The following is a 544899-nucleotide window of genomic DNA, read 5'->3' as shown; positions in this document are numbered from 1 at the left end:
TGTCTAGATAAGTAGGGAGAGGAACGTTATGAATTGGTTGGCCACTTGGCGATGAATTTTTTTTTTCATCCTGGAAACCCAGGAAACAAAAACCCCCACCAATTTGGCCTTGGGGGGCCCTTCTCCTGCTATAACAGTGGCCAAGTGGTAGAATAGGGGCCAGAGGGAGCTAAGAATCAGCATTTTTAGACTGTGTATAAATAGATCTCCTCTTAGCTGCTGGCACTCTGAATGTGGGTCCTTGTTTAGTGACCACTAGTGGCCAATGTTACTGAAGGAACTGAATTGTTTCCTCTCCATCTTGATCTGCTCACCATGAACCAAACCAGAAGACAAAAGGAAGTGTCAGGTTAGGAAGACTCCTAGGTTCTCCCTGGAGAGGCAAAGAAAAGAGTGGGCAGAACTGGCTTTGTCTGTCATCCAGATGCAAAAAGAAAAAACCTCATTCCATCACTCCTGATCAGTATCTGCAGAAAGACTGCTATGAAAATAATTGCAGCTTATCTGATTGATCTGTGGCAAAGAAGGCAAAGGTAGAGAAATTTTAGGAATAATTCAAGACCTCCAAAGTTCAATCAACTTTGATTCTCAGTGACTTCAGTGTAATGAGGGGAACAGGTGAGGATGGTGAAAAATGTGCTGGTAAGTACAGGGCAGCTAGGGGACGTCATAGAGCAGAGAGTGCTGGGCCTGGAGTCAGGAAGACTCATCCTCCTGAGTTCGGATCTGGTCTCAAATATTTACTAACTGTGTGACCCTACGCAAGTCACTTGGCCCTGTTTGCCTCAGCTCCTCATCCATCAAATGAAGTGGAGAAGGAAATGGCAAACCACTTCAGTGTCTGCCAAGAAAACCAAGCCTCACCAAGAGTTGGGCAGGGCCAGACAAGTATAGATCAACAGAAGACTTCTACCTAGGTAACAGGAAGACTCTGGTGGGGAGGGGAAGGTACAAAAGGTACCGGAAAAGGCAAGCACCAAGTAAAGACATCCCCAAAATTAAATCGATTATGTTTTAACCCACGGGAAATGACTCATTATTGACATAGGAGTCATTCCTGAATCATCTGACTGCATACAGTCAGATCATTGACTTGTTAAAGCAAAGATCAAAATTAATACAAAATTAGACAAAAGAATAAGATGAGAGAAAGGTGTGGTGAGTCCATACCGATGTAAAAAAAGGGGGGGAGGGTTGTATGGAAAGAAAAGGAATAGGCACAGAATATAGTAATCTCATATGTTTAAGCAAAATAAACCGATTGCTTTAATGAGTAGACCCAGAAAACACTCGATTTATTTGCCTAGCAAAGACAACCTCATCTGTAAAATCAAATAGAGGAGGATAGAAGTTGGTTGTCTGTGTTGTTTAATTAGAGAGAAAAGAAAGGCTAGGTGGTAAAGCCTGTTCAAAGTAATCCTGAGGGCATTTAAAGATTAAGATGGAAGGAGGCCAAGAAATGGATGAAAGAAGGAAAATGTTTGCAAACTCCTTTTCAACATCCAGGACAATGGAACCACCGCACTTGAACTCACAATTATAGTGACCTCAGAGGCTTAGTAGCTGTGTGGCCCTGGGCAAGTCTCTTAACCCTGTTTGCCTCAGTTTCCTCATCTGTAACATGAGCTGGAGAAGGAAATGGTAAATGTATGGCACTCCAGGCTCTCTGCCAAGAAAACCCTGCAGAGGGGGGGTTCTAATTCACAGAGAATTAGGCTCAATTGAAAAATGACTGGCCAGCAACAGCAATCTCAGAGAAAAGATTTGAGCAGGGAGCAGCTAGGTGGCACAGTGGATAGAGTGCCAGCCCTGGATTCAGGAAGACCTGAGTTCAAATGTGACCTCAGACGCATAACACTTACTAGCTGTGTGACCCTGGGCAAGTCACTTAACCCCACCGCCTGGCCAAAAAATAAAAAATTAAAGAAAAAAAAAAGATTTGAGCAGGAAAGGTAGTCAGGTTTCTTTAAGGAGACAAACTCTTATAACCAGAGAACATGAAGTGGTGGGAACACTGAGTATCTCTCTCCCCTCTTCTTTGACCCAAGATGTTTTGGGCGCAGAAAACACGGAAGCTTTACCATTGGCGTTGGTAAGAGTATCTCCAGAACAGCCATGGCTAGCACCTGTATCTGCATTTGATACTTGAGATTCTCACCAAGGAAACCAGAGACAGGGAGCAAAGGCAGCATCTGGTCTCTACATGGACACAGACCCACAGAGCTTAGCAGAGAGCAGTAGCTAAGGGGAGCTTCATGAGGATTGTGGAAAGGGAGAAAAGGATTTCCCCCCAACCAGGAGCTATGAGGTACCTGCTTTGTCAGGTGTGTCCCCTAAGGCCGAGGGCACTTTCTCTTGGACTCAGCAGGGACTCGTGGGAGAGTGTGTTCCAGACTTCCACGGGGATTGACATTGTAGCAACTTTTTATTATACCACCTTTCTAAAAGCTAACTCTGTCTGCTTGACTTTTTTTTCTTTTTTTTGGTGAAACAGGGTTAAGTGACTTGCCTAGGGTCACACAGCTAGTAGCATGTGTCTGAGGCAGATTTGAACTCTGGTCTTCCTGACTCCAGGGCCAGCACTCTATCCACTGTGCCACCTGGCTGCCCCAGTCTGGTCGATTTCAATTGGTTAATTAATATTGGGGAGCGCATTTAATAGGGGCTCAACCTCTCAGGATTACACCTGAGGGCAAAAGAGCTGTCTCTTGCCAGCCTGAGGAGTGTTTTGAGAGAGTGAGCCTCAAGGGGCTGAGAAGATCAAGAAAGCCTTCCCAGGGAAGGTGCTCGTGCTGCCTCGCGAAGGCATTCTGTGGGGCAGGCTTGGGAGGAAGCGTGCTCCAAGCCAGTGGGACACCAGTGCAAATGCGCGGAGGTGGAAGACGAAGTATCACACAGGAGAAACAGAGCTGAGGCCAATAGGGCTGCTTTGACGTCTGTGAGAGGAGAGTGATAACCAAGGTGTCTGGAAAGATGTAGAACGCGGAAGATCCCAAGGCGCTTACTGGTGACTGACTTAAAAAAAGCACCCGTGCCGCCTCATGGAGGAGATCCCACAGAGAGCTCAAGTGGAGGTGATGAAGTCCTCAAGACGCTCCCATTTGCGGCTGACGTTGTACACATTGCGTCAATTATCAGAACGTTGCAGGGACAGCCAAATGAGATTTATGACCAGTCAAAAAAGTTAGGCTCAACAAGTGGATGAACAATGTCTGTTATTTAGACGATGTTGAGCTTGTCCATTAGTCTGTGTGTGTGTGTGTGTGTGTGTGTGTGTGTATACACACACACATATATAAATTATACACACAGACACACCATGTATATGTATGTCTTGGACAGATACTGCAAATCAGTCCATTCAATCAACGTTCATTAAGTGCTACTATGGAGTACATGGGCTGTTCAGGGAGGACGAGTACCTCTGGTGTGAGGGCTTGCTGAGCCCTTTGCAGGGCTGCTCCTCCACCTTTGGTGTCCGCCTGCCACCCAACGCTCACCTGTGTCCAAGAAGCTGTAGTATGAGCAGTGAACATAACCTGGTAAAAATCACCTTGGAAGATAGGCTAAACCAAGCTGAGGGCAAGCTACAGAGCCTCAGACCTGTCAGTAAGTTAGGGAGATGTCTACCCCACGCATACGAAGACTTTCCCTGCTGGGATGGGCAAATGAGAACAATTTGAAGGCAGATGAAGCACGCATTGTAGAGCACTTAGAGCTCGGTCAGATGTCAAAGATGCCAAGGTAATTCCTGATTCTTGGGTCGTCATCAGCCTTCTTGACCTTTGTCCTGCCACTGGACTTTGAGGACTCAGGGAGAGAAAATGATACTGTTAACTTTGTGCAACAGTGCCTCACTTAGGTCCAATTCACACACAAGTCAAGACATCAGCTGTGATGTCATGAGTCCTCTTCAAAAAGAAGAATGAGTGACAACCTCGTGCCAAGCACTGGGATACAAAGAAAGGTGAGGTTCCCTGTTATCAAGGAGCCAACATACAAACAATTATGTACAAACAAGCTTCGGAGAAGATAAGTTGGGAATAATCAACAGAGAGAAAGCACTAAAATTAATGGGGATTGGGAAAGGCTTCCCAATGAAAGTGGGATTTTAGCTGGGACTTGAAGGAAATCAGGAGATGGAGATGAGCAGAGAGCCAGAAGGCACTAGGGATGGAGTATGTGGTGTAAGGAAGGCCAGTGTCACGAGATAGCAGAGTTGGTGAGGGTGAGGGTGGGGTGTAGGATGTAAGAAAACTGGAAAGGTAGGAGGGGCTAGGTTAGGAAGGGCTTTGAACACCAAATGAAGGATTTTTACATTTGATACTGGAGGTCATAAGAAGCCATTGGTAAATAGAACAGTGACATGGTAAGACCTGGGCTTTTGTAAGATCTCTTTGAAAGCTGAATGGAGAATGGACTTAAATTCAAATCAACAAGCTTTGAACAGGAGGATGAGAGTAGACTCATGAGAGTAGGATGGCCCTTGGAAAAATGTAAACTCCTTTTACTGACCTCAAACTTCCTCTGAAACAAAGGCTCATCTTTTTAATGCCAAATTCTTCCTGTTTTGTTATATGGCTGTGAGACTTAGAATACTACAATCTCTGAAGAATTGAAAATGTATATCACACAGAGGGCAATGGAAAGATTCGTGGTGGGTGTGCATAGGCTACAACATAAATGGGGAATTATGAAGAAGTAGAATAAAGGATAATACCAGAGAAATGTATGTGAAAACAAAAGATGGGCTGGTCACATGGCAAGAGATGACAAGCTAACCTGTGGGCTCCCCTAGTATCTTTCCAGTGTCAAGAGAAAGTGAGCAAGGTCCCTGGAACATTGAGTAGACCCCCTACTGCAAACTTATGGACAACAGTCTCACAGCATGTGCAGGCACAGATGATTTGCAATTTATGTTGTTGTAAAGAACACCCACACCAATGAGATCACAGATCCTTTTGAGTAAATCAAAGAAGAAAAGAGATAAGCCACTCTATAGGAAAGGAAGGACACAAGTGCATTTATTAAGCGCCCATTATGTGCTGGGCACTATGTGAAGGCTTTACGAATATTATTTCATTAGATCCTCACCCAAACCCTAGGTGCTATTATGATCCCCATTTTACAGTTGAAGAAAGAGAGGCAGATCAAGGTTAAGTGACTTGCCAGGATCACCCACGTAGTGTCTGAAGCTGGATTTGAACTCAGGTCTTCCTAACTCCAGGCCCAGTGCCCCCATGCTGAGGCACCTAACATGCATGGATCAGGGAAAGCTCCATGGAAGATGTTAGTTAGCACTGAATTGAGCTTTGAAGAAAGGTGAGGATTCTCTGAGCATTCCGGGCATGGAGGAATGGTCTGCACGTGCACCTTGTAGATAGATGGTTGAATTCAGGGAATAGCCAGCGGTCTAGTTTGGCTGGATTGTAGAATCCATGAAAGGCAGTAGAATGAAGTAAGTATGAAAGGTGGGTAGGAGCCAGATGGCTGAGGGCCTTCAATGTCACACTGAGAAGTTTGCCTTTTTTCCCTAAGGCAATAGAATGCCATGGAAGATTGTGATCCAGGTGTTAATTAATCAAAACTGTGGCTTAGGAAGATGGATCTGAGAAGGAAGAGTGTAGAGAGAATTCACTGAGGAGGCCATCATGGTGCTCAGGAGAAAAATGACGGGAGAATGAACTGGTTTGACCAGCGCAATATGAGTGGAAGAAGGGGAGAGATTAAAGACATGGCTCAAGTTCTTTTGTAAAGCTTTTTCCCAGTCCCTCCAGATGCTAGTGTTTTTTCTACCAAAAACTGTGGTTCTTCAGTAGTTTTCACTTGTGTCTGTCTCTTCGTGACTCCATTTGGGGTTTTCTTGGCAAAGATGCTAAAATGGTCAGCCATTTCCTTATTTTACAGGTGAGGAAACTGAGGCCCAAAGATGGGCAGTGACTTGCCTGAGGTCACACAGCTACTAAGTGTCTACATACAATTTAGCCCTCGTGATTGGTATGGTGGGAAGAGTGTTGATTTTGGGATCAGAGCACCTGGGGTCAAATCCCACTTTGACATTTACTGCCCGGGTGACCTTGGGCAAATCACTTGGCATCTCTGGGTCTCAGCTTCCTCATCTGTAAAGCGAGGGGTTTGGCCGTGGCGACCTCTAAGGCCCCCTTAGCTTTAATCCTGTGCTCCTATGGTTAAATGCACTTCAGTGTTCTCTGATAGTTCCCCAATTAGATAGTAAGCTCCCTGAGGGCAGGAACAGTGCCTGTGGGTCATTGGGATGTATAGCTCATGGATCGGAATACTGTGTTTGGTTTCAAAGAGAACTTGACAGGCTGAAAAGATGAGTCAAATATAATACAATGATACTTAATAAGGATAATGTAAAGAAAGAAAAGGAAAACATGACTTGTGGTGGGCCGGGATGCTGGTGGAACCAGGGAGGCATGCGTTAAGCCCCCATATTCCCTCTGTACCAGTGAAACAGTTGTAAGCAAGGAAGTTGTGGTACCTGTCTGCATTCCTTTGAGTTGACTTTGCTCCCAGGAAGGTTGATTTGGGACCCACTTGAGTGTCCTCAGGGCAAGGAGAGTACAAAAGTAGTTTTTAGGAGTTTTGGCTGGGAACTTACTGGACCTCGGAGAACCGACTTGTCAACTACTTTTAACCTTCTGGCCCAGGGCATCTATCTGTTTTTAATCTTCCTGAACTACCAAAAAGAAGGTAGAGGTAAAGTTATAAAGAGTTCTTAATGCCCAAAGGAGGACTTTCTATTTGATTGGCAGTAGTAGGAAATTACCAGAGTTTATTAAGTTGGGGCAGGGGAGTGGAGGGGTGGAGAGAATGACTTGGACAGATGGGCCCTTTAGGAAAATCACTTTGGTAGCTAAATTGAAGGTGGATTGGATCAAGGAGTGAGGCAGGGAAACAAACAGAAGGTTATTTCCATAGTCCACGTGTGAGGCCTGGGAGCCTGTACCACAGCAGTAGCTCTGTGATAAGAGAGAAAGGGACATATGCAATATCTGTGGAAGTAGAAAAGACTTGGTAACCCACTGGATATCGGGGTTGAGTGCTAGTGAGGAGTCAAGGAGTTACCTAGGTTGTAAGCCTGAGTGACCAGGAGGATGCTCTTAAAGGTAAGAAGGAAGATGGAACGAGAAGGTTTGGGGGAAAAACAAGGAGCTCTGTTTTGGACATGCTGAGTTTGAGATGTCTACAAGACATTCAGTTGGGGTTGTCCAAGAGACATTTGGAAATGCAAAACCAGAGCTAAGGAGAGTTTAGGATTGGATGTGTAGATCTGGGAATTACCTGTAGAAAAATGATAATTGAATCCAAGGGAACCAATGAGAACATCAAATGAGGTGGTATAGAGCGAAAAGAGAAGGGGTCCAAGATAGAGCCTTGGGGAAACACTCATGCTTAGTAAATTTGCTCTAGATGAAAACTCAGCAAAGGAGCCTAAGAAGGAACAGTCCGAGAGGTAGGAGAAGAACCAGAAGATTGATGGTGCCATAAAGAAGATGGAGGATCCCATTCCTATCTGAGGAGTCAGAGAGGTATATGGAGAACTAGAAAAGTGAAATGTCGCAGCTACCAAAGGAGAAGAGTACAGCCAGGAAGAGGAGATGGTTGACAATATCGGAAGGTGGAGTGGTCAAGAAGGATGAAGACTAAGAAAAGGCCTTTGGATTTAATGTTGATTAATCCCCAGAGTATTCTGAGTTGAGTGTTGAGCTCAGAAGCCAAATTGTAAGAAACTGAGGAGTGGGCTTTGAGATGTGGAGGTAGCAAGTGTAGATGTAATCCATTTATCAGTTGCCAAAGCTCACATGGACCCACTTTCACATCTTGGAAGTGTTTCTATAATAACTCTGGATTGTACCCCAGCCCTAGTTTACTTTTGGAACGTCAGAACTAGGCTGGAGATTAACTATGATTAATTTAGCTCTTCTCAGCAATACAATAATCCAAGAGAATTCCAGGAGACTCATGATGGAAAATGTTATTCACATCCAGAGAAAGAAATGATGGAGTCTGAATACAGATTGAAGCACACTATTTTCACTATCTTTATTCTTTTTTATGGTTTTTTTTTTCCTTTTGCAAACTGTTTCTTCTTTCACAACATGACTAATATGGAAATATATTTTACATGATTGCATATGTATAACCAATATCAAATGGCTTACTGCCTCAGGGAGGTGGGAGAGAAGGGGGAAAGAAAATTTGGAACTCAAAATTTTGCAAGAAAGAATGTTAAAAATTGTCTTTACACGTAATTGGAAAAAATACTATTAAAAAAAAAGAATTAGGCTAGTTTTCAGCTTCCCTTGGGTGTCCTTGCAAGCACTAGGATAGTAAGGAATGTAATGTTTAACAAGTTGTGTGTGTGTATGTGAATCCTGAGAGTACACATGCTCATGGTCAAGTAGACTTTGCTCCCTGGTAGGCGCCATCTTTCCCAATAGACCGTACGATTCCTCTCCATTCCAGTGTCATCCTGGGGTAGAAGTCCCTCCAAACTGAAGAAAGAACCTGGATAAGTAGAGATTCCCCTCACTTGCCTGGGGCTTGGTGGCTGTTGTCCTTTGCTCTTGCTGAAGACCAAAATGATATCACTGTGTCAGAGTCAAGTTACAGCATGTCTGATTGTGACCGATCAGACCAACGTGAGTTCTGAACGCCTTACCACAGGTCGGGCACAAATAGTCCATGGGAACACTTGGGGTGGATTCTCTAAATTTGCGCATCTCAACATTTCTTTTGCGCTACTGCAATTCTGCTCTGCTCCTAGAGTACAGGCCTTCTTTGATGCAGACATGCCATGCTGGGAGATCCTACGCCAGCGTCTCCCATGTCACACAATCAATTCAAAAGTTCTTCAGAGAGACCTTGAGAGTTTCCTTGGGTTGCTCCCTTCCGACTAACATGTGAGCACCCTTCCTTTCATGACTTCTCCATAAAATAGTCTTTTAGGCAAGTATACATTTGACATTAGAACAAGGTGGCCAGTCCATAGCAGTTGCACTCTTTGCAGTAGTTTGAATGTTTGGCTAAACTTTGAGAAAGGACCTCGGTGTCTGGTACCGTATCCTTCCCGGCGATCATCAGATTCTTTCTAGGACAATTCAAATGGAAGCAATTTAGCTTCCTGGCATGGCGTTGGTATATTGTCCAGGTTTCACAGGCATACGACGGTGAAGTCACCACAACAGCTTTTTAGACCGTCACTTTGTAGGCAGTCTATTACCTCTTCTCTCCCACACTTTCCTTCCGAGCCTCCCAAACATTGAGCTGGCTTTGGCAATGCATGCATCAACCTCATTAGCAATGTGTACATTCCCGGAAAGTATACTGCCATGATAAGAGAACACAGTATTAAAAACTTCCCATTTGCTGTAACCAGTGGTTCCGTGGATGGGTGGTGTGGTGCTGGTTGGTAGAGCACCTGTGTTTTCTTGTTAATTATTAAGCCAAAATTAGCACAAGCTTCCAAGAATAAATCCATACTTTGCTGCATCTTAGCTTCAGATGCTGTATTGAGTGCACAATCATCTGTGAATTAAAAAAAAAAAAACATGCACCAACTTGCCCTCTCCTTTAGTCTTGGCTTGTAGCTTTTCAAGTTACATAATTTACCATCGGTGAGATGGATGACTTTGATAATGTGTTCATCTTCATTGAAGGCATCTGACTACATTGCTGAAAATATCATGCTAAAAAGCATGGGAGCAAGCAGACAGCCTTGCTTCACTCTACTGGTGACTGGGGAAGTTGCAAGAGCATTATCTGTTATCCAGAACCCAGGAAAGCATGCTGTTGTGAAGTGGACATACAGTTTCTCCAGGCATGATGATGAATTTCTTCAGGCAACCAAATTTAGAAAGCATTTCCTATAAGTACCAAAAGCCTTGGTCAGATCAATGAATATTGTGTACGGTCCTCTGTTCTGCTCCTGGCATTGCTCTTGGAGTTGTCAGACAACAAACACCGTGTTAACTGTTCCTGGGCCCTTTCTGAAGCCACACCGGTCCCCAAGTAGATGATCATCTTCCAGATCAGCCTATTAAGGAGGCCTCTGGCAAGAATTTTCCAGCAATGACTAAGAGAGAGACCTCAGTGATTGTTATAGGACAATCTATTTCTTTTACCTCTTGACATATAACCTGGAAAATTTTTTTTTTTTTGGCTAGGCAATGGGGTTCAGTGACTTGCCCAGGGTTACACAGCTAGTAAGTATTATGTGTCTGAGGCCGAATTTGAACTCAGGTCCTCCTGAATCCAGGGCCGGTGTTCTATCCACTGCACCACCTAGCTGCCCTGAACCCAGAAAATTTCAGTCAGCTTTTGTATGAGCAATGGATCTGGACCTACACAGTCCACATGACTCTCAGTACTAGTAAAGGGCAGGTCTGTGTTCCTCTACACTTTGGCTCTGAAACTCACTACTCCTGGGCTTTAGGTTTTAAAGCTCTCGGTTAGAACTAGGGACTACCCTAATTGGTCCAAGACACTGCCTCCAGGCCCGCTACTGTGGGCTTTATTCAAACTCTAGTTCTTATCCAGGTTTCATTGTTCTCCTTGTTGCTGTCTCTATCTCCACCACAGCTAGTCCCCATTACACAATGAAACAGCCTGGGAGAATATGCCTCTGGTCTGGTTAACACATTCTCAGCTCTTTTATTAGTCACACTAATACCTACACCTGTCAGCTTCCTATAATCCTCCCTGAAGCTTAACCTCTTCAACCTACAGTTGACTTGGAGCCTGCCCTTGTAGGTAAATTAGGGCAGGTGAATTGTATTCACCTTTCCTCTGCCTCTAGCTTCCTCCTTCATTATCAGTAACATTTTCCAGGAGGCTGGAGAACCTACGTAGGATTGCTAAAAAGAGAACTCTCTTGACACTCCAGTGCCTCCCACTTCCACCCTAGAGACTCCTACAGGTATCCAGACAAATCCTTAAGGACTTGCACTCACTCTCTCCTCCCAGCAGATGGTAAGCCAAGTTGGGGTTTCTAGAGAGGTATTCTCAGACCCCACTTACACTCATTTCCATTCCTCTTTTCTGACACCTGTCGAGCCCTCTGATGACCTAATGCCAATTATCTTGAGGTTACAAGAAGCCCCAAGAAAGTCTTAGAAAAGTAGAGGGGGAAGAGACAAAACTGGTGGCTGCAGTCATCTCTGAAGTTAACAGTGAAAGGGAAGGGAGATCAAAGACAATAGCTTGAGGGGATGGCAGAGTCAAGTGAAGGTGTTTTTTCTGTTGTTTGCTTTTTAAAGACTGGCTAGATTTGCATATACATGTATAGCTCCACTGTGCCACCTCCAAAGAAAATTCAGAAAAGCTACTAAGAGGGAGTGGGATAGAAATTATGATTTCTTCCTGCAATTAAACTTCAGATTTAAAAGGAAGTTGGGCCAAATAGCCTCAGGGATATGAGCAAAGACGATGAAGTGTGTGTAGGAATCTCATTATTGGAATTGGCTACGTTAACCTTTCTTTTTACTTCCGCCACTAACAAAGGGATGCAGCTGCCAAAAGGAACAGAGGAACTCAGGAAATTAACTGGGCCTGAGCACAAAATTCTCTGTGTCTCCATTTCCTCAAATGTAAAACGAGGGGATTGGAATTAGAATGATCAATAAAGTCCCTTCTGGCTCCAAAATTCTTTTAAAAATTAATATACGTATAGTTGTCTTCTGTTTTTACATCACTTTAATTTCCAGATCTCTCCTTTCCTTTCTCCTTCCCAGGAAGTTAAGCATTAGAACAAGGATTTAAAAAAAAAAAGCAGTTCAGCAAAAGTAGCCAACATTATCAACTGAGTCTGACAGTATATGCAATGTTCCACACCCATAGTCCCTGGACAGCTCTAAAACGCTATGATTTATGAAAAGGAATATGGAAATGTCCGCTAGAACCTCTCCAGGAAGCAAAGGGAGAAAAACTACTTTACTGCCCAAAGGACTGTTAATAACTCAACTGAGGATTTGCTTGTCATGATGACAAAGTCTGAACATTATGAGAAAGTTTTCTTCCCCCTCACCTACTTTTAAAAATTAAAATTGTATTGACATCTTTTATACAGCATAGTTACTTCTAAATAAACTGCACCTTCTCCTAGAAAGGTTTCTGAATGTAATGACAAAGAACGATTCTAAAACTAGCTTTCCCTGTTGATCTAAAAAAACTTTGGTTTATTGAACAGTGAAACATAAGATCCCTTTATTTGTTTATTTTTGTCTCTGGGAGAGGACTAAGTAGGTATGGATTTCTTTTTGGTATTTATAATTTCGTTTGGTCTTAAAAATAAATTTGGTACATTTCAGGGTGCTGTAGATAATTCATATAATTAGTGTCATTTAAAATTAATGAACCATGGAATTACTGCAAGTGCCTTTCCATTTCGTGGGCGGAGAGTGAGGAAGCTGGACTCAATTAATCAATCAGTCAGACCCTCAGATTCCTGGCCTTTATCCTATGATTTCTAATTCAGAGAGAAGTGTCAAGCTAATTTAGGGACAGTCACTAAGACGTGCTTTAGGACCTGTCCATTGTTCTAACCTCAACAAAAATGCTTGTCTGCATTAAATCCTTATACGCAAAGACACTATATACCAGTAGAAAATCCTGGCTGTCAGGGAAACTGAGTGAAAGTCCCACCCAGTAGCTAATATTTATCATTTTAAAATTACGTTTTCTAATTTAATAGATATAATGTGATATTTCAGAATTGATGTAATTTGTAATTCTATGATTATTGGACAGTTTGAAAATTTTTTTCATGAAGTTATTGATCATTTGTCTCAAAAATCTACATCCTTTGATCATTTTTCTATTGGGGAATGAATTTTACTCTTATGGATTTGTGTAAATTTCTTGTGTATTTTGGTTGTTAGATTTCTATCAGTATAAACCATCCTAGGACACAGGTTCTGGACTTAACAGAGACAGGTTTAAAATTTGGGGGCAGTTTCAAGATATCAGGCTTCTTTGGCAAATCTCCAAATATTGTTTCAATATAGCTCTTCACAGATGTGGACTTGTCGGATTTCATGAAAGCACTCTAGGTAACATTAGGTAATAGGTAATATTAGGTACAGGAAAACCTTTCGTATACACCACGTAGAAAAATGAAAAAACAACATAAGGGATTCACAGTAGCTCAAAAATAGTTCATAGGTTTCCCTTTCCTTATCCAGAGAGTCTCATCTTGTCCTAGGGCCCAGTTCAATCACCCAGACTCATAGCATGCCCCAATCATTCTGATTTCCATCATAATAGAAACAAACAGATTGACAAAGGGGACAAATCTCCAACATTCTGGTGAATTCTCTTTTCCCTTCAGGCATCCAGCATTATGGTACTACCCTAAGGGCATGGACTCCCTGAGAAGTGAAACATACTTAGGATTACTAAAAAGAGAAGTCCCCTCCCACTCCTGTGCTTCTCACTTTCACCCCAGAGACGCCTACAGGTGTCCAGAGGTATGGCACTTGCACTCACCTCCTGCCCCCAGCAGATGGTAAACCAAATTGGAGTTTCTAGAGAGGTAACATCTTTCTCATCAGACTCCACAGATCTATTACATTAGTTTTTCCAATATTCTATTTAGATCTGTACTGTCCAAATAATGCATGGTAATAACAGGTTCAGGTATCTTGCTTCCCCTTGTGTGGCTCTCTCATTCTTGCTACTCTTCTTGCTCTGAGGGGATCTCATGTGCAATCCTTTTCTCCTTAAGAAGATGATGCTGTCCCAGAATTTTCCCTTCCTAGAAGGCTGGGTCCCAGAACTCCCTAAGGTTGGTACTGTTCAAGAACTGCTCTTCCCTTTATCTAGAGGGCTGGAGTGTCACGTAGTTCTCTCCCAAGGAAGCCATGGGTCTGGGCATGTGCCTCTGGCTGACCAAGGCTGGATCTACACCTTCATAGTCCAGGAGCTCAAGGTCCAGAAATTATCTGTCTGCTCATTCTGGCACTGAGGACCATTGCTTGGTTCCTGGGGAATCAAAGATCAAAGGCCAGTTTCAGATTGCTAGTCTTGTATTTATGCCTAGCTCCCTCAATTTCAAAAACAGAATAGGTGAAAGAGAGAAAAACAGAAAAGGATTGATTTCATAACTGATGGTCTTTGTTCTTTTATTTGTTGTTGAGTTGTTTCGATTTGTATCAGACTCTTAGTGACCCCGTTTGGGGTTTTCTTGGCAGAGACACTGGAGCAGTTTACCATTTCTTTCTCCAGCTCGGTTTATAGATGAGGAAACTGAGGCAAACAGGGTTAAATGATTTGTGCAGAGTCAGATTTTTGAACTCAGGAAGATGAGTCTTCCTGACTTCAGGAAAGGCACTCTGTGCACCTGGACCAGCACAAACGATAGGTAGACCCATTTATTAACTCATTCCCAATGAGTTGAGATACAATTGAAGTCCCAAAGGTTCACCACCCTACAAGCTTATCAAGTTGATCAGCTAACTCCCCTTTTAAATCCACTGCATCAGAAATACTATCTTCTCCCAATTTGTTCCTTTCCTTTTTGTAGTACTGAAATTTTATTTTTATGTGACAAAACGATTGTTCCATTCCCTGTAATTTCTTCCATTTGATGAATAATTTAAAATTTTCCTCTTCTGTACAACTGTGACTAGACATTACATTTTTTTCTAATTATTTATTTTAAATATGTAGGCCATGGATTCATTTGGAATTTATTTTGATATATATTATGAAATGCAACTCTAATCCCATTTTCGGGTCATTCTGCTCTCTAGTTTTTCCAGTAATTTTTATTGAAAAATGAATCCCTTCCCTGGTTTTTTTATTTTTTCAGACAGTGGCCTATTATATGCTTTTACTTCTTTTTAAAGCTCTCATGCTTGCAATGTGCCAGGTAGATGCTATCATTATCCCCTTTTTGCACAAATGAAACTGATTCAGATAAATGGGAGTATTTTTTTCTTTGCAACAAGTTTCTCTGATAAAAGTCTCTCTTCTAAGATTTATAGGGAACTGATTCAAATTTATAAGAATAAGAGTCATTCCCCATGTGATAAACGGTCAAAGGATGTGAACAGGCAATTTTCAGAGAAGAAAGCAAAGCTATCGATAGTCATATGAACAAATGCTCTAAATCACTAATATTTACATAATATGTATTTGTTCTGGTCCCGTTTTCTGAGAGTCAGGGGTGTTACGTTCCCCAGACCCATCACCAGCCCCTCTCTGGTACCCTGATAGAGTTGGAGAAAGTGTCTCTTTTCTGCCATTAGCCAGAGCTCCCCACTGGTTGATTTTCCCTATACTCCCTTTTAGGGGCCAGTGACTAGAGTGACTTGTATCTCATTTCCATTTAACCACTTTATATCAGATTAGCTTTTACAGAGGGATATTTACTTCAAAGGCGCAAGAACAAACATATAAACATTTTTACCAACACCTTGGAACATAATTGTTTCATACCACCTTGTGGGGGAAGGGATTAGACTTGCTGCTTAATTTAGTTTCTACTTAGCATCATTAGTCCCACCAAGTTCAAGTTCAAAACACCATTGGGCTAGCACTCCAGACCATTGCTCCTCAAATGCTTGGGATGTGCCAGGTACCATGCTAAGTGCTTTAAAATTATTATCTCATTTGATCCTCACGACAGTCCTGTCAGATTGTAGCTAGGAGAGCTGCAGTGTCCATGGGCTTCAAGATCCCCATGGCTTGAGCTCCTGACTCTATTCCTTGCACCTAGAATTGAAAATGACAAATGAGGCAATACCAAAACTTCAAGCTTGTTTCTCAAGGCCACATGCTTTAAGGGGAAGGGCTACATTACATTTATAATTTTGCTTGATTCATCCTATTAAATTATTTGTTGTTAATATTATTTTGACCAGATCTATGGTTTCATCAGAATAATGAGGAACTACCATTACTAATGTGTGTTGGTATCTTCTCTGGGATTGATAGAGCGTTGCTTGGGCCATTATGGATCAGATATGGGGCTTATACTTAGATCTTCCAGTCTCTGAGGCTAGCTCTCCATAAGAAATGAGTGGGCTTTTCCAATTCTCAGATAGTATTGATTTTCTTACTTTTTGTCATTCAGGTTAACTTTTCCTTTATAAATATAATTGCTAGGCCATTAAATACTAAAACAATTTTTCATTGTCAACGGAACCTTTAATTATGATAGAATTCTTTTATCTCTTAAAAAAAATGTTTTTGTTGATATAGTTTGTTTTTACATCACCTACATTTTCCAATGTATTCTTCCTCTCTCTTCCTCCCAGAAAAACATGCCTTATAACAATTAGATTATCATTAGATTGGGAACTCCTTGAGGGCAGGGTCTGTTTTTTGCCTCTTTTTGTATCATCAGTACTTAGCACGGTGGCTGGCACAAGGTAGGTGATTAATAAATGGTAATTGATTGACTGACTAAATTAAAAAGAGAAAAAAATAGTTAAGCAATATTGTAAAAACGATTAAATGCGAAAAACTTAGTTATTCTGATTAATACAATGACCCAAGACAATTCCTAAGGACTCATGATCAAAATTACTTTCCATCTCTGGAAAGAGATCTAATGAACTCTGAGTGCAAATTGAAGTATACTTTTTTCACTTTATTTTTCTTAGTGGTTTTTTTTTTTTTTTTTTGCAACATTGCTAATAGAGAAATATGTTTTGCATGATTTCGTATGTCTAACTGATTTTATATTGCTTGCCTTCTCAACGGGTGAGGGAGGGGCCAAAGGGAGAGAAAGAATTTAGAACTCAAAACCAATTTTAAGTTAAAAATAAATAAATAGACTCTTCTAAGGGTATATACATGTTCAACAGCCCCTGAGGTTAGTCTTTGGTCTATGAGAGAAAGCCACTGACCTCAATGGACTAATTATTTGCTAGCCATAATTAATAAATTGATTATTAATTTAAAAATAAATACCTAATGAATTGGAAAAATAAAAAATTAGCTTAGCAAAACTAACCAAAACATCAAAAAAGTTTGATATTATATGCAGTGGTCCACATCCATAGTCTCCTGCTTCTGGCAAGAAAGGAGGTGTAGTGCCTTCTTCTGTACTTTCTGGGGGGCCAAGATTGGTCAATATAATCTCATAACATTCAGTTCTAAATGTTTTTTTCCCTTTACATTGTTATAGTAATTAGTGTATATTGTTTTCCTAGTTCTACTTACTTCACTTTGCATCAGTTCACATATACTTTCCAAAGATTCTCTGTGTTTATCACTTTCATGGTTTCTTACAGCTCTGTAATCCTTCATTCCATTTGTGATAGGACAGCACAATTTGTTTAGCCATTCCCCTGACTGATGAGCACCTATTTTGTTTCCAGTTCTTTGCTGCTACAAAAAAAGAAAAGGAAAAAGAGAAAAAAGTGGCTTTTTTTTCCTGTAAATATTTTAATGTGCTTAGGGCTTTTCTTTTTGTCATTTGCCTCCTTGAAGTATATGCCTTGGCAATCAAATCTCTGCATCAGAGGGTATGGACATTTTAGTCATTTTCTCAGCATAATTCCAGATTGCTTTCCAGAAAGGCTGGACCAATTCAGCCTTCCACCAATTGTACGTTAGTATGCTCATCTTTCCACAAGACCCCTCCAACATCGACTAGTCTCACGTTTTAATGGTCTTTGTCCATGTGCTGAATTTGAAGTGAAAACTAAAAGATATTTTGATTTGTACTTTTCTTGTTACTAGTGATTTGAAGCATTCTTTCCTATGGTTGTTTCAGAGTTTGCATTTCTAATTCATAGAATCCTTTATCTCTCCATGTTTACCAATTTGAATCAGCTTTGTCTTCCTCTTAGATTTAAAAAATTCTATTTCAGAAGAACTTGATGAAGAAGGGAGGCATGGCTAGATAGCAGTTTGTCTGAAAAAGAACTTTTAATATTAGTGAACTGGAAGCTCAATCCAAGTCAATGGTGCTATGCTACTCAGAGACCAGATAGAAGACAAAAGTCAAGTGACTAAAGCATTTAATCAGGACTAGACAAGTTGAAAATAACAGAGATAGCCACATAGTATGATTGTTTTTAATACTGCAAACAATTGAGAACAATTTCCTACGGACTCAGTGAACCAGTAGGGAATAATCAATAGTCAATAAACATTTGTTAAGTGCCAGGCACTGTGCTAAGTGCTAGGGATGCAAATATGAAAAAAATAGAGACAGCCCCGGCTCTCAAGGAGCTTACAACTAATTAATTAAGAGGGAGAAAGTTCGTGATGTGAGGGCATAGTGAAGAAGTCAGTGAGAGAAGTCCCAGAGTGGGACAGTCAGGTGAGATATGAGGAAGTGTCTCAGTTGAGCTCCCTCCTTCAAAGGAGGTTTGGAGCTCATGACCCCACCCTCCTACCTGACGGTAGTGATGAGGTGGACTTCTAAGGCTGATAAACTCTTGCAGGAAAGGAGCAAATTCTCCCTGTGTTCCTGGCTGAGGCAGGGATGCCCTTCCTTGCAGCTGGTACAGCCCTTCAGGAAGTTCTTGGCCTCCTCAAATATCACTTAGTATAGTTCCACCACTTAGGCAGCTAGGTGACATAGTGGATAGAGTACAGGGCCTGGAGTCAGGAAGACTCCTCTTGTGAGCTCAAATCCGGCCTCAGACACTAACTAGTTGTGGCAAGTCACTTCACCCTGTTTGCCTCAGTTCCCTCATCTGTAAACGAGCTGGAAAAGGAAAAGGCAAACCATTCTAGTATCTTTGCCAAGAAAACCCCAAATGGGGGTCGGACAGGACTGAAAAATAACTCAACTCGAAAGCTCTCATTTGCTGATGCTGATCTTCCTCTGGAAGGGTTTCTGGGCTGCTGTTTCAGGATCCTCATGTCCTGTTTGCAGCTGACATTGAGCAAATTGCATCAATTATCAGAACACTGCAGAGAGCTAAGTGGAATTTATAACCACTCAAGAGTTTAGCTTAACTATCAGCTGGGAAAAACCAAGTGGATGAAGAACGTCTATTACTCAAACTATATCGAGCTTGCTCATCTGTGTGTGTTTTACACGTGTGTGTCTGTGTGTATACATATATATATGTATACACACATACATAATCATGTCTATATCCATATATCTTTGACAGACAGACATAGGTTGTTTAAGCCTCACGTGCCTGGCTTCCTCGTGCTGCTCCTCCCTGCTTTGGCTGATTGGCATCTTTATTCACTTATAGGCAGACTCCCTGGGCTAGCTCCAGCACAAAAACAGTTCTGCAGAGGAGCTACTTCTCACCTTCTTAAGTCTTTTCCTGCCTTCCTAAGAGCACTGCGCCAAAGGACATCTCAGAGAGCTATGAAACACATACATACACACATACACACAAAACAATGAAATACACATATATGTACGTATATATACACATATATTTATAAACATATATATAGTCTTGATTAAATGCTTTAGCCATTTGATTTTTGTCTTATATATATATATATATATTCTATATAGAATATACATATATGTATGTGTTTATATTATTGCTGTCTTTGATTTTTAATTTTTTTTCCATGTAAGTTTTATTGATGGAATATAAAATCTTTGAGGGTAAAGTGTGTTCAAGTTTTGTTTTTGTATTCTTAACACCGACTGAGCACAGTGCCTGGTATACAGTAGGTACTTAATAAATGCTTATTGATTGATTAACCACTGCTTATTGTTTTTAATAGGCTGTTATTTCTGGATACACTCCCCTGTCCCTCTTACACCCTACCTTACTCCTGATGCTAATTGAATCCTTCCTTGTAAAAAGAAAAAGATTTGAGCAAAAACAACCAAGACGGTAACTGCTAGTGACCTTTGTCTAACACTGTACATGAAACTTCGTCCTTGCAGTGAAGCCTGCTTGCAGTGAAGCGTGGCATTATCTGCTCTCTGGAAACCTTTGTTTTTGCTGGGGGCCCGGTGCCTTGACTTCCTTTTCGCTGTCATTTCAGGTTTGGTTTATTTCATTCTTCATCAGTTCATGTAAACCTTCCTGTACTTCTCTGAATTCCTCCTATTTGTTACTCATTGTTGTTGTTCAGTTGTTTCAGTCATGTCTGACTCTTTGTGACCCATTTGGGGTTTTCTTGGCAAAGATCCTGGAGTGGTTCACCATTTCCTTCTCCAGCTCATTTTGCAGATGAGGAAATTGAGGCAAACAGGGTTAAGTGACTTCCCGAGGGTCACACAATTAGTATGTGTCTGAGGTCACATTTGAACTCGAGTCCTCCTGACTCTGGGCCCAGAGCTTTATGTACAGAACCTGCTGCCTGCCCTTTCATTCCTTACTACCTCAGAATATCCCATTGCATTCATGTGTCATAGTTTGTTGAGGTGTTCCTAGCCGAGATTTAAATAGTGTAAGAGCCATTCTTAGAGCCAAGCTTCCTACAATGAAATTGCCAAGAAAAATAAAGGCAATAAACATCTCCAAGGCATTTCATTTGCTATTGTTGTTCAGAATTGATTTTTACACTTTGATCGGAAATGAGTGTGTGATCACTGTCATTTTATTCGTAGAAATAACTGTGGCTTTCAAGAAAGAACACCACTTAATTTTTGCTTCAAGAAAACCCTGAGGAAATACTATTAAAATGAGTGAGTGGAATAGTTGATTTAAGAGGAGCTGATTCGAGCCGAGAGCACACAGAGAAAACCTGTCTTAAATATTCAGCTTTTTCCTCGTCTGATTTACAAAAGTGGAATCTTTGTAAAATTTTATTCCTATGAAATAAGCTCCAAGACATCTGTAGTAAAACTGAATTAACCTGCCATTCATATGTGTTTATATGTGTACATATAAATAAAACTTGGACATTCTCCCGCCAGTCCCCAATATCTTGTTTTATTTCTGTTGTGCTAAAACTCAGTGTTGACAATCTGCCCGAGTTACAAGGATCCAGGGATGGAAATATTCTAGCCAGTGGAGGGAAAAATTTGTTCGTCACAAGAAAGGAATGTAAGTTTCTCGAGGACAAAGCAATGTTTTCTGAATGTTTTGGAAATGTCAAGTTCTGGCTGATAGGGGCTGGGCTGCCTTTCAGCTGTGAACTTTCAATAAAGGGCCCACACCTGTTTCGCAGGTGGGCTCATCCACACAGCGAGAGATCAGTAAGGGGGTAAGAAAATAGCTTCTTGACTGGCTAGATCCTCACTTTTCTAGGTTGTCCTCACTAGGCATTTTGACTTCTCTTATTTTTCCTTTTCTGGCCTGACCCTTGTTCTTGAACAAACAAAGATCTAGTTTGCTTTCTGGTTCTAATCTGGTTAAGTCTTGAGCTTTGATTTAAGACGCACATACATAGATGTTTACATGTACTCGTTACTGGCAGTCACGGAGCATGGGCCTAATGGGGCGGCATCCTAATGTGGGTGTGTGTTGGGGGGCTGGGTGGAGGTGGGATTTCCCATCGGCCCTTCCCTTTTAGTCCACATACCTCGCTCATACCTGTTTACAACAGGACCGTAGATGGGATTGTAGAGCTAGTGCTGGAAGGGACCTCTGAGGTCATCTACTCCAATCCCTTATTTTACAGAGGGGGAAATTGAGGCTCAGAGAGGTTAAATGGCATACAACAGAGAAGACATTTTAGAGCTAGAAGGGACCTTTGAGGAAACTGAGGCCAAAGTGAAATGACTTGCTGAAAGTCCCACAGCTAGTGAATTATAACCTTAATTATTGACTTGTGATTTAATACACCGATGCACTCAGCGATCTTTAATAATAATAGTAATCATTATTAGCAATAATAATAATAGCCTACATTTTTATGGTGCTATGTGGATGTGATCTCATTTGCTTCCTACCACAAGCCTGTCAGGTAACTCACTGCTGTCTGCCTCATCAATTATTTGGCTGAGATTACAAACAGAAATCATAAGGAGAAGGGGAAAGACAGGTCTTCTAAAAGCAGGCACTCTGAGAGCCCCAGAGTATTGCGGTAAAGGGCTAATGAGACCTCTGAGGTTGCTGTGCTAAATGGCTTTCCGTTATCGTGCTGCTGTATCAGATGAGATCATACATGTAAAATGCTTTGTGAACCCTGAAATTCTACATAAATGTGAGCTATGAGATGATGGTGGTGCTTTTTAAAATGGGTAATGCCTTTCATGGTTTTGGGTCTCCTTCTTACAGAAGACTTTGCTGCCATCAAGGTGCCTACCATTAGGAGTCCTGACTTTTCTTCTCTTACCCACCATTGTTTGCTACCTATAATTTACAATGGGATGAGAACCCAAAAAAGTAATCTTGTTAGAGCTCTTAGTAAAGTGAGAGTCAATAGGCCCTGAGTGATGACCCTGATCAGTTTTTGACTGTATTCCATAGAGTTCAAAGTCCCTGCATATGTGATATATAATTGAACTTCTACACATGACTTGACTTTGAACTACATTCAAGGGACATTTTATTTTTGACTCTCTTGTATTCATATAAGTGAATAAGAGATGTGAAATCTTTGAAGACTGAATCCAGGGAGCAGCAGAAATTTCTTTTCCTTTCTAATTTTGGCTTGACTATTTCTGTACATGAATATAATGGAGGAATCACAGAATAGCAGAGTTTAAAGAAACCTCCCAGGACAGCTAATTAAATCCAAGTCAAGTCAGAAAGAATTTATTAAGAGCTTACTAGAGGTCAGGCAGGAAGCAGCTAAGTGGCTCAGTGGACGGAGTGCTAGGCCTGCAGTTAAGAAGACCTGAGTTCAAATGCAGCCTCACACAATTTACTAGCTTTATGAACCAGGGCAAGTCATTTAACTTTTTTTTTTCAGGAAAAGTGTATTCACAAGTGTTTAATTGCTGAATTCTTATGATCACATCATTTACAGCTGAACCCTCCACTATTAACACTACTATTCACATACTATAGAACATGTCTGCAAACTTTAAATTCAATGGGTCTTAAAATTCTAAGGTACAACTGAGCTTAAAACAAGTACTTAACAACTCAGCAGAAGGTCCTATCTCTAGCTGAACTCCTCTGCCTCTCCACAGTTCCAATGCAAAGACCACTCACCCAGTGTGATGGGATGTTCTTTACTCAAGATTGTTAGGTAATAAAATACACTGAAATGTCTTTCAACAATTTAAAGGCAGTATTTAATCAAATCATTGTAATTAAGCTGTTTATGCATGGAAATTTAGGGAATTTAAGTTGGAAATTCGTGGGTTTGTTTTGATTCAGTTGAACTTGCCTTTGGACAGACTGGGGCCCAACTTTTTCCAAAAGATAATTCTCCTCCCCCACCTCAACATACTACAGGTAAAAGTCATATGAAACTATTAAGTAAGTTTTCCCCATTGTTTAGTAAAAGAAGCCAGATTCAGGGCAGCTTGGTGGCACAGTGGCCCTTCAGTCAGAAGGACCTGGGTTCAAATCTGGCTCCAGACCAAATACTTGACACTAGCTATGTGACCTTGGGCAAGTCACTTAACCCCAACTGCCTAAAAAAAAAAAAAGCCATATTTAATCAAAACTTCCCAAGATAGAGGTGGAGCACATTACCTTTGATTAAAAAAAGAAAAGAAATCTCATCATGAGAGACATCTCCTTTATATAATAAATATGCAGCAGACAGTTATTACTCATTGGTGGCCTTTTTAAGGTATGCTATCAAATCTGCCCTTTCGCCCTTCTTCTTAAATGCATGTGAAGATCCTTTTTGTTCCAGGGATATACTTCTTGGGATTTTCCAAGTATTCCATCCATGTATTCTCTCCCTGGTTGATCCTTTTGTTCTTGCTGGCATCTGTGTAAGAGAAACTGGAGACTGGCTGGTCTTTCAGCCAAAGAGTCCATTCAGACTAGGCCCCCCTTCTCCACAGTGTGGCACTGAGCACCCTTCTGAACAAAGATCTTCTTGCCCTTCTCTGTGTCACCCATTGTGAATTTGGCTGGGCCCGCAGCCTTGCGCTCTACCATTCTCTGACTTGTGCTTCCTCTAGTCACTTTACCTCTGCCTTAATCCATTGGAGAAGGAAATGGCAAACCACTCCAGGCTATTTGCCAAGAAGACCCTGTGGACAGTATTGGTGTGATGTGGTCCACGAGGTCATGAAGAGTCAGACGTGACTAAATGACTGAACAGCAATACCCATCAGGCACCATGCAAAGTTATAGGGCTACAAATACAAGTCAAAAGACAAGCCCTCAAGAAGCTTCTATTCAAATAGGGTAAGACAATACATAAAAGGGAACTGAAAAGGGGTTGGAAAGGGACCTGTGGTTAGGCATGGTGGCACGGTTAGAGAGTAAAGCTTGGATGGTCTGAGCCTTTCCACAAAATGGAGGTCATGGGAGAACTCCCTTGTGGGAGAAGGGAAGTACCTACAGGACATTCAGGAGGGCCAAGGCCCTTTCCATTCCTAAGAAGTGATCCCTTTTCTGGCCTGCTGGCCCTCACTGTGTTCGACCTCATTGCAATTGTCAACTCTGTCTATCCCATAGTACTCTTCTGATTTCTGTGACGCTGTTCTCTATTGTCGACCACTTGCCTGTCTGACTATTTTGTCTCTATCTCCTTTTCTAGATCCGTTTCCCATGTGGTCAAATCAACAAATGTAGATTTCACACAATGTGTATTCTCTACTAAGGCCTTGTCTTGTTCGCTCTTCCCTGTTCTCTTAATACTTTCCCTTGGAGACTTTATCAGCTCCTCTGGGCCCAAGTCTCATCTCCTTGAAGAGGACTCCCAAATCTAAGTATCCAGTTTTCATCTTTCTCTGAGCAACACATTCCGCTGGGTATCATCTTCTGATGGTATCTTAAACTCAATACGTCTGAACCCCAATCCTAGGCCTCCCTAAACTGACCTATTTCTCCTGAAGGCAACATGACTTTCCTAATTGCCCACGTTCCTAACCTTGGCATCTTCCTTGATTCCTATTACACAACCTATTTCCAATTCTTTCCAATTTGACCTTCACCACATCTCTTGCATTGCTATTCTTCTCTCTACTAGAAAATCCATCATCTGGTCTTCATCACCTTTCACCTGAAATACCATAATCATCTAACTGATTCTAGCCCTTTCTAATCTACCTCTCATGCAGTTGTCAAAAGAAATCTTCATAGGGTACAAGTAAGACCATGTTACTCTCCTCCTCAAAAACTTTCAGGGGCTCCCCATTGCCTGGAGGATAAAATACGGACTGCTTAAGTTGACATCCAAGGTGCTCCACAATCTGGCTCCAACCAACCTTTCCAGATTTACTTCATTTCTCATCATGAACTATACATTCCAGCCAAAAGGAGTGTTTATTACGTGTTGTTCCTTACACTTGATTTTTTGCCTGCCTATGTGCATTTGTATAGCTCAGGGGTGGGGAACCTTCAGCCTCCAGGCCACATGTGGCCCTTTAGGTCCTCAGGTTCAGCCCTTTGACTGAATCCAAACTTCACATGTTCTGTGTGCCATTCTCCCCGCTCCTGGAATGCCTGCCCTCATCTCTGCCTCTCAGCATCCTTTCCTGCTCAGCTCCTGCACTGCCTTCTCTGTGAAGTCTTTCTCACTCCCCCTTGTGGTCAGTGCACCCCTACTAACCTCCCTTTCCCAGTCTTCCTTGCTCTGGACTCGTGTGGGGAAAGTCTGGTAGAATGCAAGCTTCTTCAGAGCAATAAGTTTTGTTTGTTACTTTGTATCTCTAGTACATGGAATGTTGTTACTGTTGCTGTTGTTCTTTGTGACACCATTTGGGGTTTTCTTGGCAAAGACACCAGAGTATTGTTCTTTTTTTTTAACAGATGAGGAAGCTGAGACAAATAGAGTTAAATGACTTCTCCAGGGTCACACAACTAGCAAGTGTCTGTGGCCAGGTTCAAATGCATGAAGAGTCTTCCTGATTCCAGGTCTGGCACTCTTATCTTCTATGTCACCTAGCTGCTTCCACAGCATCTATATGCCTGGCACATTACAGGTGCTTAATAAACTTTTATTAAGCTGAATTTCTATAGCAAGCCAGCCAAAATGGCCCTGAGGAGGGAGTAATATGTAATTGGCCTGGAAATCAGATTGTGAAGGGCTTTAAATGACAACCAAAGGAGTTTATATTTGAATCTAGGGACAATAAAGAGCCATTGAAACTTCTTGAGCAGGGGAAGAACATAGACCTGTGTTTAAGGAATATCAGTTTGGAAACTGTGTAGAAGATGGATTGGGGAAAGGAGAGTTTGGATGCAGGGAGGCTATTGCAGTAGTGGCCTGAGATGGATTGAGGGTCTGAACTAAGGTGACTGTGGTGTAGGTAGAGAAGAGGTAAGATGAGAGAGATGCTGTGGAAGTAGCATTGGCAAGATGTGGCCTGGGAACTGATTGGATAATGAAGTGTGAGTGAGGGTGAAGAGCTGATTGAATGCACCAGTGGAGGCTTAAGTGGATCTTCAGTAGGCTAGAGAGGAAGGACACAGGATTTGTTGATATTGGTTATCAGGGTGATTTGCTTTAGTCCAAGAGACTGCCCAAGGACAGATTCCAGGGATCTGGTCTCCTGATTTTGGATCAAAGTGAAGCTAGGATCTTCTAACAGAGTGATCCAAAGTGCTTTGTCAAATAATAACCAGAGTGCTCAGCAGGGGCTCAGATCTCTGTGTAGACTGTCTGGGTAGTGAAAGGATGCTTTAGAAGACCCCTTCCCTCTCCCTAGTAGGCTCCTCTGGTTGAAGTTGCAGGATCACATTTATCCTTGATAAATGCTGGGACAAGTGTGTTGGGGATAGTGCCCGTACCATCCCCGGTGTCCTGCCCACTCAAATGGAAGGAAGGAGGTTCTGTGGTTCTTGGGCAATCACATTGTATATGTCATTCTTTCTCCTAGGGCAGCCATGCTCTCCTCTGCAGAGACACCTCTCCTCTCTGTCTGTGCTGCTGGGATGCAGATGTTCTTACCTACGGGAAGTACCTTCAGCCCTGAGGTCTCCAGGTAGCTGCTCGCAAAAAGCCTCTGAAATGGCAGAAAGTTATTGGCCAACTCAGGCCTTCCTGGGCCAGGATGGAGCTGTCTGACACCACCTAGAGGTTTTAGGCAGGGAAACGGGAGAAAAACTCTGAGCTGGTCAAGTTAGGCTTGTTTTATTGGGAGTTGTCCCCAAAGGGCTCTGCTAGAGAAGGGTCTAATTGGATTCTCATACTCCCAAGCACATGCAGGGAGACCTTCCGTAGAAACACGATGGGGCAGAAGAGAGAGATGAGCCAGGTCCTTTGGAGATTTCAGCATGGGCTATAACTGAGAACTCAAATCAAAGGTCTCCCGACCATTACAATTTTTTTCATGTATAGCTCTTGCTTATTCTCTACTGATTTAATAATAGGGGAGGCAATTTTATGTTGGCTAACAGGTTAAAAAATCTCAAAAAGAGGAGGAACGAGAGGGCTGTGGTTTCGGATGGCAGCTGGCTCAAACCAGGTTCTTAACCTGGGGTCTATTGATCCCTAGGTAGATATCAAGGGGTCCATGAACTTGAAAAGGAAGAAAAAATACATCTTTAGTTCAATATAATTGGTTTCCTTTGTAATTTATGTATTTTATTTTATGCATTTGAATGTTTTATTCTGAGGAGTCCATAGGCTTCCCCAGACTGCCAGAGGGCTCCATCACCCAATAAAAGGTTGAATCCCTTCTCCATAGTGTTTAGAAATAACCTTGCTTGTTTTAGGCCTCACTTTCCTGCCCTCCCATCCTCCAAATCTTTATATTTCAAGAAATATAGAAATATACAAGGCAAGTTATAGGAAATGTGGGAAGAATCGTAAGGGTCATTTACTGAGGTTATCTCTGGGTTTCACTTAAGCTCTCTGGTTAAGTGACTTGTCCAGGTCACATAGGTAGTAAGTAAATAATAGCAAAGTCAGGCTCTGAACTCAGGTCCCCTGACTATATGCAAACTCTACATTCTTTCCACAGCGTCATATCAGACTCAGTGGAGTTCACTAGACCCTGACAGGAGGTCAGGGGGGAGGGGTCATCCCCCAAGAGGCCACAGGAATTTTAAACCATCAGGCACCAGGTCCAGGAAACCAGAGAATGACATGAGTCCTGATATTCCATTACCATAAGAGTGTTCCAAGGAGACTAGAGAAGGTAGATTGGATATAACCATTGGGGCTATGCCAAGGTACGTAATGATGTTACAATGAGGGTTATAGAATCGTAGATTTAGAAATGGGAGAGGCATAAGAGGCTTTCAGATCCAACCTTCTCATTTTACAGAGGAGTAAACTGAGGACCAGAGGAGTTAATCAATTTACTCAAAGTCACCCAGGTTATAAGTGGCAAAGCTGGGATGGGACCTAGGTGCGCTGACCTCACATACACTATTCTTTCAACTGTACCATGGGTGTTGCTCCCGTCGGTCACTCACACTCTTGTTGACTGCAGTGATGTTCCAGTGACATTTGGGGAAGGGCCAAGGGAGATACTCTGCCTGCAAATGTTATGGCCCCAGGGGGAGGGATGAGGAAGAGGAGAGTGTCTTTAAAAATATGTAACCCCATATCCCTGGGGGAAGTGGGAATTTGAGCTGGGTTGTGAATAACAAGCTTATTCCTCATAGCTGTAAACCGCAGCAGCACAAATATGAACTCGGATAAATTCAGGTTTCCTCTGCTTTACTTCTATAAGACGAGACCATGAGTGAGGCCCCATCAGGGAACAAAATTCTTTTCTTCTTTTTGAACCAAAAAGATAAGGAAAGTACCAGGAATTTGGCTAGTGAGGAGTGCCAGGTTGGGAAAGCTCTTAAGCCTTTATTCAGAACTCTCTAGTAATACTAGAAGGTAAGGAGAGCCACGCACGCACACAGCCCATCGTGTTCTTGGCGAAGCAGTCCTGGCCTGGCTTTCAAGTGAAAGAGATGAGGGGTTTAGATGCCTGCAAGGACATTATGAGCCAAAAGTGTCTTACGGCTGCCAAAAAGCTAACACGATCCCAGGTTGCCTCAATAGACGTATCAAGTCCCAATCAAAGGAGATAGTGGTCCCATTGTACCCCGTTGGTTGGACCATGCTGAGTATATTGTGATTTCCGTGCAGAGTTCGAGAAAGACAATGTCACATCCAGGTGAGGGTGAGTAAGGTCTGGTAATCACGTCCTTTGAGGTTGAATGAATCAGGGATATTTAGTTTGGAAAAGAGAAGACAGGGATGGATTTAGTGGATGACAGATTTATTTCTCCTGTATGTCTACAGACACTGTGAATATAGAAAGAGTCTGGTTCAGGGTTACATGTCACCTCTGACAAATATTGGCTGTGAGATCTTCCAACAGACTCTCAGTGCCCTAGGACCTAGGCTAGGGAGTTTTCCTGTTCCCAGAATTCCCAGATTTTAGTTCAGGTTAGGGATACATTTTCCAACATTTAAAACTGGCCCCAAACGCGTCTTTTTGAGATGGTCAGATCCCAGGTGGTTAAGTGCTGTATCAGGATGGTCATTTTTTTGGCTATTGTAGATTTCTGCTTTCTCCCTCCAAAGAGAGAACCCCAGAGAGCAGACTCTGGTAGTATCCCACTGGGGTCATTTTGTTTCTTCCTTTTTTGGTGGAGCTGTCATGTCATCACTTCAGAGAGCCCTGGATAAGGAAATTCTGTCTGTCAAAACTGATAGACAAGCCTCAGGTAACTTCAAGTCTTTGTGAATGGCCCTGGGTGTTGAAAGGAAGTGATTTGAAGGTGCCGGTTAATCCAGTAAGTGTCAGAAAAAGAACTTGAACCCATGTTTTCCTGACCCCAAGGATAGCCCTCTTCTTTCCCACCATGCAAACCTATGTACTTGAGAGAGGTTGTCACCCCCATTTTACAGATTAGAAAACTGAAGTTCAAAAGAGACTTCAGGAGCCCAGAAAGCTTTTGTCCAGGGTCACACTGTATGTATAAGCAGGAGGATTTGAATCCAAGCCTTGTGCATGGTCAACCCTGATCGTTTAGGCCCCAGCTGCCTCTGCTATCAATTCCTCTCAATTTATTATCTGTGGGAGAAGGGGGGAGGAGGTGAGGCTGTCCCTTTCCTCCTCCTTCTCCTCTTTCCCCTCCTTCCCCTCCCACTCTCTCTCCTCCCCTTCCTCCTCCTTCCTCTCCCACTCTCTCTCCTCCCCCTCCTCTTTCTCCCCTCCCGGAGCAGCTTTCGCGGATCACGTGTCTTCATGGCCCCGCCCCTAGCTCCGCCCCGCGGCTCCCGCGCACGCGCCCTGCCGTCCGGCAAGCTTCCGGAGCCGTCTCCGGCGGGGGCGGCCTATGGCTTGGCGGGGCTTGCAGGGCTCGAACCCGGGCTCGGGCTCCGGGCGGCCCCTGGAGGAGGAGGTGGCGGCGGCCGAGGAGGAAGAGGAGGCAGCGGCAGGCGCGACGGAGGAGGAGGAGGAAGAGGAGGAGGAGGAGGAAGAGGAGGAGGAGGAGGAGGAGGAAGGTGGGGGCCGCGGCCGGGGCCGGCTGCGCTGGGACGGCTTCTCGGCCTGGCTGCACTGCGTGTGTGTGGTGGGCTTCGACCTGGAGCTGGGCCAGGCTGTGGAGGTGAGACCCGGGGCCTGGCCGGGGGCGCGTGGGAACCCCTCCCCCTTTCTCCCCCTCCCCCCTCCTCCCCTCCCCCAGACAAAGGAGAGCCACCCCTTCCACCCCTCCTCTCCCCCACCTTTGTCCCCTTCCATTCTCCTGGCCTTCACATCCCTAGCCTTTTTCTCCCCCCCACCTCCCTCCCTTCCATCCCCTTCCCCTCCATCTCCTCCATCCCCCTCCCCTATGTCCCTTCCCTCTGCATCTTTCTCCCCTTCATCCCTATTTCCTTCATCCTCTTCCTCTCTCCATTCCCTCCTCTTCACCTCTCCCCTTCTCCCCCTTTCCTCTCTCTCCCTCCATGCCCTCCCCTTCAGTCCTTCCTCTGTTCCTCCCTTCTCTTATGTCCCCCTTCAGGCCTGGGAGCCCACAGCTGGTCATGTTACTCATGACCTAAAGCTGTCAGGGACTTGGGGTCCAATCCCCTCATTTTACTGAGGAGGAAACTGAGGCACAGAGATTCAGGGGCCTTCCCAAGATCACACAAGTAGTTAAGTGTGGGACTGGATTCAAACCCAAGTGTGATGACTTCAAATCCAGGGCTCTTTGCACACGCTACATCTCATTGACAGTGCTCAAGGATAGGGACAAAAGGGGCAGCGTATTCGCTCTGCTTTGCTCCATTGATACTGTTTTTTTCACTGACATATCTTTTATTGAATTGACTTGACTTCACCCAGGGAAAGCTAAGCAGAGAGTATGCTTTGGATCTTAATGAAGTGGAAGAAAGTAGTTGACAAGTTGAACTATAATAAAGGAACTGCCTGGAACACTTTTGTGAGAGTAGGAAAAGACCATGAGTGTTTCTTTCCGTTTACTGTAGGATTCTAGAGCTCGAAGGCAGATAGGTAGAGCACTGGGTCTGGAGTCAGGGAGACCTGTTCACATCCAGCTTCAAAGGCTTACTAGCTGTGTGACCTTGGGCTAGTCACTTAACTTCTGTTTGCCTTAATCCACTGGAGAAGGAAACAGCAAAGCACTCCAGTATCTTTGTCAAGAAAACCCCATAAGGAAGAATCAGACAGGACTGAACAGCTAAATAACAAAAAGAATCTAGAGCTGGCAGAGAACTGAGAGACCATTTAGCCCAAACCTCTCATCTTACAGAAGAGGAAACTGAGGCACAGCTAGCTTAGAGGATTTACCCAAGATCACCCAGGTAGTGTCAGGTGAATCTGATCTCAGACCATTCAACTTCAAACTCAGCACTCTGCATTGCACTCATTGGCTGTGCTGAGGATGGGGAGAAAGGGGGTATGACTGCCTGATTCCCTGTTCTTTGTTCTATAAATATTCAATTTTTCACTGACCCCTTTGGTTTGACTGACTTCATGGGGGATGAGATGGATGGGAGGGAAGCTTGGACCTGGCTGGTTGCAATTAACTTAAAGCTGTAATAGAAAAAGGTACCCTGATGCTCGGTGGGGGGTGCAAAAAGGAAGAGGCTGGGAGAAGTCTCAGGGACCCCAGAGGCCATCTAGCTCCCCCCCATTTTACAGATGAAGAAACTGAGGCTTTCACTCTTGGTGCATTTTACTCTTCCACAGAGCCTTTAATCTTGGAGCAGTCCTCATATTAAGTGTTTCCTGTTTAAATTCATTTTCCTTTTTGGTGGTTATTTCTTGACACTGATGAGTGTTTCTGGAATATTTAGGAAGTAAATGTCAGGATGGGTGTAGAAGAGGAAGCATTGTCTTGGTTTCATTTTTTGGGCAGAGGGTCTAGGCAAAAAGGAATTTGGGTTTCGTTTGTTATTTCTATATAAGGAGTACAGTATTTGTAGATGAAAAGAACGTGCCTTTTAAAAAGGGTGCAAGTATTGTGAACTGTTGCTGTCTGTAGGGTGTTCATTTCAAGTTGTTTGGTTCAGTATTAGTGTTGGGTTTTTATTTCTTTTCATCTTGTGACCTATTGGGTTTGCCAAAAGACTGGCCAGGGTGAAGGGTGAAATCTGACTGTGATACAGAGCTTCTCTTACCTAAGATGGAATGCTTGTTGAATTTTAGACCATTTATTGAGTGTCTCCCATGTAGCCAGGCACAGTGTTACAGAATGCAAAAACACCAGTGAAACAGCTCAGTGTGATCCCAGGGACCTTCTGTTGATTAATGAAGGGATGGCTCTTGGATTGGGATTTAGTGACAGGAAAGCTAGCTTAACCTCCTGGTTGGGAAGACCTGAGTTCTAGCCCCTCTTCTGACCCATGTTGGCTTAGGGACCTGAGGCTAGTCATTTAGCCTCTTAGTATACCTGGAAACTCTCCAAGGCTTTAAAGTACTGAACAGGAACCCATCTGCATTACTACAGGGAGATCTTTCTGCCATTGAGATTACAGGATAGCTCCCTGAAAGATGTCTACCCCAGAGTTTAGAGACTTGTTAGCACTGCCCTCTAAGCAGATTTATAAAGATTATCGATTATATAATCTGTGTGGCTGGGGGAGTTGAAGAATTAATCAAAGGTAGTGAGTGAACAGTTCATTAATTTATCAACAGGTGCAACAGCTTTTGAAGGCTTTGGGGAATGAAGAAATTTATAAACCACGTATAAACCATACCATATACTTCTTGACGTCATTGCACTTGAATTCCTGAGAAATATGGCATTGAGCTTCAATGGGTTTTCTGCTTAACGGTAGGAAACCCTTTGCTTTTGGCCCATTAGAAACAAATTTTGCCTTTACTCTTCTCACACTTCTCTCCCTGACCTGCCCCCCCCCTTCCTTCAGAATAGCATTAGATTAATCCTTCTCATACAGCCTTCTCCAGTCTCCTTGCTAGTGTGGCAGGATTATCCTTAATGGATTGCAGGGACCCACATAGATCTCACACTGGGTATAGATCTCAGCCTTTTGATTCAGATGAAATATGCTTAACAAATATTAAGGTCAGTTTTGAATGGGAAAAGTTCACTTAAGGGCGACCCTCAGTCTGGGGATGATTTTTGGAAATGGAGAAAAGGCATTTCCTCCAGATCGGGCTTTGGGATTGAGGTTGATTGTATGCATATATGCACCTGATGTGCTTTCTTTTAGATTTTCTGTGAATAAATTTTGATATAGTTTATTTTTGTGTCACAGATTCCTCTAAGTACCTCTCCCTTTCCTCTTTCACAGAGTCATCCTGTATAACAAATTCAAAAAAAAAAGAAGGGGGGGGGAGAAGAGAAACAAATCAGCAAAATCAGTTAATACAGTTCAAAAGTCTGAAAATATGTGCGTTGTTCCCACCCAAGGGACTCTGCGGAAAGAGTGTAGGAGGAGGGAGGGAGCTGTCTTCCTGTAGCTCTCATTTGGGTAGCTTGTTCTTTGTAATTCCACAAAATTCATTTTCGGTTGTTTTGTGGTTCTTCTTTGCACTGACATTGTTGCACATGTTGTGTTCTTAGCTGTGCTGATTTCATTCTGTCTCTGTTCATAGAAGTCTTTCCAGGCTTCTCCATGTTCATCATATTTGTCATTTCTTATAACGTAGTAATTAACATTACATTGCTTCACACAACACAGTTTGTGTGGCCATTCCCCAGTTAATAAGCATCAACTTTGTTTCCAGTTCTTTGCCACTACAAAAAATGCTGCTGTGAATATTTTTGTGTATATGGAGACTTCTTATCAATGACCTCATTGGTTTATGTGCCTGGTAGTGGAATCCCTGGGTCAAAGGATATGGACAATTTTAGTCACTTTATCTGTAAGTCCAAACTCTTCCCAGAATGGTGGTACTGATTCACAGCTCCACCAGCCATGCACTGGTGTCTATTTTTCCCACAAATCTTTCAACAGTTATTGATTCCTTTTTTTGTCCTCTTTGCTAGTCTGTCAGTAAGTGAAACTTCCATGATTTTGATGTGTATTTTTCTTGTGCTTTACAGCATTCATTCATGTGGTTATTAATAGTTTCTAATTCTTTTGTGAAATTTCTATTTATTCTTTGACTACTTATCTTTTGGGAAATGGCTTTTTAAAAAAAATTGTTTATTTTTAGTTTTCAGCATTCACTTCCACAAGTTTTTGAGTTCCAAATTTTCACCCCATCTCCCCCTCCCCCCACCCCAAGATGTCACGCATTCTGAATGTCCCTTCCCCTAGTCTGTCCTGTCTTCTATCTCTCTCCCCTTCTCTTATCCCCTTCCCCTTCTATTTTCCTGTAGGGCAGGACAGACTTCTGTACCCCATTTCCTATATTTCTTATTTCCCAGTAGCATGTGCAAATATAGGTTGTACATGTGCAGTTATGCAAAACACGTCCATAGTAGACATGTTGTAAAAAACTAACTCTATTTCCCTTAATCCTATCCTGCCCTCCCATTTATTCTATTCTTTCTTTTGACCCTGTCCCTCCTCAGAAGTATTTACTTCTGATTACCCCCTTTCCCAATCTGCCCTCCTCTCTATCATCCCCCTGCTCTCTTGTCCCCTTCTCCCCCTATTTTCCTGTAGGGTAAGACAGATTTCCATACCCAATTGAATGTGTATGTTATTCCCTCCTTAAGCCAAATCCTATGAGAATAAGATTCACTCATTCCCTCTCACCTTCCCCCGTTTCCCCGAACTTCCACTGTAAGAGACTTTTCTTTTCTGGTTTTTTTTTTTTGTGAGATAATTTACCCCATTCTACCTCTCCCTTTCTTCTTCTCTGAGTATAATCCTCTCTCATCCCTTAATTTTATTCTCCAGATATGACCCCTTAATCTTCAACTCACCCTGTGCCCTCTATCTGTTTATCTACATATACATACATATAATTTTTTTCCTCCAACTACCCTAATACTGACAAAGGTCTCATGAGTTATAAATATCATCTTTCCATGCAGGAATGTAAACAGTTCAATCTTAATAAGTCTCTTATGATTTCTCTTTCCTGTTTACCTCTTCATGTTCCACTTGAGTCCTGTATTTGAAAGTCAAATTTTCTATTCAGCTCTGGTCTTTTCATCAAGAATGCTTGAAAGTCCTCTATTTCACTGAATGACCATTTTTTCCCCTGAAGGATTATACTCAGTTTTGCTGGGTAGGTGATTCTTGGTTGTAATCCTATCTCCTTTGCCCTCCGGAATATTATATTCCATGCCCTGTGGTCCTTTAATGTAGAAGCTGCTAAATCTTGTGTTATCCTGATTGTGTTTCCACAGTACTTGAATGTTTCCTTCTGGCAGCTTGTAATATTTTCTCCTTGACCTGGGAACTCTGGAATTTGGGCTAAATATTCCTAGGAGTTTTCCTTTGGGGATCTCTTTCAGGAGGAGATCTGTGGATTCTTTCAATTTCTATTTTGCCCTCTGGTTCTACTATATCAGGGCAGTTTTCCTTGATAATTTCTTGAAAGATGATGTCTAGGCTCTTTTTTTGATCATGGCTTTCAGATAGTCCAATAATTTTTAAATTCTTTCTCTTGGATCTATTTTCCAGGTCAGTTGTTTTTCCAATGAGATATTTCACATTGTTTTCTAATTTTTCATTCTTTTGGATTTGTTTTACAGTGTCTTGATTTCTCATAAAGTCACTAGCTTCCAATTGCTCTATTCTAATTTTTAAGGAAGTATTTTCTTCAGTAATCTTTTGGACTTCCTTTTCCATTTGGCCAATTTTTCTTTTTAGGGTATTTTTCTCCTCATTGGCTTTTTGGACCTCTTTTGCCATTTGGGTTAGGCTATTTTTTAAGGTGTTATTTTCTTCAGTATTTTTTGGCGTCTCCTTTAGCAAGCTGTTGACTTGTTTTTCATGATTTTCTTGCATCACTCTCATTTCTCTTCCCAGTTTTTCCTCTACTTCCCTTACTTGCTTCTCAAAATCCCTTTTGAGCTCTTCCAAGGCCTGGGACTGATTCATATTTTTCTTGGAGGCTTTGGATGTAGGAGCTTTGACTTTGTTGTCTTCTTCTGGTTGTATATTTTGATCTTCTTTTTCACCAAAGTAAGATAATATAGTCTGACTCTTTTTGCGCTGCTTGCTCATGATCCCAGCCAATTACTTGAGTTTTAAACTCTTTGTTAAGGTAAGAGTCTGTTTCCAGTGTGGAGAATGTACTGTCCCAGGCTTTGGGGGGTTTGTGCAGCTGTTTTCAGAGATACTTGTAGGGACCTGTAAATTTTCATTTCTTCCAAGGTGGTATGATAAGGGGCGAGGTGTTTACTCCTTTCCTGGCCTGCAACCAAAAGTACTCCTTTCTGTCCTGTAACTATGAGGAGGGGCTCCTCTCCACAGCCACTACAAGCTCCACCACGCCAGCCTCCTCCTCACCCCAGCACCGCGCCCAGAACTGTGGCCCAGATCCAAACATGGGAAAAGCAAGAGATTCCTGCCTCAGCACTGGCAAAGAGATCCCTGTAGTCCCTGTCTGATCAGCCACTGGATTCCCCCTCAGTCTGTGGGCCAGAAGCTCAGGAAGCAGCTGCCCCCCCCCCCAGTGCCACGCTCTTGGGGAATGGAGCTGAAACCCTGCCTTCCTTTCTCATCACCGACAGAAACAGACTTTTCCCACTGACCTTCTAAGTTGTCTTTGGCATTGGTGAATTGAGGAGTCTGGAAATCTTCACAGCTGCCTGAGATTCAGTCCTCTGAGGCCTGCTCCAGGTTTGTGGTGGCCTGCTGCTCCCATGCCACACTGTGCTACACTCCCAGCCCGGTGCGATACACCTTTCTGATCAATCATCCAGGTTGTCTTGGGCTGGAAATTTGTTTCACTCTGTCTTTTTGTGGGTACTGCTGCTTCAGAATTTGTTTAGAGCCATTTTTTATGAGTATTTGGAGGGGTTTGGCGGACAGCTCAAGCAAGTTACTGCTTTCACTGTGCCATCTTGGCTCTGCCTCGGGAAATGGCTTTTGATCTTAGATCTTGGATACCAAATCTTTAGGTGAAAATTTGATTGAAGATTTTTTCCCCCCATTCAATTCTTCCGCTCTTAACCTAGTTGTATTAATTTTCTTGTACAGGAACTTTTCAGTTTCCTGTAATCCAAGTTACCTGCTTTGTCTTTTGTAATTGCCACTATCTCTTGTTTAGTTAAGAAACCTTTGATATCCACTGGGAGCATTCCTTCTTTCTGTTGCTTTGGTGAGTTCCCCAGAATGATGACGTCTGGGTCAACTTGGATCTGTGGGGAGAGAGTTGGTTGAAGTTCTGGTTTACTGTCCTTGGTGCTGCTTTGTCATTGCCTTTTCCCACTGCAGAGTAGAACTGTGTAAGTATTGGGTTTCTACTAGCTAGTAACTGATGTTAACTGATTTTAAGTGAGAAATACCAGTAAGATTAAAGAATAATGAATATAAATCTTTTGAAAGTAGGGACTTCTTTTTAATTTATCTGTGTGTGACCTGGCTTAGCATAGTGCCTTGCAGTAATAGCAACTGAATAAATCATGGTTATTGAATAGCAAAGGAGACTCTGGAGAGGGTAGACTCATTGAGGCCAGGGAGGAGAGGATGCAGGAGAATGGGTGATTGACAGTGTTAGAAATTGCAGAGGGTTCAAAAAGACTGAGGACTGGGAAAAGACCATTGTATTTAGTAATTAAGAGCGGGTTGGTTAGTTTTGAGAGAGCAGTTTCAAGAGTCAGATTCCAAGGAGTTAAGAAGTGAGTGGGATGTTATGAAGCCTATGTAGATGGCTTTGTAGGAATGTAGTACTACATTGGAGGAGAGAGACAGGTCATAGTTTGAGGAGAGGTCAGGATTAAGTGAATGTTATTTGAGGGTGGGGTGAATTGGATATGTCAGGCAGCAGGGAAAAAAATCAGTCTCCTTGGGTGATTAGGGCAGCTGGGGGAAAACACTGGGCCGGAGCTGAGAAGATCTGAGTTCAGAGGCAGCCTCAGACACAATATCCATGTGACCTTGGGCAAATCACTTGCCCTTTGTCTTCCTCTGTTTCTTCATCTATAAAATGGGGATAATAATGGCACCCACCTCCCAGCATTGTTGTGAGGCTCGAGTGAGATAATTGTAAATCCCTTAGCACAGTGCTTAGCACATAGCACTGTATAGAAATTGTGGTTGTTATCATCATGCTACTTCCACCTCTAAATCTATGATCCAAGGATTATTCTATATGTGGAAAGTACTTCAAGCATTACGTAAATGTCAACCATTGTTATTATTTTCAAATACCGTTGTTTTGAGTGCCTTTAATCTCTTCCCTCTGCTTGAATTTCTACCCCTCTTGTAAAGCCCAGCCCCAGTGCTACCCTCTCCATGAAGCCTTTCCTGACTATCCTCTTTGGTAATGACTTTCCCCCCTTACACACATATTCTGTAGCTCTCTAATGGATGTTTGCTGTAGACCTTGTTGCTGTCTGTGTCATAGGCCTTTACTAGCCCATGGACTTTTTCAGTGTCTTATCTCAGTGTGTGTGTGTGTGTGTGTGTGTGTGTGTGTGTGTGTGTGTTTAAATGGGCTTTTAGTGCCAAACAGAGGCCTTTATATATGGTCCTGGAGGTGATGGCTAATCAGGTGAGAGTAAGTGGAGGTAGCTAGTGTGGGAGGAGAAAGATAGGACAGTCCCTTAAGGGGATGGGGTATGTTTGAAAGCAGTAGGGAAAGAATCAGTTGCTGAGGTGAGAGGGAGAGAAGGCATGGTGGAGAATGTGGTCTGCTGGAGAAGCCAGGAGGGGATGGGATCAAGAACCCACATAGAGGGCCATTCATTAGAGACTAGGGAACAGCAGGGGAGGCTGGGAGATGATGGCAAGGGACCTGCAGAGAGGGAGAATGAGAGAAGAGGCAAGGTTCTCACCTGGGGTGGGGAGGGGGAGAGGGCTGAAAGCTTCTGTGAGCACTGAGGTAGGGAATCCCTTTGGGAAGCATCAGAGGGCAGAAGGCCTGGCTGCTTCGTTTGGAATGTGCCCAGTCAGCAAGGTTATGAGGTCGGCCACAGCTTTGTTCAGTGGCTCTGGAGGAGGAGATGAGGTGCCGGGCAGCGAAGTCTGACAAGAGAGGGACATCCATGGTGGGGGCAGGGGAGGGGGCAGGGTGGAGAGACACGGAAGGGCTGGGGTAGAAAGAGAGGGGCCCCAGACTCCAGAGCACAGTTGAAATGACTTAAATTTGGGCTAAGGTTGGAGAAGGAAAGTAAAGTCAGAGCCTGAGAATGCAAAGGGGTGGAAGAAGGAGAGGTCTCCATGAGGGTGAAGGAGCTATTGGGAGGAGAAAAATGGTAGGAGGTGAAAGCCAGATGGGGCAGTGCCAGAATTTCTAATTAGTCAGTCAGTGAACATTTATTAAGTGCTTACTGTGTGCTGCTTTGTTCTGCTGCTTAGTGCAGGCACATGCTCTCGACATCCCTGAAGCCATTCCAGTTTGTTAGAGCCGGCCAGACTTTGTACCCCACTGGCAGAGCCTTCAGAAATCCTGCGGAGGCGTTGGAGTAGCCAGACAGTGACTTCAGTTTGAATCTCTTGACAGTTATGGCTAATCAATTGTGAAATTGCCTTCTCTTCATGAAGAAAAAACTTAATTAAAAGTTAATGCATTTCAACCAAAAATCAAAGCTGTAAAGTGTACATGAAAACATAAACTTTTCTGTACCTTTCTGATTTTTTCATCTGTGTATTTAACAGACTTTGGGGCTGGCTTTTTTTTTATACATGCATGTTTTATTTATGCTTTATTTTATCTCATTTGTATAATGCTTTCTTACATATTTTTGTATCTTTCATATTTGTTGCTTTTTGTTATAGGGTAGTATTCTGTTCTGTCAACAAGCCATAGCTTATTTAGCCATCCTAATTGTTAGATATGATGCTGTTTCCAGATATGAAAATTTCTTTGGTTTTTCCCCAGTGTTGTACACCAGAGCTAAAAAGAAATTACTTCTGCCTGGGACCAACATGAATGTTGTATACTCAACTTATTTTTACAGTTTCTGCCATACTTTGTATTTCAAAAATGCAATAATGTAGTGAGTGATGAGAATCTCTCCATTTGGTAAATGAAGAAGCTGAAATTGGCCCAGTGTGTGACATCAGTGGCAGAGATTTAAAAAAAAAAAGCCTTTACTGGATTTCTAAATGTAGATGTTCAGCATTGAAAATTCAGAACTTGCTCTTGGGTTAGGGAAATAGTTCTTGTGGGGAGGCCTGTACAATGCAGATAATTAATTAATAATTAATCATTTAATTAATAAATAAAGGTTAAAATATCTTTTAGGATCATAAGATTTAAAACCAGAAGATAACCTCAGAGATCATTAGTTTCCTCATTTTACAGATGAGAAAATTGAGGCTTACTTGACTTAATTTGTCTTAATTTTTTTAAAAATGAAATTTTATTTTTAAATTATAAAGTAAGTACTTTTTCTCCCTCTCACCTTCCCCCCCCAGGGGAATAAGCATAAGCTCTTTTAAAAAATGAAATACTATTTTAAGAATTACCAAACATTCATTTTTCCCCTCCCTCTTGCCTTTCTTCTACCTCTCACCCAACCCTAGAAATAAAAAAAGAAAGAAAGAAAACCAGAATCTTTGCGGCCAATATAAATAGTTGAGTAAGACAAATTCCCGTATTGGCCGGGTCTAAAAAAGGTGTGTCTCATTCTGCACTATAGTCCATCCCTTCTAGTGGGAGATGGATGGCGTTTTCCTGCAGTTGTGATTGCTGTGATCAGAATTCTCAAGTCTTTCAAAATTGGTCATTCTATGCTGTTGATAGCATACATTGATTTCCTGCTTCTGCCTGTTCCACTTTGCAACAACAGTCCAAGTAAATCTTCACAGTTTCCTCTCAAACTGTCTCTCTTCAACAAATAAACAGTCTTAACTTGACCTGGGCAGTAAGTAGCAGAGTTGAGATTTGAACACAATTCTCTTGACTGCCTTGTCTAATGTACTGTGTTGCAGATTTTGTTGTTTTGATCTAGAGCAAAGCCTTATCTATGCATTTATAATAGGGCAATATTTTTAAACTATTAAATTCAAAACTTTTTAAGAATTCAGTTTTGTCAGTTCCAGATTCTCTCCTCCCTCCCCTTTGCCCAACCATTGAGAAGTCAAGAAAAATAAAACCCATCACAAACATGTATAGACATGCAAAACAGATTTCTGCATTATCCATGTTTCCTTCCCCTCCCAAAAAAGAAAAAGCCAGAAGTAGACGAAGCTGTGCTTCAGTTTGCTCTCCAGTCATTTCTCCCACCCTGGAGGTAGATCGCATATTTTATCGTGAGTCTTTCAGAATTGTGGTTGGTTATTGTGGTCATAAGAGTTCCTAAGCCTTTCCCAGTTGATTCTCTTTACGTATTGCTGTTACTGGGTGAACTGTTCTCCTGATTCTGCTCCCTGTGCTTTCCATCAGTTTGAGACCCCACAGGTTTATCTGAAACCATCCCCTTTACCATTTTTTACAGTGCCGTGGTATTCCATCACAGTCGTGCATGCTCACTTGTTCAGCTGTTCCCCGGTTTCTGGGCATCTCCCGAGCTTGGAGCTGCTCTAAGTGTTTTTGTACCTATGAGCCCTTTTCCTCTTTCTTTGATCTCGGTGGGGTGCAGACCTAGTTGGGGGGCAGTGGGCACGTACACAAACTCCATGCTTGGACGTAAGTCCCTTTTTTTTTATCTTTAGCTCTTGTCCCATTGGCACTAAATAAAATTCTTGTTAGTTGGTTGATCACGGACAATGTAGTTTAAGAAAATAACAGGAAAATAAACAGAATAATTTGATGTTGGAGGAGAAATTATGTAAAGTCCTGATCCTGTTCATTTCCTGTTTCCACTTGGAGTAATTATGCAAATAAGTAGAATTCCTGCTGCTTAGAATTCTTGGGAGATACTGTGGAAGAATCACGAAGAACTCGCCTAAGGTGTGCAGCCTGAGCTCTTTCCAAGCCGTTGTTGACTTTCAGATGATGAAAAAGGAACAGGAAAGGGGGAGGGTAGACCATAAAGACTTGTTCCACTTCTTTATCTCTTTGTTGATAATTTTCTAAGCACTAAAGAATGAGTGGGATGAAAAGTTAATGCAATGAGATTAAAGTGGAAATGAAAAGTTTTTGAAATATGAAACTTGCAAATCATATTCTATCTCTAAATCACTTAGAACACCAGGGATTTGGAATCTTTGCCATTTTAGGAGAGATGATTTTCATGGTTCTCTGGAGATGATCTTGGTATTTTTTTATGACCCAGTTGACCTCACCTGAACCAATAAAAAGGAAGCTGTACTTTGAGGAAAAGGTGAATTTATTATTCATATTTAGTGTTTCCCCCAAAAAAACCTTGAAAGTCTCATGGCATCTGTTGAATTTTAGAGTGATCTATGTTTTAGTGGATAGAGCTTGGAACTTGGAGTCAGGAAGGCCCGATTTTGAAACCTGACTCAGGCACTTAACTAGTTGTGCGACCCTGGGCTAAATCATTTAACCTGTGTCTCAGTTTCTTCATCTGTGAGATGGCGATCATCATAACACCGATCTCCCAGGGTAGCGGTGAGGTTAAAATTAAGAATTAACATATGTAACTTTTAAAGCGATATACAAATGCTAATTAAATAATTGTACATTTGTGCCTATTGAGAAATATTTGGAATGCCTTCACGTGTAAGCACGTCAGTGGGTGGTTGATCTCACTACTGTAGATGTTCCATAGGTCACTACCCGTTCTAGCCTGCTTGTCCTTTACCACCCTAGGCTTGGGCCTTGGCCTGGTCACTTCTCAGGCCTTCCCACCCACCCGGGGTGCTGAGTTCTTTCTCATTTTCTCTTGACAGCATGAGGATGCCAGCGTGGCACAAAGGTTGCCCAAAAGCATTCAACATTTGTATCTGTGGTTGGTTTAAGATGTAGTAAACATGCTCATCAGATTTGCAGAGGACACAGAGCAGGGAGAGAGAAGACAGATTCCCAAATGGATGGCTAACATGATGCCAAGGTTGTTGTGGCATATAAGTGGTACAGATCATAATTCGAATTAGGTTTTGGGGGGTGTGTGTGTTTGTGTATGTGTGTATGTTACACATTAGTTTGGGCAGCAGAAGGCTTCATGAATGAGGTAGGATTTGAGCCAGAGCTGTAGGGGGTGAGGGAGGGTAGGATGTAGGATTTTGATGAGCAGAGGGAGTTGGGGAGGGGACTGTTAGATGGAGCAATGATGCTGAGGTTGAAATGCTTGATGCATGTACTTTGAGGGTGAGAAATCTCATTGTAAGGGTTAGTTTTAAAATACCTAGGTAAGAGATACAGAAGCATTTCTAGTACTTAAGGTATTTGGGCTCAAATCTAGCATTACCTGCTTGCCACTTCATAGTACCCATTCTTTTCTCCAACTAAGGCCGTAAAAATCATTGAACGTTAAATGACATGCCTTGTTTGTGAATGTCGAATGAATAGTACCTATGCCTTTCTTTGGAAGATCCTCTCAGAATATTTGTGGGCTGCTTTTGACATTTATTGGATGAGTGTTTGAAAAACTGAATTCAGAGAATATGCTGCAGTTTAAGATTAGCTTCTTAAAGTCTAAGCTGGGTGTCCCTCTTAGAGCTTTGAACTTATTTTAGTGTGGCGTGTTTTGGAGATGGATTCATTTGACTTCTGCCAAAGTGGTTGGGTTTTGATTCCCATCTTTTGTCTAGAGTTGACATCCTGGGTTGTGACCATTTTAAAAATAAGATGAAATCCTAGGACCTAAAATTAGTGCTAGAAGGGACCTTGGAGATTAACTAGTTCCATTTTTATGGTTGGAGAACTGGCAAGTGTCAGTGATTTGGCCAGGTGGTGTGTTGCAGTCTGTTGTCAGACTTTGAACCCACAAACTCTGACAAATTGTCTGCTGCTTTCCTGCCACAGTTTCACTGCTGAAATCAAATGTGGGAACTGTTTTGTTACAGTAAGGGGTGCCTTTGCACAGACTGGATACTTAATAACTCTCTGTGCAATTGAATTATAACCATAATCAAATGGAATCTTTAAAGGTTGTCTGTCTGAAATTCAGTTTAAAATATACCCCAGTTTTGGAAACATCATTTGGTAAAACCATAGCATTTATCTGTAAAGATACTTCTGTCAGAACCAGAGCTCCTGTGAGAGCAGGTTAGTTCAAATGAAGGGCAGCTGGGACCCCAAGTTCGTACAGACCTTTTATTGAGTCAAAGGCTGGCTGTTGCAACATGGTAGCAAAGGCCTGGGGGAGTGATATTAGCTATTTGAGGAATGGGCACGCAGGAATACGATTCTGAAGGTGGATTCCATACTAAGAAATGAGTCTGGAGGGAAAAGGACAGGTAGGATGCATCTGGTATTAGGCCCAAGTTCAGAGCGAAGGAAAGAAGGCAGCAAGTGCCGACAGGAGGCCTGAGAGTACAAGCAGCTCTCTGGTCCTGGCTTGTCAGCAGCATATACGGACCAAGAGGAAAGCCTGGCTTTTAGGACTCGTATTAAGAAACACCCTGATCATATTTCCTGTGCAGTGTTGTGGTGCCTGGGCCAGTGAGACCTTGTTGTTTGAGCCGTTTGTATGTCGGGGACGCAGTTGTGACACTGTCCCATGGTGTCTTTGCCTTCAGGGTTTATTTTTCCTGTTTCTGGTCTTCTCTCAGGACAGGGGTGTCTTGTTTGCCGGACTGTATTGTTGTATCACCTGAGACAGAACATGGCCAGATATGATAAAATATGTAAAATGCCGATAACACCAGAAGAAGTTGGCTATGACACTGCCATGTGTCAGGCTTGCTCTAAATTTTTTCTCTTTGATACCTTCTTGAATCATTCCTTTTCCTTTAGGGCAGGGGTGGAGAACCTGTGGCCTTCTGCGTCCTCAAGTGTGGCCCTTTGACTGAATCCAAACTTCAAAGAACAAATCTCCTTCATAAAGGGATTTGCTCTGTAAAACTTGGACTTGGTCAAACCCAAGGACCTAGAAAGCCACATGAGGTTCCCCACCTCTGCTTTAGGGCATGTTGGTATCAGAAGTTGGAAGATTTGACAAAGGCCATGGGAGTTTGATTCAGAGACCCTGGTCATGTTTCCAGGTGGAGGGACCAGCACAGGTGGTGTTCGAGATGAGCAAGGTGGTCAGCAGTAGGCAGGTCTGATAGACTGCTGGGGACCTACTGGTCAGGTACAGGAAGCCCAGGGCCTGAGGACTGGGCAGGTACTAGCTCCAGGTGTGAGAGTTAGGGGACAGCAGCAGGGATCCACGTGGACCATTTTATCCTTGACAGGAAATGAATGGCCCATTTTTAACTTCTTAGACTTCTGACTTTGGACAACGATTTTGTCACAGATTTTCAAAGGTAAATTTAAACATTAAAGGCAGCCTCGCATAGTGAGTAGAATGATGCAGTTGGAGTCATAAAGACATGAATTCAAATTCTGCCTCACACATTTTCTAGCAATGTGACAGTTGGCAAATCGGTTAACTTCTGAGTCTCCAGCAACCCCCTCCAGCTTATCTCCTAAGTAATAGGTGGATTTTTGTTTATAGGCTGATGGCCAAGGAGAGTCACATAGGAAATCCCAGGTCCGTGATGTATTGATGTGAGTTTTGTTTATTGTCTTGTGATTGTTTTATATTCTTTGCATTCTAGTGAAGATTTATTTATTCTATTTTGCTTTTTAGTGTTTCTTCAGTTAGTGATGATGTAACGTTTCTCCCCCCCCCGTTGTGTTATAAAGTCACCATGTAATTTCTTGTAATAGAGGAGATCATTGGTATGGATTTTAAAAGATATTGGTTAATATACCACTCAACTGGAGTGTCTTTTGCTGGGTCCTAACTAAATAACAGTGGCCTTAGCTGTGGAGTGGGAAAACTGAGGGAAAGATTTGTGGCTAGGTATTGAGGTATAAATAAACGTTAGAGTTGGAAGGCATCTCTGAGATCATCTAATCCAGCCCATACCCAGATCATTGATCCCCGTTTTACCTCCCCAGTCATAAGCTAACTTCTGCTTGAAGGCTTCCACTGATGAGAACTGTGCTCCTAGAGGCAGCCCTGTTGTGTTTGAACAACTGGGACTTCTCAGAAACTTTGCTTAGTTTTTTTCAGCTTCCCCATATATGGCAACTTGGCCAGTTTCCTCACTAGCCTGGTTATTCTCTGAGCTTATAACACAGCTTATCAGCGTCAGTCCTTCTAAAATGGACCCCAGACAGGCACCCAGAGCTATCTAAATTATCGCCGTGTTAGAAGTAGTCTGATGATGGCAGGACATCTCAGACCCAACAATGAGCTGAGCCTCACCCAAACACATACATTTCTGTATAAAATGCCTTCCCAAGATCTGCCTAACTCAGACATGTCAGTATCTGCCTCAGGACAATAGTCAAGCAGTAAAATTGGATGAACCAACATGCCACGTCACTGCTGACTCAGGGTGGACTTGTCATCTGCTAGAACCCCAGGTCTGGCTGCAGGAATGGTTTTCTGGCTTTCTCCATCCTGTGACTATGTAGTTGACTTTTTGAACCCAAACACAAGGTGCTACTTTGGGCCACTCTTAGAATCTATGGATCTTTTTAGGTCCTGTTTCTGTCATTCATTAATCTAGTATGTTAGCTAGCCTTCCCAGCTTTGTAATCAGTAAATTTGATAAACAGGTCTTCCCCTCTGTGCCTTCATCTGGTCTCTGTTTACCTCTGTTTCCTCATCAAAAAATGGGGATAATAATAGCACTTCCCTCCCAGGGTTGTTGTGAGGATCAAATGAAGTAATAATTGTAAGAATCAGTTAGCACAGTCCTGGCACACAGTAGGTGTTATATAAATGTTAGCTCTTATTATCATCATTCATAAAAATATAGCACAGACGTGTTCAGTGCTAGAGGCCTAGGATGCTCTGGATTTGAGATCTTTTAGGTTGATGTTGATATTAACATGTTTTGGGCAGTCAGCATACCATTTCCATACCCAACCAGCTTGACTGCTGTCCAGTCTTTAGTTTTGCCCACTAGGTTTTCATAGGAAGCTTTGTCTTTGATGTTCCATGAAATCAAGTCGATTCTAGCTGGGGTAGCCCTTGAGCCTCTAGATGAGTCTAGTAACCTGTCAGAAAAGGAGATAAAGCCAGTCTGCTGTGACTGTTCTTAATGAATCTACATGAATATTCAAAATTAAATTAAAATATTTAAAATGCTTTGTAAATTTTAAGGTGCTGTATAAGCATTATTTCTTTACTGTGCAGGCTGTCTTACTTTAATTAGTGGTCACTAACCATCGCATTAATAACATGATCTAGAATTTTATCAGTTATTGATGTCAGTCTCACAGGTTTCTGTCTTATGTCTCGGTCTCTCAGACGAACCCTTAGGTTCACGGGTCGATGCTTTGTCAGAAGATCATCCTTGGCCGTGTTGGGCAAGCCTTATTACAGACTTCCCTAATAGCAGAGGGCCCAGATGCACCACCACACACATAGCTAGCTGCCCAGCTGGCTTTTTCAGGGTTGGGTGCCCTGCAGGGTTCCCAGGGATGTCCACTAGAGGGCCCAGGACAGAGCCTTGGGAAACCCAAGTTATTCTGTGTGAACTAGAGGAAGATCCATCAAAGGAGACTGAGATGGAGCAGTCAGACAGGAGACCCAGGAGAATCTGTAGAGGAGACAAGATCCAGGAGTAGGAGTGATGGACAGGTCAAGAAGGATGAAGGCTGAGAAAAGACTGTTCCATTTGGCAATGAAGTGATGGCTGATTACTTTGGAGGGACGATCTTCAGTTGAATGAGGAGGTTGGACGCCAGATGTCTGAGGGTTAGAAGAGAGTGAGAGGAGAGGAAGTGTAGACACCTATTGTGGATGGCTTCTTTGAGGAATTCAGCCATGAAAGGGAGGAGATGCAGAAGTATTGTGAGTGGGATGTTCAAGTGATCTGGTGATAGTGGGATGGCTGGGTTAGTGACAGTTTTTTAAAGAGAGCAGAAATAAAAGGTTTATAGGCAGCAGTTAAACAGCTATTAAATGGGGGAAAGATTGAATATTGATTACTGTGGTGCTGATAGAAGTCCAGCAGTCTGCTGGAGAAGATGGAATGGAATGGGGTCAGTCGTGTATATAGAGAGATTTACCTCAGCAAGAATGGCCACTTCATCACATAGATTGGGTGAAGATAGAAACTAGAGGGGGAAGACATCTGAGTGATGTGAATGAGGAGGGGGAGACAAAACTCTCCTTGAATGGCCTTGGTTTCTTGAAGTGTGAGGCAAGGCCATCAGCTGAGGGGGTAGGGGGAAGGAAGGATGAAAAGATTTGGACTAGCCACTGTAGTGAATAGGATAGGGAGCTGATTAGGGACAAATAAAAGGATTGCCTGGCTGCAGGGAGGGCTCAGCTGAGATTCTGTATTGTAAATTGTAATGGATTCACTTTGTATGCTTTCTTGACTTTCCTCCAGCTCTGTTGAGCAGCATGCAAATAGGAATGAGGGTAATAAATGGCAGGAGTAATCCAAGGTTGGGTTTTGGCAAAGCATGATCAGTGATGGCCTAAGTTGGCAAGGGCTTGGCGTGTCAAGGATGGGCCACAGTTGAGTTGTTCTTGGGGTGGGGGGGGATGGAAGGAGAGTGTAGCCAGTACTACCTTTGAGAGAATTGTGGGATGGAGGGATTGGAGGTCCTGGTAGAGATGGAATAAGGTTAGAGTTGTAGGGTGGACGGAAAGATGGCAAAGGATTTTCAAGAGGTTATGAACTTGTGGGTGATGGCAGGCTCAAGGGGTCCCTCGTCTCACTGTGTAGCTGGAGTGGGGTGGGAGAATAGGCCATAATAGAGTTGAGGATTTAGAGGATTTGAGGAAAGATTAGTATGTGTGTGGAAGTCCCCTAGTGTGAGGGCAAGAGTTTGGGAGAAGAGAGAGACTGTGAGCCAGGAACTGAAAAGATTGAGGGAAAAGGAATGTATCTTGGGGGTTTGATAAATTAACAGCTATCACAGTCTTCACTGGATGATACATTTGGAATGAAAGAATCTCAAGGCAGCTGAGTAATGGGGGGAGAGGCCATGGGAAGCAAGGATTTTTCTGACTCCCCCGTGATCGGTAGTGAATTGAGGGGTCTGAGTGAAAGTGTAGGCAGTACTGTGAAGTGTGGCCATGGATGCCATGGGTGCAGGAGAGAGAGGGAGTGGGAAAGGAAGACAGGGAAGGTAAAAGCCAATTCATTCTTGAGACCACAGTGGAATGAGTAGGTAGATCTGGAATATGACTTGGGGGAAAGGGGAAAAGAGTAAGGGAATGAGCAGTGGGGGTAGTGGGGAATGGGGTTTTTCAGTGATAGCCTGGGATTCAGAATCTCTGGGAAGCATGTTAGCCATTGAGGAATGAGTCCAAGCAGATTGTTAGTGGCTAGAGAGAAGTCACTTGAGGGAGACAGACTGATGTTTCAGGGGCTTTGTAGCAGGTATAGATGCTGAATCCTGTGAGGTCCAGGAATCCAGACTCTGAACAGGCAGAAGGTGGTTGATACTTCTGCCTTAGAGAGTTGCCTAGAACAAAGCTCCCCCACCATATTAAAGTGTCATTGGGCAATGTTTAACAAAATAAACATAAATGTAGTACAGCATAGAGAATGTTCATTTGTGTTTTTCTAAGTCAGTTTGTGCCCCCCCCCACCCCCGGATCTGCTAGCTGAAGCAGAACTTGAATCCAGGGCTTCCTGGTTCTAAGGCCACCTCTCTATCCTGTAGCCTGGCCTCTCACGCTGTTCGTGATGAGAAAAATCACCTAATCTTTCTGAGCCTCAGTTTCTTCATCTTTAAATAATTTGATAGCATTTGAGTTATTACCTTACAAAAATATTGAGTGGAAAGAATCAGTTTTTTTTTTTAAACTTTTAGGCAATTAGGGTTAAGTGACTTGCCCAGGGTCACACATCTAGTGTCAGGTGTTTGGTCTGAGGCTGGATTTGAACTCAGGTCCTCCTGACTTCAGGGCCGGTGCTCAATCCACTGCACCACCTAGCTGCCCCAAGAATCACAGTTTTGATGGAGGATTGAATCACTTTTGGACATACTAGGGATAATTATAAAGAATTATGGGAGAGGGGCAGCTAGGTGGTGCAGTGGATAGAGTCAGGAGGGCCTGAGTTCAAATGTGGCCTCATATACATAATACTAACTGTGTGGCCCTGGGTGAGTCACTTAACCCCAGTTGCCTCACCAAAAAAAGAAAAAAAAGAAAAAAGAATCATGGGAGGAGAACTTCTCAAGTTAAGATACAAGTTTACATTCTTAAAGTTGTTAAATTACTTAGAAGTTCAAAGAAATTTTCCCATGATATGTTGAAGGCATTTTCTATTGTTACTTTTAACCATGAAATGGTTGTAGTAGAAATGTCATTATTTGTAATAAAATAGAGAGAATACAGGATTCAGAGGCCCTGGGTTTAAATCACGGGTGTGCTACTCAGTGGTTCTGTGACCTTGGTTCACTCACTTCATCTCTGAGCCTCAATCTGTAAAATGGAATTGTCATACTTACTCTTGCTGCTTGTAGGACTTTGGGAACTTCAGTTCATATCCCTGACCTCAGTTGCCTCTTCTGTAAAAACTGGACTAGAAGACTCCAAGGTCTGTGCCACTTGAAGGAAAGGTAGATTTGATCATGGGGTGGAGAGGTGGCCCCATTCAGGCCTTGGAAGGTCAGCAGTGCTGGTTAGGGCCCGTTTCTGTGCATGCATCATTTTATTTGATTCTGACAGCCACCCTGGAAGAACCTAGGATTTAGAGCTGGTTGAGAAATCATCTGGGCCTGCTCCCTTTTTAAATGTGGGAAAGTTGAGGCCCAGAGAGCTCTGGAGATTGGAAGAGGCTGGACTGGAAAACAGATCTCTTGTGGCTCCAAATTCAGGTCTCTTTCCGTTAAATCGTACTGTCATGAGATAGGTGACTTTTAAGGGAAAACTGAGGGTTGTTAAGTTACTAGTGGTTTGATGGGTGCTTTGTTTTCTCCCAGGCAGGGTCTAGACCAGTCTTAAACTGAGGTCTTTGACTTCTGGGGGTAGTCAAATGCAGGCTTTCATTTTTAAGCATAAATTTAATTCTTCATACATATTTTTCTTCTAGTTTTTAGAAAAGTTTTGACCATGTTAAGTCGATATCTTGGTTTAATATATTATTTTAAAGTATCTGCTGAGTGTGAATGTTGATCTTATTTTCTAATCCATCTTTACCGTTGTTTTGTAGGTAATTTATCCAGAGCATTCCAGACTTAGTGATAAAGAAGTAAGTCTGTGTCTTTTCCTGCTTTTCATTTCTGTTGGATGCCTTGGCAGCACATATACCTTTTGTTTCCTTTTTCAGAAAACGAATATTTGCTATCTGTCTTTTCCAGATTCGAACTCAGGTAATGTTTTTATTGCATCACTAAATGTGTGTGAGTGCGGCGGGTGTTGAGGCTGGAGCCTGCCTGGGAGAGTCCAGGGAGGGAGCTGTGCCAGGCAGGGCCCTTGGGAGCTTCTGGCTGAGTCCAGCAAGCTGAGGTGGTCTGCTGCTGCTGGGAGGTGCACGAAATCTGAATACGTTTTCAGAGGAAAATTTTATTTATTTCACTTTAATTTAAAGAATAAATAGTTTCCATGATTCTTTTAAGGATAGAGGGAGGCATCGTGAAATCCAGAGACACCACAAGTTGGACAAGCTGATGGAGTGGCTGCAGTTGGCCCGACGTTCAGATGGGTTTCCCAAGTTTACCAGCAGTGGGTGGCCTCCAGTCAGTGTTAGTGACCAGGCCAAGGCTTGGCAATCAGAGTCCAGTTACACAAGAGAGGGTTAACAGTGGCAGACCCCGGGAAAGGCGAGTTCAGCTGAGGAGCATATTAGTGGGGGTCCTTTCCTTTGGACCAACCTCCTTGTGTGTGGTCTGGGTTGCTGACAACTTCCAGCTCCCTCCAGACCTCCCGATGGTGCTGAATCTACCACTGGCAGGATGGCACCTGGTGAAGCAGGCACGTTTTAGTGCTGTTTTTGCGTGCTGCTACTTATACAATTAATTCTATAATAAGAATTCTCTTTCTCTGATTTGGGGGACTTAGAGACCATTTTTAACATTCCGTGTTTTTTTTTTTAAAACTACATTTTTTTCATGCTTCCGAATTTTTGCTACAGATTTAGAAGTTGTGAAAACAGCTTCTTCAATCACTTCTAAAATAGTCATATAAAATTGATGTACCTCTGTGGACAGGCCTTTTCTGGACTTGTAAAATTTATTGCAAAATTAAGAACAATAAATGTGTATGGGGTTATTGCCTTCGAGAGATTCTAGAAGGGCTTGTAAGGATTATGAGATATTGGTCTGTCTTGCCTTTTTATCAAAATGACCTAAATATTTAGAATTTTTGCCTACTGATTAATGGCACCGCTAGTTTTTATTAAATCAGATCAGCTGAAGGCTGTGTCTATGGGCTCCTTCCCCGTCGGGCTGCATTTGCCCTTCTGCATAATATGGGGTTCCATCATCAAAACCATTTCCTCTAGTCAGTGAACTTAGCTTGCCACAAGTGGGGCAGACCCCATGTGAGCCTCCCTGTGTGGCTAAGGGTAGTATGTCAGGTGGGCCTTGTGGCTTTTGTGACCCTTAGCTGGCCATTTTGGTCCTTTCTACCCCTGTGTCAACAAATACGTATGAAGTGGCTGCTCTGTTTAAATAAAGGTGCTTGGCAGGAAGACCAGAATTGACAGTCAGCCTCAGATACCTGGGGAGTCACTTCTCTACTTGCCTCAGTTTCCTCATCTGTAAAATGAGGATAATAATAGCACCTACCAGCCAGGGTTGTTGTGAGGCTCAAATGAGATTACATTTGTAAAGTGCTTTGCAAATCTTGAAGTGCTACATAAATACTAGCTATTACTGGTGAATCAAAGATGAAATAAGATGCGATTCCTGCTTTGCAGGCATTATGTTCTCATACTCTTCTTCCCCAGTTTTCAAAGGGAAGAACTTAACTATTCATCTGGGCACCAGGCTTAAGTAGTGAGGGGATGGTGCTGAATGGTGCTTCTTTTTTTTTTTTTTTGGCTAGGAAATGAGGTTAAGTGACTTGCCCGGTGACTTACCCAGGGCCACACAGCTAGTAAGTGTTATGTGTCTGAGGCTAGATTTGAACTCAGGTCCTTCCTGACTCCAGGGCCAGTGCTGTATACACTGCGCCACCTAGCGGCCCCACTTGAATGGCGGTTTAACATCTATTTACTATTAGTCTTTTTTTTTTTTTTGAGTTAACCCTTTATTCACCCTGTCTACTTCTGGAAGGTAAGGCTGAGATCTGTCCCTTATGTCCCTTTTTTCTTGATTGAAGAAATCTTTCAGTACTTCAGAAAGATGTGTGGGGTCATCAGTGTGAGTACGCTTCCCACCAGGCTCTCTATGTCTTAGTGGCAATGTCTGGAGTTGCTGTGCCTAAGGAATTCTTTACCTGGTGGCGGGTCTGATATGGAGCCTGTGTGAACTTAACTAGACTGATGCTTGGGAGGCAGATGCGAAGTCCATTGCTGAGATTGGCCCTGGCCTTTCCAGCTTTGTCTGCTGGCCTAGCCCTGGCTTCTCCTGGGCATAGGCTTTTCATGCCCCTTGAAGGCACTGGGACATTATGTAAGCATCGAGGCTTAGGACTTAAATAGAAGCGTACATGTCCATAGTTAGAATATATCTTCTGTGTTATGAACAGATGTGTGCAGACCGTAGCTGTTTGGTATTTTTTGGAGGAAGAGTTTAAAAAAAAAAGATCCTGGCTAGAGAACTGATGAGATCTCTTCTGGGTCCAGATTGATGATCCTCTGACCTGATCCCCTAAGTGAAGTAGGGCACATCTCCCCCGCAGATTGTGTGGTCTGAGTGAACTTGATCTCTCTGAAAGCAGGCATCTCGCCATCCTGACAGATGAGCGTCAGTGCAGGCAGCCAAGAGACCACACAGTGGGAATGTGATTTAGATCATTGTTCTCTTTGGTGACTCTCTAAACAGCTGGTTGCTCGTCATGTGTTTTATTAAATGGAGCTTGTTATGGCTGAGCTAGTTCTGAAATGGATTTACTTTAAAAAAAAATCTCTAAATAACTTTTATTGCTGTGGAAGGAAACCCAGGAGCTGTATTGCATTTTTCAGGAAACAGTAAAAATGGAGTTTTGGTTTCTGTGGAGTCGGCAGAAAAAATGAAACCATTTAGGTCATTCATTTACAACGAGTCAAGAAAATGTAGGTAGATATTGTAGGGAAGAGTCCTCAAATTTCCAAAGAAATCTCTCCCCCATTCCTCCCAGCCTCAGGAACTTTTACCACCACCCTTCCACTTAAAATAAACAATATTTCCTCTTCTCACCCATAGCTTAGAGCTGTTAGAGAGGTATTGCAGTGTTTGGACCTGGGGAATCCTTGCTGCATGAACTCTGGTGATATCTGAGAATCCTTACTGCCTGAGGCGTGTGCAAACCATGGCAAGATTAGAGAAACCTTTTCTTCGGCATCTGCAGACATTTCTTAGGGCAGCGTGGGTGAGACCCAAGAATGTAGATCAGTTCTACAAATGCTTTGTAACTATCTACCTCATGTGCTAGATGACAGTGAAAAACAGGTCCTGCCCTTGAGGAGCTTAGAGTCTCCTGAAAAGATGATTTAGGGGGACATGGGGAAAGCATTAGTCTTCATTGCTGAATCTTTTTAGAGAAAATGGGCCACAACAACTGTGCATTCTCTAAATAATACTCCTCTTGTGTGCCTCTCTTTTGGGGTATTCCAAAAGCAGCTTTCAAAATAAGCTTTCCATGTTCTCAGAAATCTTCAAATGCATACACGCCTCCTAGCTTAGGGGACAAAGGTTCACAAGAAGCTCCTGACAAATTCTGTTCTAAGGCTTCATTGAAAGGAGGTGCCACCCAGAGGCTAGTCTTGTTGCTTAAAAATTCAGGAAAGGCATCTAAGAAGATAATATGGCCACAGTCAATGCTTTCATTTTAATGGATTTATTTTCTACAATTAAGTTTTTACCTAAAGTTCATTTAATGAGGTAAATACACAAAACATTCCCTCTTTAGAAACATAAATTTTTAGAAGCCCATTCCTCATTTTGGTTTAGCTGGAGATTTTAATAATATATAAAAAAACAAAACCAAAGCAGCTCCTGGTGCAGCCACACATGCTGCACTGTACATGGAAATATGCTAGATGAGGAGTTTCTTGGCTATAAAATAAATATATAAAAATCCATTGCTCTTTGCTGTTAATGGAGGATTTAGAAAAAAACTGATATGAGAGCTGAAATTCTGTGTAATCACATTTAGTAATACCTCGTGTTCTACTGCAGCGTGTTCTCAAGTGGACTTTTAATTCTTTGTATTTTGTAGGCTCTGAAAAGAGAAAGGACTATCTCTGTGATAACTTTGGGATAGGGTACTTCCCTATGACAAAAACTACCCATGCTGATTGGCATCTTCTCTGAAACTTAAGCCTGGGAGCATTGCCCGGAGCACGAGGAGTGCTCAGGGGACTTGTCTCAGGTCATTCAGCCAGCTTGGGTCAGAGGCAGGATTTGATCTCGGGTTCTGCTTGTTCTTTCTGAGGATGGCTCTCAGAGCACCAGCCACACAATGCCCCATATTATCCCTGGGGCCTTAGAAAGTAAGTCATTTCAGACTGGGTGTGGGGTTGGACTGACTTCTCAAGACCCTGCCCACTCTTAATGATTTATGATTCCTGAAGGCCTGACAGGGTCTTTGTTACCAATGGAAATACAGCAATTACAAATTAATATCTTTGTGAGAAGAAGAATAGGAAAGGTAGAAGAAGTATGAGTTTTTAAGGTTAGGGTTCCATTATTGGTCAATGCAGGCCTTTGTTGGAGAGTGAGCTGGGCCCCCAGTCATCCCCTAAACCCTCTTCTGTGCTACTAGGAGGGAGGCTCTGCGTACTCTTCAGCTCTGCTTTCGTGCCAGTCCCTTGTACAGAGCTGCTCTGGAAGTCTGGCTCACTGAAGGAAAAAGGGTGGAAGAAGCCAGGATTCCTGTGGATCAGTCACAGAGGACCGTGTAGGCCAGTCATATTACCTCAACACTGTGACTTCTTTTGGTAGCTTTCACATGGAGGCCCCTTTGTTTTCAGCTGTAAGTAGTAGAGGAAAACCTGGCCCAGGTAGCCAGAACTTTGGCAGTTCTCATGCTAATCTAGCCTGGAGTCCTTAGTAATCACTTTATAGCTTTTTCAAAAGATATGGTAAGGATTTGTTGTTTTAAAAATATTATCAATGCCTCTGGCTAAACCTTGTTTCAGTCTGGACTTTTGATAAACTGCTTTTTAAATTGGAGAGTGTTTTATGAAACTAAGTGAGCTTCAGTTAAAACTTAATGGTTAAAAATAAATTATAATGAAGAAAACAAATAATTGTCTATGAGCATTTCAAAAGAAAATTAACAAGCATGAAAATGTCATATACAGAACTGAGGTTTTAGCCCCAGCTTGGTCACGGCTTGGCTGTGTGATCTTGGACAGGTCACTTTGGGGTCCTCAAAATGAGCAGGTAGGTAAGCTCTGGCCCCTCTTACCTCTAAAATTTTGTGATTCTGTGTAAATAAAGTGTTAGGCTAAGCTGTCCTCATTTCCCTCTTTTTATTTTTGTTTTCATCAGGCTGTCTTGGAGATACGCAGTTTTGTTTCAGGTTCCGACAGTCTTCTGGCCGGAGGATATCAGCTCGATGTATCCAGGATCAGTTGGACCGAGACTCACCTGTGTATTTAAAGGTTAGAACAATAGTAACAGGAAAAGGTCATCGTGGTAGAGAAAATGGTCAGCATCGGTGTGCATTTATACAGTCACACACTGGTTGTGTCTGGCAGAAATGCTCGTGCTTTCGTTTGCATCCTCCAGTGATACCTCTAGGGGCTGTAGAGGGAAGGAAGCTGATTGCTTGGGAGCTCGGAGAAGCCTCCACAAGTTCTTGAAGTATACTAAAGTTTCGTTGAAGATTTCAGGAATAAGTTAGAATGTGATCGTTCTGTACTTTGTTACTAGCCCTTTTGTCTCGATTGGGAATCTGAGCCAAGTGGCTTTTTTACCAGGTTATCACCCTAAGCAACACAAAGCTTCCAACAACGCTGTATGTATTGAGGAGGGGAGAAGGAAACTTTTACTAGATGGGTTCTATTTTTCAAATGGTTTTTTTTCATTTTTCTTATTCATCTCTGTTGTCTTTTAGCATTTTGATCATATGATTATTTTATTCCTGGATAAGATTAAGCAAAACTGATTCCTGAATTCTGTGTATAGTACTTAAATGTTTTACTATTCAAATAGAAGGTTGGGTTGAGACCTTTTGAGTCTCATCTTATTTTTGGTGTGCAAAGAAATATGATTTTAACAAATACTGAAATAGGATTTAATTTTATTTTACCTTTTTGGCAGAAAGATCCTGCATATTTTTATGGTTATGTGTATTTCCGACAAGTTCGAGATAAAACACTAAAAAGAGGCTACTTTCAGAAGGTAATTTATAGTCTTTTATAAAAAATTCCTTTTTGGTCATGAAGCTAAACTTGAATACAGAAAAGAATTGTATAGAAAAATCAACTTTTATTGCATTTTTTTAAGTGTATATTAAAATGGTAGTAACAAAATTGCCCTGCATGTCTCTTCCCTTCTGATCTTCCTTCCATTCTCTTCTGTGGATTTTAAAAAGTTTGGTGTATATTTTCTTGCTTTTCTTATTCATTTTCAATTGCTATTAAGATCCACCAACTCCTCCCTCCTCCCTTCCTACCAGAAACAACCTCTCCTGTAACTAGGAAGGAAAATCCCGCAAACCCCCACAGCACTTTGGTGGGGCTGAAAACACCCTCCTCATTCTGTACCTTCCTGTTCCTCTGAGGGTCTTTGGGAATTGTGCTTTCAGAATCATTCTCCATTACGTGCTCATGTCTCTCTGCATCAGTTCCTACAAGTCTTCCCAGGTTTCTCATCATTGAAGGGAAGGCTCCCTCATGTGGCTGTGCCCGTTTGTGCTCCATTCCCTGATTGATGCTTCCCCTCTGGGTTTCCAGTTTGTTGTTTGAACAAAACATGTTACTCTAAATATTTGAGTACACATGGTTCCATCCACGTACTTTTCAAATGAATTAAGCCAACTTACATTTGTGCCATCAGGAAAATGAGGTGTGGCCATAAAGTGTGAGCAGCTTTATTAAAGAAGGCAGAGCCAGCCTTCGACATCTTTAGGAGAGTTGTCCCATCACCCAGAGGCTTATTCTAGAAGAAGGATTGTTGCTTAGAACGTTTTTGTACCTTCCTTCTGTGGGACAGATCGCCCCTTCTTTTGAGCATCTTCGACATTGGCAGATTTATTGTTTTAAACTGCATTCCAGTGGCGAGACACAGTGTGGCTGCTTAGGAAGATCTGCATTCTATAACACATATACACACATATGCGTACATATGCACACAAACACATTACACACATACATGATTTAGAGATATCCATGGAGTTTTAGGTTTCAGTTAGTGAAATATGGTTTCTTTTCTGTTGTTAGCAATAATAGTAATGATAATTAACACAGATGGAGCATGCTAAGTTGTGGAGCACATTTTACAGATGAGGAAACTGAGGCTTAGTGAGTTTAAGTGACTTGGCCAAGGTCACACAGCCAGCGTGTCCAAATCCAAGGCTGGATTTGAACCCGGGTCTTTCTGACCTCTGAGTATGGTGCTTTATTCATTGTGCCACCCAGCTTTTCTTTTCTTTTTTTTTCTTTTTTTTCTTTTTTAAATTAATTTATTTTGATTTATCAACAATCACTTCCATATGCTTTTGAATTTAAAATTTTTCTCCTCCTTCCTCCCCACCACCCTCCCCAAGATGGCACACAATCTGATATAGGCTTGCGCTCCTCTGTCTCTCTCTCTCCGTGTGTGTGTGTGTGTGTGTGTGTGTGTGTGTGTGTGTGTGTGTGTGTGTGTGTATACACACACACATATATATACATTCTTATTGAACATATTTTCAGATTAGTGATGTTGTAAGTAAAAATTAGAACCAATAGGAAGAACCACCAGAAACAGGAAACAAAACTCAACAGAAAAGAAAAAAATAGCAAATAGTATGCTTCGATCTGCATTCAAATTCCATAGTTCTTTTTTTTGGATGTGGATAGCAGTTTCCATCACGAGACCTCTGGAGATGTCTTAGATCCTTGCATTGCTGAGAAGGGCTAAGTCTGTCAATATTAATCATCGCACAGCATGGCTGTTACTGTGTACAACATTCTCCTGGTTCTGCTAATTTCATTCAGCATCAGAGCATACAAGTCTTTCCAGGTTTTTCTGAAGTCAGCCCGTTCATCATTTCTTATAGCACAGTAGTATTCCATTACATTCATATACCACAACTTGCTCAGCCATTCCCCAGCTGATGGGCATCCCTCTCAATTTCCAATTCTTTGCCACCACAGAAAGAGCTGCTATAAATATTTTTATACATGTGGGTCCTTTTCCCATTTGTATTATCTAACTGGGATATAACCCTAGAAGTGCTATTGTTGGGTCAAAGGGTATGCACATTTTTATAGCCCTTTGGTCATAGTTCCAAATTGCTTTCCAAAATAGTTGGATCAGGGGGCAGCTAGGTGGCACAGTGGATAGAGCACCAGCCCTGAAGTCAGGAGGACCTGAGTTCAAATCCGGCCTCAGACCAAACACTTGACACTTACTAGCTGTGTGACTCTGGGCAAGTCACGTAACCCCAATTGCCTAAAAAAAAAAAAACAAAAAAAAATGGTTGGATCAGTTCACAACTCCACCAGCAATGCATTCGTGTTCCAGTTTTCCCACATCTTCTCCAACATTGGTCTTTTTCCTGTTTTGTCATGTTGCCCAACCTGATAGGTGTGATGTGGTACCTCAGAGTTGTTTTGATTTGCATTTCTCTAATCAATAGTGATTTAGAGCATTTTTCCATATGACTATAGATGGCTTTAATTTCATCTGAGAACTGCCTGTTCATATCCTTTGATAGTGTAGAATCTTAGAGAGCTCCTGGGGATGAGAGAGGAGGTGACTTGCCCACAGCCACACATCCAGGATGTGCTAAGGCAGGGCTTGAACCCGGGACAGCGTGGTGTTCATTGCCATGCTGCCTCTCTTCTGACCATGCATGTTTACCACTCTGTGGGTTATAGTCTGGGGTGCTTTCCCCCTTTCCTTTTAAAAGCAAATAAACAAAAGCCCCGATAAAAATGGGCTTCTGTTAAAACTTTGCTGACAGGGGTGGCTCATGCTTTCTGTGTCTGTGGAGCCTGCACCTGTCCAGGTTGCCCAGCTCCTCCTGCTCTTGGGGCCGTGGGGAGACGCCAGAGAGGAAGGCAGTTTTCAAGAAGAGCGTTTTTGGGCCCAGCCAAATCCGAATTAAAGACACCAGGAGCTCATCCTGCTGCTCCGGCTGCTCGGTGACAGTCTAAGGCCTTTGCCACTGGCAGCGTGTTGTGAGGGTTGTTTGTACTTACTTTTTTCTTGTGGTTCTTTAGAGAATCCCAGTGCTTCCTCGCACGTGTGGGCAAGAGCATCCCTCATTTCCTTAAACAGCGTCAGGCTCTAACTGCTTCACAGATTTTTGCTTCTAATTAGGCAGCCAATCTGTGGTAAGCCTAGGAGGAGCGTTTGGTGGCCATTTTCATTTTATTAATAATGGCCTCTTACAGACGGCTCCTTTCAGGCCAGAATCTGCATCCATTTAACAGTAAGGCTTTCCAGCAACTATGAGTGTAGGAAGGTGAAGCAAAAATGAGATTGTTCAGCTTTTTCTGATGCCATGTTCTTTGTTTTCCAGTCCTTGGTTTTGATCAGCAAGCTGCCATATACACATTTTTTTCACACGGTGCTTAAGCAAATAGCACCTGAATATTTTGAAAAGAGTGAACCTTATTTGGAAGCAGGTGAGTAGAACATTGATGTGACCCTTGTGATGGGTTAAAAGACATTTAACTGAAAATTTTAATGAAAAATGAAACCTTCTGAAAATCAGTCAGTGAAGATTTTAAAGCTATGAATTAAAGGGGAGAAGGGAGAATTAAACTTCTAGTAGCCTTATAAATGTTTTGAAGTATTAGGCCACGTCTCCAGTTTAAAAAATAAATCAGAGTAAAATGCATGGAGTTTTTTATGAAGACAATGTGAATGTTGAATTGTTGACAGTGGATTAACAGACACCCTTATACTTAGTTCTCTTTGTCGGCGGTCCTCACACCAGACATTGCTCTTACCACCACAGTTGTTCAGTAGATCCTTAATGTCTGATAAATCTATTCTGGCATAAAATTGTAGGATCTGCTCCACTCCACTGTTGACGATCACCCGTTTATATCCTTGTTCCTATGGAATTAATTAATTGCTTCCTGTGATGTCTTTTCACCCCTGTTGTGACTGAACTTGTGATGATGTCAGGTGGGGTTCACCGCCAGCTTTGTTTCATATGGCTCCTTAAGACAATTTTAGCTACAGTAAAACAAAGGGAGAAGTCACTTAACATTCATTAAAACATTTTATTCACTGCTTTTTAAAAATTTGGGAACCTGTTTCCATCCCAAGAGAGTAAACTACGTATGTGAATCAAAAGGAAGACATTTTTCGCCTCCCCCCTTAACCATTTTTACCTTTATGTCTTTTGCAATAATGATATTAATATCAATAAATACTACTAATAAGCACTTATATAGTGTTATCTCCTTTGATCCTTACAACAACCTTGGGATGTACAGGTGCTCTTTTTATCTCAGTTTTATAGCTGAGGAGACTGAGGGTCAGAGACTGATGGACTTGCCTAGGGTCATATAAGTTAGTTTCTGAAGCAGGATTTGAACTGAGGTCTTCTTGGCTCTATCCACTAAGCCACATAGTTGCTGTAGCCCTAGGTGTTTTTCTCTAGTTTGAAGTAAATTAAACAAATGTCCTGAAGAACTGAAGTATGCTAGTATGGATATTTAGCTAACTTCTTGTTAGTTGTTTTGTTCTAATTTTGTTTGTAAAGTATGTGTTTAAATTTTTTTAATTGTACCACTCATACAAATGAGGTATTTCATTCTGTTTTTTAGCTTGTAATGATGTTGATCGTTGGCCTGCTCCAGTACCAGGGAAGATGTTACACTTGCCCATTATGGGGGTGGTTTTAAAGGTAATTTGTTCATAATTTCTTTATTGCCAAGCTCATCCCTGTTTTCCCCCCTCTGCCTGAGGAATGTCAAGGGTTTTACCTGCATCTTTACAAACCTTCATGCCTGTGGCAGTCTGATACCTGCAGAAAACGGACTTTCCCACCAGAGGAATCTCTGAGAATGGACTGGAAATGCTAAGTGGAATTAGGAAAACTATTGAAAACACATTAGTGCCATTCAAAGCATATTCTTTGGTTTTTAACACAAATTGTTATTGTCTCTCTTGTTTTCATGTCCCCTGCCTTTCACACTGTGACTGTCCCACCCCCTCAAAACACTAGGTAGTTTTGCTATTCTTTCCATTTATGTGTTGGAGCAGTTTTGTATGTTGTCTTCCTGGTTCTGTGGACTGAATTTTCCACCACTTCCTGTGTTCTCCCATGCTTCTCTGTATCCATTATTTTTTTTTTTCATAGCACAGGAATACTTCATTACCTTCATGGGGCACAGTCTGTTTAGTCATTCACCAGCTGATGGGCATCTTCTTCTTCTTCTTTTTTTTTTTACTTTTTAGGCAATTGGGGTTAAGTGACTTCCTCAGGCTCACACAGCTAGTAAGTGTCAAGTGTTTGATCTGAGGCCAGATTTGAACTCAGGTTCTCCTCACTTCAGGGCTGGTGTGGGCATCTTCTTTCATTCCAGTTCTGAACTTCTACAGAAAGTAACCTCCTTGGGCTATATGCCTAGTAGTTGAATCTCTGGGTCTGGGTCCTTTCTTTGCATAATTCTAAATTGCTCTCTGGAAGGAATTTATCAATGGATATCTCTAGCAACAATGAATTGTGGTTTCTGACCTTCTTCAGCCCCTCCAGCATTGTCCATTGCCACATGTTGTCATCTCTACCAGTCTATTGGGTACAAAGTGAAACCTCCATGTTGTTTTCATTTGCATCAAATTGTCTCAGATTCGTGATTCAGAAAATACCTTTTGGTCTTATATATATAGTACCATTGTCTGTATCTGAGATAGCAGAACCCTAAAAGAGATATTTATAAGAAGTGTTTTTCCCCTTGTTAACAGCTTCCCCCTCTTATGGTTGCATTAATTTTGTTCATGCAAAATCTTTTCAGTTTCATGTAATTGCAGTTATCTGTTTTATCTTTTGTTACTCTTTCTTCCTGGTTTGGGTAAGAATTCACCCCTTCCCCCGCAACAGTAGCTCTGAAAGGTATATGATCAGCTTCTCTTCTAATTTTTAATAGTATTTAATATTCAGGTTGCATAATTGCTTCTACTTTGTTTTTTAGTTTAATATGTTGGGCTACACCTCATTTCTGCCATATTGATTTTCATTTTCCCAGATATTCTTGTCAGATAAGTTATTTCCTAAGAAATTTGTGTTTTGCACCTCATTAAATACTGATTATTGAGTTCAGTTATTTCTCATTCTTCTAAATTAGTCTATTCCGTTGATCTGCTTTTCTGTTTTTAAACCAATATTAAAAGGTTTTGAAAATTATAGGTTCATAGCAGGCCTGTACAACATATGGCTCGTGGGCCAGGTGGTCCTCGGAAAATATAGGGTTGCCCCTGTGCTCTCTCTCTTGTTTGTCACCTGATCCGTAGCAACTAACCATCATCGGTTTGTCTGTGCTCTAACCTGTCCGTGGCCTGAAGAAGTTTTAATTTCGGCCCCTACCTACTGCCAAGTTGTGCAGGTCTGGTTTATAGTGTGGTTTGACACCTAGAAATGCTGTTCCCCCTTTGTTACTGTCTTTTTCCATTGTTTCCTTCACTTTTCTAGATCTTGTGTGTCTTCAAATGAACTTTGTAATTATTTTGTCTAAATCTGTGAAGTATTCCTTTCGTAATTTGATGGTCATAGGACTAAGTCTGTAAAATAACTCAGATAGGATGGCCATTCTAGCATACTGAGTATCAGCCCATCCACGAACATGCAATATCCCGCTCGCTCTTTAAGTGTGTTTGTTTGTTTGGTTGGTTTTTAAGGAGTACTTTGAAGTTATATTGAAACAAATATTGAGTATACTTTGGCAGATTAATTCTTAGATATTTTATAAATTTTAAACCCAGGGATGGGACTTACCTATCTATTGTTGTCCTTCTGCATTTTGTTATTGCTGTATAGAAATACTGATTTTTGTGTATTTATTTTGCTATTGTTTCAGTTAATTTCTTTGCTGATTCCCTAGGATTTTCTATGTAAGCCATCAAGTCATCAACAAACAGGCATAGCTTTGTCTCCTTTCTGCTGTCCATAGCATGTTCGTTGTTAAGGATATTGCTGACTTCTTCCAATTAATTTTATCTTAAGTGAATTTAAGCATTTGTCTCACACAAAATTGTTTTTGTATCAATGCTTCTAGTTTTCTGGCTTTTCTTTATTCACAAGTATATTATGAAGGAAAAAAACCCTATTATTTGTGTTGATATAACAGTAAGACTTTGAAAGTATCTGATGGTAAAAGGCATCTTTTCGGATGGCTTCATTTCTGAACGTTCACTGCATGTGCATTGCTGTCCATTGTGAAACTTGTAAAGAATAGAATTAAGAATTGTAAGTTAAAGCTTTGATAGAGATGTGAACGCTTGAAAGTTTTCTCATTTCTTCTGACAGTTTGTCCCAAAGCTTATTAGCCAGTTTGGAGAGGCTGTGTAGGGACGTGTGGATGTTGAGAAGAACATTGGATTAATCAGCATTAAATAATATGTTGGTGGTCATTTCTCTATTTATATTCTGTTTGCTTCCCAGCCAGTTTCATGGTATTTGTTATTAAAAATGTTAATTTGTGTGTGCTGGAGTTGACTGGGATGCTATGACTGAACATACATATCCCTGAAGTCTCTTCTTAATATAGAAATGAGTATCTTGGCTTCCCCAAAATTTTGGCATAATGAAAAATGCTATTAAACTAGTCTTAGTAGAGTGGAGATTTTATAATTTTTTAGTTTAATTTCTTTGGCAAGTTGTTATAGTTACAAAATGCACAGATGAGCCATGTTGTAGGGAAAAGTTAACGTCTTCTGTTTTCTTCCTAAGGTGCGCATTCCGACGTGCCATGACAAGCCTGGAACAACCCAGATAGCCCAGTTAACCCAGCAGGTAGATGGTGCTGAGGGCTGGGGGGGGAGGTGGGAAGGGGGGACCCTGTGGGTGGACTCCTACAGACTTGTTGCCATTGTTTATCTAGTGTGCTGAGGGTATCAGTTGATCATTTTGGAATAGCAGAGACTTGTGTTTAGACAGTGTTTGGTGTATGTTATTGAAACATATCAATGATCAACTGCTTGAAATTCCTTGACTTTTTTGTTGGGTGGATATTGGAGGAGTCAGAAATGTGTTTAGTACTTGGCGGCCGGGGTGAATACTTCAGCAAAGACCAGTTCTGCATAAAGCACTTCCCTGCATCTCATGGAACAGGGCCAGCTGGTTTCTCATTTAGGAAATTTGGTCAGAAGGATTCAGTGGGTTGGATTAGCTGATTTCAGTTATTCCTTGGGAGCACACCCACTTGTGGGTAGAGGTGAATTTTTCACTTTTAGCATCTGAATTTATTTATCCACCCACCATTCTGTAGTGTCCTGAATGTCTGCTGGATTATTTGTGTAGAAATGGAGGAAATGAAATAGCTTATTTTCACCTTTATTTGCATCAACCAGCTTAGCACTTTGTGTTCATTAAAGCTGGAGATGTACGTCTCCTTCCAAAGTATAAAAACCCGTTTTCTCTCTCAGTGTATCATATTGGTCTTCTCATCAAGGCTGGTAACATTGGGCATCTTCGATTTTTGTGATTTTTTTCCTCTTTCTCTCTTTTAGACAGACTCACAGATCTCTATGGTTTTACCTACTATTCATGAAGTGGATCTTTTCAGGTGAAAATTTAAAGCTAATTTGTTGTAGTAATTTTTACCTCTAGCCTTATTGTTCCTTCATTAATGTTAGTAGATTTTATTAGTTTTCTACTTGGGAGTTGGCCATTTCCCTCCCCTACCCATAGAGGTGGGAATGGGGCAGTGGGAATTGAGAAGAGGAAAATGATGAAAGGTTTTCAGGTACTTTAAATTACTGACTAGGAGGCATTTTTTTCCTTAGTTGGCTTGGGTTGAAATTAATGTTACACTTTGGTTTATAACTTCAGCAGTTTTCTTGGTTTGCACCCTTAAAATTCACAAAGGTCAGCTTCATCTGCAGGTTGGAATTTCATCTCATGAACGCAGTACCTCCGTGCTGCCCACATTTTGCGTTTCGTCCTTATGAGCTACTACAATTGAATATCTTCAGTCCTGTGGAAATTCTGCTCTGTTTTAAGACTTGTTTAAGTAAAGGTATCTATGATCTTGCCTCTTCAGACCTTGAGAAAGTGAGATGTAACTTGCTGCCAGAAGAATTCCTCATTTTTCAAAAGTCACGTGAATAGGAGTTCTCTGGGAGGTCCTGCCTCTCCCTACCCATGGCCAGCCCCTGGACGCTCATGGCCTGTAGCTCCTTTTATCTTTCAGGCCACTGGTGATGGGATACCTCATCGCTGCTCTGGTGTCCCTTCCCTGATTGACCAAGTCCTTCAAAGCTTAATATGTTTTCTTTTTTCTTGTAAGGTTGGAGAAGTGGTCATTCATACTAATATTCATAGATAAATAATATATCAGCATAAAAGATACTGAGCTGTAGGAGGAGGGATTACAGAAAGAATGAGGGTTACCCAAATTCTTTGGCCAAACAGTGCAGGGTTAGCGGCATCCTGACAAGTGTCCACATTGTTCAAGCGCCATGAATCTAGAAATGGGCAGCTTCTCTCTTGGCCGGGATCCCTCATGGTCTGGGTCCCCGCCACGCAGGAAGGACCCTGTGGTCCAGACAGTGCTCCCTCTTGTGGTGGACTCTCAGCAGTCTCCTGTAGCTCAAGCACACAGGGGTTTCAGTTCTTTTATTAACCAATAAAGAAATCTAGGAGAATTATATGTTCAGGGTCAAACTTAATTTCCAAAATCTGAATTTTATTGTAATAAGAAAAAAATTACCTAGTGATCTTTTCCTGAAACATACAACCACATGAAAGACATAATATTAACTTTTCCTCTGATTGACATAGTCTGGTAATACTGGCACCTGTAATTGTAAGAAGAATAGAAACCTGGGACCCCTTGAATCCCCCTGTTTGTGGCTAGGTGCTCTCTCCTTCCATCTTGGCCTGTTGAATGTCCACCTTTCCTTTGCCCCTTCCCCATCCCGTCTCAAAATTGGTAAAGATCTCTCTGGGAAAATTTTTTCTCATTTCTTATGTACTTATATGTTGGTTTAATCTCTGTTCTAGACTGTCAGGTGCATGGAGGTAGGGATTGTGTGTTAGCCATCCATCTTGTGTCCTGCAGGGCCTAGCCCAGAGCTCCACACAAGAAGCCCTTGTGAAGCACCTGCTGCATGTGGGGCATTGTGTGAGCCGTTGGGGATGCAGATAGAGAAAAACAATGCCTGCCCCTCCAGGACCTCACAGACTACCACAGCCACAAAGAAGTAGATACAAACAATATACAAAGCAAATTTCTGGAAGTGGATGGGCGGGCGAGGATTTTCCTGAATGAGACGTCTGGCTCTCACACCAAGCTGTGAAGGGAGCTTCAGATTCTCTGAGATGGAAGTGAATTCCAGGCATGGGCAACAACTAATAAATATTTGGATTTAATTGCTATGCTGAATTTGGGAAGTATTAATAAAAGATTAAATCTGCTGTATAGGATAATCAAGCCTCTGCTTTATATTCCTTTACTGGCACAGAGGGCCAGGTCTGGGAGTCAGGAAGAACAGATTTTTATCCTGCCTTTTGACACAAAACAGTTGTGTGACTATCGGCAGGTCACCTAACCTGTCATGGTCATAGGCAAATCTAAGCTTCTTTGCATACCAGGCACAGGAAATCACAGGTCCAGACCAAAGAAAGAAAAACAGAATTTATTTAACCCACATTCTGTCATCTGTTAAGTGCTGAGGAAATGCTTGTTGATTGACTGGTTGTCAATATAGTGAGATAACATTCTAACATAGAGGGAAAGAGTAACATCCATGCTGATGTCTGAAGTTTTTCTCTAAATCAAAAAAAAGCTGCCATGTCTTGTCAGTAGATTTGTGTCTGACCTCTTCATTTTGTCTTTGTCTGACGGTCCTTTTGACGCTGTGGGTGACTAGATGAGGGAGGTCATACGAGAATCATGATTTTATGTCTTTGCGTCATCTCTGTGAATTTTCTGGAATATAATTAACCCTTTCTTCTCAAAATGAGAACAGCAAAAAGCCTCATGCTGGTTATGAAGAAACTTGAGCCCCCCATCGGTAGCTGCCCTTGGACATTCCTTGCTGGATGTCGCAAGGATGCCTTCTGCTTGCATGTCACAAGGAGACCGTGTCATCTCTCTCCCACCCTTTTAAGCTCCTTCCTGCCTTCTCTTGTCCTGCCAAAGCACTGTCACTCTTCTAGCTCGTAGGTCCGTGCCTTTGTGGCCTCCTCGACTACTCACGACCTTGCCGTTTCTGTCTCTGTAACAGCTCTCATCCTAGCCTCTCCTCTTAGTGCACATAGCTGCTACTTTAATTCATTCCCCCATGTCCTTTTGTTGATAGGTCATAGCAACACCCTCGTAATTTGTCTCCCCATTCCATCCTGTCATCCCCATGACAGCCCACATGGTCTTCTTATGCAGAAATCTGACTGTGTGCCTCCCTGCCATTCTCTGTAAACTCCATGGAGGAACGTAGATGCTGATGTTTCGCTTTGAAAGCCCTTCCTACCTGCTTTTCCAACTTTCTCGTCCTCTCTGACTCCCTTTAATCTGGCCTGCCCTCTGTTCTCCACACGCGACTCAGACCATCTCTGTGCTCTGTAGGGGCTGTCCCTCCATTCCTAGAATGTCCTCCCTCCTTAACCAAGCCTCTGTGTCCTATGACTCCTCTTCATCTTCAAGACCCAGCTCAGATGCTACCTTGTGGGGGATGCCACCACCTGCCAGGCCTGTTCTTTCTTGCATTTGTTTGTTTTCTGTCTGTTGTGTGTGTATATCAGGGCGTGTTTTTCTGTCCTCCTTAGGTTGTTTCATCCTTTGTTATGCTTATCGCTCAGGGCATTTTCTGTTGTAATTCCAGGTGTTTCTGTCCTGTGTTCCTGCACAGCCAGATGCTTTGGGAGCTGGTATTATTAGGAGAACCCCTTGTTGTCATGGCTCCGTCCCCATCTGAATCTTCAGAAACTGTGTTGGCCCTTGTTAGGTTAGTATCTTCTTTTTATTTTTCTCCGTGTCTTGAAAACTAATGCTTTAAAGCACGTAATATATTCATTTGTCTCTGTGTATAACTGTTGAGCAGTTACTTTAGTCAGCTGTGAATTTTGTTTTATGAGCTTTCTTTCTTGTCCACAGCTGTATTTCACCACTCAAGTACTACAGTGATTTCAGACCCTACTTTACCATACACGACAGTGAATTCAAGGAGTACACTACGCGGACACAAGCACCGTGAGTGAATGGCGCTATCGTTGTTAAAAGGGTTCAGGTTTTACCTTGGGAACCAGAATCTAAAGATTTTGTTTAAATTTTGAGTCTGTATGTATCTTTTGAAAAGGCAGAACTTAAAGAAAATTCATTATCTTTGTAGTGATTTACAAAGACCAATGAATTTTGAAAAACTACGAAATAAGGAATAAAATCTTACATTAATTTTTTGGCATTTAACAAAGTAGAACTCAACTTATTAACAAATAGAATCTATGTTGACTTTAGATGTCTGGCAGAATTCCTCCAGAGTTCTCTCCTGCTGGGGGCTTCTTTTCCTCAGAGTTGTTGGGTCCACTGATTTGTTTCACAACACTGAATACCCAGATCTTTTACACTTACATTTTTCTGTTGATCTCCCCCCCCACCCCCCATAGTGTAGCCCCTTTCTTTTCTTTTTTCTTTTGTTATTGTCTAAAATTAAAAAAAATATTTTAAATAATATTTTTCCCCAATTACATGTAAAAATGATTTTTTAACATTTTTTTTAAAGTTTTGAGTTCTAAATTCTATCCCTTCCTCTCCTCCCTCCTCTGTGAGATGGTAAGCAGTCTAATACAGGTTATACATATGCAGCCATGTGAAACATTTCCATAGCAGTCATTTTATGCAAGAAAACCTGAACAAAAAAAATATAAAGTGAAAAACCATACGCTTCGGTCTGTATTTCGATACATCAATTCTTTCTCTGGAGGCAGGTAGCATTTTTCATCACAAGTCCTTTGGGATTGTCTTGGATTATTGTATTGCTGAAAATAGCCTAGTCATTCACTGTTCTTCATCGTACCATGTTACTGTGTAGAACATTCTCCTGGTTCTGCTTACTTCACTTAGCGTCAGTTCATATAAATCTTTCTAGTTTTTTCTGAAATCATCCTGCTTGTCATTTCTTATAGCACAATAGTATTCCATCACAATCATGTACCACACCTTGCCTCAGCCATTCCCCAGTTGATGGGCATCCCCTCAATTTTCAATTCTTGGCCACCACAAAAAGAACTGCTATCAATGTTTTTCTACAAATAGGTTCTTTTGATCGTTTTTGTAGTACTGTAACATCCCATTGTTTTACTCACTATCCTTTACTCACCTGTTTGCTAGTGTGGGACACAGCCATGATTTCTAGTTTTTTCTTATTGTACATGAAGGAGACTTTCCTTCTCTCCAGGCAGTGGGCAAGGAAGGGGGTGGGGTCTGGATGTGGAGTGTGGTGTAATGTCCGCAGAGTCAGTGTGTTGGCTAGGATTAGTGAACTTTTTGTTTCTTTTTCTTTGAAAATCTTTCTTATGGGGCAGCTGGATGGTACAGTGGATAGAGCACTGGCCCTGGAGTCAGGAGGGCCTGAGTTCAAATCCAACCTCAGACACTTGACACTTACTAGCTGTATGACCCTGGGCAAGTCACTTACCCCCACTACCTAGCAAAAAACAAATGAACAAAAAAAAAGAAAATATTTCTTATGATGAATGACTTGTGGGGGCAGAGAGGATAGTCTGTTTAGAAAAGAGTGTTATATAAGACAGCAAGCAGCAGTAAAAATAAAGTTATATATGAATAAAGCACAACATTTTTGTAAAGATAAACCTTTTTTTGCTTTTTATGATATCTTTAGGATAAAATTCTAGCAATAGAATGCCCGAGTTCAAAAGCTATTAATTTTGTGGTGTGTCACTCAAACAGAGTGTATATGAAGAGGGGCTTTCTCCCTGTAAACCTTCTAACCTTGAATTTCATTACTTTGTAGATATTTTTCTGCCTTTGGTGGGTGTAAGGTAATGTCCTGAGGTTGTACTTAGTGGCTTTTCTATTTTATTTTATTTTATTTTTTGCTTTTTTGTGAGGCAATTGGGGTTAAGTGACTTGCCCAGGGTCACACAGCTAGTAAGTGGTAAGTGTCTGAGGTGGTATTTGAACTCAGGTCTTCCTGACTCCAAGGCCAGAGCTCTAGTCAGTGCACCACCTAGCTTCCCCTCTTTAGTTGCAGTTCTGTTAGAGAGTTTGAGCATCTTTTCATGGGGTTATTCACAAACAATTTGTGTTTCTTTCTTTGAAAACCATCTATTCACCTTCTTTGATGAACGTGTCATTGGAGTCTGTGTATCTTACAGTTGTAGAACATCTTTTTCATTTATATCTGATATGTTCTTTGCAAATATTTTTCCCAATCTGTTTTCATTCACTTTTGCAAAATATATCTTTGTTTTGCAAATTCTTTTACTTTTGTACTGTCAGATCCATATTGCAGTTTCTTCCATTTGTTTTGTCAAAATGATGTTGATCTTTAAAGTTGAGGCATATTTATTATTCCTTTTGTCTTTAAATACGTAGATCTTTGATTCAGTGAGAATTTATTGTGGTGCATGTTGTAAGTTATCCTTCAACACCCATTTTTCACTGTGTTGCTCTTCAATTTTGATAGCTGTTTTTATTGAATGGTAGTTCCTTTCCTGAAATTTTTCACCTCTGGTTTTGTTAACCACTAACCTCATACACACTGACTTGTATTTCTGGATTCTCCACTTTATTCTACTAGTCTCTTTTTCTGCTCTTAGAGAATTAGGCACTTTTTATAACGATGGCTTAAGTGGCATGTTCTGAGATCATACTGGGCAAATGTCCTCCTTCTGGTTTTCGTTTTCAGACACTTCTTGATATTCTTGCAATCTACTTTTCCGTATCAAATTGGTTATGATGACATGATTCCATGGGATTGGCCCTTTTGCTGATATTGTGTTAAATCTAAATTAGCTTAGAAAACATCTTTGTAATCATAATTCTTTAACCTAATCATGAGTGGAGTTAATAATCACGAGCATTTATTTAATTCTTTCTTCATTTATGTGAAAATCATTTTGAAATTGCCTTTGTACAGTTCTCCTGTAGTTTATAAGCCACTATCTCATTGATGCCTCTGACGATTTTTTAAGTTTATCTCTCATTCCTGATGGCTGCATATTACAGTGCAAATGTTTTAGGTCTTGTATTTGGCTACTTTACTGAAGTGTTTTTTAATGGCTGATTATCATAGATTTCCAAGATCTAGAATCATGGCACTGCACACAGAAACATCTTAACTTGTCATCACCAAGGCTTGTTCCTTTCAAAGGATTGTAGATCTTGAGCCAAGGGGCCTTTGGGGGTGATCTAGTCCAGTCTGCTCATCTTACTTAGTTTTTATGAGAAAAGTAACAGACACCACGTAACAGACATGTTAGGGTACAAAGAACAGAAGAGAGGGCTGCATATTGCACTGATCTCCTGTCACTTTAAAAATGCATGTTAAATTTAACACAGTAATACAAAACTGCCCTTCCTGTTTGGGAGTCTTCTGAACTTCCTTCTTGTCTGCGTTTTCAAATGTTCCCTTTGCTCTTTTTCTCCTCTTCGTGGATCACGATCATTACCCACTCAAAGGGCTCATTCAAGAGAAGCCATCCTTTGTATCTACAATGAAAATGTCTTTCTCCTTCTGCACATTTCACCCCCACTTCTGTGCCAAGAGGTGGGAGGCCTGTGACATGGTTGGCCTTCCCTGTGTATTGGCCTGAGTTCTGAGGTCCTTTTCCTTTTTGTTGTTGGGGCCATTGTGTGAATTGTCCCTGGTTCTGCTCACTTCACTGCGCCTTTATATGTACAAGTCTTTGCTGGTTTCTCCAAAGCTGTCGTATTTGGCTACACTTCTTTACTGTAATTGGTTCAGCCATTCTCCACGTGCTCTGTACCCACTACGTTTCCAGTGCTTTGCTACAAAAAAAAGTTATAAATATTTTTTTTAAGCGCCTGAGTCTTTTTCCACTGCTTTTCACTTGTTTGGGGAAATGTGTATAATAAGATCACTTTGCCTCATTTTTTTCAGATGAGGAAACTGAGGCTCCTGGAGGTCAAATGACCTTGCCCAAGGCCATGCAGGTAGCTTTAATGACAAGATTTGGACCCAGGTCCTCGGGCTCCAGAGGCAATTCTCTTTCCACAGCATCAGCCTGCCTCCTTCTATTGCGTATTTCAAATAGGACTAGTAATGGCAGACGTCCCTGTTTTATTAGCTATGACTCTTAGGTGTGTGATCCTGGGCAAACCACTTAACTGTTCTCAGCCTCTGTTTTCTCATCTTTAAAATGGGAATAAGAATAGCAGCACCTAACTTCTGGGGCTGTTGTGAGGACTGAATGAGATAACATATGTAAAGTGCTTTGTATTCCTTAAAAGTATTATCTAAGTGCTAGCTCCTATAATTGTTGTTGTTAGTATTTCTGTATCGTATATAATATTAACTCATGGCTTTAAGTATTTTTATAATATTAATGAAAGACCCTTCTATTGCTTAAAATTTTTTTTTTTAACATTAAAGCTCTGCTTTGATATCTCCTTTTGACATGGACGTGACTGGATTTTTGGAAACTCTGTTACCTTACTGTAAGTCTTGGCAAGTTCTACCATATTGGAAAGGCCTATCCTTGTGACTTGCTCTGATAACCTTCCTAGCTATAAATGGAGAAGTTAATTTCCAGTAGGCACAGCCTTGTGATCAAGTCGCGAAGGCAGAGTAGTGGGAAAAGTGGCAGAGAATGCTAAAAACCACAGAATTTTAGAGCATCTACAAATCGTGATATAATCAGGGAGATGTTAAATGTGAAATTCTTGCCCGAGTCGAAGATGTGGATCACAACAGTATGGACATTCTTCTGTAGAGTAAATGAGAGGATGAATGGAAGTTGCCACTAAATGGAAGAACGTTTCCCAACTCATGCTTAGAAAGTAAATAAAAAAGAAGCAGTGCAATGCTTTTCATTTGTGTCCTGGCACAACAAAAGACAGTATTTCATGGGACCTTTGTTAATTTTGCCTTACAGTGCTCGTGATGAGCATGAGCAAAAAAACTATCATGAAGAGGATTGTAGCTTGTGCACCAACATCTGTAGCAGAAGATGAGGTGATTGAGAAATTCTACAAAAGAACTGGCTAGGATTCTCCAAATTAAACCAACATAAACTCCATTCAGACACTTAAGAGACTTCACTGTAAAGGTGGATATAGGAGAGTGTGGTTAAAAATACATTGAAAACAAGAGACAGGAGAGACCAAAGGCTCATAAGCAATAACCTCGTACCTGTGTATCTGAGCACCTTCTTCAAGAAGAGAGTGGGGCGTCAGGTGAATGCTGAACATTTTTTAAAAAATGAAAATGGCTTTTTCTACCGAGGAAATAACTATGTACCAACATATGTGTTGAACAAGAAGCTGTTTTCATTTAGGTAGTCAATTTGTAGAGGAAAAATCAAGCCAAATTAGAAGAGAACAAGATGGGAAGATAGTATGCATCTAAAACAGCTTTTCGTGTTCTAGTTGCTGAAAATGGGAAAAGGATAAAGCAGCTGACGTTAAGGAACATTACCATTTCTTAGGATCATTGATCGAGCTCTGGGAGAGACTTTAGAGATTGAGTCTCAAATTGTCATGTTATAGATGAAGAACAGAGAGGTTAGGGGACTTGCCCAGGGTCACATAGCTCCCAAGTATCGGAGGTGGGATTCTAACCCAGGTATTGCTAACCCTGAGCCCAGGACTCCATGTTCTACCCCATACTGCTCTTCCTTTGGAAGTTTAACTGATGTGAAGCAATTACCCCATAAAGTGTCAGAAGGGTCTAGAAACTGCCTTAGCAATAGTAAAACTAATAAAAGTCTCAGAGAAGAGATCATGAAACATACCCTTTCTTCATGGCAGTGAGATGGGAGGATTTCTAGGACAGAACTTTGTGTATAGTGAGTGTCAAACAAGATTTCTGTAATGGGTGCTTTTGCTCAATTGTTTTTCTTTGTCACAAGGTTGGGGGCAGGGGAGCAGGACAGGTATAATTGACATAAGACAAAAGACATCAATAAAAAGCATTGTTTGTTTGTTTTTTTAAAGAAACTACTTTGGCCAGAAATCACTTGTTCTTGCTAAGTTGAGACACATGTCAGCCAACCATATATTTTTTGCAAAACTGTACAGAAAAATGGTGCAAAGTTGGGATGAGTATTACCTTACAGAAAAGTAGCAATGCAGTGCAAATGAGCTTACAAAAAACCTTGGTGTGAGGCCTAATTAATCCATATCATCTCTTTATCTTCTTAAATGATAGGATATCAAATCAGCTGTTTTCAAGATGTAATTAAAAGAAAAACAGGTGAAAAGTGATGAAGACCTGTACTTTCTATAAGTAGCTATTTTCTTTGTTAACAATTGAATTGTCACATTTGAACCCTAGTATTAAAATTCCTGTGCTCTACACGAGGAAGTGGAAATGTTCCAAAAGAAAATGGAGGTAGGAGGAGCAGCTGAAACATACCAGATGGGCACAAGGAGGTCCATGCTGGAGATGACACACTTTCGATGTCATTGAGGAATTGATTCTTATTGTATCTGAAAGAGGAGAGCATCATAAATGCATGAAAATAAAATAATAGATGCTGTTAAGACCAAAAAGAGTGATGGAGAGTCCACGAATAGCTATCAACCCACAAAATCTTCAGAAGAATGAGCCACTCATGCATTGAGTGAGGTGAATGGATGTGAAAGGGACATTCCAACTTTGACAAGCTCTATATTTTTAGAGTTGTCTGGTTGAGTGAAAGATGCAGAGAAGGCAGGTTCTCAATTCCTTTATTGTTTGGCTGTTTAAAAAAAAGGATTTTTGATTAGACCAAATAAAATGTAGCTATATAGACTATTGTCTGGCAGTGTTAGGATCATATGTGATTCCTTGATAAGTGCAACAGCAGAGACTGCTTTGAGTTGTCCTCTGATTATCAACCCCGGGCAAGTCATAAAGCAGAGGAATAAGTGTTCACCAAAATTGTTTGCCACTGGCATGGAGAATGTGCAGGGCAGAGTCAGGATGAGAAAATGATTCCTCCAAGATGGTGACACCCTCTGGATGCCCCTGTTTGTGGGTGATGTTGCTCTGAGAGCTTCTAAATGAAATTTGTAACCATTTGATGCCACCTAAAAGTTCACACAAGGAAATCAAGTGAATGAAACTGCTGTCCAGACTTAGATGGGCCCCTATGTGGACACAGCACTTGAAGCGGGTTCATGAGTGCATTTTGCCTCGGCATACATTGCAGAGAGACTCTCAGCTGGGTTCACAAGGACAGAGTGGGTTGGGTTGCATTTAGGTAATTCCGCAATGCTTTTAATGACTCCAAACTTTTCTCTAAAACAAATATTCATCTTGTTTGTCTTGGCATTCAAGTATGGAGAATAAAATAATGAATACTCTTTTGAGCATTTTGAATTGGAGATGCCTACAGGAAATCAAGTTCAAAATGTCCAATAGGCAGGTAGTGGTAGGAGACCAGAACTCAGAGATATATTAGGCCAGGATATGTATGAATTTGGGCGTTGTCTACATAGACATGATGATTAAACCTGTGCTGGTGAGGTTGCCAACTGAGAGAGTGTAGACAGAGAAGACAGATCCTGAATGGCGTTTTGGGGTCCACTTCAGCCAAAGCATGTGATATTGGTGGTGGTCCAGTAAAGCAGAAGCAGGGGAAATGGTCAGACAGGTAGGAGGACAAAAAGCAGCATCTTGACAACTTAGAGAAGAAAGTATCCAGGAGTAGGGAAAGATGGTGCAGACACTACCTGCAGTAGTGTTAGATGCTGCAGAAAAGTCGAGAAGGATCAAAACTGAAAAAGGCCTTTGGATTTTGGGGAAAAAAACCTAATTAAAATAGTTTATTGTTGAAGTTAGTAAACATTAATAGACATTAGCATTTCATTATACAAAGAAAAATTTTAAAAGGAGATGGTATATGAAACTGCGAACTTTGTGTGGTGTTTTTTCCTACTCTTCACTTCTTGTGCAATTTAAATTTCCCATGGTCATTTCAGCTGTGTCCAACTGTGTCCTCCATCTGTGTCCCCTTTGGACTTCCTTCTGCTCTCTTCTGTTTATTTTTCTGTCATACATTGACAGTCTTTTCTTTCCCTTCTCTTTTGTACTGTCTTTAATAAGTTATTTTTTTTCTTATTGATATGATTTTTCTATTGATTGTGTTCTTGTTATCCAATAACTCTCATGTTCCATTTATTAATCTTACTTGCTTGTGATGATTTTTTGGCTGTGCTGCTATATTCTGTTTGAATATTTTATTGAATGCTTTTCCCTTGGTATCCATGAATAATATCAGGTTATAGTTTTCTTTTTCAGCCTTTTCTTTTTCTTTTAGAGGTCCAAATGACATCCATTCCATAGAGACAAGGAGCTTTTCACATTTCTCAATACTTAGAAGTCTCTGCAGATAGGATTTGCTTGCTCTGTAAAATTTTGCTGATGTTCTTCTGTGAAATCATCAGTGTATTTTTCCAGAGTAACTGTTTAATTGCTAGACTGATTTTTTTCCTTTTAAGATTGCTCTATTAGGTTATCTCCTTTTTGTTCTTGTTAATTTTAATATTTTATGCTTCTGTAGATAATCATTTCTTTAATTTGGATTCTTGGATTTTTATTAGTAAAGAGCCGTGTATAGTAACTTCTGAGAATTTTCTTTCTTTATTTTGCCCTTACTGTAATCTGCCCTTCCACCCCCCCCCCCCCCCCACCCCCAATGTTAGTGATTTGGATTTGCTTTTAGTTTGTGATTAGACTCGCTAACTTTTTTGTATTAAAAGAAAACAAAACAAATTAGCTATTTGGATTTACATTAGCATTTCCTTATTTTCATTCATATTAACTTCTCTTCTGATTATGCCTGCTTTCCATTGCTGTTGGTTTATTTCTTTGTTTCTTTTTTTAAGGTTTAGGAGCAGAGTCAATTTTTTCTTGATATTTGTACTTCTTAATACTGCTTTGGTTGCATCCTGTAGATTCTGATTTACAAAAAATATGTATTTCTTATATAATCTTATTTTTATAATTTATTTTCACTTATTCATTTGTTGAGTTTTACTTAGCTAATTATTATTTACTGCAGATTTTATCGTTTCATTATTTAGTCTTATCTGGTATGACTGAGGGGTGGCAGTACTTTAATTCTCCCCAGTTGACTCTTTTCCAAAGCTTTCCCTTTCCCTCCAGGCACCCATATGCCTCCCCACCCACTCATTCTCAGTAGAGAAATTCTCTTCCTAATTTACTCAGAAGATAGAGGATGTCTTCTTGGAGCCGCATCATCTTTCCTGTTCCATCTTTCAGAGGGGAGCCTTTTGCTTGCTCCCATGTTCTCTCCTTGTCTCCTCCACCTTTGCCAAGGCCGGCCCCTCCTCCACTTTGTCCATGTTTCCTCATGTTTTTGAGGGGGATGTGTAGAGTTTGGACTTTGGCTTTGGTTCATGTGGTTCCATCCACCATCTTGGCTGGAAGATGAAATTTTTGCTAGATGCTCTTCATTTCCAGTTATCCAAATGTAGTTACTTTGTATCTTGAGAGTCATTAGTAATAGGAGGAAAAAGATTTATTGAGGGAAAGGATCTTCTCCTTATCATCAGAATAAAGGAATTTCAATAGTTTCTTTGTTTTCTTTTCTATAGATTAGGTTTAACTTTGTTGTACCTATTGAACATGCTTGGGTGTTTTTTTTTTGTCTTTTTTAAAAATCTAGGCCCTCAGTTATTTTAGGAGTGACCAACCCTTTTTTTGCTAAAACACTCCAGCACTGGCCGCACATCATTCGAATAGGAGATATTAAACTGGCAGGTAAAGTATGCTCTTTATGTTCACTTTTTCTGAGTTCCTTTCCACCCTTCTGCGTTCAGACTTTAGTCAAATTGAGTCAAATTTTGTTTAATTGATACTCCTATCATGTAATTGGATAGGGAACTGGTGGAAAGGAATATTTGTTGGCATAACGTATGTATGTATGTGTGGGATTCTTTATTTCCACTGATACTAATTGTATTAATAGTGTACAGAAACCGCGTGATGACTAGGAATAGAATGAAATGTTAGGACCTTAGATCTATTTTTATATATGAATCAACAAGAATTTCTTAAGTGCCTATTATGTGCTAAGTACCGATCTAGGCACTGGCATATAAAGACAGAAATAGAAGTCTGACCCAAAGGAGCTTACATTTTGAAAGGGCCCCATAACATGCCCCTCTCTAGGTAAGCAGTAAACATGGAGTAATTTCTGGGATGGTGGCATAGGCAGCTCAGGGAGACGACACTTGAGCTAAACTTTAGGGGACCAGGGATTCGAAGGAGGTGGAAGTGGAGGTGAGAGAGGAAAGGAATGCATTTCAGGCATGGCAGGACAGGCTGGCGAGGCACAGAGACAGAAGAATGGAATGAAGGGTATCATTGTGCCTCGAAGGTAGCATTCTCAAAGACGATTGGAGAGTTATAAGCCTAGAAAAGTATTGTGAAAGACTTTGAATACCAAACTGAGAATTGTCCATTTTTTCATAGAAGCACTATGAAAAAGCTCTGGGAGTTTTTTGAGTCAGGGAGTGACGTGGTCATTAGGAATGTCACTTTGGCTGCCGTTTGGAGGTTGAGTTAGAGGTAGAAGGGAAGTTGAATCAGGGTACCCAATTAGGAGGCTTTTGCACTTGGTAAGAGGTGAGAGGTAAGAGGTCAGAAGAGCCTGATCTCTTAGGGTAGAGAAAGGGACAGTGGGAGAGGGTGCAGTAGAGGCAGCATTGAGAACATGCTTTATACTTTAGCACAGAGTGCCCTCATTGATGTAACATCTTCATTTCAGTCATCACAACGTGCAAAATTCTGCAAGAGTTCTCAGAGTAAAATGAATCTTAGTTGTAAAAAAATATATTATTAAGTTGTAAGGATCAAGAAGAATCATCACTACTTTATGAGCTGCTTTGGGGCATGGACTTTAGAGCAGTCTTCTTAGATTGTGCATGAGGCATTTGTGCATCTTAGGCAAGGCTTGACAGCTGTGCCTGTTGTAAGTGCCTTCCAGCACGATGGAGGCCTTACAGAGCACCATGTAACGTTATATCACAAAATAAACACAAAATTCCATAGGTAAAGTAGCATTTTCTCATGTTCAAAATATCTTCATTTAAAAAAATATGTTACAAGGAGTTGCACCATAACCCTTACCCACCTGCCTTGCTGACCCCTGGGCCTGATTCGGATCTTCATGTTCCTCACCAAGACTAGCAGTAGTGCCCTTGGGCTGTAGACCATCAAACAGCCCTCCCTGGCCATCACTCCCCATTGTGGTTTGTCTCCTGCTATTCAGATGTGAGCTTTTTGAGGGCAAGGACTGTCTTGTGTCTGTATTTATATGGCTGCTGGTTAGTGTAGTGCTGCGCGTATTGTAAGTACTCGTTAATATCTCTCATTCATTCATTCAGAACATTACCTGAATAAATTGTAAGTGGGATATTTGTCATTTCATCACTCTCCAGTGGTTTTGGATGTTTTCTTAATAGGTAGACACTAAAAGAATGACCCTGTATGATGTCCCTCATTGACAGATTTTGATTTCTGTTTCACATTGTAGGGGACAAACTCATTTTCTCCCTTTGGATCTTTGTTATTTAATGTGGGATGTTACACCTAAAAAAGTTTCTTAATTTTGTAAGATGTTTTAAGGCACTCAGAAACCAGTCTAGCTAGAAATATCACAAGATAATTTGTACCAAGTACTTTTGTTCACTTAATATAAACTGATTATACTTTTATCTTTCACTGAAATCCCTGGTTGCTTAAATATCCTTATTTTCCATATGTAGAAAGGTAATCTTGTTTCTCTTGAAGATAGTTTAAAAGTTCCAGCCTGTTTGCTTTGACCAGATTTAGAAAGACCATTCTTTTTTTTTTTGTGCTTGCTCCCGTGCTTTTAATTTTTTTAAAAATTAATTTATTTTTAGTTTTCAACAATCACTTCCATACGCTTTTGAGTTTCAAATTTTTCTTCCTCTCCCTTCTTCCCTGCCTCCCCAAGACAGTGTTCAATCTGGTATAGGCTCTAGGTATACATTCCTGTTAAACATCTTTTTTTTTCTAAAATTTCTAAAATTTATTTATTTATTTTTGGTTGGGCAGTTGGGGTTAAGTGACTTGCCCAGGGTCACACAGCCAGTAAGTGTCAAGTGTTTGGTCTGAGGCCGGATTTGAACTCAGGTCCTCCTGATTTCAGGGCTGGTGCTCTATCCACTGTGCCACCTAGCTGCCCATTAAACATATTTTCACATTAAAGACCACCCGTCTTAAAGAATGAGGTCCTTTAGAGTCTAAAAGAATTCTAAAAGAATGAGGTCCTATAGAGTCTTTAGACCCCATATGGGCTCAGGACCTCAGTTGAAGAAATGCTGAAGGGTTCGTGAGTGGAGAAAGTTAAAGAAGCTCGGCTTTAGATTGAGGTGTCAAATATACCAGAGAGAATGTTTTTTGGTCCAGAACTGTTATTTCCTAGGTTTAAGGAAGTTCCCTCTTCCAATGCAGATGGGCAGGCTGTAAGAAAACAAGTCTGTCTCTTCACCCCTCCTCCACCCACAGTCCCATACTGATACTTGATTTCAGCAGATTTGTCCTACTAATCAAAACGCTTTAGGTGATTGTAATATAGTCTTCTATTGTTAATTTTCTTTTTTTTTCAGTGGAAAAAGCCTCTCTCCATGATTTCTGTACACAGATTAATAGAGCTTTATCATGAAGTCATTAGCAGGGTAAGAACTTTTATATAAGTTATGTCTGCACTAGAAAAAATAAGGATCCAGATAAGAAATTTAGCCCTTTTCTGAAAGAGAGCCTTTTTCTTATGAAAAAATGTTATTCATTTATCTTGTTTGAACACAACAGACACTCACCAGTGGATAGTCCAGTAAGTCAGCTGCCCTTACAAAGTATGTTTCCTGATAGCAGTTAATTTATTGGTTGGCTGTTTGCTTCCTTTGCTAGTGTGGTATTAATGGGACTGTTGTGTGGCAGCAGAGACTTGCTGATTCGTAGGTGATTGCTTGTTAGAAGGCATCCTTTAGTGTTTCCCGGTCCATGGATTCTCTTTATCCCTTTAGGGTTCTGTTTTTCACACAGTGACAACACTAAGGTAGAGGTTACATTTATGATTTGGACCTTACTTGAGATTGAACTTTGAAAGGAAAAGGCTTGGATACTACCAGCATCTTCAGTGTTGGAGCTTCTGCTGTAGAGTGGAGAGAGGTGTGATCTTGGTGTCAGGGAGGCCTGGGTTCAAGGCCCATCTCGGACATACACTGTCACCTGACCTCTGTGTGCGCCAGGCCACTGCTGCTTTGCTTAGTGGACTTTGGCACAGAGTGGGAACCAGAGGCTTGGACGAACAGTGTAGACTGTTGGGCCATGTTGCCCGTCCTCCTTTGGTTTTCTGCTGGTGTTTGGTGAGATAGTTCCTTGTAAAGGTTAACCGAATAGCTTGTCTGCGATTTTGACATCATATTTCTAAAGGAGAGGTAGTGTATGAAGGAGAGCTTTTACTTTTTATTCCTACACTGGGTTGAATTTCTAGGCAATAGCTGCAGACCCAGTTCACTGCTCCATGGTAGGAGCTATTCCAGGATTGACTGGTGCCTTAGAAAAAAACAGATTTAACAGCAACAAAAATCCTCTTTCTCTTCTCTTTTGAATCATCTTTTTTGCTACTTAGAATCTTTAAATTTTAGAGCAAGAAAGGACTTTGGTGACACTGCCGTTCAAGCCCCCTTTTTAACAGGTGATTATTTTATTAGTGTAGTCAGTCCCTTTGGGCCAACTGTGTTAGCTGAAGAACGACCACTCCTTTTGTTTCCTGGCTGAGTTTGCCTAGTGTGGACCTTGTGGGCCCCTTAAAGACAAATTGGTTGACTTGAGAGGGCCATCTCAAGCTGACAGTCCTGTCATCCCAGCCTAGGGAAAGGATGGAAAGGGTTGGAGAGAGGAAGCGAAGTGAGAGGCAGGGTTACGGGAAGGGGATTATTGCCCTCCAAGCTAGCAGTAAAGTGCTTGATTGAATTTATCAACCTTACCTTGAAAGAAAAAGTTAAATTTAAAAAATATTAGGGAAACACCTCGAGGAATTCTTTTGCTCATTTGGGTTGCTCTGCCTCCCTCATTTTATTTAAAATGAAACGCTGCCCCTCCTTTCTTTGCCTTGCCAAGGAGAATCTGCTAGCTAGTTCTCCATTTAGTGGTAACTTGTTACTTCTTTTCTGTTTAATTTTAAGTGAAAATGTCACTATCACTAGGGTTTAATTTCTCTAGTATTTCCTCCCCTTGTTGGTTGTTGGACAAAGGGATTACAGTTAGCATTTCAGCAGTGAGGTTGATGTCTGGAAACAGCCTCCAAGGGTTATGGTTCTTCATCCCCACTGTCCTTTTTAGTGCCATTTGTCTGCCACTGTACAAGCAGAACTGGGTTGCTTAGGGCTGATGGCCATGTCCTATTTTTACCTATTTATGTTGTAGCTGGCCATGGGATAAGAACGAATTGTGGTGGAATGAATAATTGGGAGGGTAGTGGACTTGGAGTCAGGAAGAATGGGGTTCAAATCTCATTTCTGACAGTTCCTGGCTGGGTGACTCTAGGCATCTCAATTAAACCTCACCTTTTTCACCTGCAGAATGAGAGGGTTGTACTCAGTGGCCTTTGAGGGATTTTCCATGTCTGAATCCCGGATTTTATGAACCTGTGACCTGGGGGCCATCTTGTTTATGCTCATCTGTCCTTGATCAGGTGATTTATGGACAGCAGAGTCTCTGGCTGCTGGAATTTTCTGTAGCGGGAGTTGAAGGATGGGAAGCTGAAGCCTCTGGAGAACCTGCCACACGAAGAACCTTCGTGTGCTTGGAGCCTTTGGGCATTCAGCTTTTGGTCAAAAACTAGTCACTGGTCCGCTGCTGCACAGGCTTATTTTGTGCTCTGTCTTGGAGGGGTTGCGTAGACTGGAGGTATAATTAAACTCCTGACCCCTTCTCTGAAGCTTCTTCAGTTCACCTGCAGCTGAGTACGAAAGAATTCCCTTAACAGTATTCTTGCTCAGGGCTCACTCTGTCTTTACTGGAAGGTCCCTACTGCATGATAACCCAGTCCTCCTGAGGCAGCCATGAGCCTAAGCAGAATGAGTCCAACCCTCTTCTAGGTGACTGACTTTCATCTACTTGAAGATCAACCCGATCTTCTGTTTCTTTCCTGTCTGATGTCCGTTCTTCACCAGGCTAAACAGCTCTGGTTCCATCAGCCGATGCCTGCGTTACATGATCTTGATGCGTTTTACAGTCCTGGTTGGTCTCTCCTGAATGGTCTCTAGCTTGTCACTGTTTTTCTTCAACCTGGTGCCCAGAACTGAACATAGAACTCCAGGTGGGCTCTGACCAAGGCAGCTGACAGGAAGAACTGTCCCTCCTTGGACACTGCCTTTCTTGGGGCAGCCTCAGATTGCATTAACTTTCTTGGCTGCATGTGGCACTGCAGGCTTATATAGTAAGTTTGTGGTCCCCTTAAGCCCTCAGATCTTTTTTCAGACAAGCTACTTTCTAGCCTTGATGTTTCCTTCATCTTGTACTTATGAAGCTGAATTTTTGAACCCAAGTATAAGACTTTATTTTTTCCTATTAAATTTTATCTTAGATTTGGTCTGGTGTTCTAGCTTTTCAAGATCTTTTTGAATTCTGACATATCTAGTGTGTTAGCTCATTCCCCCAGGCTTGGAGTCATCTGCAGTTTGGTAAACATGGAATCTTTGCCTTTATTGAAATCATTGATGAAAACATTAAGCGGCACAGGGCCATGTGCACATCCCTGGTCCTCTCCACTGGATATGTCCAGCCAAACTGATGTCAAACCATTAATGATCATCTTCTAAGTGCCCTAGAGTTTAGCCATAAACCTCTGTCTTTTCTGCTAGAAAATGGGATAATTTTGTCAGATGCTTAGCTGAAATCTATGTTAACTACATCTGTAACATTCCCCTAATCTAAGTCTAGTCCACTTTGGATTCGTGGAAATTTTCTCCACTGATTCAGTCTGTAACTTGTGACATTTAAAAAGTTCAAGAGACATAGTTTCTGGGTAATTAATCGTGTTGTTAACAATGCTAGCATATTATTAATAAAAGGGGTCAGTGACATTTTCAAATGCCAGAGACGCCTCATAGAACCCACTTAATGCTTATATACCTTGGAAGAGTGGGTGTTCCTGAGGGTGGTAAGCAGCTCTGATTGGTTAACAAGTAATGAGAGAGAATGAATATTATAATGAGGTGGCCTCTTCTAATGAGGGGCTGGGGGGACATGGCTTTGACCATGTCATTTACTTCCAAATCACCTCCAGCCTTGAGTAATTTAATCAAAGAATTTATTCCCACCCAAACCTGAGTAGAACACCGTGAGCAGGAATCCACCCAGATAAGGTGGTCTAGGTGGGGTAAATTTTTGGCAGAGGTCAGCGATGTCCTTCAAAGGCTGGGCTTTGAAGAAGGAAATAGGACAGGGAAAAAACCTGGATCTCCTCCATAATTGGTTTTTAGTAATCATTTCTCTCAAACTAATCTGTAATTTACAGTCTAAGAGGGTTGCTGGGTGCTGGGAGTTTAAGGAACTTGCCCTTGTCACATATCTGGTATATGTCCAAGGCAGGATTTGAACCAAGGAGTCTTTCTGGTTCCAAAGTTGGTCCTCCGTCTGCTGTGCTATGTTTATCTCTTAGTCACTGAGTCTAGCAGTTCTGTCTAAAAAGGAGGAGTGACTCTGGCAGGACCTGATCTTGAAGCGATGTTGGCTCTTTGCCTTTCAGAGGCCACTGGGGCTGCCCTGTTGGTACACTGGCAGATAGTTCATCCGGGTTAGGTTACTTGTCCTCATAGAAGGCAGTCCCTCTGCGCCATCTTTGTTGTCTGTTCCAGTCCAAAGGCTTTTCTCCTTGGCAAAGGAAGCCGCCAACGTAGCAGCTGAGGAGCCCTGACTTTCTTTGTCATCGTCCTGCCTCTGCAGAGCAGTGGTCCTGTCTGTCTTGTCTTTGAGGCTCCTCCCCCAGCCTCCCTTCATTCTCAGGGCCAGTGTTCCCATTGTCCTCCTACAGGACTGTGCCGTATGTTGTTTTGGTCCTCCGTGACTTGCCCTTGCTTCCATTGTTGGTATGTTTTGCTGTGTCAGTAGGACCATTGTCCACTTTGGTCACCTAGTGTGGTAGAAGTTCCTACATTGCAGGGACAGCATCTTGAAAGTCAGAAAGACCCACGCATTCAAAGTGATGAAATAGACTCAGTTGTCACAAGGAACTCAAGTCCCTGGAGATGTGGCTCTCACAAGGTACAGTGCGTGGTTTTCAGATAGGATGAAAAACTTTTACCTACATTTCAAAAGCAAGGAAAATTGTTTTTGTAAAGAGAAGATAACGAAGGAACTCTGGATTTCAGTGGAAGATTGTGTATTTGGTATAAATGTTTCCAGGTTTCTCTGTACTATAATTCTGTGATACCTGAAGGCTTAAAAAACAATTCATCATGAGCTTAAGAAAACTGTTTTAGATATAACATCCCTGGCTAAATAATGAAGTTGGATATTCCGCATAGAGATAATTAGTCTCATAAAAGACTGTGTTCTCTTTGTGTTGATTATAATTGATAATGTATGTAATTAGAACAATTTCAAGCCTGTCATGATTTTTACAGGTGAAATTCCCAAACAGGTTAAGGTAAAAAAGCTGAAGAACCTAAAGACTTTGGATTCCAAGCCTGGTAATAACTTTTATTCTTTCAAATATTGTCATGATTTGTGGGAGTGTTTTTTAAAACTTGCTTCCCTTTTTTCTCCCCTCTAGGAGTTTATACTTCTTATAAGCCATTTTTAAATAGGGATGAAGATATCATAAAACAATTACAGAAGGTAATTAAAAATTTTTACTTGACAAAGATTTATTCAACTTCATGTCCAGGTGAAGGGTGGGGGTGGGGAGGAGGGAATAACATCATGAATGTAATATCTCAGTCAAGAAGGTTGTGATCTCATCAGCTCTCCAGTTACTGCCCTGGCTTCTTTCTCCTGGGCTGGTAGAATGTAAGTATGAGCTGTTTATTTCAGTTAAAATTTTTTTTAGTTTTACTGATGGCTTTTATTTTTGATGTTGCAATCATATCGCAGTCCCCACATACACCGAACCCTCCTTTAAACTGGAAGAAGAAAAGGCGTTTAAGCAAAACTCACTGATAAAATGGCCACACCTGGGAGTGTTTGCAGTCCTCCAGTCCCATAGTCCCCCACCTTTCTGCTGAGAGGCTTGAAACATGTTTCATGCTGTCTTCTCAGACCAGACGGGGCACTTCAGTGAAATGAAGCCTTCTTGCCTTTCCAAGCAGTGGCTTCCTGTATATGTATTTGGAGCCACTGTGGACCCTGTTCTCCAGGTTCTACTTCCTTCATTTCCCTTGGTTCACAAGAACCTTGTGTGTGGGCTTGAAACCTTCCAACCTGAGTTATCCATGTAATCGCCCTCATCTGTAAAAGGGGGATAAAGTGGTGCAGTAGATAGAATGCAGGGCCTGGAGCCAGGAAGACCAGAGTTCAAATCCAGTGTCAGACACTAGCTGTGTGACCTTGGGCAAGTCACTCAACCTCTGTTTGCCTTAGTTTTCCCAACTGTAAAATGGGGACAATAACAGCACCTACCGTGAAGGGTGGTTGTGAGGAATAAATGATCCCTTAAGATTGGGAAAGCACTTGGCCTAGTGCCTGGTATGTAGTAGACATCAAGTATATGTTAGCTATGGTTTTTGTTATCAGTAGAGGTCACACCAAACAAGGTGCAGGACCATTGCCTTGTACCCTCAGCACCACTGAGTCTTCCTTAGGTGTCTTGCAGCTGGACCATCCTCTAGGTTTCGGGAGATCCTTGAGGGCAGAGATGCACTCAGTTTACTCTTTGGGTTCCCAGTGCGCGACACATACTCAAGGCTCCTAGTGAGCACTGAAGAAATGCTTCTTCTTTAATTCATTCATCAAAGACAGGAGTGGACAAATTTATTTATTCATTGAGCACTGGAGCCGTGGCACCAAGATAGGAGAGGGTTTTTTTTTTCCGTGTGGATTGAGAATTTGGAGCTGATGTCAGGAGATTTCATAGAGCCAAAGCAATCTAGTTAGTGTGAACCTTGACACTGATTTTTGGATGACTTCACAGGAGGTGTGTGTGTGTGCGGGCGCGTGTGTGTGCATGCATGTGCGTTTGCGTAAACACACATACATAACACACATCTTATAAATGAGTTATATAAATAAATCCTATAAATGTTTTTATATTAGAATTCTGAGTTATTGTAATGAGGAGAAATGGCTGTTTTTCTGTGAATTAGAATCTTCGTCTTTAAGGACACTTTGCTTCTTTAGCAAACAACTGAAGATGATTACAGATTTAGTTTTCTTTTTCAGGGGGTACAGCAGAAGCGTCCTTCTGAGGCCCAGAGTGTAATTCTTCGACGTTATTTCTTGGAATTGACGCAGAGCTTCATCATTCCATTGGTAAATTAACAAATGTAGATTTTGTAGTATGGGTGTGTTGAAGACATACAAGAATTTCTTGGTATATAGGCAATGGGGTATAGAAATCTACCCTGCCCTACAGGAAAAATAGAAGGGGAAGGGGATAAGAGAAGGGGGGGAGGTGATAGAAGGGAGGCAGATTAGGGGAAGGGGTATTCAGAATGCATGCCATCTTGGGGTGGGGGAAGGGGTGAGATGGGGAGAAATTTGGAGCTCAGAATCTTGTGGAAGTGAATGTTGAAAACTAAAATAAATATTTAAATTAAAAAATTTCTAAATATTAAAAAAAAAAGAATTTCTTGGTTAGATCTCTGCTTCTCCTCTCCCCAAACTATTATTCTTAGGTAGAATATAGAATTATCCAATCATTGTAATTTGCCTGACTTGATCTTTGTATCATATTTACTTTAATTCGGCATTTGAATGAGCACCTGCTGTGGGAACTGTAGTGTAAGGATCAGGGCCTTGATTAGTTCTGTGTTTTCCTCTGTCGGGCACACTGGTTTGGGGCAAGGACTCTGCTTCCAGCCCTTTAGTTTTTACTGAAGCAAACTTGGATCTCACAGCATCTCTGATTCTTCCAGCTCCATGTTTTGATATTTCCTCTGCCTCTGTATTGGACCTAACCTTTTTCCTTTCCTGTGCCTTGCCTAATTGGAACTCCGTATAAAACTTAGACTTTGTGAACATTGTATTTATCATGTTGGTTAGGATATAAGCAAAGGGAAAATATATAGGTAGACACTGAAAATTATTTTTATAGAATGGTATCACACCTAATAAAAAAAATTTTTAACCAAATTGGGAGAAATGGTTCCCCCCTGCCCTGAAAAAAATAAATAAGCTTCAGTTTCATAAAGATGTCATCCTAAATTAGTTACCAGTTAGTAATTTAATATTATGATACAAGGTGTCACACTATTAAAGGGAAGCTGTGAAAGCAGGGAGATGGCAGATAGCCAGCAGACTGGGCACTTGGGCTGTTCAAGGCGATGGAGGCTCCCACAGTTGCTGCTCACTTGTCTCCTGCTCTTCGCCCCTTCACTTTTCGGGTGGGAAAAGTCCCTTACTTGCTGGAATCCCTGACCTGTGTCCTTGTCATGCTTCCTTGTCTGCTTGGTGCCATGTCATTGAGCAATTTCTCTGGCTGGGTGGAGAGCCCTGGGTCAGCGCTGTGCAGGAGGGAAGCTGAGTCCCCCAAAGAGGCACCAAGCATAGATTGTCCATTGGCGTTCATAGTGCACATCTTCTCCAGACTTCTCGATGTCCAGCAGCGGGGAGCCTCCATGAGCCTTGCTGTCAGATCTTATCTCTTAGGAGCTTAGGCTGCCAGCCAAGGGGCTTGAAAGCTGAGTAGATCTGTCTCCTTTGCTTTGCCAGCACCAGCACGAAGGGTATTTGGTGCACAGCACAGTTGGGTGGGAGGGGCAGTAAGGAAGCTTTTTCTGCTGGGTGGCTGGTGCTGGATAGGAGACCTGGCAATCTTAGGCTGCATCTTTGGTATGAAGAGCTGATTCCAGGCTGCATGAGCAGGTTTATGAAATCCAGCTTTGGGGGATTTCAGGGTAGAGAAGGCTTATTCATTGTTCAGACCAATACAGTCAGCACTGAGGAGCCTTTACTTTCTCCTCTCATCATTTCATGTTTAAATGTTTTGTTTCTTTTCTTTAGCACTTCCTCCCCTGCCCACAAAACTACACATCTTATTAATGTTCCTGCAGATTTTATTCCCCTTCTAGATTTATTGCGGCATTAGAGATTTATGTATTTATGTCAAAGAGTGGAACTGATGAGACGGTGCTGTTCCAGGACACTGGTTTTCTGACGTGCTGAGAGCGGCCATTTTTAGTTCGAGGCCAGCTTAGAGCCAAGGAAAGCTGCTGTCTACTAGGTCAACTCTAGTGTAGAGGATCTCTGAGTGGGAGACACTTCAGGGTCACTGGGGAGAAATCCTTTGAATTCTTGGATTGGAATAAGCAGGCCACATCCATCTATTGGGTTTTTCCAATACAGTCCCTCTTTTCATTTTGGTGATAGGGAAAACAGGAGGGTCATCGTGCTCTTTAATTATGTAGGTAAGAATGGATTTTAGAGAATAATTTTTAGGATTCCCATGAGGGTGCTCAGGGAGATTTGGGTGAGGGTAATGTTTTTGACCTTTTCATCTCCTTGGTTTAAGCAGACATGTGGAATTTCAAATTTTCATTGCTGTCTTGATTCTATATCACCTTTGTTTCTGAATATATCCTTCTCTCCCATCCAATGAATCATGCTTTGTGATTTAAAAAAATCTTAAAAAGGAGGGAAAAGAAGGCATTTTAGCAAAACTAACCAACATATTGAGCCTGACAAAATATACAATGTTCTAAACTCATGGTCTTCCACCCTTTTACAGCAGTTGCATTTTCTCATTTTTTAAGAACAAGCTTGATCATTATTATGTGGCATTCACTTTCTTTTTTGCTTTTTTTGTTCTTACAATTTACATTATTTTAGTCATTGTGTTTATTGCTTTCCTGGTTTGGTTTACTTCACCATAAGCAGATCTGTTTAGAAGTTTGATCTGAAAATGTTTCAGAAGTAAGCCATTAATGAATAAATCTTGATGGCAAGAATGCAGAACAAAGGCACATGACCCTTATATTAACTTGTCTTCTTTCCGATTTTAGGAAAGATACGTCGCAAGCTTAATGCCTTTGCAAAAGAGCATTTCCCCATGGAAGGTACGCATATTTTCACAAAGTTCCAATTTGTTTCCTTGATTCCCAGCCTGTGAATTAACTTCCATGAACATATTATTTTTGAGTACTTTAATAGTCTATGTCCTTTTTGTTAGAGTCCACCACAATTGAGACAGTTTCTTCCAGAAGAATTTATGAAAACACTTGAGAAAGCAGGACCTCAGCTGACCTCCAGATTGAAGGGTGATTGGAGAGGACTTTACAGGTCAGTTAATTTCTTCTGTACACATGCAGGTCAGTCACAAGTTCAAGGCTCAGACTGCCAGAATGTTGAGTTCCACTCCTGGGCATAGTTCACTGAACCATATTTAGGAAGGATACTGATATGGAGAAATAACAAAGTCAGAATTAATGTTTGCTTGACTGTTTCTCTCTCTCTTTTAAGACATTTTTTAAAATCTCCAAACTTTGATGGCTGGTTCAGGACCCGAAGGAAGGAGATGACCCAGAAACTGGAAGCACTACATTTAGAAGCTCTTTGTGAAGAGGTTAGAAGATACCTTTTTAAAACTTCTTTTGTATATAAATACCTTTAAAAACAAAGCTCAAAGGTATGTTTGTAGGTAGAAAAATATACCCCCTTGTAGATGTTTTGGAATCTCTACTTAATATGAAGAAATGCAAAATAGATAGCACCATTCTACAGATTTCACATTCGGCATTGGATGTGAATAGGCATTAGGTGAACACGTTTATCGGTTTTTTTGATTACTGGCTTTTTGGACTTCTTCATCTAGTGAAATTTAATCAAAGACTATTATAAAGAAAACTTTGAAATGTAAAAGCTTTGCTTAATTTAGAAGTACCTTTGACAGAGCAGTGGTCTCTAATGGTGTTTGAGTGGGAAACTCAGGTGAAGGAAGCTCTAATCAAAGAGTCACTGGAAGCATTAATTTTGGGGTGGCAGTGCTGTTAATTGGATGGTTTGGGATTGGGACTTCTGTTTTAGTAGTTGCTCTGCACTGACTCTGGGTGTGGCCTCCACGAGGTCACTTCATCTGTTCAAGCCTCAGTTTGCTCCTCTGGAAAAAGGGCTGGATTAAGTCTCAGTGATCTCTGAGGTCCCTGTCAGTGAGTTCCAAGATGGCATGTTATACTCAAGGCTAAGCAGAGGCTGGGGGCTTTCATTAATTTGAATCATTATCTGTGTTCATTGTAAATGGAAAGGCCACAAAGAAGCAGCCTGAAGGATGATCATGCTCTTGATTTCATGAGTTTTGTGTTCCTGGGGATTGCTTACTTTCCTCTTGAAAAAAGAGATTTTCTCATTTTAATTTAAACCACCAGCATGTACAACTGTATGAAATGACTTCTACATATGTCTTCTTTTGGGTTGGTATGTTTTTATAGGATTTGCTTCTCTGGATCCAGAAACACACTGAAGTAGAAACAGTTGACCTTGTATTGAAGCTGAAGAGTAAATTGGTAGGTAGATGTGAGAATTAAACCTGATTGACTTGTGTGAGGAATTCACCAACTCTTAACGCACTTAATGCCAGGCCTTGAGACTGGAGTGTTTTGTGCACTCTGCACGCACAAAAGCTACTGAGTACACGTGGTTGTCATTTTGAGATGAGAAACAAAGAAGCCAAGGTCAGCTTCACCAACATTGTCCCTTTTCATCAGCCCCAGCACTTCTGTGTGTGGGCTGTTATTGAATTTGGGCTCTGTGCATCATTAATACTGTTCAACAGAGTACCTGCTGAAGGAGGCTATAAATTGCAGGAGAAAGGCACTTTAAAATTTTCCACATCAGACAGTTTAAAAACTCTTTAAGATAAGTTGTAAAACCTTGTTCCAAATTAAGCAATTAACTTTTTTTTTCTTTCTTTTTGGTGAGGCAATCGGAGTTAAGTGACTTGCCTAGGATCACACAGCTGGTATCAAGTGTCTGAGGCAGGTCCTCCTGACTCCAGGGTCTGAGCTTAGCTGCCCCTAACGAATTAACTTTTAAAATGATTTTAGATTGTAAATTAATCCTTTAGATTAAGTAAGCTACCTGAGAGCAGGCAGGGACTGTCTTTATTTATTTTTAAAAAATTTTTTATATTATTTTATTTTATTTTAGGCAATTGGGGTTAAGTCACTTGCCCAGGGTCACACAGCTAGTAAGCGTCAAGTGTTTGCTGAGGTCACATTTGAACTCAGGTCCTCCTGACTTCAGGTCCGGTGCTCTATCCACTGCACCACTTAGCTGCCCCGGAGACTAGTCTTTATTAATTGTATCCACAATGCTTAGCACAGTGCCTGGCATACAGTAGGCATTTTATAAGTGTTTATTGGATTGAGGTAGAGACTATGAGAAGCTGTTGCATGTTCTTTATATAGTTACAGGCTCATCAAGAACGCCTGCCTGTGAAACCTGGCACTATGGAAAAGTTACGGACTCACATAGATGCAATTATTTTAGCACTGCCAGAAGACCTGCAGGGCATACTGCTCACAACTGGCACAGAGTGAGGGCTGCCTCCTGCGATTCCCAGATGAGAAGAATGGTGCGACAGGGCAGCCCCCAGACACAACAAAAAGATGCCCCAAGGAAACCCAGCAACATGGCGGAGGAGCGAGAGGACAGCAAGTGGGCTGTTCTCTAATGACTCTGATGTTTGAAGTGTGGAAGTCTGCTCGTGCAGAGGCCTTTCTGGACTGTTAGTTGTGCTTAAGACAAATGCTCTTGAGCCGGCCCAGTGAGAGCCCAGACTGCAGTGCTGGCACTGCGGCTTTTGAACACTGGTGCTGCTGGGCCCAATCATGTCAAAACATGGGACAACTCAGGGAGAAACAATGTTTTGGTCACACTGGCTATATGTTTTTTTAAAGGAAGGAAAAAGTCTCAAGCTGTCCTAGTATAGTTATAACTAATTAATGTAATTAGTGCCTTCCTTTTTCCTACATTTTCACAAAACTGAGCTGCTGGTCTTGACTCGCCCCTGCTGCAATACTTAGCAAGTATTTTACTGAGTGATCATTGCCTACAAATCACGGACGCCTCCTTCCCAAAACATTTATTGATAGCGATGTTTTTATTGCCCTGTACTTTTTCATTCCATTATTTTCTTTGCTATTTTTAAAATTTACCAATTCTCCAAAGAGGGAAAGGTGTCTCAAACTAATCATGGATTTGGAAGGAGAAGCTGTTACCTTTTACCCTTTAAATGAACTAGCTTGGGTGCTTGTCCTCAAAGCCATCTCTCCTAACTTACAAACCTCACAGCAAAAGTATTTTAACTAAAATATTCTTAGGAAAAGAGCATTTAAGGCCTTTTGTGTTGTCGTCTTCGTATGGATTTAAACCTCAGCGTCATTGTTTTGTCTTTTAAAATAACCTACATCCTAATTTAGTGTTTCTTCTTCTGTTGACTGACGTCAGATCCTTTGTTTTCTGTCATAACTGCCTTTTGGACCACGTATCCACCATGCCAAGAAACTGTAGAAGATGGGCTGATAAAATACCACTTGTTGGGTTTGCATTTGAAAATGAGTCCCCTTCGAAAGCCACTCAAAATAGGCCCAGCAGTATGTTTGTACCTAGCTCTGTATCCCGTCACTCTAGAAAACCAAATTTGTTTGCAGTCATTAGCAGAAGAAAAGCGAGGAAAAGGCAAGAGTTGGTCTCCGTTGGTTCTGACTCTTAGGCTGCTTTCTCACCAGGAGAATCTGATTACATAAACCTTTTCTTCATGGATACGGTCTCTTAGATCATACCTCAGAGTTACAAAAATATGCTCTTATTATCCTATTTTAAATAAAGAGTTTGCCTTGGATCAGGTGAGGTATTTTGTTAGCCTACAGTTCTCCTTGGGGGAAAGGGGCAATTACTTTTGTATTATAAAGGATTTCGTATATTTCTGAGAAGCATTATTTAGGTAAAAATGGTCACCATTGTATATTTTTTAAAAAGATGTATTTTAATATTCATACAGTTTGTATGCAATTTGTGACCAGAAGTTGAAATCTTAGTGTTGTATCATGAATGTCTTTAAAATTATGCCACTATATGATACATTGTTTTGCACAGTTAAAGAGTAGCCAAGTTAAAGATTGCCTATTAGTATGGCAGTAGTTTCTTTACATTTAAATACTGTATTTACCTGCACCCTAATACATATTGACAACCATATCATGTTTGCCATTGCTTACTGCTTGTCTAAAAATTATGAATTTGTAAAGGACCATAAAATTACTAGGAAGTTGAGATTGATTTGAAGCTTTTAATTTTTCAATGATTTTCTTATGTCAGAGAAACCACTGTTTAAAGTCTGAAGCCCCTCACATCTTGTGGCTACCATCACCAGCATCTGAAGAAGTCCTGGCTTTATGGCTGCTCTGGAATGTTCTGTGCCTTCTACTGACTGAGGAAATGAACAGAGGTTCTGAGGAGGAGGAATTTGTGGTCATGGTCTGCGAGTAGATGATTAAAAGTCTTGTGTGTTAAAAAGTTTTTGGAATATTGTATGTCATTTTGGGGAAAGAAGGAAACAAACATTTATTAAGTGCCTCCTGTATGTGAGCCATTGTGCTTAAGCACTTTACAAATATAAATTCATTTGATCCTCAGGAGGGGAGAGAAGGGAATAAGCATTTATATAACACCTCATATATGCAAGAAGATATACTAAGCACCTCCCAAATATCTCAATTTGATCCTTACATCAACCTTGGAAGGTAGGGTTTATTATTATCCCTTTTACAGTTAAAGAAACTGAGGCAGAGGTTAAGTGACTCGCCCAGGGTTACACAGTTACAAAGTATCTGAGGCCAGACTTGAACTGAGATCTTCTAGGCCCAGCAACCACCTTGCTGCTTCTAGGTGGCTAGCCATCTTCCATATTCCAAAGATCTGTAACTTGTCTTTACAGGTCCTACCTCCCATAACACAGATCGTAGCCCTTCTATAGCCCCTCTGTGCTGGGAAATGCGTCATCCTGAAGTAGCCAGCTTGGTGACGAGCTGCTACGGTTGGATGACAGACTCCTGGCCTTCACTGGTCCTTCGTGGCAAGACCTGGCAGATCTTAACACTACTCCTCTGGTGTTGCCTTTGAGAAAACCAGGGCCACCTCCCGGCTGTGATGAGCCACTACATGAACTTGGAATTTCAGGGGAAAAAATACTGAGCATTGAATTGTCCTTTCTGCTCCTTTTTACTTAAATTCCACCTCTAAAACTTATTGCCTACAGGATAATGGCTGAGTCACTTCATCTGTTAAACACAGCTTCCTCTGGTGTAAAACTGGGAGAGGACCTGCCCAGTTTGCCTCATGAGGTGCTCAGGCTTTGTTGAATAAATGATTCATTGGACTTGGCTACAAAAATTAGTGGAGTAAAACCGATCCCAGAGAAGTAAACATGGATGAGATAATAGAGTCATTGACATATTAAAGATATAGGGCCATCCTGTGCAAATAGCATCAAGCATCTGTTGTTTGCACAGTACTGGTTCTGGAGTTTCTTTCTATAACATCTTCTAATTCTTTGATTCCTTGAGATGCATGAAAGAAGCTGGTATGAAATAGAGAATCAGCACTTTTCAAATTCATTCCAAATTCCATAGTGGTTTGATAAACAGCTTTTAAATGAGTTCTACATGAACAACAAAAATTTTGCCTTCAATGTTGTTTCTCTGATGCCTGGATTTCACAGGCAGCGCTTGTAGTGCGTATGGGGGACATTTCCCTTGCTAGATCTAATTTTGAACTATCTGAAGTTTGCCCACTCTCAAAGTTCCCAATGTGGGCTGCCACTCACCAGAAATGCTCATTTTCAATTTTCACAGCAGTACCAGCAGTTGGCCAGCCATGTTTCTTTTTTCCTCTCATCTCCCAGGGTAGGATCATGGACACAGAGCTGGAAGGGACCTTAGAGGCAGTCTAGTACCCGGGGTTCTTAACTGGGGTCTATGAAGTTGTTTTTTCTAAGATTTTGATAACTATTTCAATCTAATTGGTTTCCTTTTTATGTATTTAAAGACATTCTGTAAAGGGGAGTCCCTAGGCTTCACCAGACTTCCCAAGAGGTATGTGACTCAAATGAGGTTAAGAACTCTGTAGGAGGTAGTTAAGTAGCAGCCCTGGAATGGCACTAAAGTTAGGGCCTCTGACTCCAAAGCCAGTTCTCCTCCCCGTGGGCCACGCTGCTCCTTCCATAAAGTCAGAGAGAAAGTAGCTGAGTGCAGAGTCCATCTATCTGGCAGTGAAACGATCAGGTTGGGATTCTCATTTAGAACAGCATAGGATGATGGTCTCTAGTGCCTCTGGTGTGGCAGGGACTGAAATAAACATACAAATACTTTGTGGAAGACAGGAATGTTTACATTTTAAGACAAAATAATGAGAGGCAGCAAGGAGCCAACGAAAAGGCCAGAACTGGAGTCAAATCCTGCCTCTGAAACCTAGCTTTGTGACTTCAGGAATAGCTTGATTTCAGTGCCGTTGGCAACTGGGTCAAAGTGTCCAACTAGGCGACTGTCTGCATTGGTTGAGGGAAGTTTTTCATCAGGAGTTCCTTATCCCAGTGAGAAAGGTACGTTACTTCTCTTTTTTTCATATTTTGTAACAAAGAAGTTGGTTAAATAGTAATGAGGCACATGAGATTAAAAAAAAATTTTTTTTGGCAAGGCAATTGAGATTAAGTGATTTGCCCAGGGTCACACAGCTAGTGAGTATCATGTGTGTGAGGCTGGATTTGAACTCAGGTCCTCCTGACTCCAGGGCTGGTGCTCTATCCACTGCACCACCTAGCTCTCCCGGCATATGAGATTTTTCTAGAGGGAAGTGAAGAAAAGGGGAGGGATGTGGGGAAAAAAAGTCTAGGAATGGTCCTGTGAAATATTTTTAACCAGTCTATATACTTACTGTACCATGGGTTAGCCACGAAAATTTTAAACCATGAACTAGGGGTTCTGATAACTTTGAAAGTGTCGAAAGTATTATAAAGTGAACACTCATCTAAAGTATTGGTTCTCAGCCCTTGGCTATCACAATGTTGAAAAAGTCATCTTGATTTAAAACGTCCAGAAACTCATTAAGTACCTGCCTTTCTTGTGATGCACCGAATTTTATAGCTAGAAGGGTCCTTGGGAATTATTTGGTTTAACTTTTTCACTTTGTAGATGAGGAACTGAAGCTCAGAGGGTTTATGGACAGAATCAGAACAGATCTGAAAACCTAGATCTCCTGACCGCCCACTTTAATAGTTTTCCAGTTATTCCCATAATATTGAGATGTAAAGATAAAGATTAGAGGCTGGGAAAAATTCCTGGAGTAATGGATAATAAATAAGTAGAGCTTCCACATGGTCTTTTTAGAAGCAACTACCCCATTTTCATCCCCTTGTCTCATTTTTTTGTTGTGGGTGTGTTCTGTATTTGAGTTAGGATGTAGGTAGGTATGTATGTGCATGTGTGTATCCTGTTTCCTCACTTGTTTACTTAGATGACTGTCATCTAGTAGATCATTCACACCACCTTCAAGGTTTTGTCTTCCTGTCTCCATAAGCCAGTATATTCCCTACTTCCAAGTAGAAATCTGGAAACTCTGTTGTGACTTGCCATGACTTGCCCTTGGAGTTCCTGCCCTTAAACTACTAGTTTGGAAGGGCATGGAGATGTAGTATTATTATTAGTCACAGTAGTAATAATAATAGTAATTTACATTTCTATAACACTGATTTTGGTTGTCCAGGTAGGCAAGAGGGAGTAATGTACTGAACAAAGATGGTAGCATTAGGAAAATGCTTTCACTTTGACTGTAAGGTACCAATGTTATCCACTGTATATAGCCCAAATTATATTGCTTCTTAGTGTTGTTTTGGTTTGCATCATTACAATTATTGGGTACCTTGTGGTTTTGGCCCTTCTTTCTTCGCTCTGCATCACTTCATAGAAATGTTCCCCATATTTCTCTGAATTCTTCATAATGAACATTCCTTGTAGCACCATTAAGTTCATATACCACAGTTTGTTCAGCCATTCGGCCCAAATGATGGGTGCAAATTTTATTTATTTTTGTTACCATAAGTAGTGCTACCATTAATATTTTCTACCATATGAATTAAATTCTGATTACTACTTATAATAAAGTGGCATAACATTTAGAGCATGATTTAATGAAATTCAGACACTGATGTACCTTTCCCTTTTAAATATGGCTGCTGACATTCCTTAATATAATTCTGGTTTTCTTTACTCTAATTTATGTATTCTTTCTATTTTACTTAGTACTCTGAAGCTTCTAGACCTGGGCTTTGCTGACTGTAGTCAGCTGTCAACTTTTTAAAAGAGTTTTGGTATCAAAAGGCTGGGGCAAATCTGTCTATAATAGGACAGACCTTTTTACTGTCTGAATATAGCCTACAGAAAAGGTTTCACAGTGCTTCCTTAATATTATGTCTTGCTAACCAGACATTCCCCTTTTGTTCTTTGTTCACGAAGGGAAAGTCTGTGTGGACTTTAGACTTGATGAAATAAGGTTTAAACTTCCAGATGAAAAAGAAACTGCTACCTCCTTTTTCTGTCCATAGATAGAATGTCCATCTAAAATTATGACGACTCCTTTGTAATCACATTTTTACTTTTTTTTTCCTGAGGAAGTTCTCCTGCTTTAATTTCCTGGTCCTCAACCTTTGTATGAAAGTTCTTTTGCAAATAATGACTTCAGATTACATGTTAACCATCCTCTTTGGTTCATAGGAATTTTAGAATCTGCTGTTTCCAAATATCTGGCCTCTTAGGCCTCCAAATATTTTAATAAGTAATTCATGAAATTTAATAAAGCCAAATAAGTTTGTTTTCAACCATATGCCAAAAGTTAACAGACTGGTTGCCTAGCATAATGCTTTGAACCCAAGTGCTCGAGAAATGCTTTGTCTTTTGGACTGGATTCACCATTTCACTGATAATGAGCACACTCTTTGGCAGTGCAGACAGCAGCCCTCCACCACCTGATCCTATGCAATTCTTGTTCATCTCCTTCCATAAATCCTCCATAAAGAATCTGTGCAATGAAATGGAGGTCTTCAAAAAAGATCTCAAGGTCTTCTGCAGTTTTGTGGGCCCCGTAGGGTACCTGCACTGACCATGTGTTGTTCTTTGCTCTGCCCCCTCTCCTTTTCCAGCTGCACATTTCCTGGATGATAAACCTTACAACGCTGTTTTCTTATGAGTCATTAATTATCATTAATCTAAAAATCTACATGTTATGATAGGAACAGCAGGCATTTTTTCCCCCATGTATTTGGCTTACCTATGTGACTGTCAGGCAGAACTTCTCATTGGTCGTGGCCATCTATCTGGTTGAAGAGGTCTTCGAGCATCCAGGGGCTTGCTGAATTAGTCAAATGCCATGTCACGTTCTTCTCCCAACCTACTCAATAAACTCCAGTGCTCCTTATTACCAGCAAGATCAAATACAAAATCCTCTGCTTGGTATTCAAAGTTCTTCATACTAAGCCCCACCCTCTGTGTTGACCCAGTGATTCTGGCTTCTTGGCTGTTCCACAAACAGGATGCTTCATCTCTCAGCTCCCGGGATTCTCGGTCCCCCATGCCAGAAATGCTCTCCTTCCTCATTACACACCACTTTCAAGTTCCAGCTAAAATCCCATCTTCTGTAGGCAGTCTTTTCTAATTCTTCCTAATTTCAATGCCTTCCCTCTCTTACTTATTTCCTGTTAGTCCTGTACATAGCCTGTTTGTACATATTTATTTGCATGTTGTCTCCCCCGTTAGATTGTGATCTCCTTGAGGACAGGGAGTCTTTTGCCTCTTTTTGTATCCCCCAGCACTTAGCATAGCGCCTGGCACACAGCAATAGGGACTTAATAATGTTTACTTGATTGATTAAAATAGTATCTATAAATTGGAGCATATGGAAGACGTCACCATCTATAGAGGATTCCACTTTGTGCAGTTTCTGTTTCCAGTTGTGAAAAACACCTTTGTAAGTATACATTTCTCTGTGTGTGCTTTCCTTGATAGTGATAGTCAGAGATTCATTAAGAAATCCTGTATGATCTTCACATGTACGAGAGACTTCTTTTCAATAGATCCTTTATGGCAGTTTTGGGCATACGTTATGGCAGTCAAAAGCAGGACCTTACATGCTCTACCCCTTTCATTCAGTTGTGTAACTGAATATATCTTCAGTATAGAACTACTTGTTAAAGCCTGTCTGATCCTTTGTCTTACATTCAATAGGGATGTCCTCCACTTGTGTGTAATTCATTCTCACAAGTATTTTGTTGAGGCGGGACAAAGCCTGGGATCGTAGTTTTAGATCAGGAAGGGACCTTTTGACATCATCACCGTCATTGCTAGCATTTATATAGTGCTGTACAACTTACAAATTGCTTTAATGTGTGATCTCATTTGCTCCTCACAACTCCCTGAGGAAAATGTTATAATTATCCTCATTTGACAAATGAGGAAACTAAGGCTGAGTGCAGTAAGTGATTTGTCCATGGTCACATAGTTATCTGAGGCAGGATTCAAATTTTGATCTTCCTGACCCCAAGTCCAGAGAAGACTTAAGTCTAGAGAAGTTAAGGGTTTTTCCAGGGTCACACAAGCAGAAATGTTGGGGTTGAGTTTTAACCTGCTCTGACTCTAAATGCTATACACTCTTAACCTGCAGCTTCAGGAAAAAGGAGATGATAGTTTAAAGAAGCAAAGTCATCCTGAGGGCATAAAACTGAAACTGGAATGAGGATAACTAACAGAAAAGTTGGAAAAGATGTGTCAAACTCTTTTCATCATTAAGGACAGTGGTGCTACTTACCTTGAGATTCTATCACAGTGTCCAATGTGCTTTTGGAGGAAGTGAAATTGGCACTGGAGAAAATGAGGATGGGAAAACTGAACTAGACCCAAATGTATACTGGAGAGGGCCAGGTTGGAAGTGATGCAATTCTGAGGTCACTAAAGAATTGATTTTCAAGGTTTCTAAAGGAAAGGAAGATACCAAAGGGATAACATAGCTAGTAAGGTCACATTTGAACTTTGGTCTTCCTGACTCCAGGCCTAACACTATATCCACTGTCTTCTGACTAGTCTATACCAAAGGCATATGAAAACCACACAAAACAAAAACAAACAAAAAAGGGCAACATGGAGAACTGGCCTATTTTCCCAAACATGTAAAAATGTCAGAACAATCCACACATCCTTCTCGAGAGGCTCCCTGACAGGACATTAGAAAGTAATGCTTCAATCATTCATTCACTTTTCCACACTAGACAGCACTTTTACCATCACACACAGGATTGAAAGAGGTCGAGAGAAGAGAGCTTCCCATTGTACTTATTGTTTGCTGAATACAAAGAATATTTGCCGTAAGGATTCTCCTTTGAATTTTTCCCCCGATGATCACTTATGTTTATTCTGTAATATATTGTTACAGAGATAAAAAAGGGACAGTATACTTAAAGTAGAAACTTGGGGTAAAATTAGGAAAATACACTAAAAGCCAATACTCCCAAATAAACCATCTCCTTCCCCACCTCCCCTTAAAATAAAGTCCTGTTTTGTTGGTGGCCATGCCCAGTTCAGGTCCGCTCTAGGGAACTGAGACACCTGCTTTCAGGCCTGTGCTGTCTTTGCTTCGCAAAGAGGAGCTTGGGAGCCTTCAGGAATATTGAATTGTTGCAGCACCGCAGCAGAAGGTCGAGATTCGTCCAAAAGAGGCCCCGAGATGCTGGGGCTCATCTTGCAAAGTCTGGTACTGAAGGAAGTGAAAGCAAGCAAGGTTCCTGGGTAGAGCACTAAAAGGAGGGATCTCAGCGGTCATTTCATCCAACTCGCTCATTTTACAAGAGATAAAAGGGAGTCCCAGAGAGGCTAAGGGACACGTCCTCTGATCTGCTGCACTACGATGTCCCCCAGCGGCTAGCAGGCCAGTCTGCCTGGACACCAGCCGGTCCAGAAAGGAAGGCCTAGGGACTCTGGTTCTCTGGTCCCAGCAGGGGACCCTCCCCTCCCCACCCCCACCCTCCGGGGCCCTCAGCCAAGGAGGAGGCGGGACTTCCCTCGGGGGTAGCCAAGCGCAGGGCCCTGCAGTGCCCAAAGGACACCCATTCGTCCAAGGCTGCAGGGCACAGGAGGCAGAGCTTCCAATGCCGCTTTTTCTTACTACTTGTGTGACTTTGGACATCTCAGGGTCCGAATTTTCTTTATTCGTAACAGAGTTGGATTCAGTGGCCCCTGAGGCCCCTTCCAGCTCGAGGGTCCAGTCACTTGACCCCACCCTGTGGACCTCAGTTTCTTCACCCGTCCAATTAGGGGAAGGGGCCTGGCCTCTGGGTTGGCCCTTTTCGGCTCTAACTCTGGGATTCTAAGTCACTTGACCCCACCCCGTGAGCCTCAGTTTCCTCATCTGTCCAATGGGGTGGGGTGAGGGTGGCCTCTGGGCTGGCCCTTTTCCGCTCGAGGGCTTGACTGCACTCCGTGGGCCCCAGTTTCCCCATCTGTGGGGTTGGGGGGGGGTCTCTCTGAGCAGACCGCTTCCCAGCTCTAGGCTGCCCCCTCCCTCCTCTCCGTTCCTGAGCGGAAGCAAAGGGAACGCGGCCCAGGGATCCAGGAATTCCTGCACGCTCCGGGTCAGACCAGCTCAGCGCCCAGGGAGGTAGCTGCGTGGCCTGGGCGTCACCCGCCGGAAGGACATGCGGAGCTCGCTCCAGTTCTCGGGCGAACTTTGACCCTACCCCACTTCCGGTTGGAGGGCCACATTCTACTCGTCACGTGACGCTCAGGGCGTTACGGGAGCGACGCTGAGCAGGCTCTACTACCCACAATAAGTGGCCGCGCCCTTGAAGGGCGGGGCGGCGAGAAAATACTTTAATTCCCATGATGCCACGGAGCGGAAGCTGCGGGATCGGCACCCAGCTGATGAAGACGGGGACGTGGAAGGGGACGGTACGGGACCGCCCATGCACCCCATTGGCCTCAGTACGGCGTAGGGCGGGTGGCGGGGCGGGCTTCGTGTCGTCACTTCCTCCCCTCGCGTCTAGGCCCCACCCCCTCCCAGTCAGCGCCGGCGCAGTGGCGTAGAGCCGGCAGGAAAAGGGGGCGGAGAAAGGGGAGGGTGGAAACGCTGACGCGATTCTGTCCGCGTTGGAGCCGCCGCCGCCGCCGTGACTGCCGCCGCGTGACGTGGCAGAGCCCGAGCGCGAGCCGTCGAGCGCAAGCGCCCCATTCCTACAATAAATGCCCGCCGAGCTGCCGCCGGTGCCTGCCGCTCTTGCCGTCTGAACCCGCGCCCGCGCCCGAGCCGCCGTCGGGGCCGCCCCTCCGCACGGAAGCCGCGAACAGAGCCACGCAGGCCGCGGGGCCCGCCGCCCCCGTCCGTCCCGGTCGCCGCCGCCTCTGTACCCGTGCCCGCCGCCGCCATGGGCCTCACCATCTCGTCGCTCTTCTCCCGCCTCTTCGGCAAGAAGCAGATGCGCATCCTGATGGGTGAGGCCCGGGCCCGGAGGGCCGTCGTCCCCCGGGCACGAGGTCCCGAGGCTTAGCTGCTGCGCTCGGGGCTGACCCGCGGGCAGGGCTCGGGTGGGGGGGTGGGGAGTTGAGGGGCCGGCCCGTCCTCCGCCCCCCGTCGGAGTGTTGGCGTTCTAGAGCAGGGGAAGGCCCCCGGGCCTTTGGGGCTCCCCGGGTTGGGTCAGCAGAGACCTACCTGAGGAAGGCAAGGAGGGGATCTGGAGTTGGGGTGGGGAGGAGGGGTGGCAGGAGTGGAGTGTCTCTTAGCTTTATTCCATCGCGTCCTGGATCTGGAGGTGGAAGGGACTTCGGGGGCGTTGAAACCCACTCCCCCTCGTTTTATAAATGTGGAAGCTGAGGCCCAGGGCAGTTCAGTGACTTCCCCAGGGTCACACAGGTAGCAAGTAGGAGAGTTGGGATTTGCACCCACGTTGTCCGGCTTCGGTACCAGGGCCCTTATCACCTTACCTCTGTGCAGAGTTGTTTGCGTGTGAATTCTTCCATTAAAACTGTGAGCAGCTTGAGAGGAGGGGTCGTCTTCTTCCTCTCTTTGTGTCCCTAGCGCTTACCACAGTGCCTGACACATGGTAGGTGCTTGATAAATGCTTGTTGACTCATTGACCGATGTTAAGGAGTGAACTCTCTGAAACGCTCCTGAGTGAGTAGTGTTGTTTAAAAAAAGTTGCTTTCCTGAATTTACAAGGTTTTTCCAAGTGTTTCTTTCCTCAGATAAAGGCAAGGTGGCTGTCTCTTGAACGAGATGTAAAGCTACTCTTTCTTCAGGGTAGAGTTCATTTCCTCCATACTAACTCAGGTCACTGCTGACTTCAGAGTATGAAATGGATTGGGATTAACTACTAGTATTGAGTTTTTGATCCCGGAACTAGAAAAAAATAGTTCTGGTGTGATGATTGCTATGGTGACATCACAATTTTAAAAAGAAACTTTCTAAAGAAAAGTATCACAGAAACAAAGTAGGTCCGCATAAATTTGACTTCACGTTGAGTTCTTTTTCTTTCTCGTTCCTGAGCTTATTTCTCCAGGCTCCATGAACACAGTAGCTGTTATTTAGTGCTAACGATGTGCTAGAAATCAAGGGGTTTCCTTTTGCAAAGTTAATTTTTATTTTTCAGGTTTCCCTCGTGAAGAGGTCTGAACAGTCTTTGCATGTTTCACTTGTGTGTTGTATTCCAGTTTCAACCCAGCACAAGTTTTTAAAAGCTGTTTTGCTGATACTTTTCATTTAAGCCATTGGTCATTTCCTAGTAATTGCTTCTTTCCTAGCCTTTTTCTTATAACTGAGGAAAAACAGTTTAAACAAATTGATAGCATGTGCATGGAATCCTCCGTGTCTGTACTCGTTGATTCTCTGGAAGCAAAATGTGTATATGTGTAAAGTCTCACTTCTAATACGTTTTAGTGTTGGCTTTCATTTATATGAAATGCAACACGGCATTGTGAATAAAAAGCATGCCTTGAAGTCAGGAAGAACTAGGTTCAGACTACTTAACTCAGTGCCCTAGGTAGCTGTCTAATTCTGTAAGTTACCGAGAAAGTCTGACCTGCACTAATGGGGGAGGAGTTTACTCATTGGGCCTTTGCTATACCAATGAAATCACAGGTCCAGCCCCAAACCCCTTCATTTACGTTATTGTAATAATTGCATATGTTGTCTTTCAGGTTTGTATGACTCTTCTCATGTTTCTCTTTATATTTGTCTTTTCTCATAGTGCAGTAAATTCATTATATTCACGTACTGCAATTTGTTTACCCATTTCCCAATGGATGAATGAGAAGTGGTTTTCAGTTTTTGCTTCTATGAAACAGCATAACTTTAAATGGCTGAAATCTGACAACCTGGAGAGAGATTAGGAGTCTGGAAGGACTTTGAACTGTAATTTAATTTCTGACTTGTACGTTAAAAGTAGTAAATTATACTTGATCGTGTTCTGGTGGTAAAAATAAATATGGATAGGTCCTTTTACTTCAGAACCGGTAGGAAATGAATTGAGGTTTTTTAGGTCCACAGTGTCTTACTATTTCTCCAGGCTCTGCTAAAGGGACTGTTCCGGAGTGTGCTGTTCTGGAGAGTGTGAAAACCTTGGTTTGAAGGCAAGGGGACAGGATATTGATGAAAGCTGAGAAAGTGTATAAAAGGTGTTGAAAGGTTATAGAATTGCCAACTATTTACATTGCCACTTACCTCTTTCCTAGATCAAAAGAAAGCTTTTGGTTCTAAATTTAATTTAAATTGAAGTCTCTTCATTTAGTTTTTCCATTTGTACTTCTGCTGATTATTAGGTTCCCTTGATTTAAAACCGTTTTCATGCCCTTTGATATGAAGATTATTAAATACTTTCCAATTCAAAGATATTACACTGTTAAAAGATATACAGAGGACATATTAATCAGCAAGCAGGTGTGTGTGTGTGTGTGTGTGTATAAAATACGAACTAAGAAAAATTTTGTTTCAATTTAAAGATTGAGATTTTTCTCTCTTGGTTTAAGATTCACAGTGTAACTAGGATGAGAGAACCTGATGAAGCCTCTTGCCCTCCTGAAACCTTAGAATTATTAAAAGGACATGATTTTGTTCGTTGTAACCAGAACATGCTTTGCCCAGTGGTTCCACCTGTTCCTTTGTAGGTAATCCTTATACCTCCTGAGCCAGAGGCTTTTTCCAGGATTTCCTTTTTTAAAAGCCGGTTAGGGATATGGGGTTATGATAACTTATGTAGAAATGTTTTTAAGAGTTCTCTACTTTCTGTTTTTTGTCTTTAAATAATTTTCAGTTGTTTTAAGAAATTGGTCACACATACTTTAAAGTAGTTCATGCCAACTAAATTGCTGTAGCAAAGTGAAGTTATTACAAGGGAGAAAAATTGTTCATATGAATGATACATGTATTTGTCTGGAAGGTGATTTACCCTGAACTTGAATTTCTGATGAGATATGAGTTGGAAATTGACAGGGGATTTTGTAATATTTTCTTGAACTTGATTGCCAAAATGTGTCTGCATACATGATGAAATGTCCAATTTAGTGATTCTTTTATCAAAATAACACTATTACTAATAATAGCTAGCATTTATATAATATCTGATTTGTTACAACAAGCCTGGGAGAAAGGTAATAGTGAAGTCACTCGCCCAGGGTTACCCAGCTAGTACGTGTCTAAAGATGAATTTGAACACAGGAGTTCCTGGAAGGAGCCTCTGAGATCATAGGATCATGCTTTTAGAACTGGAAGGTACCTTAGAGGTCATCTAACCCAATTCCTCCATTTTACAGATTGGGAAACTGATAGGAGAAGTAACTTCCCTCAGGTCATCCATCTATTCTAAAAACCCTTACCTAAGGAATGACTCCATTTAATAATTTTCCAGACAAATGATTAGTCTTTGTTTGAATAGAGTGGGAAACCTAATATTGAAGCAAAATTGTTTCCTTATCTATATCTTCTACTTAGTGGTTTTGTTTATGTTCCCTGAACCTATGGTACTGAATACATCTAATGGTCTCCAGAGATGAAAGTGTTTCAAATCTGTGATCCTAACTTTTTTCTTCAAGCAGACTATTCATACACACCGTGAACTCACACACTATAAGAGTATTGAATGTGGCATTTCTTCAAACATTTATTAATCTCATATATACCCATATATGTTATGTGCTGGAGATCCACAGAATAGTCCTTGCCCTTAAGGAGCTTACCTCCTATTGATTGGAGGCCACTACTGAGTTACAGAGGGGTTCTGAGTTCTGTAGATGGAAGGGAAAACATTCTGCTGGCAGGGTTACACATCCTTGAAATGTTGAAGAACATGACGTTGCTTGTCTTTGGGAGGCGAATTTAATTAGGGACCTCTTCAAGATCATGTAATCCAATTCTCTGATGTTCTGCATGGGGTAGCTGAGGCCCAGTGGAGGGAAATGACTTGTCCAGAATTTCACAAGTCAGTAGCAGGGACAACCATAGCCTAGGTCTCTAGATCTTGACTCCCCTGTTTTGGGGAGGTTCAGAACAAACTCATGTGGAGAAATTGGAAGGATTTATTCTTGCATTGAGATATCTGGAATTTTTACAGTTTTAGAAGTGAAAGAAGCTTTAGCGAAAACTTGAAAATATAAGGTAGGTTTTTGCTGATGATGTAGAAGCCAAGGTTTCTTGTCTAGTCTTACTTCATTTCTATGAAAGTTCCACGTACTAGCAGAAGTGTCCACCCCCCCCCCCCGTTTCTGTCAGGGCATTTTAAAAAAATCACCAACATTCACCTAAATATTTGTGCCCTTAACACTTTGTCTGAGAAATCAATATTTACTTTGGCTTGGGGGTGTTTCTGGAATACTACAAATTTAAAGTAGATAGTAGAACTCGCCAGGTTTCATAGTTTTATGCTGTTATGAGTTGAAACACTATCCTTAGCTTAGTGTAGTCATGTAGATAGAGAGCATCTGGCCCTGTAAGAGTGCCACCTTCCCATCTGGGTGCTTGTCTACCAACAGCTATTTCTGATCTGTTTGGGCACAGGCAGATTCAGCTGTCCAGAACTCAGTGCAGCGCTTGTTACATACTACATTAGGAACATAGCAGTGCTATACTGCTCTGGTGGCCAAAGTACTGGGGGCATAAAGTATTATAAAATGCTTTGGGTAATTCAGTTTTGCTGATGAAAGTGCAGTAAGCTGAGAAGAAAACACTTTTGACCATTTTGCCGATGATTAGCACCTTTACTAAAAGTCTAGCTTGGTTCAAGATGTCATATAAATAGTTCCTCAATTTCTTCATCTTCATTCTATCACAGCACTGAGTTGTTTGCAATTTATGTAGAAATTCTACCTTATGTATAGTTTTTATATATTCAACTACAGCTGAAATAGAAATTAGTAGTTTCATAATATGTCATTTTTTCTAACTTATTGTAATTATATATTTAAAACTAAGAAGTTTTCTCTTATTCTGAATAATCAGAATTAGCTTTAGTTTCCTGTTCTTAAGTCCTGTTGCAGACTGTGGCAACAATACGATAATTCATACTTAAATGGTTAGCATAGGTGAATTAGATCACTTGGGTTCTAATTAGTAAGTTAAGAGATATATATATATCTGTTTATGCTGTATGTTAGTAAGCACATCTTGGGAGAAGCTATGGATCACTGAAGCAATTTCATGATTGTACCTTTTAGTTGGCATTTAAAAGTCTTGTTATGTATTCATTTTACAAAAGATACAAATTTAATTGTCATCTTTGGTTTTTATATTTAAAATGCATATTCCGGTATCTAATAGATAACTCTTAGACCAACACCTTTATATGATAGCATTGCTTCTATAAATACTTATTACTGTATTATGAGTGTTTCAAAGATTTCTTTTTTTTTTTTTTTGGGTGAGGCAGTTGGGGTTAAGTGACTTGCCCATAGTCACACAGCTACTAAGTATCAAGTGTCTGGTCTGAGACCTGATTTGAACTCAGGTCCTCCTGATTCCAGGGCCAGTTCTCTATCCACTGTGCTATCTGTCTGTCCCCTTGAAAGATTCTTAAGGTTCCTATGCAAAATTATGTTATTGTAAGATCTGTTTATAAAAGTAATTAGCTGTGTGAGAAAAACCATGAAGCCTGGGGGGGAGGGGTGCCTTTTTGTTTGTTTGTGTTATTTAGGCAGTTGGGGTTAAGTGACTTGCCCAGGGTCACACAGCTAATAAGTGTCAAGTGTTTGGCCTGAGGCAGGATTTGAACTCAGGTCCTCCTGACTTCAGGGCCGGTGCTCTATCTGCTGTGCCGCCCTAGCTGCCCTGAAGGGTACCTTTTGGCTTAGAGAGAGCTGTGCCCCTTGATGCTTGGGGTCAGGGGAGACAGGACCAGGCCCTGTGTATACCACCTTGGTCAGAACATATTTTGGGGGTAAACAAAGTAAAGTGACTGTATCAGTTGGCGTGAAAATATATTCAAATATAAAAGAGAAATTCAGAAAAACAGGAAGACTTGTGAGAACTGATGCAGAGTAAGTGACCATGCACATACACAATGATCAAAATATTGTAAACCAAAAAATGCTAAAAGAAATCTTGTGTCCAAGTCATTGCAAACAACCAGTGTTGGCCCCAGAAGAGAGGAGGAAACACCTCTCTTTTTGGTAGAGTGGGGACTACTTGTTCATGCCAAAGATTTGCATGTGTTGTCAAATACTTGGGCACCTGAAGAGTTTTACTTAAATATTTTTCTTTGTTGCCACGAGAGGCTTCTTTGAGAATAGGGTATATCTGGAAATGACAGTACTGTAAGAGTTAAAGGCAACAGTGAAACTTATTTTTAAAATTTTAAAAAAGTAATTAGCAAAGTTTTGTTTTAAAAAGTAGCATAAATTGTATATTTCCTGGTCTCGTTGTGTGAGGGCAACTTTTTAATATCAATTTTGGCTATAATTTTTACTTTATGGTGTTTTGTTTAGCCAAAAGTGAGTTTTGCTTCAATTTTAAGTTTTGAATAAAGTCACTTTGGACTTTATTCCCCATGGACAGTGTGGCAAGTGTTTCCTGTTCCCTTCTACTGCCTCGGGAGATGCCAGACATTTAGCTGTGTTGGAAATTGGAGCTCCCTGTAGTCCTGGTGAAGATGCTCAGGGGAGTTGAACTATGTTAGTAGTGCTTTTTAAGTTTTAAAAATTCTATTTTGCTCTTAAAAAATATCTAAATTTGTATGAAATACTTGGGGAAGGTAGGTTCCTCTGTAGTACAAAAATCGGCAGCAGTGATGGTGGAAGAGTGATATAAGCTCTTTAAAAGTATAAGCCATAATGCATGATGAATAAGGAAAGGAAAAGTAAAAGAATTTCTTTGCAGACAGAATCAGGCGTCTGAAACTACCTTCAGTAATCATTCCATGAGAGGCAGCCTGATAATGGCTAGAGACCCCACTTTGGTGTCAAAGGGACTTAAGTTCAGTAGTGGCCCGCTCTGATGCATGTTGGCTCTGTGAAGCCTAGGCAAGTTGCTTAATCTCTGGGGTTCAACTAACTCTAATATTATATGAATTGCTGATCTTCTTGGAGAGAGAGAGAGAGTTCAATGCTAGGATTTCCTTATGATGATGAAATCATAGGCTTCCTCCTTTCTGCCTCTGAAATCCCCCCTCCATGAGTCCAAATGTAGTACTAATTGAGTACCTTATTGAAAGAAAATTGAAAATTAATTTTTCAATACTTGAGGTGATGGACCAAGTGAATAATAGTATAGTAGTTAGAACTAGTCTTTGACTTGAAAGTTTGGGTGCCTTTTGCCAGATTGAATTTCAGTGGAAAAATAGCCATTTCAATTTGTTTGAGTCTTCAGTGACACAACAGAAATTCAGTGGGGAAATTTGATATTTTTATTTTCTCAAAAAATTAGGATCATTGTGTGCTGTTGATCACTCATTAAATGAATGCTCCAGGAATTGCTGTTTAAAGGTTTTTAGGTCTCTCGAGTTTTGTATTTATATAAGCATTTCATTCTGTTCTTTTAAGTAGTTAACTGGTATTTTTCTTTAGTCCTGCAAATTGTAGCCAATTCTGTGGTCAGGGTGAGGCCCCAGAAGCTGTTAAAAAAATGTAGTATGTATTTTTGGTAAGGTAGACTAGGTAGAGTTTGATGATTCTCTTCTAGATGCTTTCTGTGATAAGTCAATAACCACTGAGATCAAGAGCTGCCTTTTGTTGGTTCATGTATTTATTTCAGGTTTTGTCAACAGCAAGAAAGCCGTCCCTCCCTACTGCTCTCTTTCAGTTGTCCCCCTGTGCTGGGAAGCCTTCTGATGTGCTCTGGATACCCAGGGCCCCCATGTCTTTTTAGGCTTAGTTGCAAAAGTCGGATTGGGTTGGAACAGTCTTGCCAGACCCTCAGGCCTGTTTTCTCATTTGTGAAATAAGGAGTAGTTAGTCATACAAATGAATGAAATGACATTTCTTAAGTGCTCATTATCAAGTGAGCTAAGTGGAACTAGAATGTTTTGTCAGCCGCATGCACTATAAAAATATGACCTGTTCTAGTCTCTTAGTTTTTCACCTTCCAGGTTTTAAAACAGATCTGTTCTGAAGAGAAGAACAGTCTTTATGTTGCTGAAGATCTTTACTCCAATTCACCAGTGGGCTTAGTTTTCTGATTTCCGAATGATGGTTCATAGGACCCGAGATTCAGAGCTGGAAGTGACCTTAGAGATTCAATCAACAAACATTTATTAAGGGTTTAGTATATTATTTATGAGGCTGTCCTTGTGCTAAGTGCTGAGAGTGCTTAGAGACCACTGAGTCCAACCTTATCTTACAGATGAGGAAACTGATAACACAGAGCACTGGCCTCCCTCAGAGTCATACAGTTAGTCAGTGTATGGTACAGGACTTCAACACAGCTCTACCCTCCACACTGTGCTGTTTCTCTTGGTTTATGTTGGGAAGATGATGTTTAGACAAGCTAAGATCATTTTTGCCATTATACCTTGGAGTTCTTTCTCCCCTTCCCCCCTTTTGTAATACTAGTCAAAGAAGTAGAATTGATATTTTTTGTTTCTATTCTCTTCTTGTAATCAGTTTTTTGATACTTGATATGGCTGTTATGAAAAGTTAAATCACTGGACAGTTCTTCTGGTTGAAAATATTTTCTTTAGTTGAAATATGTTTTGTCTAGGGGTCAAAAATAATGCAAGAAGACATTTTAAAGTTTTACGTTTATTCCCAGAAATGTTTCTGTTTGACTTTTTAAAGAAAAATTAATCTTCAGATTCTGTGAGGCTGTTGGTAAAATGATTTTGTAGTTCACACTTTGGATTAGAATCTAAAACTGTTTTCCTTTCCCCAGTTGGTCTGGATGCTGCTGGCAAGACGACTATTCTGTACAAGCTGAAGTTAGGGGAGATAGTCACCACCATTCCAACTATCGGTAAGGAAAATAATGGTTCATTCTAATTTGTAAAGTGACGAGAACTTTTAAAATTTGTAAGGATGCAACTTATTGCTGAGTAAATGCTGTAATTCAGACTAGTTTTTAGGTTTGAAAGTTTGCTAAATGTTCATTAGAACTTAAAAGAACAATAGAATATTGCAACAGTGGATTCTATTGATCAATTTATGTAACTATTATAAATTTTTTCTTCTTAGGTTTTAATGTGGAAACAGTAGAATATAAAAATATTTGTTTCACAGTATGGGATGTTGGTGGTCAAGATAAAATTAGACCTCTTTGGAGGCATTACTTCCAAAACACACAGGTACGATATTGATTTTCTTACATATTATTAACATATAGTAATATATACATATATGTGTATTATAAGCTTTCTCAGACATGAGTTAGCATTCCTCTTATCATTGCTTTCATGTCCTTGGGTGGACTCCACCTTTTATGTATATGGACTAAATTTGGCCTGGAGAAGTAAACTTTATTGAGTGATCACAAGAAGGTTTTTTGGATCCCAGGCAGTGAATTAGCCACCCCCTACTTGTTACTAGCCTCATTTACTGACTTTCAGCCTTAGTTTAGAAAGTAACAAAGTATGGGTAATTACCTGAGTTAAGTGTTGTTTTCATGTACTGACCACCAACTTTAGAAGCCTTTTAATTTCATCAGATAGAATTTTCTTTGAAAAACAAAAACTAACACAATTTGTAGTACCTTCGCTCTTTTGTTGATTATTTTGGGAATGTAGTTTCTGCATTGTTTGGAAACCTAATGTAGCTAATGTGTTTTTTACCATGACTTGCGTATGTAAAGGGGTCAGTATTTCCTTGTTCTGTTGTGTGCCCCTGCCTGATGCTAGTGTCTTCCCCTCTTCATCTTGGTGTGCAGTTAATCAGATTGAGGCTAGTCTTGGAGTGAGATACTTGTCTGTCATCAGAGCCTCTCAGTCATGGTTGGTAAAGAGAGCATTTATTAATTGCTTGCTGTGTGCCCGACATCGTGCTAGGCACTAGGAATACAAAGACAAGCACCCAGGATGGTCTCAGCCTTGAAGAAGCTTAGGTTCTAACCAAACCTCGCACGTAGAAGGAAGCTGGGGGAGGGGAGAGGAGGAAGGGAAGCTCACCAGCTTAAAATGGTGGATGTGGCTGGGGAGTGACACAGGGAACCCTTTCAGAGCCTGACATCTCAGGAGCAGAGGAGGGGTAGGGGGCCAGGGGTTAGGTCATCATCGTGGCTGTGAGCTGGCAGAGTGGGTGGAAAGCTAGACTTGGGTCAGGAAGGACCTGGGCTGGAATCTTGCCTTAGGCACTTGCTAGCCCAGGGCTAGTGACCCTGGGTAAGTCACTTAACTCCCAGCCTCAGTTTTCTCATCTGTAAAATGGGGATAATAATTATTTTTGTTGTTATTACTGTGCCTTCTGATATCCAAGTGGAACTTTAGTATAGGCCTTTTGTCTTCTGAATGATTTATAAAATGTTATCAAACTTAAATGTTTTTGGAGAGCTTATTGTATGCAGAGAACAATTTGTCCAGGTCTCTGTTCTTCCCATGAAATCCTGCATTCACATCCCATATGTCACTTTCTGTTTGAGGCCTGGAAAATCACATAACCTCTCTGGGCCTCAGTGTCTTTAATTGTAAAATGAAGGAGTTGGACTAGATGTGTCCTCAGAGCCCTTCCGTCTTTGAAGTTGTGGTCCCGTGTGAGTTCTAGGGGATGACAGAGTTGCAGTTGGCTAAGGACAAATGAGGACAGGAGGTGCAGGCATCGAACCACATTCACTGAGTGTGTTAACGTGGAGCTGAGGCTGGAGAGCAGTGAGGTGTGATGGACAGAGAGTCAGGAACCTGGGCTTCCAGAACTGTCTCCAGTGAGTGCATCCTGGCTGAGCGACCCAGGGCCCATGGGCCTCTGACCCTCCCAGAATCCCCAGGCGGCTTTCCGAGGTGCTGACCCAACTTGGTGGTTCAGGAAGCTTCCTCTCTTTCGAGCTCCTTAATAGATATGAAATCATAGGTCTGGACCAAAGAAATTGAGGTTGAATCAGAGAAAAGGTAAGATGCCTCTGGCACTTTGCTTACCTTTGCTAGTTTAATTCTGTGTCTTTGTGCCTCAAAGTTCTTATCTTGTGATTGGGGTAAGATTCTTGCACCAGGACTCAGGGTACCCTTGGTCAAGCGGTTTGTACTATTAGAATCTTCTAAAAAGAGGGTACTTTTTTTTTAAATTAAAAAGTATTTATTGAAATAGCATAACTTAATAATTATTTATCATTATTAATGTTAATTATATCAATAATTTGGTAATTAATTGCTAATATTAGACTTATCAATGATACAAACTGACTAGACTTTTAAGGAAGATCTCTAGCGTACTTTTGACTTCCTATTTTTCTCACCAATTCCTGTCAGTCATAGCCAAATCTAATCTTGTTCTCATACTCAGACCTAATTAGAATGCTTGTTTCTAATTTGCTTCAAACCTTTACTGTGGAATTAGGCCAGGGCTTGTCCATAACTCTGGTCCAGTTTTCTATCAGAAGTCCTTGCAGTTTTTCATAGCTGGCTGTTGGGAGTCATTAGGAAAGCCTAATCATAACTCATCTCTGTTAGACAAGGTCTTAGTTTACCTCTGACCATTAACAGATTTCTGAGCTGCAAGGATCTGATGTTCTTTCCCGGTCTGTAGCCAAAGAAGAAATCATCTGTCTGTGTTGTGAGACATAAAATTGTACGACTCTTTTCACTTACTTCATTCAGAAAGGAGCTAATTTCTGGTCTTCAGCCAGACAATTTCCCCCTCCCCAAGGATGCTTAGATGTTTGGCATTCAGCTGTATGATGCCTGTGATATTCCTTCCAATCGTGCAGATTCTCGTCTCTCCATGTTCTTTCATCCCTGGGCTTTGCTTTTATGTCTATTCTCCACAGAAGGAGACAAATGCCTCAGATGTAGAAGCACTTTTCTTTTAGGCACCAGGATATCTTTAACGTTGGGAATGTTGAGAGACTGCCTTGGATGTAGATTGCTTTAGTAAAAATTTTCTTTATTGTTGCTTTCTAGAAGAGCTTAAATTTCTCTCAGGATTACATTTTGTTGAACAAGAAGATGTCTGGCTAGGAAAGGGCCAATAAAACAGCATAATAGTGCCTGGAACATGGTAGGCACATATTCAGTGTTTACTGAGGTAATGATCTGGGTTTGAGACCTGACTCTGGCAGGCATTAGCTTTGTGACCCTAACTCCGATTTGCCTCCCACTCTGACCCTAAACTCTGTGCCCACGCTTCATCATTTGGAAAATGAAGGTATTTGCATTAATTACCCTGAAAGGTTGTTGGGAAGAAAGCTGTGTGTATGCCTCAAAGAGCTGAATATGTGAGTTATCAGCGCTAACGAGAGGCAGTTCCTTCTCACTGGCTTATCTGTGAGATGGAACAGGGGAGGCCTGAGGGGTGCTGCCTCGTGTAGATGATTGCAACACCACCTCCCTCCCTCCCTCCCTCCCTCCCCCTCTCTCTTGGTCTCGCTCGCGCCCTCTCTCTCTCTCTCTCTTCTCTCTCTCTCTCTCTCTCTCTCTCTCTCTCTCTCTCTCTCTCTCTCTTTTTGGTGAGGTGATCAGGGTTAAGTGACTTGCCCAGGGTCTCATAGCTAGCAAGTGTTAACTGTCTGAGGCTGGATTTGAACTCAGGTCCTTCTGACTGCAAGGCCGGAACTCTGTCCACTGTGCTACCTATCTGCCCCAACACCATCTCTTAACACAACCTTTTGAAATGCATGTTGACTTGTAAGCTGTAGGGTTAAGGCAGCAGAAGGAGGAAAGGGAGGCAGGAGCGGAGTTGATGGATGGGGAGAGCATGGAGCATGGAATGACAAGGTCACAGTGACGCAGAGGGATGGACAAATAATCATAGGGTCTAGATTTAGAGACAGAATCAGGAACTCAAGAGTCCTGGGCCCTGGGGAGGGTATGTCTGTGCTTGATGGCGAGATCCAGAGCTTGACTCTTGATGTGTTTGGTTTAAGTGAAGTGAGGGTGGGAGTTGGCAGAGTATTGGAGGGGCCATCATTGTGTATGTAAAAGGCCCCAACATGGGGGAGTGACCCTAGTGATGAACTCTCTGAGGAAGAAAAGGGAATAACCTATGGGCTTGTCTATGGGCATGGGAGTGAACATCAGAGGAAAAGAGGTGACTGAGGGAGGTCCCTGGAAGGATGACCTAGAGTCAGCAGTGACATGCTGGAGGACACAGCAGCATGGCCAGAAAATAGGGGAGCTCCCGGGAAGGTTCGACAGAAATGAGCGTGAGAAAATCATCTTGCTTCCATCAGCCTTGCTCTGTCTGCACCATGTTGCTGGGCATGAATGGCCATGTTGACGTGCTTCTTTGGCTGGAATTTGAAATATGTTCTCTCAGAAAAAATGTAATTTACTGTTGCTTCAGGACTAATACACGCAAGTAATGGACTTGAACCTCTGTTCAGCTGGCTGCAATGAGGAAGAACATCAAACATCTTAACGGTTGAATTAGATTGCAAAACCATTTATTATTCACCACCTGTATGAAGGGTCTTGTGCTAGGTGTGGGGGACACAGAGGCAAGAATGAAACTGTCCCGGTCCTCTAGGAACTTAGGCTCTTTGGGAGGATGTAATTTCTTAAGAAAACGTAAAATATCTACCAAGAACATGTATGGTTATTGGCTCTTCTGGTCTCCAAAATTTTCTAAGGAGCATTAAAAGAGATGGAATAGAGCAGGGTAGGAGGAGGCTCAAGATGAATGGAAGGAGAGAGAAAAAAGGGATGTAAAAAAGCTAGATTTTTAAAAAAATTTGGATGTCAGATCTAATTGTATACCACTTCCCATGGAATTCTATAGTGCTTCCCTTAAAAATTAAAAACAAGTGTGTGGGTTTGAGAGTAGAAGCAACGAATAGCAAGCATTATGTGGATTCCTTGTGTCCTGGTATATTGGGGAGCAGTGAGAAGTTATTCCTACTTCTAGAGGGAGGCCAGGGACTTAAGAGAGTCTCGTTAGGGGAGCTGTGTTTCCTTGAGTCCATGTAGATGGAAGAAATGTGAGAGGAAGATTCGAATGGAGAATTCCAAGGCCTCCCAGAAGTGGGTGCTGAGGAGGTTGGCACTAAGGAAGAAGTGGGGGCAGGAGAGAAATTATTAGGTAATAGTAGTAGTAAAGTGGCAAGAAAAATTCTGGGCATCAGGCTCTTTGAGGTTTCCTGGCTGCTGGTGATAATTCCTTTTCTGCATTGCTACTATGTTGCTCTCTGGAAACTGGGTAGAGGCTGTTTCTGTTACCATAAGTACACTTATCTTACTTGTACTTGAATATTTTCTTGATTATTTGGTTCCTGGAGTTGTTAGCTGTCCAGAGTCAAAAGGTAGCAGTTTAAGGGCAGCTAGACGGCGCAGTAGGTAGAGCACCAGCCCTGGAGTCAAGAACCCCTGAGTTCAAATCCAGCCTCAGATACTTGACACTTACTAGCTGTGTGACTCTGGGTAAGTCACTTAACCTTAACTGCCTAAGCAAAAACCCAAACCAAACCAAACACAAAAGGTAGCAGTTTTAGAGAAGAGCTGTTATTCCCCTTTGCGTATAAATTCAAGATGCTACAATTATGCATTAAATTTTTTCCTCCAGATTCCTCATGCTCATTATTATAAGAATAAAAGAATATGGTTCATTTTCCCCCAACATCCTAGTTGAAAAATTACTATTTTGGGCTCCTGTTTCTTTTTTTCCAGTGCTTGCTAGATACACAAAGGGGCCTGCATTTCTTTGGGAATCCAGATTGCGGTCACTATAACTCTGGTGCACTTTGTTTATTTCTAAATGCTGGGGATCTCCTAGTACTATGCAGGAATCAAGGTGGTCAGTTCTTTTTTGAAGACTTAGCTTTAAATGTCATAGTGGCCAAGAACCCCTGCCTTAGAAGACGAATTGCTGTCGGGTGTTAGGATTGGCCGACTTTTATTTCAGGCACAATTCGCTAGTTTGTTGTGTTGTTGTTTGTTTGTTTTTTTTTGCTTGCGCATAAACACTGATGGAGAAGCCAGTGCTCCTGCCCGGGTTCTTTGGAGAAACACCTTGTTATTGGTCCCTGTTAGACTTTGTGATACGTAGTCCCTTCCCGTTGGTCAGCGTTAGGTTGCTGTAGGCTGGGTAGATGACGTCAGGTGTAGCTTTAGTGAAGTCACGCAGAATTTAAACCCGGCTGCTGGCGGGCATGCGTTTCTCCTTCACCACCAGAACCGAGACGATGTGATACCCTGACATCAGGCATCCGAGTCACAAGGGCTGCCCTTGGAGGTTACTGTGGCGGGTTTGTCAAGCTCGCGGGAATGATGGACAGCTCGATCAGGATGATGCCACCATAGATACTCTAGTCATTTCTGTGGGCATTTGATATACAGGCTGACATGACTGTTACAGTTAGTGGTGGCCACCAAGGTCTTGACCCAAGGAATGCCAACAAATTCAAGTCTGTTTCTGACAGGCATCTTGAGGGAAGTGCAGATAAGAGATCCCCTCCAAAGACTTTAGCTTTATGTTTTTAACAAGATGCCCCAGCTTCTGTTCTTGCATCTTGGAGACACTTTTCTTGTCTCTCAGAGTATCCTAGAATTTCCCTTCTCCCCAAAGTTGTCCTGTTCTTTTCTGTCTTTTGGTAGAGAGTACATGTAACTGGCACAAGAGCCCCAAGTTCTGTCCCTGTCTGTGAAGAGCTCTTTGACCTTGGATGAGTCATAGAACTTCTCAGCTGCTTGCCCTGGGTACCTCTCAGCATTGTTTGGGGGAAATACTTTCTAAACCATAAATTGTTTTTTGAATGTAAGCTATACTAGGATATTTAGCTTTGTTTTGTTTTTGTTTTTTGTTCTTGGGGGGTTTTTTCAGTTAGGCAGTGGGGTTAAGTGACTTGTCCAGGTTCACACAGGTAGTAAGTGTTACGTGTCTGAGGCCAGATTTGAACTCAGATCCTCCTGAATCCAGGGCTGGTGCTCTATCCACTGCGCCACCTAGCTGCCCCTATTTGGCTTTGTTTTAAAGAAATCAAGTTTTCTAGCATTTCTTTTTTGATATGTATTGTTAGTTGTAATTTTTTATCTTTAATTTTGTGAGTCAGCTATTGATTATAAATCTCAGAACATGACAGTTTAGATGCTTTTTGGTTTTGTCCTACTTTTTGAATCCTTGTGGCTACTTCCATGAAAAATTAGAAGGAAGGAAAAGGATTTGGGTAAAATTAAACTGGTCAGTTTTATGACTTTGGAGCATATTTAGTAAAAATTTTGGGCCTTAGTTGGTGGTTCATGTTATATGGAAGGAATCACTTCAGTTAAAATCCTGACAAATAATGTGGCTTTTTGGGGGTATATTTACTCAATGATTAGCTCATTGGAATTGTTTTTTCCTCCCAGGGTCTTATTTTTGTGGTAGATAGCAATGATCGTGAGAGAATTCAAGAAGGAGCCGAAGAGCTGCAAAAAATGGTAAGAAAATAATTAAATTAAAATATTAATAAAAAGATCATTAAATTTAAAATTGGCATGTTGTTCAACTAGATTTTCAGGGTGAAGCTAATGAGTTTGTAACACCAAGTGGTGGTGATTATAATATTTTAATCTTGGAGTCACAGAGATGCTGAATTTTAGTGCTGGAATGTTTATTTTGGAGATGAAGGAACTGAGCTCCAAGAAGTCATGTGAGTGCCCACTGTCACACCTAGCTCACTTGGTACTTGTCCCATATTCCCCTTCCTTCATTTATATCAAAAATCTTTGGCTGTGGGGGGCAGCTAGGTGGTGCAGAGGATAGAGCACTGGCCCTGGAGTCAGAAGGACCTGAGTTCGAATCCTGCCTCAGACACTTGCCACTTACTAGCTTTGTGACCCTGGGCAAGTCACTTAACCCCATTGCCTAGCCAAAAAAAAAAAAAGTCTTTGGCCATAATGCCACAGCTTAGCAAAGAGAAGAGAATGCTGTTGTCTTGGAGACTCCCTTCTCTGGGTATATATAGAGCATTCTTGTTTTTGGCCAGTCCTTCCATTCACATCTGAGAAGTTTGCCTGTTTGCATCTTGATAAGTCCTCATCATGATTTGTAAATTTCACGATAGGAACTTTGCCCATGCCAAGGGTCCAGCAGCTGGGGTGCATAGAGGCACAAATGGTCTGCTTTTGTAGAGTGGCCGATTTTCCACCAGCTCTTGTCTTGACTGCCATCTTGCTTGGCTGAAGATAAGTGGAAAGAGCAGGAGAAGCAAAGGAGATATTGACTAGCAAATATTTGTTAAATATCAGACCCCTGCCCTTCCATACTTCTGCTGACATCGTCCCTCATAAAAGGTGAACTGATGGATAGGCGTCTTACTGGGCAGTGAGGCAAGGTCATCCTGCTCTGTTGCTTTGAATGATTTTGCTTGGAGTTTGTCAGTAAAGAATTTGAAACTTGGTAAACACTTAAGAAGTTTGCCCTGACTGCCTTCCATTTCTTCTGTGGCTCAGAGAGCATGCAGTGCCACCTTTACTGGGCTAGGGTATACAAAGGAAAAACCCCAATGATCCCGCCCTCAAGAAGTTAGTAATTTATTTAGGGAGAACTCCTTGCGCCGCAAGTAAGTCAGTATGAAGTGTAGACTAATGTGGGGGGCAGGGTTATCAGGCCGAGCTTGTTGGAGGTGGCTCCTGAGCTGAAGGAAACTGGCAGGGGGTCTGTGAGATTGGAACAGGGAGGAAAGCTGCACTTTTCCACCTAATGATCGAAATTGGATTTTATTCCAAGTAGTGATGTCATTGACACCATTTTGTTTCCAGCTTCAGGAAGATGAATTGCGGGATGCTGTGCTGCTGCTCTTTGCAAACAAGCAGGATCTGCCCAATGCCATGGCAATCAGTGAAATGACAGATAAACTAGGCCTGCAGTCCCTTCGTAACAGAACTGTAAGTGCTGGGGCCGGACCTGGCCTCACACCGCTGGGGGCGGCGCATGAAGACTCTCAGTAGGACAGCATTAGTGGGCCCCACTGAACCGTGTAGAAACAGAGGCTTATTGGAAGTAGCTCATTTCCCTTGTGACTTAGGGGGTCCATAATGGTGGAAGAAGAGGCAAGGAATGTGGCAACACACAGCCCAACCCAGATGGGGTGCTGGGCCAGCTCCACCGCCTCCCGTTTTCTTTGACGTGACTCTGCAAGGATAGCTGAGTTCACTTCCAGAGGCAGCCCTTAATGAGCTCGCCCCTGCGGCAGGCAGGTTGCACTTAGGTGCTTCATGCTGCTGGTTCTTATTTATTTTTAAAGTATTGTTTTATTGATTTTTTTTCTTTTTTACATTACTGTCATTTCTCCATTAGTCCCTTCCAAATCCCAAAAGTCTGTCTTGTTAAGGGAAAAAAGGTAAAGTTAAACAAAAACCAAAAAACCCCATTGGTTGGGTCTTTGTATTTTTATAGCATGAGCCTGTTGACATTTGGGGGAAATGTAAATCTGGTGCCTGTTTTGCAGTTGGATGTTTGTGGATTGCAACTGGGTGTGTGTAATTATAGTAATTTTCCTATATTGTGCTTTCCTTCTATGATCAAGATTTTTTTTACCCTAAAAGGACTTTGGTATATTGTTTAATCCAGCTTCTCTTTACAGATGAGAAGACTGAGTCCTGGAGCTGGGAATAAAGTCACAGAGCTGGTTAGATACTGGACAGTAATGTTAGAAGGGAAGAGAAATGTCATTTTGTGAGACATGGGTATCATAAGGTCTGCCCACTCTCTTAACAGTGGTTGTGATCTTGTTTAGGGTTGGTTGTGCTCCTTGAGAGAATCAGATTTGAGATTGAGGAGGATTCATCAGTTACTTATCTTATATAAATATTTACTTTCACAGATATAATCTTAGTATAGTCTGTAGTTAAAATTTTCAGTTTCTTCTGTGTTTTATGCTAACGGTAGGAAATCCATTTTTGGGCTTTGTTCTGATTTAGAAGATATTTTTGAAATTTAATTGGCTGTTTTCTTGTTAATAGGCTTTTTTTTTCTTATTTCTTCACAGTGGTATGTTCAAGCTACCTGTGCTACACAAGGAACCGGTCTGTACGAGGGTCTTGACTGGCTGTCAAATGAGCTCTCAAAACGTTAAATCCGACAGGATAACTAACCAAGGACATGTTTGATAGAATTGGGTCTAGGCTTGTTTCAACAAAATTAGTTTGCATCTTGGTTATTCAGTGGTATCTTGGAACTGGTTTGGGCAGGATTTTACAGCATTTAAACTTATTTTGTTGCCAATTATTATTTACCAAGTTTAATGTTGCTATTGTAGCAGTTATACTTGGATTTAAAAAATTCTCCTTAACTTGGAAAGAAAGTGTACTCTTATGATTTTACTTCCCTTGGCCTAAATGCCTGGACATAGCTATTGTGACAACCTTTAAATGAATATGTTCTGAATGTTTTTTGGAGCCCCAATAAATAATGTTTTAAAGTTTCCCCTGGCTACTTCACTGATACCTTATGTCATTCCTTGTACAGTCTGCTGATTTCAAAACGTGGCATTCCATTTGTATTTATTTCTCTCCCTTGCCAAAAAGACTTTCTAATACTGTTGCTGCCAGCCAAGAAAACGCTCTAAAACACTATTCAGATTTCCTGCAACTGAGGGACATTGGAACTTTTTTATTAACCAGCCCTGCTTATCTTCGTATGATTTGGACTTGATGGATAATTAATTTTGTGCTGGTGGCAAAGAGTTGATACTGAGATGGCTTTTAATACTCAGCAGATTGTCTTCCTTTATATTGTATCTTTTTTTATGTTGCATGTTGCTTTTGGTATCAGCCTGACTTTTTGCCCAGTGTATCATAGTTCAGCTGATGTTTTATTGTTTATTGGTGAACATATCTTCATTAAGAGATTTTGGAAAATTCATCAAACTCAATAATGAATTAGTTTCTTCATAACCCACTTGAAATTATTCCTAATAAAATGATAAAATATACAGTTGGGTTTGTGCTTTTTTAATCTCAAAGATCTACACTGGATAGGAAAGCTTTTATGATGATTAAAATTAAAAAGTCATAATAAATTATCCTAAAACTGAATTCATGAATCTTTGCTAATCATAATCAAGCCAAATCAGTAAGCATTTAGTTAGCACCTGTTATGTGTCAGGCCTATGTGAAGTGTTAGGAATTCAGAAAAAGGCCAAAGATCGTCCCCATTCTGGGGGAGACAGGGAGGGCTCTAGAATTAAGGGAGATTAAGCAGAAGAATTGTGTGGCCCTTCCTTAGAGTTTTACTCTGGTGCCTTGGCCTGGCTTCAGAATAGAGCATACCTCCACGTCTAAAGGTTGTGCCAATTTGGGATAAATTTGAGCCCGCTCCTACCAAATTGTAGAGTCTTTGAAAACAGGCCTGTTGAAAGATTCAGTGTCTCTTTGCAGAAGGAGTAGCCTAGCTGAAGTCAGAACTTCCTCCGTTTGGTTGGTGAAAGAATGATGAATGTATTAGTTATGGTGGCTCTGACAAAGTGCAGGAAGCAGGGGGAGGGGTGCAGGCTGAGAGGTCATGGATCTTTGACCTGTTTCAGGTTTCGATAATTGAAAGATTAATGAGTTTTAGATAGTGAAAAAAATACTGCTGATTATCAAAGCAGAAACTGATGAGGGGGATGAATGGGAGGGGGGTGAGGTAGGGAGAAACAGCTGCAGGTTTTTTGTTTTTGTTTTTTAAATATTTTGTGGCCCGACCAAAAGAAATGCGTTTCTTACGCCCATGGTTACCCCAGATTAGTCTTTATCTTAGGTAAATTTTTTGTTTTTCCCATATTGTTGGTAACTTAAATCAGTACACTTAGACACTTAGAAATATGCTTTGGGTGTTTTTTTTTTTTAACCAAGGCTGTTAATAGTTTTAAAGTGTTTCATGTAAATTATATTACTGATAAGCATCAGAATTTAATTGTGTGTTGAAAAAGACAGCAAAATTGTTTTTTCTGTAATAGGCTTGTTTCAGATCTACTGTTAAACAGACATTACTTTCATGCAGTGTTTGTATAGTAATCGCTGTATGAAAGATTAATTTTTACTAAACCTAAATTTTAATGAGATTTGTTTGGAAAATCCACATTCCAGTGGGCTGACTTAGAGCTGCTGCTCCCTGCTTTGGTTCTGACCTCTGCTGTAACACTCCGATGCCTCCGACTGCTTCCTCTTCCTTAAAGAACAGCTCAGGTACTGCAGGCAACACCGAGGCCTTCTCCAAGCCTTCTAGTTAAAAGTTGTCTTTCCCTCCTCTCATGAGGCTGCAGATCCCCAGCTCAACTCCCATCCCTTCTGAGTCCTGGAATGGCCTTGACCGAGACATTTCCCTCTCTGGGCCTGTTTCCTTATCTTAAAATGAGGGCTTTGAGCTAAATGACCTCTAAGGGTCCTTTGGAAAAACTGCAGATGTTAGCAATAGACCCAGGCTGCCTTCTGGGGCTGCAGGGAAAGAATGTTTTAAATTTAAACTAATTTTTTTTTCTTTTTTGTGAGGCAATCGGGGTTAAGTGACTTGCCCAGGGTCACACAGCTAGTAAGTGTCAAGTGTCTGAGGCCAACTTTGAACTTGGGTCCTCCTGACTCCAAGGCCAGAGCTGTATCCACTGTGCCACCTAGCTGCCCCCTAAACTAATTTCTTCTAAAATTACCACCTGTTTCTTTTAAAAATGTTTAGGCATGGAGATTTAACACTTGGTCATTTTTCATGGGAAAAAGAAGATTACTGTTTTGGTCAGCATCAATAAGACGTTTGTGTGATTTTCCCTATTGTGGAAAACAATTTGTTGGTATAAAATGCTATCCAAAACCAGTAAAGTCACAACTCTCAAGTATTCCTGTAGCTCTTTTCCCAATATCAGATTGGAAAGATGAACAGATTGTGATTTGGTTAGAGGTTCCCCGTCCGCTGCAGACTACCACAAGGCTACAACAGCTTTCCCCATCCTTTCTCCATCCTGTTAATAAGCTATTATTTGTTTATAACTGAAGAAATTCTCTGCTGTCCCTCATTTGAGTGACTGTTCTGTTGCTTTGCTGTGAATGTATCCATTTTTTTTAACTTCTACAACATTTTGGTTGAAATTAAAATTGGATGAAATTTCTTAATGTCATCATCTTATGTCACTCTTGTCCCATAATTTGGGTTTTGACTCCAGCAAATTATTACAGGTGTTCCCAGAAGTATTTTATTTCTGTGCCATTTTCAGGACTAGTAGTTAATTTTGCTCACGTGAATTTTTTTATTCTTGATAATGAAAGTCATTTTTTTCCCCATATATTTGTGTTACGTATTTAAAGCGAGAGAGTGTTCACTGTTAATTTAATAATGTTGCCCTGTTGTGCTGAATGAGCAGGCTGGATCACCTGGGAGAAATTGTGCAGTGTTTTTTAATGATCTCCAGCTTCTGGAAAGGAAAGGCCACCTTGTTAGCCTCAGTATTGGTGATGCTCAAAGAGTCAGGAAGAGGCTTTGAATAGGCAAGAATGGGCTGTGGCCCCAAGATAACTTGGGCAGAACTGACAAAGCTTGTTTGCAGAGAGATGCCCTGTCAGTTGGGTCTCCACTGAAGCTGCTCCTTTCCTGTGCTGAGCTCCCTTGACTCCAGGATCCAATATAAACTCCTATTTGCCATTCAAGCCCTTTATAGCCTGGGCCTTTCCTGTCTTTCCAGTCTTCTCCCACTTCACTTGGCTTCATATACTCTGCAGTTCAGCTTCACCGGCCTGCTTGCATCTGTCATGTCTTTGTACTGGCTGTCCCTGATGTCTAGTATTTATTGTCCACCTCACCTCTTAATTTCCCTGGCTTCCTGTAGGGAACAGCTCAAATACCACCCACAGCAGTAGGCCTTTCCCTTTTGGATAATCTTCATCCACTTGTATATATCGTCTGTATACCTAGTTATATTTTTTAGCTTTTATTTAGAATTTTATTTTCCCCTAGTTACATGTAAAAACAATTAACATTCATTTTTTAAAACTTTTGAGTTCGAAATTCTCTCCTTTCCCATCCTTCCTCATTGAGAAGGCAAGCAATTCAATATAGGTTATAACATGTGGTTATGCAAAACATCCGTAGTAATGTTGTGATAGACTTAGTTATTTTTCCCTATTAGAATGTGAACTCCTTGAACTGCTTTCTTGGCTTTCATGTCCTCAGGGCTACCTGGCACAATTAGCCCTGAAGTATTTCTTGACTGACACATGCCAGGGGAGAAGGCAAAAGAGTTATCTCAGTATTGGAGTTACTGGGGGGTGCTTAGAACAGAGAAAAGAAAAGATAGAGGGGGTTATGATCATAGGCTTGTGGAAGGATTAGGATTCTTTTATTGCTTGACCCTAAAAGGCAGTGTAAGCTAGAAGTGCCTCACTCATCAATCTTCCAAAATTGGAAAGGGCTTCCCTTGCTGAAGATGGATGGATGGATGGGCGATTATGTGTTGAACCCTGTTTGAGCCTTGGCTTGTTTACTGGCCAAGAACAGACTATCTGTCACTGGTTTATGTGGGGAAATAAAGGGTGGCTCCCAGATGATCACACTGAGACCTGAAGGTCTGGTCCAAACCCCTCATTTTTTAGAGATTGAGCCCTGAAGAGGGGAGGTGACCTTACACTGTTGGTGGGAGCACCTTAGATTTGAACAAAAGTTCTATGACTACAAATGATTTAGACAGAAGTGACTACTGTTTACAAAAGAATAAAAATTCCTTATATTCCTTCTAGGATGACTTTTCTCAAAGAGGTTTTTATTTTGTGCAATCAACTTTGATAGACATCACAGACTTTGGTACGACAAAAATACAAAGAGGAAAACAATAAATAAACTTGAGTCTACCATAAATAAGTTATTACAGACTTCTTGACACTCATGGCAGCCATTTAGGAAAGGGAATTAGCCAGTCAAGTAAACCTTTACCCCAGAGCGAAGCCAAGGCTTCCTCAGTATTGGGTTGGCAGGGGCTGGGAGTAGTTTGAATTTGAGTTGTGTATACGGTTGAAGAAGCCAAAATTCTTAAGTGACCATGACATTGGACAAATTTCACAGGAGTCACATGTGCTTTCTTTTTGTTTAAATTCAAGATGGCTGAACTCAAGCACACTAGCAGTGAAGAATATTTTGTACTTACTTCCAGGTACTATAGTTTATAAGCATTAGGTTCACCCCAACTGCTCAGTAGGAAGGCCAGCTCCACTAGGCACCCATTTTATCCAAAGATAATTCAAATGACTAACACAAAGTCCTTCACCTAAGCAAGCAGCAGGAAGAAACCATGCTTTTTGCCATGGACACAAGTCCTTTTATGGTTTACTCACCCAGCATGAACACAAAGACAACTGTGCAAGCCTACAAATTCTTTTAAAACAGCTTTCTTCAGGACAGTAAAAAAACATGGAATGAGACAGGTTATTTTTAAATGCTACAGTGGTTATAAGATGGAAATCAAGATTTGTAGCCTCCCGGGTTTTCTGCTTATTTTGAGGGAGGTGTGCTGCCTCCTTCAGAAAGACCAACTTTAGTTTTCCAAGGAAATGTGTTTTTGTGAATATGCCGATGACTGAACAAAAGATATCCATTTCCCCCATTAAATATTGACAGTGGTCATTCACAAGCAGCAGTACTCCATGGGTAACATCAACCATCTTAAAAAGATAGTAAATTTATTAAATACTTTAAAGATATTGAGTTATTTTTTTCACTCCTGTCCAAATCTTCATGACCCCATTTGGGGTTTTCTTGGCAGAGATACTGGAGTGATTTGCCATTTCCTTCTCCAGCTCATTTGACGGATAAGGAGACTGAGGCAAAGAGGATGAAGTGACTTGCCCAGAGTCACACAACTCCTACGGGCTGAGGCCAGATTTGAACAAGTCTTCCTGCCTCCAGGCCCAGTGGTCTATCCACTGGGTCACTAGCTCAGCTATTCTGTTCAACATCATGTCACAAATTTTGAGATTTTAAGAACTGACGGGAACACATGTAGTAGTCAACCTGGCTGTTTCCCAGAATACCTTAGCTTCTTACAATGAATCAAATGTAACCTCAGACAAACTATAATCCATCTTGTAAAATTATAAAATGTTGGAGGTAACATTGCTGATTTTCCAGTTTTGATATTGGATTAATTGCTTGTCTTCCCTTACCCTTATTGACTCGAGTCCGTTCTTACTCGGGAATATGGAATTTTATTTACTTGGGTTTTTGTTTGTGGTCACTGAATTCCTTCTGCACCACTAAGGTGTTTGTTCTGTAAAAGGAGACCAGATGATCTCTGAAGTGCTTCCTATGGTCCTACCATTCCTAGAGATGGGCCTTTTTAATGAAGGGGACGAGGGAGGCTGAAACCCAAGGACAGCGGTGTTTCCCCTGGATTGTTTAGAACTGGGGGGCTCTTTACTGCTCACTAATTTAGAATCACTCAATTAGGACTTCTACCTAAGGATGGGCAATGGAAGCCCAAGAACTTGGATCAGACTGTTCTGTAATGTAATAGACCCAATGCAGCATGCTTCCTTGTCAGTTTTTTAAATTATATCTTTGTCTCCATCACCAAGGCTAATAGAAAGCTCAACAAAAGAGATGGTTGTGGAGAAGGAAGACCACGTTCTCTGGAAAGCATTCTCAAGTGAGTATAAATAAAGAGTAAGTAAAAACTGAAGCAGCTCTGTCTATACCTGCTAATTCTTGTTTAATCAGTATACTTCAGTTAAAATGAGAGGAGCACACACATGTAAAATGTTTAAGTGCTTTTGCAAAGCTACAGAGACACAAATATTAATATTGTGAAAGGGAGCAAATAAATGAAAACTAAAAATCTGTCATATTATGACACGATTGGATTATCACCTATCTCAACCCAAGACTATGAAAACTCAGGGCCTGGAAAATTCACTCCTATCCCTTCCAGTGTGTTATCTTACCCAAGGGAGTAAGTACTGGCTTTTAGACAGTTCAATTACACAGAACAAGGTCCTAGGATCACCTCCCTGTGTCCAGATCGGATGGCATGGGCTTACACTTGGATCACATGATTCCATTTTCCTAAAGGAGTCTTTAGGAACTTGTCTCATAACAAGATTCCTGACCAAGCCAACCTTACGTAGACACACCAGAGACTAGATGAAGCTCCCTCCTCCCACCAACAGCTAGAATGCTGAACCTCAATGCAGGAAGTTCAAATTCTGCCTTTTACTCTGTGATCTTGGGCAAGTCATTTCATAGGGTTGTAGCCCCAGAGTTGGAAGACGCCTGGGAGGGCATCTAAGCTAATGTTTCAGAAGAGAAAAAAGAGACCTAAGCAGATTGAGTAGCTTGCTGATGGTCCTATAGGTCAGACAGGTCCCATCTCTCTCACCCCAAGGCCTGACCATGCTGGGAAGTCCCCACATAAACCAATGAGTTTCTTCGTGTGTTCTAACATAATCTTAGTGGAGATGAGTGCAACGTAAAAGACGGATGTGGACAACCAGGAAAGGCAGGGTACTGGGGCAGCCCGCAGAGTCCCTGACACTAGGGCTGAGACTGACATGTCTAAAGCAGATTGAGAAAGGGCTGGGTAAGATCAGACCAGGGATATGGCCAGGCAGCCTCAGCCCAGTGGTTTTTAGGCAGTGGCAGCAGCATTTCTTGTTTGCCTGGACAGTCTTGTTTCTTTTTCCAGGAACTAATTTAATGTCCACGTGTTGCAGGCCTTAGGGTTTTGGTCACAACTACATTCCTGTTTAAATCTCTTACACTAACTTCTCTGAACATGTTACAAGGTCATCTCACCCGGCACGTGTGGAGAAGGGTCGATTAAATTAAGGCAGATGCATTTCCTACTTTGCAGGTGGAGACGGGTGGGGATTGCTAATATCTTAAAAGACAACTTTCGAATACTACAGGATGCAAAAATGTAACTCATTTCAATCTGTGCTCCCCCTACCCTGACTTAGTTGATCAAGGAAAACTAAATTGTCCTTTCCCAACCTGCCATAAACTACATCATTATGAAATGAAGTGGAAAATAGGGCCCTTTGGGAGGAAAGCACCAAGTTGGGTGATATAGCCCTGAATATTAACTGCCAAAAAACTTTACGCTCTTCAGATTTTTTCTATTCGTTCTTAAAGTGTCCTGTATCTCTCAGTTCACGCTGGTTACACAGAACATACACTTTTGCTACAGAACCCAAAGGGTTTTGTCTTGTACTTGCTAAGGGCCAGTTTTAGGATAAAGCTCCCAGTTTCATTTTCCCTAAACATCAGCTGTGTTTAAGATTCTATCTTGTGAATAGCAGCTGACATTTGTCTAATAAAATGTGCGAAGTGCTTTCTGTTTTCTCATTCGGGCCCAACGACCCCACTGACTGGGTCTGTAGCTACTCTAGCCCTCATTTCACAGATGACCAGTTAAGGTTAAGAGAGAGTGACTTGGTCAGAGGCAAGGTCTGATCTTAAGTCCAAGGCTACCCCGCCACCCTGCCCACTCTACAGATGTTAGTAATTCTGATGGACCCTGACCTCCACCAAGAAACTAAAACTTGCTGACGGATTGCAATCTATCATGCTCTATAAAAATGTTACAATGGGGGAAAGATAAAAACAAAAAATCAGACTATTTGGTAAAGTAGTTCTGGTTACTTTCTCTTCTGCATAGCTCTTTGAACGTATCTTACTGCTGCATCCTTTCTTACCCCTTGGCCCACGGGCATCTCTGGTTTATCCCGACATTGTGCCAGGCAGGCTAGGCTAGTTTTCACAGTAAGGAGAGCTCTATCTTCTCCACTGCTTGGAATCATACGCCAATTGGAATGGTTGAAGTACACGCCTAGCCTTGTCCCTCAGGAGGGAAGCCCCTGCAGTGCCTCCAAATCAAGTCTGTTCTCAATGAATATGGACATGAAGTCAATCAACATTTGTTAAGTGCCTACTCTGTGCCACCAGGCACTGTGCTACATGCTGGGGATACAAAAAGAAGCAAAAAGATCTTGATGGATATGAAGTTTATAAAGAATTAATTTGAGCAGGGCCACACCTAGAGAGAAAGCAGAGTAGGAAACGATCCCTCACTATTTATTCTTTACAACCAATAGAAAAAATTAAAATCAGAAAACAACAGATATGAATACCTAGTCCAAGCATGCTTTATGGACGACAAAACATAGGTAGTACAGCTTGGTGGTAAATCAGAATGTCTGAAACTGGTGAATTCAAAGGCCTAGAGCAAGCTAACTGAGTACCCCTGGCTCAGACCAGACCTGATTTTAGTGTTGTTTTCTGAAAGCCCATTTATAAATCAGAAGATCACCAGAAAGGAATTCGGACATTTTAAAAAAGTCTCACCAAGTGTTTCTGTGCTTTCTACTAAATTATAAATTCATTGAAACTCCCTCAAAGTCACCAAGCTCATTGGTTTTCTTGTAGTGGCTTGGGAACAGAATCCATCTTGTGCCATTTTCAACCACTTGAATTCAACCCACAGTTATTTTTTAAAATTTAGTTGGTTAATCTATTTGGTGATAATTTCTGATATTATAAAACCTGGTTTATCCTGGAAAGAATTGCTTGACTTTCTTCTACTCAAATTTAAAACATACTATAAAATCAAATTTAGTGAGAATAAGGCATAAAACACATTTAAAACTTAACAAAATTATTAATGACCCCTTTTAAATAATAAGGTATTATGACTCATTAATGGCAAGACAGAATTTCAGCACACCTAGAAATGCCAGTGACAGTCTTCCTACTCACTACAAAGAGCCTTCGTTATCTCCATATGCAAACTCCTGCACATACCAGGTTGAATGGTAGCTGACTTAACTTTTGTATGGCTACAAAACTGGGTGTTAGTTAAGATATCTTGTGTTATCTTCCTGTGTCCCTTGCCTGTAGCACAATGTATTAATGCATTTTCTTGTAGGAAGATTCTGGAGAAAATGAGATAAAACCATCAGGAAAAAACAGGCTGAAGACAGAATGCATGTCTGGATCAGAAGAAGAGCACAAACTTGGAGAGTTTTACCTGGAAAGCCTCAGTAGACAAGCTGCCATCAGATCTGCCTAGGCTGGAGTTGTTGGACCCGAAGTTAAGTTTGCCAGGCTGTTTAGGATGAGAATCCCATCTGCCTATATATAAACCCATGTACACTTTTGAATGTGAAAAACGCCCGAGAGATTTCAGGTCACCTCTCAGCAGGACGTTTCCATTCTCCATGCTTCTGGAAGCAAACAGCTCAGAGACACTGAATTTACATTTACAGTGGTATAGGCTAGAACTACAGGAAAATACCATCTTAAGCCTCTTCCTGCATTCCTTTTTATTTAGGAGACAAAAATACAGAAACCTAAATCTCTCCTTCCACCCACAATAGTTAGGATCTAGTCCAACACCCTCATTTTATAGATGAGGGAAATGAAACTTAGCTACCTGACTTGCCTGAGGAAATCCTGGTAGGATTTGGACTCAGGTCCTTTGGCTCCAGATTCCTCCTTCTAACATGCCATATTGCCACACCGGCTCTTGGTTTGGTTATGGTGATTTTGATCTAAGTTACAACAGGATGGGCCTCTAGGAAGTCCTTAGGGAAGGAGGAGTTTGGAGGTAGGGACCTACCTCCAATGATCTCCTGGGAGCTTATGACCCCAAATCATGAGCACTTTCAGCAGGCAGAAGATGAAGGAACAAAACACCAATAAAAGAGTTAAGTCCTAGTTAAGGTTCCAGGCTCAATGGCAAAAGTAGAACCAATAGTTCAAGCTATTACTTCCCCCTCAGATAGAAAACACTGGAGATCCTCTAGCACTGGGGAATCAGTACCTTCAACAGCTAAAATGAAACCCAAGCAGGAAGCTGCTACCACAAAGCCTCATTGTGCCGTGCAGACCACCTCCACCAGGCGAGAGCGATCCTGCAGGTGAAGACATCTTGTTGGTGAAGTCTGGCCGCAGCCTCATGATAAACATAACCAACAGCAAACAGGAGCTAGCCAGCCTCAAACTTAAATAAATCTGTCTCAAATGAAAAAGCAGGGCACTTGGGCTTCATGGCTAAGATTTTGCAAGGGGTGACTTCTCTATCTGGGATGTTCCTACAATCCATAGGCTTGTTTAGTTTTATTAACTTGTCCCACACATTCTTAGTAGTGCTATTCTGATTTGTAGACATTATTAAGAAAAACCCACCGGCTACACTTCCAACATCAAACTTAAATAAATTATCTAAAAACTTCAGTCCACCTCAGCAGGGCATTAAGATTTCTGACTTCCATCCGACCTGCCTTAACACTGGCCTGCAGAGCCAAATTCCAGATAACATTAAACTTCACAAAGAATTTATGGTTGAGAGAGCGCAGTTGCTGCCTGCCAATGACTGCTGACTCCAGTCTACTAGCTCACAGGTTTAATGAGGAATGTCTTCTTACTGGTGCTAACTTGTTTGGTCACACTAAGAATGGTTTCAGGAATACAGCTCCTGTAGCAGCTGGTTATCAGAAACCAAAGCCCTATCAGATCCTGCGTTTCGGCTTCAGAACTGGAGAGGTGAGATGGAAAGAAGGGATGGCCATAGGTCACAATACACTTAAGGATTCTCAAAGCTCTTCTTTTTTAAAGTGGGTCATCCAGAGGAAGATAGGGTGAGACCTGATAGCATTCCTTCCTTTCCTCCTCTAGCCACTCTCACTTTGTACCTGGTTACAACTTATCTCCCTTAATTATAAAAAACATGGTTATCGTTCAAAAGGTACACTATTTTACAAAACCTGTTAGAATCACTCAGGTTTCTTAAAAAGACAAAATAACCTCTTGATCACTGTTTAAAAATCACTTATTAAAAAGATATATGATCATCCAATTTTTGTGCCAGTTTTAAATATATTTGCTTTCTTCCCCCTCTGTTGAGAAGAGAGAAGAAGGAATCATGCAGATGTCACATACAATGAAGAACGAGGTTAGAACAGAGCCAGTGGTAAGAGTGTGAACATTTTCCCATAATCAGTCTGTTCCCCTCTTGTCAAGGTTACAACGTAGGCCTTGATTCAAGTTAGATCCTAAGTAACTGAACACCTTTTTTTGACTCAACAACTGTCTGCCACGCTGAGGTCCAGTCTATTTCCACTTTAAATCACAAATAAGGGCTATATGATCAGAGGGGTGTGAGACGCTGGGTAAGGCCTGATGGGTGGTGACTTCTTCGTGACTTGGCATCGGTATCACCTGTTCAACCTCTAAGGCAGTGAAGTCAATGAAAATATAATCTAGACATCCGTGGAACCCTCCCACGTAATTAGTGTAGGCAGGTTCCCCACATGCACTTTTCAGTCTGAAGGGATGGGTGAGAGACATGTTGCAGCGCTCCTCTTCCCCATTGGAGGTCCAGTCTTCATGGTCCTCAGAGATGCTGCCTGTGCTGACAAAACTGTACATGCCTGTGGAGGGCGTGCTATTGAAATCCCCGCAAAACAAGACGGGGATGCCAGGGTACAGATCGTGGGTCACGTGTTTCAGGTGAGTCAAGGCAACCGCCATCTGAATGAGACGAATGTGCCCACCTGTGGAAATGAAAGATGAGACATATGACTGCGGAACACAAATGACTAAACCGTTAGGGACACGGTCTAAAAAAAGTACTTGAATACTAGCAAGCCTAACCCTTATTAACTAATGCAAGGATGTGAGGCATTCTCTCTCTCATCTGTCCCTGTGTGTCTGTCCCTCTCTCTCTCTCTCACTCACACACACACACCCCCCCACCCTGCACCCATCCAAATGCTTACCTCTTGGATGCCAGTAGAGATGAGTGTTTGCAACACAAATCTTTTTAGAAGAGTCCTTTGTAGACTGAAGAACTGAAACCTAGAACATAAAGTGACACTACCTTATAAAGTGTCTTACAGTTGTTCGTAACTCCAGAGTCTGGTCCTGGAATATGGAAGGGACTGAAATCTGACATCATTTTCATGCTGACCCACCAAACCCTGAATTAGAAATGATGTATTTAACCATGGCAGCAGAAAGCCAGCCACAGAGCCCAGAAGTCCTGGGTTCGAGATTATCCTCTGACAGGTACTGGCAGTGGGGCCTAAGTTCCTTGAGCAGCTCTCCAAAACTCTGAGCTGCAGAACTGCTCATCTTTTAGTGTCAGAGGTAGTTTGCAAACTTGGAGTTCAAGCACACCAACAAAGTAACAGATCTATAGCAAAATCTTAAATAACTTGAGCTGGGTTTGAGATACGTGTACACCACATTTCACTAAGAGGGAAATTATAATGTTTGCCCAAGAATGAACAGTAAAATTCATAAATCTCTGGATTAGCAATCACTTCTACCCCTTAAGAGAATGAACTTACTTAATAGCAGGACAGGGAGGAGGGCAAGATCAGATCCCTAAAAATTCAGGTCATCTAACTCAATCCCATCCTTTTACACAAGAGGAAGCGTGAGCCCAGAGAAGTGACTTGCCATGAGCACAGAGAACTAGGTGAGATTTAAATACAACTTCCCTGACGATTCACCTATAGCAATTTCATTAAACGAAGCTCCAAATCCGAGGGTCCGAGGATCACACATTTACATTTGGAAGGAACATCTACTCCAGCCTCTTCATTTTACGGAGGAGGAAAATAAAGTGAAAGTTCAGACAATTTACAAGCTAATCCAGGCAGGAAGGCTTTGAGCTAGGACTCCAGTCATCTCTGACCCTACAAATCCTTTGGCTCTAGATACGGAGGCATGCCACTCACTTCCCAAGGCCCCAGACGCTTGGCTCTAATAAAAGTAACAGTAACACTTGCAAAAAGTTCTTTGAAAATATGACCTGGTTTGAGCCTCCTAACCGTTGTGTGGCAGGTACTGCTGGGACCGTGGTCCACATTTTACAGCGCAGACTCAGGGACTTACCTAGCACCATACAGCTGTCTGACCATCCTCCTGACCAGTCCAGCTCTAGCTACTACACCAGGAGGCTAGACTGATCCCATCCCGACCCCCTGGGACCCCCCCTTCCTTTCTTCACTTCAGTTTTTCTCCCAACAATCTGTAGTTCTTAAGCACCTGCAGGCAACATCTGCTGGGGGACACCAAGACAAAGCAATCCCTGCCATCAAGGGATACTACAGTCCTCATCTAACCTTGACCACCTTGCGTCTTACGGGTCTAAATAAAACTGGCTAAGAACCAGCACGCCTTTTTTTTGGGGGGGGGGGGGAAGAGGAGGCAGCCGTGATTTGCCTGGCAGAGGGCAGCAGCCCCGGGGCCAAACACAACCTGGCTACTCCTTCACCCCTGCGGTGCTGCCCAAGGCACTCTCCCAGCATCACAAAACCCAGTATGCGCCTCTTCTTCATTCAACTAGCACTTGGCGCCTGCCAGGCACTGAGCCAGGATACGGAGCTAGAGAAACAAGAACCAAACAGTCCCTGCCCTTCCAGGAAGACAACGAAGCCGTCCAGCTGAACCGAGCGACGGGGTGCGAGGTGCCCGTGCCCCTGCCCCCCCCCACCCCATACTGCAAGGCCCTCAACGGCCCGGCACGTCGCCTTCTTGTTTCCGTACCCCCTGTGCCAAGCGCACGTTAGAAGAGATCCGCCACCTTCTGAGGGGCAGGGGGAGGCAACAGCCCTCGGACACGCTAGGCACAGCCCTGGGCTCTCTTAAGATTTCAAGGGAAGGGACCGGTAGGAAAATCCACGGAGTCACAGCCTCAGGCCCGGCGGCTGTGCTGTGCACCCGCCCGCCCTCGGGTGCGGGCTCACCTGCAGCGCCGAGGACCTCTGCAGCACGCGGTCCCGCGCCTGCGGGTAGCGCCCCAGCTGCTCGAGCAGCGCGCCGTGCAGCGGGTCCCCGGCCAGCGCCTGCTGGTAGGCGATGTCGTGCTGCGCCAGCAGGCGGAACTTGTCCCTGCGGAAGAAGGTGGCGAGGCCCTCGTGCTGGTGCTGCTTGAGGCGGAAGAGGCCGTGCAGGCCGAAGGCGTCGAGCGCGGGCGCCAGGCTGTCGTGGAACACCGCGCGGTCCACCTCCTGCAGGCACAGCACGTCGGCGCTGTAGCCGCTCAGCTCCTTCTGCAGCAGGTTGAGGCGGTAGTCGAGGCCCAGCGCGTAGGGCGCGCAGTACGGGTAGAGCACGGCGCGCGAGTGCTCCGTGTGCGCGTACACGTCGGCCAGCACGTTGTACGTCACGGCGCGCACGAGCCCGTCGCCGCTCACGCGCTTCGTGTACAGGTGGCGCTGGTCGAACGTGCACGCGCCGGGCCCGGCCTCCACGGGCCCCGCGCTCTCCAGCTCGCGGCTCGGGCCCAGCCGCTGCCCGTTGCCCGGCGTGCAGCGCAGCTTCAGCCGCAGCCCGATGTCAGCGTTGGAGGGCGTGAAGACGCGCTCGTGCGCGCCGCCCACCTCCACCCACGCGGGCCCCGCGCCGGCCTCCGCTTCCGGCGAGTCCCCCGCGGCCGACGGGGGGCGCTGCGGACGGGGCCCCGGCCGCTGCTCCGGGCCGCGCCTCGCGGAACCAGCGGAAGAGCGAGCGCTCGGGCTCGCCGAACTCGAGGCCAAGCTTGGGGCACACGGGGAAACCGGCCATGACGTAGCGCGGCAGCTGCAGCTCGGTGACGGCGGGCGGGTTGCGCTCCACCTTGTACTTGACGTCGCCGATCTGCAGCACGGCGCCGTCCTGCCACGCGTCCACGTTGAGCACGTCGTCGCCCACGGCCTCCTCGCGGTAGTAGAGCTTGACCAGCGGCTCGGCCGGGCCCGCGGTGCCGGCTCCGGCTCCGGCCCCCGCGCCGGCTCCGGGCTCGGCGGCCCGGCGGCCCTTGCGCGCCGCCGCCTTGGCGTGGCCCTTGAGCGCGTTGGTGGCGATGCGGCTGAGCGCCCGGCCCAGCGGCTCGCTCTGGTCGCGCTGCATGTGCTTGTGGCTGCCGTCGGCCAGCGCGAACGACAGGCTCAGTTTGGGCTCCGAGGGCACGCAGCGCACCACAGCGCGCTCCATGCCGGCCGCGGCCGCGGCCTCGGCCTCAGCCCCGGCCCGCTGCGAGATCCGCGCCCAGGCCCCGCCGCGCAGCGCGCTGCTCCCGGCCCGCAGCCTCCACATGGACCCGCGCCCGCACGAGCCGATGCGGCCCATGCAACCGCCGCCGCCGCTTCCGGGCCGCGCGGGCGCCGACCAGCCCCGCAACCGCGTCCGCACTTTCGGCGGTGCGGGCCGTCCGGCGCCGGCGGGGCGCGCGGCGGCACGCGGGGTCCCGCTCCTCGGGAGCGGCGCGAGCGGCAGCGGGGCGCCGGCGGCTGGGGGTTCGGGGGTGGGCGCCCGGCTAGGGGCCGCCGCGTCGGGTGCGTGTCGAAAGTGCGGATCGGGGGCCGGGGGCCGGCTGAGCAGGAGCCGGGCGCGGTGACGTAGGGGGCGGGCCCTGCCGGCAGGGGGCGGGGCATCCCCCCACGCCGCGCTGGGAGCCTGCGGCGGCAGCGGCTGCCTTTTCGCCTGTAGAGTGGGGCGTCTGGCTCTCCAGACTCTCAAACGACCTTGGCGTCCTCGCCCAGTTTTAGTCGGTGGGTGCAGACCCGGCCTACGGCTCCAGAGCCACCCCTCCGGTCACGCCCTGGCCACTCGACGGGGCATAGGCGAGGCGCTTCGATTTCGCTTGGAAAATGGGACATCACGTTGACACGGCTTGAAAGTGATCCGTGGGTGTTTTTCAAGACCCCCAAATGCCCGTGACCTCAGACCCGACCCCTGGGGAGCAGAGCCCGGCCCTGGCACGTGCGGGACCCCCTCCCTCCCCACGGCACTCTATCTGTAAAATGGGGAAGGATCATCCGTCCTCCCCTGGCTTAGAGGTGGGTATCAGACCGTGCAGGGACCCTCAGCATTATCCGGGCTCCCAAATGACTTCGCATCTCTGAGAATGGAGAACTGATCCGAGGTCTAAGTGCTGCTTCCGGCTGCTTTGGCAGAGGCACTTTGCTTCCTCCCACCTCCTGTACCCATGTAGGTCACAGGTCAGGTAAAAATGCTCCCGGAGGAGGCTGCCTGAGCCCCCTTCAGTGGCTGGAAGAGCTCCCTACCAGGAGTCATCCCCCACGCCCAGTGAAGAACCCTCTCCCTTTCTTAGCTGTCAGTCTTAGGATCTTAGGCACCTATCTACAGTCCCCCAGGTGCTTGGTTGTTTGGGGTCCCGCATGCCCAGGGGGTTAATGTGAAGTTTGCAGCACAAAAGTGTATTGTGGCAGTGGCTAGTTAGCCTGGAATTTTCCCCTTTAGTTAGGTGTTGCTATTCCAAGAGGTGGGATTATTATCCCTATTCTACAGTTGGGGAAACAGGTTCACCCGGAGCCCAGACTTGTCTTGGGAGTTGCTGTTGGGCAGGAGTTTCCTGAAATTCTAGACTCTGGGCGACCACCCCTGCTCAAAAGTGTTTGCACCTGTAGGCAGTGGGCCTTGGCTTCAATGCAATCAAGGTAGGGCCTGAAAGAGCCTTCTGAATTGGAGGAAGGGGTGTGGCTCGGTGGCCCTCCTGATTTTCCTTTGGAAGACCAGAGATAAGGTGTGGCTGCAAAAAGTCTAGAGAACTGGATTCTGGCCACAATTCTGAGGGTGACTGGATGTGTGACCAAGTGCTGCGTCACTACCATATGCCTTCAGTTGTTCATCAGTGAAACGAGTTTTGGACTAGGTCACCTCCAAAGTCACTACCGGTTTTGCAGTTCTATGAGGCTGTAATGAAATCTTACAGAACCCGATTTCTTATGCTCTTGTCTCCGTATTGAAATACTTGTCAATGAAAGCTAAAGTACAATTTGTAATAAAGATTTAATAAACTTGAGGAAAAGAAATGGTGAACTGACCTCCCTCTCCTTTCTCATTTTCTCAGTCTGCCCTCAAGGAGCTTACAGTCTAAAGTGGGAAGGGGTGACGACATGCAAACATACATGCAAAACGAGCCGTGTACATGACAGATAGGAAATAATAGAGGGAAAGCCCTGAAATTAAAGGGAATTGGGGAAGGCTGATTTTAGAAGGTGGGATTAAGTTGGGCCTTAAAGGAAGAGAGAGGTCAGTATTCTGAGCTAAGGAGGGAGAATGTTTCAGGCTCGGGACATGGCCTGGAGCTGAGAGATGGAGCATCTTGTTTGTGGAACAGCCGGGAGGGCAGAGTATGTGTTGGGCAGTAAGGGGTCAGAATACTGAAGGGAGGAGTGGGCTCTTGGAAGCAATAGGGAGCAGCCAGGAGTTCATTGGGCAGCTAGGTGGGGATGTGGATGGAGCTGGACCTGGAGTCAGGAAGACTCATCTTCATGAGTTCAAATCTGGCTTCAGATGCTTGCTAGCTGTGTGACCCTGGCAAGTCACGTCACCATTTGCCTCAGTTTCTTCATCTGTAAAATCAGCTGGAGAAGGAAATGGCAGACCTCTCCATATCTTTGCCAAGAAAACACCAAATAGGGTCATGAAGAGTCTGACGTGACTGAAAAGTTTGTTGAGTGGGGGTTGGGGTGGGATGGTGTTATACATGTAAGTATATGCAAAGTAAATACAAAGTTTTTGTTTTGATTTTGTTAGTGTTTTGTTTTGAAGGGGGGGGTAGGACTAACAATTTTGGGTTTTCTTTCCCAAAAAGTCTGGCCTTGAGGGGAAAAACCCCCAGCCTTTTTTTATTCCCTCTCCATGTGCAAAGCTCTTTAAAACTGTGTGATTCCAATCTGGTCAGTACTTGGAGAGGATTGGGGCTCCAGTTTCCTCCAGGACTCTTTATGGCTAGTCTGTGGCTCTGGTCTGATTCCACATTTACAGCCTGTGCTTCAGAGCTGATTGTGCACTAGTCTTGTTGATGCATTCCGTTTGAAATGTCCAGTGGGTGCAGGCCTGCGGCCCAGGACAATGATAGGTTGGATACGTGGAGATTTTGGACTCGTCTGTGTAGAGATCATTGAACTCCCGGGAGCTGATGACATGACCAGATGAGACAGTTTAGAGCAGAAAGAAGACCCAGGACAGATCCTTGGGGGTCACCTGGAGTTTATGGGTATGACTTAGAGGAAGATTTGGCAAAAGTCATGGAAAGTCAGAGCAGAAAATATCGAGGAGAAGGGATTCAGTGTCAAATACTGTGGTCAAGTCAGAAAGGCTACAGATTGAGAAGAAAAAAACGTAAAATGTGGCGTTAAGTAGTCGGTAACTTTGGAGAATACAATCACAACTGAATGAGGAGGGGTTCGAAATCGGATTGCTGATTACAGGTGGCCTTTTCTGACGATATGAACACATTGGAAGCAGTAGTTTTATTTTTGTGAACCTATCCCACTGACTTGCATATAGTAGGGGCTTAATAAATGCTTCTTGATTAATGGAGTACTCTATACTGCCCAGAGTACTGAGGTCACAGTACTGAAGCTATATTGATACTTTACAAAAGAAAAAAGAAAAGGAACTTCTGATCTCTGAAATGTGAAGTACTTTTGTGTTCTGTAGACTACACGGACTTTAACACGCTTGGTTTGCTCCTAGCAGCAGGAAAACCAAACCTAGAAGAGGCCGGCTGTCATTCCTGCTCAGCTTCCATGTCCCTGAAAGTGGGGTTGAGCGTCCCCAACAGCTGCCCAGAAACACCGAGGCCTAGCCCAGGACCTAGACTGAGCAGGGGCTAGCTGCATAATAGCCTTGTGCCTCAAGCCTGCCGAGCCTGAAAGCCTGAAAACGCGTTCAGAGTTGGGGGAGCCAGACCCCAGCCAAGGGGAGGTTCTGGTCCCACTTGGGGAGCGCTGCCGGCTGAAGACCATTCGTTGCCTAAGCGTTTCCGGGCTGCTAAGCGCCCGCCGCCTCCGCTGCCCAATGCCAGGTCCCCAGTCTCGACTCCCGGAGCCTGAGGCTCCGCCCCCAGCCGTCTCCAAGGTAACCAGTGTGTTGCTCCCCCACCCCCTTCCACCCTTGAGCCCAGGAGCTGGAGCAGGTCGAAGGCCTACGGCCGTCAGTGCATCCCACTTGTTCCGAGTCCTCCAAGCCCCAGAAGATTTCGGCCAGGAGCCAGCGCCCCCGGGTTCTGCAGAGAGAGAGAGAGAGAGAGCGAGAGCGAGAGCGAGCGAGCCAGCACCCAGGTACCTTGCCGTCCTGTCCCCCACCTGCCAAGGCTGCTCTGCCCAGCCCTCCCAGCCCTGCCTGGCTTTCTTCTCCATCCCTCTGGGCGGCAGGGCGCCTGTGTGTTCCGACCTCACCTGGTGCTATTGCTGTCCCAGAGCCCTAGCCATCCCGAACTTTTCATGTCACTCAGAAGGAAGGAGGAGGCAGAGAAACTGCCCCAAGCCTGCAGGGGAACTACTTGCAGGGTCAGCCTTGGAGTCGGGTTGGGGGTGGGAGTGGGCGGGCTCCTGGAGCCTTTTTAGCTCAGACATTTGAGCACATGAACCTTGTAGTACAGAAATAAAACAAAACATCTTATTGTTTTAAAAATGATTTCTTCACAAACAGCCTTCCTTTACTCAGTGAAGCAGTCTTTCTAAGAAAGGAAAGGGGGAAAGCATTGCAGTGCCTCTGTCACTTACAACATCTCTGAGCCTCAGTTTCCTCATCTGTAAATTGAGCAGGTTGAACTAAAGAGTCTCCTAGTATTGATTTCACTGGTATTTTTGGGAAAATGGGTTCTCTTCTTCCTCCCCTCCTCCTCACCCCTCAACTTTTTAAAAGAAAACTGATTCTTAAAGACACTGACTGCCCCTTTTGGAGTTGATACCTGCTGAGAATCCATCATCTCCAGTATTTCTTGGAAGGGGCACATCACAACCCATCTATATTGGTTTGTACAGATTAAGTCTTTGTAATAGATGGTCATCATCCTCCTGATGTCATTGGTCCTCTTTGAGAACAAAGGACAAACACTTGTACCCATTCTAAAGGGTCCACCCAGCAGGCAGGAGGCTTCATCCTCTCCTTACTTCTGAGGGTCCCAGTGGAGCCCTGAATCGAGCCAGCAGTTGGAGTAAACACTGAACCCGAGTAGAATGGTCTTTGTTAGGGTCTCCATGTGGAAACCCTTGTGAGCATTAGGAGGGATTCTCTTCCTAATCCAAGTGAATTGTATGAATTTTTTTCATCACAGAGTAAGAAGCATTGAAATCTGAACTCAGTGGGCCCAAGATGTCGGATGACGAAGATAAAGAAGATAAAGACGTGATTGCTGCCGAGAAGGAAGCCCTGAACTTGAAGCTGCCTCCCATCATGTATCCTCCTGAAGAGATAGGCGCTGATACCCCGCTGCAAAGTAAGCTCTTGAAATTCAGGAGAGTCAAGGAGCAGGGGAAGAGGCTCAATCAGATCATGTGAGTACCACCTTGCGCGTGGAGCTGGCCTTGCGCTCTCCACGGGCCTGTCCATCCTCCTGGCTGAGATCGGAACGAGGCCGGTTGTTTTTGGCAGTTGTGTAGCACAGAGGAAGCACTCCACATGGACCATGAATACAAACGACTTGCTTGGTAACTGCTCACGTTTTAATTAACATCGATGCATAAAATAGAACCATTCATTCTTCGAAATCAAGATTCTGGTGATAACAGCCAACGTTTATGTAGTGCTTACTATGTGCCAGCAATTGTTTTTTTTTTCCATCCAAAGACAAGGTTTATTAGAACATCGGTCATATTGGGCAGACTCTTCAGGAGTCTGAACGTTAGTGAGCTATTGGCTAGATTGTAAGAATCTGAGCAGTGGCTGGATTAGAAGAATCAGAGCATCTTAATGGAGACAAGATTGTGCCAGCAATTGGGAGGGAGGTATTATTATTATCATCCCTACTTAACAGATGGGGAAACCCAGGCAGACATCAGTCAAGGGACTTGCCCAGGGTCACACAGGTAGGGAGTGTTTGATGCCAGATTTGAACTTGGGTCTACCCTGAGTCCAGGCCCAGTGCTCCATCCACTGACCCATCTAGCTGCCCCCTTAAGTGCAGGGAAGGTTTTGTTGTTTCTCTAGCTTTAGCACCTGCCTGGAGTGTAACAGGTATCTAATAAATACCTGTGGAATTGAATCCTTGTTGAAAATGGGGCTGGTTTAAAGAGGGCAGTTTTTATGTGGGAAGAGAACCCAGCAAGGCTTTGCCCCTTTACCCTATGCCCTAGGTAAGTCACTTCCCTTCCCCGACCAGGAGTGAGCTCCTTTCCTCTGCTGTAATAAAAGGATATTCCTATTTGTACGACCTACCATGCCAGGGAGGTGTGAGATCAAGCTTTTGTATACTTCAGTTGGTGATAGTCACATTTTTAAAGTGCTTTAAGCTGTGCGAAGATGCCGTACAGCTATGATCTCCCAAGACAACAACCTTTCGAGGGAGGTACTATTGTTGTCTCCATTTTCACAAATGAGGAAACTGAGGCACCGAGCAGTTAAGCGACTTTCCTAGCTTCACACAACTAGCAAGTCCTTGAGGCCAAATTTGAACTCGGGTCTTCAGGACTTCAGCTTCCGTTGCTTTCTCTCCTACACCTAGCTGCCTCTATTGATAGTGTCAGGCCAACCGAAGACATTCTGCAGATAGTCTTTTCAATCCCATCAGGAAAATAAAATCGAACAGGAAACATTCCCATGGAATAGGAAAAGTGCGATTGACATGCTTTATCTTCACAACTAACATGGCTGACAAATAAGTGAAATAAAAATAATACACAAATAGCTTGAAACTTTATATTACGGAAGTTTTGTTTTTAATGATTTGTTGTAAACTTAGTATTCAACATCAGTACATCCAATTAAATTAGTTTTACAACTACCTAACTTTCAATTAATTTTAATGAGAAATTGAAACAAGTTGTCAGTTCCTGTTAAGTCTCCATTTTTTTGTTCCTTTTTATGTGGTCAGAATTGGTGGGTCCTTTGTTGTTATCCTTCTATTTTTAGGTTTTGCGTGATTTCATAGAAGTCTTTCCATATTTATTTATGTTCCTCTAACTGACTGACTGATCTTAATTGAATTATTATAGTATTCCATCAGTTTAGTGTAGTATATAGTATAGACTACAACAGATCTGTAGGTGACCCAAACCAAGCATGTAGGGAGAGCTAATGCACTGGATGGGAGAATCAGATGTAAAAATATTTTGTCAGAGGCCAGAAAATTGGGCTGAATTGAGTTAGATGAAATTTCACAAGGTTAAATGTTAAATCTTGCTGTTGGATTCAAGAACTTGGAAGTTCGAGGGGCGGGGGGGGGCCTATGGTCAGACAAGCTTGTCTGAAAGACAGGAGATCTGAGGAATTTGGTTTTGCAGGCTCTGTGTGTGTGTGTGTGTGTGTGTGTGTCCGTGGGGCATTGTACAACAGCAGGCAACGATTCTGTTAAGATAGGTAAGAAGGTGTGGCCTTGGGAGGCTGGAGGAGAGAAGAGGTTTGGAACAGTGACTGAGTCGTTGTAGTAAACAGACAAGCAGGGGGGACTGAGGGGATGGTCAGGAAGCAGGCAAAGAACTGGTGAGTCCAGTAACATGCAGGTGGGCCACAGCTTCCAGTACCTTTGGTTTGCAGTGTTCCACAGTACTTGGAGAGGAGCCGGAAAGGCTGATGGCAGAGGTAACTTGGGGATGGCATTTGGCATGGTGTGAGCAGTGATAGGACGAGTGCATTATGGAACTGGCCAACCCTCAGGTCAAGTCTGTGGAGGTAGAAAAGAAGGAGGCATCATGGTATAGCTGGAAAAACTTGGCCCTAGAGTCTCAGGACCTGGATTTGAATCTTGCCTCTAACACTCACTACCTGTGTGTTCTTGGGCAAGTCCCTAAGCCTCAGTTTCTCCAACTGTAAAATGAAGGTTTTGGACTTGATAGATTCTGGATCTGTAATCCCTCTGAGGATCATAGGAGAGACGATGGCCCTAAAGAACAGGAAGGAGTGGATTAAGTAGGTGGAAGAGACATGTGAGGGAGAGGTGGAAGGATAAAATACTGAGTCTGTTGGCTTAAACCCCAAAGGCATGAAAGCATCAGAAGCTGAAGGATGCCGTGGAGCTAATGGCCCAAACCTCTCAATCTGCCAATGAGAGAAATGAGGCCCAGGGAGCTAAGCTGCCTGGTGCCTGTGGTCACACAGCTACCAAGCTGTAGAGGCAGGATCAGAACTCAGGTCTCTGAATTCCCAGGCTGTGGTCCACCAGCCACACAAGGCTGTGCTTCAGTAGCTCTGATTAAACCTTCTTCAAGTGAAATCAAGAGCTAGGTTTCTATATTTAAACATGTGGATGCTTCATGATATCTATTATCTTAAAGTGGATCCTAAGTTAGTCACCCTTCTGTTTCTCACTCTGAATTTCAGAACTGTTGGAGCAATAAAAAAACATATGAGAATATCAGAGGAAAAGAAAAAAAGAAGCCCGATAGCCCCAGAACCCGAGTACCCTTCCACTGTGAGTTCAACATGGTGTCAGGCCCTTTAGGGGTTTTTAATGGAAGGGCTCTGCTCACCTTAAAAGTGAGGAGTGCCAAGTCAAGATTTGGCAACAGTCACTGAGTTATTTCAGTGGATTTGGATGGAGTTTCATTTCTCTAATGTATTTGTCTGGCTTCTTTTTTTAGATGTACAGTGACCTAAGAAGAAGAGGCGTGAGTTTACTATTTAATTACCAATTATTATTGTAATTATTTTAAATTAATATTTATTATCAATTGTTACTGTCTTTTTAAAAATTTATTTTTAAATTTTCAACATTCACTTCCACAAGATTTTGAGTTCCAAATTTTCTCCCCATCTCATCCCTCCCCCCACCCAAAGATGGCATGTATTCTGTATACCCCTTTCCCTAATCTGCCCTCTCTTCTATCTCTCCCCCCCTTCTCTTATCTCCTTCACCTTTTATTTTCCTGTAGGGCAGGATAGATTTCTATACCCCATTTCCTATATTTCTTATTTCCCACTTGCATGTGAAAACAGTTTTTTTAACATGTGTCTTTAAAACTTTGGGTTGCAAATTGTCTCCCTTCCTCCCTTCCTACCCCCCTCATTGAAAAGGCAAGCAACTTGATACAGGTTATACATGTGCAGTTATGCAAAACACTTCCACAGTAGTTATATTGTGAAAAACTAACTGTATTTCCCTTCATCCTATCCGGCCCCCCATTTATTCTATTCTCTCTTTTGACCCTGTCCCTCTTCAGAAGTGTTTGCATCTGATTACCCCCTCCTCCAATCTTCCCTCCCCTCTATCATCCTCCTGCTCTCTTGTCCCCTTCCCCCCATATTTTCCTGTAGGGCAAGATAGATTTTCATACCCAATTAAGTATATATGTTATTCCCTCCTTAAGCCACATCCTATGAGAATAAGATTCACTTATTCCCTCTTACCTTCCCCCGTTTCCTTTCCACTGTAAAAGCCTTTTCTTGTCTGTTTCGTGTGAGATAATTTACCCCATTCTATCTCTCCCTTTCTCCTTCTCCCAGTATAATCCTCTCTCACCCCTTAATTTTATTCTCCAGATGTCACCGATTCATCTTCAACTCACCCTGTGCCCTCTATCTATCTATCTATCTATCTATCTATCTATATCTACCTACCTGTACGTACATATAATTTTTTTCCCTCCAACTACTCTAATACTAACAAAGGACTCATGAGTTACAAATATCATCTTTCCATACAAGAATGTAAACAGTTCAAACTCAATAAGTCTTTTATAATTTCTCTTTCCTGTTTACCTCTTCATGTTTCACTTGAGTCTTGTATTTGAAAGTCACATTTTCTTTTTAGCCCTAGTCTTTTCATCAAGAATGCTTGAAAGTCCCCTATTTCACTGAATGCCCATTTTTTCCCCTGAAGGATCATACTCAGTTTTGCTGGGTAGGTGATTCTTGGTTGTAATCCTATCTTCTTTGCCCTCCAGAATATTATATTCCATGCCCTCTGGTCCTTTAAGGTAGAAGCTGCTAAATCTTGGGTTATCCTGATTGTGTTTCCACAATACTTGAATTGTTTCTCTGGCTGCTTGCAATATTTTCTCCTTGACCTGGGAACTCTGGAATTTGGCTACAATATTCCTAGGAGTTTTCCTTTGGGGATCTCTTTCAGGAGGATTGGTGGATTCTTTCATTTCTATTTTGCCCTCTGGTTCTAAAATATCAGGGCAGTTTTCCTTGATAATTTCTTGAAAGATGATGTCTAGGCTCTTTTTGATCATGGCTTTCAGATAGTCCAATAATTTTAAATTCTCTCTCCTGGATCTATTTTCCAGGTCAGTTGTTTTTCCAATGAGATATTTCACATTGTTTTCTATTTTTTCATTCTTTTGGATTTGTTTTACAGTCTTGATTTCTCATAAAGTCACTAGCTTCCAATTGCTCATTCTAATTTTTAAGGAAGTATTTTCTTCAGTAAGCTTTTGGACTTCCTTTTCCATTTGGCCAATTTGCTTTTTAAGGCATTCTTCTCCTCATTGGCTTTTTGGACCTCTTTTACCATTTGGGTTGGGCTGTTTTTTAAGGTGTTATTTTCTTCAGCATTTTTTTGGGTCTCTTTTAGCAAGCTGTTGACTTGTTTTTCATGATTTTCTTGCATCACTCTCATTTGTCTTCCCAGTTTTTCCTCTACTTCTCTTACTTGCTTCTCAAAATCCTTTTGAGCTCTTCCAGGCCTGGGACCAATTCATATTTTTCTTGGAGGCTTTGGATGTAGGAGCTTTGACTTTGTTGTCTTCTTCTGGTTGTATTTTGATCTTTTTTCACCAAAGTAAGATAATATAGTCTGACTGTTTTTGCGCTGCTTGCTCATGATCCCAGCCAATTACTTGAGTTATAAACTCTTTGTTAAGGTAGGTGTCTGTTTCCAGTGGGAGAATGTAGTGTCCCAAGCTTCGGGGGTTTTGCGCAGCTGTTTTCAGAAATACTTCTAGGGACCTGTAAATTTTCAGTTCTTCCAAGGTGCTATGATCAAGGGCGAGGTGTTTACTCCTTTCCTGGTCTGTGCTCTGGTCTATGAGTGACCACAAGCACTCTTTTCTGTCTTGGAACTGTGAGGATTTTCTCTTCATAGCCACTCCAAGCTCCATGCCAGTGCTCCTTCTTGCCCTAGGACTGCCATCCAGAACTGTGACCTAGATCTAAGCACGGGCAAAGCAAGAGAATCCTGCACCAGCAGGGAGATCCCTGCAATCCCCCTCTGATCAGCCACTCCATTCCCCTTCAGTCTGTGGGCCAGGAGCTCTGGAGGCGCCGCCACCCCAGGGCGGTGCTTGGGGACTGGGGCTAGGACTGTGACCATGCTTCTCTTTCACCACCACAGACCCAGACTTTTCCCACTGACCTTCTAAGTTGTCTTTGGGGTTCGTGGGTTGAGAAATCTGGAAACTGCCACAACTTCCAGTGATTCAGTCCCCTGAGGCCTGCTCCAGGTTTGTTGTGGCCTGCGTGCCCACTGAACTGCACTCCTCTCCCAGCCCGGCATGATACACCTTTCCAATCAATCATCCAGGTTGTCTTGGGCTGGAAATTTGTTTCACTCTGTCTTTTTGTGGGTTCTGCTGCTTTAGAATTTGTTTAGAGCCATTTTTACAGGTATTTGGAGGGGTTCGGGGGAGACCTCAATTAAGTCACTGCTTTCAATCCACCATCTTCAATTGTTACTGTCTTAACATCAGTTTATTGTTGGGGTTTGGCAGGTGTTATGATTGATGAACAGGCCTGTTCGGGAGAGAGGGGAATGTGGAATCATCTGGAATATCTGAAACCAGATTGTAAAGGGCTTTAAGCATCCGTCAGAAGAGTTTGTGGTTTATCAGAGGGGCAAAGGGGAGCCAGTGAAGGTTCTTGAGTAAGGAAATGTCACGGTCAGATGTGAGCCTTAGGAATGTCACTTTCACAGCTCTGCGGACAATGGGTGAGAGGAGAGAAGCATCCTGGATATGGGGAGATCTCCCAGGAGGCCTTGTGTAGTCTAGTAGAGAGAGAGGGAGGAGGCCTGAGCGAGGATGGTGGGGATGCTCAGTGAGGGCAGAAAGGGGGACAGATGGGACAGATGGTGTGAAGGTAGAACAGACAAGACTTGCACCTGCTTGGCTGTGGGGGTGAGAGAGAAAAGAGTGAAGGCAGAGCCCCAGGCTGGGGACCTGGTGATGCCCTCCATAGAAATAGGGAAGTTAGGAAGGATGGGGCTGGGAAGCAAGATACAGAGATCTGCACTTGGCTGGGCCTCCATCAGATCTTGGGTTCTAACAGAGGTTCCAAATCTTGTTTGTGTCACGGTCCCCTCTGGCAGTCAGGGCAGGCCTCTGGCCCCCTTCTCAGAGTACAGTTTAAATGCTCAAAAAAAAAACCCACATGGGATTGCAAAAGAAAATATCATATCGAAATGTAATCAAAACATTAGGGAAAAAAGTTTACAACTTCCTGTGGTAAGAACCTTTGGAATCAGGGAAGATGAGGCACGTTGGGAAGGGGTGACCAGGAAAAGGAGGCTTGTTCTGGCTGGGAGTGATGTGAAGGTGAAGCAGGGCCTTGTGCTCAGGGCCTGCCAGTAGGAACAGTGGGCTAAGAGGCTGAGTGAGTGCCCGTCAGATCCCAGGGACCAGGGATCCAGGAAGATCTGGGTCTGGAAGACTTTGAAGTTCATTGATGTGGGGAATGGTTGGGAGCTGTCAGGAGGTCCCGACAGGAGCGACGTAGCCAAAGGGGGCTCAGGCAGTGATGCCAGCAGTGGAAGTTTGGAGACAGAGTGGGCCCCTGGCTAATGTCTGCTCCAGTGTCTCTGCGTAGGGGCAGCTGGGGGCTTTTGGAACCTGGGTTCTAGGGCAGAGTGGAATGGTGGAGAGAACTGTGAATACGGAGGCAAGAGAGGTGTGGGTTCAAATTCTGTCTCTTGACAGGGGTCGAGAGACTTAGGCAAATCATTCAGGTAGTAAGTGTTTGTGGTGGGATTTGAACCCAGGCCAAAACTTTAAGTTTTCCTGGCATTTGAGAATCCATAAGGAAACAATGGGATGGGGACTTGGTGGGTGACAGTCAATGCCAGTCCATGCACAACCTCACCATTTTTCATATTTACTGGAAGGAAAAGCCCTGTTCTTTGTCCTCCTGGCTAGTAGTCATCCTGCAGAGCTTCCTGGCCTGGGGCTTACGATATTGTTACCATTACCACCCACCACCCCAAGAGCTGCACTCTCCCCCACCCCTCCTTAGCGCCTCAGAACATTTGACCAGCTCTTCATCCTTGACAACAGCACCCAAATTCCCTTCACTTTCCCCACAAATTCTAATATTGTTTTTAACTAGCTTGGTTTATGTAACTCTTCTCACTTCCCCTTTTCTTGCAAACTCCCTTCTTTTCTTGATTTCTTCCTCCTTTGCTTCTCCCATCTCCTCTGACTCCTTCAGCTCCAGGACTTGCCTCTTGTCTCTGTGAAGGCCAGCCTCTTCCTTACTTCATTGTCTGTGTATCTGTCTCTGTGTGTACACACACACACACACACACACACACACGTGCATGTTACACTCATTTATCAAGGACAAATGTAGATCTCATTCTCAGAATGAGTTGACAAAGATGATGAAATGAGCATGAGTCATAGTTATGTGTCTTCCCAATTGCAATTTTTTGGTCAGTCAACAAGCATTTTTTAAGCATTTATTGTATACCAGCTGCTCTATGTGCTAAGAAGACACAACCAAAACGAAACAGCCCCTGCCCTCAAGGAGCTTACAGTCTATCATCATTGACAACAAGCATTAATTAATGCTTGTTTATTAATGCATGCAGCCCCTGTGTGCTAGGCGTTGTGGACCCTGGGGATACAAAAGAAAGGGCAAAAACATGGTCTCTGATTTCAATTCTAATTGAAGAGACAACATGCAAATAATTGTGCATACAACAAGGTCCTAATTAGTGTAATGTGAATGAGCAGGTATTAGGATTCATATTATAATTATATAAATTCATATTATATATATTATATAATTAAATATTATATGTGATATGTATTTATTATGTATATTATATAATTATATAAATTCATATTATAATTCTATAAAATATGCTAACTGTTCCAGCCCAATGGAAATATTCGGTGTAAATTCAAATAATGAGACCACTTCACTGGCTTCATCATTTGCATTGATTGGGACCCGGCTCTATAAGTTATCTACCTGCAGATGGAAGGTCTTGATGCCTGTGTTGGGGGTGTCCTGCCCTTCGTGATTCTGTCCATGGTTTTGGCATTCTGCCTAGAGCACTACAGTAGCCAATATCGTCTCGAGCCTTAGTAGAATTCCTTAGTTGTATCCGATACTTCCATAGTAGTAATGGTTGCATTCATTCATTCGTTCATTCATTTACTCATTCATTTATTCATTCAAGCATCGCTTGAATTGACCTTGCCTTGTGGGTCATTCCATTGTATTCCAATGTTGTCTTTTCAGGAGAACTATATTTTTATGAAAAAACGTGTAGAGAGTCACCCCATCGTCCCCATTCAGAGGGAGTGGCTGGACAACATGTTGAAGCTGGTGCCTCAGTCATTGAAGAATGGCAGAGAGCGAGAGCAACTCGTGGAGAATCTCTTAAATGAGGTCACAACCGAATTTGAAAGGAGTATGAAGAGATACTTGGGTAAGTTGCCTTTGTTTAGAGGTTCTTCATTACTTTTTTCCTCATGTTTCTTGGACCAAGTAAATAATGATAACAATAATAGCTAGCATTTCTAGCATGCCAGGCGCTGTGCCTAAACCCTTTACAAATATCTCATTTTGTCCTCGTCATGACCTTGGGAGGTAGGTAGTATTATTATTGTTCCCATTTTACAGATGAGGAAACTGAGGCAAACAGGGTTAAATTATTTGTCCAGGGTCACACAGCTGGTAAGCTTCTGAGGCAGGATTCACATTCTGGCTTTCCTCCCTCCAGGTCCAGCCTCTTGTCCCTCTATCCTAGGTTAGTAAATCTTGGTAATTTGAGGTGAGATGGGGCAGAAATGGAGAGAAATTTTGTTAAATGCCTGAGCTAATTGTCTGTATTGGGCTCAGTATGGACTAGCAGTGAGTAAGGGCCTTAGCTGGTTCTGGGCACCAAAGAGCAGTGCCTGACCTCCGTGCTGGAGGACCAGAGTGGACGCCCAGGTCAGCAGCAGACCTTCAGGGCAGGTGCACTGTGGGTAGACTGGTCCAGTCGTTGGGTGGGTCATATTGGAATGGGTGAGAAGGCAAGGGAATGGTTCTCCGGGAAGCCTGGTAGTGCCTGTTATAAGCCCAGCTGTGGCAATCTGGGGCTTTCCTTTCTGGCTTCCCTGTGCCTGCTTTCTCTGGTTCTGGGCCCTGTTTCCAGGATGGGCTTGTAGGGCGTGGCACTGTTTCCCAAGGATTCTTGCATTGCCCAGCGTAGGGGCCTACACCATTTGGTAGCAAGAATGTGGTGTCTGCTCAAGAGGGAATCTGAGAAGGGGTCAGATGGCGTGCAGGGCTGCCCTCAGAGCTGGGTGTCTGTTCCTTCTGGCCTGGGCGCAGTCCTCTGTCCTCGGGCAAAGGGGTCAAGAGGCCCTTTGTGACACCTGGGGAAAATACAAAACGGATGAGAACTAATTAGTTCACTACTGCAAACAGACTGATTTTCACCGAAGGAAGATTAGAAAAAACAACCAGCAAGCATTTGCTTCTGTATCAAATAAGGGTTTTGTTGTTTTTTTTTGCTTTTGTTTTTGAGGAGGGGGTTAGGGTGGTGGTAGGAGTTTTGTCTGGATCCATAATTTCATAGTTACACGGAGACCTCTTGGCATGGAAACTCCCTTCACCTGTGCAGATCGGTCACTCTTTTGTAATTTATACTCTTGGAAATGGTATTTTCTCCTTTATGCTCATCAAAAGTATAATAGAGTACTATTACTATTATTATATCATTTTATATTTACTATTATTTATGCTAGTTATATTATAGTATTTAATATTATTGTTATGTATTACTATTATTATAATAGAGCCCTGGTTTCAAATCTCACTCCCCCCCCCCAATCTCACTTCTGACACTTGCTTTCTCACCATTCTTCTGGTCCTTCTAAACGGGCCTTAGGCCATTTTCTGCCACCCTGGCCACTTTCCACCCTGATGCAGTGGACCTATCATTCCATTCTCCTCTGTTTGTGGTCAGGAAGACCTGGGTTCGAATTTCACTTCTGGCTTTTGCTAGCTGTGTGACCTTGGGCAAATCACTTAGCTAGGGATAAGAATAAAATTGGTTTCTTTCATAATTCTCTGTACTTTATTTTATGCATTTATAATGTCATTCAGAGAAGCGGCCCATAGATTTCACCAGACTGACATAAACCATGTTAGGAGACCCTGATTTCATGTGCTCATTCCCTGATGCTGTAAAGGCCTGGGGAAAGAGGCTGTTCCTCCTCTTCAGTGCATCAAAGGAGGGTCCCTCACTCTTGTTCAGATAAGGAGAACGGTTTCTTCGCATGCTTTTGCCCAGGGTAGCAAAAGAAAGTGATTGGGTTTTGGTAGAGGGCTGAGGAGAAAGGAGTGGGAGGAGGGCTTTGTGTCAGAGTTAACAGTTAAAGAAAGACTGACAGATTCTCCATCAGGTGTGACTAAGGGCTTTCACACTAATATTAGTTTATAATGGGGAGGCCAAAGGGAGAACAAAGCTCCCTTCCTGGTCGCAGGGGTGTCCCATCCCCACTCCCTGCAGCATCGTGTGTCCCATAGGGTAAGGGATGCACCGAGGGCTTGCTAGGAATACTAATGCCATCATTAATTGCATGTGTGCATTCTAGTACGAACTGTTCTTGTGAGACCGCCAGTGTCGTGGCTGGAAGATGAGGGAGGACCGTTACCAGAATCGCCTCTGTGAGTAGATGCTGCCAAACACAGTGGTCTGTCAGCGCCTTCAAACCTGGGCCCAAAGATGAGAGGAGCTGCGGCCTTGGGCCTTTTTTTGGCTGCCACCATTCTTTATGCTAATGAGGTCTCAAAATAACTTGGTTAATGAAGTAGTGAGCATCTGTCAGAAAAGGATCTAGGGGCTTTAGTGGCCTCCAAGCTCCATATGAGTCAGCAGGGTGATGTGGCAGCCGCAGAAGCCAATGCAAACTTGGCCTACATTAATAGAGGCTGGGCTTCCAGGAATAAGGGGGTGATGACCAGAACCTTTGCATGCTGCCCTGTTCAGCCCCTGGCTGGAGTTGAAGGCCGTGGAAAAGCTAGGCAGCGCCCAGCAGAGAGGAACCAGGATGCGAAGGGCTGTGAGTTCATCTGTATGAAAATCAGGTGAAAAAAGGAGGGATGTTGGAGAAGGCAGAGGGGAGGGCTTCTGGTTGTCTTCAAGTGCCAGGGGAAGATGGATCTGATTTGTTCCACTGGGTCTCAGGCCTGAGCTGGAGGCAGCTAGAGACTTGATGGAAGCCCAGATTTGTGTCTGTCCTCAGTACTTTGGGTCAGGCTTCAGTGGGGATGCCTCTCACCTGGCTCCCTCTCCCCGTGATGTGCATTGGAATCCCCTCCTCTGGCTGCCCAGAGGCTTCACCTGGAGCCGGAAGTGCCTGAGCCCCACGCTGCCTGCCTTCCAAGCCTCCCCCCTTGCTTCTGAGCCCCTGCCTTCTGGCCTCTGACCTTCCTCTCTCACCACCGCTGATTTATGGCTGAGTCTGATGGCCTTTTCTTAGGCTTCATTCTTCTGCACTCCCTCCTTCCAGAGGCAGTTGGGTGGCTCAGTAGATAGAGCCCTGGACTCAGGAAGACTGGAGTTCGAATTTGACCTCAGACACTTACTGGCTATGTGACCCTGGGCAAGCCACTTAACTTCACTTTCCCCAGCTGTGAAATAGGGATGAAAATAGCACCTGCCTTACAGGGTTGTTATGGGGATCACATGAGCTATTTGTGAAGCGCTTAGCAGAGTGCCTGCCATGTAGTAGGCACTTAATAAACCCTTCCTTCCTTTCCTCCCTCCCTCCCTCTTTTCTTCCTTCCTTCCTTCTTTCTTCCCCTTCCTTTCTTTCTTTCTTCTCTTTCCTTCCTTCCTTCCTTTCTTTCTTTCTTCCTTCCTTCCTTCCTTCCTTCCTTCTTCCTTCCTTCCTTCCTTCCTTCCTTCCTTTCTTCTCTTTAATTCCTTCCTTCCTTCCTTTCTTTCTTCTCTTTCCTTCCTTCTTTCTTCTTCTTTCCTTCCTTCCTTCTCTCCTTCTCCTTCCTTCTCTCCTTCCTGCCTGCCTGCCTGCCTGCCTTCCTGCCTTCGTTCCTTCCTTCCTTCCTTCCTTCCTTCCTTCCTTCCTTCCTTCCTTCCTTCCTTCCTTCCTTCCTTCCTTCCTTCCTTTCTTCCTTCCCCTTCCTTCCTTCCTCCCCCCCCCTTTCCACTTAGGGTTTCAGGACCTTGCTCTGTTGTGGTTCTCTCCTTTCGTCCACCTGATCCTCTTTTGCAGGGTCATCGTCCACATCCTGCCACTCTGTCGGAGCGTCCCATGATGCTGTGCCCTGGGCTCTTTCCTCTTCTCTCTCTGCCCTCAGTGTTCTTTCTCTTTGCAGATGACTCCCAGATCTGCATATCCAGCCCTAATCTCCTGAACTCTGGTCCAGCAACTCCAGTTGCCCAATGCACATTACTCAATCAACAAATATATAAAGGGTCTACTATATGATAGGCATCTATGACCATACCATCCTGAACGGGGCTGACCTCATCTAAGCTAAGCAGGGTCAGACCTGGTTAGTGCTTGAATGGTAGACCACCTGGGAATACCAGGTGCTGCAGGCTTAAAAAAATTTAGAACAGCTAGATCGTGCAGTGGATAGAGCATTGGGCTTGGAGTCAGGAAGGCTTGAGTTCAAATCTGGCCTCAGATACTTACTAGCTGTGGGACCTTGGGCAAGTCACTTAATCCCACTGGTCTTAATCCACTGGAGAAAGAAATGGCAGACCCCAGTGTCTTTGCCAGGAAAACCTCACGGTTAGCATTAGGGTCATGACAAGTCAGACCCTACTGAATGGTAACATGTGTGAGGCTCCGTGTTCGATAACGGGGATACAGACACTATGGTGAGTGCTTGGCTGGGGGAGGTACAGAGAACAGTGAGGTGGGCCCTGCCCTCGGGAGCTTACGTGCTCGTTAGGGGAGACATCACATTTAGCAGTTCACTGGGCAAGGCCCCAGGGGTCCTTAGCGACCATGGTGGTCCCAGTTGGAAACACATTCTCTGTGACCCAGACTTTCATTACTGGGGGCATGGATTTCCTCACTCCTGAGCCCTTTCAAGAGGGTCCCCTCCCCCGTCAGAAGCCCTTCTTCCTTCTGATTCAGGCGTGTGGGCGGCTCTTTCTCTGACCAAGGCCTTGCTTTTTCCTTTCTTTTCCCGTCAGTGGCCTGGATTATTCCAAACCTTGGCACAGCAATTATGTCCAAGCCAGAAGCCAGGTCTCTGAGAATTTGCACGTTCTTCATCCCACCCTGAGGACCCTGCTGGACCTGGGCTACACGACATTTGCCAACAGGCTCCTACTGGACTTGACGGGGTTCAGGTAGAACCTGGTCTTCATAACTATTGACCGGGTGCCTGCTGGGTGCTGAGCAGTCAGCTGAGCCCTGGAGATCCAAGGACAAAATAAGGCAGTCCTTGGCCTCGAGGAATGGATATCCTGCTGGGAGCATCTCAGACAGATGGTGATGCAGGAGGAGGATAAGGAGGAGTGGTCAGGCGGTGGGAGGAGGACCAGGAGGAACATGGGCGGCGGCAGACAGGGGAGGAGAAAACGTCCAGAGAAGAGGGTGCTAGTCGGGAAAGGTGGCGTCTGAGGCCACGTGGTAGTGTCCCTATAGTCCAAGGACCTGAGTTCCAGTTCTACCTTTGATTCTGATTACTTGCTTGGACAGGTCACTTAGCTTCTCTGGACCTCGGTTTCCTTATCTGCAAAATGAAGGGTTGGACTAGTTGACCTTTGAGTTCCCCTGCCTCCCTAGACCGAGGAGCCTGTGGCGAGACCCTTCCAGCGAACGTTGGGAGACGACATCCCCTTCGTCTGTTCCCTTTGCCCACCCCTGGAGAATCAGGGAGCCCAGCATCCCTGCTCCTCACTGACTGCCCTCGTCAGTGTGCTGCCCCCCTCCAGGCTCCCACCCTCCTGCATCCTGAGCTCCTGGCTTTCTGGTCTCTGCCTTCTCTACACCTTCTGGGCCTCACCATTCTCCCTGCAGGTGACCTCCCACTAGTGTTGGGCCCTGCAGCCCAACTCGAGCGTGAACTCCTTGAGAGCAAAAACTCTCTGATTCTTCTCATGATCTCTCGGGTGTCTTGCACCTGAAAAACCCTTAGTAAATGCTTCGTCATTCGCTTGTTGGTTCATTCGTCTTTAGCTTTGTACTTTTGTTGGTGTCATCTTTCACTCATCATTTCTAGTAACTTGAGGATTTTTCTTTTGGTTCGATTTATTTCAGTCGTTGGGGAATTAACGATCTTTTTTCAAAACGATCTTATTGCTTGCTGCTGATCTTAACTTTGCTGTCATGTTTGTTTCCTTCCTTTTCCTTGCAATTAGAGCTAAAGGTCCTATGGACTGTGAAAGTTTGAGAAATGATGTGTCTATCAATGCCAGAAAAACAGAAGAGAAATTAATGAATACCTGGTATCCCAAGGTGATCAATATCTTCACCAAGAAGGAAGCACATGATGACATTAAAGCAGAAAAACTGGATTCTTTCTATAACTGTGTGTCCACCCTGATGTCGAATCAGGTGACTGTCTCTCTTTCTCTGGGGGAGTGAAAATATTACTGAATGTGGGTCTGGAGACCCGAGTCCTTGGATTCCTCAGCTGTGAAATGGAGAATCACAATTTTTGGGCTAACTTATTGGCCTCTTGTGGTGAAAAGTGCTTTGTAAACCTTAGAGCTCCCTAGACACATAATACATTATTACTAGCTTTGGGAGAGGTCCATTCATTTATTTTTTCATTCATTCATTCAGTATATGTCTATTTTGGGGTCTGTCTCATGTAGAAGCCGTGTTCTAGGCATTAGGCTGGGAGGTGCCGTGTTTAGATTACACATATCCTCTGCCTTCATGGGCTTTATAGTCTAGGAGGGCACATGCCAGGATACCCAGTATTATAGACAAGTATATTAGGGAATTGCAAAATTGAGTGTGATGGGAAGAAGGTTGTTACTACTCTGGGAGGAGTCAGTTACCTGGCAGTAGAAATATTTGAGTTGGGCCATAAAGGATGGGTAGGAATTCATTAGGCAGAAAGGTGGGAGTAGGGAAGAGTGGGCACTGAGAAAGGATGGGGCGCCTTGTGAGACAAAGACTGGTCCAGTTTGACTGGGGGGTTAACTGTTTTTAGATCAAAAATTCTTAACTCTTTTTTACCCCCCTTGACCCTTGTGCCAGTCTGTGGAAGCTTATGGATCCTTTCTCAGAATAATATTTTAAAATATGTAAAATAAATAGCTAGCGTTACAAAGGAAACAAATTATATTGAAATAGTCCTATCAAGAGGAGGTGGGTGGCACAGTGGATAGAGTGCCAGACCTGGAGTCAGGAAGACCTAAGTTCAAATGTGGCCTCAGACACTTGCTAACTGTGTGACCCTGAGCAAGTCACTTAACCCTGTTTACCTCAGATTCCTCATCTATAAAATGAACTGGAGAAGAAAATGGTAAACCATTCAAGTATCTTTGCCAAGAAAACCCCAATTGCCCTCAATGAAAAAAAAATCCTAACTAAGAAACCAGTGAATGAAGAGGAAAAGTAATTGAGGCATGAACTAGAGTTATTAATTAGAGGGGGCAGAATGAGCTGACTGGTTTTTTTAAAAAATTGTGTGAGAACCAAAGGTAAAATTTGCATTTATTAAAGTAATAAGATCTACTTGTGTTATGATCCAGCTGAGAGATCTGTTAAAGAGAACAGTGGAAGGATTTGTAAATCTCTTTGATCCTAATGACAACAAATGGCTGCCGATATTCAAGATGGAGTTGACATTTGATGATGAGAAAATGGACTTTTATCCGACTTTTCAAGACTTACAAGAAGTCGTGGGAGGCGTGGTGGATTGGATTGGAGAAACGCTGAAGGTGGGGCAACCTCTTTACCCTTGGAGTTGAAGTAATAATTTTCAGAAGTAAATAATTTGGTTTGGGCCATGATTATCATTATTGTTATTATTATTTTTAAAATAATCTTATTTTTATTTTTTTATTTTTAGGCAGTTGGGGTTAAGTGACCTGACCAGGGTCACACAGCTAGTAAGTGTCAAGTGTTTGGTCTGAGGCCGGATTCGAACTCAGGTCCTCCTGACTTCAGGGCTGGTGCTCTATCCACTGTGCCACCTAGCTGCCCTGGGCCATTATTAATATTGGCTCTAGAGCCACTTAGAGTTGTAGTCTCATCATGTTTTTCTTTTCTATTCTAAATGATTTTTTTTTAGGCAGTTGAAGTTAAGTCAGTTGCCCAGGATCACACAGCTAGGAAGTGTCAAGGGTTTGGTCTGAGATTTCAGGGCCAGGGCTCCATCCACTGCACCACCTAGCTGCCGCTATTCTAAGTGATTTCTAAGTCGAATGTTTCCATACTTGTATTCTCCAATGGGTTGATAGTGGCCAGCTCGCTCATCACAAGGTGGCTAGCCACTGGGGATGAGCCGTTCCATACTTAGCTCTTCTGAACCATAGAAAGTAGGTTGTCTGTTGTCAAAGCTGTACTCTGGATGTTGAATTAAGTCGACGTGGATTTAGTAAATGCTTACTGTGTGCTAGACATTTTGTTGAGTGCTGGTGATATAGAGAAAGGCAAAAATGGCCCCTGCCCTCAAGGAACTCAAAATACAATGGGATGTTCCAGAGCCTACCGGCATAGCCTTCCAAATGTCCGAGTCACCTTCCCGCTACAGTGAGGTATTGGAATAGGACTTTTTGGAGGGCATTAGGATAGACATGAAAAAATACTGCAATCCAATTCTAAAAGTGAAGATTTTAATGCTGTCTTATTTTTACATGGTAGTCATTTTAAAAAGTATCATTCTGACCCAGTCAGCCTTCCTGAACACAAACCACTTTTCTGTAATAGGACATCCACAAAATTTGAAACCATTAAAAAAATGGAATCATCTTACTTTTAGTTAAAATCTTAAAAAAAGACTAAGGCAAATGTTTTAGGAAATATACATCTGCATACAGACATATGAGGCAGCACATGTTGTATATAATATATGTATATATGAATGTATGTACATACATGTAGATATGTGTATGTGTATTTGTGTATAGGAGGCATTTAGGTGGTAGAGGGGATAGAGTGTGGGATTTAGACTCAAGAAGGCCTGAGTTTGAATCTGGCTTCAGACAATTACTAGCTGTATGATCCTGGGCAAGTCACTTAACTTATATGTCTCAGTTTCCTCATCTGTAAAATGGGGATAATAATAGCACTTAACTCACAGGGATATTGTGAGGATCAAATGAGTAAATGTGTAGAATGATTTTATTATTATATATATTATATATGTTATATTATCTATTATGTATGTGTGTGTACATGTATATATATATATATATATATATATATATATATATATATATATATATATATATATATATACACACACACACATATACATATATACAAATATGTACGGTTAGTTCTACTGTAATGAGACAGATATCTTCTTAAAAATCACTGCATGTTCAAATTTGTCCAATAAAAACCACAGGGCTTATGGGGGAAATAGGATTGAGGCTGTCAACCTAGGGAAAAAAAACAAACCTCAGACCAACTAGGTAATCGGTAAATAAGGTAAGGTATTTATTCAGGTTCGGGGAATTAACAGCATCCTGCCATATTCAGACCAGGATGCTTGGGGAGCAAGAGGAGAAGGGGATTCTTATAGCTGGTAGTCATGGGAAACAGCAGGACAGGGGTTCTAGATAGGCAGAGTGGCTGGGCTGCAGGAAGGCTGTGTTGAAGGTGCTGAGGGACTGCAAAATCAAGGTCATAGAAATATCCTTAGAACTATCTCTGTGTGGGAACGGGGGGCAGTTAGGAACGGCAGGGGTGTGCGGGGGTCTTCTTGGGGACAGTTGGACACTACTGGTCACAGCAGGGTAGGGACCTAGATTTTCCCAGGGGTTGACAAGGTATAATACTCAAAAAATATCAACAGTGATATATGTATCTCCCTATATATGTATGCGTGTGTATGTATCTCACTATGTATGTATACATGTTTATATATGTTACTATATATACATGTTTGTGTATCTCACTATATATGTATACATGTGCATATATCTTATTATGTTTGTATACATGCGTATATATCTATATTACTATGTAAGTACATATGCTTGTACACCTCACTATATATGTACACACATGCATACACGTATGTATGCACACATGTATATATCTCACGGTGTGTATATGCATGTGTATATATCTATATTACTGTATATGTATACATGTGTGCACATCTCACTATATATGTATATATGTGTATATATATTTCCCTATATATGTACACATGTGTATCTTACTATGTATATATTACTGTATAAGGATGCCTGTTTATATATTGCACTATATGTTCATATGTATACATACACATGTATACATATGTACATATCTTACCGTGTATGTATGCATGTGTATATCTATATTACTGTATATGTATACATGTATATCTCGCTATGTACACGTGTGTATACATCTTACTATGTATTTATACAGGTGTATATGTCTCACTATATGTGTATACATGTGTATGTATCTCTCTATAGATGTATACATGTGCACACATCTCACTATGTATGCATACATGTGTGTATATATCTATATTACTATATATGTATACATGTTTATATATCTCACTATATATACACATGTGTGTATATCTCACTATGTATGTATACATATGTATATATCTCACAATGTATGTATACTGTTACTATATATGTATATATGCTTCTATACCTCACTATATGTGTGTGTGTGTATATATATCACTACGTACACATATGTGTATATATCTTATAATATATACATATCTGCATATCTCACTATGTATGTATACATGTGTATATATTTCACTATGCATGTATACATGTGTATATACATATGTTATAATATATGTATATATGCTTACATACCCCACCATATATGCACACATCACATACATGCACACATATGTATACACACGTGTATATAGCCATATGTACACTGCTTATATGTTTCACGACGTATGTATGCATGTGTGTATATGTCTATATTACTGTATACGTACGCATGTGTATATATCTCACTTTATATGCATACGTGTGTCTATCTCACTGTGTATACATGTGTGTACATCTCAATATAGTGTATACATGTGTGTATATCTTACTGTGTAGGTATACGTGTGTATATATCTTACTATGTATGTATACATGTGTGTATGTATACATCTCACTATATATGTATATGTGCATATACCTCACTATGTATGCATGTGCACATATCTCACTATGTATATATGCACATGTATGTATACACGTGTATATCTCACCATATTATGTGTATATGTGTATATACCACACTATATGTATGTGTATATATTTTACTATGTATGTATACATGTGTATATATTTTACTGTGTATACACATGTGTATGTATACATATCATTATAGTATGTATACACATGTATATATCTCACCATATATGTATGCATATGTATATATATCTGTATTACTATATACACATGTGTGCATGTATCTCTATTATTATATATGTATATACCTCACTATATATGTATACATGTGTATATATCATATTATGAAATATGTATACCTGTGTATATATCTGTATCACTATATCTGTATACATTTATATAAATGTGTCTCACTATAGAGGTATACATGTATATATATATCTCACTGTGTATATATACATATGTGTGTCTCACTATAGATGTATACATGTGCGTGTATCTCACTGTGCATGTATACATGTGTATATGTATATCTCACCATATTATGTGTACACACACACACACGCACATATATACACATCACAGTATATTATATGTACGTGTATATATTTTACTATGTATGTATACATGTGTATATGTCTTACTATATATACATGTGTGCATGTATATATCTCATTATATTATACATACATGTGTAGATATCTCACTATATATGTATACATGTGGATATATCTTACTATATATATTTATATCTCACTATATATGTGTGCATGTATCTCTATTACTATATATGTGTATATCTCACTATATATGTATACATGTGTATATATCATATTATGATATATGTATACCTGTGTATATATCTATATCACTATATATGTATATATTTGTGTAAATATATCTCACTATAGATGTATACATGTATGTATATCTCACTATGTATGTGCATATCTCACTGTGTATATATACATATGTGTATCTCATAGATGTATACCTGTGTATATATCTATATTACTATATATGTATACATGCATATATCTCACTATGTATGTATACGTGTCTCTCTATGCATGTATATGTATGTATCTCACTATGTATACATGTGTGTATCTCACTATAGATGTATACGTGTATCTATCAATATTACTATATATGCATAATATATCTTACCACAGATGTATGCATATATCTGTATTACTATATATGTTTACATGTGTATGTCTCACTGTAGATGTGCACACATGTATATGAGCATGCAAACATTTTTATAGAGGAGAGGCCCACCTCTGTGACCTTGGCCAAGTCACTTCTCAGTGTCTTAGGCAATTCTCTAAGATTATGGATGGTACAGAAAGTGCCCATCTACTTTGGTAGAGGGAGATCCCCTCTGGGAACTTAAGTCACAGGTCCCCTCTCTTTCTCTAAACAGGTAAGTTTGATCATTTTGATGACCCATAATTGATACCTGGACTGTTCCTTTGACTTTTTTAGAATGTTCAGACTGTCCAGTCTTGGCTGGCAGGCGGACCCACAACCGTGAAACTTAACACGGACCTTCCTGACCACATGTTGGATCAGGCCTTTCGTACTCTGAGGGAAGCAGTGAACCTGAATTTACAAGGACCGAAGGAGCACTTTAATGAATACGGTGTGTGGTGCCAGGCTGGCTCCCAACCCCCGACCTTAAAACATCAATAACAAAAATAACTAAACCCTCGTTTTTGTGGATTGGCATTTTGACACCCCTCTTGTATTTGCCTGTTACTCAAGAGGAGATGTGGGTCATTACGTGATAGAACTGGGAAGGCCCTTTGAGAAATTCTCGTCTGATACCAGGGTCTTCTGGATCAAGGACATTTAGTCTCAGAGAACTGAAGTGATTTGTCCAAGATCCCACAAGGACAGACCTTGGGCTGGGACCTTGGGCTCCTGAGTCCTTGGCCTGGCAGGCTCCGCCCTGTGTGGAGGTCCCCCTCTCCCAGGAGGAAAGCCAGAAGTGGCCACCTCCCCAGGAAGCTGCAGGGGTTGAAAGCACATGGTCTCTTTAGATACTTTCCTGAATATGGTGGTTGGAATTGAAGCCCTCATTCCAAACTCCAGTTCCTCAGTAAGTCCTGAGACTTCCAGAGAAGAGTGGTGGCCCTTGGACACTGGAAGGTGACCAAGGGCCTCATGGCTTTTCATGGGAAAAGCCTGGTTTGAGTGCTGGGCTTTTTTTCTCTGAAAACTGGTTGTCTGCAGATGGCCCATTAGAAAAACCTCAATTAACCAGATTATTCAATGCGGCAGAATACCCATTCCCCATTCAGCACTGACAACACTAAATTCACTGGAATTTAAAAATTTTGATCTAATTTTAATTTGATGATTAATTTTCAGTTGAAAAATATAGTTGGCTTATCAATGGGACTGCAGTCGACCAAATACAAACATTTCAGGCAGAGGATCACACTTTTGATGAGTACACTGAGGTGAGTCTTCATTCTCTTTTTTATGCATGAAATCTGAGGTTCTTAATTGTAAAATTTGGGATGCATTTTTTTTCCTAAAAATGTAGCACCATCTGAGGCATACTCCTATGGGGGCTAAGTAGATTTGCTTGCTTCGGCAAATCACTTCATCACAGCTGGCATTTACACAGCAATTTAAGGGTGTACAACGCTTTATACATAGTTCTCTCATCTGAGGCCCACAATGATCCTGGGAGATGGGTGCTGTTATTATGCCCATTTTACAGATGAGGTTGAAGGTCACACAACTAATAAATGTCTCAGGCGGGATCGGAACTCAGGTCTTCTTGACTCTAAGCTGAGCATTCTTTCTGCTGGACCACTTAGATGCCTCTCTGTGCCCAGGTTTTCCCATCTGTAAAAGGAAGCAGTTGGACTCTTAGGGACATTCCTGCTCCAAATCTGATTCATTGATCCATTTTTAGTAAATTCCTAGGTACTTTAATATTGTATTTGGTCCCCAATCTCATCAATGGTACAGATAGGGAATCATCCCAGCTTTCTTTCTAATAATGTTGGGGGGTTTTTTTGGGGGGGGCGGGGTGAGGCAGTCAGGGTTAAGTGACTTGGCTAGGGTCACACAGCTAGTAAGTATCAAGTGTCTGAGGCTGGATTTGAACTCAGGTCCCCTTGACTCCAGGGCCAGTGCCCTATCTACTGCACCACCTAGCTGCCCCTTAATAATGTATTTCTTGAATGATATCTTTTAACTTTGGGGACATAAGTCATAATTGGTAATAGAGATAAATAGTTCTATACAATTGCACACAAAAGGACATATAGAACCAGATACTGTGGAGGTGCCCAGTAACTGGGGATTGGCTGAACAAACTGTAGTATAAGAACGTAATGGAATATTATTATATTTTCTCTTGTTCCCACCCGCTCCCCTGGGAAAGAAAAAAAGATGAAAAAAAAACCCTTTGTAACAAATTCTCACGTGGGCCATGTACAAAAATGTATGTCATTGTACATAATGAAAACATGGCTATTAGGTCATCGGCAAAAATGGGCCGAATTATCCATACCTTCCTGTGCACTGTGGATTTGTTCCATGCCCTCCTCTATTACAGATCCTTCACTGAGGCTTTACCCCACGTTCTAGAGATCTTTGTCTCGATCCGAGATTATAAACTTTGGGTTTGTGAGCTTAAAAAAAGTTGTTTTTTAAAAATAATGGTATTTCAACATCATTGATTTCCTTTGTAATCCTCTGTATTTTATTTTATGCATTTAAAACATTGTCAGTTTAAAAAATTAATTTAAAAGGTAAGATAAGATAAAAACATTTGTACATAAGATGAATGGAAACATTGAGAATATTGAGTTTTAGCAGCAGCATGGGTTCAGAAGAAACGGTAAAAAGTTAGAGAATAATTGAAGTCACAGGTTACAGAAACCTTTCAGAACTCTGTAAGCTCTTCTGGAGGTTTTCTGGACTGCAGTGTCTAAACTACCCATAGTTCCTTGCTGTGAGCCAAGCCTTTAGAAACACAACAAAATGGTAGACCTCGCACGGAAGGGTCTGGCCCTGGCTCTCAGACAGGGAGAGGGGAGGTTTCTGAGAGGCAGTGTGTGGCGGTGGAAAGGCTGCTGGATTTGGAGCCACAGGGCCTGGTCTGTCTGGGCAGTCATGTCTGGTGGGGACCAGGCTCCTGGCTAAGATTCTTTTGTGTGTTCTCAAGAAGAACCTGCTGCTCCCAGCCCAGCACCGCTGGAGCCACACTGCATTGGTGGCCGTCCCTCCTCTAGGGCGACTACTGAAGATTCCTGGCAGTTATGCTTGGTCATTTGTGACCGTGGGACGTTGGCCCTACATGACTTATTCTATCAGAAAGCCTCTGTGTGTTCTGGCTGATCACAAAGGCTGCCCTTAGGTCGTGAGTGGTTGTGTGGCTAAGGTGAGCTCATGCTGCCCTCCCTATACATGAGCAGTAGGAGAGAGTGTGCTAAGTGGCTTGAGGAGAACACACCAGATAGTCAACGTGGAGGCCAGGACTATAATTGGGACGGGCATTCCTCTCATGCTTGGGATGCACCCTGGACCTACTGCCTGGAAACTGTACCAGCAAGAGCCAATCCCCGCAGCCCATCTGAGGAAGCCTGATTTCCAGTGATGCTCCTGATGGAATTCTTTTTGAGAAATTTTACCTTAAGGAATCTCTAGTTTAAAGTTTTGATCTTGCCATTGTGACTGTTCAGAAGTACATAGATCTTGGTGCATTTGAAAGCAAACATTTCTCTTCTGTTTATGATAAAAAAAAAAGATGCATTGATGCTCCCTCCTTCTCTCCTTCTCTCTCTGTCTCCTAAATCTATCCCTTCCCTTCCAAAAATCTCTGATGCCGTCTCCCCCCAAAGCCCCAACTTCTTTGTAATTAAAAAGCATGTTCAATCAAAACAGATCCATACACTGGCTGTACAACAATGCATGTCTCGTTCTGCACCTTGAGGCAGGCAGCTCTCTCTCGGAAGGTGAGAAGCATGCTTCGTCGTCGGTCCTCTGGAGCTGTTATTGCTCATTATGTTGACCAGAGTTCTTAAAGTTTTCAAAGTTGTTTTTCTTTACAATGTGTAATTGCTATAAAAATTGTTCTAGTTCCATTCACTTCACTTGGCATCAGTTCATACAAATCTTCCTAGGTTTCTCTTGAATTGGTCCCTTTCATCATTTCTCTAACTATAAAGACTTGGCTGTCTGTTTTTCCATATGATTAATTATTCATTTAAACATTTAATCACTTTACCATTTGGTGCATATATATGTACATATGTATATATGTAATATTGCTGCTTTTTAACATAATGCAGTGCCTTTTCCCCTATTTTTATTGTTGCTTTGTCTGAGATCATGATTGCTGCCTTTACTTCTGAGTTCACTTGAAACACAATAAATTCTGCTTTAAGCCTTAATTTTAATTTCCTGTGAATGTTTATGTTTTAAGTGTGTTTCTTAAAAACAACTTACTTTTTGGATTCGCTTTCTAATGTAGCTTGTGGTCCTGTTCCATTTTGTCATTTGTGTTCGCTGTCATGATGACTAATTCTGTATTTCTCTCCATCATGTCCTCTTCCATTTTTCCTCTTTTTTTGCCTCACCCTTTAAAAAGATGGTGAAAGAGAGGGACTGTGATCATTATGGGTGATCTGTAATTGAAGTGACCTGTTTTCACTCTGCTTCCCCTCCTGTCTTTCCCTTGCCCAGACCCCAACTGCTGGCTCTTATGCTTTCTTTCCTTTTGATTTCCCTTTTCCTCTCCCATCCGCTAAAATTGAAGGGGTTTTTAGTTTGTGACTCTTCTCTTCCCAACTCTTAAATCTCTCTTTCACTTTCTCCTCTCTCTGCTTGTTTCTGTGACAAGTTAATGTATAATGACGCTAAAGTCTTCTGTGTGTGTATGTGTGTGTTAAATCCTCCTTGGCTTGGTTCAGATAAGAGGGAGGTGGTAGTGATGCCCACTCCCTTCCCCTTTCCTTCACGTTTGTGTCTTCTTGGGCACCCCAATCATAAGAAATAGAAGTTCCTTCCTTCCTTCTTTCCTCATCTTCCTTTTGGCCTCTCTTTTCTTTCCTCCCTTGAGATCACCCAAGCACGCCAAAACCATTTCCCTTTGTCTCCTTGAATTCAACCTGTAACCTTTGGAGATTTTTATTGTTGTTCAGTTGTGTCCAGCCGTCCTAAAGTGGTTTGCCATTTCCTTTTCTGTATCATTTTACAGATGAGGAAACTGAGGCAAAAAGGCTTAAGTGACTTGCTCAGAGTCACAGTCAGTATGTGTCAGAGGCTAGATTTGAACTTGGGTCTTCCTGATTGCCACCTAACTGCCCTACCCTTGAAAATATTAGGATGCTAAAAAGGCAAGTCTAGGCACATAAGCAGCAGTTAGCCCCTCCCAAAATCTCAAATAGATTTACATTTCTAAGCTTTTGTTGACTTTTGTGTTTGCATTTCAAAGTTTTTATTCAGTTCTGATCTTCATCAGGAATGCTTGAAAGTCCTCCAGTCCATTACAGGCCCACCCCCCGTCCCTCCCTTTTAGGATTCTATTTAGTGTTGCACGGTAAGTGATTCCTGGTTGTAAGCCTGGACCTTTGGGAATATCATAAGCCAAGACTGTCTCCCTTTTCTAGCAGGTCGCGTGTGATCCTGACTACGGATTCTTGGTGCTTTAAGCTTTGACTGTGGTACCGCTTGCATTATGCTTTTTCTTTGACCTGGAAGCTCTATTTTTTGTCTAGGACACTTCTGAGAGTTTGGGGGATTTCTTTCAGGAGAGCGATTAGTGAGGTCTTTCTGTTTTCACTGGAGAAGTATATTACACGCATTTTTTTGGGTTTGTTTTTCTAGAAATATTAAGAAATAATGTTTTTCTCTAAAGCCCTTTCTAGACTCCTGGGAAAAGCCCCGTGGAAAGGTAGAAAATAGGATTTAGACAAAAGGAAAAAGAGCCGTGCACTGGGTACATGGATTAAGGGTGATAATATGAAATTTAACAAGGAATGTTCCTAGTTTAGATAAACCTAGATTTGGATTGAGTCTCCAGGCCTGTGGTCTTGGAAGACTCAGCTTCCTGAGTTCAAATCTGGCCTCAGATACTTACTAGCTGTGTGATCCTGGGCAAGTCACTTCACCCTGTTTGCCTCAGTTTCCTCATCTGTAAAATGAGCTAGAGAAGGAAATGGCAAACCACCCCAGTATCTTTGTCAAGAAAACCACAAATGGGGTCGTGAAAAGGATTGAAACAACTGAACAACAGCAAATTTGTCTTTATCATTGATATCTTCAGGGGTATATGTGTGATAGTGGCCTTTCTGGGTCAAAGGATATATTTGTTTTAGTTGTTTTCTATTATTTCAAATTACTTTCATTTAAAAATTTTTATTTATTTTATTTTTAATTTATGGAATAAAATGAGCATTTCTATAACAGTATATTTAAAAAAGATGATTGCACATGAAACTACAGATCTGTTATGTACAACTTGCTATTCCTTTTAAATATATAATAAAGTTATGATGTCAGTTTCTTTTTTTCACCCATTTTTCCCTTCCCCCCTGCCCTAGGGATGGCTGCCATTTGACACAAATATATATATATATATATATATATATATATATATATATATATATATATATATATATGTAAAATCATTCTATACATCTATTTATCAGTTCTTCCTCTGAATGCAGATAGCATCTTCCTTCATACGTCCTTTATAGTTAATTTGGGTATTTATATTAGTCAAGATGACTTATTTGCACAAAGTTGTTCTTAAAACAGTATTGCTGTTACTGTATATGATTTTCTCTTGGTTCTGCTCATTTCACTCGTTATTATTTCATGTAAGTCTATCCATGTTTTTCCAAGATCATTGAGTTCATCATACCTTATAGCACAGTAATATTCCATCACATTCTGGTACCACAACTTGTTCAACCATTCCCCAGTTGATGGGCATCCATACAATTTTCAGTTTTTTGCCACCACAAAGAGAGCTGCTATAAATATTTTAGAACAAAGAGGTTTTTTTCCTTTTCCCCTAATTATATTTGGAAATAGATCTAGTAGTGGTATTGCTGGGTTAAAGGGTAAAGGCAATTTAATAATTCTTAGGTCATAATTCCAGATTGCTATCCAAAATGGTTGGATCAGTTCACAATTCTACCAACAATGAGTCAGCGTCCCAATTTTTCCATATCTCCTCCAGCATTTGTTGCTTTCCCCTTCAGTCATTTTAGCCAGTCTGATAGGCATAAAATGATATCTGAAGGTTGGTTTAATTTGATTTAGAGCTTTTCTTCATATGATGGTAAATTGTTTTGATTTCTTCATTGGAAAACTGCCTATTCATATCCTTTGAGGATTTATCAATTGGGAAATGACTAGTTCTTGTAGATTTTACAAACTTCTTTACATATTTAAGATATGAGGCCTTTATCTGAAAAATTGTCTATAATTCCCCCCACCCCAATTTTCTGCTTTTCTTCTGATCTTGGCTACATTTGTTTTATTTGTACAAAACCTTTTTACTCTAATGTAATCAAAATTATCCATTTTATACCACATTCTGCTCTCTATCTCTGTTTATTCATAAATTGTTCATGTCTGATAAGTAATATGTTCCATATTCTTCACATTTTCTTGTAATATCTTTATATTTAGGCCATGTATCCATTTTGACTGTATCTTGGTAAATTGTGTAAGATGTTGGTCTATGCCCAATTTCTGCCATACTGCTTTCCAGTTGTCTCAACAATTTTTACCAAATAATGTATTCTTATCCTAAAATCTTAAGTTTTTACATTTGCCAAATACAAGGTTACTGTATTTATTTGCTGCTGTAAATTGTATGTCTGCTCTGTTTCATTGATCTACTTTTCTGTTTCTTAGCCAGTATCAGATGGTTTTGATAATTATTGCCTCATAATATAGTTTAAGATCTGGTACTTCTAAACTTCCTTTCTTTACTTTTTTTTTTCATTATTTCCTTTGATATTCTTGCCTTTTTGTTCTTGCATATGAATTTTTAAATTTTTTCTAATTTGGCAAAATAATTTTTTGGTAATTTAATTGGGACGGCATTGAATATATAAATTAGTTTAGGTAAAATTATCATTTTTATTATATTGGCCTTACCTACTTATGAACAATTAATATTTCTCCAATTATTTAAATCTGATTTTGTTTATATAAAAAGTTTTTTATAATTTTGTTTATGTAGTTCCTGGGTTTGTTTTGGCAGGTCTACTGTCTAGAGTTATTTTAAATGGGATATCTCTTCCTGTCTCTTCTTGCAGGGGTTTGTTTGTGATATATAGGAATGCTGGTGTGGATTTACTTTATATCATGCTACTTTGCTAAAATTATTAATAGTTTCAACTAAGTTTTAAATTTAATTTTTGGTATTTTCCAAGCATATCATCATATTTTCTGCAAAAAGAGATAGTGTTATTACCTCATTCCCTATTCTGATTGCTTCTATTTCTTTGTCTTCTCTTTTTGCTATTGCTATGATTTCCAATGCAATATTGAGTAATATTGGTGACAGTAGACATTCTTATTTCACACCTGATCTTACTGGGAAGGCTCCTAGCTTATCCTCATTACAAATAATGCTTGCTGATGGTCTTAGATAAATGTTTGTTTGTTTTTTGTCAATTTAAGGAAAAATCCATTTATACCTGTATTTTCAAATTTTTTTGAATAGAAATGAGTGTTGTACTTTATCAAAGCCTTTTCTGCTTCTATTGATAGAATCATATGATTTTTAAAAACTTTTATTATTGCTATAATCAATTATGGTATTAGTTTTCCTTATGTTAAACCATCCCTGCATTCCTGGTATAAATTCTCCTTGGTCATAATGTATACTCTTTGTAGTATGTTATTGTTATCTTTTAGCTAGTTTTTTATTTAGGATTTTTGCATCCATATTCATTAATGAAATTGGTCTATAATTTTCTTTCTTTGTTTCTCCTCTTCCTAGTTTAGGTATCAATCAGTATCATATTTGTTGCATAAAAGGAGTTTGGTAGGATCTCCTCATTCCCTATTCTTTCAAATAATTTATTTAATATTAGAATTAGTTGATCTTTAAATGTTTATAAATTTCACTTTGTAAATCCATCTGGTCCTAGTGCTTTTTTCTTAGGAAGCTTATTAATGGCCTGTTCAATTTCTTCTTCTGCTTCTTTTTTTTTTTTTGGGGGGGGGGGCCATAGGGATTAAGTGACTTGCCCAAGGTCACATAGCTAGCAAGTGTTATATATCTGAGGCCAGATTTGAGGTCAGGTCCTTCTGAGTCCGGGGCCGATGCTCTATCCACCTCATCACCTAGCTGCCCCCTCAAAAATAGATGTGTTTAGATAATCTGTTTCCTTTTCTGCTAATCTAGCAATTTATAGTTTTATAAATATTCTTCCATCTCACTTACATTGTTAAATCTATAGGCATATAATTGGTCAAAATAACCCCCTATAATTGCCTTAATTTCATCTTCATTAATGATATATTCACTCTTTTCATTTTTAATATTAGTCATTTGATTTTCTTCTGCCTCTTTTAAAAATCAAATTAACCAGTGGTTTATCTGTTTTAATGTTTTTTTTTTCATAAAGCCAACTCCTATTTTTTTATATATTAATTTAAATGGTTTTTTACATTTGGTTTTATTAATTTCACCTTAATTTTTAGGATTTCCTGTTTACTGTTTACTTGGGGATTTTTAGTTTGTTCTTTTTCTAAATTTCACTTTAATTTTTAGGATTTCCTGTTTACTGTTTACTTGGGGATTTTTAGTTTGTTCTTTTTCTAGTTTCTTTTTTTAATTACCTACCCAATTCGTTGGTCTGCTCTTTCTCTATTTTGTTGACTGATATCTCATTTAGAGATGTCTGTTTTCCTCTAATCACCGTTTTTGGTGTTGCTTATAGGTTTTGATACGTTATCTCCTTGTTGTCATTCTGTTCAATGAAATTATTGATTTGTTAGAAAATATGATTTGTTCTTTAACCCATTCATTCTTTAAGATTAAGTTGTTTAATCTCCAGTTAATTTTTAATCTATGTTTCTGTGGTCCCTTATTAAATAGAATTTTTATTGCTTTGTGATCTGAAAAGGTTACTTTTAATATTTCCGTTTTTCTACTTTTAACTATAAAATTTTTATGTACTAATACATGGTCAGTCTTTGTAAAGGTACCATGAACTGCTGAAAAAAAGGTGTATTCCTTTCTATTTCTGTTCAGTTCTCTCCAGATAGCCATCATATCTAGCTTATCTAAAATTCTATTTGTTTTCTTGACTTCTTCCTTATTTATTTTTTGGTTAGATTTATCTGGTTCTGAGAGGGGAAGATCAAAGTCCCCCACTCTTATAGTACTACTATCTAGCTCCACCTGTAATTCATTTAACTTTTCTTTTAAAAATTTAGATGCTGTAGTATTTGGAGCATATAGGTTCAGTACTGACATTGCTTCATTGTCTGTGATGCCTTTTATCAAAATGTAGCTGCCCTATTTATCTCTTTTAATTAAATCTATTTTAGCCATAACTTTGTCTGAGATCATAATTGCTAGCCTGGCCTTTTTTGTGTCAGCTGAAGCATAATAAATTCTACTCCAACTCTCTATTTTGACTCAGTGTGTATCTCTCATTCTTAAATGTGTTTCTTGTAAACAACATATTGTTGGATTCCGATTTTTAATCCATTCTGCTATCCATTTCTGTTTTTTGGGTGAGTTCATTCCATTCACGTTCAAAGTTATGATGACTGTTTGTGAATTTCCCTTCTTTTACTCACTATTGTCCTTCTCAGTGTCTCTTTTTACTGTATCCCAGTTACCTAATCTTTTCCCATTAGCCTCCTATTCCTTATTCTACTCACCCCCGTAAGAATCCCTCTTTTACCTTATCTTTTCCTCCACCCTCCTAAATCTTAATCTAAAAAGCTAAAAGTCCCTCCCCTCCCCTGTCCCCCAGTTCACTCACCTCTCTACAGGTCCAGAAGACTTTTACACCCCTCCAATAGATGTATAAGTTGTTCCCTCTTCAACTCAGATCCCATGGGAATAAGTTCCAGCATTTCCAATCTTCTCCCCCACCTGTTTCCTCTGTACCAGTTCTTTACATGCCCCATTTTTGTGAGATAATTTCTCCTTTTTTTTCATTTCCTGTCTGATTTTGTGTTTTAGAATCGCCCCATCATACACAACCCAGCCCCAAATTACTTTCCAGAATGATTGGTCCAATTCACAGCTCCATGGGCAATCCATTAGTGCCCATTGAAGGAAAAGATTTTCAGGCAGCTATAGAAAAATTAGCTTGTAATTGTAAATCAGTAAGATGAGAATTTCACTTAAGTACTACATGTAACCTTTTTTAAAAAATCAGTGATGATTTGATCATTCATTTGCAACATCCTTTCTTTTGTCTAACCTTTAAGCGGATAGAATACTTTTTAAACCTTGCTAAAGAAATCATGATGCTGCCGAATTTGGCTCACTTCCCCATGATACTTTTGGACTGTGATGATTTGAAGGAGGGACTGGTGAATAAAGTAAAAGGCTATGCAAATTTGCTTTTGAATGACATAGCTACAAAGCACAGAAATGAAAATGAAAGGTGAGTAGAATGGTTTTCCCAACCCATATATTGAATTCTAGAAATAGAACCTTTCTTTGGCTCATATTAACTCTTGAATGATTCCAGCTAGTGTTAGCACATTAAGTATCTATTGATTATGTTGGGCATTGCAGAGATACATAACAAAGGAAGGGGAATCCAAATGATACATATTTCTGGTTAATTTTAGATCTTGGAGGCTCTGTTGAATCACTCTATATTTCTGCCATCTGAATAACTCTTTGCTTAACTGCAGAGCTGAAAGCCACTCCATGCTGAGATAGTGTGTACTGGTTGTAGCTGGGGCTAATTTATCAGCATCGTGAACTGGCAGGGCTATGGCAACCTTCTGAGACCCAGCTTTCTTTAGGGCTACCTGTGACTTTTCAGCTATCTCTTTAGTGATTTTTTTGGTCAAGTTCTTTGCAAATCTGGGTCATCTGCACTCAGATTTTCTTTGGGAGTCAGGTTAGTGCACTTGCTTTGAATTCCCTTTACCATTGATTGGCTCTGTCAAGAGCACATGAGTTCCTTGCCCTGGAGAGACTTGCAATGGAGCTGGGAATAGAGATGATGGTAGTGTGGAGATAGACACCAATGGTGTGTCCAGAGAGCTGGCAGAATCATGAAAACCTCCATTTGTGTTCTTTCTCTGAGACATTGCTTCACTTCTCTGTTCTCCAGGAAACTTTCTGTTATAAATTGCAGAGAGGGTGCTGACTCATATCTGTATAGGGAGTTTTCTTGTTGGGAGTTCACTATACTAATGAAACCTCAGATCTGGTACCCCCCCAAAAATCCCCCACTAAGTCCTTGTGATTGTGCTAACAGGGTGAGGAGAGCCTAGGATATTTTAGAAATTCCGTGTCCTTTAAGCAAAATGACAAGACCTCACCTGAGAAGAGCTGACCCAGGATAGACAGAAAAGCACCCAGTTAGTACATTTCACATTAATCCTATACCGCTTCCTTTCTTTGAAAACTCTTGTGTTTCTTGTAGACAGTTTCAGGAGGGAAGAGAAGGGGTATAGACTGAGGAGATGGGAAAATGCCCCAAATACTACAGAATCCTTTTTGTTCTTAGAGCAGAGTTCCAATAAGGGGGGGGGGGTGTATCTCTGTGTGTGTGTGTGTGTCTGTGTGTGACTATACACAGGAGGTAGGAATTATACCTTTATCTATCCTGTTATTTATATGTATATATACATACATACATACATACATACATATAAATACACACATAAATGTTCTAAGTAAATGGCATATTAAAATTATTTGTATCTAAGAAAATGCTGCTTTAGATTTTGGAGGTATTCAAACTTCCCCTTTCTGAGTACTTTCTGATCTCAGTGTAGTTGTTAATGAGCTATAGCTTATTTCCTCCCTAGGTGATGATAAGGTCATGATGGAGGGTAGAATCTCACCCAGCCCCGACCAACCATTTTGCAAAAGGCAAGCCATGGTCACCTGGGGCACTCTCCTAGAAAAGACAAATAGATCAGTGTGAACCTGTCACCGCTCCTGCAAAAACAACTCTTATCCTACAGTTGAATGGTTTATAAAAGGCAGGCCTTGGCCTTTGCTTATTTCAGATAAATCCTGGGTTACAGACGAGGTCTCTTTGACGAAAGAGTGACTTGTGTTAGCAACCAGATGTTCATCTTCTAAGCTATCATAGTTCTGGTAATTCATAGTTGTTGGATTTAGTACAAAGTGGATTGGCAGAAAAATATTGAAACTCAGTGTCATTTACAGTATTTGCATCGAATTTGAAAATATTAAAGAACATGCACTGAAAGTTCCTGAAACGACAGAGGAGATGATGGAGCTGATAAGCTATGTGGAAAACGCCAGGACTAAAGGTGTCCAGGAACTGGCGCTAAGAATCCAGGTAAAATGTTTGTCATTTTTTTCAGGTGCATTATTTGTACAGTGAGAATTTTTTTTTGGTCTTTTGTAATATTTTTGAACTTGGTACAAAAGACCCAAGTCTTTGGTTTTTCATATACTTCCAAGCTTTGCTCAAGGTCCTTCTCCTTTCCTGACTCCTCTCTCTGCCCATTCACCCACAAGCTGTTCATGCCTCCTCGTGTCCCTGTGTTATCTTGTATTTATCTATGTTTCATCTTTGCTTATATTTCTCCTTGTTTCCCCCTATAGAATATCTTTTTGAGGGCAGGGGATGCTTCGTTTCTTGTCTTTGTATCTGTAACAGCTAGCATTGTTCCTGGCACATAGTAGGTGTTTCATAAATGTTTGCTGATTGCGGATTGGTAGATTTAAACATCAGTGAGGTCATTCAGCAAAACTTTGATTTTTTTGGTGATATTAGGGCTGTAACGACATCAAGAAACCCTATATCCTTTTCCTTTTCCTTGGGGTGAGTTTGGTTGTACTTCAGCTGAAATAGGGAACGTTGTCCAGCTCGAGAGGAAAACTTGTAGTCTCCAAGTGTATTAGATGAGTTGGTTTAAAAGCCCTTCTTTGAATTCAGTTCAATCAATCAACAAGCATTTTTTTCCCCCAATTTTATCATTTTTTTAGGCACTTGGGGTTGAGTGACTTGCTCAGGGTCACACAGCCAGTAAGTGTCAAGTGTTTGGTCTGAGGCCGGATTTGAACTCAGGTCCTCCTGACTTCAGGGCCAGTGCTGTATCCACTGAGCCACCTAGCTGCCCCTCAACAAGCATTTTTAAAGTGCCTACTGGGTAGATAGACACGAAAGCATTGATTAAGCACTTAGTGTGTTCTAGAGACTGCGCTAAGAGCTAGGGAAACAAATACAAGCAAATAACACAATCCCTGCCCTCAAGGAGCTTACATTCTACTGGGAGAAGCCAGTACCTAAAGCGGAGCTAGAAAGCATGGGGAGGAGATACCTAAGAAGGACCCCTGCAAGAGAAGATGAAGTCTCGCCTTTTGGAGCTGGGGATGCAGGGATAGGAGTCCATGTTTCTGGAGCAAGCTAAGGCAGAAGCTCACCTATCTCCTAATAATAATAATTATAACGATAATGTTGACAGTAGCATTTATATAGCACCTACTATGTGCCAGGCACTGTGCATATTTGAGCTTCGCAGCAACTCTGAGAGATAGATGCTATTATGATCCCCATTTTACAGATGAAGAAACTGAGGCAGGCAGAGGTCAAGTGACTTGCCTGGAGTCCCACAGCAGGGTCCTGCTGGAGCCAACATTCTGTGGTCTGTGGGTGGAGGGGAAGCCCCTGATGCCACTGAGGATGAGTGCCCGCCCTAGGCCTGGAGTTGAGACCTCTCTGCTTGGGTTCCCCAACAGGCCACACTGCCTCAGGCCTAAACTTGGACAGGATAGTGGTTAATGTATGCCTACTTACTATGAACCCGCCCCCTCCCCACTGGGGTGGAGACAAAATAAATGCTTGTTAATTGAAAATGTAAATACTAGTCAGTGTTAGAACCTGCATTCTATTTCCATTTGTAAAAAAAATGACGTCTTCGATCTGCCGTGTAGTATATTATACCAGGACAAAAACAGATACGCTCCTTTGTTTTGTAGGAATGCCAGCGCCGGACGAATTACTTGCTGGATGTTTTCATGTTTCCCCCTGAGGATTTAGATTTAAATGCCAGCGTTCTCCTGTGGCCCCGGAACATGAATCCCATCTTCAATGAAAATGATGAGGTAGGTGTGTTTCCAGTGTGTGTGCTCTCAGGGCATTCCTGGTGCTCATGGGGCTTGGCTGGCTGGTCAACTTTTAAAGTAATTTGTCTTGATTTTGAAGGAAAGTCAAAAGAGGGCTGCTAGGGGGCATCATATTGCGTAGGGCCCTGGGCCTGAAGTCAGCAAGACTCATCTTCCGGAGTTCAAACCTGGCCTCAGACACTTAGTAGCTGTGTGACCCTGGGCAAGTCACTTTACCCTGTTTGTCTCATCTGTAAAATTAGCTGGAGAAGGAAATGGCAAAGTACTCCAGTGTTTTTGCCAAGAAAACCCCAAATGGATGCCAACCCTGCCTTTAACACTTATGTGGCCATGGGTAGGCATGTCCTCCCAAGTTCACCTCCTTGATTTCCAGTTTCTTATGCGTAGAATAAGGATAAGATTAACTGAGGGACATATCTCGCAGGATTGTGGGGGAGAACAAAGGGGGAGAATTTTGTAGTGCTTTGCAAACTTTATATGTAAGTGTACATGTACATATATATTTCTACAGATATATCTATATTCTCTGTGTGTGTGTATATATGTGTGTGTGTGCACGTATATATATTAAATGTATATGCACACACACACACTCAATGAAATTGTATGCGTCTCCAACACCCAATATACCTTAAAGCTAATTCATGGCCCAATGACACTTATGTCTGAATTTCACATTTTTAATAAGTATTTATTAAGTTGGTCCCATTTCATCGATGATAGGGTGATTTTTATTCCTCTTAGAGCATTTTTTGAATTGTTTCCTCCCTTATTTTATTTAGGGGTCATAAACTTTAAAGTTAGAAGAGACTTTATTGTGGCTCAGTCATTTTCAGTCTTGTCTGACTCTGACCCCATTTGGGGTTTTCTTACTAATTTTTAAAAAAAATTCAGGATCATATTCAACTTTGCTGGGTAAGCTATTCTTGGATGCAACCCTAGCCCTTTTGTTCTTCGAAATATAATGTTCCAAGACCTACCGTCTTTTAGAGTAGAAGCTGCTAAGTCTTGTGAATATTTTACATTTTTAAAAAATATTGAAGCCTTTTGTTTTTACTCATTGTTTCCCAGTATATCTTACCCTCCCTTGAGACAATATCTACTTCATTCGATTGTCAGCTCCTTGAGGGTAGGGACTGTCTTTTGCCTTTTTGTATCTGCAGTGCCTGGCACACATACATTAGCTTAATAAATATTTATTTATTGATTATCAGTTGATTGGGCAAAACCAGCTTACACAGAGAGTTCTGTCGACAGCCCTGCATTTTGATAACTTTCAGCCAGTAATATTTTGTTTTCATACATATCATTGCCTCTCTCTCTGTGTTTTCATTACCATACTTGGCAGTTAGATGTTTCTTTGGTCTGTTTGCTAAATGTGATAAGGTCATTAACACAACCCAATTCTGTTTTACAAAGCTCATTGAGAATGCCAAGCGGAAAGGCGAGACCGACTTGGTGACCAAGAGGGAAAAACTTATTCTGGAGATTGAAAAGGAAACTCGGCGCATGGGAGAATTTACAGAATATGCAGAATTGGAGTGGATGCAGCAGGTCAGGCACACACATGCTGTCAGAGAATGGCCCCTGGGTCAGAAGGACCTGGGTTCAGCTCCTACCTCTTGCACGTGCTAGCTCTGTGATCCAGGACAAGTCACGTAACATCTCAGTGATCTCAGGAGCTTTCTAAGATTAGAAGACATAGGGCAGGCATCCATCTGGACTGGGAGAGGGAATTTCCTCCCTGGGAGGTCTCTGTACTATTGAAATCACAGGTCTTACTAACACTCCCGGTTCTTTCTTAGACAGACTGTTATCTAGCCATGCCTTCCCCACCTTGGCACTTGTGAGGTTGATTTTTTTTTTAACCCAAGTGTAAGACTGTTGGAGTGCCCTTCACATAGTAGGTGCTTAGTAAATACTTGCTATTTATGCTTCGTAAATATAAGTTTATTTGAGCCTGCTCAATATTCTGGGCTGTTAGAATCATGCATTGCTGTTTCTCTAATCTCACCCAAATACTTCTCAAGAGAAATGTTGCTTGCTTTTAGTACGTGATGGATGTGAGACTGCTGCAGAAACGTATTCAGGAGGCAGAAGATATGGTGGCTTTTATTAATAAAGAAGAGGGGCTCTTCAAGTGGGAATTGACAAAATACCCAGAACTGGACAAGCTGAAAGTCAGTGTGGAGCCCTATCAGAAGTTCTTTTCTTTCATTTTGAAGTGGCAACGGACAGAAAAACGGTAATCATAACTTGGGAAAGAGAGCTGGCTATTTAAAGGAAACCTGTGAAAAGCTCAAAATGCGCATCAGTTTTATTTCTCTTGGACAAATGATTCTCAGTGGAACTTCATTGTGTGTGAATGAACTCAGTCCTATGCGTTTGGCTGTTTTTGAGATGCATATACTGAGTACATTAATATTTGTGGGTTTTTAAAACATTATGTGACCTTTACTCTTTGCTGTTTGTGGGATCACGAGATCATAGATTTTGGGCTGAGAGGAATCTTAGCAGCCAGATTAGCCAACTCCTTCATTTTACAGATGAGGAAACTGAAAGGTGGACTCAGGAGCCAGTGTCAGGACCCATGTCCTCCTGGTTGTGCCTCCGGCTGGTTGTGTGACCTTGAACAATCCCGAGCCTCTTGGGGCCTCAGTTTCTTCATCTGCAAACCCAAAGGGGTATAACAAGGTGATGGGTAAGGCCCCTTATGGCTTGAAAGCTCTCAGGAATTGTCTGTAATTTCCCGTTCCCTCCAGGTGGATGGATGGAGGCTTTCTGGACCTTAATGGAGAAAGCATGGAAACTGATGTGGATGAATTTTTTAGAGAAATTTACAAGAGCCTGAGGTTCTTCCAGTTGAAGCAAAAGAAAGAAGCCCAAGAAAAAAGAAAGGCAGCAGGAAAGCGATCCATAATAGATGAGAAAATAGAGGAAGACATTCAAGATAACCCGACGGTGGTGATGTGTTCTGCAGTCATGGAGCAGATCAAAGCCTTTAAGGTAGGAGACCAGTGACATGAGACTGGTAGAACATTCCTCTAGTCATCAACCAGTCATCAGTCAGCACCTAGGAAGTGCTTTCTGGGCTGGCTCCAGGGATACGAAGATGAAACCTGGCCCTGCCCTCAAGGAGCTTACATTCTGTTGGGCGGGGGAACCCCAACCAACACGTGCACATACAAGGAAGTACAAAACATATGCCAATGAGCGCAAGATGATTTTTAGTGGCCAAGAGCATCAGGAAGGGCCTCATGGAGGAAGAGGCCTTTGAGCTGAGCTTTGAAGGAAACTGTTGATTCCAAGAAGCAGAGGGAAAGAGAGAGTGCACTCCAGACACGGGACAAGCCTGTTCCCTCTGTCTGGTAAATCAAGGGGAAATTCTTCTGGGTGGCATTCAAAGCCCTCCATATTTTGGTTCTTCCTTATTCACCACAACTTTCTGGCATGAGCCCTCCCCTCCATTTTAGGACTGCTGGTTACCTTGCTGTCCCCAACACATCCCATGTGCCTTTTTAAAAAATCTCTATCACTTAATAGTGCTCTTCTCTCTTCCCTTTTCTTTCCTTGATAGTCCTTAGAACATAGACTCCTGGGATCTGAAAGCTAGGACCTATGGTAGCGATAGCCCTACACCACTTAGCATTTGGCCATCATTTCTCTGTCCTTCAGGGCATCTTGCTCTCCGTGAATGTGAATGTGAATGAATGTCATTCATTCATTCATTCATTCATTCATTCATTCATTCATTCATTCATGCTATGTGAAGCAGGCACATCTTTCAGCAAATCCTTCATAGAGATCTACCCAACATACTAGAGATTTTTGCCTGGTTCCATAGATACCAGCACCAAATTTGGTGGATGGCCATCTGGTCCATTCCATTACTGCCATTGCTTGACTTCAGGCCACTGCTTGTGGCCACGCTGCAGTCTACTTGTATTTACTTTATGTGTCCTTCCACTGGGCGAAGAGGTCAGATGGTGGACTGGGAGCTGGGAAGATGGGAGATAGAAACAATAGGGTTTGGATCCTAACTGGATATCTGAGGTGAAGGAGAAGAGTAAGGAGTGAGGATAACAGAGGTTGGGAAACTGGAAGAATGGTGGTGTTCTTGATGGAAATAGGGAAGTTAGTTATTAAACATTTATTAGGAGGCCACTCTGTGCTAAGTTCTAGAAATTTGGAAGAGGCGTGGGTTTTGGTGTGGGGGCAGGGAGGGAAGAAAGAACATCCAGTACTAGAGAGAGTGGCCAGGGATGGAGTGGGAAAGGAGGCAACCAGGGGATGGGAAGAGTGGGACAGGAAGAAGTGGAGAATGAAGGGAAGCATTTTCATGGTAGAATGGGGGGTTCCAAAGGAACACTGGGAGAGGAGAAGATAGGACAGGAGGGACAGGGGAAGGGGAGGGATGAGCTGAACAAGGATGAGGTACCAGGAGAAATGAGTCATAGGGGAAGGGTGTTGTTACCTTAGCAGACAAATGTTGCTCCCAAAAATAAGTGTTTTGGTAAGTCAGCAAAATGTTTTTTAAGATGTAGAGAAGTTCAACTTAGCTATTGGGGAACAGGAAGATTGAATGAGTTTATGTTTGGTTATATCTTTAAAACATGTGTCTCAGTGAAGTAGGCAATATTGCATTGCTTTTTAATAATACTATTAATATGTTTCCCTCATAATTAGGAGTACATCCCTACTGTCACCATCCTGTGTAATCCAGGTTTGAGAGCCCGCCACTGGAAAGAGATGTCAGAAATTGTAGGATATGATTTAACTCCGGATTCAGGGACCACTCTCAGAAAAGTATTAAAGCTAAATCTTGACCCATACCTGGAAAAATTTGAAGTCATCAGTGCTGGGGCGAGCAAGGTAAGCAGGAAAGCATAAAGGTATGGGATCCCAGCATGGGCTGACATCACTGTCTCTGTGGTATCTTTGGTGGGGTGCAGGGGAGCAATCTTTACTTTATTGACCTGGATGATGCTGGCCAGAGAATGGGCTATCATATCGTTCCTTGGCATTGAAAGATGTAGCACATTATTGCTTTCTGTTTTGGGGACAGCTGGGTGGTGCAGTGGATAGAGTCAGGAAGACCTGAGTTTGAACCGTGTGTGTGTGTGACTCTAGGCAAGTTATTTGACATCTCTACACTTTATCCATAAAATAGTATAATACTAGTGCCTGCCTCATCAGGTTGTTATAAAGGTTAGATGAGATATATTTATAAAGTGCTTTGAAAAACCTTAGAATGTTCTATGAATGTTGGGTAGGAGCATAGGTTCCCCAGAGGCCTCATCTGTGAAATGAAGAGGCTGCACCAGGTGGTTTCTGGGTTCCTGTCCAGAGCAACCCTTTGATTATCCTGTGAGCTCCCTCCTTGTATGAATGGGGAAATGGGGGCCCAGAAAGGGTTAAGCACTTTTCTCAGAGTCATAGAATAGCTGGCTGACTGGCTGAACCAGGATGAGAACTTAAGTCCTCTGCTCTAGAGAAAGAACCAGTACCTTGGCTATAACCTGTCTGTCTCTCCATCTTCCTAGGAATTTTCCTTAGAGAAAGCCATGCACACTATGATCAACACATGGGATGACATTGCGTTTCACATTAGTCCGTATCGAGACACGGGAGTCAGCATCCTCTCTGCTGTGGACGAGATCCAGACTATCCTGGACGATCAGATCGTCAAGACTCAGACGATGAGAGGCTCCCCCTTCATTAAGCCATTTGAGGAAGAGATCAAGGTGGAGTCCGTGGGGCTTCGGGCCTGGTCTTTCCCATTTCTGTTGTTTTTCACTTCTATAGACGTTATCACAACAGCTCTGTGAGGAATGGAGTACACATATCACTGGCCACCCCCAACCCCCAAAGTTATTTTTTAAAATGTGGATTTTTAAAAAATGTGTAAGTATCTTTTTGTCTGGATGCAGCAGATAGCTCCCAAACAAACCCCCTTGTAAGCCTCTCTGTGTTGCTTGAAGACACTTATACAAAATCATCTTCTAGCATGTCCCTTTTCACTTTTGTAATTGAGGAATTGGTAATAGAAAGGAAGGATGTGCTTTTATCTTTGATTATCATGTAGTATTGGTATTGGCCATTGCATTAAAAAAACACACATATTTGTATTTGTATGTATACATGCATCTATATTTTCCTGTTTTGTTCTTTTGACCCTGCTTTTTTTTGCCTCACCTCATACAAGTCTTTCCCTGTTTCTCTGAGTTCATTAACATATTAATAATACCCTGTTCCTGCTCTCATCTGCCCCTTACTTTCTGTGATGATATCGACTAGCTGGTGGGGGGTGTGTGCTATAGTTCCTTCTCTTCGCACCCCACCTTGAACTACTTAGCAACTCGGAGGGCCAAAGGAAGTTGTCCAAAGGGACACAGCCAGGATGTGACAGTGCCAGGGTTTCAGTCCAGATTGGAGTCCTGAGATCCAGGACTTTTTTTAGCCCTGGGTAGCAGTTTATTATCTCCCATGGCAAACCCCATTTTCAGAAATGTAAACTAGAAACAATGAAAACTACCCAAACCATGATGGTTATTAGCAAACTTCAGAAGCTACAAAAGCTCTTTCTCTGGGTTGAACCCCTGACCTGGCTATAATCTCATGTGCCTGGGAAGGTTGGCAGGAGTCCTACCTGGCTGGTCCTAACAGGAATAGGCATTTAGGTCAAGACTTAAAGTTTGCGAGCCTCCGATGCCTCCTAACAACCCCAGGGGGCACATTCTGTAGATAAGATTGTCCACATTTTGTGGGCGGGGCAAGTCAGTGTCAGAGAAGTTCCCAGTCTTTTATCATCTCTACATAATTGGAAATTGTGATTGTTTGAAGGCCTGGGAGGACCGTTTGATTAGAATCCAAGAAACCATTGATGAGTGGCTGAAAGTGCAGGCTCAGTGGCTGTACCTGGAACCCATCTTCTGCTCTGAGGACATCATGCAGCAGATGCCTGAGGAAGGGCGGCAGTTCCAGATGGTGGACAGACACTGGAGAGACGTCATGAAGTACTGTGCCAAAGACCCAAAGGTGAGGGGGCTGGGGGCTGGCCGTGGAGGCTCCGCATAATGAGGATGCTCTCAACCCTCCTCCCCGTGTGAGGTGCATTAGTCAATACTACAGACGCATAGTCTACCCGACATGCGAATGGTTGTGTACACGAAGATAAGATGTAGGGTAGATTGGAGGTAATCTCAGAAAGAAGACACAGGGTTGGGGGGAGTTGGGGGAGACCAGGAAAGGCCTTTGTGGCGGTGGTTGTTTTTGTTTGTTTGCTTGCTAGGCAATCAGGGTTAAGTGACTTGCCCAGGGTCACACAGTAAGTGTCAAGTGTCTGAGACTGGATTGGAACTCAGGTCCTCCTGACTCCAAGGCCAGAGCTCTATCTACTGCACCACCTGGCTGCCCTCAGGAAAGGCCTTTTGCAGAAGGTGGGATTACAGAAGGTGAATGTTGAAGGAAGCCAGAGGCAGAGATGAGGGGGATAGCATTTCGGAGAGCCAGGGACAAGGCATGGCACTAGGAGGTGGAGGGTCTTGTGCCAGGAACAGCAAAGAGGCCAGTGTTACTGGATCACAGAGTATGTGGGCATGAATAAAGTGTCAGAGTGGTAGCTAGGTGGCTCGGTGAGCCTGGAGTTAGGAAGATCTGAGTTCAGACCCAATCTTAGATATTTACTAGCTGGGTAACCCTGGACAAGTCACTTAACTTCTGTTTGCCTTAATTCACTGGGGAAGGAAATGGCAAACCATGCTGCTATCTTTGCCCCTCAAAAAACCATGGATAGTAAAGTCAGACAGGACTGAACAATGGCAAGGTGTCAGAAGACTGGAAAGGTTGGAAGGGGGCCTTTTTTTTTTTTTAATATGAATAGAACCAATTTTTGTCACTCATTATTTTTCTGGGACTGTTGAATGTAGAGTGTGAGCCCCTTGAAGGCAGAGACTGTTTCATCTTGGTTTTTCTATGCCCAGCGCCTGATTTAGTATCTGCTACGCAATAGTTGCTTAATAAATAATTGTTGATTGGTCAAATTTTAAGACAGTCAACAAATATTTATTAAGTCCATACTATGTGCTAGGCATTAAGTTAAGCACTAATGATACCAAGAAAGGCAAAAACAGTCTCTGCTCTCAAGTTCAAATTCTAATGGCGAGCTAATTAATTTTAATTAGCAGGTTCCTAGCACAGTGTTTTCATTAATCTTTTTGACATTTTCATGTGTACTACTTCCACTGGCCCTGCTACCTGCTCTTGCTGTTGTCCTAGACATCTGCCCCTTCTGGCCAAGAGTTGACCACACCAGCTCACTTTCCTTTCTCACCACCCACTCACTCTTTAAACTCCCCAACAATCTGACTTCTCTCCTCCCCATTCTGCTAAGGTTGTCCTCAATGACTTTTCTGTTCACCTCCTTCATTGACCTTTTCTCAGTCATCATGGCTCTTGACTTTCTACCTTAGACATGATTGACCCATACTTCCTTCTTGGAATTCTCATCCCTCTTGCCTTCTATGACGGACTCTGTCCTTGTTCTCCTCCTGCCTGTTGAACCCTGGCTTTTAGATATCTTCATTGGTTCATCTTCCTCTTCATACTCCTAAAATGTGTCTATCCCCCAAGGCTCTGTCCATGGTCCTATTCCCTTCTGTGTCTGCATTCTCTCCCTTAGTGATCTCATTCATGCCCTTGGCTTTAATTATTCTTCATATGCAGCTGGCTACCAAATCTATATGTGCAGCTGTGATCTCTTCCCCGAGCTCCAGTCTAATTTTTTATTCATTTTTGCCACTCTCTTGGTTGTATTTAACCACAAAGCTCAGGTACGGGGTTAGCCACATCTTCACTGTGGCAGTTAGGATGCCCATTGGACAGCAGTGCTGGGGCAGTGCCAAGCTCTCTGTGGTCCTTAGAAAGTGGACAGCCATCTACGTCCCCAGCTCGGCCTCTCTCAGGGTGATTAAGCTGTCTGGTTAGTCTTCAGGGTGTGGATTTACCCAATCAGAACAACCCTGAGCCCCCTCCCACTGGCAGAACTCCACCTTCTCCCAACCTTGCTGTAGTTTACTGAGCTCTAGTCACATGCTCTTGGCTTAGTCAGTCAGTAAACACACATCAGGCAGCTACGGTGTGCCAGATACTGTGCTAAATGTTGGAGATACAAAGAAAGGCCAGTCCCTGCCCTCAAGGAGCTCCTGGTTTGGTGGGAAAGAGAGCGCACAAAAGAATGGACGCAAAACATACAAACAACTATGCAAGACAAACAGGACGTCATAAGAAGAGGGAAAGCATTGGAATGCAGAGGCGTGGGGAAGAGCTTCTGTGGGAGATGGGGTTTTAATATGGACTCAGAAGAAGCCAGGGAGGCCAGGAGGTGGGAGGCTCGTGGGCCTGGGGAGCAGCCAGAGAGAAGCCTGGAGCCAAGGGAGAAAGGGCCTTGTCTGAGGAACAGCCAGGAGGCCAGAGTCACTGGATTACGGAGCACCGGTGGGAGAGTGAGGGGTGAGAAGACCGGAAAGGTGGGAGGGGGCAGGAGTCGTAAAGGGCTCTGAATGCCAAACAGAGCATTTTGTATTTGATCCTGGAGGCGACAGGGAGTCCGTGGAGTTCATTGAACAGGCGGGAGTTCCATACATGGATGAGATCTTTTCCTATTCCCGTATCTGACAACAATCTTGTCTTCTTTCAGGTCCTCGCTGCCACGTCTTTGACAGGCTTGCTGGATAAGCTGCAGAACTGCAATGACCTTCTGGACAAAATCATGAAAGGACTGAACGCCTACCTGGAGAAAAAGCGGCTTTTCTTCCCCCGGTACGATGGCTGGGCGTGGGGGGTGATCAGGACCCTTGCTCTGCCCCTGTCCCTGACTAAAGCACCCGTGTTTACCTATCCTGCCCTAGTTTCTTCTTCTTATCCAACGATGAGATGCTTGAGATCCTGTCCGAGACCAAAGACCCACTCCGGGTGCAGCCACACCTGAAGAAGTGCTTCGAGGGCATCGCCAAGCTGGAGTTCCTGCCCAACCTGGACATCAGGGCCATGTACAGTACAGAGGGTGAGCGGGTGGAGCTCATCTCCCTCATCTCCACGGCCGAGGCCCGAGGAGCCGTCGAGAAGTGGCTCATTCAGGTGGAGGACCTGATGCTGAAGAGCATCCACCAGGTCATCGCCCTGTCCCGGATGGTGCGTGTCCCAGGGCTCTCCAGAGCGCCACGTTCTTCTGAATGAGACGTTGGTCCACAGGCGCTTATTAAGGGCCTGCTAGTCAAGGCAGTAGACATTTATTAAGTGCCTACTACGTGTTGGCCACGTGCTGCGTAGTGATATTTAATTTTTAAAAAGCCTCAGGAAATCATAGTAATGAGTTTTGAGTCATTTAATGTTCCTTCCTTGACTGCTTCTGCTCGGTTATTATAATAAAGCAACATTGTTTGCTAGAAAGGAAAGCACCTGGGAAGCGGGGACGTCCTGCCCCTGACGTTTCTGGCGTTTAGGGCCCCAGGGCTCTTTCTGAAGACTGGAAGGAGCAGATCTGCCTTGGTGTCAAGGCCTGCCAGTTTCCCCTTTTCCCTCTCTCCTCTGACACTGCCACTCCCCTGGTACAAGCTCTCCTCACCTCACACCTGGCCTGTTGCCATGGCCTGCTGACAGGGCAGCCTGGCTCCTGGCTCTTCCTGTTCCAGTCCGTCCTCCAAAGTGGTTTTCCTAGAGCGCAGCTGCATCCATTACATCACTGACCTCTAATCAGTTAACTCCAGCGTCTCTGTATTGCTCCAAAATCCAATACGCATTTGAGGCCTTCCTAACGTTGCCTCTCCCCAGCCCTACGCCAGCCTCCAGCTTTCCCATTTTCTTAAGCCAACGCATTCTTTGATCCTGTGACACTGGCCTCCTGACTGTTCTGCAGATGAGACCCTGCGTCTCTGTGCTCTGCGTCTTTTCTCTGGCTGCCCTCCATGCCTGGAATGCTCTCCCTCCTTCTGTTTGGCTCCTGGCTTTTCTGGCTTCCAGTCTTCTAGGGGAAGCCTTTCCCAACTCCATTTCATTCTAGTGCCTTCCCTCGTAATTATTTCCTATGTATCTTATGCATAAAACTCATCTGTGTCTGTTTGCTTGTCGTCTCCTTCTGTTAGACTGTGAGCTCCTTGAGGGCAGGGACTGTCTTTTGCCTCTTTTTTATCCCCAGAACTTAGTGTAGTACCCAGCACACAGTAAGTACTTAATGAATGACAGACACTTCCCTTTGCCAATGAAATTACAGGTCTGGCCCTTCTCCAGGGTACTCCACCCCTCCTCCAGCCTCCCACTGGATAACACCACCAGCAACAATAACCTTCTTTTATATTTATTATGTCTTAAGGCTTACAGAGTGCTTGGATTTCATTCTCAGGGCCCTCTCCCGAGCCTCACAACAGCTCTAGGAGTTGAATAGGACAGGCACATGGTCTTGTAGTTATCCTAGTGACGCGTCATTTCTCTGTGTTTGTGTGCACATGCTTTAAAACACTGGGAATCCTCTTTTAATTCCTTTAATGTATTTCTCATCAAAATTTTTAGGGTTTGTATCATCAAAATTAAGAAAAATTAAGGATACATTATATAAATATATTTTCAATTATCAAGCATTTCTTTTCTTTCCCTCCTGCCTCTCACCATCCCCCCTCACCCCACTGAAAAAAGAAAACAAGTCTTTGTACAAAGAAGCATAGTGAAGCAAAGCAAATCCCCCTGTTGGCCCCAGCCAAATATGTCTCATTTTGCATAATTAAGTCAGGAGGTAGGGATGCCTTTTATGTGGACATAATCAACCCTTCCCAACAAACCCTTGATGCTTGAATAACTGCCATGTCCAAAATATATTTCCCCAAAACAATTCATCTATTGTTCTCAGAAAGGAGGGTCGCTCAATTTTGATAGGACAGTACAGACGTTGACCACTGAAAGTGACTAGAATTGATTTCCTTCTCATGAGCCCCCATCCCTCTTGGGTCGTCTTCCCCTAGAGAACTTTATTTAGTTCATGAGAAATGCTTTCTCTTTCCTTTTTATTTATTTATTTAATTTAATTTAATTTTTGCTTTTTGGTGAGTCAGTCAGGGTTAAGTGACTTGCCCAGGGTCACACAGTACTCTGTCCTTTTTAAATCCCCTTCCTAAGAATCTAGGGGGTGCATTGGACAAGACCCAACTTTTCTATATCACAAAGTAGAAGAGAGAAGGGTCACTTCTTCCCCAGATTCCCATCATTTTTACTTATGTTCTATGTAATGATTTCTTCATAGGAACATGAGTTAAAGTATTTTATTGTCAACCAAATGCTCAGTGATAGAGATAGGAACTAGTGATTTCACTGGTATCAGGATCTCCTAGGTGAGGAAACTACTCATATCAATGCAGTTCGGCATCTTCCCTGAAGCTCAGACTCTTAGTAAAGACTTGCCCAGAACACTGGGACTTAAAGAGTTGCTCAGAAAATTGATCTGCCCCAAATAGCCAGTTTTAGTCAGAATGGGGACTTGAACCCGGGTTTTCCTGGCTCTGAGGCCAGATTTAGCAGTATCGGAGATGTCTACTACTGTGCGTTCTTTCATTAAACTGTTCAACCTCCTCTTTTTTGTTAGATTAAATCTGTGAACTGAGCATGAGTAGCATTTGGATGGCTTGTTTGAGGATAAAGAATGAAAATAAGAAATGTGCTTTCATTTTTCAGGCTTATCCACAATCAGAAAGAAAAGACTGGGTACAAGAATGGCCTGGCCAGGTCGTCCTTTGTGTCTCTCAAATGTACTGGACAATTCAAACTCAAGAAAGTATAAGTAGTGAACCAGAGGTAAAATCCTTAGGGAAATTGAAAATGGCATTTTCTTTTTGATTTCTGTGTTTCCCGGAGAGTGCTAATTTATGCCTTTGTGACATAGATTTGCTTCTTTGAAAATCCTGCTCATGATTGCCAGACGGTAACACCAAGGCCTCAGAGGCCATGCCAGGGGAGGACAAGCTATGGTAGAGTGTATCAGGCTGGCAAGGCCTTGTGTCTGCCAGCTGAGGACTAGCCTTGGCTCAATGCAAAGATTCTGTTCAGAGTCAGATCAGCCATGGGATGGTGAATTCTTTGACCATGACAACCTGCAAGGGATTATCTCAACAGGCAGCAAATGATTGGTTCACAATTTGGGGGTCACATAAAAATTAGCCATCCCCTCAATAGGAGAAAGATGAAAATGAAAATAAATTAGGAGAACAAAGACAAAAAGAAGATTGTGTATAATGCTAGCACCTTCATCCTGACCTATTCAAATGAGATATTGATGCTTAAAAATGGGAAATGGATAAAGAAAAAGCCGTTTTCCTTTGTGAGGCCACAAGAGCCCAGAAATTGTCTCAACAAACACTCAGTCGATCACCTTGCCTAGCAAGAGACATGACAGGCATGGATAATACTCTTTGAAATAGAAAACTTTGTAAAATGTTACAGAGAAGAGACAGATTTGAGCAGTGCTGGATTGGACCTTGGGCTGAATAGGACGGGAAGCAAGGTGAATCTCATGTGGAAAATGGAACAGCACTTCCAACAATGCCGAGCTTCTCCTTGATAGGAAACATCTCCTTTTAATGCCAGGAATCTTTTGGAGATGCCTGATATATTTTGATTTAGATCCATTGGAATGTTAATATCCATACCTATTTGCATATTTTAATATTTCTGCTTGCCATTTGAAAACGGTGCCGAGGAGATAATGCCTGGAAAGTGCTTTCCAAAAATATGTATAAATATCACATTAAAAAAAACCCCTAAACTTATTATTTATATTTTGTTAGGTCTACAATCAAAATTATTACTTTTTGTCCCTCCTTTTTTGAATTGATTTTTTAAGAAGTGGTCTAAATAACTATTGAATGTTTTGAGAGAAGGGAGCTTCACAATGGGTGTTTTCCCTTTTGCAGGGCTTAAAGTCATACTACAACCACCTTCAACTTCAGCTCAATGACATAGTGGGCCTGGTGCGAGGGAAACTGTCTAAGCAGACCAGGATTACTCTCGGTGCTTTGGTCACTATCGATGTGCATGCCCGGGATGTTGTCATGGACATGATTGAAATGGGTATGAAACTTAGTTTCTTAAATCTTCATGATCAGATAACAAGAGGGTGTCTGTACCAGCCGAGGTCTGCCTGGGTGACGTTGGGCCAGTCACTGAATTCTTTTTGGACTTTGGTTTTCTCATTTGTAAAATGAAGGGCTTGGATTGGAGAGCCTCTAAGAGCCTGCCCAGCTCTAATGCTATGAGCCTCAAAGGGCTATTTTTCCTCTTTCAAAATAGTTTCCATTAATTTGTAACTTGAAAAAATTAAAAAAAAACACAAATAGCTCTAGAATATTAGGAGAATATCTCTTTTTTATAATTAATTAATTTGTTTTTAGTTTTCAATGTTTGCTTCCATAAGATTTTGAGTTTTAAATTTTCTCCCCCTCCCTTTGCTTGTCCCTCCCCAAGATGGCACACAGTCTGATACAGGCTCTACTTATGCATTCATATTAAGCATGTTTTCACATCAGTCATGATGTAAAGAATTAGAACTAATGGGAGGAACCACGAGAAAGAACAAAATAAAACAATGAAAGAAAAGGAGAGCAAACAGTATGCTTCCATCTGCATTCAGACTCCATCGTTCTTTCTCTGGCTGTGGATAGCAGTTTCCATCATGAGGCCTCTGGAGATGTCTTAGATCCTTGCATGGCTGAGAAGTGCCAAGTCTATCAATATTAGTCATCGCACAACGTGGCTGTTACTGTGTACAACATTCTTCTGGTTCTGCTCACTGCACTCATCATCAGACTATACAAGTCTTTCCAGGTTTTTCTGAAGTCTGCCTGCTCATCATTTCTTATAATAGTATCTCATAATCCATTACATTGATATACCACAACTTGTTCAGCTGTTTCCCAATTAATGGACATCCCCTCAATTTTTAATTCATGGCCACCACAGAAAGAGCTGCTAGGAATATTTTTGTACATGTGGGTCCTTTTCCCATTTGTATGATCTCTTTGGGATACAGCCCTAGAAGTGCTATTGCTGGGTCAAAGGGTATGCACATTTTTATAGCTCTTTGGGCACAGTTCCAAATTGTTCTCCAGAATGGTTGGATCATTTCACAACTCCACCAACAATGAGTTAGTGTTCCAACTTTCCCACATCTTCTCCAACATTCATCATTTCCCTGTTTTGTCATGTCGGCCAATCTGATACGTGTGATGTGGTACCTCAGAGTTGTTTTGATTTGCATTTCTCTAATCGATTTAGAACATTTTTTCATGTTTAAAGATAGCTTTAACTCTGAATACTGCCTATTCATATCCTTTGATCATTTATCAATTGGGGAATGACTTGTATTTTTATAAATTTGACTCAGTTCTCTATATATTTTAGAAATGAGGCCTTTATCAGAGACACTGGCTGTAAAAAATTATTTCCCAGCTTTCTTCTTCCCTTCTAATCTTGGTTGCATTGGCTTTGTTTGTGCAAAAACTTTCCCATTTAATGTAATCAAAATAATCCGTTTTGCATTTCATGATGTTCTCTATCTCTTGTTTGGTCATAAATTCTTCCCTTCTCCATAGCTCTGACAGGTAAACTAGAATGTCTCTTATTTTGAGAAACTTTTTCCCCTTTGAAGGATTTTTTTTTCTTCTCATTTTAATTGTGGTCTTCCTAGGGGTCTCAACCAATACAGATTTCCAGTGGCTTGCTCAACTACGATATTATTGGGAATGGGAGAATGTCCGGGTTCGAATCATTAACTGCAATGTCAAATATGCCTATGAGTACCTTGGCAACTCACCTCGTCTCGTCATCACTCCTCTAACAGACAGATGCTACCGGACCTTGGTAGGCTTCTCCATCCACTTGATTAGCAAATGAAGATGAAGATGTGTCACTATTGAAATGTTAGCCTTGAAACCCATGTGTAGGGTGTGGTCATGTAATCACCTTTCTGTATGTCTCATGGAAATTAAATGTAAGTGCTTCCTCCTTCATGAGACTTATCATGCCACCCCAGTTCCTAGAGTCCCCCTCCTGAAATTAATTATTTGATATTCTGTATTTACTATTCTGTTTACATGGTGGGTCTCTTCTACTTCCCCTATTCCCTGAAAGCTGTAAGTCCCTTAAGTATAGAGACTGTATTTGTCTCTGTGTCTCCAGTGCCAAGAGTGGTCCTTGACGCAGAACAGATACCCAATAAATGCCTGTTGAATGGCTGATTGACTGAACGAATGTGTGAAAGGTTAGGACAATATTAGCAAATGGATCATTTGTCTTCTGTGAATCTCCCATGTGGCACTTCCAACTCTTTCCCCTTGACACTGTCCGCCTCAAGGGACCTGTCCCCAGGGTTTATCCTCTTTAGGATGGTGTCATGCCCTGCCCATTGACCTCCTCCAATGAGAGCCTCTTGGCTTGTCTTTAAACTCCATCAGGGAGGGGGGTTAAGTCCTTGGTGTTTTCCAGTGTGTCCACCAGCTGATATAGTCGTGGCTAACAGTGGCTAATGGGAGATGGACCTCTCTTCCCTTTTAGGGGCCACTTGCAGTTTAACAGTGTTCTTCTGGTGGCAGTGCAACTGTCTGTGTGGCTTACACGGGGGAATTTGCATTCCAGTGTGAAGGGAGGAAAGTGTCATGGCAGATTGGCAGAGGAGGGGGGTCATTTTGGGCCACCATGTGCTTTCATTGTCCCCAATATAACACCTTGTAGATGGCCGATAACTCTGCCTGTGTGTGGAAACAACTCAGGTATTCATAGGAGGTAGACCTGGTCTTCTGTCAGTCTCATAAGGATGCTTGGGAGACGTAAAATATTCAGTTCAAAACCACGAGCATCACTGAGCTGGTGTTCTGCACCGATCCTGTGTTAGCTGCTAGGCCCACACAGATAGAAGTTATCCCTACCCTCTGTGAGGTGTTGCTGCTCCTTTTTTCCCCCCCTCTTAGTAAAGGCATTAATTGAGATTGTATAGTAAGAACACAGTTTCAAAGTCTTCCCACCCAGAGCTGGAGTACCTTCTCCCACAAGTGGACATAGAGCCCTTGGTTGGGAAAGGGGGCATCAGCTTTAATGTACTGTCTATGGTAGTGAGACAGACACGGAGGTGACTCAGCTCCAGAACATCAGGGCCTTGGGGTCCAGCCCTTCTCTTGGAGAATCTTCATGAAGTGAGCATCAGGACAGACGAGACGCTCTGCCACTTCGCTGGGCTGGCTCATCGCCGAGCCTGCTGCCTCTGCTGGACAAGTGTGCTACTTTGAGGCCACTAGATGGTCAGTCCCCTGGGGGTGAGGTGGGGCTAGTGGGCTGCTTGGCTACTGTGAGGCTGGAGTGAACGGATTGCTGGGTCACTTGTCCTGGCAGCTGCCTGCTTAGACTGGGCTTATCCCTTGGCTGCTGGCCTGGGCCAAGCAGGTCACTCTGCTGCCTGGCTGCCATACTGATCTGGGCAGGTCATTTGTTTGCAGTTGTACAGTCGTGTCTGACTCTTTGAGACCCTGTTTGGGATTTTTTGGGTAGATACTGGAGTGGTTTGCAATTTCCTTCTCTGGTTCATTTTATAGATGAGGAAACTGAGGCAAACAGGGTTAAATGACTCATCCAGGGTCATGCAACTAACAGGTTTCTGAGTCTGGATTTGAACTCGGGTCTTCCTGATTCCAGGCCTGGCTCTGCAACCACTGCACTACCTAACTGCCCCACAGGTCACGTGATCATTGGACATACTTCACAGGGTGCCTAGACTTTGCTACATAGGTCAATCTGCTGGACCCCGGGTTCACTCTTCGATGGGCAGCTGTAGTCCCAGAGTTTATATTCTACAGGCAAAGGTCTTTGAATTTCTTAGTAGAGAAGGTTGCTTTTAGAATGTTAGCTCCTCGTAGGTAGAGACTGGTGTTTTGTTTTTGTTTTTTTGTTTTTGCATCTTCCTTGCTCAACATGGTACCTGTCCCATGCAAAGTGCTTAATAAATACCTAGTGCCTGATTACTGGTGTGCTCTGAGTTGTTTGCACATTCTGGGTTTCCAACTCAGAGCCTCGTAATCTTGTGCAAGCCAGTGACCCCTCTAGTATTGACTGTGTAAACTCCCCCGGAATCTTCACGTGGGAGCTGCCAGCATCCTCCTGTCACAAGCCTCCCGGCGTGTTTGATGAGGACGGCCGTGACCGCCATGATGCTTTTGTAGACAGATTGCTGATGCTCATGTTTTATGTTAAGCATGGAAATGTTTTAATAACAAATAAACTGTTTGCTTTTTCCAGATAGGAGCCTTTTATTTAAATCTTGGTGGAGCTCCAGAGGGCCCAGCGGGCACAGGAAAAACTGAAACGACTAAGGACTTGGCCAAGGCCTTGGCTGTCCAGTGTGTTGTCTTTAACTGCTCCGATGGCTTAGATTACTTAGCCATGGGAAAGGTAATTAATCAATGTCAGACGTTGGTTAAGTCATGGCGCAGTGGTATATCTATGTGGATGGCTCAGTGGATTTCCTGATGCAGAATCCTGTTTGAGAATGACACTATCTTGCTAATTTTTGTGTAGCTATATGGATACAGCTTCCACCCTTTGGCCCTTTTATGTGAATTAATTGTCAATTTTAAACAAGTTTAAGCGGCAGAACTCTTCCTGATTGGAGCTGCCGAAGGATGGAATGGGCTGACTCAGGGAGCAGTGGGGGTCTCCCTTTGGAGGGTTTTTCTTCATGAAGCTCAGGGTGGCTGACCGCTTGGCATGGGATGTTGTGGAGAGGCTCCGGGTCAGCTACGGGTTGGATTAAATGGCCACTAACCTCTCTCTATCAGCTGTGATGTTCTGTGACTCCACGGTTCATCCACCAGAAAACAACCATGTTTCGCTCTCTCACCCCTAGTTTTTTAAAGGTTTGGCTTCTTCTGGCGCGTGGGCGTGTTTTGATGAATTTAACCGAATTGAGCTGGAAGTCTTGTCCGTGGTTGCTCAGCAGATCCTTTGCATCCAGAGAGCCATCCAGTTAAAGCTGGAAGTGTTTAATTTTGAGGGGACAGAGTTGAAACTCAACCCCAACTGCTTTGTAGCCATTACCATGAATCCTGGCTATGCTGGGCGCTCTGAACTGCCAGACAACCTCAAGGTAAGGCTTAAAAAAAATTCTGAATTCTTCCCCCACAAAGATGAGAACAAAATAATAATAAATAACATATGATTAAAAATAACTTGTCCACTGGGGCAGGAGTTCACTGAAAATGGAGTGAAAAGAATGATAAAAAGAAAAAAAGAGAATGATGATAATAAGAATTGACTGTTGATACAGTGCTTGAAAGTTTGCAGGGCACTTTTCATAGGTTGTCTTGACTGATCTTCCCCATGGCCCAGGCAGGATTATCCCAGGTTACTATTATGCCCATTTTATAGATGAGAGAACTGAATGGAGAAGTGAAGTGACTTGTCTAAAGTCACAATTTATTGTCAGAGGCAGGATTTGAACCCAGGTGTTGCTTGACACAACATTTAGCACATCTGGTATTATACCACGCCACCTCCCAGTGACTGTTTCTTTATAACCAACTCTGTAAGAATTTTGGTAATTTTCTGTCGTTTGTCTGAGATCTCTTTTTTGTCCTTTCTGCTCTCGGTGCGGTAGAATTGGATATTCCAGTGAATCTGTGATCGTTCATCTTGTTGAGGAGGGGTTTTCTTATGGTGCTGATTACAGCTCACCCATGCCTGCTGATCCTGGCTTTTATTAATATTAATAAATACTTATTGACCAATAGATGGATCATTAAGTCTGGGCTCCTGAAGGATGTCCTTTCTGCAAACTCCCCTGTTTCTGTAAAGGAAGTGGGCACGACTCATTTGTTCACTACGTCACTACCAGCACATTGTGAGTTGGGTCTGCGTAGATGTTGCTTGTGGATTTCAGTCATTTTAGAGGCTCTATCCCGAGAGAAAGCAGAATCGGTGACATTTGACAAAACCTATAATCTGTCTTTACTTTTGCTCTGTTGAAATTGCATTTGTTAGAGAGCTATTAATTTAAATTCTTAGACTGTTTACCAGGTGACCTGAGAACACTGATCAGTCTTCCTCTTCCCTTTCGATGAGGAAGGGTGAACCTTGGTAGAGCTGCCTGGGGGTGGTGAGCAGACATGTTGTTGATAATCTACAATTTTTTTGTTGTCATTTCTGTCTTTAACAATGAATGAGACTATCTTCTCTCTGATGGTGTGGTAGGTTCTCTTCCGGACGGTGGCTATGATGGTGCCCAACTACGCCCTCATTGCGGAAATCTCTCTCTACTCCTACGGGTTTCTGAATGCCAAACTTCTGTCAGTGAAGATTGTGATGACGTACAGGCTGTGCTCTGAACAGCTTTCATCCCAGTTTCATTATGACTATGGCATGCGAGCCGTCAAAGCGGTGTTGGTGGCAGCCGGGAATCTCAAGCTGAAATTTCCAAATGAAAATGAAGATATCCTTGTAAGGACACATCAGGTCCATTCCTCAGGTGGGAGGGAGATCCCGGTTCTAAGAGCTCTGCTCCTTTGGGGACATTGATTACAAGGGGAAGAAAAAGGTAGAGGTGTAACTAGGGTGAGGTGACCGAGACTTTGTCCCAGAGTGTCAACTTTAGACACCTCTGGTAGGGTTTATAGCTCTTTGGGAGAGTGAAGATAGCAGAGTTGAGCCCCTGCCTATGGTTTCACCAATATGGGGAAATTCCAGTGTAGAAATGTCTTCTACTTATACGAATTGATTTTTAGTCCCAACTAAAATTCTCCCTTCTACAGGAAGCCTTCCCTATCTGTAATTTGAAGGCTTGTAACTTACCTAGGGTCACACAGCCAGGATATGTCAGAGGCAGGAGCTGAACTCAGGTTTTCCTGATTCTGAAGCCAGACCTCTCTCTCCCATGCCATGTTGCCCATTGGTGCCCTAGTTGGCAAGAATATTTAGTTAAAGTAAGCAACTACCAGGTGATGGGCTGGGGTGAGCTGCTCCCCCAGCCCACCTAGCTTCATTGCTCCTATGCCTGACTGTGCAGAATTTGTAGCTCATTCTTTGGTTACAGACATTCCTTGTTATAATTCTGAAATAAAGTAATCATCTGCATAATTTCCTTTTTATTATAGTATTGAAATTTATGGTAATGGTATTGGCAATTTCACTTATGGTAATTTCATTGTGGTAAATTTATTTTGATAATTTTGTTACAGTAATGATAATTTACAAGAAAGACCTTATTCACCAATATGCTACTTTACCTTCTACATAAACTTTTAAGATAATTTATATGTTATTAGAATTTTGTTAAGAGTTTTATTTAAGTCTGTATTTCATTAATGCCTTTTAAAAAACGTTATTCATTCTCACCAAACCTTGCTTTGTAACACAGAAGCACAGTTACTGACAAAGGAACTTTTTCTGTGGGTGTATAATTATCTCTGTATCCAGAGTACTCCATCTTTCTTTTGATAAGAGGGAAGTGTATTTCACCTTCTTTTCTTTGGGGCAAATATTAGTCACTGCAATTAGTGTGAGTTTAGCTTTTGGGGGGTTTTATTTTCATTTATATGACTGTAGGTATAAAGTAGATAGATGTTTCAGTTCTTCCGACTTCACACTGTATCAGTTCACCCAAGTCTTCCTGTGTTTCTCTGAACTCCTCACAGTCCTTACTTGTTATGGCGCATAATATTCCACCACGTTGATTTGCCCTTCTCCCAAGCCGTGGGCACTCACCCTGTCCCCAGTGTTTTTGCTGTCACGAAAAGGCATTTCATGTTTGTCTTGGCCTGCACAGGCTTTATGGGGATTTTAGCGCACTCTGCGTAATCAGCTTTCTGTGCTTGGCACTTTCAGCTTCTTCGATCAATACGGGATGTGAATGAACCTAAGTTTCTGTCCCATGACATACCCTTGTTTAATGGGATAACAAGTGACCTGTTTCCTAGTGTCAAGCTCCCAGAAGCTGATTATAATGTAAGTATGTTTGTTAGGCAGCTTTTTTTTCCCCTAACAGTCATCTCATTGAGGAATTAATTCATTCAACTTAATTAAAAAAGTCAGTTGCTTCTGGTTATAGGATGAGGGACTGAGTTAAGGAACTTTCATAAAGGCAGATTAAATTAGTTTCTGTGCTTTCCAGAGTTTGGTGGTAGGGGGGATGGGCTTCAAGCCACAGAAAATGTCTCATGTGAGGAAAAGAACATTTTGTTTCCCTACCTGAATTGTAACACTCAGTCATCAGAGCCATAACTAGTATTGGGTGAATGGGGCTTTTTGTGCCAGGCCCCTAACATAGGGGAGCACCCATCTTTGCCACGGTAACTGCTGTTCTCTACTAGTCCTGGTCACTGTGGGTGAAACCATCACCAAAGTAGAGGGCCTCTTATGAAAATGTACTGAGAGTGGGGGCATATTGGCTTTCTCCACTGTGAGAGGCAAGAAGAAGGTGGTCCTTGTCACCAGAACTTACTTTGATCCCACCCTTGATGGGTTTAGTGACAGGTCAACTCTCCCTCTCTTTGCATGACCGAACTAGAGATCAGACTGTCCTCTGTACTGTGTGCAATGCTCCCTTTCTCCCTACGGCTGGTATTATCTCATCTGATTGCTGTGTACATATGTTTTGATATTTTTTTTTGCCTCATGTGAATTATATTTCTAGTAATGGGTCTACAAATAGGATAAATACAACAGTTTAAGCTAAAAAATAAAGGCAAATTGGTAATGGTAATTTGGCCCAATGCATATTTCTGGACATTATTGTCCTGTGATATCCGAAGCTGCCACTATTGTAATTTATGATGCATGATGGGATATATATTTACACTATACGGAATGAGGGGCTATGTAACCTTTACGCCTTCTCCAGTGCCCAACACCGTGCTCTGCTCACACAGGAGGAGCTTAAACATTGAATTAAATCGTTTTAGAAATATGCTGATACTGCCATTTGCGGGGTGTTTGAAAATTGTTTCCATAGTTTTTATATATAGAAACAAGTCGCCAATTAAACAAATTTACTTTTAAGAAGGAGAAACATTTTATGATACCTCAACTAAAGTTAGCAAGCATTTGTTAAGGATCTCTTCCTCCTGTTCCATTGGAAAGCAGCTTTTTTTGTTTTTGTTTTAATTCAGGATTTTCTGGAATGTGCTCATGAGTGCTGCAAGGCGCACAATCTTCAGCCTGTTAAAGTATTTCTCGATAAAATGATTCAGACATATGAAATGATGATTGTCAGACATGGGTAAGAGTGTTTTGTCTTCTCAATTGCTATGTTGTTCCATAGTTATGTGCTTCCTCTCAGCAATGGGGACATTGAAGTAATGGGATGAGCAAGAGAGTGGAGCATGTTCTCCAACTTCCTCCTGGCTACTGATTATGCGGGGAGTCAGACATTGGGCCAGGGTAAGGCTCAGATGGAGGACCCTCTCTCCCCTGTCTTTAATCCTGAAAGGTTTTTAGATCTATGATTCCATAGTTCTAGACAAGGTATGACTTTAGGTGGGTCTGGGTCAATTGGGGAACTCTTCAAAAAGTCATTAGCCGGCTGTCAGTAAGTAGCAGAGCACTTTCCCCTCTGCAGTGGGGATAAGTTCAGTTTAAAGAATTAGGGGAAGGAGAGTGGTTATTTCCTCCTTTTCATGCCTCTACAGGGCTCATTGATCCATCCTGTGGTGTATATAGAATCAATCAGTCAACATTTATTAAGTGCCTCCTATGTGCTAGATGTTGTGTTAAGCACTGGGGATACGAAAAGAGGCAAAAGACAGTCCTTAGCTTCAAGGATCCCACAATCTAATGTCTTTGATGTGCTAGAATAGGTAAAAATTAGTACACAAGGAAAGGAGAATCACCTAAACCTGTTGATGGTTTCTAAACCTGGGGTCCACGAACTTTAAAATGTTGATTGCTGTATTTCAGTATAGTTGGTTTCCTTGGTGATCCTAAGTATTTTATTCATTTAAAAACATAATTATGAGAAGGCGCTCCTAGGGACTGCCAAAGGTCCAGAACACAAAGGTGGTTAAGATCTCCTGACTGTGGTCCAGCTGGACTATTCTTTCATTCATTCATTCATTCATTCATTCATTCATTCATTCATTCATTTATTTATTTTTGCTTTTTGATGAGGTGATCATTCATTGGGGTTAAGTGATTTGCCTGAGGTCACATAGCTAGTGTTAAGTGTCTGAGGCTGGATTTGAACTCAGGTCCTCCTGACTCCAAGGACAGAGCTGTATCTGCTGTGCCACTTAGCTTCCCCCAGCTGGACTATTCTTGAATTCTGATTGCTTCTTGTTACTTCATTCCTATTTCCAACTGAAATTAGCCAGGAGGAGTCTATCCTCTTTCATCCTTGTCATGATTTAGGACTCTTCATTTTGTGAACATGGAGATTTTCAATCATAATTGAAGATAGAGAGGACACGTTCATCTTGGCTAATTTCATCTAGAAAGTGGAACCAAGGAATCAGAACCAGTCCAAATTCAAGAAGGGACTTGCTTGTCCATTTTCATATATTGTGCACTGGCTTGGGCTGTTCTTTCCTTGTGTACCAATACCATCTTTGTTAATACATCTAAAGGAATTGTGTCAATGCTACAGGATGGATGAGTGAGCCCTGTGGAGAGTTCTTTGTGCCAAATTCAGTTCTCATTGCTACCCCTTCCAAACCTTATTGTGTAATAATTGTCCAAAAGGTTCATGCTTGTTGGAGAACCTTATGCGGGGAAGACGAAGGTTCTGCATGTGTTGGCTGACACGCTGACGCTTATGAACGAGCGTTCATATGGAGAGGAAGAGAAGGTCATTCACAGGACGGTGAACCCCAAGTCGATCACCATGGGCCAGCTTTTTGGCCAGTTTGATCCTGTGTCTCATGAGGTGGGGAAACGAGCAGCTTTTATAATACTTTCTCTGCTGAGTCTTCACCAGAGGGCAAAGTCCAGCTTTTTTACTTCCTTGGATCTTTGGTTCCATGTCTTTCTGTTCCTCCAGCTCCAGGCCTTCTTTGACCTGCCCTACTCCCCAAAGAGATTATGGGGTTAGGGAATAAAAACCTCAACCTCCCGTAAAAAATGTCATCAACTAAAAATGAACCATGTGTAAACAACCCTCTCCCCACCTAAGCCTTCAGTTAAGCCTAGAATGAGACATTTCCAGTTCTATCACATTTTTTTTTTGGAGGGGAGCACAGTTTTGTGTACACTTTCTCATTGTATGCATTTTTAGGAGAGACAGCTCTTCCTTGATTAGCTAATGCCAACCTACCTTAGTGATACAAGCACAGCTCTGTTCAAGTTTCCAATTTTTATGGCTCTTTTTTCATGTTAAACTTAAACAGCCTTTTCGGCTGTGCCCTTTTTATCTCTGTTGTCTCCACAAACCCTCCACTGAGCATCAGCCTAGCATTCCAGGGTCCTGAATTTCCTTTTTTAAAATGGAACTTCTCAACTCTTTCCTTTCTTCATCTCTCCTAGTGGACAGATGGTATTGTTGCCAATACCTTTAGAGAATTTGCCCTGTCAGAGACCCCAGACCGCAAATGGGTAGTATTTGATGGGCCCATTGATACATTGTGGATTGAAAGCATGAACACAGTATTGGATGACAACAAAAAGGTAAATGATCTGTAGTGAAAGTGGAATTTGGAATTTAAAAAAATATTAAAAAAGGTAAAGGAACTGCAGAATTGCACAGGCTAATTAATATCAGTTAATTAGCATATGGAAGGGATCTCAGAGGTCATTTAATCCAACCTATACGTGATATCTGCATCCCTACCGTATCTCCTTCTTCAAGATTTCCAGGGATGGGTAACTCACTACTGTCTAAGGTAGCCTCCTCCAGTATTTAGGGTCCTAGATAAGAGCTGGAAGGTATCTCTGAGGCCATCTTGTCCAACTCCCTCATTTTACAGATGAGGAGACTGAGGACCAGATAGGTGACTTGCCCAAGGTCACTCAGGGAACAAGCATCAAAGATGGGATTTAAACCCTGGGCCTCTGGCTACAGAGCCACTCCACTCTCAGTCTCTGTGGGACAGTGCTAGTGACTTGTTATCTTTTGATAAACTCTAATAGTTTAAAATTTCAACAGGACTTTTAGGCTACCCTATATTGACCTAAAATTTGACTCCCAGTAACTTCCATCCATGAGTTCTAGTCCCACCCTCTGGGCACCGATAAAGTCTAAGCCTTCTTGCGCTTGGCCAGCCTCCCAGTGCTTGGTGATGGCTATTATGTCTCCCTGGGTCTTCTTAGACTAAGCAGCCCCCGTTTCTTCAGCTGATCCTTGAATGGCATTTTATTAGTCCCTTCACCACTATACTCTCTCCTCCCTCTCCCACCTCCTTTATCTGAACATGCTACAGCTTTTCAATGTCTCCTTCTAGAGCTGTGGTGCCCAGACTCGAACACAGGGCTCTCTGGGTGGCCTAACATTCAACTAACTCAAAACTAATGAGAAGGAGGTCACTGTCATGTAGATTAAGGCTTGTAGGAGTGATGCTTCAATTACATTTTCTTAAATAGAGAAATGCATTCCTATACAGAACATTTGAAATGTGTTGATTAGAAATTAGGGTAGAGCATCTTGGGATTATTGGGGAGTCTCAGATGTAGAGGTGGCAGGGACGTCAGAGACCAGCTAGTCCAGTCTCCTGTTTTTTACGAATGAAGAAACTGAGGCCCTAGTGAGGTTAAGTGACTTAGGATCATGGGACCCTTGAGCACTGGAGGGGCTCTTCGGACCTAATCTAACCCTTCAGCGGGGCTGGGCAGGAAGCCCTGGTGAGGGAACACGGATGAGGAGGACAGGAGACAAAAGCAAAGGTGATGCAGCCACCCCACCTGAAGAAGGACGTATCATCATTGGCTCACAGAGAGGCCGCCCGGTCTGGGCCAAACCCAGGTCAGCAGCCACCGCCAGAGTCATCCCCGACAGCCTCTGGGGTGGGGGGGGGCAGCTTATCAGCTTGCTCCCTTTTTGGAACCTCTAGTTGTGATGATGATGATGATGACAACCGCTAATATTTATATGGCTTTTTAACGTTTGCAAAGTGCTTCACATAATATTACCTTATTTGTTCCCCACAACAACCCCGGGAGTCAGGTGCTATTATTATTCCCCATTTGACAGATGAAGAAACTGAGGCACAGGCAAGTGACCTGCCCAGTGTCACACTGCTAGTATGTGTCTGAATTGGGATTTGAACTCAGGTCTTCCTGAGGCCAAGACCAATCTATCCACCGTGCCACCTAATTTTTCCTTATGTTGTGCTGAAAAATACCTTCGTGTGCCTTCTGTCCACTGGTCCTCAGTGGATAATATGCACAGCTGTGCTATGATGCAGTCAGTTTTGGGGGACTTTTAAAGAGAAGCATTAACAAACTGGAGGCCAAACAAGGTGGTGACGGATTAGAGCTCAGATGTCATGGGATGGCGAAGGGCCAAAAGGCCTTGAATGATTCACCGGGAGAAGAGGCGGCTTGTGGCAGGGCTGGTGTGGAAAGGGCCATGATCGCTCATTTATAGCATTAGAAGGTGGGGATCATGGGTTAGAGCTTGGAAGGGGCCTCGGAGGTCATTTGCTCCAACCCCTGATTTTACAGATGAGGAAGCTGAGGCCCAGAGAGGACTCTGGTGATTGCCCAGGCTCACACTGGTATTGGGCAGCAGAGGAAGAATTCTGACCCAGGTCCTCAGCCTCCAGATCCTGGCGCTTTTCGCTGCCCTGAGCCTTGGCACCTTTAGGAAATGAAAACAAACTTAGTTGGGCTAGGTGCATTATTTTCTACCTGGAGCAAGTTCTTAGCTGATGCCTACCTTGGGGATTGGATTTTCCTAATTGTCCTTGAAATCTTTGTATTCAGCTTTGCCTGATGAGTGGGGAGATCATTCAGATGTCTGCTCAGATGAGCCTCATCTTTGAAGCCATGGACCTTTCCCAGGCCTCGGTAAGGTGGCAGCTGTACCTGGGGGAGGTGAGGATGGCCAGGAGTTTTTATTGCAAAAGGAACATTTTTTTTTGGTAGACAGATTAAAAAAAAAAGTTGTAAATTTAACAAGCACCAGATTAAACAGGCATTTCTAAATACACAGTAGAAAAGCTTGTTCACAGACCTGTAGATTTCCACTGTGTGTAATATATATAATATATAATATAAAAATACATAAGAAGTCCAGCCTGTAGCTGTCAAAGCTGGCCCGCTGTGATACTTTCTGGCCTTCATTCTGTTCTCTTTTCTGCATTTAAAAAATGCTTCAATAATCCTTTTTCTTTTTTTTTTTTACCCCACTCTTGTTCCCCTTCTCCCCCTCCCACCCACTCCCATTTGAAAAAAGAACAAAGGAAACAGCCCCCTCGTAACAAGTGTGCATAGCCGAGCACCACGAATCCCCATGTTGACTGTGTCCGCCTCTGGTTCCGTCCCCTCTCTGGCAGCTTCATCATTGGTCCTCCGAACCATTGTTGATCTTTGCTTTGGTCAGAGTGCTCACGTCCTCCGAAGTCGTTTTCCCTTTCCTGTTGTTATTGTAGAAATTGTTCTGCTGCTTCTGCTCATTTTACTCTCCATCCGTTCATTCAGGTCTTCTCAGGTTTTTCTGAAATCATCGACTAAGTAATTTCTTATGGTGCAATAGTATTCTGTTACATTCATGTACTAGTTCCCCAGTGATGTGCCCTCCCTTAGTTTCCTGTTCCTTGTGACAACAGGGACAGCTGCTGTAGATAATTTTGTGCCCTGGATGGGGCCTTTTCCTCTTCCTTTGATCTGTTGGGGGTGTGGGCCTTGTAGCAGTATCCGCTGGTCAAAGGGTGGACACAGTTTGGTAACTTTCTGAACGTGCTTTCTACATTGCTTTTCACTTGTCTTTTTTGTTGTTGTGGGGCAATGGGGATTAAGTGACTTGCCTGGGGTCACACAGCTAGTAAGTGTTATGTGTCTGAGGCTGGATTTGAACTCAGGTCCTCCTGAATTCAGGGCTGGTGCTCTATCCACTTAGCTGCACCCTCCACATTGCTTTTTGGAAAGGCTGGACCAATTCCCAGTTCCACCAACAATGCATTAACATGCCCCTCCACCAAATGTCCTTTTCCTTTTTTGTCGTCTTTGCTGTGAAAGGGTCATCTTTGAAAGGTAAACTTGCCTTGTTCTCTTTAGCCTGCCACTGTCAGCCGCTGTGGTATGATCTACATGGAGCCCCTCCAACTAGGCTGGGAGCCGCTGGTCACCTCTTGGTTGCACACCCTCAAGGAGCCTCTGGACAGAAAGGAATACCAGGAACTGTTGCAAGAACTCTTTGATTGGTTGATACCCTCGGCCCTACGGGTTCGTCAGAAAAAATGCAAGGTCTGTTGAGTTAGAAGCCAAGGTTTAGGGGCCCTGTTTCTTCTTCTTTTACATTGCTATCACTTTCCAATGGCTCCTGTCCCTCCCACTCTCCCCTTCCCCATTCCCCCATCACGGATAGAGCCCTCCCAGTGTAGCAAAACAAAACAACGCTTTGGCCAAGTTTGAAAATGTTTGCTCTGTTCAGACCCTAGAGGCCATTTTTCACTGGACTGTGACTTCTTATAGCTCAGGGGAAACTAATAAAAGAATAAATATGTACAAGGGGTCCCTCAAGTAACAAATCAGCAACGTAAGGTAGGGTTGCCTCCAGCTGGGGGTTTGGAGGGGTTGTGACGTACTGAGATAGAGGAAGTTCCCACACTGGCAAAATCGTGACTAGGGCTGGACCTTGAGTCAGAGTGACTCGAGTTCAGATCCAGCCTCAGACACACACTTGCTATGTGACGCTGGGCAAGACACTTATACTCTGTCTTCCTCAGTTTCCTTACCTGTAAAGTAGGGATAATAGTAGCACCTACCTCCCAAGGTTCTTGTGAAGGTGAAATGAGATAATGATTGTAAAGGGCTTTGCAAATCTTAAAGTGCTATAAAAATGCTGTTATTTATTATGATTATTGTTCTACTTGAATGATAATAATGATAGTTAGGCAGTGAACGAAGGGTTACAAAGTACTTTACAGATGTTATCTCTTGGGTATCATTTCATTTGATCCTCACAACAACCTTGCAAGGTAGGGGATATCGTTATCCCCAGTTTAAAGGTGAAGAAACTGAGGCAGACAGAGGTTACGTGACTTGTCCAGCGTCACACAGCTGGTAAAGGTCTGAGGGATTCAAACCCAGGTTTTCCTGGCTCCAGCAGTTTTCGCATGCGTCCTGTTCTGACAGTATCTCAGAAGGAAGGTGAAAGATAGAAGGTACGCCTTGGATTGATCCCAGGTGAGCTTGGGGCCAGCCATGAGTTTCCCCAGGAATGAATCCTCTCCCTCCCCAGTTCTGTCTCTTACAGTCCTTAGTTCTTAGACTCCACAAGTTCATAGGTCCTAGGTGGACGGGGGCTGACAGGTCGTTGAGTCATTCGAACCAATGAGTGAATGAAAGTCGACAGCTGCTCACTCAGCTTCGAGAGTTTTCTGTTGAATGACTAATTCTTCGTGACCTCCCTGGATGGGCAAGTCTTGACTGTCCTTTGTGGCTCTGCAGGAGCTGATTCCCACGAGCAACAGCAACGTGGTCATCTCTCTCACTCGCCTCTTTGAAGTCTTGCTCTGTAAGGTGGCAGCCGAAGACCCAAACGGTAAACACATCCGTGTTTGGATCATGGTGAGTTTTTCTTCCTGCTTTCCCTTTTTCCTGGTCCCTCCTGTCCCAGCCCATCTAAGGAGAGGCCCTCTTGTTCTCTGGCTTGAGAGCTTGTCCCGATTTGGGCCCAGTCTGTCTTTCCTTATACGTCGTTCCCCTCTCCTCCTCCGTTTTACATGCCGCCCTCCCTGATGGAATGTAGGCTGATGGAGAGCAGGGATTGTTTCATTTGTCCTTAGGTCTGGAATGGATAATTAATGAACGCTTGTTGTCTTTCACCTCTTTTTGTATCCCCCCTCAGTGCCTGGCACGTATAGTAATGATAATAATAATAATAATACATGTTTATTGGTTGGTTGCTAAAGGAACTTACAGAGTTTGGGGCTCTGAATTCTTTGGTATCATCCAATAGCAATTGACTGCCTCGACTTCCTAGTCAGAGAGGTATTGGATGGACTCCCTGGATTGTCCAATGCCCTCTGGGCTCGCCCTTAGTGATACAAGCACAGGCTTTGGTGCTGTGCTGCATTGCTCTTTTTTCCAGTTTAAGCTTCAATACCCTTTAGACTGGGTGCCCTGACTCTTTCTGCTGATTTCCATTTTCTTCCTTAACCCAAACTGCCACATTTAACAGGCTAACCAATGCCCTGTTATGTATGTTTTAAATCTCTCTCCCAGGCTTGTGCCTTAACATTAAGACTGCAAACTTCTTAAACATTAACTGTGTAATTTTTTTGAGGTATACATACCTCAGCTCAGCTTAAAGAATTTTTATTATTTTGAATTTTACCTGTGATTTCAACCATGTAGGGAGTTCTCCTTAAGGAATTCCCTCTATTGATGCAGATGGGTACTTGCCTGGTCACTTATAATCTTAGCAAGTTGTCTGGGGCAGATTTACCCAGGGTCTCACAGCCAGGATGGGTCAGAATTGGGTCCTGAACAGAGGGGCTCAGGACTCTAAGTCCAGTTCTCTATCCATTATGCCCTTCTGATTTTCTAGATTAATCAATTGATAAGCATTTTTTTTAAATGCACTTTAAATGCGCTTACTGTATGCCAGGCACCGTGCTAAGCAGTGGGGATTCAAATACAAGCAAAGAGAAATACAGTCCCTCTCTGCAAGGAGCTGACATTCTAATAGGGAAAATGTCACATAAAAGGGGATTTGGGAAGCAAGGATGGGGGCTGGGGGAAGGCGCCTGGACAGATCTGTGGTGGCCAAGGCAGGCTGCTCTGAGGCTCCCCCCCAAAATAGAGGCTCCAGGAAGAACCCACCAAGTGGAGAAGGGGCTGCAGGATTGGTACATGATGCTCTAAGTCCAGAGAATGAGGGATGACTGGTCTGGGGCCCTTCCTAAGATGGAGGCTCTGGGAAGAAATAACCAGTAAGTGATTAAGGAATTTTTTCAGGTGTGGGCTTTTCACCAGAGATCGCATACTTAGATTAAGGTCTTTTAATTAAAAAAAAAAAGACATTCCTTTTCATTTCATCAAGAATGCCCAGGTTTGCTGGGAAACAGAGTCTAGGCTCAAAGCTTATGGTTTTCACGTTTATCTATGTTGAACCGCTATTTCTCTCATCTTTTTTGTGGAGGAATGTTTCAGATGCTATTTGGTCCTTTTGGTCTCTTTTGGGCAGCTTAAGAAGCTTTTTCTTTCTCACAGTCATTTTGAATCTGATGAGTACCAGCAGAGGCCTTTGGCTTCAGAGCCACTCTTTTCTGGTGGCCACAAAGGGAAGTGGTTGAAGAGATGAGGGAGTGGTCCATTGGCCTACCAGAGGGTTGGGAGCTAGTCAGAGTGGGGACAGGTTTGGAAGTCCAGTTAGTCTGGCAAGGTTCAGCAGGTACCAGGCTTTGGTGGGTAACAAGCCAAGTCTGGTAGTGTAAGAAGGTCTGGGCAAGAGATGATTATAGGTGACCTTAGCAAGGAGAATCATGGGATGCTAGATGGGGAGTGAAAAAGGACTTCAGAAACTACTTAGTAACCATCTCATTTTATAGATGAGAAAACTGAGATCCAGGGAGGTGACTTGTCTAAGATACCATCAGCTTGTTGTCTAAAAGGAACAGGTAAATGTATGACACATGAAAGCTCTAAGACAAGATGCTTCAGACCCCCAAGGGTTTAGCTGATGGCCTCTGTAGGATTCACTCACACTCAAATCAGTGGTGAGTCTCAGAGATGGGATTTGTACCATGGAGCCAGCTTGAGAACTGATTATTAAATTTTCAGTGAGTCAGGGAACTCTGGGCTTATTAAAATTTTTTTAAAAATTATTCTATTTTTAATTTATGGAATAAAACAAGCATTTCCATAACATAGTACAATTAAAAAAAGATGATTGCAGATGAAACTGCAAATCTACTATGCACAACTTGCCATTCCTTTCAAATATTATCATGTAAATATTAAATTCTGTGGGTATTCAGCATAACTAGCTCTCTAAAATAGCAGAGGGCAGGAGAAGAAAAGGACAAAGGCGAACCTGAAGCTGCTTGCCCTGACGTTTAAAGAGAAGGCCAGCGTGTCTTTATTAAACTCTTTGGTGACACCAAGGGCGTGTAACAGGAGGATGGTTATAGCCCTGTCTCCCTGGGGCCATGGAAGGACTAATTAGAGAATACAGATAAAACCCTTTGCACATCTTAAAGTGGCTCTGTCCGTGCAGGCTGTTATGTATGAGCTAGAGTGTAGATGAAAAGTGGCGATTTTGGCAATACTTGCGGTCAGTTCAGTGTATCTGTTTGGAATAGAATGAGGACAGGCTGCCTCTGGTTATGTTTGAGTGAATCCTACAGGGGCCATCAGCTAAACACTTGGGGGACTGAACCATCTTGTCTTAGAGCTTTCAGGCATCACATATTTACCTGTTCCTTGTAGACACCAAGCTGATTGTATCTTAGACTAGGTATTCTCCCTGTCTAACAATTAGCAGTGGTGGGCAGAGATTTGGCAGGGGAAGGGGAGTGGGGATGTGGTTTAGGGTCAAGGTGAACCTGTCATACTAAAGATCAGTGGAGCAAAGAATGGAAATAAAGATAGAGCAGGGTAGTCTCAGATGGGAGGCCATAGTCAGTCAACAAACATTTATTTTATTTTATTTTAATTTTTTGGCAATTGGGGTTAAGTGACTTGCCCAGGGTCACACAGCTAGTAAGAGTCAAGTATTTGGTCTGAGTCCAGCTTTGAACTCAGGTCCTTCTGACTTCAGGGCTGGTGCTCTATGCACTGCGCCACCTAGCTGCCCCAACAAACATTTATTAGATGTTTACTAGGTGCCAGCTACATTTGGAGTAAAAAAAAATCAAGTTTACAGATACATGATGGGGGACGAGGGAAGCACGGTTAGACAACAGTTTGTCTGAAAAAGATCTGGGGGTTTGAGTGGATTGTGAGCTCTTTAGGAGTCAGTAGGGTCATGCAATTGCACCCAAAAAACCCTGAATGCAGTTTTGGACAGCATTAACAGAGATATAGCTTCCAGGAATAAGGAGGTGATTATGCTTCTTTGACCTGGTCAGGACACACATAAACTATGCTGGAAAAGCTCTGAGTAAAGTCTCACTGCTAGGCTGGGCTTTTCCCCTCCCAAAGAACAAAAGTCAGTCCTTCCCCTGCCAAAAAAAATAAATCAATCTGGTGTGATCTTGGGACATGGGAAGGGCAGCATGGCGTCTGGCACCCTGAACCTCACTGGCCTGGCATTTGAGAAGCCAAGAAGGTTGCAGCGGGGCTGCCAGGCTGCCCTCTGCTGAATGCACAGTCCCCTTCAGAGGATGTGACCAAGCCACAACAGAGCGAGATGCACCAGGAACATGATTTTTTAAGAATTTTTCTCTGTGTCAATCACCCTTGCCCCATCGCCCTGCCTCACATAGTTAGAACACGTTTCCTCTTCTCATGGTGTAGCCTTTCAAAAAGAATTAAGGCATCCTTTCCCTGTTTGTCATCGGCAGCGTTGACATTGGGGTGTTCACTTATTTGGTGGAAGACAAAGCTCTTGCCCATAGAATGTCGGATCTTTGAGGGTAAAGACGGCGTCTTCTGAGCTTCGAATCCCCAGTGTCTGGTACAATGCCCAGCACATAGGAGGTACTTAATAAGAGCCTATTGACTCATTGATTGGCCATACCTAGCCTAACCTAACCTGTTGAATTTAGAGATGTTTGGGTGAAATATGAAGACACCCAACCCAGAATCAGAGAACTGTAGAATCTTAGAGCTGGAAGGGAGCACAAGAGATTAACCTGTGTCTGACAAAGGATGCCCACCACAACGTGCCTGAAAAGCGAGATTCCCCCATTAGATGGCCAACTAGTCACTCGACAAACGTTAAGTGCAACGCAGAGCACGCTGCTCCCGGAGAGCAGGACCGGGGTGGCCTGTTTTGTCCTCAGGCCTCAGTGCGATGTCTGGTGTGTAGCAAGTGATTGAGAGACACTCGTTGATTGATCAGACTGCTCGTCCAGCTTTTTCTTGAAAGCCTCCAGTGAAGGGAGACCGGCCTCCAGAGGCAGCCCAAGAAATCGCACTTTTTGTAGAACTCAGAAGTGGTTTGGCTTTTAATCTAGGGAATCCCCCTCCATTACACATGGTTGTGTAAACGTGATTTTTACTCCCCGGTGGAGTGACCGTGTCTTTAAGTATTATCTCCTGGGTGGCTTTTTTTCCCTTAAAAATAAATAGTGTTTTAGCAAAGTTGCAGACTACACAATAAATCCTCAAAAATGAACAGCATTTTCATGTAATAACAAAATACATGTATGTATTTTATGTAAAAAAACACAGGCAGCAAAATAATAGAAAGGGAAATCTCATTTCAAAAAACTACAAAATTCATAAAATATGTGGGGCTCAACCTCCCAAAGCACACAAAAGACTTATAGAGATTCAGTTACCAAGCTTTCCATTTTTTTTTTTTAGGCAGTTGGGGTTAAGTGACTTGCCCAGGGTCACACAGCTAGTAAGTGTCAAGTGTTTGGTCTGAGGCCGGATTTGAACTCAGGTCCTGCCTGACTTTGGCCTTGTGCTCGATCCACTGCACCACCTAGCTGCCCCCCAAGCCTTCCTTAAAGAAACAAAGAACACCCTAAAGAGCTTAAGGAATATTCAGTGCTCATGGATAGGTCATGCCAATGTAATAAAAATTATAATATTACCAAAATGAATTTAGACTTTTAATGCTATACCAATCAAAAAGGATACTTAACTTGATAGAATAATAGTAAAATTCATTTGGAAAAACAAAAAAATCTAGAATGTCAAGGGAAATGATGAGAAGAAGTAGGAATGAAGGGGGAATAGTACTTCTAGAACTCAGACTATATTATAAAGCAGCAGCCATCAAAACCAACTGGTATATTTTAAAGGATAGAGTGGGAGACAGAAAGGGAGGGAGGGAAGGAAGGAGAGAGAGAGAGAGAGAGAGAGAGAAAGAGAGAGAGAGAGAGAGAGAGAGAGAGAGAGAGAGAGAGAGAGAGAGAGAGAGAGAGAGAGAGAGAGAATATCAGTGGTATAGACTAGACAAGGAAGGTTTAGAAACAATAGAACTCAATAACTCAGTGTTTGACAAAGTGGAAAATGTAAACTACCTAGGGGAAGGCCTCCTATTTGCTTAAAAACTGCTGGGAAAACTCGAAGACAGTCTGGCAGAAATTAGGTTTACACTAACACCTTACACCACACTCCACAATACTTTCTAAATGGATGCATGACCTAAATATTAAAGATCAGACTGAAAATAATTAGAAGAGAAACATACTCCTCTCAAAGGTATGGGTAAGAGATATATTCCTAACCAGAACAGAGATTAAGGCAATTATAAAAGATAAAATAGGTAACTGATTACTTTGAAAAGCTTTTTTAAAAAATTAATTTATTTTGAGTTATCAACAATCACTTCCATAAGCTTTTGAGTTTTAAATTTTTCTCCTCTTCACCCCACCCCCCTCCCCAAGACGGTATACAATCTGATATAGGCTATACATATACATTCCTAATAAACATATTTTCACATTAGTGATGTTGTAAGTAAGAATTAGAACCAACAGGAGGAACCACCAGAAAGAGGAAACAAAATACAACAGAATTAAAAAAATAGCAAACAGTATGCTTCACTTTCTTTGGACATGGATAGCATTTGCCATCATGAGGCCTTTGGAGATGTCTTAGATCCTTGTATTGCTGAGAAGGGTTCAGTTTATCAATATTAGTCATCGTACAACGTGGCTGTTATTGTCTACAACATTCTCCTGGTTCTGCTCACTTCACTCAGCATCAGACCATACAAGTCTTTCCAGGTTTTTCTGAAGTCAGCCTGTTCATCATTTCTTATAGCACAATAGTATTCCATTACATTCATATACCACAATTTGCTCAGCCATTCCCTAATTGATGGGCATCCTCTCAATTTCCAATTCTTTGCCACCACAAAAAGAGCTGCTATCAATATTTTTGTATGTGTGGGTGGGTCCTTTTGAAAAGCTTTTGCACAGACAGTATTAATATATCTAGAATAAGAAAGGAAGTGGTTGAAAGGGAAAAATATCTGTACCAAATTTCTCTGATATGGTTCTGTTCTCCAAGAAACATAAACAATAAATGAATAAGACTTATAGCTATTCCACAGTAGATAAATGGTCAAGCAGTTCTCAAAAGAATTGCAAAGTATTTACAGCAATGTGAAGGAATGCTCTGAATCAGTAATAATAAGAGAAATGTAAATCTAAACAACCCTGAGGTTTCAACACATACCTTGCAAATTGGCAAAAATGACAAAAAATTTGTGTCGTGATTGGAATTTAACAAAAGGGTAAACTGAGGCAAATCTCTGCACAAAATAACAGTTATTAGCAGGGGCGTTCTATTTGCCAATAAATGCTTGATGGATTGCTTCCACTGATCCCCAAGCAAAAGGACAGCTCCCCTTTTATGGGTTGTGGGGAATATAGAACCAAAAACAGAATAGGGTAAATGACATCATGGGATTAAGAACAACATGATTGGTTACAGGGCTGAGGCACAGGAAACAACATGATTGGTTGGAAATTTGGAAATGGGGGTTAGCAACGACTCCCTCCGCCCCTTCTCTCAGACTAAGAAGTGCTCATTGTCCGAGTCCAGGTGCAAGATAGCAGCCCAGACTTTTGGAGAGCAAACCAGACATCCTTGAAGGATAGCTCGGTGGAGTAAAGATATCAGAGCCAGATTCCCTTTCTGTTCACACACATTCCCCAAGGTCACTTAATTTCCTTGAGGCAAGAGGGCTGGATTTTTAAACTTAACCCATTATAGGTCTGCTGAACTTTGAAGTAAGTTCAGAGACAAAAGAAGAATGATTTAAGCAGTAATAGGACAAAATCGATTAATTGTAAATAGGATCAATAAGAAAATGATACAGGATCAATCAGTCTTCTCAAATGGCAACAGTCAGTGTTAGAAGGGTCACTAATACATTGTTGGTGGAGCTGTGAAATGGTGTAACTATTTTGGAGGACAATTTGTAATTAAGCAAAATGAAGTGACTAAAATGCATAGCCTTTGAACCAGAGACTACATTACTGGGCTTATACCCCAAGGAAGCCATAGATAAGAAAAAAGTTCCCATGTACTCCAAAACATTTATAGCAGCACTTTTTGTGATTGCTAATAACTTTATGGAAACAGAATGGATGCCTATCAATTGGTGATAAATGAAAGTAATGGAATATTACTGTGCTATAGGAAATGATATGATAAAAAACAGAGAAGCCTAGAAAAATCTCTGTGAGCTGATGCAGAGTGAAGTGAGTAGAACCAAGAAAAAAATATGTATATGGACTACAACAATGTAGATAGAACAATTATACATGCCTAAATCAAAAGTAAATGTAACAAAAATTAGAAAGATCCAGCAGGACTCCACTGAAGAGATCTGAGAGGATACTCACAACCTACCCCCCTCATGGAGGTGGGAGGTCCACAGTGGTTACACACAGCACATTTTTTGACTTTCTCAATGTATCAATCAGTTGTACTGATTTATTTTTCTCTCTAAAAGATATTATTCATCATAAGGGATGGTTCTTGGGGAGTGAGAGGGGAGGAGTACTTGGAATAATGATGGTGATGAACAGAAAATATTGGTAAAAATTTATTTTAAAAATAGCGAATCTTATTTTTGTCAAAACAGGCCTGCTTTATATTCTCTTTGATTTGGTCCATTGGAGGAACCTGTGATACAGATGGACGCCTTGTCTTTGATAGTTTTATCAGAGAAATTATAACAGGGAAGAATGAAGAGCACCCAATACCACCTGGGGTGGGCAAATGGGAATGCAACTTTGATGAAAGAGGCCTGGTCTATGACTATACTTATGAGGTATGACATTACCTGCGTGAGAGGTTGGGTGCTGAAGCTGGCCCGAGATGGAGAGATCCCATGGCCCCTGAGCCTAGAGCTTGGCCAGTGGCTTCATAACGGTTGTGATCCCAGAATTCAGTGCAAGGAGGCATGGGGACATCAAGACAGTGAGCTGAGAGACAGCAAAGGGAGCTGGCTTGATTGAGGGGAGTGCTGGTATAATTGATCACTGAGTTTTCTAAGGTCCTTATCTGGGTCAAGCCAGTATTGGGAAGAGGAAGCAGGAAACCTGGATTTGGGCACTGGTGCTGATTCATGCTGGGGGGTAACAAATGGAGAAATGGAGGCCAGCTGATGTATTCACTCACCCAAGGCAGTGTCCTCAATGGGTTTTTGGTCGGTTCTGTTACTTTGACGAGATGACTCGGGATTGGAGCTTCTCTTTAATGGGCATGAGGCAGGCCACTCAATTTACTTAATTTCAGTTTCTCCACTTTTAAATTAAGTAGGATCATATAAATATACCTCGTTTTAAGCAGACCCAGTATGGACATGAACATCCTATGTCATTCTTCACTTTATTGAAAGACGCTCAACAAGATGTTTTTTTTAGCAAGTGCCTCTGGTATATTGGAAATAGGATTGAAGTTGGAAAATTTAATTGAAACCCACTGTTTTCTGATTGTGTAATGTGAGGCACACCTGTACAAAGTTTCAAAGTAACTGTGATACACATGATATGTTTTTATGAATTTCTTTCTTTTTTAAAAATTTTATTAATTAATTGATTTTGATTTATCAACAATCACTTCCATATGCTTTTGAGTTTAAAATTTTTCTCCCCCTTCCTCCCCACCACTTTCCTCAAGACAGCGCACAATCTGATATAGGCTGTATAGTTATATTCCTATTAAACATATTTTCACATTAGTGAAGTTGTAAGTAAAAATTAAAACCAATAGGAGGAACCATCAGAAAGAGGAAACAAAACTCAACAGAAGAGAAAAAAAATGATAGCGATTCCACTTCCATAGTTATGAATTTATTTCATCAGCTCAAAATTCCATTCCCTTATAAGGTCCTTTGGGGCAAGGACTGTCTTTCTTTTTCAAATATGAATTTCCAGCACTTAGCATAGTGCCTAGCACATAGAAGAAGGTGCTTCATAAATGTTTATCAACTGTCTCCTTAGTTCATTTTTTGGATTAAGGGGAATTGGAAGCTCCCTCCCTCTCTCCCCTCAAGGTTCAGCACATGTTTGCTTGGGATCTTATTCAGCTGATTTCCCAATGTTTGTACTGGTAAAAGGAAATTTTGAAGAAATTGGAAATGATGGGTCAAGAGGCTAATGATAGGGGTTGAGTCTGAAATGAAAGAAATTGGGTTAATTTTGATCATTGGACTCTATTAAAAGTTATGTGACATTCATTTAGCCATCAAGTAAAATAATCCAGAAGAAAATATATATAATTTAAAAAGTAAATGACAAAAAAAATCTTTCAGCCACTTTAAAGCTACAGATTGAATCATATGTAATTTTTCTTTTTTGGTAGATGAAGAATCGAGGCCGGTGGATCCACTGGAATGAATTAATCAGAACTACTTCTTTAGGAGAAAAGAAAGCCAAGATTCAAGAAATTATAGTCCCTACGATGGACACAATTAGATATACTTTTTTAATGGACTTATGTCTTACCTATGAGAAGTAAGCCATTCTCTCATCTTCTGACATTCTAAATACAGTCGTTTCATTTATTGGGAATTTTATTGCTAGAAGGAAATCTGTGGATCCCTTCTTGTAAGAATGTTGTGAAATATATAGGATTACAAAATAAACCAATCATGTTGATATATAGTTTAGTTATCAAAACATTTTAAAAGTTCATGGACCTCAGGAAATCTCAGCTTTAGCCTAAGCCCCTCATTTTCAGGTGAGAAAACAAATTGAGATGGTATGCTACAGAGCCAGGGTGCTAAGGATTTCCCACAGGCTGCTAAAGATCTCATCATTTGGAAGGGATAGCATTTTCTTCACTATAGCTCGATATAGCTTCAGAGCTAGAGTAGACCTTGGAGGTCATCTTCTCAGCCAAATCCCTTATTTTGGGGGATGAGGAAACTGAGGTCCAGTTGGTGAATTGACTTGCCCAAGGTCAAACAGATCGCTAGTAGCAAAGATAGGATTTCAACCCAGTTCCTCAGTCTCCAGATCCAGTTTCCTGTCCATTGTCCACACATAACTGTATCTTTTCAGTGCACTATCCAGCTTCTGTTAGTTGACAATGTATGAGTCTCTTTCCCTTGTGTTTTTCCTTTTCACTGACCTACTTAATCTTATTTTTTCCTTTTAAATGTAAAGGCCACTGCTTTTCGTGGGTCCAACAGGCACTGGGAAATCAGTCTACGTGAAGAATAAACTCATGCACCATTTGAACAGGGACCAATATTTTCCATTCTTTGTTAATTTTTCTGCAAGGACCAGCGCCAATCAGGTTCAGGTCAGATTAAAACCAATAAAGTATATATTATTGTTCTCTCTTTATTTAAATAGTTCATCAAGCAAGATTCACTTTCCATTGTCTAGTGCCTTATATCTCAGCTCCTTAGCCTGGCTGGATTTCAAGCCTTCTAAAACTCAATTTTATTACTCAGCCTATTCAACTTTATCTCGGTATTCCTAGTATTTTTCAGTGTTAAAGTTGTGCCCCATCTGAGCTGATCTCAGTCTTCCCTGGATGTGCTTTGTGTATTCCAAAGGAGAGAGATTGGATGGTAAAGAGACTTGAAACTCAGTCGTTTAAGAACTTGTTGGTACCAGGGATTTTTAGGTTTGAAAAGAGAAGACTTGGGGAGGGAATTGGGGGGGGTGTGGGTCAGGGGGGGAGGTGGGGTGGGGTGGAAGGAGGGATGTGACAGATATTTGCAAGGATTTGAAGACCCTTCTATGAAAGCAGGATTGACTTTTTTCTATTGGTCCCAGAAGGCAAAACTAGTAAAGAAAAATTTCTTTTTTTAATTTTATTTTTAATTTATTGAATAAAATAAGCATTCCATAACATAGAACAATAAAAAAGATGATTGTACACCAAACTACAAAATCTACTGTGTGCAGCTTGCTATTCCTTTCAAATATCCAACAAAATTATCAAGTAAGTGTTTTCCCCACCCCTTTTTCTTTTCTGAAATTAATTTATTTTGATTTATCAGCAATCATTTCCATATGCTTTTGGGTTTAAGATTTTTCTCCCCCTCCTTCCTCACCACCTTCACCAAGATGGTGCACAATCTGATATAGGCTATACATATACATTCCTATTAAACATATTTCCACATTAGTGATGTTGTAAGTAAGAATTAGAACCAATAGGAGGAACCACCAGAAAGAGGAAACAAAACTCAACAGAAGAAAAAAAGTAGCAAATAGTCTGCTTCGATCTGCGTTCAAACTCCATAGTTCTTTCTTTGGATGTGGATGGCATTTTCCATCATGAGGCCTTTGGAGATGTCTTAGATCCTTGTATTGCTGGGAAGGGTTCAGTTTATCAATATTAGTCATCGTACAACATGGCTGTTATTGTCTACAACATTCTCCTGGTTCAGCTCACTTCACTCAGCATCAGTCCATACAAGTCTTTCCAAGTTTTTCTGAAGTCAGCCTGTTCATCATTTCTTATAGCACAATAGTATTCCATTACATTCATATATCACAACTTGCTCATCCATTCCCCAATTGATGGGCAACCTCTCACTTTCCAATTCTTGGCCACCACAAAAAAGAGCTGCTTTGAGTATTTTTGTACATGTGGGTCCTTTTCCCATTTGTATGATCTCTTTGGGATATAGCCCTAGAAGTGCTATTGCTGGATCAAAGGATATGCACATCTTCATAGCCCTTTGGGCATAGTTCCAAATTGCTCTCCAAAATGGTTGGATCATTTCACAGCTCCACCAATAATGCATTAGTGTTCCAATTTTCCCACATTTTCTCCAACATTTATCATTTTCTTATTTTGTCATCTTGGCCAATCTGAGAAAAATTTCTTAGCAGCTGGATTTGTCCAAAGCTGGAATGGCTCTTCGGAGGGAGTGGGTTCTTTCTCATTGATGCTATTTAAGTGAAGGTGAGGTCTCTCGATTGGGAGTATTTTAGGAAGATTCCTATTCAGCTATGGTTCACAAAGAATCTGACTGGTTTGAGCCATATCTTTGGGATAATGACGTCTAGTGTCATGGCTCCTAGTGATACTAGCTGGACTGGAGATTGAAGAACATTGTTGTCATTTCTTCTGTCTAAAAAATGAGCAGGTCAAACTGGAGAAGATCCTTTTGATATTAATGATAATACCAATAGCTAACAACAGCTAACATTTACATAGCATTTTAAAGTTTGAGAAACGTTTTACATATGTTTAGTCATTTGATCTTATTAATTTTTCTCCTCTAACTGTCATCTAACCTCGAGGATAATTCCCTTCCCCCTTCTTTTCTGGACTTTGACCACAAAAGTCTTTATTTTTGTTCCCTTAATGATAATCAGATGAGATAAGACATTTAAAAGGAAGCTGCCTTGTCTCCTTTTTTCAGCCTGGTTATATGTGTGGGTGTCTGGATTCTCCCTTATTCCTCCCCATCTTCTCATCTGTTTGATGGGAAAAGAGAAATTAAATTCTTTCCTACCCCCTTCTGTTGGATATACCCATAAAAGGTCTTTCTTAGTTCTTTCCTTAAACTAGATGGAATTTCTAAAATTTCTAAATTTCTAAAATCTAAATATTGGTTGCTTAGTCTTTTCATGCATTTTAGACTTATTTACTTTTCTTAAATATCTTTTGTTTAATGAAATTGCTTATTAAATGCCTTTGCTTCCTTACTTAGAGTGATTTAACTTCCTACCTTTTTTTGAAATTTTTCTCATTCAAGGTTAAGCTAATATTTGAGTTAAATGTTACATTAAGTCACGAAGTGATTTCATTTTTTTTTTTTAGTAAAACATCAAGTCCTTTTCTTAATTTGTCATAGAATTTGTCATGGAATCACACAAAGACTTAGGTGATTTAGACTGTTTATCTTTGGTATATGAAGGGCTTCCTTCTTACTGCTTGCGAGATTTATTAAATAAGGTTGAAATCCTGGAGCATGGCTACAGTATTTTGTTGTGATTTGATTTGGGGTTTTCTCTCTATTGTCAACAGATAGATTTCAATGATCTATACTCTTCTCTCTTTCCAATGTTTGTAGGCAATTTTCTTGCATGGTTTCTTAAAGTATGGTACTTATGCTTTTTATTTCATTGTATTTTTCAGGAGACCAATAATGCTTAGATTGTCTCACCATGTTCTGTCTCCATTTGCTTTGTTTTTAGAGATCTCAGATATTCCAATATTGCTGTCTTTTAGTTTTGTTCTGGTAGCCTTTCTTCCCTTTCTGCATTTTTTTTTTGTTCTGAATCTTTAGGTTCTCTTTTTCAGAGAGTCCATTGCTTTAGAGAGAATCTACATAATTTGTTCTAAACTTTTATCTCGATTCTCATTTTGAATTCTTCTTTGAGTGCCCTATGGCCATCCTGATGGTCTCTCTAATTCTCTGATTGATCTTCTGAGTCATTCTGGAGATTCTTGTGATTGTTCCTCTAGTATTCCTGGAAGTCTCCTTGTTGCTGTATATTTACCCTTCTCTTATGAGGTTTGCACGTCACTTTCTTTTACTCTTTAGTTTATTCACTGTATTGGGACCTTTTCCTGGCTGTTTACTGATTTTTTTTTCTGTGTCTGCTGGTTTTTCTGTAATAAGTTATTTCCTTTCCCTTTTGTTTTGTTATTGTTTTACTCTATCTGTACATTTCTGGCTGTTTTGAGGTGATTAAGGGGGGGCATCTTATCAGAAGCTGCATTTCCTTTCATTCCCTCAAAACCAGAAATAAACCAAGTCAAACAGTAATCTACCCCTAAAAAAGCCTATCAAAAGAAAATCACCTTTCAGAAAAAGAAAAGAATGATTTTAAAGAGAATGGGCAAAAAAAGAGGAAAAGCTTCAATTTGATGAAGAGATAATCTGGAATGAATGAAACCAAAGAGAAGTTTCTAGAAGAAAAAAAATAATTGAGTAACAATGACTCAGTCAACAGGCATTTAGGCTCTGATAAAACCAAGACAAAAATGACCTCAGGGAGCTTGGGGTGGGAGACACACATAGATATATCCCAATATTCCAGTATATTCCACATATATATATGGGGAGTTGGGGGAGGCACTAGCTGTTAAGGGGCTGGTAGGTAGCATTTGAAGGAGAGGAAGTTGAAACGATGAGAGACAACGAGGTGGCTCAGGGGAAAATGTATTGGACCCGTATTCAAATCTTGCCTCTGATACTTGCTAGCTGTGGGATTCTGGGAAAGTTGTTTAATCTCAGCCTCAGTTTCCTTATCTGTAAAATGAGGGGATTGGATTTGATGACCTGTGAGGCCCCTTCCAGCTCTAAATCTATGATCTAGTAATTTTGGATAAGGAGGGAGTGCATTTCAAATATGGCGGATGGCTGATGCATAGGAGGGTTTGGTGAGTGAAGAAAACTGAGTTAGAGGGCCAGTTTATCTGGACTACAGAGGACATGAAGTAGGCTAGAGAGTTGGGGTGTAGAGCCAGGTTTGATGCGCCAAAGGGAGGAGTTTGTATTTGATCATAGACGTCGGTCATTGGGAGCCATTGGTATTTAATCCCATGAATGAAGCTGACACTCAGTGGTAGGTAAGCAGAGAGTGCAGGACTGTTCCCTGTAAATAATGAGCCACTAAGCCAGATAAGGGAGAAGCCAGAAGCCATCTGTCATATAGGTTGCAGAGAAGATTCCTGGTCAGAAACAGGTTGGACCAGATGGTCTCCAAACTCCCATCTTCATATTTATTTTCTATGTACTTCTTGATTTCTTTGATAGAATGGATGCTCCTTGAGGGTGGGTAGGATGGTTTTATTCTTTGTCTTTATATCCCTAGGGCCTAGCACTGTGCCTGACACACAGTAGGTGCTTAATAAATACTTGGTGATTGCTTGATTCCAATTCTGAGATTTTGTGATTCTGTGACTTGTTAAATTACTAAATGAATCTAACTTTTAAAGCTTAATATTCCCCGGTTAAAAATGAACTGATGATGATGGGTTGCATGGCACTATTAAAACCTAACTGATTCAGTCCTTGCTATTTTCTTCTGACATTGTCTGACCTTTGATGCTGTAAGCATTGTCAAGAGGCACAATGGATGTTCATTGTTGTTGTGGTCATTAGTAACTCTAATGCTGCTTTAGAATTTGTTTAGAGCCATTTTTTTATAGGTATTTGGAGGGGTTTGGAGGACAGCTCAAGCAAGTCACTGCTTTCACTCCGCCATCTTGGCTCCCTATTAGTTACTCTAATGGATGAATCCCCTAACTACTAAGACTGCTTTTTAACGTAAGTAGTAATTAATAATAATAAATCCATCTTCAGGTAGTCTTCTTTCTCTTCTGCATTTTAGAATATTATCATGGCGAGGCTGGACAAGAGGCGCAAAGGAGTGTTTGGCCCTCCGATGGGAAAGAAGTGTGTGATATTTATAGATGATATGAATATGCCAGCATTGGAGAAATACGGTGCTCAGCCGCCGATTGAATTATTACGCCAGTTTTTCGACTATGGAAATTGGTAAGTATTCATGCGAGGTTATGATTGGTCAGGGGCAGCTAGATGGCTCACTGAATAGAGTTCTGGGCCCAGAGTGGGGAAGACCCGAGTTCAAATCTGGCCAGGCAGGGGTTGGACTAACAGACTTCCAAGGTGCCTTCTAACTCCAGGATCTTGATTTCCATGGCCCCAGTTCTGAGATCCGAGTTCACATCTTATCTTGGACACTCAATCCCTGTGTGATCTTGGGCAAGTCATTAACTTCGTTAGGCCTCAATTTTCTTCATCTGTCAGATGGAGGGACTAGATGGTTGCTACGGACCCTTCCGGCTCAGGGGCAGTGAACATCATGCATTGGTTAGGCAGTGCTGGGATGGTCTGTCATTTTCTTCTCCAGCTCATTTTACAGATGAGAAAACTCAGGCCCTGCGCTTCCTCCACCAGCTCAGATTGCATGCTCTGATTGTTGGGGTGATTCTTGCCCCACTTTTGAGGAGGCAGTGGGGCATAGTGGATAGGGGACTGGACTTGAGTCAGGAAGACCTGGGTTCAGGTTCTGCCTCAGACCTATTAAGGAATAGGTATGTGTGGTCCAGTCACTTAACTTCTGTCTGATTCAGCTTCCTCATCTGTACACCGGGGCCGATGGCAACACCTCTCTGTCAGGGTTTTTGTGGAGATCAAATAAGTTAAGCTGTGTTCAGCACTTTGCAAACATTTAAATGTGGTATAAATCTATCTGCTTATTATTATTATCCCTTGTCCGACCATGGGTCCTCATATTGGGGTTGGTTGAGAAATGGGTCTGCCGTTCTGTAAGATAAGAGGAAATCAGAGATGTCTTTCAGGGGATTTTGAAATATTTGTGTGATTTGAAATCTTTGAAGGTACGATTTGAAGGACACGACTAAAATTCTGCTGGTCGACACACAGTTGATTGCCGCCATGGGCCCGCCAGGTGGGGGGAGGAATCCCGTCACGCCGCGATTCATCCGCCATTTTAACATTTGCTCCATTAACACCTTCAGTGATGAAACCATGGTCAGGATCTTCTCTGCCATTGTTGCTTTCTACCTAAGGACTCGTGAGTTCCTGCCAGAGTACTTCGCTGTTGGAAATCAGATTGTCAGTGGGACTATGGAGGTGAGTGACCCCTGCTGCATGAGAGCCCTTGGGGACAGACTGTTGGGACTCACGGACTTCCTTTGTTGGGCTCCCCGCAGGTTGGAGAAAGAGGGACGCCATTTTATCTTTTTCAGCGGGCAGTTCCTTTGATTGCTCAGTGCAGTGCCTGGCGCGTAGTAGGTGCTTCATAAATGTTGGTAGATGATGATGGCTGCCAGTAGCAGCAGGGACTTGCCTGCAGGCTTGACCAGACCAGTCTGAAGAGCCATGACGAGTGTGAGGTTAACTGGGTTTTGTCTCAGGCCGCTGACTTCCTTCTGGGAAATGGTGCCAGCCATCCTTGTGCCTTGCCTTCCATACCTCCTGGTGCTCTTGGCCATTGTGTGTCACCATCTCCCTCTCTCCCAAATAGGGGCCACCACACTCACAGTATCATGGTGGTAAGGCCCCTTTCACGGGACCACGTTTCCCCTCAATCTCCTCTCTAGGGCATGGACTGCCCGCCCTCCTGGTATGACTTTACCTGTCGGCCTTCTCCTCTCATCTGGCTGTTCCCCTACATTAAATGGTCCTCTGCCCTCTGGCATTAGACCGTTCCCTTAATGCTTGTGCCCTAGGTAAAGAAATTCGTAGTTCCAACTCTGGAAGAGACATAACCCTTTTTGCTTTTAAGTACAAGGAAGTGTTCTTAGGGGGCAGTGTGCCGTAGAGGATAGGGGACTCGATGTGTGCTAGTCAAGATCTGGGTTCAGATCCTTCCTCAGATACTTTAGCTGCAAGTCATTTAACCTGTAGGACCTGGTGACCTCCAAGGATCTTTGCAAGCTGCAAACAATTCCTTTAGGGACTTAGTACTGTGGCATGGAGAGGGAGAACTTTAGGACTGTGATCCCAGGAATAGAAAATCCTCCAGGTTCACCGGGTCAGCAGCAGCTGCCAGGAGCCATGGAAATCCTCCCATTCCTCTATGAGTGCTCAATGTCTGCCAAAAACAAATCAGACTGCCACATATAGTCTCCTGATCAGCTGCCTTGAAATTTTAGAGACAATTTGAATTTTGGTCCCATCTTTATTGACATGGGGAGGGCCATAAACCCACTGGGGAAAGCTCAGTCAGTTTCCTCACGTGTAAAATTAGGCTGCTAGGTGTTGCCGTGGTTAGAGCACTGGGCCCGGAGTCAGGAAGACCTGAGTTCAAATCCAGTTTCAGACACTTAATAGGTGTGTGTGATCCTCCTCTTCCTTCTGCAAGAATTAGGACTCAGCTCTTTGAATTCTTGGCTCCAATAGGTGACCTTTCACCTTATCTTGCTTGGAATCAGGCCTTCACCTACTTCTCTGTCATTTCTAAACTAAGTCAAAATCTGGGTTCCTTTGGCACCACCCGCCCCTCCATCTCCCTTTACCTGTTATCTTCTCTCATGTTAGGTCAGTTCCTTGAGGTCAGACTTTCATTTTTGTTTGCTTTTGTACAGTGCCTGGCACACAGGAAGCATTTATTCATTCATAAATCACTTAAATGTCCCTAAACCTCATTTTTCTCACATTCAAAAGGGGGATAATTCTTCCTGGTGTGCTTAACTCACATGATTGTGAGACTCAGATGAGAAAATGCCTATAAAGGGTATTGCAGACATTAAAGTGTGACAAATATCAATGATTATTATTATATAATTTGTTAACAAGTCTCAACATGCTAAATGTCAATGATTACTATTACATTATTTGTCAGTGAGTCTCAATATCAATTATTATTACATAATTTGTCAATGAATCTCAATATGCTAAATGTCAATGATTATTATTGCATTGTTAAAACATCTCAATATGCTCAATGTCAATTATTATTATTACATAATTTGTCAATGAGTCTCAATATGCTAAAAGTCAGCCTCAGTATGTTATAAACAGATGGATGTAGTGATTACAATTGCTGTGTTTCTGCTTCATGACTTCTTTTTCCTCTCTGTATCTCCAGATCTATAAACGGTCTATGGAGAATCTGTTGCCCACCCCGGCCAAGTCTCACTACACATTCAACCTGCGGGATTTCTCCCGGGTCATCTTGGGCTGTCTGCTCATCAACAAGGAGGTGGTGGAGAGCAAGCACACGATGGTGCGGCTCTTTGTCCACGAGGTCCTGCGTGTGTTCTACGACCGCCTGGTGGACGACTATGACCGAGCATGGCTCTTTCAGCTGATCAAGGTCGTCATAAAGGATCACTTCAAAGAGAACTTTGACACCGTCTTCTCACACCTGAGGAAGGGGAACGCCCCGGTGAGGAGATACCTGGCCGCAGAGGCACTGCCAAGCAGTGGTTTGAGCTGGTGGGGCCTTCCACAGGCACATGCCAAATTAGGAAAAAGAAAAAAGATGATCAACATCCTTTTTAGGTCCCGGACCCCTCCGGCAGCCTGGTGATGCCCACGGACCCCTCGAAATGGTGTTTGTAAACTCCCCAGATAAAATAGAGCAGATTTCAGAGGGAATCAATTATAGCAAAGAACAGTTAGCCAAGTTAAGAAATCCTGCAAGAAAGCACGGATTGGATGAAAAGTGTGTAAAAGGCTGTGTGTGGGGGTGCCATGGCACACAGAGCACTGGGCTTGGAGTCAGGAAGACCTGAGTTCAAATCTAGCCACAGACTCCTAGTAGCTGTTGTGTGACCTTGAGCAAGTCACTTCACTTCCTTAGTCTCAGTTTCCTCTGTAAAACGGGGATAATAACAGTAGTGACCTCCCAGGGATGTTGGAAGGATCAAATGAGCTGATATACATACAGCACCTTGCAAACCTTCAAGTGCAATCTAAACGTTAGCTATTACCATTTGAAAAGTAAATAATTTTGAAATTTCCTCCCTTGTGTATTCTAGGTGAAAGAGGAGGATTTAAGAAGTCTCCTGTTTGGGGATTACATGAATCCAGATCTTGAAGGAGATGAAAGAATTTACACAGAAATTCCGAATGTGAAGCATTTCAGTGACGTGGTGGAGCAGTGTTTGGAAGAATATAACCAGACTCACAAGACGAGAATGCACCTTGTCATTTTCAGGTGCGTCCATTGGGCCCGAGCCTTCGTCCCCCATCGAGCATTTATCAAGGGCCTCCTAGCTGCTGCCAGGCACCCACTGCTGTCCCTAGTCATCATTTTAGTAGGTGAAAGGATTCCTCCATTTGTTACACAGAAGTTATGGTAGCAATGAGTGATTGATGAACACACAGTAATCCGGTTCTTGTCCAGCATTGCCATGATTGAAGGACGTGCAAGTGGGGTAATTGCTGAGAATGGGCTCTTGTGATGTGTACCGAATAAATGTTTATTAATTGGTTGATAGAGGAACACTTCCGAAATACTGAATGTATTCTCTGTGGAGGGAGAGGTAGTGTGGTATAACAGACAGGACTTTGAATTTGGAGTCAATAAGACGGGTTCAAATTCCACTTTAGACACTTACTAGCTGTATGACACAAGGCAAGTTACTTAACTTTTCTAAATGTGTTTCCTTAATCTATAAAACGAAGGGGTTGGATTCAATAGTCTCTAAGGTTTCTTTCCAGTACCAGAAACAGCCAAGTGGCCCAATGGATAGAACACTGGACCTCAGGAAGACCTGAGTTTACCACCCCCTAAATTCATGAACCCCCTGAATTCTGTCTGTGGACCCCAGTTTAGAACCCTTGTTGTAGAGATAACTTTTAATTATTTTTTTTCTTTGCCTCCAAATTATCTAACCAAAATCGCTATTTAAAAGTCATACTTTTTTTTTAATCATCAGCAGTCGCCTTCTTATTGGGTTAGATAATGTAGTCTTCTAAGACACATAAACTATGGCTATGTGATAAAACAAATTCATTCCACTTGACATCCACATGTTTATTGATGATGGTTCCATGGCAGGTATGTGTTGGAACACCTATCTCGAATTTGCCGCATCCTGAAGCAGTCTGGTGGAAATGCTTTACTGGTTGGTCTGGGAGGAAGTGGCCGCCAATCTATGACCCGTCTTGCCACATCTATGGCAAAAATGCATTTGTTTCAACCAGAAATTTCCAAGAGCTATGGAATGAATGAATGGAGAGATGACCTCAAGGTAAAATGATTCTAAAGTCTTCTACCAAGAATGTTTTTCAAGAGAGCCCTCTTACCAATAAGAAAGCACATGGATTGGAAAGCCACCTGGAATAGTGATAAGTCACAAGTGAAAAACTTTTTTTATGGATAGATAGGATGTTAGAAATCACCTAGTCTAAGCTTCTCTTTTCATAGCTGAGGAAAGAGAGGAGAAAGTGGCCAAATATGGGTTGTTATTTTCTCAGTGATTAGCAGAAGCCTCACAGAGCCTTAGCTGTCTGCCCTTCAGGGATGTAGTTGGGAGTCTAAATTAATGGGCCATAAGAGATGCCGCTTCAGAGGCCCTTCTAATGCTAAGATTCGGTGATTCTGTGGATCTATGCATGGCTTGGTTTTGGTTCTTAAAATGGTAGCCAGGATGAGGAATAGCTGGGGGAGGAACAGAAAGGGATGGAAATCCCAGTAGCCTGGCCTTGCAGAAGACCCCTGGCCTTAGTGCTGATAGAAATAGGAGCATAACGCAGCAGCAGTACAACTGGTTTGTATGGTGGGGATCATGAGGGGAGGGGAGTAAGGCGTGGTCACACTTGCCCTGGATTGGTGGTCACTGCTTCAGCCCAGACGCAGGACACACAGAACTTACAACATTGGAAATGAAGGAGTGACTGTTTTGTCTGAATGGGCGGTGGGCTCCTAAGGGAGCTGCTGCTCTCAGTGAACGAGCCCAGAACTCCTACAGCCTAGCTGAGGATACTCACTTGGGGTAGATACACGGCGCAGGCAGATTGCAGCCATGTGACCCGGCTTGGGAGCCTCAGCTGCTGCTGGTTATCGACACTATCCCTCCATCTACACACTGAGGGTTATTTGAAGCAGGGTCCTTTTTTTGGGGTCTCTGTTGGTATGAGTGGGCCACAAGGAGCTGGTGGAAACTGATGTACCTGAGTTCCTTGTGGGCTGGTGGCTTGGAGCAGAGGGTGGCTTGGTCCTTGACTTTTGTCTGAGCTATAGGATTTCTAGTCCCTACCTTCCCCACCAGGAGCAGATCAGGGATGAAGCCAAGCCATTGTGTCTCCCAACTTCTTACACACTCAGCAAAGCTCGTATTTCTACACATAAACGTTCAGCACACAAAGGGGGCTTTTTTTCTTGGCCACTGTTAAAATTAGTTATCTGGAACAAAAAAGAAACTAAGGGTAAAGTTGCTGAACCATCTGTGATTTAATTTTGCAGAGCTAGTATTTGCATCCCAAGTCAGGTCACCTGACTCCTCAGATGTCAGAGATCAGGAGTGATTTACAGAACTGATTTTTATAACAAAAAAAGGGGAATAAAAAAAAGACAGAAACTTGTCTGAACATAATTTAATTGGACAAAGCAGGTCACCTGATGAGTTAGCTTCTCCCAGACTTCCTTAATCCTATGCCAGCAATCCTTTCCTGCGGGTGATGCCTTTTGTAACCAGAAAGTGTCCTGGGAAAGAGGAGCTTGTGTTCAGTAGTTAGAAGTAGCCCCCTCTCCATCATCCTTAGCAGAGTCCATTACTTAACTTGGACTCTAGCTCAAGAAAAAAAGGGGGGGCTTAACCTCTGGCTAAGGCTGGGGGACTTAACCTCTTCAGCTGCCAGAAAGGGAACTTAGCCTCTGGTCAACCCCTGCCTTCTGCCAGAAAGGGAAACCTAGCTTTTTAAAAGAGTTATCCTATGATTATTTTTATTATATCTTATTCTAAATTATCTGCTACTAAATGATAAAGTCTTCTCAGTCTATCTATTCACCAAATCTATAGGTAATCTAGACTTAAGAGATTATCTGTGTTAGTCTGGCTTAGCTGTTAGGGCTAGCTTTTCCTAAAGAAGGGAGTTTAATTCTATAATCAAACCAAAAATGAATTCAAAGTAATCAATAATAGCTGATTTCCTTGTCAGTTCCCCCCCTTTGATCCAAAGGAAGTAATTTCCTTATGTATCACTTAAGCAGAGAATCAAACTCCTTCAGGTGGTATATGCTTTTAATAATCAGTGTCCTCAAAGGTCTGAGTATGACTGCAAAGTCAGGGCTGTTCGCCCTATTTCCACTAACAAATCTTTGGCAGTGGAAAGGGAAGCAATAGCTTCCATCTCAGGTAAAGGGAATTCTTCAATCAGGATATCCTATTCTGACCCTTTTTGCTAGATCCATTCCTACTATGAGACATTTTTTGGCTATGTGGAGGGGGGCAATTTCTCCTATTAGTTTTGGTGACAACACATTTATCATCATCATCAATCATCATCATCATCATTAACACAAAAGTATGTGGACAGGAATAGGCACCCCTGATTTGGGTCTATGGGTCCCAATGAGCAGTTTATCTCATACCTGATTATGCAGTCTAGACCCACCATCATTCATTACCCAGTTATCATATGAGAGGCCTATGGGCAGTAGTGCTAGGGTTGATGGTCGTGATACAATTTCACAAAGTGACTGGGCTCTCCTACACATTAAAGACTTGTTACCTATGGCTGACATCTTGACAGAATATTCAGTCCCCTTTCGTGCAAAAGTAACAGCACACGGGAAAAGAGAACAAAATCCTTTGTGGAATTCTGCTGCTTACTAAGATTCCTTGACGTAGATGAAAAAGTTCAAAGGTCCATTCTATCCCTCAGCCCCACCCCGTGGAGTTCTGTCAGCCTGCTTTGTAATTGTAGGGAAGGCACATTCCTGATGTGCCTTTCTGGGATGAGCTACATTCTTAGGACAGCTCTGAAGAGGCCTCTCCCTTCCAGATTTTCTTCTCAGGTTCCAGGAGTATGTAGGAAAACTTAATACAAACTCAGTATAATATAGAGCTATAAGAAGATCACCACATAATTCACCTGAAACTTCAGAGAATTTCAATGATTACATCGTGAGGGCCTGAATTGGAAAATGAGTCTCTCTCTTAAAGTTATAAGATAGATGCTTCAAATAGGAAAATGGTTTCATGCTCTTCGCATTTATCAGTGCTCTTTTTACATGTAAAATTCTTAATCCATTTTTGAAAATTGTGTCACATCTTCCGCTAATTCCCCCCCTTATGAGGATATTACCATATTAGCATAATGAAAGGATGTTATAGTATAACCCATAAATTGTGAGGCCTGATGGTCTCTATTACTTGTGATTCCAATGACAATTCAAAATGATTCCTTGCTGTAGTAGTACTACTATACTAGTTTAAGTCAAAAGTCACCAGTCAGGTTTACCTCTTATGTTTATTACAATGAAAAAAAATGAGGCATCATTTTGTACTTACCCTTATTAATGGAATTTGCTGTGTGAGGAGAAAGGCAGGGACACAGTAGCATTAATTCATTCTGTTTGATTTCAGGCATGAGTCATAGGCAGCAATTGAATGATAAGATGTCACAGCCAGGCTCAGAATTCACTGGGTGGGAAAATATCTTGTATGGGAAACTGAGTCAGCAGAGTCCTTACCTTAGTCTTCCTAAGGTTGGGTTCCCTCCCCCACCCCAGTTATTTCCCAGGGACAGATATCTACTGGTGGCAGTTCACAGATGCCACTCCCAGTAAGCTGCTAATATTTTTCTTAAATGATGAATTAGTGGCCTTATGGGAAGCCAGATATTTATACCTGAAACCAAAACTTAGAAGTAGATCAAATTAAAGTCCCACAAAAGTATACTTCATTAATCACATGTTAGGGCGAGTTATAATTATTGTGTTCATGTGACAATAATAATTAACAGTATGTGTTCAAATTCATACAGTATTCATTAACAGATAAAGTTTTCATATATTCATTATAGTTGTTGGAGACAAAATTCACCATATGTATCTGTCTATATTCTAAAGTGTATCTAAATAAAAAATGTGATAGGTTCTAAATCTCCCCCATTGTCTGGTGTGTAGATAGGATAAAGGAAGGGGCCACTTTGGGTGGGCTTCAGAATACAGCTGGCCAATATCAAAACCATTATATATTCTAGAAAAAACTTTAACCTACCAAGTAAGTTGAAGGGAGCAACTCCCATGGGAAATGATGGTGAGGCAAGCTGGTTGAGTGTTGGCTAAGTTGACAAGCAGCACAAATACTACATTCTGGAGTTTTACATGAATACAGCAAACACTGGTTTACACATAGTGAAACAGTTGTTCAAAAATGTCACTTTTCTACATGCTAATTATTAACAGATAATCATTTCATGATTTTCTTAAATGACCCCAGGTGAAATTCACATATTATTTAAAATTTAACTCCTATTTCCTACTTTCACTGGGAGAGGCAAAAGGCACTTCATTATTACAATTTTTTTCAAAGACTGTTATCATATTCACTTTAATAACTCAATAGGGAAGCACCCTCTCTAATAGCATTTCACACTATCTCAGAAAAATTTTGCATAACAGTATATTCTTAAACTATTTTCCCAATTAAAAATAATTCACGTTTCTAATCATATGTCTAATATTCATTCAAACTCCACAAGAAAACTAGAAGTCTAAAGAATGTCATGTTTTGTTTTTTAAACATAACACTAAATTTCTCAAGTAAATTTCATCTATTCAGTTATATAAAATCTTAACTTATCCTTCTTAGAAAATCATCCAGGTTAATATTTTTGATGTTATTTAATCTAAAATCTAATAATAATCATAATCAACAATTATACCTTGTTCATTATAATAAGCGCCTTAGAATCATTTAATTGCTCCAACTACACTAAGAGTTAGATATTATTATTATAATTATTATCTTCTTGTACATGCAAAGACTGATGAAATTTGCTAATATAATTACAAAAGTTTCAAGTCAATCACTTTTTGATTTATAATTACTAGTGGCGGTAACTAAACCTCATTTGTCACAAGGGTCCATTATTTTTAGTTTTTTTATGAGGCAGTTGGGGTTAAGTAATTTGCCCAGGGTCACACAGCTAGTAAGTGTCAAGTGTCTGAGGCTGGATTTGAACTCAGGTCTTCCTAACTCCAGGGCCAGTGCTCCGTCTACTACAACACTTACCTGCCCCAAGGGTCCATTATTTTTTATTGATCATATCAAAAAAGAAAAAAAACAACTTACAGTTATGTTCTCAGTCCCCATAACTGCTTCTTTATTTCTTTGAATAACCCACAGAGCCAAATCAATCCCTTTTATTTTTCTAACTTAACCCTACTAATGTACCTTAAAGCATTTCTAAAAAAAAAAAAATTAGCCAAATTCCCTTAAAAAATTCTTTTGCTTAGTAAGATCAAAACCATTCCTCAAGCTTCCTTTTCCCCAAACTTCAGCCCCTTGTATTTCAAACCCTGCATCCACACGGGGTCAAAGCAGACTCCAGCCTTCGTTAAATTCTCTCCCCATTCTTTTCTCATCCTTATTGTTTACTCAAACTGTCATCTTTTCCCCCCCACTTTTGATAAAGTAGACCCTTGTTACCGTATCCAGTGCTTCTCTTACTTTCACTGACTTGCTTAATTCCTGTAGTGTGTTTCACATTCATCTTCAGATTGCCTATAGACTTAATCTTTGGCCTCTTCATTATAGCCCTTTTTATTTTTAACAGAAAAACCAATGAACTGCAATACTGGCACCCTTTTTTGGTTCCCTTTGGCTTACCAATTCACGATTTATTCCAATTTCTTTAAGGTCTATAGTTTTTATAAGTGACAATCAAATACGCAACTTAATGAACACAACTGTAAAATTTAAGGTCACTTCTAGTTCCTCATTGATGACCTTGGAGTAGAAGTCATCTCTCTATCATCTTCTCAAAGTTAACCTCTTATGTGTTACCAACAAAGCCCAACAGCAAGAGATAGAAAGAGAAATTCCATTTAAAGTTGCTGTAGACATTACAAAATATTTAGGAGTCTACCTGCTGAAACAAACCCAGGCACTCTATGAACACAATTACAAAACACTTTTCACACAAATAAAGTCAGATCTAAATAATTGGAAAAACATCAGTTGCTCATGGGTAGGCCGAGCTAATATAATAAAAATGACAATTCTACTTAATTTACTTATTCAGTGCCATACCAATCAAAGTACCAAAAATTGTTTTATAGAGCTAGAAAAAATAATAACAAGATTCATTTGGAAGAGCAAAAGGTCCAGCATATCAAGGGAACTAATGAGAAGAAATGCTAGAGAAGGTGGCCTAGCCATTCCAGATCTTAAGTTGTATTATAGAGCAGCAATCATCAAAACTACTTGGTACTGGCTAAGAAATAGAGCGGTGGATCAGTGCAATAGGTTAGGTAAGCAAGACACAGTAGTCAATGACTATAGTAGTCTACTGTTTGATAAACCCAGAGACCCCAGCTTCTGGGATAAGAACTCACTCTTTGACAAAAACTGCTGGAAAAACTGGAAAAAAGTATGGCAAAAACTAGGCACAGACCAAAATCTTACACCATACACCAAAATAAAGTCAAAATGGGTTCATGACTTAGATATAAAGGCTGATACTATAAGCAAACTGGGAAAGCAAGGAATAGTTTACCTGTCAGATTTATGGAGAACAGAAGAATTTATGACTAAACAGGAGATAGAGAACATTATGAAATGCAGAATGGATAACTTTGATTACATTAAATTGAAAAGTTTTTGCACAAACAAAGCCAATGCCACCAAGATTAGAAGGAAAGTAGAAAATTGGGAAAGAATTTTTACAACCAGTCTCTCTGATAAGGCCCTCATTTCTAAAATATACAGAGAACTAAGTCAAATGTATAAGAATACAAGTCATTCCCCAATTGATAAAGGGTCAAAGGGATATGAACAGGCAGTTTTCAGATGAAGAAATTAAAGCTACCTATAGTCATATGAAAAGATGCTCTAAATCAAAGTTAACCTCTTTTATTCTGGAAAAGTATTCATCCACCTGTTTCATGGCCAAGGTCCAACTATGGCCCAGGAATGTCACAGATATTGTTATCTTAAAGGGTCTCTGCTATTCCTCTCACAACAATAAGATATTATTACCATTTACTTTATATGCACTCTAAATGAAATTCTGAAGGTTTTTTTTTATATTAAAATGTCTTCCATTCTCAATATATAGTTTAATAGAATTCTATAAAAGCAGCTTCCATTTTGGTGCTATTGACTGTGAATGACCTTCATTCCCAATTGCTTCTTCCTTTTACAAAGTTTTCATATTTTCCAATACTGTATCAGCTTCTTTAATTTTCTAGTGATTTTCAATTAACAGATATTCTTATCACACTAATTTAACTTTGAGTTCATTTAAATGAAATATAGCTGTATAATTACTAATGATAATAATTTAAGAATCTCAGCTTTCACAAGGGTCATTCAGCTGTTAAGATTTCAAATTTCAGGGCGCAGTATTATCAGTGCACTTATGCTTTAATTTATATTTGACAACAAGGCAAGAAACATCCTGAAATAATTTTCAGATTCTTTTGTCTCAAAATAATTCCCCTACTCCTTCTCCTCATTCTTCTTCTCCACTAATATTTGTGAGCCATAAATTCCTTTTAATTTGATCTTTTGTATTCTGAGCACCCTCTATTAGGTGTGTATATACTTAATTCACTCCTATACTTTCCTATAATACTATATTCTTGTTCAATCCTATCTTCAATAATTCTTACCCTAACCAATTATAGCCTTCCTTATTATAGTTCTACTAAAATACAGTTCTGAACTTATTTTCACTTCCACTGATTTCAACACAATTTTGACTATGTTTCTAATTCCCCTCAACAATTTATTATAGTTTATTATTTCACCTACTTTCAGCAGTTTCATGATTTCAAAACAAATTCCTTCAAGTTGGTTGCTTAAAAGTAGCAAACAACAGAAGGGTAAATCAATTCCAACTCTATTTACTTTTATTCTTTTGGAATCTGAAGATGGCCTAAAGTTTTCCTGTTCTGCCTTCTAATAATAAAAGTTCATACTTCCTTCCTCTAATAAATTTGTCCCAACTTTAAGTACAGTTTTAAAGTATACCTTTAATCTACACTAAAGTTAAAACCAATTTCACAGAGTGATTCTCAAAACTTCAGATTCAGAGACTGACTGACTGAAGCTGCCTAGGGCTTAGCAAATGTGTTTTTTTTTTCAATTCTGAATTGTGAAATTTTTTAAGTTCACAGATGTTTTGTTCTAATTTCTCCTGTGCCAATTCCCTAAGTTTTTCTTATTTTAACACTTCTCTGAATTTTACAGAATTTCTGTTTCACGAAATCTCTCCTGAATTGATTCTATGATTAATAAAACAGTTCTTAAAATTCAAAATACAGCTTTAAACTCAACCTCTAGTAATTTTAAAATTCCTTTTATGGAATAACTGATCTGTCAATTTTTGTTTAGAATTTTCCAATAAAGAGTAACAAATTTAGTCTATTATTATTATTATTATTATTATTATTATTATTGTTATTGTTTTATCTGTCTTTCATCCTTGTAACCTCCAAGGTGGCCAGTATTAGAAACAGAGTGAGAAAAGAGAGACTTGTCTTTTCTGAAGACTTCTTTTTGGAAAGTTTTCCCTTTTTTTGCAGTCGTTTCCTGATGGTTTATTAGACCACAGGAAAAAGCATAGAACAAAACAACTGCTTGGGAGTGCCTGCCAGCATTTATTAGCACAAAGCCCAGAGAAGACAGCACAAATTTTCAATTTTCTTAAAGATTTTCCTAACTGTAGAAGGTCCCTTTCTATGTGAAGCAAGGAACCCACAATTCCTAAACTTGGTTCTATAATTAACAAATGTACACACATAGAACATATAATAAGACTTGATGCAACATTAAATCAGGCCTGAATTTCTAAGTTTTCTCTAGGAGATTTTGAAATTAGGATTTTACCTGTCTCTTCTATTAAGTATACAATTTATGGCAGTCCTATGGCTGGAGTCCTGCTGTCAGCCTAAGATTAATTCTTCTGTTTACTGTTTGTCTTAATGTTTTTAATCTTATCAGTTAGAAAATGTAATTTAGTAACAATGTCAAATTGCTTTAGTCTAATTTGTTATTTGGGTTCACCCATGTAAAGTGCACTTTGTATATACATAGATGCATGCACACACACACACACACACACACACACACACATTTAAGACAATTTAGCAAAGTTTTCCTTCCTGTTCTCTTTTTTTTTTTAAGTTCAAGTTTATTTAGAACAAGTTCCCAATAGAGAATTCTACTTCTTTTAGGTTCTCTTGATAAAACACATTAAAAAAAAGAGGATTTTTAAAAGAAAAATGAAATGCCTGTTTTACTTCTTAAAGGGTTTTTTTTTCTTTAAAAACTTTTCTTCACCAGGGAATAATCTTCTGGTAAAGAGCATTTTCTAAAACAAAAATACCCTTTCTTACCCACTAATGTGGAGGATTCCCCCCCCCAAAAAAAAGCAACACTTTTTCTTCTCCATAGTGGAGACTGCCTTCAACTTGAAAGAATCTTAGAAATTTGCACTTAATTTCTGCAGAGTAAAAAATTTGGTAGTGTTGGTGGTTTCCTCCTTAAAGTAGAGGCTTACCTTAGCTTGGAAGAATTTTGATTCTGGGCTGAGGAGAGATGGCCCTCGGAGAAGAAGTCCCTCAGTGACCAGAGAGCTCTCAGGGAGATTCCTTGGAAAGGACCACTTATGGAAGTCTGGAGTCAATTTCATAGCTCCCATCTGGGATGCCAACTGTAAAAATTAATTATCTGAAATAAAAAAGAAAACTGAGGACAAAGTTACCCAGCCGTCTGTGATGTAAATTGCAAAGCTAGTATTTGCATACCAAATTAGGTTCCCTGACTCCTCAGAGGTCAGAGACCAGGAGTGATTTACAGAGCTGATTTTTGTAACAAAGACAGAAACTTGAACGTAATTCAATTAGACAAGGGAGGTCACCTGAGTTAGCTTCTCCCAGACTTCCTTAATCCTATGCCAGAAGTCCTTTCCTGCATGTGGTACCTTTTGTAACCAGAAAGTGTCCTGGGATAAAGGACTTTGTGGTCGATAGTTAGCAGTACCCTTTCCCCCCCATCATCCTCAGCAGAGTCCTTTACTCAACTTGGACTCTAGCTCAAGAGAAAAAAGGGAGCTTGGAAAGAGGAGCTTAACCTCTGGCTAACCTTTCTCCAGCTGCTAGAAAGGGGAATTTAGCCTCTGGTCAGTCCCCCCTTTCTGCTAAAAAGGGTAATTTAGCCTTTTGAAAAACCTTACAGTCTTACAGTTATTTTGTTCTTCTAAGTTATCTGCTACTAAATGATAAGGTTCTCAATCTATCTATTCACTACACCTATAGGTAATCCAGACTTAAGAGTCTATCTATGTTAGTCTGGCTCAGCTGTTAGGGCTGGCTTTTCCTAAAGAAGAGATTTTAATCTTATAATCAATAATAGCTGATTTCCTTGTCACCATTCTATAACTAGGAATGTAGCTGCTGTGATATCTGAGCCACTATGTCACCTTGAGAAAGGTCTGTTAGGGTCTGATGATGATGATGATGATGATGATGGTATGAGTACTTAGCCTCCCTGGGTCTTAGTTTCCTCCTCTATAAAATGAGGACATTGGATTAGATGACAGTTGAGGTCCCTTCCGGCTTTAACTCTATGGTCCTTCGTATTGATGGTAGAAAGTGAGGGTGGAGGGAAAGAACTCATGGGCTGATCACACACTCCAACTGGATCATGCTTTCCTTTCCTTTTTTTTTTTTTTGATCATGCTTTCTGAGTTCCTTTTTTGCTCTTCAGAACCTGCTGAGAAGTGCAGGGATGAAGGGCTTGAAGACAGTGTTCCTCATCACAGACACGCAAATCAAGGAGGAAGCGTTTTTAGAGGATGTTGATAGTGTACTTAACACTGGAGAAGTCCCAAACATTTTTGCAGCGGATGAAAAACAGGAAGTGATGGAGGTATGGATGGCAGGTTTTCGTATCCTGATGAATTGTGGTCTCTGGAGAGTTATTTTGTGAATTGGAAAGTGGATAAATGAATTTATTGTAGGTCTTAACTTAGTTTAAAAGTCATCCTAAGACAGGGTTTCTTAACCTTAAGGTCATGAACCCCTTTGATACCCTGGTGAAGTCTATAAAATAAAATATGTAGGACTGCTAAGAAGACTAATTATATTAAAATAATTATCAAAAATTTTTTAAAAAGCAAACAAATGGAACCTAGATCAAGCTCTACTCTAAGACACGATACTAAGCCTGACATTTTGTTTGTGATAGAAAATTCATCTCATTTCTTTAACCTTGTTTATTAGGTCTTATGAGTGGGAAAAGATCTATTTCAGTTATTTTATGGTTATATGGACAGGAGAAAAGGTAAGTGTTGAAATCTCCTAGACCAGTTTAGGGCGGGGGTGTCAAAAATGTGGCCTGTGGGCTGCATGTGGCCCACAGCATTCTCATGTGGGCCAAACCAGATTTAAATGTATTCAGGACATAAATAAGTAAAAATACAATAAAACATGGATAACATTACATTTCTAAGCGAAGTCATAGGCAGTCTGCAGGGATCCTTTTGTACAGATTAGTGGCACCCTTTCTATTAGAGTTTGACACCCATGGCCCGTGGTGCATGTTGGCTTTCACTGGTGCCTGGCAAAGGGCTGGACTCAGGTCCCTAAGGTCCTTTATCTACATCTGGGCTCCTTTGATCCTATGATATCATCATAAACTAATACTGGAGAACTGCAAGTATTGCTCTGATGGAATGAATACCATCCTTCAAAGTGGCCCCAACAATTCATGTGGGATGCTGGCTTCCACTGAGCTCCTGTTCTGATCTAAATGAGATGGTATCAGTCAGTGAACAAGCATTGATTAAACACCTACTGTGTGCCAGAGGCTGCCTTAGGCTTTGGGGATAACAAGACAAAAGTGAAAGCTCCTGCCTTCAAGGAGCTTATATTCTGTCATAGGAAGTAGCAGGTCACACACAGCACAGAATCTGGGAGAAGGAAGGACCTTGGCCACCATCATCTCATCCAACCCATACCTGAAAGGAACACCCACATGACGTACTTGACAAGCAGTCTGCCAGCCTCTTCTCAAAGGCTTTCAAGAAGAGCGGACTCGCTGTGTCTCAGGGCCTTCCATCATCCCATCTGCTTTCCTCTGCAGATGCTCTAGCTAATCCATCCTTTCTTAAACTGTGGTGCCCAGAATGGAATGAGGGCTGATGAGTACAGGGGACAGAGGGGCCGTCTCCTCTCTGTTCCTACAAACTCTCGATAAAAATATGCAAATACATGCCAAATATAGAGAAGGGACATACAGGGTGATATAGCTAGCAAAGGTCTCAGGGGTAGGGGCTGAGCTTTGAGTTACAGCTTTGTGTTAACCTTGGCCAGCCCCTGGATCATTCCCCAGATGTCTGAGATTAAGAGTAGAAAGTAACGAGTAATCACAGGGAACAGTGAGCTCATGGTCCCAGTGAGACTCTGCCTACTTTTGCGGATGTGAAGTAGAGCATGGGGGGCTTCTAGGTGGCACATGTGAGAACCACATAAAACCCATCTAGAATGTATCTCCTTTCTGCTCCTGTAACACCTGTGGTTGCTATTGGATTAATAATTTATAAAACTATGAAATGGAGGTAGGCATGCCTGGTTCTTTGGGTACTTTCTGGGAAAGACCACAATGGCAGGGGAAAGTGAGGCTGCAATCACACTTTAATTAGGCTCAGAGAATGTAGGGTCACAGAAGATACAGAGGCAAGCATTGAAAAGGATGCAAAGGCACATGGCGTGGGGATGTGGGGTGAGGTGGTAGAACAAGGAAGGGAGTGATGGGAAAGAGGATGAGGAAGGGCAGAATCACAGAGAGTCACTCACATAACCATGCATTAGAGTTGGGAACACTCAGCAACATGGACCCTTTGGAGACGGAAGGAGGGAAGGAGTTTGGGGTCTCCTTTTTACAGGGCTTTTTGGGGGAACAGACTCTTATCTGTGCCAACCTTGGGATTAGCTCATTAACATATCCAAGTCATTTCAAATTTGTCGGTTAAGTTTTAAAATTAACATGTCCACATCATCTCAGAATTATCAGCACCATTTGTGATCTGCTGGTCTTCTGGAATTTGTCTGAGATATACATGTCACAGGACCAGAAGGCCCTGATGGTAGCATCTGGATGAGTACCCTGATTCAGCATATATTACCAAGATGTGATTTTTGGTTAATATATGTTGTAATTTGTAAATTATGCTCCTTTGATCTTTGGGACGGTTTGTGTGGGACTTCTAGGTTTCCCTTGCACTCTTACTTTTTGCTATTGTCCCTTTATGATGGCTACTTACTATACTGACTAGGAGTGGGGGAGAAGGTAATCAGGGGTCCAGAACAAGATAGAGTTTTAACATCCTGGTGTTCAATTCATGTAGGATGTGCCTATATGGAGAAATCTGATTTGGTCGTAAATTGAGGCAGACGTCAGACATGGTGAATGTGGTTTCCCTGCTGAAAAGCATTCTGGTATTCTGCATGCAGGCCAGTGCCAAAAAGGAAGTGGAAGGGGGGCAGCCTCCAGCCAGAGAGGATGCAAAAGTGCAGAATAATTAGATGAGCTGATTGACAGGTTTAAATTCAGCAAGTTTTTTAAAATAGTTACTGTGTGAAGCAGCCCAGAGTCTCAAAGACCAGAATTCATTTCTCGCCTCTTGATATCTGCTTGATGGTGCTCTGATTGTCAGGATGCGAAGGTGCGGAGAGGGTGCTGACCTTTGTGGGTGGGGGGAGTTTTTCATCCACAAGCTCCTGATGCCACTGAAATTGCAGGTCCAGGTCTTCTCCCCAGCCTATTCTGTGCTAGGCACCAGGACTGCCAAGGGAGAGCCTCGTAATGGGTCTTTAGGCAAGTTAGACTTAAGTGAATTGTCTTCAGATGATTTTGTTGTGGGTGAATTGAACAAGTAAAAGAGAAATTCAATTTGGGCATGTTGGAAATTCCTCTTCTATTTTATCTTCTATATTTATTGACCATTGTTAGTGTGTTGGGCACCAATGGAAACAAAAAATAGATTTGCTTTTCTTTGTCTACTCATTGCTCAGCAACATGCCTGGCATGTAGCATGACTGATGCATAGAATCATGGGATTAGAAATTACATTGAGAGCTAAGACCATAAGCAGGCCGCATCTCTGAGGTAAACGTAGAGAATGTCCAATTTCTGAGGATGTTTAGAGAAAGAATGATGAAAATGTTCCTTGAACACAGATTTCAACTTTTAATAATCCTTTCCATTCTGTGCCCAAAGGACTATAAAATTCTGCATACCCTTTGACCCAACAATAGTACTTCTAGGTCTGTATTCAAAATGATCATATAAATGGGAAAAGGACCCACATGTACAAAAATATTGATAGCAGCTCTTTTTGTGTGGCAAAGAATTGGAAGTTGAGAGGATGCCCATCCATTGGGGAATGGCTGAAGAAGTTGTGGTATATGAATGTAATGGAATACTATTGTGCTGTAAGAAATGATGAGCAGGCAGACTTCAGAAAAACCTGGACTTACATGAACTGATGCTGAGTGAAATGAGCAGAACCAGGAGAACGTACACAGTAACAGCCGCATTGTGTGATGACTGACTTTGAGAGACTTGGCTCTTCTCAGCAGTGCAAGGGATCTAAGACAGCTCCAAAAGACTCATTATGGAAAATGCTACCCACATCCAGAGAAAGGACTATGGCGTCTGAATGCATATGGAAGGATAGTAATTGCTCTTCTTTTCTTGTTTTGCTTTATTGCTTCATTCTCATGGTTCCTCTCATCAGTTCTAATTCTTTACATCATGACTAATGGGAAAATATGCTTAATGTGAATGGTTAAGTAGAGCCTGTATCAGATTGCACACTGTCTTGGGGAGGAAGGAGGAGAGGGAGGGGGAGAAAATTTAAAACTCAAAATTTTATGAAAGTGAATATTGAAAACTAAAAATAAATGAATTAGTTATTAAAAAATTAATCCTTTCCATTTTCAGTGACCGTATCGTCTTCTTCCGCTCCTTAGGGTGTTCGTCCGGCAGCCCAGGCTGGCATCAAACATGGCGAGCTCAGTCCCTTGGCCCTGTTTGCCTTCTTTGTGAATCAATGTCGAGACAACCTCCATGTCGTTGTCGCCTTCAGTCCCATTGGTGATGCTTTTCGCAATCGCCTGAGGCAGTTCCCGTCCCTCATCAATTGCTGCACCATCGACTGGTTCCAGGTTTGTTCCAAATGGGTTTTGTTTCATTTGTGCAACAGACTTAGGATTTTGTCATTGTTGGTCATTGACCTTTCGGCATTTCCCTCTTCTAGAACTCAAGTCTCAGAAACATTGAATTGAGCTAGGTCTCATTCTGTTAGATTCCATTGCTGTGATTTGTACCAGGAGGGCTGGTTAATAGCAGTTCATTCATTCAGCGAGCATTTATTGAATACCTCTGTTGACACAAAGAGCAAACCAAAATAGTCTCTGCTCTCAAGGGGGTTGGGAGAGGGATAGGATGTTTATACAGAGAAATATTTTGAAGCAAATTATTTTGTATTTTCTGTGTCCAAGGATCCCCCCAAAGAGTATAAATTAGCTTGTGTTAGCTTATCTCTGTCCATGTCATATCTCCCCAGAGGAATGTAGGCTCCTTGATAGGAGATGCTGTCATTTTTGCCTCTGTATCCCTAGTGCCTAGCCTGGCGCCTGGCATATGGTAGACGTAAATGCTTTTTGATTGATTGATACTTCTATATGTACGTCATTTCTTCGTGGTCACAGCGTGAGCTCCTAGAGGTCCAGGACTGTCTCATTTCTGTCTTTGTGTCTCCAGAGCCCAGCACATAGTAAGTGCTCAGTAAATGACTTGCTAAAGTGAACAGCCTTAGACATTGGTGCCTTCCAATAGTAAAAGAATAGAAATGTTTGCATTTCATATGATGACTTTCTTTCTCAGCCGTGGCCTGACGACGCCTTGGAACGTGTGGCCGTTAAATTCTTGGAGACCCTGGAGCTCACCAAAAACGAGAGACTAGAAGTGGTTCCCATCTGTAAACACTTTCACACGTCCATTATGGATCTCTCAGCAAGGTTCATTAATGTCTTTGGAAAAATGACAGTCATTCTTTGTTTCGAATGTTTCACCTTTGAAAGGTTGAGGAATTCTCTGTGTGTGTGTGTGTGTGTGTGTGTGTGTGTGTGTGTGTGTGTTTTACTTTGTTAAAATCTTTTTAGGATCTTGATTACTATTTTTAAAATGGTGACCCTCTTGTGTTGGTGTCCTTTGGGAAATCAAGGAAATGAAAAAAAAGCTCATCCTGCTTGAAGTCCAACCGCTTCTCAGAGTGGGTGTCCCACATCCAGCCTGTTTATGTGGGGTGGAAACTAGAAGGCTGGACTATGAGTTTTTAGTCCATATTTTTGCCTTGAGAAATCATCATTTTTCTGTGATGTCATGTATATCATATGTCATCAGAGGCATGTCCCTTGTTACTTCTCCCAGAGCCAGACTTGTAGGCTCAACAATCCAGACCTAGGAAAGACCTGACCGGCCAGCGAGTCAAACCCTTGTGTTTTCCTGATGGAGAAACTCAAGTAACTTGCCCCAGGTCACACAAGAGCAGGGATTTGAACCCAGATCCTTTGACTTCAGAACCAATGCTCTTTCTGCTGTACAAGGCTGCTTCTTATTTATCTTCCTTGAACCTCAGTCTCCTCATCTGTAAAGAGGGGTCATAATTCCTGAAGTCTCTACCTCATTGGGCTGGCATGAGACTCAAATGAGATAGGAGATGTACAACAATTCTGTAGTGACTAATGATGATGAGGATGGTTGAATGTCTGATTGTGGATGACCCAGTGACTGTATGGGGTCTGGTTGGTTAAAAAGATCCTTTGAGCAGTACCTGGCACCTAACAGGTGCTAAATCAATGTTTATTGACTGATTATTGACTTTTGAAGCCAATGCTGATAATACCCATATTAAGGTTTATGACCGTGTTGTTTTCTGCTAGAATCAGCTTGTGCCCTTTTCCCTGGCACAGGGAGGTAGGTTTACTGCTGTGACCTCTTGTCAATCATGTATCTCACATTATATTCCCCTTGAGCCGGCTGACATGGGCAACTGCAAAAGTGTCTAGGCTTAGAGAAAACTACCCAAAGCCATTTCATTTGTTTTCCATTGCAAACTCATGACACACATCCTCTTACGTCTGTACATGCATACATCGAATGGGCATCATTTGAAACCCCATTATGTTGATATATTTAGAATTTCAGAAAATAGACATTTTCTACAATTAGAAAATGAAAATTCGCCTTTTAATACTTTACATTTTCCTCCTAAATTTAGTGGTCCCCCTCCAATTACTTTGAATCTTTTGCATCTACTTTTATGTGTCCCATGTTATTTCAGTTGACAGAATGTAAGTGGCTTGAGCAAAGAGTGTTTAATTTTTGTTTTTGCATCTTTGGCACGTAGCACAATGTTTGGCACACAGAAAGTGCTTAATAAATGCTTTTTGAATGACTTATCAATGCCCAACATGTAGCATTTTCTCTCTTGCTTTGTGAAGCCCAGTAAGTCCAACTGGCATGTTATCTACCCTTATTTTAGGTTCTTGCAAGACTTGGGACGACATAACTATGTGACTCCTACATCTTACCTGGAGTTGATTGCAGCATTCCGGCAGCTTTTGACTCAGAAGCGCCAGGCCGTCATGAAATCCAAATTCAGATACACCAATGGGCTTGACAAATTAGATTTTGCTGAATCCCAGGTAAAATCACTGACTTCTTAAGAATGGCACTGGGGGATAGGGAGGAGGGGGGGACCATAACAAGAAGACCGTTAACACTTTCTGATGTTATTTCATTACCATATACAAGGTATATGTGGATGGCCATCTGATGTAAAGATATATCTGGTTTGCATATGGCATGGATAGATATCTGGTCTGGGTTCTGGCTCACCCTGTCTCTAAGGGAGACTGTGATTTTTGCCTTTGTGAAGAGCAATGGGAAGGCTCACATCACTGCTAGAAGCTTGTGGGGATGGAGTAGGCAGGATCCAGGAGCATGTGATTGGGCTATCTCTCCCTAACTCCCATCTCTGAAAGGCTTATTGGGCTAAAATCACATTCATCCACCATTCTTTAAACAGTGGTAGTCTAGGGGTATGACATTTTGGGGGCTGGAATAAATCACACTTTCCCTGATTGTTTTCAGGGGTGGGGTTATACTTAGCCTCTAATTGCCTGCATACCTTCCTCTCACTAAACTCTGGGTATGCAGAAGATCATCCCCACTAGTATTCCTCGTCATCCAAGTAAAGAGTAAAAGAAATTGGGGGACTTCTACAGAGTAGAATAAAGAAATCAAGAATAAAGGGGCTCTTTGGCTGGGAATCCGATAAGATCACCCCTCAGCCAGAGCGAGGGAGGGGGATCTCACTCAGCAGAGCCCACTCTTAGCACTTTCCAGGCTTTTAAGGGCTGAGAATCCAGGGACACACAGGCAGCTGGCTGCCTACATGTTGGTGGCTTCAGGGAGGTCTCTCGTATGCTATTCAGAAAGCCCGGGTTGCTTTTCTTGAAGTCTTCCAACCCTCCAACGTCCCATCTACCTCGTGCGTCCTGTCTGTGGAACCACAACTTTGCAGTCTCTCAGCCAGCCAGCAATCGCGTGTCCCTCCAGCGTTCACAAGGCCGTCCTTCAGAAGAACTGCCCCAGATTTGGGAGGAAGTGGGGCTACTTATGCCTGAAAAATAGAAGCAAGAAGAACTTCTTTGGTCTCGTCAAGAATCTTTTCAGTGGCTTTTGGGTATTCCATTGGTACCTCTTGTAGTTTGCCGTGTGTAACCAGCTTATACAGGCAGATGGATTTATGAAACCATTAAAAATGAATTAACGATCATTTATTAAGTTCCTGCTATGTGCCAGGCCCTGGGAATGTGAATTTTTTTTAAAAGTCCCTGTGGGGGAGGGGTGAATAGTAAGTACATGGATAATTAAATACAAAGTAGATGCAAAATAATCGGGAGCAATTTTGGAGGAAGAGTACCAGTAGCTTTGGAGGATTGTTTAGGAAGTGGTGCTTGAGCTGAACTTTGAAGAAAACTCAGAATTTTGAGAGATGTAGTGAGCAGGCAGAGCGTTCTAGAAATGGTGGATCAGCTGCAATACTTGGGATTGTGGGGTCATTGCTAATATGTTAAGGGCTAATGAAATTGCAGCTGGCTTTGGGGTTCTTTTTCAGAGGGCACGATTTGACCCATGCTACATCTGAGTCTGTTTAAGAAAGGACAACATTATGATAGGTTTCTCCTTTATTTATTTTGAAGAGAAATTCCTTTAGTATCTAAGTAGTTGGTTTCTTAAAAAAATTCTCCTTGGGGCAGCTAGGTGGTGCAGTGGATAGAGTACTGGCCCTGAAGTCAGGAGGACCTGAGTTCAAATCCAGCCTCAGACCAAACACTTGATACTAGCTGTGTGACCCTGGGCAAGTCACTTAACCCCAATTGCCTTGTGAAAAAAAAAATTTCTCCTTATATAATGTAGTATTTTATTTTTAAATTTATTTACTTTCTAAATATTTTTATGTATTTTTCACATTCATTAAAAATATTTTTTGACATCTAACTTTTCTCCCTCCCCCACCCATTGAGAAGGCAAGCAATGCGCTATTGATTAGACATATGAAGTCATGCAAAACATATTTCCATGTTAGCCATGTGGCAAAAAAAAAAAGGGATTTTGATTTTTAAAAAATTTTTAAAATTTTTTAAAAAATTAATTTATTTTGATTTATCAACAATCACTTCCATATGCTTTTGAGTTGAAAATTTTTCTCCCCCTTCCTCCCCCCCACCCTCCCCAAGACGGCGCACAGTCTGATATAGGCTTTACATTTACATACCCATTAAACATATTTTCACATTAGTGAAGTTGTGAGTAAAAATTAAAACCAATAGGAGGAACCATCAGAAAGATGAAACAAAACTCAACAGAAGGTAAAAATAAGCGATAGCGACTCGACTTCCGTAGTTCTTTCTTTGGATGTGGACAGTGTTTTCCATCCCAAGGCCTCTGCAGATGTCTTAGAGATTTTGATTTTTGAATATTTTAGTCTTTTGAGCCTGATGCACTCTTTTTCATTTGACCTCTTAACGTTTGCTAAAATATGGGTTTAAGTTTTTTGTTGTTTGAATGTTATCAAGAGAACAAACACTCTCAAGCAATCGGTCATCAATTGTCAATCATTTGTTATGTGCCTGCAATGTCCCAAACACAGTAAAGCAGTCTCTGCCCTCAGGGAGCTTATATTCCATCGGTGGATGCAGCATGTACATATAAAACTAGCTATCATACTTGATATGTAAAAGATTTAAAAAAAGATAAGAAACCTAAAGCCTCTTTGTAAATGCAAGCTGGTTATACAGCTGTAGTATTTGATATTTGCTAAGTACCTGTTAGAAGTAGCCCCTGCCCTCAATGAGCTTATAGTTAGCTTAAACGAATAGTAGAACCATGGAGGTGGAAGAGGACTCATGGGACCTGTTTTTGTGTTTTAGTTGCTATGCTGTCTGCCTCCAGAGAGAGAAGTGATATTGTCAGAATACAGACTGAAGCATGCCATTTTCCTTCCTTCCTTCCTTCCTTCCTTCCTTCCTTCCTTCCTTCCTTCCTTCCTTCCTTCCTTCCTTCCTTCCTTCCTTCCTTCCTTCCTTCCTTCCTTCCTTCCTTCCTTCCTTCCTTCCTTCCTTCCTTCCTTCCTTCCTTGTCTTCTTGTGCACGATGACTAATATGGAAATGTTTTACGTGATTGCACATGTATGTAGCCTATATCTGATTGCTTACTGTCCTGGGGGGGAGGGGAGTAAGGGACAGAATTAGGAACTCAAAAGTTAAAAATTGTTTTAATATATAATTGGGAAAATATTATATATATGTATATACATACATACACACACACAGTGGAAAAAAAAACACGTCTGAGTTGCTCTGCCCTCTATTTGAGGCCTGCTTCTAATGCAGTCCAGATCATGTTATGGCATCATGTGCGTTTAGGTCGGTGAGATGAAGCTAGAACTGGTTCAGCTGCAGCCCAGACTGGAGGAGGCCAAAGTGGAGAATGCCAACATGATGAAGGTAACGCGCCTCTTGCATTTTCGGGGTGTGGCAGGTATGGCTGACGTCCCTAGTTTGTAGAACTTGAATTGCAAATTAGCGATTTCATCTTCATCCAGTTTGAGCGTAAATCCCAAGTTCTTGCTATCATGGAAGAATGAGGTAGAAATAAAACGACGTAGTAAGTGCTTACTCCATGCCAAGCACTGGTGATAGAAATAGAAAAAGATGGCAGCCTCTGTTCTCGAGGAGCTCATACTCTGACTGGGGGAGGCCTCATATATAGGGGGGCTCGGTGGCAGCGTTGGTAGAGAGGCCTAGAGGTCCTATGGGAGTGTGGTAAGACTCAGGAGAACTTTTAGTTGTGTCTGACTCTTCGTGACCCCTTTTAGAGTTTTCTTGGCAAAGATACTGGAGTGGCTTGCCATTTCCTTCTCCAGCTCATTTTCAGATGTGGAAACTGAGGCACGTGGGGTTAAGTGACTTGCCCAAGCTCACACAGCTAGTCAGTGTCTGAGGTTAGATTTGAGCTCAGGAAGAGGAGTCTTCGTTGCTCCAGGCCCAGCACCTATGCGCTATGGCGCCACCTAGCTGCCCCAGTCCTTAGTAGTGCTAAGTAAGAGGTTGTCTGCCCCACAGGGCAGGGAGCCTCCAGGGTGCTGGCTCGCCATCACTGGAAAGGGGAGTGGGTCTTTGGGTCAAAGTAGAATTGGGAGTCTCAGAGCCAGGCACCTTCCCACTTATTTCTTCCTGTTTTGTGGCTAGCCTCCCAGGCCTCCCCTCTGGGGTAGCTTTTGCTTTTTTGTCTTGTTTTAAATAAATAAATTTCATTGCAATGAATCCTAGGAGCCTCTGGTCTGCTCCCAAGCCTGTCATTCTTGGTGCCAATCCTCTCAATCAGTTAAGTAGAAAGCTACAGAAGAAGGGCTGGGACTGAGAGCACAGAGAGCATGGAGGTTTTGGTGCTGCTGAAAGAGTGAATGGGCTTGTGCTTTCATAAGGTCATATTATGGGGGGAGATGAAGGGGGGAAGCGTGGAACAGCAGAGAGAGAGCTGGCCTCGGGGTCACAGAGACCTGGCTCCATGTCCTGCCTCTGACACTTAGTGGCCCTGGGCAGGTCACTTCCCCCGGCAGTGCCCAGGCAGCTCTTGAGACTCTGCCATCTCAGAGAAGGGGCTGACCTTCTTTGGAGGAGGGAGTTTCCTTTCCAGAAGTTCACCGCTGTAATCCCAGGCTCGGTGAAAAGAAAAGTCAGTATCAATATTGATTCTGGGTCTGAATTTCAAAGTGGTTAGGGAGACAGCCAGCCATGCTTGCAGCCGGGAAGGTACAGGTTCAAATCTTACCCAATACTAACTCTCAGTCTCAGTTTCTCCAGACAGAAAATGGACATAACCATAGTGCCTGCCTCTATAGTTGTCATGGGGGGTAAAATAAGGTGTTTGTAAAATGGGCTGCAAACCTTAAAGCCTTATATGACGGTATTATTTTTAATTAAACGACAGAACTCCTAAGAAAAAGGTTTAGCCACCACAGCTCTTCTCACTGTATGAGAGCTCACGTTTCTAGGTTTTCGAGGCAAAGATGAAGCCTCTTGAGGCTTCTTGGCTTGGGTGCCCAGACTGAGGTTTGCTGGCTGCTTTCAGGTGATCGAGGCCGAGTCTGCCCAGGTGGAAGCGAAAAGCAGGTTTGTGAAAATAGACGAGGAGCTGGCTACTGGGAAGGCCGAGGAAGCCCAGGCCCTTAAAAACGAGTGTGAGAGTGACCTCGCCGAGGCCATCCCCGCCTTGGAAGCTGCCCTCTCTGCGCTGGACACGCTGAAGGCAAGTGGCGCCATGGCGGACTGATGTGAATCCCGAGGGTGACCATCCTGATGGTAACTGGTGTTTGTAAGGAATGTTATGGTTTGTCCTCTGGTCCTCCCAACAGCCCAGGGCGGGTTAGCCCCATTTTACAGGTGAAGAGCCTCAGGGGTCACCCAGTTCAACCCCCTTATTTTAGAGAGAAGGGAAGTGACTTTCCCACGGTCACACAGGCCAGATGCCCCGCTCCAAAGGCAGCCCCCCTCTCGCTTCACCGTACTGCCTCCCCACAGCCGCTTGTGTGTAGGGCTGGGGCTGAGGGCATTCAGCAATCTTTCTCCTAGATCCAGATCCAGAGAAAGATGCACTTCCCTATGGGAGTTACTGCCCCAGAGCCAGTGATTCCTCCTGATGCAGGGGTAGAGCGACTTCCTTGTGTGGTCCTGGAAGAAATCCCCAGAAATCCAGAGCTGGGCTCAGTCAGTGTTGGCCTAAGCAGTCTCTGGGCAAAATCCTCCTTTGCTTAGTCTTTCTTCCCTGAAGGAATTATGCTTTTGTCAGTGTAAAGAACTCTCCCCCAGTCCAGTCCCAGAGAGCAGCCGGAGGCACCGAGGTTAAGTGACTTGCCCTGGGTCACACCGTCAGTCCATGTTAGGGGTGGGATTTGATCCCGGGCCTTCCTTCTTGATTCCAGGGCCAGGGCTCCGTGCATTCCATCACTCTCTAATTCCGGAATTTTCCCCTAATCACAATATAGCAAACCACACGCTTATAATTTTGAGTCAAACACAATCCTTTTTTTCGTTGTTGCTGTTTATCTTAAAGTCCCGAATGACATTTTTTAGGTTTCTCTTGTAGGTGTAACCGATGTTTGAAGATGTCTCTGTTTTCTTTTCCATTCAGCCTGCTGACATCACTATTGTGAAATCCATGAAAAATCCTCCATCTGGAGTCAAGCTTGTAATGGCTGCTATTTGTGTCATGAAGGACATCAAACCGGAGAAAATCACAGATCCCGCAGGAACTGGGGGCAAGGTAAAGGTGGGGGACGGACTTGACGTCTGCATTCAAGATAAGCTACATAGATTTGCAGCAAGGGTAAATGGGTCAGGAGATGGACTTGGCCTCCGGGGGCATCCAGTCAGTCTTTTCTCCAGCAGAGAGGAGTACCGGACCACGGGATGTGAATGATAGCTTGGAGGGCACCAGAGAGTGTTCCAAGGAGGGAGGCCAGAGTGGAGATGGGCACTGAGTTCCTGCCATTTGAGGACTGGATGAAAAGAGCTGGGGATGTTTAGTCTGGAGAAAGGAAAGGGGAATTGAGGCCTTTCTCCTAGAATTTGAAGGTCTCTTTTGTGGAGGAGGGATTAGCTTGGGTTTGCTTGGCCCCAGAGGGCAGAACCAGGAGCCACAGGGGGGAGTTTTAGGTTTGAAGCCAGGAAAAGCATCCTACCAGAGCATTGCAAGGGCAGGATTGACTGCCTGGGGAGGTCATGGGCTCTCCCTCATTGGATGTGTCCAAGTGGAGTCTGGATGGCCACTTGTCAGGGACGAGGTCAAGGGGATTCTTGGTCAGGGTGAGTCAGGCCAAACACAAGTGTGGCTTGTACTCTACCCCCACTTCTTCTTGGAGGGCGGGGCCTGGCTCACTTTTGTCTTGGCACTTAGTAGGTGCTTAATGTTGTTGCTTAATAAATAGCTGTTGGTTGAAGACTTGAGTTTGAATCCTGCCTCAGACCCTTGCTAACTTTTTGGCCATGGGGCAAGTTATTTAACCTTCCTGGATCTCAGTTTCTTTTTCTTTTCTTTTCTTTTTTTCTTTTTTTTGGCAAAATGAAGGAATTAAATTGAATAACCTCTAACAATAAGATCCTGTGAGTCTCAGAATCTCTCCATAGTCCATCTCTTCGTGTCCTCTGAATTGTCAGAGGCAGGATCAGAGGATCCCAGCTTTAGAGCTTGAAGGGACCTCAGAGGCCATCCGTTCTAATATGCTCATTTGACGGAAGAGGGAAACTGAGGCCCAGAGATGGAAGTGATTGGCCCAAAGCCCCACAGGCAATAGGTATCAGGATTTGATCCCAGGTCCTTTGATTTCACATTCAGCACTCTGTCCATTAAACTCTGGTGTCTCCAATTCCAGGCCCAGTGTTCTGTGCACTGAGCTGCACTGTCCATAAGTGACTTGACCTGTGTCACACGGCTGGACGGTGCCAAAGACACGATTCTGTTGTTGGTCTTGGCACATGCTGCCTTTCCGAAGGACGCTGGGGTTGAGGCTCGTGCACTTTTGTGTAAATCCCTGGGAATATTTCTCTCCCCTGGGCTGGCTCCCCAGGTTGGTCTTCCTCAGCCTGCTGGGTTAGCACTGAGGCAAGATTGGAATCCAGATCTCTGTCCCCTCCAAGTCCAGAATTCTTCCACTTTCCCTTGACAGGCTTCAAGGCAGAGAATATCCCTGAGAGGAATGCTTGCTCGCTGACCTCCCTGCTGGGAAGTTTCAAATATGCTTCCCAAAAATCATAGCCTGGAATGATTTTTCCCCTTATTAACTTGAACTGGTTAGATTCTGGTTGAATTTTTAAGTCGTCACCAACAAACATCTTTGTGTTATTCAATATTGAGTTCCTAGCATTTATTAAGCACCTTCTATATGCCAAATGCTATGATAGGCTCTGTGCATATAGACACAAAAATACAACAGTCTCTGCCCTCAAGAAACTTAAATTCTATTGGGGAGACGCGTGTACACATGTGAGCAGACACAAAATGCATATGAAGTAAATACTAAGTAATTTGGGGGTGGCCCTAACCCCTGGGGTTCAGGAAAGGCCTTATGTAGGCGCTCTTACTGGAGCTGGGCTTTGGAGGAAGTTGGGGAGTCAGAGAGGTCAGGGCACTGTTCCAAGTGTGGCAGATAGTCTGAGTTTTCGATAACTTACAGAATTGAAGTCCATACGCTGAGGTTCCCAAGAAAATCCTCTTGAAGATGAACTGGTGTGTCCAGTTGAGATGCAAAGTTCTGATAGGTGTGAGAAGGGACAAATCATTTCTGGGTAGCTTTGGTGGGTTGGGGGTTCAAGGAGACATGGATGGGTAAATGGCTTTGTTTGGATGTTGAAATGATGTCTCTTCATCGATTTTTCTGACAGATCTTGGATTATTGGGGTCCCAGCAAAAAAGTCCTGGGAGACATGAATTTCTTAAGAGATCTGAAAGAATATGACAAGGACAACATTCCGGTAAGTAACCCTGTCTGTGTTTTCCTGTGCATGTGTCCATTTTCCTAGAAGTGTGTGAAATGCTGGAGATAACATGCAATAAAATGTGGAAAGAGAGCACTTCTTCCTGGATGACTTTGTATAATTATAGTAGAAACTCACTATGGTGATATCGATCTAGGTTTTAATACTGTATTAACTCCTCACCTCTCTGTACATGTCGAAGCCGTTTACCAATATCGCCATTGTGTGCTGTTGGCTTGAGAGCAAGGCAGTATAGAAAACACACTGACCGAAGTGTCATAAAAGCGTGTCTCAGAGGCCTTCAACTTCAGCCCTCTCATGTTACAGATGAGGAAACTGAGGCCCAGGAGATTAAGCGACTGGTCCCAAATCAGAGGGGGAATTTGAACAGGACATTTGGCTTCAAGTGCTGGCTTAGATATTTACCACCTGTGTGGCTTTGGGTGAGTCACTGAATCTCATGCCTTTCTCAGTTTCTTCATCTGTAAAATGGGTATGATAGTACTTTTGCCGGTCAAGTCAAACCCACAAGCCTTTACTAAGTGCCTACTATGGGCCAGGCACTGTGCTAGGCACCAGGGATACAAAGAAAGACAAACATAGTCCCTTCCCTCAAGGAGCTCACAATCGAATGGGGGAGAAGACATACATGAAAGATGGGTACAGGATAAGTTGGAGGTCATCTCGGAGGGAAGTCACCCAAAGTGGGAAGGATGGGGAGGCTGAGTCTTGAAGGCAGCTAGGGCAGCCAGGAAGCAGAGGTGAGGAGGAGCTTTCTGTGCATGGGAAGCAGAAAAAGCAGAGTTGTGTGGGAGGGCAGCACGGAGGCCCTGGATCGAGAGGATGCTTTGGAAGTCATATGTAAGACTGGAAAGGTAGGGAGGGACCGGCTGTGAAGAGCTTTAAGAGCCAAACGAAGGGTTTGCTATTTGATCCCAGAGGCCATAGGGAGCTGCTGGAATTTGCAGAAGTGGAGGAAGACACGGTCAGATCTGGGCTTTGATGACTGAGGCGGGAGGGGCTGGAATGAGGAGAGGCCTGGACATGGAGGCCCCACCCAGTGGGGGCGGTGGTGAGGACCGGAGCGGGGCAGGGTCAGAGGAGGGATTGTGAGGATCATGCTTTGCAGACCTGGCAGTGCTCCAGAGGTGTGGGTGGTGATGATGACGGACCTTTGCTGCTGACTTCCCGTGCCAACTCGCAGTCTTTGCATTTTTGTTCCAGTTTTCAGTCATTTGGTCCTGCTAATGTGTGTGTTTCTTGTTTCCATTTTCTGTTCCATTGGGAAGCCTTGCTTTTGGTTTTCTCTTGTATCTAAGACATCTCTTGCCTGTAGAGCTATGATAATATAAGGCCTGGTGTTTGGATCACAGATCGGATTTGGGTTTGGGTTGTGGGAGCATTAAAATGGAAATCATCTCTTAAAATGTTGACCGTTGGCTTTCAGGGCTGAGATGAAGCTTATAGATTTAGAGCCGTAAGGAGCCTTCAAGGTTATCTAGGCCACACCCTGTCACTTTACGGATGAAGAAACTGAGTCTCAGGGAGTTAGTGATTCACTCCAGGTCCCAGACGTAGTAAACGTCAGAGGCAGGAGATGACCTGAGGTCCTCTGATTCCAGGCCAGGGCTCTCTGTAACCCAACGCTTAGCACGGCGCCTACCACGCACAGAGTGGGTGCTTAGTAAATGTGTATTGATGGATTGATTGTACTCATACTGCCCCCTGTTGATCACGTGAGAACTTGCTATACAGAAACCTTTTCATTATATATGAAGTGATTTAAAAAATGATTTATTACAACTTTATATTAAACATAGGACAGCTAGGTGGTGCTGTAGCGGACAGAGTTCTGGGCTTGGAATTCCTCCTGAGTTCAAATCCAGTCTCAGACACTATACTAGCTGTGTGACTCTGGGCAAGTCACTTCACCTTGTTTGCCTCAGTTTCCTCATCTGTAAAATGAACTGGAAAAGAAAATGACAAATCACCCCAGTATCCCTGTCAAGGAAAAATCAAATGGGGTCATGGAGAATCAGACATGACTGAAATGACTGAATAAAAACAATATTAAATATCGATATAACTAAGCAAACTTATTTCACCTTTTTTTTTTTTTTACATTTAAATAAATGAATTTGAACAGGTCCAGCACTGGGACCGGGCTTGTGATTTTATTGGCACAGGGAGCTCTTAGATGAAGAAATTCCTTCTCTCATGCAGGTCGGCAGTTTCTCTGCAGCCTAAAGTCTTAGAAGACTCTAGAACCTTGAGGGGTTCAGTGACTTATCCAGGGTCACCTATCTAGTGTGTGTCAGTGGTAGGACTTGAATCCAGACCTTCATGACTTCACCATTGGCTCTCTGCTATGCCCCAATGTAATCTTTTAGTCCCTCCCTCTAAGTCTCCATCCAGATTCTTTGTCCATTCCCAGTTCACATTTCCTCTTACGTGGCCCCAGTTAGTGTATATGCCTTGATTATGGTCTTTTTTGGACCTTGTGTTGGGTAAATCCCTTGGGTAAGTCCCTTCCCTCTTGGCATTCTAGGCAGCAGTTTGAGACTATAGGCTGCAGAGAAGCTGCCGACCTGCATTGGTGGAAGGAGCTTCCTCACCTTCAGTCCCCACAGCCATCCCCATCCCTGTATCTATCGCTATCCCCATTACTTCATAAAGGCCTTCCCAAATTCTTTGTGGTCCTCATACTTGTCAGTCCTAATTGCGTTGCAGTTAATTACAGCACAATTAGCAGACAGCAGTGTGCTGTTCCCGTTACTAGACACCTAGATTGCTTCCAGTTTTCTTCAGTTACAAATAACACTGCTATGAAAGTCTTCGAGCAAATGGCTCTTCTGAATGATGTAATTTTTGGGCTCCAAGCACAGGATTTGGTTTGAAACTCTGACTGTATTTTATTGCTGCTTTGCTCTCCAAAAAGATTCTACAATTTTAGGCTATTATTTTTTCCATCCTCAAATTTTGTATTCATTAACTTTGAGGACTGACTACATGTCCTGTAGGTGTCTGTTATGCAGAAGATTCGAGGTGAATACCTAACAAACCCTGAGTTTGACCCTCCTAAAGTGGCCAAGGCGTCTTCTGCGGCTGAGGGTCTGTGCAAATGGATTATGGCTATGGAGGTCTATGACAGAGTTGCAAAGGTAATGTACGTGCTCACGGAAATAGTCTATGTGCTAAAAAGTTCCTAGAAGTTGAAATAAGCAGATACCTATGTGTGTGTATGAGTGTGTGTGTGTGTGTGTGTGTGTGTGTGTGTGTGTGTGTGTATAATATACACACACATATGTATACACATCCATGTTTGGCCAGACCCATGATTTCATAAGTGAATTCCCAGCATGGAAACACCCTTTGCCAATACAGATTGGCAATTTGTCTACAATTTTCTTCCATACTATAAAGTGTCATAAGAGAAGTATCAGTATAAATAGAATTTTGTTTCAGAGAATAAAAAAATTTGAGACTGTTGAACTCACTGGGCAAATCCTCAAATGCGTTCTGGGATTTGCCCAGAATTCTTGAATTCAATTCTGGGCTCAGCTCACCCCCGTCAGCCACATTTGCCAAAGATACATGGAGAGACGGACTGACCAATCAAGCAGTGATCAGGTACTGACCCGGTACCAGGCCCTGGGCTGGCCCTGGGAATACAAATACAAAGTAAGAACTAATCCCAGCTCTCCAGGGAGCTGTATTATAATGCAGAAGACAAGTGTTTATGGAAGCACGTATATACTACTTCTCCTATCTCTCCTTTGGGGCTGTGTTTATTTTTTTGTGAGATTTATATATATATATATATATATTTTAGTGAGGCAGTTGGGGTTAGGTGACTTGCCCACAGTCACACAGCTAGTGAGTGTTATGTGTCTGAGGCTGGATTTGAACTCAAATCCTCCTGACTCCAGGGCCAGTGCTCTATCCACTGTGCCACCTATGCTCCTGAGATTATGTATTTTAAGGACTCATGTTTGACCTTAACCTCTGCATGAGAGTCACTTAAGGATTCATTTTTTCCCCTCCTGAGCTGTGCTTCTTTAAATTTACGGATAATTAACAAAAAAGAAACCAGTGGGAACTTGCATTATCTATAACTTTTAGTTAATTGTGTGACTGTGTGGAGATAGAAAATAATCTTCAAAACCTCGTTTATACATTCTGATATTTTCATCAAGGGTGCCCTTGATACGTGGATAGACCATAGATTTTATGTGCTTGGCCTGGGCCTGAGGGTCCATCTGTATGAGGAACCCTTCAATGTGGCCCCTTCCTCCATGGCTTCTGATGGGCAGTTCATTGTCAAACAGTAATTTTGTGGAGTGGCCCGTGGGTGCTGAGAAACTTAGTCCCTGGTCATGGTTACATGACTAGGATGTGTCAGAGGCAGGACTGAGACCCAGCTCCTTCTGACTCAGACTGGCCGGTCACTCTTCATCCCCTCTGCCCTGCTGCGTCTCCTGACAGTTGTCACTTGGGTCAGTAGTTGCTGATGTCATCTCCCAGAATGTCCTCTGTTTTGGTAATCATGGTCCCCCCCACCATTCTTTTGGTGTCTTCCTTCTCTAACATAGCTGGAAAATGTAACTCCAGGAGGCTTTAGTGTTGTGTCTTCTAAGCCCGTAGGTCATCTGTGTGTACTCTGGTCTAGCAGTTCTGTCCATCGTCTTCGTCCTAGGTGCATTTTCTATCTCTGCACGTATCACACTGAGCAAAGATCCTGCAAATGTGACTGTTCGTGGTTATTGATTACAGAAAGGGCAGATCTGTCCCATTTTCCATGTGTTTGTTTACCTCCTTCACACTTTCAGTTGGTAAATTCTTTGGGGATGATCCGACCTCACCCAGATGCTTCCTTGCCACCCAAAGACTCTCTGGGATGCACACGGGACTGTCTGATGGGGCCCTTTTCCTCTTTTCTCATCTCATCCTCTTACTCAGTTTCCCACAGAGCTAAGGGGAACACCAAATACAATTGTCCCTCATCTTTATGTTTTTGCCTAAAGTCACAGCCTCAGCATAAACATCATACAATCCATTCAGCTTAAAATTGGCCAAGAAACTTAGTGAAAAGCTACATGGTACAGTGCTAGAGAAGGAAATGGCAAACTGCTCCAGTATCTTTGCCAGCAAAATCCCAAAAGGGGTCACGAAGGAGACAGACGTGACTGAAGAACACCTGAACAAGAAGAAGCTTGGTGCAGAGTAGGCGCTGGAGTCAGGACAGCTTGTGACCTTGGACCAATGACCTCTCCACTTTTTAGGCACTTCTCTTGGACTGTAAGTTGCAGATGAGGTTCTGATCTGGGTTGGTAGAGGGGCTGTCCACACTAATGTAATGAAACAACAGTTCCAGAGCAAAGAAAAAGCTCCCACTATACTCAGAGGTAGCAATCACCCTCCATCCCCACCCACTTTTCTGGCCATTTACAAGAGAAGAACCTCATTTCTCTGTGTATCCCAGAACTCTTTGGTTGCTTCATAGATGCTCGTACTCCTCATTTCTTTATAATCACCAAATATCCTGATTGATTCAAGTACACTTATTGCTGCAACCCTCTCCAAGGGATTTCTCCCCATCCTAAATTACTTTCTCATCCCAAAAACCAAACCAGTCAATAATAGGAAGAATAAGTTAGCATTTGTGTGACACTTGAATGCTTAAAAAGCACTTTACATATTTCTTCTTGTAATCCCACCTTTCCCTTATGAGTTGTTCAGTTCAGTCTTTGGATACCAACTCCTCTGGCCCTTCCCTGTCTCTTTCCAATCTGAGCCATCTCTTTCTACCCCTTCTCACCTTCCCCTTCCGTATTTCCATAACTGACTTCAGGCCCGTTGCATCATCGATCGCGAGCAAATCTATAAGTGAGCCCTCCCCTTGTAAGCCAGAGCCTCGGCCTGCCCCCAGTTTCTCGTCAAAGGCAGGAGATTGCACAGAAGGAATCAGCATCAGACTCATCACTTTTGTTTCTTAAATATAAGATATTGGACTTGCATTGTTTACTCTTTAAAACATTTTTTTTCACTGCAAACGTAGCCAGCACCAAATAAAGTGAGCATTTCCATATATGTAGTAGAACAGAAAAAGAGGACTGTGTGTGGAACAGTGAATGAACCTATTATGGACAGCTGGTTTTTCTTTTAAAACATAGTTGCTTTAGTGTAATGATTATCAAGTTCACCTAAAACGTGGAAAGTCCCTGGTTCAAAACCAGGCCAAAGCAAGCAGAAAATATGTTTGTGGGTCAGCTCCATGGCACAGTAGATAGAGTGGGCCTGGTGTCAGGAAGACCTGGGTTCAAATCTGGCCTCAGATGCTTACTAGCTGTGTGACCTTGGGCAAATCACTTAACCCTGTTTGCCTCAGTTTCCTCATTTGTGAAATGAACTGGAAAAGGAAATGGAAAACCATTTCAATATCTCTGCTGAGAAAACCCTAAATGAGGTCATGAAGAGTCAGACATGACTGAACAAAATCTTTTAAAACCACACTACTTATCTTTGATTCTTTCTGGTCTTCTTACTGATTTGAAAAATGGTTCAATGACTTTCTTTCTTTCTTTCTTTCTTTCTTTCTTTCTTTCTTTCTTTCTTTCTTTCTTTCTTTCTTTCTTTCTTCCTTTCTTTCTTTCCTTCCTTGTCCCTTTCCATCACCCCAATTTAAAAGAAAACAAGAAAAATGAAATTTTACAACAGACATGCAGCATCAAAACAAGTTCCCACAGTGTGTCCCAAAAAATGTGTCTCTTATTTTCCTTCCCATATTTTCTAAATTTTTTCCTTAAGATCCTTTTTTGCTGTCCTGAAATATCTCTTTTAAAATGTTTTTCCTGCTTAGTGGCATGAAACAATCCTATGTCATTGATTTGCCCAAAGGGTTAAGTTACGCACCATGTGAAGGTTTGTGAGTGTCTTGAATTTTGTGTATATGTTGCAAGTAACTAGAATTTTCACAGAATTGTTTCCACCTAGGTGGTTGCTCCCAAGAAAGCCCGTTTAGCTGAAGCCCAGAAGTCCCTGGGAGAGACGATGAATCTTTTGAATCAGAAGAGAGCAGAGCTGAAGGCTGTGGAGGATCGCCTGGCCAATTTACAACAGACCTTCCTTGAAAAGACCGAGGAAAAAGTCCGGCTGGAAGATCAGGTGGAGCTCTGTGCAAAGAAGTTGGAGAGAGCGTCCAAACTGATTGGTGGACTGGGTGGAGAAAAAACAAGGTCTGCAACAAAAATGCCAAGAATTCCAACCTTTCCACCATATTTGAGGCTCTTCTAGGACTGGGGCAATGGGGTAGAGTGCCTGGGTCCCTGGGGGTTGGAGCCTTCTGCTAATGGGGCCAAGCAAGCCTTTGGTCCTCACATAGATCAGTTATCTTGACCCTATCCATTGCTACCATCCACAAGATAGGCTTCAGCCCCCATCTCATTTATGACATTACAAATACGTGCCATTGGCCCCAGTAAAAATATCATAGCTAACATTTATAGAGGACTTTAATGTTTGGTAAAGGGTTAGGGTTAGGGTTAGGGTTAATGTAAAGACAATTGTTACCTTATTTGATCCCTCACAAAAGTCCTGTGAAGTAAGTTCTATTATTTTTCCATCTTAGAGATAAAACTGAGGCTGAGAAAGGGCAAATGACTCTTTAGGGTCACACAGCTCCTAAGTGTTTGAGGGGCAGCAGATAGAGCTCCAAGACTGGAGTCAGGAAGACCTGAGTTCAGGTCTGGTCTCAGACACTAGCTGTGTGACCTTGGGCAAGCCACTTAATCTCTGTCTCCCTCAGTTTCCTTATCTATAGTAGTGATAATAACAGTATCAGGGTTGTTGTGAGGATCAAATAAGATAATATTTGTAAAGCACTTAATGCAGTGCCTGGCTCATAGTAAGCGCTATATGAATGTTAGCTATTAGTATTTTAATAGGTAAGAATAAAATTCCAACACATTATCCACTGCCCACCTAGCTGCCTCTTTTCTCAAGAGAACCAGTCGGAGAGTTGACTTCATTTTAACACCATAATACTGATTCAGAATATACGTCCTATTGATTGTGGGTCAGTTCCATCATCTTCCTGAAGAAGAAGTATTCCTTGTGATGGTGGTCTCATTTTTCTAGAATAGGAGACTGAAGTCCCAATGCCAGAAACAAGCCAAAAATGAGACTCTTGTGAGCATCCCTTTCCCCACTGGCTTCCCCTCAAAACCCCTTGACCTCATCCCCCAGTCTCTTTTCCTTTACCGCATCCTCTGATGAAGAGATGGCCTTTTCCTGTCCAAGACTGACCCTTGTTGCTGAGCCTCTTCCTTCTTGTCTTCCCCAAGTGGTTGCCACTGTGATCATCCCCACCTTTCCTAACCTTCGATCTTTCCCAATCAGCTGGTTCTTTTTTTGTTGTTTGCAGGCACACCCTGGTCTCCCCATCCTCTAAACATCTTCACTGGATCCCCCATCCCCTTAAACGCTCCATTTTCCTCTTCCCTTTCTCAGCCAAACTCCTTAAAAAAATTATCTACTTCTGTTGTTTCTCCTTCTTTTCCTGTCACTCTTCTAAACTTTCCACAGTCTGGCTTCTGACTTCATCACTTACCCAAACTGACTTTCCAAAATCGTCAGTCAGTCAACAGAGCACTTATTAAGTGTTTGCTGTGTGCCAGGCATCGTGCTACATGATGGGAAATACAAAGAAAGGCAAAAAACAAAATACACAGTCCTGCCCTCCAGGGGCTCCCTCTTTAATGGCGGACACAGCTGCTATGCACAAACAAGGGTAAATGGGGTGGGCTGTGCCGGAACCACTTCAAACTGGCTTACAGGAAGGTGTGGTCATTGTTAATTTGTTAATTAGCAATTCTTAATTTTTCACTGTGAGCGTTTACACCTTGAAAATTGGCAACTGCCACAAATCAAGGCCTGATTTATTGTGGCTTTTTTAATTGTCTACCCATAAGAAAGTGATGTGGAAAATGTTAATAAACTTAAAACTTAGGTGTTTCTTGTAAACTCCCCCTTCCGCCAAATCTGGTGGTTAAGGCAGCACACCCCTGAGTGGAAGGTAGTGTCAGAGGGAAGGCACTAGTGGTGGTGGGGCCTTAGGGGGAAGGGAACAACTGGAAAAGTCCTTCATTGCCAAGTCCATGGCCTTTTCTCAGGCCTTCTCCCCAGCATCTGACACTGTAAAACCCCCTCTTCTCCATTGTCTCTCCTCTCTGGGTTTTCAGGAAATTTCTCTGTCTTCGTTCTTCTCCTGTCATGTGATGATTCCTTCCTTGTCTCCTTTGATGAAGCATGAGTGTGTTCCCCCAGGCTCTGCCCTCCATCCTCTTCTCTCTCTATACCCTCTCTTGGTGACCTCATTGGCTCCTCATCACTCTGCTGCTGACAGCCAGCTCTGTACGTCCAGCCTTAGCCCCAGGCCCACACTGTCACTGGATGTCCAGTAGGTATCCCAAACTCAACATGTCCAGTATTGAACTTGGTTTCTCTCCCTTCCCCATTCTAAACTCCAGACTCATCATTTCTGTTGAGGGCACTACCATCTTTCCAGTCTCCCCAACTACAACTACATCTTCAGCCACACGCGCTCCCTACCTGCTCAGTTATCATTTCTACTGTTCTCACATCTGTCCAGCCAGTGGCTTGGCCTTCACACAATCATCACTGTAGTTCAGATGCCAATGCCTTTCTCCCCACATCACCTTCTGTTGACTTTGGATTTGCTCACTTTTGTCTTTGAATTCCCAGACACTCCGAGGCAGTGTGCTTAAAGTAGGTGTGTTATGGATGCTTACTAAGTGATCAGCTGATACTTTAATGTCCTGAAATTTATTTAACTAGTCTCCTATTGTAGGACATTTAGGTTGTTTCTAGTTTGTTTTGTGGTTACAAATAATATTGTTAAGAATGTTGTTCAACAGCACCTCTTTTTTTGGTCATTTTTATTATGTTTTTAAGTATTTTGCCAACCTTGGAATTTGGGGTTCGTGCACTGGAATTATTCATTCAAAAGAAGTTATTTTCCTTATGTCATCCTATGCCAGGGCCTTGTACACAGCAGAAACATAGTTAATATTTGTCAAATTTAACTGTAAGATCACGAGACCATAGAGCTAGAGTGAGAAAATACGATAGGTGTCATCTAGTCTGGCCTCATTGTTTTTACAGATGAAGAAACTGAGGCCTGGTAAGGTTAAGTGACCTGTCCAATGACCAGTAAAGTTAAGTCACAAATACTAAGTGTCTGAGCCTGGATTTGAACAAATGTCTAACGCTTCCACACTCAACACTCTTACCATAATGCTGCCTGATTTCCCCGGGTCTTTGACAGTAAGACATAATATAACTTCGATGGTTTAGTAATTATTTTAACATTGTGGGGGACATTGTGGGGGAGAATCTGGGGAATGTTACCCTGCAAAATGCTTTTCTGGGATATTTTGTTGCTGTTGTAGTTTTGAAGGATTAAGAAATCTTGGATTAAGTATATGGTATTCTAGTAATCAGATGTAGGAGCTGTCCTCTATCTGTTTTAATTTTTGAGCTAGAGGATATTTTGGGGATCACCCGTCCACTTATTTTAAAGATAAAGCTGAAACTCAGCGATTCTAAGTGATTTGCTCAAGATGAGCTTAAACTCATCAGGGACAGAGATGAAACTAGAATCCACACCTCCTTATGGCCCCAGGGCTCTTTCCAGAGTACCCTGAGGCCTTTGCTCAGTCCATGCTTGGCTAATGTTTCCTGTTGCCAGCCTTTATTTTGTCTTTGGTTGCTCACAGATGGTCTAAAGCAGCAGATGACCTTCAAAACACGTACGACAACCTGACAGGAGATGTATTGATATCAGCAGGAGTCATCGCCTACCTGGGGGCTTTCACTGCAGGCTTCCGACATGAGTGCACAAAGGACTGGAGTAGGTTGTGTAAGGTAATGGATGGATCCTTCATAGGTTTTGTCTCAAAAGAGTCAGATGCTGCTTTTGTCGCTGGGCACGTGGCACTTTCTTTTTTATTTAAAGTCTTATGAATGTTCTCTACGCCCCACTTCCCTCTTCCGCAGCCCAAGAGCTTCCACTGAGGCTAAACCTTCCTTTGGAACAATCATACAGAAGCTCAGCAACCTGACGAGCAGAGTGACCCAACCGGACAGCTCACGCACATTCCACTCCTCGTCCCTCACTTCCCCACTCCATCCTCTGTTCTCTGGGACCAAGGTTGCTCAGTGCATTTATTATGATAGCTGCCTTCTAGTGTTCTCATTTCTGTTTTTGTAGTCATTGCAAGTAGTTTAGTCCTGCCTTTTCTCTTTCTTTCTTTCTTTCTTTCTTTCTTTCTTCTTTCTTTCTTTCTTTCTTTCTTTCTTTCTTTCTTTTTTTTTTCTTTGCTCTGTATCAGTTGAAACAAATCTTCCCATATTTCTCTGACTTCCTCATATATGTCATTTATGGCACAATAATATTCTGTTACTTACATCTGCCATGTATTCCCAGGCAGCGAGGTGGTGCCATAGTGCTTAGAGCACTGGACCTGTAGTAAGGAAGACTTATCTTCCTAAGGTCAAATCCAGTTGGATGCTTACTAGCTGTGTGACCCTGGGCAAGTCACTCAACTTTGCCTCAATTTCCTCATCTGTAAAATGAGCTGGAGAAGGAAATGGCCAACCACTCCAGTATCTCTGCCAAGAAAACCCCGAATGAAGTCACAAAGAATTAGCCGTGACTAATAAACAACAGCCACATATTCCACGAGTGGTTCAGCCACTTCCCTAGGCATGAGCACCCACTTGATTTCTAGTTTTATTTTTGCTCTTACAAAATATTCTCTGACTATTTTTAAAATAATTTTGCTATAGACGGGACATTTATTTCTGTATTTTACCTCGTTGGAGCATTGTTGCCTAGTTTTTTAGACACTTTGTGGGGGAAGGATGGTATCTGGGTGATAGAAATACTGAAGTTACTAAAAAATAATCATTTTCCTTTACAAACTCAAGTTTTCATTTGGGTCCTTTTAATCTTTGTTTTTGTTCATTTTTATATATTCATTAATTCATTTATCTATTCATCCATCCATCTTTTATTTATTTGTTCATTTATCTATTTATTTAGGAGTTATTAATGGAATAGGATGACAAGATCTTATCAGGAAAATGTATGAAAGGAGAAAAGAAGGGCTGGCTAGGTAGCAAGGATCATAAGGTCATCCATTTTGTTCTGGAATAGACCTCAGGAGTGGTCTCTTCTGATCTCCACCTGCTACCACTGAGGCATTTGAGGCCTTGTGAGATTTGGGGACTTGCTCAAGGTCACAGAGCTAATAAAGTTAGAGGTGGGATTAGAAGCCAATGGCTCTTTCCATTACATCATGAAGAATGGACAGTGAGCTTGATGAAGGCTACCAGCTTGTTGGTTGGACCCTCTGGGTGAGTTCTTGAAAGGCCATGGGCTACAGTAGCATGGGATGGGCAGACATGTGTGTCACTGAAGGGAATGCCCACATCAATGAGATCACAGATCCATTGGAATATTTGCACATGTAGTAATATTTGAGTATCATTAAATGCTAATCCTTGCTAATGCTCATTAAAATTATCTATCAGTATTTTGGAAGATCCATGATTTCATCAGTGTAGGCATCTTGGGGTATGGGGAGGAAAGCACTGGCTTTGGAGTCAGAAGATTTGGGTTTAAATCCTGGGCTCTGCCATTTTCTGGTTGCATGACCTTTGACTAGTTACATCACCTTCACTGGCCTCAGTTTCCTCTTTGCAAAATGACTGGGTTGCATGGGATGGTTTCTGAGGTCCTTTCCAGCTCACAACTCCCCCACACCCTATAAAGTAGTCTTTGTGAGTTATGATGGCCAAAATTAGTCATTGCCATTGGCCAGCCTTTTAGTGTTAAGCCTGTCAAGCCACTGAAGCTGGTCTTCAGATGACAGGCGTCCTCAGATCCAGGGCCCAAACCTTTCAACTTGGTGGGACCTGCCAGAGATTATTTTTGTCTGGCATAGATTTCTAGGCACCGGCATCATATCCAGGCCAAAATGTGACTCTAACTGCACATTTGGAGGACCAAGTTGATACTGTAATGAAACTTTCCAGCTGTAACATGAAAGAAATCAGAACTGTATATTGCCTTGTATTTCTTACAGGAGAAAGAAATCCCTTGCTCCGATGATTTCTCCCTGAGTAAGATTCTGGGAGATCCAGTCAAGATTAGAGCCTGGAATATTGCTGGATTACCAACAGATGCGTTCTCTATAGACAATGGTGTGATTGTTAGCAATTCCAGGCGTTGGTAAGGACCAGTGAAATGGTGACTCTTCTCACATATTTAATCCCAGTCTCTAAAGAAAGAATATAGCATTTTTTTCTCCAGACCTTTTCCCTAATAATGTCAATGTCAGATTATGATTGAATTTTTGGTGCTAGTATGTGATTTCATCACCTTGGCAACTCCAGATGTGCAAATACCTTCTGCCAATGCTAATTGGCAACCTTCTACAACTGTAGTCTGAGAGAGTTGCCCGGAGGTCAAGATTGGTGACTTATCCAGGGTCACAGAGTCATTTTGAGTGAGAGTCAAGGCTTGAAATCAGGGTATCTGGAGTCTGTGGCTGGCTCCTCTATCCATTCACTCCACCATTCTCCCTCTCGTGGTAGGATAGGGGTAATGTAACCAGATGATCTGCAGTGTTTTCTTGGAATTTGTGACCCTAGAACACATTCAGGAAAATGCTTTCCTCAGAAAAGTAGTCCTTTCATCTAGATGGTATTTGTAAATGGAGAAGTTTACAGCAAAAATTACCACCACATAGGATGTTTAGAAACTTTAATAACCTCATAAAGAAAGGAGTGTGCCCTCATTCATCTTCTCTGTTACCAGTACTTTGGTATGTAAATGTTTGGGCCATGATATTTCTTGTGTGTTGTCTCCTATGAATGTGTGGGTGTTGCCCCTGATTTTTCTTCTTTCTATACTTTCTATATGTGGGATCTAGCTTGGTGAGCTTATATTTTCTTTCTCCTTGTTCCTTGGTTGAATATACTTTTTAATTGGATTATTAAGACAAATTGGATTATTAAGACAAATACATTCTTACCAGGCCTTGTTAGGTATACCCCATCCCTGGCCAGGAGCCTGTCATTCCTATGTTTCAGGGCCATGGTGCAGAAATCTAATCCCACTTCTCAAACGCTGTCTTCACAACTGCTTGTTCACTTCTCAGATCTGTCTTTCTCTTCTGAAGTTCCTTTCTGCAGTTAGTAGCAGAAATGAAAACATCACCTGTGCCTCTCAGGTAAAGCCTTTACCAAACATTAAAGTCCTCTGTAAATGTTAGCTATGATATTTTTACTGGGGCCAATGGCATGTATTTGTAATGTCATAAATGAGATGGGGGCTGGAGCCTATCTTGTGGATGGTAGCAATGGATAGAGTCAAGATAACTGATCTATGTGAGGTCCAAAGGCTTGCTTGGCCCCATTAGCAGAAGGCCTCAACCCCCAGAGTCCCAGGCACTCTGCCCCATTGCCCTAGTCCTAGAAGAGCCTCAAATATGGTGGAAAGGTTGGAATTCTTGGCATTTTTGTCATAAGACTTTAGCACTGCTTTATTGGTTCTGTCTTCCTTTCCTTTTGAAGGCACGTTTTAAATTCCTGCATAGATCTCAGTTGTAGGCCTTCTCAATTAAAACCCAACTAAATTTTCATTGAATTTGTGATTTTACCTCAGAGGAAAATGCAAACAAGAGAAACTTCTTTTTGTTGTTATCCCTCCTTACCTCCCAAATATTTCTCATAATGTTACTTTTTAATTCATATTTTTAGCTGTGATGTGTTTTCCAAACCTTTCCCTCTGTCTTTTCTCTCTTTAGTTGAGCCAGTAATTAGTCTATGTCTGAGAGTACGTTATCTCAGCAACACCCACATTACAAAGCAATTTAAACTTTAGACCCTCTTTACTTTTCTTCCTTCTCTGTTTCAGGCCTCTAATGATTGATCCCCAGGGTCAAGCCAACAAGTGGATTAAGAACTCTGAGAGGGAAAACCAACTAAGCGTGATTAAACTCTCAGATTCAGACTACATGAGGACGTTGGAAAATTGCATTCAATTTGGTGCTCCGCTTCTTTTAGAAAATGTTGGGGAAGAGTTAGATCCTTCTTTGGAGCCCTTACTGCTTAGACAAACGTTTAAACAAGGTAAAAAAGGAAAATTATAGTGGTGGTAGTAGTAGTAGTAGTAGTAGTAGTAGTAGTAGTAGTAGTAGTAGTAGTAGTAGTATAGTAGTAGTAGTAGTAGTAGTAACAATATCAACTCATGATATTCTTAAGGTTTATATACATACTCTCATTTGGCCATTTGAAAACTATTGACTTAGAAAAACTAATAATTAATAAGCCAAGTTGTCTTTGCAGAATGAAAGGAAGTAGCTCTTTGAATTCTAGTGCCATCTGTCCCCTTCCTATACTCTAAGGTCCAGAGCAATTGGCCTTCTTGTGCTTCCATGCATGTGGCCCTCCATGACTCTAGTTACTCCCCATTCCTGCAATGCTCTTATTCCTACCTGCACCTCAAGTAATTTCTCATGTCCTTCAAGACTCAGCTAAAGTGCCACTTTCTACATAAAGCCCTTTCTTAACCCCACCGTCCACTCCCTAATGGTAGCGCCTTCCCCCCCAAAGCATCTTGCATATATTCTGTATTTATATATAGGGGCAGCTAAGTGGCACAGTGGATACAGATCTGGGTTTTGAGTCAGGAAGACCTGAGTTCAAATCCAGACATGTGACCCTGGACAAGTCACTTAACTTCTCCTTGCCTCAGAAATGGCAAACCACTCCAATATCTTTGCCAAGAAAACCCCACGGACAGGTTTGTGAAAGGTCAGACATAACTGAAATGACTGTATAACAGCAACAAAAAATATATACGGACATGTTTTCTCTGCTGTGATGGAATGTAACCTCTATGAGAACAGGAGTGGTTTAATCTTTGTCTTTGTATCCCTAGTGCCTATGATTCAATTTCAGTTCAATTCAATAAACGTTTGTTGAGCGCCTATTACTAGATAGTGTGCCAGATGCTATGCTAAATGCCAGCGACACAAAAAGAGGCTAAAGGCAGTCCCTGCCCTCAAGAAGCTTACATTTTAACAGGGGAGACAATGTGCAAACAGATATGTGCCAACAAGCTCTGTGCAGGAAAAAGAGCAAATAAGTAACAGAGGGAAGGCATTGGAACTAAGAGGGGTTGGGGAAGGCTTCCTGGGGAAGGTGGGATTTTATTTGGGGCTTAAGGAAGCCAGGGAGGTCAGTGGTCAGAGGGGAGGAGGAAGCAAAGGATTTTCTGTTTAATCCTGAAGATGCTGGGAATGCACTGTAATTTACTGAGTAAGGGAGTGACGTGTTCAGAGCCGCTCTTTAGGAAGATCACTTTGACAGTAATGGGGGAGAGACCAGCCAGCACCCTGTGGGCTATTGCACTGGTGTGAAGGGATAGGAGGGTCTGCCCCTTGTGACTTCACCTCCCTTCTGAGCCTCAGGTAACTCCCTAAGACTATAAGTTCTCGATAGATGGTTGTGGAGCGAATTCTCGCGCTGATGAAATCATAGGTCGTTGACATTACCATCTCTGAAGGGTGGATGTCTGATTGTCACTTGTGAGTGAATGGTTGGAATGGGCGAGGAAAGACCAGATGCTGCTTCTTTCATTGCTGCGGTCTGGGATGGCTTACCCATTAGATGAGACACGGGACAGGGGGCCAAGGGTATCACATGTTTAGCAAACACAAAGAATCCCAAGGTATGAACAACAGGGTTAAGTTTGGGTCATGGTTGGGTTGGCCTTTCCCAGTCAAGGAGGACAGCCTTCACTGTCAAAGTCTAGTGTATCTGCCATCTTTAAGTATCTTCTGCAAAAGATTTGGATTTCTGGTTGGGGGTAAAAGGAAAGAAAGAAAAATCCTTAAAAATGTGATCTGGAGGGATCAAAAAAGGTCACCAAAAGGACGTCCATCTCCCGAATGAGCCACACTGTTCAACTTCATCCTTGCGCTGTCTCCTAGTGCCCAGCAAAGTGCTTGGCACGTAGTAGGTTCTTAATAGTTATTGGCTGACTGATCCAACCTTATTCTCTGATTATTAAGCTCAGTCTTCATCTTTGTTAGCCATTAAGAGCAGTTTAAAGTCATTAAAGAAACACCAATAAGGGCTTTCAGGGAAGGAGAGTTACGCCAACCAGTTTGATCTGGGTTTTTTTGTTGTTGTTTGTTTTTTGAAACATCAGGAGGCATCGACTGCATCAGGCTCGGGGAAGTCACTATTGAGTATTCCTTTGATTTCAAATTCTACATCACCACAAAGCTGAGAAATCCGCACTATATGCCTGAGCTGGCCACGAAGGTTTCTCTGCTCAATTTCATGATAACACCAGAAGGACTTGAAGACCAGTTGCTAGGAATTGTGGTTGCCAAGGAGAGGTAGGTGCTTTCTTAGACATGGCCAGAGAGGTTGTAAATTCTAGCAAGGTCACTGAAGGCTATTACACTACAGCTATGCATTTTGGGGTAGTTATGTCATATTTTATATTGCTATATAATTTACGTAGTTATTCTTTAATAGCTAATACACGTGTTAACCGTGTTAGGCTTTCACTCTCTATTGATGTGTTTTAGGAAACATAGTTTGGTCCTTGACATGACTGAATATATATATATCATGTAAGACACCAGTGAGCTCTTATGCAAGTGTTCTCTGTCTTGAGCAGTATATAACAGTATATGACAGTAGAATGAGAGCTTAGGAGCTTAAAATGGAAGCGTGGCAAATTTGCTTAGCAATGGAAAAAATAAACTTTTTTGTGTAAGTAATATTTATGATACCCTAGGATCGGCTGCTAGGGTAGACTGGAACCTCTCATCACCTGTGACATTTATTTTATTTTTAAAACCTAAACCTATTATTTATTTTTAGCATTAATTTAAAAAAAAAGTTTTGAGCTCCTGATATTCTCCCTCCCTTCAGTCCCTCTCTCACCCCTTAAGAAGGCAAGCTGTATGATATCAATTATACATGTGAAATCATCCAAAACCTATTTCCACGTTAGCCATGATAGCAAAATAAGCAAGAATAACAAAGTGAAAAAGTCTGCTTCGGTCAGCACTCAGAGTTCATCAGTTCTCTCTCTGGAGGTGGATCACGTTTTTCATCACAGCTTCTTTGAACTGTCTTGAATCATTGTCTTGATCAGAGCAGCCAGGTCTTTCATAGTTGATCATCATTACAGCATCGTTGTTACTGTGCACAATGATCTCCCGGTTCTTCTCTCTTCACTTGGCATCAGGTTGTGTAGGTCTTGCCATGTTTTTCTGAAACCACCCCCAACCCCTTGTCATTTCCCATAGTGTAGTAGTACGCCATCACAATCATATACTACAACTTGTTCAGCCATTCCCCAGTTGATGAGCATCCCCGGGATTTCCAATTCTTCGATACTACAAAAAGAGCTTCTACAAATATGCATAGTTCCAAATTGTTTTCTGGAATGGTTGAACCAGTTCAATACCCCCAACAGTTCATTAATGTACCTATTTTTTCACATCCCCTCTAGCATTTGTCATTTCTGAGAGGTGTGACGTAGTACCTGGAGTTGTTTTAATTTGCCTTTCTCTAATCAATAGGGATTTAGAACATTTTTTTCATATAACTATAGATAGCTTTGTTTTCTGTTGAAAATTGCCTGTTTATATCCTTTGACCATTTATCAGTTGGAGAATGGCTCTTATTTTTATAAATTTGACTCAGTTCTCTGCATATTTGAGAAATGAGGCCTTTATCAGAGAAACTTGATGTAAAAAATTATGATATTACTTAATTGTCTATGATACCTTTTAGCAAAATATAGTTCCCCTGATTATCCCTTTTGATTAGGTCTATTTATGCTTTTGCTTTGTCTGGGATCATGATTGCTACCCCTGTCTTTTTTTTTTTTTATTTCAGGTGAAGCATAATAGATTCTGCTCCAACCCTTTATTTTTAACTTTGTGTGTCTTTCTGTTTTAAGTGTGTCTTTTATAAACAGCATGTTGGATTCTGTTTTCTAACCCATTATGCTATCTGCTTCTGTTTTATGGGTGAGTTCATCCCATTCATATTCGCAGTTTTGATTACCAACTGTGTCTTTCCCTCTGTCCCATTTACTTCTATTATTTCTCTCTTTTATCCTGTCCTTCCTCAAAAATCTGTTTTTTTTTCTAGTCATTCCCTCCCTTAATCTGTCCTTCCTTTTGTCATTCCCCACACTTTCTCTTATCCTCTTCTCTTCCTGTTTCCCTATTGGGTAAGACAGATTTCTATACCTAACTGAATATGCATGTATGTTCTTCCCTCTTTGAACCAATTCTGATGAGAGTGAGATTCAAGCACTACCCACCCCTTCTCCCCATTTCCCCATCCATTGTAAAAGCTCTTCCATGTGTACCTCTTTTATGTGAGAAAATTTCCCCATTCTACCTCTCCCTGCCCCTTTCTTCCAGTACATCCCTCTTTTCACCCCTTCATTCTTTTGAGATCATGCCAACGTAATCAGCTCACACTCATGCCTTTTAACTGCCCTAATAAAGATAAAGTTCTTAGGGGTTATATGTGTCATCTTCTCATATAAGAATGCAAACAATTTAACTTTATTAAGACCTTTTTGATTACTCTTTCGTGTTAACCTTTTTATGCTTCTTGAGTCTTGTGTTGGAAAGTCAGATTTTCTGTTCAGCTCTAGTCTTTTCATCAGGAATCTTTGAAAGTCCTCTATTTCATTAAATGTTTTTTTTCCCTTTGAAGAATTATACCCATTTTTGCTGGGTGTGTCATTCTTGGTTGTAATCATAGCTTCTTTGCCTTCTGGAATATCACATTCCAAGCCCTCTGCTTCTTTAATATGGAAGCTGCTAAATCTTGTGTGATCCTGACTGATTTGAATGGTTTCTTTCTGGCTTCTTTGACCTGAGAACTCTGGAATTTGACCACGATATTCCTGAGAGTTTTCATTTGGGATCTCTTTCAGAAGGTAATTAGTAGATTTGTTGAATTTCAATTTTACCCTCTGGGTCTAACATATCAGGGCAGTTTTCCTTGATAATTTCTTGAAATATGATGTCTAGGGTCTGTCTTTGGTCATGACTTTCAGGCAGCCCATAATTCTTAAATTATCTCTCCTTGATCTGTTTTCTAGGCCAGTTGTTTTACTGATGACATATTTCATGTTTCTTCCTTTTTTTTCATTATTTTCACTTTGTTTTATTGTTTCTTGATGTCTCATGCTGTTATTAGCTTCCACTTGCCCAATTCTGATTTTTAAGGAATTATTTTCTTTGGTGAGCTTTGTACCTCTTCTTCCATTTGGCCAATTCTATTTTTAAAGGTGTTATTTTCTTCAGTATTTTTTGTACCTCTTTTACCGAGCTATTAATTCTCTTTTCATAATTTTCTTGTATTGCTCTCATTTCCCCCCCAGATTTTTCCTCTACCACTCTTATCTCTTTCTTTAACTCTTCCAGGAATTCTTGTTGGGCTTGGATCCAATTAGCATTTTCTTTGAAGCTTTGCTTGTAGCTGTTGTCACATTGTCTTTTTCTGAGTTTATGTCTGGGTCATCCCTGCCACAGAAGTAGCTATTTGTGGTCAAATTCTTTTGTTGTTGTTGTTGTTTGCTCATTTCCCCAATTTCCTGACTTTGATCTTTATGTTAAAGAGTTGGGCTTTGTTCCTCTGGGTGTGGGGAGGCACTGTCCCAAGCTTCAGGCTTTTTTTTTTTGTGCTACTATTTTCAGAGCTAGCTAGTTCGGGGGGTCTGCAAGTTTTTGGTGCTTCCAGGGTGGTGTGATACTGGGGAAGGTTTGGTCACTGCTCTCCTGGTCTATACTGTGGTCTTTACCCAGGAAGGGCGTCTGGTCCCCTACAGCCACAAGTGCTGGTGCTCATGACCAGGGCCCCTTCTCCCTTGTGACTGACCCCCAGCACTCCTCTCCACCCCAGAACTGCATGTAAGCAGCAGAGTTGCCAACCAGTGCCAGCAAAGGGGCCCCCCAATTTCTCTCTGCCCAGTTGTCTGACCCCCTTACTGTCTCTGGTCTGAGAGCTCCTGCTGCTGCTGCTGTGTGTGTGCACGCTCTGGACAGGCCTCTGCCCTGGGGTTACAAACTCCTCCTGTCAACCTCCTAAGTTTTCTCAGGCTGGGAAAATGTCTCACCCTTACCTTTATTGGTTGATCTGAGGCATTATTTTAAAGGTGTTTGGAGGGGAATGTTGGGAGAGTTCAGCTGGGTTGCCTCTGATCTGCCATCTTCTGCGGATTGGTTTTCCCTTCATTACTTTTCCTTAATCCTCTAAGTTTATGAAAGTTGTGACAGAATGCGTGTTTGATGGCTGCAGAGCCAAGTTCCTACAGAAGATGCTTCTCCTTTGTTAGACCAGAATTGGAAGAAGAGAGAAATGCTCTGATTCTCCAGTCTGCCGCCAACAAGAAGCAGCTGCGCGACATAGAGAGCAAGATTCTGGAGACGCTGTCATCCTCAGAAGGGAACATTTTGGAGGATGAAAGCGCAATCAAAGTCTTAGATTCAGCAAAACTCATGTCCAATGAGATCTTAAAGAAACAGCAGGTAAAACCAGAAACAAATGAGCAAATGATTAAACAGACAAAAAAAAGGCTTCCGTAATATCTGAGAGATGGGGACTTCCATTAGAAGTCAGCACAGTGTAACTGATAGAGGGCTGACCTTGGAGTCAGGAAAACCAGGGTGTAGAGCCTGCTTTTGACACAGAGTGGCTGCGTGACCCTAGGCAAGTCACTTGACCTTTGTCTGTCTGCCTTGGTTTTCTCATCTGTAAAATGTGTGCTAAATGTGTGCACCTACCTCCCATGTAGGAAGTGTGAGGAGCAAATGAGGTAATATTTGTAAAGCACTTAGCACGGGGCCTCACACATAGTAAGCACTATATAAGTGTCAGCAGTTGTTGTCATTATTACTATTATTTTGCGGATTTCAGCTCAGTGTAAAGAAAAGCTTTCTGAAAATTAGAGCTGTTCCAAATTGGAACATGCTGCCTTAGGGGTGCTGGGGGTGCTATAGAAGGGATTTCTGTTCATGCGTGGGTTAGATTAGCATAGACAGTGTAAAAAACATTGAATTTAGAGTCAAGAAGACTTGGGTTCAAATCCTGCCTTAGATACTAGTTATATGATCCTGGGTAAGTCAGCTAACCACTTTGTGCCACTGTTTCCTTATCTGGGGAATGAAGGGGTTGGGATTGATCCTGCCAGCTCTAAATAAAGGTATGATCTCCAAAGTCCCCATGACTCTGAGATCGGGTGATTTTGATAAAGTTCTTAAACTTTTCCTAAGTATTTATAACCCTTACTTAGCTTATTGTATTAATTGTAAGAATGGGAGGAAGACATTACTCCTGACAATTATGAGTCAAACTAACATATTTTAAAAAGCGCAGTTAACAATTGCACACCATTGACCCACCCAAACAATAATAATGATAATTGTAATAGTTAATAGCTAACATTTGTACCACATTTACTATGTGCCAAGCACTGTTCTGAGAACTTGACAATTACTGTCTCGCTTGATCCTCTGGGAGGTAAGTCCTGTTATTTTCCCCATTTCACAGATGAGGAAACTGAGGGTCGCACAGCCAGGAGTTGTCTACGGCCACATTTGAGCTCAGGTCTTCCTGACTGCAGCCCCGGCGCTGTGTAGCTGCACTAACAAAGGGTCATAAAGGCTTGTGAGACGGCGTATAGTGCAGGGGATAGAGAGCGCGCTGTAGTTCATCCACCACAGATTTAGAGCTAGACAGGACCGCAGGTCACTTTGTCCGACGTTTACATTTGGGGAAGCTGAAGCCCAGGGATGAAGTGATGTTCCCAAGGCCACACAGGTAGTGAGTGTCAGAGGAAGCACGGGCACTCATGTCACAGGGTCCTGGGTCACTGGTTCGGCACTGGAAAAGACTGTGAGCCCAGCCTTTGACAGAGGGGGAAACTGAGGCTCAGGGGGATGAAGGGACTCACCCAGGGCCATGTGGGGAGTAAGTGTCCAAGGTGGGATTTGAACCCAGGCTGCCTCTCCACAGAGAGCCGTTGTTCTTTCCATCGTATGTCTCTGTCTCCTAGTGCTCCTGACCTGGAAAGTGATCATCTATACGTGAGGCACAAACCTCAGTCTGTTAGGCCGTTTTTGCTTCTGGAAAACTGAGCAAGGGATGGGCTTTAAAAAATTATAATCTCAGGGCAGCTCGGTGGCTCAGTGGATAGAGCACCAGCCCTGGAGTCAGGAGGACCTGAGTTCAAATCTGGCCTCAGACGCTTGACACTTGCTAGCTGTGTGACCCTGGGCGAGTCACCTAATCCCAATTGCCTCACAACAAATATACATTACATATACACACACACACACACACACACACACACACACACACGCGCACACACATTATATATATACATATATGCACACACATTATATATATATATGTATGCATGTATGTATATGTATATATACACCCACATATAATCTCCAACTGTATTGATTCTGGTATTATTGTCATTATGTTGGGATGTTCCTCTAAAAAAAAGATTATTCCAGAAATTGAATATAAGCCCTCTTCTATTCTTGATTTCTCTCGCTTTCACAGATTGCAGAAAAAACAGAAATCAAAATAGCAGAGTCGAGAGAAGGCTACCGGCCCATCGCAAAGCATTCCTCGGTGTTGTTCTTCAGCATCGCAGACCTGGCCAACATCGATCCCATGTACCAGTATTCCCTCAGCTGGTTCGTTAACCTTTATATCAACTCGATTCATGACAGGTGAGCTTCATGCTTCCCTCCACTTATCCTTTCTAGGTAGACCTTCCTTCTTTCCCTGTTTGCAGCTGCTAGTGGAGACTGTTAAGTTTCTCCTTCCCTCGGACTGCTCCTTTGTGTCTTCCCTCTCTCTTCTGAGCTCCCCGAGTGGCCATTCCCCAAGGCCTCGTGATCCTATTTCTCTCTCTGCCCTGTCCCTTGTAGGCCTCATCTGATCTCATTGTAGTGGCCGTTTTCCTCTCTGCTGTAGGAGGATAGATTGGCTTGGGAGCCAGCTTCTGCCCCAGGTCATTGATCCTTCCAGAGGCTCAGCTAGCCAGGCTGCTATGAGGCTTTCTTTCATCTAACCCCTCCACACATACGGGATCTGTGCGACCCAGAGGCACCCCAACATATCAACCTGCTCTGCCAGGCCCACAGAATCCTAGCATTTCACCGTCGGAAGGGACCCCAGGAGCCTTCTAATGCAGGAGTTGTTAAGCTTGTCGTGGACACCTTTGCTTATCTGGTGGAGCCTACGCACTCCTTCTCAGAACAATGTCTCTTGCCTACATTCATAATGGAAGAAATGCTAAGTTTCTGTTAGAGGGTCATGAAAATAAAGATGTAATTTTTTCCTGTCCAAGTTCACAGACCTCTAATCTAATCCAACTGGCACCTACAAGAGAATTCTCTTTACAGCGCGGCCAACAAGAACTCATCTAGCCTTTGCTGGTAGCCTTCCAGTGACAGGGAGCTCACTCCCTTTCAAGGCAGCCCTTTCCATTTGGGGACAGCTCTTATTAGAAATAATTTTCCTGACATCGTGTATAAATCAGACTCTTTGCACCTTCTCCCATTGCTCCTGATTCTACCTTTGGGGCCAAGCAGAACCATGCCACATCTCTTGAAGACATCTCTTTTCCAGGGCAAATGCTTTTCATATGACATATTACACCAGGTCCTCAAGGCATCTGGTGCTGGAGTCAGGAAGACCTGAGTTCTAATCCTGCCTCAGATACTTACTAGCTATGTGACCTTGGGCAAGTCAGTTAACCTCTATTTTCCTCAGTTTTCTCAGCTATAAAATGAGGGCCTTGGATTTGATGGCCTCTAAAGCTATGATTCTGTGACATTTCAGCATCCTGGCTATCTCCTTCTCAGTACTTTCCATGCTGTTGTCATCTGATGGATTATTTCCCAAAGTGGAAGTCTAGTTATATCAGCACCATGGCCAGCAGCTAAGCGGCTGCTACCACCCAAGGCTTCAGTGATAGCCTTTATACTGAGGGCTTCCACACTTGGCAGAAGAGCTAGAAACTGCCTCCTGTGCCCCAGTTCTACATCTCTAATTGGCACCTCGTCTTTCCCTTTCTCTCTATGGATCCAAATCCTCCCATCCTTCGAGATGCAACTCATCCCATTACCTCGGAGGTTTCCCTAGGTTTTACTCCATCTGAAAGTGGTGTCTGTCTGTCTCTCTGTGTCTCCTTCCGTTCCCTTCTCTTTCCTCTCTTGCTTTCTTATCTTCTGTTGGTGCATAGATCACTTTGTTATGAGTTATCATTTCACATACAAGTCTTACCTTCCCATCCAGACTCTTTATTCTTTGCATTTCCTCATGGTGCCTTCCATTCAATACATATCTGTTCATTTATTTCAGTCTTTGCATTTGGGTAGAAGAATTCAATCAGGCATGTTTGTAAAGTGATTGAGATAATGGAAATCATATTTCACTTTTCAATGGAATGATAACGTGTGTTTGTGACGTGGAAAATTCAATGATTAAAATGTTTTTGACCCAGATTTTTTTCTTGTTTTGCTCTAATTTCATCATTTTAGTAACCGATCCAAGATTCTGGAAAAGCGCCTGCGTTACTTGAATGACCACTTCACGTATAACTTATATTGTAATGTGTGTCGGTCCCTGTTTGAGAAGGACAAGCTGCTGTTCTCCTTTTTGCTGTGTGCTAACCTGCTTTTGTGAGTGGCACTCCTCCCCCTGCCCCCAAGCCCCTTACCTCCCACCTTAGCTTAATTAACCAAACCTTAATGGGAAACATAGAGTCGAAACCCAAGGACATCTTCACCAAAGCATTCTGCATTTTCTCCCTTGGGAAGCCTGCAGCCTGCCTTTCTTTTCACTAGGTATTTTACTGACCCCAATACTTGTTAGAATACTTTTATGTTGTTCTCACTACTTTTCCAACATATCCCTCGATTGGTGCTTGCTTTTGGAATACAGAGCCAAGAAAGAGATTGAATATTCAGAATTCATGTTTCTTTTGACTGGTGGAATTGGCCTTAAGAGCCCTGAGGGAAACCCTGATCCTACTTGGCTACCAGAAAAAAGTTGGGAAGAGTTGTGCCGGGCCAGTGAATTACCAGCCTTTAAAGATCTCAGGTAACTGGATTGCTAAGATATCCCAGAGCAGAGGGCTGAGTGACCAGATGAATGAAGCTAGTGGTTAGTGACTCTTAGAGAATTATCTTGTAGGAGTCCATGATTCCCCCCTCTCAAAACAAAATCTTGTTTCACTTTTATTTAGTAGAGTGCAAGCTCTCAGAAGGCAGGGATGGTTCTGTTTTTGTCTTTGTATGTCCAACACCCAACATGGCGCCATACACAGAATAGATACTTCATAAATGTTTGTTGTATTGCATTCATTTCTTTTTCAAATAAAAGGGAAATAATAGCAATGAAAATGCTTTTCTTTTAGGGAACATTTCCAGAAAAATATTGGAGATTGGCATGAAATCTATGACAGTAAAGAACCACATATGGTTCCTTTCCCCAAACCATTGGACACAAACCTGAATGAGCTGCAAAAGATAATTGTGCTTCGTTGCTTAAGGCCTGATAAGGTAAGAGAGACTTTTTGTTTCTTAGCCCAATCATTCCTTCTTCTTCTGTGTGACACCCTCAGGTGATTGTTATGAGGTTTTAGGGTTCACTAGGAGAGCTGTCACGTTTTGGAAAGCTCGGGCTTCCTTCCCTGCCATGAAGCCTGGAAAATCTCCCAGTTGACATAGCTTGGCAGGCTTACACCAACTGCCATATTTGCAAGCCTGCTGGCCACAGTATAGAGAAATAAAATTTTGTGAAGAGGAAGTAAACCCAATAGGTAGCCAAGAGATTCCAATATAATCAAAACCATCTCTGTGCCTCAGTTTCCTTATCTAGAGAGGAGAGGTGGTTCAGATAATCACTGTGGTCCTCATCTATCAATTCCTTTTAAAACTCTGCTGTTTTTAGATGTTATTTTATAATTATCTATTTATGCGTCAGGTCCCTACTAAATGGTAATCTCCATGAGTGCTGGGACCCAGGTCATATTAAAGCTTCATATCTCCTCTAACATCCAGCACAGTACTGAGCACACAGTCGGGTTAATAAATATTTGTTTAATTAAGGAATCTTTTTGTGGATGGATTCTTTTTAGGCTTTCAAAAAGGAGACTATTGGTAGGCCAAGCTAATTCTACCTAAGCTAATTTATTTATTCAGTGCCATAACAATCAAACTACCAAAAAATTATTTTATGGAGTTAGAAAAAATAATAACAAGGTTCATTTGGAATAACAAATGGTCCAGAATATCAAGGGAACTAACAAAAAGAAATGCAGGGGAAGGTGGCCTAGCCGTTCCAGATCTTAAATTGTATTATAAAGCAGCAATCATCAAAACTGCTTGGTACTGGCTGAGAAATAGAGTGGTAGATCAGTGGAACAGGTTAGGTATGCAAGACACAGTAGCCAATGACTATAGTAATCTACTGTTTGATAAACCCAAAGACCCAGCTTCTGGGATAAGAACTCACTCTTTGACAAAAACTGCTGGGAAAATTGGAAAAAAGTATGGTAGAAACTAGGTATACATCAAAATCTCACACCATATACCAAGATAAAGTCAAGTGGGTTCATGACTTAGATATAAAGGCTGATACTGTAATCAAACTTGGAGAGCAAGGAATAGTTTACCTATCAGATTTATGGAGAACAGAAGAATTCATGACCAAACAGGAGATAGAGAACATTATGAAAAGCAAAATGGATAATTTTGATTACATTAAATTGAAAAGTTTTTGCACAAACAAAGCCAATGCAACCAAGATTAGAAGGAAGTAGAAAATTGGGAAAGAATTTTTACAACCAGTCTCTCTGATAAGGGCCTCATTTCTAAAATATATAGAGAATTAAGTCAAATTTATAAGAATACAAGTCATTCCCCAATTGATAAATGGTCAAAGGATATGAACAGACAGTTCTCAGATGAAGAAATTAAAGCCATCTATAGTCATATGAAAAAATGCTCTAAATCATTATTGATTAGAGAAATGCAAATCAAAACAACTCTGAGGTACCACATCACACCTATCAGATTGGCCAACATGACAAAACAGGAAAATGATAAATGTTGGAGAAGATGTGGGAAAATTGGAACACTAATGCATTGTTGGTGGAGTTGTGAAATGATCCAACCATTTTGGAGAGCAATTTGGAACTATGCCCAAAGGGCTATAAAAATGTGCATACCCTTTGACCCAGCAATAGCACTTCTAGGGCTGTATCCCAGACAGATCATACAAATAGGAAAAGGACCCACATGTACAAAAATATTATAGCAGCTCTTTTTGTGGTGGCCAAGAATTGGAAATTGAGAGGATGCCCATCAATTGGGGAATGGTTGAACAAGTTGTGGTATATGAATGCAATGGAATACTATTGTGCTATAAGAAATGATGAGCGGGCAGACTTCAGAAAAACCTTGAAAGATTTGTATGGTCTGATGCTGAGTGAAGTGAGCAGAACCAGGAGAATGTTGTACACAGTAACAGCCATGTTGTGTGATGACTAATATTGATAGATTTAGCTCTTCTTAGCAATACAAGGATCTAAGACATCTCCAAAGGCGTCATGATGGAAAATGCTATCCACAAAGAAGGAAGAACTATGGAGTTTGAATGCAGATCGAAGCATACTATTTGCTATTTTTTCTTCTGTTTTGTTTCCTCTTTCTTGTGGTTCCTCCTGTTGGTTCTAATTCTTACTTAACAACATCACTAACATGAAAATATGTTTAATAGGAATGTATATGTATAGCCTATATTAGATTGTGTGCTGTCTTGTAGGGGGAGGTGGGGAGGGAGGGGGAGAAACATTTAAAACTTAAAAGCTTATGGAAGTGATTGTTGATAATTCAAAATAAATTAATTAAAAAAAGGGAGACTACTACCCCTTTCACCAAGTCACTGACTTGAGGCCCCTAGATGGTACAGTAGAGAGAATGCTAGGCCTGGAGTCAGGAAGACCAGTGTTCAAACCTGACCTCAAATCCTTATTAGCATTTTGACTCTGGGCAAGTCACTTAACTGTCTGCCTCAGTTTCCTCATCTGTAAAATGAGGATGTATAGCACCTAGCCCTCAGTATTATTGTGAGGAACAAATGAAGTGATATTTGCAAAGTACTTTGCAAGCCTTAAAGTCCTACGGAAATGTTAACTATTCTTACCAGTGTGGCTCAGAAATGAAGTTTTGTTTCCTGTGCCTTCAAGTCTGTAAGGTTTGCAAAGCGGATTCTGAGAGATTCCCCTTTGGTAAGTCCTTGGAGGCCTGATAAAGCCAGCTCCACTCACTCCTTTGTTTGCTCTTGGCTTTTTGCCTGGATTTCCTTTTGTCCTTGGTTTTGATTATAGCAAGAATGTCAGGATTGACATGTCAGCTCTCCCGATGGCCCATTCATCTGCTCATGTGTGAAGAACTTAGATACAAAGATACAAAGAAATTAAAATAATGACTCCTGTTTGGAGAGCAGCCACCTTTCTCACAGGCACCCTGTGGGACAGTTATTAAAGACAAGGAGAGAGTTGACTGGCTAGCCCCTATTCAGACAGCTCGAAAGGGTCAGAGGCGGGCTTAAACCCAGATCTTCTGCACTCTCAGGCCAATGCTCCATCTCCTAAACCGCCTTGCCTCCCCTCCCTGCTGGGAGAGACTGGAACATGTACACAGATAAGTAAGCACAGGCAGTTTGAGGAAGGAGAAGGCACTGACAAATGGGAAGATCGTGGAAGGCTCCCCGGAACAGGTAGTATTTGAGTCCTTGGAGGAAGATCAAGAAACCAATAAGCGTTTATTAAAACCTACTATGTGTCAAGTGCTGGGTTCTGAAGATACAAAGAAGCAAGTAAATGGTCCCTGCTTTCGAAGAACTTACCTTCTGTTGGGGGAGACAACAGATACAAGCCTGTAACATGTAAGTATATACCTATATGTGTATTATATATACATGTACATTTGCACACACACACAAAACAAGTACACTTTAGAGGAGTAGGTCTTATCTTGTGTGTGTGTGTGTGTGTGTGTGTGTGTGTGTGTGTGTGTGTATGTGTGTGTGTGTCTGTGGAGGGGGTACTGTTGGTCAGGAAAACCTTCATCTGGAAGATGGCACTTGACCTGAGTCTTAAGGGAAACCAGGGAGTTGAAGAGGCAGAAGTGAGGAGTGAGGGCACACTGGGAGTGGGGTCTAGCTAGTGCAAAAATATGGCGACAGGAGATGGAGCATCGTGGAGAGTTATAGTAAGATCATCGAAAGGATTTGGAGTGTCTTAGAAGAGAACTGAGCACATTCTTGACTTTGAGACCTACTGGGATGAATGCTCCAAGGCAGGAGAGGTAGGATGCTGAGGTTGGTGAATAGATTAGTAAGTGAAGAGTATGCAAAATAAGGCGGAAAAGACCACGGCTGGCCTCAAACACTAGCTGCCCTCCACATCCCTATCCTGACGTTTAGGGCAGGGGCTATACCTCATACTTTGGTTGTGTCCCTGGTGTTTTACATGTAATAGCTATTCAATCAATTTTTGTTGTTGTTGACATAACATTCCCTTGGGCTTCACTCACAAAACTGGGTCCCTAGAAGGCTGTTGTACAACTCTCAGGAATAGCTCATGAGGTCTCACCGGTATGCTTCCCCTCCATCAGCCATTGGACTAAATTACTTCTTTAACAAACACTTCCTCAAACAGCATGTCAAGAAGAGTAATTATGCTGCATTTCCCCAAACATAAGAGATACAGGCAGTCTCTCACAAACCTGGCCAGAGTCGAGAAGAGGAGAAGAGTGGGTGTGAACCTCAAGTATAACAGTAGTGAGAGAGCCCGTGGAGGGAGCACACATGGCCAAGGCATCTCTGAAGTCTGGAACTGCAGGTCCTACTAAGTGTCCTTTCTGCTCCCAGAAGATTCTCATGATCCATCCACAGGTTTTCCGTGGGCCTTTTGGAGACTTTTTTCCAGCTGGGCTGGGCTGGATGGGGTCTGGGTGTATTGTTCATCTGAAGTCAGTAAGTCAGTCAGTTAGCACATGTTGTTACTGTTTATTTTATCACATAGTGTTACTGAGCTCTTTCAGCAATGACGATAACCCTCGGTTTTAGGAAGAGTCTTTTCTTTCTCTCTGCTTTGAGGTTGTTTCTTGCTTCCAGGCAGGAGCCGAGAAAGTGTTTGCTTCTCTTCTTATCTTAGACACATTTGATTCTTCCTTGCTCAAGAGCCCCTTCTTTCCTTAAGCCGTTCCGTGTTGTCTTAGGGTGCTTAGCTTCAGTTCTGAGATTTTACCAAGCATCGCCCTTTGGAAATCTGAAGGAGAAGAGGAGCTCAGGGACAAGGTGGGGCATTAATTTATGCCTGGAGCCACATCCATACTCTTGTCATCAAATTAAAGTATTCAGGCCATCCTTCCTTTCCAGGCTGGGAAGTGTTGATTTCCCATGTGTGGCCTTTCCCCTTTGCCTTTCGATGCCTGTTTTTTCACAGGTACAGGCCATTCAGCTTTCACTGTGGTTTCATTCCTCCCTCTCCCCCTTTACATCTCCGTTGACGAGCTGGTCTACTTTGCTTTACGTTAAGCTTTTGCGTTAGATATTAAACTAAATGCTTTGTTCAGAATTACACAAGAGCCTGTGCAACGTCAAAACTTGCTTCACCCTTAACTTTTCCTTTTCTCTTTTGAGCAGATTAGCCCAGCCATAACGAATTACGTAACCGATAAACTGGGAAAGAAGTTTGTTGAGCCTCCACCTTTTGATTTGGCAAAAAGTTATTTAGACTCGAATTGCACCATCCCCCTCATCTTTGTGCTGTCTCCAGGAGCAGATCCCATGGCCAGTAAGTGCATGGAGGGAGGGGGCTCTTAAGAACCATAAAAATGGAACACTGGCCAGCTGCCCCTTTGGTAAATTTGGAATGGAATGGGACTTGATAGAATGAATGAATGAATGGGAAAATGCATGGAAAAGGATTAATTGGACACTTAATTGTGTGTCAGGCACTATACAGGTACAAGCAAGCGAGATGGTCCCTGCCTTCAAGGAGTTTACATTTTAACAAGGTCTTACCTTCTTCCAATGTGAGAAATGTAGGAAGAGCTCTTGATGTCAGGAAAAACCTGGGGTTGAGATTCCTCTCTGACAGTCATTAGTTATGTGATTATGAGCAGGTCACTTCACTTCTGAGCTTCAGTTTCCTTATCTGTAGAACAGGGATAATTACGCCTCTGGTTTGGAACTCACAAGGTTGTTGGGAAGACCGAATGAAGTCATGTAAAGTGAGCCTTCTATTCACTCTGTGGTCTGGACAACCAGACCAAATGGCTATTCTGCACACAAGGCAATCCCTCCCCAAACTACTTTGTGTTATTACACACACGCACACACACACACACACACACACACACACACACACGCACGCACGCACACACGCACACACACACACATGCACGCACGCACATTATGTATACATATGTATTCTGAATGTACTTACAGATATATGTCTGTTGTCTGCCCCCTCCAAATGTAAGCTCCTTGAGGACAGCATCTATCTAACTCTTGTCTTTGTATCACTGACACTTAGCACAATGCCTGGCCCACGTATAATAATAAATGCTTGTTGATTGGTTGAGTGATTGATTAAAGTTCTGTAAGAAGAGGCAGCATGGCCTGGGGGATAGGGAACTGACCTTGGAGAATGGTAAGTCTGGATTCAAGTCCTGCCTGTGATACAAGAAAAGAGTACTATATAAATACCAGTGATTATTATGGGACTTTATTCAGTCATTTGGATATTTATGGAAAATGGTGATTATGGTTTTGAATGTTCAAACATCCAGACTCTAAGGGAATTGACTATGAGGGGCTTCTCTCCCCTGGTAGATTCCAGCTGTTTATAACTTAAAAGCAATAACAGTCACAGGTGGGCTTTGATCCTGGTATACCTACTTTTTTTTTCAAAGCATTTTATAATAAACTAGGCAATTTTTCTGTGCTCCTCTCAGGCCTTCTGAAATTTGCAAATGATAAAAATATGTCTGCAAACAAGTTCCAAGCCATCTCCCTAGGACAGGGGCAAGGGCCAATTGCAGCAAGAATGATCAGAGAAAGCATAGAGGAAGGAACATGGGTCTGCTTACAGAACTGCCATCTTGCTGTGTCCTGGATGCCAATGCTTGAAAAAATTTGTGAAGACTTTAGTGCTGAGACCTGCCAGCCAGCCTTTCGGCTTTGGCTTACAAGCTATCCATCTGAAAAGGTACACCAGTGTTGGACAGACGTTGGCTCATTTCTTTAAGGACTTTTTACGCTACACATTTAAAGTGGGCTGGCAGTGACTAATCTTGTCTTTTCCTCTCTCTCTTTTATTCTGTAGTTTTCATAGTCATTATATGTTTCCTATTTTCTAGCAATTGGTGTATCTGTATATGGGACTTTGAAGTTGGTGGTTTTCTGTCATTTTCCATCTTTTTTTTTTTCCTTTAGTTTCCGGTAACAATTCTACAGAATGGAGTTAAAATGACAAACGAGCCCCCCACAGGTCTCCGGCTGAATCTCCTTCAGTCGTATCTCACTGATCCTATTTCTGATCTCCAGTTTTTCAAAGGATGTCCTGGGAAGGAGCAGGTGAGTACTTGCTTCTTGGGGAAAACGTTCACAGCTTTGCTTTTTCCGTTTGTTCATTCTTTGCTACGATCTTTAAAAGTCTGGGTAATGGAAATATAATTTCTCCCCCCGCCATCTGCTGGATTGGACTGAGGCCTGGAGGGGCCATGCTGTGCATAGGCTATATTTTACCAAGTTGAGCTTTTTTATTTTTGCCGAAAACATATTTTAAGTTCTAAACACTTTCTCATTTGAAAGCATAAAATTTGCTAAGGTACTCTCAATTCTAAAGTGACCAGAGTGGAAAATCTTGTGTCTTTGAAGGCATTTTTTACTACAAGATGCTCTTTTAAAATGTGATGTGTATGTGTGTGTGTGTGTGTGTGTGTGTGTGTGTGTGTGTGTGTGAACTTGAGTACTCATCAAGATACCATGTTCCTCCTCCTCCTCTTCTGACTTTTCTGTTTCCATTATGGACTTCTCTTTCCCTTCTGCCATTTTAACTCTAGGGACTCTCCAAGGTTCAAGCATTACTCTTCTGTCCTTCTTTCTCTTCATTCTCTATTTGAAAAGCTCATTTTATTTCTGACTTCAGCTCTCAGGTCTTTGGTGATGATCACCCAGACGTCTAGTCTCACCTCACCTTTCCATCTGACTTGCAGTTGAAGCCTTCTATATATGTTGTCTTCCTCATTCCTCCAAATCAGTTCATCCTCATGACTTTTGTCTTTGTCAGTGATATCCATGTTCTCTTCTATCATGCCTGGATTATGGCTAGTCTGTGAACTAGATTTTACAGAATCACAGAAGCTGAGAGTTGGGAGGGGACCTGGGGTCCATCCAGTCCATCCCATCCAGGAAAGGAATCCCCATTATGACACGGCCATCCATCAGCCTCCTGAAGACCTCGAAGAAGGGGGAACGTGCCGCTTCTTGAGTCTTTGGAGGCTGTTTGGCCAAACTCATCTTCATAAAGTCCTAGTTCATTCATGTCACTTCCATCCTATAGAACATATAATGACCCCTGTTTTGCACCATATCAGGGCTGATCAAAGCGGTCTTTGTAATCTAGCTGTTACCTATCCAACCAGGTTTTTCAGTAACTCTCAAACTTCGGATGGTAGTTGTCGGGTGTGTGTGCTCCAGAGTAGAGGGTCAAACATGTGTCCCACAAAACTCCCAAGGCTCTGACCAGATTAAAATGTAATCGTGAGATATTGAACAAAATAAATAAAAGTATAGTAGAACATAGGTAATATTAATATGTGGTTTTTTAAATCAATATGTGACCACAGGGATGCCTGTGTAACCCCCATTTCTATCTGAGTTTGACAGCACTGCTGTAGAACATGTGCTAGGCAGGGAGGAGGGAAACAATTTCCTTTGTTTTCTCGTATGGCTCAATGGACTTGTTGCAGACATTTCCTCCACTGGTGCAGATCGCCACTATTCACCCTGTAGAGTTCTGGTTCGTATTTTACCATAAAATCTCCATGTTGGAGCTCCCCAACACATTGGAGTCTGTCCTCTGGGTCATGGACATTGGCTTAGGATGTGGACCTTCTTCATTTTTGCCATATGACCGGCCCCCTCCTTTTCTGGGTATGCACGTGCTTGGTGAGGTCCTTCTACGACTTCACAGACTCCCAGAATTGGAGAGTTGGTGCAGGCTTTGCAGCCACCCTGTACAACCCATTCCTGAAAAGAATCCCCATGTCAGCATGTCCAGTGAGATAGTGGCCACCTAGACTTTGCCCAAAGACCTTCAGTGAATGGAAGCACAGTCCCCCCCGACTTTGCAGTATTCCTCAGACAGTCTGGAGGCTGCAGCTGGCCACTGCATCGTAGATGTGTTCTCACCAGGCAGGACTGCCACCATACTTGGATGAGATCATAGACTCAGGGCTGGAAGGGACCTTACAGGGCATCAGTTTGATGCCTTCTTTTTGTAGATCAGAAAACCTAGGCCCAGAGAGATGAAGACCCTTTTCTAAGGTCACACAGGTCATAGAGCCAGGAACTGGACCCAGGTGTTTTGAACCCAAATCCTGCTTCCTTCTACTGTCCCTTGCTTCCCACGTGAACTTTCTTGTCTGCTGCCTCACACTTCTGACTCATGTGGAGAATACAGACCACTAAGTCAGACAGGGTTTTTCCCTTTGCATGACCTGATTTTGTGCTGCTGCCTGTAATTATATGGCTGACTCTTTGAGCTCAAGTACAGGATTTTTTATTTATTGCTATTGAGTTTTGTCTGGCTAGCACCAGACCTCTGTCCCAGCCCATTGAGGTCATTTTTTTGGATTTCAGTTCTGTCCCCCAGTGGACGAGAGATTGTCCCCAGCCTTGTGTCGTCCGTGAATGTGCGTGTGAAGCAGTCCATCCACCTCTGACATTTACCGCCTCTGTGACTGTGTGGGCAAGTCAGATAACCTCTTGCAGACTCAGTTTCCTTCTTGGCAAAATAGATATAATAATACTTAGACCCCCTATCACGAAGGCTGCATATAAAGAGCAAGTGAGCTAGTGTATACAAACCCACTTTTAAAACTTTAAATAAGGGTTATTTATTAACTTGTCATGATTACTAATAATATGATCTTATTGCTGATGTAATGTTAGTTCTTGTTATCATTATTTTTGGTGGTGGTTATCGTTACCTCATTTTCCTCTGTTTTCAGTGGAGCTCAGATGGAAATGGTCCTGAGACAGATCAAGATAATGGTGCTGTTCTCCTTTTGTGGCTAAGGCCCTGGGGACTGTTGTGCAGTTACTGTTACTACTATCAGTCAATCAATAAACATTTATTAAGTGCCTACTATGTGCCAGGCACTGTGCTAATCACTGGGGATACAAAGAGGCAACTGACAGTCCCTGCCCTCAAGGAGCTTATAGTCTAATGGGGGAGACAGCATATAAACATGTATATACAAAGCAGACTCTGTGAAGGACAAATAGGAAATCATTAATGGAGAGGTTGGGGAAGGCTTCCTGGAGGAGATGGGATTTTAAGCCGGGAGGCAGAGACGATGAGGGAGAACCCTCTAGTCCGGGGGACAGCCTGAGGAAATGCCTGGAGCAGAGAGACGGGGGGGTCTGGTTCGTGGAACATCATGGAGGCCAGTGTCACCAGATTGAAGAATCCATGGTAGGGAGCAAAGGGTGAGAAGGATGGAGAAGTAGGAGGGGGGCCAGGTTATGAAGGACTTCAAAGGCCAAACAAAGTACTTTGTATTTGATACTGGAGGCAATAGGGAGCTACTGGAATTTATTGAGTAGGAGTGTGATGTGGTCAGACCTGCACTCTAGGAAAATCACTCTAGTGATACGGTGGGGGATGGATTGGAGTGGGAAGAGCCTTGAGGCAGGCAAGCCCGCCAGCAGCTGTTATAATGGTCCAGGTGTGAGCTGATGAGGGCCTGCACTGGGGTGGGGGAGTGTCAGAGGAGAGAATGGGGCGTATTTGAGAGATGCGGTAAAGGTAGATTCTGCAGGCCTTGGCCACACTCAGATGTGCGAGGGTGAGAGATAGTGAGGAAGTCAGTATAACTTCTGAGTTGTGAGCCCCGGAGACTAGGAGGACAGGGGTGACTGCTACAGTAATAGGTAAGGTAGGATGGGGGAAAGATAATTAGCTCCATTTTTGTAGTGTAAGATGCCTGCCTGACATCCAGTTTGATATGTCTGAAAGGCACTTACTACTGTTATTCTAATCATTGACAGAATGTATAAGTTACTTGTCCAAGATCACACAGCAGAGAGGATTCAAACCCAAGCCTATCACTGAAGTTGCTTGTTCTTTTTCATTTTCTCTTTAGTGAAGAAGCTCTTAAAAACTCCATTTATCTGTCTATCTATCCACCTTTCTATCCATCCATCCATCCATCCATCCATCCATCCATCCATCCATCCATCCATCCATCCATCTGCCTGTCTGTGTGTTTGTGTGTCTTGTCTATCTGTCTGTCTATCTATTATCTCAAATACTTTTTGAAAAACCTTTTGAGAAAAGACGTGAATAGTTAAAGGGACAGAGTGAATAGCTTGAATATATTTTCAAAAAAGTGACAGATGTGTTCTGCCTTAAGAAAATCTGTTATTAATAATAACTAACATTCCTATAGCACTTTAAAAGTTTGCAAAGCACTTTACAAACATTATCTTGTTTTATTTATGTTATATGTCAGACTATACTAACAACAAACCTAGCAGGTAGATGCTGTTATTATTTCCATTTTACAGATGAAGAAACTGAGGCAAAGAGAGGGGTGGTGACTTGCCCAGTGTCACATTTGAACTCAGCTCTTCCTGACTCCAGGTCCAGTGCTCTATTTAACACACTAGCTAATTGGAATTATAGGAAAACTCAGACTAAGAGACAGCTTGTGTGCTTATGTATGTGTTTGTGTGTGTATACGTATAGCCATATATATTATATATAATAAAATATACAAATATATAATATATAAAATAAAAATAAACAAAATGTGTATGTATATGTAACATTATTCCATTTGTGCATACATATGTACACAGACAGAAGAAACAAAATAAATTCAAGGTAAGGTAGGGAGGGAGGGGTTTAGCAGTGGGGGGGGGAATCACAAAAGCCTTTGGGAAGAGGCTGATCCTTAAGCTGAGTCTGGAAAGCTTTGGAGCATTCTGTGGAGGGTTATGGTCTGCCTTCCCAAACGATTCCTTACTTTGTGCATGGATCTGCAATGGGAATCCCCTGTTGTATTTATTTAAAGTAAGGGTGGATTTACAAAACTTGGTTGCCCATAACTTTTCAGAAGTCTATTAAATTGCATAAAGCAAGTCATACTGGTGTTTTCTACAACATACTTTTCAGGAGTAGGAGAGAAACAATGAACGAAATAAAATATGTTCTATGTAAGTGACAGTTTGGCAGAGGGCTGGTTTTCTGGTATTTTAATCTGTCTTTGACCCCTCTCAGAGGAGGGGGGGGCTCGCTTACCGACCAGGACTAACGATGGATTATCAGTCAGTCAACATGAAGTGGCCCCTGTGTGCCAGGCACTGTGCTGAGTGCTGAGATACCAAAAGAGGCAGAGGACCTCAAGGAAGCTCAGGGCTTCCACAGTCCATTGGATGGGATTCATTGGTATAAATTCCCTTTCCCGATTCAGGTCTGTTACAGTCTTGGAAATGTGGAGTTCCTTGCCCAGGTCACGGAGCCCAGAACCCACGTCTTCCTGACTCTGTATCACTTTCCCTCCCCACTAGAGTAGGTTACTTTCATTACATTAATAGTGATTGATGAAGTGACTTGTCCTGAGCTCTGTTACCTCTTTACCTGTTGGGACAGTTACCTATTAGTGGGGAAAACCCTGCAGGGCAGAACAGTCACAGATTATAACTTGGTGGCGGTAGGAGGGACGCAGGTGAGGAGGTGACCGACAGTATCTTGGGATCCAGCTATGTTCTGCTTTGCCCCTCCAGGTGTGGGAGAAGCTGCTTTTTGGAGTTTGCTTTTTTCATGCCCTTGTCCAGGAGAGGAAGAAGTTTGGTCCTCTCGGGTGGAACATCCCGTATGGATTTAACGAGTCCGATTTGCGCATCAGTGTCCGGCAGCTGCAGGTAAGGTGGTTTCTGTGATTTCTGGCGTATTTTGGTGACTGAATTCAGGCCAAAATGCAGTCCTCAGGAAACGCACTGAGCCAGAGCCCAGGTTTGCTCATTCCTCCAGTGGGAAGCTGGGCGTGACATGGGATCACCTGTGGGGAAGGGCGGGGAGGCCCCTGATGATGGCATTCATGCCCCTCTTCCTGAGGAATCTTTCTTGTGAGATCATTGACTCACAGACTTAGGGTTGAAAGGGGCCTCAGAGGCTGAGTCTAACCCCCTCATTTTACCCATTAGCAAGGTCAAGAGAAGAAAGTCACAGGTGGCAAGTACCAGGGACAGGATTTGAACCCAGGATCTCTGACTCCAAATCCTCGAATGGCAATGTGCATGCAGTCTGCTCATACTCAGCTGGTGCTTCTCCACCAACCTTTAAGTGACTCTCAAGTTGACTTTTCCAGGGGTGCAGTAATGTCTGATTCCCAACTCTACAGCATCAGTGAAAGAATCTTGGGGTTGAAAAGATGGTCCTTTGCTTTGGGGAGAAGCTTGGGGCCAATAAAAGTACCTCCCAAGGCCTAACCCAAGTTTTCAATGGCATTAGGGTGGAGGTGATGCTTATAGTAAATGTAGGGGACAGCGGCATTGACCCTTTATAAAACAGGCACAAACCTCCTCCCGATGCTGGTCAGAAATCCCTCCACCATGTGAGAAAGCTAGCGCCTGAAGATGGGGTGGCATTGGCAGGAAGTGATGCCCTACTGGTCCCTCTTGGCTGTGCTCATGGTGGGATACAGTGGAATCCATCACTTCAGCTCTCTGTTGGACACTGGCAGCTTATCATTTGTCCATCAGAGTGGCCCCCAAAGCACTCTCTGAGGCCCTGGCTAGCTGGGGCACCCCCGGTCCCAGGGAGCTTCCTAACACGGTTTGTGCCTCGTTATTGGGGCACGGAGAAGGCCGCCCTGACCTGTGGGGCCAGAGGTCACTCAGTGAGGGTCAGAGGCGTAAGAGGCTGCCATGGAGGCACCCAGGGAGGGGACTCCAGGCAGCTGGTGTAGACTGGACATTTATAGAACAAGGCAAATGAAAGAAATGAGCTTCCACTCTGTGCTCGGCCGAGCAGGGCCTCCTGCCCTCCAGGAGCTCCCATTCAGATGAAAGATGAACCTTGTTCAGCCGCAAGTCTGTCGGAAAGGTCCCTTGGTCCCCAGGGTGCAGCAGCAAAGCAGAGGCTAACGTTTCTTCTCTAATGTCATTTCAGTGCACAGAGCACTGGGTCTGGAGGCAGAAAGACCTGAGTTCAAACCCACCCTCAGACATTTTATACCTGTGAGACAAACCATTTAACCTTGGTTTGCCTTGGTTTCCTCAATTATAAAATGAGAAATAACAGCACCTCTCTCACAGGGTTGTTGTGATGATCAAATGAGATAGTAATTGTAAAATGCGTGGCGCGGTGCCTGATGCACAGTAGGTGCTTTATGTTAGTTATTATTATTGTGTTGTTGTCAGTTACATTAATAAAATGTTGGTTTTGGTGTTGAGCCATTTGGCAGTGTCAAGGACCGTCACAGTAAGCATTTTCTGGGTCCTTAAGAGCTGTATTTCCTGAGCAGATGGGGCCTTGGCACATAGTAAGGGCTTTTTAATTCATCCGTCTTGAGGTTGCTTTTTAAAGACATTTATCGATCTAAGACATTTCCAAAAGACTCGTGATGGAAAATGCTATCCACATCCAGAGAAAGAACTGTGGAGTCTGAATGCAGATGGAAGCATACTTTTCTCTTTCTTTTGTTGTGTTTTTTTTTCCTCATGTTATTTCCCTTTTGTTTTGATTCTTCTTTCACAACATGACTAATGTAGAAATATGTTTAATATGATCATACATGTGTAGCCTACATCAGATTGCATGCTATCTTGGGGATGGGGAAGTGGAGGAGGGGGAAAATTTAAGAGTTCAAAATCTTATAAAAATGAATGTTGAAAACTAAAACTAAAAATTAAATTAAATTTTAAAAAGGAAAAAAATTAAAAAAATTAAAACCCCCCCACATATATATATATTAAATTTGGGGCAGCTAGGTGGTGTAGTGGATAGAGTGCTGGGCATGAAGTTAGGAAGATTCATCTTCCTGAGTTTAAATCTGGCCTCAGATACTTCCTAGCTATGTGACCCCGGGCAAGTCTCTTAACACTGGTTGCCTCAGTTTCTTAATTTGCAAAGTGAGCTGGAGAAGGGAATGGCAAACTACTCTAGTGTCTTTGCCAAGAAGACCCCAAATGCAGTCATGAAGAGTCAGACATGACTGAAAATGACTGAACAAAATTCTAAATTTAATACAGTCGTAACAAGACTGCTTAGCTTGTCTATGTTTCCTTTTGAATTTCTTTCATCTATGTATTTCTACAAGTTGTATTGGTGCATTCTTCTTTCATCTCTTTCACTACTCATGAATTCTCCCTTTCCTTCAAAATAGAAACCCTCCCTTGGAACAAATAAATGCAGGCAGGCAAAACCGAAAACCACGTCAGAATTCAGATGAGGTAGAGATGCTTTAAAATGTACTCATTTTCCTTGATTTCAGTTATTTATAAATGAGTATGAGGATGTTCCCTTTGAAGCCATCTCTTACCTCACGGGTGAGTGTAACTATGGAGGACGAGTGACCGATGACTGGGACAGGCGTCTCTTGCTCACCATACTGGCTGATTTTTACAACCCAGAAATCATCAAGAACCCGCATTATATGTTTTCTCCCAGTGGAAACTACTACGCCCCTCCTCGGGGCACCTATGATGATTACATTGAATTTATCAAGGTAACTCTTTGGGCTTGTTGAGGGGTTTGGATGCTGGGGATCATCCCAACCACTTTGCACTGTGGCTGGCACATGAAAGAGAGGACTGCATTTTGATGTGGGAATCCTTGAGTTCAAATCCAGTCTATTAGATGCCGATATCACATGGGTGATCTTGTGTTTTCCTGCAGAAACTTCCATTCACTCAACAACCTGAGATATTCGGGCTGCATGAAAACGTCGATATCTCCAAAGATCTCCATCAAACCAAAACCCTTTTTGAGTCTTTGCTCTTAACCCAAGGGGGGACCACCCAGTCTGGGTCATCGGCAAGTGCCGACGCTACTCTGCTTGAAATCACCCACGATATTCTTGGGAAGGTACGTAAGAGAGAAGCCCAGTGCTTTCTTTGCGGTGCACGATTTTGTTCTTCCTGGGCAGATTTTATTGTGCCCTCTGTGGAGCAGAACAGAGCTGGATTCCAGCACCTGGACCCGAGGGGTCCAAAAGCTGTAAGAGACAGAGCGAGACAGGACTGGTCTGGAATCAGATTTCTGATCGGGAGCTGGACGGGATCTTACAGGGCATCCAATCCAACCATCTCCTTTTACGGATGAGCGACTAAGGCCCAGGTGACGGAGTTTGGATTGGAATCCAGATCCTCTGACCTGGTCGCATTCCACTTTCTTTTCCCAGCCTCAGCTTCCTAATCTATAAAATGGGAATAATAATACTGATGTCTCAGCCTAGTGGGATTGATAGGAGACATAAATGAGATACTGTTTGGAGGGCACTCTGTAGTTGCCTGATATTATCAGCAGCAGCAGCAGCAGCAACATTATTATTATTATTATTTTCATTATTATGGTTGAATTGATTACAGATGACCCAATGAATATAACTGGTTTGTTTCAATTTGTTTCACAGTTTAAAAAGATCCCTTGAAGGAAGTTAGCCCAGATAGTATCTCACTACTACAGGTTCAGGTTTACAAAGCATCGTCTTCCTAATAGCCCTGTGGGCTCCGTTGTACAAGTATTATTAGCCCTATTTTTTTTTTCTAATGAAGAAACTAAATCAGAGAGGTTCAGTAATTTGCTGAAGGTTACCCCACTAGAATGAGGAATTGAACTCAGATATTTTACCTGGGTCCTGGGGTCTTTTCATCATTCAGTAAAAAGGCCACATTCTCGTTAGGATATTTCTACCAAGGAAATAGGTTTCTATAGATTATCTTGGCTGTTAGAAATGGTAAAGTCTCCCTCCTACCACCTGGAGTGTGGCCGGGCTCATTCTTTTACGTTAAATCCAGCTTGCAAGGATGGGTAACTTCTCAGCTCTCCTCCATTTTTATGATGTTTGTTTACAAAAAATGTACATTGTAGTTCTGAATAGTTCCCTTTTTCTAGTGATTTTTAGGATAGTTTCCCAAATTGCTCAGCTTTTTCTTTCTGAGCAGATCCAATGAAAGACCTTTCTAGACTCCCCAGTTGTTAAACTTGTATTATCTTGTATGTGCATGTATATTTATTTGTCTTTGTGCAGGGCGTGTAGTAGGACCACCTAAGTGTTTTGAAGACGGGTCTCATTTCTTTCTTTTTCCTTTTTGTCTTTGTAGCTCCGGGGCTTTGTGGGTAGTGGGTATTTAAGAAATGCTCATCAGATCGAATTTTTAATGCCAAGTAGCTTATAAAAAGATCTGTGTGTCCCTGAGTAAGTAACCTCTGTCTGCCTCAGTTTCCTCATCTATAAAATGGGGATAATAACAGTACCTACTCATAGGGTTGTGGTCAGGATAAAATGAGATGTTTGTAAAGCACTCTACAAACCATAAAACTATGCAAATGCCAGCTGGCACCATTATTGTTATTATAAAAACTGGTATTCACAAAGCAGAAAAATGATCCACTTGGCGGGAGGATTCTTTTCCTTAACTGTGGATTCCTCCAAAGCAGAGCTTTCCTGGTCCTTTTAAGTGTGTGGTGCTTTTCGGAGTCAGAGGCTCTGGATTCAAAGGCTGCACCACCTTTGACCTTGGCCAAAACACTTAACCTCAGTTTCCTCCTCTGTGGAAGGAGTGGATTGGGCTTGATGACCTCTGAGGTCGGTCCCTTTGAGCTCAAGGTCTGTGAATCTAATAACAAGACTGACCCTACCCTAAATGCACGTTAAGGCGTATATGCAAAGCACTTTACAAACGTTATCTCATTCCATCCTTATGGAAACAGCCCTGGGAGGTAGGGGCTATTTTACAGATGAGGAAACAGAGGCAGAAAGAGGTTCAGTGACTTGCGCAGGGTCAAACAAATTCAGGTCTACCTGACCCCAAGTTTAACATTAGATTCACTTAGCCACCTAATTGCCCATTCTGTGATCTATGAACTTTTAATTTACTGAGGGATAAGCATCTGCTTGTAAAAGACATGTTTATCTACCACTTGAAGGTGATGGGGTACTGTGGAAAGATCTTGGGTTCTAGAGTCTTCTAGAACACTTATGTTTGAAACTTGCCTCTGACCTTTGTTTCCAGTGTGATCTTGGGCCAGTCCCTTAAATTCCGTGAGACTCAGTTTTCCCCTCTCTAAAATGAGGGGTTGGGCAAGATGGCCTCAAAGAGGCCATCTTGTTGTAAGTGGAAGCAAGACCCATCCAGTAGTACCCCCATTCAGTTCCAGGACAGTGATTAATTACATAGGAACCATTGGTATGGCAGACAGTAACTTACCATTTAAAAATTCATCGTCCTAGCTCCCCTCAGACTTTGACATTGAATCAGCCTTATTGAAGTATCCCGTGAGATACAAAGAAAGCATGAATACGGTCTTGGTGCAGGAAATGGAAAGATTTAACAAGTAAGCAACATTTATGTTCTTGTTGGTTCTGGCTTTTTAAGTACTTGCCTTAAAAGATAATAAACAAAATCGTGCTGTTACTTCCCTGGGTTGGGTTTTCCCCCCTGCAGAACCAATGCAGATGAGCAATTGTTTTCCGTCTTAGAATTACCCTTAAGAAGGTGAGGCTTACCAATGTTGTTTATGTAATGTATCCATCAAACCGTGATACCTCATTGCAAAAATTGGGCTCACTCTCCTTTATTGACTATAATGATAAATGCCTGCATTCCTCCTCCCCCCCAAAACCTGCAAGCCCCACCCCAACACCACTGAGAATTCAACCAGTATTCTGTATTGAACTTTGAGCATCATGACCACAGAACTGTAGCCCACACCTTCCTGCCATAATACTGATTCACAAGGAATTAAGAATGACAGTTTTGATCAATGTTCTCATCTTTAAACTCCATGAAACAAAAGGCTTTCACAATATAATGGAAGAAAACCAAATGGTATGGCCAGAGGATGAGGCATATGTTATCCCAGTTCTCCTTTCTGCCGTTGGAATTGTACCAAGGATGCCTTCAGTGAGTCAATAGGATGTGAGCTTACATCTCAATAGTCCTATTCAGTGATAAAAAGAATAGCTATTTCATCCATCTGTGCACAGTGGGACCCACATTAAGTATAAAAGGTTAATAGCAAGATAGTGACTTGTCCTCAAATGATTTCTATCAGAATCCAGAGGAAAAGATGAGAATGAGAGAATGCTAACGATGCTAATGTTCATGGCGGTCATATTCAAAGTTTGCATGGCGCCTTCCACACATCATCTAATTGGAATCTTCCTGGTTGGCAACTCCTGGGGCTGCTTAGTTGGAGGAACTGGACCAGAGACATGCCATGTCTACTGTGGGAGACTGCAAGCATCTCTGTTCTTAACTGGTGATGGGGGTGGCAGATGGACAGACAGACTGATGATCTGTGTGATGGAAATTGGGAGTATGAGGATTTGCATCTCTGCTTTAATGCTCACTATCTGTGTAACCTCTTGTGGTCTCAGTTTCCTCACCAGTAGAAAGAGGGAGTTTATTTATTTGGGGGGCAATTGGGGTTAAGTGACTTGGCCAGGGTCACACAGCTAGTAAGTGTCCGCAGTGGGATTTTAACTCAGGTCCTCCTGACTCCAGAACCAGTGCTCTATCCATTTCGCCGCCTAGCTGCCCCTGAAATATCCTTCATTTAAAGAGTAATGACAAGTGGCCCTTTATGTAACTGAGAGACAGCTGTGAGTGGTGGCTGGAGCTGAGAGGCGTCTTCTAGCATTCCCTAGAAGCCGTGTTCTTGTCGTCACCGTCCCATAGGCACGTATTGGTAACGGGGCTTTTCAACTTTCAGCCTGAGCAGAACGATCCGCCGCACTTTGCGCAACCTGGAGAAAGCGATCAAGGGGCTGGTGGTTATGGATTCGGAGCTTGAGGCTCTGTCCAGCAGCCTGATGGTGGGGAAGGTGCCCGAAATGTGGGCCAAGCGCTCCTACCCGAGTCTCAAGCCCCTGGGAAGCTACATCACTGACTTCCTCTGCAGGCTGAACTGCTTACAGGTAACATGACGAAACCAAACCAAACCCAATTCCCAATCAAGTGTTCTGCTCTCCTGGGTGGGGGACACGAGAAACCACCTCGCGTCCTAAAAAATCTGCCCTTCAGGGCCTGCCAGAAGGTGCTTAATACCTTCAAGGTGGTGGAATCCACAGCAAGGTTGTGCATGGAAAAATCATGAGCATTCAAAGGACCATAGCTGATCTGCATTGCCTGGGACACGCAGTATGCAGCTTTTAGAATTTATGGAATTTTTAAATGTGTGAAATAGGCCAAGAAAGATCAGGAATGGAGCAGTGGCATCCCTCTGGAGTCACATGTAGTCGCCCTCAAGGAAGGACTGGGGTTCAAATCCTGGCATTACTGCTTATTCTCACCTATGAACCCACGGGAGGTTGGACAAGATGAACTCAGATGTCCCTAATGGCTCTAAAGTGACGATCCTGTGATTCTGAGGGAGGCTTGGACTTGGTTGGACCAATTAGTTGTCATGGGCCTGAAATCACAAGCCCGTAGCTGTGCTGCACATCCTGGCTCCTGGGGCAGGAGGAGAAAGAGGCACATGCTAGGAATGTGACCGTGCATGGAGTAAGCGGTGGATTTCTCTCTTCTCTTTCTTCTCTCAGGCCCAGTGTGCTCCATCCTGGTCAAGGGGTTGGAGGAGAAAGAGATGGAGGGAGGGAAGAAGAGAAGGAGAAGGAGAGAGAGAAAAGGAGAAGGAGGGAAGGTGGGGAGGAGAGAGAAACAGACAGAGACAGAAAGACAGAGAAGAAACTTTGTAGAAGCATGGAATCTGGTATTTTATAAATTTTGTATTTATCAAATTTTAGAGGGAATATTTGAACCTGTGATCTCAGTGAAGGGGCTATGCATTGCAGTGGCACAGACTTTATCCCATCCACGCTTGTCCAGTCTGGGACTCTGGTCTATGTCTTGCCCCAGTATTTTGGGGTAGGGTGTTTCTCTAGATCTTCAGATTCTTTTCATATTCAACTGAATTTCATTTGTCCATTTTTTTGACATTTTGGGAAATTTTTGGAGTCTTATAACCAAAAGGCCCTCCAAACATTCACTATTCTTGAATTTTTGTCATTCCTCTTCTCCTGTCCACTCTCTTCATTCCTTCTTCATCGGCCTCTTGCTCTTCATATCGTGCTCTTGGGGGGTGGTGTGTCATCTGCCGCAGACTCTAGGCAGCACTCCTGGTGGGCTGTGGCACTCCTGCTCCGGTGCACCATTCTTCTCTTCCTGGTTATGTGAGAGAGTGTGCCCATCTAGAGAGCTTTTGTTTTCATCCCAACTCTTAGGACAGACATGTATGCGGTATGCACTAAATCGATCTTTATTAAATTCCCTTTGGTAAAGACTTATTCTTCCTCTTTCATCATTTCTTTTAAAAGGATCCTGTGAGCTCTTGGTAACTGTAGAACAGTAACGTGAACATTATTCCTCATCCTACTTCCCTTTATCCTGGTTGTCTCAATAAATTCTTCCTATGGCCCGTCTCAATATTTCTGTGTTTCCTCATCTTTACACCCCTCTTGGGTAAATGTCGTCTCTCTTGCCCCCGAACTTTAACCAAGAGTTGATCATGCAGTAAGACGTTCCTCCACGTGATGTCTCTGTTTGTCCCACGTATTTCCCTTCATTTACTTCAAGACCTTGAGGACGTCACCATCTTCAAGCCCATGAATTCCCACATTACAAATATACTCAATGAGAAACTCCTGTGGATCCTTGTTGTACTGTGGGTACCCATTCTGTCAGTCTATGCACAACCCTCTATATCTTCTTGTCCCATGCAGTTTCTTGTTGGTTGTCTTTCTGTGACTCCTCCATGGTGGACCCAATACGCTGGTCACCTTCCTTTGCTTTGGTTCTTTTGCTATTGCAGGGATAAGTACCAGGGGAGCCCTTGTGTTATCAGCCCTACTTCATACCTCACTCACCTCCTTTTCCTTCCCCTGTCCTTGATAATGGGCTTTTCTTATTAGCTACATTGGTTTCTTAAACTTTTTCTTCACTTCAGTCAATGATATAAGCTTCACTTTGAGATGGCCTTGTCTCTTTCACTTTCTTGTTTTTTGTTTGGTAGCTTATAAACTGCCCATAGTTTATTATCTAGTTGAAAAGGTGAGACATAGGAAGCGTCCAGCAATTATATATAATCAATAGCAATTGATTATATACAAATATTTTATTAATTATATATAATTATATAGTATATATAACTATCATGTTAATTATACGTAATTATATTTTACCTATAACTATAGATGGTATATCAACATGTAATGTAATTATGTATTATATAATAATGTATAATTATAATAATATCATGTATAAATATAATGTATAGTTACATGTCATCAATGGTTGCATAAAACATTGTAAAGCCAAAGGTATCTTTGTGGGGAGGGGGAGTCAGATCTTGGCTCTTGAGAATGAGTGGGGAGTTGGGGCCGCAAGGTGGTGCGGTGGATAGAACTCTGGCCTTGGAGTCAGGAGGACCTGAGTTCAAATCTGGTCTCAGACGCATGATGCTCACTAGCTGTGTGACCCTGGGCAAGTCACTTAACCCCATTGCCTAAAACAAGGGAGAGAGAAAACGGGTGAGGAGACCTTATGCACTTTACCACAATTGACTCTCATTTGTTCTTACCACTGGGGGGAGATCATGGTACAAATAGTACAAAACTTGTTAATGTTTATCTTTAGAATGCAGTATACTTTTTTTCTCCAGCTAATTGGTTTTCCTAATTAGGTCTTCTTTGAGATTTTGTCAGATCTCACTGATGTCCATCAGTCAGTCAAAAAATATTTATTAGACAGGTGCTAAGCGCTGGATGCGGTCACTTCCTCCAGGGATGAAGGTTACAGCCCACCGATGTCTTCCCATCCAGTATGACACTTGTCCTTGACCTCTTATAAATCCACTGTGGGGGTATGTGGGGGGTGTTCATCAGTACTTGGGGGGACTTCCTTTACCTCCTAACATTGCACATGGTCTGTCCATTGGTGACCTCTATACCCAAGCTTCCTCTTTTATGTAAATTACAGATGTTTGTTTCCCTGTCCCCGTTCTCCCCCCCTCCCGAGGACAATCCAACTACTTCCTTTCAGCCAGCATGAGCAGGGCTTACAAGTTCATGTTAACTACCTTCAGTCAGAGGTACACCCTGAGTGGCCTCTCAGTGCACCTATCTGGGGAAGCCACCCCACATGAATTGTGCCACCCAAAGATGTTGTTAGAGAAATGCATAACAAGAAGCATGGGTAGGGAGGGCGAGTAGCAAGGTATTGGTAGGAGATTGGGTCTCAGCGTCAGGCCGACCTGGGGTGAGCCCTGCCTTTGCGTGACCTGAAGTGAGCCAATCACGTCTTCACTCAGGGCCCTGGAAAATCCTTTAAGACTATTAAGTTGCAGAATAGGTATAGATCTACATTGGTAGAGGAGATTTTCTCACTGGGAGTTCCAAATAATCAAGGAAATCACAAGTCTGGTAAAAAAGTCTGAATATAAGTAATCAAGATGTCATCAGATGAAGCTCATAGAAGTTGTAAAAAAGAAGTCATTTTGTTGTTTTTCCTTCGTAGGTCTGGTTTGAACAAGGAAAACCCAGTGTGTTTTGGCTCTCAGGTTTCTTTTTCACCCAGGCCTTTTTAACTGGAGCCATGCAGAATTTTGCTCGAAAATATACGATCCCAATTGATTTGCTGGGGTATGAATTTCAGGTACGGTCCCTCTTTGATCTTGTTGGTGTATTACATTCACGGGAATAGGATCTTGTCTTGGGGGGCCTTCAGAGCGAGCATTCCACTTTTTACTTGTTCCTTGTGCTCCCTAAAACTTAAAAGAATGTATACGTCCTAGGTACCTCATCCTTGTGACATAAATGTTATCGAATCTGATAATTTTGTATGAAAGGCTATTGTGAGTATTCAGCTTGGGCTTTTTATGTGGTATGAATGGCAGGTCAGAGCACCAATACCATCCTTGGCCTTGGTTTTCCATGTTTTTGTAGTCCATCACTAGAAACATGAGCGATAGATACAATTTGCTGACATTTCCAGGGGATAGAGAGTTGTGGAGGGGGGGAGTCAGGGAGACCCAAATTCAAATCCTCCCTCAGACTGTATCACCTTGGACAATAATAGCTAATAATAACTGACTTTTATATAGCGCCTATTATGTATCAGGTACTGTGCTAAATGCTTTACCAATATGTGATTTGATTTGACAAGTCACAATCCCTCTATGCCTCAGTTTCTTTATCTCTAAAATGAGGGGTTTGGCCTCTAAAGTCCCTTTCACATCTCTGAATCTATGATTTTATGAAGCTTAAAAAAATCCTTTATAAAGGTGATTTCTAGCATTTGTTTGGCATGTGTGCCAAATGCTTCTTATAAGGTGGTTTATCCCATAAGGTAGCCTCAGGACTGATTTCCGACCACCTGGGGGCAGAGCTGTAACTACGTGGGGATGCCTTCTCGCTGTCTCCTTACTTCACCTGGAGGCATTCAGAAATATTGGGGGTGACTGCTCCATGGTTGCCACCCCTAAGGTCCTCTGTGGTGTCCTCTGCCGGGGCCCACCTTCTCCCCAAGCCTGGCAGGGCTGAGGGCCAGGACTTTCTAGGGAATAGGCTGTGCACAGTAGGGTTGTTCTCTGTATTTACTCTTCTCCCTAGGGCAGAATTTACTTTCAGCAGAGACTCAGCTAGTTACTACTCTGCCTGGAAAAATCCAAGGGAGCTGGAATATGTGAGCTTTCACAAGAAAGCAAGGAAACCTGCAGAATTCTAATTGTTGGGGCTCCCACCCATGGATAATGCTTGTTTTTTTATTTTGGAAATGCTTTGTTCTTATTTTGATGCCTGTGTGAAGAAGAGCAGGTCCCAGCCTTTCTTGTAAAATTCTAACTACAGATATTTTTCTTCTAGTTTTTATAACATTGCAAAACCAAAAACAAGCAAATTAATTTGTATATTTAAGTAAAGGCCCTCTCACGTCTTTGTCATTAAATGATCTCTTGTGCAAAGTTGCGTCTGTTTCAGTGAGGCCAGAATTTATTTATTTATTTATTTATTTATTCATTCATTCGTTTATCCATTCATATACTCATTCATTGGGTGGCAGCTTTAAGTCAGAATACCATTAGGATTCCCATATAGTAGAAGTTTTGGAAAGACCAAAATCCAGGAAAGTTGATCAGAATATGGGGACCTAGTGTAGGAAAGCCACATGCTTCATTTTATCAGAAGATGTTAAAACCTTGGACACTTAAATCTTTAGATATGACCAGCACTAACTTTTCCCATGTGTCCTGCTCAGAGGTCACAGGTGTGTTAGCCCTCCTAACTGTCCTTGTCCTTTCAGGTGATTCCTGAAGACACAGCCGAGCAACCACCCATAGATGGTGTTTATGTCCATGGCTTGTACTTAGATGGAGCCCGTTGGCACAGAAAGAGGTTAGTTTCACCTCTAGGTGTATTAGAACATAGTGACATCATTCTAACCACTCATTTAATACCTAGCGTTGAACTCAGCATGGGAGTAATATAAAGAAGTGGTCTCTGCCCTTGAGGGATGCTGAGGAGAGGGGATGACGTTGTATCTCACCAAAGGAATTCATACTGAGGCTGAATGGCCACTTGTTGGCCGTGTGATTGTAGAGATTCCTTTTTGGTATGGTTTGGACCAAGTCAACAAGCATTTATTAAGTACCTACTGTGTGACAGGCACTATGCTGAGCACCCGAGATACAAAGTAAGGCAAAAGCCAAGGCCCTGCCTTCAAGGTGCTTACATTCCAATGGGGAAGACAGCATGTAAACAATGAGGTACATATGAAATATACAGAGAGATGATGGATGGAAGCTTATCTGAAACGGGAGGCATTAGTCACTGGGGGAACTGGGAAACTAGAATAGAATTAGGCCTGAGAACCTACCATAGCACATTGTTTTAAGTCTTTTCTGTTCTCTCCATACCTCTGCTACTAGCCCTGCCCCCTTCTAGCAGAGATGTTTCCTTATTCCCCAGCTGCTAGTACATCCCCCTCGAATCATCTTGTATTTAGGTTGTATATATTTTATATCGCGTGTCTTTATGCATTTATATATAGTATATATAATATTGCATATAGTTATGTTGTATATACTTAAATATGTACAAATTGTCTTCCCTGATAGAACAGAATGTAAGCTTCTGGCAGGCAGGGATTCTCTTTCTGTCCTTCTCTTTCTCTCTCTTTTTCTCCTTTCCTCCCTTCCTCTCTTTCTCTCCCTCTCCTGTGATTAGTGGTATGGTGCCTGGCAATATAGCTTCAGTTAATAACTTCTTGTGGTTGGGTTGATCTCCCTCATCCCTTTCTCCTTTAAAAAAAAAACCCATAACAAAACTGAATGTATGTCTTAGTTATCTGTTTTTCCTTATAAAAAATTCCTGCAAAATACCCAAATGCTTGTTGCAGTTTTTAAAATTTCACTTTTCAATTTGTTTCTCATAGCTTTTCTCTTTATTTCTCTCTACAGGGGATTGCTCACTGAACAGCATCCTAAAATTCTCTTTGATTTGATGCCCATCATATGGATAAAACCAAGTAAATATATTTAATCACAGAGTTTTCTTTTTAGCAGAAAAAGAGAAAAAGAGCAACTTTGCCCCTAGTTTATCTTTATACATGTTGATGGCTGTATGCACACATTTACTTGCTTGGTTTTTCTTCTTTTTCTAGGAGAATTGGTTTGAGGCGGGAAACAAAGTTTTGAGGGTCTTTAGCACAAATGCTTACTGTGGAGGACAGTTGTTCAGGGTTATTCTGCTCTGCCTCTTTCTTCTCTGTATCCTAGAGAATGTGGCCAAAGCAGGTGGGTGGGGCATCCTTTTTCTTCTTTCCCCGTGGATTTATGTCTGTTGAGTATCATAGAGGTTTTACTGCTTGTCTACCTCTAGGATCCAGATCTGACAGTTACCTGTGGGCATCTTAGAGCTACCAGGAAAAGACTATTGGTTTCCACCCTGAAGGAAGGCCAGGGCCATGGACTGCAACCCTTAAAACCTTAGGGAGGGGTAGTGAGAGCTACAAACCCATAACCTATTCCCTGGAATGGCCATATTCTCCTGCCTAATGATCTTTTCTCACCATTGCTTTTCCACAGACCTTCCTTCTGAACCCTGGATCACAATAAAATCATGCCTATTCACAAATTTAAATACAGAATTGGTTTGAGAAGGATTTATTCCATGTCTAGATATGCTTTTTTTTTTCTATTCCTTTACTGAATGGTTAAGAAGGCATCTTTAAATAGGCCCCAAACTGATATTCCTTTTTTTTTTTCTCACTAATTTTCTGCTCATAAGGGCAGGACCTCATAGGTAAAGTACTAGATAGTGAGGCGGCAAAGACGGGTTCAAATCCTGTCTCTGATCCCTACTCGCTGCATTATATTGGCCTCTTTCTCATTTATAAATATTTGTGTCATTGACCCCCCCAAAATTTTAAACCAATGCTCCTAAAATGATGAAAATCTATATAAGCAGGTGCCTCCATATAGAAATCCAGTTGTACTGTAAAAATCAATGGATAACAAAGAAAATAACAAAAATAATAAAGATCAAAGGATAATAATATCTCACAAAGTTGCTGCCAGGATCATATGATATAATGTAAAGTACTTTATACATACCAATCACTATTGCTCAAAACAATCAGCTTAGAAGTTTCTTTTTTTATGTGACTGTTCTTTATAGTAACCTTTCCCCCTTAAAACCACTATTTTTAATCTGGACTTCTTTTTCTTCTAATTTATGAGGTTCAGAAATTTGGTTTTCAAATAGTTTTGTTTCCTGCCTGAAGTTTGACTATTTCTCCCTTTTTTCCATTATCTGTAAGTAGGAGGCAGGAGATCTGGTTTAGATACTTCACTCTGCCCTTCATTATTTAGGTGGCTTTATTGGGCAAGCAGCTTGACCTTTCCTGGCCTTGCTTTTCTGATCTGTAAAATGAGGGTAGTTGGACTAAATGTCTTTGAAGGTTTGTTCTAGCTCAACTTTCTATACTTTGATAATCTGTACCTTCATTTATTCTTCCTCCCAGGATCATTTTGAGGGTCTTGACATAAACAGAAACTATAACTACTTTGCCTTCCAATAGGTCTATCTTCTGGTTTTTGATAGTTGGACCCAGGTGAAGTGCTGTGAACAGTTTTTAGCAGCCATGTTTCTAATATACAAATAGCATATTAGTATATATACCAAGTAGGGGCATAAGGTGTAAAAACACTGGAAATGTTGGGAGGGTTGACATTCAAACAGGGGATTTTGTATTTGATCCTAAAGGTGATAGGGAGATGCCAGAGTTTTTTGAGAAGGAGAGTGACACAATCAGACATGTGCTTTAGGAAAATCACTTTGGTGGCCAAATAGAAGATGGACCGGAATGGGAGAGACTTGAGGAAGGCAGAGCTGCCAGCAGCTATTGTAATAATCTCGGTGTGAGATGATGAAGGCCTTCACCAGGGTGGAGGCAGTGTCAGAGGAGAGAAGGGGGCATTCAAGAGGTGCTGTAGAGATGAAATCAACCAGAGATGCTACAGAGGTGAAAATGACAAAAGGTGCTGCAGAGATGAAAACAACCAGAGATGCTGCAGAGGTGAAAATGACCAGAGATGCTACAGGGGTAAAAACGACCAGAGATGCTGCAGAGGTGAAATTAGCAAGAGATGCTGCAGAGATGAAAATGACAAAAGATGCTACAGAGGTGAAAATGACCAGAGATGCTGCAGAGGTGAAAATGACTAGAGATGCTGCAGAGGTGAAAAATTAGCAAGAGATGCTGCAGAGGTGAAATCAACCAGAGATGTTGCAGAGGTGAAAATGATAGACATCAGCAACAGATTAGATATTAGGTGGGGCAGGGGAGAGAATGACAGATAGTGAGGAGTTGAGGATGATGGCTAATTTTGAGTCTGGGAGACCAAGAGGATGGTGATTTCTCTGACAGTAATAGGGGAAGTTTGGAAAGGGGGAGAGTTTAGAGGGAAAAGATAACGAATTCCCTTTTAGACTCTAACTGCAATGACATCCTGCATCCCTTTTTCCTTTTAAGAAAAATGGGCTGGAAACAAAATAGGAGACCATCCCACCAGGGAATGGTTGAACAAATTGTTCAAACAAATGAATGCAATGGAATGTTACCATGCTGTAAGAAATAGTATATTCCAGGGAACTTCAATATTCCCATGGATCTTCCCTCCAATTTCTGACCTTCCAAATCCTTAGCTTTTGACTTATTTCTTCACTCCACCTTTGGAGCACATAGATGGTGACACAATGGATCTCACCATCACCCAAAAGGGATTCACTTCCCTTATTAGAAATTCTGGGGGGCGGAGCCAAGATGGGGAGGCAGAGCCAAGATGGAAGAGTAAAAGCAGTGACTTGCTTGAGTTCTCCCCCAAACACCTCCAAATACCTGTAAAAAAAAGGCTCTAAACAAATTCTAAAGCAGCAGAACCCACAAAAAGACAGAGTGAAACAAATTTCCAGCCCAAGATAACCTGTATGGTTGATCAGAAAGGTATATCACGCCAGGCTGGAAGAGGAGTGCAGTTCGGTGTGGGCGCACAGGCAAGGCAGACCTCAGTGACCCTGGAGCAGGCCTCAGAGGACTGAATCGTGGGCAGCTGTGGCAGTTTCCAGACCTCTCAACCCACGAACGCCAAAGACAACTTAGAAAGTCAGTGGGAAAAACTCTGTCTGTGGTGAGAGAGAGAAGCCAATGGTCTCAGCTCTAGTCTCTGAGCCTGGTCCCTGGGCAGCAGCTGCTTCCTGAGCTTCTGGCCCACAGACTGAGGGGGAATCCAGTGGCTGATCAGAGAGGGATTTCAGGGATCTCTTTGCTGGTGTAGGATTCTCTTGCTTTGCCCAGGTTGGATCTGGGTTACAGTTCTGGGTGGAGGTCCTGGCAAGGAAGAGTGCTGGTGTGGTGGAGCTTATAGTGGCAGTGAGAGGAAATTGTCCTCACAGTTCCAAGACAGAAAAGAGTGCTTGTGGTCACTCACAGACCAGAGCACAGGCCAGGAAAGGAGTAAACACCTTGGAAGAACTGAAAATTTACAGGTCCCTAGAAGTATTTCTGAAAATAGCTGCACAAAACCCCCAAGCTTGGGACAGTACATTCTCCACACTGGAAACAGACCTCTACTTTAACAAAGAGTTTATAACTCAAGTTATTGGCCGGGATCATGAGCAAGCAGTGCAAAAAGGGTCAGATTATATTATCTTACTTTGGTGACAAAGAAGATCAAAACATACAACCAGAAGAAGACAACAAAGTCAAAGCTCCTCCATCCAAAGCCTCCAAGAAAAATATGAATTGGTCCTAGGCCATGAAAGAGCTCAAAAGGATTGTGAGAAGCAAATAAGAGAAGTAGAGGAAAAACTGAGAGTGATGCAAGAAAATCATGAACAAGTCAACAGCTTGCTAAAGGAGACCCCAAAAAATACTGAAGAAAACAACACCTTAAAAAATAGCCTAACCCAAAGGGCAAAAGAGGTCCAAAAAGCCAATGAGGAAGAATGCCCTAAAAAGCAAAATTGGCCAAATGGAAAAGGAAGTCCAAAAGCTTACTGAAGAAAATACTTCCTTGAAAATTAGAATGAGCAATTGGAAGCTAGTGACTTTATGAGAAATCAAGACATGTAAAACAAATCCAAAAGAATGAAAAATAGAAAAATGTGAAATATCTCATTGGAAAAACAACTGACCTGAAAAATAGATCCAGGAGAGAGAATTTAAAAATTATTGGACTATCTGAAAGCCATGATCAAAAAAAGAGCCTAGACATCATCTTTCAAGAAATTATCAAGGAAAACTGCCCTGATATAGTAGAACCAGAGGGCAAAATAGAAATTGAAAGAATCCACAGATCTCCTCCTGAAAGAGATCCCCAAAGGAAAACTCCTAGGGGTATTGTAGCCAAATTCCAGAGTTCCCAGGTCAAGGAGAAAATATTACAATCTGCCAGAAAGAAACAATTAAGTACTGTGGAAACACAATCAGGATAACCCAAGATTTAGCAGCTTCTACCTTAAAGGATCAGAGGGCATGGAATATAATATTCTGGAGGACAAAGTAGATAGGATTACAACCAAGAATCACCTACCCAGCAAAACTGAGTATAATCCTTCCGGGGAAAAAATGGTCATTCAGTGAAAAAGGGAACTTTCAAGCATTCTTGATGAAAAGACCAGAGCTGAATAGAAAATTTGACTTTCAAATATAAGACTCAAGTGGAACATGAAGAGGTAAACAGGAAAGAGAAATCATAAGAGACTTATTAAGATTGAACTGTATACATTCCTGCATGGAGAGATGATATTTGTAACTCATAGCTCCTTTGTCAGTATTAGGGTAGTGGGAGGGAAAAAATTATATATATGCATATAGATAGATAGATAGATGGATAGAGGGTACAGGGTGAGTTGAAGATGAAGGGGTGATATCTGGAAAATAAAATTAAGGGGTGAGAGAGGATTATACTGGGAGAAGGAGAAAGGGAGAGGTAGAATTGGGTAAATTATCTCACATGAAACAGACAAGAAAAGGCTTTTACAATGGAGGGGAAATGGCAGAAGGTGAGAGGGAATGAGTGAATCTTATTCTCATAGGATTTGGCTTAAGGATAAAATAACATACACACTCAATTGGGTATGGAAATCTATATTACCCTACAGGAAAATAAGGGGAGAAGGGGACAAGAGAGCAGGGAGATGATAGAGGGGAGGGCAGATTGGGGAAGGGAATAATCAGAAGCAAACACTTCTAGAGAGGGACAGGGTCAAAAGAGAGAATAGAATAAATGGGGGCCGGGATAGGATGAAGGGAAAAATACTTAGTTTTTCACAACATGACTACTGTGGAAGTGTTTTGCAGGACTGCACATGTATAACCTGTATCGAGTTGCTTGCCTTTTCAATGGCGGTGGGTGGGGAGGAGGGAGAAAATTTGTAACCCAAAGTTTTAAAAACACATGTTAAAAAAAAAAAAAGAAATTCTGATATTCTCCTCTCTGACTGTAACCTCCTATCATTCCATCTTACCCTGTGTCTTGTCCTTTCTGAACCTATTCTTTGTCTTCATCAAGATCTCCAATGCCTCTACTGCTCAGACTTTCTCAGGCTATTACACATCATCTCTGACTTCAGTTTCCTAAAGTAAGCCATTTCAACTCTGCATTTTCTTCTGCCCTTGAATTCCTTTCCCCTTTCCTATCACCAATCTTTTTTTTTTGTTTGCTTTTTGGTGAGGCAATTAGGGTTAAGTGATTTGCCCAGGGTCACACAGCCAGTAAGAGTCAAGTGTCTGAAGCCAGATTTGAACTCAGGTCCTCCTGACACCGAGGCCAGAGCTCTATCTGATGCACCACTTAGCTGCCCCTACCAATCATTTTTAAACCGAACCTCAGCCCTGGTATTTGGCACCATGATCACCGCCTTCTCCCAGATAGTTGCTTCTCTCTGGATTGTTGTGACACTACTCCCTCTTGGTTTCCCTTTTACCTCTCTGACCATTCCTTCATCTCCATTGTTGATTCATCATCCCTATCACATCACCTAACTGTGGATATTCCCCAAGGTACTGTCCTAGGCCCTGGTTTGGTTTTTTTGTTGTTTTCTCTCTTTGTAACCTCATCAGCAGGGCCACTGGATGACACAGTAGGTAGAGCACTGGGTCTGGAGTCAGGAAGACTCATCTTCCTAAGTTCAAATCTGGCCTCAGATACTTACTAGCTGTACGACCCTGGGCAAGTCACTTCACCCTGGTTGCCTCAGTTTCCTTGTCTGTAAAATGAGTTGGAGATACTCCCGTATCTTTGCCAAGAAAACCCTAAATGGGGTCATGAAGAATCAGACACAATCGGAAAATGACAAAATAACAGCCTCAACATCAAGTGTGTTTAGCCACCATTTCTACGGAGATGAGCTCAGAGATTTCTCTCTCCAGCCGCAGTCTCTCCTGTGAATTTCAGTTCTGCATCACCAGTTACTTGTTGGACATTTCAAGTGGGATGTGCCAGACACATTCCAAACTCAACATGTCTAAAACTGAACTCGTTACCTTTCCCCTTCAAACTCTCCACTCTTCCAGATTTCCCTTTTCTTATCAAAGATGCTACCGTCCTTTCCAGGTTTGTGACCTTGGCATTATTCTGGACCTCTCTCACTCACCCACACCCCACCCCACGTATCCAGTTAATTGCCAGGTCTTCCTGTTTCCACAGCAGCTCTCACATGTGACCACTTCTTGCCGCTCACACAGCTGCCACCCTGGTTCAGGCCCACGGAGCCACTTGCCTAGATTATTAAAATAACCTTCCAATTTCTCTCCCCCCCTCAAGTCTCCATCCCATCCTATGCCAAAATGTTTGCCCAGTGATTTTCCAAAAACACAGAGCTGACCATGTGATTCCCCTTCCCAGCTCCAGTGGTTTCCTGTTGTCTTGGGGATAAGATATAAAGGCTTCTATTTAACTTTTAAATATGTTCACAGCTGGGGTGCACAGGTATTCAGGGAGGCCTGGCTGCTCTGGTGTGAGGGCTGCTGAGTCCTTTTCAGGGTTACTTCTCCACCTTTGGTGTCCATCTTTCACCCAGCTCTCACTCGTGGCTCCAAGAAGGTATAGCATGTGCAGTGGCCACACCCTGGTAAACCGTTTTGGCAGATGAGCTAAATAAACCAGGTTGAGGTAATGTAACCCTTTGGTGAATTAAGGGGATGTCTACCCCTGGCACGTGAAGACTCCCTGAGAATAGGTGGCTGTGAACGATTTGTTTCAACAGCCATGAAGGTGGCAGAAGCAAGTTCTGTGGAGTGCTTAGAACTTGGTTAGATGCCAGGGTCACCCACTGCATCCTGGGCTATTGTCAGCCAAGACTTTTTGTCTTGCCAGTGAACTTCAGTGGCTCTGGAAGAGAGAGTGAGGTTATTGACTTTGTGCAACTCTGCCTCCCTTAAATCCAATTTTTGCACAAGTCAAAATATACCAGCCATACCATTTTGCCATGCTTACCTACCTCAAAGTCCTGTGGCAGTGGGCACAGAAGCAGCAGGGGCGGATACTCTGAGAGCTATAGTCACACCTCTGCACACAGGTGGCCCAGGCTATAGGGTCATTTGCTTGCTGGACTTGAAGTAACAGTGGGATTCAGCAGCCCTTTGGGTATATGAGCAGCCTTTTTAAAAGGACTGCATTGATCACCTCCTGGTATAAGGAAGGGGCTAGAAAGGGGGCCCTGAAAATTATCTGCTTCACACAACCTTGGCCTGCTTAACTCAGCACAGATTCCACCCTGCAGTCAAAGGACTAAAAAAGTACAAATGCTTTTGCAAAGATGATTCCTCTCACCATTGGTGCATGGTATGTGCACATACTTATGGACAACATGAAATCAGTAGACCTGAAAGACGAACAGCTGTTGCAAGAGAACTCAGCAGGTGTCACATCCAAATAGCAGCCTTGAGTGAAACATGGCTGGCAGATGAAGTCCAACTTACCGAAGTCGGAGGTAGATACATGTTTTTCTGGAGTGGCCACAGTGATGGGGAGCGCCGGGAAGCTGGCACAGGTTTTACAATCAAAACTAATCTAGTCAACAAGTTTGTATGCCTCCCAAAAGGAGTGAACAGGCTCATGACGATGCAACTGCCACTTGCAGGAAAGTGCCATGTGACCATCATCAGTCTTCCTGGTCTACCAAACCCTGATGAGGTCAAAGAAAAATTTTATGAAGACCTGGAGACCCTTATTATCAATGTGCCAAAAGAGGACAAGCTTGTAATTCTGGGTGACTTTAATGCCAGAGTAGGCACAGACTACCAGGCATTACAGGGGATCCTTGGGAGGAATGGAGTCAGAAACCACAACAGCAACGGTCACTTAGTACTGAAGACTTGTGCATCTCATGACCTGCTCATCACCAACACTGTCTTCCATTGACCTAAATGCAATAAAATTTCATGGCTGCACCCTCCCAGTAAACATTGGCATTTATTAGACTATGTCGTTCTAAGAAGAGATAGAATGTGAGGGATGAAGGCAACGTGTGGTGCAGAGTGCTGGACTGACCATACATAGGCTTAGCCTCCAAGCTAAACATTTGCATTCAAGAAAAGCAATGGCCCCAAGGTAAGATTGACTACCAGAAGACTTAATGTCAACAGATTCGAGTGCTTCTCCACGTGTGAACAGTTTGTTCCTAACTTGGAGGGAAAGCTGAGCCAACACACAGTTGGCAATAGTGGAGCAGAAAAGGAGTGGGCAGCTTTCAGAGATTTGGTATACACTGCGTGTACTCATCTGGGCCAGAACACTCACAAACATCGAGGGTGGTTTGACAAAAATGGTGGGGAAATTTAGAGGCTGCTAAATGAAAAATGAGAATCACAGCATTTACCAGCAGGATAAGAAGGCAGAGTTTAACTCCATCAAAAGTAAAGTGCAAGCAAGAGATGCAGGGTTCTTGGCTCAGTAAGAAGGCAGATGAAATTCAGTTTTGGGTTGATAGTATCAATCCAAAGTGCTTTTATGAGGCCCTGAAGGCTATGTTGGACCAAATACCTATGGTGCATCTCAACTACTCAGTGCTGATGGAGCCATATTGATTAGTGATCCTAAAGACATGGGCTGAACACTTCCATAGTGTTCTCAACAGAACCTTCATCAACCAGTGCTTAAGTCATTGACTGTGTGCTGTAGGTTAAAGTGAAGAAGAGGTTTTGAAGGTCATTAAGCTCTTCTTGTGTGGCAAAGCTCCTGGTGCTGATTCTATTTCATCTGGGATTTACAATGCAGTGGGTCCACTGCTCATACAAAAGCTGATCAAAATCTTCTGGGTTACATGGGAAGAAGAGGTAATCCCAGGGGCAGCTAGGTGGCGCAGTGGATAGAGCACCGGTCCTGAAGTCAGGAGTATCTGAGTTCAAATCTGGCCTCAGACTAAACACTTGACACTTACTAGCTGTGTGACCCTGCGCAAGTCACTTAACCCCAATTGCCTAAAAATTTAAAAAAAAAAAAGATAATCCCCCAGGATTGCCTTCATCATCCATTTCTATAAAGGAAAAGGAAATAGGTTGTCCTGTGACAATCACAGGGAGGGAGATGTCTCTCTTTTCATCATTACTGCCAAGGTTCTTGCCAGAGTCCTTCTTAATAGGCTAATCCTTCATCTGGAAGATGATTATCTACCCAGGAGCCAGTGTGGCTTCAGATAGGGCTGAGGCATGGTTCATATGGTGTTTGCTGCCCAAAAACTCCAGGAGAAATGCCAGGAGCAGAACAGAGGTCTGTACACTACGTTCATCAATCTGACCAAGGCCTCTGATAGTGTCAGTTGTGAGAGGGCTTGTGGAAGATCATGGCAAAATTTGGTTACCTGGAGAAGTTCAGTATTGTATGCCAGTTTCATGATGGCATGCTTGCATTGGTGCAGTGAATGATACTCTCATGCTTTCCCAGTCAATGGAATGAAGCAGGGCTGTATGCTTGCTTCCATGCTTTTTTAGCATAAGGTTTTCAGTGGTGGCATCAAAGTCAGCTACTGCACGGATGGAAAATTATTTAACTTGAAAAGGCTACAAGCCAAGACTAAAGTGGAGGGAGAGTTGGTGTGTGACTTTTTGTTCACAGATGATTATGCACTCCATGCAACCTCTGAGGCTGAGATGCAACAGAGTATGGATCAATTCTCTACCACTTGTGCTAATTTTGGCCTGACAATTAACACCAAGAAAACAGAGGTTTTCCTCAAGCTAACACCATACTGTCCATACAAGGAAGTATCAGTTACAGCAAATGGAGAAATTTTGAATGCTGAGGATAAGTTCACTTGCCTTGGTGTTATGCTTTCCAGGGATGTACACATAGGTGATGAGGTTAATTCATGCATTGCTAGAGCTAGTGCAGTGTCTGGGAGGCTCTGAAGGAAAGTGTAGGAAAGAAAAGGTATTAGGCTACCTGCCAAACTGATGTCTACAGAGCCGCGGGGCTGGCCTCATTGTTTTATGCCTGTGAAACCTGGGCAGTCTACCAGTGCCATGCCAGGAAATGGAATCACTTCCATTTGAATTGTCTTAGGAAGATTCTGAAAATCACTTGTCAAGATAATATACCATACATTGAGGTCCTTATTCCAGCTGAACCGCCAAGCATTCAAACTCTTTTGTAGAGAGTACAACTCTGATGGGCTAGCCATGTTGTTTGAATACCAAACAAGTATTTGCCTGAAAGACAACTTTACAGAGAACTCCCACAAAGGTCAGAAGCGATACAAGGCCACTCTCATGGTCTCTCTGAAGAACCTTGGAATCGATCGTGAGACATGGGAGACACTGGCACAGGACTGCCCAGCCTGGTGTGCCCACATCAGAGAAGGTGCTGTGCTCCCTGAGCAAAGCAGAATCTCAGTGGCTGCAGTGCCAGATGCAAGATGTGCAAATTTAGAAACATCTACATTCCAGATGTTGATACGGACTATTTGTGCCCGACCTGGGGTGGAGTGTTTGGAGCTCATATTCAGCCGATCAGTCAAGTTGGACACACTGTACCTTGGGACAGAGGGATGTCCTTTGGGTCCTCTGAGAGCCTGGGTGTCTACAACCAACCGGCCGACCAGTGTTCACAACCTGGACCCAGTCTTATTGGTCATTACGTCTCCTGCTTTCTGCCATCCAGCCAAGCTAACGTTCTCTCTGCTCCTCACACAGAGCGCTCCATCTTCCATCTACATACCTCGGTGCTGTCCATTCCTCATCCCTGGAATGCTTGCCCTCCTCATCTGTACCTCCCTAAGTCCCTTTTTCCCTTCAAGATTCAGCTCAAGCTCCATCTTCTCCATGAGGCCTTTCCTGATAGCCCCATGTGTTTGCTTTCTCCTTCTCAGACTCTCTTGTATTTAATTACTTGGTATTTATTTATATTTATTCTCTTCCTATTCATTCCATACATACCTATATATGTAGATATAGATATAGATATATGTCTCCTTTGTTAGAGTGTAAACTCCTTGAGGGTAGGGATTATTTTATCCTTTTGTATGCTTTATAATTCATTGGAATTTAATAAATGATTGTTGATTGACTAATTCTGACGTATAAGCATGTGCCTCCGACACAAATTAATTGAGTGACCCTGGGCAAATCATTCAACCTCTAAGTGTATGACTCTCAAAGCTTCCAAGTTATAGAACTGTGGCAAAATCTGCTTTCATGAAGAAAGAAGGGATGGAGTTCTGTCCTCCCTCCCTCTCACCGTCCTTTCTCCCTTTCACCTACAGTAATGAAGTCCCTGGTTCCAATCAGACATTTAGAGAGGCAAACAAGTTGAGTGGAGGTCCCTGGTTCGATCACTACCCAGCTGTTGGAGCTGGGGCAGGTCCACTTTTTGGAAGGACAACTATTCTGATTATCCAGGAATAACTGGTCTTTACACATTGATCACTGGCCATTGTTTTCTGTTGAATACTTACCGACCTTTTCTCTTTTTCCAGCTGAGAAGTCCCATATCAAAAGGACCAATGCCTACATGTGTCCCCTCTACAAGACAAGTGAGCGGAAAGGGACCCTGTCCACCACTGGCCACTCTACCAACTTTGTCATCGCCATGATGTTAGAAACAGACCTCCCTGTTCAGCACTGGATCAAGCGGGGGGTCGCTTTGCTCTGTCAGCTGGATGACTAGGTCGGGCGAATCCGGAGAACAGCAGAGCGGCATCTGAGGCCCTTCCCAGAGTCGGTGTCTCAGTGCCCTTCCTGGGCAGTTAAAAAATACGAGACTGATATTTATAGGAACCTTTCCCCCTAGAAACTGCTACGTTTAGTCTGGATTTTCACGTGATTAGCGAGATAAAATTGCTGACATATCACACTTTTGTGATTGTGAAAAAAACCTCTATCTTTTTTTTTTTTAAAGTATTACATTCCTCTGTTTGTGTAGCTGATTCTTTTGTTTATGGTGTGTGAATGTGAACGAGAGAGAATCTGGTGGGTCTGATGAAAGAGAATGACCTGCCTGAAGAATTATCCTTTTATTTTTTTGGCTAGGCAATGGGGTTAAGTGACTTGCCCAGGGTCACACAGCTAGTAAGGGTTATGTGTCTGAGGCTGGATTTGAACTCAGGTCCTCCTGAGTTCAGGGCCAGTGCTCTATCCACTATGCCACCTAGCTGCCCCAAGAATTATTCTTCCCTCGCTATTGCTCTAGACTTGGTGATGCCGTTTCATGATTCGGTCCCCTGGTGGATCCTGGACCTCATGTATAGGGGTCTTCCCTGCAATGGTGCAGATTGGCACCCATCCTGAGAGCCAATCCTGTGCAATTCTTATCCCACTTTGTTACAAAGGCCCTTCAATGTGCAGACTCCCTCACTTTCCCTTCATAGCATAAGATGCCAAGGGAGAACGTGGGCTGTCACCTGGTACTCTTACCATGTGTCTAGCCCAGGGGTGGGGAACTTATGGCCTTCTAGGTCCTCGGGTGCGGCCTTTTGACTGAGTCCAAGTTTTATAGAACAAATCCTTTTATCAAGGGGATTTGTTCTGTGGAGTTTGGATTCAGTCAAAGAGCTGCACTCGAGGACCTAGGGGCCCCATGTGGCCTGGAGGTGGCCGGTTCCCCACCCCTGGGCTAGCCCATCTTTTTTTCCATGTTCCATTTTCCATTTCCTTCACTCCAGATTTCTTCGTAATTACTCCTCTGTAACGTGCCGTGGCCTTCTCACATTTTATCCCTCTCAAGTCAACAAGCATTTATTAAGCACTATGTGCCAGGTGTCGCACTGAGTGGTGGGCATACAAATAAAAATGAAAAAGACACCTAGTTCCTGCCCTCAACGAGCTTACATCCTAATGGAAAAAGACAACATATATACATATAGACATATAGACACACACACACACACACACACACACACACATATATTTGGCAAGGCAGTTGGGGTAAAATGACTTGCCCAGGGTCACGCAGGACAACACATTCTAAAAAGCTGAAAAGCAAGATGGGAGGGAGGGGGAGATGCTGGAGAAGTCTGGAGAGCCAAGAATGGAGCCTGGAGAGGGAGGGGTGAGTGTGGCTGGGCTGGAGGTTCTAGGAGGAACTGAGCAATCAGAGCAAGGGCTCTCCGTTCTCTCCCTTGCCACGGGGTGGCTCAGATGAAAAACAAAGCATGAACAGCCCCTGTTGGATGAGAGGCTGTGCGGTGTAGTGGATGGAGAGCTGTGCTCAGAGGCAGCCGAGACACAGACTGGGACCCTGTCCAAGTCGGTGTTCTAGGTAATTCTCTCACACTAGGTGCTGACCTAGGAAAGGGGCTTTCTTCACCATGTACATTCCTATGCCTTTCTATCCCTGCTCTCCTCAGCGAAAAGAAAGATGTAGCAGTGACAGCCCAAATTTTCTTGATGCTTTTGAAGCAAGCATTCTCTGCATCTGAAAGCCTGATTAGCCCTCACAAAGTATTTTGTTGTAAGCAGAATTACAGGATCATCAATTTGGAGCTGGGAGGATGCTAGAGGCCATCTGGTCTAATATGCTCATTTCACAGGTAAGGAAATGGGGCCTAGGGATACTGAGGCACCTGCCCAAGGTCACACAGGTGGTGAGAGTCAGCAGAGGTGTTTGAATTGGGGTCTTCCAACATCCAGAGCTGTTCCACCTCCATTCACTTCGGTTGACTCTCAAATAGGGAGGGAGTCTCAAATTTGTGAGGCAGTAGGGTAGGCGTTAGTGGGGGCTTCCACTTCAGATGTCATCTCGTGGGCACAAGGTCTTGTTTGCCTTGGAGAACTTTGAAGGGGAGCACCTCATCACCCATACAGATGGATAAATAAGTCAGAAAGGATGCTTAGAAAGGTGGGGAAGACTAATGAAATTTCATGCATACAGCTGCTCTCCCAGCTGTCTGCGCTATTAAACAGAAAGAAAGGAAATCTTTTTCTTGGTTTGCATAGATTTATGGCATTAGAAACTAGAGACCAAATTTGTAACTGAAATGTATTATCTTTACTGTAAATTTCCAAAAGAAGGTTGAAAGGTTTTTGTAACTGCTAAAAATCTGAGTGGAGTTTTGGAGGCTTGCAGGTAGGAATAAGATTACAGGTAAACAGCACATGCCTCTATTGCTCTCTCCCCTTCCTGGAGGGTGATATTTGCTTTTTTTTGTTGGTTTTTTTGGTAGAGGGAGATTTCACCAAATAGAGAATAAGCAGAATGGAAGCTAGTTTGAAATGATTGAACAGAATGTGATTGTTTAGGTAATTTAGTGGCTAAATCACCTAAATTGAAATAGACTATGCAAGTCAAGAAGTGAAAATTTAGCAATTAATTGGTATTGTGTAAGGAAATGTGTGCAGGAGAGATTCAGCGGAGTGTTAGACTATAATATGATTGGGAAATAAGATGAGCTTCTTTAAGAAAAGGCAGCTAAGGTAAAAAGAAGTATGGAATCAGAGCATGAGAAGGAAGTTTGGTTTGGGAGTTGGTAGGCTTTAATCAAAATTAAGGGTTTAGGTAGATGGGCACACAAGAGAAAAGGTTTAAACTAGTAGAGATAAAAGAAGATAAGACAGAACCTTAAAGAAAGTTGGAGTCCTTTTGCACTGACCACATGGAGGGTTTGAAAGAAAGGATTTGAAGTCTGGGAAAGGTTTGAGAAAGCTTTTTTTCTCATTGATATAAGAAGGATATGAGAAACTTTTTGGAGAAGTACCTGTTAACAGTTTCAGACAGATAGTATTCTATCAAGTTATGACATTTATCAAATGGAAACTATAGAAATAAAATTCAAGCATGGAAGTATTGGAGAAGGATACACTTTGAAGAACCTTAGAGTGTCATGGGCTGTGAAAGAAAGGGATGAATCTTTGAAAGCAAGCTAATAGGAAGCAGTGAGTGTATAAATGAGGTTTTCATTGTCAGCATTTGTGATTGTAAGTACAGATTTGATTTGGTTGAAATTTGTCCTGGAACTCAATTATTATGTGGTTTCATTTAAAGTGAGATGTGTTCTTCTATTAGAATAATTGTGGGAAATAAGAACTTAATGCAAAATGCATTTGATATTTAGCATTAAGGCAATATGCTTGATCAAGAAAACTTGAGTTCCATAAAAACTTACTACTCTGTGTGACCCCAAGCAAGTCACTTCTGTTTGCTTCAGTTATCTCAACTGTAAAATGGGGTAATAATAACACCTTCCTCCTAGGGTTGTTGTGAAGCACAAATGACAAAAATTGCAAAGTGCTTGGCACGTGGTAAGTGTTATATAGATGCTAGCTATTATTAATTTTATTAAGTGTAATTACTCAGTACTGGTTTTTGAATGCAATTAATACAGAATGTGAAATTGATAGATAAATGAGGTGATTTTCTCTATAAGAGCATTTGGAAGTGCATTCAACTGAACTGATATTATTTCATGAAAAGTTTTGTGTTATATTTTAGAGATGATGTTGCTTATGTTATTGTTAGGCTTCTAATTTTTCTTGTATTGTGAATTTTGTGAAACCATCGTACAAGAAATGCTGTTAACTTGAAAATGGTGCCCAGAGGGTGACACATTTGTATCTTTGGAAAATTAGCTTCTCTTTTAATCTGGATGCTGTTAGATTATGAATTGAGCTGTTAAAGAATGTGGTCATAATGTTGGAAAACTATTAAGTATTTAATTGTGTCTATTTTGCTTCTCAATGAATAATCATTTGCTGTTGGAAAAGAAATGTAGCATAGACTTGGGAAATCAGCCTTATCTGTGAGGTTCCTTGGGATCTTTTTGGCTGGCATTGTCTTGGCAAGCTCTGAAGTAATAGACCTCTCCCAGCCAAAGTAGAGGACTTAAAAGTTTGTGTATAATAAAGAGTAAGTTTTGTCTGATAGATTGTTTGGCTATTCTGTGGGCCAGAAGATTCCAGTCTGTAGCAGAAGTCATGAGAACTCCAAATGTGATTAATCAGTTTATTAGGAAGTCCAGGTGTGCCCAATTATTTGGGTCCAAGATCTTCCTCATGCTCAGGAGCCCCTCCCTTTGGCTACTTTTATACTTTTAGGAGGGCAGAAAAAATACAAGGAGTTGTTACAATTAATTCACTGATTGGTTAATTCCAGAAGTGGGGAAATCTTATGATTGGCTAAGGAAATGTCCGTCAATTATAACCACTTTGTCAACAGGCCTTCCACAGGTCATCAACTCTAGGTCATCCCAGGAGGGGCTTTCCAAAGTCATAAGACCCTTTCAACAACATCTCAGGACCTTCTAGAAGTCAGAAGATCCTAGTGTTTGATGAACAGTATCTTAGGGTCCAAGGAAAATATGAATTTGAATCAAAGGTTACTAGAGAGTGGGTAATTGTGATTCACAGGAGTGAGGACACAAATGAACCTTATTATAGCACATTACAGAATGTGGGGGGGGCAGAGTAATGCAGAAATTACATTCTTTTTACATTTCTAACCGATAACAAGAATCTAGCTGATAAATCAAATATAATATAATCATCAATAAATTGCAGATAAGTCATTCATAATTCTTATCCTAGCAGTATTAACAAACTTAACTAACTTAAACTGAAAACGGTTCTGCTTAATTCAGTAAAACAATCACTGATATTCATCGAATCACAATAAACTGAATAAATACAGATTAATCTGAGTAGGGGAATATCAAAATGGCCATCAATGTCACATCAATATGTGACAGCTGGGACCCAAGCTGAGATATGCTGTTTAAATGGCCATTGAGAGTGGGTGACCAGAAACGAGGAGACCTGATATTATTTAATACTGATGATCATTACTGTATTGCATTTGGCTTTAATGTTTTGTGGTGTTTATGTTTGCCTGACGGAGGGCTATGCTCAGATTCCTTTTATTTATTGTTTGGGGATCAAAGCCATTCCTCCTGCAACTCTTTGGTTAACTACAAGTCTTCTGTCTGTATTAATCTCGCCTGACCCAAACTCGACTTATGGAATAATAATGTTAATGGACATCCCTCAGGTAGAAGCCAAAGCGAAGTCTGAGCTCCCCGAATGATTTAGTTATTCTCCTAGCTAACTGTGTAAAGATTTCCCTGACCACAGTTTTCTTGGTTACTTTAGTGATATGTAAATCTCCCCTCTAAATCAGTCCATTGTGGACTCTCTGAGTGTAGTTTAATCTGTAACCTGACTTAGTTTACCTATAGAGTCTGTTTACCAAGGTTTGTCTCTTTAAGGCATGTATGAGATTATGGCTCTGCTTAAGATCCTTCAACCTTTATGACATTGAAGGAATTATGGAATTAGGATTTCTGTGATACTCATGGCCACATTGTACCTGTTTCCTGGTGTCAGTTTAAGTTCCCTGACCTATAACCCCTGAAATATACTAAAATTGATCCCTGTGACTATGAGACATTGGGAAGAGTTTGTCTCTAATCTGACCCCTACCCCTCCTTAAAGGAATTCTCTCAATCTCTAGCTAGATGAGCTGACTCCACTGAGTCAAGTTATTTAATGAACTCCCTTTGAAATCATAACCCAGATTTCTGCTTCTGTTATTATGCTTTAGCTTTGTATGAGAATGCTGGGCTTTAAGCTTCAAAAGAAGGGATTATGGAGAAAATATTATCCTTTGTTAATATTGTTGAACTTAGCGTTATGTGGCTAGAAAATTGTCTAACCCAAAAGCTTGCTGTGGAGGTCAGCCGACCAGAGAGATGCTCCAGGGAAGCCAGGATGGCTACAAGAATGTATGGGGGGGGGCTGAGCATCTCTGGTGGGAGGGCTGCTGAGCCCCTTTCAGGGCTGCTCATCCATTTTTCACCTTGCACTCAGCTCTCACCTCTCCAAGAAGCTGTAGCATGTGCAGCAGCCACACCCGGATAAAACCATCTTGTCAGAAGGACTAATCCAGGTTGAAGGTAACTGATGGGTCTCAAACCCATCTGTGAGTTAGGGGGATGTCTACCCTAAGCACATGAAGACTTCCCCTGGCGAAACGGGTAGAGGAGAATTATTTGTTCCACCAGCCAAGAAGGCAGCTGAAGCCAGCACTGTGGAGCACTTAGAGCTTGGTCAGACACTGGAGACCCCAAGGTCATCCACTGTATCCCAGGTCATCACTAGTCATCCTGGCTTTTGTCTCGCCACTGGACTTTGATGACTCACGAAGGGAGAGTGAGGCGGGTGACTTAGTGCAGTTCTACCTCACTGAAATCCAATTCAGGTGCAAGTCAAGACATCACCTGCGATGTCACTGGTCCTCTCTGCAAACAAGGGTGAATGATGACAACAGATCCTAAGCTTGTGTTTTGGGTTTTCCAAATTAGATTGAGTTACCTGATGATAAACATCTCAAACTGCCCTTCCCTTGGAGACGACCTGCTGCCTAGGGGAGGTCAGTCAGGCAAATGTCCTGATACCCTTGCACGAACTCTAGATAATATGTTTTATATCTATATCTATCTATATCTACATCTATATCTATATCTATATCTATATCTATATCTATATCTATATCTATATCTATATCTATATCTATATCTATATCTATACCATAATGTATAATGTAGTCTACATAATGCATTATATATAATGTATATAATGTATCCATATAATGTATTATATATCATAATGAATCATATATACATGTTATATATACACATATAATACATACATACATATACATACGTATATAACAAAGAGTCATGGAGGGAGTCATTCCTTCTTTCTAGCTCTCTGAAACTCTTTTGGGGTTTGTTCTTTTTTTTTTTTTTAATATGAGGCAATTGGGGTTAAGTGACTTGCCCAGAGTCACACAGCTAGTGAGTGTTATGTGTCTGAGGCCGGCTTTGAACTCAGATCCTCCTGACTTCAGGGCCAGTACTCTATCCACTGCACCTCCTAGCTGCCCCTGGGGTTTATTCTCATGAATGATATGATATACCAAAGAATCTGCTACCTGGAGACAAGGATACGTGCAAAGATGATGGCAAAGCTAGTTTACAATTATTCCTCACTGTCTTTCAGAACCATGAAAGGTGGTGTGTGGAAATGGCATTTTTAATCATTAATGTTCTCATCATCTGGTATAACCTCACAATGTTGAGGTCTTACTATTTTTTAACCAATGAATATTTTTGAGCCCAGATTATATTTAAATATTCTGTTTATCTTAAACTCGCGTTCCCCCAGGACACCTTAAGGTATGCACTATGGTCTAAATAAAGCAGCTGCCCAATACGTCCTGGACCTTCAGGGTGGCTAACTGATAACTCGAGTCAGACCTGATTTTGTTGCATTTATGACTGACTTTGACAATTTTGGGTTGGCTTTGGATAGGGGAATAGAAGTGAAAAGAGGGTCATAGAGGGGCTGGGGTGGGGAGCCACTCGTCTCCTGTAAGGACTTCCATTTTTACCTCCCCTTAGCCAGCAAAGTCCAAGACGTTGAATCCTTTCCATTTATCTTTTGTGGCTGTACCCAAAAGCTCGTGTTTCCAAACATAGCCAGTCCACATGTGAAAAGCCAGTCTATGCCAGGCTGTCTTATGATTGGGTATTTATAGTAAGGCTATTCACAGCATCGTAGGAGAGGGAAGATTGCTTGAGTGTCAATGAAAATCTTCAGGCTGGTTACGCTCTTAAAATTTCCAACTTCAATTCTGTTTTAACTGATGCAAGAAAAGGTAAAAACACTGAAGCTTGAGTTTGTGGCAAGTTCTTTTTCTAAGCAGAGTGGAAATAAGGCGGGATTGCCTGGAACATCTCTGATTTGGATGGGCAAGGCTGATTTTATGCTCTCATGAAAGTATACGTGTTCGTATGCTGGTTTATTTAAAAAATGTATTTGCTAATGGAATATACAAATTCTTCTCAACATGCTGGGCACAGGAAATACATCCTGGGAGAGTATGCTACAGGAACTGAAAGAAATTTTCGCTATTCCTTGTTATTGGGTTTAAATGCTTTCAGTGTCTTACTAACTTATGCTTGTCCCCTTCCTTCCCCACCCCCGCTTCTCAAGAGGTTGCTTAGTAAACAAGAAAGAGGCAGGAAGACCTGGGTTCAACTCCTGCCTTTGATCTATACTAACTGTGTGGCACTGGACAAGTTATTTAACTTTTGGGTGCCCTCAGGCAGCTCTACTAAGACTAAAGACTACAGATGAGTGACTGATATGCATTGGTGGAGGGAATGTCCTCACCGGGAACGGGAGACCATCCCAATGCAATTTCAGCCTTGCTTAAAATTACTGCAATTTGTTACTGAATTTTCTTTTTTCTGTTTGCTATGATACAGGAAAGAGAAGGAATGGAAAAGGGAATAAGGTTCCCAGCCCAGTTCTTGCTGAAAAAAAAAATCCCAGCACATTGTTATATATCCTGAATTTTTAAGAGACTATGCTTGAGTCCAGTCCTAGTTCCATAGGCAGAAGGATTTCCTAGTGACCCTAATAGAAAGGAGCAATAACTTTTTGTAACTGTGTAAGTGCAAGGGATATATACTTATTTATGTAATAAAGATTCAAGCAAACTCTAGGCAAGTAACTTATTGATGATCAGAGTTGTCCAAAAGTGGAAGGGGTGTGTCTCAGGAGGTAGTAGGCGCCCTGTCACTGGAGGGCATCCAAGCAGAAGTCGTGTGACCGCTAGTCTGGGATGTTACAAAGGGGACTCTTCTTCAGGTATTGCATGGACCAGATGGCCACTGGGATCTTTTCTAGCTCTGACAGTCTATGATTCTCCAGATGATCATGTTCCTTTAATGATCATTAAATGTCCCCCAGTTCTCTGCATCATTTCAGATGATTTAAAACTAGGAAATAACTAATTCAGAAAACAATGTGTAAAGCTCGCGGAATCTGGTCTTTTTAAATGAAGTTTAAAAAATACACTTTCCCCCAGCATTTTCTTCAGTGATCAGTTCTGTCCCTGTGGCAGTTTTCTCAAATGCAGCTGTAATTTGGAGTTTACAACTGAGGAAAAACAACAACAATTTAAGCATTCCTTAGATTGTGGTTTAAAGCAACACGCACACGCATGAATAACTATAGCGCCGATGAAGACTTGGACGATGACCTTGCCACCCAATATGTCATTCAGCGGAGTTTACAGGATACACACAAGCCAGAGACCATACAACATGCAGAGAACAATGACAGGTAATGGTGTCCTCGTAGATATGTTAAATGTGTTATTTATGACAATACTTGTGATAGCTCACATTTATATAGCACTATGTTTTATGCAGAGCTAGCCTCGAAGCCAGGAAGATCAGGGCAAAAGTCCCTTCTCCGATACATATTAGCTGTGGGACCCTAGGCGAGTCACACAATATCTCAGTACTCAAGGAAACCCTCTAAGACAGGATTTCTTAATCTTTTTTTGTATCCTGGACCCCTTGGGAAGTTCAGTAAAATGTAAGGACCCCTTCTCAGAATCATGTTTTAAAATGCATACAATAAATGCACAGGATTAGTCAATTAGTAAGCACCTGGTATGTGTTAGGCACTGTAATCACTTTGTAATTACAAAAGAAACCAATCCTATTGAAAAACAGTTATCAAGATATTTTTTAAAAAGAGTTTACAGACTCCGGGTTAAGAACCCCTGCTCTGAGACAATGAATTGTAGTGGAGATGATAACAGGCATTGGTGGAAGGAGTTATTTTGCCTTGGAGTTCCTTAAACTAGTGAGAGCTCAGGGCTATCCTCATCCTTTATCACATAACAAAACAGCTTCTTCAAGTAACCCTCTGAGAATAGGTAGTACCTGTATGATTACTCCTCTTTCGCATATTAAAAAAAGAAAAGCTCAGAGAGGTGAAGTGACTTGCCCAGGGTCACATAGCAGATGTGTGTCAGAGCTAAGACAGACCTTTTACCATCCTTCCCAGACCCCTCACTGCACCATCCATTTGGTAGCTTCTGACTTGTGTTTCTCATTCATTATTCTTGTTTAACACCATTGACACCATAGATGTAAATGGTCACTATGCACCACTGTGTGCATTTTAGTTTCTCCTACAGTGTGTGGTTTGCACGGTAAGGCATGGATGCCTTATTGTTATTGATTCCTAGGAATTGCTTAGTCCTAGATTTCTTTCCTAGATCTGTAATCTCTTCATTTCTTCTCATTTGATGTTAAAAAAAAAAACCCAATTTTCACCCCCATCACTGGGGTGGCAATTTCTTTCTTTCTTTTCTTTAATTTCCTTGTAGTCTCCATTCTTTTTTGAGCCCGGAATATAAGAAGATTGTTGAAGCAATCAAGGCAGTTAAGTACCCTCCTTATTCTACCCTCAAGGGTTTATGGTAAGATATGATTATAATCATTTAAAGAACTTTCCCTTTGGGACAAGGGAAGCTATTTCCCCAGGCAAGATGGTGGGAAGGAGGATAAATTAACCATCCAGGCACAAAGAATGCTTCAAAAGCATTAGGCAAACATGGGCTGTTCTTGGAGCTGAAAGGTACCTTAGAGGTAATCTAGTCCAATCCTTTCATTTTGCAGATGAAGAAACAGGGCTCTGAGAGGTTGTGACTTGCTTGAGGTCACAGAAGTAGAAAGTAGTAGATCCAGTGAGGCATTAAACATTTATTAAGCACCTGCTATATGCCAGGCACAGTGCTAAGGCAAAAGAAAGACTTTGAACCCCAGTCATTTGATTCCAAAGCCTTTCCACCCTGCATGTTGGACCTTCCGTGGGCAGCTGGTATCCAAACTCCATTTTTTCACCTCATGTACCTTGTGGATGTAAGGTGATTGGCTAACTCGGTGAACAGTCATTCAACAAATCCATTCACCCAACATACCAGCTACTTGCTGTATACAAGGCACTGTGGGGGATTCTAAGTCAAACAAAATGCCGTTCAGGGCATTTGCTCCAGTAGGTAGAATGAGATTGGCACAGATAGATGGGTCTAACAGGACCCAAATGGGCAGCAAGGGTTTTAAGTCTGCGCAGGGGAGGGAGCAGGCTTCGTGGCCCGCATGCCAAAGGCGAGCTTGTCCTCTACAGGTGAGGAAGATGCTCTATCAAAGCTGTCTGTGCACTCTTCGGCATTTGAGGAGACGGATCAGACAGGCTGGCTCCCTTTGCACCATGCGGCAACCCAATTAAACAAACACGTCTTGGAACTCACTCTGAAAGGTAGCTGCTTCCCTCGGCTCCTCCCTCCCTGCTCCTAGGGAGCCCCTCTGTTACTTAACCTCTTTCATCCAATGGGGTCTTTCAGGTTCGCCACCCAGACTATGGGAGCAAACTACTCGGAAAGGTGAGACTCCACTCTTCTTGGCAGTAGACAAATGCCTTGCGGAAAATACCAACTTTCTTCTTCTCAATGACTGTGACCCCAACACTCAGAATGAAGAAGGCCATTCTCCTTTACTTATGGGTAAATGAAAACCTCCCTTCCTTAATTAGGGGTGGCCCAACTCGGAAGCTCCACAGAGGTGAATAGGGAATTGTGGTGAAAATTGTTGACGTTGGTGAAGGATTTTTGACAGATTTTGATGCTACCCGAGCATCAAAGCACAGGTGCTGGGCCAAACCCTCAGCACTGCTCTTTCCCTATTGTCCTGGGTGTGAGGTTCTTCCTTCTGTCACTCTGGTCCCTTGTAGGCTTTCTCCTGCTGCTAACACCTTCCCTCTGACATCACCTCCCCTTTACATTATCTATACCTTGCTGTTTGCATGTTGTCTCTCCAATTAGATTGTAAGCAGCTTGAGGGCAGGAATTGGCTTTTGCCTTTCTTCATATCCCCTGTGCTTAGCACACTGCCTGGCACAGAGCAGGTGCTCAGTAAATGCTTGCAGACTGACTGACAAGGTGCCCTGTCCCTATGGACCTTCTATGCCCTCCCTGATGTTCTCCTCACTCCCACACACAACAGCTCCCCATTACCAGCATATTCCCAACACCTCATTTTGTGTCCCCTATTAATTAGTAAGCATTTATTAAGCAATTACTATGGGTGAAGTCCCTGTCCTAAGGACTTTATTTTCTGTCAGAAAACCAGAATGCACATATCATTTAACAAATATTCTGAATCTTTGAAAGGGCCATGATGCTCACTGGGGTTGATTCTGTCTCCCTCTGACATTGATTGTGGCCCCTCTGTGGTTGCCACTAGCTGAAAGAGCTGTGCTGAGTGAATAGTATACATATGGCAGAGGGAGAGAAGGTGGGAGGCTTACCTGGGGTGTGGCTATCAGGAGAAGAGGTGTGTCCTGGGACACTCAAGGAGGGTTATATAAGAGGCATACCCCGGTAGGAGGCCAAGTCTGTGTGGGCAGGGGAAGGCAGGCCTGGGCAGGGGAGGAAGGTCAGGGCACTATTATCTTTGCCTTCTAAATTTCCAAGCTGCAGGGTGGGGGAGGGGGAACAAGTCTTGGGTTGAAGCTACTACTACCAGGAGGTAGTGATGGACAAAGGAGGAAAGGGGGTATAAGAAAGGGATTCCCAGATGGTGCTGTCAGTGTTGGCTAAATTTTCTATCCTTGGACAAAGCCCTGATGGCCCTACCATAGTTAAAGCTCTTGAACTTGGACAACAACCTTCTAGAGAGGAGCGTCTCCAAATTTAGTTTGGCTGATCCTTGGATGGGACACACAGTCTAACATCTGGACCATATTTGGTGTCTTACCAGCTCAGAAGGACCTTCTAGAGCTTATACTCCATTGTTTAGCCCTCAAGGGCTGTCGTCTCCACACATCAAAGATGGATTTGAGTGGAATTGTTGGGGAGGGGAGTAGTAAGCATTTGTATGGGGCTTACTATGCATCAGGCACTGCGTTAAAAGCTTTCTATAAATATCATCTCCTTGTGAATTATTATTCCCATTTTACAGGTGAGGAAACTGAGACAGAGGTTAAATGACTTGCCCAGAGTCACACAGCTAGTAAGTGTCTGACAGCAGATTTGAACTTGGGTCTTCTTGCCTGTAGGCCCAATGCTGTATCAACCATGCCACTAGCTACCTCTAAGTATCTGGCAAAGAGAATTTTGCAAAGGAGTGACTTGGTTTTGTATTCGATTTTCAAAACACGGCAAGCCACTGCTGACCTGAAGGGGGTGAAGGTTGTTTGCCCTCCTAGCCATTAGCTCCTGTTGGGAAAGGCTGACTGTCTCTTTCTCCCATGCTGTCCTAGCTGTCAAACACCATTCCTATGACATGGCTTCCTTGCTGATCACCTTTGGCGCCAACGTGAATTTGCGCTGTGCTAACAAGAGGACGGCATTGCACGAGGCCGCCCGGCTGGGCAGGAAGGACGTGGTGGACCTCTTGCTGCGTTCAGGGGCTGATCCTGACCCACAGAGCACCTATGGGTTCACGCCGCTCGCTCTTGCTGCCCAAGGTGGGCACACGGAAGTGATGGAACTCTTGCTACAAAAGGGTAAGCAATTCCGGGTGTGTTGATTCCCGCCACCAATGCCCGTCTCCTACAGAGTCCCCTACAATAATAGGGCCTATAACAATAGAATGATTTTCCCAGCCAGGGTCACCTAGTTAGGAAGCCTGAGAAGCGCACTTTGGACCTACATCAAAAGCTACAAGGAAGTTAGAAGGAACATTAAGTCTAACCTCATTTTACAGATGAGGAAACTGGGGCTTAAGTGTTGAGGTCACACAAGTGGGACAGGTGGGATTTGAACCCCTATCTTTTGACTCTCAATCCAGTGGTCTTTTCATAATATCACTTGCCTGTTTCATTATCTCATAGGTAAGGGAGCTGAGGCCTAATTCATTTTAAATTAAATCCAACAGATGTTGGGTGCCCACCATATGCATGGCTCAGAGAGGGAGCATTGGATTTAATCAGAGAATCTAGGCTAAAATCTCAATTCTTCCACATACCCTGTGGGACCTTGACCAAGTCACCTTATCTCCATGGGCCTCTATTTCCTAATATTTAAAACAGCAGGACTGGATTAGAGCAGGAGCTCTTAAGCGTTCTTGTGTAATGGACCCCTGGGGCAGTCTGGTGAAGTCCTGGGACCCTTTCTCAGAATAATGCTCGTAAATGCACAAAATAACCTACCTATCATTACAGTGATAGCAAACTAAAGTCACCGAAATATCTTCTAAGACAAGTAGATGGTCCTCGGGGTAAGAGAGTTCCTGAGTAAGATGATGCTTCTGGTCCCTTTGTGCTCCCCCTGACACCCAGTACTTGGGTGGAGCAAACGGGACTGGAACCCAGGTTCTGCCCAGTCCGAGATCAGTGCTCTTCAAAAGAGATATTGGCAAAGTGCTTAGCACATAGTAGGTACTTAACAAATGCTTGTTTCCTCCCCCCTACTACATTTTCTAGGGTGCCTCCTGTCCCTAAATTGCATAATCACATATTCCCGGGGTTGTCAGGGTTGATAGAGGGCTGGGGCACAAGGGGAAGACTGCCTGGTTTGGAGTCAGAGGACCTGCGTTCATTCTATTCCCTGAGCTACTTTGGGCAGGTCATTTCCTTTTGCTAGGCCTCAGTTTCCTCTTCTGTAAAAATATGATCCTTAGGGAAGTAAGGCCCATTGCAGTCTGAAATCTATGAACTTATAACCTCAGAGACCCTCTAGTCCAACCCATACCTAGATCTAAATTCCTTCTACAATCTACCCAACAAGCAAGTGGTGATCCTCTGCTCAAAGACCTCCATTGTCTCCCTACATAGCCCACTTTGGGCCAACTCCCATTCCTGGGGAATTCTTCCTTACTTCACATCTAAATGGACCTCTCTTAACCCTCTACTCATTGCTCCTTTTCTGCCCTTTGGTGTCAAGCAGAACAAGCCTTCTAAGCCCTCCTGACCCACTAGCCCATACCCAGCTCACCATCCTCTGAAGCCAGAAATTCTGGTTGCCTCTCCCATTCATTTGGCATGGCCCTGCCTTTTCTTTCCAACTAGACTGTAAGCTGACTGAGGGCAGGGATCCTTTTTGCATTCCCAGAGTTGCAAAATCAATGCAACCAAAATTAAAAGGAAAGCAGGAAACTAGGAAAAAATTTTATAGTGAGTTTCTCTGATAAAGGCCTCATTTCTCAAATATAGGGAACTGAACCAAATTTATAAAAATAAGAGCTATTCCCCAATTGGTAAATGGTCAAAGATAAGAAAGGCAATTTTCAGAAGTAGAAATCAAAGTTATCAGTCATCACATAACAATGCTCTAGCTCACTATTGATTACAGAAATGCAAATTAAAACAACTCTAAGGTTCCACCTCACCTATCAGTTTGGCTAAAATGACAGAAAAGGAGAATTACAAATGATAGAGGGGAGATGGAAAAGCAGGGACAATAATGCAGTCTTAGTGGAGTTGTGAACTGGTCCAACAATTCTGGAGGACAATTTAGAATTATGCCCAAAGGGCTGTAAATCTGCAGGCATACCTTTTGACCCAGCAATACCACTAGCAGGTCTGTATCCCAAAGAGATCAAAGAAAAAAGAAAAGGACCCTATTTGTATGAAAATACTTATAGCAGCTCTTTTGTGGTGGCAAAGAATTGGATATTGAGGGGATGCCCATCAAGTGGTGAATGGCAGAATAAGTTGTAGAATAAGATTGTGACGGAATACTATTGTGCTATAAGAAATAGTGGCTTCAGAAAAACCTGGGAAGAATTATATGAACTGATGCAAAGTGAAGTGAGCAGAACCAGGAGAACATTAGACAAAGTAACAGTAGTATCGTAAGGATGATCAGCTGTGAAAGAGTTAGCTTCTCTGATCAAGACAATGATCCAAGACAATTCCAAAGGACCCATGATGAAAAATACTATCCATCTTCAGAGGGAGAATTGATGAACTCTGAAAGCAAATTGAAACATACCTTTTAAAAAGGTTTTCTTTATGTTTCTTGCTTTCCATATATTTATTTTCTGTTCATTCATTTATTCATTTATTTATTTTTTTTTGTGCCATGGCTAATATGGAAATGTTTTGCATGACTTCACATGTAGAATGGGTAGCGTTTTGCTCACCTTCTCAATGGGTAGATGAGGCAGGAGGAAAGAGAATTTGAAACTCAAATTTTTAAAAAAAGAAATGAATGTACTCCTAGAATTTCATAGTGTGTATACATGGTGGATGTTCAATTATAATGAAGATAAATAATGGGGGGGGGGCTACAAAAATACTCTTGGGGTTCTGCATCAAAAAGCTCCAAACAAACTTTATTTGTCCTCCCAGGGGCCAATGTTCTCTCACAGGCTTCAGATGCTTCATCCATTTTGCTTGAGGCTGCTGCTGGAGGAAATCCCGACTCTCTGACTCTCCTGCTGGAATATGGAGCAGATGCCAATGTCCCCAAGAGTTCAGGCCACTTGCCTATTCATGTAGCAGCTGATCGAGGCCATTTGTTGTAAGTCCAACTATCATTAGTACCATTTAAAATCCAAGAGTATGCTTTGCAACGATGGCTTCCAGTTCAATTCAGTTTGATTCAATTCAGTTTGATTTGATTCAATTACATTAGGTCCAGTTCAATTCTACAAACATTTATTAAGGGCCTATTATGTGCCAGGCTCCAGAAATTAAAAAAACAACTAATTCTATTCTTGCCCTGCAGGAGCCTACATTCTATTAGGGAAAAAGCAGCATGAACCCAGATAAGTTAAAACCAAAAAATAGTATGACCCAAAAGTCTGGGTTTAGCTTGAAGTTTTAATAACTTTGAAAGCATAAATGCTACAAACTTAGCAAAAACAACACTCAAAAGGGTAATTGCTTTTTTTTTTCAATTACTTAATTTTTAAAAGCATTGCTTGCTTCTTATTAAAATCCAACATAGCCACCCTCTGGGGTTATACATTGCTCTAGTCAATTTTTGAACTTTAGTTTTGACTGAAGGGATTATGCTTGTAGCCCCAGGCTTTCTTCCCTTCATGAAATTCTCACCCAGACTTCCTGAGAAGGAAGAGATGCTGAGGTGATAGAATTGACAAGATTTGGCGTATGTTTGGATTTAGGGCGGTGTCAGTGAAGAGTTGAGGACTTGGGTGCCTAGGAGAGAGCTAAATCTCAGGAATCTTTGTAAGAATTCCACAGAGGGAGAAAAAGACTTTCAACAATTCAGAACTGTGCTTTACCCCAAGGCCACATGAATCTCCAAGCTTGAGCTCACTTTCCCCTGGACTCTGTATATTCTTGTGAGACAGAGTTTCCCAGATTTTTTGGGGAGAATGTTTTGTACCAACTCTACCACCTTAGTAAATATCCCTTTTCAGAAGCAAACTAACTCTGGCTGTCTTGAGGATCACTAGGAAGCATATCAGATGGGGGTTTGAGAATACGCATAGTACCAGGAAACTCTCAACCTGTTAAGGTTGCCATAGAAGTTGTCATTGCCTTCTGTGGACCCAGCCTAATAGGGCAGTGCAAGTGGGGAGAGTGACCCCACAGGGGCTGCTGCAAATGAATGAAAAAAATACCAGTGCTTACTATGTGCCTAGGACTGTGCTCCACACTGGGGATTCAAATCTAAAAGTGAATAGCCCTTGTCCCAAGGGAACTAACATTAGAATGGGGGAGGTAACACATAAGGGGGTGATGGACAGCCAGCTAGGGTTTGGAAATACACCAGAAGACTCTGGTGGGACTCTCCTAATTTGAGCATGTCCCAAAAGATTTCTGGGGCCCTGATACTTTTCAGCAACTCATGGACAAAGTGAGAAACATGGTCTACTATCGATTTTGTTCTACTTTAGGTGATCTCATTGTGAGTGGGAAAATGCTGGAAGAGACCAGTGAGAAACTGTTGAAGATTTTAGAGCAACTACAGTTGGCTGGTCTAAAGGTAGCAGTTAGGTGACACACTGGGTAGAGTGTTGGGCTAGAGTCGGGAAGACCTGAGTTCAAATTCAGCACTAGACACTTATTAGCTGTATCACCTAGGCCATGTTATTTAGCCTGTTTCCTTATCTATAAAATGGGGTAATAACACTTACTTCTCAGGGTTGTTGTGAAGATCAAATGAGGTAATTTTAAAAGCATGACTGGCACATAGCATGTACCTAATAAATACTGTTCCCTTGCTGTTGGTCAACAAATATCCATTTTGCTTGAGCTTCAATCAAATATGTGGGTCACATAGTCAATAGGGAGCAAATATTGACCCCTCAAAGGCAGAAATGCTTGTTTCATGGTTGTATCCAAAGAATTATCATGAACGGGACATACTTCTATGATTTGGTGATTATCATGGATTTACAAAAACTATGCCTTTGATGATTATTTCCGTAGACAGATAACTGGGAGAGGCCATAAGCATTGGACAGAAGGGAAATTCAAACAGCATTCCAGACAGAAGAAAACTTTCAGACTTGATGCATTGGCACCCTTCTGTGTTAAGAGGTGGGACCAGACCTTGAAAGAATTATCTGCCATATACATGCACTAGTCATGCTTTAAGTTGACTAAAATAAGACTTTTGTGTATCCTGCTATCTTCGAGGGCTTGGGGGCAGTCTTGTGCCAGAAGAGAGATGGTGACTGGAACCTAGTTTATTTTCTAATAGGGGATTTGTTGATCATGAGTGAATGCTATTATCCCATCTGCAAGCTGGTGTTCTTGGCCTTGAAATGGGCTGCTGCTGAAAATTTTCAAAAATGTGTATTTGGAAATGGTCACTAACTGATCTTTATTCTGACAAGTACCGAGTTTGATGTAACTTGCCAGGAGTGGGTGTTTGTCCTCATCAGCTACAAATTCAGTGGAAAATGGATGCAGATACACTGTCCTACTGGCCCTGTGTCTCAGAGGACCCAGTGCCTGGTACATAGATAGATGAAACATTTATTGAGTTGTTTGTATGTGCTCTTCAGGTACAAATACAAGTAAATGAGATGTTCTCATGGGAAAAACAACATAAAGGGGAGTTGGAGAGCTGGGGGGGTAGCTGTACAGGGGCAACATGCCTGGTGAGGCAGAGAAGTCCAGAGAGTGAGTCAAAGTGAGAGTAAGGTGAAGCCTGACTGGATTATTTTTGAAGCAGTGGTCTGGGCAAGGTAGTCACTGATTGGGAGAGTGGGGTCTCAGGGTAGAGGTTTTGTCCAGGGAGGGAAGGTGATTGGTGAGGAGGAGGAGAAAGCCAGAAAGTGAGTCAGGGCATGAGTGGCACACAGTAGGTGCTTTCCAAATGCTTATTGGTTGATTGATGACAGATGGTGATTTTCAAAGCTAAAGGCACTCTGTAACTCAAAAGGAGCAGGGGCCCTGGCATAGGAAAGCTGTGCCACTCCTTCAAGGCTCATTGATGGCTTCATAGCTCAAGGATGACTGTCAGTGATCCCAGATGCAGGATGAGGTTCCATGAGTGGTGATAACGGCCAAGAGGAAGGGATGTTAGCACTAAGGGGGATCAGGCTTGGCTCCATCACCACTGGTGGCAGAAGTCGAGTCTTATGAATGGAATACTGCAGGGGAGGGGGGAAGGTACAGTGAAAGTGTTTCTGTTAGGTAGGAGAAGACAACTCCAGTCCACGGCCAGGAAACTACAGGATAACGTTGGGTTTAGGGGCCGAGAGCCCACTCTAGCTCTGCAGTGGAATAGATTCTACTGTCCCTGAATGTTAGGCAGCAGATATAAGAAGTTTAAGACCCGAGTCGGGTACGTTCACAGAAAGATGCTGCTAACTCATTCACGTGGAGAACAGCGGGAGCAACCCTGAAACCTGTCAGCACAGATTCTTGTTTCTGGAGGGGAACTGGATGATAAGCGGCATTGCGGTGGTAATGGACCGTTTTTTTGTTGTTCAGTTCAGTCGTGTCCAAGTCTTTGTGACCCTGTTTGAGGTTTTCTTAGCAGAGATACTGGAATGCTGTGCCAGTTCCTTCTCCAGCCCATTTTACAGATGAGGAAACTGAAGCAAATAGGTTAAGTGACTTGCCCAGGGTCACCCAGCTAGTAGTGTCTGAGGCCAGATTTGAACTCGGGTCTTCCTGACTCTAGGCCTGGAGCTCTACCCACTGCACTACCTAGCTGCCCAAATGGACCACTATGCCCTAAGATATATGCCATGGATTGATACTGAAGCTTGAGGATATTTCGAAATATGATTGGAAATTTTTCTTTTTCTGTGTCCAGAGCGTTACAGATTTTGGTCCCTGCAACGGATTCCCTTGCCATTAAGAGAAGTGGGATCAGCCCCCTTCATTGTGCAGCGGCTGGAGCACACTCACAATGCCTTGAGTTTCTCCTCCGAGTTGGGTTTGATGCCAACTTCATGCTCGATCAGAAAATTCGCAAACACTACGATGACCAAAGAAAGTCGGTCCTGTATTTTGCTGTGTCAAATGGCGACGTCTCCTCAGTGAAGCTGCTCTTGAATGCTGGGGCGCTGCCCAATCAGGACCCAGTCAACTGCCTCCAGATAGCCCTCAGAATGGGTAACTACGAGCTGGTGAGCCTGCTCCTCAGGCACGGAGCCAACGTCAATTATGTCTGTAGAGTGAATCCTTTACATTTCCCATCAGCTCTGCAGTACACGCTCAAAGATGAGATCATGCTAAGGCTGCTGCTGAACTATGGGTATGACACGGAGAGGTGTTTTGACTGTCCCCATGGAGACAAAGTTCATTCCCGCTACACTTTTGAAGGCTGGACCTCGACGGTCATTCGAGATACACTGGTAAGGACTTGGTGTGAGTGACGTTACCTTTGCGTGGATTTATGTGTGTAGGGATCTTACCAAATGGCCATCACAGATAGGCATAGAAAGTCTGCTCCTTATTGAAGAAACAGAAATTCTCCTAAAATATGTAGTGAAACAACAATTGAAAACGCCTCCATCGTTGCCTTTGGGGAGATGCTGTCTTAGGGGGCAGAATTATAGATCAAATTAATGATTAAGTTAGCCCCGAGTTCTGTCATGTGACTTCAGGAGCAGACCCCTCCTACGTGCAGCCTTTATTTAAAATCTCACATGTATGTGAAGTGTCACACACGAGACGTCTGCTTGCTATTTACTAGTACTGCAACACATACACATTTACCTCCATGTGTGAGACTACACACACATTTTGTTCTGTTCAGCTCTTAGGCCGTGTAATGGGTCGCAAATTGCAATGCAGTGTATGACAAGCCTCTTTTACTTCCTCAACCAATTCTAATGCTCAAAGACCCCAAGGCATAGATCTAGAAGCAAGTCAAAAGACAGTCCCTTGACTCTCCAACATTTAAAACAGTAGAAGCCCATAGTGGAGATGGAGATGGTGATGTTCAGAAAGCATCTCTGGAAGAGCATAAAATAACAGAGCTGGATAATTAATGTCATGTTGTTTGCTGGTTCGTGGGCTCCCTAAAGACTGGTGTTGCATGTTGGTGTATAATATCTCATGGGCTGGGACAGACTGTGCTCCTCATGGAAGACAGAACCAGAGCACATTAGCTGTTGAAGAAGCTACGCTCCTGAGCTCTTCACCTAACTTTGAGTTCTATCATAGCCTTGAACAAAACTCATCAGAATATAAATTGTGTATAGGGCCGCTTCCTCTTCTGCCATGGTGGGGCCACAGGCTTGTTCCATAGCAATCCAAGGCAAGAGATCAGCTCTCTCACCTCATGTTACTAACATCCGACCCACTCAAGGTGAAAAGTGAGTTCTAGCATGATATGGACTAAAATGGATCTGTGATCTCATTGTTTTGGATGCCCCCTCTAATTTTCTACCAAATTGGTAGAAAAAAAATGCTACCTTGATGACTTCCATCCATATATCAAAATTACTTAAGATAGAAAATAGAGAAAACCTCATCTGAAATCCTGGTTAAAAAAATAAATGTCAGGCAAGGTATAAACAAGGAGACATATGCTTGCTAGAGATATACACCATTGTCGAGGAAGCAATCTAATAGAGTCCACCTTGAAGAAGGATTCCTATGAATGGTGAGGTCCTCCCAGATGCTGCTGTTTGAAGATGACATGTTAGGACAGGGATGGTGCACACAGTAAATGCTCATGAAATATTTTCTATAATGTTAGTGCTGACAGGGACTTTAGAGTCTCCAGTACAATTCATTTTACAGATGCTGAAATTGAGGCGTTGAGGGGTAAAATGCCTTGCCCAGGATCACAGAGGCCCAGCTCTCCTCACTCCTACTGAGTACCTCCAAGTCTCTCTGGTAGAACAGCACTGATCACCAACTCTGATGCTGTCATTCTCTCCCTCAGTTCTGCGAGGTGATCACTCTGCCTTGGCTGCAACACCTCTCGGGTAAGGTCATTCAGGTGATGCTTGACTATGTTGACAGAGTTCAGATCTGCTCCAAGCTAAGAACAGTACTCCAAGAACAGGCATCGTGGGCAGAAATCAATTCAGTCCTCAGTAAGTACCGGGGCTTCTCAGCCAAAGTATTGATGGCACTTTTTTTTTTCATCTTAAGAGCCACTCATTTCCCTGGTTGAAAATTGGATATGTAGAAAAAAAACCCCTATTTATGGTTTGCTGCTAGTAAACCCAAAAAGTAACATTTTCCTCTAAACCCAAAAGTAACATTATTAGGGTTTTCTGTGAGTAGCATTTCTTCCCTTTCTATATAAATCATGGTTCACTTCTGGGGTCACAACAGTTGACTGCAGAAACCAGTACTGACAGGTCTCTCCAAATTCAAACTTTTGCATCGTGGGGAGCCTTCTGCCCATCTCTTTACTCCCAGATGCCATCTTTTCTTCTCATTCTTCTTGGGGATCTTTGGGATTTGGCATGTAATGAGGTCAGGACTTTAATGTGGAGTCCTTCGGAAATATGGTTGAAAAACAATATAGTGAGGTGGCTGCTTTTGGTTCTCACATGAAACGGCTACTTACTGGAACTCACATTCCTGATTCACAATACTAAAGAAGTCTTGACTAGGGTGGGCAGAAATGAGAAGCGAAAGCACCATTCTCCCATACTAAATAATGTTCATTTAGAAGTCAGTTTAAAAGAGGAAAAACACAGTAAAAACTTTGCTAACTGAACCCTAAGTTCATCCAAAGATAAAGCAACTAACTCTTTTGGAACAATTCACCATTTCTTTTTTTTCCCCCATTTCAGCAAACCCTCGTTCCCTAAAACATCTTTGTCGTCTAAAGATTCGGAAATGCATGGGACGCTTACGTCTACGCTGCCCTGTCTTCATGTCATTTCTTCCACTACCCAATCGACTGAAAGAATATGTACTTTTCAGAGAGTATGACCTTTATGGACAAGGATGTTTAACAGGGACCTGGTAATTGAAATACTCCAGAGCAGATGTTTTGCAGCCAGGTTCCTTAAAAATAGGAAACTATTCAGCCTCTCTCCTGGTTCTATCTGTCATGTATAATATGCACATTTACCATCCGCCTTGCCCAAGTAGTTCTGAACCCACTTTTCTATCCATCTCCATGTAGAGCAGATAGTGGGTGTACACAAATACACTTGGGATCAGTGATTTGTCAGCTTGAGGGGCTCGGTTGTGAACTCCCTCCAATGACTGATGAAGACCAGTCTAGCAGATAGGTCCCAGGGAACTGTCAGGATCACATGGAGACGGAGACTGAGACTTGCCCAGCATCAGACATGGAATAAGGATCAGAGGGTGGATTTGAATCCATGTTTTCTGGACCCTAAGCCCCACTCTATTCACTCTACCACACTGCTTCTATGGCAGACACAAAGTTTTAGGAATGAAAACATTACCATAAAACCTCAATTAACTGGAATGGTCCTGTGTTCTAATGATGTTTTCAACTCGTTAGAAATCTTTCCAAAGCTATCCATCCACTTTTGCACTTTAGTAAAGAAGGTATTTTCAAAAAAATGGAATCTTTGTATTTTTAGCAACAATTTTTACTGTATAGTGTTGGCAGATGAAGAATGAGGTGGGATGGAGTTGGGTGACCTACCTCTAAACAGCTATGGACAAATCACTTCCTCATGCTCAGTTTCCTTATCTGTTAAATGAGGAACTGAGAGGAGATGGTCCCTCAGGTCTGTTCAGGCTCTGACATTTCTACTCTGGGCCACTGAGGTCAGGCTGTGTGGCCATGGGCAAGTTCCTTAATTTTTCTGAGTGGAAAATGGGGGAACACTCATCAGCCTGCCCTCTAGGAGGTGCTGGGGATCAAATACAAGAGGCAGCCCCCGTCTGCTATGAGCTCTGTGCTGCAGGCAAGGATACGTGGCTGGTGACGTCAATGCACCGGAAGGCGGGACTGCCAGGAGCAGAAAAGGCTAGATGCCTGGCATCACGGACCTCATCTCACAGGGGCTCTGAGCAAAGGGCTTGGTGAATCAGACATCACATAAACGAGGTGGGAGTTTGATTCTTGGGGTTTAGTTGGAATGTGTACTCACCTCAAAAACAAACAAAAGCCCACATCAATTTCCAGTCATCTGCTTAGTACTGAGAGACTTGGTCTTCAGTTAACTGAAGTTTTAATGTAAACGTCTTTGCACAAGATGCTGGATGTCTGTTAAGCTTGCTATTGAGAGAATGCTAACATAGAAAGTAAGCTGTGTTTTAAATAAATACATATGAATTTAAATAAAATGTAGCAACAATGTCAAATTTCTAATGACTCCAGTTACTGGAACATAAACTAATCACTGCTGGGCATACAGAAACGTTCAGATAACTGGCAGACTTATTGACAGAAACAATGACAGCATTTGATTAAATTACCTAAATGATTTTGTTCCTGTATTTCTTAAAACAATGGATTTAAACACCAGTTTCTGTATGTAGAAATTTAGATCATTAAACATTTTACATGCATGCCAAGAATGATACTCTTCTGGCTATCCTAGTATTCAGGCAATACATGAATAATTTGATAGAAAAATAAAATGTCAGAGAACCAGTCCCTTCTCATACTTATATTTTAATGGCAATGCCCAATTCAGTCAACAAGAGTACCCTCCAGAACCACATGATCATGATATACCGTGCCTCACTGAGTTTGTCAGATGTGGGACTTAAAAGCACCATAGGCTATTTTAATAAGCACATATTTACTTTGGGAGGAGAGTAAATTTAGTGATGGACAGTCTTTTACAAAAACATTTGCAGGAATAACTTGCATTAATAGTCTGTTTTTTCTCATTTACGTTATCGGGTCAGATTATGTGTGTGTGTGTGTGTGTGTGTGTGTGTGTGTATATATATATATGTAGAATATACATGCATCTACATTAGTTAAATTACATTAAGTAAAAATTCTATTCCATTTGTTCCCTGACCCCTCCAAAAGTTTACAAGCTTACACAATGTGGAGAGGACGAGTCCACAGAAATCAAACCTCTATAAGAATGGTATGTTAAGGACTATAAGAAATTATAAATAGAATATATGGAAATGATATCATTCAAGCAATACCATAGGTCTATGCTGGTGTATACATTCACCCGATCCTTTAGAACAGAGGTGTCAAACCTGCCCCAGCAAAACTCCAAGTGCTGCTAGAAACAGATCAAAATGTAATTAGGAAATGTTTAACAAAATACATAAAAATACAATATAACATAGATAATGTTAATTTGTGATTTTCTAAGTCAATATGTGGCTGGCAGAGATCGGTGTCTATTTGAGTTTGACCCCACTGCTTTAGAGTATGGCAATTCTTTAGAAAGTGTTTGGTGATAGTAAGACCAAAATGGTAAATGTAAGCCTGCTAACATGTCAAATCTAATTATTGAAAAATGTCACTTTTCACTGCCCATCATGTTTCTGAAAAAGTGGCAATACATGGAATTACAGTGTTGTAAACAGAAGAAAAATGTCCGAATCTTTGACAATGTATGTCATGTGAAAGCACTTAAATTCAGTACAGATATTTATATTCCATTCACCTATTTCAAACCCCAAATTATTACATACAAAACACGTTATTTTATTACATTTAAAATTCAAATGGCATATTACCATTCAGTCCTGTCACCAATATTCTATGCCCATTTTTACAATATAAAAAAAAATCCCAATGTCACCACTGTCTTATATACAATCCCAATTCTAAAGGGAAATTTTGCATGATTCTTACTTATTGAAAACTGCTGAAAATTACACCAATAAAAGAATCAATCTAGCATTACAAACATTTGCCCATGTCACATTACAAAATCACTCGAACATACTACAAAAAGTAGTCATTTTTGTACATGAACCTGGTTTGTACATGGGCCTGTTCTCATGTTAGCTCTTCACATACATGATAAATTATCTTAGACAATCACAAGCGACAGCTTAAAAATGTAATGAAATTCTGACATCCCCACAGATGTGCTTCCTAATAATTGTGTCTTTAATTTCATGGGAATGAGGATTAAATCTCACAGATGTAAGGCAAGTCACCATTTCTCCAAATGGAATGAAATGCTCGCCTTAACAGGGGCTCTTTTGGGCACCTGAAATGGACCAGGTCTGAGCCTGAGCTATTAAATGAAACAAGAACAAAAACCAAACCAGTGAGATGACCCAATGCCTTGTGATCCAATGGATGCTTCAGATGTTTAGAATTTAAAAGAAAACTTCCTATAAAATACCTGAACTTCTTGCATCAGACTCCAAAATTTGTAGACGGGTTGATTTCTTTGTTAAATAAGAATTCTCATATTAGCATTATGTTCATTTCTCAATCATTTATTCTTTTTTCTTTATCTTTTTAACTTAGGTCAAAACAACCTTTTAAAAAATCACCGAAGTTTTAGGGTTCTGTTATAAAAACCCGTGAAGTGGAGGTGTGGTAGTATGGCACAACACTGACTTCAGGCACAACTTCAAAGATGCCAACAAGTGTCCGATGTTAGCACTGGACGACAGTTGAAAGGAGAATGTAACAGCTGGCTTCTAACTTCTTACTTAGGGTAGAAGGGCAGGTGTTTACGTGAGGGACCAGGGCCTTCGAAAATTTCTGCTTAAATATTGTATGTGTATCTTCAGGATGTGCACTGGTCCTGCTTACATCTTTAATCATTAAGAACATTAATCTGGGGAAAATACCTTAAATCCTAATCCTATTATCATCAGGATTCAATTAAATAAAGAGATATTAAGCACCTACTCCATGCAAGGCACCTATGGTACAGAGGGGCAGAAAGACCTGTCATAACCCCTCCCTCAAGGAAGGGTACAGTGTGAGAGGGGAAGACACACATATGATAGAACTTGATGACCGTGAAGGAAGGGTTCAGCTGCTGCAAACAAGGAACAATTCATGGAGAAAGCGGGGCTGGAGTGTGGCTTCACAAGAACAGATGGACTTTAGTACAGACTGAGTGGGGGCAGTGGATGGGAGCTGACAGGGTGACCCCAAGAGACAGAGAATAGTCTACTTTGACTAGAATATAGAATATATGATAACGGAATAGTATATAATAAGGCTGGAAAAGTATGCTGGAACCACACTGTTATGCAGACCAGCAGTCCACACGTGATTCAGGAGGCAATGGGGAGGTCTGGGGACAGAAGAGTGTAGTGATAAGCTCAGTGCATTAAGAAGTTTTCTACGACCACAGTATGAATGACAGATTGAAGAAGGGATGGAAGGGAGGCAAAAAAACCACCTAGGCTTTTACAGTAATCTAGGCAAGAAGAAACAAGACTTTGGACTAGTCAAGTAGAAGAAATTTGGTAGAGATAAAGTCCTTTTACAACCATCAGAAACAAACATATGTAGTCAACTTTCAATTATCTACAGTAGAGCAGAGGCTGAAGTCATCCAGGATAGCAACTAATTAAAAACTAATTTTTATTCAGTTTTAGAGTTTTTTAAATTTACAGTTGGATATGGGTTTGATATCATAAAATTGACAATACTTCAAAACAAAAGTGAGACCATATTGTAGGGACTCAAGAAAAACAGGAAAATCATCTACCTTCCTCACTTTGCTCTTCCCAAATCAAAGTCATACTGTATTAGCAATAAAAGATATTATTTTTATCACTCAATTTTTCCAGCTTATACAGAACTTTCCCTTCTTGCTAAAAATCTTCCCTTGTTTCTTGTTTTTAAAGAACTTCCCTAAAGGTTATAGAGACTGCATTTGAAATAAGAGTAAATGGACACAATCTATGATGTAAACAAATGATTTAAGCAGAATATGCACTATTTATCAATAACGACTTAAGAGCAAGATTTTACATGGATGATTATTGATCAAAGGACAACTTTTCAAATGAAGGAATTAGGTCATGTTGACATTTATACCATTCTCTATATAAGCAGTAAGTCATATCATATTCTCAAATAAATTCAGTCATATGGACCAGCTGTAAATGTTTTTTTTTTTAAACTAAATGTCTTGGTAACCTGATGCTGCCTGTAAGCATTAAGTAAGTCAAAATTTCCACTTGGCACACAGACAGATAAAAGAAAGGCCTAATTAAGGATCTGACATCACCTGTTCTAGTGATCACAGAAAGCAGTAACCCACACACTGAGTAAAAGCCAAAAATGAACCCCTTCAGTTCACTTTTGAGGAAAACAGCTGCATTTTAAAGAATAGAGTTTTCCCTTGTGAAATTTCAGATTGTTATTGGAAACTAACTTCTGACCAAATTCACAAACTGATGAAAACATTTCTTAATACATTTAATTTGCTGAAACTATATTTTTGTGTAAAATTCTTAAACTTAGGAGAAGCACTATTTGTCAGAAACATTAATAATTGTAAAAAATAAACATCTGACATGGACGTGGCCTGTAGAAAATTGTCATCATTTATAACTATGGCTCAGAGCCAAAACCGTTTTCTTTTTTAAGTTTTTCTATACCATAACAGACATTACAAGATGTTTTTGAATCCTATGTATGTGTCTTCCACTCATTAAAATAGTATTATTTACAATAATTAGTGCAAATATGACATTTTTATAAATTAGTTGTTTGCCATTATGGAAGATTCAATATCATACACAGCAAGAAGCTGAGGGTTACTTAGCGGTGAAGATTTGGAGAATGTCAGTTGAAATTATTCCAAGTGAGCACAAACCCCCAAATATTCAGGGATTTCTGCTTAATCAGTAAACATAATTGCTGAAGAACTTTTGTTGCAATGTCACTCAACTGTAATGAACATTATGATTTTGTATGATATAAAAAATAGAATTCATCACTGAGTAAAGCAGATACCAAAGGCCAAATTGCCCTGTCCAAATTCACTATCTACAACGTATCTGAACAAAAAGATGTCCTTCCACAGCCCCCAAACCTTTAACTTTCACCACTACTACTTGGTGGCAGTATTTCAAGTCCCACCCTGAGAATGAGAATGTGATGCTCACATAACATGCCAACCGAGAGGTTCATCTTGACATGGAGAAACCTTTGTTTCTATTTCCACATACACCAAGATGTAATTACATCCCATGAAGTCATGCCAATGATGCACTCTGAGATTAAATGGCACCTCCCTGAAAACTCTAAAACCACACACATAAAAACTGTGTCCCAGGACTGTTCCAAGGTGTATTGCACATTCACTGTTGTAATATTAGTCTCACAAGGATGAGTGATTTTTTGCATAAAATGCAAATGATTTTGAATCTGTTCAGTATAAAGCTTCTTCCTGCTTCCAGCAGACAGAAATAACAACCCCCTGTATAGCTGAAGCCCAAGGATAAATAATGCCTTTTAGCTGTACCCAGTTGCAAAGCCAAGATACAAAGTTTGAAATTGAGAAAAAAAATTCAGTAAAATTCTGCAGCAACCTACTTCAGTAAACTGACAGATTTTTTTTAAACACGTGGAATTAGGTGTTAAGTTATTGTTATTACAGTAATTGTAAGTCGATTTTAAGAGGAAAAAAATCAATGTAAAACTTGGTTGGCAAGTTCAGTCTTCTAGAAAAAAATCTGAAGTATCCACCTTGATGCCTCTTAAGGTTGTTTAACTTGTGCTGTTTCACCTCAGAAACTGTTAATAGATTCTGATGGTGGAAAAAAGCCACCCAAAAACGGATCACCTCACGCTTCTGACTCTTTCTTCTTTCCATCTTCTCCCAAATCACTCTCTTCAGACTGGCTACTACTAAGGACCACAAATTGTCCTTCTCCACTCGTCTGGTTCGGTCTACTGGAGGCAGCTATTAATCGACTTTGTTCCTCTAAGTCCTAGGAAAAGTAAGAAATCACAATGACTTTCATGGCCCTCTCTAATCAAACGGAAATCTACATGGCTAGCATAAAACAACAACAAATTGCTAAAATGAGAGGCTACTTGAAAATCTAACTAAGTACTTTTTCAGAACTGGCCTTGTTCCAAGAACTCTTAGGAATAAGTGAACTATTATGCTGGTATCCTAGGACACTTTTTTGCTTGCAAAATAAAATAGTTTCACACTTGAGGAATCACCTCAACTGATCTAGAGATTTTTTTTTAAAAAGACTAGCATTATAAAGAAGTTTCATTATTTTATAATTCTACTTTGATTTTAAAATCACATCTCTACTGCCAAGCACAGTGCCTAGCATACTTCTTAATAAATGCTTGTTGACTGCCTGACTGACAGCTTTTGACCAAAAATGTTATCCCTCAACCAGATCACTTTTTTTATTTACCCGACTTGGCTCTTTATGACTCTCAGACAAGTAAAAAAAATCAAACGCATCCTCAAAAACCCAAGCATTGTCCAATTCAGGACTGTCAGCAGTACGTGCAGCTGGCTCCGAAGACCATTCTAAAAGTGCTCCATAAATGTACCGAGCACTGGCACTGCCCTGGCACCTCCTCTCTCAAAGTGATGTCACGTGTGAATATGTAAATAACAGCATGGTTGTGAAAACACCAAGTTCACCTTGTGACACTTGCCAGGTCACTCAATACATTTAGGCGGCATTTTGGAAAGCAATTATGAAGCAATAAGGTGGCTCAAGTTACAGCTTGATTTTGAAAGAAAATCTAAAAATACCTCTGCTGCCCAAGTTACCACATTTTAGAAAAAATGATACCTTTTCAATTTGTTTCTGCTTATTCAGTTCCTTCTGTTGTTTCTCTTTTACTCTCTCTATTTCTTTTTGTTTCTCTGATGCTCTGCGATCCTGAAGAGGAAAAGATAAATTCATTTGTACAAATTTACATACATATTGTTTTAATCTATTCTAGAAATGAATTCTTACTTGATTAAACCTTAATAAACAGTACACTTAAATCCTCTCTTTTACATTAAAGCAGCCATATAATGGGTTATTTTTATACTTCATTATTATATTAATGCACAACTTCAAAGTATTTTATTTCAAAAAAACTTGATTGTAGTAATAAAATGCCTCAATGGGAGGGAGGCAGACTGTCTGGCTTCTATATTCCTACTCCAGCAAAAGTCTGAAGTTTGCTCCAGACTGAATAATGATCAAGAAATTAAATGAGAAGCTATAGTAAGTGATTTCTCCCATCCCTGAATGCCACAGGCAGTAGGAAGAGAAGAAAAAGAAATTAAAGGAATAAGACTAGACAATGAAGAAACAAAACTATTACTCTTTGAAGATTATATGATGGTACAGATACTTAGACAATCCTAGAGATTCAACTAAAAAACTAGTTGAAATAATTAACAACTTTAGCCAAGTTGTAGGATTATAAAACAAACCCACATAAATCACCAGCATTTCTGTGTGTTCCTAACAAAGTCCAGCAGCAAGAGACAGAAGGAGAAATTCTATTTAAAATAATTGTAGATGACATAAAATACTTGAGAGTCTATCTGCCAAGACAAACCCAGGAACTATATGAACCCAATTACAAAACACTTCTCACACAAATAAAGTCAGATCTAAACAAATGGAAAAATATTAATTGCTCCTGGGTAGGCTGAACCAATATAATAAAAATGACAATTTTACCTAAATTAATCTACTTATTCAGTGCCACATCAAACTACCAAAACTTATTTTATAAAGCCCGACAAAATAAATTCATAAGGAAGGCCAAGAACATCAAAGGAATCAATTTTAAAAATGTGAAAAAAGGTAGCCTAGCTGTGCTAGATCTCAAATCGTATTATAGAGTGGTAAGCATCAAAACAATCTGGTGCTGGCCAAGAAATAGAGTGGGGGATCAGTGGGATAGAGTAGGCATACAATACATTGTAGTAAATGACCACAGTAACTTAGGGTTTGATAAACCAAAAGATCCAAGTTTTGGGGACAAAAACTCATTATCTGACAAAAACTGCTGGGAAAACTGGAAAACAATATGGCAGAAACTAGGTAATAGACCAATATCTTACACCACATACTAAGATCAGGTCAAAATAGGTACATGATTTAAACATAAAGGTGATACACAAGCAAATTAGGAGAGCACAGAATAGTTTATTTGTCCAATCTATGGCGAAGGGAAGAATTTAGGACCAAACAAGATACAGACAGCATTACAAATTGTAAAACCGATCATTTTGATTGTATAAAATTAAAAAGTTTTTGCACAAACAAAACAAATGCATTCAAAATTAGAAGGTAAGCAAAAAGCTGGGAAAAATCTTTTTACATCAAGTTATCTCTGATAAAGGCCTCACTTCTAAGATATATAGAGAACTGAGTCAAATTTATAAGGATACAAGTCATTCCCCAATTGATAAATGGTCAAAGGATCTAAACAGGCAGTTTTCAGACAAAGAAATCAGAGCCATCTAAAGTTACATATGAAAAAATGCTCTTTTAATTAGAGAAATGCAAATTAAAACAACTCCTGAGGTATCACCTTACACCTATCAGATTAGCTAATATGACAAAAAGGAAAATGATAAATGTTGGAGGGGAGGTTGGAAAATTGTAACACTAAGTGCACTGTTGGTGAAGTTGTGAACTCTTCATTCTGGAGAGCAATTTGGAACTATGCCCAAAGGGCTATAAAACTGTGCATACCCTTTGAACCAGGTCTGTATCCCAAAGAGATTAAAAAAAGGGATGAGGGGCAGCTAGGTGGTGCAGTGGATAGAGGGAGTCAGGAGGACTTGAATTCAAATGTGGCCTCAGACACATAACATTTACTAGTGTGACTGTGGACAAGTCACTTAACCCCAACTGCCTTGCCAAAAAAAAAAAAAGGAGTGGGGAAGAATCTATTCATACAAAAATATTTATAGCATCTCCTTTTGTAGTGGCTAAGTAATGGAAATTGAGGTGATGTCTATCAACTGGCAAATGGCTGAACGAGTTGTGGTATATGATTATAATGGAATATTACTGTGCTATAAGAAATGACAGACGTGATGCTTTCAGAAAAACCTGGAAAGACTTACATGAATTGAGGCAGAGTGAAGTATCAGAACCAAGATGTTGTACAAAGCAATATTGTATGATGAACAATTGTGAATGACTTGGCTACTCTCAATAAAACAGTGATCAAGACAACCTCAAAGGACTCAAAATGAAAAATGCTATCTACCTCCAGAGAAAGCACTTATGTTGCCTGAATACGGACCAAAGCAGACTATTTTTCACTTCCTTTATTTTTGTTTGATTTTTCCTACACAAAATGACTAACATGGAAATGTTTTACATGATTGCACATGTATATCCTATATCAGACTGCTTATTATCTCCGGGTGGGGAGAAGGGAGGGAGGGAGGAATAGAATTTAGATCTCAAAACTTTAAAAAAATACAATGAGTTTTAAAAATTGTTTTCACATGTAACTGAAGGAAAAATAAGATACTAAAAATGGAAAAAAAAAACCAGACCACAAAGCTGAGGCCCATAGAGGTTATGAAATACTTGGGACTGCTTACCTGCTAAGTCATGGGCCCAGTCAGAATTCACACTCAGATCTTCTGACTCCAAAGGAGTCCTCTCCTAATCCCATGGTCTTCCTCCTCTTCCCCCAGCCGCTACACCTCCCCTGCCTCAAAAGAGTTTAGTCAAAGCTGTACCCAAATACCTCCTCTACAACATCTTGGACAAATGGCTGCCTAGTCCTTGACTGGAAGCCCTTCAGTGGCCTCCTGAGGCAGCCCTTGTCACCTCTGAATACCCGTTAGGAAGATTTCCTTTATAATGAGCCCTAAATCTGCCTCTGTGCAATTTCTCCCCATGTCTCCTAGCTCCATCTTCTTAAGACAAGCAGAACAAGCTCAAGCCCTTTGCAGGGGACAGAGCCTCCTGATTTCTCTAGGCTCTGTAGCCCGAGTTCCTTCATCTAATCCTCTAAGGACAGTGAGTCAGGTTTGCTGCTTGCTTAGTAACTGCTGACCCTAATTTCCATAGACATGGCAGACTTTAGGGAGCACATCAAGTTAACACACCAATTTAATACAGTTATGTTCTGGAGTCTTACCAATTCAGCATGCAAAGCGATCTGTTTTGCAAGTCCCACAGAATCACAAATCTAAAACAAAAAATACAGTTTAAAAGCATTCTCACTTTGAGGAAAGGAATCTGAAGAACTTATTTCAATGTTCCCCGAGTCCCTCTGGCACAACCAGAGTCACCAGCACAGAGCAGAAAACAAGCTGCCACACAAGCCAGCTGATCCAAGAACTCCACCCCTTGGTGTCTGTGCTCGGTTTGTTTTTACCTTCTAGATCCCCCCTTCATGCTTTCTTAGGTCCAATGCAAGGACACTGGAGAGTTCAAAAGTACAGTAAATGGCCAAGACTACCGCTTCTTCTACACTGAAGGCCTTTCCAAAGGTGTGAGAACAGTTGTCCTCTATTCCCTGGGTAATGAAGGACAGCAAGAGACTCTGATGGGAGATGGGTACCACGTAGAGACATCTCCATTCCAGATGTTTGTATTTGAGCTCGTACTGGTCTGATCAGCCACAGTGGGACACACACTGTGCACTGATCCCCACATATTGATGTCATTTTGGTCCTCTTCGATTATGAAGGACAACGACCAACAAAGCCACAGGGAACAGGATCACTCACACACTTACTGACCACGTGGACTGTACAAGGCCTTGTCTAGATCCCCATGACAAGGTCCAGCAGTCCCAGCCCTCAACTTCCTTAGGCAGAGGAACGGGCAACACTGGAGCTTCCTTTAGGGGCTTTACTAAACACTATTCTATGTTTCTTATATATATGAGAACAGATGTTAAAATGCAAAGTACCTTTTCTCCTTCATTATTGGATTCAAATATGTAGCAGACTGAAGCTGGGTGACTCTCGACTCTGCCTCCTGATGTCCGAAGCACAAATCCAAAGAGACGTTTACTTTCCTGATGTGTAGCATACAGGACCACACTGGGCAAGGGAAACTGTCTCACACACACACACACACACACACACACACGGAATCAACAGGAAATAGTAAGAATCTCAAAGCAATATTTTTTTTAAAAAATCTCTAGTTTCTATTCTAATAATTATTCATTTTAACATAATATTAACCCGTGCTTCTGTCAATAGCAAATGTCATCATACTTAATGGATATGGCTAAGCAGAAGAAGACCATGGGAGTCCTGCCTCTGGATACCCAAGCCCCAGCACCTGCTCCTGTCTCTAGCACTAATGCCCTGTGTGATCATGGCAAGTCCTTCACTTCCTGGCGCTAAGGTCCCTAAAGTATTCAAATCAAATTAAATTTTAAAAAAAAACCCTTATTTTCAAATATTAACTAAGAAAATAACATGGACTTGCAGATCTTCCAAAGCAGGTATTTGTGCATCCTCACCCTCAGCATAATACTCTAGTTTCTAATTCTAGGCTCTTTAATGTGCTATGTTAACTAAATCAGGAGATGAACTAATTATGTCAGTCAAACTTTCAAGTTATGAAAAACAGTTGCCAATTGCTTAGGTCTTGTTCTAAGTTACACAGGGAGTTCAATAACCACTGGACATATCTGAAGAATCTTAGAGCAGAACTTAATTGGTGATCTTTTACTGGTGTTTTCAGTCCCATGAGAACATGCAGGTATCATCAGAATGACTAATGTACTAGAACATGAAACAGACTATAAATGTATGTGTACACAGGCATGTACAGCTAAAAAAACTTATGTAACTTACTCTGAGCCTCGTAACTTGAGTCTGTGGGTCAATTAACCTAAAATTAATAATAAAAATAATATCAGGAGATAATAGTACATTTAGACTAAAAAAAGACTAGACAAAAATGATTACTTACTTTAAACAGTCACAAGTAACTAACAAGTGTGATTCCGTCATCCGGAAAATGTTATGGATTGCACGGGCTGCCAGGATTTGGCGCATTGTTTCATAAACAACATCTGGACTGTCATCTGATTTTACCTCCATAGAGCCAAGGAATCGGACAATAAATAACTGATGAAGAATGGAATCTAAAGCAGAAAAAGGCATATCATTTTAAAATCCATTTTTCTTTTCCTTTGGAATTAAATAAGTATCTAAGTTTACATGATCCAATGATCATATTAGGACAGAGTACTTCTGAATATACTAGAAAAAGCCACACATACATTATTTAGGTAAACCAGAAAAGAAAATGCAACAACTAGATGGGGGGGGCAGGAAGAGGAGAGAAGGGTTAAAGGTGATCAAGGCAGGAACAGGGCTTGGATCTATGAATTCACTGGTATGGGGAACTTCCTTTGCTCCTGCAGATGGGCACTTTTTCTACAAACGAAAGTTTTAAGAGAATTGCTTAGAACAGTGCATCAAACTTGAGGTCCTCCTACAGCCCTCAAAAATCCCCAGGGGCCTAATCAGATTAAAATAGAATTAGGAAGTATCTAACAAAATAAATAAAAATATAATAAAACAACGTTAATTTGTGTTTTTTCCAAGTCACTATGCAGTCCCAGGAATGATTTCTATTTGGATTGGACACCAGAGGCCTAGAGCAGAATGGTAGAGATTGGTGAAGGGTCATACAAACAATGTATCAGAGGCAGGACCTGGAAGTTGGGTCTTCACAGTTCTAAGGCCAGCTCTTCATATTGCACCACACTGCTCCAGGAAATTCAAAGTTCAAAGAAAAAGACATTTCTGGTACACAAGTTCAAATATCAGTTATAACTCTAGGATAAGAAGTGGGATGACAACTGTCTGGTTAGGAGATTTTAGTTGATTAAAGGACCTTTTGGCCACAGGAAGAGAAATGGTGATGATTCTTCGGGGTGCACACTTCATAGCCCTCACAAACTGGGCTTAGATATGAACAGACAGAATGTGGGAAACCATTTTTAACATGGTATAAGACAGAGGCTGACCAGTGGATAGAGGGCTGGACTTGGCAGTCAAGAATAGGATTCAAAACAGACACTTCTTATGTGACCATGGGAAATTTATAACTTCTTTGAACTTTGGCTTCTTCAAATGTTAAATGGGCATAAACATCCCTGTAGTACCTACCTCATAGGGTTGGTGTGGGAACCAAATGAAAAAAAAAAGTGTAAAATACTCTGCAAACTTCAAAGGGCTATAGCAATGTGACATCTTGTGAACTAGATTCAGATTCACCTCTGGGACAGTGATGTACATACCCTTGGACTGACTGATAAACCATCTTACAATGATGGAGATTATGAAAATTGGGTCTTCAGTGGCTGATGAATATTAACTAAATGATAAATCACTCTCGTATTTTACTGATTGGAAGCATCGATAGGGATACTGAAGATTTTTTTTACCTTCAGTTTCAGGCTTTGATCTTCCTCCAGATTCTCCAAATGGATTTGTACGTCTGGAAAAACATTTTTTAAAGGTCACAGTTACCATCAGGTACTTGGAGAAATGATTTCTGAAAAGACCTTTCTTTTCACCCCTTCTGCTCTCCTTTGGAGGGCTGCTTCCTTTTTTTTTTTTTTTTAAAGTTAGGAATCAGACAAGATTGAAGCTAGTAGTCATGTTCAGAAAAAGAGATAAGTTATGTCTTGTATAGCAGGTGGGAGGAGAGGGAAAGTGTTCTTTAAAAACAAAATAAGCCCCAAACAGTATCCCAGAGACAGCATAAGAACATCCAGATAAGGCTAGGTGGGAGGGTAGAAGAGACACACATGGACACACTCCTGGTTCTCTGGCAGGGAGATGTGTGGAAAAAACAGCTGTGCTGGAGACCCAGAAGGAAAGGTACTACAAGATGGCTCTGCCTCCTGGAGGCTTGGAAGGGGATTAGGGAGAGGGGAGGGACAAGGAGTTGGGATCTCAACCCTCCTTCCAAGAGTAGGAAGAGACCTCGGTTCTAGGTGAGCAAAAGAACAGGGCCTGAGCTGATTCTTCTCTTGATTTGATGATCTTCACCTTAGACAAACTAAGGGCGCTAAAGACTGGGAGGGGAAGGCTGGGCAGAGTCCAGCTAGAAACCTCTACCCCAGGATACCCTTCCTTCCTTAGTTCCCAGAAAGAGAAGCCTTTTCTGTAATAGCCACAGGAGACAATGGATAGAACTTGGAGTCAGGAAGACCTGACTTTGGACACTTGCTACCTGTGTGACCATTTAACCTCTGCCTGACTCAGTTTTCTTCACTGTAAAATAGGGATAATAATAGCATCTATCTCATAGGGCTATAGTGAGGATAAAATATCTGTTAAGTGCTTTGTAAATCTTAAAGAGCTATATAAATGCTAGCTATTATTATTTTTTCCAGTCCCAGGGAGAAAGAAAGGGCAATGGGTATAAACACATATATTAAACATAAAATCTCTAAAAGTTCAGGTTTTTGTACAGGTTTGAGAAGCAAAGACTGAACTAATAATAACAATGCCTCATAGTCCTATAAGCTAGCTACACATTTGCCTCATAGGCTAACTGCACTGCATCAGGCTTTTCTTAATTACAGCTGTTATATCTCAGGAGAAACTATTTGACCAGCACTACAGCTATAGGAAGAATCTCTGTAACAATGAAATATTGTAACGAAAACTACGATAAAAGTTTGCTCAGCGCACTAATTTGGTGAAATGTTAATTAGTGTATTAATTTAGCCACAAATAGAGCTATCTAGAACAGCTCTGTAATACAGATATTTCTTCATCTCTATGCTTATTATTAATCTAAATGTAGTAAAGTAAAAATCTAAACTTTCAGACTGTTTCTCAAGGCAGATGAAAAAATACACTGGAAATGAAAGTATGAACATACACAAAGGGAAGAGAAAAAGTGTTTTCCTCATTTTGAAAAATTACTGAATTTTTATGCCACTTACAGTAAGAAAAATGGAAGAATTAAAAATTTAAATAAAATTTGGGAACAAACAGATGGAGAGAGCTAAATTTGGGAAGGTCTAAGTGGTTCTAAAATAATCCTGGCATAAACACTACATGAAACGCATCTCTTGAATACACCTGACCTATTACATCAAATGGCTAAATTTATTTCAGCAATTAACTCTGGATGGCTGAGTACTTGGGTAAAAGCCACGTATTCCAAATCTATATATTAAGAGAAGTCAACATATAAGGTGAATTCAAGCAGATTTTTATTATGCTTTATTTCAGAAACATGAAGAGACTAGCTGCTAATTTTCTGATATAGAAAAAGCAAATAACATTAATGATAGATGATACTGAGTAGGTCAATTTCAAATAGTTAAGCTAAATTATAAAAACAAGGAGAAGAAAGAGTAAGAGTTTTAATGTTGTTTCACCTACTTGCCTCCCTGCCCAGAATTTTTAGCCTGGCCAGGTTGATCTTCGCTAACAGGAGAAATTATGTCAAATTGTATAGGTGTGTCTGGGGCAACGAGAGAATCCAGGGAAAGGGTGGCCAAAGTTGTTGACTCAGATCCGAGAGACCCTGAACTACTAGTTCGAGCTGTGGGTGGTCGAGTTTGTCTAAAAAGAGAGAAAAGCAAGAAAATACTCATTTTGGAAACTATACTTAATATTTTTTAAAAGTAGATGTATATCACTTTTTTTTGATATAATCAAAACCCAACAAAAATGTTAAATCTTTAATAATCATAGAAATGCAAATTGAAACAACTCTGACATCTCAAATGATACTCATAAAATTGGTTAAGATAAAAAATGTCAATTCAATGCTGCAGGGAGGCTGTGATAAAAAAACAGGACCTTTATTACATTACTAAAGAAGCTATCAAGTTGTTTGACTTTTTGGAAAGTAATATAAAATTAGACTAAGTTACAAGACTGTACCTGTTCTTTGACTGAATGGTCCCACTAGTACAAGGGTTCTTAACCTTTTTCAAAGAGCTTTGCAAACTTTAATGAGTTTTATAAATGCTAGACTTTTGGGATACCCTGTATACACATACAAATAGTTACAAATCCATGCTAAATAAACTAGAAAATAAAAGTTTCACAAAATAAGGCTTATATGGACACTCCCGTATTAAATCTATTTGTATGTATACATATGTACGTATGTGTATCTTCTGGGCTGGAGTTTGAAACTCGTAAATAAATTTGGCACATGCACAATCATTAACAATTCTATAATTGTCTTTTCCTTTTATTTTTGTGCATATGTTTGAATACTTTTATTAGTTTAAGGGAAATTTTCAACAAAATTTATGTATAAAAGCAAAAGATGGGATAAGATGGGGCAGCTAGGTGGCGCAGTAGATAGAGCACTGGCCCTGGATTCAGGGGGACCTGAGTTCAAATCCGACTTCAGACATACACTGCCTAGCCCAAAAAAAAAAAAAAGATAGGATGAGAGAAAACAAAAATACAAAAACCTGATTTCTAACCATATCAAATCACGGCTTCTTGGAATTCTAAAAGATGTGTTAATAGATCCAGAAGTATAAAATAAATATACTCAAACACTGGAGATTTTTGGATAAGGACATGCCATGGAAGGATCTGCTGTTTTAAAAATTTTGACTTTAGCAGGTTAATTGTAAATTCACACCATTAAAATATAATTGTAATATTGCCTGAGAGAATTGTTTCCATATTAGTGTGCACAGCACTGCTTAAATCAAAGCATATCATTCTGGTCACTTTAACCATTTTACAAAGCTCTTTAAATAAGCAGTCATGTAACTCACGGGTTTGGCCGCAAGCTCTCATGCCTCTGCTGGAAAGATGGTGATGGGGTGACTGCTTCTAGAGCTGACTGATTTACTCTTGCAGCAATTTCCTGTGTTAATTTTTAGAAAAAGATCTTCAGAAAAGTAAATGAGTCAAAAGCTATGATACAATATCTTGTACTACACACAACCTACTAAGTTAGATCTGTTTGAAATTGCAATAAAACGTGAATCTATGGCATACCTCCAGACATTCCAGCTCTAACAGTGAGAGATGTAAACTTCTAAACATCATCAATTCAGATGCCCTTCTTCATTAGTTAAACTACTTTGTTTTCATTAACACATAAAATAACAGTATTTTAAATCTTTTGAGTTTAGGTACCAACTTTTTTTTTCAAATTTAAATTTTTTAATTCATTTTGAACTTAAATACACAGCAGAATATAAAGAGAGGATTCAATATAAAACCATGAATTTCCATTTCCGACTGTTAACTTTTTTTGGAAAAACTATGTAATCAATACTACATATTGTTTTCAAAGCTCCTCTGCTTTTTTGTGCTTCCAAGTTTTCTTTTGTTCTCTGCTATACACTTTTAACTTTTTTCTCCCTCTCACCAATCCTCACAATCATTAGCCAGGATTCATCTCCTCACCCTAACTTAGAGAAGGCTATAATTAAATAAAAATATATATGTGCGCGTGTATGTGTATACACACACATACACACATATATGCACATGTATATGTAATATAAAAATACAAACAGACACATATACACACATACATAAATGGTATCCACTTTTTTAGACATGCTAAGTATTGACATTTACAAGGTATTTTCAGATGTCACATTAAATGTCAGCAGGCAGGCCATAGATGGCACTTCTTTCTTTTTCATGACATTTTCCTCACTATTTCCACAACTGTTGAACATCGGCTATGTGCCCAGGTCCAATAATAATAACTGAAAAGCTAATTTTAAATAGAAAAACAAAACAAATTTTATGAAACATATTAAAACAAAAACCCCTGTCAATTAGCATTTTAAAAGTAGTATATTGATTTTATTTATAATAAAATGCATAACTCCCAAGAAATACATGTGCATTCTTCCAAATACAACTTTTAAAGACAGAAATTACTCTGCCGCTGGATATTTTATATAGTAGTTATTATACACTTACTCAAAATGTTAAAATACATGACCAAATTAGTAGATTTTTAAAAATTTGTGAGGAAAGAATCATAATTTTAATTTATGAACATCTAAAACATATTCCCAACATCTCCCCCCAGACACAAACACATCCTAATTTGTATTCTGATCTTATTTTTGCTTTCAATAAAAAAAGCCTAGACTGACAGAGCAAGCAAAAGGCTTATTTAGGGATTCTCAATGATTTTCTAGGGCTACAACAAAAAGGAGTTTTATTATTTAAACTGCTTCTTTTTCCTTACTCATCTCTGACTTTCTACCATATTTCTCCAACAGCATGTTCTGTTCTCACTCCAAACTCAATTCCATAATTGAATGCAAAATCTTCACCAAACTGCTTTCCCATTCCAAACTCCCAGCTGCTGGCAAGGGTTCCCCTTTTGTCTGCCCAACCTGTCTACCCAAAGCTGGTTTTAGGATTACACACAACTCATCCTTTTTCACCTGGTTCAGCTGCCACTCTGAATTCTTTCTTTGAAATGTTTCCCAGGTTCACTTTTCCCTTTTTACTCCAGCAGCTACCACTCCAGCTGCTCCAGGCCTGCACCTCCATCTCATACCTCAATGACTCTAACTGGCTTTCCTTTCCCTGTTCTAATTCATTTTAAACATCAATGCCAGAGTAAAAGAAGTGGGATTTCCCAAGCATCCTGCCTGTGCAGCAATCATGAGCCAGGATTCACCTATCACATCATAACCCAGAGGTGGATGGATCAAAACCATTCTCTGAACAAACAAAACTTTTTTAAAAATTAAAAAACATTTCAAAAAGCATGACATTTCTGGTCTCTAACCTTAGCTTTGTCTGGAGGACACCTGCTAGCAACAGACTTGCTTTTTCTTCATTAGCTGACTCTTTCATTACAACCTATTATTCGCACGTAGATTGTGCCTGCAACAAATTAGGATAGCCTAACTCCTGATCTTAGGCTTGTCCACTTCACTGCTGCCTACGCCCCAGGACCCATTTCTATAGTTCCTTAAAATCCTGCTTTGGTGATGGATATCTTAATGACTTTCTATTTCCTGCTATGGTTAAGGAAGAGATTGGATCTGGGATTTCACTGACAGAGGAATCCTTCTACTCATACAGACTGGTGCCTTCTCTACAATTTACAGTCTTAGAGTCCTCGAAGGCCCTGAGAGATTAAATGACTTCCCAGTTTCATATGTATGTATGTAGTATGTATCAGAAGCAAGATTTGAATCCAGATCTTCCTGGCTCTAGGGCCAAGCTGCTTCTCTATTTATCAGGACTAAACGGCATTACTAGGATATCAAAGTACATTCAGTAGGGATGTAACAATTATGTTTATATGACTCCTTCTGTATTTGTCTCTTTCCCATTGTGTCTAATACTGCATCAAGCAGAAACATAGGTCCTCAATAAACCCTTGGTTGATTTCGGGTTTCCCTCCAGGGATGGGGAACCTGTGACTTCAGGTCCTCAGGTGTGGCCTTTTGACTGAGTCCAAGCTTTATAGAACAAATTCTTTTCTAAGGGGATTTGTTCTGTGAGTGTGTATTTGTTTAAAGGGTGACACTTGGGGCCCTAGAAGGTCACATATGGCCTTGAGGCCACAGGTTTCCCACCCCTATGGGCCTATACCGTGCACGTTTAAAGGGGTTGAGAAATAGGGACTGAGTACAGATGTGATGTATTGTGTTTGTAAGGTCAAGGTGAAATTTAAAAATATTATTCAAGAAATTATGATTTAATTCACAAAAAAATCCAACTAGATTTTGCTATCGCAATCAATATTACCTCTGGATTTTCACTTAAATATATCTGTTTCGAGATATTGTTTATTGTACAAATCCACTGAAAGAGAAAACAGAAAAGAATTTAAGGCTTTATATAAAAATTTCTCAAGAACAAAATACATGATATTTAGTTAACATATATTTTCATCAGAAGTAACGTTACTTGTTCATTATTTCTAATGGGAAGGAAATTTTAATTGAATTCTGAAAGTCTATTAACTGGTTAATTTTTAAGTAGCTGTCAGGTTTTCTCAATTCTAATTTCATGACATTTCTCCTATCATGCCTATATCTAGTCATATGGTCACCATGCTAGTTGGGGCCTTTATTTCCTCTTGTCTGTATATTGATTATTATTGTTATGTTTTGGTCTAGATTTATAATTTATTAGTGCAGTAGAATTCCCAGTGTGGAAATACGCCCCACAAAACACAGATCAGCACACCTCATTTGTACCTCAGTCTTAGAGAGCTGCCTGGGGTTGAGTAGTTAAGTGACTTGCCCATGGTCACAAAGGTAGCATATATGCCTCTGATGGACTTGAACCAATGTTTTCCTGACTATCCACCACACCATGTTGCTTATTTTTTTAGAAACTTGGGGAAAAAATAAGTTTATTAAGTCTATACTATTATAATAGCCTTGGTATTCTTGATTCTAGCTGCTTGCCTCTCCAAACCATTCTCCATGCAGCTAACAAAAAAAAAAAATATCTTCCTAGGGCACAAGTCTGACCATTTTTCCTCTCTCCTCTCTAGGTTAAAATACAAATTCCTTGATCTAGTGATAAAGATTCACCATAATCTGCCTCCAAAGCCTTCCTTTCTGGTCTTTCCATCTGCTCTAGCCCACCCAGACTACTAGCCACTCTTGAAACACAGCATCTCCTCTCCTGTCTATGTTTATCAGCACAAAGCACAAACCATGCCTGGTATACTACCTTTCTTCATCGCTGCCTCTCACAATCCTTATCGCTTTCTTCAAGGAATTGTGTAATTGTGTAATGTTCTTTTCCTCTTCAAATTACTTTGTGTTTATTTATCTGTTATTTATTACACCTTTCCCTCCACCCTCCCCACCCTTCCCCAGCCAATCCCCAGTAAAAGGTAAAAATCTAAGTTTAAGGGCTGGAACTGTTTCAGCTGGTGGTACAATAGGTAAGGACACTGGGCCCAGAGCCAGGAAGATCTGAGTTCAAATTCAGCCTCAGACACTTACCAGCTCTGTGACCCCGGGCAAGTTACTTAACCTCTATTAGCCTGAGTTTCCTTATCTGTAAAAGTAGTTGAAATAATAGCACCAACTTCTCAGGGATACTGTGAAGATCAAATGAAATAATATTTGTATTTATACTGTAATATTTTATTTTGCTTTGCAAGCTTTAAAGTATTACATAAATGTTAGCTGTTATTATTATTTTTGTCTGTGTATTCACAATGCTTAGTAGGGGCTGTGCACATAACAAGTACTTACTAAATGTTTGTTGAACTAAATTAGGTGTTAACTTGAGCTGATCATAATATCCAACTTTTATTTCAAATACTGAACATGGAAACTTCCTAGCAATGATATCACAGGATCACAGAGTTAAATTAACAGCTGGAAAGGACCTTAGAGGTGACTGAATCCAACCCCTCAATGACACAGATGAGGAAAGCAGGTAGAGTACTTGTCCAGGGCCATACATATCTAAGAAGCAGAGCCATTCTAATCTATGGCCTGTGGCCCCAGCTCTTTTACTCTTTCTGTGATACCAGGCTGCCGCCAATGCTAACACAACACAAACCGTGCACTCTTCTTTTATTGTTTTGCCCAGAAAGGCATTTGGGGTCGGATACCCTGTATGGGGTTAATACAAATTTCAAGAGTAGTTCTTTGCTAATGATAACTATTCCACACAATAAACTTTTTAAAATTTCTAAAAGATCTCTTTATGAAATGTACTTTCTTTTTATTTCATTTCTCCTCATACTGCTATGTGCTATGATTAGTCTGGTGGCCCTTTATACTCTTATGTGTCTGGTGTATCTCATACCTCGACCTTCTCCTGAACACCGCTTTTGTTTCTAAATCCAGCACAGGGCAGATACACATCTGCCAGCTTCCCCAGAGAACAGAAAACATGAGCGATCTTGATAACTATCAAGTTATCTTTTCCTTAAGGGCAACATTCAAAGGAAAATCTGACTCCTTTCCAAAAGCTGTCTTGTAGGAATACTACTCAGGGCAAGTATGATGAAGTATTTCAACAAGTTATACTGTAATACTGATTAGAAATTTGTGCCTGTTTAGAGAAACTTTCCCGTAATGTTCCCCTCCCTCTCCACCCCAGCCAAACACACACACAACATGTCAGTTCTTTGTAGGGACCTTACCTTCCATACCTGGTGTACTATAAGCAAAAATGGAGCTAAAAATAAAAGGCTTGAAAGGAAGAACATGGATTCCCAAATCTTTGTTTTTCTGTCTTTCATTCCCCTTCCCAATGGCTTTGGAGTTTCAGCTGCTACAAGTCCTATCTGTTGCCACTGTGCACTTAGTTGGCAGGTGGTGAGAGAAGGGTATAAATTAGGCTGACATTTCATGACACTACCAGTCTGCCAACTCAGAAAGTAATGGTCATAAGGCCCAAAGATACTCTCTTAAGCCTTCCAAACAGTAGTACAGTGACAAGAAATATATAAGCATTCTTCTTGGAAAAAACTATTTTGGCAAAAGTTCTCTTTAAAGGTATTAACTAGATACAATTTACCTCTTCATAGTCTTTTTTACTTTCTGCTTGCAAAATTGAAGACCTGAAAGGAGGAAAAGAAATTTGAGTTTCAGTTTTTTTTTAAAGTATCTTTCAATAAGATCTGAAAGTATTTATTCTTCCTTAAAAGTAAGTCAAAACCAATTAATTTGTACTTCCTTACACGGAACTGGACTAAGCTTAACTTTTGTTATGGTGTGCCAAATTCTACAAAATCAGAAACAGATATTGTTCCAGCAGAATATCAACTTTACATAATGAATTTGGAATTTCTACCAAGACAATGAGAGTCTGCTTGGTAGGGGTAGAGAGGAGAGAGCAGGCCTCATTGTCAGGAAGCCTTGGGTTCAAATTTTACCTTTTACCTAGACTAGCTTTGTGCCCCCTAGACAAATATTGTAAGATGAATGCATCAGGAAACCTTCTAAAACTCAAAGCCACATAACAACTGTTGATCTGCTTGATAAAAGGAGGCTTCCGATCAAGGTATTCCCTATACCAATAAGATCACACATAAAGACTAGAACAAAAACAATAAAAATCCAGAAATAAATAAAACACAAAATCTCAGATAATTCATTTAAGTTTTCTGATCCTTAATGATGTTTATCAAATTAATCAATGAGTAATTTAGAAAACCTACTTTAAGTTATCTTTTGGATTACTCATGCTTTAATAAGCCTTAAAAGTGAACGGTTCAACCTATGAATCATAAATAAGGAGATTTGGTCTTTAAGAGGGTTATCAAAAAAAGTTTAGAAGACTAAATTCTCTACTGAGAGAAAAAGTGAAAAACAATTTTACTAAGTTTCTATTATACTAGTAATGGTGAAATAGTAAATTTATAACAAGTAGCCAGTCAAGCTAAAACTGAAGACACAAAATGTAAAAACTGTTGCATCCACTGTTAGTTTAATCCTTTTGATGCAGGGAGAACAAAAGGATCATCTAATATTGACTACAGAGAAAGGAGACAACAAGCTAAAGAATTTTTAAAACTATAAAATGAGAGGAAAAAAAATTCTCTCAAAGTTCAAAGAGTTCCTAAAATTCACAGGAAAATTAAGCAGAAAAAAGATAACGGATTCGAAACACCTCACATTAGGAAAAGTTTAGCTGAGAAGCTCTGGAATAAGTAAGCAGTGTTCAAACAGAAAAAAAAAATAGTAGAGTTTAAAGCATATATAAAACAAAACAGTGAAGATGTTCATGTAATATTGAGAAAATTAACTTAATTATCTATACTGGATCTCACTTAAAGAGTAGGAGGAGTCATCAAAATGATTTAACACTAAAAAAATGAATCTAACCAGTTATATCTGAATAAAAAAAATTATACACAAAGTGGTTAAGTTTTAACAGACTCAGAACTAAATGAATACACAACCATTTAGCATATTAACTACTCTAAAAGGCTAAGAAAGCAAAATTCCAGAAAAAAAAAACCCTAACTCAATCCACTATTAACATTTATTAAAGGAATCTTACGTTGAATGTATTTTATAAGAAATATAATTTCAAATGCTTTGGAATTTAAAAAAATCACCAGCCCTTTTATAACTTGTTCTGATATTAAAATATGTAAACAGAAAAAGTACTTACTTTTTGCCATCAAAGGAAGTGATCTGGAAACAGTACCGTCTATCTTCACAGTCAACAGCCATTACAGAGCAGTTGTCTATGTCCATGGCGAGGCCTCCCGCCACATCTCCCCGGGCCTGATTCATCAGGTTTCCACCTTGAGTAAAGTAAAATTGTCTGTCCCAGGTAGAGGACACGAGGCCAGTCTTACTAATCAAAGAAAGCATATTCTCATTTAGTAGTGACACGTATAAACTTTCCACAACTTTCAACAAATTAACAGGAAAGTAACATACAACTCAAACCAAGAATCATTCTAAAACTTGCCAAACAGACACTATATGACAAAATGTTGTTTAAACTGGACTGAAGAGTCTCGACACATTCTAATTTAAATCAATGTTATAGAAACTGATAAATAAAACTGATTATAAAAGAGTTAAGTGGCTCCTTTCACTCCTTGCTCTGTGTGTGTTCTGTTATAATCTCTGTCTATCTCATGTCATTTGTTAGAGCCAGTTGCCAAGAAAAGATCCACTGATTTTCTCAGTCACAAAGAGATTAGGAATATCAACATACATAATGCTTCTAAAGCAATGTTTGGAAATCTAACAGCAGGTGACATAAGATTATTTTAATACGCAAAATAATACTAACATAAAACAGAACTCAGTTTTATGTGCACAAAGGCAAAATGTGGGCCCTGTTGCTTCAAAAAAATCCTTACTTTACATTTCTTGCACAGAGGTTTCACTGGGTCCAAACTGAGTTTTCACAATAACACATCCATTACAACCAAGAGAAAACTGTCCATTAGGATCCTGAAAGGCTTTCCTATCACTAAGGTACAAGTTATTTAGCTACCAGAGTAGTTGTATATTGTGTCCAGACCTGGGGTTTTATCACAGTAGGGAATCCTAGTGACAAGGAAGCTCTTTTAACTAATGAAAATCAACAACTGCTTTAACCTAAGTCTTACAGAGAAGTTCAGAGCTCTCAGAGATTAAGGGACAGCGTCACATGGCCGGGACAAGTCAGAAGCATTTTGTTCTCCTTGGTGTAGCCTGGGGGGCCAATTTTATTTTTCAATGGAGACTGATTTTAAGCAAACCATCTTCCCTAGTAATGCTAAATGACTCAATGAATTCCAAAGTGGAACATGACTTTGTAACCCCAGTGCTTAGCAGTGTCTGGCCCACATCAAGCACTTCATAAATGTATGCTGGTTGAGACTGATTTGTGATTTCTTATTTATTTTGTAAGTGAAAAATTACTCTCAAAACATAGTTCAAGTTTCATGTGAAATTCACATTTGACAGACTTCATGGCATGTTTTAAAGGGAGCTAGGTGACACAGTGCAAAGAATGAGAGACAGACATGGAGTCACAAAGACTCAAGGTCAAATCCTGCTTCAGACACTTCCTAGCTGCGTGACCCTAGGCAAGCCACTCCGTCTCTGTTTACCTTAGTTTCCTTATCTGTAAAAATGGAGAAAATAACAGCAAGTCCCTCCCAGGTTTGTTTTGAGGACAAAATGAGCTATTATTCATAAAGCACACTGCAATCTTAAATTGCTATATAAATGCTACTATTATTAGTATATTAATACTCATTAGATCAATTTTATTTTTTCAGTTACAGTAGCTCATGAAGACAATAACCTACAGCATCAATGTAAGAAGGAAGCACAACAATTAAATCACAGGTCCTTAGAGTAATCACATGCATATACAATCCTCATTTGTAATATACTCCTTTATACTGGACATAAAACTGTTTGAGGTCAAAGGAGTGTCATCTTACTTCCTAGCATTGAGATATCCAGCCTTGCGGGTTAAGTTCCGATGAACAGGAAATTTGGTGATGTCGGGATCAGGCAAATATAACGGGTCACTGGCTACTTCCAAATCTTCTATTGTCTGTTGCATGGTTTCTACTTCACAATCCATTTCCCTGCGAACACTAACACAGCAAGTAGGTTATAAGTTCACTTTCAATGGATAAAATCTTCACTAAATACATTTATATTTTTACCAAGTAACTTTTTTGTAAGGGCAGCTAGGGTGACACACTGGATAGAGTGCTGGACCTGGAATCAGGAAGACTCATCTTCCTGAGTTCAAATCTGGCCTCAGACACTAGCTGTGTGACCCTCGGCAAATCATTTAATCCTGTTTGCCTCACTTTCCTCATTTGTAAAATGATCTTGAGAAGGAAATGACAAAAACTTCAGTATCTTTGCCAAGAAATCCCCAAATGTGGTCATGAAGAGTTGGATACAACTGAAACAATGACTTTCTTGAAAGTTTAATATATGTAGAGCTTCAAATTCTGTGCCAAATGTTGGCCTTCTCTAGTGCAGGACTGGGAGGGGGGGAGGGAAACAGCTTAGAACTCAAGTGTAAGAATTTTTTTTTTAAAGAAAATTTAATATAGTAAATCGTTGATTATCTTTACTAATGGAAGGAACAGCTTAAAGCGTTAAAAAAAAAAGTTCAGCAACTAATTAAAAAATATTTCAGATTTTATTCTGGAATGCATTTTTTTTCCTGCTTGTTTAAATATATACAGATTTGCTGTTCTTAGAACCAAACTGAGTATCAGACATGATGGGGATAAACACAGCTGTAAAACAGCTCCACTTTCCCACTCTATTGAAGTTTGTCACTGGATAATATCATTGTTCAGACTGTGCCAGAATGATTTAGAATTCTTCTCTTCAAGTTCCACACCATGATGAATAGGTTTTCCTGCTGGCTAACCTAGGCTCCCAAATTGGGTCTGTATGGACGGTCAATCGATAAAGGAAGAGGAAGGTAAAACAGCAGTCCATTCCCTGAATAGACTCCTGAGTACTTACTACATGGAAAACATGAGGTACAGAGATGATTAAGACACAGTGTTTTCCCTAAGGGAGCTTACAGTCTACTAGGAAAGACATGTGATCACAAATAATGAAATACAATGATAATTTGGGGTAAGAGTCATTGAGACTGGAACGCACAGCAGGAATTTCGAAGGTAGAGAGTATGAGGAAAGGCATACACTATCAGGTTAAAAAAAATCTATCAGGTAGGAGGAATGGAGTGGACAAAGGGACAGAAGCAGGACTGTGTGGGGTGACTGAGTTCTGAGTGAAGGTGAGATGCCTCATGGATCAAGGCCTGGTGATCAGTATCAAAGTATACACTGCATGCTTATCAGCTTTACAGATGACATAAAGCTGGGAGGAGAAACAGTCAGGATCCTAAAAGATCTTTACAAGCTAGAACATTGAGCAAAACCTAAGAATATGAAATTTTACAAATAGAAATGTAAAGCCTTACACTTGGGTTTAAAAACAGTCAACTTTCCAAATACAAGATTGGGAAAGGGATTGCTAGGCAGCAGTTTGTCTGAAAAACAAAACCAAACCCAAGCCCTAGGGGCTTCATCCAATAGTCTACACCTATAAAAAGATAAAATAAGTCATAAAAAACTGGAGGCAAGAGAGAAGATAGAGGAGAGAATAAAAAGAAAATGCAATGTCGGTAGATCTGTGAGCTAAAAGGTGGACTGGTCAAAACTGTTGGATAACAATATGGTGATAAACAACAAAACTCACAAAACTTATTACTTTAGATAAAGTGATTCTTTTGCTACCATTTTATTCAAAATATATTAAGAAAAGGGAAAAAAAGGCCCATTCGTACAAAATCATCTATAATTGGTTGACAACAGCAAAAATTTAGAAACAAACTTCATGAAAATTGGGGAATGGATGGCTGAATAAATTATGTAGTACATTAATGTAACTGAATATTATGGTACCATAAACAATAAATCTGTAGCATAAGAGGAAATATGAAAAGCATTACATGAGGCAATGCGAATTAAGATGACCAAAAGAGCATGCAGATTCTTAACTATAGCTATGTGAAAATTAAAAGCCAGTCAAAGCTAACAGAACTTCAGAGAGAACTGGGAAAAGGCAAACTTGTTTGTCTCCCCATCTGTGTGGCTTTTTGTTCAACTGCACAGTAAACTGTGGGAGTCCTCTACAATACTTTCCTCTAATTTATTTACTGTGGCAGGGCGGTGCAGGGGAATGAGGGCTGGTCTGAGAGTCAGGAGAGAGAGCCCTGCAACCGACTCCTACCTCTATCACTGACAGGCTGTGTGACCATATCGAGTCCCCACCTCTTTGATCTGGCTTTCTTATATTACAACTGTGATACTACCTGTGGTGCCTTCTACAAAGGACTGGTGTAAGACAAGATGCTATTTACAGGCCATACCAAAACACAAAAATAAGATGTTTTTATTGAGATTAAATAAATGGTAAACACAGCAGGAACACACTTACTTCTGTACGCTTGTTCCAATATTTGCTAAAAATTCTTCCAGCTGGTCATTGAGATTTTCAGAACCCATCTTAAAAAAACTTATCTAGGAGGAAAACCCAAAATTTTATTTAAATATAACCTCTACAACACCACTACATATTTATCAGAAAAAGATCGATATATATTCAATTTTGAGAAAATTAACTGGTATGGTTAAAACATTTCAATTTCCATTAAACTTTGATTATCTAGGGCCTGCATTCTTATTTCTCCTTCCTACTGCATGCCTTTTGGCTATTTCAGTGCTTCTACTTTTATCAGTCAAAGTAAAGGAAAAATAAAACTCGAACTTATCCTGCTGTTCTTTAAGATCAATAATACATGTTACATAACACACAATAGTAACCTAACTTAGTATCCAGAGAGTTAAAAGTGATGACTTTGGGATCTGTGGCTTTCAGTAAACGCCTTCAGTTGTGAGAGGCAGTGTGGTGGGTGGACAGTGAGCTGACTGCAGGAAGACTCAAGGGCAAGGCATACATAGGCTCTGACACATAATGGCCATCTGACCACGGACAAACCATTGAACCTCTCAGGCCACAGGCAAGACTACGGCTGTATCTAAGACCAAGACTGCAGCTGTTGATCTGCACTGGTAGAGCTAGCTACATTGCTACACCAATGAAATCACAATAAAAATTTCTCAATTACCACATGTAAGAAAGACTTGAAGAAAAGAAAGGCGAGAAAGGGCCACTTCATCACTAAGGTACTCTTAAGACATTCACTGAACTCTTCAGACGACTACAGATACCAGCCTCTGAGAAGTAGGGCTCACCTAAGGGCTGCTCTGGCCAGAATACTCCACTGACTGTAGCCAACCTTCTCTGGACGTGGTGGGGTCTTTGGCAACAGACAGTCACTGAATTTCTAGCCTGGGGAAACTCACGGGAACTCACGTGCCCATGGGCAAAGCCTTCCAGACATCACAGTGAGCTCCATGGCATGATGTGATAAAGAAGCTAAGGGGTTTTAAAAGTTGTAAAACTTTCTTCTCCTCTACTATGTGTATGTGTGTGTATATATGTATGTATATATACACACACACACACACACACACACACACGTAGATCTATAGTACAATTATAACATTCAAATTTAAAACTCGATGGAGAAATTCACTATAGAGTTAACCTCTAATATTTACCTGAGCTTGCATGTATCCAAGCAGGGGCTCCAGCATTGCTATTTTCTTCTTATACTGAAGAGTATTCAATGCACAGAAATAATGCATCATCGTCTGGTGCTGTTTTTTTCTAGAAGTATACACATCTTCAGTAACTTCATATTTCACCTTATGATTAAGAAAAGCACAATGATTCACTCCATTTTATGCACTTTTTGGTAATGTCTATGGTGAAAGCCCTAAAGAAAATGTTTCGGAATTGTGCACCCTTTTGATTGGACAAGCATCTACTAAGTGAAAACCCCAAATGGAGTCACGGAGAGTAGAATACGCCTAAAACAGACTGAACAAAAATGTGAAAGGTGCTGGGCCAGGTGCCGGGGATACAAAGACAAAAAATCAAAGTCCTTGCCTTCAAGGAGCTTACTGGTAGGTGGTGAGGGTTGTGGTGCACCATCTACATAAGTGGATCATCTGAGGAGGGAAGAACACTAACAAGAAGTAATTATTATCAGTCTGAGTTTTGGGAACACATTGAACCATTTATTGAAACTACACCTTCAAAGATTTAATTTTCATAAGTAAAAATCAGAGAAGGAAGATTTTAATTTATATTACTTTCATAAGCAAGATACGCATTGGTAGAAGAACGGAGGGAAAAGAAACTCAGGCCAGAAGGCAGATACGAGACTGCAGGTAAGACTGGCCTTCTTGCACTGCTAGCGTACTCGCTCCCCTACGTGGGGAGGACGAGAACAGCTGGAGGGCTTTTCCACTCGTGCATATTTATCCCACCTGGTATTCCTTGACAATAAACAAAAATGAAGCACTTCCAATTGTAATTCTTTCCTAGGGTTTAAAATGGATAAGACTTCATTTTTAGCTATGGCAACCCTGGGCAGCTAACCACCTTTCCGGACTTCAGTTTCCTTATCTAAGGGCCCTGAACTACATGAATCTTTCCAGCCCAAATACAGATTTAACTCAATAGCTTTTCTGTGCTGTCTTTCTCATTAGTCAGGTAAAGATAAGATTACACTGATAGACCTGAAATCAGGGCCTGACTTTTTGTGAGATCTGAGAGGAAGAATGATTTAAACACATCTAAATTATTCATAGAAAATGGCCAATCTAAGATTCCCATAAGACAAAACTAAAGCCTTTATGATCAACACGTTTAAGAGAAAAATCTTAAACCAGCAGCTCAAATATTGTTGCTCTAAATCTATATGTTCTGTAACTATCTGCTTTTAAGCTTCATCAGAACTAAGAGCCTTTGAAATGGGATGATTGGGTCTTTGAGCAGACAACAAAGAAACATTCTTGACCATTAAGAAATGAATTTGCAGCATGGAGATAAGGGGGGAGAGGAAACTCCTAGTATTAAACAGGTACTACTCGGACTGAAAATGGTCACTGTGAATCCTTCGGAGCACAGCAGTGGACACTGCCTCCATGTGTGCTGACTCTGCGTTTCATTTCATTTGCTCTGTGATGTCACAATGTCAGCAGTTGCAAAAATGATGCTGTTGTAGCACTTTCAGTGTCAAGCTTTTTGAAATGTATGATCTTCTTTGATTCTCTTAAGAACCCTGTGAGGTAGGTCCTACAATGCCCATTTTACAGATGGGGCTCAGAGAGGCTCACCGATTAGCTCAGGGATGTACAGCTAGTAAGCTTTTGAGGCAAGACCTAAATCCTGATCTTTTCTGAATCCAAGCCCAGGGCTCTTTCCACTATGCCATAATAGATCTTCCTCAGCTCTCCCACTATAAAGCTATAGGGGCAAAAAAAAGCCAGTGTTACTTTTTATGTTAAATTTCAAAAATAATTCCAATGGAAAACAAAACCTATCACCTTCCCTTTGAGCTCTTGTCCTGTGTCAGAACACTTGGAGTAATAATAATAATAATAATAAAAAGCCTTAAAAATAGTAACAAAGAAACACCTTGGCTTTATCACTTTGTAATTCTGCTCTGTGACTGCAGGTGAGTGACCTCCCTTCTCTGGGCCTTCTCTTTGGTAAATGGGCCAGTGTCTGGAGGTCTGCCATCAGTGACGGCGTGCCTTCCAGCCAAGTGCTGACAGCGGTGCCTCAGCAGAGCCGGACACAATAAGCTTCATGAACCTTTTTTTGCAAATGAAAACACAAAAGCTCAGAGTCTTAGTGACTCGTCTGTGGGCACATAACTGGTGTTAAGGTCAGGATTTGAACCCAGAACTTCTCAAGTCCATCTCTTCCACGTCCTAAGTTGCCTCATGACTCACGCCACAAAGCTGAAGAGAGCCCATGGGGTGTGGAACAAATGCAGTTAATTCCTTGTAGTTTGCTCCTTAATTAAGACCCTTTTCTTCCTCCACGGGGATCAGTGATGCCCCTGGACATTTTTCAAGGATGCGTGAGATAGAATATTGGATCTGGAATCAAAAGACTGAGTACTGAGTGAGTTCTAGCTCCACGTGCCAGCTGTGTGACCATGATAGAGTCATTTTAAATGAATGGTGCGGTGGATGGAATGATGGACTTTGAATCAGAAAGACCTAGGTTCAAATCCTGCCTCAGTCATCTACCAGTGGTGTGACTTTGAGAGAGTCACTTAATCGCTCTCAGCCTCACTCTTCCCATTTATAAAATGGGGATAATCATAGTAATCATGTCCCAGGTAATCTCAGATCAAATGAGTTAACATGTCAAGCACTTTGCAAACTGTCAAGTGATATATAAATTGCTATTATTAAACTAGGTATCATATATTTATTAAACGATCATAATTATTATAATAAAATGGTGCTAATAATACTTTATTAGCCTCATAGGGCTTCAAGGAAGGTACTCTGCAGGCTCTAAGGTGCTTATTTTTTGAGCTACAAATGTCTATTTATGTAATGAAAGAATGAAAAGTATTTATCAAGTGCTTACTATGGAGACAGTCCTGTGCTAAATGCCAAGAATGCAAACATAAAGAGAAAAGCGCCCCTCCACTCACGGAGCTCTCAGTCTAACTGGAGAAGACAACACAGGCAGGAGCACAGTCAGAAAGGCTGGGAGGTCCTACGGGAGCGGGGCACATCTCTTCTATCACAGTGTAGTTTTAGCTAAATACTCAACAGCTCAATTTCATTACTCTAGTACATTAAAAGACTTTTTTGGGTCAACACTCCAGTGTATATTTGCTTGTTCATATGACTGTTGATGCCCGAAATTTTATTTAAGTTAGAGACTATGTTAAAAAACAAAACAAAACAACACAACAACAACTACGTCCTGAGTTAAAGTTTTGGAAAAAGCTATGGGTTTAAAATATTCCCATTTTTTTTTTAGGCAATTGGGGGTTAAGTGACTTGCCCAAAGTCACACAGCTGGTGAGTGTTATGTGTCTGAGGCCAGATTTGAACTCAGGTTCTTCTGACTCCAGGGCCAGTGCCCTATCCACTGCACCACCTAGCTGCCCCCTAAAATATTGCCAATTTTGATAACAATAAATCCTCATTATGGGGAAGATAGGAAATTCATAAGCTAAGAGCATTAAAGCAAATTTAATCATTGCTGGTTATTCTTTCAAAACAGGAAAACCTGGCAAACTTATGACATACACAGAGGTTTAACACTATGGCACTGATCCTAGTACCCGAAGAACACATATCAAACCTTGTCATTTTCTCTTTTTTTGGACAGTCGGCTATATCTATTAATTGCAGCATCGTGATCTGGAAAACAAAAATGATTTATGTAACAGTACTACCTTGGAAAGTCTCGAGCACCTGAAATGTTCTGAGAAAGTACTTTTTTTCCTCAAATAAGAAAAAGTCACATGATTTCTTACTTCCCCCAACAAAAGGTTCTGACACTATGAATAAATTCTAAATTACATTTTTGCTTTTTACCATAGCCAATGATGTTTTTTTAAAAAAATATGAAGTAAATTTCCTGTCATTTACTTACTAAACTAAGTTTTGACACTATACTATATCCTCATGCTATAAGGAGGAGTTAAGTCACAATCTACTGGTTATCTTCCCTATGGTACTTTATAAAAGATTTCAATTTAAGTAACAGAATTACCCTTAATAATAGATTTAGTTAAAAAAAAAAAGACTAGGCTCATTTTTTCCCTGAGTTCTTTACTACTGTAATACTAGAAAGCATTGGGCTAAAAGACTTTCTGATATTACATGTGTATAGTTTTGCTAGTGATAAAAGATTAAAGTATGTAGGGCTTACCATTGCTGGCAATTTGAAACACTTCCTTTAATGTTAATATCTCTGAGGAGAAAAAAAAATACAGACCTGAGAGTTATTCCAGCTTAATATACAAATAGACATCTTGCCACATTCAATATTTTAAAATGTTTTCTAATATGCCAAATTTATTCCTATCCCAAATGACCTTTTTATGAACTAATAGAAAGTATCATAAATCAATAGTTCTGCATCCAGAAAAACTGCTTTTTTACCAGCTTAGCCATGAAATTCCAAAGCAGATTTAGCTAGACAGCACTTTGGGGTGGGGGGGTGGGGTACTGTTGTGAGAAAAGCAAGGATGGGTGGGAGATATAATCAGTCTTAGAGGTATTAATATAAATAAACACAATTACTAACAAACGTTTCTAAATACATAGTATGGTATCATCTTTAAAATAACTGTAGACTTCAAAGACACTACTTTGCTGGATTAGCATGGCCTGGCTCCTTGTTTAATTTATTGTACACAGCAACTAATGTTTAAAAAATGACTTAGAGATAACACATGAAAAAATTAGGTTTGTTAACTATTCCTTTCTAAGCTTATCAGGAAGAAACTATTTAAGTTCTTTCTCTGCCCAGCTTTGACACTGAATTTTCCTTAATTTCTACCACAATAGAATATTCTACCCCTAAAATGCATTTCTTTACATGTAAATACTTAAAGTACTTTTCCATCAATTTTAGCATTGATTCGCTCTCATATTTGTAGATTACAGACACATGCTAATATGTCTACCTTAGATCATAAACTATTAGAGTAGATTCAGATCTAGGAAACTGTACTGCTATAATAGTTAGAAGTTCAATACAATAGCCAGAAGCCCACGTACACACACAGCAAATAAAAATAAAAGCAAATCGGTACACAGACTGACAATACATTTGAGTCTAAAGTAAATGATACAGATCATGGACAGGGATGGAGAGCGACAAACATTTTGCAAAAGTAGAACTAAGCATTTTAAAGTTAGTTTAGCTTCCATACCTTTTAGATCCCTTTCTTTGAACTGGGAAATTGGAAACATCATAGCATCAGCAAGCTGAGTTGAAAGTACTGCATGACAGGAACTTAGCTGGCAAGAAGGGCAAAGAAACCAGGTCATACAAATTCAGAAATACAAATCTACACATTTAACTTGTTTGGTTAAAATGAAAGTATTTACCTCATCAATCACTTTTGAAAACTGCTGCAAAGTAGAGCTCATTACTTCATCATCGCCCCCTAGTGGAAAACGCTGTGAAATTGAAAAAGAAACCAGCTCATAAATTCTCATTTCTCCTGGAACATGTAAATATCCATTCTTAACACACGTTTTAAAAAACGATGCTGCTTTTGTGCTACCAATGTATTACATTTTGTTTTATCCTAGTAACTTTTCCAAGAAAGACCTACTAGAATATCTTGTTACAGCATGGAGGTGACCCTGAAATTCTTCAAGGCTATGCCAGAAGAGGGGCAAGCTCCGGTAGGTCTTTCTTGGTGGGTGCTCACACCAATAAAGTAACATCTCCCAAAGCATCCAAATCATTTCCGAAAACTAGTTAAAATATGAATAAACCTAAAAGAATGCTGTATTAATTTTAAGAATATTATAATTTACGTAACACTAAAAAACACAACTTAAAAGCAGTCACTTGACTTCTCTGCTCCTCAGTTTCCTTCCCTGGGTCTCTTCAGGCGCTACCACTCTCTGACTGAGAGGCGGCAGAGGATAATGAAAGATGCTAGAATTGGTGCTGGGGACACCTCTGGGTTGGAAGCTAGCTTGGTCCTTACTGTCTGTGTTACAGTGGCCAAGTTCCATATCTCTCTAACCCATGACTTCCTCATGTGATGGACAGGGACGATAACACCTGGGAGAACAGCTACCTAACAGGGTGACCATGGGCATAAAATGAGAAAATGCATCCAGACACTCCGAAAATCTTGAGGTCCTATGTAAATGCCAGTTATTGTTATTCCAAGATCATCCTTAAATAAGATATTTTATATAATATTTCCTTGAAACTCCCTCTAGATTGGGGAAATAAAAGGCTTCCAGGTGACTGGTATATACTGTACCTGTTTCTCATATTCTTTCAGAAGCTTTGATGTCAGGTGTGTTGCTGCACTTAATTCATTCTATGGGAAAGAGAATAGTATTCATACGATTAAAAAGAAAAACTCAAAAAGGTAAGAGCTAAAAGTGAGGACTGTCAAACTAGCAGCACGTTATACTAGAAAGGGCATTAAATCTGAAGTCAGAGGAATTTTGGTTCTTCTACCTAATACCTGTGGTAAATCACTTACCTTCTCTAGGATTCAGGTTGTTTTTCCTCAGTAAAATGAAGGCACTGTAGTAAATGGTCTCTGAAATCCCTTAGAATTATGAGTCCTTTAACATTATCACTTAAGATCTACCTTTAATTGTATGTTTTCTAAATATTCCAGTAACTCTTTAAAAAATCCTAATTTGTGATATATTTCAGAAAATTAGGTGAATGTACAACAACACATATGAAATGTCAATTCTGATAGCATTACTGGAATTTCAAGGTGAGAGAAAATATCTTGAAAAAGAAATAAATGAAAGAGTAAATCTAGAGATAAAGGAAAAGTGGGGAGAAGGGGAAGAAGTGTTCCAGTTTCTATTAACTCCAAAGAAATTGGATCAGAGAATTAAGGTTGATTTACAATCTAATAATGAATAGATTACATTGAGCATTACTGCCTGAAACTTTCTATCTCATTAGCTAATAATAATAATCTAAATTCATAGTTACTCTCTCATCCAACTTCTCTCTCTCTGAACAAAATCTCATGTTTTACTGCCCCCTTTTCATTCAAGTAAATCAACTCTAACTCTCACCTTAATCCAATTACTGGTTACTGCACCTTCAAATCTTCTCTCCCCACTCCTAGAGTCACTTGTTTTATAAACTTACAATGTATGTGACCACTTTTCTTTATGTTTTATTAGCTCTTTCAGCTAACATTTAGCAGCCATTCCAAATGTAAAAGATATTGTTACGCAGGCATACCCTACCATCAATGTCAGTAATTAATAATATGGCTGTCCCCAAAAGGTCCTTTCAATATTATTCTTATTATTTAAAAAGCCCCCACCCTAAAGTCTGAGCTACTATACCCCCTTCCAGTATCATTCCAAGACCAGCCCAAACTAGTGTTTAATTTGTTTTCATCCTTCGCTACAGAATTATTAAACAGTCCAGAGATATACTGAGTACCATACGCAGGAAGTTCACTGATAAAAAGTCCTATTCACAAAAGAGCGGCAGTAATCGTCTGCAACTAGCTGCTTCTGGCATAGAAAGCGAAAACCCAAAACACTTTTCAGCACAACTTTTTCAAGTTTCAAAGTCAGTGTTATCACGGCTGCCAGTACTTTTCTGTTGCCTTGTCCCTTGGGGGTGATGAATTTTTAAAAAGAAACAATGTTGGGGCAGCATCAGCTCTGGAGTCAGGAGGATTTAAGTTCAAATCCGACCTCAGACCCTTGATACTTAACTAGCTGTGTGACCCTGGGCAAGTCACTTAACCTCAGTTACCTCACACACACACACACAAAAGAAAAGAAACAAGGTTCAAACTCATCTGAAAACATTAATTTCAATTATATCTGACGTATATATTCAAGATTTCTGAGAAGAGTTAAGCCCCTCTTCCCATGTCCTTCCAGAAAGCTGCTGGATTCCCCACTTTACTCCTTACTGAGTTGGTGTTCAGTTGTGCCCGACTCTTCGTGACCCTATCTGGAGTTTTCAAACAGGCATATAAAACCCAGAGCTCTAAATACGGAAACCCCAGTAATTCTCAAATCAAATGCACCTTCCTCTATATGTGGGTTCTGTGGCCAAAAAGTCAGCGCTTCTCTGGTTCTCCGTTTCACTTCTTGAAAGCAGAAGTAGTTTCTAAAGTAGTTTGCCATTTTCTTCTCTAGCTCATTTTGCAGATGAAGAAACTGAGGCAAAGAGAATTAAGTGACTTGCCCAGGGTCACACAGCTAGTGTCTGAGGGTGAACTTGAACTCAGGTCCTCCTGATCCCAGGGCCGGTGCTCTATCCACTCTGCCACCCAGCTGCCCAAAATAAACTTCTTCCCTATTCAGGTTTGCTTCTTGTTCTTCCCCTACCGGCTGATGCCCCACATGCTAACTTGTAGCTTGATCTCTATTGTCACCTTCTGCTCCATTATCCAGATAAAAGTTCCTGTTCTCCTCCACTGGCTACCGACCAGATGCAAAGTGTCTGTGAGGCACTACACGTTTCTCTAAAAACTAATTTTAAGCTTTTGTAGTTCAAATGTCTTTAATTTAGAACACTGTTGTTATGGAGTGAATTACCTGCAATGTTGTTTCACTCAGTCATGTTTTTGTGCAGTCCTTCAGAAAAAATGCTTTAATCTTAATTACTGCATAATGCAACATATATGAGGTAATAACTGAAATGTGGGTTCTGTAGTTTAAAATATTTGTAATAAAACTGCATTCATATTCACATTTAAGACTAGTTCATTCTTTACCTGTGCATCATAAATTCGACGCATGGCTTGATATAACTGATTCATGTAATTGGAAATAGCTGCAGCATCTTCTTCAAACACACCCAGCAGGGACCGTGTCTATATTAAGCAAAGATAAATACTTTATATTTATTAAGAAGTGAAAGAAGTCATTTTAATTTCAAACAGGCATATAAAACCCAGAGCTCTAAATATGGAAACCTCAGTAATTCTGAAATCAAATGCACATTCCTCTACATGTGGGTTCTGTGGCCAAAAAGTCAGCGCTTCCCCGGTTCTGTTTCACTTCTTGAAAGCAGAAGTATTTTCTAATTACTTTCTAATTCTAATCACAAAAACTAGTCTGAGACATGATAATAAAATTGAGTTGCTTCTTAAAAATAATAAATCACATGGTTACAGGACAACTAAGAAAGTTAAAATAGTTTATCATTTAGAAGTATCATTAATGAAAAGTACAGGACACAATAATTCTTCTGTCTGAGCTTCATCATGGTGTGGAAGTGGCCCTAGGTTCTCAAGGGCTATACTAACTGAACATAAAACTCTGGTAGATTTTATCACACTGGAAAGGTTGTGAGTAGGGGCCTGCTAATTGACTGCTTTTGTCATTACAAATGGAGCTTTTCTGAGCATGGAAAAACTCATTACCAGAAGACTGACCAAAAGGAAATTGCTTTTTCCACAACCACTCATTTAGAGCTGTGAGAGTGGGGTTATAAAATGCACTGATGGGAGTAGGAATGGGGGTGAAGGGAGAGATAGTATTTACACAGATTGTATCACAGATCTTTCAAACTACAGTAATTATTATACAATTATTTTGGGGTATTACTGAATAGCCTAGCCTCCATAATATCCATGGGTCAGATACGTTAATCATTACTATACTTTTCTTCTCAACTAATATCAAAACTTGAAGCTGTGACCTTTGCAGGCTGGTTTACCATTGCTTTGACTTTTTCCACGAGAAAACTTGAGGTAGTCCTATGATTTCATTCAAATAATAATAACATATTTGAACACTTAAATGACCTATCTGTGAAATGGTCCCCCCCCCCTTTTTTTAATGAAAAATCAAAGTATGGACTTTTTTGTTTGAAATGATAAATCACCTTAACATTTTTATTTCTCAATAAATTATGTTCTGATTTGTGATGCAGGGCAAAGTCTATATGTGACTAAATTTTATTATGCTTTGCAACAGTAGGCTGATTTCTAGCAACTTATACCACTAGTAGAATACTTTCTCTAGTTAAGCTATAGTCATGCAATGTAACAGGCTGTAGAATTGCTTACTATTATAAGCTTGGCTTGTAATTAAAAAAAAAAACCGAACCTTGTCAAGTTTAAGCTTTCATAGGAGTTTGTGAAAAAGTTTTTAGAATGTAAAAAAAAAAGAACATGTAAAACATCAGGTCCTTCTATTAAGCATCTCACACAACAAATCTTGATCAATAATAACTAATGAAAATATTGCCATGAAGAAAAGAGCTAAGAACAAATATTCAAATTATGTGTAATTCCTTAAGATTATTAAATTTTCAGCAGAAACTGACTAAAAGCATCTAAACATTTATCAATCATACTTATTACTTGTATGTAAATTAATTTTACAAACTTTAAATTAGACAGTGGAAACATGAGAGAATTGTGAACCTATTACGATTAACTTTTCTGTATGATTAAGGAGCAGTATGTTCTTGTTAATCAAATATTAAGTTGATATTAATATTAATTTATTTTAAATCACAGATTGCAGTAAAATAATCACCACTAAGTTTCTGTGAGTTAAGGTTAAATAGTCAGACAGCTAGCAGGGGTCAGAGGCAGGGCCTGAACCCAGGCCTTCCAGACTCCAAGCCCAGCGGTCAATCTACTACATAACACTGTGTCTCCCTGAAATATAATGAACATAATTAAAACCTTCTTTTGATGAGTCAGGTGCCCTTTTAGGACTTCACTTCAAAGCCATCATTTAGAATAATATGACTGCATTGTAAACGTGCACAAATGTTGTTTTAACGGATTTCTGGTCAATACAATGATATACAAATAAAAATGTTGTAGAGTTCAAGTACCTGTTGACTCTTTCAGTAGCAAAAATGTAACTTAAGCCTGATCTGAAACATTAGCATTAACTTCTTCCTAATAATTAAGCTATTACCTAGAGTAGGGAGCCATTGGAGAAGATTCATCACTAAGAGCTTTTTATTTATTACATTTACTAAGGAATGAATTTAACAATTTATTTGAAGAAATAGTATTTGCATTTTTGAGGACTCAAGGAATAGCTTGTATTTTGGTCACAGACATCAAAAGCAGAAAGCACCTATTAATCTATCATTTTAAAAAATAATCAATGATAAGACTTAGGCAAAAGAAACTTTGCAAAGTATGCCACAATTCAGGGGTAAGAAAGCACCTCTACCAACATGTCCCAAGGTCTAGTTAAATCCCACTCTTGTTGCCTGAAAAAGTCAAATATTGATTACTGCAGAGAAAATGAGAAAGCAACACCAAAAAGATAATGATCCTTGACCTTTACACAATAATTTTTCCAAGCTACTTTATAATCATAATTCCCACCTCAATACTGTAAATTTGATTAGTACCACCTAGTACTCTATTTTTACAGAGGAACTTCTCTTTTTCTCACACACAGAATTTAAACACTTGCCTAAGATCATAAAACAAGTTAGCGGTGTGTAATCAAGAGTTCATGGTCACTTGGTACTACTACACCTTCCAGAGCATAAACAGTGGGTTTTACAGACTCTTAGGGCACCCTTCCCCTCTTTTTTGTAAACAGAGAGGAAAAAAAAATTGGGATTTTTTTGGCAATTAAATCTGATGTAGAGTTGATTTCACAAAAGTCGAGCCCTAGCTAGTGTTATGTTTCCTTAAATGTACAAGTTTGTGAAAACTGAAACTGAGTGTGGTACTTGTGTTACTTAGCAATGAGAAAAATCAACCTACAATAATCTATCAATCACTTATTATGTGGCTTTCTTGTTCCATTGTGATTATTATCTACGTTTATTCTTTTCTAAATTATAAAACTTCATTTTAAAAGACTGCTTTCAAAAAGAGGAAAAAAGTTTCTAAAATAATCTTAAGATTCCTCATTTCAGTTTAGCTCTGATTAGATGGTTGATAGAAAAAAGCCAAGAATCGTTTAAATTTTTAAACACCGTTAGACAGCCAAGTTCTGAGTTTATTCTTCCCTTTTCCCATTTCAACAGTATCCATAGTAATCCTTTGTATTATATGACTTTCATTACTGTCCTTCATGTACTCAACTCCTTTCCATAGAGGAATCTCTGAATATAGTTTTCTAATGCCAAATCATTAATTAAAATAACTAATGGACATGTTACATATTAGTCACATAACTGACTTCAAGTAGAATGTTGTCTTCTTTCTTCTACTCCCCAAATGTAGTGGTACAAAGTAATATTCCAAAAGTAACATTGAACTCATAAGATCTGTTACTTCTGGATCTTGAAAATAAAAACAAAACAAATAATGTGATCAAATCTGAGCTACTCAGATTTCATGGGACTTGTACCATGGATGGTCTGATTAAAAGGTAAAATTTTTATGTTAGAGGATAAAAGAGTACAATGACCAAGCCATACATAATCACCATCATATATGTCACTTAACTCTTTCACAACTGCATGGCCATCCTTGCAGTCTTCTATAACTGATTCCCTATCTCACTTCCCAGAGAAGTTACTCCCAACCTTCTCCTTCCTCCTTAAGCTTTAGTTTCCCACGTGCTTCCTACCAGCCTCCACAGAGACCTGGCCTCCTACTTTAAAGAGGAAACCCAGGCTGTTCGACAGGAGCTCCCTCTCCCATTTTCATCTCAAAACCCTTGAAGTCATTCCCCATTCTCCTTTTTGACCCTAGTCTCTTGATGATGTAACTTGGTCTTCACCAAGGCTGACCACTTTACTTATGTGACTGATCCTATCCCCTTTTCTCATCTCTGGCAGATAGAAACCTTAATTATCCTCTTTCCTTTCCTGTCCTTCCCCTCTTTAGCCTCTCCACCTACCATCAAAACATCGCCAAGCCTCCCTCATTCTTAAACTTTCACTGGCTCTGATCATCCCCTTAAGCTACCTCCCTCTACCCCTCCTCCCTTTCCCATCCAAACTCCTTGGTAAAGCAGCCTCCTGCTGCCGCCTGCACTTCTTGCCCCTCCACTCCTCAGCCTTTTCCATTCTGGCTTCTGTCCTCATCACTCCACTGAAGCTGCTCTCCAAAGTTACCGACAATCTCTTAACTGCCAGATTGGATGGTCTTTTCTCAGTTTTTATCCTTCTCTACTGCATTTGACACGGCTGAGCATCCTCTCCTCTCCGATATGCTCTCATCTCCTTTAACCTGTCTGACCTCTCCTCCATTTTCTTTGCTGACTCCCCATCCGTATCACACTACCCACTTATGGGTGTTCCCCAAAGTTCTTTGCTAGGTTCTCTTCTCATCTCCCTCTCTAGGTGATTTCATCAGCTCCATCTCTCCGTCAGCTTCAGTTCTGAATCACCAATTGTCTGGAACGCATTTCAAATGAGATGTCCCAGGGGCATCTCAAAGAGGCCTCCAACTGAACTCACTATCTGCTCGCAGACCCTCCCCCTCCAGTTCTCCTTTTTTTTCATCTCCTAGGTTCACATTGGCTATGTGAGCAGTAGAGCATAATGCCAATCAATCAGTTGCTAAATCTTGCTGTTTCTACCTCCATACCATCTCTTGAGACTACTTCTCTTTACTCAACCCACCTTAGTAAGCAGCTTCAGGGAGTGGGAAGGAGAGAGTGGAGAGTGCCAAGGCCTAGAGTGAGAAAGCTCTGAGTTCAAATCTAGTCTCAGAAACTTAGTACCTATTTGACTTTGGCCAAGTCACTTAATCTCTGTTTGCCTCAGTTTCTAAAATAGGGTATGAAGATCAAATGAGATATGTGTAGAATACCTAGCACAATGAAGGTGCTATGCTAGCTATGGTTATTGTTGTTATAATATTAGCACATGTTAACTATTATTATTATTAGTTCAGGTTCTGATCACCTTTTGCCTAGATTATTACAAAGGCCTCCCTGCCTCGTCTCTCCCCACTTGTATTCATCCTACACTGCTGCCAAAATGACTTTCCATAAGCTCTGTGACTCTCCTACTCAAGCAGCTCCAGTGGCTCCCCACTGCCTCTAAAATGCAAAATCCTCTCTTCAGCTTTCCCATAAACAAGGCCTAGCCTATCTTTCTAGCCTCATTGGATGTTACTTCCCTCCTTGCACTCTGTGATACAACCCAAGGGGCCTTCTCTATTCCTCACTGGCTGTTTGTTCCCCATCCCTGAAATGCATTCCTTCCTCATCTTTGCCTCCTAAAAGAATACTTCTCTTCCTTTGAGGCAGTGTGGCTCAGGTATCACTTTCTACATGAAACCTTTACTAACCCCTCTAACTGCTCATGTCGCCTTCCAAACCACCCCATCTTCTTTTTCTATTTCTTCTTGGTATATATCATATTTGTACTTGTTTCCTTCTGGCCAGCAGGGACTGTTTCAATCTTTGTACTTGTATCCCCAGGGCAAGGCACATTTATTAAGGAGGGTTTCATAAATGCTTGTAGGTTAGTCAACAGGGATAGAGACCTGGAATTTAATTTGTGGCAGAAGCTCCCAGTGAAGACCTTCCTCTACCAACACAGAGGTTCAGTGATTTGCCCAGAGTCACTCAGCCAGGATGTTAGAGGGTAGTATTTGGATCCAAATTTTTCTGGCTTCAAGGCCAGAAATCTATCCATTATGCAGCACTGCCTTCACACAGTCATAATAGAAATCTATAGGAATTACTAATTATATACTATATTACAAATAATATACTAATAGCAGACTGAATCCAAGGAGGTTTGAACTGATGGGAATGTTATTCAGGCTACAACATAAATTCAAGAAACTGTCTTCCCTTGTGTCAGTACAGGCCGACCAGAAGTACATTAACAAACAGGCAATGGGTCTGTACAGATTACTTTCAAAACAACAACAACAAAAAACCAAACCATTTCCCTAGCAACTGAATCGGGCACACGAAAACTCTTCACAGGATCACCAAACACTAAAGTGGAGTCAGGGAGGATGAAGGGGTGTGACCTAGAGACCTTCCCCCATCCCTCAGGCCCATAGTTTCTAGATACAGAACGTTCTAAATGTTCTAAACAGGTGATTCGGAAAGTTCTTTGTCTATGCAAATGGCCCCCAACTCCTCTAATTTTCTTAGATGGTTAATAAGATTTGGTCAAAGGGCAATGCTTAAATAGTTTCCTGAAAACTTCCCATCTTGTTTTCCAGCTCTTCTGTGACTGCTGCCATGGTAACAGATTCTCCCAATAACCACTTTGCCAGTATGGAGGCATCATGGCACCATCTAAAGAATGTTCTTAGAGCATCAGAACTGGCCTGGAACCACAGCTTCAAATCTCGGTGCTTTCTTACTTGCACCCCTCCGGAAGCCACTTAACCGGAGTTTTCTGCTCAATAAAAACACAGGTAACAACTTTTACAGCTCCTGCTTGGCTGGGTTACCAGACATCGACCGCTTCTATGAACTACAAAGCCCTAAACTACTCTAAGCTCAACAGCAACTTAAAGACAGGGAGGCGGCTAGCTGGCACAGTGGGTAGAGCACCGGGCCGGAGTCGGGTCTGTAAAATGGGGACCACAGCAGCCCCTGCTTCACAGACAGGGAGAGTCGGGAGGATCAAACGAGTATTTGTAAAGCCCCTGGCACATAACAGGAGCTTCCCTCTACGTTCTCCGGGAACAGCACGTGCCACCCCGAACGCAGGACAGGGTGAACTGAAAGGCCAGAAGCTGAATCTGCGTTCAACTGTCAAGTGCGACCAAACCCAGCGTCAGCCTGCAGCAGACGACGACAGGGATGCTGGCCCACGATTCGAATTTAACCAGAAAACTCCTCTGGAGAAGGGGGCGGGTGACCTTCCCCGAGGGCTGCGAGAGGGACAGAGACAGCGGGGAGAGGAGGAGACAGAGAGAAAGAGAAAGAGAGAGGGGGAAGGGAGAGGAGACGAGCGGCCGCGTCTGGGCCGGCTCCAGGCCCTTTCGGGGTGAACAGATCCCGCGGCCCCCTGCCCCGTTTTTTTTCTGGGAAAGTTGGTTCCGAGGCCCGGGAGACGCGGAGGGAGCCCTGGGAGGAGGGAGGAGCCCGGCGTTTAAAGCCCCCGAAGCGCGAAGCCTCGCGGCGGGAAGAGGGAGGGGAGCAGCGCGGCGGGGGGCCGGGCCGGGCACCCGCGGGCCGAGGGGGCCCCGCCGCAGCCGTCGCCGCGTCGGGCCTCCTAGGCCTCGCAGGCCGCTCACCTGCGGGCTGTCCTCCAGCGTCTCTTCGATGGGCAGCTTGTCGATGCCCGGCATGGTGGCTGGCGGGCGGCCCGGGTCGGGTCTGGACCGAGCTGAGGAGAAGGCGGAGGCGGCGGCGGCGGAACTGACAGCGACCACGACAGCGACAGCTGCTGCCCGAGCGCCCGCCCGGCCTCGCAGGCGCGCCACCGACCGACCCGGATCCGGCCCCGCCCGCCCGTCCGCTGCCGCCGCCTCCGCCTCCGCCTCCTCAGCCGGGGACGCCGCCGCCGCCGCCGCCGCCTCGGATCCCGGGGAACGGCCGCAGGGGGAAATCCCGCCCCACTCCCCCTCATTGGCCAGGCCTGGCCAGAGGCTCCGTCCATTGGCTGGCAGCCACGCCAGTCGGCTCGAGCAAAAGGGCGGGGGCGACTGGCTGTCTCGAGACGTTGGGTCTAGCTGAGAGGCGGCCTGGGGCGCGGGCGCGGGCGGGGGCGGGGCCGCGCCTCCGCGCTCCCGCAGCGCGGGCACGAGCCTCCCCCTCACACCGCTCCCCCCTCCCATCCTGAGCCCCGGAGGACCTCCCTGCGCGCGCAGACCCTCGGCGCCCCGCCCGGCCGGGAGGGGGAACGCAGGCGTAGTTAGAGGCGCTGTGGTGCTCTGGGAGGTCAGTTTCTCAGTCTGTAGAATTGGGGCGCGGCTCCCATCACTTCCAGACGTGACCGGGGCTCTGGGTCGGAGGCGGAATTGGAACCCAAGTCTTCATTCAGCACCCTCCTCTGCCCTCCCTGGTGGGCTTCCCACGCGCGGGCCGTGGGATGCGGGGTCCGCGCCTCTCTTCGTCCTAGGCGCTCCGCCCGCCGGCTCTTGCCCTAGGCGGGGGGGGGGGGCGGGGGCGGAGGCGGACGCTAATCAGAGCTGCAGTCTTTGGTCAGTGCGAACGCTTAGGGCCATGGGCGTAAAGACTATCGATGGATCGATCGATCGGTGGAGCCCCCGACGCCCACCCGTGGAGTGGGCGTCCCTCCCAGACCTCACACCATCTAGCGCTGGACAGCCTCAGCACCTTCCGGGTCGTCTCCAGGGAGGCAGGAGCCAAAAACTGTCCCTTTCCTCTCAAGAGCTGTCTTACTCAATCAATCCATCCATCCATCCGTCTGCCGCACTCACTGATGGGGGGCCGGCTCTGATCAGGACGAGGAGCACCCCCAATTCCTCTCTCTGTCAGGAAGCCAGGACGCCCTATAGCAGGACCCTTGGGGGTTGGGGTGGGGCAGATCCGACCAAGCTTGCAGCCAGGCTGGTGATGGAGACTTGTCCCAGGATAGCTAAGTGAGGACATGCTCATGGGTCACCAGGATGGCCACAGCCCCATTCCCGAGTAGGGAGTGCCTCCTAAGTGCCAGGCACTGTCCTAACCCCTCAGGACCCAAATCCAAGTGAGGAAGGGGAGAAAAGAGAGGTGGTATTGGCTGCTTGGCATGCTTACTGGTAATAACAACTAGCCTTTATACCACTTCAAAAATATTCTTTTATTTTATCCTCACAACGGTCTTGAGAATTAGGTGCCATTTTACAGATGAGGAAACTGAGGCATACAGGGGTTAAGTGACTTGCCCAGGATCACCTGTGTGGGGCTGGATTTGAATATAGGCCTTCCTGACTCCAGGTGCAGTGCTGTATCTGGGGCTTCTAGCTGCCTCAGTATGACTTCTCTTCTGTGCTTCCCTTTCCACTCAAACCCAAGGCAGCCTCAGTCACTGACTGGAATGCTCTGCCTCCTCTTGCTTTCCCAGCCACTTTCTGCAAGATGTTGTTCCCATGCCTCCTTAACTAGTGCTGTCACTGCAACATTATCCAATTTATCCTGTTTGTCTTGTTTGTAATAAGAGTTGTTGGTGTGTTTTCTCCCCTCCTGAGACTAAGCTACCAAAGCGGGGACCGTCCTTTGCTTTTCCTTGTGACCTCTCATCTTTAGCTCAAGTGCCTGGCACACCATAGGTGCTTAATAGACGTTTTGCTTGGCTGAGTTCAATGCTGGACTAAGCAGTAGATACAAGCAGGCAGCTTTGGGGCCTCTGGGTTGAGCCATTCGGGTCCTGCTAGACCTGTCTGTTTTGGAATGAGGGAGGCGAAAGAACGCCCAGGGAGATGGCTCTGTGCAACCCCGGGGAATCTGGTTACCTAGGCGACTTTTCTGCATTCCTGTTTGTGTGTGTGTCCCTTGGAAACACCTCGTGCATACACTGGCCTCTGTGGCAGACGGCAGCATGCATTGACCTTGATGACACCTGCTAACCCTGCTCCCTCAGGTGCGCCGCGCCTGAGTCAAAGGCTGCAGGACTTTTGAGGTCAATAGTCAGAAAGCCCTGGCAGGGACATCGGCAGTGTGGACTCGCCTCTTCTGTAGCCCTCTGGCACCCCTATAGCTCTAGAAGGTCTGATGGACTGGGAGAATCAATCAGTCAAGCAACCAGCATCTATTATGTGCCAGGCACTGTGCTAAGCACCTGGGGGATACAAAAATAGGCAAAAGTCTGCTCCTGCTCTCAAGGAATTTGCAATCTAATGGAATAACCTAAGGAAAGGGGGCAAGGGTTTGCTGGGTTTATGGTGTAGCAGGAGTGCCCCCTGCAGGTGACTGGGACAACTGCGCAAGCTGGTGATGCAGGGTCTCAGAGTCATGCCACGGTGGAGATGAGCTGAGGGAACTAGGGATGCTTCACCTGGAGAAGAGAAGGCTTGGAGGATGGGGACACTCCAGGCATTTTCTATTTGAGCCCCAGGCCTGAAACACTCTCCCTCCTTGGCTCCACCTACTGACCTCCCTGGCTTCTTTTATGCCCCCAGGAAAATCCCTTCTTTTACTGGAAGCCTTCCCCTAACCCTCCTTCATCCCAGTGCCTTCCCTCTGTTAACTGCTTCCTATTTATCTTGTATGTAGCTTACTTTGTATATATTTATTTTCATGTTGTCTTCCCCATTCGATTGTAAGCTCACTGAGGCCAAAGACTGTCTTTTGCCTCTTTTTGTATCCCCAGCACTTCGCACAGTGCATGGCACAGGGAAGGTGCTTAATAAATATTGATTGATTGATTATTGATTGATAGCCCGCTTCAAGTAATCTAAGGCTTTTCTTGGAAGGAGGTCTAGATTTGCTCTGTTTGGACCTAGAAGGGAGAACTGAGAGGTCATTTGGGAGGGGCCAATTCAGGCAGAGCTGTCCAGAACTGGAAGGCTTCCTGTGGAGGTGGTAGATGCCCCTCATTCTCCAGGGCTTCCAGCAAGAGGGCCACTTGGGGGGTGCTGTCAAGGAATTACAGGGCAGGAGTGGATTGGATGAGGTGACTGCCAAGGTCCCTTCCAGCTCTGAGATTCAGTCACTGTTATCCTATGCCTTTAAGCCACAATGGTGGACTTTTCCAGCATCCTGGCAAGGGTCACCTTTGTTATGGGCAAAGTTGGGTGGAAAGGGAATAGTGACCTGGAAAGGGGAGTTTCTTTGATGGAGGTAGGCAGCTCCCTGCGGGGCAGCCATTTGCAGGGTTCTGGCTCTTTTGGGGGAGGCAGATCTCCATTCTAAGGGGGGGTGTTGCAGGAAGGATGGATTTTTATAGTTCAAATAAATTAATTCCACTGAGGGCCATTTCAGGCTGCCAGTGGTGATGTAAATATTTCAAAAGAGGTTTAAGTGAGAATTTGAAGGGGCTTGTAGGAGCAGGTTAAAAACTTTCTGGTTCAACTAAAAATATTAAGAAATGGTTATTTACTGCAGCCTAAAACCCTTTCCAGACTTTTCCCTTTAGGAGGGTAGGTAGGAAAAGAAAAGCTAAGGGTTTTCTTAGGGAAATCGATTAAGGATAATAATCAAACTTAAATTGGGTCTAGGTAGGTTAACCACCTCCTGATGCCTCTGAAGTGATTGCATTAAGGCCATGACCCACCTAATGACCCACCTGGATAATTAATTATTTTATTAATAATGCTAGCATTTTAATAAAGGAAGTAAGTGGCACTCTTGAATGCTGACTCTAAGCTTATATATCTTTGGAAAACTGGGTGTTCCAGAGAGTGATAATGAGCTCTGATTGGTTAACACGGAATGAGAGAATGAATATTACAATGAGGGACTGGATCTAGTCTAATGAACGTGGATTATGTCATTTACTTTTAAGTTACCAGAAGCCTTGGGCAATCTAAACAAAGAATCTATATCCCCACCCAAACCTGAGCAAAAGACCTCAGGACTTGGATTGGCAGTCTACTCTGAAGAGGACTATGACATCAGGAAGAAGATGTCATGACTTGTAAGTGAATTGGTTTTAGGTGAGAGAGGGCTGTGCAAAGTCACCAGCCTCACTTTCTCCTCCGGAGCCATCTGGGTCCAGTGGTAAGATACAGATCAGGATGATTGGAGATGGCTCTGGATGCAGTGGGAGACTTTGGCCTTTTTTGACCTAAAGTCTTTCCCAGGTCTCAGTTTGTCTGAGGCAACACCCATTCAGTGATTAAGGCTAGGTAAGTATGAGACAAAGAATGGCCTCTTTTACCTAGTCAAAAAAAAAATCAGTCTGGGAGGGGAGGACCCTCAGGATTTCTGTCCAAAACTGAAACAATTCTTATTTACACTCAACTCTGAACCACCAGAACAGAAACAAAGACCAAGTGAGACTTGGGCTGGGTCCCATTCTTGGCCAGTCAGTGAGAAGCCAGACTGATTTGGCTTTAAGGCAAGGTCCATAAAAAAGCATGAGACTGGCAGGCCCCACTTTTTATGAACAGGGTCTGTCCCTTTCCCAAGCCCTTCAATTTTGTGGTGGGAGCACCCACATCCACCACTTTCCCTTTGCCAGGAGCTCCCACCTTAACTGGGAAAAAGGCCCATGCGTCTTCTCTTATCTCTCACGCTTATACCTCCTGGGGGGAAATAAGTTCAGCTGTCCATTCACTTTAAACAAAACCAAAATAATTACATGGTATAGTAGAAAGGATATTAGAATTGGAGTCTGCAAAGCCAGGATCAGATCCAGACTCTACCTTTTGGGTCGCTTTCCCCTCTATAAAATGAAAGGGTTGGGCTAGAGAATGTTTACGGTCCCTTTCAACTCATTAAGTCTGGGATTACTGAGATAAAATGTGTTATATCAATTTTATGGAGTTCAAAGGTCCTAAAAATGACTGGAACAGCTGTCAGCTTGTGTAATCTGGGATAAGCATCTCACATAAAATTTGTCTTACCAGAAAACTGCTAATAACACAGACTTTTGCATCTGACATTGAGCCAAGCTGCAAATATCAAATGATATGTTAGAAAGAGCCATAATCTGTGACATGGTGGTGGGATGGGGTACTGTACTTCCAGCCCTAGCTTAGTCAATGAGAGGCCCCAGGCTATGGGCTGTCGGTCAAGCACCGAGCTCACCTGTCTGGGTTCAACACTTGAGGGCCAGTAGGATCCTTATGTTCCCCACTCCCCTCCCCTTCCCTGTCCCTCTTCCTTCCTTCCCCCTTCCATGGCTTTCCGAGAACTACTCTCCTATGTGGGTGGGTAACTCAGAGTATTGTTAGTTGGGAATTATCCAATCAGATCATGGCTTGCAGCCTCCAGCTAGTAGGAAAACTCCTCTCCTCTTTCCTTACCATCCAGTATATCTGTTAATTCTGTAAGTGTTTACTATGGACCAGGCATTGTACTACCCCCCAAAATACAAATAAACAAGGCAGGTCTTACATTCAAGTGGGGGAAAGTCGACACGTCAAGGGGAACTAGAAAAAGTGGGCAGTCTTGGTTCCTTACAAGATAAAGTTAAATGGATCCCCCGAGTCAGAGCCCAGCTTCCTAGTGGCCCTGACCAAGGTTCTGGTGGGAGGGTGATGGGGAGGATGGGGGTGTTTTGTGTAAAATTTTAACCAGAATATGAGAAGTGGATCAGAGCAAGTAAGTAGCAATACACCCAGCCCAATGCTCTCCAGACGTAGGATCCTAGCTCTAGAGCTGGAAGGGACCTTAGAGACCATCCACCCCGGTGGGGAACTTGCGGCCTTGAGGCCACATGTCTAGGTCCTCAAGTGCTGCCCTTTGATGGAATCCAAACTTCACAGAACAAGTCCCCTCCATAAAAGGATTTGTTCTGTAAAACTTGGATTTGGTCAAAGGGCCTCCCCCGAACACCTAGAAGTCTGCATGTGGCCTCGAGGCTGCAGGTTCCCCTAGCCCGAGAGTCCAGTTCTCTCAGTGTCCAGAGTAGGAAATGCAGGTCCAAGGAGTTTAAGTTACTTTCCCAAGGTCACAGAGTTAGTAAGGGTCTGAGGCTGTCTGGCGCCACATCCCCAGCCTGGTCCACTTTACCTTCAATCTGCCTAACAAGGGTGTTCCCTTCCCTAGTATAGACACAGTCTATCCATGCCTGTTTCTCCCACTGCATCTCTCATCTACGTTCCCCTTTAAGCTGGACAAACAGCCCACCCAATGTGCTGATAGCCTTCCTCTGCTTCTTCTGATGCCGCAAGGTTACCAAGGTCCATCCTACTTCAACCTTCTCTCCTCTCTAACCTCTCCTGTAGGTTGTTTTCTCAGTCCCTGTACAGGTAAATTTCTTCCTCATGGGATCTCAAACAAAATCTACTGTGTTCCTCTACTCTACTTGGGAGACAGATCTACATACAGGGCAAGTCTGCAAGAACTGCCGTACAGACTCCTGGGATTTGTAGTCCAGTATATGAAAGAGCAGCCTCTTCTTAGACTGAAAAAGACAGAACTAGAGCAGGGCTTGGACAGTGGAGTGGAGTGGGGTTTATGTCAGCCTGGCAAGTGTGGAGATAACCTCCAGTGAGGAGGCAGGGATGATATATGTGGGCAAGTGGGTTGCAGAGGCAAAAAAAGCAGTGTTGTCTGCCCCGCTTCCAGCAAGGTGGCCCAGAGGACAGTGCTGCCCAGAGCGGGAGAGAAGTCTGATTGTTAATGAATTTTCTCTGGCCATGAAGCCACGGAACTGGTGGAATGTTCCCTTCTACTTTCCTTTTCCTTCTGAAAGGATGTTTAAATGAAAAGTCTCTTAAGTTTCCTTTTAAACTGTTCCTTATAGTTTCAATAACACTTTAAATCTGCCTTTGTCTAGGTAAGATATAAGTATAATATTAATTCTTCTGTCCATGTGTCTTTAATTGCGTTCTGAGAGTGCAAACGAGGAAGGAGGAAGCCTTTGGCTCTTTGGCTGCACAGAGTTTAATTGGCTGGAAAGTCTCCTTTGCAGCTTGGTGACTAAGTATGCATGGGGGCATGACAAACTGTTATTCTAGTTTGTTAATAATTCTAGAAACTTTTATAGACAGAACTTAAACTGCCCCCAAGGTTTCTCTGAGTCTCTAGTCCAGTCCATGGAACCTGTTGTAATATGGATAGCCCCCAATCCTGAGGAGGTTTGGGGATGGGAAAGCGAGAGACAGAGTGCAAATTCAAATGGGGAGGGGGGGAGGAGTCCAGAGTCCAGCCTCCAGCCATCCTAAGTGGGAGGATAAAGGTGTGGAGTGGGAGGATAAAGGTGTGGAGTGGGAGGATAAAGGTGTGGAGTGAGAGGATAAAGGTGTGGTGAGGGAGGATTCTGTTCTGCCCTGCTCCCTGAAGAGCGGAAGGAGTGAGGAGTGAGTATCAGCCAGGTAACACCTGCAGGTTCCATTTTACTAGATCCAGATCAGTGGAAATACAAAGTCATTGAGCAATGCACGTAGTTGTTACAAAGCCATGGGATTTGATCCTGCTGCCCTCACTTAGAGACTTCTTGGCTTTTGTTAGGCATATGGTTCTTAGTAAGTTTTTTTCCCTGGTTTCCAATTATATCACTTTAGAAGGGACCTACTAAATGTGGGTGATAGGCCCAAAAATGATAGATACAAATAAGCAAGAGAACCAATGATGGTACTGGAGATTATTGTTTTTAGCAGACACAAAATGATGCAGTGTCATCATCAGCATTTATAGTGAAGGTTGACTATATTCTATTAAATCACATTTGTGACTTAAATACATTTAACACACTTAACACATCTGTGTCCTTATTCACATACAGTTCTGAAAGATTTTCACCAAAGTAACTAAAATAAAATTTAAAAGATGCTGTTGGAAGGGATAAGATTCAGTTACTTTGAAAATTAATTTGTGTTACATCTCATTCCCCAGTGATGTTAGCTAAATGAGGTTTTATATGTATGTTGTAACCATAATTATTATTTTGTTTTTCTTTTGGGGTCTGGGAAAATAACCCCCCCCATACTGTAATTATTAGATGCATGAAAAAAGGAAGGTGATTGAAGGATGAAGAGAGAGGGCCTGAAGCCTAAAAGCTTAAAGAAAATTTGAGAAGTCAGCGGGGTTCTAGTGGAGGAGCCTGAGGACCTTCATCCAAATCCTAGGTCAGGTACTTACTACTTGTGTGACCCTGGACAAGTCACCTAACTTCCAAGGCCACAGGTTTTCATCTGTCAAGTGGGGGTGGCACCAGATGGACTTTGAGGTTCCAGTCTATGATCCCAAGAAGGGGAAATGAGGAGGAGAGTGCCACAAGAAGGTAGGAAAGTGGGGCAGCTAGGTGGTGCAGTGGATAAAGCATTGGCCCTGACGTCTGGAGGACCTGAGTTCAAATCCGGCCTCAGACCAAACACTTGACACTAGCTCTGTGACCCTGGGCAAGTCACTTAACCCCAATTGCCTAAAAAAAAGAAGAAGAAGAAGAAGAAGGTAGGAAAGCAGGAGGTCCGATGGCTCTGGTGACCACACACCTGGGGTATCTGCACTTCCCTACTGCAGTAGAAGGAAGTATGTTTTTGATGAGGCTTTGCACAAGTGCCTTCCTTTGCCTTGAGGGTGTTGTGCCTTCTAGCTTAGGCGTGGGAGGTGTCCAGAATGAGGCTGTCAGACTGGCCTTGGAAAGGTACATGAGTAGGTCTTAAAGACCAGCCCATACTGGCCAGAAGCCTGCCCTGTGGTGGAGAAACCATGTCAATTCCAGCATCAGTAATGGTACTGTGACATCTGGGCAGTGGTAGACCCCCCCCCCCAGCCAGTTCCTTGGGACATTCCATCTGTGCTCCACTTGAAGAGAGCATGTTTATGGCTCTGACAGCTGTCCACCCAGCCTATGCATGACTTCCATCAGTCCTTCTAGGGCAGCAGGGGTCATGGAGGTAATCTGCATGGTAGGCCATTATTACTTGTCAGCCTCCTATGACCTCTGACACGGGCATACATGAGAGAATAGGGAAGGACTTAGAAGGTCCTGCCAAGAATACAGCTATGAGTGATTTTGTAGCACAGAATTATAGCTTCCCAGACCTTTGGTGTAGCTGTGCTTTAAGAGTTCCAGTAGTTTATTGTAGCATGCTACATTGGAATCTCCCTATCAATTAATCAATAAGCATTTATAAGTACTAACTATGTGCTAGGAAGGAAGGAAATACACATTTATTAAGTGCCTACTATATGCCAGGCACTTTTGATCCTCACCACAACCCTTCAAGGTAGGTGCCATTATTATTCCCACTTTCCAGTTAAGGAAACTGAGGCTGACAGAGGTTAAATGACTTGCCCAGAGTCACACAGTGTATCTATGAGGTAGTGTTTGAACTCAGGTCTTTTTGACTCCAGGCCCAGGGTTCTATCCACTGCACCACAGATAGCTGCTAGGCACTATGCCTGGGGTTGAGTATGCAAAGACATCAGCAAAACAATCTCTACTCTCAGAAGTTTACATTCTATTGGGAGAAGACCTGCACATAGAGAGATAAATGTAAATCATATAGGGAGATAACTTTGTGTGTGGTTGGGAGAAGAGGAGAAAAGGGGGACTAGGAAGAGCCTCATAAATAAAGTGCTTTTACTGAATTGTGAAGGAAACCAGGAGGCTCATAAGATAAGGCAGGAGGATAGGAGATGTAGGGCTACACGTGAGGAATAGTACAAAGGCTGGTACAGCTGGACCAGAGTGTGTATGGAGGGGAATAATGATTTAAGAAGACTGGAAAAGTTAAAGGGACCAGTTATGAAGGGCTTTAAGTGGGAAACAGATGATAGGGAACTGTTGGAGTTTACTGAGTAGCATGGTGTCATGGTGCTTGAAGAAAATCACTTTGGTGACTGTGTAGAGGATAGATTGGCATGGGGGAAAGACTTGAGATAAGGAGACTGATTAGAAAGCTATTGCAAGAGTCTGAGTGAGAGGTGCTTATGTCCTAAACTTGGATGGCGGCTGAGAAGAGAAGAGAGATTGGAGAGGGGAGGTCCAATGGGAAAGATGCTGTGGAGATAGAAAGGACCAGACCAGACTGTAGCTATGTGGAGGACCAGGTGTGAAAGAGTCAAGGATGATGTGTAGCCAAGGATGATTGCAAACCTGAGAGACTGGAAGGATGGAGCTGTCCTTGGTAGCAGTATGGAAGTTCAGAAGAGGGATGACATGCACAAAGCCCACGTGAGTACAAATGGTCTCAGGGCTCCCCAGAACTGCTCTGCTCTACCACAACAGATGGCTCACCAGATTCTTTTACTCTTTATGTGATGCACAGTCAGTCACTCCTGCGGTCTAAAGATCAGCTTAGGAGTGATCAGCTTGGGGGCCTGGGCTAGCTCTGAGGTGACCCCATAGCAAACATAGGCTCACACCCTCATCAGGCAGTTGGCAGCGGTTGCTGCCTGCCTGCTTTATTTGTCAGTTACTCTGCTTTCCCAGTTGTGGCAATATGTGTCAGACCAGGGGCTGTAGGAAGGAGCTGCCGGTATGAACTAGACCTGGGTTCAGATCCCCACTCTGACCCTTATAAGCTGTGGGATCCAAGCGGCTGAACTTTCTCTGAGCCTCAGACAACTGCCTAGAACTGATGAATTGTTAAAGACTATGATAATCTGCCTCGGAAGAGGAAGGCTCTGTACCCACAGATTCTTGGTCTATTTGCATGGATTGAATCTTGGCTTGTTAATTAGGGTTACTATGCATGTGATAGAAGGATGTCTCTTTGCCGTGGTCTTCCTCTCTAACCATCTTTGCCTCACAGAGGAAGCTGGTGGTGAAGTGGATAAAATGCTGAGCCTGGAGTCAGGAAGATCTGTATTCAGTTCAGATGTGACTTCAACCACTTAATAGCCATATGTGACCCTAAGCAAGACACTTAGCATCAGTTTCATCAACTGTAAAACAGAAATGATAAAGCACCTGCCATCCTTCCTTGCCTTAAATGAGATTTTTTTTTAAAAAGTGCCTAGCACATAGTAGGTGCTATAGAAATACTTATTTCCTTCCCAAATTCTATTCCACATTAGAAACTTGGATTCCATGCCTGTGATAGGACTTTTTGGCCTTATCTTGCCAGAGACTAGAACACCAGGCAATGTCCCAAAGTCTCCTTGCCATGCTTCTGTGTGGATACTGTCACATCCCCCCTTTAGCTCTTCTTCATATGTTTTTTTTCACTCCTATTAGAATGCATGCTTCTTGAAGGCAGGCCTATCTTGTTTACCTGTATTTGTATCCTTAGTATTTAGCACAGTGCCTAGCACATAGCAAGCATTCAATAATAAATGCTTTCTGGATTTCTGTCTGTCTCTGTCTCTTTCTTTCTCCCTCCCCCCCTTCCTCCCTCCCTCCCTCCCTCCCTTCCTTCCTTCCTTCCTTCCTTCCTTCCTTCCTTGCTTCCTTCCTTCCTTCCTTCCTTCCTTCCTTCCTTCCTTCCTTCCTTTTCTTCCTTCCTTCCTTCATTTTTATAGTCCTTTGGGCATAGTTCCAAATTGTTCTCCAAAATGGTTGAATCATTTCACAACTCCACCAACAATGCGTTAGTGTTCCAATTTTCCCACATCTTCTCCAACATTTATCATTTTCCTGTTTTGTCATGTTGGCCAATCTGATAGGTGTGTTGTGGCACCTCAGAGTTGTTTTGATTTGCATTTCTCTAATCAATAATGATTTAGAGCATTTTTTCATATGACTATAGATGGCTTTAATTTCTTCATCTGAGAACTGTCTGTTCATATCCTTTGACCATTTATCAATTGGGGAATGGCTTGTATTCTTATAAATTTGTCTTAATTCTCTATATATTTTAGAAATGAGGCCTTATCAGAGAGACTGGTTGTAAAAATTCTTTCCCAATTTTCTACCTTCCTTCTAATCTTAGTTGCATTGGCTTTGTTTGTGCAAAAACTTTTCAATTTAATGTAATCAAAATTATCCATTTTGCTTTTCATAATGTTCTCTATCTCTGTTTGGTCATGAATTCTTCTGTTCTCCATAGATCTGATAGGTAAACTATTCCTTGTTCTCCCAGTTTACTTATGGTATCAGCCTTTATATCTAAAGTCATGAACCCATTTTGACTTTATTTTGGTATATGGTGTGAGATTTGTCTATGCCTAGTTTCTGCCATACTCTTTTCCAGTTTTCCCAGCAGTTTTTTTCAAAGAGTGGGTTCTTATCCCAGAAGCTGGGTCTTTGGGTTTATCAAAATAGATTACTATAGTCATTGACTACTGTGTCTTGCATATTTAACCTATTCCACTGATCCACCTCTATTTCTTAGCCAGTACCAAGCAGTTTTGATGATTGCTGCTTTATAATACAATTTAAGATCTGGAATTGCTAGGCCACCTTCCCCTGCATTTCTTTTCATTAGTTCCTTTGATATTCTGGACCTTTTGTTTTTCCAAATGAATCTTGTTATTATTTTTTCTAACTCTATAAAATAATTTTTTGGTAGTTTGATTGGTATGGCACTGAATAAGTAAATTAGCTTAGGTAGGATTGTCATTTTTATTATATTAGCTGGCCTACCCATGAGCAACTGATGTTTTTCCAATTATTTAGATCTGATTTTATTTGTGTGAAAAGTGTTTTGTAATTGTGTTCATAGAGTTCCTGGGTTTGTTTCGGGAGGTAGACTCCTAAATATTTTATAATGTCTACAGTAAGTTTAAATGGAATTTCTCTTTCTATCTCTTGCTGTTGGCTTTGTTGGTAATATATAGAAATGCTGATTTATGTGGGTTTATTTTATAGCCTGCAACTTTGCTAAAGTTGTTTATTATTTCAAGTAGTTTTTTACTTGATTCTCTAGGATTCTCTAAGTATATCATCATGTCATCTGCAAAGAGTGATAGCTTTGTTTCTTCTTTGCCTATTCTAATACCTTCAATTTCTTTTTCTTCTCTTATTGCTAAAGCTAACGTTTCCAGTACAATATTGAATAACAGTGGTGATAATGGACATCCTTGTTTCACCCCTGATCTTATTGGAAATGCTTCTAGCCTGTCCCCATTACATATAATGCTTGCTGAAGGTTTTAGATAGATGCTATTTATTATTTTAAGGAAGACTCCATTTATACCTATGCTTTCTAGTGTTTTTAATAGGAATGGGTGTTGTATTTTGTCAAAAGCTTTTTCTGCATCTATTGAGATGATCATGTGGTTTCTGTTGGTTTTGGTGTTGATATGCTCAATTATGCTGATAGTTTTCCTAATATTGAACCAACCCTGCATTCCTGGTATAAATCCTACCTGGTCATAGTGTATTATTCTTGTGATAAGTTGCTGTAATCTATTGCTAATATTTTGTTTAAAATTTTTGCATCTATATTCATTAGAGAAATTGGTCTATAATTTTCTTTCTCTGTTTTGACTCTTCCTGGTTTAGGTATCAGCACCATATTTGTATCATAAAAAGAATTTGGTAAGACTCCTTCTTCACCTATTTTCCCAAATAGTCTATATAGTATTGGAATTAATTGTTCTTTAAATGTTTGATAGAATTCACATGTAAATCCATCTGGCCCTGGAGATTTTTTCCTAGGGAGTTCATCAATGGCTTGTTCAATTTCTTTTTCTGAGATGGGGTTATTTAAGTATTTTACTTCCTCTTCTGTTAATCTGGGCAATTTATATTTTTGTAAATATGTATCCATTTCACTAAGATTGTCAAATTTGTTGGCATATAGTTGGGCAAAATAATTCCTAATTATTGTTTTAATTTCCTCTTCCTTGGTGGTAGGTAGCTTCAACCTTTTCATTCTTGATACTAGTAATTTAGTTTTCTTCTTTCTTTTTTTTTAAATTAAATTAACCAAAGGTTTATCTATTTTATTGATTTTTTCATAAAACCAGCTCTTAGTTTTATTTATTAATTCAATAGTTTTCTTAATTTCAATTTTATTAATTTTTCCTTTGGTTTTCAATATTTCTAATTTGGTGTTTAATTGAGGATTTTTTATTTGTTCTTTTTCCAGTTTTTTTAGTTGTATGCCCAATTCATTGATCTCTTCTTTTTCTATTTTATTTATGTAAGCATTTAAACTTCCCCTAAGAACTGCTTTTGCCCCATTCCTATTTTCCTTCCTTCTTCCCCCATCTCCATCTCTCTCTCTCTCTCTCTCTCTTCTCTCTCTCTCTCTCTCTCTCTCTCTCTCTCTCTCTCTCTTTCTTTTATCTCTTTGGCAAAAGGAAGAATGTAGCAAGTGTCCAGGAAGAAGGTGAAAGTGCAGATTTACCCATGCCAATGAGATGGAAACTATCAAAAGAAGGCATGGCATCCTCAATACAGGGTGATGAAAATCCTGAAAGAATCTGAGAAGTGAGCCAGGGAACTATCAAAAAGGAATCACTTAGGCTGACAAACAGTAGTCACAAGGGCAGCTAAGTGATGGGAGGATGATGACCATTATATAACTAACCAAGCAGATGGGAACTGAGTGCATTTCATGGTGAATTAATGTATTGGCAGAAGCTTTGGAAGAGTAAGTATTTGTGAGTGTGTGTGTGTGTATTTTGCTATTGTCATCACTTAGAGACTACTCTGCAATCTTAATATCTGCTCTAATCTCTCAGATAAGACCCTTGAGTTTCTATTAACTACTCTTATGTCTACTCTCCCCCAAAGTGGATAACAGGGTCCCCAGCTCCTATATAAGCATTCTAGTTAATAAATGAATTAAATGGATGTATATTGGGTACAGAATAGCTTTTGCTTTATCCCACAGAAAATTTAGAAAGGTGCAAAGGATTCACTGGAGTCCATAAACAATGGAAACAAATAATCAAAAGATTGATAGTAGCCCATAAACTATCAATCAACAAGCATTTATTAAGCACCTACTATAGGGTTAGCATTGTGCGAAGAAAAAGAGTCCCTGCCCTCCAGGAGCTTACAATCAAGCAGGTGGGGCAGCATGTACACATATGGCCGCAGCATAGATGGAAGCTTCCTTTTGTGTATTTTCTTCCCCTGTTAGATCATAAGCTCCTCGAAGGCAGGGACTATCGTTTTCTTACTTGTCCCCCTAGTAATTAGCAGAGTGCTAGCACATTGTTGGCATTCAGTAAATTTTGTTGGACTGAATTGAATTGACCAGAGAATTCATGGATATGAATGCACATGGATATGTGTAAGAAGACTGGAAAGATAGAAAAGACGAGATTGTGAAGAGCCCTAAATGCTAAGTAGAGGATTTTGTATTTGATCCTGGAGGTGATAGGGAACCACTGGAGCGTATTGAGTAGAGAAGTGACATGGGCAGACCTGTGCTTTATGAAAATCCTTTTGGCGTCTGTGTGAAGCATGCACTGAAGCAGGGAGAGACTCGAAGCAGGAATTAGAAGACTTTTACAGTGGTTCAAGTAAGAAGCAACAAGGGCATGAACTAGGGTTGCTGTGAGAATGGGGAATAATGAGAGAGAGACAGAGAGAGAGAAAAAGAGAGACAGAGACAGAGAGAGACAAAGACAGAGAGGGAAAGATAGCGAGACAGTGTGAGAGAGACAGACAGACAGACTGACAGACTGACAGACACAGAAAGACAGACAGAGAGAAACAGAGACAGAGAGAGAGATTTCAAGAGCCTCCCCAAGACTGGACTTGGTCCACGTGAACCCAGGACATGGGAGTGGAGGGATTTGGGCCGAAGAAGCAATGGCTTGTACTTAAAAAAGAAAAAAAAGAAAAGAAAAGAAAAGAAAAGAAAAGAAAAGAAAAGAAAACCAAACCAAACCAAGCCAAACCTCTTCCACCTAACAATCCTGGGTTTCAGTTTCCTGGCTCATAAAATGACAGTCAGCCAAGCTCACCTCTGAAGTCTTTTCCAGCTCTACTTCTAGGACCTTATGCTTTCCTATGTATGTGTGTATATGCCATCAACTTTATACATCTGTTCTCTGGATTCCAGTCTGATAAGTTTTTAAAGGTTCAAAGTCACAGTGACAAGAGGAGAGAGGGGCTCTTACTACCTTCTGAAACCTTAAGTTGGAATGAAGTAATGAGGATACAGCTGGCATTTTAGTTCCCTGAAGTTGCCAACATCTCATATAAATTATTCTCAATCCAAAATCCTTCCTTTAAATCTGCGGCTCTCAAGTTTTTTGTTCTCAGGGTCCCTGTACACTTTTAAAAATCATTGAGGACCCCAGAGAGTTCATGTTTATATGGGGAATATCTTTAAATATTTACCATGTTGGAAATTAAAACTGATACATTTAATATTAATTTATTAATTCATTAAAATAATAAATGCATAGTGTTAATATAAACAATACATTTGTCAATAAAAATTAGTGGGAAGCATGGTGTTGTTTTGCATACTTTTGCAAATCTTTTGAATGTCTGGCTTAATAGAAGGCAGCTGGATTCTCAGATCGGCTTCTGCGTTCAGTCTTTGCTATAAATTGTTTTGCTTGGAGTGTATGAAGAAAACCTGACCTTGCACAAATATGTGGCTGGAAAACAGAGGGGCACTTTAATAGCAAACACCATCTTAGTGTTACTATGAAGATAGTTTTGATGTTAATGACCCCTTGAAACAGTCTCAGGGACTCTGGAGAGATCTACAGACCACCCTCTGAGGACTGGTTTAGAAAAGTAAGCTGGTAGCGCCATTTCACATCTTGACCACCAGATGGTAGTGCACTACCACTCAGCTTCTCTAACATCATTGGGGAGATAACTTCCCAGCTGACTTACTGGTGGTTCAGGTGGAGTTAGAAAATATTCTGCTTAGAGCACGAATCCATACACAAAAGGTAGGAGAATTTACTTAATTTGCCTTAATTTGCAGATACTACATTTTCTTTATCTGAGGTTTCATCTTTTTAGCAGCGTGGAAAGAGTACTAGATTTGGAGTCAGAAGACTTGGATCCAAAGCCTAGATCAGTTACTTTCTACTTGAATGATTTGGGGCAAGTCACATGACTTACTTTGGGTCTCAGTTTCCTTATCTGTAGAATGAGTGGGTTGGACTCAGTGATCGCTAAGCCAGTGGTGTCAAACTGAAGTAGAAATGGGATCAATAAACCACACATAAGACTGCATATTGACTTAGCCACATATGAACATTTTTTATGTTCTATTGTGTTTTTATTTGTTTTGTTAAATAATTCCCAATCACATTTTAATCTCGTTCCAGCTGAACTGGGGAGTGTTGTGTTTGACACCTCTGCTCTAAACTGTGATTGCTCCTCATACAAGAATGATGTTAATCACAGAAAAGGCAGTCCCACTTTCTAGGCAAAATATGAAAATTCAGGGTTGCACTCATGTGATTCAGTTGAAAGAGCAAAGGACTTGGCTTCAAACTCCAGTTCTGCCATTTACTAATGGTATGGCATCACTTACCTTCTCTTTCTGGGTTTCAGTTTCTTCAACTATAGAATAAGAAGGTTGAACTAAGTGACCTCTAAGTCATCTCAACAAGCCAAGTAAAGTCAACAGACATTTATTAAGTGCTTACTATATGTCAAGCACTATGCCAAGTGCTGGAGATACAAAGCAAGGCAACCTCCCCAAAGGGCCCTTCTTCCTATACAGTCACTGCCGTCAAAGAATTCATATCTAATGGAGGCAACAACATACCAACAACTATGTACAGACAAAATATAGACAATATAAGTTGGGGGTGGTCTTGGTAAGGCACTAAGATTAAGGAGGATGGGGAAAGGCTTCTTGAAGAAGCTGGGATTTAGATGGGACTTGAAGGAAGCAAGGGAAGCCAAAGAGGGGGAGACCAGCATGGAGAGTATTCCAGTCATAGGGGACAAATAACAAAAATGCTATCAGGAGATGGAACATCTTGTTTGAGGAACAGCAAAGAAACCAATAAGGTCATAGAACCTGTGGAAGGAAATAAGATGTAAGAAGACTAGAGCGGCATGGATGAGGGGTTAGATTACGTAGGGCTTTAAAAACCAAACAGAATTTTAAATTTGGTCCTAGAGGAAATAAAGAGTCACTGGGGTTCATTGAGTAGGGGAGTGATATATATGATTTTGCAAGCCTGTGGTATAGGACGATCACTTCAGGATATATGAGAGAAAGGTAAACATGATAGGGCTTGGTAACTGACTGGATGTGGGGGTGAAAAGAGTGAGGAGTTGGAGGTTACTCCTAGCTTGTCAGCCTGGATGACTGGGGGGCTAGTGGTACCCTTAGCAGTAATAGGCAAGGTAAGAATAGGTGAGGGCTTGAGGGGAAAGATAATGAGTTCAGTTTCATAAGCATTGAATTTAAGATGTCTATGAGGTATCTACTTCAAGATATTCAATAGGCAGTTAGAGATGTGAGACTAGAGGTCAGGAGAAAAGTTAGAGCCAGATGAATGGATCTGAGAGAAGAAAAGAGGGCACAGAACATAGCCTTGAGGGATACATGGTTAGCGGGCATGACTTGGATTACGATCCAGCAAAGGAGAGTGAGAAGTCAGACAGGTAGGAGGAAGATAAAGAAAGAACAGTGTCATGAAAACCTAGAGAGAAAAGAGTATCAAAGAGAAGAGGGTAATTGACAGTGTCTAAGATTGAAGAGAGGTCAAGAAGCATGAGAAAAGGTCATTAGATTTGATAATTAAGAGAGAGAAAGTAATTAATGATGGCACCAGAGATATAAAACCTTGTCTAAGCAACCAACTCTTTGAAAATTAGAATGGACCAAATAGAAGGCGATGACCATGAGACAACAAGAAATATTAAAACAAACGACTGAAAAATGGGAGAAAATATAAAGCATCTCATAGCAAAAACAATTGACCTAGAAAACAGATCAAGGTGAAAAAATTGAAGTATCATTGGATTACCAGAATGCCATGATCAAAAATGAGCCTAGAACTCATATTTCAAGAAATCTCAAAACAAAACTGCCCATAAAGCTCTTAGAGAGCAAAATGTAAATAGAAAGAATTTAAAAAAAAACCCAAACCAAGGAAAACTCCCAGGAATCTGATATGCAAAATCCAGAGCTTTCAAGTCAAAGAAAAAAAAACACTACAAGCAGCCAGAAAGAAAGAATTCAGAGACTGAGGAGTCACAGTCAGGATCATACATGGTTTGTCAGCTACTACTGTAAAGGAGCAGAGAGTTTGGAATAATACAATATTCCAGAAGTCAAAGGAAATAGGTTTACAGCCAAGAATAACTTACCCAGAAAAACTGAGTATAATCCTACTGAGGGGAAATGGATTTTTAATGAAATAGAGGACTTTCAAGCATTCTCAATGAAAAGACCAGACCTACATAGAAATACTGCAGTTCAAACACAGAAATTAAGAGAAAACATAAAAAGATAAACATGAATAAACAATCATAGAGATAAACTGCTTATATTCAAATATAGAGATGTATGTGTCCCCTCTTAACCCTATCATTATCTGGGGTCTAATTAGCCAAGGCCAAGAGTGCTGGAGTCGTTTCTGGGGGACTCCTTCTTTGTTGCCATTCAGCATCACCTTATGAGGCCCAGGATCTCAAGACCTTTTTAACTTATAAGGTTGCCTCCAAGGCTGGACATGTCCATGTGAGAATAGATACTTCTAATAGAATAACATTAAGAAAGGAAAAACACAAAAGTAGAAAAGACCTTCAGGGATCCAGGTACAAGATCATCTAAGTGAGTTCCCTTGCCCTAGCTGCCACATTGGCCTATTTGTCATGATGTTGGGTTGGAGAAAGGCTCCACCTTTCTCTGTGTTGCCACCCGGACACGATCAAAGAAGAAGCTCTTTTTTTTTAAACTGACAGTGCCCTGCACCACTACCACTATCATGGGGTACAGGATGATCAAGGGACCACTGAGGATTTTTCATATCATACCAAAATGGTCACTAGATTGCTAGTAGCAATCCCCAAAGTCTGTGGTAAACTGGAACCAGGAAGGGGAATTCTAAGTGTGTTCCATTCGATGGCCCTTAGCTAGGTTAATATTCTGCTGGTATTGTTTTATTGTAGTGAGACCTGGAACACCTCTGCTTCCAAAGAACTATAAATGAGTATCATACAGAGGGCAAAGGAGTGGTGCATGGTGAATGCAAACAGGCTGCAACATAAAACCAATGAGAAAAGAATGTGAGAAAAAGACATCATCAGAGAATTGGACAGCGGGAAGAGAAGATGGGCTAGTTATGTGGCAAGAGTAATGGACAACAGGCAGAAAACCAGAGTGCTCCATTGCTACCCTTGTGATGATGGGAGAAAGTAGTGAAGGTCATCAATGAGTTGAACAGATTCCTGTGGTGAATTTTGGGCAGGACACAGATAGGCAGGCATGGATGGGATGCAATCTGCATCATTGGAGGGAACTCCCAAATCAATGAGATCCCAAATCCATTGGTGTATTGACTAGCAGTGAGATGAATATTGATAAGTTTCCCAGCTACCATGTAGTCCTTAATCCACATCACATGCAGACTTTCAGAAGTTAACAAGGCCAATTGTGAATGGCTGTGAATCACGGCACATTGTTATCTCAAGAGAATAAATGGACCAATAACCCAAGGGCTGAAAGACACACACACACACACACACACACACACACACACACACACACAAACTGGGTAAATGTGTGTGCAATGGTGTGATAGTAATAAGAACAGATTTTATGCATGAAGGGATTAAAAACAGATGATACAGAGTATGTACAATGGAGAAAGAAGGTAGGATTGTCAGGCAGTGAGAATGAAAGCATAGGATGATAGCAGCATAGATTTAGAGGTCATCTAACCCACCCCCTCATTTTATGGATGAGGAATCTGAGGCTCAGAGCAGTTAAGTGACATGCCCAGCTTATATGTCTAGTAAAAACAGGATTTGAACTCAAGTTTTCCTAACTCTGTGTTCAGCATATTTCTGCCTCTATCTTTAAAGTATGATTTTTACTTAGAAGAAAACCAAAGAAGCAACATCTGAAGTGAGTGTTGTCTGAGGTCTAGTTAACTTTTCAGGAAGTCACATGGGTTTTGAACTATTTTAATTTAATAATATAGACCTTTGTGTATTTTTTTTAAAGGAAAATGCACCATTTGACAAACAGGTTTGGGATAGCATTGTGTCAGATAGAGTGGTGTCTAGATAACAAGCAACAACAGACTGCCTATATGAATATGGCACCAGAGTTTTCTATGGCAAGTGTTTGCAGATGAAGAGATCAAAATGAGGGACAATCATGCACGTTGACATAGACACAGCTCCTCTCTCCCCACTGAGCAAGTTTCTTTAGACCATCTTGCCTCCATAGAGTTGTTCAACATTTCCTGTTTTCTGTCCCCAGTTTAGCCTTCACATTACTTTTGGAGGAGGTAATATGTCACTACCTCTCAAAGGTCTCTGACTGATGACCCTGGCCCAGTCATTTTCTCCCTCTGAGCCTCAGTTTCCTCATTTGTAAAATAAGGGGGCTGGACAAGATTAACTCTAAGGTCCAGCTCTTAGTCTGTGATCCTGTAATCACTACAGCTGCCACCATCATCATCACCATCATCATTTTTATTATCCCTTTTTTAGAAGGACATTTCTATAATAGAATCCTTAATCCTAAATGCATTTGACAAGACAAAAGGAGATGCAAGAATGATGTAAAAATACCCGTGATGAACCCATGGGCCTTGTGGAAACCTCTAATCAAATGAAAATGGATTTTATTTGGGAGAGTGTTCAAGAACAATTAATTATTCATGGCAGCGACATCATTAGGATTTTATTTTGTTTAAAGACCTCTAAATGACTTAGGAAATTAGGTTATGCTTGAGAAGAGTTTCAAGAAAGAGATAGGGAAAAGCTTTTCATTATATTGACTTGGCCTAATATTTTCACAATAGGTATTTAGCTAGCATTAATACAGCACTTTAAGGTTTGCAGAGTGCTTCACAGGTATTATCTGGTTTTATCCTCACAACAAACCTGGGGGAGAGATGTTCTTATTATCAATATTTTACAGCTGAGGAAGTTGAGGCAGACAGAGTTTAGTGACTTCCCTAGGGTCATGTGGTTGGTAGGTGACTGAGACTGGATTTGAACTCATATTATTCTGACTTTAGGTCTAGTGTTTACACTGTGCTACCAAGGTGAAAATGTGGGTGAGAAATTCCATATGGGTAGATCAGTGAGTACAAGTGGAATGAGAATGCTAGCATCTTGTTAAAGAATTGGGATATGGATTCTCAAGTTGTTTCGGGTCAGTTTGATTCGTTGGTTGTCCTGGCATTATGAGTGTTGCCAGTATGGTATGGGATGATGAAATGTTATTTAATTCAATTAAGGGCTTCCTCTGTGCCAGGTGTTGTGTTCAGTGCTGTGGATATCAAAACAAAAACGGAACTATCTCTGACTTCAAGGAGCTTATTATACTCCATTGGAGGAAACAACAGCTATACCTGTGAGATATATGTAAAGTGATTTGTTGGGGGGAGGGCAAGGAAGCTGGCTAGAGACTGGGAGGGAGGTGGGGAAAGGCCTTGTGTAGGAGATAGCCTTGAATATCCCGAAGATTATGTTTGGGAATCAAGGCAATACTCCAATTCATTAAAATATTGGAAAGTAAATAGTGAGACCAGTAACTTGGGAAATTGATGAGGTACCACCAACATGCTTCACAGATAGCTATGTCTACCTCTGGCCTTCTATCTCTCTCCTCTCTATTTCTCTTGTTTTCTTGTCTCTGTCTCTCTCTTCTCTCTGTCTGTCTCTTTCCTGTCTCTGTCCCCTACTCTCTCTCTCCTCTCTATCTCTGTATATTTGTACATACATGTGTGCGTCATACACACATATAAAGGGAAAGCTGGGAAACTATTCTGTGCCGTTGAGTTTCACACACTGAGCTGAGGACCTTGATGTTCTTATGGCTCGGATGGCTGTGTGAGGCTTAATCTACAGACCCAGAGAAAGGTGTGTTCTCTTTCTTAGACATGCCAAGCAAGAAAGCCACACTGACTTTTGACTTTTTGGCTAACGCCAGCCTTCAGCTTTCACTTGTTCATCTGAGATCAGGCCAGCTGTAGACTCTGTCTTTGAGTAAGTTTTGTGAGGATGTGCACATTTTCAGTTGTGAGCTGTCTTTTTACCTCAGATACTCTGGTTTACACCTATCATTTGGAGAAGAGTTGCTACAACATGGTGGAGGATGGACAGTGCAGATTTATCACCAATCTAGTCTGTGAAGATAGTTCCCTTAAACCTATAAAACCTGCTCATAGTCACATCACTATTAAGTGTCAGGGGTAAGATTTGAGTTCATGTCTTTTTGACTCTGAGTCAGAACCCTATCCACCATGATACACTGTCTCTCAATGACCTAGTTAAAATATATTCTCTGACCTCAGGTGCCTGGTAGCTGTGAAACAAGGATTCACTATACCTTTGTTCATAAAGCACAGATTCAATTTCATACAGTTCAGGATTCACATGTGGCCGGTTAATATCTACTAAGCGTGATTCTTTTTGGGTCACCCTATTACCACATATATCTTCTGTTAACTTACTTTCCAGGCAAAGCCCAGGACCAGGGCTAGACTCCCATAGGATCAGAGTCTCAGAACCAGAAGGGACATTATAGGAAGTTCTAGGCCAATCCATTTCTGAACAGGAAGCCACTCTATAACATCTCAGTGATGGGGAACCCACTACCTCCTGAAGGGTAGTGTGGTATAATGGTTAGAGCGTTGGTTTTAGAGTTTAGAAGATAGACTCAGACTCTTTTTTTTGGTTTTTGTTTTTTGCTAGGCACTAGGGTTAAGTGACTTGCCCAGGGTCACACAGCTAGTAAATATCAAGTATCTGAGGCCACATTTGAACTCAGGTCCTCCTGACTCCATGGCTGGTGCTCTTTCCACTGTGCCACCTTGCTGCCCCTAGACTCAGACTCTTAAAGCTGTGTGGCCATGGGCAAGCTCCATAGGTCTCAGTTTCTAAATCTTCATGGAATGTAAGCTCCTAGAGGACAGAGACTATCCCACTTTTTCATTGTTTTCCCAGCATCTAGTCGAGCACTTGGAGCATAATAGGTACTTCATAAGTGTTTGTTGATTTCTCTATCTGTAAAATGGGGACAATACCTGTACTGTTTAGCTTATAGAGTGATTATGAGGAAAATTATTTGCAAAGCTCAAAACACTCTGCGAATAGGAATTAAATTTACTTACTCCTGGAGTTATCCTGGGAAATCTGTATTTACTTGCATTTTTCAGCATGGGGAAAAAGTTCTTGCCACTAACAGAAACTGCCTAGTGACTTGTGGTCATGAACATTTGCCCAACCTCCTTTGTAGAGACCCTATGACTCTGTTGACTACTGCCCTTCTCCTTAGTATTTTCTGCACCTTTCTATCCACTCCAGTGCTGCTCATGTCTGCTCTGGAGATGGGAAACCAAGTTACAAAACCTGATTGTGTCTTCGTGCACCTTCCCAACGCACACCAGGATTACCAGATGCGGAAAGAAACCAGAGGCAAATGCTATACTTTCTGGCCTCTCCACTCACACAGTGCTAGCACATCTAAGCTTACCACATCCGCTGTCCCTGTCACTGTGCTCCCTCACCTAGGCCACCTTCATCTGTGGTCAAAGGTGCCAGCAGACTACCTACATCTGATACTCCTGAATATCCTGAAGCAATTGTAATTAATGGCTTCTTTCCATAGCCACCTAGGTGTACGATGGTGTTGTTTTTAATCATACTTGTGATTTCATTGGCACAGGGAACTCCCTGGTGAGAAAAATCATTCTACCAATGCAGATCATCAGCCATTGTGCAACTTATAGTCTGAGTTGTGTGGAAGCACTGAGAGGTTAAATTATTTACCCAGGGTCACACAGCCCAGAATGTGTCAGAGGCAGGACTCAAAGCCATATTTTCTTCTTTTAGAAGCTGGCTCTGTGTCCCTAATGCCAGTGGTATCAAACGAGTGAACCAGATGAAAATGTAACTGGGAAATATTTAACAACATTAATTATAGAATAAAACATAGATACTATCAGTATGTGGTTTTCTAAGTCAATATGTAGTCTGCAGGGATCCTTATGTGTGGTTTAGTGGCCCCATTTCTATTTGAGTTGAATACCACTGCCTTGGGCATGTAGGTGGTGCAGTGGATAGAGTGCTGGGCCTGGAGTCAGGAAGACTCACCTTCCTGAGTTCAGATCTGACCTCAGACACTTACCAACTCCTGACCCTGGGCGAGTCACTTAATCCTGTATGCCTCAGTTTCCTCATCTGTAAAATAAGCTGGAGAAGGGAATGAAAAACATTCCAGTATCTCTGCCAAGAAAACCCCCAATGGGGTCACAAAGAATTGGACATGACTGAAATAACTGAACAACAATCCCTGCCTTACACCATGCTGCCTCTCTCCATAGTAATGTGGCAATCAAAGAGCAAATGCGATTTCAGGCTTCATTAATAGAGGCACAGTATCTAGGACTAGGGAACTGATGATTCCACTGTACTTGGGAGGAAGGATTAGACCTGGTCTGCTTGACTTCCAAGGGCAAACCAGGATCGATGGGTGGAGAATGCAAAGAGAAACTTGCTGCCAGGAAAAAACTTCCTAAAAATTAGAATTGCCCTGAAGGATCATGGGCTACCTCCAGATGTGATGGATTCCAGGCCCTTGGAGGTCTTCCAGCAGAGTGGGGTGACCACTTATCAGATATGTCATGGAGGGAATTCCTTTCCTCTAGGGGCAGAACTAAATGACCTCTGAGATTTTGTCCTAATCTCAAATTCTATCAGTCTGTGATGATCCGCCCCCTCATTTTAAAGATGAGGAAATCAAGGTCTATGGAGGTTAACAGACTTGCCCAAGGTCACACAGGTAGTAATTTTCAGGTAGTGCTTCCCTGGTAGCACAGTAAAGGTAATCATCCTTGGTTCTGTTTCCAGAGCCATTGCTGTTTTCCTGTTTCACTGCAGAGTCAAAGGATTGCTCAGCAAAATGGTCTTCGTGGCTGTTGAGGAATCTTGTATGATTTTAATGTCATATGCGTGACGCTTTGTAGCTTAAAGCTCTCCTACAAGAGGAGGGCAGTAGGAATTTAACTCTACTGTCAACTGCTTTAAAAAAAATCATCCAAAAATAAATGCACCAGAACCTGGCATTCTCTCCACCTTTCAGCCAATTGTGTAACTACAATGATGATGTGGAAAATCGTCTGTAGAAGCCTGTTTATTCTCTTCTCATATTTTAATCAGAGTAACCTTTAAAGTATTAGGTCATCAGTAGATAATCTAATAGTGTAGATTTAAAAAAACAACAACCTGGACAAGAAGAAAATTTTGCAACACTTACAAAATGGTGGTTCTGTTTTTCCATTTCCAAACACTGTTCCAGGTTGCTTCTATTACTTTAAGATTTTGAGAGTAGTTTATCTGAACTCTGGGGATCCTCCTCCTGCCTTTCACTCTCTCACTCTCTCAGGTTTCTCAGGGCAAGGATAGTCCCGTACCTTGGGGATATTTTTTCTAATGCTGTTGGCTCAAGCCCCATTTTGGCATTTTCTCTCCAAAGTTAAACAGTAGTGATTAACACTCTGGTTTTATTTAACCCATGTGACCTTGGGCAAGTCACTGACCCTTTATTAGCTTCTGTTTGCTCATCTGTAAAATGAAGATGTAAATAGCTACCTACTATGTGATAACCAAATGAAGTAGATTATGCAAGGTGCTTTGTAAACCTTAAAGTGGTATACAAGAGATAGTTATTATTATTATTATTATTATTACTCTTTCTTCAAAGAGCCAGAAGAAAAGATAAATAATCATGATAAGACCATGTGCTCAAGGGCCACATGACAGCAAGGGCCACAGTGGAAAGATAAAGGCCTGAGGCCTCCCTTCCAACCAAGGGCTCACAGCAGTCCTGGCTCCTCACCTGAATATGAGCAGGCAGGTTTTGCTTTGGCTTTTAATGTACCTGAGTTTTGGCTCAGCAATCCACCAACTGCCTGTCTCTCCACTCCCTGGTTCATAGAGCAGCCTGAGTTATGGAATGTCTACGCAGGACCCTCCATTACATGTCATCACACTCTTGTTGAAGCAGGCCTTCCAGCCGCTTCCATGTGGGCTGCCCTCAGACAGAGCACGCAGCCCATGCTCTGAGGATTAGTGTCCACTGGTCAGGCCTTGTTACAGAACTAAAACATATTTACCCCGACCTTTTCTTGTCTCTAGACACATCTGTGCCACATATCACAGAAATGGTGTGTTGCTTTCTCAGCTTAACACATACTGGAATTCCATTGTGAAGTTTACATGTTTACTGATAAAGATTTCGTTTATCATCCCTTATCTTGTGTAAGAGGGCCTCATTGGAAAATGAGGCTCACAGCCATTAAATGTCAGGGGTCCTAGTGAAGCTTCACTGCCTCTCCCAACCTACAGTCTTAGAATCTCTTTATAGTTTGAATAATCCAGATTCAGTCTATCCTAATTTCCTGAAGAACAAAGACTGGAGTGCATCCCCAAATGGTTTTGAAAAGAGATCTACATTCATGGCTCTGTGATTCTTAAATTAGAAACATGAAAGAGGAAGCAAAGTTTATCATTGAAAGTCAGCCCTATGTTACTTCTTGGTTGTTTTGCTCATGCCAGGAATGCTGCTTTCCCCACTAACTCTAAAAATGATCAACCTGTTGGCTAGGTTTCTTCCACGACTTGGGCCTGGCATCTTGCAAGCTGTTTTGAATGATCAGTGCACCTTTTTCAGCACCCACCTCAACACTTGAATGTAACATTAGGGTCTGGGAATGGGGAGCTGGGTTCAGATGGTGGTGGTAAATTCTCCTGGAAAATAATGTGCTTAGTATGTTCTTCAAATGAGAAAATGAGAAGAACCCAAGTTGGAGGACCTGGGTTCAAATCTTGCCTCTGACAGTGATCTTGGACAAATCACTTAATCTCTCTGGGGCTCAGTTTCCTTAACTGTAACATACCATCATTTCTGTGCTACCTTCCAGCTTCTAAGTCTAGGATGCTGCTATGATTCTCTGACCTCTAAGACTCTTTTTAGCCCTAAAGCTATGGTCATTCCTCCTTCTCATGGAGGAGGTGGTGGTTTAGAATTAGATGGATGGATGGAGGGGACAGTGTATCGTGCTCCTAGGGAAAAGAAGACCACAGCAAAGAAAACCTGTGCTCATAGATTAGTTGCAAAATTTCCTTCCCATCACCAAGAATGTGTCTGTTTGGTGTGAAAACAAATTCTTCCAGTGTGGCCACAAGCTGAGCTAACAGAAGAAATATTTCTGACTGCCCCCAGCCTATGGCAGATGGGCTCTGTTGCCTTCTTTCTCTGCTGTCCAGGTCTACCAAGCAGCTCCAGGGCTGGTAATCCTGGCCTCCCCTTGGAATGGAGGAAGCCGTGTTGAAAGCAAAGAATTTGGTTTTCTGGGAGGGGTGGGGAAGAGAGGGGAAGAGGGATCTTATCCAGGTCTAAACATCTAGTGGTCAAATGTGTAAACTATACAATGGAATTCTGGCTATGGTATGCGAGGAGCTGAGAAAATAGTACACCATTTCTCTGCAATGCGCGACCCAGGCATGTAGAAGAACAGCTAAAGGAAAACATGAACATGCACTGACTTTAATACATGGAAGTAGTGGTAGTAACTTGGGGCAGGGACTGTTCTGAAATGGAAAAATAGTGGCCTACATTAAAAAAAAAGCTACAAAATGAGGTTTAATATCCTGGTCTGTATTGAGTTCCAATTATACACACATATATGTATATATAGATAAGGGGACAGTAAAGTGTGCATATATATGCATATACATGCACATATACACATACATGTACATAAATATGTATAAATATGTATAAATGTGTGTGATCATAGGATCATATTATTCAATGATGTGAGATGTTTCTGGAACCGTGCCATACCAGATCTGTTTTTTACTGCAAGGCCATGCCTCATTTTTTTAATCAAGAAGGATGTTTCCCAGTTTGGTCCCTCACCTAACTTATTCATAGCCTTAGCCCTGAAAGCTTTGTGGATGCTTTTAAAAGCCAGGATTCAGAGTTGGAAGGACAGTGCTTGGTGGCCCTCTGGTCTAGTGCATTCCTGAGCAAGAGTCCACTTGGAACACTCCTGACAGGAGCTTATTCAACGTTTCTTTGAGGACTTTGAATGAGGGGGAGCCCATTGTCTTCTGGGCAGCCCATTCCACTTTCAGACAGCTCTACTTGGAAGGAAGTTTTTCCTTTTATCAAGCCTGGAAGCGAATAGAAGGTGAATGATCAGAGCAAAGAATTCCATTCTTGATCAGGGACCAACCTTGTTCAAAGCAGTTTCTCACTGGATGGGTGCTCAACAGGAGACAAATTGTTTTGGCCATGGCAAGACATTTTACCAACTACCATTAGGTGGAATTGCATTGGTAAAAGGAACATCTCCACAGGAAAAAAAAATCACACATTTTTAATGTATTGGAACATGCATACCTATACACATACGTCTATGCTGAGGTAACATGGCAAAGTGGATAGAGTACTGGCCTTGAAGTAAGAAACTATTTCAAGTCTTGCCTCCAAGATATCCCAGCTCTGTGACCCTGGGAAAGTCATTTAACCTCTTGATGCTCTGGGCAACTCTCTAAGAATGTAAGTTTCAGGGAAGCGGCCAACCTGCATTGGTAGAGGAAGATTCCTCATCTGGGAGTTCCCTGTGTCAGTGAAATCACAGGTCAGGTCACTATCCCCATCACCATCCCCATCCCCAAATCTCTATCCGTTACACATATCTTTATATACACACATCCACACAAATGTATATTTTAAAAGAAATTCAAATATATATGTGTGTGTACACATGCCCACCCACCCCCTATATGTATACACACACAGACACACACACACACACACACACAGACACACACCCCAATACACACACACACACAGGTAGATTCTACATCAGGAATTCCAGGTATCAATGATATTATCTGTGTGTCTGTATGTGTGGGAATGTGGTTTACACATTTGTATATCAGAAGTTTGCTGGCAAATATTTAACAACCAACTCTTTGAAGAAACAATGTATGCTTTGGCATACTTTAAAGTTTAACCTATATTATTAATAGACAACTAGGTGATGCAGTGGATAAAGTACTAGGTCTGGAGTCAGGAAGACTCATCTTCCTGAGTTCAAATCTGTCCTCAGACACTTTCTAGCTGTGTAATTCTGGGCAAGTCACTTAACCCTGTTTACCTCAGTTTCTTCATCTATAAAACGAGCTGGAGAAGGAAATGGCAAACTATTCCAATATCTTTACCAAGAAATCCCCACAAATGATCGCGAGTCAGAAATGACTATATTATTATTTTATTATCCATAACTTTCTTAAGTCTTGACAATCTTCCAAATAATAAATTAAGGCCTGATTTATAGCATTTACAGATTTGTGAGTTGTAAATGATCACACTGAAAATTTACTTTTGTCTCTAGCCAGTATCCTGGACTTATGATTTCTTTAGTGTAGGGAATTTCTCATGTGGAAACTCCCTCTATCAATGAAATCAGTGAAACAGCTGTTTTGCCACTCTCTAACTTAAAATCTAAAAGAGTCACGCAGCCAAATGATCTCATCAGGCTGTTAGAGCCAGTTATAGCCAGAAAATCATAAAAAATGGGTCTACATGTGTAAGAAAGAGAAAGAAAAGGAAGAGAAAAAACAGGAATCCTATTTAAATTTCATACTGTTTCCTTTGCAGCTCCTGAATAACTTATCCCAAAATGGCAGAATAGTTTAAAGCATGGCCTAGGTAAAAATGTCCCCTTAAAAATTAATTTCTCTGGGTATCACTAACCCTAACTGAATCAGCTCCAATTTGCCTAGATAGACATTTTCATGGCTCACAGCAAAATGTAGTAAACCGAATAACTGTAGGCTTTAATAGAATTTCACACAATCTTATTACCTCCCAATTACTTTTTTGACCTTTTTAGGATCGTTTTTCCCTCAAAAACACACATGATCTGCAATTCTGAATGTCCTTCATCCTTTGCTATCCCAAGAAAATCAATAGATCAAGTGGAATTAACATTGCACTTTGCGACTTCCATTTGTAACAAATATAGTCCCAGGGAAAGCATAAATGCCGAACACACAAAAGTATCAATGTTCATAGAGCCCAGAGTGTGTTTGGGCAAAGTGAGCTCCAGGACATTAGAGACATCTTCTGCTTTCCTCAAATTATTAGATTAATAAAGGTATCAATCTCCCTCTTGCTTAGAGGCCCTAAGAAAACTGAGAGGCTGGCAGAGCTTCAGAAATAAGAGGCTAGAATGGTGCATTCCTCAGGAGACTTTATTAATAACACGTTCTGAATCATGACAATAGGATTGGCATGCAGATGGAGTCATTTGTTTCAGGGTTCAGTTGTGTCCAACCCTTCATGACCCCATTTGGAGTTTTCTTGGCAAAGATACTGGAGTGGTTTGCCATTTCCTTCTCCAGCTCATTTTATGAGGAAACTGAGGCAAACAGGGTTAAATGACTTGTCCAGGGTCACACAGCTAGGAAGTGTCTGAAGGCAGATATAAACTTATGAAGATGAGTCTTCCTGACTCCAGGTCCCAGTGTGCCTCCTAGCTGCCCTCACGCAGACAGACCCAGGGGCTATTGAGATTGTGAGCAAGGATTCTGGTTGAACTGCCACCAGATTATTGGGTGAAAGGTTTACAGCATCATAGATTTGAAGAGGACCTTAGAAGTTATTGAGTCTAACCCTGTCATTTACAGATGAGGAAACTTAGGCAAAGAAGTGTTTTGTCTAGTGTCACACAGCTAGCAAGTGTCCAAGGTGGGATTAGAACCCAGGTCATTCTGACTCTAGCTGCAGCACTGTAACCATTCAGCAATTCAGCTGTTGTTACATTATGGAAAGTTATGCAAAAGTGGATACTTGTGACTAGGAAGGGATCGGTTCTAAAAAAGGTCATAATGTGCCCAAGAGCTATTAGTAGTCTAGCAAAATCTGTTTGTAAGAACAGATTTGAAGGACAGATTTGCCATGTGGAAGAGAGACCTGTCTTTTTCTTATTGGCTCTAGAGGGAAGAACTAGGATGAGGGGATCAGTTGCAGAAAGGCAGATTTCAGTTCAATGGAAGGAGACACTTCTTAGTAATTAGGGTTATCCCAAAGTAAAGTAATATACCAAGGGGACTGTGAATCCCCCTTATTAGAAGTCTTCAAATCAAGGTTGGATGGCCACTTGTCAGATATGGGTTAGACAAGAAGATGTCTTAATTCTCTTTTAAATCTTAAATTCTGTGAGAAATAATTTAACCTACTTTTTAGCCTGTAGCCTGATTGGCTGTATGATATTTAGAGTAATTTTGTAGACTAGGAGCTGTGACAACATACTACAAAATTCAGATGTAACCTATGAGGCATCCAATAGGCATTGCCCCTAGGACTATGACTTCCAGTGGGGATCTATTCATAACCTGTCTATGAGATTTATGGTGAAAAACTGCTATAATTGTGGCTGTGGACTGTTTTTCAAGAATGTGTTCTCTGTTTCTGTGTTCTAAGCTTCAGATCATATGTGTATTTTTCAAGGGTTCTTAGCCTGGAGTCTTTGAATGCTTTAAAAATATTTTGATAACTTTTCAAGATAATTTATTTCCTTTGTAATATTGTTTTTAAAAAAGTAAATTTAAGAACATTTTTTTTCTGACAAGGAATCCATAGGCTTCCCCAGATTGCCAAAGAGGTCCGTGGCTCACACACAAAAAGTTTAGAGCCCCTGGTTTAAAATGAGTTGTTTGCATGAGATGGGTTTCCCAGGCAGATTGTTTTGGAGAAGGGTATGGCCAAGTGACACATCAATTAAGCAATGTAGGACATTAAGCAGTGTTTGTCTACATTGTTATACTGTACACTTGTAGCAGGACTGGATTCAATTCCTGCTAATGGCAGAATTTGCTCAGAACAACACAGCATATTGTATCTGGGGTGGTTCAGTATTGCCTCTATCTTCTCCTTGTGTGTGTGCCTGAAAGATTAAACCAGAAGTCCAGCAAATGCCAGCCTTTCTGGATTGGGATCAACCCCCAAAAGGAGGAATCAGGGCCTCCTAGCTGATATTTAGGTAACAACGGCAGTAGGGAGGATGACGGCTTGAAATCCTGTGATCTCATGATCCTTCATTGCTCAAGGGCAGCTAGGTGGTGCAGTGGATAGAGCACCAGGCCTGGAATGAGGAAGACTTATCTCCTTGAGTTTAAATCTCACCTCAAACACTTACCAGCTGTGTGACCCTGAGCAAATCACTTAATCCTGTTTGCCTCAGTTGCCTCATCTGTAAAATGAGCTGGAGAAAAAAATGACAAACCACTCCAGTATCTTTGCCAAGAAAATCCCATATAGGGTCACAAAGCATTAGACATGACTGAAAACCAACAACATATGATCCCAGACTACCATAAGTACCGAACTGCAACCCCAGCTCCCTTTCCATCTTCCTAGAGGCTGTAACCCTGGAAGAAGAACACCTTGGCATGCCCATGTCAGGGAGGTCTCCCAGGGACTTCTATAATACAACCATACCTTCCAAAGCCCCAGTGATTCACATTGATCTGAATCCCTTTCTGAAGGCAACCAAGGGTTACGAGGCTTCATAATAGCAGCCAGTCTACATCAGTTAGTTTGGTGATCCTTTGCTCCCCCTCCCGAAATCCTTCATTACATGCTACTCCTGCATACTCAATGTGGTGGCACCATATTGCTCAGCTGGAAGTGGCTTGGCGCTGTCCCTTTCAAAGTACTGACTTATCTCTAAGTTCATAGTTTTCTCTTTGCTGCTGGCCAGGGTTCTGACAGTTGTCTACTCCTTTACTTGCTTATCAAGTACAAGGAATTCTTATATTAATCCTTTCCTCTCTTTTATAACATCTGACACTGTTGACCACCTCCTCCTTCTTGATACCCTCTCCAACCTTGGCTTCTATGACAATGGGATCTCCTAGTTCTTCCTCTATCTTCCTGTGATTATTCATCGCCTCCCAAGTGTGGGTGTCTCCCTGGCTCTACATTCTCTTCCTGGGATTCTTATCCATGACCAGGCTTATGCTATCATGACTTTTAAGACTTCATACACATTGCCAATCTGTCTCCTGTATCCTAGACTCACATTACAAGGGTTTTTCTGGACCTCTCCATCTGAACCTCCTTTTGGCACCTCAAACTTAACAGATCTAAAACTGAACTCAGGAGACAGCTAGGTGGTACTGTGAATAAAGTACTGGAGTCAGGAGGACGTGAGTTCAAATCCAACCTCATACAATTACTAGCATATGACCCTGGGCAAGTCATTTAATCTTTCTGTACCTCAGTTTCCTCATCTGTAAAGTGAGGTTAGTAATAGCACCTATCTCCTAGGACTGTTGTGAGGATAAAATGAGAAAATATTTGTAAAGTGCTTTGCAAATCTTAAAGCACTACATAAATGCTACTTATTATCATTAGCATTACTGTTGTCATTGTTGTTATCTTACACCAGATGATGAAAAAATATGCAGGTCTGTTTCAGTTACTAGTGTCCTTATTGTCGCAGTCATTGAAATGTTGGAATCATTCTAAACTTTCTCTCTTTTATCCCCTGCCCCCATCTCTGCCATGTAATTGGTTGCCAAGACCCATTGTATTTACCACCACAATATCTCTGGCATATCTCTCTCCTTCACTCCCCCACATGGTCATTCTCCCCACTTGTCCTGCCCATTGTAATAGACTCCCAAGCTCTCTTCCTGTTGCCAGTCTCTTCTTTCTCCAATCCACCTTCCTTATAGCTTCCAGGATAATCGTCAACAGATTCAGGTGAGACCATTTCACTCTCCTAATAAAAAAATATTCAGTGGCTCCCTACTGTTTAGAGGATTAGAGAGGACTAGATCAGAGACTTCCCTAGCATAGGGAACTCCCAGGTGAGGAAACTCTCTTTACCAATGCAGGCTGGTACCTTCTCTGCAATTTATAGTCTTAGAAAGTCTCTTGATTCACTAAAAAGTTAAATTCCATTACTTAGCACAGTGCCAGGCACATAGTAGGTGCTTACTAAATGTTTATTGAATGATTGAAGTGACTTATCCAGAGTCATCAAGCCAGGTCCCAGAGGTGGGACCTGAATCCAGATAAAGCCAGCATTCTATCTACTCCTCCATGCTACCTTTAAGTGCCTTTTACCTTGTGTCAGTCTTATTTTTATTTATCTCCTATTCCCAGCTACTAGAGTGTAAGCTGCTTGAAAGCAAGGACTGGGACATTTTTCATCGTTGCCTCCTCAGTGCTTTATACATCTTAGACCCTTAAGAAATGTCAAATGGAATTTGATGAATATGATGAAGCTCATTTATTTATCTTCCCATGGATTTAGTGGAAGGTGAATTACTTCTCCTGGCAAAACCTTTTGAAAACAAGAAAGCCAGTCAAGAGTTAATTTTTTTGATGGGTGGGAAGGCTCAGACTTACAATTTCATTAATATGAGGAACTCTTGGTATATAGATAACCAACTCGTCTATAAGTTATAGTCTTAAAGAATGCTTCATAAGCCTGAAAGCACTATATGAATGTTAGCTATTAGGTATCTTATCTATTACTAGGGTCTTTATTTTTTTTTTCCAGTGGTAGGGAGTAAAAAGGAGAGAAAATAGGTTTTTGTTAATTAAAAAAATTAAAAGCAAAAAAGATATTAGAGAGTGTCCTGGGGGTACTGAGGAGTTAAGTGACTTGCCCAAGGTCATATAATTAGCATGAATCAAGAATGGGACTTGAACCTAGGTACCCCTAACCCAAGGCAGGCTGTTGATTTTTGATGCTACACTATCTTTCAGTTAGATACTATCCTTGAACAAGGTTTGGGCATGTAAAGTTCATAATTTTACCATGTCTGATCATCTTTTTCTCCAGTAACCACAAAACTTATACCAGATTCACTGAAAGGAGTCAGAATCATAGAATTGTAGCACTTCAAGGGACATTAGAAGAGCATCTCATGCATTTCCCTCATTTTACCTGATGAAGCTGAGGCCAAGGGGAAAAAAGCGACTTTCCCAAGATCTCGGCTGGTTATTGGCTGTCAGGATTAGATTCCAGGCCTTCTTGTTGCCCTTTTCCTGATGACATTTGCTCTTGTCCAGATTTCTATTGTATAATATCAGAAGGAAGAGAGACCTGAGCCAGGCCAAGGCAGGACATGCCAGCTCATTTTGGAAGGGGGCTTTTTGATTAAGGGAAGTGGATGAAGACACTTTGTCTTCTGGTGGCTTCTCTGCTTGCTAAGTAGTCAGGGTGGATAGACTGCCAAAAGGAATTCCCATCACCCTGAAGCGAGCCCATTAAGGGATTGATGTTGATAGATATGCATATGTTGCTGCTAAGGAGGACAGCAGAGAAGAATGAGTAACACATGAATTGATTAGAGCCTCCTTTATGTCAACTCTAATAATTTGTTTGAACCAAAGTCTTCTGCCATCAATAGCATCATTAGGGTCTGTCAGTAAGATATCATAGGCCTGAATTTCCCAATTATATCTTTCATTTCTAAGAAAGGAGCCAGGATCGGTCAAGAGTCATAATAGTCACATAATTTTGGAATTGGAAGTGACCCTATGGCCTATATAGCCCACGTCCAATTCAGTGACCTTTGCTGGAGGACCTCTGCTCGGTGCCTCCTGACACAGCCCATCTCATTTTTGGACAGCTCCAATTGCCAAATTTATTTTTATGCTGAACTGAGTCACCTCTTTTATACTGAACACTTCCCACCCATGTCTCCAATATTGCGCTTGAAGACTGAGCTAAACCAGTATGGTGCCTCTTTTACTCACTTGAAATACCTGCATTCAGGAAACTCATATTAAAAATGCCTAGGAGGGACAGAGAAGCAGTGTGGTTTAGTGGATAGCGAGTTGGCCTCAGAATCAATCATGCAAATCTGATTTTAGGTTCTGTCTCTGCATCCCTGGGTATCAAACTCAGCCCTTCGGTGCCCCATGCCACTCCTGCAGGGATTTTCATCCCTTTCTGTGTCATGGTCCTTTTGGGTAGCTGGAAAAGACTCCAGACTCCTCAGAATAGCGTTTAAAATAAAATACTGAGGATTATACAGGAAACCAATTGAGCTGAAATACAGTGATCAAAAAATAGATATTTAAAATCAAGTTCATGGACTTCAGGTTAAGAAGCCTTACTATAAGGCTTTATGTTGTAGGGCAAGTGCTGATCTATTTGTGTGTGTGTGTGTGTGTGTGTGTGTGTGTGTGTGTGTGTGTATGTCTGTATGTTCCTTATCTACAACAATGAAATCACAGGTCTATATTAAAACGGCAACAAAATATGTTCAGAGTACTGTATTAGGTGCTGGAGGAGAGACAATGCTTATCTCCCACTGTCTGGAATTTAGTAAGTGATTTAGATACTGTTTATTATGTGCCAGGCTCTGTGGGAAGCTATTTACAGTTATTATCCCATTTGACCCTCACAACAACCCTGTGAGATAGATGCTATTGTTATTGCCATTTTACAGATAAGGAAACTGAGGCAAACAGAGGTTAAGTGACTTGTCCAGGGTCACACAGCTAGGAAGTGTCTGAGGCTGGATTTGAACCCAGGTATTCTTGACTCTACACACAGTGGGCTACCTAGCTGCCCGTAGAGGGTTAATAAATGCCAGTTAACTTATGGCTTAGTAGGGGGCTATGCTACATACACTGCTAGCCATAAAAGAAACAGATGTTCCATAAGGGCCTTAGAGATGTATAAAACAAATTGATTTGTGAGACCCAAGTAGGAAAATATTGCCATCTACAAAAGAAGATCAGGGAAGGCTTCATGGTGGAAGAGTTGTTTGAGTTGGACCTTAAAAGATGGGTAGGAATTCAACAGTCAAAGAACAAGAGGAGGGCATCCCAAGTGTGGGGAGCAAGAGTGTGGACATCCTAGAGCATCAGCCAGGAGAATTTAGACTCCATCCAGTAGGCAATCACAGGACCGGATGGAGGCCCAAGGAAGGTTACTCTAACAGTGAAGTTAAGTTCAGTACATAAGCAACCACCCCGGGTTATAAGATCATCACTTTAGAACACGAAGGAAGCTTAGAGGTTCACTTGACAGAGGGGGAAATTGAGGCTGAGAGAGGTTCAGTGACCTGCCCAGGGTCCCATGCAAGTAAGTGTGTCAAGCAGGATTTGAACTCAGGCCTTGTTTACACCAAACCCAGTTCTGTGTCTGTTGCCCCACTTGGATGCTAAGTATTGGAAAAAGGAAATATAAGATGGTGGCTGTCCTCTACGAAGCGCTTACTTCATATTCAGTGGAGACGCACACAAAGAAAAGGAAGAATATCGGCCACTTTGTGAAGGGTAGATTTCAAAGGAGAAAGGCTGGTGGGAGGGAGAGCCGTGGGAGGATTATTACAAATAGACTAGGATCACGGAGATGAGTAGGTCCTAAACCAGGGTGGTCACCATGAGAATGGAGGCAAGTGGATAGATACGAGGGGAGTCATGACCATAAGATGGGTGGGATCGAGGGAGAGAGAAAGGTCCTCACGTGGGCGAGGGGGAGGTGGGTGGTGCCGCCTGATAAATAGGGACATTGGGAGGAGGGGCAGGCTTAGGAGGGAGATGATGAGTTTGCACTTTGGGGCATGTTGAGTCTGAGGAGCTGGAGAGATGTAGGGGATCAGCCCTGTAGGAAACTGGAGATTTGAGTCCAGAGTGCCAAAGAGAGGTCAGGGATGGGGATGGAGCTATCTGCACAGAAATGACAGTTGAAACTGCGGGAATGAATGAGAATGTCAGAGCAGAAAGGGGAGAAAGAGAAACAGACAGTTAAGGACATGACTGTGAGGAGAGTCCATTGTAAGGGATCAGAAGGCAGAGAGGAAGGCGGTGGGGAAGGAGGCAGGAAGGGTGACCTTAGAGAGGCCAGAGGAGCAGAAGATGAGCATGGGTGGCTTCTCTAAGTCTTTCTTTCCCAGCTAAACATTTCCAGTTTGTTTCTTTCAACCTCTCCACTTATAAACTATAAGTGAAATTCTATACCTATGGATGCATTTTACAGAGGGGGAAACTGAGGATAAGAGAGTTTAAGTGACTTACTCTTGACCCACACAACTTTCAAGCACCTGAGGCAGCATACGAACTCAGGTACTCTCGTCTTCTAGGCCAGCACTCTATCCATTAAACAATCCTGCCCCAGGTCATAATATTATGGGACTATTGGATCGTAGTGTAAAAGCTGGAAGGTACTTTGCAGATGATTTTGTCCAGTTGTTTCTTGAATTGGATGCAATATGTAGGAGTGCCCATTACATGTGTGTGAGAGCCAGCACGGCAGACTGGATAGAGCAGTGGTGTTGAAGCCAGGAAGACCCTGGACAAGCCCAGGGGACTTTCCAAGACTAAGATGGGGAGAAGATACCAACTTATGCTTGTAGAGGAAGTGTCCTCTTCTGGGAATTCCCTGTAGCAATGAAGTCACATGCCTGATTCTATGCCCTCTCCCTATTTTGTATAGCACTCTACTAGTTACTCAGGTGATGCTGACCCTGCCCTCAAGAGTGGCACACTGTCTGTGTGTTGTCTCTCCCCTTAGAATGTAAGTTCCTTGAGGCCAGGAGCAGTTTTGCCTTTTTTGTGTTCCCAGCTCTGAGCATATTGCTGATACAGTAAGTGCTTAATAAATGCTTGCTGACTTGACTCATTGACTAGCAAGCCCTTACTATGATCATCACTGTGCTTAGAAATGCCCAGGAAGTAACATGGAGGAGTAGGAATGGCTGAATTAAGGTTAAATCGCATCAGTCCAAGGCCAGAGTCACATAAGTGGGTGTCCATGTTCTGGTGGAAGGAGAGGAAGAGCACACACATCATGGCTTAAAGATTGCTGGGCAGTGGCATGGTGGGCTTGGGACTGGTCAAGAGAAGGTGAAAGTTCTCCAATCAGAGCTCAGAGTTCCTGGTCAAATAGCAATCCTGTGCAATAATTTCATAGTGTATCATCTCTGGAGTTGGAAAACCATCCAGTCCAAGCCCCTTGATTTATAGATGATGATCCAGAAAAGCTAAATCACTTGCTCAAAGTTGCACATACAGTAACTTAGCAGAGCCAGTCAGAATTCCAGTCTCAGTCCTCTAAATCCATGTTCAGATCCCCTTTCTCTATACTGTGCTCCTCCTCCCTTCCCCTTACTCCTCTCACTGGCCGTGTGTGATTAGAACTGGCTGAGTGATGCAGGGGAAAAGGGCTATGAACTCAGTGGTGAGTGAGATGAGTATGGCCTGAGGGACTCAAGGAAGGCTTCCAGAAGGATGGGGGATTTGAGCTGGCCCTTAAAGGATGAAAGCAACATTTTAGGAAAATTGATCTGGCAGCAGAGCAAAGGACAGATCGGAGCAGCCAGGGTAACACCTGTTTATCCTTTGTGAGAGAAACAGACAAGATGCCACGATCCATTAGCTTGCTCAGCTTTCAAGCCAGTAGACTTGTGGTCATTACATATGACACATATGCCATGTTTCATCAAGACTCAGTCAGCTAATATCCATGGGGAAGATAAAAATAGGGATGAGCTATGCTTCCATTTAGCCACTTATTTCAAGCTAATGATTTTGTTAATGGCTTCTGTTTTGGGTTTTTTTTTTCATTAATTCGATGGGTGCTTGATCTCATCAAGGTGACTGACTATTCTGTCCAATGGTACAGATATCGACCACGTTGGCCCATCTTGCCTGTGGGACTCTGGTCCATGCCCATTCCTCCATAGGGAGTCTACCCAACATGCTGAGGGTCTTCCTGGGTTGACATTGAGTGTGTGTCAGTGGCTCATAAAGGCTGTCTAGTGGTTATTTTCCCTTCTTCCCTCATGACCAATAAATTTCCTTTTCTGGTCAGCAAACTCCAGTGACTCCTTCTCAGAATCATAGGCTCCTCTTTCTAGAGCCGGAAGGGCCCTCAGAGCTATTTAGTGCAACCCTTTCACTTTGTAGGGAGAAAAAGATCCAGAGAGGTGAAATGATGTACCCACAGTCATACGGATAGCAAGAATCAGTGATGGGATTTGAACCCAAGTCCCCTGACTTCAGAACAAGTGATCTTTCGAAGACTTTTCCTTCTAGTAAAATTAATAAATGAAAAATACCTTTTGTTTAGATTATGACATGCAGGTGGAAGGTCAGTCTCCCCTCATTGGTGGAGAATAATTACTTGATACGTAGGGCCTGGTAAGGGGAGGAGTCGGTGAGAGCTTAGGGGAGGAGTCATCCTTGTTCTTCTGGCTTCCAGTTTCAAGAGAAGATACACATGGTTCCAAGTTCTCCTCAGGGAGAGATGCTTGGAGGGAGAGGAAGACTGCTGGAGGAAGCTGATGTGTAGAGAAGCTGATGCCATGTACATGTCCCTATTCCTAATATCACACTGGAAACTTTGGTGAAATTCCCTTGAGTAAGATCAAAGTCTTTCTCTCCCAGTCTCTCTGTTTCTCTGTCTCTGTCTCTTCCTCTCTTCCCTCCTCCCACATTCCCCCTGTGTCTCTCTCTGTCCCTTTCTCTTTGTCTCTTTCTTGAGATGCTGCTATTTGCATGTTGTCTCCCTCTCTGTCTCTCCCCGTTTCTCATCTCTGTCTTCCTTTCTCTTTCTCTGTCATGTTCTCCCTGTATCTTTCTCTCTGTCTCTCCTTCTTTCTTGAGCTGTTTTTATTTCTATGTTGGCTCCCCTGATAAAAGCCTCGTTCTGCTTTTGTCTTGGTATCCCCACTAGCACAGTGCCTGGCATATAGTTGATGCTAAACAAATGTTTGTTAATTTGTTGATTGATTGACAGATCATGGGGGTCTGAACTAAGGTGGTGGCAATGGGAGTGGAAAGAATTCACTGTGGAAACAAGTCCATTAATTCTTCTGGCGTAGGGAAAGATCAGATGGTTATTTCTAGAACTGAATTCTTCCCATGTCAAGAGAACACCATCATTGTTCCACTTGAGTATCCTGGATAATCTTTTGTTGTTGTTGTTGCTTTTTGGTGAGGCGATAGGGGTTACCTGACTTGCCCAAGGTCACACAGCTAGTAAGTGTTAAGTGTCTGAGGCTGGATTTGAATCAGGTCCTCCTGACTCCAAGGCCAGAGCTCTATTCATTGTGCCACCTAGCTACCCCCATCCTGGATAATCTTAAGGTGAGACAGATTCAGAGGACCTGATTTGCCTCTAGAAGTCAAAATATGAATGCATCTTTGTAAACCAGTCTTCAAAGGGTGTGATCTGTGACACACTGCTCAGTAATGGTTTCACCATCCACAGCTTCCAAAGCAGATTGTTATTACTAGTATGGTCATCTCTGGCTTTTCCATAGTCATATGCTTTGAGATAGACCTGCATCAAGCATTGAACAGATTCTGATTGGAATGGCATATCTGCCCATTCTTTGTGTCAGTCGTCGGATTATTTCCAGTCCTCCTTTTTGTATAGGACTTCTTGAAGACCCTTTGGAAATGGTGACCTAATAATTACAGAAAGTGTAAACTATGGGGGGTATGACAAGTCTTAATGATGCTTCTCCAACATCTTTTTTGTCTTTCCTTTTCTCTTCACTCACACAGCCACCGACTTAGCATAGACCCTCATTACCTTCACCTGCCCAATGATGTCAGCTTCCTAATTGTACTTCCTGCTTTCACTCTCTTCCTGCTCTAATCCGTCCTCTCCACACCTGCCCACATGATATTCGTAAAGCACAGCTCTGACTAGACCACTCCCCTGCTCTAGAATCTCATTGCTTTTTAGTGTCTTTAAGATCAAATGCAAACTCTTGCTTTGTGTTTAAAGCCCTTTGGCTCTTTCTCCAATGCACCTTGCCAGATGGATTTCACATTACTCTTTCCCCAGGCACTTCACATTCTTGTCAAATTGGCATAGTTGCTATTTCCCATCCACAATATTACACCTCTTGCCTCTATACCTTGGAATGCACCTCTGCTTCTTAGGATACCTCCAGTCTTTCAAGGCTCAGTGCAGGTGCCACCTCCTATAGAAGGCCTCTCCCAGTTCTCCTAGTTGTTGGCATTCTCCCAATCCTGAGATTACTTTGTATTTACTTTTTATATACTTTGTATTTATTTACCTATCAGTGTGCATGTTGCATTTTATCACAGCAGAATATAAGCTCCTTGAGGGCAGGGGCTTTTTGTTTTGTTTTGCTTTTGTCATTGTATCCTCTATGCCTAGCACAGCTTTTGTACTTAGTATATGAACCTTAATGTTATAATAGTATTAACAAATAATTATTCAACGATCCATTTAAGTTAACAAATAATATACTTAATAATTAATAACAAGCATGGTTAATTAATTTTTAAGCAGGAAACAATGTTATATATTAAGTGTTACATATTAATATATACTATTAAGCCTAAGCAATTAATATATTATAATTGATACGTGACAACATATTCATACTAATATGTAGTATTAAGCTGAGGAACTTAATGAAGCATTGTTGAATTGACTTGTTGAGTGGGAAACATGCCAAGGTGATCCGGTCCCATCTCACTGGGGTAATTGAAGAGCTCTTGATTACTTGGAGCTGCACCTCCGAGGAGGCAGATAGCACACGGCATCACTGGGGACAAAGCTTTTTCTAAGATGTGACAAGTCCACAGGATTTTACGGTTCTTTCCCCTTTCATGTTTTCTTTACTCAGGAGTGACTTCTTCCTTCTCCCTCCCCTTGCTCTTTGGTGCTACTGACTAGAATAATCTGTCTATCCCTGCTTTCTAGTCAGATTGCTACCCAGTTCTTTGAAAATCCCTTTCTTTCAAGTGGAGGACTACTAGGGTTAGAGGGAGCGTGTGATATACATTGTTGGAGGTGGTCATTTCATTGTGGTCTTGGGCGATTTTTGTGTAATTGTTTTTCTTTGTGGCAAGAGGTTTGATTTGGAGCTTCATTTGGTCATAAATAACCGATAAAAAGACAAAAGCCATCCATCAACTTTTCATTTTTTTAAGAAGGAAAATCTGCATTTCTCATTGGTGATCACTTTAAAAGGCGATGCACGTTTGGGTGGGATTCCATGAACAGCAATCCTGAGTTGCAGGAGTCATCGGGTACTGGATAAGCTGGCGTCAGGAAAAGCTTTCCAGTTATTAGTTTACCTCAATTAAACCCCTCTGCTGCTTGCTTTAGTTTTTGCTGGGTCTTATTTTTCCATGGAAGGATGTGGTTTTCTTTGAAACAAATGAAAGTTTTATTGATATCTTTTGTCTCAATATAGTCATTTCTGGAAAAAGACCATCTTCCCCTTTCCACCTTCCATATTAAATCCTCCATTATAACAAAGAAAAACCATTAAGGAAAAGCACTCAAGTTCAGGGACTGCATCTGAATGATGTATGTAGCATTCTACCCTGGTAGGCCCTCCACTCTTTGCTGTAAGAAGAAGTTCATTTCATTATCTGTTCTCTGGAATAATCATTGGTTTGTTTTCTTTCTTTTTTTAAATTACTACTAATTATGCTTCTTTTAGTGATCTTTTCATTAGAGAGCTACTTCTCAAAATGATTCCCTTACATTCCCTTTCTCTTTGGTATTAGGTTGTGTGGTAATCTTGCCTGCTTAGATATCTAAAGGGACAAATATTAATGTAATAGCTAGTATTTTTATAGTGCTTTAAGGTTTGCAAAATGCTTTACAAATATCAGCCCATTTTATTGTCATAACAGCCCTGGGAGGTAGGTACTACTATTATCCTCATTTTACAGATAAGGAAACTGAGGCATACAGAGGTTAAGTGTGACAATCTAGGTTCAAATAGCTATTAAGTGTCTGAAACTGGATTTGAACTCAGGTTTTCCTGATCAGTGCTCTATCCACTCCCCCACCTAGCCACCATCAGTCTGTGTCCCATCTACTTAATAAAGGAGGAAGAGGTAGGTTCCATCAGAGTAACAGGGCACAAAAAGTGGGGGGATTTTGAAATGTGTGGCTGAATTGGGAAAATGAGTTTTTAAATGATGAGGTGAACCTTTTTTAGTCTCATGCAGCCTCATCCTTTAAGGGGACAGCAAGCCCCCAAACAGGATACGGATAACCAGGCTTAAAATGTGGAGGGCACCATGTCATTCTTGTAGCTTTAAGGAGGAGATGAGTGGCAGCGACAGGTCGGTCAGAGAGAAGGAAGCATCTTTGGGCACATGGATCTTCTCTCCAGGAAAAATGCCTGCAGTGTCAGGGTCTAGGGGCAGGAAGGGGGCACTTTAGACTTCAGCAGAGTTGCCACTCATATTTTGGAGCACTTGGACTCTGTACAATAGGATTTGGGATGGGGTAGATTAAAGGCTCACCCCAGCCTCTTTCCATGAGTGTGTGTATGATGCAATTTTCAGGGGCTTGTATGAAAAGGTAGAGAGATGGTCCTTGGCATAGACATTTTTAAATGTATCAATTGATAAATTTATTAAGTCCCTACCATATGCCAAGCACTGCACTAGGTATTGGGAATACAAAGGCATGAAGGAAACTGTCCCTACCTTCAAGATACATTCAGTCAAGGAAGGCAGCATGTAGACTTATAAGAACATAAAGAAGATGTGTGAAGTAGTTGGGGAGTTTGGAGGGGGAGATGAGAGGAAGGGAATCACGGAAGACTTCCCGCAGAAGGTGGTGCTTGAATAGTCTTGAAGAGAGTGAGTGATTCTGCCGGGCACAAGGAAGGAAAAAAGGAAGGAGAGGGGTGTTGGGTAAGGGGTGGACCAATGCAAGGTCGGGAAGACAGAAGAAGGAGTGACTTTGCATGAGACGCAGTCCAAAGTCCAGTTTAGCTAAGACGGTTAAGCTGGATAACAGGAGCAAGCTAGAAGTACCCTGAACAAAGAGGATCAGCCCATTTGTCCTTATCCCTCAATTGTCCACCTCCCCCTACCCCCAAAGTTTGAGGGGCTGTTGGTATACCAGTGTGTTGCAATGAAAGGATGGGTTTGGAGTCTGAAAGCCAGGCTTCCATTCCCAGCTTTGGAATGTAGTGGCTGTGGGACCTGGGGTGAAAAGTTCTCCTCTCTGGACCCTGGGCTCCTCATCTTCCAAAAGTCAGAGTGGATTATCCTTGTAGGTAGGGATTGTTTTATAAGTATCCCCCTGTGCTTGGCCCATAGTAGGTGCTTAATAAATGCTTATTGATTGTTGGTGGATTGACTTGTAGAGCTCCAAGTTCCCTTCTGCCCCTAAATCTCAAGAATTGTCATAAAATTTGTAGTTCATATTATTACTTTTGAATGAGACTAAAATGCTATTTAAAACCTCACTTAGGTTGGCACTGACTAAAGCTTATTTTACTTCCTTCTACCACCCCCAGGGCTATGGCCAAAGCTCTCTCTGGGAAGGTGACTTTTTTTTTTTGGTGAGGCAGTTGGGGTTAAATGACTTGCCCAGGGTCACACAGCTAATATGTGTCAAATGTCTGAAGCCGGATTTGAACTTAGGTACTCCTGACTCCAAGGCTGGAGCTCTATCTTCTGCATCACCTAGCTGCCTCGGGAAGGTGACTTCTTTATTTCTTTATTCAATTACTGTTTTGCTTATCTGCTGATGCACCCGACAAATAGTGCACTTAGCCTGCAGTCTCAGGCTCACAGAGAGAAGTGAATGGAAGCTTTCAAAATGGAAACGTTATCTCTGAGGGGGTTGGCATTGATAGGACAGAACTCTCATAGCATGGTAAAATGGAGAAGGGAGGCAGGGGATCTCAACCTGGGGTCTGGGAACTTGGTTTAAAAATATTTTAGTAACTGTATTTCAATATTATTGATTTCCTTTGCCATCCTATTTTATGAATTCAAAAACATTTCTCCTCATCTCTGCTTCTTAGAACCCCTGATATCTCAATAATTCAAGGGGTTGGGGAGGGGATCACACTTTGAGATGCATTGTGGAGCACTGAGAAGGCTGCTGGATTTGGAGTCAGAGGACTTGGATTCAAATTGCAGGTCTGCTGCTGTTGGCTACCTGTGTGGTCTTGGACAAGTCATCTGTAGACCTCAGTTTACTCAATACAATAAGGGAGTTGGCCTTGATGAACTCTGATGTCCTTTCTGATTCAGATTTCTGATTCTATGAACCTCCTTTTCCTCATCTAGAAACTGAGGACAAGAGCAAGGGCCATCTGGTAAATGTTTAACAGACTCTCTGGGCAAGAATGTGTCACAGGTGGAGATTTAATCCAGATGATGAACATTTTCTCCATCACTTTCTTAAGTCTCGACAATCAATGAAATAACGAACCAAGCCCTGATTTGTAGTGAGGTAGAAATGCTTAAGCTGAGACTTTAACAATCAGTTCTAGCCAGCTCTAGCACACTCCTGGGAGGCAGTGTGGTATAGTGGAGAGAAGACTACCCTTGGAGTCAAGAAGTCCTGAATTCTAGTTCTGCCTTTGACACAGACTAGCTGTTTGATCACAGGCAAGTCACGTGATGTCTCAGGGTTCTAGACTCTTGGATTTACAAGGGCAAATTTCACAGCAAAGAAATCATAGGCCTAGACCTAAAATTAAATAAAATAGGGACAATACACTACCTATATGCCAAGGTTGGTGAGAAGCTTAAATTAGATAATATACTTGTTTTGGTGTGTACATGTGACTTCATCAGTGTAAAGGATTCTATTCGAGAAATTCTCTTCCCCAATGCAGATTGACAACCCTATAACAGATAGTCTTTTTAAAAAAAATTAATTTAAATAATTTTTTCTTACATTTTAAGTTTCGAACTGTCTCCTTCCCTCCCTCCCCACCTTGCACTAGAGAAGACTACTGTTTGACACAGATACATAAATGTATGTAAGACCATACTATGCATCCTTCTATTTATCAGTTCTTTCTCTGGAGGTGGGTAGCATCTTCCACCACAAGTCTTTTGTAGTTGATCTGAGTATTTGTAACTCTCAGAATAACTTGGTTGTTCATAGCTGTTCTTTGAGTAACATTGCTGTTATTGTATATAACGTTTTCTTGGTCCTGCTCAATCAGGAGTCTTAAACCATTGCCTAGAGTGCTGGGAAATTAAATGATCTGTCCAACATTACACAGTCAGTATGTGCCAGAGGCAGGGACTTGAACACAGGTCTCTCTGATTCCTAGACTTTCTCTTTATCTATTATACCACCAGGCTTTTCAGTGAGGTATGGTGCTTTCTAAATCTTAAACATTTAAATGAACGTCAGACGTTATTACTACTATTTTTGACAATTCCTTTTGAATTGAATCCAGTCTTAACATGGAGAGCTTAAAACTTTCAGCTGGCTCAGAGCACACGCCATTGGGCTTTGGTTATCTTGGCAGCCATGTACAAAGGCAATCTGCCTAAACGGAGTTGTCTTTGCCTTCCTGGGGTGGGGAGTTCTTTGCAGTCCATCAACCAGATGTGTATCAAACTGGGGTTGTGTTGGTGGGGCAGTGGGTAGAGAACTTCATCTTAAAGTTGAGTGGATTCCCAAGACAGAGGATGATCTATACTGTAGATAATACATCAATAGGGAGCCACGAGTTAATTGTGTGAGAAAAAAACCATCCTGAAAGCCCCTGTTAGCCTTTCTTTCTCCAGGCTAAACAATCTTAGTTTCTTTATCCTTTTAACACTCCCTTGATTTTTTCCAACCATTTCATCATTTTCATTGCTTTCTTCCAGAGCCTGTCCCAAATGCTCAACATTCCTCCAAAGATGAGGAGTCCCCAGGTTGGACAAATCTGTCCTAAGGCACAGTGGTGAGTCTGGTCAGAGAAGGATTAGAAAGGGTGAAAATGAGGCAGGACAGGCCCTTCTGTTAGGAGGAGGAGGAGGAGGAGGAGGAGGAGGAGGAGGAGGAGGAGGAGGAGGAGGAGGAGGAGGAGGAGGAGGCATTGTCTTAGTCATCTTTGCTCAAGGCACCAGGCCAGGAAAGCTGCCTGGCTCTCTCCTGGGAAGGACTGTCCTTATCGCTGAGCACGACTTACCTCTGTCCATATCTCAGAATTAAGCCCTTTGACAATTTGTTGCTTGTGCAGATACTTTGTTTTGCCTTTAGGCAGCAGCATATGGGGCAGTTGAAACTGATACTGTCTGTGTGTCTCCAGGGCAAGTCACTCAACCTTTCTGAGACTAATTTTTCTTATTTGTGAAATGGGCATAACATGACAGAGGCAATGAAGTACAGGCACAAGTCAGAGATATTTCAGTTGGGTTCCAGACCACCCAATAAAGCACAGATTGCAATAAAGTGAGTCAAACAAATTTTGGGGTTTTTCAGTGCAGATGTTAACCCCATGCTGTAGTCTATTAATTGCGGGAATATATTATGTCTAAAAAACATACATACCTTAATTTAAAAGTACTTTATTGCTAAAAAATCCTCTGAGCCTTCAGTGAGTAGTAATCTTTTTGCTGGTGGAGGGTCTTGCTTCGATGTTGATGGCTACTGACTGATCAGGGTGGTGGTTGCTCAAGGTTGGGCTGACTGTGGCAATTACTTAAAATAAGACAGCAATGAAGTTTACTGGATCTATTGATTTTTCCTTTCACTTGAACATTTAGAGGTCATTGTAGGGTGATTAATTGGCCTAATTTCTCTTTCTTTCTTTCTTTCTTTCTTTCTTTCTTTCTTTCTTTCTTCTTTCTTTCTTTCTTTCTTTCCTCTTATAAATTTTAAATTTAAATGCGAAATAAGAAAGGAAAGAAGAAACAAACTTAAATACTAAAACTTAAATACAAAATAAAAAAAAACCATTGCCATGTGCATGATTTCAATATGTGTCAGAGAATAAGGAGGTCGGTGGAGAGCAGTCAAAATACACACAACATTTATCCATTAGGTTTGCCATCTTATGTGGGTGCTTCAAATCATTGCAATAGGAATATCAAAGATCACTGATCACAGATCTTGATGACAGATATAATCATAATGAAAAAGTTTGAAATATTGCGAGGGTTACCAAAAGGTGACAAAGAGACACGACGTGAGCACGTGCTGTTGGGAAAATGACTCAGATAGACTTGCTTGATGCAGGGTTGCCACAAACCTTCAATTTGTAAAAAATAAAATATCTGAAAAGCACAATTCAGTGAAGCCCAATAAAACAAGGTATGCTTGTACAATGGAAAGAGCATCAACTATGGAGTTAGCAGAAGTGGAGCAAATTAAAATAGTCAAATTAGCTGGGTTTCCATCCTGCCTCTGGCATTTGCTACCTAGGTGACCTTGAGCAAGTCATTTTATTTTTTTGAGATCAGTTTCTTCATTGGTAAAATGAGGAGATTGGACCAGTCTCTGAACTCCCTTGAAAACCCTAACCTCTGATTCTAAAATTAATTGTACCTACTGTTGTAAGGATCAAAAAGCCCTGTGTAGATCCTGGCAATTATTGTTGTCATATCAACAACCATTTGCTAAGCACCTGTTCTGTACCAGGCACTGTGCTAAAGGTTGGTAAAAATAGTCTTTAACCTCAAAGAGCTGATAGACTAATGGGGGAAGTTTGCATTCTAATTATTATCAATGAATAATATATATGGTAAAATATATTAAGAGCCCCTGTTAGTGCCGAGGTCCTTAACATTTTGTGTACCTGTATGTGTGAGATAATTGTCTTATTGTCAGGGAAAGCATACGGACCCCATCAGCTTACTGAGGAAACCCAATTATACTGAGATACATTTCAAAGTACTAACAAAACAGGTTTGTGGAACCCCGGGTAAGAACCCCTATATTTGTATCATTAGACATGGCATGTTGCATGGAGTAATAAGCTAAATGCTTATTATGTTGAAGGGCACTGAATTCCTTGGGTTGTACCAAGGTGACCGTTGTTATCAAAGGGAGACAGCTTTGCTAAGCTACCAGACAAGAAAAACAAAGAGTTCTGTTCCTTCTTACCTGCGTCACCTTAGGTAAGTCACTTCAATTCTCTGGACCTCAATTTCCTTATCTCTAAAATAAGAGTTGGATTTGATGACCTCTAGAGGTCCCTTCCTGATCTAAGTTGGTTTGTATGTGTGAAGATGGATGAAATATGAAATGGAGAAATACAAACGTTTGACTTGGGATTTGTGCTTCAGGATGGAGGCAATCTGAGCATCTCTTAAAGCAGAGAGTAAAGTGAACTCGCCAATTTAATGTGATCTGCCTCCTTCTAGTTCTCAGGTTCTTGCTTTTCAAAGCAAGGAAAAAGCCAAAATGTTTTCTTGACATAGACAGGAGAGTCTAGAGAGAATGTTTAACGGACGCCTGAGGAATTAGATACATAGCCCTCAATCCTACTAAAAGGAGATCTGCTCCTTGGAATTCTCTTCTGCTAAGCTTTATGTCAAGTCAAAAGAAAACATGGCAGCTGTAGCTGGCATGCAATGGCTGCTGCAAGGTCCTCAGCTATTTCTGGAATGAAAATAATGTTCAATTCATAACTTTGTTGCAGCAGACATCGGCAGGGGCTTATGTTCCCCTGATTTCCAAATATCTCTGCCCTTTAGGCATTATAGGATCATAGATCAAGATGTTTGGGGATCTGTGAACTTGGGTGGGAAAACTGACATCTTTACTTTCACTGTTTTTGATTCTCTTTGTAATCTTCTGTATTTTATTTTATGCATTTAAAAACATCATTTTATGCATTTAAAAACATCATTTTATGCATTTAAAAACATAATTTTTAGAAAGGACCATGGGTGTCACCAGACCACCAAAAGAGTCTCTGGTTAAGTATCTATGCCCTAGAGCTTAAAGAGACCTTAAAAACCATATAGTCCAACCCCCTCATTTTACAGATGAGGAAACTGAGGCTCTGGGATGTTAAGTGATTTGCCCAAGGCCATCCACATAGTAAATGGCAGAGCTGGGATTTGAAACTGGGCCGTCTCTTAGCCATGGTCCTTGCTGGTCAACTCTCCTACCAGTGATGGAAGTCAGGGGACAAACTAGAGTTTTAGCTAAGAGTGTTGATGAACCGATCTGAATAATGTGTGTGTGTGTGTGTGTGTGTGTGTGTGTGTGCGCGCACATATATACACCCCATATATGTACTATATATACACACACACACACACTATACATACTATGTATCTATAATATATATGTGTGTATATATATATACATACACACAATACACACACACACACACACACACACACACACACACACACACTCTGTCAGGTTGGCCCATGGGTGGCAGACAATCCATCTTTTGGCCTGTCTTTGCAGTCTTTCTAAGTTGGCAGGATTCCTCTGGCCTAGTCTTCAAGAATGTAAGGTCACCTACATTCTCTAATGACATATAAAGAGAGCACTTTCAGGGAGGTGATTCCTAACTTTAAGGAATATAAAGTACCATATTTATTCAGACTGTTCCTGTCATACTCTTTCCTCCTTCCCTACTGATAGAGTGAACCTCCCCCCCCACCGCCCCGATACATCATGGGATTATAGATTTAGAACTGAAAGGGCCCTTGGAAATGGTCTAGTCCAATCCTCTCCTACAGATGAGAGGTTAAGTGCCACCCCTTCCACACCCAGGATCACACAGCTAAGAAGCATCAGAGGTGAGATTTTAATCCAGGTCTTTCTGACCAGAAGTCCAGCACTAGAAACACAACATCATGTTGCCCATGAAGGAATTCAGTACAGTCTATGACTTACAGGAGAAATCCAGGGAAGTTGTGTGAGCCACATAAAAGCTAAGTGACTTGCCCAGGGCCACCTAGCTGGTAAGGGTCAGAGACAATATTTGAACCCAGGTCTTCATGACTTCAAGGCTAGCACACAACTCCCCCTCCCCCCCAAACCCCCTTGATTCTGTTCAGTGGATACTTGCTTCTAGGACAGATGAGAGGAGCATTTTGAATGGGATCATCTAGTCTCAGGTGAAATACCCAGCAAGTTTGCCTCAGTAAACTTCCAAGAAATAGCAGCAGCATGGAATAGTGGTTAAGGTGCCAAGTCCACTGAGGTGACCCAGTGGATAGAGCACTGGACTTGCAGTCAGAAAGACCTGATCAGATTCTGTCTCAGACACTTTCTAGCTGTGTGACCTCAGACAAATCACTTGGCCTCTCATCACTTCGGTTCCCTTTTCTGTAAAATAGCACCTACCTTCTGGGGTGGTTGTGAGGCTCAAATGAAGCCATATATGTAGAATGGTTATTATTATTATTATTTTTGTTGTTGTTGGTGTGGGTATTTCCTCACCCAACAGAGATCACAATGCTCTGTGGGCTTAGTACAGTCTTCGAGAGCTGCCATGTAGAAAAATCCATCCACCTTGGTGAAAATCTCCTCCAAATCCATTTGGACTAGTTCTAAGATGGTATTCTCTTCCTATGTGCCAAATGCTGGCGCTACTGGAGTGGTTTGCCATTTCCTTCTCCAGCTCATTATACAGATGAGGAAACTGAGGTAAACAGGGTTAAGTGACTTGCCCAGGGTCACACAGCTAGTACTGTACTTAGCATGAACACTCCTGAGCTCAAGCAATCCACCAGCCTCATTCTTCCTGCTATGTGCATGTGCCACCATGCCCAGCAAGGCAGATCATTGCAATGATGACTAAAATGATGGCTTTTTTGTAATTGAATACAAGTTTGGGATTTAAGGTTATTTTCTATAGGTTCTCTGAAAGCATCTTCCAGACAACAAGTAGCAGAAAGCATGTTTGGGAATCATTTATTGCTCATTTATGATCGATAGGCTGGCCATATCTAACTCAATGAACAAAGAGATTTTCTGTGTAAGGAACAAGAAGCCCGTTTGTTTGACCTGTTTTATGAAGGAGAAAATGAATCTATCATGTTGTGCAAGGTTTTCACAACTTGTAGAATTGATTCCTCAGATACCTAAGGCCACTGAATTTCTTTTCCTCAAGTCCAAAGATGTTTCCTGACAAGAAAGACAACCCTATCTCACCCAGGCATGGAAAATTCTGCTTTCCCCATTTGTTCCCATGAGATCAGTAGCACATAAATCCTTATCTCATTTGGAAAGCTGGACTGTATAATCTTCTCCTACAGCCCCTTCTTCCTTAATTCCAGTTCCCAGGATATCATGTACCCTGGGGTCAATGCCTAATCTAATGTGTCTTTGAAGCCCTTCCCCTCTCCCACTTCCGATCTCTCTCAAGCCTGCTCTGATGGAGCTCCTATATGTCTTCAGTCAAAAAAGTATACCATAGTATTCAGTGGTGCTGTGGGGTCCATTTTCTCAGAGAAGAGAGTGTATCCCTTAGCTGCTATTGCTTGTGATAGACTTTTAACAATATACCAGCTGACCATATTGTGGTCTTTTGCACTGACATGATATTTTTTGATGTGTGAAGAGAGTTTTCATGGCCTTCTTGCTTTTTGGGCAAGTCTTCTCTCTTCTCCAGGCTTAATATCTCCATTCCTTCTATCCATCTGCCTATGGTATGATCCAGAAGCCCATTACTACTCTGCTTTCTTCTTTAGATTTTCAGGTCCTTTTAAAACAATGTCATGTGCACAACTGGACAAAATACTCCAGATGTGTTGTGAACAGTGTACTCTGGTACAGTGAGACTCATGTCTCCTTCATTATTTACTTCCTTTGACATCTTCTCCCCTCTCCACCCTGCACCCTGTTGACTGTAAGTACCTCAAAGTCAGAAACTATTTAATTTTTGTCCTTGTATCTCCAGTATTTGGCATGTGGTAAACGTTTAACAAATTCTTATGGAATGAATGAAATTAACAGCAGCCCATCAACCCAGCTGCTTTTTGTTTTCAGTCATTCTATTGGTCCTAAACAACCCATTCATCCTATCATGTAGCTCCTGATTTTTCTTAAGTATAATATGAGAGCCTGTGTCAAAAACTACTGAAATCTAGATCTCACTGTCCTTAGCATTCCTCTTAGAACTTTTCTTATAAAGGGGCTGTGATGGAATTTGGCCCTAAGGTGTCAATAAACTGTCATTCATTTCAACAACCATTTATTAAGTGCCTACTGTGTGCTAAGTGCTTTATAAATATTATCTCATTTGGTCCTCACGACATCTGGGAGGTAGGTGCTAGTATTACTCTCATTTTATAAATGAGGCGCAGAATGGTGAAGTGACTTGTCTCCTGTCACACAGATGATAAGTGTCTGGGGCAATATTTGAACTCAGACCTTTCTGACTCCAAGTCCAGGGCTTTATCTACTGGCTTGTGTGTTTGGTGCTGTGAATGCAGAGGCAAAAAATGAACCAGCTTCAAGGATTTTACATTTGATTGGAGGAAAACACCACATATACAAGTAAGCATCAGCAAACTATAAGCCAGTGAGCATGACTGATTCCTGGAAAAATTCTTGGAAGGATCATTAAAGAGAAGGTCGCTGAATATCTGGAAAGGGAAGCAATGATACAAAGTGTCAGCAAGAATAAGTCCTGCCAGACTAAGCTCATTTCCTTTTTTGTTAGGGTTACTAGACTGCTAGAGGAAGAGAGTGCTGTGAGTGTCATAACGTAGATTTTGACAATGCTTTTGGTGAATTATTGTATTCTTGTGGAGAAGGCGGAGAAATTAATTCGGTGGTAATACCATCAGACGGTTTTAGACCTGGGTGGATGATGAGCAGTGGTTAATGGTTCAGTGTCAACATGGCAGGTGGTCTCCAATGGAGTACCTCAGGGATCAATCTATACTTGACCATGTTTGACATTTTTTATCAATGAATTAGATAAAGGCATAGAGATATGCACATCAGATTTGCTGATGACACAAAACGAGTGGGGAGGAGGACAGCTAACACACTGACTGGAAGATTGGGTAGAATATAACATGATGAAATTCAATAGAGGTAAATGTAAATCCTTACACTTGGGTACAAAGAATCAACTTCACAAACAGAAGATGGGGGAAGGTACGGTTTAACAGCAGTTGTTCTTGAAAAGACCAGTGGGTTCTGGTGAGCTACAAACGCAGCACAATTTGGCAATATGATGTAGAGGCTAAAAAAGTGGATGCACTCTTGCCCTACCTTAGGAGGGGGCATAGTTCCCAGATCCTGGGACGTGATAATTCCACTGCATTTGTCAGATCTCCACTGGAGTATTGTGTTCAGGTATGAGTGCCAAAATTTAAGAAGAACCTTGGCAGACTGCAGAGTGTCCATCAGAGAGCAACCAGGATAGAGAAGGGACTTTGAGTTCATGACACTGGAGAACTGGTTGAAAGCAATGGGAATGTTTAGCTTGGAGAAAACACTTGGGGCACCCAAGAGCTCTCTTTAAGTGCTTGAAGGCCTTTCATGTGGAGGAGGGATTATTAGATTGGTTTTGCTTGGTCCGAGACAGTGGAACCAGGAGAGAAATGGGTAGAAGTGGTAAAGGAAGCAATTTAGCAATGATGCCAGGAGACATTTCCTAAGAACTACAGCTGACCCAAAGTGTAAAGGGCAGCCTTGGGAGGTGGTGGATCCTCCTCCTTGGGGGTCCCCAAGCGAGGGACCATGAGCATGGTATTATAACATATTTAATATAATATGATATGACATGATATAATATATACATGTGAGTTAATTTCAGAAAAGAGGGTATTAGTCCCCTGGGAGTGGGTGAAGGAGGCTCAAGAAAGACCTCCTGCAGTGGGAGGGGATGTTACCTGAGATAGGCCTCAGAGAGTTCTGAGAATCCCCCCTCTGCTCTGCTCAGTACAGACTGCTCACTTGCTGGGACTGCAAGCTGATTCTGCTTTCTGAGGGCTCTCTGCTGGCATGCAGATGTTATGCTGCATGGCAAATATTTACAAGTTTCTGAATGGCTTGTTTTTCTTTCCTCCTGTCGGGTGAGCAGTAAATCAAATCCAGAACATTCAGTGCATGTGAAAAGGATTTGTCCCAAGAAGGGAGATAATCATAAGTTAAAAGTGTTGTGGCAAGGTTGACTAGTTTCAAAAACCAGGTTTGTATTTTCATGTTTATGTGATGGAAACACATTATAACCCTAGGGATATTTCCTAAGTATGCCATAATCATTTATGATTCATAGGATCTTAGGACTAGAGGTAGAAGCAACCTAGGAGGCCATCTTGTCTTACCCAGCTATGTTTTAGTTGGGGAAACTGAGGCCCAGAGACAGGAAGTTTCTTGCTCAGAATCACATACATAGTAAATGGCAGAGCCGGGATTTGAATCCACTTCCTCTTGACTCCAAATAAATAATTCACACTCAGAAAGCAATAGCTTGATTTTGAGACAGATTTTCAGGAAGGCCACCTTCTGAATCACCACTTCTGTGAGATACCCTTTGATTGGTTGCTGAGATAATGGTTCTGGATATGGAGTCAGGAAGACCTGGGTTCAAATCCTTCTGTGTGACACTAACTAAGCTAATTTCTTAATCTCTCTGAGCATCAGTTTCCTCATCTATAAGGTGGGAGTATTAATATCTATAATAAGTACTAGCCTGACAGGGTTGTTGAGAGGCTCAAATGAAATAATCATGTAATCTGCCTTGTTAAGAAACAAAATGTCTGTTATCATGTCCTTATCTTATAGTCTGTGGAATCCAGTTAAAAAACAGCCTTGGGGCAAGTCTCCATCCTTCTATTCCTTTATTTTTGATGTTTGGTAGTCCATCCATCCATCCATTCATCTATGCATCCATCCATGCATCCATCCATCCCATTGACTACATATATAGTTGACTATATATAAACACAAACATGTATTTATGTATATATAAAACTATATACATATATATATACACACATGCATATATATGTATCATACATATATATTTTTGGAGAGTAGGTCTCTCTGTGTTACCCAGGCTAGAAGAGCAATGGTCACTCATGGGCCCTACCCCACTGCTGATTGGCACCAAACCTTTGAACCTGCTTTGTTTTTCCAATCTGGGCTGCTTCTCCTCTCCTGAAGTGCCTGGTGGCCCCTGATCCCAAGGGTTAGCCATATTAATACCGTACTTAGCGTGAACACTCCTGAGCTCAAGCAATCCACCAGCCTCAGTCTTCCTGCTATATGCATGTGCCACCATGCCCAGCAAGGCAGGTCATTGCAATGATGGCTAAAATGATGGCTTTTTTGTAATTGAATACAAGTTTGGGATTTAAGGTTATTTGCTATACGTTCTCTGAAAGCATCTTCCAGACAACAAGTAGCAGAAAGGATGTTTGGGAATGATTTATTGCTCATTCTGTTCCCACATGGTTTTGGATTGTTCTTTAGTTCTCCACATTTTGAGAGTTTTATGTTACATGTAGATTCAAGATTATTAACCTTTAGATATGGGAACCTTTATCAATTAAGCTATCAATAAACATTTATTAAGTACCTACTATATTTTAGACACTGTGCTAAGCACTAAGAATACAAAAGGAATCAGAAGACAATAGAAAATGGCTATTTCACACTAGACAAAGATAATAATAATAGTAGTAATAACAATAATAATAAAATTGTAAAACGGAGCATAATAGATTTGAAAAATATCCTGCAATACGAAAGGAATCAAAGATTTAATGGGGAGACAACATGCAAACAATATATACAAAGCAAGCCATATACCATATAAATCTGAAGTAATTAATAGCGGGAAGTCACTGAAATTAAGAGGGCTGGGGAAGCCTTCCAGTAAAAGACAGGATTTTAATAGGGACCTAAAGGAAGCCAAGGAGGTCAGCAGGTAGAGTCAAGGCATAGGTGACAGCTAGAAAAAATGCCCAAAGCCAAGAGATGGAGTATCTTGCTCATGGAATAGCCAGGAGGCCAGGGTCACTGGATCAAAGAGTAGGTGTAGGGGGAGTAAGGTGTAAAGAATACTATAAAGGTAGAAAAGGGCTAGGTTATGAAGGACTTTGAATACCAAGTAGAGCATTTTGTATTTGCTCCTGGAGGTGATAGGGAGCCACTGGAGTTTATTGATTAGGAGATGATGTGATTAGACCTGTGTTTTAGGGAAATCACTCTAGTGGCTGCATGGAAGATAGATTGGAGTGGAGAAAGGCTTGAGGCAGGCAGACCTGCCCCCCCCCCCCCAGCTGCTATTGCAGTAGATCAGCTTTGAGGGGATGAGGGCCTGCACCAGGGTGGGAGCAATGTCAGAGGACAGAAGAAGGCATATTCCAGAGATGTTGCAAAAATGAAATTGACAGGCCTTGGCACCATATTGGATATGGAAGATGAGAAAGAGGAAGGAGTCCAGGATGACCCCTAGTGTAATAGCAAAGGTATTAAGAAAGTTATTTTTAACTTTTTATGAATCAGTGTTATATCTGAGTGATGAAGGCTAATAGTTTAATGGGTGATAATGCTGTAGTTCTAGTACAGTTTGGTGGTCAAGTCCTCATGAATAAAATATTCATATCTGTAGTTGTAGTATCAAGATTTGTCACACATGTAGATGAAAGATAGTGAGTTTCTGATATATAAATCTAGCCACAAAGTCATGTCTTGCTTGGTATTTAGTAGGTGCCAAATGTTTGCATACTACAATAATATCTCATACAATTTCTGCCATTTTCTCACATGGTCTGCATTGATCACTAAACCTGGACACCTCAAGGTCATCCCATCTCATGGTAATTTTCTGGAGGTGATGATGTGGTCTTGATTTTCATCTTCAGCCTCTCCATTTGCACAAACAAATCCACATGACCCAGCCATTTGTTTGGGTGTGGCTCCAGAGGGCCTCTAGATTCCACTCTTGCATCCTTAGTATTCCATCAGCTCTCTCTGGAGGTTAGGTTCAACAAATCCAATGGAGTATACCTGTTAGCCTCTATCGCTACTTGATAAAGCAATATCTACTTGCTCCAAAAGTATTTCTGTAGTTTTGGGCCCATTTTGTCAAGTATTCTAAGAATACCTATCAATCTTTTTGGTTGGGAAATATCAATCTTTCCAAAATTGCCTTAGGGTTATGGGCTATGTGTTTTGTTAACATTATGCATGTTTTTTATAAATTTTAATTAAGTATTTATTTGATAATTTAATTATTAAAATGATTTTTATTTTATTATTTTTCAAATCTATTATGCTCCATTTAACTATTATTATCTTTATCTAATTGTGAGATAGCCATTCTTTATTAATAGATCTATAAACATCTATTAAGCATCTACTGTGTGTCAGATACTGTTCTAGGCACTTGGGATAAAAATACAAAAAATGAAACAAATCCTTCTCTTGAGGAGCTTATGTTCTATTGAGGGAGACAACATATACATATCTAAATATGTGTAGAATAAATAAGAGTAGGTATATGGTAGTTAGGGAAGGAGGGCAATTGAGGGATCAAGAAAAGGACTCATATTGAAGGTGGCAGGTGTTATTTGAGCTGTGTCTCAAAAAGGCCGGGGCTCTATGTAGCGCAAGTGAGGAAGGAGTGCCTTCCAGGCATAGAGTTTAGCCAATGAGCCTGGGATGGGAGATGGAGTAAGAAGGCCAATATGACTAGACTGTAGAGTGGTCAAAAGAGGGCAATATACAGTGAGGCTAGAAAAGACAAAAAGGGTCTTAAAACTAAAATAGATGGGTCTATGTTTTATCTTAGAGTCCATAATGAGCCACTGGAGTTTGCTTCATCTCCTCCAATAGATATGAATGCTGGTGTATCTTCTCTAGTTATTTTTTGCTTTGCAAAATCACAAAAGCAATGGGCTCCATCTTTTTATTATAAGATGATGAAGAAGCAAAATTGGCTGGAACTGGTTCATCTGTTACCACAAATGTGACCCCAAATTGGTTTAACCCCCAGTGGAGAAGGCAGACACCAAGAATCACAGAATCTGCATTGGAAGGGATGTTGGAGGGCATCTAGCTGAATCCCTATCTGAATAAGAATCTGTCTATATCATACTTGATAAATGACTACTTAGCCTTTGCTTGAAGACTCCAGTGACAGGGAGCTCCCTCCCTCCCTAGGGCAGCCTGTCCCACTTTGGATGGTTCTAATTCTCATTTTTCCTTATGATGAGATGAAATAACTTCACTGTACCTTCCACCTATAGCTTCTAATTCTATCCTTTGGAGCAAGTAGAAAAAATCCAATTTCTCTTCTACCTGAAAATCTTTAATAATATTTGAAGACAGCTATAAAATTTTACTGTGTTTGCTATGTACCCGGCACTATACTAAATGCTAGATATACAAATAAAGGTGAAAACATTGAGGGAAACAACATATAAATAGCTTGTTAATATGAGATATTAAGAAAGTAGATGGGAGCTAGTCTGAAAGTGGAAAACATCGGTAGCTGGAGTGAACCTCCAGTTAGAAAGTGGGATTTGAGCTGAGTCTTAAAGGTGGAGAAGGAAACAAATGGGCAGAGGTGAGGTGACAGAGAATTCCAGCCATGGGAGACAGACGGTACAAAGGCTTGGAGATGGGAGGTAGAGTGTCATGTAAGCCAGTGTAGCTGAATGGCAGAGTGTGTGAAGGGGAGCAAAATATTGGGAAGACTGGAAAAAAAGGAAGAGGCCAGGTTACAAAGGACCTTGAATGCCAAGCGGGATTTTATATTTGATCCTGGAGGAATAGGGAGCCACTGTACTTCATTGAGGAGAGGAATGACACGGTCAGAAATGTCGTCTGCTCCTGCAGTTGAACCTGATATGGCGTGACCTAAGAGGTCCTTCACTCTCCTGGCTGCTCTGCTCTGAACACTAACTAGCTTGTCAAAGTCCTCACCAAACAGTGGTGCCCTGACTGAACACAGTGCCCCTAAAGGGTCTGGCTAGGATGGAGTACAGTGAGATCACCCCCTATTTGTTCACAGAATGATGTCTCTTTTGGCTGTTATTTTAGTTGCTGCCAAATCACCTGGCCTCATTCACATTTCCCATTATATAAATTTGTAAATGAATGACTACTCATCACCTCCGCTTGCTCTTTCTCACTTGTTTCTCAATGAAGAGCCTTTGCAATATGGCTTCCCACCTCACCACTCAACTGAATCTGCTCTCTCTAAAGTTACCAGTCATCTCTTAAATCTGATCATCTTTTATCAGTCCTTGTTCTTGACCTCCCTGTGTTCTTTGACACTGCTGACTATCTCTCCTTCTGGATATTCTTATCTTCTCTGGGTTTTCATGACTTTCTCTCTTCTCTCTCTCTCTCTCTCTCTCTCTCTCTCTCTGTCTTTCTTTGTTTCTCCTTGTCTCTCCCCATCTTTTTCTCTCTCTCCACCCCTCCCCCCTTTCTCTCTTCTTTCACTTTTCTGACTTCTCTTTCTCAGTCTTCTTTGCTCCATCATCATAATCTATATTGTGACCCTGAAGTCTCTGCCTGGGCCCTCTTCTTTTTCTATACACTACTCTCTTGGTGACCTCATTTGCTCCCTCTGGTTTCTGATCATATGATGACAATGACTCCCTGGTCTGTGTAGCCAGCCCTAGTCTCTCTCCAGTCCTTCATCACCAGCCATCAACTTCTATTGCCTGTACATGATAATCCACCTCCCGCCCCTGTGTCTTTGCACAAGCTGTAGCCCATGTCTGTAATACTCTCCCTGCTGTTCTCTTTTAGAACCCTTTGTTCCCTTAAAGTCTCCATTTAAGGCTTTTCCTGACTCCCCTGGTTGTCAGTGCTCTCCCCCATCTGAAATTACTTTGTATCTACTAATCTATGTATGCGTTGTTTCCTCTTATAGAATGTAGCTAGGGAGAGCTGGAGTCAGCTTGCGCTGACTCAGAAGAGCCAATTGTTAAATTTTCAGTGTGAGCATTTACACTTCAGATATCAGCAAATGCTACAAAGCCGGGCTTGATTTATTGTTTTGTTGATAAGACTTAAGGAAATGATGGGAGAAAATGTTAATAAGGCAGATTAAACTAAAGAAAGTATTATTGGCACATTTAATCCCCATGAAGAGCTGGTTGTTAAATATTTATCAGCACCCCCCACATAAGTTTCTTGAGGGCAGTGACTGCTTTATTTTTTGTTTCCCCAGCACTTGGCATAGCGTTTAGTATGTGTACAGGGCTTAATAAATGATTATGGAATTGAATTGGATTGAGCTTTATCTCTTTTTGGGGATAAAAACTTTTGCCTCAGTTAAAGGAAGTTGGGGGATCATTGAAAATGGGAAGACTTAGAGGAGGAATAAAGCCACACTTCACATGACTATAAAAGCTATCTGTCTCTGAAGGCCATCCCTGAAAAGATGTGTTGCTTCCTTTGAGAAGTTAGTATTGACTGTTGCGTGAATAATAAAAGAGAAGTAAATGTCCTCTTATCTGAAATCTGTCTTGATTCCTCCCGCTGTTAATAGGAAGGTAGCAAGCGCTTCCACTTTCTTTTAGAAACTACTTTCTTTTTATTCTGTATATATTTTCTCTCTACTTATCTGTGTGCGTACTGTTCCCCCTCATTAGAATGTTAACTCTTTGAGGGCAGAGCTTATTTCATTAGGAGCAGATTAAAAAATGTTAGTTGGTTTGGATTTAATGAGGCGACTGAGACTTTATTGGGCTTCACTTATAATGGCCTCTGCTTTTCAGGATGAATCACAGGATCTTGGAGTTGGAAAGTGCTATTGAAATTACTCAGTCAAAAAAAATTATTCAGTCATCACCATTTGCTGACTGACAGTTCTGTTATTACTTAGATCACTTCTCTTCATCTTTTTTCATTTCTTGGACTCCTCTGAAAATCTGGTGAAACCTTTGAATCCCTTCTTAGAATAAGATTTTTAAACATATAAAGCAAAATACACAAAAGTACAAAGGAAATCAATTACATTGTAATAGAGTTATCAAAATATTTTTAAAAATATATTCATGGACCCTAAGTTAAAACACCTAAGTCCTAGAAGTGAAAAACAAACACCCTCAATCCCCCTAAAAAAGACCACTCCCTATATTCTAGAGGCTATCAAGGCTCTCTCTCTTTGTGTGTCTCTCTCTGTCTCTCTTTCTCTGTCTCTGTCTTTCCACCTTTCTCTCAGACGAGCTATACATACGAGGAAATGTGATGCAGTGGAGTCAGATGATCTGGGTTCGAATCCTGGTTCTGACAGTTATTAGCCTTATTGCCTTGGGTAAATCACTTAAATTCTCTGGGCCTCAGTTTACTCATCTGTAAAGTGAGAGTGTTGGACTGCATGGCCTCTGAGATTTATTCTAGCTTCAGATCTATGATCCTGTCTGAGCCTTTCTGAAAGGATGGGATAGAACTAATTTTTCAGTGATTCCATTGTCTGACTTGTTCTAGGTGTTCGGCTAACCTAGGATGGTTCCAACCTGTAATCAAGATCAGCCCAATGGATCCCCTCCTTGTGCCAGGAAATGCAGCCCAATTTCTTTTCCCTCTGGGTTCTTCTTCCTCTGCAATATGATGGGATGTTTTCAGGTGATCTGAATCCCAGTTTGCAACATTACCACTGGGGAAAGACCTGTGTGAAGGTAGGCCATTGTGATCATCTATGGTTTCCTTCCATGCTACCTACTTCTATTACTGATGAGCCTTCTTGGTTCAGCTGATTAAGCAATTTCAATTTCCTCTCTCCATTCTCCACCTCTTGGGAGAAACAACAGTTTCGTGATTATAACATCAATGTAGAACAACATTATTATTAATTAATAATTATTAATAATTTCCCAATTAGATGAAGCTATTTCAGGACATTAATTTGGGAATAAAATGGCTTGATCCTGCCAGAAATGTATTTCTCTTTGTGGGGAAAGCTGCCTGATAGATCACAGGAGCATAGAAGCATTCCACCCACTCTCTCACACTACTAGCTCTAGGGATGATGGGAGGCATTATAAATATGGCTGGTTCCCACAGTTCACTGAATAAATGCTCTTGCTAAAGGAGGATTAGAAGTGCCATGTAGAAATCATAGGGTCACAAATATGCAGACTAATGCCCAAAGGTTTGGACTGGGGACAAAGAAAGTAGAATGATTGAGCCTGGTTTAGCACAGCCAGCAGCCCTCTGCCCATTGATGCTTTGGAAATTAAGAGGGGGGAGGGAAGAAAAGCAAGGGAACATGGAGGGAAGGGAGTGGCAGAGAAGTCGACATTAGGAAGCAATAACAATGATGGTCAGTCAAGTCCAATGGATGGTGTTAGCACCAAACCGTTACAGTTCAAGGCACACATCTGTTCATTCTGTGAATAATCAGTAAGCCGTTCTGGGGGTGGTGGCATAATATAATGGTGGTGGGCACAAGTGGGAATGGACTGGGCCCGATTGAATTGGAGGAAGAGAATGAGCAAGATTGCCTTTGAGAAATTATAAAGTGCCTTTGATGACTCTAAGATTTTTTTGCATAATAAAGGCATATCTTTTAAAAATACATTTTATTGAGGTATTTTGTTTTTGATGTAGAGGCTAGAGAGACAGGATTTAAGTCCCAGGTCTCTATGTCTGTCACCCAGGCTGAAGGAGCAGAGCTATTCACAGGTCCCACCCCACTCTGATCAGCAAAGATGCTTTGATCTACTCTGTTTTCTGACTTGGGCCAACTCTCTAATCAACCTGGTGTCTTCTTGTTCCCAGAGGCTCACCATATGAATGCTGAACTGAGCATGAACACAGGATCAGCTTGCCCCATCACTGCTTAGAATACCAAGCTCAAAAGATCTACCAGCCTCAGCGACCTCTCAGTAGCAGGAATTACAGGCAAGTGCCACCCTGCCATCAATACCAAAATACTCTTCTTGTGATATTCCATGATTGTGAGTCATGAAAAATCACAGTCTCTGAAGACTGAGGTTGAGGATTAGCCAAAGGGAGAGTTATACAGGAGAGGAGAGATATTAAAAGATGTCCTCAGAGGAATATAATATCAGAAGGAAAAGATGAGAAAGTTACATAGTGGGAATGGAAAGACCTGCCTGATAAATATACCTTGTGTGCCATTGCTGGGGTTTAGTGGTTGGTGTTCATCACAGAGTGGGAGTGAGGTCTACGCAATGTCAAGGTAGTGAGGAGAAAACCCCCAGCACACTGAGTGGACCCTCCATGGTGAATTTGTGGGATGATAGTGACAAAAGACATAGGAGATGAGCAGGGATGGGTGATTTGTGTTTTACAGTACAGAGAGAATACCGATATGTATGAGATCACAGGCTCATAAAAGTTCCAGATTATGCCATAAGGGGGCTTGTTGGGATGTAGCAAGAACCAAACAGAATTCAGCAATTTATTTATTTATTTTTTGGGGGGCTAAGCAATGGGGTTAATTAAGTGGCTTGCCCAGGGTCGCACAGCTAGTTAAATGTCAAGTGTCTGAGGCTGGATTTGAACTCAGGTCCTCCTGACTCCATGGCCGGTGCCCTATCTACTGTGCCACCTAGCTGCCCCCTAGCAATTAATTTTAAAAAGTCAAGTCAAGTCTAAACAAGCTAAGGCATGTGAATGTCATGTGCTATCAGAAGGATGAATATGATTAATTAAGAGAAATATGGGAAAACATCTATTTGAACTGATGCAAAACGAAGTAAGTAGAAGCAGGGAAACCATATACTCAGGGACTATAATTATGTGAATGGAGAGGATGACAGCCAGTCAATCAAAACCGAAGGCTGTGAAATTGTGAAGACCCTCCTTGGGCTCAGAGAAGAAATGGACTTCTGCCAGCGTCTTGTAGAGGTGGGGGACTCTGAGGGCAGAACACTGTGATGTCAGGCTTCGGTGAGATCTGCTGGCTAGTCCTGGTGAACTTTCTTCTCCTCAAAGTTTTTGCTTCTTTGTTAAAGGGATAGCTCTCTGACAGGGGGAGTGGGGAGAGGAATACGCAGGGAAATGTAGGCAATGGGAAAAAAAAAGACCACAGATTTAGAGGTATAAGGGAGGTCAGAGTCCAATGTGTCCAACTGCCTTATTTTACAGATAAGAAACCGAGGCCGTGAGAGGTTAAGTGATTTGCCCAGGGTCATAAAGGAGTGTCTGTAGCAGGATCTGAACTTAAGGTCTTCGAAGACTCCAAGCTCAGCGCTCTAACCCTTGAGCTGTGTTGCCTCACCATTATCAGTGAGTCAGTTAATCAATAAACATTTATGAAGTGCTCATTATGTGTCAGACACAGTGTCAATGCTGGGCGTACAAAGTAAGGGAAAAGGCAGTACCTGCTTTTGAGGAGTTCACAATGTTCACTTTATTTTTTTTTTAAAAGCAGGGATTGAATATTTTGTCAATCGAATCATGTTTTCCCAGTTACTTATACTTTCATTTTGAAGAGGCTTTATGCTCATTTCAGATCAACTGCCAGTTAGCACCAATTCCCAATGCTTACCTTTTCACTTTGTTTGTCCAACAGCATCTTCTCAACCCTGGGATGCAAAATGTTTGACTTAAACTAACATTTAAAATCCCAGAGCCGCTTGCTACTTACAGTGTTCCTTGAAGGCAGACTCTCTTTGCTTTTGTATTTGAATCTCTAGCACTTTGCATAGTGTTTGACACACAATAAGAATCTAATAAACCCGTCCATTTTTCATCCATCTATTTATGCTTTTCTGTTTTCTTTTTTATATATGCCCATTCTTCCACATGCCAATTGCAAAGAAATAGGTCTATTTGTTCTCAGTGAAGAATGAATAACAGTCATCTTCTCTGGTTCCTCAACCTATTTTCTAATTTTTTAAAAATGTGAAGATGAAATGGATGATCCTGGCTCCTACTTTGAAGACATAGGTTCTGAATTAGCTCTCTTGGAGTCTTTGGAAAACTCAGTTATGGTTAATAAACTTATCATGATGTTGCTATAGGTTTACAAATTTCCTGTCCAGTATCCTTTGACATGCTTTGATAAAATGCTTTCTGGAAGACAGAGATGTATTGGTTTGGGGCTGCAGTCCTTTCCTTATCATAACAATTGCTGATATGGAGCTCAATGTTCAATACTCTGTTGGCTGGCCAATTACAATTGCTTTTATTGTGGAAGTCTCCTGGTAAAAACAACTCACAGCAAACCTGACTCTTGCTACTGTGTGCTCCACCATCCTTAACATAGATAACCTAACTAAAACCCACCTGTCTCTTTCAGAGTACTGCAATTCACAGTGGTGCTAAGATCTTTTTTCTTTGCTGCTTATAAAACTGTGTGCCTTCGGGCTGGAGTCAAAAGACTAATTTTTTCTTTTTCTTCACTCATGTACTCTGAATCCCAGCCAAACTGACCTACCTGAGGAACTCAAGCACATGTTATATCATCTCCTTTCTCTGTGCCTTTGTGCAGGCTGTCCCCATGCCTCCAGCATCAAATGCAAACACCTTTATTTGACTCTTAAAGTCCTTCCCGACTTAATTCCAGCCCGTTTTTTCCAGGCTGATTTCACATCACTCCCCCTCATGAACTCTATATACCGGCCAAATGTATCTACTTGTTATTCTCTGTAATCTCTAACCTCTGTACTTTTGTACAGTTTATCTCTCATGCTTGGAATGATCTTCCTTCACCACTACCTTTTGGAACCCATATCTCCCTCAAAAGCCCAGCTCCAGTCTTCTATAGGAAACCTTTCCTGATTCCCCTAGCTTGTTACGGCTTCTTCCCCACCACAAATGGCTTTGTGCTCACATTGACCTATTACACATATATAATGCATGCATATACATACATATGTATATATAATTTTTCTGTGTGTACTGTTTTTTTCGTATTTGCTGTGTACATGCTGTGTTCCCCTAGGAGACTGTAATCTTCTTGAACCCTGGAAAGGTTTTGTATTTCTTTGTACTCCTAGAATCTGGCAGTAGTCACCTAATAAACGCTTGTTGAATTGACTTGAACTCTGTGGAAGGAATAAAATCCTGTTCTGGAGAACTAACAAGGGAAATACAAGTTTAACCCACTACAGGACCCATTCCTCATCTCCACCTTTACCCCCTACCATGAGCTTAATTTTACCCAGCTCAGAGCATAGTTACCAAAGATTATATGATTGTTTTGGTTCAGTGCTGAAGGTGGACTTACTCCTCACCCATGTTCTGATTTATTTTCAGTAAAAAGCCTATTCATGCAGTTACTTCAGTGTGTACATCCCCCACTTGCAGGATGGCATGATCCCTCCAAGTGTGTAAATCATGCTTTCTAGAGCAGCCAGGTTCCACTAAATTTGGCCGCTGTCTAGAGAAAATTGTACGACGATCTCTGCTGGAAGGTTCCAGAGGGTCTGGCCAACCACCATGCAGCAAATGTTTCTAATTAAGATCATCTCTCTTTACTGTCTGGGGTGTTGCAGCTCCTTCTCCCATCTGGCAGTATGCAAATTCTCCATAGACTGGGAGACTCACAAAGTGCAGCCATGTTTGGAAAGTAACCTGAGCTTCAGAGAGGGAAAGGAGAAGGTAGAAAGGAGCACTGAAAATGCACTCTCTACTCCTCAGAGAGGATGAGTGGCAGGGAAAGGGAATTCCGACCTGGTTGGAGCACAGTCAGCAAATAAGCCATGTAATTTCTGGTTGCAATGATTCTCCCTATTGGGGAAGGCTCATGGAGGCAGGACGTAGATAGGTGAATGATGAGGTGGAAAGAGTCAGAGGACTTGAGGTCCTCTGATGTTCACTGCCTGTGTGACTTGGGTTAGTCACTTAACCTGCCTGGGCCTCAGTTTCCTCATCTGAAAAATGATGGGCTCGCATTCTGAGATCCTGTAGAGATTATGAACACTCAGTTTAGCTTTCTGTGTTTTGGTTTTGAGCACCTTGTAAGCCAAATTAACTGGATTTGTAGGACTTAGTCTAAGCAGTAACCTCCTTGAGGGCAGGGATTGTTTAGTTTTTGTCTTTGCATCCCCTGCACTTAGCACAGGGCCTGGCACTTGCTGAATTGAATTAAAGCATATATCCTTGCTCTCTCTCTAGTTACAGCTGAGAACTCCATCTCCACGCCATGCCCAGCAGCTCCAACCTCCACCCCATATCAGGAACCCAAGCTCCCTCTCCTGTGACCCTAGGTTCTGAAATGTGAAAATTCACTGGCCCTTACCTGGTTTCAGGCCCCTCCTCCTCACCCCCTTTCTGGCCATTTCCATGCCATGCTGGAGAGCATGTGTCCTCTGCAATTCTCCTATCCATTCTACTCCCCTTTCCTACCAGAGTTCTGATGGCCTCTGAGGTCCTTCTTGACTGGTGATCTAGGAACAGTGATCAAATGAACACTTACATTCCTGGAAAGGACATGGCGATGATTTTTCCTATGATTCCAGTGATCTTTTCTTTGAATTTTCTCTGTCCAAAACATACCATCCTGGCCACTATGCCCAATCTATATCTATAAATATCGATACGGCTATACATCTATATAGATACATAGGTATGTAGACATACATAGTTATATGTAGACATAGATATGTATAGGATATCTATGTATTAATGTATCTGTGTAAATCTATCTATATCTACATATATCTATGTATCTATGTATATCTATCTAGCTGCAGTATTTTTCTTCTAGAATGTAAGTTCTTTGAGGTCAGAGACTAGCTTACTTTTTATACTTGTATCTCCCGTGTTTAACAAAGTACCTAGTATGCAGCAAACACAGTAAGTTCTGTGCCTTCATTCATGAATGTTCATTTATTTATTTAGCTTATGCACACCTTCTTGTGGTGTGTAACACTAATTCGTGTTTCCCTGGAGATTCTCCCCAGAGGACCCATCTAAGGGTGGGTTGGTATGTTGTTAAGAAGATTCTTTTTCAGGAATAGGTTGAACTGCCTGGATAGACTTCCTTCTGACTCTGATATTTGGTGAGACTTTCACTATATTTTTGGTTTTGGTGGGGTTTTTTTTGGTGAGGCAATTGGGGTTAAGTGACTTGCCTAGGGTCACACAGCTGGTGAGTGTTATGTGTCTGAAGCTGGATTTGAACTCAGGTCCTCCTGACTCCAGCGCTGGTGCTCTATCCACTGCACCACCCAGCTGCCCCTACTGTACTCTTCAGATAGCCTGGGGATACCAATGAAGCACATGTGATTCCTTCCTCTTCCTGTAGTGACCCATGCTCATCTCTAGTTGTACATGTCCTTGATGGTATCTTTTAGGCCATTCCTTTAATGCGAGTGTTCATGGTCAATAGCTGTGGCCACCCTCATCTGCCAGCCATCTCTCCACTATTTGGTCACACAGAGCTCTGATTACATTTAAGGTTACAGCGTTCTGGGGACCACACCTACACAGAACTATGGGTGAATTCTGGTATTAAAAAAGACAATGGGCTTTTACAATTAGAATAGCCCAACAGCACTGACTCACTGTGCAGCCTTCTAAATACTATGTAACCCCATCCCCTCATCTTACTCAGTCCCAAGTTTTTCTCATCTGTCTGTTGTCCAAGAAGCATGTTGTGGCAGCCTAATCCAACGGTATGCCACATAAAGGTCAGATGCCTCCTTCATTTGTTTGATTTTTTCCCGACATGGATTGTGAGGCTCATCTTTTTCCACTGACCATGTATCTCATCAAGGATTCTTGATCCTGATGCTCAATCAATCAAACATGATAACCTTAATTAGCATTCAAACAATGCCACCTACATCCAGGAGTAACTGAGAGTGTCACCCTCTACAGGAAGGGCCCAGGATTGTCACAGAGTATTTGAGGAACCTCCTTTCTGACACTTAGGGAGCGCATCTCCTTATTTTATGCCTCGTCTGGCCTTGAGGGCTCCTCTGAGCATCAAGGTTATTTCTGTGGTCAAATTGACTGAGGAGGCTTGCAGAACCCAGGGCCTGAGCACAGTCAGAATGAGAGCAGGAGGCCATCTATCATACAAGCACTCTTGCGGGGTACTGGGACTGCTCAGCCTGCAGCACATGAGGTGATGGCGTCATGACAGGTCTCTTCAAGGGTCCGGAGAGCGGCTTTATGTGCACTTAAGTGCCTTATATGCAAGGCACATATTTGGCTTGGCCCAGGAGGGCAGAACCTGAAGCCAAAGGTGGAAGGAAGCGGTGAACAAGGTGGTTTTATCATTACAGAAGGAAAACCTGCGGCCGCAAGTGGGATGGTTTGCTTTGGGATGCAGTGGGTTCTTTTAGAGAGGCCCCTAAAGAAAGGCTGAATGACCACTGATTAGGAGCCTTGTAGAGGATTCCCACTCAGTTACCAGCTGGAGTAGATGACCTCTGAGGGTTCTTGCAATTTGGAGATCCCATGATTGCTCTGGTCCCTTCCAGCTCTGATACTCTAGGAACCTATGGAGGAATTGAAGAGAAAGGTTGCCTACTTCACAGCTATACCCAGAGGTGCCCGTACTCTCTTCTACCTTACCCTTCAGGCTGGGCACTCTAAGTAGAAAAGATCTTGTCTACATGTGGTCAGTCAGTTAATAAATAGTTATTTATCACCGACTATATGCCAGGCACTGTGCTAAGTGCTAGTGAATACTTCCCCCCCCCCCATTTATTTACCTTCTCTGTGGGCAGGGGCTGTTTCCAGAGAGCTTTTGTTCACACTTCAGCAGACTTTAGACTAAGCAAACTAATAGCCTCTTTCATCAGCTTGTCAGGCCCTGCCTGTGGTGGGAACCAGGGAGAGCATGGAGGCCTTCTTTGCAAACGGCAGCACTGAGCTGCCTTTCACAGACCGGTTTATTATTCCAAGATGCCTGGGGAACTGAGCGGTGATGACCACATGCTGGTACAACCAGGGCCATCTTGCAAAGCTGCCCCTGGGATGCTGCAAGAGAAAACCAAGGGTCCAAGGGGGTCACTGGACTCTGGTGAGTGATGGCATCTGACTCAGGAAGGAAAACACAGCCTTGGCCAAGCGAGGAATTCCCAATGAAGGCTAATTGGAGCCAAGGTTAGGGTTTATGAAGTCCTTCGCTCGGCCTTTGGCTGAGCTCTGAGCTAAGGTGTTTGAACCCAAGAGTGGGGGGTGGGTGGTGGATCGAGACCATTGCAGACTGTAGACATCATTGAAACACTTCTTTAAGTGAGAGTCATTGTAGGTTTTGTACTGCTAATCAGAGCTGGAACCCCCAGTGTTTCCTAAATGTTTCTTAGATTATAGAGGCAGCAGCATGTAGTGAATGGAGGGTTGAGAGTGGAGGAATCAGGAAGGCCAAGTTCAAAACCTGTCTGTGACACTTACTAGCTCTGTGACCCTGGGCAGGTCACTCAACCTGTTTGTGGCTTAGGCAACTCCCTAAGATAAATTGGGATTTATTATTGGCATAAATAAAAGATACTAGCAGCAACCTACCATGGTTGTTGTGAGGATCAAATGAGAAAATGTTTGTAAAGCATTTGGCACTGTGCCTGGCACATAGTAGGTGATTAATAAATGCTTCCTCCCTCCCCTCCTTCCCTCTCTCCCTTCCTCCTTCCTTTCCTTCTTTTTCCCTCCCTCCCTCACTCCCTCCCTCCCTCCCTCCCTTCCTTCCTTCCTTCCTTCCTTCCTTCCTTCCTTCCTTCCTTCCTTTCCCTCCCTCCCTCCCTCCCTTCCTTCCTTCCTTCCTTCCTTCCTTCCTTCCTTCCTCCCTCCCTCCCTCCTCCCTCCCTCCCTTCTTTCCTCCCTCCCTCCCTCCCTTCCTTCCTTCCTTCCTTCCTTCCTTCCTTCCTTCCTTCCTTCCTTCCTTCCTTCCTCCCTTCCTTCCTCCCTCCCTCCCTCCCTTCCTTCCTTCCTTCCTTCCTTCCTCCCTCCCTCCCTCCCTCCCTCCCTCCCTCCCTTCCTTCCTTCCTTCCTTCTTTCCTTCCTTCCTTCCTTCCTTCCTTCCTTCCTTCCTTCCTTCCTTCCTTCCTTCCTTCCTTCCTTCCTTCCTTCCTTCCTTCCTTCTTTCTTTCCTTTTCATCAAGACTGCACTATATAAAGGCTGTGTTGTTCATGAGAATGGACCCCAAAATCGGAAATAGTTTTAGAATGAAATTGATTAGATTATTTAGTAGAAAAGAGCGAGCCAGAAAGGGAGCGGCCCTCTCTGCCCTGGCTTCGGAAGCTATGTATTATGTAGGATGCAGACAAGGTCCCCTGTACAAGAACCATGCATATAGTAAAGCACTTTTGCAGGGAGGGCAACTTGACCAAAACACAAAGGAATCACAACACAAACTTGGGTGAATCATCATGAGTCCTGGGGGTGGTAACCCAAAGCAAGAATGATTTCAGTGGATCCAGGACCTGGAGGAACCCCAAATATCTTGTAACCATCTCCAGCATTTCTAGAGTCAGGTAACATTCTGGGGATGAACAACCTTTAATTGCGTAAAGATGCATTTAAACAGCATAATTTTTCCCAAACAATATAAAAATAATTTCCCCCACATCTGTTATCTGGTTGGTCTAGGGAGGTCCCTGTCTTTCATATAGGTTCAGAAGGGAAATGGACTTCCATGCACACATTGTCATGTGAATCCATCTCATCTCTCTAATCAGATTAAAGACAGGGACCAGGTCTGGTACTTTTCTATTCCTGTTATGTGACCAGCAAAATACCTTGTATAGAATAGCCATTCATTAGATATTTGTTAATTTGTTAAATCTTGTTGACTAAGAATCAGTAATGTTTGAGCTGGAGGTCACTAGTTTTTTTTTTCTCAAGGCTACAAGCCAAGACTAAAGTGGAGGGGGAGGTGGTGCATGACTTCTTGTTTGCAGATGATTGCGCACTCAGTGTAGCTTCTGAGGCTGAGATGCAGCAGAGTATGATTGATTCTCTGCCACTTCTGCTAATTTTGGCCTAACAATTAACACCAAGATAGTAGAGGTTCTCCACCAGCCAGTATCACACCATCCAGACATGCAACCACTGGTTATAGAAAATGGAGACATTTTGAATGCTGTGGATGTTTGCTCACCTTGGCAGTATGCTTTCTGGGGATGTACACATAGATGACAAGGTTGATGCACTCATTGCCAGAGCCAGCTAAGTGTTTGGGATGTTCCAGAGGAAAGTATGGGATAGAAGAGGTGTTAGACTGACGGCCAAAGTGAAGGTCCACAGATCCCTTGTGCTGACCTCATTGTTGTGTGCCTGTGACACCTGGACAGTCTACCAGTGCCACGCCAGGAAATGGAATCGCTTCTATTTGGATTGTCTGAGGAAGATTCTGAGGGTCACCCGGCAGGAGAAGATCCCAGACACGGAGGTCTTTTCTCCAGCTAAATTGCCAAGCATTCGAACTCTACCCAGATAGCACAACTCTGATGGGCTGGCAATGTTGTTCAGTTGCCAAACGTACATTTGCCTAAAAGACTGTTTTATGGTGAACTCACACAGGGCAAGCACTCACACAGAGGTCAGAAGAAGCGATATAAGGACACTCTCAATGTCTCTCTGAAGAACTTGGAATTGATTGAGACATGGGAGACACTGTCACAGGACCACCCAGCACAGTGTGTCCTCATCCAAGAAGGTGCTATGCCATATGAACAAAACAGAGTTGCCATAGCTCAGAAGAAATGTGAGAAGAGCAAATTTAGAGCCCTCTCTACTCCAAATGTTCACATGGGCTGTTTGGGGCCGAGCTATAGCAGAGTCTTCTGAGCTGGTATTGGTCTGAGCAGCTGGCTGGCCACACTGTATATTGACCCCAACATAATGATGTCATTTTGGTGGCTTTAAAGCATGAAGGATGACGACCTGAACTTAGGTCAGCTATGGTGAGACTGGAGCAAGCTTCCCATGATTCCTGTGATTCTGCAGTGTATTTGAGGGGGGAAACCCCACTACAGCTGGCCCTGGGAGATCAAGGTTCAAGCACTGGCTCTGTCTGACACTTACTGTTTGACTTTGGGCAAGTCACATGACCTTACATGGCCTCAGTTTCCACATCTGTAAAGTGAAGGGGTCCAACTATGTAATCTTTCCAGTCCTTTCTAGTTTCCAGTCCTTTCTAGCTATAATTTTACCCAACACCCAGCAAGTTGGCAAAGATGATAGAGTACGGGAATAGACAATGTTGAAGGACAGACAGTTGCCCCTTCACAGCACTTAACCAATAATTATGTTTTGCCAGACAAAACAAGTCAAATATTTCTCTCATGTGACAGCCCTTTAAATCTTGAAGACAGCTCACTGTTCTGCTTCCCGTCATACACAGCTCCACCGTTGAAATTTCTATGTGACTTTGGCCAACCCACTTCTTTTCTATTGGGCTTCGATGTCCTCATTTGTGAAGTGAGGGTTGGGACCAAATAACAATAGTTAACACTTGTACAGTGCTTTAAGGTTGCAAATAATGTCTCATGTGATCCTCACAACAACCCAAGGAGGTAGGGTACTAGTATTATTTTACAGATGAGGAAACTGAGGAAGACAGAGGTTAAGTAACTTTCCCAAGGTCACATAGCTAGTAAGTGTCTGAGGCTGGGTTTGAACTAAGGGCTTCTTGACTCTAGAAACAGCACTTTATCCACTATGCCCCCTAGCCACCATAGCAAAAATAGCTGCTCAAATTGATAACAGTTAAAGTTGTTGAAGAGCTTTACATACATTATCTTATTTGGTGTTCACAGCAACTGTGGGGGGGGGAGGGGATGAGGCTATTATTATCTCCACGAAGAAACTGAGCCTCAGAGCGGTTAAAGGACTCGCCCAGAATCACATCACTGGGAAATGTCTGATATGCAATTAGAACCCAGGTTTTCCTGCCTCCAAGTCCACGGCCCTATACAGATCTCTGGAGTTCATTTCTTATTCTAACATTCGGTGATTCTGTGGTGTGATGTAAGCTCACACAGCAAGTCATAGCAGAGCCAAAAAATGGAATGAGAATTTGCTTTCTGAGAGCTGGGCTTTCTCCATTAGACCACATTACCTAATGAGTTTTCCTTGGGGAATACAGGCAGGGGAATCTTGTAAGGACTGGCATCATTAATTTCAGCTAAAGTATGTGCAGCCTTCTTCTGTCCCTCCTCTACCCTGCCCCCATGGCATTCCTTCCTCCCTTTCCCTTCTGTCTCTCTCTTTCCTGCATTGCCCTATCTCCTCTATCTGTACACAAACACACACACACACACACACACACACACACACACAACTGGCACAGTCCCTCTATTCAGGGGTGATAGTCAACAAAGAATCCAACAGTGTTAGCATTATATTTAAAGTGGAAGCTCCCATTTGTGGGTATTCACCTTAAGGGACCACACTGATCATTTTGGCATCCAGGGCCATAACTGCACTGGTGCAGTGGCTCGCTTTTTGGCAGGGTAGAGGAAATGACTTGGGATCCATCTGAAAGCGCCTTGTTGACTCTTTCCCTTCCTGTGAGGAAGTATAGTCTAGTGGATAGAGCACTGTACTTGGAGTTAAGAATGACCTGGATTCAAGTCCTGCCTCTCTGATACTTAGTGGCTTCTTGGCCAGGGCAAATTATCTACTCTCCTTGAGCCTCGGTTTCCTCCTCTGTAAACTAGAAATAATAACTGTTTGGTGGTTCAGTGGGTAGAGCTCTGAGCCCAAAGTTAGGAAGACTGGAGTTCAAATCCTGCCTTAAACACTTCCTAGTTGTGTAACTCTGGGCAAGTTGCTTACCTCCTCTGAGACTCAGTTTCCCCATCTATAAAATCTGTGATTCCGTGAGTTGCAGCCCTCCACTCCCAGGGCTGTTGGGAGGTTCAGATGAGATCGTAACCGTTGGAGATCTTAAGATACTTTGTGAATGTTTATTATTCCAGCAAAATAAAAGCTCCTGAGGGCTGAGATTGCTGTGTGCTTTATACCTGTATCCCCAGTGCTGCTCACAGTGCCAGGCACACAGGCACTTAATAGATGCTTATTGATTACCAACGGGAGTCAGCGCCTTCCAGAGAGGAGACTTCTCTTTTTGTCATTGTGTTCAGTCACGTCCTACTCTTTGTGACCCCTCGGACCATAGCCCGCCAGGCCCTCTCTCCTCCCCGTCTCTCAAAATCTGTCCAAGTTCATGTTCATGTGATACTCTCTATCCATCTCATCCTCTGCCATCCTCCTTTCCTTCCTTTACCAATATCAAGATTTGCTCAGGGGCATTGGGAGGCTAGAGGACATAGGACCATGGATCTAGGGCTGGCTGGGACTTGAGAGGCCATATAACATAGTTCCCTAATTTTATATTTGAAGCTGGGAGCATCTGCACCAGACTCTCTTCGTTGGTAGAGAAACCATCTCCCTGCCACATCTCTCAACCATCTCTGTCCCTCATGTAGGCATACAGCTTTGGAAGTTATTCTTTCCACCAATTAGGAAAGTCTGCAAATGCTCCTGTCTTGAAACTGGCTTGGAGATACTGAGGTCCAGGGAAGTTAAGTGATGTGCCCAAGGTTCCACAGCTGCTAAGCACCAGAGGTGAGATTTGAAGCTAGAGTCATGAAGCCAGCAGTATGCGTCAGAAGTTCACCTTAAACCCCGGTGTTCCTGACTCTGAGACTAGCTATCTATTAAATATGACAGGTACTCATCAAAGTGAATTCCTGATAATTCCCATTTTTAGGAGTGCCGTTGACTATTTTGGAAGTCCCCATTTCTACAAAAGTACGGAAAGTCAATCAACAAGCATTTATTAAATACCTACTATGTGCCTGTCACTATGCTAAGCACTTGAAATATAGGGCAAAAATGAAACCATCGCTGCCCTTGAGAAACTAAATGAATTGGGCCATTGTCCTCATCAGGAAATGTCAAGCTCATGGTGGGGGGAGGGAAAAGGGGTCTCTGCCCAAGCTCCCACTTCCCCAGTGTCTGGTCAGGCCTTAGTCAGTTGCTGGCTTTGAGGATGCGGCCCCTTTACACAGACCTTAATTCCTTCACACTCCCCCTCCTAAGTTTCTCCCCACCCCCTCTCAGAGCCTGTTTGGTATGCTGCTGGCCTGCACTCACCATGCTGCTTCCCTACCTGCCAATGTGCTTTGAGGAATATCGTTAGCATTAAATTTGCCATTTACATTTTCCCGTTTGACATAATTGAGGAATGAATGCTCTTATGAAAATTAAACTCGTGGGCCTCCTGGGCTGTCGTAACCCTGTTAAAATGTAATGCGATTCCTGATGCGTCTCCTTGAGGTTTTTATTAAATAGAATATCAGTATGACTAATTCCCTGGGCCTAAATGTAGGCCGGGAAGCAGCATTATGGATAGGGCTGCCCACAAATGGCCCTCCCGGCTCAGCCTCTAATGGACTAATAATGCATTAGACTAGAATCAGAAGGACTTGGAGCTGGAGTGCTTATCACCATTATTGAAGACACCTGGAGGCTCCATTCATCAAGGTTCCATCGAGCTGGGCCGCCTGTTTATTCGTCTGTCAGTGAACATCTCTATTTGGCCCTGGGCGCGGCCCCACTGGGTCAGACCAGCCTGGGAGGAAAAGCAAGGTGGGGATTTCTTGTGGTTTCACGAGATTCTGTTTCTTCCTTCCTTTCTTCTTTTGAAAAAGGGACAGCTTCATGAAGGAATGCTTCAACTTGGGGGTTCTTGGGGACCTTCCTCTCCATTTGGGGGAGATTCCTGCAGAAAAGGGAAGGCAGGGAAGTGTAGGCATCCTCAGAGAAGAGAGATGGGGCCATACGGCTGGGCCTGTGAGTTCCTCCCCAGAAGCCTGGTAGTGTCTGGCTGGCCTTGTCTATGTTCCTTTTGGAGGGCCAGCAGTTCCTCCGTGTCAATGCTGTCACAGTAAAGTGCCTTGCACGTAGCGAGCACTTCACCAATGCTCTGTTCTCTACCTATCTATGCAATTACTCAGAGACATCAAATGGAGTTGGGGTTGGCACTGGTGCCAAAGTAGAGAGGAATTGTGAATTTTCTTTAATAGTTTTTGAAAAGAACTGAGCCAAATTATTCTTCCCCATTCCTTTCTTTTCTTTATAACACCCCACCCCAATTTAGAATCCAGGAAGTTTAACCCTTTCCCCTATCCTGGATCTCAGGGAAACTCCGCCTTTTCATTCTCCCAACAGAGTATTGTTCATCTATAAAACAGACTTACCCTTTGCCATGATATTAATTTGATTTATTTATTTATTTTTTAAAAAAAATTATTTTTTTAATGTGAGCCTAACAATCCTCAGACAAACACAATCATTTCAGTATAAGAGAAAGAGGACAATAAAAGACACTGGGGATTTCTGTTGTATACAGTTCATTTTTAAACACCTCCCCCCCCACATACATACATATGTATGCATATATATTATCATTTAATAGAGTAATAACAACATTGCTCTTCTGGGGGTGGAACTCCTCAGCCCAGTCGTGTGACCCTACGCCTTTTCTCTTTGCTCTGTTGTGTCCCTTCTGCACTTCATTTAACTTTATTTTGCAAATTTAAAAAAGCTGGGCTCCTCTTTCTATCTCCATCATTGTATCTACAATGCCTGGCAAATAAGAGGTGTTTAGTAAATGCTTACTGATTGATCGTGGCTGGAGGCATCAATCAGAATCATAACTGACATGGGCCGACTGGGGCTCTGTTCCAGGTGCTGACATCGGCAGAAGCTCCCTCCTCACTCTCCTACCCCTCCCTTAATCCTCTTCCCTTTCCTATCCCTGGCCTGACATGGACCAGAGTTTTGTGGTCTTCATGCCTATCTATAGAGGTGGAATGCCCCATTGTGCCCCCTGGTCTAGTGACCACAGCCATCTGGGTATAGGAATGCCAGGATTGGTTCTGGATAGATAAGTGTATCAGAGGCAAGGGAAACTCTCTCTCCTCTGCCCAAGGAGTAAACTCAGAGCTGGCCTTCCCCAGTCTCTACTTTCTTTCCCAGTCCTCTACCCTCTTTTTCCACGTGCCTTCTAACCTTCTTTTATGGTTAGTGAGCTCCTCTTTCTGTGTCTCCTTTTCACATTATTTCCATCTTATAGGTAGGTCATAGATTTAGGGTTGGAGGGGATCATGGAATCCACCCCCTCCATTTACAGCTGAGGAAACCAAGGCTTAGAGAAGTGACTTACCCAGGATCACACAGCTAATAATTATCTCAAGCAGGATGCAAACTAAGGTTTTCCTGACTCCAAAAGCCAGGAGCTTTATCCATTACACCATCCATCTGTCTCTTCTGGTGCTCACAGAATCTTATATTTCTCTGGAAGGTACCACGTCTCTTGGGCCCTCCTGACAGCCCCTGACAGAGCCAGAATGAGGAGCTGCTATACTCCTTGCTTCCCGCCGTAATCATTCTGAGGGACTTTCAGATCCTCCCCTGCCACCATCACTTAGCAACCACCGTTCTTTCAAGTTCACTCCAACTCATTTAAATCCTTGATGCTGCCATTTATGGACTTACAGGTCACTCTCCCTCTTCCCCAAGCTCAGTCTCACAATCTTGTCCATTCTAACCCCATCCTCTTCAAAAACCCTGTTCTCCTAGTCCCTTAATTTTGCCAGCTCTCATATCTTTTGTCCCCAGCCTGCTTCAACCCCAAACAAAAGAGGTCATAACTTAGATAACCCTCTCCTCTCTCCCATGTCCTACCTCCCAAAAGAATTTGCCCCAGATACTATTCTTTGTTATGACTATGGCATTGGTGTTAGACGGCAAACCCTCTGAGGGCAGGGATCTAACACAATGCCAATTGTGTACTTTCGATGATGATTATAGTTATAAGTTATAATCATTGGTCTTTACTGTTTGCAATGCATTTTAAATATAAAATTTGAACCTCAAAATAATCCGGTGAGAAAAGTGAAATGTAAGTAGCTTGCTCAGGGTTGTGTAAGTCAATAGCAGAACTGGTGTTCAGAACCAGATTTTCTGACTCTATGTCCTACTCAACTCACTAAATGTTCTTCAATGACTATTACGTGCCAGGCACTGTGCTAAGTTCTAGGGATACGTTATGAAACAAACAGCCTGTGGCAGCTTCCGTTAGTTGCCATTGGCCACCTTGGCGGCCCCTAGCCATAAACTCCCCATTCCCTGAGAGGTCTCACAGTGCTATTTTATGGGGATGGAGCAGAAGATGTCTTATGAGAACGGACCGTGCAGTCTGCTCATAGCAGCTTTTCCCCATCCTTGTTGCTGTCATCTCCTGACCATTTTTAAAATGACTTTAGAACCTGGCTCATGGTCTTCCTCTCCACTGCCTCATCCCCTGCCATCATTCTGAGGGACTTCATGACCCTGCTAACATGTAGATTATGTAAGCCCTCAATCCCACTAACCTCCCTCTCCATCCCTACTTTGGTCACATACCTGCATGGTCACAAACTTGACCCCCTCTAAGAGGTTGAACTTCAAAATTCCACCCTCCAAACACAAACTCTTGCTCTTCTATCTCTTTTCTGGAATTCACACCAAACCTGCTCTTTCCCCTCATTTATAACCATTAATTCCTTGACCCCTCCCTATTCTCCTGGTCCACTTTCTATTTTGGATTTACTTGGATCCATGCCAAATCCTGACTTGAGAATCTGCTATGTTAGTTTTGGTCCAGACCTCTGATTTCTTCTTCTTTTAGAGAAGTTTTCTACATTTAATGCCTCTACTTCCTTACCATCACTTCTCTGTTCTGTCTGTCTGTGTCTCTCTTCATCTCTCTGTCTCTATTTCTCTCTCCATCTCTGCCTCTGTGTCTTCTCACTTTCCGCTCTCCCTCACCCTTTCTCTCTTCTCCTCCCCATCTACCTCCCCTCAGTTCTTCTCATACCCCTCTAACTGCTCTTTTCTGTGTCCCATACTGACCCTTTGTGCTCCAGATCCTTTAAGCTGAATATTCGTCAAGGCTCTGTCCCAACCTCTGTCACTGGTTTTGGTCTTGGCCTCGGTCTCTCTCTGTCTGACTCTCCCATCATTCATTCTATAGCTTCCCTTCATGGCTCACTTCTCTGCCAGTGACTCCCACATCTGTTAGTCTGTTTCCTGAATTCTAGATCTATCTCCCCTCTCCCAACTCCCTGCAGGACATTTCAAAACTGAGTTCATTATTTCCCTCAAACCTATCCATCCTTCTGACAATATCTGTTACCATTCAGCCTCTTTCCCATGTTTAAAACCTTCATACTGCCTTGGACTCTTATGTCTCTCAATTTCTGTTGATTTTTAACTGAGTAATATTTCTCTTCCCTATCCCCTCTTCACTGTTCCTACTGTAATCACCCCTATAGAGGCCCTCAATCATTGCCCCTCCCCCCAATCCCTTAATGGTACTAACAGGGGAATTTCCCTTATGTAGATATTTGGTTAAGTCTCTCCTTTCTTCAAGTCTTCAATTGCTCCCAATTGTCTACTGGGTAAATTTCAAACTCCTTTACTTGGCGTTCAGTGCCCTCCATGATCTGACACCATGCTGTCAGTCTTTTCTCAGATTATTCATTGCCAAACACTCAATACTCTAGCCAAACACAAACACCTGCCTCCTAAACATGCCCAGCCCCTTTGCAGATCCCTGAGTTTGCTTATGTTGTCCTTCATGCCTAAGGTGCCTTCCCTCCCCCCTTTTCCTGTCTTTTGAATTCCTGCCAATTCTTTAAAGGCCAACTCAAATGCTGCACCTTCTATAAAGTCTTCATGTAGCACTTATGCTCTTATGCTGCATTATTTTGTATTATTTATATAGCCATCCATCCGTCCATCTGTCTGCTTTCTTTCTTTCTTTTTTCTTTCTTTCTTTCTTTCTTTCTTTCTTTCTTTCTTTCTTTCCTTCCTTCCTTCCTTCCTTCCTTCCTTCCTTCCTTCCTTCCTTCCTTCCTTCCTTCCTTCCTTCCTTCCTTCCTTCCTTCCTTCCTTCCTTCCTTCCTTCCTTTTTCTTTCTTTTTCTTTCTTTCTTTCTATGTACCATATACCCTTCACAGACCATAAGCTTCATGAAGGAAAATCACAGAAGCTGAGAGCTGGGAAATGCCTCAGCAACTCTGTAGCTCAACCTACCCCTGAAAGGAATCCCCAGTGTAAGATGGTCACCCAGCCTCTGCTGGAAAATGACCAAGAAGGGGGCACTTGCCGCCTCTCCAGGCAGCTCATTCTACTCATTACAAAAAAGTCTTTACATCAAGACTAAATTAGCTTCAATTGAAGCCAAACTTTCACGAGATTTGCTGGTTCTATTGGCAAGAGTGCGGGGGGAGGGGGGGGATGACAGATGACAGATTTTAACATCCTTCTTGCCTAGGAGTTCTTTGCATAGTGTAGTCTGGATTCACTCTCCCAACCTGTACTACAGCTAGAAGGTTAGGGCCCCAAAGTCTTAGTATGATATGTCCTCTCAGAGTTCTGGGACTAAACCAGAGGAATGTGGGGTGAGGTGGGGGTTCAGTGTTCTAATACAATAGCTGATGAGTCACCACTGGTATGCTTTCCCCCATGATTATTAATTAATATCAATTAATCAACCAGGCATTGGCTTTTAGAAACAGATATTTATTAAGATGATTATGGGAGAACAGTTGGTACAAAATGTCCTCCTGACATCCTCCTAGCTCTCCTGCTAGGACACACAGAGCGTCAGGAAAAGCAGACTCAACCTTCAAGAGCAGATGTAAGCACAGGATAACTCCCAACTCCTGGTTGTTGGAAGCTGGTGTTTTTTTGTGGGTGTATTCATGAAGTTGCTTCATAGACCTGGTGTAGGAATGGTGGAGCCTTCCGATGGGCTTCCTGTAGAGTTCTGAAGCTGCCTTTCTTTCCTCTATCTAGTTGGTCCTTAGCTGGTGAGGCAGATTCTACTAACAGTCACCGCTGTTCCCAAGGTGACGTCCTCCTTTGACCTTTCGAAGTTTATTGGGGCAGCTAGGTGGTGCAGTGGATACAGCACCAGCCCTGGAGTCAGGAGGACCTGAGTTCAAATTCGGCCTCAGACACTTGATGCTTACTAGCTGTGTGACCCTGGACAAGTCATTTAACCCTACTGCCTAACACAAACCAAAACCAAAACCAAAACCAAAAACAAACAAAAAGCAAAGTTTATAAGGCCATCCTCTGATCAAGAAGAGGATACAGATGCTCTACCCCCCCTCCCCCTAAGTGATTCCCTCTCAGGGGACTGGCTGGAACTTCCCTAAGCTGCCAGGCACTGCAATACTCAGTTCTGAACAAATAACCCATGAGGCATACATTAGTTTAATGCTTTTGATTGATTGATTGATTGATTGAATAGAAATGTTCTCACCTGACAAAGGTATTGGGCCAGAATACTTTGTTAGTTACTAGTCAGGTAGGATGATGAAGGCTTTCAAGTCTCTTCCTTCAGGTGAGAGGACTTATGTTAACCCTTTAGACTACAATTCCCATAAGTCCACAGAGCCACATTCTAGTGCCCAGATAAGCTCTTGTCAGAGTACTGGACTATGTGATCCTGGGCAAATAGCGTAACCTCTGTAAAATGTAGAAAATCCTACCTCCAGGACCTAATGCCTCCTAGGTTTGCAGTGGGGATTGAATGAGATATTTGTCAAGCACTTTAGACATCTTACATCTACGAAGGCCAGTTATGGAGACAGAACAGAGTGTTGGGTAGAACATTTGATTTGGGGTCCATCTCAATTCAAATTCCACTACAGACACTAACTGTGGACTTTGGCCAAATCACTTGATGTCTCTGAGCTTCAGTTTTCTCTTTAGAATGGGGATAATAATAGCAATCCTTACAGGATTGTAGTGAACATTAAAAATCATCTAATATGTATAAAATGCTTTGCTAACTTTAAAAAAGTCCCATGTAAATTTCAGTTATTGCTATCAACTATTTTTATCACTATATTAACAATAAAAGTGTAAACAAGCACATAATTTAATAAATAATTAAAATGCATGATTGATTAATAATGCTTATTATTATTAATTAAATCCATAGATTTTGAATCAAACTGGGAAAAATCCAAGCGGGGGTGGGGTGAGGTGGTGGGGGGTGGGGTAAGAAATCTTTCCAGATGAAATATGAAAGGAGACAGTCACAGGAGGAGGCAGTGGACAGCAGGCATTTGATTATTGTTTTAGGAAGCAATCGCCCCTTCAACATCACGTAGCTTCATGGTTCCAACGGGATAATGAAACAGGGAGAAGGCTTGATGGAAAGTTCCCAGCCCCACCTTAAAAACCCATGTGTTCACAGCTGTTTCATATTTTCTAGAGAGGGGCAGCCAAGGAAAAGCTTAGCAGAGGACAACAAGGCTCCCATCAAACATGCCAAAGGTGAAGTTTTCTATGGGACTGAGAAGGCTGTTTTTCTCCATCCCACCAATGATCCTGGACCAATACATGTAGATTTGTGCATCTGGTAAGGGTTGATTTAGTTGACCGCTAAGGTTCCTTCTAGCTCTATTACTCTGTGCTGTTCTTTTTTTAAATGTGGTATGTATCATATACATGATTACATAAAAGATCTGATTTCAGCAGTGTGAGAAACTTGCTAGTGTGGGAACTCCCTCCATCAGCGCTGATTGTAATCCATCTATAATATAAAAGAGAAATTCTAGGAAGTTTCTTGAGGCTGATGGGAATTAATATAATTATTGGATCATGTACCTGAGGCTAAAACCTCTCATTTTACAGATGAGCGTACTGAGGTGCAGGGAAGTTAAATTACACAGGTAGGAAGCCTCAGAAGCAGAGTTTCATCTCAGGTCTTCTGATAACAGAACCCTGAGCCTCAATTGTCGCATCTATAAAATGAATACATTGGACTTGATGTTTCTAGGGTCCTTTCTTACTATGAATGAATGAATCAATCAATCAATGAAAGATTAAAGAACGTGTTAAGCACTTGCTGTGTGGAAACTCTGGGGATACAAATAGAAAAGTAAGAGCCCTTGCTTTCAAGGAGCTCACATTCTTATGGGGCCTGGCACATAGTAGATGCTTAAATGTTTGTCAGCTGACTGACTTGACAATCTACTGGTGGTCTACTAGCTTATGTTTATAACTGGGACTATTCTGTTTCTGACTCTGAATCCCCAGGGCCTACCTACCTCAGTTCCTGGCACATAGGGAGCCACTGAATATTCATCGGATTAGGCTAGGTTTCCATAATGTTTGAGGTTTTACCAAGTATCTGGTATCTCATTTCTTCCTAATTTAGCTTCTGTTCCAAGACCACTCCACTAACTGAGAACTTATGCTTATGGGTTGGGGTCAGAGAGCAGTTAACTACTCCCTTCAAGATTCTAGGGTCAGTTCTGAGGGGCTAGGTTTCTAATACTGTTGCTCATGAGCCCCCACCAACATACTCCCATTGGTTATCAGCAACTAGTCTCAATTGCTTTTTACCAAAGGTATTTATTAAGATGGCATAACAAGAACAAAAATTCCCCCAAAAATCTGGGATGCATTTTCTCCTTTCATACAAAAGGTCCCTGGGAAGAGAGGGCTCAAACATAAAGTGTAGTGGTAGCAAGGCATGTGTGTACAGAAAATGTGTGGCAAAAGAGTAATACCTGATTCCTAACTGGGGAAGTCCCTTTTCCCCTTTGCGGGGTCCTCATGAAATTTCCTGTGGGGTGAGGCATTGATTACAGACAAATCACTCCCCTGGGCTGGCTCCTTGGAGAGTGAAGCATTCCTGCCGGATTGGATGAACCACTGCTGGATTGGGCCATTCCATCTGCCACTATTAATCTCACTCTGCCTCTACGTGTACCCCTGAAATTTCTTGAGATGGTGCAATGATTACAAGCTTCATGTCTGGTTAGATCCGTTTCAACTCCTGTGGCTACTGTTACCACTCTGGTAGACTATTATCAACACCTGTCATTGGTGGGACTTCTGGTGGGATTCTAGGGTCTCCTGAACTAGTGCAGTTGCCCAGGTACTGGAAAGGCAGAGGTCCTCACCCCAAGTAATTCTCTCTCAAGAGCTTGGCGGAGGTCCTCAATTATACCCTGGGTTGCTCTTGAATTTCCTGACTCCCAAACAGATTGTTTTATGTGTTGTTCCACAATGTATCTGCTTCTTTCAGCCAATCAAAAGATGTTTTCTGTGTATCTTTAGTAATTAAAGCACATTAATCTGAAATTTGTCATGGATTTATTCAATCTAGTTCACACTTTTGCTTGACTAAGATTTCTGTGAATACATTAACTGGACTGGAAAACACTGAAAACAACCCTCTGAGGTCACGGACCAACTGTAATTGTCCTGTTTTAGTCAGAGGACCATAGATTTGGAGCCTGAAGGGAACTCAGAGGCCATTTAGTTAACTTCCTCTTTTACAGATGAAAGAATTGAGGCCCATAGAAGCTTAGTGATTTGCCCAAGGTCCCTTGGGTAATAAGCAGCAGAGCTGGGATCGAACTCAGGTCCTCGAACTCTAAACATGTCGACTTTTCCCACTCTGCCACCCTAGGTTTTGTGAAGGAGAAAACTGGCTTTCAATCCAATACTCTTTCCACTACTACAGCTGCCTACAGAGTGGTCAGTATGGCATCATTCTCATTGCCCAGAACCCAAGAGAAACTAACTCAGCTATCTGGTGCTCAGACACTTAAGAACACTTAATAATAATAATAGCTAGCATTTGAATAGTGCTTTAATGTTTATAAAGCGCTTTACATATATGATATCCTTTGATCATCACAAATGAGGAGTTAGTAAGGCTACAGGGAGTGCTGTTATTATTCCCTTTTTACATCTGAGGACACTGAGGCAGGTAGTAGTTAACTGCCCTCCTCAGGGTCACACAGCTAGTAGGTTTCTGGGACCAAATTTGAAGTCATGTCTTCCTGACTCCAGGCCCAACGTTCTAGCCACTGTGACACCAACTTACTCCTTATTGACTATTTATTTGAGTAGATGCCATGAGTACAAAACAGACATGAACGCGTGTTACAGTCCCTATGCAAGAAACACTCCTTTTGCAGATAGGATCAAATGTTTAGAAATGGCCAGGAGGCTCTGCCCAAACACAGAGAAACATTGAGGGGCCATTTAAAATCATGAGAACAATTGACTCTGAATCTAGATAAATGGGATCAGTGAATCCTCACCCAAGTGGCCAGTCTTTCTCTGCCTTTTGAACTCATCTCAAAGCATGAATGTCTACAAGTAAGATAAGAAAATATGTGCATCAAATGAGATAACATATGTAAAGGGCTTTGTAAGTCCTATGTAATTGTTAGCTATTATTAGCTCTGCTTTTCTCACTTCACTGCATTCTCACAAGCTGGCTGTCATGGATGGAATACATTCTTTCCCACCCCTCTTCCCTCTGTTCCGAATAATCCTTATCTTCCTTCAAAACTCTGCTGAGATTCCCTTTCCCACGACCTCCCCATTTATTATGGTTCTTACATTTTTTGTTATGTTTAATTTATGTATACATGTAGTATCCCACAAGTAGAGAGCAAGATCTTTGAGGGCAGGGATAATTTCATTTTTATTTTTGTGATTCTAGCCAATACTTAGCAGCCATTATTTGACCCTTACAAGAACTAGCAGAGAATTTTGTACATCATAGGTGCTCAATAAATGTTTAATAAGTAAGTGGATAACAGATTTCTTTCAAAACTATTGTCTTCTCTTGGTATTTGAGTAGAGCTCAAGACTCAGGCCAAACACCCTCTTCTGAAGAAGACCCAGTCTCCCCAGCTGTGCATACCTTTATATCTAGTATGTCATTGAATGGGTGTTGTTTCAGATGAACTGGGACCTGGGAAATGACTTTAACTGAGAAAGGCCAAGGTCATCTGCTGCATCCCAGGCTATCGCCAGTCATCTTGATGTTTGTCTAGCCACTGGACTCGGATGGCTCTGGCAGAGAGAATGAGTCTGACAATATTTCAAAGCTCTGCTTCACTTAAATCCGGTTGCTGTGTATGTCAGGGCATCACCCTCGTGATGTCTTTGCACTTTTTGTCTTTCCGTTAGACTATAAGCTCCTTGAGGGTAGAGATCATTTTTTGCTCTTTTATTTTGCATCTTCAATACTTACTATAGTTCTTGACAGATAGTAATCACTTAATTAATGATTGTTGATTGAAATCTGGCATCAGAATGTTATAGGGAAAGAATACTGGATGGATTCTAATTCCGACTCTGTTATTTGCTACCAGGGTAGACTGGTAAACATTCAGACCTCCCTCATTGGACTGTGATCTCCTTGAGGGCAGGGATCATTTTTTGCTTTTCTTTATAGCCCCATAGCTCAGTACAATGCGTACTATATAAAAATTGAATAAATAAAATATGGCATTCAATTTTATGCAAACCTCAAACTCCAAGCTACTTGGAACTTGCCAAAAAAGAAAATAAATACATGTAAAAATGTCAACAAAAGGATTCTAAAATCTTATTTTATTCTATATCCTTTTCCAATCTTTTTTTTTGTCTATCATATTTTAAATATGTTCTCGTTTGTATATAGTTATAGACAGTGTATGTGTAGAATCTACTTTTTTATTGACTTCTCATTACAGCCTATAAATCTTTTCATATTTGTCATTTTTTAATGTTCCCATTAACGTTGGCTAGGTTTCTTTGTCAGTGGCTAGTGAGGAAGGGACTTTTCTCCACCCAATTGGGCTAAGAACCAAATAGGTGTGAGAAGCACTGCCAGAAAGGATGACAAATGAGTATCTTGTCTTTTGGAAGATCCTGACTGCAATCAATTAGAGTCTGAGCCCAGAAGCTGGGAACAGGGCTCCAGTAATTCAGCTCATCTGGAACCCTAGCAGGACCCAGGGATCCATCACAGAGATTTCTGCTAACAATGGCTCTTAGGGAAATATCCACTACAGCTGCCCAGTCATCAGTGTGATCCAGAATATTTTATAGAGGTCATGTCTACACTGGCAAGAGTTGTAACAGAGTTGTGGTAATGATCTAGAGAATTCCTCCCTCTCCCCTCTAATATTTGCTCTTGAGAAAAAGAATGGTGCTGATAGATCTTATTTATTGAGTCACCTGATTGAGTTCAGAGAATAATTGTTCAACTCCTCATCTTTACTGTGTAGATACTTGTGTTTTTAAAGGGACAGAGTAACAGGATTGACTAGGCTTGGAATCAGTATGATTTGTATTTGAATCTTGCCTTTGACACTTACTAACCAGGTGACCCCACGCATGGCACATAAGCCCCATTAGTCTCTGTTTGCTCATTGGTAAAATGGGGATAGTAAAACGAGTATATACCTTGTATTCATCATGAGGCTCGGATCAGATGGTGCACGTAAAGTGCTTCATAAGCCGTAAAGCTGGCATCTGACCCAGGATGGCAAGATGTCTCTTATTAGGCGTTACTAAATAACTCTCAGTTTATGTTTGGTTGTCTCCACTCACAAAGAAACCAGCATTTGATGGAATTTGAGCCAATATTCTGAAGACAAGATGACATTCAAGGTCACCACTCTTGAAAAAAATAACTGAGATGCTTTAATGTTCCCTCAGACATTTAAGCTCAAAGACTTTATTGCTAAATCCTTTTTGTCAGACTTTACTGTTCCTTTGTGAAGTGAAGTCTCTTTGCTCTAAGAGTATTTTTATAAACTTTAAACCTATTATATTTTCCTAGGCCATCTATCTGTAATCTTCCTCTTTTTTGAGGAAGAAGTATTGATCTTTCTATAGCTGCCTCGGGGCGCATTTCAATAACATTGCACTGCTTTTGCTTGGATATTTCCTAGAATCAGGGATTCTTAACTTGTGTGTGTGTGTGTGTGTGTGTGTGTGTGTGTGTGTGTGTGTGTGTGAAAGACCCCTTTGGCAAGGTAGGCCCCTCCTCAGAATAGTGTTTTTAAATGTGTAAGGCACAATGCATAGAATGACAAATGAAACCAATTATGTTGAAATATAGTGATGAAATATTAAAACCAAAGCAAGCTCATAGACCCAAGGTTAAGAACTGCGTAGGTCTACTCCTGTCTGTTTTACTGTGCCAACAGTATCTATCGATCGCTATCGTGAAGGAATTAATTTGCTGTTGTTGTGGTTATTAAGGGTTCATTAATGTTATCAAATATAGAAGGCAGTAGGACTGGCCTGGTAGCACTGATCCAGGAGTGAAGATATTGAACTAAATGGTTTCCAAGATCCCTTTTAGCTCTTAAGATTCTGACTTTCCAACATTCTGACCCTACAGTGTCTGTATTTCTAATTGGAAACACTAGGTGGCACCAATACACAGGTGATCTAGGGCCGGATCAGGGACCTCTTGCTTCTCCATTATCAACCCAGCTAACTAGGCCATGTCTACACTTCTGGGGTGGAATAGAAAACTCTCTGGTCAATGTGATGAATGTCTCCAATCCGGATGATTCAGAAAAGGGAAGAAAATGTCCCTAAACCACCTACCCTTTTTTCCTATTTGTTTGTGGGTTGTGTTCTGGAGGGGGCAGTAGAATCGGTTGGGCGTCCTCCCCTCTCCCCTGGACTATTGCAGAGCTCTACTAACGAGTCTGCCTGCCTCATCTCTCCCCATTCCGATCCAGCCTCTGCTCGGCTGCCAAAGTCATCTTCCTCATACATGACCGGGCTGCCCATGCTACCCCCTGCTCATGAAGGTCCAGTGATCCCCTCTTTTGACCTGGAGATCAGTTATAAACTTCTCTGCTTGGTGTTTAAGGACGTCTCCATACCCTACCCTTCCAGGCTTCTTACACTACTCTTCTTTAAGCGTTCTTTTTTCTGCTACAACCCTTGCACCTGTGACTCCCATGCCTGCAGTGAGCTCTTAAAAAATACCTAGCATTTGTGTAGTGCTGTGAGATTTGCTAGGAGTTTTACAAATATCATCCCATTTGATCCTCACAACAACCCTGAGAGGTAGGGGCTGTTATTATTATGCCCATTTCACACTTGAGGAAACTGAGGCAAACAGAAGTTAAGTGACTTACCCGGGCTTGTATAGCTAATATGTGTCTGAGGCTGGATTTGAACTCAAGTCTTCCTGATCCTGGGTCCTACATTCTATCTACTGCACCAATCAACATTTATTAAGTGCCCACGATATACCAGGCACTGTGCCAGACACCTCGCTGCCTCTTGTTTATGTCTGTGCCCTCGGAACCTTTAGCTTTCTTTAAAGCTCACCTTAACTGTCTTCTCCTGCGTGGAGCCTATTTGATACCCCAAGGTACTAATGTCCTCTCCTTGGAAGTTACTTTCGCATATTTTAAATTTAATTTTCTCGGTCCTTTGTTTCCCCTTAGCAGTATATCTGCCCTTTGAGAGTAAGTGCTATCAAATCCCCAGAGTCTGGTGCGTAGGAAGTGATAAATAAATGTTTGTTGAATGAATGGGTATAAATAGGGCAAACTGGGGATGATTTCCCGCAGGGTTGTATCTAAAGCATTTTGGTAACATTGAAGTCCTGTCTCAATGCTAACTGAGGAAGGAAAGTGGAGTGGTTAGAGAGGTGACCTCAGGACTAGGAAGAGCTGGGATCCAGTTTCTCCTCCTACTCATTCTGGCTATGTGACCCTGAGTTAGATACTCAGCCTCCCTGTTCTCTGGGCTGCTCTGCAACTAAAATTTGCAGAGAAGGTGCCATCTCACATTGTAGACATTCTCTTTCCTGGAAGTTTCCTGCACTAATGGAATCCTGGGGCTGGACGATAAGAGAATTCGATGGCTATGTCACCAATGTTCGGTAGAGCACCAGTTTCTGAAGGTTTCCCCTAGGTCTGCAGGCTTCTGTCTGCACGTTGTCTTCCCATGCTGAGCCATTGTAACCTCTGGCATCTAAAGTACTCTGCTGCTTTTAAAAGCCCCGAAGGGAGTGAGCTACATCTCTTCTTCACTGGACTGGGCTTCCTCGGGGCATGGCTTGCTCCGCAGTTGGGGGAGCTTTTTGGAGTGTATGGCGCTTTCCCTTGCAATGTGGTTTTGCTGTGAGTTCCACGCGGTCTGATCTCTTGTTCCCTTTATCCCCTGTCTCCCCCACGCTCTTCACCAGGCATTACTCTGTTACACCTGCTGATCTCAGTTAGGCCAAGCATTTATTAAAGACTTGCTGTGCCAGGCACTAAAATGAAACCGTGCCGGGCCTCAGGGAGCCGACACTCTGCCCTCTTGGACTTTCCTGCTCATTGATGGACACGCTTTCAGCAAAGACCAACTAATACTGGTCTGGAGAAAATCCATCCCATGTTCAGGTCCCGAGAAGTCACCTAATCCATCCAATCCCTTGATTTTCTTGAGAGGAAAAGTTACTTTCCCAAGATCACACAGCCAGTGAACCCTAGAGCCCCATCTCCGTATCTTAGCTTAATGCTCTCTCCACCGCACTTCCTATCTGTGTGGTTTCTTGAGATTAAGTCCACTCAGTTCCTCATTAAGATGACTGTATTTCCATCCTTAACTGATTTCCAAGTCACATATGATCCCATTAATCCACGATGATGACCAGAAATGGACTCCACTATCGGGAGCAGGAACTTGGCTTTGGGCCAGAGCAACCCTCAGGGTCCCTGACATGCACTTAAGCAGCTTATAATCTGGGAGCATTGTGATTAATAGCTCTAGGTTGGGGCTCGGTGGTCACTGAGTCTGCTTTGAGACGGTCAGCCACTGACAACTTCAAGAGCAGAGGAAATCAGAGGTTCCTACCTAAGGACTAAAACCCCAGCTACTGGGATGCCTCCACCTCTGTTCTCCTGTCTTTCATCACTGGAAGGTCATTGGACTTCACCTCCAACTCAGCTAATTCCACTTCCTTCCGTCTCTCTTCCAATGCTTTCTCAGTGATCACATGAAATTTCCCCTTCTATTCTTCTCCCTCTGCCTGTCTTCCTCTCTCAACTTCTCTTTACTCTATTTATGAACCAAATGCTAGCCTCCTTAGCATGTATCATGTTAGGTCTACTTTTATTTCAAAGACTGGCAGGGTGGTTAAGAATGGGGAAGCTCGAGTCAGGGGGGATCTGAGTTCGAATATCCAGACAGACGCTAGCTGTGTGATAATGGTAGAGCTATTTAACTTCTGTAAGATTCACTGTAAAATGAAGGGGTTAGACTAGATGCAGTGCAGTAGCAAGAATGCTGGATTTGAAGCCAGAGAACCTGAGTTCAAATCCTGCCTCTGCCATTTACTATCTGCATAGCGTTGTTTGTCAGTTACCTGTCGGTTACAGTTACCTCCTATGATTCAGCAGAAGGCGTTGCTGTTCACCAGGACATTCACCCTTTGAGGTAAAGGATTGTTTCATTTATGTCTTGGAACAGTGCCTGGCATGCTGTAGTCAGCCCCTAAATATTTGGTGAACTGAATTAAGTTGTAGCAACTTTTACCCCCTTGTTAAATGAATCTAAGGAGGGGTGGTGGTCAATGCTTAGTGAGGATTAGTTGCCACTTTTTGTAGTCAATGATTTGCTGAACTTGGTTGCTTTGGAACTGTTAAAAATAATTGCCAGCATTTATATATCACTTTCAGGTTTGCAAAGTACTTTATGAATGTGATCTCATTTTATTCTACAATGACCCTGAGAGATAGGTGCTATTATCTCAATTCATATATGAGGAAACTGAGGCAGGCAGAGGTTAAGTGACTTGCCCAGGGTCACAAAGCTAGGAAACATCTGAGTCTGGATTTGAACTTAGGTCTTCCTGCTTTCAGGTTAAAACTATCTATCCACTGCATCACTTAGCCACCTGGCTGTTGCAATTGCATGCATTATACCTCTAATGTGGCATTAACTTTGATGATTGTGCTAATCAGTTGTATGTCTGCATACAGAGAGCTGACTCTGAAATGACTCCCATATTGGTAACTCATCATTTCCTGTTTGTATAAGGAGTGTGTGCGTGTGTGTGTGTGTGTGTGTGTGTGTGTGTGTGTGTGTGTGTGTGTTCAGGGCTTGCTTGTCACACCCAGACCTTCCCCACTCTCTTTAGGAAGAAAGCATCCGTGATATGTGGTATGAATCTTCAGAGATATTGATGAGCTTTTGGTTTCTTCTACTGTTTGACATCAAACTATATTTTATGGTAGATTTTTAGCCATCCTTCCCTGTGCCCACCTTCACATTAAATTTATTGGGTATGACCACTCATTGGTTAAGTTGAAGAGGAATTTTTTTTTTTTTGGTTAGCGATGGGGTTAAGTGACTTGCCCAGGGTCACACAGCTAGTAAGTGTTATTATGTGTCTGAGGCCATATTTGAACTCAGGTCCTCCTGAATCCAGGGCCGGTGCTCTATCCACTGCACCACCTAGCTGCCCTGAGGAAATTACTTTTTTACATATGGGTTAGCTAATCATTGGCTCATTACCTGTGTGACCCTGCTCTAGTCACTTAGCTCCATGGGCCTCAGTTTCCTTCTCTATAAAATGAGGGAATTATATTACCTGGCCTCTGAGGTCCCTTCCAACTCTAGGGCAATGATCCCATGTTCCTATAATCCTACAGGACGATCTCAAAAGTTTCTTTCACCCATAAATCTATGACCCTATGACCTATTTTTTCACCAACATGGCTTGAGAGTTGAGAGAAGAATACCTGTAGATACGCATCAAAGAGTATACTCCTCCCATCTCGATCAGGTAGACTCTCTTTGGAGGAGGTCAAACTGAAGTCGTGTGGCATGGGGTGTTTTATAAGATCATAGGGGCATAAATATAGATTGGAAAGGACTTCAAAGGCTGTGTAGTCCAACCACCTCCTTTTCCAGAAGAAGAAACTGAGGCACAGAGAAGTGAAGTAATTTGCCCAAGGACACACAGATAGTAAGTGGGCAGAAAGCTAGGATTCAACGCCATGCCTCTTCTGGTCTGGTGTGGAGGTTAATCTTAGGAGAAGGTATGTGCATTTGCTGCCCAGGAGGAAGTGCATGCCCCCGGCACTAAGCCCCAGTTACTCCACAGTAGTTCCAGCTGTGCCAGGCACACCTAATGCACCTTCATCATTTCCAAGGGTGATTATCCCAGGCAGCAGTCGGTCCTCCTCCATTTTGAGCCCTAGTCACTGATATCCTGCTGTGAATAATTCATTCTATGAGCATGAAGAATTAATTTTGTTATGAGATAGCAGTTAATATAGATTTGGAACGCTGGGGAGGAACGAAAATTGACTATGTCAATATAATTTTGTCCTCCTAATGAGTCGTCTGTGTCTTCGTTTAAAAAATGAGACTAGCAGCTGCGTGCTTTTCTAATGTGCATCATCTCCATTAGATCCATTGACTCAAAGGGATCCAGTCCAGCCTCACTGAACGCAATGCAACACACCTGGGCAAAGCGCCTACTATGTGCAGGGCACTGTAGTCAGTGTGCAAGGCATTACAAAATTCATCCTGCCCTCATGAAGCTCATTGTGTAGCCAGGTCATGTGACGCATGGACAGATAGCTGTAATGCAGAATGCTACGGTGCAAGGAAGGAAGAGGGGTGCTCAGTTCTTTAGTCCACTGCTTGGCACAGAGGAAGTGCTTAACAGATGCTTTTTCCCTGACTGACTGATAAACAGTGAGACTGATTAAAAGATGTCACTTGAGTGGGATTTTAGAGAGCAGATTGGGATTCGACAGTTGGAATTGACGAGCAATTATTAAGCACTTCTTATATGTCACCTACTCTACTAGATGGCAAAGATACAGACCAATCAGTAACCAACATGCATTTATTATGCACTTGCTGTGTGGTAGACACCTTGCTAGGTGCTGCAGATGCAAAGACAACACTGAAACGATTCCTGTCCTCAAGTAGCTTACCTTCTATTAGAGAGACAAAACCTATACATGGTAAAGTAAATGTGATTGGTGAATGAAAAACCATCATTTGACACTTACCGGGTGCCAAGCCCTGTGCTAAGGGAGCACCGGGCATACGCATAGACAGATCAGAAGGCCTCCGCCTTCAGGGAGCTGCCATTCCAGTGGGGGAGAAGAGACATGTGGAAGATTTCAGCAGCAAGTCAGAGGAAAGGCCCCACCATCCTCAGGATTCATTGTTAAAAAGATGCCAGTGTCTCTTCTATAATGTCATTTCCACCAATGAAACAACATCGTTTACAGATGTCAGACCGTTTGACAACGCCGAGGACTGTGGAGACAAGAACTCCATCTCCTGGGTCTTCCGTAGTTGTGACCAGGGCAGCAGCAGAAAGAGTTATTGCATGGCGTCTCCGCAAGGGGGCGCCTGGGATGGTGGATGAGAGCGCCGGGCTGGGATCCTTGCTCTTCCCAGATCCTGGTCTCCATGGGGTCTGAGGGCGCGGGGTGGGGGTGGGGGTGGGGCTAAGATGGCAGAGGGGTTTGACGGGTCTGGAACAGACCGGCTCCTCTTTCTCAGGTGCCTGGGGCGTGAAAAGTTGGCCTGCGTGTTGTGTGACTATATGAACTACGTGGCATCATATCACAGATCCAGAGCAGGAAGGAACCCCAGAGACCCTGGACTGGTCTTCGCATACGTCTCCCAGGATGTGCTGGCAAATGTTTAACAATCGACTCTGAAGACAGAGGGCACGCTTTTATGTTTAATCTGCAACATTAACATTTTCTTTATCACTTTCTTGAGTCTAGACAATCCACAAAACAATAAGTCAATCCCTGATTTGTACCATTTGTACCAACTTCCAGGTTGAAAATGCTTGCGCTGAAAATTTAACAATTGGCTCTGGTCAGCTGGGTTGCCCAATGGGTAGAGTGCCAGGCCTGGAGTCAGGAAGACCTGAGTTTAAAGCTGTATGACCCTGGACAAGTCATTTAACCCTGTTTGCCTCAGTTTCCTCATCTGTACAATGAGTGGGAGAAGGAAATAGCAAATCACTCCAGTATCTTTGCCAAGAAAATCTCAAATGGGGTCACAGAGAGTCAGATACAACTGAAAAGTGACTAACCAACAGCAAAATCTAGTCCAAGTTGACTCCAGCATGTCTCAGAATTCTAATCCAACCCCCTCATTGTAAAGATGAAGAAACAGAGGGCTGTGGAGGTTAAGTGACTTGCCCAAGGTCATACAGATAGTATCAAAGATGGGAATTGAATCCTGATTCTCTGATGAGAGAGAGAGAGAGAGAGAGAGAGAGAGAGAGAGAGAGAGAGAGAGAGAGAGAGAGAGAGAGAGAAAGAGAAGTCACTTGACTTGCCCAGGGTCATGTAGCTAATAAGTTTCTGGAGTGAGATTTGAACCCAGGTCTTCCTGACTCTAAGTCTAGTTTCCTACCCACTATACCTCTTTACCTATCCTTAATATGATCTTAAGGAAACATATCATGGAGAACTCTTAGATTAGGCCTACGCACCATGAAATCAAGCAGAGGGCAATAATGTCAGCCTCATTTGCCTCCACCTTGTCCCTTCCCTCTTGATTATATTTGCAAGCTCCTTCCTAATTACACTGGATGAGAATATGTCTGGCTTCTTTTAAAGAAGAAGGGAAATGGGAAAATAGAGAAATGGGAGTGTGGAGGGAAGGGAATAAGCATTTATGCATTTATGTAGCACCTACTATATGCCAGGCACTGGGCTAAGTTCTGTACAAATGGAGACTTTAAAAAATCCATGCGGTTATGCTAAAATGCTGCATTGGCAGGTTTTCTAGTTGGATTGATCCTGGGACCTTGCCTGACTCAGTATGCTTTTAATAGACACAGAGATAAACCACATGATGGTAATAGGAGTGTGTGTGTGTGTGTGTGTGTGTGTGTGTGTGTGTGTGTGTGTGTGGTGTGTGTATGAGAGAGAGAAAGAGAGAGTATATATGGTGTGTACATATATACTCCTGGGTGTTACTGTGGCCCATGAATTCACATCATTGTTTATTTTGTTCCAGAGCTGTGATTTGGGGCTTGGACTTAATGGTCTCCAGGTTCTCCCGGTTCTGGATCTTTGGTCTCTGGTGGGAGGAGCTGGCTGTGTGGAAAGTCTCTTCACCTATGGAGCATTTCAGCTCTTCTGCTATTTCTAGCATCACTTAGGGCAGTGAGAGGTTGAGGAAGTTGTCTAGACAGTGTGTTCATTGGGTTATAGATTTAGAGCCTTGGAAGTCATCTGGTCCAACCTCCTGATCTTACATATAAGGACATGGAGGCCCAGAAAGAGAAGTGACTTTGGGAAGGTCACACAAAGAGTAAATGACAGAGACAGGATTTGAACTCATATCCTCTCACTCCGAATGGGTCAGACATAGGACCTGAACCTAACTTTTCTTGACTCCACCATCTGCCCAAACCACCCCTTCAGTCTGACTTTTCATAAAATGCACACCTCTGTTCAATGGAGAGCAGAATGCTCTCTTATAAAGTGTATATATTACTAAAGAGTTCTATTAAAAGATCTTTTTACTGAACTTATGTGAATATTATATGCTTCTTACCCTTTTGTGGGTCCTGGACCCTTGGACGGTCTGGTGAAGCCAGTGAGCCCTTCTCAGAATCATGATTTTAAATAACTAAAGGAAAATCCAGAGGATTACAATGGAAACCAATTATATTGGAATAAGGTAAGCAAAATGTTAAAAAAAATCAACAAGTTGAGAAACTCTAGGTTTGGAACCCAGGCTTGCTGTGCCTCAGTGTCTTCAGATGTAAAATGGGGACAGTAATAGCACCTGCTTCCTAGGGTTGCTGTATTGTGCTTTACAAACTTGAAAGCACTATGTACGGATTAGGATTATTACTACTTATGTTTAGTCCCAACTTCGGATGGGGGCCAGGCTGTATAAAAAGATAGGCTCATGGCCTTTGGTAGAAACCCTTAGAATAAAGTAAGGGAGAAGTCCACAGACCTTCCTCTCCTTGAACTGCTCCGTGTCAGTGACAGAGGGAATGAAAAAGGCAGAAAGGTACGCATTCTGATGGCCTTCCACTCCAAGGTTTAATTCACTATGTATAAAACAGCAGGATGCATTTAATATAATTCAATTAGGCTTAATTACATTAATACTAGCATTAAATTCAGCTAAAGGTAAGTCCATAGGTTTTTTTTTCTAATAATACAAAAAGCTCAAGACTGGATGAGTTTAAAATAATAATTCTACAAGGGAATATGATTGAATGAATCCAAATGGACAAACATCCAAGAGTCATCCTGGATATGAAAATTGAAACCTTGTATTGATGTCATTAAAGAAATGGAAATGAATGGCCAAGTGGCTTGTCCACTCCATCACGACCATTAGACATGTCTTTAAGTGATAAAAAAACTGATGGCATTCCAATTGGGTGACCTCAATTCACCAAGAAAACATAGTCGAAATGGCTGGAATGAAAGACTCTTAAACTTTCAGAGCTGGAGGCCTCGAGGGACCCCAGAGTGATATTTGGGGGGCAATGGACTGTTCGGGTTTGTTCCGACCCCAGCCAGAAGCCCCTCCACCTTCTCCTTCCACACAGTCCCATGCATTGGTGTGGGCCAATCTTTCTTTGGCCTTGTGAGTACAAGATGTGCTTGTGCTTAAAGGCCATCTGGTCCGATTCCCTTATGCCACTGTTGTCTTTTATTGATGACGTTTAGCTTTCATATAAAAACTTTGTGACTTTCATCGATAAGCTATTTATTGAGCACCTGCTATATACCAGGCATCTTGTAATCCTCTGGAATTTTTAAGTAGAGCCTGACCCTGACATTGTAGCTTTGGTATAATGAGAAGAGTACAAATCTTGGCTATTTACTTTCTTTGTGACCTTGGGAAATTTGTGTGGCCTTTCTCAACCTGTTTCCTTATCTTAAAATTAAAATTAAAAAACACATTCCTCTCCTGACTCTGCTTCTGATTGCAGCCTCACCTGCCTTCTCATACTGGAACTCCTGAAGCACCTGCGTCTTCGTCGCCCAGGAACATCCTTCTGCTCCTATAAGCCCTTCTCCCCTGGATGAATTCCTTCCTGAGTTCCCATTTTGGGGATGAGCCTGGTGGGCTTTTCTTCATTCTTCTCTTGGCTCTGATTCTTCTGATTCTGACTGTCTGGACTTGACCACCATGTCCCTGCATGGGCACCTTCTCTCTCCCTCCCCTTCCCCACCTTCCCTGGAATACCCCTCCCTCTTTTAATTCCTGTGTATGGATTGTCTCTCTATTAGAGCATAAGCTACTTGAGGGAAGGGGCTCTTTCTTTTTCCTTGTATTTGTGCCAGAGCCAAGTATGCAGCTACAATGCCTAGAACAGAGCAAGGACTTAATAGAAGATTGTTGACTGGCTGAACAAGGAGATAATGTCTGTGAAGCAATTTTAACCTCCCAACCAGCAGAGGACAATGGAAAGAGCTCTCACTTCCGGAGTCAGAGGACCTGGGTTCAGATTCTGCTTCTAATGCTTACTGTTGGTAGGACTTCGGGGAATTCAGTTAACTTCCCTGGACCTTAGTTTCCTTGCTTGTCAAATGAGGGAATTATTCCAGATGACATCTGAGGTCCCTTCTAACCCTGTAACTATGAAACACCAGTGACTCTTATTCACGTTTTTATTATTATAATGAAGTAACAATTCCCTCAGCCTATTATTAGGCAGGCAGACTAGCGTCGTGGCCTGAGTCTCAGGACAACGGGTTCAGTTCTTACCTTTGAGACACTGGTTGTGTGACCCTGGACAGGTCAGCTTCTCTGTGCTCTAGGGCAGAGGTGTAACACTCCCAGCCAGCAACTCCCTCTTGAGGCAGGAACCGGTTAGATGTAAGCGGGAAATATTGAACAAAATAAATGAAAACACAATAAACCACAGATAACTTTACATCTTAAAACTAAGCCAACATGCAGTCCACGGGGTCCTTCTGTATGGATGTGTGGCCCCATTTTTGTTTGGGCCCTAAGTAACTCTCTAGGAATAGAAGTTGCAGACAAGGTACTAGCACACATCGGGAGAGGGAGTTTTCTCCCCTGGAGCTTTTCCATAGCAGGCCCCATTCCTACTCCTCATCTCTACATCTATTGTTATACATTGAGCTGACACAAGGAGGATGTGTCATGGACAGTGGAGTAGTGGGTAGAGCTCTGGATTGAGAGTTAGGAAGACCTGAGTTCAAATTCAGCCTTGGATGCTTACTAGCTGTGTGACCTTGGGCAAGTCACTTAACCATTCTGTGCCTCTGTGCCTCCCCATCTGTAAGATGAGGGCATTGGATTCAACTCTAAATATATGATCCCATGATCCATCTTAGGGGCTTACTGAGGGCTTATTTCTTCTTTTTTAAAGTAATTAATTAATTAATTAATTTTTTGTTTTCACCATTCACTTTTATAAGATTTTGAGTTCTAAAATTTCCCCCCTCCCTCCCCTTCCCCTTCCCCAACATAGCATGCAATCTGATATAGGCTGTACATGTATGATCATCTTAAACGTATTTCCACATTGGTCATGTTGTGATAGAAGAATTAGAACTAAAGGGAAAAACCATAAGAAAGAACAAAAAACAAAACAATAAAAAAAGAGCAAACAGTCTGCTTCCATCTGCATTCAGACGCCGTGGTTCTTTCTTTGCTTGTGGATGGCATTTTCCATCACGAGACTTCTGGAGATGTCTTAGATCCTTGCATTGCCGAGAAGACCTAAGTCTATCCAAGATGATCATCACACAATGCGGCTGTTACTGTGTACGGCGTTCTCCTGGTTCTGCTCACTTCACTGAGGACTTATTTCTACAGCATTCCTGTGATATCCCTCTCCTCTGGCCCAAAGACGTTATGGAGGGGCCCCGAGGCATTTATGCTTAGAATTCAGACGTGTTACTGTGAAGGAAGTATACATTTCCAAGAATACATCATCAGCTCTCAAGCCACAGCAAATCACATTACTCATTCCTAGAGCACCCAAGGCCCTAAATGATGCCATACAAGAAATATGTAGTGTGCTGAGCCCCTTAATTAGCTTTTGGAGACCTCACCTCTCTCCAATCAATCAATCAATCAACATGCATTTATTAGGAGCCTACTATGTGCCAGGCACTCTTCTAGCCCTGAGCTATTCTCACAGGAGCTACCCAGCTCTCTGGGAGGACTCCCAAACAGAATGGGGCACACGGTTAGAAGTTTAATAGAGTTACCAAAGATTAGGATGCTGGCTTCCTTTCCTTCTGCAGCTGCTCACAAAAGCCCCCCCCCCTCCACACACATGGTCAGTGAAACCACACTCCGTGGGCTCATTATTCCAGAGCATCCTGAGATTTCCAGCCTGGGTCTACACAGAGGTGGGTGGGTCAGGGATCCTCCCGTGAGTTTAGCGACTGTTCAACAACACCGATGTCCAGCTGTGTCCAGGATGATTTGGAAGCACAGTTTTTCAGGTGATGGTGAAGACAGCAACCTCTGCATGACACATTTTACAACTCACAAAGCATTTTCCATATTTGATCATACTTGGTGCTTATAACACATCTATGAGGAAGGCAGGACAATGCGTAATGCTTTGGTGGGTTAGTGATTTCATGGCACTCCGTCTTCAGGACCATCAATGCTCCTTGTCTTCTTAAAGGCAACTTAGTATATATAATGTGGTAGTTCTTTGATTGTGGTCTGGAGGACCCCTGGAGGACCCTGAGACCCCCTCAGAAGGTCCATGAGGTCAAGTGATTTTCATAGTAATACTGAGGCTTTAATTTCTGATATGATAAATATCGATACACATAACTATATAGATAAATCCACAGTTGTCCCCCTCTCTCTACCCTACCACGCAGAGGTCTTCAGACTTTTAAAGGGTGAAAGATGCTAAAACCACTTCTTCCCTGCTCTCATTTTTCACTATGGGGGATGGGAATTCTCGTTCATCTGGCTACACCGCAGACCATCAGTGGCTGAGGCCGCCTCTTGAGAGTCAGTGCCCTGGGGGATACATTGATCTTTTAAATGAAGATGACAGAGTCAGAGCCTTGAAGGTTGGATTTCTATCATGTGTTGGGTATGGGAGAAAGCACGCTACTAGCAAGGGATTATACTAGAGAAGTGGTGGAAAGGATTTCACCCCAGGAATGCATGACCCCAGGAGGCTGCATCGTTCAGAGGAAAGAGGGCTAGATTCTGAGTTCCTGGGATCTGGGTTCAAATACTGCCTTTCCCATTTACTAGCTGTGGACCTTGGATAAGCCACTTAACTTCACTGGCCCTCAGTTTCCTTAACTATGAAACAATGGGTTAGATGGGTAATTTTCAGCTCTAAATGTATGGTCCTTTGGAAAGAAGGTGGGCCGGTTAGGTAGGGAGAGCAAGGGATAGCTAGAGGGAGCTTATGTTCTCTATTGCTGCCTACTGTATGTCAGGAGAATAAGGAGGAGCCATAGGTGGACATGGGCAGGAATTGCCCAGGATAGGTCGCAATCAGCATTATGGGAGGGATGACCCACACGCTTGAAATCACGGGCCCTTCAAGTATGGAAGGCGGTTCTAAAGAAGATCTACCCTCTCCCTGCTGCTTGGAGCTTTGGGATTCTTTAGAGCACTCCCCATGCTTCCCTTCCTGGCACATGGAAGATCCGTTCCTATAGATGGCTCTAGCTTTCCACCAGTTGGGCAGTCAGGCAGCGAGGGAGGCCTTGCCACCTACCCAGGACCACTGAGAGATAGTTCTGGGCGCTGGCCTTTCTCTCCAGGCTTATTGTAAATTGGTCTTCTTCGTGTGCCTCTTGTTCCAGCCTGCTCGCTGTTCCCTGCGCATTGTTCCATCTCAGCACGCCCTCTTCACTTTTTGCCTCATAGAAACCTCAGATCCCCTCAAAGCTTAGCTGAAGGTCTGTCTCCTATGGGAGACCCTATCTTCATGTTCCTGGTGCGTAGCGCCTTCTCCCACAATTTACTTCACGTGGGTGTGGTTTTTACTTACCAGTGTGTTTTTCCCTCCACAGAATGTACGTTCCCCAAGGCCAAGGATGATTTTTTTTTAGGCAATTGGGGTTAAGTGACTTGCCCAGGGTCACACAGCTAGTAAGTGTCAAGTGTTGGGTCCGAGGTCGGATTTGAAATCAGGTCCTCCTGACTTCAGGGCCCGTCCTCTATCCACTGTGCCACCCAGCTGCCTCTGATTTTATTTTTCTTATTGTGGCACCAGGGCCTGGCATGTAATAGGGATTTAAATGCTTTGTTGAATTGAGGTCCTCCAGCTCTTTTCTGGACCACGTTTCAGAAGATTCAAGGATGGGAGACAATCACCAAGCTCAAGTCTATGTGATTGTTTCCTGATTTAAGTCACTCTCTGTCTGACCCGAGCTGTCTCCAGGAACAGATTCTCAGGAGGACAGCATTATGTGGCAGGGACAGTTTCTGGATTGGGAGTCCAAGGACCTGGGTTCAAATCCTGGTCCTGTGATTTAGGATGAGTCCCTCCCCCACCTTCCAACTGCCCCAATCCAAGGCCACCGTCTTTCATCTCTAAAATGAGGGGGTTGGAGTGGCTGACCTCTAGCATCTTGTCCAACGGGAAAGCTGTGATCCTGAGCTTTGGTGCCTGGGACTCTCACCAGGCCCCAGAGAATGAACCCCAAGGGAAGGTCCTGGTTATCGGAGTTCAGAGCTAAAATTAGTCTGCACATGTGAAAGTGAATGCTGCGCAGGCCATGTGAAGCTGAGAACTGAGTGTTTGTCTGGTGAACTTGATTAATGCAGACAGGCTATTGAGATAATTCGGGTTTCATGCCACCCCTTCCTTGGTACCTCCCTCCCCCAACACACTTTCCCTTTAGTTACCTCCAAGATGGAATCCAAGTTCCTCTGGCATTTAAGGCACATCACAACCTGCCTCCAGGCTCCCTTTGCAGCCTTATTACAACTTAATCCTTTTCCCCCATTGTGTCGGGCCAGACAGGCCTTCCCCCTGCACCCTCCGTATGACTCTTCATTTCCCAGATCAGCCTGTGCCTTGGCATGTGCCCTCTGCCTTTCAGAAATCCTTGTCTCAGGCCCTGCCTTCTCCATGAAGCCTTTCCCATTGCCCCCAGCTCTCAGAACCCGCCTCCCCCAAATGTCCTCGTATCTATTTTGTACATATCTTGTATACTTTCATAAAAGTACCCGTTGTCTCCCCCTATAGAATGTAATCTCCCTGAGGCCCGGGACTGCACAGTGCCTGCACATAAAAATAACAAATATTTGATTAATTAATTGCATGCAGGTTCTTAGCCTGAATTAGCTGGGCTCTTTTTCAGCCCTGTATTTCATCCAAGTGATGTAGAGGCAATCAAAACCTAAGCATGGTACTGTAGTCTTCCCCTGCTCTGAAAATCCCGGTGATACAGAACCATGAACTTGGCTTTCATTGCCCTAAGGGGGTGGGGGCTGCAGTCGGAGATCCTGGGTTCGAATCTCACCTTTGACACTTAGCATCTGTGGGACCTTGGGCGGTCAGCTTCCTTGGGCCTCAGTTTCTTGATCTGTGAGAGTAGGGGTCTGAACCAGATGGGCCTCCAGAACCCTTCCACCTTCACAGCTGTGACCACTCAGTGAATGATTCATATGCAGCCCCAGGTGGAATTTACAGTCCCCAAATGATGGGCCTTGGGGTGGGAGGGCAGACTCAATTCCCAGTCCTGTTTGTGCTCCATGGAAATTCTGCATTCTTTCTGAACCCTGGCTTTTCCAACGAGGTCACATCCCACCTACCAAGCTTTAGCTATCCACCCAGCCACAGAGGGCAGAGGTCACCTACATTCATAATGTTTGCAAAGTGCTTTTCAGATATCATCTCATTCTATTCTTACCACAATCCTAGGAGGTAGCATTATTGTTACCCCTGTTTTACAGTTGAGGAAACTGAGGCAAATGTAGGTTAAATGACTTGCCCAGAGTCACACAGTTAGTAAGCATTGGAGGCTAGATTTGAACCCAAGACCCAATGCTGTAACCATTCCCCTTAAGAGAAAGATCAGCCTGTCCAACCCTTTCATTTTTCAGATGAGGAGATTCCATGCCCATAGAAAGGAAGTGATTAGCCCAAGGTCACCTGGCTAGTTAATGGGAGAACTGAAACGTGAACTCAAGTCCCTTGGCCCCAAAGACAAGGAATCTTCTTTGCTTTTGTCTTTGAATCCCCGGTACTTAGCATGACGCTTGGCACATAGTAAACGATTAATAAATGCTTCATTCATTTTTTCATTTTCCATTCCATCGACGTGTTTGTGAGACAGGTGATCTATGCTGTTCGTCTTCCATCTGCATGCCTGGAATGCATTCCCTCTGCCCTCGAGCCTCGGATGAATGTTTAAGACTCAGCTCATGCTCTGCCTCCAGTGCCTTTCTTTGCCCAACTACCCTGTAAGACACGCGCGTTTTGGGGTGTCCCTTTGGGAGGTGCAGATGGAAGACAGGTATTCATCACCACTCTCTCCTCCATGCCTACCATCGTCACTGGGGACTGATCAGCTACTTGCAACAATTAGCTCCTTTTTTTAAACCTATGGTGGCCCCTTAGCTCCACGTGGTCCCTTCTTCTGGTGTTTAATCCTATCAGTTTTATGTTCCTAACATTTCTCTTAAATGACTCCTTCTCTTCTCTGACACTACACCTCTTGGTGCAGGTCCTCATCACCTCATGCCTGGATGATTTCAATAGGCTGCTAGTGGGTCTGCCTGCTTCAAGTCCCTCCCATCTCCAGTGCCCCCTCTTCACAGCTGTCAAAGTGACCTTCCTAAGGTACAGGTCTGACCGCAAACACCACTGCCCTCTCCCCCGCCAGTGGCTCCCAATTACCTCCAGAATCAAATAGAAAAAGCTCTGTTTGGTTTTTAAAGCCCTTCATAATGTGAGCCCCTCTTTCCATTCTTATTTCTTGCTCCCCTCTGAGTACTGTGTGATCTAGTGAGTGCCAGACCCTGTCTTGTTCCTTGCATAAAACAATTCATTTTCCACCTGTCCCTTATCTCTTACTGTCCCCCATGCCTGGAATTCTTTCCTTTCTCATCTCTCCCTCCTGGCCTCCTTCAAATCTTAGCTAAAATCCAACCTTCTCAAGAAGCCTTCCTGGGCCCCCTTAATGCTAGTGCCTTTCCCCTGTTGATTATCGATAATCTATCCTGTGTACATCTTGTTTGTATCTAACTGTTTGCATTTTATCTCCTTTGTTAGATTGAGGGCAAGGACTGTTTTTGTCTTTCTTTGTGTCTTCAGTGCTTAGCACAGTGCCCAGCATATAGCAGTCACTTAATAAATGCACTTAATAAATGACATGGCTTAGATTAAATGAAAAGTTAGGAGTATAATTACAATAGCTCAGATCCCCAAATTAGGAGAATTTCCAACATTTAGGCAGAGGTTTGGCTTTCAACTCTAATTTTAATGCATGTTTTAAATCTAGGTAACACCTCGCCCCCTTTTTTTTGATAATAGCATTTTCATTTGAAGTTTTGGGTTCCAAATCTATCCATCCTTCCCTTCCCTTCCCTGTCCCTGGGATGGTGAGCAATCTTGTATAGGTTATATACGTGCAATTATGCAGAACATTTCCATATTAGTCATTTTGCACGAAAAGACTCGAATAAAAGAAAAAAAAGAAAGAAAGAAAGTGAAAAATAGTATGCTTCAGTCTGTATTCAAACAATATCAGTTAATTCTATGGAGGTGGATAGTATGCTTTGTCATGAGCCCTTTGGGATTGTCTTGGATCATTGTATTGCTCAGAATAGCTAAGTCAGTCACAGTTCTTCATTGAACAATGTTGCTGTTACTGTGTACAACATTCTCTGGGTTCTGTTCACTTCACTTTGCATCAGTTCATGTAAGTTTTCTTTTCAGGTTTTTCTTAAATCACCTGCTTGACATTTCTTATAACACAGTAATATTCCATTACAATCACCTACCACTCCTTATTTAGCCATTCCCCTATTGATAGGTATCCATCTGGTGTCTAATTCTTAGCCACCACAAAAAGAGCTGCTGCAAATATTTTTGCACAGATAGGTCCTTTTCCCTTTTTTTGGGTGTCTTTGGAATATAGATCTAGCAGTGACGTTGCTGGATCAAAGAGTATGCACAGTTTTATAGCTCTTTGGGCATAGTTCCAAATTGTTCACAACTTCACCAACAATGCATTAGTATCCTAGTTTTCCCATATCCCCTCTAACATCCAACATTTTCATGTTTTTCCACATTAACCAATCTTATAGATAAGAGGTGGTACCTCAGAGTTGTTTTAGTTTATATTTCTCTAATCAAGTGTGATTTAGAGCATTTTTTTATATGAATATAGAGAGCTTTGATTTCTTTGTCTGAAAACTGCCTGTCTGCATCCTTTGACCATTTTTCAATTTGGGAATGACTTGTATTTTTATAAATTTGACTCAGTTCTTTATATATTTGAGAAGTGAGGCTTTATCAGAGATATTTATAGCAAATTTCCCCCCCTCCAATTTTCTGCTTTCATAATAGTTTTGGTTGTATTGGTTTTGTTTGTGCAAAGACTTTTTAGTTTTATATAATCAAAATTATTCATTTTACATTTTCTAATGCTCTCTACATCTTCTTTGGTCTTAAATTCTTCCCTTATCCATAAATCTGACAGATAAACTATTGCATTCTCTCTTAATTTGCTTATGGTATCACCCTTTATGTGTAAATCATGTACCCATTTTGACCTTATCTTGGTATGTAGTGTGAGATGTTGGTCTATACCTAGTTCTACCATACTGTTTTCTAGTTTTCCCCGCAGTTTTTGTCAAATAATGAGTTTTTGTTCCAAAAGCTTGGATGTTTGGGTTTATTGTATACTAGATTATTATGGTCATTTCCTATAATGTAATTTGTACCTAATCTATTACACTGTCCCACCACTCTTATTTCTTAGCCAGTACCAGATTGTTTTGATAATTACCACTTTATAATCCAATTTGAGATCTGGTATGACTAGACCACCTTCATTCACATTTTAAAAAAATTTATTCCCTTGATATCCTTGACCTTTTGTTCTTCCAGATGAGTTTTTTTATTATTATTTTTTAGTTCTCTAAAATAATTTTTTGATAGTTTGATTGGTATGGCACCGAATAAATAAGTCAGTTTAGGTAGAATTGCCATTTTTATTAAATTGGCTCAGCCCACCTATGAGCGATTAATATTTTTTCAGTTGTTTAGATCTGATTTTATTTGTGTGAAAAGTGTTTTGTAATTGTGTTCATGTAGTTCCTGGGTTGTCTTGGAAAGCAGACTCCCAAGTATTTTATATTGTCTACAGTTACTTTAAAAGGAATTTCTTTTTCTATCTCTTGCTGCTGGACTTTGCTGGTAATATTTAGAAATGCTGATGATTTATATGGGTTTATTTTATATCCTGTAACTTTGCTAAAGTTGTTAATAATTTGAAGTAATTTTTTACTTGATTCTCTAGGATTCTCTAAGTATACCATCATATCATCTGCAAAGAGTGATAGCTTTGTTTCCTCATTGCCTATTCTAATTACTTTAATTTTTTTCTTCTTTTATTGGTACAGCTAACATTTCTAGAACAATATTAAATAATAGAGGTGATAATGGGCAGCCTTGCTTCACCCCTGATTGTACTGCGAAGGCTTTTAGCTTATCCCCATTACAGATAATGCTTGATGGTGGTTTTAGATGAATATTAGTTACCATTTTAAGGTGAGCTCCATTTATTCCTATGCTCTCTAGTGTTTTTAATAATAGCTGTATTTTGTCAAAAGGTTTTTCTGTATCTCTTGAGATAATCATATAACTTCTGTTGGTTTTGTTATTGATATGGTCAATTATACTGATCTTTTTCTTATTATTAAACCAGCCCTGCATTCCTGGTGTAAATCCCATCCAGTCATAGTGTATGATCCTTGTGATATATTGCTGTAATCTCTTTGCTAGTATTTTGTTTAAAATTTTTGCATCAATGTTCATTAGGGAAATTGTCTATAATTTTCTTTCTCTGTTTTGGCTCTTCCTGGTTTAGGTATCAGCACCATATTTGTGTCATAAAAGGAATTTGGTAGGACTCCTTCTCCACCTATTTTTCCAAATAGTTTATATAGTATTGGGATTAATTGTTTTTTAAATGTTTGGTAGAATTCACTTGTGAATCCATCTGGTCCAGGGGAATTTTTCCTTAGGAAGTTCATTGATGGGTTGCTCAATTTCTTTTTCTAAGACTGGATTATTTAAGTATTTTATTTCTTCTTCTGTTAATCTGGATAATTTATGTTTTTGTAGATATTCATCCATTTCCCTTAGATTGTCAGACTTATTGGCATATAATTGGGCAAAACAGCTGCTAATAGTTGTCTTAATTTCTTCTTCTTTGTTGGTGAATTCATTTCTTTCATTTTTGATACTAGTAATTTGGTTTTCTTCTTTCCTAGAATCATGGCTGGTCACTGTATTGATGAGAGAGCTTAAGTCTTTCCAAGCTGTTTTTCTTTACAGTGTTGTTGTTATTGTATAAATTGTTCTCCTGGTTCTACTCATTTTACTCTGCATCAGTTCCTACAAGTCTTCCCAGTTTCTCTGTAACCTTCCCTTTCATCATTTCATACAACATAATAGTATCCCATTATATTCACATACCATAACTTGTTCAGCCATTCCCCTTTTAGCTTCCAATACTTTGGTCTCATAAAAAAGAGCTAGTATTGATAGTTTTGTGTATATGTGCCTCCTACTTCTCCAGAGGGAAGGAGAAGGAAAGGGAACAAGCCTTTATTGAGCCCCTGCTGTGTGCCAGACACTATGCCAAGTGCTATAACAAATATTATCTCATTTGAAATAACATCCATGGTGTAATATAGTAAGCATAATTCTTAAATGCCAGTTCTGGGGTCAGAGGTCTTGGGCTCAAATCCTACCTTTGCCTAGTACTACTACTCATAGGACCTTGGGCCAATTACTTGATTTCCTTGGGCCTCAGTTTCCTTTTCTGTAAAATGATAAGGGTTGGACTAGATGGTGTCTGAGGTGCCTATCCAGCTCTAAATCTGTGGGAAATGATCTCCAGTCCTTTCAACGGACATTTTGAGGCTTGATTTCCAGTTTTCTCACCATTCTGGTCTCTAGCTACGTGCCATTTGGTCAATGCCATTTCTATCATAGGGTCATGCCAAAGTGAATATGGTCCTCCAGATGCAGTCTGACTGGGGCTTCTAATATCACTTCTAATATCTATCTATTCTAATGTCTATCACTTCTAATATCACTCATATCTACAGCACATTAGAATTCTCTGAATGTAACCTCAGATTGGGTTAGTCTTTTTGGCCCCATCTCTTTGCTGACTCATGTTGAGCTTGAGGCCAGTAAAACCTGCAGTATTTCTTTTACTAGCATGGAAACAAGAAATGAGAAGATCTCTCCCTCTCCTGCCCCACTGGCACCTCTTCCACATCTGTTCTGGGTTCCAAAAGAAACTTAAACTCCAGCTCCGAACCCCTATTTAATTTCACCATCTTCTCAGCTGAAATACCTTTTCATCGGGGCCAGCAGATTGTCACCCTGCCGGTTGTCAGTTCTTCAACTCACTCTAGGCCTGTGGTTCAGAAGGGACATGCTGACAGACCATCACCCACTGACAGAGCAGCGATGGGGGTGCTGACAGGTGGCACAGTCAGACTCGCCTCCCCAACAACCTTTCAAGGAGAAGACACTTTCACAGTTATTAGATTGCTGCCGTTTGCATTATGACTTGTCCACAGATTTTTTCAGAGCTTTTCTATTTGAAAAGAATGTAAAGAATATTAAGGAACCCCCCCCCCACCAACTCTACCATTTAGAGCCTGAAGCAATGACCCAGAGCCAAGGAAAACTTAGCAAAGGAAAAGGGAAATAAACAGTTGTCTCCCTAGGTGACGCACAGGCCCCAGTTTTCTGTGTATTTTTCTGTGTATTTAACCTGTTCAATCCTGAGGGCCTAGAAAAATTGGCAGAGAGCCCTTTGTGAGGGAAAAGGGGATAGGACCTCCCACACATCCATAATTCAAGTATTGGCCCTTTTGTCGGGTCAGTTTTGTGATGGAGGGAAGTTGTCCTTACAAACTATGGTGGTCAAGATCAGAAAAGAAGTGGGTTGGGTTTACAAGCAGCTTTGTTTGGTAAGAAAGGCCTGGAAACAAAGCAGAGAGAGGCTCCTTGATCAGGGAATGTGGCACAAATTGTGGTACATGAATACTACAGAATATTACTATGTTCTGAGAAATGATGAATATGAAGAAATCAGAGAAATATGGGTAACTTTTTGTGAACTGATGCAAAGGGAAGTAGGCAAAACTAGAAGAACATTATCACCAAAGTATATGGAAAGAACAAATGAATGTTGTGTAATTAGAGTAATCAAACTTGGACCAGAGAACAATTGGGAAAAACTATCTCCATTTTTTCTTTTCAGAGGCAGGGGGCTATGGGTATGGAATATTTCACGCACTGCCCGACATGGTCAGTTGATTGATTTTGTTGAATTTCACTTTCCCCTCATTCTTTCAAAGACTTTGTTACAAGAGATGACTTACTAGTTGGTAGGAGGAGCAATAGATTTGGAAATGTGAATGTGATGCAAAATTAAAAATTATCAATAGAAATAAGAGAATTTATTTTTTAAAAGGGAGTAGCTTTGTCTAGCCCTCTTTTCTGTGATAGTGCATTGATGGCCATTTTCAGTTTTTAAAATTAATTTATTTTTAGTTTTCAACATTCACTTCCATAAGATTTTGAATTTTAAATTTCTCCCCCTCCCTCCCCTTCCTCCTCCCCAAGACGGTGTGCAATCTGATATAGATTTGTACATATACGTTAATATTAAACATATTTTCACATTAGTCATATTATAAAGAAGAATTAGAACCAATGGGAGGAACCATGAGAAAGAAAGAAACAAAACAAAACAACAAAAAAAGAGAACAAATAGTATGCTTCCATCTGCATTCAGACTTTGAAGTTCTTTCTCTGGATGTGGATAGCATTTTCCATCATAAGTCTTTTGGAGTTGTCTTCGATCATTCTCAGTCTTAATCAAATACTGTGCATGTGATCCAAGGAGCTCTGTAGCTCTTATTTTGTGAATTCTACCCGATGCACTGTAGTGAGGCAGAGAAGAAAGCATTTATTTCTGGTACTGTATTTTCCAGCCTTTGAGCTGGGAGCTGAGATAGTAGAGGTCACCTCATGTGACTCTGCACTCTCTCTGCTCTTTGCTCCAACACAGACAGCTCTGTCTCTGTATTCAGCCTTCCCTTTGGTCTCATGCGAAGCATTGCCCATCATCTTCTCTAAGACTAACCCTTCCACTTGTGTCCCTGATCCGTTTCTTCTTGGTTTCACTTAGGCTGTGTTCTCACTCTTAACCCCTTTCACCCCCACCCCCCCTAGCATCTGCAATATGTCCTTTTGCTAGTGTCTTCTCCTTTGCCTTCAAAAACAGTTCTTTCACATTTGTAACAAACTTAACCTTGCTGCCCACCAAACTCCAACTAGCCTTACCAACCCAATTCTTTTCTTTTCATGGGTAAGTTTCTCAGCCAAGTGAACTGGGACAGCTACTAACATTTTCTCTTCTATAACTCCACTGAAATTACTGGAGACAAAGGTCATGGATGATCTCTTTATTGCCAATGGTAAAATCCAATGGTTGAAAAACTATATTTTCATTGTCTTTGTCTTTCTCTTGACACTACTGCCAGTTTCTTCTTGAAACGCCCTCTCCTGGCTTCCATGACATTACACCACTCTAGCTCTCTTTCTGCTTCTTCAGTTGAACTTCACTGTTATTGTTGACCCCTCTTTCTTCCCCTGGTCCTCTAACTGGGAACATTCTACAAGGCTTAGTCTGAGGCCTTCTATTTTTATTTCTATCTATTTTCCTTGGGAGAGCTTATACATTCTTGTCACTGGTTTTTCTTCATGTTGATGAATACCACTCTTGAACTTTCAATTGAACCCCAGTATGATAGTTTTTATTGCCTCCTGTATGTTTCCATTTGGAAATCTTGCCATCACCTGAAACTCTGCAAGTTCCAAACACAACTTCTCATCTACCAACCAGTTCCCTCTCATAAATTTCCTGACATTGCCCAATGGGGTTACTTAGTCAACTCAACTTGAAGTCTTGGTGTCACCTTTAAGTCACTTTCCTCCTTTATCCCCCCTGCCCCTGCCAATTCAATCAATCTTCAAACCAAATTTTTTCCCATTCAAAATAACTCCATTATGTCCTTTTCATCCCACTGCCAAAATGCTAGTTGAAGGGGTTGGGGGCTTCATCACTTCATGCCTGGATCACTGCAATAGCTTCTTCCTTGTCTTCCAATTTCTTCCTTTTCTATGCCCTAAATTCTGCTGCCAATTTTCTTTAAACAATACTTTTATGTAACTCCTCTGTTAAAATAAACCAATCAATAAATGAGCATTTAAAAGTGCTCCGTATGAGGTGCTGTTTTAGGTTCTGGCGATAGAGACGAAAATGAAATAATCTCTGCCCTCAAGGAGCTTACAGCCTATTAAAGCAAAACAACTCATGCATTCATAAGTAAATACTATGTACTCACACACACACACACACACACACACACACACACACAGAGAAAATACTAAGTAATTTCAGTGAGTGGCACTAGTTGCAGGGGGAGAGTATATCTATCAGTCAGTAGTTATAAACATTCTCATAGTTGCTTTTTATCATAAAAAGGCTGAGATTTTTCTAGATCTCCAGTGACTTCCATTTCTTTCTGATATCTTGAGAACAGATACCTCAATTCTCTCAAAATTGTGTCTTCTCCAGCATAGACCTCCTCTTATAGTATAACTTCTCTACCCACATCTTTTTTCATTTTTTATTTCATTTTATTTTTGCTAGGCAATGGGGTTAAATGACTTGTTCAGGGTTACATAGCTCACATCTTTTAAAAAAATATTTATTTATTTTTAGTTTTCTACATTTATGTTTGTGAGATTTTGAGTTCTAACCCCCCCAATACAGCATGCAGTCTCATATAGGCTATACATGTATGATCATATTAAACATATTTCCACATTAGTCATGTTGTAAAAGAAGAATCAAAACAAAAGGGAAAACCCATGAGAAAGAAAAAAAAGAGAGAAAATAGTATACTTTGGTCTGCATTCAGATTCCATAGTTCTTTCTCTGGATGTGGATAACATTTTCCATTACGAGTCTTTTGAAATTGTCTTAGATCACTGTATTGCTGAGAAGAGCCAAGTCTTTCAAAATTGGTCATTGCCATATCTTTTTTGACATGGAATGTTTAGTCACACCTCTCCCATCAAGTATTTGTGCAGCTAATTTGCTGTGGAGCCCTAGTGTAGAATTTTTCATTTCTCTTAATACTGATTGGGTCCATGATCTCAGCAGTGAATAGTTCACCATCACAGATAGCAACCCATTCATACCTCATTCTGAGCAATTTTTGTACATGTCTTTCCATAAATCCTCCAGTCCTTTCTCTTGTTCTTTAACAATTATTTTTTGGAAGCCAGTGTCACTCTGGGGCTGTATATTTATGGTTTCTTCTTCTCACTACATAATTGGTGCTCATTCTTAATGATGGCATCCACACCACTTCTTTCCATTGTTCTGCGGTGAAGCCTACTCACACACACTCTCTATTGCATGGTCCCAAGCTGGTGCTTAGCGATTTCCATAGTCTTTTCTAAATAGTCACAAACCATTTATTTAATGATTATTTCTAGAATTTTGCCAGAAACCAAAGCTAATACTGACCTATAGTTTGAAGAAACCCTCTTCTTCCGATTTAAAAAAATTGTGACATGCATCTAGCTCAAATTCTATGATGCCTCATCTCCTTGGTTTTCCAAAAGATGGCAGCATGGTAGGATTTTGTAATCTCTCCACTTCTTTTTACAATGGTGATGTGCTCTGCTTTAGAAAATCATTTGTGAAAACCTGCCTGTTCCTTTTTCATGTGTTTTTTTTAAATCAAAGATAACCCCTGATATGTGAATAGATCATTCTCATAAAGATTTCATGAAGATGAGGAAGTTGGTAATGAGTCTCTAGCTGTTGCTACTCTTTTGATGGCCTTTGTTGGAAAGTAATAGCATCCATGAGATTTTCCCCCAAAGAGTTTAGTGTCTTGTACATACATCTCTCAACTCTCTTAAAATGATATTGCTTACAGCATAGATTTCTTTGTTGAGTAGTTAATTGAGTCCAGCTGATTTTCTCATTTTCAGTTTCCTTAGTTCTATTTTCATTACCTTACATAATGTATTGAAGACTGATATGAGTTGGATGTCAAATGTGGTAGTTTAATCTTCATAAATATTCAAAATAGAAATGTTAGGAGATCGGATCCATTTTTCTCTTTTTTTTGTTGTCACTGAACCATGTTTGCCTCAGTTTTCTCATCTGTAAAATGAGCTAGAGAAGGCCATGGCAAACCACTGCAGTATCTTTGCCAAGAAAACCCCAAATGGGGTCATGAAGAGTTGGACATGCTGAAAATGAGTGAACAAAAAAGAAACAGAATACTAATAGGCAGATAAAGAGTGAGTGAGAGAATTCCAGGTATGGGGAATAGCCATCACAAAGGCTTGAAGGTGAGAGGTGGTGGATCATGCATGAAGAATGGCAAGGAGGATTGTATGTATGCATCGTTGTGGGGGGATAATATATACAAAACCAGGTAAGGTAGGAATGGGCCAAGTTAAAGTTATTGATTATCAATGCATATGTTTACTTAGTTTCCATTCCAGAAATTTCTACCTCTTCCTCCTTTTCGACAGATGTTGGCATATTAGCTGCAGTTATTTTCATGGTGGTCTTATGCGATTTCCTCACCATGAGTACTGCTAAGAAAATGACCAATAATGTATTTCCCATTACCTTTGAGTACATGATAAACCCACCTCTCCCAACTCATTTGTTTTTCTCTTCAAAAGGGACTTATGATTTTTCCTTACATTTAGCTACAACTTCAGTTTTGTAGTTGAGGTTATAGCAAGAATTCACGTCTCAGTTCCTCCAATAACATATTGACTCATCTGTGATTGGAAAAAGTTCCCATATTTAGATTATCAACAGTAAAATTCATGTTTAAATATGGTCTAAAGAGTGTATGGGTCCATTTTTCATTACGCCTCTGCTACCATTACTGCAGAAATAGAAGGTACTGAACAGGACTGGGGAACATTTTTTTCGTGTTTGTGTTTTATTTGTTTCATGGACTGCCAAAAGAAATCATCATTCGTGACTTTACTGGTGATGAGATTCCCCAAGGCTGAGTCTCAGACTCAGCCCCAAGCCTTTAAGTGCTGTATCATCTGTAAGAGCTGGAGCAATGTCTTTCACTGTCTCCTCTAGTAAAACCACACTGGCTAGTTTCAACAGTCACCAGTGTGGAGAGACTTGAAGAACTGACTTAAGTCCTCTCCCTGTGATCGCTTCAGAAGCTGGATTGCCAGCAGCAGCTGTGATGTCTGGAGCACCTCCTGTGGGCACCCAGGGACACCTCTTTTTTAAAGGCAGTGTATGCCAACACAGATGGTGGTGGTGGTGTGTGTATAGGAAGGTCTCACCTGGCTTGTGTAGTGAGATTTACTCTAAATATCCTATTGATGGGAGTGAGATGGGGCAGGGTCCCTCAGGTCCACTTTCTGCCAATCAGTCTGCAAGTGTTTATAACGCTCTTGTGTAACAAGCACTGTGCTTTATAAGCTGGGCATACAAAGACAAAAAAATATAGTCCCTGCCCTCAAGGAACTTACATTCTATTGGGAGAAAGAACATGAAGATACAAAGTGCATTGAAATCGAATATGAGCTCCTTGAGGGGAGAGATTTTTTTCTATTGCCCATTCCCACAGAGTAATGATAGTGTCTTATAATACAGGGTGTCCCAAATGTCTTAGTGCATTTTAAGCTAGTAAAGCTTTTAATATTTGCACTCTCTCTGTCTTTCTGTCTCTGTCTTTGTCTCTTCCTCTCTCTGTCTTACTGTTCCTTCTCCCTCTTACTCTTCCTGTCTCCTTCCCTCCCTCCTCTATCTCCCTCCCCCATCCCCTTCCCTGCCTCTCTCTCTGTCACCCTCTGTCTCTGTCTCTGTCTCTGTCTCTCTCCTCTCCCTTCCTCTCCTCTCTCCTCCCCTTCCCTCTCTTCTCTTCTCTTCTCTTCTCTTCTCTTCTCTTCTCTTCTCTTCTCTTCTCTTCTCTTCTCTTCTCTTCTCTTCTCTTCTCTTCTCTTCTCTTCTCTTCTCTTCTCTTCTCTTCTCTTCTCTTCTCTCTCTCTGTCTTTCTCAATATGTGTATATACATATATATGTATATATGTACATTTATACAGATACATACAAATTTTTAAACCATTAAAGATTAAGTATACACTAAGTCTTTTGAGACCCCCCCCACATCGTAGAGCAATGGACATGGAGTTAGATATACACACTTTCAATTTCTTCCCCGCCCCTGTCCTGACCCCTAATCCTTCATAGTTGCAAGATTCTGGGCAAGCCATCTAACCTCAGTTTCTCCATCTTTAAAATGTGGGCCTCAGAGGCCCCTTCCAGCTGCAGACCTATGATCCTGAGATCAGTATAATGAGCATAAAGACAGCTGTAATAGCTTCCTAAGGATCACAGGCCTTGACCTGCAAGGGACCTCACAGGCCATGTAGTCTAAGCCCACATTTTAGAGATGGAGAAACTGGGCTCCTAGGGATGTCAAATGACTTGGTAGTAAATGGCGAGGTGTGATTTGAACCAGGGTCCTTGGACTCTAGAACCAGACCGTAGGACATTATGGACATAGAAGCAGTCTGGGAGTCAGAATGACCTGGGTTCTGGCTGTGTGACCCTGGACAGTCACTTAATCTCTGAGTGCCACAGACAACCTGTGAAGACTACAAATTGCCCATCTGCATGGGTGGAGAACATTTCCACATAGGCAGTTCTAATTGCAAATGAAATCCCAAGTCAGTATCAAAGCTAATCAAAAAAGAACCTGGTGTCTGCCTTGTGGGGGTATTGTGAGGGTCATATGAGATGATGCATGTAAAGAGATCTGCAAACCTTCCAGAGTAGCTTAAAAAGGCCAGTTGTAATTGTCTTTGTCGGGACCTGGGGACAAGGATTCAGAGTCCTGACAATGGCTTCATCTGATTACTTAGTTCTGAGGCTTCATTATTCTCTATTAATATATTCTCTTTCTGTCTATCTGTCTCTTTCTCCCTCCTCCTCTTCCTCCTCCTCCTCCTCCTCCTCCTCCTCTCCTCCTCCTCCTCCTCCTCCTCCTCTCCTCCTCCTCCTCCTCCTCCTCCTTCTTCTTCTTCTTCTTCTTCTTCTTCTTCTTCTTCTCTCTCTCTCTCTCTTTCTCTTTCTCTCTCTCTCTCTGTCTCTCTCCTTCCTCTTTCCTCTCTATGTGTGTGTGTATATATATATACACATATACACATTTATATGTCTATATATATACACAAATATATACATTTATATGTCTATATATATATACACACACACATATACACATTTATATGTCTATATATATACACATACACATATACACATTTATATGTCTATATATATACACATACACATATATACATTTATATGTCTATATATATACACACACATATACACATTTATATGTCTATATATACACATACACATATACACATTTATATGTCTATACACACACACACACACACACACACATATATATATATATGGGTAGCAATGGTGTTGGGGAGCAGGCAGACCCAGAGCTAAAAACACTGGAGTTTGCGGACCCTGGGTCTGTGTCAGGGACACAAAATGGTGCCTCTTGGACCATTAGCTCAGTAGTGTGATTTCTCCAGCTTCAATGAAATGATTTCTTTTTTCTCCCATTACAAAGATTGTCTTCTTCTAGAGACTTGGAAAGAGGTTTAGCTGAGCACTGAACATGCTTTTTCTTTACTACTAATTAATGTTTCCTGTCCAAGAAATTGAATGCACCCCCTTTGTACAGCACCAGCCCAAAAGGAGTGAGCCCCCAGAGGGCATCACTGGATCAATTTTTCAGCATGGGATTATACAGTTTAGCTGTATAGGCTTAAGACTTTTAATTTGCTTACACATAGACTAGCTTGAGCTCTATACATCACCAGATCAATGCAAATCTATTTACTTGAAACTGGTTCAATTTTAAAAGAATTCCATTAACCAGCAATAAAAGGCCTGCTTTAATATGATTACTATAGGATCTTGAGCACACAAGGAAGGTTTGTTTTTATATAATGATCTGAACATTAACATTAGGGCATTTCCCAAGGAAAAAGCAAGCTAGAGAAAAATGTTTAAAATGCAATATGACTTTCAAGACAGGACCCCGATGCAGGAAATGCTGTCTGACCAACTTCATTCTTTGTAAGGAGGGGTTTTTAGTAGGAAGGAGGTATAGGGAAAGGAACATTGGATTCAAAACCAAAGGCTGTGGGCTGAAGTCTTAGCTTGGCTTCTTAAGGTCCACGTGTCCTTGGGGCAGTTGTTTTATCTCTATGACCCTGCCTACTCATTTGTAAAATGAGGGGTTGGACTAGGGCTCAAAATCACCAAATGTCAGAGTTGGGAGGGGCTCCAGACACCATCTAGTCCAACAAGAAGCCCCTTTCAACCTAGCTGACAAAGTAATCAGTTACCTAGCCTTGGTTTGGAGTCCTCTAGTAAGACCCAATTATCTCTTAAGGCATCCCATGCTGCTTTGAAGCAGCTGTAAATGTGAGGAAGGCTTTTATTACATAAAGCTTAAATCCATCTCTCTGCCACACCCATCCATCGTTGCTGGTTCTGCTTTCTGGGACCATGGAGAGCGAGTATAATTCCCCCTCCCCCCTCAGATGGCAGCATCGGCAGACATTCGCCCTGCTCTCCCAGACCTTCTCTTCTTCAGGCTGAGCGTGAGCCGTGGAGTTGTGGGAACGGCCCTGACCCAGAGCCCTGGCGGAGGCTCACAGCCGAGCTTTGTCCCTCCTGGCCTGGATGGACTCAGCTGAGGGGTTGGTTGGGCTACAGCTCTAAGTCCCTGCTCCTTTGCTCCCAGATTATTGCAATTGATCTTTACACGGCACGGTCTTAAAAAGCCACATGACCAGAATAAGAAGAAAACACATGGGGACGGGGGAGATTTTTCCCCTTAGAAACCTCTGATAGAAGCCTCACAACTGCTATCTAGAAGGAATTGACACAGACCTCAAAGGATCCAAACAAGCAGTTTTCTAAGAAATAATATGAATTAACAGCAACCATCTGAAAAATGTTGGAACTCACAAGTCATCTGAGGGATACAAGTTAACACAACTCTGTAGTGTCACCTTAGACCTGTCAAATTAGAAAATACAGAAGAAATTAATGCTGGTGGGCCTGTGGGAAAACAGACGTGCTAAGCGACTGATAATGGAAATATGAGTTAGTTCAACTACTTGGGAAAGTTCTTGGTTTGTTAATTCTCATTAGGTGTATGTGTGTATGTATGTATACACACACACATACACACATACACACACACATTTGTTGTTGTTCAGTTGCTTTAGTCATGTCCAACTCTTCGTGACCTCATTTGGAGTTTTCTTGGCAGAGTAGTTTGCCATTTCTATCTCCATTTTACAGATGAAGAAATTGAGGCAAACAGGATTAAATGATTTGTGTGTCTGCGCTAGCGTCTGAGTCCAGATTTGAACTGAGGTACACAAGTCTTCCTAACTCCAGGCCGCAGCTTTGTCTGCTGCGGCACCTAGCTGCCCTATGTGTGCGTATTGTATGCATGTATATATATGTATATGTATATGTATATGTATACGTATATGTATACGCATATGTATACGTATATGTATACGCGTATGTACACGCGTATGTACACACGTATGTACACGCGTATGTACACGTATATGTACACGTATATGTATACGTATATGTACATGTACATGTATACACACATATATAAATATATAAAACATACATGCACATATATATTTACATATACATACACAAACATATATGTACACACACTTTCACAGGCTGACCTGTGGGTGTATAAATACACACATCTTCTTGCCTATATTATTTCAATGCTTTTCTTTCCCATTTTGGCTAAAATGTAGGCATTTAAAGATATGTGAAAATTGCCAAAAGAGTATCAAAATTTCAAGACCAGGATTATAGAGGGAGAATTAAGGATGATGATGATGATGATGATGATGATGATAATTAGCATTTATATAATGCTTTAAGATTTGCAAAACACTTTGCAAATATTTCATTTTATTCTTATGACAACCCTGTGAGGTGGGTGCTATTACTATCCCCATTTCACAGATGGAGAAACTGAGGCTTTAAGGGACTTGTCCAGAGTCATAGAGCTAGCAGGTGTCTGAGGCAGAATTCACACTCAGCTCTTCCTAACTCCACGTTTAGTTCCCTACCCACCACATCACCTAACTGCTTGTCTTAGCCCAATAATATCTGACGTGTCTGGCTCTTCAAGCTTTCCAGAGCACTTCTTAGGTAGGCTTAGTTGCGTCTTGTAACAAGCCTCGGGTCTATTTTGCAGATGAGGAATGAAGCCTGAGAGCTATTGAATGACTGGCTCATAGTTGTTACAGAGTCAGAAGATCAGGTCTGGAGGAGGGGTGTGAACCCCGGCCCTTGTCTGAATCCACTACTTTATCCACTGCTGGCATTCATTGGGTCTAACCAGTCCTTTTAGGTCAGGATGCTGTTTCCCTGGAGTGGTCCAAAAAGAGGGTGCCATCTTGTTCCCTGCCAGGTTTGGAAGCAGCCTAGGTAATTGTTCTCAGTAAAGTTTATGTGTCTGGGTTACTATAACCTGAGGCTCACTCTCAGCCCATCTGGATGAACAAATGTCACTTGATGGCTCTGGCTTCAGAGTGTCAGGAGAATGGCTGGGAAGGTAGCATTAAAGTTGAAAACAAACTCTTCCCATTTAATGAATCCCAGACAACTCCCATGGATTGAGTGGAATTTCTACTTCTCTTTATCTCAACTTGACTTTGGCCTGCCTTTTCATATACATTACTGCCCTTCTTCATGTACTCTGTGGATCAATCAAACTGGCCTTTCTTCTTGGTCCTCACATGACATTCCATATCCCGCATTGAGAGAGAGAGAGAGAGAGAGAGAGAGAGAGAGAGAGAGAGAGAGAGAGAGAAAAGAAGAAGAAGAAGAAGAAGAAGAAGAAGAAGAAGAAGAAGAAGAAGAAGAAGAAGAAGAAGAAAGGAGAGGAGAAGGAAGAGAGGGAAAGAGACAGAGAGATGGAGAGAGATATATAGAGAGACTGAGGGGATAGATACAGAAAAGAGAGAAAGGAGAGAGAGATGGAGAGACTGAGAGACAGAGAAATAAAGACAGAGAAGGAAGAAGAAGAAGAAGAAGAAGAAGAAGAAGAAGAAGAAGAAGAAGAAGAAGAAGAAAGGAGAGGAGAAGGGAGAGAGGGAAAGAGAGAGACAGAGAGAGACAGAGAGATGGAGAGAGATATATAGAGAGACTGAGGGGATAGATACAGAAAAGAGAGAGAAAGGAGCGAGAGATGGAGAGAGAGACTGGGAGACAGAGAGAGAAATAAAGACACAGAGAGAGAGAGAGACAGACAGACACTGGGCAAAGACAGAGAGAGGGAGGAAAGGAAGGGAGGGAAAGAGAGAAAGAGAGAGAGAGACCGTCAAACTCTGGGATCAAGGGAAGCTTTCCATATGAGGTGAAGACATGAGCTAGGTTACATAAAGATCCCACTCCCTCCAGCCATGCCTGAGACAGGGAAGACTGCTGACTCACTCACATTTCTTAGCCCCTGCCTGGTGCTGAGAGCAGAACTGTCTGAACATCCCTGTAAGAAGAAGAAAGGACAAACTGAAATGAACCTGGGAAACATCCAAAGACTTTAGTAGAAATAAAGACTTTGAAGTTAGATAAAGGCAGGGGCTTTATTATGAAATAACCAAATCAAGGTCCTTCAATGAAATTAAGCTGCCAGTGATGAATGGGAGTGCAGGCAGAGTCCAGGGACACAGGAGGTGGTGGAGGTGCTTTGGGCAGAGGGCGGCAGGCTCTCTCCCACTTAGCCTGCTGCAGAGGCATTGTATTTTTTTTTAATTGAAAGTATTCACGTTAGCCCAGAACTCTAAGCTCAGAGTGAAGGTTCTCATCAGCTAAAGTGAGGAAAACCCCACTGACAGTCTGTTAAAAAGCTGTGCAGGGGGGAAGGTGAGAGGAATAAACTGCTGGCTCAGTCCGGCTGGAATGATGCTGGTGGCAGACAGGAAGAAAGAAACAACACTCAGCTCTGGTTGTGCCCTGTCTTCTCAGTGCAATTCAGTTCAACAAACATTAATTAAGGAGAATGATCTTCAGCCTGAAAATACTAGAACAAAAAGGTTAGGTAAGAGGGAATTAAAACCCAGGCTAATGAAGGAGATGATGAAAGGGCACCCACTGACCTGAATGAGTTCAGGCAGAGCCAAACCATGTAACCAGGGCGGGGCTCCGCCGCCAGATGCTGATATGGGGGTGGGGGCTTACTAGGTTTAGGTCTTAAATGGATCAATCCTTGCTCCCCTTCCCATTTTCAGTCTCTGTCTACTGACCCCTCCTCTGTCACCCTCAAACATGCGCAGGCTTTCTAGCCCTAATTCTGTTTCCGATTCCATTTTTAATCCCAATTCCATTTCTAATACTATTCTTAAAAAACCTTTTACTTGGCCTGGATAATCCCTCAAATTATTGTCCTCTATCTCTTTTCCATTTAACTTCCAGACTCTTAGAAGAACCATTCAAACCTGCTGCCCCAACTTCCTCACCCCCAGGAATTCTGGAATAAGCCTCATTGACCCAAATGGGAGGATTCCTTCATGAAACCAGAACGGGAGTGAAGGAACTACAAGGTACAGAATCGGGAACAAGCCTGTTCCTTACCATCATGGTATTGTGAGTTATGTGCACTGTGCAGAGCCAGGAAACCAGAATTTTTAATAAATTGTTGTTCTAAAGTCTAGTCCACCTGAAATAGCATATCATGAGTCTACCACTCACATGTATGCCCTGAATGATATCTTGGGGACTTAACCAATTTCATTCATGTCTGTCTGGGGCCTCAACTTTCTGCACTAGCTGCGGCTAATTGGAGATTGTCCCCTGCGAGAACCAAGGCAGAGTCCTATGTCCTTGTTCGCTCTGCCATGGACAAAGGAACTCCCCACACAGGCTCTAGCTGTCATCATTGGCCCAGCTGATGAGTGGATGAATATTAACTGTGTCTCTCTGATAAGTTCCTTCTCTTGTCTTGGATTTGCCCCGTTGGCACCACATTGATGACGATTCGTCCATGAGCAGTTCATATACTTGGGCTGCTCCTCTATGGACTTGCTTTTGTTTTCATCTTCTGTCATTCTTTCTTGTTCTATGCCTAGTGCTTTGCTAAGCAAACACTGGGAATGCAGATACAGAGAAGCTTGCATTTCAGTGGAAGAAGCATCACATAGAGGGAAGTAGGGAGTTTTGTAAAAATTTGCTTTTCATCCATCATATGAATAGTGCTTGCTTTAACATAAATGTGGTGTCGCATCTCTGCTTGCCGTTGTTTTCATTGTAGTAATATTAACTGCAGTTAGCCTAGTGCTAACTGGCACAGAGGAGATGGTTAGTGAATTTATTTGAAAATTCATAGGAAATGAATTCAGTATATTCCTTTGCTAAAATTTGCAGTTTGGGACTTTCCCCCCTTTCTTCATTTCGATGATCTTTATAGATTTCCATAGGGCAGCTGGGTGGGGCAGTAGATAGAGCACCCATCTTCCCAAGTTCAAATCTGGCCTTTGACACTTACTACCTGTGTGACCCTGAGCAAGTCACTTGACCCTGTTTGCCTCAGTTTCCTCATCTGTAAAATGAGCTGGAGAAGGAAATGGCAAACCACCCCAGTATCTTGGCCAGGAAAACCCCAAATAGGGTCATGAAGAGTTGGACACAACTGAAACAACTAAAAAACAACAACAGATTTCTATATATTATAGTCATCGGCCATATTAAAACGGTGACTAAAAAGTCCAAGTTTACTACTGATTTACAACTGAACAACAAAAAAGCAACTATGATGCTGCTGCAGAAATTTTCAGTATCATTTCCTTTTAGAAATGATGATAACTTCAAACAGGAGCATATTGGTCCAGAAATTTACATGGAGGGTGCATGAGGCCATAGGTGAGTAATTTGATACACCCTATCCAGGAGCAACGGCAGAGTTGATTTGACCATGATGAGTTCTCTACGAATCCACATTGATCCTCTTTAATCCTTTCCTTTGCATTCCTCTTTTGACTTATTTGCATTCTTCACCATTTCATTTTTGAGAAGTTCCCATATCTATTGGGAAGACTTCCCCAGTAGAATTTCAGTCCATTGTATCCCTTCTGTCTTTTCTCTGAACTCTTTGGAAGCATAATGGCATTACAGATTTGGAGATGGGGGACCTGGATTTGAATCCCAAGTGTGCCACCTACTATTTGTATAGTTTCAGGCAAGTCAATCGACATCCCTGGCCTCAGTTTCCTCATATGTAAAGTGAGGGGATTGGAACCTAGGCATCCGTGCTTGGGATAGTCAGAAAACCCAGTAGGTAGAGATGAAGAAGGAGAACATTCCAGGCATGGAGAACTTCTAGAGAAAATGCCTGAGTTTAGAGATGGAGTGTCTTATTCAAGAGTATGTGTGAGGGAGGGTGTAGGAAGACTGGAAAGGTAGGAGGGGGCTGGGTTATGAAGGGCTTTGAATGCCAAAGAGGGAGCTTTGTATTTCATCCTAGAAGTGATAGGGAGCCACTGGTGTTTACTGAGTAGGAGCATGGCATGGTTAGACCTTCATTTAAGGAAAATCACTTTAGTGGCTGAATGGATGATGCATTGGAGTGGTGCAGACCCACCAGCAAGCTATTGCAGCAGTCCAAGGTGAGGCAATGAGGGCCTGCACAAAAATTGTGGCAATATCAGAGGAGAGAGGGAGGCATGTATGAAAGAGTTTACAAAGGTAAAATCGACAGGCCTTGGCAACTAATTGGATATGAAAAGTGAGAGAAAATGAGGAGTAGAGGATGGCATCTCTATTGCAAGCCTGAGGGATAGTAATAAAGAAGTTTGGAAGTGGGGAGATTTTGGAGGGAAAGATGATGAGTTCAGGTTTGTATATATTGAGTTTAAGGTGTCTACAGGATGTCTTGTCCTGTCTAATTGGGTGTTGGAGATCTGAGACTGGAGGTCAGCAGAGAAGTTAGGGCTGGCTGGATAAACCAGTTTGAGATGATCAGCAAAGAAATGATCATTGGATGTATGGGAACTGATGAAATCAACAAGTGGAATAGGATAGAGGGAAGAAAGGGTCCAGGGCAGAGACTTGTGGAACACCCAGGGATGTGACCTGATGAAGATCCAGCAAAAGAGACAGAGAAGGAATGGTCTGAGAAGCAGAAAAGTCTGGAGAGAAGAGAGTGATCAGCAGTGTCAAGGGCTGCAGAGAGGTCAAGAAGGACGAAGATTGAGAAAAGGCCATTGGATTTGGCAATGAAGCAATCGTTAGTAACATTGGAGAGAGTTTTGGTTGAATGTTGCTGTCAAAAGCCAGACTATAGAGAGTTAAGAAGAGACTGAGCCTTCTCAAGGAGTTTATCCACAAGACAGGAGAGATATGGGATGAAAGCTAGCAGGGCTGAATGGATCAAGCAGAGTTTTTTTTAAGATGGGGGAGACAAGGAGATGGCATATTGACACCCCACCAGTAGTCGACTACCTCTTGACTGAGGACGAGATGTTTCACTATCCATTCTTGGGACCCAAGACTAGACATTGTACATTGTCTAGCTTCTGATGTCATTTAGCCACAGCACTTTCTGATGCCTTAAAGGGAGAGAAGGGCAGAATTAATAATAGGGGACATTTCTATGCACAAAGTTTTAAAAAGCATTTCACATAAATGATCTCATTTATTCCTCATAACATCCTGGAGGAATAAATATATTATCACCCCCATTTTTCAGATGAGGGATCTGAGGCTTAGACAGGTTAAATGTTTTGTCTGGGGTCACACAGCTAGTAAATATCTCAGATAGATCCAGATCCTAGTCTTCCTGCTTCCAAACCCAGGGCTCTCTGTCCCATGACCCCACGCTGCCTATCCAGATGTACAGAATATATCATTTCTTCCTGAGAGCAGTGAACGTCACAGGCAGCCCTGGCTGAAGATGAAGTTTGATTTCCCATCTTTGGACTCTGTCTGAAGAATTAGAATCTCCTTTGTGCAGGGATTCGACCTCGGCTTCTCAACCCTCTTAAACATTCAACAGCCCTGGTGGAAATGGAGGGCAGCGTGTAAATAAATAAGTAAATGCATAAAAATTCAATCAATTTCTCCCTTGCTTCCTTCCCTCACCTCTCCTCCTCCTTGATCTCTCTGTGGCTCTTAAAAGGATTAATTAGAAAGATGTGAGCAGGGGTTGGACCGTCAAAAAACAATCGTCACTTTCCTATCTGACCCCTATCGCCAGCGACAGAATTAACAAATTGAATGTCTTGGGCAGACAGGAGCTGGGATGATACCAAGTTCATTACTGGCAGTCAAGGGGCCGGCTTTTGAACAACTCTCGCTGATTAAATTCCTTTCTGGGCTCCTGCCTGACACTGTTAGAAAAGCCCAACAGCTAACAGCTCTTTCTCTCTCTCTCTCTTTTTAAACTCGTGCCAATTTTTCTCCTCCTATCTGCAGGTGCTGGCAAGCCTCCGGGCTTGGGCCCCCGCTGTCTACACTCTTATCCACTCGGCGCCTGATTGGGCGCTCTCACATTACCAGCCACTGGGCTCAGCTTTGACCTGGGAGAGGCTGGGGGTCTGGGGAGTGGTGGTGGGAGGGAGGGAGGGGAGATGCCCTACTCACTGGCCGGCTTGGCTCTACCTGCCTTTCCCTTCCCCGTGGGACTCACATCTTTCTCTGACACAGTGGGCTCACAGTTTCACAGATTTAGAGCTGGGAGAAGCTTCAGAGGCCATTTTACAGATGAGGAAACTGAGTCCTCAGGCTGCTAAGCCACTTGCCCAAAAGCATAAAATTGCATTTCTGGGAAGGGACCTAAGACACCATCTCAACAGCACCTGCTATGTGCCGGGCACTGTGCATCTTTAACCAGATGTAAGTGACGTAACCCTCTCTACAATGTTCAATTCCAATTCAATGCAATGAGCATCTACTAAGCGTCTAGTATGTGCTTGACACTAAGCTAGGCATTGGAGAGCCACAGCTAGGAGATGCCCTAACCTTCAGGCACTCCTGGGGGCAATATCCTTGCCAAATGGTCAGCTAGGAGAGAAGGAGAGAGAGAGAGAGAGAGAGAGAGAGAGAGAGAGAGAGAGAGAGAGAGAGAGAGAGAGAGAGAGAGAGAGAGAGAGAGAGAGAGGAGACCCAACCCACCCTCCCAAGGAGACCCTCCCACTTGGGGATGGCTCTGATTGCTGGGGGGGATGGTCCTTAAATTAAGCTCTGTATACCCCCTCTGTCCTGTCTGTTACTCAGTAGACATTTTTTTTTCTTTTGGCTAGGCAATGGGGTTAAGTGACTTGCCCAGGGTCACACAGCTAGTATGTGTTATATGTCTGAGGCCGGATTTGAACTCTGGTCCTCCTGAATCCAGGGCTGGTGCTCTATCCACTGCACCATCTAGCTGCCCCTCAAGAGACATTTATAAAGTGCCTACTATGTGCCGGGCACCTTGCTAAGCTGTGTTATCACAGTATCATAGATTTAGAGTGGGAAGAGGGATTTTAGAGGCTGTCGGTCTAACTTCTGCATTTTACAGATAAAGAAACTGAGGCTGAGGGAGGTTAGGTGACTTGTCTAGGGTCACCCATTCACTCAGTCATGGTTGGAGGCAGAATTTGAACCCAGGTCTCCCTTACTCCCAGTCCAGTGTCCTACCACCTGTGCCACACAGTCTTTCTGAGTACTTCTGCTCACTACTTCTCATTATGCCCTCTGGGTCCAAATAAAACAAGTTGAATCCCCTTTTCACAGGGCAGCTCTTCAAATTCTTGAAGGCTGCTATCACCCTGTCCCAGAGTCTTCTCATCTCCAATCTAAACATTCCCTGTTCCTTCCACCGAAGCTTTCTGGCAAGGTTTCTGGTCTCCCAGCCTGAGTGCCGTCCTCTGAACATGCTCCAGCTTGCCAATATTGCTTCTAACATGTGGTGCCCAAGCCTGAGCACAGTCCTCCAGGGATGGTCAGATTAGGACGGAGCAGTGGGACTCCAGCCTCCTTCCCTCTGAGGCTGCTCATTGAGGCTTGAAATCCCTTTACTGGAGAGTGAAGTCTTCCAGCTCACGAGGAGACATGAGCTTTAATGCAGAAACCCTTGGGAGAGCCAACACCTTGCCTTAGAGGGGGGCTGTGGAAGGGCGAGCCAATCGTGAGCCTCTGGGGGGGGCGAGGGCGAGTGGAGAAGCCAGGTCTGGGAGGCACAGCCTGGCATGGAGGAGATGCTTCATCCATGGTGTTTGAGCTGCAGCAAAGCAGAAAGGAGAGGCGCAAACACGCCCAGGGCTCGTCGACCCTATTAAGACACTGGCAGACCACGAAGTGCCCACCAGCTCATGGCCTTCGGCTCCATCCCAGTGGTGCAGGGGGCAGAGCCCTGGATTTGGAATCTGAGGTCCCAGGTTCAAACCACTTGTCTCTCACTCTCTGCATCTCATCGGACAAGTCTCTTCTCTGGCTGAGGTGAAGAAAGCGAAGCCCAGGGAGGTAACTAAGCTCACATAGGTAGAAGGGAGAGATGGTAGAACATAGGTCCTTAGGCTGTAGTTCAGACTTCACGTGTCAGGGCTCTGGTCTCCTCATCTGTATAGCGAGATGTCCCTTCCAGCTCAGGCTACATCTGAGATCTTAAGCTCTCAGCAATGCTTAGCAAGCCTCCCTTTCTGTCTATAGGCTCAAGCTCTAGCCAGGAGTTGGGACCTGCTATCTCAGGCAGACCAGAAGGCCCTTTAAGGGAGCAGGCCTAGAAAGGGGTGGGAGGGGCACATAGGCCTGAGCTGGCAGAGGCAGCCTGCCCACCTGCCCAGGCCCGGAAGTGCTGCCTACGCACAGCTCTATCCAATTTGAGTTTCCTATCTGGTCACCTGGCGGTGGGGACCTAGCAACAAAGATAGCTGTGAGGGCAGCTTGCATCTGGCAGGCCCTTTCTAGTCAGGGTCCATTAGAACAGCTCCCTCTTTCTCTGTCACCCCATCACTTGGAGGCTTAAACCTCAGAATCCAAGATGGTGACGGCAAAGTCACAGATGGTGACAATTAATTAGGAGAGAAAATTTGCCTCTAGAACAAAGGATAAACTCCATAGCTTGGCATTTAGGCCTTCTACAGTCTGGCTCCAATCTGCCTTATTTCACATCATTGCCCTTCACAAACTCTAAATTACAGGCAGACTAGCTGGTCCTTGAATTCAGCAGGCCATCTTTGACCTCCATGCTACCATACTGGGCCTCAGTTTCCTCTTCCACGAAATGGAAGGGTTTGACTAAATCAGGGCTTCTTCACCTTCTTTGTGTCATGGACTCCTCTTGGCAGCAGTCTGATGAAGCCCATGGACCCCTTCTAAGAAAAATGTTTGTAAATACATGAAATAAATTATGTAGGACTACAAAGGAAATAGATTATAGTGAAATTCAGTGATCAAAAAAATTAAAAAACAAGTACATGGACTGTGGATTAAAAACTGTTGGACAAGAAAATCTCCAATGTCCTTTACAACTGTTAAGGTTATATGGATGTATTCATTCATTCTGGTTAATTTTTTAAGTCAGGAGAGAACACAAAAAGCCTTTGGAAAACATCATTCCATTGTGCTTTCTAGCTATGTTTTCTGTAGTGTCTTACATAGAAGAAACGGATTGTTAGAAGCCCCATAGCTGTCAAACGCCCAGCAATTCTTCTGCTTGCCATCCTTAGCTATGGGGACGGGAGAAATTCACCCTCTAGAGGTGTGACTCAGCCAAGGTCCCCCTTGACTCTAAAGAGCCTTGTGCTTTCATTGTGACTCCAAGTGGCCGAATCTGCCAAAGGAGGGGCCACAGCCCTCCTGTGGCCCACCCTGCAGTGGGGTCTCCAGGCCTTCCTGCTTCCATTTGGACCCGAGGTGCCCTGGGAGTGGTTTGTCTGCTGTCTTTTAGCACTTTGGCCTTTGGCTTCAGCTCTGGCACTCAAAGTGCTGGGAGAGGTGAAAATGAACAAGTATTGGTTTCCCCCTAAGAATAATCTGGTCTTCATGGAAAAGATCACAGCTCAGTTCCATTTGAGGCCTCAACGAAACTGAAATGAGTAAGGATTTTGTACCAACATCAGCTTTCCCTGGGACAGCATGGCTTCCATCAAACTGCTCCCTTCTTGGTGAGGTGAGGACCGCAAACACACCGCTCATAATCCGAAGACGGGATGTTCTTTCTGCTTTGGTCATTGGTTCTGTGATCGTTGGTTTGGGTCATATACCCTTCCTTGTATATCCCCGATATACACAACAACATGGAGACAGGCCTTGATGAGATGTAGGAACAGCCTTTTATCATGGCATCATGCGATCATAGATTCTGAGCCGGAAGGCAGCTCAGAGGCCGCTTAGTTCAAACTCCTCATTGTACAGATGAGGAAACTCACCCAAGGTCTCACGGTGAGTAAGTGGTAGTTCCAGGAGCACCGGGAAAAGGCCATTACCCAAGGGAGAGGGGGCACTGAATGTGGAGAGAGGCACTATCGTGACCCAATATTTTCCTGAGAAGCCGCTCAAAAAATGGCAGCCCATTCATTCCTGCCACGAAGGCCTCTCCATTGTCCATTGAGTGACTCAACTTGAATTCTTTGGAGATGGTGGGGTTTTATGTCTCTACCCAACAGCATCAGCAGAAGGTATTGCTGTTTAGAAGTCAGGCCTTTGTTTTAGGGAGCAGTTTGGGGTCAGCTCAAGGGTTGTGGTGATGCCTCTGTCTGCTGTAACTGGGATGAAGTGGTTGGGGCCAAATTTAAAGGATGCTAAAGGTCATTTTAGTGCCTCAGCAGTGTAGAAATAACAGAGGTTAAAATATTGTTAATAGGAATAGTTAAATGAGAAAGCTACCAGAGGGTACTTGAAATCCTCTCCTTGTCCCTTCCCTGGCAGCCTCCTCAACAGCAGCCTTGCACTGGTGTCCCAGAATCTCCATCTCTCCCCCCATCTCTCCCTCCAAACAATGTCCATCTCTCTTCACCAAGCTGTTTCATATGTCTTGTCTTGGGGCCGGTGGCCTCAGGCACAATTCCTAATGGCCAATGGTCAACACTTCCCATTTAGTCAGCCAAAGACCTAGGACTAGAACCCTCTTTCAACTATACCAGTCTGTATGAGAGGAAGGAGAGGTCACTGTGGCCCATGGGAAACCAGGACAGGCTTCACAGAGGAGATGGAAGTTCTTAAGTTCCTTACTTAGTCCAGAACAGGAGCAAGGTTATGTGACTGGCCTGGGTAATGGTGAGAACCATAGCTGGGAATCTGGGGGCAAGCTTGAGGCAAGTGGTGTGGAATGAGTTCTCAGTTGAGAGGTAATGGGACACCATCTTGGATCACTCCAGGCTCCTAGCTGGGGTGGAAGAGGGAATTCATCCCAGCCTGCCATATGGCAGCTTCATATTTTAACTAATTATTCTTGTTAATTAGGTGCTAAGATCTGCTTTTTTTTTCTAGGACCAAAAGTGCTAATTTTGCACCCCCCCCCATTTGTTCCCTGGGACAAAGTCCATCTCACTTCTACCTAGTTAGAGTTCTGCTGATATAGCTGATATGGCTGGAACTTGGGAACTATTGCTTGGAACACCTGGTTTGCTATTCCTTTCAAAAATAGACACTTCAGCACTTCTCATTTGGATAGCTTAAGCTATCTAAGTTCCCTTTGAACTCTCATTCCCTTTGTAGAGATAGCCTGACCCGATCAAAGAAGACTCAATTTGGAGTCAGAGGAGTAGAGTTCAAAACCTGCCTCATACTCTCTGTGGAACCTTGGGCAGGTTGTTTAATCTTGGTCCTCACTTCCCGCCTCTGTCAAATATGGCGGTTGGACCAAACGGCCTCTGAGGGTCCTTGGAGCTCTGAAGTCCTGAATCCCTGACTGACCCTGGTGGGCAGGGGAGATGGAAAGCTCTCAACCAGACAAAGACACCTGAGCATTCCGTCAGGAATGGTGGCGGCCTAAGTGACCAAAGCCATGGAGCCAGGAGGCTTCCCTCAGGCTTTCTTGCAAGGCCACATCTTACTGCATCTGCTCTTCGTAGAAGCTTGTCATCTCTCAGCTGGGCTTGGGGAGGAAGATGTGGCTAGGAATGGGTCTGGCCACTGGAATGCATGCTGATTGGCTGATGTCATGACCTACTGCTTCTCCATTTTCTACAGCCTCATTGGGAAAGCACTGCATTTACCCCAATGTTAAAGCAGCCCCCCCCCCAAATTAGCTTCTCTGAGCTTTCGTCCTTGATCTGATTAAATGAGACCTGGGCCTTTAAGAAGGGCTCCCTTTCCTAGCCCTCCCCCCTCCAATTACAGCACTAATTTCAGTAATGGAGCATTAATAGAGTAATGGGCTAGTGAAGCTGGCCCGAAGGAACTGTGGAGCTCAGCACAAATTGAGTAAATAAACCATATATTAGATTTCTAAACAATACTTTTAGTCCAGTCCCCAGGGAAAGAGAGTCGTCAAGACTTACTTAAGTCAGCCCTGCAAAGTGTATGTAAAAGAAAGATCTGGGGCCATTCAGATTGGGGATGTTTGGAGTGGCAGGAAAGGCCACCATGGCCCTTAGAACCAAGGAAGGAAAGACAAGGGAGAACTGCAACTTTCACGTTGTCCTTCTTTTCCCTCCCTCCCTCCCTTCCTCCTTCCTTTCTTCCCTTTTCCCTTCATCCTTCTTTCCCTCCCTCCTTTTTTCCCCTCCTTCCTTCCTTACCTCCTTCCTTCCCTTCCTCCTTTCCCCCTCCTTTCTTCCTTCCTTCCCTCACCCTTCCTCCCTCCCTCCTTCCTTCCTTCCTTCCCTCCCTCTCTCCTTTTTCCCCCTCCTTTTTTCCTTCCCTCCCTCCTTTTTCCCTCCTTCCTTCCTTCCTTCCTTCCTTCCTTCCTTCCTTCCTTCCTTCCTTCCTTCCTTCCTTCCTTCCTTCCTTCCTTCCTTTCTTCCTTCCCTCTCTCCTTTTCCCCCCTCCTTCTTTCCTTCCTTCCCTCCCTCCTTTTTCCCTCCTTCCTTCCTTTCCTTCCTTCCTGCCTCCCTTCCTCCCTCCTTCCCTTCCCTTTCCTTGTCTTCCTCACACAATTTCTCTTTCTTGATTTACTTGTTACTGATGGGAATCTCTGTGGCTGTAGACCTAACAGTAAGTTGCTGGCACTGAAGAGATCTGGTTTCTCCCATAGAAAACAATTTTTTAATCTGGTCGAGAGATGGACCCAAAGGTTGCCATCTCTTTCTCTGTCAAGCAAGAGGATTGGATTAGATAGCTGATAATAAGGTCATTTCCACTTGAAACATCTTGTGTTTTTTTTTTCTTAGTCAGTGGCTCCAAGTTGGGGGTTGGGTGGGGTGGGATCATAGGACCACTTCCAAGCCTCATTCCACTCTGCTTTTCTTCGTGCAGGTGATGGGCTATCAAAAAAAACCTGGCCTCCTTGCTTCTGCTAACATAAGACCTTCTATTTCTCATCTCTGCCGTCTTCATGGCTTCACATGTGTCCCATGCTTGGAATATTCTCCTTCCTTGCTGCTTCCTCTGAGTGACCTTCAGAATGCAACTCAGGAACAACTTTCTACATGAAAACTTCCTCAATCTTCCCTGCCACTGGTATCACACGCTGACTATCTGTGTGGCTCTGGGCAAGCCACTTAGCTCTTCTCAGCCTCAGTTTACTCATCTGTAAGATGAAAGGGTAAGATGTGATGGCCTCTGAGGTCCCTTCCAACTCTACGTCTGTGATCCCAGGGTCTCCCTCCCCCTTATAAATGTCTTATATTTGTTTTGTATATACTTGTATATGGAAGAGTCTGTCCTGGTAAGACTCCAGCAAAGATGAATGAGTTGGGAGAAAGTCTAAGAAACACAAGTATAAAAGGAGAAGGTCTTCAGATGCAAAACCAATATTCCATACTTTAGAAAGGGATGTGAGGCCAGAATACTTGCCCCAGCAGCGACTGCGTTCATATCTTTGTCCTGAGCCACTTGTCTGATTGATTTAATATTTCGCTGTTTCTTTCCTTAGGTTAAGGATTCTGGGGAAAACGACATTACTTACACTCAGAGAGTTGACCCGATTACAATTTATTGAGGTGGAAACAAACCTGAAAGGTAGGGGACTATGGGCACGGAACAGCACATACACTATTAGTCTAGGTTAATGTGTTGGTTTGCTGAGTTGCTTTTATTCCTGTCTATGTTATAAGGAATGAGTCTTTGGGTAAGGAGGGGGAGAGATTTGGGAATGAAAGTGGTGTAAAGATGAAAGATTTCCACAGTGTTTTAAATGTAAAAGGCAACAATAAAAGATTTTGTTTAAAGATTAAAGGAGAATAAATCTGCTGTGAAAGGATCCTGGCAAGGCCAGAGGCAGCTGGCCCTTCAGGGTCCCAGCCTCTGTCCTCCTGCACACAGAGAACAGCCCCTCTCTGCTCAGTCGGCCCCCATGGCCAGGTGCCCTGCTGTTCCTGGGCAACTGCATCGCTTGGGCCTGAGGAATATGTAAAGTCAGCTTTACCCATGTTCCCAGCTCGCCTGGGAACGTGCACGTACCCACTGCAAGTAACCGGATCCCAGGGCGCACTTGTGGTCACCTCTTATGAATTCACTAGCCGCCTCTCTTGCTCCTGGAACCTTGTTTCTTTGGTGACTCCCAGAGTAATGAAAGCATTTTTTCACGTGGTACTGAGACAAGGATTGTGAGGATTCCTTTCCCCATTTTACAGATGAGGGGAGTGAGGCTCAGAGGGCATGGGGTAATGTCCCCAGTTTTCACTAGCCTTTTAGAATGTCTGAGAAGCAAGGGCCATCCTACCTGCCCCAGCCTGGCCTCCGATGGTCAGGGTGCCTGAGCCCCGGCCCACAGGAGGCGCTTGGGAAAGGGTGAATCGTCTGTTCCCGAGGCTGTCCTCACTGTCACATTTGGGGAGGAAACTGCCTGATTGCATTCCTCATACAACTGTTTCTTTTTCCATTGGGTAGAGGGGGTAGGAAGGAGAGAAAGCAGACACTTGTTAATTATAAGTAGTTTAATTTTTTTAAAAAGGGAAAGAGTGTCTTTGGGCAGAGCCCTAACAGGGGCATATGAAAGGGGCCGAGTAGCCTTGGCCCAGGGCTTGTCATTGTGCAGAATCTCCAGGCTCCACTGTCGGTGGGGAAGGAGGGGAGGGGGCTGAAGATGAAGAGGCAGATTAGGCAGCTGCTAAAACATTGACCGACCAACCAACTGACCAACTGACCTACCAACCAACCAACTGACCAACTGACCAACCAACTGAACAACTAAGTGACCAACTAACTAACCAACTGACCTACCAACCAACCAAGTGACCAACCAACTGACCAACTAACTAACCAACTGACCGACCAACCAACCAACTGGCTTACCAACCAACCAACCAACTGACCAACCTACCAACTGACTTACCAACCAACCAACTGACCAATCAACCAACTGACCGACCAACTGACCAACCTACCAACTGACCGACCAACCAACTGACCGACCAACTGAGCGACCAACCAACTGACCTACCAACCAACCAACTGACCGACTAACTGACCAACCAACCAACTGACTTGCCAACCAACCAACTGACTTACCAACCAACCAACTGACCAATCAACCAACTGACCGACCAACTGACCAACCTACCAACTGACCGACCAACCAACTGACCGACCAACTGAGCAACCAACCAACTGACCTACCAACCAACCAACTGACCGACCAACTGACCAACCAACCAACTGACTTGCCAACCAACCAACTGACCTACCAACCAACCAACTGACCAACCAACCGACTTACCAACCAACCAACTGAAGAACCAACTGACCAACCAACCAACCAACCAACCAAATGACCGACCAACTGACCAACTGACTGACCAACCGACTAACCAACTGACCAACCGACTGACCAACTGACCAACTGACTGACCAACTAACCAACAGACCAACCAACTGACTGACCAACTGACCAACTGACTGACCAACTAACCAACAGACCAACCAGCTGACCAACCAACTGACCAACTGACCAACCAACTGACTAACCAACTGACCAACTGACTAACCAACCAACCAACAAACCCATGCCAGGACCTCGGCTCTTTGGCCTTCAATCAGCCCATTCTCTCCTTTCTTTCCTGTCACTGCCCCCAAAAGGAAGTGACTGTCTTCTCTGCATCCATACATGTCCCTTTGGCTGTGTGTTGCCCCTTTTTTGTGGGGTTGGTCCCCTTTGTGGAAGGTGCAGTGGAGAGATTGTGTTGGGCCTGTTTCCTCATCTCTCAGATTGGGTAACTGTGCGAGATGACCTTGGAGGTCCTTCCCAGCTGAGTCTATGGTCCTGAGAGTGCCATGGATGTTTGCTTTAATCTCATTTCAGGTGAGTCAATCAGCAAGCATTTATTAAGTGCTCACTGTGTACTGTGTTCAATCCTGGGGAGACAAAAGCAAAGCCAATATAACAATGTTGCTGGGAGTGGGGAGGGTTAGTGGGATATTACCATTTGTTGATTCTTTGGGAAGGATGCTGGATGTTGAGGTAGAAGACCTGAGTTCAAATCCGGCTTTACCCTCTTTGCTGCCATATGACCTCAGGCAACTGGCTTCATTTTTTGGGGTCTCAGGTATTTTCTCCCCATAAAATGAGAGGGTTGGATTAGGTGACCTCTGAGGCCCCTTCCAGTTCTAAAGCTGTGACCCTAATGTGTGATCCTACCTCGGGATGGTCCCATGCTCTGAGTGTGTGACCCTGCCCCTCTCCCACACCGATCTTCATCTCTGAGCAGTCTTCAGTGGAGAGAAGCCTTAGTGAGCTCTAAAGCCAAGAAAAACACCCAGTGAGCGCGTCTTGTGGGACTGGCAGGTGGCAGGGGGAGAAAGACAGACGACTAAGTGTGTAAGAAAAGAGTTGGAGACAAGTTTGAATGGGGAGGGGTTAGAGAAGTTGGACAGAGTGGAATAAAAAAAAATTATTGAATAGTAAGTGCCAGGCACCGTGCTGAGGGTACAAAAACAAAAGCAAAGGCAGCCCCTGCCTTCAAGAAGTCTACATTCTAACAGGAGAAGGCACCACACATAGAGGAGGGCAGGCAAGCAAGAATGCCGAGGAAGCCATTGTATCCTGTTAAAAATACATCTAAGACTGAGGGCGCCTCCCTGTGTACCTGCTGACTCCTTTGGAAGACGCGGTCTGAAGAAAGCACAAGCAAGTCAGTGATACGGGTAATTAGACTCATTTGTACTTGTCAGGTACACTAGGATTTCAGTGATTTAAGCAGCTTAAAAGGGTCAAGTGGTGAGCACCCTCCCCAGCGACAAAGGACCTAATGGAGGCTTGTGTGAGCCCCAAAGCCATCCATCTCTTCTCTAGAGCCTCATGGCCTTCATCAGAGAGAACTGGGGCTGCCACGGTAACTGTGGAGATGAGACAAGATAGGTTCTTGCCCCGATCCCCCACCGAACTTTGGTTAGTTCCCAGTGTGCACAAAGGTCTGCAAGAACTTAGCCTGAGTCAGTGGATCTATCCTTGAAGACCACTTGCATAGACTTGCAGGGAACTGCGATTGTGATTCTATGTGAGCATCCTTCCGTCCATGCAGATTGCAATACCACTGTGCTTCTCCAACCAGGACACAGGTTCTTGTGTGTGTCTTGTAGATATCTCTTTATATATATGTTATCTCCCCCCTAGGAGGATGTGAGCCTCTTGAGGCAGGGGCTGTTTTTCTGTTCTTGGAATCCCAGTAGAAAGGCAGAACAGTGTAATGGATAGGGGGTTGATCTCAGATCCAGAAAGTCCCGGATTTGAGTTCTGTCTTTGGTGCATATTGGCTGTGTAACTCTGGGCAAGTCAAATTTCCTACGCCATTGAAGTCCCAGTCTCATTTATATCCTCCAATACATAGCACAGATTCTTGTTTGTAGATATTACTAGTAAATGCTTGTTGTTAGATTATACTTACTCTCTGAATAATAACAACAATTATAAATCCCTCTCGGGAATTTGGCCGGTTTTTTTCAGCCCGGGAAACTCAAAAGATGCCTTAACGAGATTATTCTGAGGCCAGAGCCGTAACTAGGAATTCTAACACCTATGAGGTTGAGCTAGAATAGAGATAGAGGTCATGGGGGCTGAGGAAGTTGAGGAAAAAGGAACCTAAGTTGTTCAGAGGTTCAAAGTTAGGGGTGGAAGGGGAGACTGTGAGCAGGGGTATACTGGTAAATGTGTAACAATCAGCTCTCTAGAAAAAAATTGTACATACAACATGGTTTCAAGTACAGTCTGCTTTCAAGCGTAATTTAACATTTTATGCATCATGTAAGTATAGACAATCAACAAAACAATAAACCAATCCCTGATTTGTAACATTTTCCTATTTCTGAGGTATATAAACTTACACTGCAAATTAAACAATTTGCTCTCACCTGCTGGGAAGAGCTTGCTCCAACACAACCCTGTGAGCCAGATACTGAATTCATTGGGGGAAGAGAATCAAAGGTCTAGATCCAGACTTGAAAGGGCCCTTCGAGGCGATCTGGTCCATCGCTCTCATTGATAGTTGTGAAAGCTGAGGAACAGGCAGGCGAAAGGATTTGCCCGCCCTTGACTTCTCAGTCTTTTGTAGCAGGTACCTAGTTGGTGCTCCTTGACTGATTGCTGGGTGATGAAATAATGGATATGTTCCATCGAATAATTTGCCTATTTCCCTGATGGTTACGATCCTCCTTAGAGTTCTGATTCAAAGATCAATCATATTGGAATGGGGTTGAGATTATTGAGGAGAATATTCTGACTTAAGTTTACTATTTTTGTCTTGGAAGTGAGTGGTTTAAAAAAAAACTAACACTCTTTCGAGTGTTATAGAATGGCCATGTCTCTCCTTTGCTCAAAAGTCTGTCACTCGGCAACCCGCGCTCTTTGGCTTGGCCTTGAAGGACCTCCGCAATCTGACTTCTAGTGACTTTTCCAGCCCAGCTTCACCTTTCCCTTCGTGGATTCTATGTTCTGGTTGCCTTTTTTTTTTTTTTAGGCAGTTGGGGTTAAGTGACTTGCCCAGGGTCACACAGCTAGTAAGTGTCAAGTGTTTGGTTTGAGGCTGGATTTGAACTCAGGTCCTCCTGACATCAGGGCTGGTGCTCTATCCACTGTGCCACCTAGCTGCCCCGATTCTATGTCCTAGTTGAACTCTACTACCCCCTTCGCCAGTGGTTGGTCCTCTCTCTCCCTCCTCAACTACTTTACGTTGTTCAGTTGGTTTTCAGTCACGTCCAACTCTCTGTGACTCCATTTGGGGTTTTCTTGGCAGAGATGCTAGAGTTTGCCATTTCCTTCTCTGGCTCATTTTGCAGATAAAGAAACTGAGGCAAACAGGGTTAAGTGACTTGCCCAGGGTCATTCAGTTTGTAAGTGTCTGAGCCTGGATTTGAAAGATGAGTCTTTCTGACTCCAGGGCTGGCACTTTATGCACCATGGCACCACCTAACTGCCCTTTATGTTTATTTATTTGTATTCATACTATAACCTCCCAATAGATTGTAGGCTCCCTGAGAGCAGGGATTGCTTCTGTTTTGTCTTTGTGTCTTCCAGCCTAGTACAATGCAGTATGTAGCAGGCGCTAAAAATGCTTGTGGAATTGAATTGCTAACCTATCAATTAATCAACAAGCAATTATAAAACACCTACTATGTGCCAAAGAAAAAAAAGGAAGCAGTCCGCGCCCTGGAGAAGATTGCGTTCTCTCAGGGGAAAGTCACATGTACCAACAGAAGTACACACAGGGAGCCTACGATGGAAATAGAAAGAAACTTGGGAGAGACGGATTTGGGGATCGTGGGTGTAGGACAAGAAGGCACCAGAAAGCCAGCAAACCCACCCCCCTTACTTTCCAGATGATGAAGCAGAGGCGTAGAGAGGGAATGAGGTGAGCATGATTCGTAGATGGTTCTGGTACCTCGCTTCCTGATTCCCAGCCTGATGTCCTAACCACTAGACAAGGCTGCCATTGGAGAAGGAGGCTGGAGGGGAAAGGAAAGGCCTCCAATAGAAGGTGAGTTTTGACAGAAGTAAAAGAGCCAGAGAGGAAGGAGGGAGTGTGCTCCAGGCAGCAGGTACGGCCAGTACAAAGGGGTAGAGGTGAGAGATAGATGTCAAAAATGAAGGACGAACAAAACAATCAGGGGCCCAGTGTTTACCTCCCAGGGACAGTTCAGTTAGCCAATAGCTTGGGAACAGATATGCAAGCAGAGGCACAATCTACTTCTTATTTATTTCTTAGGAGCATGAGCCAGACTGTGAGAAATTAACTACTTAGGATGTTTCCCAAATATCCTTTCTACATGGTTTGGAGACCGATATGCCACATGTGGTTGAAGGGGGCAGAATTTGGACCTCTGTGTCATTCCCCTGGGCTCCCTTATCCCCCAGGCCTCTGGTCCGTGTTGGGCAGGTCAGTCTGTTTGCCTGACATCGAGACAGAAAGGAAGCTGTCAGGGCCAGGCCAGGGCATTATCACTGGTGTTTCCTGTGGTTGGACGTTGGCAGGCAGGATTTGTTTGGGGCCGCCATCTCTGTGAATATTAATCTTTGCTGTTGAATCCCCATTCATAACTTCCTGGTAGTCCTGGCCCAGGGCCAGGATGTGCATTTTCTGCCTGTGATGGAGAATGAAAAAAGAAAGGCTGAGGAGAAGAAGGGAGGAAAGAAAAGAAAGAGAGAGAGAGCCATTATCTGGGGTCAGTCAATCCATTGTCGCTGTAGTCAGCCCAACTTTAACTCTGAGCAGAGAACAGCATCTGTCTGGTGGCTGCACAGCCCAAGAGGGGCAGGGTGGGTTGTGATAAATTCAGCATCGTTTCCAAACTCAAAACTGGCCTTGGGAAGTCTTGGGAAATGGAGCTGACCAGCCTTAAGATAACTTACCAAGAGGATGATGGCCAGAGTGCTGGATTTAGAGCCAAGGACTTGGTTTCAAGGCGGCGTGGTCACTTACACTCGGTATATCTGCAGGCCAGTCATTTCCTTCCCTTGGGGCTCAGCTTCCTCATATGTCAAGGAAGGGGATTGGATGAGATGTTTTCTAAGGTACCTTCCAGCTCTAAAATGTTGGGTCTAGGAATTTGGAGAAAGGCAGGCCAAGTGGTAACTAGTACCTACCACCCAGCATGGCAGGGTGATGGGGCAGAGAATGAGGCAGACCCAGAGGGGTATAGAGATGTACCACATGTTGCTGTTATCTAGTCTAAACACTCCTACACACACACACACACACACACACACACACACACACACACACACCCTCTCAGTGCTTCTCCTGAGGCCTGAACAAGGGAAGACAAGACTGATGCAGTTGGGGTTGGAAAGTAAGGAGAGATGTAAAGCCTGTACTGGTTCTGCAGAGTTCTGAAGGCATGTATTAGGGATGGGACTGGCAAAGGCAAGGGCTACTCAGAGGATGGTGGCCAGAGGGCCGGCTTTGGACTTAGGAAGGCCCCAGGTCAAGTCCTGCCCCCTGGACACATCCCACCTGGGTGACCACAGGTGTCACTGCACTTCTCAGTGCCCCAGGCTGCTCTAAGGATACAGGGGCGGAGCAGCACCAGGGGAGGGAGTTCCTCACGCCCATGAAATCCTAGATCCAGAACCCTTTCATTCCCTCCCCGCCCAATGGATGAAAACGTGTAAACTGAAGAACAAACGAGAAGATAGTTATGACCCAAAAGTGGAGATTTGTAAAGTGAAAGTGGACTTGTGTAGTGACCATACTCTCAAACACGGTCATACACTAGAGCAGGCTTAGCTCCTGGAAAAACAAAACCAAAAACCAAACCTTTTCCTCCTTTAGGAAAGATGAGTCCTCTCTCTCTCTCTCTCTCTCTCTCTCTCTCTTTCTCTCTCTCTCTCTCTCTCTCTCTGTGTGTGTGTGGTGTGTGTGTGTGTTTGTGTGTATAGGAGTGTTTAGACTAGGTAATGGCTCAAGTTCTTTTGTAAAGCTTTTTCCCAGTCCCTCCAGATGCTAGTGTTTTTTCTACCAAAAACTGTGGTTCTTCAGTAGTTTTCACTTGTGTCTGTCTCTTCGTGACTCCATTTGGGGTTTTCTTGGCAAAGATGCTAAAATGGTCAGCCATTTCCTTATTTTACAGGTGAGGAAACTGAGGCCCAAAGATGGGCAGTGACTTGCCTGAGGTCACAGAGCTACTAAGTGTCTACATACAATTTAGCCCTCGTGATTGGTATGGTGGGAAGAGTGTTGATTTTGGGATCAGAGCACCTGGGGTCAAATCCCACTTTGACATTTACTGCCCGGGTGACCTTGGGCAAATCACTTGGCATCTCTGGGTCTCAGCTTCCTCATCTGTAAAGCGAGGGGTTTGGCCGTGGCGACCTCTAAGGCCCCCTTAGCTTTAATCCTGTGCTCCTATGGTTAAATGCACTTCAGTGTTCTCTGATAGTTCCCCAATTAGATAGTAAGCTCCCTGAGGGCAGGAACAGTGCCTCATACTTCTCGTAACATCCACAGTACACTGGCCCTGACAAGTTGATAGTGTGATAGAAATGCTCGGAATAATGGAGCCCAAAGAGCAGTGGACTTCAAGCTGGGATGAAAAGGGGTTCGGACCTCTTACTGCTGTATGACCCAGTCGTGTTTAGCTTTCTTAGCCTGGGTGGTCTCCTTGTCTGTAAATAAAGACAAGAATACCCACCACTGTATTAGATATGTGAGATGGCTCAGTGGCTAGAGCTCTGGGTCTGGAGTCAGGAAGAGCTGGCTTCAAATCTGGACTCAGACACTTACTAGCTGTGTGACCTTGGACAAGTCACTTAGCCTCTGTGTGCCTTAATCCACTGGGGAAGGAAATGACAGACCACTGCAGTATCTTTGCCAAGAAAGCCTCATGGACAGTAGGTCCAAGGGTCACAAAGAGCTGGACATGACTAAAAGGCTGAATGACAGCAAATATTATATGCTTGTGTATAATATACACATATAATATTGCATATTATATAATATACACGAATATATGCTTGTATTATTGGACCTCACAGGACAGCTATGAGAGTCAAATGAGATAATGGCTGTGACTATGGCTTATGGGTAGCCCTAGTAAGTCCAGGGCAGGTGAGGTGACTTGTCCAGCTAGTGCACCCCAGAGTCAGGATTTGCACTCAGGTCTGCCCGCCTCCAAGTTCACTTTTACAGAGCCTCCGCTGTATTAATAAAAACCAGGCCGTCATATGAATGGTGGCTGACCTGGGTTCAAATCCCACCACTGATATTTACAAGCTGAGTAACCTTGGGGAAGTTTCCTCACCTTTCTGAGCCTCGCTCTCCTCATTTTCAAAATGGGGATAATAACAGCCTCTCTATCACAGGGTTGTGGTAAGGATCAAACAAGATAATGCATGTACTAAAGAGTTTGTAAATGGTAGAGCCCTTTATAAATGGCAGTCATGAGTATCATCATTAGGACAAGTTGCTCCGCTAATATTATTCTCGCGTGGTTAACCTTCAGCCCCAGAAGGCTGCTGGAGAGAAGGGCAAGAAGGGAAGAATTTACTGAATGCACACTGCTTGATAGCAGGAGTAGGCCAGCAGGGCATTCCAGGGATGCCTGGGCTGCACGTTCCTGAGAAGGAGGAGCCAGACTTTGGTTCTGCCCCAGGAATGAAAGCAGCCTTCATTACTTAGCAGACTCAATGTCATCAAATGGGTTTTGGACACATTTGCTGGTTCTCAGAAGTCTTTAAAACTTCTCTCGTGATGAGGACAATTAGTGAATTGCCTTCATTTACCCCTGGCACGGCAATCACTATTAATTAATTTTGAAAAGAGGAAACAGTGCCGAAATGTGAACAGTGTTAAACAGCCCGATGCCTGGAAGAAGAAAAAAGAAAAACAGCATCACTGCTTCATCTAGGGTCATTGATCTGGTCCCTTACATTTTACAGAGGAAGAGACTGAGTCCCAGAGAGTTACTTATCTCAGATTGAACCGGTAGACTAGACAGAGGTAGAATTTGAACCCTCCTCTGGTTCTAAAGCCGGAGCTCTTTCTACTGTTATTTGGAGAATCAGAGACTTGTAGAGATCAGAGGGACCTTTGGGACCGTCTAGTCCCAGGGCTCCTAATCTCAGGTCTTGTTTTTAAAAATATCTCAGCAACTGTGTTTCAACAGAATTCATTTCCTTCGTGGGCCTGTGGATTTTATTTTGTGCATTTAAAGACATTCTTCTTAGGATGGGCTACTAGCCTTGAGCAGACAGCCCCAGGAGCCCATGATGCAGAAAGGTTAGGGACTCCTGATGTGGGCCAGTGCCCTCATTATGAAGACAGGAAACTGAGACTGGAGAGGTCAGGTGATTTGTTTAGGGGCTAAACGGCCGGTTAGGCAAAGAGCTGGGATTTGGAGCCAAGGCTCCTAAGCCCAGGGTGTCTAGGTTCCTTCTCTACACTGTGTGGCGTTGGGGCCCTGGGGATACCGTAGGTATTTCCAGGGACCAGAGAGTCAGAGGGTTTTCAGATTGAGTATTTACATAGTATTTATATCAATATTATTTATTTGTATCATTCTATTATGTAATATAATATAATTATATCTAATTATACATTTATATTATATAGTATTTGTATAGTTTTTTTACTGTAAATTATAGAATGGATATTGATCTGTAGTGGTAGAAGGCATCTACATACCAAAAGTTCCCTTCACTGATGAAATCACGTGTATGTGATTATATGTGGTACCTGTGTATTTTATACACACAAACACTATATGTACTTGTATATGCGTTTATATACAGATTGCTATATATACATGCTGCTAGATGATGAAGTGGATA

General features: G+C 42.2%; 6 protein-coding genes, 1 long non-coding RNA gene and 1 pseudogene across 10 annotated transcripts; 4 read left to right on the top strand and 4 right to left on the bottom strand.

Annotated features, from left to right (window-relative positions):
* Nucleotides 1-23589: 23589 nt before the first annotated feature.
* On the bottom strand, nucleotides 23590-23891 carry LOC110196029 (cytochrome c pseudogene; annotated as a pseudogene).
* Nucleotides 23892-30188: 6297 nt separating this feature from the next.
* On the top strand, nucleotides 30189-96766 carry DENND6A (DENN domain containing 6A). Of its 2 annotated transcripts, none has more exons than XM_020969077.2 (20): nucleotides 30189-30506; nucleotides 51640-51678; nucleotides 51757-51799; nucleotides 57068-57180; nucleotides 57842-57922; nucleotides 61254-61359; nucleotides 62515-62594; nucleotides 65637-65699; nucleotides 66416-66471; nucleotides 69731-69853; nucleotides 70003-70098; nucleotides 79725-79819; nucleotides 87721-87786; nucleotides 87870-87934; nucleotides 89474-89563; nucleotides 92254-92307; nucleotides 92421-92530; nucleotides 92711-92813; nucleotides 93676-93750; nucleotides 96566-96766. In XM_020969077.2, the coding sequence occupies exons 1-20, from the start codon at nucleotides 30234-30236 to the stop codon at nucleotides 96734-96736; spliced, it is 1902 nt and encodes a 633-aa protein (XP_020824736.1). In that variant the 5' UTR covers nucleotides 30189-30233; the 3' UTR covers nucleotides 96737-96766. The 2 variants fall into 2 exon arrangements, with proteins under 2 accessions (XP_020824736.1, XP_020824737.1); XM_020969078.2 differs by having other exon boundaries at nucleotides 30190-30506; nucleotides 94654-96766.
* Nucleotides 96767-105394: 8628 nt separating this feature from the next.
* On the top strand, nucleotides 105395-125737 carry ARF4 (ARF GTPase 4). Its single transcript, XM_020969076.2, has 6 exons — nucleotides 105395-105771; nucleotides 114626-114706; nucleotides 114925-115034; nucleotides 122169-122240; nucleotides 123564-123689; nucleotides 124793-125737. The coding sequence occupies exons 1-6, from the start codon at nucleotides 105705-105707 to the stop codon at nucleotides 124877-124879; spliced, it is 543 nt and encodes a 180-aa protein (XP_020824735.1). The 5' UTR covers nucleotides 105395-105704; the 3' UTR covers nucleotides 124880-125737.
* Nucleotides 125738-129505: 3768 nt separating this feature from the next.
* PDE12 (phosphodiesterase 12) lies at nucleotides 129506-140911 on the bottom strand. The gene is given in 4 exon segments (XM_020968974.2): nucleotides 129506-137309; nucleotides 137535-137613; nucleotides 139512-140214; nucleotides 140216-140911. Coding segments are annotated over 4 exon segments (1884 nt in total). The 5' UTR covers nucleotides 140875-140911; the 3' UTR covers nucleotides 129506-136866.
* Nucleotides 140912-144445: 3534 nt separating this feature from the next.
* DNAH12 (dynein axonemal heavy chain 12) lies at nucleotides 144446-326616 on the top strand. Of its 2 annotated transcripts, XM_020968975.2 has the most exons (74): nucleotides 144446-144839; nucleotides 145838-146057; nucleotides 149038-149128; nucleotides 149298-149324; nucleotides 155122-155311; nucleotides 157470-157542; nucleotides 160046-160204; nucleotides 161219-161414; nucleotides 162566-162754; nucleotides 167636-167792; nucleotides 168524-168615; nucleotides 178598-178776; nucleotides 180531-180666; nucleotides 182313-182438; nucleotides 183879-184013; nucleotides 184511-184704; nucleotides 185222-185465; nucleotides 187146-187331; nucleotides 188003-188203; nucleotides 189303-189497; nucleotides 192157-192278; nucleotides 192368-192650; nucleotides 195177-195296; nucleotides 196412-196568; nucleotides 198184-198356; nucleotides 200781-200933; nucleotides 201388-201627; nucleotides 202731-202976; nucleotides 204360-204479; nucleotides 205643-205752; nucleotides 207210-207393; nucleotides 207990-208130; nucleotides 210384-210467; nucleotides 211677-211865; nucleotides 213072-213191; nucleotides 221347-221535; nucleotides 223071-223222; nucleotides 223877-224015; nucleotides 229025-229191; nucleotides 230058-230313; nucleotides 232274-232573; nucleotides 233169-233347; nucleotides 234194-234386; nucleotides 245082-245243; nucleotides 249350-249544; nucleotides 250266-250399; nucleotides 251926-252088; nucleotides 255378-255458; nucleotides 257086-257262; nucleotides 258145-258276; nucleotides 260394-260483; nucleotides 263507-263647; nucleotides 267480-267721; nucleotides 271283-271430; nucleotides 273656-273801; nucleotides 275491-275705; nucleotides 277792-277984; nucleotides 281968-282160; nucleotides 284205-284377; nucleotides 286196-286336; nucleotides 286599-286757; nucleotides 287074-287218; nucleotides 292374-292524; nucleotides 293690-293943; nucleotides 294171-294311; nucleotides 299754-299891; nucleotides 302465-302698; nucleotides 302869-303057; nucleotides 305426-305529; nucleotides 306910-307114; nucleotides 310710-310847; nucleotides 312492-312583; nucleotides 313648-313715; nucleotides 325667-326616. In XM_020968975.2, exons 2-74 carry the CDS (start codon nucleotides 145876-145878, stop codon nucleotides 325855-325857), a joined length of 11904 nt encoding a protein of 3967 aa, XP_020824634.1. In that variant the 5' UTR covers nucleotides 144446-144839; nucleotides 145838-145875; the 3' UTR covers nucleotides 325858-326616. The 2 variants fall into 2 exon arrangements, with proteins under 2 accessions (XP_020824634.1, XP_020824647.1); XM_020968988.2 differs by lacking the exons at nucleotides 255378-255458; nucleotides 257086-257262; nucleotides 258145-258276; ... (22 more) ...; nucleotides 313648-313715; nucleotides 325667-326616 and adding an exon at nucleotides 252881-253224.
* LOC110195986 (uncharacterized) lies at nucleotides 168532-178667 on the bottom strand. Its single transcript, XR_002321069.2, has 3 exons — nucleotides 178144-178667; nucleotides 171623-171754; nucleotides 168532-169009 (listed from the first exon to the last, which is right to left on the bottom strand). It is a non-coding gene; the product is annotated as an uncharacterized LOC110195986 (long non-coding RNA).
* A 7111-nt stretch (nucleotides 326617-333727) lies between the features above and the next one.
* Nucleotides 333728-350681, top strand: ASB14 (ankyrin repeat and SOCS box containing 14). The gene is made up of 10 exons (XM_078152106.1): nucleotides 333728-333837; nucleotides 335056-335312; nucleotides 336373-336427; nucleotides 337154-337304; nucleotides 337390-337548; nucleotides 339306-339551; nucleotides 342339-342510; nucleotides 346234-346777; nucleotides 348319-348472; nucleotides 349184-350681. Exons 2-10 carry the CDS (start codon nucleotides 335191-335193, stop codon nucleotides 349360-349362), a joined length of 1782 nt encoding a protein of 593 aa, XP_078008232.1. The 5' UTR covers nucleotides 333728-333837; nucleotides 335056-335190; the 3' UTR covers nucleotides 349363-350681.
* Nucleotides 350682-353842: 3161 nt separating this feature from the next.
* APPL1 (adaptor protein, phosphotyrosine interacting with PH domain and leucine zipper 1) lies at nucleotides 353843-396206 on the bottom strand. Of its 2 annotated transcripts, XM_020968935.2 has the most exons (22): nucleotides 395963-396205; nucleotides 388577-388675; nucleotides 386117-386176; nucleotides 385218-385289; nucleotides 385040-385127; nucleotides 384031-384072; nucleotides 383458-383516; nucleotides 379830-379976; nucleotides 378643-378725; nucleotides 376101-376259; nucleotides 374318-374506; nucleotides 372716-372758; nucleotides 369965-370021; nucleotides 366997-367088; nucleotides 365630-365812; nucleotides 363670-363722; nucleotides 362184-362358; nucleotides 362066-362102; nucleotides 361165-361311; nucleotides 360385-360435; nucleotides 357060-357149; nucleotides 353843-356222 (listed from the first exon to the last, which is right to left on the bottom strand). In XM_020968935.2, exons 1-22 carry the CDS (start codon nucleotides 396014-396016, stop codon nucleotides 356076-356078), a joined length of 2127 nt encoding a protein of 708 aa, XP_020824594.1. In that variant the 5' UTR covers nucleotides 396017-396205; the 3' UTR covers nucleotides 353843-356075. The 2 variants fall into 2 exon arrangements, with proteins under 2 accessions (XP_020824594.1, XP_078008231.1); XM_078152105.1 differs by lacking the exon at nucleotides 369965-370021 and having other exon boundaries at nucleotides 395963-396206.
* Nucleotides 396207-544899: the final 148693 nt, after the last annotated feature.

The sequence above is a fragment of the Phascolarctos cinereus genome, unplaced genomic scaffold, assembly GCF_003287225.1.
Source record: "Phascolarctos cinereus isolate Bilbo 61053 unplaced genomic scaffold, phaCin_HiC Scaffold_4;HRSCAF=312, whole genome shotgun sequence".
In the NCBI taxonomy this organism is placed as follows: Eukaryota; Metazoa; Chordata; class Mammalia; order Diprotodontia; family Phascolarctidae; genus Phascolarctos; species Phascolarctos cinereus.
The sequence above is the reverse complement of the archived record's forward strand: the minus strand, read 5'-3'. Positions and strand labels throughout refer to the sequence as shown.

Coding starts and splice junctions, on each gene's coding strand:
- DNAH12 (XM_020968975.2), top strand. CDS start 145,876: ATGTCGGATGACGAAGATAAAGAAGATAAAGACGTGATTGCTGCCGAG. Junction 196,569..198,183: donor CATGGACATGATTGAAATGG/GTATGAAACTTA, acceptor TGGTCTTCCTAG/GGGTCTCAACCAATACAGAT. Junction 221,536..223,070: donor TCTATGACTATACTTATGAG/GTATGACATTAC, acceptor CTTTTTTGGTAG/ATGAAGAATCGAGGCCGGTG.
- DENND6A (XM_020969077.2), top strand. CDS start 30,234: ATGGCTTGGCGGGGCTTGCAGGGCTCGAACCCGGGCTCGGGCTCCGGG. Junction 30,507..51,639: donor AGCTGGGCCAGGCTGTGGAG/GTGAGACCCGGG, acceptor GTTGTTTTGTAG/GTAATTTATCCAGAGCATTC. Junction 61,360..62,514: donor TGAACCTTATTTGGAAGCAG/GTGAGTAGAACA, acceptor TCTGTTTTTTAG/CTTGTAATGATGTTGATCGT.
- APPL1 (XM_020968935.2), bottom strand. CDS start 396,016: ATGCCGGGCATCGACAAGCTGCCCATCGAAGAGACGCTGGAGGACAGC. Junction 374,507..376,100: donor GGATATCTCAATGCTAGGAA/GTAAGATGACAC, acceptor TTCTTTGATTAG/TAAGACTGGCCTCGTGTCCT. Junction 363,723..365,629: donor AATTCTGGGCAGGGAGGCAA/GTAGGTGAAACA, acceptor ATGTTTTTCCAG/ACGTACAAATCCATTTGGAG.
- ARF4 (XM_020969076.2), top strand. CDS start 105,705: ATGGGCCTCACCATCTCGTCGCTCTTCTCCCGCCTCTTCGGCAAGAAG. Junction 114,707..114,924: donor CACCACCATTCCAACTATCG/GTAAGGAAAATA, acceptor TTTTCTTCTTAG/GTTTTAATGTGGAAACAGTA. Junction 115,035..122,168: donor ATTACTTCCAAAACACACAG/GTACGATATTGA, acceptor TTTTCCTCCCAG/GGTCTTATTTTTGTGGTAGA.
- ASB14 (XM_078152106.1), top strand. CDS start 335,191: ATGAATAACTATAGCGCCGATGAAGACTTGGACGATGACCTTGCCACC. Junction 336,428..337,153: donor TTGTTGAAGCAATCAAGGCA/GTTAAGTACCCT, acceptor CGCATGCCAAAG/GCGAGCTTGTCCTCTACAGG. Junction 337,549..339,305: donor CCATTCTCCTTTACTTATGG/GTAAATGAAAAC, acceptor ATGCTGTCCTAG/CTGTCAAACACCATTCCTAT.